The sequence below is a fragment of the Solea solea genome, chromosome 3 (assembly GCF_958295425.1).
Source record: "Solea solea chromosome 3, fSolSol10.1, whole genome shotgun sequence".
Taxonomy (NCBI): domain Eukaryota; kingdom Metazoa; phylum Chordata; class Actinopteri; order Pleuronectiformes; family Soleidae; genus Solea; species Solea solea.
This window is the reverse complement of record NC_081136.1, coordinates 35,390,531-35,903,030: the sequence shown is the minus strand read 5'-3', so window position 1 is coordinate 35,903,030 and position 512,500 is coordinate 35,390,531. Positions and strand designations below refer to the sequence as shown.

General features: G+C 42.7%; 56 protein-coding genes, 1 long non-coding RNA gene and 1 other non-coding gene across 96 annotated transcripts in view; 31 read left to right on the top strand and 27 right to left on the bottom strand.

Moving 5' to 3' along the window:
- LOC131456385 (ras-related protein Rap-1b) overlaps positions 1-3,460 on the bottom strand; it is a 12,673-nt gene extending 9,213 nt beyond the window's left edge. The window contains exon 1 of the mRNA XM_058624674.1: positions 3,355-3,460. The gene's annotated coding sequence lies outside the window, so the exon portion shown is untranslated. The remainder of the gene's footprint in view (positions 1-3,354) is intronic.
- A 2,072-nt stretch (positions 3,461-5,532) lies between these two features.
- On the bottom strand, positions 5,533-19,634 carry cand1 (cullin-associated and neddylation-dissociated 1). Of its 2 annotated transcripts, none has more exons than XM_058624541.1 (25): positions 19,336-19,633; positions 16,045-16,120; positions 15,710-15,777; positions 15,456-15,610; positions 15,149-15,360; positions 14,321-14,489; positions 14,115-14,220; positions 13,442-13,587; positions 12,973-13,124; positions 12,726-12,866; positions 12,341-12,482; positions 11,639-11,847; positions 11,382-11,550; positions 11,203-11,292; positions 10,957-11,110; positions 10,396-10,633; positions 10,122-10,310; positions 9,881-10,024; positions 9,271-9,406; positions 8,998-9,174; positions 8,704-8,799; positions 8,468-8,637; positions 8,217-8,381; positions 7,473-7,580; positions 5,533-6,859 (listed from the first exon to the last, which is right to left on the bottom strand). In XM_058624541.1, the coding sequence occupies exons 1-25, from the start codon at positions 19,401-19,403 to the stop codon at positions 6,635-6,637; spliced, it is 3,705 nt and encodes a 1,234-aa protein (XP_058480524.1). In that variant the 5' UTR covers positions 19,404-19,633; the 3' UTR covers positions 5,533-6,634. The 2 variants fall into 2 exon arrangements, with proteins under 2 accessions (XP_058480524.1, XP_058480525.1); XM_058624542.1 differs by lacking the exon at positions 5,533-6,859 and adding an exon at positions 6,930-7,037 and having other exon boundaries at positions 19,336-19,634.
- Positions 19,635-19,820: 186 nt separating this feature from the next.
- LOC131456386 (aminoacyl tRNA synthase complex-interacting multifunctional protein 1-like) lies at positions 19,821-21,394 on the top strand. The gene has a single exon (XM_058624675.1). It carries the CDS (start codon positions 20,289-20,291, stop codon positions 20,820-20,822), a length of 534 nt encoding a protein of 177 aa, XP_058480658.1. The 5' UTR covers positions 19,821-20,288; the 3' UTR covers positions 20,823-21,394.
- Positions 21,395-26,919: 5,525 nt separating this feature from the next.
- grip1 (glutamate receptor interacting protein 1) lies at positions 26,920-61,639 on the top strand. Of its 6 annotated transcripts, none has more exons than XM_058624546.1 (27): positions 26,920-27,135; positions 45,068-45,148; positions 46,630-46,765; positions 47,437-47,582; positions 47,676-47,759; positions 47,846-47,921; positions 48,211-48,356; positions 48,525-48,672; positions 48,757-48,926; positions 49,341-49,478; positions 49,615-49,764; positions 49,845-50,031; positions 50,963-51,108; positions 51,487-51,567; positions 51,710-51,779; positions 52,271-52,416; positions 52,494-52,638; positions 53,670-53,809; positions 54,167-54,352; positions 54,436-54,583; positions 54,795-54,833; positions 55,090-55,201; positions 55,788-55,820; positions 56,550-56,660; positions 56,868-56,984; positions 57,075-57,221; positions 57,311-61,639. In XM_058624546.1, exons 1-27 carry the CDS (start codon positions 27,081-27,083, stop codon positions 57,611-57,613), a joined length of 3,441 nt encoding a protein of 1,146 aa, XP_058480529.1. In that variant the 5' UTR covers positions 26,920-27,080; the 3' UTR covers positions 57,614-61,639. The 6 variants fall into 6 exon arrangements, with proteins under 6 accessions (XP_058480529.1, XP_058480527.1, XP_058480526.1 ...); XM_058624544.1 differs by lacking the exon at positions 26,920-27,135 and adding an exon at positions 36,813-37,258 and having other exon boundaries at positions 47,679-47,759; XM_058624543.1 differs by lacking the exon at positions 26,920-27,135 and adding an exon at positions 36,815-37,258.
- A 672-nt stretch (positions 61,640-62,311) lies between these two features.
- Positions 62,312-64,447, top strand: lsm8 (LSM8 homolog, U6 small nuclear RNA associated). The gene is made up of 4 exons (XM_058624686.1): positions 62,312-62,533; positions 62,782-62,822; positions 63,671-63,798; positions 63,892-64,447. The coding sequence occupies exons 1-4, from the start codon at positions 62,503-62,505 to the stop codon at positions 63,980-63,982; spliced, it is 291 nt and encodes a 96-aa protein (XP_058480669.1). The 5' UTR covers positions 62,312-62,502; the 3' UTR covers positions 63,983-64,447.
- Positions 64,448-64,672: 225 nt separating this feature from the next.
- tymp (thymidine phosphorylase) lies at positions 64,673-70,445 on the bottom strand. The gene is made up of 10 exons (XM_058624631.1): positions 70,341-70,445; positions 68,074-68,197; positions 67,780-67,982; positions 67,590-67,688; positions 66,829-66,958; positions 66,641-66,759; positions 65,866-66,028; positions 65,474-65,701; positions 65,207-65,347; positions 64,673-65,137 (listed from the first exon to the last, which is right to left on the bottom strand). The coding sequence occupies exons 2-10, from the start codon at positions 68,189-68,191 to the stop codon at positions 64,995-64,997; spliced, it is 1,344 nt and encodes a 447-aa protein (XP_058480614.1). The 5' UTR covers positions 68,192-68,197; positions 70,341-70,445; the 3' UTR covers positions 64,673-64,994.
- A 3,168-nt stretch (positions 70,446-73,613) lies between these two features.
- Positions 73,614-106,889, bottom strand: shank3b (SH3 and multiple ankyrin repeat domains 3b). Of its 10 annotated transcripts, none has more exons than XR_009239903.1 (29): positions 105,739-106,889; positions 99,809-100,145; positions 90,782-90,953; positions 90,394-90,597; positions 89,533-89,604; positions 89,329-89,437; positions 89,086-89,237; positions 88,844-88,973; positions 88,585-88,622; positions 88,352-88,468; positions 87,910-87,987; positions 87,171-87,237; positions 86,806-87,028; positions 85,538-85,713; positions 85,327-85,440; positions 85,136-85,211; positions 84,895-84,977; positions 84,294-84,418; positions 84,057-84,192; positions 83,002-83,082; positions 82,883-82,900; positions 82,306-82,436; positions 82,112-82,205; positions 81,413-82,027; positions 80,938-81,231; positions 79,374-80,673; positions 79,247-79,273; positions 77,520-78,712; positions 73,614-77,476 (listed from the first exon to the last, which is right to left on the bottom strand). XR_009239903.1 is itself a non-coding variant. In XM_058624530.1 (29 exons), exons 3-29 carry the CDS (start codon positions 90,916-90,918, stop codon positions 78,118-78,120), a joined length of 5,124 nt encoding a protein of 1,707 aa, XP_058480513.1. In that variant the 5' UTR covers positions 90,919-90,953; positions 99,809-100,145; positions 105,739-106,889; the 3' UTR covers positions 73,614-78,117. The 10 variants fall into 10 exon arrangements, 9 of the variants coding, with proteins under 9 accessions (XP_058480513.1, XP_058480509.1, XP_058480514.1 ...); XM_058624530.1 differs by having other exon boundaries at positions 73,614-78,712; positions 90,394-90,489; positions 90,558-90,597; XM_058624526.1 differs by having other exon boundaries at positions 73,614-78,712.
- A 5,539-nt stretch (positions 106,890-112,428) lies between these two features.
- Positions 112,429-128,148, top strand: LOC131456330 (bestrophin-3-like). Its single transcript, XM_058624592.1, has 13 exons — positions 112,429-112,746; positions 114,022-114,116; positions 114,884-114,971; positions 115,047-115,192; positions 116,028-116,182; positions 116,886-116,963; positions 117,441-117,593; positions 117,922-118,002; positions 126,270-126,421; positions 126,512-126,602; positions 126,779-126,897; positions 126,977-127,252; positions 127,345-128,148. The coding sequence occupies exons 1-13, from the start codon at positions 112,595-112,597 to the stop codon at positions 127,712-127,714; spliced, it is 1,956 nt and encodes a 651-aa protein (XP_058480575.1). The 5' UTR covers positions 112,429-112,594; the 3' UTR covers positions 127,715-128,148.
- LOC131456393 (histone H2A-like) lies at positions 119,579-120,017 on the bottom strand. Its single transcript, XM_058624683.1, has one exon. It carries the CDS (start codon positions 119,976-119,978, stop codon positions 119,589-119,591), a length of 390 nt encoding a protein of 129 aa, XP_058480666.1. The 5' UTR covers positions 119,979-120,017; the 3' UTR covers positions 119,579-119,588.
- LOC131456392 (histone H3) lies at positions 120,262-120,895 on the top strand. Its single transcript, XM_058624682.1, has one exon. It carries the CDS (start codon positions 120,310-120,312, stop codon positions 120,718-120,720), a length of 411 nt encoding a protein of 136 aa, XP_058480665.1. The 5' UTR covers positions 120,262-120,309; the 3' UTR covers positions 120,721-120,895.
- Positions 121,554-122,698, bottom strand: LOC131456382 (histone H1-like). The gene has a single exon (XM_058624668.1). The coding sequence runs from the start codon at positions 122,696-122,698 to the stop codon at positions 122,057-122,059; it is 642 nt and encodes a 213-aa protein (XP_058480651.1). The 3' UTR covers positions 121,554-122,056.
- Positions 125,190-129,774, bottom strand: LOC131456397 (histone H3-like). Its single transcript, XM_058624688.1, has 2 exons — positions 129,410-129,774; positions 125,190-125,562 (listed from the first exon to the last, which is right to left on the bottom strand). Exons 1-2 carry the CDS (start codon positions 129,751-129,753, stop codon positions 125,250-125,252), a joined length of 657 nt encoding a protein of 218 aa, XP_058480671.1. The 5' UTR covers positions 129,754-129,774; the 3' UTR covers positions 125,190-125,249.
- A 337-nt stretch (positions 129,775-130,111) lies between these two features.
- LOC131456394 (histone H2A-like) lies at positions 130,112-130,519 on the top strand. The gene has a single exon (XM_058624685.1). It carries the CDS (start codon positions 130,130-130,132, stop codon positions 130,517-130,519), a length of 390 nt encoding a protein of 129 aa, XP_058480668.1. The 5' UTR covers positions 130,112-130,129.
- A 3,311-nt stretch (positions 130,520-133,830) lies between these two features.
- LOC131456333 (tetratricopeptide repeat protein 39B) lies at positions 133,831-148,443 on the top strand. The gene is made up of 19 exons (XM_058624598.1): positions 133,831-133,934; positions 137,853-137,887; positions 138,010-138,114; positions 138,300-138,431; positions 138,515-138,585; positions 138,677-138,744; positions 139,149-139,213; positions 139,307-139,412; positions 139,689-139,754; positions 139,912-140,020; positions 140,106-140,173; positions 140,247-140,306; positions 141,314-141,475; positions 141,728-141,819; positions 141,938-142,058; positions 142,453-142,564; positions 142,908-143,025; positions 143,130-143,246; positions 143,723-148,443. The coding sequence occupies exons 1-19, from the start codon at positions 133,896-133,898 to the stop codon at positions 143,817-143,819; spliced, it is 1,743 nt and encodes a 580-aa protein (XP_058480581.1). The 5' UTR covers positions 133,831-133,895; the 3' UTR covers positions 143,820-148,443.
- A 1,560-nt stretch (positions 148,444-150,003) lies between these two features.
- On the top strand, positions 150,004-157,287 carry cfi (complement factor I). Its single transcript, XM_058624591.1, has 17 exons — positions 150,004-150,182; positions 150,866-151,044; positions 151,128-151,305; positions 151,392-151,455; positions 151,543-151,708; positions 152,378-152,574; positions 152,677-152,784; positions 152,879-153,001; positions 153,332-153,367; positions 153,468-153,488; positions 153,579-153,721; positions 154,439-154,542; positions 154,987-155,091; positions 155,175-155,350; positions 156,235-156,336; positions 156,655-156,803; positions 157,008-157,287. The coding sequence occupies exons 1-17, from the start codon at positions 150,129-150,131 to the stop codon at positions 157,074-157,076; spliced, it is 1,974 nt and encodes a 657-aa protein (XP_058480574.1). The 5' UTR covers positions 150,004-150,128; the 3' UTR covers positions 157,077-157,287.
- LOC131456331 (ATP-binding cassette sub-family G member 4-like) lies at positions 157,275-161,010 on the top strand. Of its 2 annotated transcripts, none has more exons than XM_058624595.1 (2): positions 157,275-157,357; positions 158,107-161,010. In XM_058624595.1, the coding sequence occupies exon 2, from the start codon at positions 158,117-158,119 to the stop codon at positions 160,043-160,045; it is 1,929 nt and encodes a 642-aa protein (XP_058480578.1). In that variant the 5' UTR covers positions 157,275-157,357; positions 158,107-158,116; the 3' UTR covers positions 160,046-161,010. The 2 variants fall into 2 exon arrangements, with proteins under 2 accessions (XP_058480578.1, XP_058480577.1); XM_058624594.1 differs by lacking the exon at positions 157,275-157,357 and adding an exon at positions 157,373-157,528.
- LOC131456365 (calcium uniporter protein, mitochondrial-like) lies at positions 160,989-165,526 on the bottom strand. The gene is made up of 9 exons (XM_058624648.1): positions 165,329-165,526; positions 164,114-164,165; positions 163,789-163,956; positions 162,927-163,031; positions 162,598-162,755; positions 162,151-162,257; positions 161,708-161,804; positions 161,502-161,618; positions 160,989-161,106 (listed from the first exon to the last, which is right to left on the bottom strand). The coding sequence occupies exons 1-9, from the start codon at positions 165,401-165,403 to the stop codon at positions 161,029-161,031; spliced, it is 957 nt and encodes a 318-aa protein (XP_058480631.1). The 5' UTR covers positions 165,404-165,526; the 3' UTR covers positions 160,989-161,028.
- Positions 165,527-169,034: 3,508 nt separating this feature from the next.
- On the top strand, positions 169,035-172,450 carry LOC131456370 (dickkopf-related protein 2-like). The gene is made up of 5 exons (XM_058624655.1): positions 169,035-169,254; positions 169,445-169,620; positions 169,789-169,945; positions 170,657-170,785; positions 171,559-172,450. Exons 2-5 carry the CDS (start codon positions 169,447-169,449, stop codon positions 171,945-171,947), a joined length of 849 nt encoding a protein of 282 aa, XP_058480638.1. The 5' UTR covers positions 169,035-169,254; positions 169,445-169,446; the 3' UTR covers positions 171,948-172,450.
- Positions 172,451-174,099: 1,649 nt separating this feature from the next.
- Positions 174,100-175,945, top strand: LOC131456378 (GTPase IMAP family member GIMD1-like). Its single transcript, XM_058624663.1, has 4 exons — positions 174,100-174,404; positions 175,053-175,209; positions 175,278-175,540; positions 175,669-175,945. Exons 2-4 carry the CDS (start codon positions 175,053-175,055, stop codon positions 175,942-175,944), a joined length of 696 nt encoding a protein of 231 aa, XP_058480646.1. The 5' UTR covers positions 174,100-174,404; the 3' UTR covers position 175,945.
- Positions 175,946-176,038: 93 nt separating this feature from the next.
- aimp1b (aminoacyl tRNA synthetase complex interacting multifunctional protein 1b) lies at positions 176,039-180,605 on the bottom strand. The gene is made up of 7 exons (XM_058624649.1): positions 180,265-180,605; positions 178,754-178,848; positions 178,492-178,605; positions 177,489-177,650; positions 177,205-177,404; positions 176,956-177,121; positions 176,039-176,294 (listed from the first exon to the last, which is right to left on the bottom strand). Exons 1-7 carry the CDS (start codon positions 180,294-180,296, stop codon positions 176,128-176,130), a joined length of 936 nt encoding a protein of 311 aa, XP_058480632.1. The 5' UTR covers positions 180,297-180,605; the 3' UTR covers positions 176,039-176,127.
- A 1,432-nt stretch (positions 180,606-182,037) lies between these two features.
- Positions 182,038-189,157, top strand: sgms2b (sphingomyelin synthase 2b). The gene is made up of 7 exons (XM_058624638.1): positions 182,038-182,155; positions 185,576-186,239; positions 186,694-186,811; positions 186,898-186,955; positions 187,498-187,593; positions 188,415-188,581; positions 188,660-189,157. The coding sequence occupies exons 2-7, from the start codon at positions 185,698-185,700 to the stop codon at positions 188,831-188,833; spliced, it is 1,155 nt and encodes a 384-aa protein (XP_058480621.1). The 5' UTR covers positions 182,038-182,155; positions 185,576-185,697; the 3' UTR covers positions 188,834-189,157.
- A 4,400-nt stretch (positions 189,158-193,557) lies between these two features.
- On the top strand, positions 193,558-200,630 carry LOC131456312 (uncharacterized). Of its 4 annotated transcripts, none has more exons than XM_058624564.1 (15): positions 193,558-193,893; positions 194,596-194,682; positions 194,956-195,100; positions 195,195-195,304; positions 195,705-195,934; positions 196,366-196,465; positions 196,602-196,837; positions 196,924-196,994; positions 197,099-197,184; positions 197,850-198,091; positions 198,309-198,379; positions 198,793-198,878; positions 198,959-199,194; positions 199,303-199,412; positions 199,495-200,630. In XM_058624564.1, the coding sequence occupies exons 1-15, from the start codon at positions 193,659-193,661 to the stop codon at positions 200,438-200,440; spliced, it is 2,991 nt and encodes a 996-aa protein (XP_058480547.1). In that variant the 5' UTR covers positions 193,558-193,658; the 3' UTR covers positions 200,441-200,630. The 4 variants fall into 4 exon arrangements, with proteins under 4 accessions (XP_058480547.1, XP_058480545.1, XP_058480544.1 ...); XM_058624562.1 differs by having other exon boundaries at positions 197,096-197,184; XM_058624561.1 differs by having other exon boundaries at positions 197,075-197,184.
- Positions 200,631-202,242: 1,612 nt separating this feature from the next.
- LOC131456326 (zinc finger protein 79-like) lies at positions 202,243-207,308 on the top strand. 3 transcript variants are annotated; one of them, XM_058624588.1, is made up of 8 exons: positions 202,243-202,572; positions 203,444-203,515; positions 203,663-203,813; positions 204,078-204,190; positions 204,390-204,631; positions 205,034-205,137; positions 205,208-206,410; positions 207,044-207,308. In XM_058624588.1, the coding sequence occupies exons 1-7, from the start codon at positions 202,329-202,331 to the stop codon at positions 206,379-206,381; spliced, it is 2,100 nt and encodes a 699-aa protein (XP_058480571.1). In that variant the 5' UTR covers positions 202,243-202,328; the 3' UTR covers positions 206,382-206,410; positions 207,044-207,308. The 3 variants fall into 3 exon arrangements, with proteins under 3 accessions (XP_058480571.1, XP_058480572.1, XP_058480570.1); XM_058624589.1 differs by having other exon boundaries at positions 203,666-203,813; positions 205,208-207,308; XM_058624587.1 differs by having other exon boundaries at positions 205,208-207,308.
- On the bottom strand, positions 207,057-210,038 carry LOC131456367 (ceramide-1-phosphate transfer protein-like). The gene is made up of 6 exons (XM_058624650.1): positions 209,890-210,038; positions 209,034-209,095; positions 208,496-208,683; positions 207,633-207,789; positions 207,359-207,555; positions 207,057-207,285 (listed from the first exon to the last, which is right to left on the bottom strand). Exons 1-6 carry the CDS (start codon positions 209,978-209,980, stop codon positions 207,057-207,059), a joined length of 924 nt encoding a protein of 307 aa, XP_058480633.1. The 5' UTR covers positions 209,981-210,038.
- A 321-nt stretch (positions 210,039-210,359) lies between these two features.
- On the bottom strand, positions 210,360-219,701 carry LOC131456320 (F-box only protein 41-like). The gene is made up of 17 exons (XM_058624581.1): positions 219,585-219,701; positions 218,139-218,316; positions 216,889-217,386; positions 216,243-216,322; positions 216,010-216,082; positions 215,196-215,402; positions 214,658-214,722; positions 214,407-214,559; positions 213,796-213,953; positions 213,498-213,721; positions 212,759-212,874; positions 212,441-212,593; positions 212,278-212,373; positions 212,055-212,173; positions 211,800-211,958; positions 211,587-211,702; positions 210,360-211,354 (listed from the first exon to the last, which is right to left on the bottom strand). Exons 2-17 carry the CDS (start codon positions 218,289-218,291, stop codon positions 211,292-211,294), a joined length of 2,433 nt encoding a protein of 810 aa, XP_058480564.1. The 5' UTR covers positions 218,292-218,316; positions 219,585-219,701; the 3' UTR covers positions 210,360-211,291.
- A 2,045-nt stretch (positions 219,702-221,746) lies between these two features.
- LOC131456356 (early growth response protein 1-B-like) lies at positions 221,747-224,218 on the bottom strand. Its single transcript, XM_058624634.1, has 2 exons — positions 223,609-224,218; positions 221,747-223,490 (listed from the first exon to the last, which is right to left on the bottom strand). The coding sequence occupies exons 1-2, from the start codon at positions 223,736-223,738 to the stop codon at positions 222,397-222,399; spliced, it is 1,224 nt and encodes a 407-aa protein (XP_058480617.1). The 5' UTR covers positions 223,739-224,218; the 3' UTR covers positions 221,747-222,396.
- Positions 224,219-226,704: 2,486 nt separating this feature from the next.
- Positions 226,705-238,280, top strand: LOC131456340 (steroid 17-alpha-hydroxylase/17,20 lyase). Of its 5 annotated transcripts, none has more exons than XM_058624610.1 (10): positions 227,046-227,166; positions 229,171-229,496; positions 230,070-230,158; positions 230,777-230,915; positions 230,997-231,226; positions 231,343-231,429; positions 231,955-232,155; positions 232,270-232,439; positions 233,297-233,400; positions 233,503-238,280. In XM_058624610.1, exons 3-10 carry the CDS (start codon positions 230,156-230,158, stop codon positions 233,766-233,768), a joined length of 1,200 nt encoding a protein of 399 aa, XP_058480593.1. In that variant the 5' UTR covers positions 227,046-227,166; positions 229,171-229,496; positions 230,070-230,155; the 3' UTR covers positions 233,769-238,280. The 5 variants fall into 5 exon arrangements, with proteins under 5 accessions (XP_058480591.1, XP_058480593.1, XP_058480594.1 ...); XM_058624611.1 differs by lacking the exon at positions 227,046-227,166 and adding an exon at positions 227,719-227,734; XM_058624612.1 differs by lacking the exon at positions 227,046-227,166 and adding an exon at positions 227,808-228,353 and having other exon boundaries at positions 229,171-229,467; positions 230,123-230,158.
- Positions 234,854-245,117, bottom strand: LOC131456317 (mucin-2-like). Its single transcript, XM_058624577.1, has 5 exons — positions 244,907-245,117; positions 242,888-243,465; positions 242,262-242,423; positions 241,763-241,967; positions 234,854-241,517 (listed from the first exon to the last, which is right to left on the bottom strand). The coding sequence occupies exons 2-5, from the start codon at positions 243,030-243,032 to the stop codon at positions 239,384-239,386; spliced, it is 2,646 nt and encodes an 881-aa protein (XP_058480560.1). The 5' UTR covers positions 243,033-243,465; positions 244,907-245,117; the 3' UTR covers positions 234,854-239,383.
- A 2,748-nt stretch (positions 245,118-247,865) lies between these two features.
- On the bottom strand, positions 247,866-256,148 carry LOC131456456 (nephronectin). The gene is made up of 13 exons (XM_058624802.1): positions 255,855-256,148; positions 254,275-254,384; positions 253,134-253,226; positions 252,486-252,605; positions 252,288-252,407; positions 251,306-251,443; positions 251,134-251,208; positions 250,126-250,911; positions 249,941-250,027; positions 249,752-249,850; positions 249,483-249,669; positions 249,318-249,402; positions 247,866-248,190 (listed from the first exon to the last, which is right to left on the bottom strand). Exons 1-13 carry the CDS (start codon positions 255,938-255,940, stop codon positions 248,104-248,106), a joined length of 2,073 nt encoding a protein of 690 aa, XP_058480785.1. The 5' UTR covers positions 255,941-256,148; the 3' UTR covers positions 247,866-248,103.
- Positions 256,149-256,228: 80 nt separating this feature from the next.
- On the top strand, positions 256,229-265,124 carry LOC131456318 (atrial natriuretic peptide receptor 1-like). Its single transcript, XM_058624579.1, has 23 exons — positions 256,229-256,681; positions 257,083-257,194; positions 257,922-258,054; positions 258,135-258,267; positions 258,364-258,468; positions 259,453-259,555; positions 259,647-259,792; positions 259,887-259,959; positions 260,184-260,328; positions 260,409-260,495; positions 260,579-260,722; positions 260,836-260,957; positions 261,067-261,205; positions 261,385-261,433; positions 261,531-261,632; positions 262,031-262,150; positions 262,304-262,397; positions 262,613-262,700; positions 262,906-263,045; positions 263,438-263,590; positions 263,672-263,770; positions 264,076-264,167; positions 264,247-265,124. The coding sequence occupies exons 1-23, from the start codon at positions 256,646-256,648 to the stop codon at positions 264,427-264,429; spliced, it is 2,598 nt and encodes an 865-aa protein (XP_058480562.1). The 5' UTR covers positions 256,229-256,645; the 3' UTR covers positions 264,430-265,124.
- A 2,839-nt stretch (positions 265,125-267,963) lies between these two features.
- Positions 267,964-275,704, top strand: LOC131456301 (serine/arginine repetitive matrix protein 2-like). The gene is made up of 4 exons (XM_058624539.1): positions 267,964-268,184; positions 269,318-271,758; positions 271,851-271,976; positions 272,951-275,704. The coding sequence occupies exons 1-4, from the start codon at positions 268,098-268,100 to the stop codon at positions 275,112-275,114; spliced, it is 4,818 nt and encodes a 1,605-aa protein (XP_058480522.1). The 5' UTR covers positions 267,964-268,097; the 3' UTR covers positions 275,115-275,704.
- A 2,041-nt stretch (positions 275,705-277,745) lies between these two features.
- LOC131456357 (CXXC-type zinc finger protein 5-like) lies at positions 277,746-287,707 on the bottom strand. 2 transcript variants are annotated; one of them, XM_058624635.1, is made up of 4 exons: positions 287,005-287,707; positions 284,442-284,642; positions 282,776-283,825; positions 277,746-280,549 (listed from the first exon to the last, which is right to left on the bottom strand). In XM_058624635.1, the coding sequence occupies exons 2-4, from the start codon at positions 284,556-284,558 to the stop codon at positions 280,502-280,504; spliced, it is 1,215 nt and encodes a 404-aa protein (XP_058480618.1). In that variant the 5' UTR covers positions 284,559-284,642; positions 287,005-287,707; the 3' UTR covers positions 277,746-280,501. The 2 variants fall into 2 exon arrangements, with proteins under 2 accessions (XP_058480618.1, XP_058480620.1); XM_058624637.1 differs by lacking the exon at positions 287,005-287,707 and adding an exon at positions 285,980-286,121.
- Positions 287,708-288,460: 753 nt separating this feature from the next.
- trnag-ucc (transfer RNA glycine (anticodon UCC)) lies at positions 288,461-288,532 on the top strand. The gene has a single exon. It is a non-coding gene; the product is annotated as a tRNA-Gly (tRNA).
- Positions 288,533-288,645: 113 nt separating this feature from the next.
- LOC131456348 (erythroid membrane-associated protein-like) lies at positions 288,646-294,904 on the bottom strand. Its single transcript, XM_058624623.1, has 11 exons — positions 294,772-294,904; positions 293,616-293,907; positions 292,986-293,050; positions 292,548-292,739; positions 292,357-292,443; positions 292,144-292,278; positions 291,841-291,921; positions 291,268-291,367; positions 290,626-290,743; positions 290,417-290,552; positions 288,646-289,758 (listed from the first exon to the last, which is right to left on the bottom strand). Exons 1-11 carry the CDS (start codon positions 294,830-294,832, stop codon positions 289,595-289,597), a joined length of 1,431 nt encoding a protein of 476 aa, XP_058480606.1. The 5' UTR covers positions 294,833-294,904; the 3' UTR covers positions 288,646-289,594.
- Positions 294,835-301,768, top strand: LOC131456361 (cysteinyl leukotriene receptor 2-like). 2 transcript variants are annotated; one of them, XM_058624641.1, is made up of 6 exons: positions 294,835-294,969; positions 296,009-296,154; positions 298,426-298,612; positions 299,576-299,743; positions 300,127-300,294; positions 300,509-301,768. In XM_058624641.1, exons 3-6 carry the CDS (start codon positions 298,440-298,442, stop codon positions 301,026-301,028), a joined length of 1,029 nt encoding a protein of 342 aa, XP_058480624.1. In that variant the 5' UTR covers positions 294,835-294,969; positions 296,009-296,154; positions 298,426-298,439; the 3' UTR covers positions 301,029-301,768. The 2 variants fall into 2 exon arrangements, with proteins under 2 accessions (XP_058480624.1, XP_058480625.1); XM_058624642.1 differs by having other exon boundaries at positions 294,853-294,969; positions 295,995-296,154.
- A 1,852-nt stretch (positions 301,769-303,620) lies between these two features.
- LOC131456302 (kinesin-like protein KIF1C) lies at positions 303,621-324,742 on the top strand. The gene is made up of 29 exons (XM_058624540.1): positions 303,621-304,022; positions 304,121-304,275; positions 310,930-311,057; positions 312,307-312,383; positions 312,466-312,544; positions 312,661-312,761; positions 313,462-313,527; positions 313,604-313,782; positions 313,934-314,045; positions 314,167-314,244; positions 314,327-314,392; positions 314,483-314,561; positions 314,760-314,838; positions 314,933-315,081; positions 315,537-315,644; positions 316,045-316,172; positions 316,451-316,530; positions 316,637-316,718; positions 316,995-317,074; positions 317,181-317,275; positions 317,712-317,795; positions 317,875-318,055; positions 318,348-318,420; positions 318,519-318,617; positions 318,801-318,962; positions 319,885-320,172; positions 320,292-320,381; positions 320,472-320,706; positions 320,795-324,742. The coding sequence occupies exons 3-29, from the start codon at positions 310,952-310,954 to the stop codon at positions 321,601-321,603; spliced, it is 3,765 nt and encodes a 1,254-aa protein (XP_058480523.1). The 5' UTR covers positions 303,621-304,022; positions 304,121-304,275; positions 310,930-310,951; the 3' UTR covers positions 321,604-324,742.
- Positions 324,743-325,140: 398 nt separating this feature from the next.
- On the top strand, positions 325,141-329,157 carry LOC131456455 (platelet glycoprotein Ib alpha chain). The gene is made up of 6 exons (XM_058624801.1): positions 325,141-325,302; positions 325,575-325,670; positions 325,757-325,948; positions 326,762-326,857; positions 326,957-327,136; positions 327,835-329,157. Exons 1-6 carry the CDS (start codon positions 325,141-325,143, stop codon positions 329,155-329,157), a joined length of 2,049 nt encoding a protein of 682 aa, XP_058480784.1.
- Positions 329,158-329,669: 512 nt separating this feature from the next.
- LOC131456368 (butyrophilin subfamily 1 member A1-like) lies at positions 329,670-333,650 on the bottom strand. Of its 2 annotated transcripts, none has more exons than XM_058624653.1 (3): positions 333,540-333,650; positions 331,061-331,405; positions 329,670-330,688 (listed from the first exon to the last, which is right to left on the bottom strand). In XM_058624653.1, the coding sequence occupies exons 1-3, from the start codon at positions 333,592-333,594 to the stop codon at positions 330,456-330,458; spliced, it is 633 nt and encodes a 210-aa protein (XP_058480636.1). In that variant the 5' UTR covers positions 333,595-333,650; the 3' UTR covers positions 329,670-330,455. The 2 variants fall into 2 exon arrangements, with proteins under 2 accessions (XP_058480636.1, XP_058480635.1); XM_058624652.1 differs by lacking the exon at positions 333,540-333,650 and adding an exon at positions 332,955-333,212.
- Positions 333,651-334,387: 737 nt separating this feature from the next.
- Positions 334,388-336,328, bottom strand: LOC131456389 (butyrophilin subfamily 1 member A1-like). The gene is made up of 3 exons (XM_058624679.1): positions 336,232-336,328; positions 335,207-335,298; positions 334,388-334,852 (listed from the first exon to the last, which is right to left on the bottom strand). The coding sequence occupies exons 2-3, from the start codon at positions 335,274-335,276 to the stop codon at positions 334,401-334,403; spliced, it is 522 nt and encodes a 173-aa protein (XP_058480662.1). The 5' UTR covers positions 335,277-335,298; positions 336,232-336,328; the 3' UTR covers positions 334,388-334,400.
- Positions 336,329-337,172: 844 nt separating this feature from the next.
- LOC131456388 (butyrophilin subfamily 1 member A1-like) lies at positions 337,173-341,760 on the bottom strand. Its single transcript, XM_058624678.1, has 4 exons — positions 341,652-341,760; positions 340,606-340,697; positions 338,947-340,251; positions 337,173-338,499 (listed from the first exon to the last, which is right to left on the bottom strand). Exons 2-3 carry the CDS (start codon positions 340,673-340,675, stop codon positions 339,800-339,802), a joined length of 522 nt encoding a protein of 173 aa, XP_058480661.1. The 5' UTR covers positions 340,676-340,697; positions 341,652-341,760; the 3' UTR covers positions 337,173-338,499; positions 338,947-339,799.
- A 794-nt stretch (positions 341,761-342,554) lies between these two features.
- Positions 342,555-344,956, bottom strand: LOC131456380 (uncharacterized). Its single transcript, XM_058624666.1, has 2 exons — positions 344,801-344,956; positions 342,555-343,877 (listed from the first exon to the last, which is right to left on the bottom strand). Exons 1-2 carry the CDS (start codon positions 344,844-344,846, stop codon positions 343,270-343,272), a joined length of 654 nt encoding a protein of 217 aa, XP_058480649.1. The 5' UTR covers positions 344,847-344,956; the 3' UTR covers positions 342,555-343,269.
- A 2,676-nt stretch (positions 344,957-347,632) lies between these two features.
- LOC131456454 (low affinity immunoglobulin gamma Fc region receptor II-b-like) lies at positions 347,633-352,750 on the top strand. The gene is made up of 8 exons (XM_058624800.1): positions 347,633-347,657; positions 347,839-347,874; positions 348,594-348,854; positions 349,651-349,887; positions 349,968-350,093; positions 351,035-351,100; positions 351,657-351,731; positions 352,682-352,750. Exons 1-8 carry the CDS (start codon positions 347,633-347,635, stop codon positions 352,732-352,734), a joined length of 879 nt encoding a protein of 292 aa, XP_058480783.1. The 3' UTR covers positions 352,735-352,750.
- A 520-nt stretch (positions 352,751-353,270) lies between these two features.
- On the bottom strand, positions 353,271-359,475 carry LOC131456352 (Fc receptor-like protein 5). 2 transcript variants are annotated; one of them, XM_058624629.1, is made up of 9 exons: positions 359,419-359,475; positions 358,742-358,777; positions 358,179-358,293; positions 357,163-357,311; positions 355,811-356,056; positions 355,425-355,721; positions 355,104-355,355; positions 353,557-353,700; positions 353,271-353,483 (listed from the first exon to the last, which is right to left on the bottom strand). In XM_058624629.1, the coding sequence occupies exons 1-9, from the start codon at positions 359,441-359,443 to the stop codon at positions 353,371-353,373; spliced, it is 1,377 nt and encodes a 458-aa protein (XP_058480612.1). In that variant the 5' UTR covers positions 359,444-359,475; the 3' UTR covers positions 353,271-353,370. The 2 variants fall into 2 exon arrangements, with proteins under 2 accessions (XP_058480612.1, XP_058480613.1); XM_058624630.1 differs by having other exon boundaries at positions 355,104-355,352.
- A 1,188-nt stretch (positions 359,476-360,663) lies between these two features.
- Positions 360,664-366,563, top strand: cnga1b (cyclic nucleotide gated channel subunit alpha 1b). The gene is made up of 15 exons (XM_058624590.1): positions 360,664-360,894; positions 361,867-361,991; positions 362,116-362,181; positions 362,271-362,324; positions 362,584-362,715; positions 362,818-362,922; positions 363,024-363,130; positions 363,212-363,386; positions 363,811-363,947; positions 364,032-364,204; positions 364,290-364,415; positions 364,650-364,802; positions 364,893-365,124; positions 365,527-365,702; positions 365,906-366,563. Exons 2-15 carry the CDS (start codon positions 361,882-361,884, stop codon positions 366,155-366,157), a joined length of 1,998 nt encoding a protein of 665 aa, XP_058480573.1. The 5' UTR covers positions 360,664-360,894; positions 361,867-361,881; the 3' UTR covers positions 366,158-366,563.
- Positions 366,564-367,272: 709 nt separating this feature from the next.
- Positions 367,273-380,868, top strand: nfxl1 (nuclear transcription factor, X-box binding-like 1). 6 transcript variants are annotated; one of them, XM_058624569.1, is made up of 24 exons: positions 367,273-367,579; positions 368,469-368,666; positions 368,745-368,936; positions 369,052-369,161; positions 369,254-369,384; positions 369,997-370,041; positions 370,349-370,482; positions 370,571-370,656; positions 370,835-370,910; positions 371,031-371,128; positions 371,251-371,365; positions 371,454-371,578; positions 371,688-371,810; positions 372,395-372,485; positions 373,494-373,614; positions 374,648-374,804; positions 374,946-375,037; positions 375,918-375,939; positions 376,251-376,612; positions 376,863-376,932; positions 378,034-378,138; positions 378,409-378,489; positions 378,580-378,633; positions 378,831-380,407. In XM_058624569.1, exons 2-24 carry the CDS (start codon positions 368,486-368,488, stop codon positions 379,023-379,025), a joined length of 2,766 nt encoding a protein of 921 aa, XP_058480552.1. In that variant the 5' UTR covers positions 367,273-367,579; positions 368,469-368,485; the 3' UTR covers positions 379,026-380,407. The 6 variants fall into 6 exon arrangements, with proteins under 6 accessions (XP_058480552.1, XP_058480553.1, XP_058480551.1 ...); XM_058624570.1 differs by having other exon boundaries at positions 368,469-368,936; positions 376,251-376,373; positions 376,458-376,612; positions 378,831-380,406; XM_058624572.1 differs by lacking the exon at positions 367,273-367,579 and having other exon boundaries at positions 368,473-368,666; positions 376,251-376,373; positions 376,458-376,612; positions 378,831-380,382.
- Positions 380,869-380,970: 102 nt separating this feature from the next.
- Positions 380,971-398,829, top strand: corin (corin, serine peptidase). 2 transcript variants are annotated; one of them, XM_058624551.1, is made up of 24 exons: positions 380,971-381,137; positions 382,977-383,127; positions 384,838-385,173; positions 386,693-386,804; positions 386,911-387,015; positions 387,481-387,716; positions 387,801-387,914; positions 388,795-388,902; positions 389,170-389,280; positions 389,844-389,966; positions 390,069-390,185; positions 390,513-390,744; positions 391,630-391,772; positions 391,884-391,991; positions 392,082-392,195; positions 392,296-392,406; positions 393,114-393,237; positions 393,334-393,462; positions 393,771-393,820; positions 394,457-394,610; positions 394,724-394,886; positions 394,970-395,078; positions 395,965-396,098; positions 396,187-398,829. In XM_058624551.1, exons 1-24 carry the CDS (start codon positions 381,075-381,077, stop codon positions 396,367-396,369), a joined length of 3,330 nt encoding a protein of 1,109 aa, XP_058480534.1. In that variant the 5' UTR covers positions 380,971-381,074; the 3' UTR covers positions 396,370-398,829. The 2 variants fall into 2 exon arrangements, with proteins under 2 accessions (XP_058480534.1, XP_058480532.1); XM_058624549.1 differs by having other exon boundaries at positions 380,973-381,137; positions 394,457-394,643.
- A 923-nt stretch (positions 398,830-399,752) lies between these two features.
- Positions 399,753-407,491, top strand: LOC131456339 (sodium/hydrogen exchanger 9B2). The gene is made up of 14 exons (XM_058624607.1): positions 399,753-399,830; positions 400,738-400,809; positions 402,838-402,933; positions 403,585-403,678; positions 403,780-403,950; positions 404,153-404,295; positions 404,659-404,786; positions 404,921-405,002; positions 405,747-405,840; positions 405,929-406,035; positions 406,112-406,261; positions 406,350-406,595; positions 407,078-407,252; positions 407,346-407,491. Exons 2-14 carry the CDS (start codon positions 400,738-400,740, stop codon positions 407,423-407,425), a joined length of 1,638 nt encoding a protein of 545 aa, XP_058480590.1. The 5' UTR covers positions 399,753-399,830; the 3' UTR covers positions 407,426-407,491.
- Positions 407,492-408,245: 754 nt separating this feature from the next.
- Positions 408,246-417,132, top strand: LOC131456316 (serrate RNA effector molecule homolog). 3 transcript variants are annotated; one of them, XM_058624576.1, is made up of 21 exons: positions 408,246-408,369; positions 409,567-409,689; positions 409,788-409,898; positions 410,870-411,061; positions 411,144-411,204; positions 411,283-411,580; positions 411,674-411,978; positions 412,485-412,595; positions 412,675-412,816; positions 413,013-413,140; positions 413,216-413,277; positions 413,841-413,919; positions 414,045-414,209; positions 414,293-414,463; positions 414,920-415,073; positions 415,156-415,268; positions 415,639-415,719; positions 415,840-415,990; positions 416,080-416,190; positions 416,540-416,675; positions 416,768-417,132. In XM_058624576.1, exons 2-21 carry the CDS (start codon positions 409,571-409,573, stop codon positions 416,841-416,843), a joined length of 2,766 nt encoding a protein of 921 aa, XP_058480559.1. In that variant the 5' UTR covers positions 408,246-408,369; positions 409,567-409,570; the 3' UTR covers positions 416,844-417,132. The 3 variants fall into 3 exon arrangements, with proteins under 3 accessions (XP_058480559.1, XP_058480558.1, XP_058480557.1); XM_058624575.1 differs by having other exon boundaries at positions 412,675-412,825; XM_058624574.1 differs by having other exon boundaries at positions 409,788-409,899; positions 410,853-411,061.
- A 568-nt stretch (positions 417,133-417,700) lies between these two features.
- Positions 417,701-420,924, top strand: ift46 (intraflagellar transport 46 homolog (Chlamydomonas)). The gene is made up of 5 exons (XM_058624639.1): positions 417,701-418,380; positions 418,918-419,240; positions 419,342-419,435; positions 419,866-419,997; positions 420,200-420,924. The coding sequence occupies exons 1-5, from the start codon at positions 418,252-418,254 to the stop codon at positions 420,557-420,559; spliced, it is 1,038 nt and encodes a 345-aa protein (XP_058480622.1). The 5' UTR covers positions 417,701-418,251; the 3' UTR covers positions 420,560-420,924.
- An 11,485-nt stretch (positions 420,925-432,409) lies between these two features.
- Positions 432,410-441,551, top strand: si:ch73-71d17.2 (RPA-related protein RADX). Its single transcript, XM_058624580.1, is given in 20 exon segments — positions 432,410-432,436; positions 432,438-432,515; positions 433,372-433,483; positions 433,579-433,768; positions 433,843-433,955; positions 434,231-434,374; positions 434,507-434,673; positions 435,182-435,338; positions 435,730-435,838; positions 435,966-436,057; positions 436,139-436,264; positions 436,629-436,733; positions 437,115-437,288; positions 437,405-437,529; positions 437,645-437,877; positions 438,047-438,097; positions 438,323-438,366; positions 439,051-439,305; positions 439,386-439,526; positions 440,644-441,551. Coding segments are annotated over 20 exon segments (2,568 nt in total). The 3' UTR covers positions 440,769-441,551.
- Positions 441,552-441,750: 199 nt separating this feature from the next.
- asgr1a (asialoglycoprotein receptor 1a) lies at positions 441,751-443,984 on the bottom strand. The gene is given in 9 exon segments (XM_058624654.1): positions 441,751-441,886; positions 441,888-441,999; positions 442,250-442,356; positions 442,598-442,752; positions 442,828-442,920; positions 442,997-443,062; positions 443,175-443,264; positions 443,569-443,676; positions 443,815-443,984. Coding segments are annotated over 9 exon segments (876 nt in total). The 5' UTR covers positions 443,873-443,984; the 3' UTR covers positions 441,751-441,799.
- An 84-nt stretch (positions 443,985-444,068) lies between these two features.
- On the bottom strand, positions 444,069-448,082 carry LOC131456381 (cytochrome b5 domain-containing protein 1). The gene is made up of 5 exons (XM_058624667.1): positions 447,620-448,082; positions 446,828-446,983; positions 446,531-446,607; positions 445,937-446,155; positions 444,069-445,290 (listed from the first exon to the last, which is right to left on the bottom strand). The coding sequence occupies exons 2-5, from the start codon at positions 446,949-446,951 to the stop codon at positions 445,060-445,062; spliced, it is 651 nt and encodes a 216-aa protein (XP_058480650.1). The 5' UTR covers positions 446,952-446,983; positions 447,620-448,082; the 3' UTR covers positions 444,069-445,059.
- Positions 448,083-448,940: 858 nt separating this feature from the next.
- plod3 (procollagen-lysine, 2-oxoglutarate 5-dioxygenase 3) lies at positions 448,941-460,016 on the top strand. The gene is made up of 19 exons (XM_058624584.1): positions 448,941-449,153; positions 452,281-452,372; positions 452,707-452,843; positions 453,312-453,475; positions 453,567-453,679; positions 453,833-453,896; positions 454,006-454,103; positions 455,019-455,120; positions 455,219-455,350; positions 455,436-455,557; positions 456,094-456,198; positions 456,283-456,408; positions 456,685-456,826; positions 456,920-457,033; positions 457,117-457,188; positions 457,646-457,750; positions 457,854-458,000; positions 458,458-458,583; positions 458,670-460,016. The coding sequence occupies exons 1-19, from the start codon at positions 449,060-449,062 to the stop codon at positions 458,823-458,825; spliced, it is 2,211 nt and encodes a 736-aa protein (XP_058480567.1). The 5' UTR covers positions 448,941-449,059; the 3' UTR covers positions 458,826-460,016.
- On the bottom strand, positions 453,469-455,471 carry LOC131456398 (uncharacterized). Its single transcript, XR_009239907.1, has 3 exons — positions 455,185-455,471; positions 453,818-454,187; positions 453,469-453,733 (listed from the first exon to the last, which is right to left on the bottom strand). It is a non-coding gene; the product is annotated as an uncharacterized LOC131456398 (long non-coding RNA).
- Positions 460,017-460,734: 718 nt separating the features above from the next.
- On the top strand, positions 460,735-465,140 carry znhit1 (zinc finger, HIT-type containing 1). The gene is made up of 6 exons (XM_058624680.1): positions 460,735-460,819; positions 463,478-463,575; positions 464,074-464,149; positions 464,231-464,310; positions 464,396-464,565; positions 464,905-465,140. The coding sequence occupies exons 1-6, from the start codon at positions 460,795-460,797 to the stop codon at positions 464,924-464,926; spliced, it is 471 nt and encodes a 156-aa protein (XP_058480663.1). The 5' UTR covers positions 460,735-460,794; the 3' UTR covers positions 464,927-465,140.
- A 21,301-nt stretch (positions 465,141-486,441) lies between these two features.
- Positions 486,442-497,685, bottom strand: otud4 (OTU deubiquitinase 4). Its single transcript, XM_058624799.1, has 20 exons — positions 497,244-497,685; positions 496,388-496,471; positions 495,966-496,016; positions 495,795-495,841; positions 494,967-495,039; positions 494,795-494,876; positions 494,422-494,584; positions 493,514-493,550; positions 493,219-493,321; positions 492,988-493,052; positions 492,799-492,899; positions 491,924-492,151; positions 491,733-491,841; positions 491,578-491,631; positions 490,847-491,420; positions 489,422-490,294; positions 489,283-489,323; positions 487,340-487,997; positions 487,165-487,238; positions 486,442-486,837 (listed from the first exon to the last, which is right to left on the bottom strand). Exons 1-20 carry the CDS (start codon positions 497,379-497,381, stop codon positions 486,442-486,444), a joined length of 3,951 nt encoding a protein of 1,316 aa, XP_058480782.1. The 5' UTR covers positions 497,382-497,685.
- Positions 497,686-499,668: 1,983 nt separating this feature from the next.
- Positions 499,669-508,050, bottom strand: LOC131456325 (uncharacterized). Of its 2 annotated transcripts, none has more exons than XM_058624585.1 (9): positions 507,916-508,050; positions 505,647-506,109; positions 504,685-504,909; positions 503,922-504,599; positions 503,782-503,842; positions 503,467-503,537; positions 502,726-502,774; positions 502,202-502,396; positions 499,669-502,092 (listed from the first exon to the last, which is right to left on the bottom strand). In XM_058624585.1, exons 2-9 carry the CDS (start codon positions 505,849-505,851, stop codon positions 501,387-501,389), a joined length of 2,190 nt encoding a protein of 729 aa, XP_058480568.1. In that variant the 5' UTR covers positions 505,852-506,109; positions 507,916-508,050; the 3' UTR covers positions 499,669-501,386. The 2 variants fall into 2 exon arrangements, with proteins under 2 accessions (XP_058480568.1, XP_058480569.1); XM_058624586.1 differs by having other exon boundaries at positions 505,647-505,845.
- Positions 508,051-509,760: 1,710 nt separating this feature from the next.
- The window catches only part of LOC131456376 (uncharacterized), a 4,474-nt gene continuing 1,734 nt past the window's right edge, over positions 509,761-512,500 (bottom strand). The window contains exons 3-7 of the mRNA XM_058624661.1: positions 511,860-512,044; positions 511,520-511,603; positions 511,180-511,433; positions 510,987-511,091; positions 509,761-510,235 (exon numbers count right to left, since the gene is read on the bottom strand). Coding sequence (XP_058480644.1) covers positions 510,205-510,235; positions 510,987-511,091; positions 511,180-511,433; positions 511,520-511,603; positions 511,860-512,044 — 659 coding nt within the window. The 3' untranslated portion in view covers positions 509,761-510,204. The remainder of the gene's footprint in view (positions 510,236-510,986; positions 511,092-511,179; positions 511,434-511,519; positions 511,604-511,859; positions 512,045-512,500) is intronic.

Genomic DNA, 512,500 nt, shown 5'->3' with positions numbered 1-512,500 from the left:
TTGTGTGTGTACCTGCATTACTTACACACTCGTACACACACTACTGACATTGTGGGGACACACGTTTATTTTGGGGACAAACAACAAGTCCTCTGTGTGTGTGTGTGTGTGTGTGTGTGTGTGTGTTTGTGTGTAGCATACCAGTCATGCTTCACTGTATGTTCGTAGCCTCTGGTGCTGGTGGCAACAAGACCCAACAGGACACACGAACACACACACACTCTTGTACGTCATCTTTAATGAGGACATGCGTAGACATAGGGCATCCCAAGCCATCACAACTAAATGCATAACCCTTAACTTAAACCTAATTGTAACTATAACCCCTAAAAATGCCTTTAAAGTTTAACTGTAGTTTTCTGTTAGCAACTTCCTGTCTATAGTTTTTTATTTTTTTTTCACGGATCAATCTGAATTTTTGTCGATCATCACCCGAGGACATTCTCATTCATTCAGTTTTGGTAAGAATCCACCCACAGGTGACGTCAAAAAAAGGACCACATTTTCAAGAAATGCCCATTTCCTATTAACGGGCAAACATGTAAAAATCCTCACTTTTGTCCCAAAGTGAGGAACAAAATGTCCTCATTTTAAAAAAAAAAAAAAAAAAAGGTCCTCAAAAGGTCTGAAGATGACACCGGTCCTCACAATGATAGAAATACAAGAACTCACACACACAAATGTGGGCTTGTATCTGTTTAGATCCTGCCTTGGTTACCGCGGTGATGAGATAAGTGTTTGTTGTGAGTGTTTAAGCAGTTGATGTCAGGATCAAATAGTACCATCACTATTACCCAGAATCCTCATTCCAAAATGGGCTAACTCTAGCCCTGATGTTTAGCCCCGGTGCTTCTTGTCCCAGGTCTAAGCTTTTAACCTGTTTGTTGTTAAAGAGTTAAAATAATTTGTTAAACATTTCCAAGAGACATTTAACCCCCCGGGGGTTCAGAGAAGTGTGGAACCTTAAACCTGTGTTAACAGTGAATGTGTGAAAATGGAACAAGACAACCAGGGGATATCCTTGAAAGAGGACTATCTTTAGACCAGCACTGGTCTTAATTCAGGAGGACTGTTCTTAACCCGGGATTATCCTTGATTTATATCTATCCTTAGCCTGTGATAGCCCATCCATAACCCAGACTAACCTTTAACATAAGACTATGCTTAACCTGGGACAATCATAGCCCAGGGCTATCTTTACTCTAGCACTGTCATTAGCCGTCCTTTATTTAATTTAGGACCATCCTAAATTTAGGGCTTTTCTTAACCCAGGATTACCCTTAATTTAGGACTACCCTAAACCTAGGACAATGTTTAACTCAAGACTGTCCTTAGTCCAGAGCTACTTAAAACATTGCATTATCCTTAGTTAAGGACTATCCTTGATTTAGGAAAATCCTTAACCCTGGGCAATCTTTAAGTCAAGACTATCCTTTGCCCAGGGCTATCATTAGCCTAGTACTATCCTCAGCAAAGCCCTATCTCTAAACCTAGGCTATCCTTAAATCCTTAACCCAGGATTATTCTTAACTCAGTCTAAAGCAAATCTGGATGAAAACAAGAAAGCTAATATCCAAACAGGTTAAATTTGGAGCGGATCTGGACTCCTGCTCTACTCGTTAGCCTGATGCTGCCATCAGCAGAAGACTTGACACGTCCAGAGCAGAGAGTGAAAGTTTGAGTTCCTCAATACAACAAACCGCGTTCAGCGTGACGCAACAAGTCCTGACGAGTTCAGGGATTCAGAGGAAGTTAGCGAGGGAAGCGGCAACAGCAGGCGAGGCCAGGGGAGAGAGAGAGAGAGAGAGAGAGAGAGGTTACAACTACAGCTTTATCTGTTACACGCTAACAGATAAAGCTAGTAACTAACAGTTAACCTAGCAAGAAAAACAACTACTTGTGAGGTTAGTGGGGGAAAAAAAACAATGCCCCGCCCCCTTCTGGACAATTATGTTCATGAGGTGACGTTGCGGCAAAGCAATGGCAGTTAGCCAAAACTTAGCTAAAACACCGCATAACGTTCTTCCTTTAATCTGCGTCAACACATCCAGTAATAATCCGATTATTATCAGACTGACCAATGTTAGCGCCATGTTGTTAGCATAACAGAGAGTCTGGAATTCCATCAGCAGCAAGAGACAGGAAGCTTGCTCAAAGTTAGCCACAGGCTAGCTAAAACACAACATGGCCGAGAGCAGTTTGAAATAAAAACTTATAAAAAAATATTATCATTTATAATCTGATTATCGGACTAATTGGTGTTAGCATGGTGCTAATGTTGTTAAACCAACAATGACAAAGCAAAACAATAAGCTTTTCTTGACAAAATAAGTGATTCTATTAAAACAATCAACCTGAGAGATGAACCGGATTAAAAGTAACAACTACTTTGAATATACTTCTTTAGGTTAAATCTATCAGATTATCAGTTGTATTAAAAACTTTAAAAATGACATTTCAGTATTTCCTCAGTGTTTGTTTCTGCTTTTTTTTTTTACACTTGACAGTGACCGAAACACACACACACACAGATCCCTGAGTCAACCACAACTAGGTGGGGCCTGTCAATACCAAGTGTGTGTGTGTGTGTGTGTGTGTGTGTATTGCTGACAGTACAACAGAGGAATAAAACCAAGCCTTGTCTTCACTCTCTCACACACACACACACACACACACACTTGGACATCATTAACCTAGATCATAACTTAACCAGTTCCTCAGAAATGAGGTTGTGGTCTCCATGAGGACTACTGGTCCTGACAAGAAAAGGTCCTAGAGCGCGCGCGCACACCCACACACACACACACATAAACTCCAACTGTGATAAGTTACTTCCTCTCTATTTTCTCCGGCAGCGCAGCGGGGGTTCCGCAAATCTGTTGCCGCCTCAGAGAGCTCCCCACCCGGCCGTACAGGGGCAGCAGGCCCCGCTGTCTGGGGGACCTGAGGGCTGGAGAACAGAGACCGCTACAGACACACAGCCGCCATGATGCTCCCAGCTGTCTCCGTGTCTCTGTCTCTGTGTGTCCACACCCACACCACCTCCACCAACAATTATTATTATTATTACTACAAACGGAGCTTATGTCTGTCTGTTGCCTGTCTGTCTCTCTGACTGTCTGTCTCTCTACCGCTCCGTCCGCCTGTCGGTCGCTTCCGCAAACCCAGCCCTGCTCGGCGCGGCACCGGCCTGTCTCCCTGCTTCCCTCCGTCTATATCTATCTGTCTGTGTGTCTACACCCGGGTGTCACGGTCCGACACGGGTTTACCGACAGGTGCGTGACGGTAGAAGAAAGAAAAGACCAGAAAAGAAGCGGAAACGGGGGGAAAAGAGAGAAAAGAAGCGGGACTCACCGTCATCCACCCGTCCGCCGCGCTGCGCTCTCTCTCTCTTTCCTCCACTCTCCGTGGATGTCGCTCTACCAGAGCCGCTCCCTCCTGCTGCCGCCGCGCTCCGACGTCAAGCCACACGTGGTGAACGCTAACTGCTTCCTGCCGGCGCTTTCAAATTAAAAGCCACCAATCTGCCTGTTTTCAAACTGGGATATTCATAGAAATACTGAATAACAAAATGTAATAAAATAAGATTTTTTGAATACATTTAAACATACTCATGACCCGGAATGACCCAGTTTGTAATGAGTCATGTTTTGACTAAATTTAATTCGATTCAATAATAATAGATGACCTCAATTTATAAAATAAAAGTCTCACAGCGATACATATTTTACACATTAAATAATCCATGAAAAATGTTTGGTGAAATAAATCATTACACAAAATTTGTTTCGCATTTGTTTGACAATTTAGTGTTGACGATTTTATACTGAAAAGCTCAACAATAACTTCCTGTTCCGCTATACATGCTTTTTTTCTCTCATGACGTTTCAGCCTCAGCTGCTTCCGCTTCCTGCACAGAGAAAAAGTTTCTTTTCAACCGCACAAATATTTATATTTTACTGTATTTTTTTTTTGTCAAAAAACAAACAATATCATTTTGTTGAATCAAAAATTTAAATTTAAATACAAAATTGTATTTTAAGATGAAAAAAATCAGTTTTTAATCAATTAGTAACTAAACTTACATTAACAATTAATTTTCTAAAAAAAAGATACATGGAAAAACGTATCACTTTGTAAACATTTGATTGATTTTAACATTGTTGTTTTTATTAAAAAAACAAAAAATCTGTTTTCATTAAAAAAGATTGTTAAAAAAACATGAAAAATACAAAAATATATAAAATTTTACTTTTGTATTAAAAGAAAAAATATTTAAATACCTTCATCAAAAAATATTTTAAAAAAACCCTATTTTTATTAGCACTATATTTGTTAAATATTTAATTTATCTAACTTTTTAGATAAAGGAATAATCTTCTTTAACCCTTCCATCACATCCTTTACTAAATATAAACAAAAAAAACTGAATTATATAACTGACACTTATTATGTTTTAATAATATATTATACACAATTTAAAACAGCATTAATCTGAGTTTATTGTTTGTTTTTTACATTATAAACTGGATAATGTGGTTTATTTCTTGCCGTTCACTGTCGACTGACTGTGTGTGTGAAAGTTGACAGTGACACACCCACACACGGTCTCCCTTTGAACTTCCCCTTCTTACATCCTGTGTGTGTGTGTGTGTGTGTGATCACAAACACAGGCAACTCAGCTCTTGATTTCATGGAATTAAAGGGACAGTTCAGCTTTTTTTTTTAGAAGTGTCATTGTGACAACACAAGGGAAATCAGGTTTTAGCCACTAAACAAAAAATCTCATCCACTCACTCTCACACACCAAAGTTCATAGAGAAAATCAGTGATTTAAGCTCACGGGGCACAGGAGCTCCTGGTCGACCGCTGCCTCGTGTGGTCACTTTGTGTCACTGAAGTTAATCTGGACCAACTATTTTAAATGCTGAATTAACGAAATAAGACATGTGAGTTTAGTGATGGAGGCAGCAGTGGATCAACTCCCGTGTGCTGTGACGTTAAAATCACTGATTTTCTCTATAGGGTTTGGTGTGGGAGCGTGAGCGCTTTACAAACTTTGGTAAAAGAAGCAAACGTGTTAAGACATCGTAGACTTTTTTTTCTTTAAATTCATCACATCATGAGTTCACTGGTGTGAGCGTGAATCCTGGTTCTCCTCAGCGTTTTTTTCGTCGGTTCATCAGAGCAGAATAAATTAGTCAACTTCAAAAGAGGAAAAATCATCAGCATGTCAATGATCAGCCAAACACACACACACACACTTTATCAATTCAGCTGTTGCTAGGCGACCGGATGAACGAGCATCAGCTGCTTTGTTTGCTCTGACGACTTTCTGCCTCGTTGAAGCGGCCAATCAGAGCCAGAGCAGCTCCTCCGTTCAGGAAGTCGTTAACCTGAAGCGTGTGAAGATCAGTGCAGCTTGAGTGAGAACTTTGGGGTTTGTTTTAGATTAAGACGGAGGTTGAGATTAAAGTTAGGTTTAATCCTAATCTGAGTAACCACGCACACACACACAGAAATGACACAGTCTGAGTATGAAGGCAGGCAGAAATGGACCTTTTTTTATTTTTCTTAGGCGATAAACAACAGTGAACTGTCCTGACCAGACCGGACTGAACCGCATCAAACCGGATCAAACTGGTTCAATAAACACAAGACTGAATCCAGTTTAAAACTCAAAATAGATCACAACGCCACAAACCCACATCAACCGCACCGAGTTTGGTTTCAATCAAACCAGACTTAAGGCCGACTCATGCGCCACCGCTTTAACGTAAGTGGGAGTGTCCAAACACCGGGGGTGCGTTCGTACGCCGTACTGTCTGCGCTACATGCACGATTTGATCGGCACTGTAATCAGATTACTTAAACCAGGTTACCAGAGCGACAACTGCACAGTAACGCCATCATGTGGTCCAGGCGGGTGTGGTCAGGTGGGGCCTGGTCCAATAACCCCTCCTCCTCCTCCTCCCTACCTGTGGGGGTCGAGGGTAGGTAAACAATGAAGCTGATTGGTCCACAAACAGTAAAACCCCTCCCACCCGACGTAACTCCCAAGCATCCCATTGGTTGCCTACATGTTTCGCAAAAAAAACAAAAACAAAACAGAGCGAGCCCCTCCCCCTCCTCCCATTGTCACAGCCTCAGGCAGAAAAGGCTGTCGCCCCCTATTGGTCAGTTCTGATAACACGCCAGCTGTCAGTCACTCAGCAGTGGCCAATCAGGTTACAGCACCTGTGGAACTTTCTGGAATTACGAAAAGGAAAAAAAGAAAAGAAAAAGACAGGGACATCGACCAATCAGATGACCGCGCTAGAAAAACAAACAGGAAGTAGGAGGAGCTTCCGAGCCTCACGTGGAATTTATTTTTCAGGAATTTATTTATTTTTTCTTCTTTTTGTTTGTTTGTTCTTTGTTTCCGTGTTTTTTTTGTCGTACTTCAGTCTCCTCCCTCTTTTTTTCCGAAGTCAGTGCATCATGAAACCATTAATTGTGTGTGTGTGTGTGTGTATGTGTTTGAGTCCTGTTGTCATGGAAACATGCTGCAGGGTTAGCGCTCCAGCAGCAGACGGGGGTGGGGTTGGGGTGGTGGTGGTGGCTTGTTGCATTGAAGGAACTGTAGTCCGTGTGTTTAGCTGGTGTCCATGGACTCCATGTTGGCGGAGCTGGAGTCCCTCTGGATGGAGTCAAAGATGGCCGCCAGCTCCTGATTGGACGAGATCTGGGACTGAAACTCGGACATGAGCGGCGACTTCTCGGCCTCAGGGATCGTGAGCAGAGCGACCACCGCTCGCATCGCCGAGCGCTTCAGCTCGTCCTGCTTCTCAAACTCCTGCTTCACCGAGTTAGCCTTCACCTGAGGGTGAGAGGGTGAGACGTGAGAGATGAGAGAGTGAGACTGAGGAGGTGAGGCCGAGGAGGCAAACTCCTGCTTCACCGAGTTAGCCTTCACCTGAGGGTGAGACAGGAGAGGGTGAGGCGTGAGAGGGTGAGACTGAGGAGACAAACTCCTGCTTCACCGAGTTAGCCTTCACCTGAGGGTGAGAGGGTGAGACAGGAGAGAGTGAAACTGAGGAGGTAAACTCCTGCTTCACCGAGTTAGCCTTCACCTGAGGGTGAGACGTGAGACTGAGGAGGTGAGAGGGTGAGACATGAGACGGTGAGACAAGAGGTGATAGGATGAGTCAGGCGGTGAGAGGGTGAGACGGGAGATGACAGACTGGGTGTTGAGTTGATGGCAGTGATGCAACATCATGGCTGCACACAGCTGTTAAAGCCATAATAGAAGAAGTCACATGACTCTGTTTGTTTACACCATCATCAATGACACCAGGGCCAGTTTCAGGAGGTCAGAGGTCAACTTTAAATCCAACCTCCTTCACTGAACCTGACAGACTGATTGTGTCAGACCTTTTCACTGCCCCCTGGTGTTTGGAACGAGTATGAGACGTCTGTGTGTGTGTGTGTACCTTGGTGGTGCAGGTGGCTCTCAGAGGCTCCACCAGTCTGTCCAGTCTCTGCAGGACAGCACTGGGACACAGAGACGACAGTCTGGCTAACATGAGGAAGGTGAGCATCTGGAAAACACACACAGTGACACAAAGTTAAACAAGCAGCAGTACTGCAGCACCGACGATAATAGTACTGCAGTACTGGTGATAGTACTACTGCAGTACTGATAATAGGAGTACTGCAGTACTGACCGCTATAGAGCAGCAATACTACTGGCAGTAGTAGCAGTAGTACTGCAGTACCTTGTCAGTAGTATTGTCACAGTAGTAGTAGTACTGAAGTACCTTGATGTCGTAGTGGTCCTTGTCAGTAGTACATTAACAGTAGTAGTAGTAGTACTGCAGTACCTTGATGTCGTAGTGGTCCTTGTCAGTAGTACATTAACAGTAGTAGTACTGCAGTACCTTGATGTCGTAGTGGTCCTTGTCGGTAGTACATTAACAGTAGTAGTACTGCAGTACCTTGATGTCGTAGTGGTCCTTGTCAGTAGTACATTAACAGTAGTAGTAGTACTGCAGTACCTTGATGTCGTAGTGGTACATTAACAGTAGTAGTAGTACTGCAGTACCTTGATGTCGTAGTGGTACATTAACAGTAGTAGTAGTACTGCAGTACCTTGTCAGTAGTACATTAACAGTAGTAGTACTGCAGTACCTTGATGTCGTAGTGGTACATTAACAGTAGTAGTAGTACTGCAGTACCTTGATGTCGTAGTGGTCCTTGAGTCCGTCTTCGACGTGGTTGAGGAAGGTGAAGATGTCGATGCGGTCCAGACAACTGTCCAGCAGAGTGTACATGCACTCAAACGCTGCTTTCCTCAGGTCCAGACCGTCGTCCACTGTGTGTTTGAACGGACCCATCTCCACCTGCACACACACACACACACAGAGGTCAAACACCTGAGTGGCCCCGCCCCCGTCCCCACCTCATGACCGCAGGTTTCTCCTCTCACCTCTCGGATCAGCTCTTTGCGAACTTTGGTCTCGTTGTAGAGCTGCGGTAGAACCGAGTCCAGCAGCTCCCGGATCAGACTGGGTTTGTTGTGAGCCGCCGAGTTAAACGTTACCAAGGCGACGCGGCGCACGTTCAGGTCCGGATCCTCCAGCGTCTTCAGGAAGTCACCTGATCAATGAATAACGATCAATACATGATCAATGAAGAGTAAGAGTGTGTGTGTGTCAGTGTTACCTATGCAGTTCTTGAGCAGAGGGTCAATGGGCTGCGGTTGGTCAGAGATGGTGAACTTGACCGCCGTTACCACGGAGCTTCTGGCGTACGACGACCCTGCAATCAATCAATCATCAATAATTCACATCAACAATCACGTGACTGATCCATGGGTTTGAATAATTGACCTGCTCATCAATCAAAACTTGTTTTAGAGACAGATTGTAAGGAGAAAAAAAGGAGGCAGGGCTTAAAATCATCTTTATTTCTATTGGTTGAGATTGTGGGTGGCGGTATTGATTGATTATTGATTACCTGACAGCAGGTATCCTTTGAGTCGCGGCAGCAGCGTTTCGGGGTCGATCAGCGTCAGTTTTCCAAGACATTCGGCGACGACGTTCCTGGTCCCTTCCTCCTGACACTCGCTGTGTTTGAGCAGCAGCGTCCAGACAGACTCCACGTACGGCTTCAGACCGGACACCGAAGCTGAACCTGAACACAAACACACAGATTAAAACCAAACACACACTCACTCACACACACACACACACACACACACAGATTAAGAGTGTAAGCTGCAGCTCTCACTGATGATTTCTTTGAGCGAGTGCAGCAGCAGATACTGTCTCTTAGAGGACGAGATCTCCTGCAGGACGAAGGGAAGATACTCCGGAAGATTCCCGACAGCGATGCTGCCCAACGCGTACGAGGCGGCCGACTTCACCTGAAGGGGGGGGGGAGAGAAATATGAAATTCTGACTAATAGCCCAAATAAAATTATTGTTATTGCAATAATTACACAAAAAAATGCTTTAAACTCTTGAAAACGTCTCTAAAAAACACTACATTTTTGGTGAGAGTAAATATAAAAAACTTTATAGAAGGTTAAATAGTTGCTAAAATTCAAAGTCAGTTGTGTTTTTTGAGAGGAACGAGACGACACGATCTCATGAACTTTTTAGAATCTTAAATAAGAACATTATAGATCGCAAGGTTTTCTACACTCACGATGAATCAACTAAACAAAGCTCTGAGACTGAACTTAACGTGAGTGATAGGAAATGATCTGGTTCCTTCTGTGGACAATAAGACAAACCTCATTCGTGCCTCATTTACGGCCACATCTGTCAAAGCTGATTTAAATTGATCTGCGAGTCATTTGTTTTATCGATGTGGGTCCAGAACCACGGAGACAAACCTCTTCACTGGAGGAGGAGAAGGCCTCCAGGATGACCGTCTTCAGCTCCGGTTGGCTGCTCAGGTCCACGTGGTGTCCCACCTCGCCCAGCGACAGCAGAGCGAGGAGCCTGATGGAGTCTGTGGAGCGGCTGTTCTTCACGTCCTGAACAAAACCAAACGAGGAAAACTTTAACTTCGCACAAAAAAACCGCGACACGGACGACCTCACGTTTGCGTCCTAGTGGGAGGAGCATTCTCACCTGGATGAACTGTCCCACCACAGCCGGGCCCTCGTTTGGACACGCTCGGGTTAGTGCGGCGACACATTTGGCAATAGAGCAGTACGCCTGCTTGTGGGGCAGCGCGGCGCTCTGGGAGTAAACGGGACCGGTCAGCATCCTTAGCAGGTCCATGTAGCCCAGGCCGGGAGTCTCTGTGGAGACCAGCGCCTGGACACAAACAAGCACAGTCAGTGTTTGACCCCGGGTGGCGGCGAGTCGCGTGACCCCTCCCGCGTGAGGTCGGAGGTCGTACCTGGTAGAATTCCAGCATGGCGGCGAGCGCGCCGCCCTGCAGCAGCGGGGACCGGACCAGCGCGATGAGCTGCTGGAGGATGTTGCCGCCGCTCAGCTGACCCAGCGAGGACGGGTGAGTCACCGCCAGCGTAGACAGGAAGCTCAGCGCCATCTGCGACACGTGCATGTCGCTCTCTGAGATGAGCGGCGGCAGCTCGGCGAGGACGGCGTCCACCATGACGGGGGTCACCGCCGAGCTGAGGGAAAAAAAACCACAAAAACAAACATTTCAAACAAAGTTTCCCACCAATTTTCACATGTAATTTAAAGCCCCGCCCCCAAACACTGAAAGTCGTCATTTTTATTTTAGTTTAGCTCAGTTAACGTCAATAAATAAATGGACAACGTACAGACACGAACCAAATGAAGGTAGAGTAAAAAAACAAAAAAATTCACAAATGTCCAATATCCACATTTGATCTAAGCTCCGCCTCCAAAACACATATATACATACATATATACACACACACACGTCGTGACAGGAGATCTTCGCTACGTAGCACGTTGGTTTGCGCGTTACCTGTAGTTTCGGAGCAGGATGTCGAGCGCCGCTAGCGTGCACAGCTTCAGCGCTCGCTGGTTTTTGCGCAGGAAGGAGGCGAGGATGGGAACGGCGTCGGGGAGAACCGGCCTCAGGTCGATCTTCAGCGGAGAGCCGGCGATGAGCGTCATAGCTGCAACGAGACACACACACGCGGTCAGTAGCATTTCATACGCTCCCACCTGGGGGGGCGTGTGGAGGCGAGAGGGGGTGGGCGGGGCTTACCTTTCACTGTCGTCAGCCTCGTGATCTCGTTCTTGAGTCGTTCCAAGAAGATCAGCAACGTTCCCGGAAGTTCGGCGGGCAAACGGTCACCTGGGCAACAAAAAGACAACGCGAGCTCAACGAGACGCACGATCAACAGTATGACATCATCGCTGTGGCGAGGTGGAGGCAGCGGTTACCTAGGTTACAGATGATCTGTCCCATACAGGAGATGGCTCGTTCTTTCACCTCCTGGTCGATGTCGGCGGCTTTTAGGCGTTTGATCGTGCAGGTGAAAAGGTCGTTGATGTAGGGGGAGGGGTCAAAGCTGTCCGAACCCTCCGATTGGCTGTCCAGAGGTCGGATCACCTGGAGGAGACAAAAAGTGACGTCACACGTCAATGGCGTGGAACGTCGGGGAGGAGTTTGTTTTTTTTACAGATTCGCGACTCCGGACCTTGACGAGCTGCTGTGTGACGAGCAGCGCCTCAGAGGTGATCTTGTAAAAGGGGTCTCCCACGCACGCCACCACGGGCGGCACGAGGGCGGGGACGTGGGCGTGGAAGGCGTGAGCGGGATGCGTGACCATGATGACGTGGAGGCAGGCCAAGGCGTCGATCTTCAGGTTGGAGCTGCTCGATTTGTCGTTGAGAGAGAAAATGATTCCTGAAAAACAAGACTGTGTTTTTATGTTTTTTTTAAAGGGGAAGTTGTTTTTTTGTGACTTTATGAGATATTAACCGACAGATTTTAGCCGCTTAACAAATAATGTGTCAGTTAAAGTCTACGATATCTTTTTCTTAAGGAAACTGAAGTTTGTGAACTTACTCACTCTCCCACACCAAACCCCATAGAGAAAATCAGTGATTTTAACACCACAGCACACAGGAGTTGTTGATCCACTGCTGCCTCCATCACTAAGTTCTGATGTCTTATTTTGTGATTTTCTCTATGGGCTTTGGTGTGGGAGAGTAAGTGGTTTAAAAACTTCAGTTTCCTGTTGGAAAAGTCTGTGTAACAGTGAGATAAAGACGTGAAACGTGTTCTTAAGACGTCGCAGACTTGATTTTATTACACAAGTCTTTAGTTAAATGGTTAAAATCTGTTTTTCTTGATGGTGGCAGAGACTTTACTTTGACAGTACTCAGTAGTAAATTACCAGGTATTAGTACTGGGATGTGCTGAGTCAGCGCTCCGGGCAGGACGTTCACCAGCTCTGTCAACATGTTGAAACAACACTGACGCGTTTTCACGCTTTTCTCCTTCAGCTGCTTGTGAAGAGCTTTCACTATCATGGGCACCTGCAGGCGAGGGCGAGAGACATCCACAACAATGAGTGAGAGAGAGAGAGAGAGACACACAGAGAGAGAGAGATCATGTTCAAACTTGTCGTGGTCGTGTTTGGTGGCGCCGGATGCTGAGGGTTTTCCTGTCACCGTCACAATGGCATCCACACACCACAGTGTTCAACAGCACCACCAGGTGCATGAGCACGGTACTGCAGCCAGTGTTCAGCTGCTGGTTCAGGGTCTGGTGTGGATTACCTGGCTCTGCAGCATGGTCAGCGGCGTCTCTCCCTGCTCCATGGCGTCGGGGTCGGTCAACCAGCTCTGAGCCGGTCTGGTCTGTTTGAGCAGCGACAGGTAGGCGTGGAAGACGTCGGCCTTCACGTTCTCCTCCCGCTCCTGAAGACACAGACACGCCGTTCGTTTCCATTAATGATGATGACAATGACGATGATGATGAGCGGATCAACACAAGACGAGTCTACGGATGAGTCGTGCTTCGTACCTTGAAGCGGCAGACGAGCGCGGGGGACACCGAGCGGTAGAACTCGGGCAGCATCTCGTGGCGTGTGGAGACGACGGCGTCCAGACACTTCGCCGCCGCCCGCCGCACTTTCCAGCTCATGTCGTCGTCGTCGCTGTACTCGTCGTCGCTTCCTGGACGGACAGAGGGACAGACGTCGTCACTGTGCCTTTAAAACGACCCTCTATTTCTTTAAGCAAACTACAAAATCTATTACCTAGTGGTAATAAATTAGAGCTGCAACTATTAGTGTTTTTTCAGCTTCAAAATTGTGAATAATTTCTGTTTTTTTGCTCCAAATAACAACAAAAAACATTAAAATGTAATCATTTTGGTTTGTGGACAAAACAAAATCATTATTTTCTGACCAAACGAGTAAGAAGAATCTGCCGTGTAGCAGGATCACTGCCCGCTAATTTCAGTCACATTATTAATCTGTCAATCTCAGTACCTTGGTAATCCTCGTCGTTCTGCTCGGCGTCCATGGCGTTGTCGTCCTCGTCCTCGTCGTCAAAGTTGTAGTTGGGGTCGTAGGTCAGGTAGCGCAGGCAGATGGAGATGACCGTGGGGACGTGAGGGTAAACTTCTTTGGGGCACCTTTTCAGCGGCAACAGCAGGGATTAGATTAAATTAAATTAAACTAAAAGGAAAGTTTGACTCGAGTTCTAATCTGATAAAAAAAAAAAAACCTCACTTTCAGGATATTTGATACAACTTTAATCTTTATTTGTTGCTACTGTGGATTAAGAAGTGGAAAGAACAGCATCGTGAAGGTGGGCTGAAAGATTACAGGGAGTTGAGCAGAGGGATTTGGGATTATCACGCAGTGGAAACACGTTTCATTTACTGATAGAATCCTTGTGTTCCTCCTGACATCAGGCCGCTGAACACAGACAACACTTCTTGTTGTCTCTGATTTGTCGGTGTATCGTTACGACGCACACTTTTATTAGAGACTGAAACATTTGATCTGTTTCTGTGGCGTTTGTGGAGCCTGGACGTGACGCGGGCCAATCACTCGTCCATTAGGGATCAATACACTCGCCTGAATCTAAAACACTGAGAACAGACTGTAAATGGAGGTCTGTGATGTCACAGCGTGTGTGTGTGTGTGTGTGTGTTACCTCCTGACGAAGGACTCAAACGCCTGGATGCAGTATTCTCTGAGCTCGTCATCGTCGACGTTACAGAACTTCACCACCAGAGGGATGATCTTCTCCAGATACTCTCCTACACACACACACACACACACACACGCAGAGAGATGAGGTTTGTTAACGATGCTAGAGAGGAGGAAGCCGCCGCCGCTAACGCCGCCGCCGTGACTCACCGATCCGGTGTCCCGCCTGTCTGCTGATGGCGGCCGTGCACTGGATGTAGGTCCTGGTGGTGGACATGTTGTCGTTCCTGCCCAGCTCCGTCAGCAGGTGTTCGATGAGGTCGATGAAGACCAGGTTCCCGCAGGACATGACCAGGTGGCCCAGAGCCATGATGGTCCTCTGAAATGTTCCGTCACCATGAACAAAGGGAAATTAATTAGCACCTAGCCGTCAGTTAAAGGGATAGTTCTGATTTTAGCGCTGACTGGACCTGGCAGGTGCACTCTTGGTGGAAAAAAAAACGTCTAAAATTTGACACTTCTATGTTAGTTTAACTCTACGATATCTTATTAACACGTTCACGTCTTTATCTCACTGTGAGACAGACTTTTCCAACAAGAAACTGAAGTTTTGTAAAGCACTCACTCTCCCACACCAAAGCCCATAGAGAAAATCAGTCATTTTAACATCACAGCACACAGGAGTTGTTGATCCACTGCTGCCTCCATCACTGAGTTCTAACGTCTTATTTTGTCACTTTGGCTTTTGAATTCCTTTTATCTGATTGACCTCAGTGACACAAAGTGACCACACGAGGCAGCAGTAAACCAGCAGCTCCTGTGTCCCAGCCATCTGAAATCACTGATTTTCTCTCTGGGGTTTGGTGTGGGAGAGTGAGTGGTTTACAAACTCCCGTGTCCTGTTGGAAAAGTCTGTCTAACAGTGAGATAAACACTTCAGATGTCGTGAGTCTCTGTGTCTAAGGCTGGATTTTAATGCAGGGGGCGCTCTCTCACACTGTACACACACCCCGTCACTGTGAAGTGGGCGAGTCCTACCTTTCTGACGGCCAGTCTGGGGGATGTGAGCTGCGGAAGCAGACAGCTGAGGATGGAGGGGTGGAAATTCACCAACAGCCCCCCCTGCCTGCAGAGCATGTCGGCCATGATGTCCAGCGCCTCCAGCTGGACAGAGACGTCTTCCTGTTTGGCGATGGCGCTCGTCAGACGCCCAGTTATCTTCTTGCAAACACTGGCAGCGAGAGCAGAGCCTGGAGCACAGACAGTGACAGTTCTACTGTTAATCTCTAGGGGGCAGCAGCACCCGTGTGAGGCGACAGGTGGAGGCGTTTGTTTTCGTTCTCACCACTGGAGGCGGGCGGTAACTCTCCGATCACCGTTTTGAGTCCGATGGACGAAATGTCTCTGAGTTGTTCTTTGTCCGACAGCATGTTGGTGCACAGAGTGTCCACTATCGTCTCCACCTGGTACTCCTTCACCTTACTGACCAGGGGCCCCAGGCTGACGAAACAAACGCACCCTCAGTTACAGGTAAACCCCGATATTAAATAACAATAGACACAATTAAACCTAAGAACAAAACCAAATGTGAGTTTTTACCATTTGACAGCCAGATTCTGGACTTCTCCGTTCTTGTCTTCCAGCAGTTTGAGAATCATCCTCACCACCTGTCAATCAACCCAACAACCAATCAATAAATCAATACTTTGATTTGCTCCAAACAAAAACATCAGAAACCTGCACAGATGTCAAGATCTATAGAAAAGTACAAACTACTACAAAGAGTATGAAGCTGTAAAAACTTAGTCTAAATTGTGTAAACCAGTTTAACAACAGTGTAAACAAGATTGACTTCTATAAACCGGTTTAAAACAATTATAATAGTTTAAACCAGAATTTACAGAGTATAAACAGTATAAACCAGTGTGACTGACCTTCCTCTCACTGTCGTCGTCCAGTTTGATAGAATCCTTCTGTAACTCTGTCATCAGGTCGTTTGTGGCCATGAATCTGGAGAAAAAACAAAAACACGCTGAAGTCATTTAACACATAAACAACAGTTATAGCATCAGATAAATGTCTATATAACTGCATGAATGTCTACGTTGCAAATACATGAACTGTTGAGAGTAAAAATAGTGAAAGTTTCAGCCGCTTTAATACACACTCACATTTACTGACACTGTGTCTAATCCCACATTTATCAGGAGGCGGCGGCGGCAGCAGCAGCAGCAGATTAAAAGTGCTCAGCTCTGCGCTGTGAAGTGAGCAGCGTCTGAACAGAAAGAAGCGTAATTATCTCTGCTGATGCAGCAGCAGCAGCAGCAGCCGCCGCCGCTCCGTATTAAAGCTGAGAAGATTCCTTTAACAGCGGCGTGTTCAAGGTCAGCTGCGCTTTCCCCCAAAACCCTCGACACGTACACGTTCTGACAACTTCCACGTACTCCTGCAGCGAGCGCGATGAGACGATGATCTGCTGCCAGAAATTAAACGATGCTGCTTTTGCTGTGAAATTCGTCCGTTCAATGGGCGTTTTATTGTTTTGTTTTTTTAAAGAGCGTAATTAATGCCAGCCTCTAGTTTAACAACGACACGGTCATTTTCTACGACAACACAAGCACACAACAAAATCATTCATCCTTCACATACGATACGAGATACACGTGGTCCACGATACCAATAATACCGCGATTCTGTGACATATCGCAGGACAATCGTCGCAATAGCTGTCCACGTGACGAAAACACGTGAAACTGTGTTTATTCACAACACAGAGAAAGGTCAAAGGTCATAAAGTCTACATATTGAACGTGGATGAAGCATCACTCAACGTAGTTCTCTCCACCATTATCCCTCTTCTTCAGCCTGGTAACTTCCACCCACGTTTTACCTCATTTATTTGAGCAGCGCCTCCATGAGGAGACGTGAAGTAACAACATACTGAGCGAGGACAGACGGCGATGCGTCGCCAGATCCATATTTTGACCCAACAAAACAACAATCAACAATATTATCAACATCTCGTTGTTTTAAAAGATATGCAAACTTTATGGAGAATTTAAATCCGACAAAACGCACACTGAAACTCCGCTCGGGCTGCGAATAGCGATTCATTTCATCATCGAGTCCTCATTTGGTCCGTCACATGTCAGAAAATGTTGAAAAAAACACTGATCGGGTGTTTGTCAAAACTGGAAATGATGACGTTCTCAAATGTCTTGTTTCGTCCAAAAAATGTCTAAGTAATAGAATAATAATCTATTTGTGGCAGCCCTAGTCCAATCCAATCCAAATGTATTCATACAGCACATTTAAAAACAACCGAGTTGACTAAAGTGCTGTACGTCGCATAAATACATGAAACAGACAGGACATGAAACAATGTAAACTAAAAGTAGTTTCGTAATATCAGTTCAAACTTGACTTTTGGGGAAAAGTGACCGCCCCTAAAATGCATTAACTCGCTGAAATGTGATTGGCTGATTGGATATTTGCACTGACGAGCAGATGAACAGGCGTACCTAATAAAGTGGCTATTGGTACATTCTCCCATGTAAACAGTGGTTATAATTGGAAAGGTTGATGCGCTGTCTAGTTCCAAACACACGACTCGTGATTTGTGACAATACATCACAATATCACTGCCACTGTTAGGCATGAGTCGGCAGTTTCACTTACTTACTTTTTAAGGGGATTAAAAAGCTGTTTCCCAACCAGGTTGATACTTGACCTACACATAGACCTCATGATGGTACAACTAACATTCTTGACACCTGAAGTGTCATTTTCAGGAAAACAAAACAAACATTTGACCCGTTGAAGACACAATTCTACCATAACTTTGTTTTGTCGCCACCAAATAATTGCATCACCTTTTGACTCAGATACTGCACTTGGTCGTACAGGAATTTAGATTATATTACAATAAATTGTGCGGTATATATGACACACATACAACACACAATCCTGGTGATTTATTTTGAAATGCCCCACAAGCGGAAGGCTGCATCGAGGAGCTGGCAATTTATAACGATCATATTTATAATTCTTGTTTGTCACTTTAAAACGTTCACAAGCAATTTGGTTTAAGCGACATTACAAAACTTAGAAAACTTTTTATACCACCTGAGAAAATATTGAGCTCTTGAAGTAACATTATCATTATTAACGTTAAAATGCAGAGGTGTAAAAAAAGATTAAGAAATTAGATTAAGATGGAGTGAGAGATAAGGTGACTTTTTAATTCAATTAAATTCAGTTTCATTTGTATATAGCGCCAAGTCACAACATTACATTATCTCAAGGCTCTGTGCATGGACAACATGACAGAACCAGACTCAGACATGTGCAGCCTCTGCCTCGACAGGTAGGGATGAAAGGAAAAATGGGGGACAGAAATTATTTATTATTATTATTTACTTTTTTATGAAGAACACTTTTTCTGATTTCCAAGTACTACAAGAGGAAGCTCACGTACCATAGCCACGGGTATAAGTAACAATTAACTCTTCTTCACTTTTCTCTTAATCAATAACTTTTCTGCAGATTAATTGAGGGTAGACTGATTAACTGGTTAGTCGAATAATTAGGCCATTATTATTTTTTTTTTTTTAATAAACATTGCAATGGAGTTAAAACAATAAGTTTTAAGTTCTATATTTTAAATGTGTTTATTAACTTGTCAGTCTTATTTTTCCAGGCTTAATCTCAGTTTAGTTTGTTTACAGTCGAGTTTTAACGTGAATACAGTTTTAATGTGTTCATACACTCATAAAAACACACGCCAACGAGCAGAAACACAACAGAAACAACTCTATCATTATTGCAGCTAGCTGTCATGCTAACTTCCCACGTAAACGACTATAGCCGGCGGTCAATCGAGCGTTAGCTGACATCATGCTAGCTTGCGGCATGACAGAAGTTGCAGCTAACCCGGCTAACGCGGCGAGCTAACGGAAAACCGGCGGCGTTAACCCGCGGCTGACCTGCGGGTTTAACATCACTAGCAGCTGGTAGTTAACACCCTGGACCAAACTAACCAGCGCGCTGAGCACTAACTAGCTGGTTAGCGGTGTGACGATGATCAGACAGGTGGCAGGCTAGCTGTTAGCATGAGGCCTCGCTCTCGCTCTCTGTCTCTCTGTTGCTAAAACGGCGTTAGAAGAGCCGGGGCTCCGCTCGCGTGAGGTCGGTTCAAGGTTTGCTATTTTCATTTTAAATCTTACCTGAAGTCCTTGTCGCTGGAGGTCATTTTCTCCAGCAGGTTGGAGATGTGGTACGAGCCGGTCGCCATGTCGGTGTCAGCCGTTAGCCTCCCGCTAGCAGAGTGCGCTCGGTGAGTTGTGTTCCGGCTGCGGGGTGTTGCGCGTGTGTGCGGCCGCTTCAGCCCTCCTGCTGTTCGGCGCGTCTGAGCTGAAGTGTCCGCTCCTGCTCCTGGTTCCGGGTCCGGTTCTGGTCCTGGTTCTGGTGCAGCTGCCGCCTTCTCTGCTGTTACAGCGACTGTCGCATCCCGGGGTTCGCGGAGTTTCGGTGTGTTTGAATGGACCTCCCGTTCTCTCTGCAGAGGGGCGGGGTTAGCAGGAGTGGACGCTGAGGGGTCAGGGGTCACAGATTTTTTTGTATTTTTTGTGCCGTTTGTTTTATTATTGTTTTATTAGGCTCTTTATTTTAATCTCCGGGTTCCTTCTTATTGTTCATCTTCTGACAGAACTGTGCTGTGAAACTTGATCTTTTCAGATGTTTTAGTAACCATGGTGAAGGAACTTGCGGAAAGCAAATGAAAGGAGAGCAAAGATCAAAGGAATCTCTTATTGTACCAAATAAAATTTTGAGATTTAGTTCTCGACCACTTGTGTCTCATGGCTGCTTTGATCTGTGATCTCCAGCACCATCATTTACACTTAATAATCTTTGTTGGGTTGACTGCGCCTGGAAGAGACCATCAACAAACTCCTAGTCCATGTGGGTTGAAGCCAGGACACTGAGGTGGACCAGGTGAAGCAGGAGCAGGAAGTTGAAGGAGGACACCATCCTCACCAAGCAGGACAAAGCTGATGGGAAGTGCCATCAGCTGAGCTCGAGCCTCCAAAACCTTCTCCGTCTTCTGCCTCTTTTCTCAGAACCTCCATCCCAAAGGCGAGTGGCGAAAGTAGCAGTCGGAGGAAAAAAACAACAAGGAATGAAAGTGGAGAAAACGGTGGAAGCTCCTGATCAGGAGGATGTCGAGATGGACGGGAAGCATCTGTCGCTGCGCGTCGGTCGCATCATCTCAGCAGAGAAGCATCCAGACGCCCGCAGTCTGGTCGTGGTGCAGGTGGACGTCGGAGAAGCTTCACCCACAACCGTGGTCAGCGGGCTGCTCAAGCTTTTCCCTCTGGACCAGGTGCTGAACCGCATGGTCATCCTGCTCTGCAACCTGAGGCCGGCCAAGGTGCGGGGAGTCCTGTCCCAGGCCATGGTCATGTGCGCCACCTCCCCAGAGAAGGTGGAGATCCTGGATCCTCCGGGTGGTGCGGAACCCGGGGACAGAGTGACTTTCCTGGGCTTCCTCGCCGAGCCGGAGAAGGAGCTCTTTGACAAAAAGAAAGAGCAGGTTCTGTGCGATCTGTGCACGGACGGCCACTGCGTCGCCACTTACAGGGGAGCGGCGTTCATCGTCGCGGGGAAGGGAGTGTGCCGAGCGCAGACCCTGAGCCACTGCGCGGTCAAATAACTTTTTCCACTGAACTCAAAGCGTTCATGTCGTAGATCAATAAAAAAAAAAGATTCTGTTGAATTGAATGGTTCTGATCCGTCACAATGTCTGGGGTTTTCTTTTGTCGTATCATAACATCAGTGTTAGCATGAGGGGCAGCCATCATGGAATCAATCCTACGTGAGGTCGCTCCGACTTTCCGAGAAGTACGAACGTTCCACCGCGAGAATTCGGACTTCCGACTACGATACAAGTTGGAAAGTTTCACACAAACCGATCGCGACGACGGAGGAGATACTTCGTTAATTCACTGAATTTGAGACTGAATTTATATATATATATATAAAACCTCGGTTAGGTCTCAAACACGCGGCTCGCCGGCCAAATGTGGCCCTTCATACGATTTCATGCGGGATTTTGTGTGAATAAATACGTGTTGTTTTTTTTTTTTTATTGTGAATAATATATCGTTATGTATCAAAACAATCGCCTTTATTTTGAAATGATGTCAAACATTGACACAAATGTTGTCACAAATGTGATGAAGTTACCGGACGGCACAAAGACACAAAATGGCGCCCAGCATGCTATTTTGGTCAGGTCAATACTTAGCGTGCTTCTCTCCACGCTGTGAGTTTATTCCGACGCTTACACGTTTACTCGGGCGTCGCCACACGTGTGGTGAAACGACATTTGTTTATATTTAAATATGTCATTACTTCCACACCATATATGCATATACTGTATATATATATTTATATATATATATATACAGTATATACACATAGGGGAGTATATAGAGTACATACAGGGTTTGTTTTCTAAAGGGTTGTGAATCAACATCAGTGACGACGGTGGACGCGATCATTGTCTCCCTCACCTGCAGCAGGTGTTTTCATTCAAAACCCTCAGAGACACACTTCCTGTTTACTGAGCGTTTGAACATTTGAATGTCACACACACACACACACACACACACAGCTATTCTTCTGAGGACTCTGCACTGACTTCTAAAAGCCTCATCACTAACCATCACCAGTTATTCACTAACCTTGCCTTAACTTAACCTTAACCAGTATTCTAATCTCAAATCTAAGTCTTAAACTTTAACCGGCTCCTCAGACATAAGGTTTGCCTCAAGAGGACCAGGTTTTTGGTCTCCATGAGGACTTAACTGGTCCTTACAAGGTCAATGTTTATTAAGGTCCTGAAGAGGTTACAAATACAAGAACACACACACACCTGCCTAACCCTTAACCTAATTCTAACCCTTAAACCAGGTCTTAACACCCTGAAAAGCCCTTAAAAGTTAGGACAACTGGATAAAATGGCCTCACTTTTCCCCAAAAATGTCCTCACCCCCTATGTTTTTTTTTGTCCTCACAAAGGTAAGAACACACACACACACACACACACACACACACACACACACACTGAGTCACAGATAAGTTGAGTGGGATGTTTTCAAACCCCCAGGCTCTGCTCGGCTCTCTCTCTCTCTCACTGACATATGCATGCTGTGTGCGTGTGTGTGTGTGTGTGTGTGTGCGTGTGCACGTGTGTGTGTGTGTGCGTGCGCGTGTGACAGTGTTTGACAGTAATCTATGAAACGAGGCTGCAGCTGCATCACAAACACACGCGACATCGTCGTCGTCGTCTCAGGAAATGATTGGGATGAGGATGACGAGGACGAGGATGAAGAGGGTGTAATTACAGCCTGACGTGTGGAACGTCTGAGATTGTAGATGATCATTGATTTTTTTTTGGACTGAATAGACGCTAAATAAAAACATTAAATTGACTTAACGAGGTTTTGTTTGCGTCGCATGATTGGGACAGAGTATCCTTTTCATTTTTATTCCCTTTTTTTGCATGCATGCATTCACTCATTCACGTCACATCTCATCAGTGAGCATTATTTACATACGAGAGAAAATTTGTGAATAAAATAGCAACTATTTTACAGCCATAGCTCATCAAACTAATGTTGTTTTAATTGGTAAATTAATTACATATTCATTTGTGCACATTATTTCAAATCTCTGCACATTTGTGACCCCAAAATCTTTTCCTGTGAAGCATCAGTGGGTCCATGACCCAGTGTTTGGGAACCAGTATCTGAGTGTCTCGTCTCTTTGTGACTCTTTGTTCGGTACACGCTTAAAACACTTTATCACCATTTTGACATCGCTAAAAATATTTCACTTTTTCCCCACAAAATTTCAAAATAAAAGTGTTTTGTTTTGATAGGGAACAAAATATATATATATACATATATGTATATATATATATACTGTATATACACATATATGTATATATATATACATACTGTATATACAATATGCATATATGTGTATATATGTATATATACACATATATGCATATATATGTATATATGTGTACATACACACATATGTATATGTACATATATACACATATATACACACACATATATATATTCCACAATAAAATGTGTTTATGATGCAAAATTCATGTATGAATAAACATGATTCTTGATATTAAGTGACGTGCCACATGAAATTGACTGGAGGACCCCATGTGGTCCACAGGCCATGAGTTTGAGACCTCTGGTATAAGGTGCCATTATAGAGCTCAAGATAATAGTATATTACACTGCAGCATGTATATGTACATGCATTGTTTGTGTACATGTATATGTATATGCATTGTTTGTGTACATGTATTGTTTGTGTACATGTATATGTATATGTACATGTATTGTTTGTGTACATGTATTGTTTATGTTGTATACATGTATACATGTATAAAGTATATAACATGTAATCTGATGGTTTAAATAAACAGCTCACGAGTGAAACAGAAAACATGCGTCAGACTCGTGTCCTAACATGTGTCCATTTCCAGTGGTGACCTTTCATTTGAAGTTCTGACCCCTCCCCTCCCCTCCCCCCCCTTCTCCTCTGCAGGATGATGTCAGCCGTTTGAAACTCCTGACATCCTGACGGACAGTGACCACACGTATTCCCTGACCCGTCCGGCGTTCCAAAGTCTCTCCCGTGCTCGAGTTATGAGACAAAAAAATTAACATACATTACCATAACTTTCACGCTCGGTTCGGTCGAAATCGCTTTGAAGCCGAGTGAATTATCTCGACAGCGAGCGCATGAACGTGTTCGCGATCCTCTGAGGATGAACCTGTGGCGATCTTCTGACCTTTCACCTCTGTGAGTGATGAAGACATTTAAACAAACAGTGAAATTAGCTGCATTTCATCGCTCACCAACACAAAATATCAACGTTTAACGATGATGAAATGACAATATCACGGTAAATAAGACGGGTAAATTGCGATGGAGCTGCAGGCGTTGGTCTCTCCGTCTTTATTGAGGTCACTCTGCTTTTTGTCTCGCAGCCTGCAGAAACTCATTCTTCCGCTTCACTGAGTCTTTTCCTCGTCGTCCTCCTCCGCTCGTCTCTCTGCGACGTCTCCGCCGGGGATGAGAGACAGTTGCCGGCCCTGTTGACGGCTGTCACTTCATCACCGTCGTTGCTGCTGCTGTTGTTGTTATCGTTGTTGTCTGGTGTTTCAGACCCAGAGGTTTCTCTTGTTTCCGTCGGACCATTGGTGTGAAACTGTAGACAGAAAACAGACGGTGGAACTGAGCTGAAGCAAACCGCTCTGTAACAAGCACTTAACATTTATTCTTTTTAATAAAATGTCTCTTTTTTTTATCAGATTGTGACCTTTTCATACTAAAAAAAGAGCAGAAAATGTGAATTAATGCTTGTTTCTGTAAAAGAATAATGGAAATAAACAGAAATGTGAGTGCTAATTGAAATAGCTCTATAAAACTCTAGATTGTACATATTTGGTTATAAAAATGTCCTCCATTTTGATTCAGAATTAGTATTATAATAATAAGATTCTTGTTTATTGTCATAATAGGATTGCTATAAGCCAATTTTTACGGTAGCTAACTAGCTTACAAGTTGCTATTTTAGATGATCTGATCTATTCTAGATGAGCAAATAAAAACAAAACAAAACTGAAGCTAAAGCTAAAATCTGAGGTAAAGAATCATTTTCTTCAAAAGTTGGTGATTCGTGAAGAAGCTAGCAGAGGTAGCTAGTCGGAGAGCTGTGCGTGTCATCGAGACCAGCAACACTACGGCTAATGTTATTGTTGTCAGAACCGTTACAGCTCTTCTGTTTTGTTTGTTTTAAAACATAGCACCGTTTCATTTGTAACTGTAGACATGTCGCAAAATACCACAGCTAGCGTTGTTATCGATTCATTATGCTAACAACAGTGGCTAGCCCTGAGAAGAGATTTAATCTCAACTAACGTTGGCACAGCAGGACATGCTAACATTAGCCGTAACTCTATCAGCACCCATGTTTTACACCGTGGATGGATTTAATCCATCAAACTAGCATCATGTTTAGCTTCTTTAGCATGGTAAAAACAAGTTCGCCAGACGTGCTAACATTAGCTAGAAGGCACAAAAGACAATGTTAAACCAGTGCATAACAGAAATGTTTTTAAACATCAATAAACAAGCAAATATTTTTTGAATGATTATTATTATTGTTACATATTTAGCTTGATCCAAGTGTCTATTGAAATTGGAAGGTCAGAGGTCACGGCAGCCTCACACAGCGTTTGTTTACTGTGTGAAACGCACGTTTGCGTCACCTCGTTTGTCCTCTACTTTAACGTATAGAAAAAAGAGAAAAGATTAAAGGGTGAAATTTGGCTGAATTCCCCCTTTATTACACAGCTGGGTGGGGTTGGGGTGGGTGGGGGGGGGTGGTTTGAATTCCACAGAGGCGAGTCAGGACAGGAGCCTCCCATCAGATAATTTACCTTTGTCTGTGTGTGGTTTCCAGGTTAATGTGTCTGGATGAGCAACTGTGTTAATATCAGTGAATGTCTTTGTGGGGGTTCTTGGCACAGGGGGCGCTCACGCTCACGTGACAGCTCACGGTATAGAAATACTGTAAACTGACTACATTTCTGGAATTTCTTTTCATTTTATTGGTGTTTTTCCTGTTTTCGGATGATAATTCCCCAGTTTAACGCAAACACTTTGTTCTCTCGTGTGTCACTCACACCATTCACCTGTTGTAGAGCCGTAGGTTTGCACACAGGTGTCCGTGACACAAAAACAAACTCATTTAGAGGCTAATTAGTGAACACAAACGACGTCTCTGCGCTCATGAATTACTTAGTCTGTGCTCCGTCTAATTACTTCTACATATGTGGTGCAAATGACTTATTTAGCCTCTTGTGCTGTGCTCTTACACAGTATATCATCCCCAAACAACAAATGATATTATATCTTATGTGTAGAATTTAAAGTGCTTTAAACAACACATATGCGTTATTATACGTAAAGATTTTGACCAGGTTGTTATTGTGGTGTAATGTAGCAACTTTACAAAAGTCTTAAGAACACGTTCACGTCTTTATCTCACTGTGAGACAGACTTTTCCAACAGGAAACTGAAGCTTGTAAACCGCTCACTCTCCCACACCAAAGCCCATAGAGAAAACTAGTGATTTTAACGCTAGTTTCCTGTTAGTAAATCAGTCGTAAACAAAGTACTGTTTAATTATTTATCGTAACTGTTTGTGTTTGTGTGGCATTGCTAATAATGGCTAACTAACTAACCCCTGAGAAACATTTGGTCCGTGTTATCCTTTATTTCCCCACGACTTCTCAACTGGAATGCGACATATGTCGGGAGTAATGAGGTTGCTGCAACTCTCCGAATTGGAAACACGTTTTTTATAATTAAGTGTAAGATTTGCGATAAACTGGAATAGAAACCTAGCTAGTCTGGACAGTTTCTGCCAATAAACCTTCCTAAATGTGACACACTGTAGCTTTAACAATAGTCCATTTCATTTTTCACGATTGTTTCCCCCAGAAAATTCGCTTAAAATGTGCGAAACATTTAAATTTAATCACGATTTCTGCTCTCTCTCTCCTCTCGAGACCACAGCGAGGCTCGATGGGTAGAGTTACAGAGGGAGGGGGTAGAGAGACATACACAAAAGAGAGAGAGAAGAGAGAGAGAGAGAGAGAGAGAGAGAGAGAGAGAGCCTCGCGGGCCCGTTGAGGTTGAAAAGAGAGAGAGTGGTAGAGTGAGGTAGACTCAGATTGCAGTGGAGGTTTGGTCTCAGTGTAGTGGAGCAGCTGAAAGCTAAAGCTAACTAGCCATGTTGCCCCCGCTGGTGTGCGTCTGTTAGCGGGCCACCCTGGACTCTCTATCCGCCCTGAGGTGCATCATGCCCGGCTGGAAGAAAAACATCCCGGCCTGTCTCCAACCGGACGAGGAGGGAGGTAAGAGGACCGAAGCGAACCGAATCCGTTCCGGCTGATACCGCGACCGGTCAGAGTGCGCGTGGATGTGTCACTACATACCTGTATGTGTGTATGTGTGTGTGTGTGTGCATATACATATGTGTGTGTGTGTTTGTGTGTCTCGTGCAGCGTGCCCGGTTTGGCGCCGCCGGTCGAGCTCGCGCGCACGGTGACTGTGTTTTAACGAGTGAAAGTTGGTAAGTGATACCGTGTGAACGCGCGCGCGCGCGTGAATATGTGTGTGTGTGTGTGTGTGTGTGTGTGTTTTAATCTGACGCAACGGGTGAGGTTACAGTGACGTTACGGTGATTTATTTATTTTTCTACGGTGTGTGCGTGTGTGTGCATGTATGTGTGTGTGTGTGTTAATGGTGTCGCGCGGTCACCGGTGACTAGTCACCGAGCAGCGGAGCGCAGTTAGCCGGGCTGCTAACGAGCTAACCAGCCGTTAAACCGAGCGAGGAGCAGAAACGGTTAGAGCTGGTCAACCGAGGGTCTGTCTCTTGTGTGTGTGTGTGTGTGTGTGCGCTTGCTCGCGTGCGTGCGTGCTCAGAGCTGAGCCTCTTCTCTGTTAATTACGCCGCTGCTGATCAGGACATGATTTATTCAGCCTCTAATCAATCACTGACAGGGCTGCTGCTGGAAAATTTGGGTCCCATGAATGAATGTAATGCCCAAACAACTCAAAGTTTATTGATATGGTATTACGCCTTACCTAGCTTGCGTTTACGCCACCGTAAGCTACCAGTCATTAGCAGTGTGTGAATAGCGTGACATTGTAATAACAAAAGCGCCGCCTGACGATAAATTCAATGAAAAGTAAATGTTAAGGAGCCTGGTATACGCTAAACCCGATTTTGGAACCGCACGCCAAGAGTGCGTTGGGTGCACATGGACGGTGAACGATCAATTATGTCACGACTTATGACGATCGAAACATAATTAACCGAACTGACGTCACTTACGAGTTGACAGCGCTCTAGTTTCGATGTCAGGGGGGGACTTGGATGCAAATGTAGTAGTAGTTAGCTAGCTTTACGCAACAGGCAGGACCACGTTTATGGCTGTAAAACAGTAAAATTTTTTGCGCTATAGGGCCTATTTTATATAAAGTTTTAGTTCTGTGATTCCTGAACGTTCTAAATGGGTATCCAGGTTTTTGTTTTATTTAAATGGCTAATTTATAGCTACATCTATAACACATAATAATACTACTGTCATTATTTTAGTGGGAAAATTAATTACAACTTCATACACATTTTTTTTCCTACTTATAGAGAAATTGTTTTGAGGGACCCAAAAAATATCCCCCGCGACCCATCTGTGGGTCCCGACCCAGTCTTTGAGAACCTCCGTGATCCTGCATGTCGTGTGAATATTCAGAGCTGTTATTCTGCTGCTGATCAGGCAAGACGAGTGTTCAGGCTCTAATCAATCACAGAGCTATAATTGATCGTAAATCCTGGTGACGCGTTTATAAAACCAGCCGCGGCGTTGACGGGCTGTTTGTTTTTTTTTTTAAGAAAACCCCGCCTCCATCCTCCTCCAGCTTTAACACAGCCTTTTTTTGCTCCTCAGCATCTAACCACTTATCTTCTGGAGAGCAGCCGCAAGACCAGAATCAATTTATACGCTGATTGATACCGTTATTGAAAGCTTAAACACAGAAACAAGACGGCGGTCGATGCGTGTGAATGTAGAACCATAAATACAGAGGAGAGGAGTTCAAATTATGACAAAAAAATAACAGTAAAACAATACAACTTACACTCTCTCTGATGACAATCACAACTGCTCTTTAAAAACAATGGTTTACCATGTTCACCTTTAAAGGGATAGTTCAATTTTAGTTCATTTTTCTTTTGAAATATGGTGTTGACCGTGAGCCGAGAACCTTTCCTGAAACACTGCCAACATGTTATTATAGCCACTTAATAAAAGACTCGGCTGATGAAAATCTGCGTCAGCTAATGTCTACGATATCTTAAGAACACGGTTGTGTCTTTATCTCAGTGTTACACTGACTTTTCCAACAGGAAACTGGAGTTTGTAACCCACTCACTCTCCCACACCAAAGTCCATTGAAAAAATCAGTGATTTTAGCTCACAGGGACACAGGAGCTGCTGGTCTACTGCTGCCTCGTGTGGTCACTTTGTGTCACTGAGGTGCCGTTATGTTAAAATCACTAAAATCACACATTTTCTGTATGGGGTTTGGTGTGGGAGAGTGAGTGGTTTCCAAACTTCAGTTTCCTGTTGGAAAAGTCTTGTTCTTAAGACGTCGTAAACTGAAAAATGAGTGTTTTGTCTCGTGGCTAAAATCAGTCTTTGTTTGTCTCCTCTGTGTCGTTGCTTTTTGTAAACATGTTTAGTCCGTGCGTAAATAATTTGAGCATTTAAAAAAAGACATGTCATCACCAGCGGGTAGTTAGTAATTCTCCTTTTACACGCGGTGTCGGATTTATACCGACCGTTTTTAGCTGCCGTTTAAAAAAGGTTTGAAGTGGACGACTGTGGCACTCACACGGACAGAAAGACGCCGCCGCCGCCGCCACCGCGTTCCTCGCTTTACACACAAATCAAAGATGCAGCAGCAGCAGCAGCAGCAGCTGTTGCCAACACTTTTAACCCCGTTAACACAGATTCTTGTTTTGTTCTGGTTCTCTTTGACTGTGAACACACACACACACACACACACACACACACATGGGCACGCGTAGCAGAGGACGAGCGTGAAAAGCTGTAATTTAAAGCCTGCAAAGTGCGATGTGTTTGTCCACTTACTCACAGCAGCGTGAAAGACACACAGACAATAATATCACTGAGTGTGTGGAGGCACGACGAAGGAGCACAGATCAAAAAGCACAAGCTTGTTTTAATTTTCCAGAACAAAGCTTGGTGTTACAGGATTAATTGAGCCTCTTGGGATTAAAAGGAAAATAAAAAACGGTGAGAACAAGACTGCAGTATAAACAAACCTCATTAAACAACAACAATGCTAAAGCGCACAGAGCTGATCTCTGACTCTCGGTGGTTAAAGTATAAATGTTGTGTTGTTTGGTTCCTGGTGCGTCAGCGCTGTATCATCTCTGACTCTCTCACTGTGGTTTTACAGATGATTATCATCGTTCTCTTCTCACATGATCTGACTGACAGGTGAAGGAAAAGAAGAGAAACAAACAAACAAACCTCTCAGCTCACATTTGAACTATTGTAATCTACTGTAGATTATGATAGTAAATTAGTTCGTAGATTATTATACAAAGTTGACGGACTAATTGTTTCAGATGTTCAGACCTGTTTTTCACGGAGACATATTGAGACTTTGAGAGACTCACTGAGACTCGCTGAGACTCACTGAGACTCGCAAAGACTCGCAGAGATTTGCAGAAACTCGCTGAGACTCACTGAGACTCGCTGAGACTCGCTGAGACTCGCAAAGACTCGCAAAGACTCACTGAGACTTGCAAAGACTCGCTGAGACTCACTGAGACTCGTTAAGACTCACTGAGACTCGCAAAGACTCGCTGAGACTCGCAGAGACTCACTGAGACTCGCTGAGACTCGCAAAGACTCGCAGAGATTTGCAGAAACTCACTGAGACTCGCAAAGACTCGCTGAGACTCGCTGAGACTCGCAAAGACTCACTGAGACTTGCAAAGACTCGCTGAGACTCACTGAGACTCGTTAAGACTCACTGAGACTCGCAAAGACTCGCAAAGACTCGCTGAGACTCGCAGAGACTCACTGAGACTCGCTGTGACTCACTGAGACTCGCTGTGACTCACTGAGACTCGCAAAGACTCGCTGAGACTCACTGAGACTCGTTAAGACTCACTGAGACTCGCTGAGACTCGCAGAGACTCACTGAGACTCGCTGAGACTCACTGAGACTTGCAAAGACTCGCAGAGATTCGCAGAAACTCGCTGAGACTCGCTGAGACTCACTGAGACTCCCTGAGACTCCCTGAGACTTATTCCAGGAAAGACGCGGCCGTTGTATGATGTTCACCAACAGTACTGCAGTTTATACGTCGTCTCCTTCTACTTCCGGGTCGAAGACCGGGGAGGACATTTTGGTGTCCGACTCATAATTATAATCAGGTACGTAAGTCCGACTAAGACTAGCCCGATTTTAGTCAAACTAACGTGTTAACATGACATTAAGAAAACCAAATTATTGTCTTAGTCCGACTACAATGGGGACACAGAGACTCCCTGTGTCTCCGGTCCAGGACGAGGACGAGGACAGACTGTAGTCTGTGTTTTAATCAGATTAGCTTCAGCGACTCTGGCTGTAAAAAACACATCAGTGTTGATTTAGTGTCGCATCGTGAATCTGTCAGCGAAGCTCACGGACACATAATAATTATGTAATCTGTCTCAAGGTAAACCTGCACCGAGGCATGATGGGAAAAAAACGAAAGTTAAAACAGTGAGAGAAGAAGAAGAAGAAGAAGAAGAAGAAGAGTATAAATAGACTAAGAGGTGAATAATAGATGGACAGAGTCAGAGTTTATTTTTATGGTTTGATTTCACACAGTTTCAACTCGACAGGAGGAAGAAATTAAACGTGAATAAGAAGGAAATTTAACGCAGATAAAACTCAAAGACAAGCGTCGCCCCCTGGTGTTCGGCAGCGGTTTTCAACACGAAGAGGAAATAAAGGGGGAAAAAGTAAATGAAAGGTTAATGAGTACGTTCTCAAATCGTCATTCATATCTTTACTCATCGTTGCGTTAGAATATAGATGTATTTGATATTTAGATGTTTTTAAAACTGAAAGAGTGAATTTTCAAATGAAGCGTGACCTTGAAAAATAAGAGCAGATCAAATCGTATCGCAGTGTCTCTCCGAAAAATCGCAACTACAGCCACAATGGTCTGGCTTCAAGGAAATGTTCAATAAAAAGGGGACGTAAAAATGTGTAATTTACACAAAAATTAAGACATAAAATTTTTCAAACACGATAAAAATGTCATTAAAATATAATTTGTTTTCCTCCGTTCACGATTCATTTTCCCCCCGTTTAGATTTTTGCCGTTGAAACATGAAACATTTTCATTTCCTGAATCTATTTCTGGAATAAAAGTCTTTTATCCTCAGCAGCTCATTTACTCCACTGTGTGTGTGTGTGTGTGTGTGTGTGTGTGTGTGTGTGTGTGTGTGAGAGAGAGGCAGCGTGACATCATCCCACGGTTTGAAGCTTTTTGACTAAGAAGCAGAGAAAATGGCTTAAACACACACACACACACACACACACACACACACACACGGTCCTTTAAGAACTGCTGATGTCACAACTCTGCTCATCTTTTTGTCCTCAGGATTATTGAAGAAAACCTGTGTGTGTGTGTGTGTGTGTGTGGGAGTGTGAGAGTGTGTGTGTGTGTGTGTGTGTGTGTGTGTGTGTGTGTGTGTGTTTCCTCAGCTTAGTGCATTATCCCGACATTTTACCAAGTCTCTCTCTCTCTCTCTCTCTCTCTCTCTCTCATAGTGACTCAATGTCTCTCTCTCGTCACGTCTCTGCGGAGTAAACTGCTGATTGTGTGTGTGGCACCGTGTGTCAGCGTGTGTGTCACTGTGTGTGTCACACGGCAGCGCAGTGTGACTTCATCTCCACTGTACGGAGGAGGGCGGAGTTACGGTCATGATATGGTCGATGTAGCCCCGCCCATGTTTGCCATCGAAAACACAAATGCGCAAAAGTGTGGCTACGTCCGACAGTTATTTGATGTCACTCTCCAAACCATATAGTTTTATTCTGTAAGATTCATGACAGGAAGTGGCCTGTTTGGACAGGAAGTAGCTGCATTTTTGCAAGTCTGCGTAACAACTTGTGAATTTCTGTGATTGCGATAATCGTGAATGAAGAAAAACATTCTATTCTAAATGTGTGGTTACTCACTAAGACACACTGTGACTCACTAAGACTCGCTGTGACTCACTAAGACTCGCTGTGACTCACTGAGACTCACTGTGACTCACTCTGTGACTCACTAAGACTCTCTGTGACTCACTGAGACTCGCTGTGACTCACTAAGACTCTCTGTGACTCACTAAGACTCTCTGTGACTCACTCTGTGACTCACTAAGACTCTCTGTGACTCACTAAGACTCGCTGTGACTCACTGAGACTCACTAAGACTCTCTGTGACTCACTAAGACTCGCTGTGACTCACTGAGACTCTCTGTGACTCACTAAGACTCTCTGTGACTCACTGAGACTCTCTGTGACTCACTAAGACTCGCTGTGACTCACTGAGACTCTCTGTGACTCACTAAGACTCACTGAGACTCGGTGTGACTCACTAAGACTCACTGAGACTCGCTGTGACTAACTAAGACTCTCTGTGACTCACTAAGACTCGCTGTGACTCACTGAGACTCTCTGTGACTCACTAAGACTCTCTGTGACTCACTAAGACTCTCTGTGACTCACTAAGACTCGCTGTGACTCACTGAGACTCTCTGTGACTCACTAAGACTCACTGAGACTCGGTGTGACTCACTAAGACTCACTGTGACTCACTGAGACTCGCTGTGACTCACTGAGACTCGCTGTGACTCACTGAGACTCTCTGTGACTCACTCTCTGAGACTGTGAGTTGTTAGACTGTTGTTTTTGTTTATTAACCTCACGTCTCATGACACACAGATTGAGTGATTTATTTGTTGGACATTAATGTGAATGTTTGTCGTGTGTAGGATTATTTATGTCATTAACCACCTGTTTGCTTGTGTTTGAAGATGACAAACAGACCAGAACACAAGAGATTCAAAAACATATACAGTGATATAGTTTACACACACACTCACACACACACACACACACACAGCCCTGGGCAGTGTCCAGGTGGACAGTGGAGCTGCTGGCATCACACATGCACATTCATTTTCTACTTGGATAAGCCCAGCATGAACACACACACACACCGTGTCTAACAGTCCAGTTTGACACTAAAACCTGCAGAGAGAGACGAGTGTTTCCACTGATCTGTTTTATCAATTACTGACCCTGTGTGTGTGTGTGTGTGTGTGTGTGTTGTATGAGGCAGCAGAGGTTTGTATTAGAAACATAATTCTCTTCTGTGCAGAGTGAAGGACAAACATTGGTCCACCTTCTTTTTCCACTCCCTCACTCATGAATTTACACAATTAGTGGGACTCACTGACTCTTGCTTAGACTCACTGAGACTCTCTGAGATTCACTGTGACTCTGAGACTCACTGAGATTCACTGAGACTGTGAGTGTGTGTGTGAGACAGACACACATGATGCAGGTCAGTTTGGACAGGTCTGTCCTTTAGTCTGTCTCCAGCTGTTTGTCCTGTTCTCTCTGTTTCAGGTTGAACTGACCCTTGAGGGAATGAATGGAATTCAGTGTGTGTGTGTGTGTGTGTGTGTGTGTGTGTGTCCATTAGGAATCAAGGTCAGTCACTCAGCAGAGTCCATTAAGACCATGGATTCTCTCGCCTCTCGCTCTCTCTCTCTCTCTCTCTGTCCGTCTGTCTCGCTTTCCCTCAGGCTTCATCAATCAGCGTCTGTCTGCCCCTGAGAATTATGGGTATTTTTTAGCGGCACTCGGACTCTCTGCGGGGTCGTGAACGCAGCTGATGTGTTCTGAGGCTGCGGTTGCTGTTAGCGACCAGCAGGGGGAGCTATAGGATAAACTGTGGCGCGAGAGAGGCGTGCATGTGTGTGTGTGTGTGTGTCTGTTTGGTAGAGAGGTGAGGAGAATCAGATTATACACACACACACACACACAGCTGCAGAGGCATGAGAGTGATATGCAAATTAACCTGAAATGTATGCGTTTTTAGCAGCTTCTCTCTCTCCCTCTCTCTTTCTCTCTCTCTCTCTCTCTCCCTCTCTCCCTCCCTCCCTCTCTCTCTCTCTCTCTCTCCCTCTACCTCTCAGCCTGTATGAGTGGATGTGACTCGTCCATCTGTCTGTCAGTGTGAAGCAGCTCGTGGTGCTGTGACGCCCTCAGGAGAGTCTGACAGGTGAGGGAGGGAGGCGGAGTCTCGTCCTCTCACTCTCTCTCTCTCTCTCTCTGTTGTTGTATTTGTGTACATTTAAGTGACACTTGTGTTACAGCTGAGTGTGCAGTCCTCAGCAGGGGGCGCTGACTCATTATTGAGGCATGCGCTCACTTATAAATAAAATGGCTGCCAGTGGCTGACACAAGGAAAACCTGATTTTAGCCTCTGAACAAAAGGGCTCAGAATTCTCTGTGGACCAAACCCCATAGAGAAAATCAGCCATTTTAACGTCCCAGCACACAGGAGCTGTCGATCCACTGCTGCCTCCATCACTAAGTTCCCGTGTGTTATGTTACAAATTCGGCATTTTAAATCTTTGGTTCAGATTTACCTCAGTAACACAAAGTGACCACACGAGGCAGCAGAGGACCAGCAGCTCCTGGGTTCCCGTGAGCTAAAATCACTGATCTTCTCTATGAGGTTTGGTGTGGGAGAGTGAGCGGTGTCACAGACACAGACACAAGTCTGTCACGCCTCGAGGCAGTTTGGAATATACAAGTTGGCAAGTCGTGTAGGGGTCAGAGGTCAACACACACACACACACACAAACTACTGTACACACTGCCGCTGTCAGCCACCGTCAACACCAGAGGTCAGAGGTCAGATATCACAAAGATTCAGGTTGTGTGCGTGTGTGTGTGTGTGTGTGTGCGTGTGTGTGTTTGAGCAGCTGAATAATTGTGTGTTATATTTGTGCAGGAAGTCACAAACAGGAAATGTCGTCCCGTGCAAACCGAGTACGTTTCATTCTCTGTGGAATTTTCGGACTCGTGAAACACACAGACGTATAAACACTGAACAGGTTTTCCTCTGCTTCCTAGTTTCCTTTCCTCTCACTCCCTCGTTCCTACCACCTTTCCTTTCTCATCGCCTCTGTCTCTTGATTTCCTCTTCTCCTTGCCTCCTCTTTTCCTTCCCTTTAATAGTCACTCCTTCCCACCTTACCCCCTGCTTCCTCGCTCTCCTTCATATACTTCCTAGTTCCATCCAATTTTTCTTCCTTTCCTTTTTCTTTCCTTTCCCCTTTTCCTTCCCTCCTCCTGTGTATACTCCACACTCCCATCTAGTTTCCTTTCCTTTCTCGCCTCCTCTCCTTGTCTCCGCCCCCCTGTATAGTTTCCGATCACCTCTCCTACATTAGCCTCCTCTCTTCTCCATACTTCCTTCCCTCGTTTCCCTCCCCCTGCTCCTAGTTTCTCATCCTTTCATCACCTCTCCTCATAAACCCCCCCGTCCTTCGTCTCCTTGTCTCCTTGTCTCCTCTCATGCCACCCAGACATACATACACATACATACAACCCCCCCCCCCCACACACACACACTGGAATGGAATGAAGGAGGAAGGCAGGAAGGAAAGGAAAGGATAACAAAGGAAGGAAGGAACTAATGAAGGGAAAGAAGCTCCCTTCTCTCTGCTGACTCTTTAACACACACACACACACACACACACACACAGTGCTCCATCACTGTGTGTGTGTGTGTGTGAAAGAGCGAGCTCTGTGATTGGCTGAGGTCGGTAAGATGCACCAGCTGAAAGAAGTGAACGAGAAAAGAGGAGGAGAATGCAGAGAGAGAGAGAGAGAGAGAGAGAGAGTACAAAGAGCATGTGAGTGTGTGTGTGTGTGGTTACATGCTCACTAATGTGTGTGTGAGTGATATCCAGAGGTGTGTGTGTGTGTGTGTGTGCAGAGGCAAAGCAAGGAGGAGGAAACCTGAGCTCCCCCTCTCTCTCTCTCTCTCTGTCTCTCTCTGTCTCTCTCTCTCTCTCTCTCTCTGTGGAATAACGCTCTCTCTCCGTCAGCTCTCGCCGTTATTCGCCTCTCGCCGTTAGCTCTCGTAGCTTAGCTCGGTTCGGCCCGGCCCCTGGTTCCCTCGGCTGGGACCTGGTCCCGTGCGCTCGGCTCAGCGGTCTGCGGTTGACGATGGAGCGGTTCCTGGCTCTGCTGCGTCTGCTGAGCAGGAGGAGGAGAGGGAGGAGGTACCGGGCGGACGACGACTACCAGGAGGGCTACGAGGACGTTTACTACTACACCAGCAAGTACAGCACACACCTACTGAGTGAGTGAGTCCCACACACTAACACCGAGAGGAGACTGAGCGCGTGAGCTGTTTGATTATACATGAAGGTCGTTAGTGAAACACTTCTCTGTTACACACACGCTCAGGTATCCAGGTGACAGGTGGTTTGTGGGTAATAATAACAGGGCAGGAGGTTTGGACTGTGGGAAGGAATGTGGACAATGTGGGAGGAGTCAGAGAGAGAAGTTTTCGCTCCGTTCAGTCGACCGTCTTTGTTTCTCCAGGTGTTTTTAAATGTAGACGGAACTTAAGGGGGGTTTGTTGAAAGGGGCGTGGCTACAGCTCCAGCACCTGGTGAGCTGAGCCGATACTCTAGTCCGTTTGCTCGGTAAGTCCGGTTCGTTCGGGGAGGTGTGAACACACAACCCAACTCTGATCCGCATCAAAGAAGCAAACTCCGGTCCGTCATCCACTGCACAAATCACGGTCACGCCGACAGTGGCGCTAACAGCTAAGCTAACAGCCGAGTCCGCAGATTTGTTCGTCTCTCTGTCGTCTTTTGGCGTAGAGTGAGAGACGGTGTCGCGATTGTTTCGCTCAGGAGAGCGAGTCTAAGTTTGATTGTGTAGGAAACTTCATTATTTTTCGTTCACGGCTGATTGTCGTGTTTAATCTGTCTCTTTTTTTTTGTCGTTTCCCGCGTTCTCTCGAGCAAATCTCACGAGACTATCGAGGTCAGGCGAGACTTGACCGCTGTGGTATAACATGACTGCGAGCCACTGCGGCTAAGCTAACAGCCGAGTCAGCGGATTACGTCACTGTAAACGTAGCGGCGTTAGCACACATGACTCTGTAGTTTTGTTAGCAGCAACAGTGGAAATGTTAGCTTTGCTAAAGCAGTGAACACGATCGTTGTGTTTGTACGTGTTTTTACGTTGTTGTTGTTGTTGTTGAGCTTTTGTGGTTTACTGAAAACGACTTTTTGCCCAAACAAGTTGCTATGTTTTTGCTAAATTTAGCTAAAAGAGGGCGGCAGCTAACGATTGTTTTCATATCTGATTCACGTACACAAATGAAAGTTGGTACGCGTGTTGATCGTGTCCGGACGGTCTAAAAAGTCCATGAGGACTTTGCCGTAAGTCCTACAGGGAGGCCACACAGTCGTGTGTGTGTGTGTGTGTGTGTGTGTGTGTGTGTGAGGGTTGCTGACACAGATAAATGTGCTAATTAATGCTTTAGATAAAGACATCATTAGCATAACTGCTCCTGTGTTCAACACGAGGAAGACGAAATGTAGAGAAGAAGAAAAATATTTCTATTTTTCCTTCAGCGTCCACAGACAGACAGTCAGACAGACAGACAGTCAGACAGACAGGAGGAGGAGAAGTGAGATCTGCTCATGTTCACTTTAATTAAAGTGTCTGACTCTCGGGATTGGAACGCTTCGCCCTCATTATTTAGAAAACGATGTTTAATTAGGTTTTTGTTCATTTAGAGAACAACTGTTTCCCCTCTTTCCTTTGTCCGATTCCTCTTTAATTAAAGACGAGGGAAGGGAGGGTACGCTCAGCGTCGTCGAGCTGAAACTGACGTTCGGCGTGTGTGAAGGTATTTTTAGATAAAAGGTGTTGATGCAGAACTCAGGATCATTTTGATCTCATGATACGATGACTCTTTTCTATTAATAACCTACAAAATCAGAAAATCTTTTCCTGTTTATGGACTTTTTTTGCTAATGTTAGCCACTTAACAAAGACCTACGTAATAAGATCTACATCAGCCCGAGTCTACGAAATCTTAAAAATAACTTTTGTCACTTTATCTCACTGTGAGACAGACTTTTACAACAGGAAAGTGAAGTTTGTAAACCACTCACTCTCCCACACCAAAGCCCATAGAGAAAACCAGTGATTTTAACATCACATCACACAGGAGTCGTTGATCCACTGCTGCCTCCATCACTGAGTTCAAATGTCTTATTTTGTTAATTTGACATTTGAAATCCTTGACACTGGTTTAACTCAGTGACACAAAGTGACCACACGAGGCAGCAGTAGACCAGCAGCTGCTGTGTCCCTGTGAGCTAAAATCCCTGATTTTCTCTATGGGCTTTGGTGTGGGAGAGTGAGTGAATTTACAAACTTCTCTTTCCAAACTTGGGTGTGATCTGTGATGTCAGAGTGAAAAAAAACGCCTATCAGGTTAAATTCAAGATTTGATGTCAGTGTTTATAACCCAGCGAGTGTCTGTTGTTAAATGGCACAGCCTTACAAAGATTTACCACTTTTTTAAACCTGTATGAATTCAAAAGTTGCCAAAAATAAGTGAGCCGAATCTTCCGTCAGTGCTCCCTCTCGTCTGTGGACGAGTGTTTGGACCCGAAACGTTCACTGATTTACTCTGGTGCTGATGAAAGACTTAAAAATGTGACTTTTCTCAGGCAGGTTCTGTTTTTTTTTTTTTTTTGTCAAAGTGCGAGACTCTGGAAGCCGGCGGATTTTTCAAAAATGTTCTTGGGTTTTTGTTGTTGATTACAGTTCTGTCAGTTTGTCCCATCTGCTCCTCACACACACACACACACGCACACACACACACGCATACGCACACACACGCACGCACACACACAAACGTGTCAGTCTGAGTGCGACTGATATCGCTAATTAAAGGTTTACACATCCGTCCAACTCTGGAACAGTGTTATTATCACTCTGACAGTCTGTGTGTGTGTGTGTGTGTGTGTGTGTGTGTGTGTGTGTGTGTGTGTGTGTGTGCGTGCGTGCGTGTGTGTGTACTTACATAAGGACATGTCACTGTGACTCAAACCCACGTGGTTCACTTTGGGCTGTGGGTGTTGACACACACACACACACACACACACACAGGTTATCATCACCGCTGACTGACTTCAAAATCAAAGTGTAACACAGACCGTGTGTGTGTGTGTGTGTGTGTGTGTGAGTGTGTGAAAACACTCCTTTCATCTCTCAGAATCACTCTTTGTACGCTGCTCTCTCCCCTCAATTATTCATCAGCCTGTTTCCATGGAAACAGCTGCAGCCATGTGTGTGTGTGTGTGTGTCTCCCTCTCTCTCTCACTGTCTGTGTGTGTGTGTGTGTGTGTGTTACCGGGGTTGGTTGGGTTGGGGGGGTGGTGGGTTGACTTCACAGGAGGGGGAGGGGCTTCATCAGCTCATTATCACCTCTCAGTCGCTGACCCATGAGGCTGCGAACGACGCGTAATCTGGTCCAGACTCAGGCTGTGGGGATTATTTCCCCCGTAATTGATTCATTGGGGTTTGGTCCAGAAAATGTTGAAAAATATTCACGGTTTTAAGGATTTCTATGTAAAACAAAAAAGAGAAAGAAAGAAAAATCAGAGAAACTGATTACAAAGTTTAATCTGTTATTTTTAATACACGTACATTTGTTCCTATGATGCTTTTAGTTTGGGTCGTACTGCTGTAGTACAAGTATTCAAACTAATACATATATATGTTTATATAATATATAATATATAAAAGCATCAGTAGCAGATATGATCGTATATGATGTTTTATTTGTAGTAGTTGCTACTCATGCTGTTGTTGTTGTACTACAGCAGAAGTAGTATTTGTAGTATTTGTAGTGGCTGCTGTCATGTTTGTAGTTTCTCTTGTTTATGTAGTACAACTACCCTCACCATCAGCAGCAGCAGCAGTAGTAGTAATAGTAGTATTTTTAGTTGTATGATTTATTTCAGTGTTGTATTAGTAAAAGTACTTGTAGTACAACTGCTTGTTGTATCAGTGGTTGTGTTTTTACAACTTTTTAATTGTTTTTTGTTGATTCGGTTTTTCAGTTGTTTTTGTACTAACATTTGTTGTTGTAGTAATAGCACAAATGTTTGTAGTAGAAGTAGCTGTTGTTAAATGTGAGTAGTATTTTACGTTGATTTTGTAGTAGCACCGCTAGTTGTAGTATATTTTATTGCAGTACTGGTGTTTGCATTCATAGTTCTCTTCTAAGTTTTGAACGAGTATTGTGTTTTAGTTGTTGTAGTAGTACTGGTATTAGCATTAGTAGTATTCTGCTGTTGAAGTTTTTCATAGTACCTTTCAGTGATTTTGTAGTAGTAGTACTGTCCACAGATTTTTCCTGCTATCAATTATTTAAAGTGTTGAAGCAGTACTATTTTCTTTAGTAGTACTAGTACTAGTGGTAGTGCAGTATTTGTAGTAGAAGTGGATGTTGTGAGTGTAGCAGTACTTTTCAGTGATTGTGTTGCGTAGTAACTGTGTGAAATAGTAGTATTTTTTGATTTAGTTGTAGTATCAGCAGTGGTCGTAGTACTGGTGTTACTGCTGCTGATGATTTACTGTCGTAGTACTTTGCTCTGATGTTGTAATACAGGTACAGATGCTCTGTGGTGCACTGCCTTGTTGCCTCCAGCAGGGGGCAGCACAGATCAGAACACTTCACCACACACACACACACACACACATAGTTTCAGATCAGTTATGGTAACTCCACTGTTAATCCCTGCCGTGACATTAATCTGCTGTAATCTGCTGCTGAAACACTGACCCACATGTTCACATGACCACCGCGTGACGTCACTGGTGTCGGCCAATGACGTCACAGCAGACCGAGCTGCTGCGCTAGTAAATACGACATTAATCTTCCTGTACTGACACTACTGTGTTACTACTAGTTAAAGGGGTGTTTTTTTTAGTGTGGTTCAGTCGACGATGTCTTAAGAACATCTTTATCACGTCTTTATCTCACTGTGACACAGACGTTTGTAAACCACTCACTCTCCCACACCAAAGCCCATAGAGAAAATCAGTGATTTTAGCTCACGGGCGACACAGGAGCTGCTGGTCTACTGCTGCCTCGTGTGGTCACTTCGTGTAATTTAAGTAAATGTGAACACCTGATTTTAAAAGCCGCTCCCCCTGGTGGCACTTCAAAATAAAGAAGCTGATCAATGTGCTGGCGAACTGGACACTTTCAAAATCTATCATCACAAATCAGTCAGGAGACACAGCTGCCTCTTTCCTGCCTCTGCCTCTCCATCATCATCATCCCCCTCTCCTCTTCCTCTTCATCCTCTAATCTGCGCAGACTCTGCCTCCCCCCTCCCCCCTCGCTTCCTTCCTTCCTCTCTCCCTCCTCCCCCTCCTCTGCCGCTGCCTCATTTTATGGAGGAGCTCCACATCTGCAGCGCTCTCTCACTCCCTCACTTCCATGGTGATGATGATGATGGTGATGATGATGGTGGCGGCTCCTGTTTGAGGAGGTCGTCGGTGCGACGGTCACTCACTCTCAGAGGAGGAGGAAGGACAGGAGGAGGAGGAGGAGGAGGAGGAGGAGCAGAGGTGCAGAGTTAGCGGCGGCGGCGGCCGCGTCTGCATGGATGTGTGTGTGAGGCGACGCTCGGCTCGGCTCCACCATGATCGCCGTGTCGTTTAAATGTCGCTGCCAGATCCTGCGCAGGGTGAACAAAGGTAGAGAGACATGGACGATGACTGTGTGTGTGTGAGAGAGGGAGAGAGAGAGGGAGAGAGGGAGGCAGGATGTGTGTGTGTGTGTGAGAGAGATGGAGGACGACGCATGTTTGCATGTGGAACATATGTGTTTGTGCGGTCGAGCGACATTCACTGTCCACTGATGACATTGGAGAGAGAGACAGAGAGAGAGAGAGAGAGAGAGAGAGGGGTTTATGATCAATGACAGCTGTGTGTGTGTGTGTGTGTGTGTGTGTGTGTGTGTAAAATGATCTTCTGATAGATTCATTCAGTCGATTTGCTGCAGGTAGCTTCAGGGCGAGAGACCTTCAGAGTAAGTGAGAGCATAGAGAGAGAGGAGTGTGTCTTATTTCCATGAATGTAACATTGATGGTGTGTGTGTGTGTGGGGGGGGGGGGGGGGCGAGTGAGCACAGAGGAGAATGGAGGGCAGACAGAGAGAGAGAGAGAGCAGCGCGGGAGTGATGTTTTTGTCTGGTCCACTTTGCAGCTTCAGGTTGTTTGGTTTCCTGGTTTGTGATGTCATCATCTTCATCTCCGTCATCATCCTCATCATCATCATCGCTTGAGTCTAAAGTTGTGTGTTTATGTTTATGCCAAAAACAAAAGGGTAAAAAGATGAAAACACGGCTCCCAGCAGAGACGCGAGGACTTTTGTCTCCCACACCAAAGCCCATAGAGAAACCAGTGATTTTAACATCACAGCACACAGGAGCTGTTGATCCACTGCTGCCTCCATCACTAAGTTCTAATGTCTTATTTTGTCACTTTGGCTGTTGAAAACCTGCATTTGGATTAACTTCAGTGACACAAAGTCACCACACGAGGCAGCAGTAGACCAGCAGCTCCTGCACCAGCAGGAGAGTGAGTGATTTACAAACTTCAGTTTCCTGTTGGAAAAGTCTAACAGTGAGATAAAGACTCTTCCTATAAGACGATTAAATCTGAGCTTTATTTTAGAGAAAATGTGATAATATTTCAAATGTGAAGCTGAACATTGTGTGTGTGTGTGTGTGACCTTGTTTAAAGACTGGAGCTTGACAAAAGGAGCTGAATGTATTTATATAACATCCACTGTACAGTTAGTAGTATGTTATTGGTACTGTGTGTGTGTGTGTGTGTGTGTGTGTGTGTGTGTGTGAGTGATACGCTGTTGTCCTACATCTGGTGGAGGAGGAGGCTCAGCTTTCATCTTCATTTAGCCACAGAGTGTGTGTGTGTGTGTGTGTGTAAATAGCTCTGCTACTGGAACCAAAGACAAATGAAAGATCTGGAGCAGATGAGAATAAACTGGAACCAAATTGAATCAAACAGAATCAAATGAAATAGAAAGTGTTTCCTGGTTCACGTCTCTTTAATTAATCTGTGTGCACTGCAGCTGCTCCTGTTAACCAGGTTTAACCAGGTTTAACCAGGTTTAACCAGGTTTAATGCTCTGACAATCTGCTGTGGAATAAACCTGCTGTTAATCTGGTTCAAATTAAACCCTGCTGTTAATCAGGTTTAATTTAAACCTGATGTTAATCTGGTTTAACTTTAACCTGATGTAAATCTGGGTTAATTTAATCCTGCTGTTAATCTGGTTTATTTAAACCTGCTGTTAATCTGGTTAGAAACTGTGACGTCATTTTCAGTATAAAAGTCATAAACATGATCACTCCTCTGCAATGACGTTTAAAGATTAAAAAGCTTTCCACTGCTTCGTCCTCGTGGGACGCTGTTGCCTCTGAGGGCTGCTGGGATTGGTCCAGGCTCAGACGTAGACCACAGTGTTCTCCTCTGTGATTGGCCATGGCATTGATGAGGTCATGGTCATTATTCATGAGGCTGCAGCAGCAGCAGCTTCACACACAGGAACGTCTTTGAGGAAGAGTCCGACTTGTGGTTTTATGACTGGGTCTACATACTGGGGCTTGGTAACCAGTTGCAGAATAAAATAATCGTCCAGAAAACCAGTTGGTAGAGGCAGTTTCTCAGAGTTACTGGCAGAGATTTGGAACCAGTTTGAGAAACTGGTCAAGGTTTGAAGTGACTTTGTGGAACCTGTAGAACTGGTCAAGCCTCAGAAGCTCCAGTTAAAGGAACCTTGGTTCCGACATAAACCAGTTCATCAAACGTTGGGGAACTCGGATGACTTTGATCTGGTTGAGCTTTGGAAGAGCTGAAGCAGCAAAAGTGGAGGTGTTTGTTTTGGCAACTACAGACCTGGTCCACTTCAAGATCAGTCAGATAAACTGATCAAAGAAGTGATGGAGTTCTGAAGCCAGTAGGGGGCGACGGCAGACGATTCAGAGAAACTGGCTCGAGCCTCAGTAACACGCGTTTGTTTCCTTCTGTTTCAGATGAAGGGCCGTACGGCAAACACTCCGCGGGGTCGAGACCTCCAGATGGAGCGCTGGCCATCAGGAGGCAGAGTATACCAGGTAACACACACACACACACACACACTCAATACCAGCGTCTTCTCAGTGCGGAACCATGAGATGACACTCTAGCACAGAGTTAGCTCACCTGTATGTTCCGTCTGTGTGGCCTTCGGGAACGTTCACAGCTCATCGGCTTCCACCTGGAACCCGTGGCCTCGTTTTATCAGGATGCTGCAAACAGAATTAGCCGTGATGAACAATGTGCAACAATCCAGTGGTTTATAGACCTTGGGAACGGGAGCAGATCTGTGTAATCAGTTGAAACAGTTAGGAGAAGTGTCTGTGCTTTAGAACCCAGTAGAGGAACAACAAACCGGAGCAGGAACCCGTCGCTGACAGAAGGCCGAGCAAAGTAGGATTTCAACCTTCAAATAAGGTCTCCAAGATTATTTTGATGGTACGTGACCTTACAACAGTTGTGAATGCCGCCTCTGTCAAGACCTGAGCAGGTCTGGTTGGTTCCATGCCACAAAAAGAACTTCAACATTCCGCATATTCTGTACGAGGGATTCCCCTCATGTTGGAATCTCCTTACACTGACTGAAAAGCTCCTAGTTCAGGTTCTGGAGCTTCAAAACTAGTTGATTTCAGAAGATCAGAACCAGCTAATTGATTTGGTTCTGGACAGGAACTCTTGAGAAATAATAGTACGAGCTGTAAACCTCTTCAAAGAAGAACTAGCACAGGTTTTAACCAGTGAGAGGAGTGGTTAGCTTACCTGGTAGAGTTTGTTCTGAACCTGCTAGAACCTCGGGTACTGCCCTGAGGATCAGTCGGAGGACGTAGTCAATCATCTGAACCAGTTGACCACGGTCAGGAATCCTCAGAAACAATAAGAGAAAGTAAGACGTTATTCTGTGGAGCATAATCTGGTCTTCAGATGTTTTATAAATAGAAACTGACATTTAAACAGTTGGACTCTTCTGATCCGCTGCTTCCTCTCGAGTCTCTGAAGAGTTCTTAGATTCGTAGTAAGATCTGAAGTCGTGTCTCTTCATCTCGTGTAAAACAAACTGTCGGTTCGTGAAGTTCAGAAGCTTCTCGCTCGTCGCCGCAGGAAACTGTTTTTTCTTTCTTTCTTTCTGGGTCAAACACTTTTTTTCCCACAGCTGATGTTGTAGAAAAAGGTGAAAAGGGCAGAAGAGATGATGATGGAGGAGGAGGCGGAGGTCTTCAGACATCTTCGTCCCTGATAAATATTCAAACATCTATTTCAATAGAATCACCTGAGGTCACATCACTAAAACGTCTCCATCTCTCCGTTTCCTCAGCTCTTAAATATTTCAACTCTCTGATAAAATATAGATGGACGACCTCACTCTCGCTCTGCGTCCATGACTGCTGTTCTTCTTATTATTATTATTATCATTATAATGATATATTTTTTATTTTTATTATTGTCATTATTATTGTTATTATTTAACGTCTCCGGGGAGGGAAAAGTCACGTGTCCTCGTTTGTCCCTCTTGTGGGCGTAGACGAGTTTCGGGGCTGTTCGGTGGTGGAGCTGATGAAGAAGGAGGGGACGACGCTGGGGCTGACGGTGTCAGGCGGCATCGACAAGGACGGGAAACCCCGGGTTTCGAACCTGCGGCAGGGAGGCATCGCCGCCAGGTAACGGCAACGGGATATCCATATATGCTGACAACGAGACAAGATATGCTCTTAGATTTTGGATCTCTGTGATAACTTTTCCTGCTTTTAAAGGCCGTTGCATTGATAATTATCATATTCATGTGAAATACACTAAATATTGTAAATAAAATATGATATATTTTGATTATAAAACACATACAAAAATGCACTTCTTTTAATTTAAGCTAATTATTTGTGTAAAAGCAGAATTTGACCGCATTTATAGTCAATTTTATTGTTTCTAACAGATGTAAATATCACCCAGACTTTCAAAAACATTGATTTTGTAACATGATGTGTTGATATCAAATGGTGTCACGTCGTTATCTCACTGTTACAACAGGAAACTGAAGTTTGTAAACCACTCACTCTCCCAAACCAAACCCCATAGAGAAAATCAGTGATTTAAGCTCGGGGGGCACAGGAGCTGCTGATCTACTGCTGCCTCGTGTGGTCACTTTGTGTCACTGATTTAAGTCTGAACGAATTCTGTAAATAGTACATTTAGACTTTGTGATGGAGGCAGCAGTGGATCAACAACTCCTGTGTGCTGTGACGATAAAATCGCTGGTTTTCTCTATGGACTTTGGTGTGGGAGAGTGAGCGGTTTACAGAATGACGTTGAGATCATTTCGGGGTGTTTTTTCCAGGAGCGACCAGCTGAACGTGGGCGACTACATCCGCTCCGTCAACGGCATCAACCTCTCCAAGTTCCGACACGACGAGATCATCAGTCTGCTGAAGAACGTCGGCGAGCGCGTCGTCCTGGAGGTGGAGTACGAGCTGCCCCCTGTCTGTAAGTCCAGGAACTGTCAGTCTGGTGTTTTTTAATGCTGCGACCGCTCAGACGTGACGCTGACGTGTCGCCGTTGTGGCGTCTGTGTTGCAGCAGTGCAGGGGTCAGGGGTCATGTTCAAGAACGTGGAAGTCACGCTTCACAAAGAGGGAAACAGCTTCGGCTTCGTCATCAGAGGTGAGGAAACCTCAGTGTGTGTGTGTGTGTGTGTGTGTGTGTGCGCGTGCGTGATAGAAACATGACTCTGTTTTTCTGATGGACAGGTGGCGTCCATGAAGACAGGAACAAGTCTCGTCCCATCGTCATAACAACCATCAGACAAAGTGGACCAGCTGACAGGTGAAGAGAGACTTTGTTTATGTTTAAAATTTAATAAAAGATCATCTCATCTAATCTCACTCCTGTCTAATCCCGTCTCTCATGTCTCATTTGATCTCACTCGTGTCTTCTCCTCTCGTATCTCATGTGTTTTTGTCTCGTCTCACTCTCGTCTCACTCTTGTCACCCTTGAGTTTTCAAGTCTTAATTTAGAATATTTCTCGGTTACTAGATTATTTTGAAGTGGGATAATTAAAGGATAATTAAAAACCAGACAAACTGAAATCTGTCTCTTCCGTCTCTTTTCCAGAGAAGGAACGGTCAAACCGGGAGATCGGTTGCTAAGCATCGACGGGATTCGTCTCCACGGCAGCACGTTATCAGAGGCCATGAGCATCCTGAAGCAGTGCGGACAGGAAGTTACGCTGCTGGTGGAGTACGACGTCTCTGTGATGGGTCAGTGGGATAATTGAATAATCTGACGCCCCTTTTATATATTAGCGGCACTTTGAGATTAATAAAATAGGGCCCAGGATTGAACCCTGTGGGACACCGTCTTCACTGTAACACAATTAAAACAGAATAATAATGAGGTCAAATATGACATTTTTTTTGTTTTCGCAGACTCGGTTGCCACGGCGTCAGGGCCGCTGCTGGTTGAGGTCGCCAAGGCGACGGGCTCCAGTCTGGGCGTGGCTCTTTCCACTTCCATGTTCTGCAGCAAGCAGGTCATCATCATCGACAAAGTCAAACCAGCCAGTATAGCAGACAGGTACGTGACCTCTGACCCTGCAACCAACATCGTCTGTGGTTGTAGGAGGCTCTAATCTGTGTGTGTGTGTGTGTGTGTGTGTAGGTGTGGCGCTCTTCATGCAGGAGATCACATTCTGTCCGTCGATGGGAAGTCGATGGAGTTTTGTTCTCTCGCTGAAGCCACTCAGCTTCTCTCTGCGTCCTGTCAGACCGTCCGCATGGAGATCCTGCCACAGCACCAGGCCCGACCGGCCCTGAACGCACCACAGCACGGTATAAACACAATTACACAACACTCTGTGGGCCATGACTGCACCACAACACAGTAAAAATACAATAATACAAGACTCAGTGGGCCCTGAACACATCACAGCGCGGTAAATCACAATTATACAAGACTCAGTGGGCCCTGAATGCACCACAGCACATAAATCACAATTATACAAGACTCAGTGGGCCCTGAACGCACCACAGCACAGTGAAAACACAATTATACAAGACTCAGTGGGCCCTGAACGCACCACAGCACGGTATATACATACAAAACAAAATACATAGGTTACTTTTCACAAAGCTGTGATAAAGGCAGTGACCTCTGACCTTTCCTTTTGTTTTAACCTAACCTGACCCTCCCCTCCTGTGTGTGTGTGTGTGTGTGTGTGTGTGTGTGTGTGTGTGTGTGTGCAGTCAAGGTACAGCGTAGTCCCCGCCCTCTCCCTTGGGAGACTGGAGGCTCCGCCCCCATCCTCCCTCCCTACCACTACAACACGTACCACCCCGACCAATCAGGTGCCAGATCGCACAACCGCCATACAAACAACCCTCGTACGTCCACCTCTCTCTCTCTCTCTCTGGAGTCCGATGTTTTATTTTGAAAGAGACCTCAGCTCACTCTCTCTCTCTCTCTCTCTCTCTCTCTCACACTCTCTCTCCCTCTCTCACTCTCACTCTCTCTCTCTAGCTCTCAGTCACTCGTTCTCTCCCGGCTCCATGTCGGCCTATAGTCTCTCGTCCCTCAACATGAACACGCTGCCCAGGAACATGTATCCCACGAGTCCCCGGGGGACACTGATGAGGAGGAAAAGCAAGAAGAAGGACTTTAAGAGCTCACGTGAGTCTGACCTTTGACCTCCCGTGGCTCCTCCCCTCACTGTGACGTAAGACTCATCCCCGTCTCTTGTCTCTCGTCAGTGTCTCTTGCGTCGAGCACCGTCGGACTCGCCGGTCAGGTCGTTCACACGGAGACCACAGAGGTGATGTTGCTAGGCGACGGCATCATGGGGTTCGGCCTGCAGCTGCAGGGCGGAGTGTTCGCCACGGAAACGCTGTCGTCGCCGCCGCTTATCGCGTACATCGACCCCGACAGCCCTGCAGAGAGGTAAACCATCAGTCATCAATAATCATCAATAATCACCACAAGATCAATTTAGACTCAAAACAGTGACGATAAAATTGTATTATGTTATATTTTAATCAACTCTTTAAATATGAATCCAGTCAATCAACAAAAAATAATCAGTAGCTGTTTAATAATCAATCATTAGATTTAGTCATTTCTTCAAAATAAAAGTTACTTTCCTAAGTTTAATGTATCAAAGTTTCATTAAAATGTAAAGAGTCAGTGGTTTTTCAGAATAAATTATGTGAAAGTGTCATTTTTAAATGGAATGCCTTAAATTTTCAGTAATTTTTCCAAATAAAATGCATCAAAGTTTCATTTTTCTAAAAACAATAATTATGTCAGTTCCAAAATTAAGTGTACAATTTTTTCTGTCATTTTCAAAATAAAATGTCTCAAAGTTTATGTCATTTTCAAAATAAAATGTCTCAAAATTTCTGTCATTTTCAAAATAAAATGTCTCAGTTTCTGTAATTTCTCAAAGTGAAATATCGTAAAGTTTACGTGATTTTTCCAAATAAAATGCCTCAAAGTTTCATTTTTCTAAACAACATGTCTGAGTTTCAAAATAGAGTGCATCAACGTTTCTGTTATTTTTCAAAATAAAATGTCTCAAAGTTTCTGTAATTTCTCAAAGTGAAAGATCGTAAAGTTTTAGTAATTTTTCAAAATAAAATATTGCACATTTTCATAACACATAAAACATAACATTTTCAGTCGTTTTCAAAAACCAAACTGTCAACATTTCTGTGATTTTCCTCAACAAAAAACAACTGTATTTCAAAGTAAAATGCTTCAATTTACCGAAATTAAAATGAATCATAGTTTCAATCTTTTTCCCCCCAACATAACCTCTGTGTGTGTGTGTGTGTGTGTGTGTGTGTGTGTGTGTGTGTGTGTGTGTGTGCAGATGTGGCATCCTGCAGATCGGGGACAGGATTTTGTCCATAAATGGAGTTCCTACTGAAGACTCCACTCTGGAGGAAACCAATCAGCTGCTCAGAGACTCGTCCATCACTGCTCAGCTCACACTGGAGATCGAGTTTGACGTGGCTGGTAAAACACACACACACACACACACAGACACAGAATAGTCACTTGTGTTTGTTAAAAAAAGAGCGAGAAAGTTGATTTAATTAAATGTCTCAGTTTGTTTAATCTGCTGTGTTGTTGTTGTTGTTTTGTCGTCTCTGATGTAATTTGTCAGACTCATTATTAATGTAACAGCTGCTGTCTCAGTGAATAACCATCCACGCCTGAGAACAACACACACACACACACACACACAGAAACATCTGTTCCTGTTTCTTCTTTAAAATGACACATTTATATTTATGTGATATATTTATATGACATCATATACGTACAGAAACAGAAAAGTCAAACTCTGCATTATTTAAATGGATGAGATTTTACTCACTCTCTCTCCGTCAGAGTCGGTCATCCCGAGTTCCGGAACGTTCCACGTGAAGCTCCCGAAGAAGCCGGGGGTGGAGCTGGGAATCACCATCAGCTGTGAGTTAAAAGAAAACAGCAAACAAAAAAGAAATCTCAGTCCTCACCCCCGTCCTAAACCCCGTTCCTCAGAACATGAAGGTTCTGCCTCATTAGGACCAGGTCCTGGTCTTAAAGGATGGTTGTTGTTTGTTCTCTGCAGCTCCGTCCAACAGGAAACCAGGTGACCCTCTGATCATCTCTGACATCAAGAAAGGCAGCGTCGCACACAGGTGGCTACACACACACACACACACACACACATTTTTCAAAATAAAATACTGTAAAGTTTTCATCATTTTTGGGGGGGGGGAATAATATGTTTAAAAGTTTCAGTTTTTCAAAACAAAATGTCTCAAAAGTTTGGTCAAAGACAAAGTTTTTTTTTTTTAATTCTGTGATTTTTTTCTAAATAAAATTGATCAGTAACAATAAATAACTTGACAATAAAATACTGTCAAGTTTGAGTCGTTTTTCAAAATAAAATGCCTCTAAGTTTTCGTCTTTGAGGCACACAAGGTTGTTGATCCACTGCTGCCTCCATCACTGAGTTCACGTGTCTTATTTTGTGAATTCGGCTTTTGAAATCATTCGCTTAAATCACTGATTTTCTCTATGGGGTTTGGTGTGGGAGAGTGAGTGCTCACACGTGACCATGACACCAAAAGGTCAAGGTCACAGTGTCTGGGGACGGTGGTGACTGTAGTATGACGTCTTCTTTCAGGACGGGGACGCTGGAGCTCGGAGACAAGCTGCTCGCCATCGACAACATCCGCGTGGAGAGCTGCTCGATGGAGGAGGCGGTTCAGATCCTGCAGCAGTGCGAGGAACTCGTCAAGCTGAAGATCCGCAAAGACGAAGACAACTCAGGTTTCTCTCGCTCCTTTTAGTTTAGTATTATTATTATTTTTTTTAAACTGCTGCTGAACTTTCTCTCGCGGTTTCAGACGAACAGGAAGTGTCCGGCTCCATCATCTACACGGTGGAGCTGCAGCGCTACGGTGGCCCGCTGGGAATCACCATCTCAGGCACCGAGGAGCCGTTTGACCCCATCATCATCTCGTCCCTGAGCAAAGGTGGACTCGCAGAGAGGTAAACATGACCAACACGTCAGTCAACAGAGCCTTTGTTTTAGCTTTATTTAATTATACATAGTTTATTATTTATTTATTCATTCATAGGTTCATTTTTATTTATGTATTTATATTTATATTTAGTGATAGGCACATTATGATGTTATGGTAGCACTGGCAGGATGGCATCCAGTTTCTTTATACAGTTTGTATGATAAAATAAAATCAGATAATAATCATAATCATTTACACTTTATATACCTAATTTAAAGATGTCTGCAGATTTGTTGTGTCATACCAGAAATTTATGTGAGATTATATCTGGATTATTTCACTGTTTTCTTCAAGATAAATGATTTATTGATTATATACAGTCGGATCAGATTGCAACAGAAGTGAAGAATGTCGCCCTCTGCTGTTCAAAACCAATCACTTTACAATTTACATTTGTCCATCATCTCAAATCATCTTTTAGTCTCCATTTCAATTCATTTCTGTTTGTTATGATAATCAAACTTCAATTTTAAAAAGGTTTCTTGGGTTGGGGGCGTGTCTAAGTATTTGCCCCACCTACTTTAGCAGCAGTTTTCACATACAAGCACGTTTTTTTCACGTCAGGACGAGCGTGAGCCATTTTGTTGCGATTCGGGGGTGTGGTTTTTGAACAAGCTCCTCCTACAGCTTTTCCGCGATCGACTACAAATTTAGTCACGTCACTCGTGACAAGATTAGGATTTTTAAGAAAAAAAAAAAAGCCAAAAAGCTTCACTTCGTGTTACACGGCGTAGACGCTAGGGGGCGGCAAAGTTGCGTCAGGTCGCGAGGACTCGGCAAAAACCACGAAAACTGTTAGAACTCGACTACAGAAGGTCCGATTTACACCAAACTGGCTGTGGTTGAGATTAGTCCCGCCTTAAAGAGGTCTGTGTGGGAATAGTGACGTTTTGAACAGAGCGCCCCTTGGTGTCAACAAAAAAACGGGTCTAGCTGACCCGTTTTTCTATGCTTACGGCATTTAAACGCTGGAATGATTTTGTGTGTGTGTTTCAGGACCGGCGCGATCCACGTCGGCGATCGCATCCTGGCGATCAACAGCAGCAGCCTGAAAGGAAAACCTCTGAGCGAGGCCATCAGTCTGCTCCAGCAGGCGGGCGAGACCGTCACGCTGAAGATCAAGAAGCAGGGCGAGTGTGCGTACACACACACACACACACAGAGACGACATAAGACGCATAGTTAGCGCACTGATGGGACGATCGCGTTTTTTAGCTTCGTTGTGATTCACACGCTCTGACGAGATAATTGTAAAATAACTTAAAAATAACAATTGTGAATCCTCATAAAAGTCGTGGCTCCTCACTGCTGCAGAACTTCACTGAGAAACGTTGCGTTTTTGACTTTTTGTCAGTTTATCATCGCTGCAGTGATCGCCACGTGTCTCCATGGTTACACTGCGAACAGGAAGTGATAATAGAAGATTCGGCTCACATGGCATACTCACATAGCACTGATGTGTAGATGACGGACGCGTTCCTCTCTCTCTTTAGTGTCGAGTCCGAAGTCCTGCGTGATTGGTCCAGGTCTGGGTCAGGAGAATCAGGATGGGGAGGAGGAGCCTATCATCACGATCACGCCCCCATCGAGCCAGAGAGCGTTCTGCACGCTGCCGTCTGTCGACAGCGCGGTGGAGTCGTGGGACGGATCCAACATGGACAGCAGCTTCACCACGTCGGGTAGGACGCTCACCTCCGACCTCCGACCTCTGACCCTCCCTGACAGACGAGTGTCTGACGTCTGTACGTCTGTTTGTCTGCAGCTCCTCCGTTCCAGTCGTACAGTTTCCACGAATGGCGCAACGCCAAGTCGACCAACAGCCAATCGTCTTCGTCCACTCGCCAGCGAACCAATCCGCTGTCAGATCTGGGCCTGACTGATGACGACTGGGACCGCCCACCACTCGGAGGGTAAGAGAGAGAGAGACTGATTTAATAGATCAATATGTCATAGTGCACTACATTAAAGTACTACAAGAGGGAGCCTGCGTCTTTCGAGTCACAGTGATTAAAAATCCATGACATTAGCATGTTAGCGCTCTTCGTTCCGTACACTGGTGGTTGCTAGCGGCGAGCTAACAGCGAGCTAACAGCAGTAACAGCAGTGATTCTCTGTCTGCAGAGCCTGTAACCTGCCCAGCGGTCTAATCTCTGACAGCAGGTACCACACTGACCTTTGACCTTTATAACCCGCTCGTCCACAGTCCCGTGTCACTCCTCACCTGGTGACCTTTGGCCCCTCCTCCCCCTGCCACGCTGACACATACACTTGCTGTGTATGTCGTCAACACCGCCCTCTTCCCGATGTCGTTGTAAAATCACATTCTCACAGCATGACCCAGCCTCCTCTGTGTGTCCACGCCCCTCCCCCCCACGGTTCATGTTTCTGATTGGTTGCCGTTCACCTCTTCCTCCAGGTTCACTGTGGGGCATGACGGGGTGGAACCGGACCAGGAGGAGAACTTCTGGTCTCAGGCTCTGGAAGATCTGGAGACCTGCGGCCAGAGCGGCATCCTCAGAGAGCTGGAGGTGAGTAGTGCTGCCAAAAATACTGCTGTTAGACAAAGAAAGCAGTAGTAGGAGTAGTATTAGCAGTAGCAATAGCAGTACTAGAGTAATATCAATAGAAGCAATCGTAGAAGTAGCAATAAGTAATTATAGCAGTAGACACAGTACCAAAACTTAGTAGGAGTAGTATTAGCAGTAGCAATAGCAGTTGTAGCATTGCTAGAGTAATCGCAATAGTAGTAGAAGTACCAATAATCGTTGTAGATGCAGTAGTAATTGTAGCAGTAGCATTAGCGGCAGTAGACACAGTACCAAAACTTTAGCAGTAGCAGTAGCCACTGTAGCAGTAGTAGCAAGAGTAGAAGTAGCAATAATTATAGTAGAGGTAGTTGTAGCAGTAGCAATTAGCGGTGGTAATAGTAGCACCAATATCAGTAGAAGCAGTAGTGGCAGTAGTCAACACACTAGTAGTAGTAGTAGCAGTAGCAGTTGTAATGCTAATTAGCATCTTTAGCAGTAAGTTCTGTACATTCCTGATGTGTTTTGGCTTCTCTGGAAATGCAGCAGTAAGTTTTAGCTGAAAAGAGAAATGACTCTTCTTTTCCAGGAGACAGAAAACGAGACGCACCTCCTCACCCTGGTATCCTCCTTCCTCCCTCCCTTCTTTCCTTCCTTCCTTCCTTCTTTCCTCACTAACTCTCCTCCTGTCCTCTCCTCTCTCCCTCTCTCTGTCACTGGAACTCTCAGCGTTGTCAAACGTGCGACATGTTGTCTGTTTTTGAATGTGACTCTAACCGCACCCCCGGCAGCCGGCTACCGACCATGGTGACGTTAATGTTGACATCTCAGTGGCTTCACCCAGCTTCTAGCCAATCACGTGGCAGAGTCATGTTGCACCGGGCATGGCAGTTTGAGCAAGGCATGCTGGGAGAGCTTGTGCAAGGCCTGATGGGTGGTTTGTTTTTTGCAGATCTGTCAGTCATGCATGCGTCTGATGAGTCCTTGATTCTGATGAGGAGTGGCCATTTGTTGAGTGACATGAAGTAGAATCTCAGGTAGAAGAAGCAAGAGCAGATCCAGAACTAGATCCTGATGAGTCTCAGAACCAGATAGAACCAACAGAAGGTAGTCGGCAGAAGTAGAGCCTAAAAATAGATGTTGTTAGTAGAACACGTCCACAGAGAAGGTTCTAAAACAACTGTCAGGAGAACAGTAGTAAGATCTGAGCTTGTTGTGATGATGTGAGCTGTGGTTGAAGGTCGTCCTCCAAGGTTGCGTTTACGCTACGTGTTTTTGATGACAACAAAATGTCTTCTGATAAGAAGGTTTTGTTTGATTGACTTTATTGAACTAAATTAACTGTTTCCAGGCAACCATCATGTCAGGGTCCACCCTCAGTCTGAACCATGACCCCACCCCCACCCGCAGCACTCTGGGACGCCAAGCTAGTTTCCAGGAACGCAGCAACTCTCGGCCACAGGTAACTCTCATTGGACACAGGACACAATGTGTGGAGAATTACGTCCAGATGATTCTCTAGAGTTTGACGGTTAAGTTCTCAACAGCAGGGGCTTCTCCATGAGGTCACCTGGACATTATCTAGGGATTTAATTAGGGATCAGACAGGAGGCGTTCTGAAAAATGTCTGGAGCAACTTTTGTGTCTTAAACATTTAAACCATCCTCAGGTGACGCCGAGATCCAACACCTTACCCTCCGATCCCCAGCGCCGAGCCTTCGCCATGAGAAAAATGAGGCAAGAAGTCAATGAAATCCTCAACCAGAACCCTGTGGAACTCCATAAGGTGACCAATGACCACTGAACACCCACTTTACCCTGACAGTAAGACAATCCTCTGGTTGTGATAATAACAGAGTGTGTGTCTGTGTTGTAGTTGACTCTAGAGAAGGCCACAGATTTGGAGGACTTTGGTTTTAGTGTTTCTGATGGTTTGTTGGACCGCGGTGTCTACATTAACAACATCCGAGCAGGTGGTCCTGCAGAACGAGGTGGCCTCCGAGCTTTCGATCGAATACTACAGGTACAAAAACACTTTCAGCTCCAACTAAAGTGCTGGACTAAAGCGAGGCGTTTAATGTGGCTAATAAAACAACTTTCTCCGTCTTCCAGATAAATCACGTTCGTACCCGGGACTTTGACTGCTGCTTAGTCGTTCCTCTAATCGCAGAGTCTCCAAATCGCTTGGATCTTGTCATCAGTCGAAGCCCCACCTCCTCCCTGCTGGCCAATCACAATGATGGCACCGCCAACAACAGCCACTCCCCTCAGTCAATTGGCAATGAGCTGGGACCGTCGGAGCTTCTGATTGGCCATGGAGAGGATTGTGGTCCAATCAAGTGGAGCCAACCTGGAGATGGACTGGGGGTGGGGCTTGGGCTTGGGCTTGGGCAGATGAATAATAGCTCCTCATAGCAGGCAAACCTGGATCTGGATTAAACTGGTTGTTTTCAGACTGGAACAGGGAGTTCAGCGAGGAGACAATGCAACCGAGATGAAATTAACTGGTTTAGAGCCGTCCACACTGGTTCAGAGTGTACCCCCATGGTGCTATACACACCGCCTGGATGAATTTTGACCTTTGACCACAAACATTGAACCCTTGAACTGCTAAAGGAGGTTGGAAGCATCCAGATGTACTAAAAAAAAAAAAAAAAAAACCTCCACACCTTTTCACTAAAACCAGTTCTGCAAACTGATACTAAGTGTGTCATTGGAACAAGAACTATGACGACTGATCCTACTGGTCTAAGATCACTGGATACTGGTTCTAGAAGCCTCGGACCACTGACCCAACTGGAACTAGAGTCTCAGCTACTGCTCTTCCTTGTCAAAGACACTTTTGCTCTGGTCTTAGTGGAAACAGAACTACGGCTTCTTGTCCTACCAAAGCCAGAACCACCGCCAATGGACCGGTGGTCTAAGATTACTGGTTACTGGCTCTATTAGCCTAGAACAAGGGCTAGTGGTTCAACCGAAGCCAGAGCCACTGCTCATACCTGTTCCAAGACAAAGCTCTGGTTCAAGGTCTTTGGGTCACTAAAGCAAAGGTTCTGCACCTACTGAAACCAGAGCCACAGCCAAATGTTTTACTGGTACAAGACACGGTTCTTGCTCATAGTTGTGGTCACAGAATCAGGGATTCTAAGCCAGAGCCATAACCACTGATTCCAAGTTTAGGACCCTGGCTCCAGGCCTGTGTGGTCTTTCTAGAACCACAAACACAAGGTTTTGTTCTAACTGAGAACCACAGCAGCCCAGATGGGACTGATAGGATTCCAGTCCCGAACCTGCTGATGGACAGGCAGGATGCCAAGTAGACTAGAGATGCTCCGATCAGGACGCAAGGCTCATGTCATTGTCATCATCCAAACTAGTCCTGATCCCGTTCACCTTTCTTGGTTAAACAGGAAGTTCCTGCATGAGAAACCCTTTAAAACACATCACATTCCACCAAGTCGTCAAATGCGGCGTGTATTTGTAGCTGCTCACAACGGTCACGCCAAAGGTACAGGTACAGTACCTTTACAGGTACAGGTCCCACAAGGTCTTTGGGTAAAAGTAAACCGTTTCAGTTTCAGGTCAGAGGTGGAATTTGGAGAAGCTAGAAAAGAATTTACGCAGACACGGGTTCCTAACGACCTCCGTCACTACACTGATACGTATGTTGCCATTGCTCAGTTTCGATTCCCACGCGATGAGTTGCACGGAGCACTTACTAAACTTCGACTGGTTTCACGTCATCAGTTCATGCTAGTCACGTTCCGATGACGAGCAGTGGATTCCAGAGAGTGCGTGACTGAACTGGTCTGACGTCTCTGTTTTTGTTTGTTTCTTTAGATTTTGTGATTTTTTTTTTTAATTAAAAAAAACTTTGGTAACTTGTAATGAGCATCAGCTGGTCCTGATCGGAGCATCGATAAAACAAGACAAAGACGAAGGGTTTACGGTTCTGTGCCATGAACGAGCTTCTGACTCAAAGAAAAAGAAAAAAATAATAATAATGATGATGATGACACTGAGCAGTTCAATAGGAATCTACTGTTTTCTACTGTTTACACCTGTGGACTGGCCGCACTGTGTGTATGTATGTGTGTGTGTGTTATGTGTGTGTGTGTTAATCACTAAGGCCAGTTAAGCCCCTCCCGCCTCAATTTCCCCACCAATAGGCAGCCAGGACGAGAGACAGACGACAAGTCTGATTCTACTGATTGGCTGGAACCAATCAGTAAACACATGCTTCCCTGCCTGTCTGCGATTGGTTCACCTCAACACGCTAACCAACCAATGGGCTCCCAGGAAGAAGCCAAGCATGACCCAGACCCCGCCCCTCCCCCTCAACCCCTGACCCCAGTAACAGTGATCTCTTATGCTAATCGATCTGTGTGTTTTTTGATTGACTCGTCAGTTTTTCTCTGTTTGTTTGTTTGTTTGTTTCCATGGCGACTGAGCCTGAAAAGATGTAAAATAGATTTAAAAAAAAAAAGAAGAGTTCAGTCACCAAAACCCCGACGACCATCACCTCATCGCCACAAAAATATTCCGTGAAAAGGAAAAAAAAAAAAGAAGTCCTGTTTGAACAGGAACCCTGTGACAGTACATAACATACCTGTGTGTGTGTGGGAGAGTGTGTGTGTGTGTGTGTGTGTGTCTACTTTTTTACTTTAGATTGATGTCAACAACTTCCTGCTTTCATTTCCGTCTGAACTCACTGTTTCAAACTGGCCAATCAGATTCCTCCCTCAGCACCAACGGCCAGTAGAAGCCCCTCCTACTCACCAACCAACCAACCAATCGCTGCTCTGGAACAGAGTCTGTGCCGTGGATATGGGCACTGATTGGCTGTTTCTGTGTGGCTAGCTGTGACTGGTTCCATCCCAAACTCTGCAAACTGTGATGTTTTGAATCTGAAGCACAGTGCTAGCATATTGTTAGCACGTGGCTAACAAACATTGAGCACATTTAACCCACTGGGGTTAATACAAATCTAGCACACACGGCTAATGTCAGCTATGTTTATCACTGAGTAATCATAGCTAACATTTAGTTAGCACACATAGTTACTAACACTGCTAACACTAATATATATATGTATAGTTAGTTAGCAAATAGGCTAAATTTGAACCAACATGTTTGCATGTGACTAGCCCAGGGCCACCTGTTTACATAGCTGTGTTTACCTTGTACATGCTAGCTAACACTAGATGAACCTTGCTTTGTTAACACCTGGCTAGCACAGTTAGTAAATGCTTAGCACACACCCAAATCATGGCTAACACAGGGCTAACTCATGCTAAACATGGCCAATAGCTGTTTGAAAAACAGTTAAATCAGGGCTAACACCTGTGAATCTTAGCAGAGGGCTAACACCTGTCGAGCACAGACAGTTGTTTTGCCCAGAAAAGTCTTAACACAGGGCTAACAAATAGTGATTATAGCTAAATTTCAAATTCAGCTCATCTTATATAAGCCACACTCCTGGTTAGCACACATGGCTAACACCTCAGCAAACAGCTAAACAAGAATCACTTTAATGAGCACATAGCTAACATCTGGTTAACACCGCTAGTCTTTAGCTCAAAGTCAGTTTAGCTTTCACTTTCAACACTGAGCTCAGAATTCAACCACTTAGCGTAGCAACCGAAAACAGAGCGTAAATAAAGATGGCCGACACATCTCCGTTGTTTTAAACGGAACAGAAATGAAGCTAAAATACGATGAAGCCACATTAATCAGATTATCGATCTTTGGGTAAAAATGTTATGCTGCTAACATGGAGGCGGGGCATTTATACTAAGACTGAAGAACTTAAGATGGCCACGAGGGGGCAGTGTATGTTTTAGCTTCACTGTTGGAGAACTTTGTCGTCTGTTTTTATTTTACAGATTAAAAAAAAAAAAACTCAGTGGAAAGTGTTCACACACTGAGGGGGTGTGGCTTCAGTGAGCGCCAGAGCCATACACACTACTGTGTTAGCACGCATGCTAACTGTGCGTGCGAGCGTGTGTGTGCGCATGTGTGCGCACTGCCATTTAAAATAACTGGTCAGATTAGTTTCCATGTAGCTTCACCAACCAACCAAACTATTTTTCTTTAAAGGAACAGGGAAGTTGTAAAGTATTTTTGTACAAATTTAATACTTTGGTAGCATGACGCTCCTGGTGTTTGTCCCGTCAGGCTCCTCCTCCTCTTCACCTCCTCTTCCTCCTCCTCCCTTTATATGGACGACTACTGAGCAACAATAAAGATGACAGGACTGACTCCTCATGTGTCATCTCACACACTTTAAAAAAGCAAAACAAAACAACCACGTCCTAATATGTTTGTTTTCAAAATAAAAAACCCCACTGTAGTTGTTTTTATACAGGAGATTCTGTATGTACTGAGATAACACTGTATAATTCAAATCTATATAATTTAATAAAATATAAACAAGCACCATTTACTGCAGAGTTTTTACATTTTTTTAAACTGTATAATCTGTTTTCATACGTTATAATTTGCTGTAAATAGCATTTATTATGCAGGAGTTGACATAAACAAATATGACATAAATATTTAACAATTTAATTTAGTTAATGTGTAACTTTCATAAAATTACAAAACTAATTATAGTCATAAATATGTCATATGTAATAAATGAATATAATTTATAATACACACTATTATGCCGACTGAATACAAAACTTCAATCATCAATGTACAGTATCCAAATGTATTTCTCAATATTTTTATCCAGTATTTTGTAATTTATTGCGTATAGCTTACAATTTTACTCTACTTTATTTCAAACTATTTTAAACTATATATATATATATATACACACACACACATACACTATATAGCAATGTCCTTTATTCCAAAGTACATTACAGTTTTAATGTAAATACGTATTATTAGTGTACAAACGAGTAAAAATGTATATTCAAGTGTTTTATTTTATTTTATAGAAGTTATTTCTGTTGAATACGTTGTCGCGGTCGTATTTTCTACAGGAAAGTGTAACATTTTAACGTAAATAAGAGAATATCGTGTAAATATCTCGTATATTTAGAAGCCGTTTCGGTTCGTGACCGTTGAACTCTGAGTCGGATGTGACGTTTTCGTTCGGCGCTCTTCTCTCCTGCCTGCCTCTCTCTATTACTCTCGTCTGTTCTCTGTTGTTTAGCCTGTTAGCAGCTCGCGCTCGTGTCGCCGTCGCTTCTGTTTGTGGAAATATCGACCTCCTCCTCGCGGGTGACACAAACGAACCTCCAGCCTCGTCCCCCGCTGCGCAGACAAACACCGAACCCCGAGCAGGAAGCATGTCGACCGCCCTGGAGAGCTACATCAACCGTATCCTGCCGCTGTTAGCTGCTAACATGCTAACCTCCCGTTTGAATGAACGTAGCGTTGCTAAGTTAGCTCGCACACAAACGTGTTTATAAACCTACAGCGATGTAACTTTAACCTTTTTTTAAAGAGCCGAATTTTAGTTAAGAGCATGTTTGTGTTAAAACATTGATTTTGTAAAGACTGGTTGAATGTTTTTTGCGGTTTATTTAATGTTGTTTCCAGGTAATGTTTCTTTAACTTTGATTCAGGCACCGTGGCCATCGTCACCTCTGACGGAAGGATGATTGTGGTGAGTTTAACAACACGTTTATGATCAATGTTCACACTTTACGATATAGTTAACCTTAATAATAGTTTTTATTAATCCATTAACTAGTTGAAACGGAAATGTTATGGTTTCAACTTTGAGTAAATCGATGATTCAGTTATAAGTAATGAATGCGTTAAATTAATGAACCTATGAGCAGTTATTGTATCTACAGGAATAATAGTAATAATATTATAGAAATATTAGTCTCATCAATTCGGACAAAAGTGTTGAATTTCTCACCCACAATGAGCCGTTTGGTCCATAAAATGTCACATTATCGATCAATGTTCGTCAAAACTTCAAATTGATGTTTTTAAGTGTTTTGTTTTTGTCCACAAACCAAAAGTGATTCAGTTTGAATGATTTCTTTGTTCTATTGAGCAAAGAAACCAGAACATATTCACATTTAAGAAGCAAAATTAGAAGAAAAACACTACATTTTAAAAACCCAATTGTAATTTAATATAAATAGTAAGAGAAAAAACAGACTACTGCAGAAATATGATAATGCAGCATAAAACAATTGACTTTAGAATTAAGCACACAAGCAGAAGATTGTACTTAAAGGCTTAATCATAAATAAATTAAAATAAAAAAAAATGGTTTTATTGGTCGTTAAAAGCGACTACACCAGATTTGATTTGAACTCTACTTAAATTAGTTGTTTTTGTGTCGAATAAATTGAAGATAAAATCAAACGTCGGCTGCTGGATTTGTTTCAGACGTGAAGGTGAAAGAAAAGAGTCAGAATTTCAGAAAACAACTTTTGTTTAAAGCAGTGAAAAGTTTAATAATCATGAAAATCTTGTGTTTCTTGTTTTCTCCAGGGAACCCTGAAAGGCTTCGATCAGACGATCAACCTGATCCTGGACGAGAGTCACGAGCGCGTGTTCAGCTCCAGCGCAGGCGTGGAGCAGGTGGTGCTGGGACTTTACATCGTCCGCGGAGACAACGTGTGAGTCCCGGGAGGCGGAGCCGCCGCAGTGATCTGTGAGTTCAGAGCGACGGCGTCGATAAATCTGTTGATCGTCTGCCGCGTGTTTTTCAGGGCGGTGATCGGAGAAATCGACGAGGACACAGACTCCACGCTGGATCTGGGAAACATCAGAGCCGAGCCGCTCAACTCCGTCGTCCACTGACCTCACCTTTGACCTCCCCTTCCTTTTAGTTACTGTCTCCATGGAAACAGAAGAGGGAGGAGCCCACGACTCCTGCTGCGACTGAAATCACTCGACCGTTCGCCGTTTCCGTTCAAGGACCTCATCACGTCACCGTGTGAGCCGTGTTGCATTCAAGGACCTCAGTTTAATTGCGTAAAGTTCTTGAACACGGCACATTCAACTGGATCGTGTTACTTTCAAAGACTTCACATAATAAACTGATGGAGTCCTTGAACTGTGTTGCGTTCAGGGACACCAGCAGTGTCCGGTGATTCCAGTCACAGCTCCAGTCGTTCTGTGGATGATTTTTTTTGAATCGAAACTGAAGAAAAAAAGGACTAAAAGTAATTTTCAGTTTCTGTGTTTTTTTTATAAAAGAAGAAAAGTTTGAGTCGTCTTTACGTCGCATTCTGTTGTGTATATTAAAGTTTCACTTCACGTAAACTCTTGTTTTGAAAAACACTTTGAAGGTAAGAGTTCCTTACTAATTTGTTCCTAGTGGCAGAAAATGTCCCTGGGAACTCTTAAAGGTTGTTATTATTATTATTATTATTATTATTATTATTATTAATAAAAATAATCGTAATAATAAGTAACGACCTGTTTGACACATTAAAATAAGATTTGTATTTCTTGTTTCTATGTTACTTAAAAAAAAAAAAACACATGACATTTTAAGTAGTACCTTTATCTTGTTACATTAAAAACAGTCAGTGGCTTATTTTGACATTTTCCCATGATGCTTTTCACCTTCAGAGGTAAAGAAAAATAACCACATTCATTTAAATTCATGTTTGTTTTTGTTAATTAAAACACAAAAATGCTTTAAAATTAAATTTAGAACGTTAATAAAAGATAAATAAGCTGTAATTAACAAGTTATTAATGTTAGTATTAAAATATTAGTTAAGTAGTATAAAAATTAAAAACTTTGCATTAATAATCATAATGATGGGTAATAAAGGTTCATTATTTTAAGTTAACCCATTACTTTAGTTTGGCAGCAGCAGCTCATGGACGAGCGTGTGTGTCAGTGTGTGAGTGTTTGTCATCACAGTCACCGCGCTCTGAAGTCCACTCATCTGGTCTGGAGTTGGAGGCGGAGCCTCGTAATGGAGCCGCAGCCAGGGGGTGCCTGCATACACACACACAGTCACAACCTTCATCATAATCTAACATCGTCATCATCACTGACTCCTCCCACCTTTCTGAACCTTCTGACCCAGGGACACCAGAAGCTCCGCCCCCACGCTGTGATTGATAGGCTCACCGACCTTTGATCGCCCCGCCCCCAATTTATGAAGAACCTGAGCCAGAAACAGACCATCGATGTCTGTGACGACACCTGAGCGAGAGAGCGACAACAAAAACAAATCGATAATAATTTAATGCTAGCAAACTTCTCCAAAATAAAAGCCCCGTGTTTGCACCGACAGTAACTTTAAAGTGGATAAGGTAAATGTTTCTTCACCGCCTGCAGACGTCGTCAGTTCCGTCTGATGCTCCGATTTCCTCAGGACGGTGAAGTAATCGGTTTGGGCGGAGCATAGCGACCTCGCTGTCTCTTTGGCAACGCCCTGAGCCTCCATCATTGCCTGGAACCTGAGCAGAGCCGCGCCGCTGGCCACGGCGTTGGCAACCCGCTTCCTGCCTTCCGATAGGTCGGGCGCGATGTTGGTCATCATGAGCAGGATGCCCCCTGCAGGCCAACAAACAGCACTGCGTCATTTTAACGCGGGAAATGTTTGAGTTTACATTGTCAACAATTTTTTGTGTCAATCAAAAAAAACGTTAGAGGGCAAAGCAACTCAAAAAGAAGTAAAATCGTGTAGTGTACGATATTTAAAAAAAAAAAAAACTTACCCAGAGTGGTCACCAGCTCCATGAGGTCGTCGGGTCCATTTCCTTTCAGCGTCTCCAGAGACTCGATCACTTCCAGACTGTTTCCCACACATCGGCCAATCACAGTGTCCATATTGCTAAGCACCGCCCCCGTACGGATCCCCAAACCGTTCCCAGCGTTCACCTGAAATTTAAAAATGTATCTGTAAGATTTCCAAATTTGACCAACGCCACATCAATTTTTAAAACCGGAACTTTTAGAGGCGTCGCCCACAACCAGGCTCCTCTTATTGGAAGATACCAGCGAGATATGGGTATTTTATGCTTCCTCTATAGCTATTTATTTATATATATATATATATATATATATATATATATATATATATATATATATATATATATATATTATATTATATTATATTTGTTTACTTATTTTCGCACAATAAAGAAAATTCGTATCTACATCTGCTGCGACGTTAACGTGAAAAATATTCCGTAAAATTTCACAATAGAAGAAAAACGTATAGATATCAGTGGTGGTTCAGCGGCAGAGCGAATTTTCTCTCAACTGGAAGGATAAGGGTTCAATTCCCGGCTCCACTAGTCTACACACAAAAAGGTAGCCATCAAGACAAGAAAAAACGCAATGAATCCCATGATTGCGATCTTTCACTCATCAGGGAAATGTTTACCGACGTTAGAACTCTATTTTAAGTAGCCTCCAACAGTGGAGTTACCCCCTGGTGGCCGACTGTGTCCTACTTCCTAAGCGTCACTTTTTTAAAATGTAACTCACCATTGACTGTGCGAGTTCTTTCGCACTCTCCAGATCCTTGTACAGCGCCGCTTTTCCGAACTTCACGTCCAGAACCAGAGCCGCCAGAGACTCGGCTCCTTTCTTTGAGATGATGGAACCTGGAAAAAACACGACAGTGTTAAAACGCGTTAAAACACTTTTAAAGTGTCGTTATTTCCCGTCGTCACCTGTGATGAGCGGCAAACTATCCACGGTGCTGGTTGCGTCACGCAACGAGTACAGAACGCGATCGGCAGGAACCAACATCTCGGTTTGGCCCACGATGCAGCAGCCGACCGAGTCCAGGATCTTGTGGATCTGGAGTCACAGGAAGTTCATCACAGTCAGGTCGAGTACGATCGGAACTACTGATTCCAAATGTGACGGTTTGCGGTGGGTTCCAGTTGTAGTCCAATGTCGCAATTTCCAACTTGGAAAGTCGGAGCAAAACCCAACAAACCTGCACGCTTGTAACAGCACGTCTGTAGCATTTGTTTTGCAGGAAATTATCGCACAAATAGAACTGTTCAGTTTTTATACGTAGACATGTTACTACGTTTGTTTGTGTTCGCTAAAAAGAAACGCGTAGAGCGTCGTTATCGACCGTTAGCGTGAAAGACTGAAGATACGTTAAACCATAAAGACTCAAAATGTATAAATAATCTAATTCTTTCAAATTACAAAACAGATATGTGCACATTTTCAAACTTTGTTAGGTAACTTAATAACGTCAATAAAGGCAATAAGTGGCGTTTCTAGTTTTGTCGCAATATTAGCTTTTGTTGCGAATCTACACATTCCTAAATAAAGACACTTTTATGCAATATTTTCCAGTTTCCATTTGGTTGAGTTTCCAGGTGTCATGTGACCCAGGACACACCCTTTTATACGAATATTAATGTTGCATAAATTCAACACATTCCAGTGTCAAATTTCTAGTCTCGTGCACCTGCTCCGTCGACTGATGGATGTCGAATCCAGGAATCGACTCCAGTTTGTCCAGAGTTCCTCCAGTGTGGGCTAAGCCCCGCCCACTGATCATTGGCACCTGTGTGAAGACACACCCATAATAAATATAAATATATCCAATCATAAAATGAGTCAATATGTGGACTAAATAAATATAAGGACACGCCCACCTTGCAGCCACAGGCGGCTAGCGCAGGCGCTAGCACCAGGCTAACTTTATCGCCCACTCCACCTGTTGAGTGTTTGTCGACCATTAGCCCCGCCCACTCCTTTGGCCATGACATCACTTCTCCCGATAGCATCATCTCTCTGGTCAGGGCCGCGGTTTCCGCGACGACCATCCCCTTCTGCCAAATGGCCATCAGCATCGCGCCTGACAGACGGAGACACGCGCAATCGAGAGATCGGCTGCTGATTTGAAAAGTGTTGCGTTTGTGAGCGGGAGGGAGGGGGCGTGGCTTCACCTGTCTGAGCGTCCTGGATGAGTTTGCTGGTGACGGCGTTAACGAACGCTCTGACGTCGTCGTCGCTCAGCGTTTCTCCGTCTCTCTTCTTCTTGATCAGATCTGGTATCGACGACATGTTGACCTGAAAAAAATGTATCAAAGATCCAATCAGAGAGGGTTTAATAATTCTGAGATTAAAGTCAAAAAAATCTGAGATTAAAAAAAAAAATAAATCTGAGTTAAAACATTTTTTTGAGATTATCACTTCCTTCACATGTATTCATCATTTTTTAATCCTAGATTAAAGCTTTGATCTGTTTCAAGTCCTTTCACTTGATGCACAAAAAGAAAAAGGGGACGGACAGTTTTGAAGTAAACTTTGAATACTAATAAAAGTTATTAAATAACAGTTTGATACGAGCGATGACGTTTGGTTTGAATGGAACGGTATCCTAGCAACAGACTGAACACATGACAGTTAGTCTGGCGAACACGAGATTACATCTCAGTGAGATTAGGTATGAGTTTGGGAAACAGTGTTTGTGTGTGGGACTCTCACTTTTCAGTGAAATCATTAAAATCAGGACGTATTTCAAAAAACATGAAGACCTTTGTCTTTAACTCCAGCATTTGAAAAGCTCAGAATAAGCCTGAATTCTGAGATTAAAGTCAAAGAATTCTGAGATTAAAGTCAAAGAATTCTGAGAATAATGTCAAAGAATTCTGAGATTAATGTCAAAGAATTATGAGATTAAAGTCAAAGAATTCTGAGATTAAAGGGGACATATTATGCAAAATCAACTTTTTAACCATTTTAATACTTATATTTGGGACTCTGGGGGCCCTACCAGTCGCCAAAGAGTGGAAAAAGAATACTCCGTCATGTTTTCGTGGTTCCCCTTAGTGTAAGTATAGGCGATAAAACAATCGATGTTGAATTCCCTGCACTTATGACGGCAGAATGTGCATTTCACCGCGAATGTTCCGGATAAAGTCAGCAAACGTGTGTTCGTGTGTTTGCACCACTTCACTAGTCAGCGACAGTATTTCACCGACGTACAAACACACACATTGTTAAGAAAAGGTCAAATAGAGGTCATAACTGACCATTTTGACACGTCCTAATTAAAAATATTTGTTCAGTACGTCCTCCATGACCGGAGCACAGACTCAGTCTGATACAGTCACATACAGCGGCTGGCGATCAGCGGTGCTGCACTCTCTGTGAAAATCAATTAAAAAGACATAGGGACAGCACTGACTGTGCTCCGGAGACCTCGCCACCGCTGATCGCCAGCGGCGAGCGGTGATCAGCGGTGGCGAGGTCTCCGGAGCACAGTCACCGGTCTGATACAGTAACATACAGCGGCAGATTATTCAGCTCGCCGCGGTGCTGTTCCTAAGTGTTTTTAACTGATTAACAGTTCGGCACTGTTCGGCTCGATCCTTATGTAGAACGTCTCTTCCTGTGACGGCACTCTTGCTGTTTTCTGCGCACGCTGCCATGTTGATATTGTCAGAGAACTAGTGGAGGGAGGGGGAGACGAATAGAGCTGTAAAGCGCTGTAACGAGGACAAATCAGAAACCCCCTGGAAAAAGTGGGTGTGTGTTTGCCTGTGTCTCATTTGCATATAAAGGGACCATGCACGAAAACCGAGCGTTCTGAAAGGGGCGGGCTTAGCAGGGTTATTGAACTGCTATTGTGCTTCATCCTTATGGTATTTTGACCAAAGCATGTCACTGACATGTTCATTAGGACACCAGGGAACTATTTTAATGGGGGAAATAAGGTATAATATGTCTCCTTTAAAGTCAAAGAATTCTGAGATTAAAGTAAAATAAAAATTAAAGACATATTTTCAGATGTTCTGATTGCAACATTCACTTCCTTCACATGTATTTATTATTTTTTAATCCTAGATTAAATATTTGATCTGTTTCAAGTGCTTTCACTTTCTTTTTGATGCATCAGGAGAACATGTGACAAATAAAAAAAGGAAGTTAATTCATCTCCATTTTGACTGAAATAGTGTTTGTGTCATTTATTGACAGAATTCTTCTCGTGTGCATTTTAATAAGGTCTTTAAAACGATCACGACGACATTTCATCTAAAAATGGTGATTTGACTGTTGTTTGTTTTAAAAGTCTTTAATCAAAAACCACATCCACACAATCTGACCTCATCAAACCTCAGGAAACAAGAGATTATGACAAAATGTGAGATTAAACTTTTAAAATGAGTAAAACTGTCACACACATACACACACACACAGAGTTTCTTACCCAGCTGGTTGTCTTCAGTTTGTCAGAGGCGTCAGAACAAGATCAGCCCTTCTTGTCCAGATGATCGGCCAATAGGAGAGCAGGGAGGAGACTGTAACCATGCGAGCCAATCAGGTTTCTGCTCAAGTTTACTCAGAGCACACACACACACGCGCGCGCACACACACACACACACAGCTGGACTTGTTTTACTTGTGAGACTTTTAGTCAAAGTTTATCTTCTGTTGCTCTTTAACCTGCTCACAGTCACAGTCGTACAATTGTACAGCACATTATATACATATATATATATATATGTATATATGTATATAAAATGTTTAAAAGTAACAAATTAAAATGAAACACATACAGAGATCACACGAGTGTGCAAACAAAGTCAAGTTAGTGTTTTTTTGTTGCCTGAGGGAAACTTGTTTTCTCAGTTTCTGTAAATTTGTGGAGAAGAAGAAATGTCACAGCAGAAAAACATGTAAAAATAGCCCGAGGAAAACAGACCATAATATCACACTCTCACACTCACACTCACACACACACACACGTCTCTGTGAAGTCGTTTGGTGTTTGATCCTTTGTTTCCTGACTGGATTCTCAAGACTGTGCTGCGTTTGCAATCAGTGCTTCAACCAATCGAGAACAGACTCACAAAGACTCACAAAGACTCACACAGTCTTACAAAGACTCACAGACTCACAAAGACTCACAAAGTCTCTCACAAAGTCTCACAAAGACTCACAAAGACTCACACAGTCTTACAAAGACTCACAGACTCACAAAGACTCACAAAGTCTCTCACAAAGACTCACAAAGACTCACAAAGTCTCACAAAGACTCACAAAGACTCACAAAGTCTCACAAAGACTCACAAAGTCTCACAAAGTTTCACAAAGTCTTACAAAGACTCACAAAGTCTCACAAAGACTCACACAGTCTCTCACAAAGTCTCACAAAGATTCACAAAGTCTCACAAAGACTCACAAAGACTCACAAAGTCTCACAAAGTCTCACAAAGTCTCACAAAGACTCACAAAGACTCACAAAGACTCACACAGTCTCTCACAAAGTCTCACAAAGACTCACAAAGACTCACAAACTCACAAAGTCTCACAAAAACTCACAAAGTCTCACAAAGACTCACAAAGTCTCACAAAAACTCACAAAGTCTCACAAAGACTCACAAAGACTCACAAAGACTCACAAAAACTCACAAAGTCTCACAAAGACTCACAGAGACTCACAAAGTCTCACAAAAACTCACAAAGTCTCACAAAGACTCACAAAGACTCACAAAAACTCACAAAGACTCACAAAGACTCACAAAGTCTCACAAAAACTCACAAAGTCTCACAAAGACTCACAAAGTCTCACAAAAACTCACAAAGTCTCACAAAGACTCACAAAAACTCACAAAGTCTCACAAAGACTCACAAAAACTCACAAAGTCTCACAAAGACTCACAAAGACTCACAAAGACTCACAAAGTCTCACAAAAACTCACAAAGTCTCACAAAGACTCACAAAGACTCACAAAGACTCACAAAGTCTCACAAAAACTCACAAAGTCTCACAAAGACTCACAAAGTCTCACAAAGTCTCACAAAAACTCACAAAGTCTCACAAAAACTCACAAAGTCTCACAAAGACTCACAAAAACTCACAAAGTCTCACAAAGACTCACAAAGACTCAGAAGAAAAACATTTAACAAAGTATAAAGTCAAGTCCTTGTATTTTCAGTTTTCAAACTTAAATCCTTTAACTTGAAATAAAAACATTTTAGACCTTGAAAAAATAAACTTACTGAAACAAGAGTAAAACATAAAATATACTTAAAGTACTTAAATATAAATAAATAAGGATTGTTGTTGTAAAATGCTTCAGAGATTATTTTTAAAAAAAAGTCATGGCACAAAATGGCCGACAGACACTGGTCTCTAGTTCGCGGCCAGAAAGAAGAATTATTATTATTATTATTATTGTTATTATTTTAATAATCTGAATTATTTTGAAAAGGACACAAATAAATTCTTGATTTTACCAATTTTAATTTACCTGAATTATTTTGTGTAATATCGAGATTAGAAATGGAACAATAAAATAAAAATGTTAAATCCAGGAGCTGATCAGTTCGTTATCTCGAGCTCCTTATCTTGGTGAAAACGAGATTATTTTTTACTGCTGTTAATCCTGCCGTAAACAAACCCGGGGACTAGTTATGGCACAAAATGGCCGACAGGCGGCGGACTCTAGTGCAGGCTGACAGAAAAAGAATCAGGATTTCTTTTTTTTCTTTTGAACAAAATTGGCTGTGTTTACGAGTTCCAGACTAATCTAATCCAGATTATAAACAGGCCAAATTCTATACACATGCAGAATTAAAAAAAAAGAAAAGGTTTGACCTCGTGTCCTTTGTTGGTCCACACGTCCACAGCTCCATCGCAGCCCTACAGCTCTTACTTTGAAAGAAGCACACAGGAAGTCGCGGCGTTGACTTTGTAATAAATGACAGTTTATTAGAAAGATGACAGTCTCATTGTTGCAGAGCTCATTAGTTGTCATCGTGTGCTCTTTGAAGATTTTTAGAAAAGAAAAGAAACTACAACACTCACTCCAGAAGAAACTACAAACGTACTGTAAAAAGAGGAAGCCAGAGAAGAAGAGGAGGAGGAGGAGGGAGGGAGGGAGGGGTGTAACCGTCAAATACCATCAGAACCGGGAAGAATCAGGAGGAAAGTTTCACACAGAGGAAAAAAAAAAGTCAGGATTCTCAGCCAATCAGCAACAAGCTCAGATGTCACTTCCTGCTTCTGTGTTTTTCTTTTTTTTTTTTATTGGAAGAACTTTGACTTTAAACGACCGACCGTGAGTCAGTGTTTACGTTTTTTTTATGTTCAGTTAAAGACATTAAAAAAAACTGTGACTTAATCCATCGCCAGGATTTGACCAAAAGTATCACATTTGATAGATGATGAATAATCTGGGATTTGACAAAACCATCATTCTGATTTCTATTCTATCAATTTGTTTGATTTCGACATACATATTCTTTTTAATTTCACAACTTTTTTTTCCCCAAAAAATTGGATTTGACAAAAAGTTTTAATTTGACAAAACATTTTTTGGAATTTGACAAAAATTTGGGATTTGACAAAATGTTTTGGGATTTTGACAAACAATTCTTTAATTTCACAATTTTTGAATTTCACATTTTAATTCCATATTTCTTTGACAATTTTTTTGAATTTTGACCTTTTTTAATTTCACTTTTTTTGGATTTGACACAGTTTTTTTTATTGATGACCTACAGAAAGTAGAATTCACAAAATGAGGAACTACTTTTTCCCAGTGGAGGAACGCCACTGACTTCACTTCACCACCATCGTCGTCACAGATGACAATTTAGCAGCAGGTGAGTTGGTTGTGTTTCTGATTGGCTGAAATATCCCACAACAGCTGAATACAGGATTGTTATTGGGGACCTGAAGTCAAGGATCGAGGTCACATGACTTTGTTTGGATCTCACCTGTCATATCTTTTCCTGTGGATGTCAACGATTGTTCTGTGAATGACCCTGTTCAGCAGACTTCAGTCTTGATTTAATGTATATACTTCACAGATATACAGTATATATATATCTGTGATATTCACTCAGTGTAAACAGCTGCACATCAGGCACTTTCTTGTTCTCTGTAAAAACCAGGACTCAGATTTTACGTCCGTCATGGTGCCTTCAAATGGTCCTCGCCAACCTGCGTTTACGACATGGAGAGCTTTGTTCACGTCCTGAGAGTCCCGTTACTTGGCAACAACTACGTCAGCTAGCACGTGAGTAATGTAAATGGAATGCAAGGAATGGAATCTGAGGAGAAAATTGGTGTTTGGGAAACATTTTTTTACAACTCAGCGTCTATTGAAAAGTAACTTCTGTTAGTTCTGATTTTTTTGTGAAAACTTTAGCAAAAAAGTCCCAATTTGTGAATTTGAAGTTTTCTTTTCACTCACAATATTGTAAATATAACATGTTTGACTCCATTTGAAGGCACCGTTAATTTAACTTCTATAGGCGACTGTAAACGTTCACGTTAGCTGTGTTGTATATCGATTATTTCATAGTGGCATCAGTCAGCAAAGATTGTGTGGCACGAAATTCACATTTCAGAGTTAGTAAATTGTCATAGAATCTCTTTATTATCTTTACATTGTGTGACTTTTTTATGGCTTCTTACCATTTTATAATCACCTAAAAATATAGTTTTGGTATTACAAATGTGGGCATTATGACGCCGTATTAATTCTATACCAAACAATATTAACCAGTCACAGATTTCTGTTGCAAAACTTTTAAAAACGTGGTAAGGTGGTGTCACTTGTAAAACTGCTCACAACATTAATTTTTATACGTTTCTTTTCTTTCCTCCTGCGTTTCACGGATTAAAGATCTCGCTCATAAAAATAACTCGTCTGGGTTCTGAGAAAAGATTTTTAAAATATAAAACCTTTGTTGTTCAAAAATTCAGCACGCAAACGTAAATTTAGTTTGAGTTTTAATGTTATTGGTCAGTGGAGACAACTGTCAAGAGGATTTTGTTGTTGTTGTTGTTGTTGTAGTACTGCAGTTGGCCACAGGGGGGCAAACTAGCAGAAGGCAGAAGGCTGTTTTTATACACCCATGTATACGATACAGGGACAGTGGGAGCCATGTTTGGTCAAAATGTGAGTTTTGATGTTTTGAAACTCAACTTGTCGTGCGAGAATGTTAGCGCAAAGTCAAGCTAGCAGCTGATATATAGGTGTTTACAAAGTCTGAATATCATGTATGGATAAAGACTTCATAAACTACCAAAATATTACCGTATAAATCTTATTTTCTACTGTTCTTTGTATATATATTACACTATGGCTACATTATTCTACTGTAATATATATTATAGAGTTTATAGAGTCTACGCTAATGAGCTGTACACGGACTATGGTACATTCTATACTTCTGCTCTGCCGCGGGCAGGTGTTCGTCGCCGGTAAAATGTTCGGATTAAGCTGTTTGGAAAAAAACACGGGTTCGCATGGAAACAGGCACTGCAACGTTGATTGTGCTTCAGAAGTCGCTAAAAAGTCGTGTCGTGCTAATGTCAAAATATTACCTATAACGGGGAGTTGTAATGATGCGACATTAAGCAACGGTTTCGGTGAAATTAGCTGTTTGTTTTTTTCTTAGGAGCAGTTAGCGTGTGTTTTTTTCCTCTGACGACACTGTTAGCGAAGATACAACATTTAGCTAGATTTTTAGCTAGCTTCTTTCCCCCCCTCCCAGTTTCAGTTAAGCTAACAGTTTGTCTGTTAGTCTTGGGCTAAGCTAGCTCGAACAACCCCCCGTAGCAGCTAATTTCAACAATTGGCTAGTTTTTAAAAATAGATTTGTCAAGCACAACTGCCAAACATTTGATGATTCCACAATTTTTACCTTTGTTAGGTTTGTAGAATTTAACCTCAGATAAGTGACATGACGTCATTTTGTTGTTGACGTAATGTGTTACTTGTGTTGTTTTCTTGGCTTTTATAAGATGATCAAATTCATAGTTTTCGATTTTGGTTCCTTTTTTCTAGAACTCTATACTTTTTTTTAAAATCAAATTAAATCAGAATAATAATTTCAAAATTTCCTTAAAAATGTGTGCAAAGTTATTTGGGCAACTCCACTAAATGGCCTTTTAGGAAACTGTACATTATCTGGAGGAAACTCCACATATGGCAGGGAGGAAATCCCTAATATGGCAGGGAGGAAACTCCTTATATGGCCTGTTACTTCTACATGGAGGGTAAAGCCAAACTTGAATGAATGGATCCAGGGATTACACACTTGAATTAAAAGGGTTAACCTAAGATTTTTCCAGGGGTTAGTGTGAGGAGAATAAAGGAGGAAGAGGAGGAGAAAGGTATTTTCTGTACAGATGGCTTTAAACAAATAGCACCATGTACAGTAAGCCCTCGATAAGCAGGTTAGAAACCAGAGAGGTTTACAGTTGGAGCTCTGCTGCAGCTCTCCCTGAAACACACAGCACATCAGCACGACGTCACACTCATTGACAAATCATCATGAATTCCGAAAAACGTCACCGCCCAACAATCTGGAAATTCAACTCATTGTCAAATCATAAAAAGAACTCAGAACAAACCATTTTCCAAACTATTAAAACTCGGTTAAGTCATCACCACCACATTATTATTACTTGTTATTTCGTAAAATGATCGGCTTTAAGATAATGAACCTAAAGTTAACACAAAGTCTTCATGAGTGATAACTGGAAACTAAAGAAAATGCTAAGACACAAGAATTTTTTTTTTTAGTAAAGGAACAGATAAACGCCCAGTAGCTCGTTAATCGTCCAACTCCGCTAACAAATGGTCTTCTGTGCAGAGGCAAAGAACCCGCCTCATTATATTTGCGATCAGTTTGACGCGTCAGCTGTTTGATCAACAAACCCTCACTTGTTGAAACAGCGTAGCTCCGTGTCCCGCGATGAGTAACTTTGTCTGTCCTATGCTAACGTGACAAAAAACAAAACACACGCTAGCTTCAGCAATCAAAATGAACAAAAAATGAGTCGCTAGCTAACACAAGCTTAGATTTTAAGGTGGTACTGACCAAATCCGTCACTGAAAGGACATTGAATAAAGTGTCTAAAGGCATGGGAAGATTGCCGTGGATATTTGTTGGGAAAGCTAGCTCAATTAGTTTTCTATGAAATATATTTTCCGCTAATATGCTACTGCTAAAGATCTCCAGAAGTTATTGAATCCGTAACAACCGGACTTGTGGAGATCTGACGAAAACCTGAGATGTTGCTTCAAGTTTTAAAAAGTGCTGACACAGTGTTAAAAAAAGAAATTGCATGTAGTGACGCATCGTGGACAGCAAAGAGGAAAATGTTTCCAAAAAACGCTGAAAAAACATCCTTGTAAGGATCAATTATTTGTCTCTGTTTGTCCCTGCCTTGTTTAGATTGTAGCCCAAATCAGATTTGTAGGCATATGTGATCTGAATCTGATCTTCCTGACCAACAAATGATCAGATCCGATCTGTGTGTGTCCATAATGACATCGTCTTGTTTAGTGTTCCACGTGGATTTCTATAGTTAAAGCCCTCTTCTATATTTTCTGTGAGAGCAACGGACTGACGGAACAACCACAGAACTGGTACGTGGCGTAAATGGAGTCGGTGGAAGCTAAGACTAAGGTGGATGCGTATCTGTTGCCGCGGCGAAAGATGCACATTCAGTGGAATCCCGTGGAAAGACCCTTTCAAATCCTATCTGAGCGACTTTGACGTTCAGACTGAAATGGATCCGTCACAATCGGAATAAAAATTGGGTTGCAGTCTAAACAAGGCCTTAAAGATTAAGAGGAAACAGGTGGCCCAAAATGGCGCCAATGTCAGTTGCTGTGTAGTTGGCATCTGACCTTTTAAATTGAGAAAGTATGAGTTTGGCTGAGGGTCTTCCCAGCGTGATCAGTGGATACTAGATGCTAACAGACGCTAATGGAAAAGCAATACTTGACTGGACACAGAGCTTGGTCCGGCCGCCAATAGTTGATCAAACAGATGAGGAGACAAAATGCCACAGAGATCTTTCAGAGAGTTGGGCTCTGCGATAGTAAAAAGGTTTCAAGATTCAGTCATTGCTAAGATATCCTAGTCAGAAATGGCCTAGCGTCTGACCAAAGGTCAGGGCTTATGAGGTCACAGTTCAAGATCCCTAAAGGTTAGTGGTCAGAGGTGAGGGGTCAAGTGGAACCATCCAGCAGCTGTCTCAGTGCCCTCTCGATGTTGATGCGGTGGCCCAGTCTGGTGACGCCCAGCTCCACATAGTCCTCCTTGGTGAGGGCAGGGAGGTGGGAGCCCTCAATCTCGTGGTCCTGGAAGCGCTGGCGGTGTTCGGCCAGGCCCACACTCTCCAGCCAGTCACCCACGTCATATTTATTCCACAGGTTAAGGGGCCGCTGCCTCCATGGCCGAAGGGCCAGCAGGGGGCCACTGAGGACCGGGGACGGGCAGGGGGAGGCGTGGGGTGAAGGTGAGGGTGAGCGGGACCTGGTTCGTGCGCTGGCACTTCGCATCACAAAGCGGACCTCCTTTGGTTCTGAGGGGAGACTGAGACTGGATGACTTCAGGATAGTAAGACCACGACCCGAGCTTAGATCGGGCCTTTCAGAACAGGGGGTGGGGGAGGAGGCGAGCCCTATTGACCTATCGGAGGGGGAAGGAGAGGGGGAGGGGCTCCGGCGGGTGACAGGGTAGCGGCTTCCTGGTCGGACTGTGTAGCTAGAGCCATATCCTCGCTGGGAGATGGTGTGGAGTTCCCCGAGACTGGAGAACAACCTGCAACAAATCAAAGAGAAGCACGTACTGTAAAAAACACTTAGTTATCAGCTGATGTGTTTGAAGTGTCACACTTTGTGTTTTCTCTCACATGCATTTCACAACAGAGTGAAAACTAAACTAAAAGATCCTTGATTTTAGAGATGATCGAAAATTAAGAATCCTCAAATTTATCAGACTGAAATAAAACCGCTAACTGATTTAGCCTCAGTATTTTTTTCTGGTGAAATTGTGAAGTCTAGATTTATTTTTCACAACATAAACTACATTTCTGACAAGAGATTGTCAGAAACGGCATCATTGGGTACCAGTACCAAATCCAAGGTACTGGTATTGCCATTGATTCAAATGTAACCAGTACCCACTTCCTATCTATGGAAGTTTAGCAGTCAATTCCAAAGCCAGAGAGGCAAATCATTTGAGATTTTTAGTAGTTAGTCATCTGCAAAGAAGGTGCACATTAGTTTGCTGTTAGCTGATGATAAGTCATCACTTGGCGATAACGAGAAGTGTTTACCAGAGATAAAAACCTACGATTTACTCTCTCCACTGTCCACACATCTGGAACAACACAAACATTAGATTCTGTTAAAACACACATACACGTGCACGCATGGAGCGGTTCTATCAGGAGAGGAGTTCTGCAGTATTTTCATCTTACCTGGCACCACCTACAGGTGACCTCCGGCCTGGGTCGAGGGGGCTAGGCTCCTCCCCCAGAGAGTGACTGTCTTTGTTGAGCAGCTGTAGCCTATTAGCGAGATCCAGTCCAGACCCTGCCCTTCCACTTAACTCTAGTGCTGATGCGGACCGGCTGGTCAGATCCACAACCGACCCTGAACCCGACCCCTGACCTCCCAGTGCTGCCGGACGGCCTCCGTCCTCTGGACTGAAGCCCCGGCGCTCCTCCCCGCGGTCGTCCCCGCCCCCCCAGAGCTTGGACCTCCTCTGGAACAGGTAGCGTGGCTGTCTGCCACCACTGGTGGGGGAGGAACAGAGAGGTGAGGAGGGTGAGGAGGACGCAGTGGAGGGGAGGAGCTCACTGTCTGACGATTGCTTCAGCAGTGGGTCCCGAAGCGCAGAGCGACCCCGACCAATTGGTGAACGAAGGCGAGGCTTAAGGCCTGACGGGGAAGTGACAGTGGACGAGGAAGATGTGTGAGCCGCTGGTGGGGAGGAGGGGGAGGGGGGAGCGGGAGGAGAGGCCAAAGTGATGGAGGGAGGGAGTGAGCTTGGGGAGGAAGCGCTATCATGAAGCCGCTCATCACCTCCTTCTTCCTCTTCCCCTTGTCGACCCAAGGAGTCAGAACCACTTTCTCCCCCTCCCTCCCCACCTCGTCGTGGCAACAGGGTGAGAGAGGACGGGGGAGGAGGCCCACCATTAGCAAAGGCGAGGGGAGGAGTCACTAAACCAATCCTTCGCAGCTCCTCCCTTGTTTCCTCATCACTGGATGACAACAATGCTGGTGGGAGTGTCACAGTGTAAGCCCCACCCTCCTCCTCAGAGCTGCCCACTGTCAGGCTCCTGCGCCTGTCAATCAGGGACTGTGAGTGACTTTCATTGGACAGCGGTGGCAAGGGGGAGGGTCTCCAGCGCTCAGGGGACGGCACGGCAGGTGATGTCACCCCTCCCTCTGTTTCTGGACGCTCCACTTGTCCATCAGGGAACAGAGGCGGGGTTATGCGTTTGTGCCTCAGCTCGGGGCTAGTTTGAGGAGTGGTGCGCTTGGTTCGTTGTTCTGGGCTAGTCTGTGGGGTGGTGCGCTTGGATCGCGGCTCGGGGCTGCTCTGAGGGGTGGCGAGAGGGGTGCGCTTGTGTCGGCCCTCTGGGCTCGCAGCTGGGGTGGGAATGGGCGTAGTGGAGGCAGACGTGTGTTTAGTTCGAGGCTCGGGGCTCGGCGTTCGGGCAGTGAGCGCTCGTTCTCGTGCAGCAAGAGCCAGGGCGAGTGGAGAAGAAGGGTCTGAAGAAGGAAAAGAGAGAGTAAAGGTGGGTGTAGCTTCAAGTAAAAAGTCCCTCAAAGATGCGCTTACAGTCAATTTTAGAGTATCCAATTAACCTCTGCAAACTCCACGTAGTAAGGCCCTCGGTTGGACCGGATCCCGAGCCACTACTTGTGCAGCCTCTCCTTGGACATTAATACCATAAATCTTAAAGTTTAGCTCCAGGCTTTATCTAGACAACTCTTCATCCGTTCAGTTCTACGTCATGAACTTCATGGACTTACCCAGAGGTTTCCCCGTCAGCGGGTGGAGGAAGGTGTGAGGCGTTGGTGAAGGCGACAGGACCGGGGCGGGAGGAGGAAGCTCACCAAGGTCGTCCATTGAATGGCTCTGAGTCAGAAGGGGCGGCGTCTGGTTTTCTGACCCCGCGCCCTCAACGGAGAGGAAGAGGGATGACCGGCGGCCCTGTACTCTAGCGCGCTCTGAAAGAACCTGCTGCTGGTACAACTCCGCCCTGCTAGGGCTGCCAGGCCCGCCCCCATCTGACTTGGATGATTCATGATCTCTAAACCCGAGTCCTGGAAGAAACAGCAAAGAGAAGTACGACTAATGAGTGTCAGGATTTTGGGAGCAGTGGTTATTATAGCGGTGTCGTAACAGGACCTCCTGAGCATAGAAACTTCAACAATTTAAGCTAAATGCTAACAGCTAACATGCTCAAATTGATACATTACAAAATACACTACAAAAAGTCCTAACCCTGCTCCTCTACAGGAAGTTGTTTCAACAAAGGTGACTTCCTCCTCTGCGGTTTGGTGGGTGGAGCCTGCTGTCCCACGTTAGCATAAGGGTTTTCTATTGGTCGAGCCCGGCGGCGTGACAGCGGTGAGTGGCCAAGGGCGGGGCTGGTGCTGTGGAGAGACAGCGTGGAGGTGTGTGTGGTGGTGGTGTGCAGCGTGTGTGTCGCGGTGTGCGTGGCGGTGTGCAGCGTGTGCGTGGCGGCAGCGGGGTGCGTGTCGGGCTGCAGGGGCGGGGGCGTGTCCTGCAGGATGATCATCGACCTCGCCTTCCTCTGCCGCTCGGCGTGGGCGTGGCTCCTCGACGGCGAATCGGAGAGCTCGTGCAGCCTCGGCTCCGCGCCCGGTTTGAAGCTGGAGCGGGTCAGTCCCTCCCCTCTGGCCGGGGGAGGGGGCGGCAGGAAGGAAGGAGGGGGTCCAGAGTCGAGGAGGAAGAGCGAGGAGGTGGAGGAGGCGGAGGGAGGAGGAGGCGGAGCCATCTGCGGAGGAGGGGGGATGAAGCTGTCGGTCAGCGAGGAGCTACGTGGAAACCGACTCTCGTTGATCAGAGCGGAGATCCTATCGTCCTCGGGTGTGCCTGTCGTGGTAACCATGGAGACGTGACGTTAAAGAGACTGAATGTCAAACTTCCTGTGAGGGCGTGTGTTGTTGTGTTTCTCACCGAAACTCTTTGTTCTGGACATTCCTCTGGGTAAAGGCATGGTGGTCTTCTCTGGGGCTGAGGGCGGAACCAGACCCTGACGCTCAAACAGGGACTGAACAAACACACAAATCATTTCATTACGGAGGTTTGAGGAAAAATATGACGTAAACCCAACATAAGGGCGACATGAATGATCTTTGTTAACGCCTCACGTTAATCTCAGCCTGGGTGATCCGTCGGCTCGTCGGTCTCTGTTTGACCGTCGCCGCTCTGAAGTCGTCCGACGGGCGGGCCCTCAGAACGACTTCCTGCTGACTGCTCGCCAACATCTCATCCAGTTTCTCTGGAGGGAGGAGACACGGAGAACAAGGTGAACAAAGAAAATACTGAATTACAGCTTTTGCAACATGACGTCATGACATCACAGAGGTCGCGATGAGAGTTTCACGTTTGTCAGTGGATTCACTTTTGCTGCTTTCGCTTAAGTTGAAATATTTCAACTTAAGTGGAAAATTAGCACGACACAATGTCGGGAATCCCCTTTTAGACTTTTTTCCACCACATCCCGTCGTTTGGATGTTATAAGGACACTCGATTGACGCAGGCCATTGTCGCGTTCGCGTTTAGCGCCCTCAGCTGCGACTCAAGCCACGACCGCAACACGGGACCATCATCATGCTAAAGCCAGCGATGACATCACGACAGTCCGACAACACAACACCGTCACACGCCGTCAGGCTGAAACCACAAACACAACATCAGATGCACCATCGAGTCCATGTGACTCACCGAAGCGCCTCCTCCTGGCTGCAGAGAGAGCAAAGGTCAACAACACAATGCGGCTACTCTGACTCTGTGTATGTGTGTGTGTTTGTGTGAGAGAGAGAGAGAGAGTGTGTTTGCTTTACCTATCTCCTCCAGGTCAGCTGTCATGGACTTGGATCGAAGTGTCAGCGAGGTGCTAGGGGCTCGTTTTGGAGGGGGTGGGGCTACATGGCAAGGACCAATCAGATTAGAGTTAGAGGACAGACAAAGAATGTGGGGTCAACTCCTCCAGTGAATGGACAGAGACACAAAAAAGTATTTTATGTACATGACTATTTTGCAAATGCAGTATTTGCTTTAGTTAAAATTATTAGTCTGAATTAAAAATAATGTTTAGCATTTAGTAAAATTCAGCTTTTTATTGTAAAATTCAACCTTTATTTCATCAAATTTTAAAAATGATATGGACCTGTGGAAAAACTCCGCCCCTTAACTCACTTAATTCACTCACTCATTTAAGTTTGTTTTTATATTCAAATAAGTTTAAAGTGGATGTTGTTTTTTCTTTTGGTTAAATCTGGCGTTTCATGTGGTTGTGCAGTTAGCTTGTGTTGTGTTTGGTGTTAACATCAGTAGCTAACACTAGCAAGTAAACTTTATGAATGTTTGTGCCAATGTTGACAGCGATTAGCCAATGTTAGCAACATATAGCAAAGTAAACTTTATAATTTTTGTCTTATGCTGCATTTCTGTTTTCTGTTTAGTCACCGGCGAGTTCACCGCGTTCCAGTTGAGAAGTCAGACCACAGACTCAAATTTATCTCAAGTTAGCCATTAGCCAACTAGCAATACTCGTCAATAACAACGATTTACGTACGTAGCAACATGTCTACAGTTAAAAATTACTATAAGTGGAACATGCCATCAACATTAGCAGCAATTAGCTAACGTTAGCAACAAGTAGCACACTCATCATTTCACTTTTGTCCTCGTTATGAAACCCCGGAAACAGAAAAGTGAAGTTCTCAACTCAGAGTGTCAGAGTCTGTTGTGAAGCTAACACCCAACTACAATGGTCCAGTCTATTTCAGTGGGCGGGGCTTAGCCACAGGTCGCTGCATAGGTCTTTTTCTACTCTTACGTAAACAAATTATATAAATAAATATTAATATTAATCAAAGAATAATAGCAGGGGCACCTTTCTTCCTGATCAGGTTGGATGATTCCGATTTCCTGGACACGGACACGACTTTCATCAACAGGTGACTTCCTCCCTGTCGGATCAGAGAGACGACCTGCCGGTGACCCACCTTCACCACGTCGGTACCGTTCACCTGACACACACACACACACACACACACACACAGACACGTTAATACAGTGAAGCCTTGTTTATATCATGTAAAGATGCTGCAGGTGAGAGGACAGGTGTTACCTCTATGAGAAAGTCTCCAGTACGTAGCCCCGCCCTCCAAGCCACGCCCCCTTGGTCAACCGACTCCAGGTACTGAAGAGCGGGAAACGCAGGCGTGGGGGCAAACTCCTCGATGGGCGTCTCCGCTGGAAACAGACACTTTTCTTTTTAGTTTTAGTAGTATTTTTTTAAGTGACTCAACACTTTTCACAGCAATAGCCACCGAGGCTCATGGGAGTTGTAATTTTTTAGAGCTGGATCGCAAACTTGACCCCAAATCCCAACAGAAATCATGACTTGTGCATAAATTGTTCTCTAATAAAGGTTGGAAAAATTTGTTTTGGGGACGCAAAAATTATCCCCCATGACCCATCTCTGGGTCTTGGACCCAAAGTTTGGGAATCAATGATCTGATGACTTGTGACACCACAATTAAAGTATGGCATAGAATGTGTCATTCAGGGACAAAAACATCAATCTCTACTTTTTAAATGATCGCTTCATGTCACGGTGATAAACGCGGTTTTGTCTCCGCGGTGTCACTGGGACGTAAAAGACAACAACAAATCCTCTGAAGTCTTCCACTCCTCCTCCTCCTCCTCCTCTCTCCGCCTGTTTCTACCTTTCGCTCCTCTCAGGACAAAGCCGAATCCCTCGCTCTCTCTCTTCTGCAGCACGGCCGTCTTCTCCTCGATCACGTAGTCGCTGAGAGACAAAAGTGGAAAAAACAACACAGAAAGAAAACACAGTAGAAAATAAGCATTTGTCATAATTTAAAATCTGAAGCAAATGTTTTTCATAAAATCTACATGAAAACTGTGTATGTGCTGTGAAGTGCAGGTGTTGTAGTAACCCTGTTTCACCTGTAGGAGGTGTAGTTGTCATAGGATCCTACAGTGTAATGTCTGAACAGTCTCTTGGTTCGGTCCTCTCTCGTCTCTGAAACACAGTTAAACACATGACACGGATATTTAAATTAAAGTGTTATTTAAATAGGTGTGTGTGTGTGTGTGTGGGGGGGGGGAGAGCGCCCCCTAGTGTTTGTGGTCTTTACCCAGTCTGGGGTCGTACTGTCTCATCTGCACTTCTTCGACACAGTCCGCGGGAAACCAACCCGTTCGCCCTTTGACGCTTCCCTCCCAGAAGCCGCCCTCGCCGATAGACAACACTGTAAACAACAACAACAACAATGATGACACAGATGTAAATAAACACAGTAAACAACAACACAACTCTGAGTAAACAACGACAGCACCGCCCCCGACCTTTGACCCTCTCTCCGCGGTGCAGCTGGATCTCGCCCGGTCCCTGTGGGACGTGTGAGCGCGTGGCGATGAAGGTGCGTCCCGGCACCGCACTGTAGAGCCTCCTCTTCCTCATCTGAGGGGTCAGAGGTGGAGAGGAGGGCGGGCTGCTCTCCACATGACCCGCACCGCTCGGGCTGAGGGCACACGGGTCAGAGGTCAGAAGTCAGGGGTCAGAGAGGGAGAGAGAGAGCACAGTGAAAACACAGCAAACGGACAAAGAACACACCTGAACTAAAGATGGTATACCAAACTAAAAGTACTGAGTATACGTAAAAAAGAAGTACACCACACAATATATATTGTGTACAACAAAAAGTACTACATATACAAAACAAAAAGTACTATCTATACGAAACAAAAAGTGCTATCTTTACGAAACAAAAAGTACTATCTTTACGAAAACAAAGTACTATCTATACAAAACAAAAAGTACTATCTTTACGAAACAAAAAGTGCTATCTATACGAAACAAAAAGTACTATCTTTACGAAACAAAAAGTGCTATCTTTACGAAACAAAAAGGGCTATCTTTACGAAAACAAAGTACTATCTATACGAAACAAAAAGTACTATCTTTACGAAAACAAAGTACTATCTATACAAAACAAAAAGTACTATCTTTACGAAACAAAAAGTGCTATCTATACGAAACAAAAAGTACTATCTTTACGAAACAAAAAGTGCTATCTTTACGAAACAAAAAGTGCTATCTTTACGAAAACAAAGTACTATCTATACGAAACAAAAAGTGCTATCTATACGAAACAAAAGTACTATCTTTACGAAACAAAAAGTGCTATCTTTACGAAACAAAAAGGGCTATCTTTACGAAACAAAAAGTACTCTCTTTACGAAACAAGAAGTGCTATCTTTACGAAACAAAAAGTGCTATCTTTACGAAAACAAAGTACTATCTATACGAAACAAAAAGTGCTATCTATACGAAACAAAAAGTACTATCTTTACGAAACAAAAAGTGCTATCTTTACGAAACAAAAACTGCTATCTTTACGAAACAAAAAGTACTATCTATACGAAACAAAAAGTGCTATCTTTACGAAACAAAAAGTACTATCTTTACGAAACAAGAAGTGCTATCTTTACGAAACAAAAAGTACTACCTATATGTAACAAAAACTGCTATCTATATGAAACAAAAATACTAAATACACCAAGAACAACTGAATACAAAAAACCAGACACCAACTCATTTACACTACAAATACCTGAGTCTGCGTGTGTGTCGTCGCAGAGAGTGTGTGTGCGTGTCGTGGTGCGTCTCCAGGCTTTGGAGGGAGGGGCCAGGGGAGGAGGCGGGACTTTCCAGAGCGTTGTCGCTGGCTGAGCGAATCAGAGAGCGCGGCGACGACAGACCGTTCCCCGCTGGCGATCGCGCCCCGCCGCCTCGGCGACGTTTGGTGTAGGACGGGGTTTCTCTGAAGGGAACTACTTGGACACATGTATACAGATACACACACGTGCACAAACACACACACACAGACACACAAGAACACACACATACACACAGAGTTAACAAGCTACTGGTGCTTAGAGAAAGAGTCACAGGATTAAAATGTGTTTAAAAACTCACCAACATCAGATGTTTTATGGATCTTAATGATTTCCGCGAGATCAAAGTTCCCAGCAATGATCGCCACCTACACACACACACACACACTGTCAACACTGAAGTTGGACATGACGTTAGCTGTGCTTAGCTAGCGTTCGCTTCCTGCATTTGCCGATCGCTCGCCCTGAGGGACAAAATGGCTGCCAGCAGACTAATCAGTTTAACTCTAAATTATCTTAAGAACACGTTCACGTCTTTATCTCACTGTGACACAGACTTTTCCAACAGGAAACTGAAGTTTTGTAAACCACTCACTCTCCCACACCAAAGCCCATAGAGAAAATCAGTGATTTTAGCTCACGGAGACACAGGAGCTGCTGGTCCTCTGCTGCCTCGTGTGGTCACTTTGTGTCACTGAGGTCAATCTGAACGAAGATTTTCAAAAGCCGAAGTGACAAAATAAGACATTTGAACTTAGTGAAGGAGGCAGCAGTGGATCAACAGCTCCTGTGTGCTGTGATGTTAAAATCACTGATTTTCTCTATGGGCTTTGGTGTGGGAGAGTGAGTGGTTTACAAACTCCAGTTTCCTGTTGGAAGAGTCTGTCTCACAGTGAGATAAAGACGTAAACGTGTTCTTAAGACATCGTAGACTAAAGCTGATGCTGATTTTGTCATGTGTGGTTTTTGTTAAGTGGCTAAAATCAATTAATCCTCGTGTCCTCCCAGACACACAAACACAGAATGGTTTCCTGTTGTACCTGAAAGGCAGTCTGGTTGTTGTAGTTCTTGATGTCCTTGTTTGCTCCTCTGAACAGCAGCACTCGCGCACAACTGTCCTGCGAGAACCAGCGACGGCCATTGTGTTAATAACAAAAACAAATGAAAACATGTGACACACAAAAAAACATTTGAACATGCTAAAGAAATCGAGCTTCCTTTAGATTTATTTTTGATATCTAAATCATGTTCATGTTGTGATTTTACTTCAGCGTGACACTGGTTTAGAGTAATGAACACGATTATGATTAAAACAATTTAAAGTGTTACATTTATATCAATAATACTGAAGCAGAAGCTACCACGAGGTGGTGGGAGAAATCAAACACAGCTTAGGGCCTCATAAAGGCTTGGGCCGGCCCTGCACTGTTGTTATTATTATGTAATTATACGTGCATGTGTGTGTGTGTGTGTGTGTGTTACCTGGTTGTAGAGTGCACACAGATGCAGTGCCGTGTTTCCTGATGCATTCTGGGAACTCATGTCGGCGCCGTAGAATAGCAGGTGCTCCAAGTGCTGCACGTTGCCATAGCGACATGCCTGAACTCACATACACACACACACGCAAAAATCATAATGGTGCAGAGCTCCAACTTATTATCAGCACAAGTCATTTAAACCCACTGTGTGTGTGTGTGTGTGTGTGTGTGTATCACCTGGTGAATCTCCTGCCACCCGTTCTCATCAGTCATCCCTGTAACCATGACAACAGGACATATTTTAGCAAGGAAGGAAGTGAAATCTTTTTTTTTTCCCCACTGTGAACAACACAATTTAAAGTTCACTAATAATAAAAGCAGTTGTTTAAAGGGCAGTGATGACATCATCATCACACACACACACACACACACACACACACACACACACACACACACACACAATAACATCTGGATTGATCGCTTCAGGCCTCTGTACCGATGGTGGCGTGGTCCTGCAGCAGCAGCTCGCAGCAGTAGGGGGCGCCGCCCACCATGGCAGAGTGGTAGAGGGGAGTGAGGCCTCGACTGTCCTTGTAGTCTGGAGACGCTCCGAGATCGAGCAGCGTCTGAAACCATGCCACATACATATATATATATAAAAATGTAAGTGTTAAAGGGACAGTTCAGGTATATTGAAGTGTGTTCACTTCAATATTTGTTGTGGCGGCGTTTCCTCACCGTGAGCGCGGCGCTGTTCCTGCAGAGGACGGCGCGGTGCAGGGCGGTGATGCCGTCTCTGGTCCTGAAGTCCAGGTGAGCGCCGCCGCTGCGCAGGACTTTGATGAGCTCACAGCTCTCCTCCAGCTGGACGGCGAGAGTCAGGGGACACTCTGAGGCGGAACAGACGAACACCATTTTAGATTTTTGTTGTTGATGCAGATGTGATGTTTTATAAATGTGTGCGTGTGTGTGTGTGGGTACCGCCGCTGTCCGAGTCGTGGAAGTTTGGGTCGAGACCTTTCTCTAGCCATTTGGAAACTTTCTCCACATTCTTCTGATGAACATGTTCCATGAAACGCTTCAGGTTGGCCTGAAAAGCACGCGACAACACGTCTGCGTCACTGCGCGAACTGAGAGACAGCGAAGACACTACATTATCGTGCCTAAGTGTGTGTGTGTATGTACCTTGGTGTGTAACTTGGCCAGCTGTTTGTCGTCCACGTAGCTCTGTGTGTAAACTCTGCGCTTGTAACGAAACTGAAAACACAAACAAACGTCAAACAAAATGAACGTTAGCTCAAACTGAAACACACTGAAAAGTCGTAAAGGCACGATTAGCCTGACCACATGAGCAGCGTTTCAGAATCAGAATATCATTGCGATTTTTTGGGGCAACTCATGGTCAGGAGGAAAGGGAACTCGAGTAACCGCAGGGTTCCTGGTTTGAATCCCTGCCAGCTCTTCCACTCTGTTGTCTTTCTGCGGGTTATACCGAGATTCCTGGGCTGCAGGATCCAGACCCAGTTGCGAGGCTATTATTGTTATTATGCCATGATTAAAATTGATATGAGTATATATTTGTTGTGACGATTCATGCTACTGATCGTATAAGCGTCATCGTGTCCGTCTCTACTCCCTCATTGGTCCTTTCACCACAACTGGCCTAGGCAGATGCTGCATATCTTTGAATCTGTGTTTGTTCATTGTGAAACTGTTGGGTTTCTCTTCACTTCTGTTGTCTTTCTGCAGGACATACCGAGACTCCTGTGCTGCAGGATCCAGATCCAGATGCAGTTGCGAGGCTATTATTATTGTTATTATTATTAGTAGTAGTATTGTCGTCATTTGTTATTATGCTATGATTAAAATTGACATTGTGTCCGTCTCTACCTTGTTTCCGTCTTCCCTCATTTGTCCTTTCACCGCAACCGGCCTCGACAGACTGCATAAATCCTCTCTTTATAATATTGTGTTTTTTTTTTACTACGTTTAAGTGCCCTGCGATTTGACGCTGAACAAATCAGATTGCATCTGATGTGGACTGACCTCCAGGTACGGGATGGGCGTGATGGGGGGGAGGGGATACTCGTTCAGCAGCCGCTCCTCGTCCAGAAACTTTCCGGCTCGGCCGTTGAACGCCGGCTGGAAGAGACCATAGTTCAAAACATCCGACAGAGACTGAGTCAACGTCACCAGAACCCTCTGCTTACTGGTCCAGACTGGTAACTCTGGGTCCAACCGCAAACACTTCTGAGGAGCCACAGACAGACGGACAGAGAAAGAGACAGACAGACAGACAGACAGATGGGTTTGTCCTGCTGATTCATTCATTTTTTTTAATGAAACCTCTGTGCACACGCGGTTCATGTTTCCATTCATATACTGAATATACAGTATGTGAGTATGTGTGTATGTGTGTGTGTTCATGTGTTACCGTCTGCTGCAGGTCCGGGATGCCAATGCGGACGACAACGCTGTTCCCAGTAGGTGTGTCATCCGTGTCGTCGTCCCTGGCAACAGCAGAGCCTGTCGGGTTGCCGTTAGTAACCGCCTGTTGCCGCGGGCGATCATGTTTGGTGTCAGCAGCCGGACTCAGAGGCATGTGGCTGAAAACACACACACACACACACACAACGTCAACTACAGCTGGAACGTAACAAATGATAAACTTTCGGCCATTTTCATTCTCCTGTTACTTTACACTTTGTTACATTTCAGCTTCAGGCACTCTATAGAGCTAAATTTAAAGGGCTAGTTCAGGGTTTTGAGGACCAGCCTGGAGATGAGGACACATTGAATGTGTAAGCGGTGTGTGTGTGTCTGTGTCGATCAACATCACAGAACATCACAGTGTCACTGAATGTCTGGCGTCGGGGGAAAGGTGCGAAAAGCCTGACGTTCTAGCACATCTTGCATGTTTGTGTCAAGGAACATCAGGTGTCACGGAAGGTCTGGAGTCATAGAACATCACAGAACCTCTGGCTTTATGGACCGCAGGATTGTAGAACGTTGGTGTCGTGAAGTGTCGCAAAAAATGTCTTTCATCATTAGACGTCGTCTTGTCTGGTATCACTGAACGTCTGTGGATCATGGAACATCTGACGTCATCGTACACCTTGGTTGCAGAAAGTCTACGTCGCAGATTATCTGGTGCCACTCTCACTGGATGCGGAGCAACACATCTTTGTTGTGGAACACCTTGCGTGATAGAACGTCTGGCATCATGGAATGTCTTCATGGAATCTATGAAAGGTATCATGGAGTGTCTGCAGTCAAAGATTATCAAGGTTGCAGAACGTCTGGCATTGTGCACGTTTCGGGATCATGGAACACCTGCCTTGAGGAACATCTGACATCACAAAAAATCTGGTGTCGCAGAACTTTTAGGTTGCAGAACATCTGCGTAACATTTGGCGTCACCTTCGCCGGATCTGGAGCAACGTGTCTGTGTTGAAGAACATCTCGCATGAGAGGACGTCTGTATCGTGGAAGGTCTGACGCCGGGGAACGCGTGAAACATCTTAACGCCTGTGTCGCGGAATACCTGGTGTCCCTCTCACTGGATGTGGAGCAACACGTCTTTGTTGTAGAACATCTTGCGTGCAAGAACCGGACTGTCGGGTATCATGGAGTGTCTGGAGTCAAAGAACATCTAGGTTGCAGATCGTCTGACATCACGGAACGTTTGTATCGCGGAGTCACGAAATGTTCTTACAGAGCGTCTGTATCGCGAACGTTTGGCGTCGCTCACACTGGACGTGGAGGAACACATCTGTGTTTTGGAACATCTGGATTCATGGAATTACTGCGTCGTGGAACGTCTGGCGTCACAAAAGCATCTCGGTCGCAGAACGTCTCGTTTTTGAAAACGTAACTCTTGCCCCAAATTGCTACAGAGACGATTATATCGTAAGATAAAGAAGTAAAATTATAATCTGCCTTTGTTTAGCGTCACATTAAAAACTTGTGTCTGTGCTTCAGACAGACAGACGTGGTCACAGACGGTGGACAAATCCCAGTCATCTCTGGCGTCCATGTTGGATTCTGTTTGTCTGCTGTCTCTGATCTGACCTGCACCTTCTCCTCCGCTAATAATGTCGTCAGGATGTGACATCACTTCCTGTTTTTCAGCACGGCGTCCACTCACTCACACACACACACACACACACACTGTTTCAGAAAACACATGAATCACCACTTTAATTCAAATGTAGGGCCTCATAAGAGCGGAGGAGGAGCCGTGTGATCTGTGAGCTCATTTTATTTATATCCAGTTACAAGAACAGGGATTTTTTTTCTTCTGAATCCTGTATAATTTTGAATTTAATGACATTTTATATAACGCTACGCCAAAAATAAATATTGTCACATTAACATTAAAATGAAAATTACAGTTAGTATCCAAATATATAAAGAACAAAAACAACTGGTAATTCATTAAATTAGCATCATTTTAACAATGTTTTAGTCTAGATTTATGTGCTGTGTTTAAAATAATAAGCATAAAACTAAGTTAATTTCTCGGAAATTATTTGAGTTCAAAATGACACGAGTTGTTACAGATATAAAGTAAAATGTAAATAAAAAAATGTCTTGTTTTTGTCCAAAAACCTAAAAAATATTCAGTTTTAATGATTTTTTTGTTTATATGGAGCAAAGAAACCAGGAAATATTCACATTTAAGAAGCAGAAAAATCACAGAAACTGGTTTTAATTATTAAAAAACAACTCAACTGATAATGGATTAATCAAATAATTGTTATAAGCCCCAGTTATAACTCATGAATTATTGCTTGCTGACTGTCTGTAAAATCATCAGATTAGCGTTCAAATTGGGCTCTATAGCGCCCCCAGAGGTGAAAACAGAGGCAAAATTGAGTTCCACCGAATTTCCCGAAACTTGGTGGGAAGATGTTACAGACCGAGACAAACAAAAAACTCCACCGTAACCATGGCCTCAACTTAACAGGAAGTCGGCCATTTTGGAATGGAATCTTGGCGTCCATTTTGGCGATTTGCACCCTATGTGCAGCCATTGAAGTTTGCATAGCACTGGCAGGTACATGTACCACAGCTTGAGCACCACGGTCTTGGATGACACACACACTTTTTTTGTTTTTTAAAGTCAAAGTCACGTTGTAACGTTAGCTCATAACGTCTGACTCATCACTATTCATTTTTATGGCGATTAAAATAATGAATTTTTCACCACGCGAGTCATTTTCCAACGCTGCCTTAAGCGGCGGATGTGCCTCCGTTCAATATGCGACCTCGTTTCGACTTTCATTATCGTCTCACGTTAATAATCATTGGCGCCAATTAGCGGCTTGATTACGGCTCCTGTCAATAAAAAAGAGGGAAGAGAAAAGACGAGAAGTCAGAAGTGGACGATGAAAGAGAGACAGACACTGAGAGGAGGACGAGTTGTGAGTTGTCATAGAAACTGGAATCGCAGGGAATCCTGTGCTAACCTCACTGTGTCACTCCGAGTGTGTGTGTGTGTGTGTGTGTTAAAAAAAGCCCCCTGATCTACATCCTCGCTGTTTCTATGGCAACAGTTTTTGCAGCTCCTGTTGAAAAACTACCAACCTACCTGCTGACTCTGTGTGTGTGTGTGTGTGAAGCTCGCTCAGCCCCTCACATCCACACGTCTCTTAATGATGAGGCGTTTGTGGGTAAACACCTCTGATGTGAGCCGTGGTGAGTTCAGGGACACTTCATGAAGACGTAGGACAAGTATTTAAAAAAAAAAGAAAAAAAAAGGACCATTCCACAAATACTGCTGAATATCATGTCGTCACATTTCTCTCCCTTTAACCCCAGTTAAAAGCCCTTAAGTCAAATATTTCACTTAAAAAGTTTATTACAGTTATTACAAATATTTTCCTATTTAAAAAAATGCCAGGTATCTGTTTCAGGTCATCAAGACCCAAAAAAATGGATGAAATAATAGATTCAAATAAATAATTTTTTACTACAAACTAATTCATTGATTAATTCCTGTCCTGTTTTTGTTTAAATGTTGATGTGATTTGGTCTCAGTATTTATTTCTCCTCAAATTTAATCATTTATTAATACATTAATAAATTCGGACGTGCGCCAAAAAATAGTAAAGTAATAATGCGTACGATAATTGTACAGGTGAGGCAAAAATAACTGTAATAAACATATTCATTCATTCGTTCATTGTTTATCCTCCCACCGTGTGTCCTGTGTCTAATGTCAACTGTGGGCTGCTGGTGTCGTGTATGGGTTCCTAACGGGTAAAATAAAGGTATTTAAATTGAAAAATAGCCTCAAACATGGAAACACAACATAGAAAAACCCACACAACTAACAAAATCTATGTCACTTTAAGTCTATAATATCTTAAGAACTTTATTTCACTGTTAGACAGACTTTTCCAACAGGAAACTGCAGTTTGTGAACCGTAAAACTCTCCCACACCAAACCCCATAGAGAAAATCAGCGATTTTAACATCACAGCACATAGGAGTTGTTGATCCACTGCTGCCTCCATCACTGAGTTTAAATGTTTTATTTTGTTAATTCGGCATTCAAAACCCTTTGTTCGGAGTTATTTCAGTGACGCAAAGTGACCACACGAGGCAGCAGTAGACCAGCAGTGTCTGCTGTGTCCCCCGTGAGCTAAAATCACTGATCACTCAATGGACTTTGGTGTGGGAGAGTGAGTGGTTTACAAACTTTCAGTTTTCCTGTTTTCTGAATCTGTGATTGCTCTGGTTCATGTGGAAAAAAGGATTCTTAGACTAGGGGGCGCTAACGACCTTGTACAACCACACTTCTGTTGTTTACGTTTATTGAGGTGAAGACGTGGAACGTTTCCCAAGGTTCACAAAGTCTTTGTTTGGCAGAATTACACTAAAAATAAAACCCCGAAAATATCACAGAACGAAGGTCGCGCCGCAGAACTGTGTCGTCTCTGTGCTCGTTACAGCAGACTCGTCCACTTCCTGCCTCGGCCTCTGCCTGTGTGTAATCAGCACCAAGTCATCACGTTTGATTTCCAACCAGTCAGAGGCTCACAGTCGCCTTCCTGCTCAAAGAAAACCTTTCCTGTGCAGAGGTGGAAGACAGGGAAAGTCCAGAAACACTTAGAACCGCGTTGTCTCAGACCTTGATGAGTCTGGTGAGTGGGTTCCATCACTGCCTCATCAACAACAACAACAACAACAACAACAACAACAACAACAACCACCAGCAGATCCAATCCAATCTTCACCTGATCTAAACACTTTCTCTGCTTGCAGCAAAGCAAACAAAAAGGTTTTAAAGCTCATTAAACCGGAGCTTCTCACTCGCTGCAGTTTGGAGGGATTAACCTTCAAACGCGGTGATCCCTCCGCTCGCTAACAGCTGTTCAAACACACACCTGAGACTCACTGAGCTCCGGCAGACAGAGTTCTACTGATGTACACGCGATACACAAACTATGGATTTGGTGTGCGATACAGTAATCGAGATTAAGGCGCTCTAAAGAACACAGCCTCTGCCGGGCGTCACTACTTCAAGTCGCCTCATGGTGGAAATGAGGCGACAACTGAATGAGGGGAAGTATTTAACAGATACGTGTTCTTCTTTGTTGAATTTATTTGCGAGATAAACTGTGTCACGCTGGTATGAGTTAGTGATATTATTTTACGCAGCTATCGTATCGCCGCTATCGTATCGCAGCTGTCACATCGCAGCAATCGTATCGCAGCTATCGTAGCTATCACATCGCAGCTATCGTAGCTATCACATCACAGCTAACGCATCGCAGCTAACGCATCGCAGCTATCGTAGCTATCACATCGCAGTTATCGTAGCTATCGCATCGCAGCTATCGTATCGCATCGCAGCAATCGTAGCTATCATATTGCAGCTATCGTATAAAGACGTATTCTTGTTTATAAGCGTCTTAAAATGTCTTAAAATCAGCGGTTAATTAGCTGTTAATAATTGCTTATTAACAGGATCTAGCGTATCTTTTTGTCTCCTCCTGCTTTGCGAAGACTTTTCAGAATCACTTTTTTGTGAACAAAACAGAATTTGCATTTCCTGACACACAACACTGTTTTTTTTTGATCATCTCGAGTACATGTTTGAGACTGTGATCACCGTCAGCTGGTGACACAGACGCTCGCTCCTCTGTCTTCTTCTTCTTCTTCTTCTTCTTTTTCTTCTCCTCAGCACAAAGAAACATCCAGTCTCTCTGAATTACACAAGACGTCGCAAAAAAAACACTTTTCCGTACAATCGACCAAGGCAAACTCGTTTCCGCTGATCGTACCCGTGTTTTATAACTTTATAACCATTTCTTTTCATTATTTATGCTGCAGAAATGTGAACTGAGCAGTTTTCTTAAATATTTAAAAGGTCATTTATCTACGTATTTTACCACTTCAAGGTCCAGTGTGGAAGATTTGGTGTGAATTTTCATTCCTATTTGGCAAAAACTGAATAAAAAAACACTTTTTTTTGGAACGTACAGTCACATTAATGTATATATTGTTATTTTCACTAAACACCTTTTGAGTTTTGACCCTGTAAACCCCGCACACGTGTGAAGTTTGACGACTTCCTGTCGAAACAATTGACGTCAGGTTCTGGGATAACCCTCAAGTAAAATCACCTGATATTACGTTATTGTTATATAATAAATACACACTTTGACATGTTGTTATTCTTATAAAACGGACGTTTTTTGTACGATATCTTTCATTCTAAGAAAATAAAATACATGTTTTTGCGTTATCTCTTGTTTTATTCGTTTTTCTTACCAGAAAAATACTTGTTTTTTGTTATCGGTCATTTCCGAGTTGTTATTTTAACTTATTTTATTAAATAAAAATTTATCAAATTTGTATTATCTTTGGTTTTTCTCTTCAGATACAGTAGTCACTTAGCCAATCTTTCAAAATAAAAGCCACGACTGCAGCTTCTCAACCACTTCTTGTATAAAAACGTTTGCCGTCACGCGTAACAATAAAAAAATAGCTTATAATATATTCTATATAATATAATATAGTATCTTGTAAAGTAAAATACACATATTTGTGTTCAGTTATTTTGTTGTTGTCATTATGTTTTACGTTATTTTAGTTAGAGTTAGTCGTCACATTCCCAGAAGAAATCGGGTTTGGGTCTGGTAACATCTTAGCAATAAAAATAGCTAATAGTTGTTATATATATATATATATATATATACATACATATGTATATGTATATATACATACATATATATATATATATATATATATATATACATATATATATATAAACACGGTTTTATGTTGTTCCACAGGACAGGAAGTTACGCAAAAACAAATCGAGTAATGACAATGCTAAACTAAAGGCTACGTAGTTCTATTCAGCTGTAACATTGTGAGTTTCACACACTGTACCTTTAAACGACTACAGTTGTTTGGTTGTCTCCATATGCTTTGTCTGTTTTTTAAATCTCCGTATATTTAGCAGCAGGAACCTAAATTCTGATCATTAATGGTTTAAAGCTACGACGTCTCCTCCCACTGTTCCTCAGAGTCATGTGGGCGATCTTTCTTTTTTCTTCTTCTTCATTTCCAGTTGAGCGTAGCTGCAGCGCTGCTCACGCTGAGTGGGCGGAGGACGACGATTCAGCTCAGGACAAAAACGGGTAGTGATTGAAACGTTGACCCCGCCCCCCCTCCCTCCGCTCAGAAGAAGTTATTTCAAGGCGACGAAGACGACCTCCCCGCTGTGCCGAGCAGAGCGAGAGAATTTCACCTTCCTACGAGAGGAGGATGATCTCGAGCAACCAGTGCTGAGCATCACGGATCAGAACAGTCCTGGAGGAAACCTGAGGAGGTGTTACATAACGAAGGTCTCCACAGAGCAGGACGGAGGAAGAGGAGAAGAAGAAGAGGAAGAAGAGGAAGCAGAGTGAGCTTCTCAAAGCTGCTGCTCCTCCAACGTCGAGAAAACCGCAGGCGATCGCGTAAAGTTGCCAAGATCGCGAGAAGGTTCTGAGGTTCTACCGTAATGATAAGTAAATCAATGCAAAGCTCTATTTCTCTGCTTTCCCAGTATGTTTTGGAATTTTCCAGACATCACAAACGGTCTAGGAGTTACCGTAATATGGAACTACGCTACCAAAACCTGTCGGCGTGATGACAAGGACGGTGACCGAAGGGCTAAGTTTGATTTTGAGAAGGAAAAAAAAAAAAAATCTTCTGGATGACGTATCGAGTACAACGGTACATTCCACCAAATCCCATTCTCACCTTGGAGGCCAAAATGCTGGTTCCCAAAATCCTAGTTGTACATCTCTACCGGAACGCGTCCTCAGGTCAACTAAAAAAGGTCTGAGCGACCTCGCCAACCCCGTCCAGCACGACTACTTCAACCGTTCAACCATTTCTCCAACGTATATTTTTAACCGTATAGGTCGTGTAGAGTTTTTAAGCAACTATTATTGCTAGCAATGGTTAGCCCAAGATATGTTAGCATACAAGTTTTTCCCCCCACCCCGTCTTCTCAGCTAGAACGCGTCTCTTCCAGTTGCGACGTCTGTTGTACAAGTTCATATCGTGTTTTACAAACTTCAGTTTCTTTTTGGAAAAGTCCGTCTAACAGTGAGATAAAGACATTAGCATATATTTAATGTATCATAGGCTACCATATGTTGAACGTTGTGTCACTTTATAAACCGCTCACTCCCCCACACCAAACCTCATAGAGAAAATCAGTGATTTTAGCTCGCGGGGACACAGGAGCTGCTGGTCTACTGCTGCCTCGTGTGGTCACTTTGTGCCACTGAGGTCAATCTGAATAAAGAATTTCAAATGCCGAATTGACAAAATAACTAATTTGAACTTAGCGATGGAGGCAGCAGTGGATCAACAGCTCCTGTGTGTGTGATGTTAAAATCACTGGTTTTCTCTATGGGCTTTGGTGTGGGAGAGTGAGCGGTTCACAAACTTCAGTTTCCTGTTGGAAAAGTCTGTCTCACAGTGAGATAAAGACAAGAAACGTGTTCTTAAGATGTCGTAGACTTAAGCTGATGAGACTTAAGGTTCTCGGCACAGGGGGCGCTCACACACAACCACATGAACTATCACTTTAAGACTCTTGTAACTTCCCCCGTGTCCTCATTCAGTCTCATTTAAAGATGATTTGTCCCGGACACTTTTTTGTTTGTGTGAAAACTGATCAAGTTTTCACACAGTTACATTTCTGTGGCCGGGTCGTCTCTCTCATATCTGGACCTTCCTGTCGAGTCAACACAACCACGACCTTGTGATACCATGGGAGTCTCTCTGTAAACGTACAAGCTCCACTGTCTCCTCACTGCTGAGAAAACTCCTGTGGGAATCGCAGCCGCCGCCGTCGTCCCATTTAATTTTTAACCCCGTTGTAAATAATTAACTGTTGAAAAATCCTCTGTGACTGATTGTGCTGTCGCCGGCGTTCACTCACCTAACGTCTGCAGTCCCATCAAACTTTTCCGACGGCCTTTTCCGATTCCTGCTGGGCTCTGCTCGTCCGGCTGACTTGGGTTCTGGCCGTGGACCGCCGCTGTCTTCTGGTTTCCGGTTCTGGTCCTGTGCGGGGTGCCAGGTTCTTGCGTCTGGAGTTGGATTCTCGTTAAGGTGGAGCCGCTGTGTAATCCTGTGACTGATGAAGTCGCCCGAGGAGGTCGTGCAGTTCCTCTATGGAGACACTGAGGTGCTTTTAGTGGAGCGTGGAGTAATCCTGCAGGAGAGCGAGAGGTCTCAGAGGTTCAGGACGTATTCTGGGAGCTGCCCTGCCCATCCTGTAGGAAAGGAGGAAAAGAGGGAGGAAGAGGGAGATAGGGAGGAGGCGGGTGGGAGGTAAAGGAGACCAGGATGTGAAGGAGGGGAGGAGGAGAATTTAAAAAAAAAAACATGTCAGGAGAGAAGAAGATTGGATGTTTTTACGGAGACAACAGAGTATTTTAGTCTAAAGTGGGTCAGACACAGATGCAGTTTGTGGAGGCCATTTCAGGTTCAGGTCTGTTACACAATATCATGCCGTTGTGTGTGTGTGTGTGTGTGTGTGTGTGTTTGCCTGGCAACTGGAGGAGCGGCAGCGGCGGCGAGGCTCCGGCGTGGAAGTGCCGCTCGGCCGGCACTCGAGTGTTACGTAAAGTTTCGAAATCCTCAGATCGGGAGACGGTGGGAGTCATTTATCAAGCGCACACATGTGCAGCGGGGTTTTTTTTTCTTTCCGTGCTGAAACCTCGGCAGAATCTATATTTGTGTGTTTATTTTTAGGGGCCGAGGTAGAGAAGACACAGGAAGCAACTTCTCCCGTTGTCCCTGACGGACGGGAGCGGAGCTCGTAACCGGGGTTAAATAAACTGTTTTTCACTAAAGGCTCACGTCATAAAATCAACGTCCACTTAAGTCTACGATGTGTTAAGAACATGTTTCACGTCTTTTTTTCCCTGTTTTACCGACTTTTGTAAAACACTCACTCTCCCACACCAAAGCCCATAGAGAAAATCAGTGATTTTAACGTCACACACACAGGAGTTGTTGATCCACTGCTGCCTCCATCACTGAGTTCAAATGTCTTATTTTGTTAATTAGGCTTTTAAAAACTATCATTCAGATTTAAATCAGTGACACAAAGTGACCACACGAGGCAGCAGTAGACCAGCAGCTCATGTGTCCCCGCCAGCTAAAATCACTGATTTTCTGTTTTTTTTTCTATTTATGACACGACTGATGTTTGAGAATAATCACCTGACAGATGTTGTGGGGATTAGAGATTAGTGGAGTGCAAACAGAGCGGTGTCAGCGCGTGATTACGCGATCACGAGAACACAATCCTGTTTAGTTTGTGTCTGAGCTCAACGATCGTGCGTCTGCTCTTTTATCAGCCATCACCAAACTTAAAAATCAAACACTGGGCGTCATTCATCAGGGACTGTTCCCGTGGAAACCAGTTTCAAAGTTTTATTCTCATGGAAACAGCATTTCTGGAGCCCGGAAAATTGGGAAAACGCTGACGTCGCAATCTCAACTCTCTATTTGTCGTCGCCTTCGTCGTCTTCCTTAGACTTAAACTTCGGAAGGACGTTCAGGGTCAAATGTCTAAAGAGTTCGGAAATCTAATGCGGATCATCCTGGATCTGGATTCTGATCCTGGACGTTCTTGGAAACATGTCCGAATGTTAGGAGGCAGTACGTAGAACAGGGACTTTTCCAGAACAGGTATCCTGGGATTTTGAGTTGCCTGCTAACATCGTCACAGTTGTTGTTGATGATTCAAGTAACCAGCTGTCAGACCTTTGTGTTTCCTGTTAGCTTACACGGCTAGCAAACTTCTACCTTGCTGGTAATCACTTGCATGCTAATTGCTAAGGTGGCATGCTAGTCAGCTAGTGTGTGTGTGTGTGTGTGTGTGAGGAACCAGTACGTATTCATGAGAACATGAATACAGCAGGAGGACAATTCAAAAAAAAAAAGTCTTGACAAAGATTAGAGGAACTTCCCGTCACTCACACTTCCTGTTTCCAGTCTGGGTTGCCAAGGAAATGGATGTTTGGCAGGAAAAAGCTGAGAAGCACTGATAACACACACGCGTGCGCACACACACACACACACACACCGTACGTCCTGTTCTGTCCCTGCGTGCCAACCGTGTAAATTAATATATATTTTTTTTACTGGATTTCACTTTTCCCTCCATTTCCTACTCGTGATTCTACATTTAGAGTTTGGAACGTGCTGCGCTGACGCGTCACTCTCTCCGTTTCACATGCACTTGTCAAACGGTACGAGCTGTCAATCACAGCGTAGCCCCGCCCTAAAGCACCCACTGCATTATGGTCCGTTTGACTCTAAATGGGACCATACATTAGAACTGAAGAACACCTGAAACGTTATTAATCTGGTTAGATTTGAGCTTTTTAAAGACGGAAAACAATCACGACCCAAATCATAATGTCAATTGTGGCAAAAGGCAAATTTGACGATAATATATAACGACTAATTTGCAGCCATATCCATAAAAATTTGTAAACAAACAATTTCCAAAAGTTGTTTGGTATATAAATAAAATCTTAATCAAATGTATTTTTAAATATAAATTTAAATATATATTCACAGAAATCTGAGGTTGAGAAAATTGGGCAAATTTATTTGGGGACCCAAAAAGTATCGTCCGCGACACATCTGTGGGTCCCCGACCCAGTGTTTGGAAAACACTTTAGTAGAGTAGACACGAGTAAGGCTGAATTTGTTTCTACTCTCGGATTTCACATCAGTCATGATGTGAAATCTGTTTTGTTCGCTATTTTTTAAATTTTTTAACTCAAGTTCACAATTTACATTTCGGACTTCTGTGAAAGTGAATCCGTGTTGAGATTCGTACGACACCACGATGTATCCGTGACTTGATTAAAGCTGCTGGTCACTCGCTGTAGTGTCTGTGGTCTGCGCTAGCATTAGCTTGAGCCGTGTAGCTTTACTCCAGTTACTACCTTAGGTAACACGAATGAACACGATAGTTCCGGTTGTTGTCAGAAATCTGAATTTCCAAGTTCCTAGTTGGAAGTTCAACTGGAATGTCCCCTCAGGTCGGATTTCCAACACGGAAAATGTGGGAGGAACTTTACAAACCCCCAACACTTCTTCACGTAGAGCGCATGTTTACTTAAGTCGTTTTTTCTCCCAAAAAACTAAACAGACTTTTCTATGAGCGTCCGTGTTCTTTTCCCTCTAATTATGCAACAATTGGAATGCGATCAACTCAGAGTCAACGTCACTGCCATTTTGGTGTGAATTCAAACGAGTGGTGTTGCCCCCTAATGGACACACAAGGTAATACCGGATGACGACACTCCTACTTTTACTTTTTTTTAGACCCAGAGACGATGCCCACTTTCTGTTTTCACTTATCGTCCGGACCAATTCCACGCGACGTTTAACGTGCAGAGAAACTCGACATTCATTGCGTCTTTTAATTCCTCGTCCCCGCGCGTCACAGTGAATGCGAATTTAAGAAAAAAAAAAAGAGAAAGAAATGGACCCTGAGCTTTGTGTCCAGGGTGGTCTCAGAAGATGGCTTTCATTGTTAGGTGTGAACATGGTGTGAGAGAGAAGAGAGTGTGTCCTGGAAACAGCGCTCCCTTGGCCATTACCATGGTAACCGATGGCAGGATCTGATAATGCTCACTGTTGTTTCTTTCTTTCTGTCACACACACACACACACACACACACACACACACACACACACTTTATCTTGTCAACTTTCTCACATCACTGGGAACGAAAAGACGAGATAAAACGTGTCCAGTTTTTCTTCTCTCAGGAAAAATCCCCGCAAATCTCTACAAATGCCCCCTAGAGACGGGATTAATGAATGCAGATTAAATACACCTCACGTCCAGGGCCTGAAACTACGGCAGCCTCCACCAATAATGACGTAAAAAGTGGAGCCAGTGTTAGGTTCGTACATTTGGAGCTTTCCAAAGTGAGTCAGGGAACTACGGTGGCCCGCGGGGGAGTGAGCTTCTACTTCAGATGACGCAACGCACTTTCTGACTGGTTCGTCTCTTCAGGTTGCTATAGAAACATGACAACACAAGATGAAGGCTTCCACAGAGCGAGGCGCTTGCCTAAAATTGTGCTTTCCAATTACATCGGAGCTTGGATGTCGGATCTGGGAGTGACGTCTCCTCAGAGTTCATCTTGTTCTAGGTGAGATATCGGGGTCTCGGGCTAGCCTTCATTAGCAATAGCAGTTGGAAACAAAGCTCACAAACAGTGTAGCTAACGTGTACGTACAAAAGTGCGATTAGTGGTTTAGCCATCTCGGAATCCTGTGTTGGGGGTTTGAAAGACCGAGCGCTCTGAGGGGTTCTCTGACTTCCCGAGTTGGAAATCCAGACTCAGAACGCCCGCTTGACCTCGGAAATTCCCAACTTCCGACTACAACTAGAACACACCACATCTTATTTTTGCGAATAAACCCCTGTAAAGGTTACACACTGAACCTTCTATGACCATACTGTCATCGCCGTCAGGACATCACCGTAACTCCAAGACCAAACCTGAAACCTGCGATATCTAGAACATTTAAAAAAACTACTGACTGGCGATCTGTCCAGGGTGTGACTCCGCCTTTCACCCTATGTCAGCTGAGATGGGAAGACGGACGGACGGACGGATACCGGAAACCAGAGAATACGTGTCATTACGTTAGAACTTCGACTAGCGTCCGATCGCAGACGAGATTCACCGCCGCGTCTCGGTACCGTAATTCCTACACAGTTGAATAAATAACGGCCAGATATGGAAAAGGGAAAGTTATCCTGAATATTGTGACGGTCATAAGAGAGTTAAAGGGCCAGTACACTCAATATAAACGGTTTATCTCTTATCTTTAGTTTACGCACTGCATCTGCGATGTTGGTCACGTGATCACACATCTGCTGTGGCCACACCCACTGCTCCAAAGACCTTGAAGGACGCGTTATCGGATCCAAAAAAAATCGCAAAATAGATTTGTTCTCCTTTAGTTTCCGCAACTGCAAACAGAAACTGTTTTATTCTTGTGTCACTGGGACGTGAAAATATCTTTTTTTAAAAAGATACCCACGTTAGGTCCGGGTTAAACGTTTGCGTTGCTATGACGACCACGTGATGTTTGTAGCGTTTGACGTTTCTTTTTTGTGTTAATTGGAGTGACAGCGAGGACAGATCATGTTTTTAGATAGACGGTCTGAGATTACAGCCTACACACACTCTGCTGCTCTTACATAACACACACACACACACACGCACACACACACACACACGCACACACGCGCACGCACACACACACACACGCGCACGCACACACCAAGGACGATACAGTGAAGCAGGAGGAAACAAACAGGAAACGAGAAGACGGGAAGAAACAGGGAAATAAGAAATAAAGATGAGGACAAAGACAAAGGTAAGGAGGAGACAAGGGTGTAGTGAAGGAAGGATCAAAGACGGGGAAGGAAGTTTATAAGAGGAAGGAAAAGAAAGACAGAAAAATAAAATGACAAGAAATAAAAAGAGGAGAGGAGGTAAGAGAGGGAAGGAGGAAGGGAAGACAGGAGGGGAGGAGAGGAAGCGATTAAGGGCATAGAGAAGGAAATGCAGATGCGATGAAGAGGAAAAGACGGAGGGAATGAAAAGTAAGAAAAGTCAGCGAGCGAGGAAAGGAGGGGACGCACATGAGGAAAGGAAGCAGAGGTTAGAATTAAGGGAAAGAAAAAGGAGCTCGAGAAAGAATGATGAAGGAAATTTAAGTCACGACTTTTAAAGTTACAGAGCAGCAGTAAAGTCTCACACACACACACACATCTGCAGAGAGAGAGAGAGGAAGAGAGAGGAAGACTCACCCAGAGAGATCAGCGACTCGTTCTCCATGATGATGAATGAAAAAGAAAAAAGGACTGATGGAGAGAGAGAGAGACGGAGGAGAGGAAGAGATGATGATGATGGAGGACGGGGAAAAAAAAGAAGAGGAGGAAGAAGATGAGGAAGAGGAGGTGTACTAGAGACGGAGAGAGAGAGGGAGAGAGGGATGAGTGGAAGGCTGGTCGGTTCAGCCCACACACTAGCATGACACACACTGTGTACACAAGTGTGTGTGTGTGTGTGTGCACGTTGTCTCCCACTCCAATGCGTGGGTTAGAAAACACACCTCTCTCTCTCTCTCTCTCTTTCTTGCTCACTTATGAGTGAGAGAGGTAGACGGAGAGAGAGAGGGGGGGGGGGGAGTAAGCAGCGTGGGTGTGGTGGAGCGGCCCCGTCACCATGGCAACGACGCAACGAGGGAGTAAAAAAGGGGGGAATTCAGCGTCCGAGCATCAATGATGGTGAATCTTTTTTTTTTTCTTCCTCTGCATCTTACAAACATCGGCCAATCAGAGCACACGTGGCAGCGGTCACATGACCTGTCACATGACCGAGTGGGAGTGGAAACAAGTCTGCTGTGTTCACGTGAAGACGTCTCGACGGTGACGTGAAAAAAAAAAAAGAAAACGCAGACGAGCAGGAAATGTTCATTCGCACTTCAGCGCGACCGAATGCGGTGCTGCTGCTACAGCAGCGCCCCCTGCAGCACGGAGGCTCATGGCCGCCAGCAGAGACGCAAACAAAGAATGTGTCGGCAAGTTTGTAAACCGCTCACTCTCCCACACCAAACCCCAGAGAGAAAATCAACGATTTTAACTCGCGGGGACACAGGAGCTGCTGGTCTGCTGCTGCCTCGTGTGGTCACTTTGTGTCACTGAAGTAAATTCAAATTGAGGATTTTCAATGCCGAAGTGACAAAGTAACCCCTTTAAACTTAGTGATGGAGGCAGCAGTGGATCAACAAATCCTGTATGCTGTGGTGTTAAAATCACTGATTTTCTCTATGGGGTTTGGTGTGGGAGAGTGAGCGATTTACATATACAAGGGAAAACAGAAATTAGCCACTTGAGAAAAGACTCAACTTATAAAATCTACGTCAGTGTAAGTCTACGACATCTTAAGAACATGTTTCTCGTCTTTATCTCACTGTGAGACAGACTTTTCCAACAGGAAACTGAAGTTTGTAAACGGCTCACTCTCCCACACCAAAGCCCATAGAGAAAATCAGTGATTTTAGGTCCCAGGGACACAGAAGCTGCTGGTCGACTGCTGCCTCGTGTGGTCACTTTGTGTCACTGATTTACATCTGAATTAAGCATTTCAAAAGCAGAAGTCATTAAAATAAGACGTTTGAACTTAGTGATGGAGGCAGCAGTGGATCCACAACTCCTGTGTGCTGTGACGTTAAAATCACTGATTTTCTCTATGGGCTTTGGTGTGGGAGAGTGAGTGGTTTACAAACTTCAGTTTCCTGTTGGAAAAGTCTGTCTAACAGTGAGATAAAGACGAGAAACGTGTTCTAAAGTGAACCATCATGTGTGGACCACAGTTCTCGACCACAGGTGAGTGAAGACGTTCAATGAAACCATGAATTTTTGGAAGTTTTCAGGCCCAGAGTGAGTGACGAGAACGTCCCTCTGGGTCTGGACTGTGACAAAGGTTTGGCTCGGCGGCTTCATCCACCATCTGCAGCGTTTGTGACAATCGCCAGCTCGTCCGTGTCATCGAGCACAGACAGTTACACAGAGATCGCAACAAATCCGTCACATGCTCTCATCATCATCATCATCATCATCATCATGATAAGAATAAAAAAAACAACACAAACACTTCCTGTGGTTTCACCATTTCAAAAAACACGCTTTCTTGCTGCGTGCCTCACAAAGTCGATTTCATGCCACATTAGATATTATTTACATTTTTCTGTCTTTTTAAGACCCAAACTGCCAAAATTATAAATACATGACAAAAACACTACAATGTTCATTTTTTATGAATATAATTCCACATTTTGCTGTTTAAAAACGTTAAACAACAAAGAAAACTTATATTATTTCATAATACTGTCAAAAATCCCTCATAACTTCATGAATGAATCAATGTTTGGTTAAGCAGCTAAAAATGGATGAATTAGTGAAAAAAATACACATGATTGAGAGGTCAGAGGTCACACAATTATATATGTAGTGTACTACAAATGTAAATGTGTTTAAATGAAACAGGAAACTGTTGATGTTCTGTGAGGCGGTCGCAGGGAAACTGCTGTGAAACGTCACAGCGCCCTCTGCTGGACTGAAGCGGCGTGTGCACTTACATTCACTTTGACATTAAAACAGAAACGGATGACTTTTGTGTCAAGAACCCAAAAAAAACTCCTTTATATTCAAATCTTATGAATTTTTTTGCGTCTGATTTTCCTACGTCGGGATTTTACGCGTTGATTTAAAAGCACTGACTGACAGACAGACTGACTGGTTACCATGGCGACCGCCCGCCTGCAGGAGATAATCCTGTATGTGGTGTGTTCAGGTGCTGGAAGCTCCACAGCTGTGAAAACACCCACGGGGATAAAAAAATAAAGATCCAGAGCCTCGACGTCCGTTTTCAGCAGAGATTTAAATTTAGATTTTTTCACGTGAATTTAAACACAAATAAACTTCTGTTGTTTAAACACTGAGCTCAGGTTTATTCAGTAAAAAAAACAAACAAACAAACAAAATGTCCGCCGTCTGCATTATGACTTTGTCAGGTGTGTGTGCGTTTGTTTTACGTCTCGGTCGGTCCCTTCAGTAACAGGTCCATGTACGCGCCGGTCACCAGACTCTGCTGAGACACGTCCAACTGCTGCATCAGGTCCTCGGCCACCTGCACAAACACAACAACAAATAAATGACTTTTCCAACAGGAAACTGAAGTTTGTAAGTCACTCACTCTCCCACACCAAACCCCATAGAGAAAACCACTGATTTTAACATCACAGCACACAGGAGCTGTTGATCCACTGCTGCCTCCATCAGTAAGTTCAAATGTCTTATTTTGTCAATTCGGCTTTTAAAATCCTACATTTGGATTAACGTTACTGACGCAAAGTGACCACACGAGGCAGCAGTAGAGCAGCAGTTCCTGTGTCCCCGCGAGCCTAAATCACTGGTTTTCTCTATGGGGTTTGGTGTGGGAGAGTGAGCGCTTTACAAACTGCAGTTTCCTGTTGGAAACGTCTGTCTCACAGTGAGATAAAGACGTGAAACGTGCTCTTAAGACATCGTAGACTTAAACTGACGTAGTTTTCATTAGATGACTCTTTTGTTAGAAGGCTGAGACAGAAACTGCTGAACTGTCCCTTTAAAGAGGGTCATAAAAACTCACCTGTTGACCCTCCTCGACCGTCTGCTCCTGTCGCATCACCACCTGCACACACACACACACACACACACACACAGGAGGAAGTGACATCATACGTAACGTTAGAAGTGGGGAAATGGATGGCTTCGTTTCAGTTTTTGTGTCCGGGTCACACTCACCATGGCTCGCTTACTTCATCATAAAACCTCCAGTAGGTTTCCATGGTTACCGTCTTCTTCTTCACTGCCATTTTGTCAAACCAAATAAGACTGAGAGCGTGTGTGACGCGTACGATCTCCACGGGAAAGTAACGTACGGCGAGTATTTCTATGATTTACTGCCGATAATTAATCAAATATTTGTTATTAACTATTAATACATGAACATTTGTGTGTGTGTACTTAAACCACAGGAAGTGAGGACATTGTGTCTGATCCTCATCACTTTAAACAGCTTTTTTCAGGGTTAAAACCTGGTTTTAGGGTGAGAATTAGGTTTGTGTGATGTGTAAGCTCTTAAAGACCTTTTCCCTGTCATAAACACTGATCTTTTCAGGACCAGCCGTCCTCCAGGAGACCAAAACCTGGTCCCAATGAGGCAGAACCTCATTTTTGAGCTACTGGTTCAAGTTCAGGACGTACGCGTGTGTGTGTGTGTGTGTGTGTGTGTGTGTGTGTGTGTGTGTGTGTGTGTGTACCTCCAGCTCCATGTAGTGTCCCAGTCCCTCCACTGTGTCCAGGTGAACTCTGGTCTGACCGATCAGAAAGAGCCGCCGCTCCTTCTTCACCTCACCTTTGACCCCGAGGGCGTCTGACAGCACCGTCTACACACAATCAGCAATAATCAAAACCACACACACACACACACACACACACAGTGGGATTTAACCCTTTAATCCTATTTTTAAAATGTTTGTCTTACACCAGTTCTGGTCCTCACAAAGCAACACATACAAGAACACACACACACACACACACACACACAGTGTTTCACCTTCAGGCTCTGTGGGTCAGTGGTTGGACTGATGGAGTACCGGGACAGTTTGGGTCCGTCTGTGTCTGGACGCTCGTAGAAGATCAGCTGACCTGATCCGTTCTAAACAAACAAACAAACAAACAAACAAACATGTTTACCCACACAGCGTGCACACACACACACACACACACACACACACACACACAGTCGTACCATGAAGTCTCGTAGCTTGAGTCGTCCGCTGGTGCAGTTGAAGAAGGTGTCGTGCTGCCTGATGATGGTGCCCTCTGATTGGCTGAGCTGCGCCGCTTTCTCGGCGAACTCGGCCACGTCGCTCACTCTGGCTTTGATCTCCACGTTGGACGGCATGACTCTACTGAGCGCGAGCAGACGACGACAGGAAACAGGAAGTGGAGTCGGATTTAGACGGGACTCGGCGAGCGGGCTCATGTTGTGAAGTGAAGGCACGATATCAACACGATATCAACACGATATCAACACGATATCAACACGATATCAACACATGAACTCACGATCTAAAACTTCCCGCGCGAAATGTTACAAATCACGACGCTCTCATGACTCGTGTCACAAAAAAACATTACAACTGCAAAAATGTATCAATTAATTAATGACTAAATTAATCAGCAACCAATTTTATGATCGATTTATCAGTTTCATTTCATTAAAAGCAGATTTTCTGAGGCGCTGTGGCATTGGTGTGCCTGTAGAGGGCAGCAGTGAACAGTCCAGTGTACAGACGATTATTTGCAGGGTAAAACCTAAATTCTTGATATTTTCATTATTGTAGATTATTGTTTGTGTTTTCTGAGTATATTCTTTTAATCCTGTGCTTTTTTTTGCAGCAAGAAAATGTTCTTATCTAAATGAATAAAAACAAAGTGAGAGGCTGAAATATTGATTATTTGTCTCCAGTTGTTTTCTTTCTCTCTTTGTTTTAAACTGTATTTTATTTTAATTTTTTTATGGACGCGATAATAAAGATTTGACATATTTACACTGAAATACGTCAGACGTCAAAATAAAAGAGTTTTGTTGGAGATTTAATGTGAAAGAACCGCCGCAGAGTTCCTGTGTTTTCAGCCTCGTTCATAATTTAAACATTACAAGAAGAAAATGAGTCAGCAAGCGTTCGCATTTCCGGTGTTGGAACATTTTAACATTAGAGCTGTGATTTTACGCTGTGACGTAAAATAAACGTGTAAAGATAAAGATAAAGATGAAGATAAAGATGAACTCGTCTCACCTCCGTTTCTCTCTGTTTTTCTCTCTGCGTCAGACTCGACTTTGCCGCGCTATTTCACTTCCGGGGTGGAGCGGCAGCAGCGCTGATCTGAGAGCAGCCGTGGATGTGAAGACAGGGGCGGGGCCAACTCATGAAACTGACCACAGAGCAGCGCTGAAGATGTGATGAGAGATGAGAGATGATGTCACTGCCTGTTGAAATGACCCAAACGCCACCTGCTGGTCCGGAGGGTGTGTAACCATAAAATAAAATAAAATAAAATAAAATAAAATAAAATAAAATAAAATAAAATAAAATAAAATAAAATAAAATAAAATAAAATAAAATAAAATAAAATAAAATAAAATAAAATAAAATAAAATAAAATAAAATAAAATAAAATAAAATAAAATAAAATAAAATAAAATAAAATAAAATAAAATAAAATAAAATAAAATAAAATAAAATAAAATAAAATAAAATAAAATAAAATAAAATAAAATAAAATAAAATAAAATAAAATAAAATAAAATAAAATAAAATAAAATAAAATAAAATAAAATAAAATAAAATAAAATAAAATAAAATAAAAAAATGAAATGAAATGAAATGAACTAGACTATTAAATTAAATTAAATTAAATTAAATTAAATTTTATTTTATGGGACCAAATAGCCCTGAGTTTACCCTTTGGTCGTCATTTGCAAAACCTTATTTTTCCCTCTACTTTGAGTTTTTAATTATTGATCTGTTTGTTTGCTTTTGTTTTCTTCTTTAAAATGTATGTATGTATGTATTTATTTATTTATTTAAAGTGCAACCAACATAAAACAGTGGCAGCTTCAGCTTCATACACTGACATTTACTGGCGTGGCATCATGTGGTGGCTGACGGTGTTTCTGTTTATAACACACACACACACACACACACACTACATTTAGCGTTTAGCTCATCAATATAACTCTGCATGTGTGTGTGTGTGTGTTGCTTGGCATTACTGGGCAACAGTAAGTGGGAGGACATCAACCACACAGGGGGAGAGAGAGAGAGAGAGAGAGAGAGAGAGAGGGAGGGAGGGAGGGAGAGAGAGAGATAATGGAGGGACAGTTGTTACTTTCATTTGTTCATTTGGCAAAAACACATAAAGGAACAAAGACTCGAGCTGAGAATCATCTGTGAGGACAAACACACACACACACACACACACAGTGATGTAACAGCAGAGGACAGAAGAGTCTCCTGCTCGTCCACGCCTGTGTGTCCCTCGTCTCATCATGACCGTCACGTACTCCAGCAAAGTCGCCAACGCCACCTTCTTCAGCTTCCACCGGCTGCTGCTGCGCTGGAAGGGAAGCATCTACAAGCTGCTGTACCGAGAGTTCGCCCTGTTTGTGCTGCTGTACAGCAGCCTGAGCCTGGTCTACAGGTGAGACACACACACACACACACACACACACACACACACACACCACACCACAAACCTAACTACGAGAGTCAAATCTTAGTCCTAAACTTTGGTTCCTCAGAAAATGAGGTTCTACCTCATTAGGACCAGGTTTTTGTCTAGTTTGCTGTGTTTCCATCATGGTACAGTTCAGTTGGGCACAGTTTGGAACGGTAAAGTCCTGGGTCAGGCCTACGTGGGGGAGGAGGGCCGTGTAGCACAGCATCGTACCAGTGTGAGGGAGTGACGTTTTTTCTGTCGCCCAGTCAGCTGACTGTCGTGGGTGGAGCCAGTTCAACCGTACCGTACCATTTTACTTTGGTACACCAGGGGAAGGCCAACAAACAATGGACCTGTTGGAGGCTTTTATTCTGGATGGGCTGAACTCGATAGCGAGTACCGGTCTGATACGGGTCAAAATCGGAAAGATAAAAATATTAAATCTGGTAGGATTTAATATTTACTGCAGCATTTTCTGCAGCATTTTCGCTCTATAAAGTTTGAGAATTATGTCTTTGAAATTGCGTTAAATGGCTAGCACAAATGTTACGTTAACTTCCATATACTTAAAAATGACTGGACTGATATCGGTGTGGGTAGATACTTGTGGGAAACGAAGCTTCAAAAAGTCCATGACATAAAAAAAGAAAACGCATTCATCCTGAAAACGAAATCCGCTCTGCGGAAAACAACGTTCTGCTGAACGTTGTTTCGTTTTGTGTCAGGTGCTAAAGTTGGATTGTCTCTGTTGTCGTCTCTGTTGTTGTCTCTGTTGTCGTCTCTGTTGTCCTCTCGGTTGTCTCTGTCGTTGTCTCGGTTGTCTCTGTCGTTGTCTTTGTTGTCTCTGTTGTCCTCTCTGTCGTCGTCTCTGTTGTCCTCTCTGTTGTTGTCTCTGTCGTCGTCTCTGTTGTGGTCTCTGTCGTTGTCTCTGTTGTCCTCTCTGTCGTCGTCTCTGTTGTCCTCTCTGTTGTCGCCTCTGTTGTCGTCTCTGTTGTCCTCTCTGTTGTCGTCTCTGTTGTCGTCTCTGTTGTCCTCTCTGTTGTTGTCTCTGTTGTCTCTGTTGTCCTCTCTGTTGTCGTCTCTGTTGTCGTCTCTGTTGTCCTCTCTGTTGTCGTCTCTGTTGTCCTCTCTGTTGTCCTCTCTGTTGTTGTCTCTGTTGTCTCTGTTGTCCTCTCTGTTGTCGTCTCTGTTGTCGTCTCTGTTGTCCTCTCTGTTGTCGTCTCTGTTGTCCTCTCTGTTGTCCTCTCTGTCCTCCAGGCTCGTCCTCTCTAACCAGCACAAGAGGCTGTTTGAGAAACTTTCCATGTACTGTGACAAATATGCAGAGCAGATCCCCGTCACCTTCGTCCTGGGTACGTCTGACCGTCCACTGACTGACAGTAAACAAACACAGTAAACACGTGTGTGTGTGTGTGTGTGTGTGTGTGTGTGTTTGTGCTTGAGGAGGCAGATGGACACTTTGATTCCCTCATTAGCTGCTAATGGAAACGGATCATTAACGAGCAGAGGAAGTTAAAAGCTACAGCAGAGCGTGTGTGTGTGTGTGTGTGTGTGTGTGTGTCCTTCATCAGACAGGAAGCAGCCTCGTGTTCTCTGTCGGTCACTTCGGTACAAAACCACCAGACTAATATCTGTGGCCATTTTACATCTTATTTAGTTTATTTAGTTCGTTTGTGGCTCTTTTGGATGTTTTTGGTCTTTTTATGGTTATTTTCTGTATCTTTGAGGCTGTTTTGAATGTTTTCGAGTTTTTAGTTGGTTATAATGTTTATTTATTGTTATTTTCTGTCACTTTGACGCTGTTAAAATCACGTTATACTTGCCATTATTGTGGTTATTAGTCTTTTCCCGGCTGTTTTTGTCCATTTTGTTCGGTTACTTTGTGTCTTCTACTCTTTGTGAGGTAGTTGTGTGTTTCTTTCAGATCATTTTCAGCCTTAATCTATTTACGCCGCTAAATGACAATATGTGATGTTGTGTTCCCTCGTTACTGAGGAGATATATGTCACCATAACGTAAGAATAAAGGAGACTAAACACATCTTTCTTTGGCACGACTAACAAACCGAAAAGAAACAAAATCTTAATATAAATTCGTGTTGCACTGGTTTGTGTCGCAGGTTTTTATGTGACTCTGGTGGTGAATCGATGGTGGAACCAGTTCGTGAACCTGCCGTGGCCGGACCGACTCATGTTCCACATCTCCAGGTACCAAATAAAGCAGGAAATGTATGAATCTGTGACGTGGTTTTCCAGCATCTTCACGCTTCATGTTTCCTGCAGCTGCGTTCAGGGAAAAGACGAGTACGGACGCCTGCTGCGCAGAACTCTGATACGCTACGTCAACCTGACGTCGCTCCTCATCTTCCGCTCGGTCAGCACCGCCGTCTGTAAGCGGTTCCCGACCATGGACCACGTGGTGGAGGCAGGTGAGGCGTTCGCGTGTCTCTCTGAGGTCTTTAAGGCTCTTTTTTCATTGTATCTCTTCAAATCAAGGTGCGACAGCGCCACGTACAGGCCTGACATATGCACTGCAGCGTTTAGAGTCAATTCCTGAGACTTTTTCCAGACCTGCAGTTTGTCTGAAACTATAAAGTCAGTTGGAGTTCAGCTCCTTCCCGGCTGCGTCGCTTCCTCCCTGTATCGTCTAATGTGATCCCGCGGGATCGTCTCATTATCGGCTAATTGGAGCAGTGGGGAGGTGATGACCTGACTGTGCTCAGAGTTAACGCGTCGAAAACAAACGTTGTCTCTGCAGCGAGGTTTTCTTCAGTCTCTGAAATGTCTGTCCGTCTCCCCGGCTAATCAGAGAGTGTGTGTGTGGAGGTGGAAGCAGGTTAATGAGGGTTTTTCTTCTCATTATCGCTCGGCTCCACCTGACGGTTTCCCAGAACAGGTTGGACTTTTGTTTTTTTTCCTTTCCTGCAAATTCTGGGTTCCTCTGGAGAATTCTGATGAGACGACTGAATCTCTACTGGCTCGTTTTGAGGTAAAGGAAAAGCAGTTTCACTCCTGAGGTTTCGTTTGATCACATTTGGTTTGGTAAATACCCGGAGAGGATGACCGCAGGCGACGGTCAGAACATGGGACTCGTCTACGATGGAAACAACCGGTGAGGTAGTTAGGTAGGTTCCATGTGAATAGAAAGCCTACACGATAGAAATTTTTTTGCGGATTCTCCCAAACTCCTTCTCGTGTGTTCAGCCTCTAAAGTGCTAGCAATCCTCCAGAATGTTCTGATTGGTTTTCTCTCCTCACCTGTAGGTTTCATGACTCCAGAGGAGAGGAAGCTGTTCGACAACATCCGCTCCCCTCACCTGAAGTACTGGATCCCTGTGGTGTGGTTCTCCAACCTGGCGTATAAAGCTAGACAAGAGGGACGCATCCAAGACAGCATCGACCTGCAGAGCATTCTCAATGTAAACACACTAAAATATGTTTTAGCACATTGTATGTCAAAGGATAACAGGAGCTGTGGAAAGAGAACTTGGCTGGTGACCGAAGGGTACCGGTCCCCTGCTAGGTCCAGGGTTGGGTTCCCCCCAAGCAAGGTATCCAATCCCCATTGCCTAAATTGGTGGGTTGCGTCTGGAAGGGCATCCGGCGTATAAAAAATCTTTGACAAATCAAATGTGCGGAACATCCACTGTGGCGCCCCCTAAAGAGGGAGCATCGGAATGACAAAAAAAGTCAAAGATATTGAGGAATTTAGAAACATCCCCTCCCATGGGTATGGAACGCTAGAGAGACACCCCCACTGTAACCCAGACACTTGCTGCGTGGCTAGTGGGAACACGAAAAATGTGGTCTGTAACTGTAATTCCTGCAAATTGTTTCGTACATGGCACGGCCGTCAAAGTAGTACGATGAAAAAGAAGAATCAGAGCGGACACAACAGGACCCCATTTCAAAAAAGGTTCCGTGTTCATAAAGCATTGAATGATCTGAAACCACTTTAGAGCTCTGTGAGCACATCACACAGACATGTGGGTAACGTGACACTCGGCTCATTCTCAAACACTTTCTGTCTGCCGAGCTCCATAAATCTGAGCGAGGCGGCTGGTGCCGAGCTGACGGAGCTTTCCCCCTGACGTTCTGTCTCTTCTCCTCGTCTCTGTTCAGGAGATGAATCTGTTCAGGACCTGGTGTGCCACTCTGTTCGGCTACGACTGGGTCGGCATCCCGCTGGTCTACACACAGGTCTGTGTTGTATCACGACTGAAACAGATGTTCTAATCACATCAACCCTCCACCATTACTGTAACTGAATCAGAGAGGATGAGGGACACACACTCGCTATATTGTTTTGTTGTGTTGTGTCAGAGAGATTTTTCCAACAGGAAACTGAAGTTTTGTAAACCGCTCACTCTCCCACACCAAACCCCATAGAGAAAATCAGTGATTTTAACACCACAAAGACACAGGAGCTGTTGATCCACTGCTGCCTCCATCACTAAGTTCAAATGTCTTATTTTGTCAATCCTGTGTTTTGAAATGATTTTGAATGGCCTCAGTGACATAAAGTGACCACACGAGGCAGCAGCAGACCAGCAGCTCCTGTGTCGCCCGCAAGCTAAAAATCGCTGATTTTCTCTATGGGGTTTGGTGTGGGATGGAAAAGTCTAAAAAGATGTTTGTCAAAAATAAAACATGTACGTATATACTCGTCCTCATCAGGTGGTCACTCTGGCCGTCTACACCTTTTTCCTCGCTTGTCTGATCGGCCGACAGTTCCTCGACCCCAGCCAGGGTCACCATGGTCACGACCTGGACCTCTACGTGCCCGTCTTCACCCTGCTGCAGTTCTTCTTCTACGCCGGGTGGTTGAAGGTGAGACTAAGGAGGCGGCCGCGGGCCTACAGACACTTTCCTTTAACCGTAGAATAACTGACGCGTGTCGCTTGAGTTCCAATGTAAATGGAACGCAGCGCGAGTCCTTTATGGGATGTCTGTCCTATTTCTGTGCCGAGTCATAAACGTGTTGACCTCTCGTCTATGTCCCGACCTTGTTCCGTTCTATTCATATCGCTCCGTATAAAGTTATGAATAACTCAACGCACTTTGAGCTGTAACTTATATCCTTGGACATAAAAACAAAGAGATTTAACGAGATTCTATTCAATTATTGCCTAGTTATTGGTCTTTGTGCGATTGACAGGTCGCAGAGCAGCTGATCAACCCGTTTGGAGAGGACGACGACGACTTTGAGGCAAACTGGATCATCGACAGGAACCTTCAGGTGAGCGGCCACAACTTCATTTGACCTCAAATGACCTGGGGACCAATGAGCGTCGACTCTGGTCATTCGGAGTAAAAGATGAGCAACATGAGCTTAAAATTATACAATAATATTCAATTCTAATATCGCAGTAACAACATCTTTGATGATATTTCGCCATATTTCAGAATAAAAGTCTTTGTTTTGATGTAATTCACCATAAAAATTAAGTAAAATGGAGTTGTGAATATTTTGGATTCTTGCGTATCCTGGTTGCAACATGAAAACGTCACGCGAGGGTACGAAACTGAAGCAACGTTTGTTAAAGAAAAAAGATTTCTGCTTATTCTTCTTTTGAGAAGTTTTGAATTGATCTAAAAATCACAATTTTTAATCATATATTATGTGTATATATATATTTTTTTCACATATAAATTTTGTTGACAAATTGAGGCCCACACAAAATCCATTTGAGGGCCACATGTGGTCCACGAGCCACGTGTTTGAGACCTGACTTCATCTAAAAAACCGAATCTATAAATATACACAACCAGTATGTTCAGTAATATATTCAGTCTAAAAATCCATGTGTGCTTACAAAGGGCCCCACCTTTAAGTAGGCTCCGCCCTTTATTGGGGTTTCCCCTAGCAACAGTGCTTAGATTGGGTTTATACAAAATATCTAGGATTACAATATATAACATAAACAATATCTCAAGCTGTGACATCACCTTTATAGCAAAAAATGAATGTGGGGCCAGAGATGATCAAACAGGTGGCTACATATGGTCCACTCTCTGTATGTTTAGACACCCAATAGCAATGAACACAACTCACAAACAGAATAATGTACAATTGTGCCGTCTCTGCGCTGTGATTGGCTGGACAGCCGCGAGCCAGCTGAAAAAAAGGAGGGAAATTTGAAATGGCTTCAGCTGTAGAAGGTGAATAAAGATGGACAATAAAGGATAAATAAAGATATAAAATGCAAAAGACGAACAAAACATAAGAAAAATAACTCATTAATACGATATAACAATCTAAAAGTGACGTTTTTGGAGCTTGTATATAGTATAAGTAAGTATAAGGATTAAGAACAAGTTTTCTGATGGATCTTCTGGTTTCTTTAGTTCATATAAACAAATAAATCATTCAAACTGATTTTTTTGGACAAAAACGAGACATTTGAGAATATCGTCATTTCCATGTTTGACAAACACTGACGATTTCTCAAGATCAACAATAATCGTTAGTTGCAGCTCTAATGTGTAACTTTTCTATTCTAATTTAATTTAACCTTATTTTTGACCTTTTGTCGCTGTGGAAAAACATGGTTGTCAAACTATGAGGAGAGTTTTTATATAAAATAAGAATGTACAATACAAGTTTGTTTACTCAACACATGTAGAACACATTACTTATAGTCCTGGAAAATAACTGCATTATTAAAGGTTAAACATATATTCATGGTGCTAGATTATAACCTAAAGTGTAAATATTATTTTGATTAAACACTAAACATCTGTTATAGAAGAGGTTTGAGTTGAGTCTTAGAGAAAGTGTGTGGCTCTTAAAAGAGCCGTTGTTGTGTTGAAGGGTCCCCGTGTTCACTTCTTGGACGCGGCCTTCTCGGTCTTCTTGGGCAGGAGAACAGCCTGGATGTTGGGCAGAACTCCGCCCTGAGCGATGGTGACTCCGCCGAGCAGCTTGTTGAGCTCCTCGTCGTTGCGGACAGCCAGCTGCAGGTGACGCGGGATGATGCGGGTCTTCTTGTTGTCGCGGGCGGCGTTTCCAGCCAGCTCCAGGATCTCAGCGGTCAGGTACTCGAGCACGGCCGCCAGGTAGACGGGGGCGCCGGCACCGACACGCTGGGCGTAGTTACCCTTCCTCAGCAGCCTGTGGACACGGCCCACGGGGAACTGGAGCCCGGCCCTGGAGGAGCGGGTCTTTGCCTTTGCTCTGGCTTTGCCGGCACCGGTTTTACCTCTTCCAGACATAATGTGGGTGTTGTTTGATTTCAAGACTCAGACAAACTGTGACTCTCACTGAGCAAAGCCTCCGTTTTATATCGCTGGAAAACGCGGCTCCTCCCGGAACTTTTGGCGGACATTTTAAAAACTCTTTTGTCCAATGAGCGGCGGAGCTTCACAAAGAGGCTCGCGCATCTGGGCGGCGCTGAGCTCCAGGAAGAGCCGCTGACCAACCAGGAGCCGGAGGACTGGAGCACCGTCACCGCCCTCACGGCCGCTCCAACGCTATAAAACAAGCGCGCTTCCATTCTACTCATTACGTTTGTTTTTCCGCTGAAGTAAAACATCTCCGTTTAAAATGGCCAGAACCAAACAAACCGCCCGTAAATCCACTGGAGGCAAAGCCCCGAGGAAGCAGCTCGCCACCAAGGCTGCCCGCAAGAGCGCCCCGGCCACCGGCGGCGTCAAGAAGCCTCACCGTTACAGGCCCGGCACCGTGGCCCTGCGCGAGATCCGTCGCTACCAGAAGTCCACGGAGCTGCTCATCCGCAAGCTGCCCTTCCAGCGCCTGGTGCGCGAGATCGCGCAGGACTTCAAGACCGACCTGCGCTTCCAGAGCTCCGCTGTCATGGCCCTGCAGGAGTCCAGCGAGGCCTACCTGGTCGGCCTCTTCGAGGACACCAACCTCTGCGCCATCCACGCCAAGAGAGTCACCATCATGCCCAAAGACATACAGCTGGCCCGTCGTATCCGCGGAGAGCGAGCTTAGATCTCACTAACACTCAACAACACAACACAACAACAACAACAACAACGGCTCTTTTAAGAGCCACACACTTTCTCATCTGAATAACACAAACTTCTCATACTTATATAAAATGTAGTAATTTTAAAATCTACGGTTCAAAAACCCAGCATGTAATCTATAAATCGATACAAAGTTATGTTTTGAAACATGTGCTTTTGAATTTCATGTGTATAAACATCCAATATTGAGTTTGGGGTCATGGCAAAAGCCTCAAAAAACATGATTCATTTTGAGGAAAAAGGATAATAATAATAATAATTCTTAATAATAATGTTATAGACTCAGACTTAAATAACTAATACACACGACTTAGATGTGTTAAGTTACCGCTAAAAAAACACTTTGTTCACTTAAAGTCTCTTAAATTACTTAAAAATATCTCTTAAACATGAAGATAATGTGTAAAAGCCAGAAAAGACTTAAATATTGTAAACAAGTTTAAAGGGAGGATGAAAATAATACACCACAAAATCACATGATGACAATTAAGGAAGGGGTATAAAGTAAGTCAAGTAAATGAGGATATAAGAGTGTAATTATAATTTTTATAATTATAATTACAATTGTTAACTTGTATCTAAAAGGAAAACAGTGTTAGAAAAGTTCATGTGTGAAAATATACACTCATTATTATTTTATAGGATATTCATTAATGCCAATAACACCGGGAAAGGTAATAAATTCACTGAATATATTACAATAATCATCAACATAGACTTTGAGGTTTTGTTATAATAATAATAATAATATGTAGTAATATTATGAAAATACACGTCTATTTAAACTAGTTTAAATGACAAATGGAGGGATTTATCTTATATTTATCATTTGTTTTTGTTGTGAGAATATTCATTCAATTATATTTAAAAAATGTAGCTAGCTAGTTGTTAATATCAAATATATTATTCATATTATGCAAATAATACTACTACTACTATGAGAAATAACAGAAACAATTACCCAGAAGTTATATAATATAATACTATATATATATATTATATTATATAACATACACATACACACACACAACCCCTTACTCTCTCTATATACAGTACATGCACACATAAGTACACACAGTTTACAGATTACATAAATTATAAAATATAAAGACTATATGCAACTTTAAGAAGAAGCAGCAGATACTTCTTCTAATCTTCTAGTCTTGTATTTTAAACTAAGATAATAATAATAATAATAATAATAATAATAATAAGAGTGTTTGAGCTCTCATAGAAACACTTGTGTGGCTCTTAAAAGAGCCTTTGTATTTGCAGGAGTTCCGACAGTTTACGACAGTTTACTTCTTCTTGGCCGCGGTCTTCTTCGCTGCTTTGGGCTTCGCCGCCCTCTTGGCGGGAGACTTCTTGGGAGCAGCGGCTTTCTTGACCACCTTCTTGGGGCTCTTAGCAGCGACCTTCTTGGGACTCTTTGTTGCCTTCTTGGCCGCCACCGCGGGTTTCTTCGCCTTCTTCGGGGACTTCTTGGCGGCCACTGGCTTCTTGGCTGCGGGCTTTGCCTTCTTTGCTGCTACGACCTTCTTCGCGGCGGGCTTCTTGGCTTTAACAGCGGGCTTCTTCGCCGGCTTCGCGGCTTTAGGTTCAGCCTTCTTGTTCAGCTTGAAGGAACCAGAGGCTCCGGATCCCTTGGGCTGAGACAGAGTCCCGTTAGCGACCAGAGCCTTCACGGCGGTCTTCACGCGGCTGTTGTTCTTCTCCACGTCGTATCCTTCGGCTAACAGAGCCTTCTTCAGGGCTGCCAGAGAGACGCCGCTGCGTTCCTTGGACGCGGTCACGGTTGCGATGATCAGCTCCCGGACGTTGGGTCCGGCCTTGGCGGGCTTGCTTGCCTTCTTCTTGGGGGCTTTGGCGGGGGATTTGGCTGGGGCTTTAGCTGGAGCCTTGGCTGGAGCCGCGGCGGGTGCTGGTGCTTCTTCTGCCATGTTAAATGTTCGCTGATGAAAAGTCAGAGTGAACTGACTTAACGTGAGTAGGGGGCTGTCCTTAAACACACCATGAGAACCGTGGAGACTCAACCCCGGCACTGCTCCCCGTCCGTGCTCTCTGAACACCGGGACACTTGTGTTTTCTCTTCACCGATAAAACACGATAAAATGACGGTAGAACATGCGGTGAAAGCCGGCGGTGGATGGAGCCGACAGCTGCGGCGTGTGTGCTGATGGAGAAGCCGCGCAGAGCTCCGGGAGTCTCGGCTTTCTGTCTGCGGAGACTCCAAACCTCGTCTGATCGCCGCCGTGAGCGACGCGGACCGGCGACTTTTCCCTCTTCTTTGCCTCCTAAAACGGGTCCAAATGTTCCGGGGCTCGGTCAGAACCCGTCCACTGGCTGCTCCACACGTTGGTTTCGGGTCTCGGAGCAAAAACAAGCAGCTGCCGGTGATTATTGTGTGAAAAAGTGACACCGATGTGTGGACAGCAAACACAGAGATGATGGAGGCTCGTGGAGCAATGGAGCTGCTGCTGCTGCTTCTTCATCGATGTCATCAATACTCTTATTATCTCATGTTGGAAATAAAGAAACCAACAAAACACAGAAGATTCAACATGTTATTAATGATAGAGTTGATTTAAAACACAGTGAACTCAAGAGTTTACAGTTTTATGATAAAATGCATAGTTTTACACGTTTCCTTCAAGAATCACTTTCACAATTCACAAATACTCTGGATTTTATATTTTTAGTTGACAAGTAAAAGAAAGTACTTTTTTTTTAAGTAAAAGAAATATTGGAGAAATGTTGGCAACAAAAAGAATATTTGGGAAAAAAAACAATGAAAAGAAAATAATACAGTACATATACTGAGTTGTGTAGGTATGTACTTCTTTGTCATTGTATAGTTGTATTGTGTTTAAGTCTGTAGTTAAATTGCCCATTTCATTAAAATCTCATTAGGATTTTTACAAACAGGATAAAACAAACACTTGTTTGTATCGTCAATACTCTTATTATCTCATGTTGTAAATAAAGAAACCAACAAAACACAGAAGATTGATTTAAAACACAGTGAACTGAAGAGTTTACAGTTTTATGAGTTACAGGAATATGACAAACCCGACCATTATTTTAACTACAGATAAGATACATAATGATCTGATTTTGCTCTCAGAGTTTGGATTAGACTACCCTAATCCCATAATGATCTAAATATATATTTGAAGAGTCAAGGTGTAAAAATATGTTTTCTTTAATGCAAAGAGAGGGAAATGCAAGAAAAGCTACAGAAACCGGAGATGAATGAATCAGTTACTAGATTACCAGATTAAAACGACTTCTATCAACTATTCCAACTCTCGCAGATGAAAACATTAAATACAGCTTTGAACACAAGAAATTATTAGAATAATAGTTTATTTTATGTTTACAAAACACTTGGTCGGGTTTGTTCCTCTCAAACATGTATAATTTATCTCAACTGACATCACAGTGCCAACAATTCTAATTTTAAATCAGGTTTTTTTCCCAGTTTCCAAATAATAGTTGTGGCTCTATAATCCTCCTCTGTACAATATATACAAATATTATCACTTACGATATAAGATTTTATGATGTTAACAGTATGAAGTATTAAAAACGCAGGTTAGAAAGGTTAAAACACAAATAAAATCACTAGAATGTCTGAAAAGGCTGTTTTAAAATGTCAGAAATGTGTTAAAAATAGTGATGTGATTAAAAGCTATATGTGCAAATAAAAGCAAAATATGAACTGGTCAAAATGACGTTATAAAAGTAGAATTTGATTAAACAGTAGAGGGTTAATTTTGATTAACCCTCTACTGCATATATTTAAATATGAGTACATAAAAATTACACATACACTGGGGTGACTAACACCTGGATTATCTTAAATTTGTTTGCTTCTTGTAAACAGCTTAATTATATCACAATATTTAATGTCTAAATTCCATTTTGTGAGGTTTCAAGAGCTTTAAGGACAAACGTGGCCACAGTCATTGAAGCAGACTTTTGAGAATAATTACAAATTAATAAACACCTAATTATACGTTTTCACTTGACTTGAAGAGCTAGAATAATGAATGCATTATCACTTTGTTAAAGCTCTTTATTAAATCAGTTAATCTCCAGAAAAAACAAAGGAATGGTTGCTAATTAGATGTCAGTGTTTTTCTTTACTTCTCACACAAAGGAACTTTAACGTTTAACTCATTTTCCATCAAGGATCAGCTCTTTGTCAGAGTGTGTGGCTGTGGTCATTTTTAGTGTTGTGTTGCGTTCAGGTTCCAGGTTTAACCGCTGGATAGCACCTCGTGTATATCAAATTTGCCTAAATGCAATAACATCTCTAATAAATTCATATAAACCATATATATATATATATATATATATATATTTTATGATATTTTTTGGAATACTAAACAAAACGAACAAGAATATCAGCTCTTTATAAAGTCGGTGTGTGGCTCTTAAAAGAGCCGTTGGGTTGTTCAGTATCGTGTTGCGTTCAGGTTCCAGAGTTTAACCGCCGAAGCCGTACAGAGTGCGGCCCTGTCTCTTGAGAGCGTAGACCACGTCCATGGCGGTGACGGTCTTCCTCTTGGCGTGCTCGGTGTAGGTGACGGCGTCACGGATGACGTTCTCCAGGAACACCTTGAGCACACCGCGAGTCTCCTCGTAGATGAGGCCGGAGATACGCTTGACTCCGCCGCGGCGAGCCAGACGGCGGATGGCGGGCTTGGTGATTCCCTGGATGTTATCGCGGAGAACTTTGCGGTGACGCTTAGCGCCTCCTTTACCGAGCCCCTTGCCTCCTTTGCCGCGTCCACTCATGTTGTCGACGAGAGAATTCGTTTGTCAGAATTTTAAGCGGCGCTGGTATTTACGACCAGAATACGGACGTGATAGAAAACACAAGTGACCTCATCCTACCGACACATCACGTGACCACGAGAGGGCGGACTCTGTGCAGTGACCAATCAGCGCTTAAGAGACCAGATTCAAAACTTCTCGTAGTAATACACACTGGTGAACAATTAAACGACAACGAAACAGAAGTCTGGTTTGGATTAGATTAAAAAACAACGTCCGGTGTTATGCGTTAAATAGAATAATACTTTTTTTGCTAAACTAGAAGAAATGTATCCACATTTAAATGATTATTTTTATCCACAATTTTCAACTCTTGCAGACAAAACACTGAATAAAATAAACTAAATCTTCTGTATAAAAACCATAAAAAGGCTTTGGAGACAAGTGTATAATCGCTTGTTTTCGACGCCTGGTTTCTAAATTTTTTTCCCAATTTAACTACAATTTAACTGCTACTAACCAAGTGTTTCCATAACAAGCATAACATTACGCTTTCAAATCTCTGATTTACAGGTTTAAAGTTTAGTCTTTGTTAACTTTCTACAACAGTCAGAACGGACAAACCAATGTTACATGTTTTAAAATATTCTCATAAAAATGAAGAAGGGTTAGTTAATCGAACCACTGCTGCTAATAATAACAATCACTTCCTGTTTTCTGCTCCTCTAGGTGTCGCTGTTGGCTGTGGACGAGATGCACATGGATTTGCCGCCTCTGACTAAAGACATGTACTGGAACGACTGCGACGCTCGTCCGCCGTACACGCTGGCCGCCGCCGACTACTGCATCCCATCATTCCTCGGCTCCACCACCGACATGGGGTTAATACACAAACAGTAACGTTACGTGGTTATCGACCGCTGATAAAAGTGATATTGTCTTGATTATTTCAACTCCTTTTTATCCTACAGACTCTCCGAAATTCTGAATTTTGACGAGGCTGAAGTTAGCAACAACTGTCCACAGCAACAGGAGTCGATTCTGCCTCGGCGTCAAGAGTCGGTAATACGATGTTTGTTTGTTTGAACAAAAGTATCAAAGTATCAAAGAGTATTGTTTCAATTTATCAATTCAAAATTTCAGAATTCATGAATTCATCTTCGGTCCTCTTATGGGGAATTGGTTTTTAAAATTTTGACTTTCATTTCTTGGTCGTCTACATGCCTTTTGGGTTGCAGGTTCTTGGACGAGTCCGTCGGCTGCTCAGCGTTCAGGAACCTCCCGACCTGCGACCTCCTCGACCCTTCTTCAAACGCCACAGCAGCGATGCAACAGGAGGCTTCTTCGCAGACTTCAGGTACAGGTGGCAGTGCCGTCTACCACTGGTAATCTACATCCAGACTTCACAATAAAGATGAAATCTCCTTTTCATTCAGACTCAGTCCAGGTGCAGATGCCCGGAGTCCGCCCTCCTGGTTGGTCACGCCGCCGGCTCCCGTCGACACCTTGTCCACCTTGAAGGAGGTCAGCAGCAACCCTCCATCTCCTGAACACTCGCCCGGTGAGGTTTTCCCCCAACTCGCCGTTAGCCCGTCGCTATTGAACGATGTCTGTCACAGTGGGGATTGTTCGGATGGCATTGAAGTAACAAAAATTCAGAATGGACTGGATCATTTCGTCATGCAAGAAACACCCAGTGTGGAAACTCCAAGGTGATCCATTTGACATTTTCGGAGTTCAATTACTTCTATTTAGAATTACTCTCTGTTCAATGAAATCTGCTTTGATTTACTTGCGTTTCCAGAGCCAAAACTTCAGTTTGCTGCTCCCCAACCCAACTCGGACCAAAGGAATTCCGCTGGACGACGCGCGGCAACCAGAACCGCCCGCCACCTCATCCCCGCGGGCGCCAGTTGTCCGTCCAGTTTTCCAGGCAGACGTCAAGGGCGTCCGTGCGAAGCCTGCCGAGCCCCAAAGCTTTGGGGAGGCAGAGGCGGGGCCTGGCTCGGTTCAAATCCAGGATATCGCCCGCTCCACCGGCTGACACCCTGCAGCTCCCCGAACCCGAGTTTGACCACAGCTTCCAGGGAGTGCCGGTGACCGAGGACGGTGAGACAGAAGCACCCGGCAGCAGCGGTAGCGAAGACGTCAGAAACAACAACACGGACAAATGAGCATCGGTTACATCGCAAACAAAAGTGAAGGCTTTTAAGTGCCCTCATTTTGTAGGACATCCAACAATGAATGATTCCTCTTGAGGGTTGGCTGCGTTTCTACTGTACTTACTGGTCTCTGGTGACAGAAACGTCCCTGTTCCTCATAGAAGAAAAATAAAATTGTTGTTTCAAAGGGAAGATAAGGATGGACAGACGAATGACAGATAGTGACAGATGAAAGTTTCTGTGGAAAAATGTGTTGATGTATTTGTATTCAGCAGTCGTCTCTGATGCCACCTTGTGGCTCATCGAGGAAGTAGAAGAACAAAATGTTGTCTTGGAAACATTTACCTGTGCTTTTGTGACAACCCTTGCATTTGTCTGTTTTTTGAAAGTGTTGCCACTGTCGCTGTTGAATTACAGACTCTGACTTTTTTTTAAATAAAACTCATGACAGACTAGAATGTGTTGTGCCTTGTTTAAAAATTAGACTCCGCTGAACTTGTTTTTCTTGAAAAGGTCACCCGTTAATTTTTATTTCACCCGTGAAGGTAGAAAACGTGTCAATTTGAAGATACTTTCTTACACCAAGAGAATAAATATGGATTATGTTTATAATCTGAGGACTTTATTTTAAACCGGGGGATTAAATACATTCCACTTCGTTCAGATATGTAAATTGCAATGAGGTTCTTGTGGTTGGGGCAAATTGTCCGTTTACACTTTCTTTGACACAAAGAACAAAATGCACAGTAGTAGTGCTTTTAAAATGAAGAAGAAATAAAGGACATTTCAGTTGTGCCAACTATTTCTCTAATTCACACAGATAAATACATTTCACAAAATGCTAAATAAGGACCATACAACCAAATAATGCAGGAAACAGACGCACACTTTATCAACTTACCAAACTGCCACCTGAACATGTAAGTGTGGCAATAAAAGATCTTCACAGAAACACAAAATAGCACTCACCAGTGATCGTAGATGCCTGGACTCTGAGGATTCAAAAACACAGGTACACAGACTTCCTGTCCTGCGCTCACTTCCTTCTTCATTGGATGGAAAGTTGTGCACAAAAAAGTCAGAATACAAGCTGTGAGTCTGCAGCTCGTTAAGCTTCAACTTTAAGTGTTTAAAATCAAATCCTCGTTTTCATTTAGACTTATATATATATATTTGATGTTAAGAACAAACAACTAACATAAACTCAGTGATTTATCAAATGTTAACGTGATGAGAACTTAAATCCCAGATTACATGTCGATGAGATTCACAGAACACAGGTCATATATAGATTGAAATGGAACAATGTCTACATGCAGTACACAGCATGTATATATATATATATATATATATATATATATATACACACACACACACATACATGCATATACATATATACACATTTGTGTGTGAAACACAAGGTGGCTTAATATCCCATGTGTTTCTATCAAATATGCTTAAATGTAATAACATTTAACATGATTTCATGATCACTGTTATTGTACTAGCATTATAGGATCACATTAACTATAAACAACTATATCAATTAAGATTATCAGCTCTTTATAGAGAAAGTGTGTGGCTCTTAAAAGAGCCGTTGTTGTTGTTGTTGTGTTGTTGTTGTTGAGTGTTAGTGAGATCTAAGCTCGCTCTCCGCGGATACGACGGGCCAGCTGTATGTCTTTGGGCATGATGGTGACTCTCTTGGCGTGGATGGCGCAGAGGTTGGTGTCCTCGAAGAGGCCGACCAGGTAGGCCTCGCTGGACTCCTGCAGGGCCATGACGGCGGAGCTCTGGAAGCGCAGGTCGGTCTTGAAGTCCTGCGCGATCTCGCGCACCAGGCGCTGGAAGGGCAGCTTGCGGATGAGCAGCTCCGTGGACTTCTGGTAGCGACGGATCTCGCGCAGGGCCACGGTACCGGGCCTGTAACGGTGAGGCTTCTTGACGCCGCCGGTGGCCGGGGCGCTCTTGCGGGCAGCCTTGGTGGCGAGCTGCTTCCTCGGGGCTTTGCCTCCAGTGGATTTACGGGCGGTTTGTTTGGTTCTGGCCATTTTAAACGAAGATGTTTTACTTCAGCGGAAAAACAAACGTAATGAGTAGAATGGAAGCGCGCTTCTTTTATAGCGTTGGAGCGGCCGTGAGGGCGGTGACGGTGCTCCCGTCCTCCGGCTCCTGGTTGGTCAGCGGCTCTTCCTGGAGCTCAGCGCCGCCCACAGGCGCGAGCCTCTTTGTGAAGCTCCGCTGCTCGGCGCCGCCCAGATGCGCGAGCCTCTTTGTGAAGCTCCGCTGCTCATTGGACAAAAGAGTTTTTAAAATGTCCGCCAAAAGTTCCGGGAGGAGCCGCGTTTTCCAGCGATATAAAAGGGAGGCTTTGCTCAGTGAGAGTCACAGTTTGTCTGAGTCCTGAAATCAAACAACACCCACATTATGTCTGGAAGAGGTAAAACCAATGCCGGCAAAGCCAGAGCAAAGGCAAAGACCCGCTCCTCCAGGGCCGGGCTCCAGTTCCCCGTGGGCCGTGTCCACAGGCTGCTGAGGAAAGGTAACTACGCCCAGCGTGTCGGTGCCGGCGCCCCCGTCTACCTGGCGGCCGTGCTCGAGTACCTGACCGCTGAGATCCTGGAGCTGGCTGGAAACGCCGCCCGCGACAACAAGAAGACCCGCATCATCCCGCGTCACCTGCAGCTGGCTGTCCGCAACGACGAGGAGCTCAACAAGCTGCTCGGCGGAGTCACCATCGCTCAGGGCGGAGTTCTGCCCAACATCCAGGCTGTTCTCCTGCCCAAGAAGACGGAGAAGGCCGCGTCCAAGAAGTGAACACGGGGACCCTTCAACACAACAACGGCTCTTTTAAGAGCCACACACTTTCTCTAAGACTCAACTCAAACCTCTTCTATAACACATGTTTAGTTTTTAATCAAAATTATACTTAACTTCAGGTTATAATCTAGTACCGTCAGATGCACTTATTTATTATATAATCAGTTTCCATGAGTGTAAGTAACTTCTTAGACATGTAATATTTAAGAATATATAACCATGTTCTACTTTTTAACATCAGCATACATCACAGCTACAGCAGCTTGGATCTATGGTGGTTATTTGCTGCCCTCTCCTGGACTTAAAAAATCCTACACTAACGAAAAACAACAGAAATAATAATTATATATATTATTTATTTTGGTTCACTGATATACTGTATGCTAATAATCAAACATGTTGTAAAATACAAAACGTTGGTATCACAGAACTCAGGGATTTTTTTTATATTATTGTCCAAGAAAGAAATGACAACATTAAGTACTTTTATGATGATTAAAAAAAAAAAAAAACAATTCCATTGAATATTAACCATGAATATGATTTTGGTCTCATTGCTATGCATTGTATTTTGGTTTAAATTTCAAAGTTCACATCTCTAACTGTTTTTGTAGGTGGTTTATAAATAAATCTAACTTATTATAATTACAATGTATGGTCAATGTAATACATAAAATATTAAAATAATATCAGGCCAGAAAAGACAAAAAATCTGCTATGAATCAGGGTTTCTGATTAATTTAGGATAAAAAAAAAAATCAACATTTGAGAATGTCAGTGTCTTTCAGAGAGTATAGTTTTAATGTATGTACACATATATAATGTATAAAATTAGATATATTTGTAAAATATCAGAACATGTTGACCCTGATTTATTTTTGATTTTATGGCTGTAGAATTGTTAAAAAAAATGTAAATGACAGCAATGGACAGGAAGTTAGCTCAAATGTTTGTGCAGTTTTTATTTGTTCAACAACAGTTGTTTACGCAGTTACTGGGTGGAGTGGCTCAGTGGTTAAGACCGGTACCCTGTGTGCGAAAGACATCGTGGTCGTAGGTTCGACTCCACCCCTGGCTGATTGTATTCAATTCCATTGTAAGTTGCTTTGGATAAAAGGGTCTGCTAAATGACATGTAATGTTAAGTTACCGGGAAAACCCAAAGTACAGACGACACCTAAAAAAACCAACTTCCACCAAGAAAACTACACTACCGACGCTAAGATTCACCCCCACGAAAACATGTCGCAGATGACGAGAAACACGGCGTCAAGACGGTGAGCAGTGGGCCACCTGCTGGAGGGAGGAGTCAAGATACCGTGGCAGGAGAAGAACAGGAAGTGAATGTTTTTGACTGTAGACTTCTTCAGCTTGGTAACTTTCGTGAACTTGACCCTCGGCGGAGACAACTGCGGGCAAACGTACAAGCGAGGAGGAAACTCCGGAGCGATGCAGTGAAGGCGACCAGGAGCAGAGCCGCTGAGGTCCAGGTAAAAAGTAAAATTGCAAATACCCAGGATTACACGGGATTCTCGAGTAATTGAAGCAAATTTTTGGTTTGTCATCTGCCTTCTATTTTTTTTTTCAGAAACCAAGTAATGTTAAAAAACAAAACAAAAATACGAAGCTAATGTTTACCGAAAAATTGCACAAATTAACGTCACAGAATACAAACGTCTAACGAAACCAAAAACACGGCGGTCTGAGGCAAAGCTGCTGTTGCTCGCTTTTCCACAGTTTATTGTTTAATAAAAACAATGAGTTGCTAATGTTTACGAAAAAACCCATTTCTTAGTTATATTTCCAATGCAACGACCCCCCCCCCCCCCCCACTACTTAAACAAAAACTGCGTTACTAATTTTACTGTAAAAACATTATTAACATTCAAAATATGTACCACAGGTTAGTTTTGTTAAACTGTAACCAAAATTTTACAAAAAAGAAAAAAAATGTCAAGGGTCAAATTTGCACCATTTTTTTTTTTCAAATTTGGTTGAAATTTTAGTAAGTTCTGAGTCTAATTTAACACATTTTTTATCGAGTTTGAACAAATTTTTGTCTAATTTGGACAAGGAGCAGGAGGAGGCGCAGAGGGCGATGCTCTGCCGCGACAAGCTGAGGAAGGCGGAGCTTCAGCAGGAACTCTTGGGACAGCTGGAGGAGAAAGAAGAAGACAATGATAGATGAGGTAAAGAAAAACGGAAAGTCTGTGTTTATATATTTACAAAACAATTTGTTTGATTCTCATCATCGCACAATATTTACGTTCAACAAAAACAAAAAAAAACATTTCACAACCACAACACGCATTAACTGCTCCCAGCAGGGGCTGATGGGAAATGTAGTTTTATTCATTTTTAAATCGACAGGACCGTGAAACTGATTGTTTTTTTTTTCAAAACAAAGTACAGGTTTTATTCCGTTTGTTTTAATTGTGACTCTGAGAGAAGACGTTTACAGTGAATTTATATTTAGATAAACATTATCTAAACCCCGTTGTTTTAAATGTACAGTATATATGTATTTTTTTTTTACTTCCAGGCCTGGATTATTTCACTCACACAAGAATCTAGAATTTTACACTAACACTTTTTGTTTGTTAAACTTTAAATTTCCCAACATACATGAGGATCAACTTCTTACATTATATATTAAATAAAATGTAATCATTTTTTGTGTCACAGTTTGCTATTTAAAAAGTCCTTAAAATATATTTAGAATATTTTAGAAATGGTGAAATAAATGAAATTTCAATTTTAGATTCTGAAATTTAAAAAATTCCACGAAATATTTTTTGATTTTTATTAAAAATATATATCTTTTATTTTACTTGTAGATTTAAAAATATTTCTTTCTATCATTTTTTTGGCGTTGGTTTCTCAATTAAAAAAAATCCATAAAATATTTTTTGATATGTTTTTGAATTGTTTAAAAAAAACAAAACAACATTACTACAAACGAATATTGCATTATTTTATTTAGTATGTTTTGCTCTCTCTCGCTCCCTCTCCCTCTCTCTCGCTCTCTCTCGCTCTGTGTGGGCGGAGCTACAGAAACACGGAGGTGTGTGTGTGTGTGTGTGTGTAACGTAGACGTTTTTTTCCTCCTCCTCACGGAAGCGACGCAGAAAAACCACTGACGGACACAGACGGAATAAAACGAACACGGACCGGGAAAAAGACAAACAAACCGGCGGAGGAGGCACAGCCGGCGGGACAGACGGAAGGACAGACCGACGGAGGGACGCGCACAGACGAACATGGGACTGAACTGAGCTTGTCCTCCTCTAAGTCTAAGCTTGTCCTCCTGGTAACAGCAGCAGAACCGCAGCCGAACCTGCGGACCTGAGTGAGGACAGGCGCAGGACACGAACATGGCCCACGTAGGCAACGGAGAGACCGGAGAGGAGGAGGTGAACACACACACACACACACACACACACACGGTATTATAATGGTGTCATATAGAAAACGAACATCATTTTATTTAACTGTGTATTGACTTTAGTGACGTCAGGTTCTTTGATAATATCGTACAAATACGATTTTTGTGTGTGTTTGTTTCTTTATTGTAGACTCAAACACGAAAATCGTACAATTTCATACATCGCTTTTCAACGTAAAACTGCACTACGTAACTTTTGAATATGAACAAATTCAACGCGTTACGCAGGTTTTTTCCAGCAGCTGCGTTATTTCGTTATTTCGGGACGAGTTTAAAAATTCCCCCCCAATTTCTTGCTGGTTCCCATTCAATGTGAATGAGAAGTGTTTCAGCCAATGTCTCCGCAGCGGTAAGGACATCCTCGGAATGTTCCAACTGCAAATGGAACGCGCCATAGCTATTTATGTAGGACACACAAAAACTGTCAATGGCCGATGACAGATGACGTAGCGTATGAGCTAATGCTAATGTTTGCGTAGTGTGATTTGATTAGCGACATGGTAGCAGAGTTACTAATGCTGCTGAAGTGATAAAGATGTTTTATTGTCCACCGTTGTCGGACACACTGAAGCTGTCAATCTGGTCTGACAGCTCCATTTGGACACGATGTAGCATATGAGCGAATGCTGTGATTTGACTAGCCGACGCTAGCGCCGCTTCCCGTTCAACGTGAATGACGTGTTTCAGTCGACGCTGGTTGAAAGACGTCCTCGGGAAAACTCCGAGTTCCAACTATAAATGGAACGCAAATCAGTAAAAAAAAATTCTCCCATCGCATGTTTTTACGTTTGAGTCTTGCCGTGACTCCGCCCACTCAACCTCTCCCACGTATATAGCTGTAAAAGTTCAGCGCAGGTGAGCTGCTGATCATCGTGTTTAATGTATCTGTGGAGTATAATCAGATTTAAGGGAGGAGATACTGTGTGTGTGTGTGTGTGTGTGTGTGTGGACAGGCACTTATGTAAATGACAGATCTGATTTCAGCCACAGGCTGTTTTTTTCCGTTCAGCAGAACAAACTGGAGAGAACACGAGTCTGAAACCTTTAAATCTGAAGGTCAACATGAACGCGATGGACGTGCGTTCACGTCGTGACGTTGAGCAGAGCTGAGTTTACAGCTCAGTAAATATGACACAGTTATATTTTAACCTCAGTGTTTCTCGTAAAGCCTGATGTTCCACCCTGGTTCTTGTTGTTTGGTCAGGGAGTGTCGCTCTGACAACTCAGGAACTCAGGAACAGGCCTGATTGAAGGAGTTTCTGGAGGTGATTGTGGGAGGTTCTTGAGGTTCCTCCATAGGTTCTTTGGATTTTCTACTTTAAGCATTTAAGCTGGAGATGGAGAAAAGGTAAAAACCCGCTCACGCTCCCACACCAAACCCCATAGAGAAAGTCAGTGATTTCAGCTTGCAGTGGACACAGGAGCTGCTGGTCTACTGCTGCCTCGTGTGGTCACTGTGTGTCACTGTAAAGTAAATCTGAGCAAAGGATTTCAAAAGCCGAAGTGACAAAATAAGACATTTTAACTTAGTGATGGAGGCAGCGGTGGATCAACAGCCCCTGTGTGCTGGGATGTTAAAATCACTGTGGGCTTTGGTGTGGGAGAGTGAGTGAGTGGTTTACACACTTCAGCGTCCTGTTAGAAAAGTCTGAGATAAAGACGCGAACGGACGTAGATTTTTAGCACTCGTACGACACATCGCTCTAAAGATACAAGCACGAGGTCGTCTCTTTGTCCCGGACTCACAAACGCCTCGTCCGTGGTTCTCGCTGATTCCCGATCATTTCATTACCCCAGGAATTCAGCTGACTATAAAAACGACCACGTAAAGACAGTGGGACGGCTGTCGTCCGTCTCTGCCCAGCAACAAATAACAATAACTCTATGTGTCGTCTGTTCCGCTAACACACACACACACACACACACACACACACACACACACACACAGCCCCGTCATCATGTCAGACGTGAAGGATAAAGAACGCTGGTTTTCACAGGTATGAATGGAATGTAAAGATATTTACTGTCGAGCTGATAATGATGAACAATATTTTACCACTTCATTGTTCTGATAATCAGACTCAGGCTCAGGAAACTCCACACAAGCCTTTTTCAAATCAACATCGCAAACTTTTCATTGTGGTTTTTTCGACAAAAAAACACATTTTATCACAAGATGTTTCAATTTTACGAAAGTTTTTGCAGAGCAAGTTAAGTTTATAACGTAACAACAAAAGAAAGTTTCTATTTTAAGTTTTTAAAGATAATTCACGTGGCAAATCTACGTACGCAACTCAAATTACAATCACCGTTTCTGTCGGGAAAACTCAAAATGTTCATGTTTTTTCGCCCAAAAAAATAACATTGCGATATATAGTTGTCAAATTTTTGTTAAAGTGCCACAAGGAGGAGCTACAGTTTTGGCGATCTTTTTTTTGTTTTGTTTTTTTCCCACTTTAAAATGTTTTGCAAAAAAGTTTGCGTGTTTTTTTCTTCACCTTCACGATTACACCAAATCTGTAAAATTCCCCTTGATTGAACTACTGCGACAGCTTTTCATCGCAATGTTCGATAGAATCGCATGTTGTCCGATTCTTCGGAAGTTTGTGAGAATAATTTTTATGTTTTTCAGATTTTTCCAGGAAAATTCTATCGTATTTTCTTGCAAACTTTTTTTTCCTCTGGAGTTTTCAGATTTTATTTTTTGTGTGAAGTGAGTTTGACTAGAAACACGACACTGTGCGTGTGTGTGTGTGTGTGTGGGGGGTTCTAACTAATTCATGCTGTCACAAGAGAAGCTCCTGTGTCCGTGTGAAACTTCACCCGCTCGTGTTTATTTATTTGTTTTTTTAAACTTGCCGACAAATAAAAACCTCATGTTTTTGTTTTTAAAATTGATGAAACTGGTGTGAAATTAGTTTCTAATCAGAAAAGTCAACAATTATGGACATATTTTACCGTAATCTCATATTTTATAAACACCAGATTACAGATTAATATGTCAATTCTGAGGTGAAATTTTGTGTTTGTGTTGTGAGTTCATGAGCTGGAGCTGCTGGTTAAACTGCACTCATTTATAACAACACAAACACACACACACACACACACACACACGCTCAGCAGGAGGTCAGTGTGTTTGTGAATGAGTGAGAGAGAGTGAGATGAAGGTGTGAACGGAGGACAGGAGTGTGTGAGCGGCTGTTAGCATGTAGCAGCTCGTGAAACTTTATTGATATGCGCGATAATGTCGTAAACTGTCTCGACTGACACATGTAATCTCACATCAACTGTGTGTGTGTGTGTGTGTGTGTGTGTGTCTGTGTGACCAGTGTGTGTGTGTGTGTCTGTGAGACCAGTGTGTGTGTCTGTGTGACCAGTGTGTGTGTGTGTTTGCAGCTGTACGTGATTATGTAATGAGCCACTGCTATTATTAGCCTTCTACTGAGGCTCCAGAGACTGTGTGTGTGTGTGTGTGTGTGTGTGTGCGCGCGTGTGTGTGTGTGTGTGCGTGTAAGCAGTGCTGTTGCCTCCAAGTTCACATGCAAAAATAGAAAATGTCTTGGATTGTGGTGTTTGGGGAATGAGTGTGTGTGTGTGTGTGTGACTGTGACTGTGACTGTGACTGTGACCAGTGTGTGTGTGTGTGTGTATTCCTGTCTCTCTCCATTCGTGTTAGCTAGCAGGACGTTTCACTGTGGGCGTGGCTAAGGCCTTGACTAGATTGCAACAAAACACAGTTTTTAACCTTTTGAATTTATTTCTTTTTAAATTTAGTAGCGTAAACAATGTTTTTGTAATGTGCCAACATTCAGCAGCAGCCAATCAGAGGCCAGATCATATTGATAATGATATTAACGATGTAACCAGACTGTTTCTGTGTTTGTAGGACTGCTTTGAAGACGCTTACGACCGCATACCAGCGTGAGTCTGCACACACACACACACATTTCACTTCTATTTTTTACTATCTTTTTTAATATAACTTCCTGTTTTTGTTTTTTTAATGTTTCTTCTTTTACTTGACCCCCCCCCACCCCCCCCAGGGCCTGTCACATGGACCTGCACACGGCCATCCAGGAAACTCAGTGTGCTCTCAACCTCGTCCTCAACAACAAGTTCTCTGAAGCCCTGGACCTCCTCAAACCATGGTAACCACGGCAACGCCTCGATGTTAACGCCGTCCTCAAACCGGGGGACATAAAAAATATCCCATGCAGTGATTGTGACGAGTATTTGTCCAAGAAAAAACAGAAACAGTGTGACTTACTACTGCGTGTGTGTGTGTGTGTGTTGTCATGGTGTGTGTGTGTGTGTGTGTGTGTGTGTTGTGCAGGTGCAAGGACAGCATGTACCACGCCCTGGGTTACAGCAGCATCCTGGTGATGCAAGCGGCCATGACGTTCGAGCCCAGAGACATCCAGACCGCCATGGCGACCATCAAGGAGGCGCTGCAGACCTGTCAGAGGTGAGGCGCCGCGTCGTGGCTCCGCCCCCCGACCCTGTATTAATGTGATTTGCATTCGTCACCGAACGTTTCACTTCCCGCAGGTTCAGGAAGAAGAACTCGGTGGTGGGATCTCTGTCCAGTCTGATCAACAAACAGTCTAACCTGCAGGAAGGTACGCGACACACTCAAGCCCCGCCCCCCCACCCTTTGCTTTGATTGACAGGTGAGTGGGCGTCATGTGACCGATGTGTTTGTGTTCACAGAGGAGATGCACGCAGAGATCTGCTACGCCGAGTGTCTCCTGCAGAAAGCCACGCTCACCTTCGTCCAGGTACCACTTTACTTTAGCTGCATCAATATATCCGCTTAATAAAATGTCTGCTGTTGTAACAATTTATTTTTACTGTCAACAACAACATGTGTATGTACATCATTTCCTGTCATTTTCACACCTATCTTTTTACATGTAGTAACTTCCTGTTACTTAAGAAAATTGACACCTCTCTCACCTCTCTCTCTATATATGTATATATACAGTACATGTGTGTGTGTGTGTATGTATATATATATGTTATTATATATAGATTAATAAAGTTTTATCTAATCTAATCTGGGTCTGACTCCAGTGAAATTCACTTTGTCTTTTTTAGTTTTTACTGAAACAAAATTAAAAGTCAAACCAAAATCCAGGAAAACTAAAATGATTTTTTATTATTATTTTTGTTTTGTTTCCAGGATGAAAACATGATCAGTTTCATCAAAGGAGGCATCAAGATCCGAACCAGCTACCAGATCTACAAGTGAGCCACTGATCCCGGTCCTAAACTATCCACATAAACCTTCGTTTAAATGTTTTGGTTTTTTTTAAAAACCATTTAATGTCTGTTTGACAGAGATTGTCAGAATGTGCTGAATGTCACTCAGGACCTGGCGGGCCAGTCTGATTCGTTCAGACAGTACGAAGGCGGAGTCAAACTTGGCATCGGCTCCTTCAACTTGGCGAGTTTTCTTTGATTTATCTTTTATATATAATCTTTTATAACGGTGTCTTCTCTCTCATCAGAGGCTTTTAAAGTAGTTGTTGATTTCAGTTCATTTCAAGTCGGTTTAATTCATATTTGGTGTAAAACCAAGCGTTTGTCTCGTTGATCATAATTAGTCTTGTGTCATCTGCGTATTGGCGAACCACAGATCTACAGTCTCAGATTCTGTGTGAGCAGTTTAAAGTGTATTTTCACGTTAATCTGAGACGTTTGTCTCCGTGTGTCTCCTCAGATGTTGTCTCTGCTGCCTCAGAGGATTTTGAGGCTACTTGAATTCATCGGATTCTCCGGAAACCGGGTTAGTTTTCCGAAGAAAAATCATCGTTTTCTTTCACAGTTTTGACGACTGACCCAATGAACGCTTGTTTCCAGCCACGTGGGACAATAATATAGTGCAGAGTTTTAAGTGTGAGTGTCCTGAAGGACGTCCTCACGGCTGTGGTCTGTCCCCGCAGGACTTTGGTCTGTCTCAGTTGAGAGAAGGCTCCTCCAGTCACAGTTTGAGATCCATCCTCTCCGCGCTGACTCTGCTTTTCTACCACACTTATGTTTCACTGATTCTCGGTGAGAAAACAGACATTTCATCACCGGAATCCTCTCAAGTGTGTTTTCAAGTGTTTTCAATAATGCTTATGTTGTGTTTGATAAGGAACTGGCGAGGGAAACCTGGTGGAAGCTGAAGCTCTGCTGGAGCCGTATCAACACAAATACCCCAAAGTACGACGAGTCTAAACACACTCGTGATTTAACCAAAATCGCGAGTGTGTTTTAATATAAACTCTCCTTTCAGGGCTCCATTATCCTCTTTTACTCTGCGCGCATCGCCACACTGCGAGGAAACTTCGAGAAGGTCAGAGACACATTCACACATTTTCACCACATTACTTAATGTCCTCAGTCCAAAAATGTCTTTTTATCTCTCAAAGTTTGACCAAATCACCATATTTTCTTACTTTCCAGAATTGTTTTACTCAACCAAAATTTGACTACTTTACTTAACGTCCTCTTGGTTCACAATTTTTTTCCCCAAATTACCATGTCTTTACTTTACTTTGGGCCTTTTTTAACCAACATTTGGCTACATTACTCATTGTCCTTTCAGTCTAAAAAAATGTCTTCTTATTTCTCAAAATGTTACCTTACTTTCAAAAAATGTTTTCCCAAGATTTGACCACCGTATTAAATCTCCTCATGCTCCAAAAAGGCCTTTATTTTCTCTATTTTTTAAATGTTTTTAATTTAACTAAAATTTGACTACTTTGCTTAACGTCCTGTTTTTTTTTTTCCTTATGTCCTTACTTTCCAAAAAACAAATCAAATTTACTTACCAAGGGTACATTTTTGACCAATTTTTGGACCAAATTACCACATCTTTACTTTGAAGAAAGGCATTTTTTTCAACCAAACTTTTGGCTACATTACTCAGTGTCCTCTCTGTCCAAAGAATTTTCTCTTTATTTCTCAAAATTGGACCTAATCACCAGATCCTGACTTTCAAAAAATGTTAGAAAAATGGTTTGTACCTAAATTGTACCACCTCCTTAAATGCTTTTTATTTTTTCAGTTTTGAACCAAATCACCATGTTTTCTTTCTTTCCAGAAATATCTTTCTTCAACCAAAGTTTGACTGCCTTACTTAACATCCTCTTGGTTTCTCAAAATTTTAACGTCCTTACTTCCCTCAAATGTCTTTTATTTTCTCAAAAATTTGAACACTTTTCTACAATTTTCCAAACCTTTAAAATTGAATTTGAAGAAAAATTTGAGCGACATATAATACAAATCTGTTTGTAAACACACACACACACACACACACACACACACACACTGACAGGAGCGTTGTGTGTTGGGTCTCAGGCTCGGTCCAGGTACGAGGAGTGCATCAGCAGCCAGCAGGAGTGGAAGCAGATCCACCATCTGTGTTACTGGGAGCTGATGTGGGCTCATACGTACCAGCAGGAGTGGCAGCAGGCGTATCGCTACGCCGACCTGCTGTGCAAGGAGAGCCGCTGGTCCAAGGTGAACGTTAATCCCCGAAATACTGTGTCGCAGTGTGTGTTGTGTGTTGTTCTGTCACGTCTCAGTGTCGTGGTTCAATGTGGACCTGGACTCCTCACAATCAGGAGGCTTCCAAAACTGTAGGGGGAGCTGTGTAGACTTAAAGGCGAAAAAAGACTCAACGGCGTCAGTTAAATCCCACAAATCTGAGCAATTCTGCGATTACAAGTGGATTTAAATGTTGTTTTTGTTTGTTTGTTTTTCTTCTTCCAGGCCATATATGTTTTCCAGAAGGCCGCCATCCTCAGTATGATGTCAGAGGACGAAGTCAGGAGGACGGGGGAGGACATCGTCGAGCTCTTCAGGTCAGTCGGCCTCCGCGTTTTTACGCTAAAAAAGTAAATGTAACGAGAAGCAGTGATGATCATTTTGTGTGTGTGTGTGTGTGTGTGTGTGTGTGTGCGTGTGCGTGTGTGTGTGCAGACAGGTGGAAGGTCTGAAACAGCGTTTGGCGGGAAAGTCGATCCCGACTGAGAAATTTGCCGTGAGGAAGTCACGACGCTACAAAGCTGCTAACCTCGTGCCCCTGGTCATCCCTGCACTGGTACACACACACACACACACACACACACACACGACTAAAATACCATTAATTTTTAGTCTTATTTTAGTCGTCTGAGATGTTTGAGTTTCAGTGTAGTTTTAGTCGACTAAAATGTAATTTGTTTGTCTTCTTCTTATTAAATGTTTCTCTATTAAGATTATTATTATCATTGTTATTAGTATTATTATTATTCATAACAATAATATAAATAATAATAAGGGTTTGAACTGTTTTGATTTGAACATTTTTCATTTGTCTTAATCAAATAACAAGGTATATTCAGTGAAATATGACACACTGGAAAAAAAGGGAAAATTATTAAAAAAGAAGAGAAATTAGGGTTTAATATCATAAGGGTTAAACATAATAAGTTGAAATATTTTCTGTTTAACAGGAAATGATGTATGTGTGGAACGGTTTCACCATCGTGGGGAAGAGAGCGGATTGTACCGAGGCTCTGCTGGTCACCATCGAGGCGGCCGAGGAGCAGCTACGCAACAACGCCAGTGAGTTTGGAATCATTTCAAATCATTTCAAATCATTTCAAATCCCAATTCCCAATCAAAACTGAATTCAGCACACAGAGCTGCTGAGTCATGAAACCAGAGCTAAGTGTTTTGGGAGATAAGGCTTTTATTTTTGTGAAAAGGCAACGTAAACACACAAGATTTAACCTTTTGAAGCATCTTTGTGAGAGTGTGACATACCGTTGTAATCATGAAGACTGAAATTAAATCAAATCTGAAGTCATTTTATTTTTAAAACTGAATTTTTTTAATCAGTTCATAATCTTTGACGATAAGAGTCATGATTTTTAGCATCTCGCTAACTCCCAGTCGTGTCCTTCAGACCCGTCCGAGTTTCATCCAGACGACAGTTGTCTGGTCCAGATGTTGAAGGGTCTGTGTCTGAAACACTTGGGCAGGTTACTGCAGGCTGAGCTGTGCTTCACACAGGTGCTGTCCAGGTAAAACACACACACACACACACACACACACACAGTCAGTGTTTATCTGCTGAAAGTGTAACGGCGGTGAGATAAATTCCTGTGTGTGTGTGTGTGTGTTGCAGTGAGAGTCGGATCAGATACGATCACTACTTGATTCCCTTCACTTTCTATGAGTTGGGTTTGTTGTACAAACAACAGGGAGACTTCGCGAAGGCTGCCGTCTTCATCGAGAACGCCAAGTAAGTCAAAAAATCTTTAACCCAAAAACTAGAAAAAATACTGAATTTTTAAGTTATCGTCAGTGTTCCTATACATAGTGTAATCACATTTCAGATTTTCTCATCAGTCACATATAAAACACAAGTCAAATGTGTGTGGTATGAGCAAATTTAGCTAGAAAAATAGAAAAACTGACAAAAATTGTTAATATTAATGTTCCTCATTTTTATTAACTTCTGCATTAGAAACTTTATTTAATCTGTATTGTTTGAAGAGAAAACTAAATCTGCCAATGGGATATAAGGTAATTGTGCTTGTCTCTTTCAGACTGTAATGTTCCTCCAATACAGGACAAAATTCTGTCAAAATTTAACAAAAAAATACCATACTTTTTACCTAAAAAAGTGTGTTTCTGTGCATTAGAATTCACACAATTTTTGTTAGGGAAAAAAATAAGAAAAATGTTTCCATGTTTTAAAGTTGTTTTCTGCATCAGGACGAACTACAAAGATTACTCCATGGAGTCCAGACTGCACTTTAGGATCCACGCGGCTCTCAACAGCCTCAAAGGGTCACCTGTCGGCACGCCGTGATCCTCCGCCGGAAACACCCACGCAGGGATTCACGCCACCTCGTAAACAAAGACACCAAAGGTGTGTCGGGATTTTTCTGTTCACTCTGTTTTTCCTTCACAAGCTTTATCTTATTTAATCTTATTGTCTGTGTATTTATTTTGTGAGTCGCTTATACGTGTGTGTGTGTGTGTGTGTTTTTGTTTGAACACACACACGATATGAACTCTTTTCTTTACTTTGCCTTTTTTTCATTTTTCTTGATGATATCATCATCACGCCACGCAAAACACAGCCTTCTCACCAACTGTGGCTTATACAGACACACACACACTCACTCACTCACACACACACACACACACACCAATGGCTGTAAATGCACACATTTATCAGCAATATAAAAGAAGAAGTTCTGTAAATGACTAACACTCTGTTCCCGTGTCGGGGAAAACGAAGCCGTACTTCCTTATTTCTCGCAGGCAGAGTTGTTAAATGAAAACGCTCGCGCTCATCGCGACAAATGTCACTTGGCTTGTGAACAACCACAGGATTTTTGAAGAAAAAAAAAACAAAATACTGTCAAATACTGTAAATTTGGTCTGAAAACAAGTTTGATCTGTGTCGCTGCTAGCATGACTACACTTTTTGCTGTAGCCTATTTTATTAGCACTTACTAGCACATCACTACGACAATAAATGCTACTAACACAATTAACTTAAACTAAACTTCACTGACTGCTACCATCATAGCTATGTCGTAAGATAACTACATTTCAGATCCTAGCATAAATATATTAGCTCTTCATTGTTTACATTAACTATTCAAGCAAAACCACCACAAACATTGCTACTAACGTGTTAAAATCTACTAGCATAACTTCACCATTAGCTATTAGCTCTTATAACTGCTACCATGATAGGAACATAACTGCAGTTAAAGCTACGAGCATAAATATAATAGCTCTTAGTATATTAGCTCTTACTAGCATAACGACAGTAACTATTACCGACATAACCACCACAAGCATTGCTACCAACATGTGTTGATCCTCCTAGCTTAACTTCACCAACTGCTGTCATGATAACTACAACCTCTGGTAGGAACATAACTGCAATTTTAGCTACTAGCGTAAATATATTAGCTCTTAATAGCGTACATTAACTGCTTGTGTAACTACAGCAACTATTACTGACATAACCACCCTAACTACGACAAGCGTTACCATAAAATCTGCTACTAACATACTGTACGTTAGAACCAACTAACGTAATGTCACTAACTGCACCAGCATAAACACATTAGTTGCTCCTAGCATAGCTGTTAGTGCTTACTGGCACATCCACTCTGAGGCTAACGTCATTATTTTTAAATACTACTAGCACAACTTTACCAATTGCTGACAACACAAAAATCACCACCACTAGCCAGAGAAGATGAACTGCTAGCATAACCACAACAACTAACTTCAGTTATCATAAACTACGAAATTGCTACTAATCTGTAAGCACCTACTAGCATTAATTCACTACCTGCTGCATGAACTCCTCATGAATTTCCTGCTACAAAGGAACGTGGTTGTTGATAAAGTTGAAGCAGCTCCGCCTCTGAGAAATAGTCGCATGCTTGAAACGTACACTCGGCCCACGTTCACTCAAACATCGGAAAGCGACTGAAACGTCGCGCCTCAAGCGTCTTTGCTAACGTTGTCACTGTTTGTAAGCAGGCGAGCCAAGGAAGACAACGACTATGTCTAATAAATATTATACGCAGCAGAATACTGATGAAGAGTGTCTATTTATGTTGTGACTATTTAAAAAAACGAGCACAATCTATGATCCACTCCCCGCTAATTCTGCGTTCCATTTACGTCGGAAGTCGGAGCTGGGAGTGAATTTCCACAGAGAAGTCTACATGCGGCAACGTGTCTACGAATAAAAACTAAACAGTACTGTGGGGTTGAGTTCCTTCCTGACCTCGGAAATTCCGAGTTCTGACTACAAATGGAACGCACCATTAATCCGGCATGTTTTTGTAGTTTGATATTATTTATTGCAATCAAGTTGTTTTTTTTGATGAGATATTTATAGAGATTTTTATGAGTGCCGTAAATGTATAATAATCGTACAACTTACAGTTAATTAAAGAGTTATAAAATGATCGAACAACAGAAAACAACGCGTAAACGTCGCCTTTTCTTCCATGTTTGAGTTTGAATAAAACAGCCTTATGATTCCTGTGATGAATGTATCAACTGAAAGACCAAATTATACGTGTCGAGGTTTTTTTTTGGTTTGTTTTAGTTTGTATTTCATACCTTTGAGTGTAACCTCCTTTTTTTCTACGTCTTTACTTTTTAATCGGACACTTCCAAACGGTTTGATTCGCCAAATGTGATGAATTAAAATTCAGGAGTTGTTGTTTTGTTTTGTTTTTTGTTCTAAAGGATTTGTCGCAATAAGCACTACGATGCTAAATCAACTGTTAATGCTCAGTGAGACTTTAGCAAAGGAAATAAAGAACAAGAGAACAAAAAAAGATTGAATATTTTTGATTGGTAGCTAATTAGGAAATAATATCCTTGTGTCTCCATTAGGGGGCGTCACGATCTCGACCTTTGAAAGCATAAGTGGAATCAAAGATTTAACCCTGTCGGTGATACGCTCGGTGTTAAAGGGTTATTAACCACGCCCCCTGGGCTAAAAGAGATTGAGTATTGAATTATGACGAAAATCAAATCAAGGATCTGGAGAACAGTGACACCTCTGGTCTCCATGTGCAATAACGCTTTAACTAAAGGGTAATGAGTTGTGCCTCATATTTTTACAACTAAAAATACAAATTATAAACTTACTATTCAGCTAAATGAAAAAAGTTTTGACTTAACTTTACTTGCAGTGTCCTCAATGCAACTTTAGGGAGCAGTCCTAATGATCTCATCTCGTAAAACATCGCAAACATGACGTGACCCTGTCTGAAGACTAAGCCGTCTCAACCAATCAGATAATATTAATAACTTATGAAGCGTACAAATGGCCAAGATGGACCCCCGTCTTCCTGTTGAGTCGAGGCTGTCCCGATTGAGGTTTTGTGAAACTTAATTTTTTCGCTTGCTCCATTTACGTTTCACCTTAGGGGGGCGCTGGTGCAACGCACAGGTCCGAGTGTTATGACAATACCGCATTTTCTCCACACCTGACATCCATGCAAAGTTGTTATGCGCGTTAAGCCGCTCAAAAATGAATGTTTATAATAATAATAGGAACGTGTCAGTAATGCGATGTTTTTGTTATATATTTGTTATATAAATAATTCCAAATAGATTTTTGTGCTTATATTTTAGCATGTATCAGTTTTTACTGTTACTGTAAAACGTCAAATTTTGTCGCATGCTGCAATACACCTGGAGACGACACGTTTATAAATGAACTAACTTATAACTTATAAAACGATTCTTAAACTGCAGCTATCAATAAACTTTTCTTTGCATGTTTTATTTTGACTGTACGTTGTCTGTATCACCACGGGGTGCAATAAAAAGATTAATTTATTTTAACGTCACTTTTGATGTCGTTAAATGTTCATTTCTTGAGTCGTCTCAACTTAATTGTTTTAGTTTTCAAATGAGCACAAAAAATTAAAATGTTTGGATTGTTCGATCTGAATGTTCCAGAGTAAAATCTAAACACGAGACATTCCACTTATATAAAAACTTAAATTCCCTTATAATTAGGTTTTTATGTAAGAGTTTTTCTAAAGATAAAAAATATATACATTTTGAGAAATTCCTCAATATCCGAAAAAATTACATAAAACTATTGAACTCACTGTTTCTGACATTTTGAAAAAATATGTAAATAACACGGTCTAATTTAAAGAAGATATTTTAAGAAATACCCAAACAAGCTTTTTTCCTTTTTTTTAGCTGAAATTATAACAAATATGTAAAATGTGACGTTAACCAAACAATTTAATTCCAAACCTCCTTAATTTTGCGTAAACTTAAATAATAGTTTACTTACAAAACCCATCATTTAATGAATATTTTTAAGTTGCTGACAAAATCAGTTGGTTAGCAATGTCAAAGCTAACTACTAAAGTGCTATTTTCTTTTGTAGCTAACCCAAATCAAAATTTGTTTACTTAAAAAAACAAACACATTTAATCTATGTTTTTCAGTTTGAACAAAACCACTTTAATTTAGCTTAGTGTGAGCGATGTATTAAATGTTATTTTAGCTGAAATCTTTCCTTCGCCTGAACAAACAAGCTAACTGCTAAAAACATCTCTGACATTTGAGGAAGTTTTACTTTTCTTTTAAATAAAAACTCCTTTTTTAACTCATGTTACGCTCGAATGTGAAACGTGTGCAATACATCTTGATTTTAAAAGCCATAATTATTTAGTTCATTGTCCTCAAGGTCATGTGATCGTCTCTTCCTGCCTCTATGACGCGTCCGTCACAAAAAAAAATGTTTTGTTGTGAAATAAAGTTGTGTTTTTTTCTCCGCATGTTTCCTAACTGGCAACTTTGATCTTTACTTTATTGTTTAGTTTAATCTGATCTTTGCTTTTATTGAATTCTCATTTATTATTGATGTGAAGATAATCTGAAGTTTCTCCAACCAAATAAATGAATCGACTTCATCTTTGACTCTCCTCCCTCTGCTTTTCTGCTTCTGTTGTTAATTCATTGTTCATTATTCTGTTGTTTATGTGAATATAAGGAAAAATTCATCCATTCAGCACAAAAACAGTTGGAAAAGTAAAAAAGTTTTTTTTCATTATGAATGAAATAGACAAAAAGAAGTTTGTTGAATGCAACTTTTAGCTCTGCAGAACTTCTCATTCTTACTTACTTTTTTAACATTGCAAATTCACAAATTACATATTTTGTTATTTTGCTTAATTAAAAAAAATACAGTAAACAAAAATGCTGTGTTTCTGTGATACATATATACATATATGTACATAATTATTTAGAATGAAGTACTAGGTTTTTTATATTTATTTCTGCATATTTTTATTTGTGCAATTATTTATTAGAATAATGCTGAAAATTCAACATTGTTCATGTTATTGATATATGGATGTGATTACACTTTCTGACCACTAGAGGGCAGCATATAATAAATGCTTGTGTGTGTGGCGTGTAACCCACAGCATCATCAGGTTTTTTGTTGTTTCTAGTGATTGACGAGCAAAACTCCTGTGTGTTTTTAACATATATAGCAACAAAGTTTAGACGCCTTTTATCGTGTCAGAATATACATGACAACAAAAAACTGCATACATACAGTATTTTCTGGATGTGTTCCAGTAAAGTAAAATTAAAATAATTATCTCAATTGTCGTTATAGCATTGCTAAAACAACAACTCTAATAGTGGCCTAAAACTTTTGCACAGTACTGTATATCCTGAGTTTCTGTTATTTTTGATATTATTACGATGTATTTTAGTGTTTTCATAGTCAACATGTTGGGTCACTCAGACACACACACACTCATGTTGACTGAATGTTTGTTTACTGGATGTTGCATTCGTGGTCACGTGAACGTGTGGGGAAACCCAGTTCCCAGTCATATGAGACGAGAACAGTGTTTTGTTTTGTTTGTGACATCATGAGTTTTCATACTTCAGTCATTTTCTGTCAAAAAGTTTGGTTATTTTCCCATTTTCACCCATTTTATTTCCAAATAATACCAGTATCAGTAAACCACTCACTCTCCCACACCAAACCCCACAGAGAAAATCAGTGGACGAGTGTCCCCAAACCTGGTCTGAGTCATAGTACATATTGATTCTGAAATTGTCTTTTATTGATACACAGTCGATCATTAACGCGTCTGTCCGAGGGTCATGCGGTGATGCTGTGCTCTTTCCCACAATTCAATGCTCTTAAATGTGACCGGAAAAGTCCAAAAAAATGTGACCGTAATTGACAAACGTCCCCATAAACTGAGACACTGGGACATTGATTTATCAGCTGCGTAACGAGGACCCTTCAGTGGACAAAAGTGGACCACAGAGATGCCCACATGACCCCCGTGTGTGTGTGTGTGTGTGTGTGTTTTAACTGAAATCACTGTCATTTCCTGGCATATTTTCTGCCGACTCATCAGGTCACACTGATGAGACAAGTTAATGATTGACAGATTGATTGATTGATGACATCAGAGGACGGAGGACATATCAGGTGGCCAGTTAGACTCCTCCCATCACAGAAGGACAGGTCGTCTGTCTGCAGCTGCAGCTGTCAATCTTTCAAAAATATATGTTTTAATGTTTTAAAATATTTCCGTTAAGAAGAAGAAGCGGAACTGAAGGAAACATGAGATCCGTCGGAGTTTCTCTGGTTTTTCTCCTCGTCGTTCACTCTGACACCGTGAGTAAAACCTTTGTTTGTTTGTTTGTTTGTTTGTTTGTCGTGTTTTGTTATCACTAAATAAACACAGTGTGGCAGAAATACTCGTAAACGTACAAACGTACGGCAGGTTCGGAGGTTAGCAAAGCTCCCTCTGTTATGCCTGACTACATAGCAAGAGGTGCTAATGTCGCTAAAGTGTAAACTTTGTGTTTGGGGTGTGTTGGTCTCACTAGCTCACTAGCTTGACGCTCAAGCTAGTGAATGTTGTTTTCTTAATTGACAGAAAACAACATTAGCTAAGGCTCGCGTAAAGCCTAGTTAAAAGCATTTAGCTAAAGATTAAGAGAAAGATCGGTCCATGGCAGCCAAATTAAAGGTAACAAGCACGATAACGCTAATGTTAGCATTAGCTAATTGTTCACGCAGAATATAATTTCAACCCTTTATCGTGTTTGCTAATCGGATGATTTTTAGTTCTGAAGGAGATGCGGAAAAATTTATTTTTTGCGAACTTGTTGCGTGTAGAAAACATCGAACACTGGAACGACGTGCAAGTGACCGTTCAACCAGCGCATTCATTTATCTTTCAAAGATTGCAAACATAACACAAAATTCACATCCACTCACCTCTTTACGACATAGAAAAAAAGTAAAAACAAAAAATGCCCCATAACGGAATTTATCGGTAACGGCTGTTTCAGTGGGAACTATCGGATCACGAGAACCCGGCACCGCTCGAGCAGATATCGCAGAAACCACAAAAACCACAGTTTCCGATTCCGCAGCCAACCTTGGCCCCGCCCCCAGAGGTCTCCAGCCCTGACCCCACGCCGCAGAAGACACCGAAATCTCCGGGTCCACGTGAGTGCGTGGACGAGAAGTAGGTTGTCGTCTGCCTCACTTTGATATGACCTGCATTATTCTTAACGTTATCTTTGACCTTTTTTTTAATGATTTCCGTAGCTCACTGTCGCCCCCTGCCTGCACACAGACTCGTGAGTCATGTGACCTGGTGTTCTGTCCCCCGTGGGAACGCTGCATCGACGGACAGTGCTCCTGTAAGCTTCCCTACATGTGTGACATGGACGACGTGGCTCCAGTTTGTGGACGCGATCACAGAAGCTATCGCTCGTTCTGTCAGGTCCGAACTTCGTACAAACAAAATTTACATATCCACTGTGAATATTCCTGTTTTTCGTAATTGTTTTGTTTGTTTTTAAACTCCAGGTGATGGCGGTGTCCTGTCGGCTGAGGAAACCCATCATGTCGCACTTTGGTGAAAACTGCATAGGTCAATATTGTTTTAGCACCTTTAGCGCAGTATTTTACGATATAAAAGATCTGTATTTTTGACGTAACGTTATCTGTCTTTACGCAGAGAGCGTTCTAAAGTTCGACAGTTCGATCGACGCAGACACGGGATTGGTCAGAGTCTTCCTCCCCGACACCAAGAGCTCGCAGGGAGGCGAGAGCCTCCTGGTTTGTGCACAGACCTGGAACATGGAGGCCGCTAACATCGTCTGTAAAGAGCGCGGAAACGAACTGTGAGCTCATTTTTATTCAACTTTTTGTGTGTTTTTTTCTTTCCGCTCAAGGGGGCGCCACAGCCGATGACCCGCATATTTGCTTTGGCAGAGATTTTTACGGTTGACATTTTGATTGATGTTTATATTTTAAAAGACGCACTTTTTATTTTTATGTGTTGGGAAAAAAATACTCGTCAGTGGTTTGGAGGTTAGCAAAGCTCCTTCTGTTATGGCTAACTACGTAGCTAGAGGTGCTAATGTCGCTACAGTGATGCTAATGTGAAAATTTGTGAACATTTGTGTTTGGGGTGTCTTGTGTTCTAGCTAGCTCGCTAGCTCTATCTCTTAAGTGTGACATGATTAGCTGACACTGGAGCTAAAGTTCGGAAAGTCGGATATTTCTCGTAATGTGAGCTAAGCAAGGTCAACGGTGACGCTCAATGTGACGTTTAAGATGATGAGTCGGCGTTACTGGTAAGTAAAATGTCGCGAAATAAATATTTGAGGTAAAAACAACAAGGTTTTGGCGATTAAAAAAATGAATAAGTAACGCATTTTCATGAACAGGTAGCACAAAATTTGCTTTGGCAGAGATTTTTACGCCATTTTTTCCGGGCCTGGAGACCATTTGTGTAAGACATAATATATATAATATAATAAATAATATAACTTTGTTGTTTTGTCCAGCGGCGCCGCAACAGCTCATCAAGTCTCATTCGCTTCCCTGGCAACCAAAGATCCCAACAAGCAGTTACCCGGCAGCTGCGTGAACTTCCGTTGCCAAGGTTACGAGAATTCCCTGGCCGAGTGTGAGATCTCCAACAAGGCCACTGTCGGACAAACCGTCGCCGCGGTGACGTGTTACGAGCCTCAGGCGCGTCCAGGTGAGAGTCCGCTGACGCGGTTTTCTTTCCGTTGGTTGTCGTGTGTTGTGTAGCCATGACGACGTCAGACTCCGCCCCCTCCCCCCCCGATGTGTGTTTCAGAGTCAGACTGCGGCTTCACCTGCGCTAACGGCAAACGTGTGACGGCAAACAGGACGTGTGACGGCGAGGACGACTGCGGCGACCGCAGCGACGAAATGTGCTGCAAAAGTAAACGCACACACACACACACACACACCAACACACACACCCACATACACACACACTGTGTGAATCCCTTGTGTGTGTGTGTGTGTGTGTGTAGGTTGCAGGAATGGAGCGTTTCGCTGTAAGACAGGTGTGTGTGTCCACAGCGACGCGCTCCTTGACGGACAGATGGACTGTCTGGACGGCGAGGACGAATCGGTCAAACACGAATCCAAGAAAAGTGAGATTCACACACTTCTATTTTATATTTTTGAAGTTTGTAAACCACTCACTATCCCACACCAAAGCCCATCGTGAAAACCAGCGATTTTAACGTCACACACACAGGAGCTGTTGATCCACTGCTGCCTCCATCACTAAGTTCTAATGTGTTATTTTGTAAAATTCGACGTTTGAAATCCTTCGTTCAGATTGACATCAGTGACACAATGTGACCACACGAGGCAGCAGTAGACCAGCAGCTCCTGTGTCCCTGTGAGCTAAAATCACTGATTTTCTCTATGGACTTTGGTGTGGGAAAGTGAATAAAAACACAACCTTTTTTCTGCAGAAACAGAGACAGGACTGAGGAGACTCACGACGTCAGGTATGATGATGATGATGACGATGACGATGATGATGATGATGATGACGACGTAACAGGTGATAATCATGACATCCATGTTTCTTTATTTTTATTATTTCAGAGTACATCTCTCCTAAGAACGGTACGTAAAAAAAAACAAACGCCGACTTAAATCTGATCCTCAACAGTGTTTGATGGAAACCTGTGTGTGTGTGTGTGTGTGTGTGCGTAGAAGTCAAAATAAACAGGGTTAACATGGAGTCGAAGTTTCAGTGTGGGGTTCCTAACGCCACCACGGTGGACGACGAAATCGTGGAGGAGCGAGTGGCAGGCGGGCGAGTGAAGAGGGTGGTGGGAGGAGTCCCAGCCAAACCGGTCAGTGGCTCAGAAATATGGGCGTGGTCAAACTTTAGTGTGTGGACACTCGTTGCGGGGTTTCACGACAACTGCTAATTTACCACCGAATTAAGCGGATATAGTAAAAAAATTTTACAATGTAAATCATCTCTTGTAGTAAAAAAAAAAATTGAGCAAAACTTTTGTCCATTTTTTATCATATAACTCATGTTTTTGTTAACATAGTAAAAAAAATTCTAACCACAATATTGCTTTGTAGTTATAAAGTTATTTAGTATATTTTGTACTTTTTTACTAAAAGTCATTTGTAACAACATATAGTATAAAAATGTATAATGCAAGTCATTTCTTGAAAAAATGGAACAAAACTTTTTGAAAATGTATTGATCATATAAGTCATATAACGTTACACAATAAGTTCAAATGCCTCACACTTCACGATCGTCTCTTCAAAACAGCTTCAAATCCGGGGCTGAAATCTGGCCGGTTATCCTGTAGTGTGGGGCGGGGCTTAACACAACTACTAAAAGTCAATGTCAATGTTTTCGATCGGTGTCGGTGGTTTTAATCGCTAAAGTTACCTTCAAAAGCTCCGCCTTAATGACATCTCACCAGAAATACAAGGAGCTAACAAAGATTTTAGCAGAATTTGTGAGTGACGCTTTGTGTGTGTGTGTGTGTGTGTGTGTGTTTGTGTTTGTGTGTGTGTGTGTGTGTGTGTGTGCACACGCACAGACTCAGATCCAGTGGCAGGTTGCTATTCAGGAATATCAGGCGATCAACTGTGGAGGAGCGTACATCGGGGGCTGCTGGGTAATCACTGCGGCACACTGCGTCAGGTATGTTAGCTTTAAAATATCAGCAGTAGCCGCACATTGTCGTCTTCAGAGAAACAATAACCAAACGTCGGGGTCCCGACATCTGACGGATTTGCGAGTTAGTTTGTGTCAAGCTTTTTTTTTTTTAAATGTGCAATGTCTGGCAACTTAACGCGATTTTTGATCCATGGAGCAAATTTTTTGTAAATAATATTTTTGTATTATTAAGTAAATTTGTAAAAATTGTAAAAAAAGTTTATTTTTAGTAACAGGTTTTTTAAGAATAAAATAATAATTCTAATGTATTTTTTTTAGCGTATATTTTTGGTGACGTCTTAAACGTGTTTTTTGCGATTTTTTTTTAACGTGTATTCTGCTTGGTCACATGTTTCAGTAATATTTAATATTTGTGGTGATGTCACAGTCAGGTCATTTTTTTCTGTTTCTCTCTCTTCTCTGTTCTAGAACGAACCCGTCTGTGTTCAAGGTCAAGTTTTCTCTCTGGAAAAAGTTTGGGGTTCAGGGCACGACGGACGTGGTTCCCGTGGAGGAAATCATCATCCACCCGAGGTACGACTGTCGTTTTCCCGCGTCCACGGATTCGGCGCTAACACGGCGAGTGCAGGCTAACTTTACGACTTTACGAAATGCAGGTACAACCCGAACACGTACGAGAACGACATCGCTCTGGTGAAGATGAAGAAGCTTCCTTTCAAGGAGGAGTGTTTCACCGAAAACCCGGCCATCAGCGCCGTGTGCGTCCCCTGGTCCACGCAGCTTTTCCAGCCCAACCACACCTGCAGCATCTCGGGCTGGGGACGAACCGCGAGTACGTACATTTACCTCCTGCCTTCGGGTCTATGTTATCAGAATTCTACGTTTTTCTCAGGAAACCTTTTGTCAAATAATTTTTTTGTAACTACCGTATTGTTTTGCAGTTATAATTTCTTTATTATAGAATATTTTTGTGACAATTATTGATTTATTTTTTTGTTTTAAAAGAAGGGTAAACATTTGGTGCATTTTTAATCACATTTTGATCGTGGTTTTAAACATAGTTACATGTTTTTGTAAAATATAGTAAAAACATTTTTTTAAATGCAGGTTATTTCTTATATTAGTAAAAAAAATTATTTTGCAAATTTTTGATCACGTAAGTCATGTTTTCGTTAACATAGTAACAATGTTTTACTACTATTATTTATGACTTTTTCTATTTATTTATTTTAAACCACAACATTGTTTTGTAGTTCATCATTTCTTAATCATAATATAATTTTTTTGTAACAAAAAATGTTGTAATATAGTTAGTCATTTCTTGTAATAGTAAATGTTGTAAGTCATATTTTTGTGAACATAGTAAGTACTTTATTGTTTGTGTGATTATAATTTCTTAATTACAGCATATTTTTGTTAGAAAATAATTTTTGTATCAGAAAAGGGAAAGAATTGTAAAAAATGTTGGATCACATTTTGATCACTTTTTTAAACATAGTTACATTTTTTGTAACAACATAGTAAAAAAATGTCATGTGTTACATGGTAACAATTGTTTCTATGTAGAATATTGTTTTGTTAATTATAAATATCAAAAAAAATTTTTTTACAATGATTGCAGTGAGTTGAAACACAAATTGGCAAATGACCTTTCCCTGTACCCTTATTACTTATACGTGTTTTTGAGTCACTCGATCACTGATGTTTTGTGTTCAGGCGGCCGAGCCGCTCAGGTGTTGCTCTGGGCGAACGTCTCCATCATCGGCAACTGTCAGAGATTCTACAAAGATCGCTTTAAACCGGGGATGATGTGTGCGGGTGAGTGTGAGAGCAAGCGTGGATGTGTGCGGGTGAGTGTGCACGCTTGAGCGTGTGAGTGTGGACGCGCAAGCGTGGACGTGTGAGAGTGAGTGTGGATGTGTGAGAGTGAGCATGGATGTGTGACAGTGGACGTGTGAGAGTGAGTGTGAACGTGGACGTGTGAGTGTGGACGTGTGAGAGTGAGTGTGGATGTGTGAGTGTGGATGCGTGAGTGTGAGAGTGGACGTATGAGAGTGAGTGTGGATGTGTGAGTGTGAGCGTTTCTAACAGAACGCTACATAACAGACATTAACGTACACGTGTACCATGTGACAGGTGATCTGGACGGGAGCGTGGACTCGTGTCAGGGAGACAGCGGCGGTCCACTGGTGTGTGAGGACGAACAGGGCGTGTCCTACCTGTGGGGCGTCGTCAGCTGGGGAGATAAATGTGGTCAGGCGGGATCACCAGGAGTTTACACACAAGTAACGCACAACTAAATATGTTGTATATCTACAACACTGCTCAAGAAAATCTAGTATATATATATATACATATATATGTAGTATATTTATAAAATTGTTTACACTAATTAAAGAGGAAAATAAAACTCAGTCTAGATGCAGTATTTTAAGTATAGATTAATTACATCTCTATATTCAGTTATTTTATTCTTTTATTTCTGACAGGTCGCGTATTTCTTTGAGTGGATCAGGAGTCACACGGGCTGGGCGGCAGTTACCAAGTTCAACTCCTGATGTTGTCTGCAAAATACTGACCAGATCAAGCGTCGGTGGATCCCGCGCTGATGTTTTTGGGGTTTTTTTAGCGATCGCTCGCTAATTTAGAGAAAGAAATGTCACATTTTCACAGTTTTAATTATGTTTTTATTCTTGTGACGCACTTTGACTTTGTATGAAATTGTGCCGTATAAATAAAGTTTCATCGATTGATTGAATAGACCAAAAATAGCCGGAGTGTGCGTTCTACGCTTTGAAGAAGGAACTTGAAAGGAGAGCGTCTTTCATCAGCCTGAATGGTAAGACAGCATTACACACTTGGCAAAAGAGAAGAAGAGGTCTTTAGTATGTGAGCTGTAACTGAACTGGACTGGACTGGACTAGGCTTCTTCAGACAAGAATCTTTGCAGAAGAAGTCATTACATCTCCCTGAGATATTTAAAAAAGAAGAGTTATTTACATCCTTTCTGGTAAGTCAAGGCCACCGTAGTTAACTGAAGAAGACGAAGTGTCACCACTAGATGTCACTGTTGCCCACAAAGTCAAAGAGTCTCTGCCAGGGTCTGAAGCGTCGGACAGTTCCGTCACTTTTCCCTTATACAGCTCTAGCACCAGTCGTGTTGTTTTTCCATGACTTCATAGCAGCTCCTCCTCAAAGGGGGCGGAGTCGTCATAGCAAGACTTTTAAGTAGAATTTTGTGATTATGAGTAGGTTTTGGAACTATAAGTATGATTTTGAAGTCTTTAACTTTAAACGACAGTTGGACATCGTTGATTTTGATTCTCGACGTCGCACTCATGACTCTTCAGTGACGACAAACACCAAAAACACCAGGTTCCAGGTTCTGTCACTGATGGAAAAGCACAAAAAAGCCGTGCTGGAACTGTAGAATGGAAAAGTGTCATTTAAATAATGGACAGACAGAGAGACCCATGTGTAACACATTTCAAAACAAAACCTCAAATTCTGTTGTTGATTCGCAAAATTTCAGATCTGTGAGAAAATGATTTGAATTGGATTTTCATTTGTGTGTGTCCTCCTTTGCAGGCCTTTGAGTATGAGTGTGACTGAGAAGCCAGAGGAGTCGGGCTCCGTCCACGTCCCCGTGGAAATGATCACATTTGGGAAACCACAGGTGGCGCCAGAGCTCACCAGCTTTAAGAAATTGAAAAACCCCATGACTGAGGTCCACAGCTTCTCCCACCTCCCACATCGTTCTGCTGTGGACCTGGAGTTCAATGACCTCTCGTACACCGTCCCTGAGGGCCCCTGGTGGCGGAGGAGAGGTAAAAAAGCCCTCCTCACAAGTCTGTCGGGAAGATTCAGCAGCAGAGAGCTGAATGGCATCTTGGGGCCCTCTGGAGCCGGGAAATCCAGTCTGATGAATATTTTGGCAGGATACAGGGAGACCGGCATGAAGGGTCAGGTCCTCGTGAATGGACACCCACGAGAGCTGCAGACCTTCAGGAAGATGTCCTGCTACATCATGCAGGATGACATGTTAGTGGCACACCTCACAACAAAGGAGGCCATGATGGTTTCTGCCAATCTGAAACTGAACGAGAGTCAGAAAGTCAAAAAAGCTCTTGTGAAAGAGATCCTGATGGCACTGAATCTGGAGGAGTGTGCTCAGACGCGCACCAGCTGTCTCTCTGGAGGTCAGCGCAAAAGACTCGCCATCGCCCAGGAGCTGGTCAACAATCCCCCGGTCATGTTCTTTGACGAGCCCACCAGTGGTCTGGACAGCATGTCCAGCTACCACGTGGTTTCTCTGATGAAGTCTCTGGCGAAGGGCGGGCGGACAATCATCTGCACCATTCATCAGCCCAGTGCCAAGCTCTTTGAGATGTTTGATAAGCTGTACATCCTCAGTCAGGGTCACTGCATATACACAGGCACCGTGTCTCACCTCATCCCTTTTCTGAGGAATGTGGGCCTCGACTGCCCAAAGTATCACAACCCGGCGGATTTCATCATCGAGGTGGCATCGGGGGAGTATGGAGACCTGAATCATATACTGTTTGAGGCTGTCAAGGGTGTCCTGTGCATCAGGGAGGGAAAAGAAAACAAGATCTCAAGGAAAGATTGTTCACCTCATTCTCAGCATCACGGTGACAAAGGGAACCCGGAGAAACGGACGTTTAACACCAATACGTTTACACAGTTCTGGATCCTCTTAAAGAGAAACCTAGTGACCACATGCAGGGATTTGGTTCTGACCCACTTTCGGATCATGTCCCATCTTTTTATCGGAGTGCTTATTGGCTTGCTTTATCTCAAAATTGGAAACGATGCCAGCAAGGTCTTCACCAACACTGGTTTCCTCTTTTTCTCTATGCTCTTCCTGATGTTTGCTGCCCTGATGCCCACTGTCCTAACCTTTCCTCTGGAGATGTCAGTGCTTATGAGGGAACATCTGAACTACTGGTACAGTCTGAAGGCCTATTACTTGGCCAAAACCGTGGCTGACATTCCATTCCAGGTGATTTGTCCAGTCATGTACTGTAGTATAGTTTACTGGATGACCGAGCAGCCACCGGAAGCTGTTCGCTACCTGCTGTTCGTAGCCTTGTCCATGTCCACAGTAGTAGTAGCTCAGTCTGTGGGTCTCCTCATAGGTGCTGTGTCACCATCTCTGCAGGTGGCAACCTTCTTGGGTCCAGTCACAGCGATACCAATGCTCCTCTTCTCTGGCTTCTTTGTCAACTTTGACACCATTCCCAAATACCTGCAGTGGAGCTCTTATGTCTCCTACATTAGGTACGGCTTTGAAGGTGTGATCCTGTCCATCTACGGGATGAACCGCACTGAGCTGGAGTGTCCGGACTCGACATGTATCTTCCAAAAGCCTGAAGAGGTCCTGCAGCTGCTGGATGTGGAGGATGCAAAGCTGTACGTGGATTTCATAGTGCTGGGGATTTTCTTCCTGATCCTCAGAGTATCGACTTACCTGGTCCTGCGCTACAAAGTCAAGTTAGAGCGTTAACAACCAGAGGCAACCGACGGATTCTTGTGCTGATGGACCCCGATCGACTTCACATTCATGCAGTCATCCAGATGTTGTGCTGCATCATTACCAGTGGTGATTTTGGTCTGGAATTTCTCAGACATTCCTCTCATACCCGCCCTTGCTTCAAATCAGCCAATGAGAAGCGCTCTGGGGCCCTGAACTTCAGGCCCCACTGCCCGGATCAGACATCAAGTGTCTACAGAGGAAAGTGCATTCATCAAATGAAAACTGTGGACATTTCATTGGGGACAAAGTTTATTATAAAGTTTATTTATAGAGTTTATTATTGACTTGTGCTCAACGACATTTTTGACACAGGAAAACACTTATAATAGCAGCGCCCTCTGGTAGGGCCATGCAGGAATCCCTGTTCTAAGTAGTCTTTACAACTGTGACGTATATCTAGTGAGAATGAGAATGATGAACATTTCATAGTAGGTGACACTTGTTTTTACACATTTATGTCCTGATCTCTGGCTCCTTTAAAGATAGCGAGAAACGTGGGTGTCATAGATCATGTTGCCTCGGTCGCTTTACACTATTCAATATAAGAAAAATCTGGCATACCTAAGTCAACAGGCTACTCTACTCCTAGTACAGGCTTTGTTCATCTCCCGCCTCGGCTACGGCAACACCCTGCTAACGCCCTGCTACAGGCCTCCCGATGGTCCAGAACGTCTTCAGTCAGCCTAAAAGGTCTCCCCTCCGTTCATTGAGCTCCTCTGGCTAACCCAAACCCTTAGCCGCCCACATTGGTTGTACATCTTATTTTGTATTGACATAACTTTATATTTACATTGGATGCAGTATTTGAGCTAGTTTTACTTTATCTAAAGTGTAACATCATCTTGACAAAAAGAAACTTTTCACGAAGAACAGTTAATAAAAAAAACAACTTTAAAACTCTCTTTTCTTTAAAAAAAAAAAAAAAAAACATAAAAGGAGAACTTGAAAAAATACTAGGAAACATTTTGAACCTTGTTGACCGGCTTCTGCAGACGGATGGCACTTCTCAACTTCTGCAGGTCGTCGTCCACCTACACACACACACACACACTGTTTAATGTATGTATTTCATCTAGAGCCGTAGAATTTTTTTATTAATTATTTTTTGGTTATTTCTGTTTTTAAGAGGTGGCTAATGCTAAGCTAACTACATTTATATTAACATATGAGGTTGAACCAAGGAAATTGTACCCCATAAATTGTATGTTTCTGTAAATATATATATATATATATATATATATATACATATATTTGTATGTACAATATATAAATATAACCTTCTTACATGTATGTAGGATTGCCTATACACGTATATATGGGCGATCCATCTAACGCAATAAAGTCTTATTTGCTCAATTCAAATATTTCAACATCTTAAATTTGTTGCGTGTGTGTGTGTGTGTGTGTGTGTGTGTGTGTGCGTCACCTGTGCCAGTTTGTCTCTGAGCTCATTGTATTTGACAACGTCAAACTTCTGATGAGACGCTTTGCGGTAAAAGAAGTGAAGGAACTGACGGTCATGCACGTCCGGACAGAAGAAATCCTATACACACACACACACACACACACACACAGTGAGTGAGAGAGTCACATAAACGTGTCATAAAGAAATAAAGAAACAGAGTTCTTTACCTGTCGTGTGAGCATGTAGTAGGAGAAGAAGATCATGCTGGTGGTGTAGGTGATGAAGTAGGTGACAGGCTCCATGGTGTCCCACTCAAACACATTCCTGACACACACACACACACACACACTTAGGTCAAAAATGTTCAAAACATTTCCTGTTAAACACGACGTCGTTTCAGGAAATAGCGCTCTATAAACGCTGTAGTACCTATGCCAGGCCTGTGCGCGGCGCTGCGGTGCCGCTACATTAAAAACGGGGGAAGAAGACGTTGACTTTTTTTTATATTTTTTTTTTTTCCCAGTATATGATCAAAGAAAGAAAGAAGGAAGTCTGGATGACCCCAAAGTTCTTTTTTGGGGTTAAGACCTGGTTTTAGGGTTTGAGTCGGGTTTGGGTTTAAAATAAAGGGTTAGACATTTTTTTTGATGGTAAAAAAAAAGTACATTACCAGGTGAGATAACCCAGGAACCCTCCCTGCAGTGACAGGTAGGCAAGCCCCACCCACCCCAACATCGACGCTTTTGAGTGTGCGTCCTTTGCCATCTGGACTTTCACCTACAAACACACACACACACACACACACACAAACATAAATACAGTCATTTCATTTTCATTTTGAAACATTTTATATAAATATATACTATATATATATATATATACATATATGTGCAGTAAAGGGCCATCATGAAGAAAACATTTTTTTTACCTATGCATATATACTTTTATATCCAAACACTTTTATTCATAATGGCATATCCTGATATAATTTTTACATAATTTTCTCGACCTCTACTGAACTGTTGCTTTTTCCCCAGAAACAAGTTTCACGTAACCGGCCCCTGACTGAGCGAACTGGACCGGCGGGTGACTGGAGTTGGAATGTGACGTGTTTTACCGTCTCCAGAGGCTTCAGCTGCTCTTTCAGCTTCTCCTGTTTCACCAGCAGCTCCGAGTGTTTGGCGTGTTGCCGCTGAGGAAGCGTCAGAGCCGCGTGAAGGAGTCTGACCATGTACTTCACGTCGTCCACGCCCGACACGTGCTCGTGAGACGGACCTGGTTCTCACACAAAACAGCACTTACAGACGATGCTTTCATTCTAATGCACAATGTCGTGTTTTATATACGAGGGAGTATTTATATACATGTATTTGTTTTTTTAATCTTCATATTCACATGAAGTAATGTGGCTAACGGTGCGCCCTAGAGGCACGCACAGGTTCATACCTTGCCCGAAAGAACGAACGTTGTGTGTGACGTCGTTGATGACGAGCTGGAAGTCTTTATTTAAAACTGTTTCCATGAACGTGCAGGAGGAGATTCTCTGTCCATCTGAGGAGACAAAAGAAAGTTTCTTCTTTATTCCTGTTCTGCTGCCTTTGTGGGGACCACCTGAATTTTGGGAGTTTGTGAGGACCTGAGGACATGAGCTGAAAGTGAGTATTTTGTGGACAGTTTCAGAGAATTAAGACATTTTGGAGCGTGAGAATCCTTGTTGGTCACTGTGGACATTTACACGAGCAAGTCAGGACATTTTAGAAAGTATGTAGATTTAACAACACATTTGGAAATGTGGGAGTTTTTAAGTTTTTTCCTTTTTAAGATATTAAAAGTTAACTTAATGATTTGTTTAGAACATGTTAAAATATTTTGGAGCACGAGAATATTTGTTGGTCATTATAAACTTTTGAAGGAAGTTGAAAACTTTATGTTTTTGTTAAGAGAAGAATTGTTTTCTTTCTAACCCAAGTATGGAAATGCTAAAAAGAAAAAATAGGATGATAACTTAAATAATTAAATTCTCTTAGAATTTAGATACTAAATAAAGATATAATATAATGAAAGGCATAAAAGTGAGGACTCTTTGAAACTACTTTTAGCTTGTTTTTTTATTATGAAGGGTGTGTGTTTAGAGGGCGTGGTCTTCATAAGTGAAGTTGTTCAGATGAGAGTGTTTAGGGGGCGTGGTCTTCATCAGTGAAGTTGTTGGGACGAGTGTGTGTTTAGGGGGTGTGGTCTTCATCAGTGAAGTTGTTCAGATGAGAGTGTGTTTAGGGGGTGTGGTCTTTTTGAGACGAGTGTGTGTCACCTCCGTTGAGCAGGACGGCGGAGTGAACTCCGCGGTCTTTGGCGGCGATGTCTCGCAGCAGGTCGCCCACTGTGGTCAACATTGGCGTCAGAGTGAAACGACCCTCGTGACCTGCAGGAAGACGCACGGAGAGGACCGGGCGACCGAAGCTGTAACGAACGGACACATCTGAAAGAGAGATATATACCACATTAGTGAGTCTCCTTCAAATCTCCTGAATGCACCTCTTTATACCCAGGAGGGCATGAATTAATCAAGTATAACACTCGATATAGAAATGTGTGAAGGGTTTAAATCACTTTTAGTTGAAGTTGAGAGAGTTTACCTTTGGTCGTCGGTCGACTGCTGTAGCGAGAAAGAATCCAGACAGAACTGGACTGAGACACAAAAATGAATTATTACAGTCACAGAATCAAGAAAGGTTCACATTAAGTATCAATGTCTGCTAAATATACAAATATATGGTTTTGTTTGTTTGTTTTTCACTGCATAAAGATGTCTTTCTTTGCTGTCTTGTCACCTCCCGTTAGCCACTCCCTTTTTTTTACAGATCAATCTGAACTCCTTTTTAAATTTATTTTGCAAAGCTCAGGTAAATTTGTGCAAGAATCTAACAACTGATGGTGTCACAAAAAAATATAACATTTTCAAAAAAATTCCTACCTTGTATAATGGGGAAAATTGTAAAAAAAAAAAGATTTGGTATGTGTTGCAGAATTAAACTCTCTACCATATATTCAATTTTAATTCTAATCTGATCCAGGTGACGGATTTGGCTGCAATATAAATGTCACACGGTTCAGTCGTATTGTCAAATTTAAAGTTAAAAGTTTATTATGTTCAAAAAAATGTAGCAACTTCCTGTCTACGTTTCTTTTCCAGATCAGTCTGAATGTTTTAAAAATGGCTTTATGACCTCGGTCAAGAGGTTTTTGTTGTCGTCGGCATAAATTTGCCCCACTTTTATCTACTTCTTGTCCACATTTTTTGACGGATCAATCAGAATCTTTAGTAATGGGTAGGTGATCGCCCAACTATGTTCCACTTTGATTTTGGTTAGGATCTAACAACTCACACCATCTCAGAAAACATAACGTTTTCAAGAAAAGTCTCATCTCTGTGAAAACTCATCAATTGTCTGCATGTGAACAGGATCAGATCCTCCAACATCACACTCAGTTTCATCCAGATTAGGGATTTGGCGGTGATATAAACGTATTCAACATGTTTAGATGTGACATCGACGGTAACAGCTACTGTATAAGCAGATAAAGTTATGTACCAGTGGAATAAAACCACATCATTTTACACCATGAGTCAAATATTGGCAGCTGTTACAAGATTTGAAGTCACAGGAAAAGTATGTAGTTCATTGCTGTTGCTGTATTATCAGATTTAAAGTTTGTCACATAACAATCCAAACTTTTAAAGACGAGTTTCTGATGTTTCATAGATGTCTTTCTCTGCCGTTACACAAAAACTGCATATTTTTTTACTCTAAATTCACAGTTCTGCAAATGTGAAGGCGTGTGGAACTCACTGTGTAGATCCCGTCGTGTGTTTTGCGTGGAGAGCGGCAGAAACCGAACCTGCACACGGACCTGGAGACAAACATGATGGATCCGGAGCTGCAGCTCGGCTGAAAATACTCCCACACTCTCCGTGTGTGTGTCGTAAAAACTCTTCCTTCCACAGGCAGGAATGTCCGCGAGGCGAGTGGAAACAGGTTTCCTGCTTCACTCTCAGGTTAACTCTTGGGTTAACTCTCAGGTTAACTCTTACCTCACCGCATGAGTCGGACGGGTTTAAACCTGTTTACCCAAAACTTTTAATCTAAAAAATGTAATTTAATATTTATGTTCTCTGTTAATATATACATTGGATTATTTTATAATTGATACATAAATGTGTAGTAACTTTAGAGAGAGATGGATACTCTTGTGTGTTAAGATAACTCTACAATATTCAAACAAATAGTCACTTAAAAATGTATTTATGCAAAATAAAACTCCATTTTATAACTATATTTTTGTAGTTCAAATATATGTACTGTATATATACAGTATATATACATATATATATACATGTATATATATATATATTTGTCTGTCAAATTGTGCACAACTCTTAAGTCTCTCAATATAAAAGGTACAAACTTTTTAACAAACTATACAATTATATACTACTTAAATGTAAGCCCAGGTGTGTTGACTGAATGAGTAACTTTTACCAACAGCTGTATAAAGTAATATAAAACTAAAATTTTGAGACTAAAACATATGATTTTTTTCTTTATGTAACTTTTATCAACAGCTCTACTCGTATCAGCTAATATAAAATAAAAATAATAATAATAATAATTAAAACAACACACGTTCCGGAAACAGGAAGTGGTTTTTACGGAGAAAAAAAAAATGAAACGTTTCTTGTGCGCACGAGAAACGTTTTTTTTTTTTCGATGTTTCCGGTTTTAAACTTCCTGTAAACGAACAAGGAAACAAACACAGGGAACGAGACGAAAAACAAACAAAGACACAAATAAATGAACAAAATGACCGTCGAACAAATGAGGAGCTTTTTAAAATGTGATAAATGTGTTTCTCTCTCCTTCTTGTGTCGCTGCAGCTGTCGTTATAGACCACAAGGGGGTGCTGCTGTGCTACTTTCACCGAGTCTCACACACACACACACACACACACAGTAGACGCAGTTGTCCCTCACACCAAACCCCACAGAGAAAATCAGTGATTTAATCTCACAGGACACAGGAGCTGTTGATCCACTGCTGCCTCCATCACTAAGTTCAAATGTCTTATTTTGGTTAATTCAGGGTTTGAAATGCTTTGTTCAGATTGACCTCAGTGACACAAAGTGACCACACGAGGCAGCAGTGGACCAGCAGCTCCTGTGTCCCTGTGACGTTAAATCAGTGGTTTTCTCTATGGGCTTTGGTGTGGGAGAGTGAGTGGTTTCCAAACGTCTGTCTGACAGTGAGATGAAGACGTCAACGTGTTCTTCATCATCAGTTTCCTGTAATGTTTCAACCTTCACATACTGTGTGAATCTGATGAATTCATGATTCAGATGCTGTTTTAATTTGTTTTTATTTAGGATTTTTCCTCCTCCCTCTTTTTAATTCTTTTATTTGCTTCTTTACGTCTTTATCTTTGCCTTCATCTCCAGAACATGACGTTCTCTTCAAAAGCTCTGTGTCTTTTCTTCTTCTTCTTCTTCCCTCCTTCTCTGAACCGCAGATGGTGAATATTAGGTTTCACTTTAGATACACTGATATCACACACACACACACACACACACACACACACACACACACACACACACACACACAAGGAAAAAGGTGAAATAGGTGTGAGAGGTGTAAATGTGATATGGGTGACATCATAGAATTTATCTAAAGGCCAGTGTGTGTGTGTGTGTGTGTGTGTGTGTGTGTGTGCGCACGCAGCTGTTTTGTGAGTATGCAAAGGTTAAATGTCGTTCAATAAAGTTCACAACTTCAATTGTCATCAAGATAAAACACAATATGTAAAATCCCTGTGTGTGTGTGTGTGTGTGTGTGACATTATAACATGACACAACGTTTCCTGTCATCAACGTAAACTTAAACTGTTCGTAACTTGACGGAACAAAAAAAATGTTAACGTCCATCCTATGTTTTTTGTTCTTTTGTCCCCCTCTGCTTACTTTGAAGGGGCGGGGCTTATGTCCTATACTCCAGCCAGCCACCAGGGGGTGTTCCAAATGTTTATTATGTCATCAACTGAGTGAGTGAGTGAGTGAGATAAATCAATAAAGTTGTTTGCAGCTAGGTCAAAAAGTGTGTGTTGCTGCTTTGTGAACCACTCACTCTCACACACCAAAGCCCATAGAGAAAACCAGTGATTTTAGCTCACGGGGACACAGGAGCTGCTGGTCTGCTGCTGCCTCGTGTGGTCACTTTGTGTCACTGAGGTCAATCTGAACAAAGGATTTCAAAAGCCGAATTGACAAAATAACACATTTGAAGTTAGTGATGGAGGCAGCAGTGGATCAACGACTCCTGTGTGCTGTGATGTTAAAATCAGTGATTTTCTCTATGGGCTTTGGTGTGGGAGAGTGAGCGGTTCACAAACGTCAGTTTCCTGTTGAAGACTGAGAATAGAAATGAGGATTTGGAGAATCGTGACATCCCTTATAAACATATACTGTCAAACAAAAAACACAAACCTGAACTATCCCTTTTGGATCAGGTTTGAATGTGGTTTTGTTGTCACTGGTTCAGGTTTAAGGACCTGGTGAAACCCAGTGGTCCAGAGACCAGAACCTGAAGGCAACACATGTAAACTGAGCTGATTCTTTGTGTGTGTGTGTGTGTGTGTGTGTGTGATGTAATAAGTACACGGGCTGTATTTTTTGTTTTTGTTCAAACTTTTCCTCACTTTACGATGCATTTTTCACACAAAAGAAACATTACGTTGATAAATTTGATTTAAAGCTGTTTATTCTTATTCTTTTATTTGAGCAAAATGTTCAACATCCTTTAAACATGATGCTTTAAAACTCTTTAAAGGCATCAAAAATAACTCATAAACTAACAGTTGTATAGCAGTGTATACGTATCAAAAAAGTATTATACTACTCAAACTTACAGACTGACCACATAGTATCTTAATAAATACACAGAAAATGCTGCTTGTTTGTGCAGTAAATGTATTTTAATTGCTTTCTTTTTGATACTAATTTCTGTAAAATGGTCTAATTTTTATGTTAAGTTAGTTAAGTTTAGTTTATTATGATCGAAATAAACTATGGAATCCAGAGTGAATCCATTTTCCTTTTTCATTTCTGTCTTTTCTGCTCCTCGTCTTCCACGATTCCTCCACGTATTTGTCATTTTTTTTAATGAAAGTGTGAGTTTATGTCGCGTGTTTTGGGGCCGATTGTGCGCGTGTGTGTCAGTAAACATGACTCAGCAGATCTGCCACTGAAACACAGGGGAAACTATTTTCACCTGTGTTTCAATGGGACGTTTGTATTGTTGTTGCTGCCGCTGCAGCTTCAAACAAACATCCACCTGTATCGATGGCTGCAGGTGAAAGGGTGTGTGTGCGTGTGTGTGTGTGTGTGTGCGGGTATCGATGTGTGTGTGTGTGTGTGTGTGTATGGGGAGGAGGGGGGAGGGGGGCGTGACTCGTGGGCGGACCCGGGAGCGCGCGTGTCAATGTAAAGTACTTTATAACGTGAACGAGGCTCCTGCTGCTGCATCATCTCACCTGAGCAGCTGCAGCCGAAAGTCCGTCCGGTTTTCGTCTGATTTTAGGACAAACACGGGATTTTTCACAGATATTTTGAAAAACGCGAGGAAAAAACTGTGAAACCGGATCTAACTCATCAGTGGCACAAAATCGGGATTATTATTTTTTTTTTACTGCTGAAAGTTCACGCTGTCACAGAATCAGCAGGTCACAGGTAAGTTTCTTTACATTAAACCCTACAGTATTTTTATTTTAAACACACGATTCTGCTGCGTCCACACGTGTAATGATCGATTGATTGATCGCTTTAATCGATTTATTTTTGAACATTTGAAAACAAACTATTAATCTATGTTTAAAAGACGTAAATAATAATAATAATAAGTGGTGTTTTTCTTTTTCAGTTATGACCCTTCAGTCAGGGATGATGATGATGATGATGGCGAGTCTCGCGCTCCTGGCGTGTTCTCGCAGCGCGGACGCGCGCGTGAGGCTCAACTCCATCAGAACCGTGATCCTGAGGGAGGGGCACGCGCTGCCGGTGAACCGGAGCATGTGGGAGCCGAGTCTGGATCTAACAGTGAGTTGGTTTTTTTGTTTTACTGATACTCAACATGAGGCTCGGGGCCCCGTGGGGCCACCAGGTGGAGCTTTGGGGACCATCACATGATTCATAAATAAAAATATTATTGTTTGATTTTACATTGACATTTACAATGTTTCTGTGTGTGTGTGTGTGTGTGTGTAGCTGTACCAGTGCATGAGCGACCTGGAGTGCAGCGAGGGCAGCTATTGCCACGCCCCCTCCAAACGCCCCACCCACTCCCGCTGCCAGACCTGCCGCAAGAGGAAGAGGCGTTGCCATAGGGACGGCATGTGTTGCCCGGGAAACCAGTGCAGCAACAGTAAGAACCTCGTTTATGTAGCTACACATGTTAGCATGTTTAGCTTAGCATGACCTGGAGGCCAAATTTTGCAACAAAAATTTAAAATTAAATGTAAAAAATGATAAAACACATAAATATAAACACATGATAATGTTTTTTGCATTTAGAACATTTTATTTTTCTTTATCTTTAACATATTTGTAACATTTGTTACAATTATACAACTAAAGAATAAACTAAAACATTGTTGAAGTTTAAAAAAACTGTACATTTTTTGGTTTATTTTTTATTTTTAAGTAAAAAAGTTATTTGCAACAAAAAATCACACCATGTAAAAGTGACACATTATCTCCTAAAAGTCTCACAAAGAATGACATTGTTGTTTTAGTCAAATTGATACTTTCAAAATAAAACAAATAAAATCTGACATTAATGAGATTTTTATGTTTATGAACTGTAAAAAAAACGGAATAAAATTTCCCTATGGGAATAAAGTGTTGTTGATCTATTGCTGCATCGTAGAGTAGAATTCATATATTTATTATCTGAGATTTCAAAACAAAAGAATGGAAAACTTTTTGAATAAATAGCGTTGCAGAATCGGGACCAGGAAAACACTAAAGGAAGATAAAATGTTCACAATTCTGATTTATTATCGTAAAACTTACACCTCAATATTTGTCATAAAAAGAGTGAATAAAATGTTAATGATGTTTGTGTTTGTGTCAGACATCTGCGTCTCTGACGGAGCAGCGTTCGTGTCGCAGACGATTCCAGACTCTGACGGAAGTCTGAGTCTAAAAAAGAAAGGATGGAAGAAAAGAGGACGAGTGGACGTCAAAGGCGTGAGCGGAAAAGGTTTGTTTTTCTTCCCTAATCGTCATAGCAACAAACCTGAAAAAAAGTAAATTCAAATAGTAAAGATTTTGTTTTAAAACATTTTATTTAAAACTTTTCTTTTTGTAAAGTTATTTTTCTTTTCAGTTGAAACATTTTTCGAAACATTTTAAAATCTTTTTTCAAAGCCTTTCCTAATTTTTGGTCATAAAAAACTTTGTGAAAAAAATCTTTTTTGGCAAACTTTTGTCAACATCTTTAAAATGTTTCATCTAAATTTTCATGTATTTTTAAAAAATATATTTTTTAACATTTGTGACAATAACACAACTAATGAGAAACTCTTGTTGCACTTATTTTCTGACGCATTTTTTTATTGTCTTTTTTGGAAACTTTATAAAAACTGTTGAAATTTATTCAACATTCTTTTTTTAAAAAAATACTGTGAGATATTTTTCAGAATTTTTTTCAAACCCTTTCCTATTTGTTTTTGGCCATAAAAACTTATTTAAAAACATTTGAAATTATTTGGATTCATTTTCTTTTTTTTTCTTGAAACTTTTTCAATCTTTTTTAAAAAACTTTTTTTTTGGAAAACGTTTTAAACATCTAATATTTTGTTTTTAAATATCTGTGACGGTAAAACAACTAATATTGAATTTTTAAATTCAAAAATTGAGGAACTTCTTATGAACTTATGAAGAAAACCTTGATGTATTTATTTTCATTCCTAATTGTGAATGAGTGAATAGTGAGTGAATAGTGAGTGATGATGGTGTGTCTTGTGTCTCCAGGTCAGGTCGGGGACCCGTGTCTCCGCTCCTCAGACTGTTTGGACAGTCTGTGCTGCGCTCGTCACTTCTGGACCCGCATCTGTAAGCCCGTGTTGCGAGAGGGACAGGTTTGCACGCGACACCGCCGTAAGGGAAACCACGGCCTGGAGCTGTTCCAGCGCTGCCCGTGCGCCGACGGCCTGAGCTGCCGGACGCTGCGAGAGCAGGAGAAAGCCCCGCCCCCCTCCTCCTCTGCACCGTCGTCTTCTCTCCTGGCGGCGGCAGCAAAGTCCAAGTTTGCGTCCCCTTCGTCGTCGCTGTCTCGCCACGCGGCGCCTCGCGCGGCCCTGGCGTCGCCACCATCGCCAGCGGCGGCAAAGACGAGGCTTCACGTGTGCCAGAAGAACTGAACGTGAAGAAAGAAAGAAAAGGAAAAGAAAGTTGGTCACAGGTTTGACTCCCTGAGGGAGGGAGAGGCAGACGCAGCGTGAATCACCATACCTGTTCACACCTGTAGGAGGCCCCGCCCACTGTCTCTATGCTAACGAGCTTCCTGTCAGTCTGCATTCACACACACGTGAAACTCACGTCCAGTTTCCTCCGCCCCCTCCTCCTCCTCCTGCTCCTCCTCCTCCTCGTCTAGACGAACTGAAACTCGCTGAATCCGGTTTGACACCTTTGACACTGACAGGAAACCAGAGCGGGTCGACCCCCCGTCCACGCAGAGACCCCCCGGGGCTCGGACTCCCGTGCTGTTATTGCACTGCTGTTACTCTGAGAGTTATTTTTCTATATATTGTGTACGAATGTGGCTGCGATTGTTTGTTTGTTTGTTTGTTTGTTTACTTCCATGACTTTTGAGACGGAATCTTGTCAAACTGTGTTATGGATTAAAAACATTTGTCATTTACAACGTTAGTCGATGTCTGTTTTCAGAAAGTGGAAAAACCTCTTTATCTCACTGTTACACAGACTCTTCCAACACACTCACTCTCCCACACCAAAGCCCAGAGAGAAAATCAGTGATTTTAGCCGCTGGTCCTCTGCTGCCTCGTGTGGTCACTTTGTGTCACTGAAGTCAATGTTTAAAATAAGACATTTGAACTCAGTGATGGAGGCAGCTCCTGTGTGTGTGTGTGTGTGTGTGTGTGACGTTAAAATCACTGGTTTTCTCTTTGGGCTTTGGTGTGGGAGAGTGAGTTACTTCTGTAAAGTGTGTTCTTGTATTTGTCACCTCCTTAGGACCTGGTTTTTTTTCTCTCATAAACACTGACCTTCGTCAGGACCAGTAGTCCTCATGGAGACCAAAACCTGGTCCTAATGAGGCAGAACCAGATTTTCTGATGAACTGTGGTTATGGTTAAGGTTTGAGATAAGGCTTTGTTTAGTTTGTACAAATGAATGGAAGTCAGTGCGGAGTGCTCTGTGTGTGTGTGTGTGTGTGTGTGTGTGTGTGTGTGCGCGTGCGTGTGTGTGTGTGTGTGTGCGCGTGCGTGTGTGTGTGTGTGTGTGCGCGTGCGTGTGTGTGTGTTTCCTCTCTGTGGTCATAGCTGTTGGGCACCACTGTACTTAGTTTGCATGGTTGTCATGAAGATAATACAGTTCTTTTTTTTATGCTTAACTCAATGTGACATCCGTGTCCATTAAAAGGACGCACACACACGCACGCACACGCACACGCACACGCGCACGCACACACACACACGCACGCACGCACACACACACGCACACACACACATCAGGACTTTCCTGGCCTGGTGAGGAGATTGTTTTTCTGTGGATCAGAGGGTCGAGCCGGTCGTCTCACACCCGGGAGGGTGTCTGATGGCCCGATCCTCGGCTCCTGTCACATGACCTCTGACCTCTGTGGAGAAAGGGTGTGAGTGTGTATGTGGAGGGTAAAAAAAAAAAAAAATAAATAAACAAAAAAAACAAAAATAGAAACAATTTAAGTTTAAATAGCTGTGTGTGTGTGTGTGTGTCAGATGATGTTTGCTCTGGTTTCAGGATTCTCTCTCCCTCTCTCTCTCTTTCTCTCTCTCGCTCTCCGCCTGCTGTCCACCTGTTTCAAACTTTATTGACACAGGGAACATTGACAGAGTCGCACTGAGGTTTCAAAGTCCAACCTCAAACGATCTCGTGGCCAATGAGTATCTAGTCTGTCCAGCAGGGGGCGGTCAAATAGAGAAAAAGGAGATTTTAGGAGCAGATTGGTCAACGTACGGCGAAGTTACAAGGCAAAATGGCTGCTACATTCCTGTTGGGTCAAGTTCGCAGACGTGTTCAGGGTCGGTCTCCTGTGCCGCGTAGAAAGTTCCGAGGAGATCGTGAATGTACGTCAAAGTTACAGGGCACTTCCTGTTTTGTGGCGAATGGTCGAATGGTTTCAAACTTTTATGCCGCTGCGATAAACGTGTTCAGACGAGTTCGTTCATTTACGAAACGCGCAAATTGACCGAGGCGGACGCCAAATTCAAAATGGCCGACGTCCTGTTGAGTTGAGGCCACGGTACGATAGACTTTTTGTTCGTCTCAGGCTGTGACACGTTTCCACCAGGTTTGACCTCTGGGGGCGCTGCTGTGTTTTATAAGCAATATTTTATATTTTCAGGGTGTTTTTGTTCCACAGCTTCTTCTTTTATAAAGCGTGTCTCTTTAAATGGACTCAGCGAAGACATTTGACTCTTTTACAACCTCATAAAACAACCGAGTGTCCGAGAGATAACCGGTTAAAGTTTAACTAGTTACCGGCACACACACACACACACACACACACACACACACACAGCCACCTGTTCCACTCCAGGAAATGCGAGTGTGTGTGTGTGTGGGTGTCGCTCTTTGTCTCTTCAGGAAATAAAACGCTGGTAAGACTCACATTTTTATTTGATAACATGTTTTAATCTGACATTATGGTTTATTTGTTTTTTAATGACTTTATTTTTAACGATTCACCTGTGAAATCAGCTTCAGTCATAAACTCTATAAAAAAGACGTCGTTATCTATTACGTGGTTAAATAATATAAAATTGTGAAAAAAAAGTTTCACAGAGTCAATATTTTTCAAAATAAAAATATTTTTCAGGGTCATTTGTGCCTAAACATCTAGACTCTATATATTTTAATATAATTATCATTTTTGTTGTATTTAAAGTTACTTTTTTCAAACTTGCTTCAATAAATAAGATGATTAAAAAATATATATATATATTTTGTCATGTAATATTTAAAGTAATATTCCAATTTGAAAATTGCTTCCAGGAATAAAATAGAATTGTTAATCAAAGTTGTTTTTTTAAACAAAATAAAATTGTGATAATATTTTATGTTATAGTTAAATAAAATTTCTTGAATAAATAAAATGAAATTCTTTTAATTTATCGTCAAATTTATGAGTGTAATAAACATTTAAATATTTACAAATAAAAATGGTGTCAAAAAACTTTATTAAAAGATCATTTTTAGATCGTAGTTTTAAAGTCAATGTAAACAAGTCAAATGTTAAATTGTTGTAGATGGATAAACACCGTCACCGTGGCAACAGCCGCTTCGATGTGCTCAGCCGGTGGCGACGACAGCTCGACGGCGGCGAGAGGAATGTTTTGGCGTTGAATGTGTTGTTGATCGGCGACAGGCAGAGTGGGAGGAGCTCTGTGGGGAACGCTCTGATTGGTCAGTAGTTGGTTTTTTTTAAAAAAAATTTAACACAAACATTGAAAATGAATGTGTTTTTTCCGCAGGTGGACATGAATTTAAGACGGGACCTGACGTCTGTGGAGTTGCCATGACGACAGAGTACCAGGTCCTCAGCCGAAATTACCCCCGCTATTTCAGGCGACAGGGGGCGGAGTCTGACCTCACACTGAGAGTCGTTGACACGCCTCCTCTGGTGCCCCGCCCTCAGGGCGTGCGTGAGCTTTGCCCTGAGGGCGTGCATGTGATAGTTCTCGTGGTGAGAGTCGACGCCACGCATGAACACACACACCTGGAGGAGCGTGTGGAGGTACACACACGCACACACGCGCACACACGCGCACACACACGCACACACACACACACACGCACATATACACATGCACATACGAACACTCATTTTGTGTAATCTAAGTGTGTGTGTGTGTTTGTTTTTAGCATCTCTTTGGTCCAGGGTGGCATGGCCACGCCCTCCTCATCCTCACACATGCCGACCACCTAAAGGAGGCGGGGCTTCAGCCCTCCTTCTACCTGTCGCAGACTCCCGATTGGCTGTCGTCCCTGTCCAACAAGGCAGTGGGCGGAGCCTTGTTCTTGGACAACAGCTGTGATTGGCCGTCGCTCAGAGGACGGCCTGTGCGGGAGCGCGTGCTCCGCCTCTCGGCCCGAAACCATCACCGAGCCGTGGCGGTGAGGACAGAGGTCTCACTCTGACCCGGGAAACGAGAATTACAACACGACCTCAACAAAAACAGTAAACAAACGATTGTTTTTTTTTTTGTTTTAATCAACAAAACAGTGACGCAATATTTTCTTTCTTCTGTTAGCCATGTTAGCCTGTCCGTCGCACAGAGCTAACGTCAGGTGATACGACAAAAGAACGTCGCGTCACTGCGTCTATTTGATGGTGCAGTTGACGAGGGTGGGGGCCCTGCACAGCCCCTTCCCCTTCACCTCGAACCCGCAGCCTTTATAGTTGGCCACGCCCCTGCAGTCCACCTGCAGGTCGGGCTGCACTCGCTCCCAGACCCGCTGTTTGGACTGCAGCTCCCTGTCCGGCTCACCTGAGGAAACACACACACACACATATTTACATTTACATATAAAACATATTTATAAATGGAGTTACTTGCATTCGTTACATTAGCTCGATCTTTGCTAGCTGACTGGCTAATATTGTGTTTCAGTTGTCACACCTGCGTTCGAACTTTACAAATCTGTAGATCCCGTTAGCGTTTCCCATAACTAGCAAGCAAAAACACAGCATTATTCAACTTCCTGTTGAGTTGAGGCCATGATCCTGATAGTTTTTTTTTTCGTCTTATAAGAAAAAATATTAACCCAGAAATTTCATTAGGTCCCTCAAAATAAAAAAAAAGATGGCTAATAGTACATCCAAGGACTTCAAGGACTTCCAAGGACGTAACAAAAAAGCATACGCACAGACACCAGAAGGAAATTATTGTGTTTACATCACAAAAGAGCCACGCAAAGAATTACTGTTGATGCTAGCAGCAGCCATCTTGAAACACGAACTTCGACGAGTTGATGACTTGAAACACGAACTTCAGGGACCAGCGGCTGAAACTTTCTACTCATAAACACAAAATTACGACCTCCAAGAGCAACTGGAAGCTAGCTAGCTATCTAGCCCCGACCATAGCGATTTAGCTTCCTGCGCTAGCTCATACGTTCCGCTCGATTTATATTCTTCATTTTTCTCACCAGGGTGGTTGAGGAAGGTGACTCTGTTGCCAGGGGCAGAGCCTGTGGGCGGGGCCAGTAGTTCTATGCAGTCATCGGAGGCGGAGCAACAGAGGATGCGAGCCTGGGAGACCACGCCCTTTAGCTTACACGCCTTCACGTTACACAGGAACACTGCGAGACCACCCTGGAAAACATGTGTTATCAAAACAATGCTTAATAATTGGTTAGCTTAGCATTAGCACGCGGTGTGTTCCAATATTTCGTTACCTCCTCCAGTTGTGTTTTCTCGCTCAGCTTGCTCACGACCATGCGGGGCGCGTTCTCGCCCACATCTACTTCCTGGACGGACATTGAGTCGACCAGCGGGTGGTGCCGGACGCCGAGGATCCGCCCCACCCTCAGGTCTAGGCGGGACACGTCGATGCGAGGCTCCGCCCCCAGGGAGAGCGCTACAGTGGTGGGACCAGCTGCATTTGTGAAAAGAGGGAGGATATGTTTTTTTTTCACTTCCTTCACATCTTCCCTACTTCCTCAGTTCCCCTCCTCGTTACCTTTCATCTCTCCTCGCCTCCTCCGGCCTTGTGAGGTGGACGAGTGAGGTGCACGAGCGGCAGCTGTTGCCCCGGCAGTGGGAGACGTTGGTTGATTGACAGGTGTTGCGGGGGCGGTATTAACAGTTGGAGGAGGCGGAGCCGGCGAGAGCAAGGCCTTGGCTAAAAAACAAGAGCGAGAGAGAGAGAGAGAGAGAGAGAGAGTGTGTTGTTATATAATCAGTAAATAAATGCAGGAATTTATTTCATGTGTTGTTTATCTGCTTTTTATCTTTTGGACCAAACTCTGAAAGATTTTGATTTAATAATAAAATTATTATTAAATTCTCTGAATAATGAGCTGCAGCTGAGAGACAGCCGTGTGTGTGTGTGTGTGTGTGTGTGTGTGTGTGTGTGTGTGTGTTACGAGGACATTATTGGACAATTGTCTACTGGAGACGTTTAAAAAATTACAAAGTTATGACATTCCAGAAATGAATGGCAAAGACAACTTGACCTGTGACCCAAAGGTTGGCCGGTCAAGTCCCTGGGGTTCCCCTGAGCAAGAACCCCCCCCCCCACACACACACACACACACACACACTGCTCATTGTTAATTGGACGCTCCGAATCAGGGATGTCTATAATGGTAAGCTATAGAAGTCAGAATTTCAAAATAAGTGTTGCTGTTATTTTGAAATGGAATAATATGGAAGAGGATAGATTAAAAAAAAATATATATATATATATATAAATTCATATCCCTAAATGAATCTGTACATTTTTTATTTATTTTTAAATATTTAGTGGCGGGACACATGATTTATAATGTGGGGCCACATGAGGGCCACGGGCAGCAAGTTTGATACCTCTGCTCTAAATTGACCCCCGCCACTAGAGGGCCACATCGAGTGTACTCCATGTGCAAGGTCCCAAGGATATTCTTAAAGAGCTGATGACAATAAAAACATGTTATTAAGATGTCATTTTTTAAATGGAATATGTTGATAATGAGAGTGCGTACCTGTGCGTCTCCCCTTTTTGTCCTGCAGCTGAACTTTCAGCTGCTCGATGTCCTTCTTCAGTTTGCCGTTTTCCACCAGCAGCTTCTTCTGCTCTCGCACCGATGCCTGCAGGACTGAAACAAACACCGCACAGTCATCAGCATATTGATTCACTTTCATCGCACATTTTTCTCTCCGTCTCCATCGTGTCAGCGTGAAATCAAAGCCACAAATAAAATCCTATTCGTGATCGGTCAGAAACACTGAACCCCTCGTTCTTACGCGCTTTCTCTCGAGACAGCAGGGCGTGAGTTTTGAAATACTCCAGGATCTGCTCGCTGTCATCTGGATCGAGCTTCCTCACTGCAGCCGCCAGACTGAGAGACACAAACACAGAAGGTTAGAGACAAGAGGGAGACACAGGGGACAGAGACATGCATCCATTATCCTATAGAACAACATCCCAGTGGTCAAATGTTACTCGGTATCATCACGTGGGCCTTCGACCAAGAAAATGAGAAATCACAGAGTCGTCAAAGATCCGAACTCTGTCTGAAAATGTGGGTCACTGTTGGTTGGTGGATGGCGAGTGAGTTCTCATGGTTATTTTGACAAATATACGGTGGCCCTGGAGTGCCAAAAATATAAGAAGAAAACGCTACAACATTAAGAAGAAAACACTACAACATTTAGAAAACGCTACAACATTAAGAAGAAAACACTACAACATTTAGAAAACGCTACAACATTAAGAAGAAAACAGTACTACATTAAGAAAACGCTACAACATTAAGAAGAAAACACTACAACATTAAGAAGAAAACACTACAACATTTAGAAAATGCTACAACATTAAGAAGAAAACACTACAACATTTAGAAAACGCTACAACATTATAAAGAAAACACTACAACATTTAGAAAACACTACAACATTAAGAAGAAAACACTACAACATTTAGAAAACACTACAACATTAAGAAGAAAACACTACAACATTTAGAAAACACTACAACATTAAGAAGAAAACACTACAACATTTAGAAAACGCTACAACATTAAGAAGAAAACACAAAACGAGGCGTTTGTGACTCTGACATTCACTCTTCGTGTTTATTACTCGTGTCAGATTATGAGGATTGATTTTAAAATCTGGCTGATATATTCTATGTCCTTCCTGTCTGAAAAAAACAAAAAAATACCAAGTATGTAGAGTCAAGTGTGTGAACAGATATGTCCTCATAAACACACACACACACACACACACGGACAACAGCTGCTAATCAAACTACGGACATGTAGCAAGAGATGCAACAGCTGAAGCCAGGCGTCCTGCTATAAATACACACACACACACACACACAGAGGTTGTATTTCTACAACACTGTAGCACATTAACTTAAATATAACCTCATCTAAATGTTTAGAAATCTGTAATAATTTAACATAATCTGAGAATAAAAACAAACCAATTTATACTGGGGGAGGAAAAAAGCATCATATCAAATTTCTTTCAACAAAAACATTTATTATTTATTGTTTCGCCAGGAAAACATAAAAATAAGAAAGAAAAAAAAAGCCAGAACAATAAATTAAAAACTGAAGAATTGTGCAGCTGCAGAGGTTTAAATTAAAAGAAAATAAATGAGCAGAATAATCCAATCACAAATATGTCCAACTTCAAAGCGGGATTTAAACTTCAGGCGCCCTCTGCAGGACGTCTGGCTCGTATTATTGTCCTCGCTTATTTAAAACAGTTTAAAATAAAAAGAGGACGAGGACAAACACACGTACCTGGGGGGAAAGAGGTTGCTGGTGTCGTCCATGTTGTCCTCTGCACGGTCGCAGACAGAGAGCTGAGACAGTGAGAGCGACTGTGTCTCCGTCAGCTGTCAGCTTCCATCTGTCCAAGGAGGTCAAAGGTCAAAAGAGTGGATCCCACAACGACTCTGTGGGACTCAGTCCTGATGAAAACAAACATCATTTACACTTTCTTTTGCGTGTGATTTTTAAATAATTCATTGTTGGGGTTTCTTAGTTGTTGTGAGCGCCCCCTGCTGCTGATATGAGCAAGTGCTCTCTCTCAGTAACGACCGGGTTTAAAGTCACGTCTTTGTCTCACTGTGAGACCGACTTTTCCAACAGGAAAGTGAAGTTTGTAAACCACTCACTCTCCCACACCAAACCCCATAGAGAAAATCAGTGATTTAAGCTCGAGGGACACATGAGCTGCTGGTCTGCTGCTGCCTCGTGTGGTCACTTTGTGTCACTGAGGTCAATCTGAACGAAGATTTTCAAAAGCCAAAGTGACAAAATAAGACATTAAAAACTTAGTGATGGAGGCAGCAGTGGATCAACAGCTCCTGTGTGATGTGATGTTAAAATCACTGAATTTCTCTATGGGGTTTGGTGTGGGAGAGTGAGTGGTTTACAAACTTGAGTTTCCTGTTGGAAAAGTCTGTCTCACAGTGAGATAAAGACAAATATCATAGACTGAGAAGTGCTGTAGACTTTTATTGTCAGACTGGTTCTGGCCAGCGGTCAGTGTGTTATTAAGTGTTGTTTTTATTTTAGTTCTACCTCCAGGAAAGACCTCGGTGTGTCATAGTCCAGCTCAGTAGGTGTTTGGCGCCCTCTGGTGGACAACAACCAGAGCTACAGACCAGATATTTCTCATCTTATCTTATTTTTCTCCCTTTAACAAAAAATGTAAAATGAAATAAACGTCATTTATATGTTTCCTTCATTCATAAGTGTCATATTTTTTTTTAAATATTTTCATTGTTTTTGTTTTAATTTCTTCATTTTATATTTCAGTTTTGTCTCCATAGCAACACATATAACAACAACCGAGCAATAATCTGCCGTCTAAAAAACCCATATTATACACGAGCACAGATTATCTCATAATCTCATTATGTCAGATTGTAGATTTAAAGGTTTTCAAATTCATTTGTTTTGATTTAAACATTTTTTTATTAAAAGTCTTACAAATTCTTTGGCAACTTTTATAAGCAAAATTTAAGTATTGTTGATTTATTTTAAATTTAAAATAAAGAATTTTAATCCATTATGTTTAGAAATTATTTTTGACTGCGTCATTATATTGTATTTATTTATTATTTCATAATTATTGTGTTTTGGAGGGTTATATTTGATTTTTTTTTTTTTTACTTGGTGGGAGAAATTTTAATTAATTACACAAATTAAATATTCAATAAAAAAATAACAATAGAACAATAAAGACTCAGGATCAATAACAAAGTTATGAAAAATCCACAAGAATGAGCTAACATTTTAGAAAAGTGAAGTAAAAATATTTGTTTTTCTTTTAGAATTACTCCATTCATCAAATTGAGTAATTTAATGATTTAGAATTAATCATCATTTCATTTAAAATCCTAACGTTTTCGTGTTTTGTCGTTTTTTTTCGACGATTTCCCTCAATTTTATGAAAAGTCCGAGTGCAGCCGAACTCAGGTGAGTCATTTCCGGGCGGCGTCGACAATTTCCGTATCTTTTTGGGGGTTGGCGCGCGAGAGGGGCGGGGTCAATAGGCGCGCTCGCGCTGCTATTCCAGGCAGTAAGTGTTCTGGGGGAGGAGGAGGGTTTCTATCGAAGAAGGAAAAAAGTTGTGAAAATCGAAAGTTTTGGACTGAAACTGTGAAACTGTGGCGCCGAACACGTGAGTTTGTCTTTATTCGTGTTTGTTCTGAGAAAAAGCGCATGTTTTTGTTCGTTTTTCTACCTGTTTTAGAGAAGAAGATAAAACCCGAAGCGGAAACACCGTCACACAGGTGCGTTTACGTCGCTGCGTCCATAAACAAACCAAAAAAGACTATTTTTATATTTCCCCGTTTATTTTAACGTTAAACGTTTTCGAACATTTGGCTGTTGAAACTAGGCCGATTAATCGATTTTGTGATTAATTGTGGATGAATTTCGAGAAAAAGATGTTTTGTTGACAACTTTTAACTCACGAGAGGTTTTCACGTTTAGTTTGTGCGAAATCGAAACGATTTTACACACTAACAGTACAGTATTAAATGAATTGTCAACTATTTTGTATTTTTTTAAATAATGAAAACAAGTTTTGTTCATTTTTCAGCTTCTTAAATGTGAATATTTTCTGATTTCTTTGCTTCATTTAAAAAATAAATCATTAAAATTGAATCATTTTAGTTTTGGAGCAAAACAAAACATGAGATTATTTCCACGTTTGGGTTTTGTAATTGATTTAATCAAGAAAATAATCACTTTTACGTTTTTGTAACAAAATTTGCTGTATATTTGTGTTTATTTTAGCGATAAAAGAACTCACATTCATATTCAACGTTTGACTGTTAAAATGTTAGAGTTATCCACTTTTTGACGAATTTCGAGAATAAGTTTTTTTCATAGTAGTAGTACAGTAATAAATTGATTGTCAACTGTTGTTTAATTTTAAAATTCATTTTAGTTTTTTGGGCAAAACAAAACATTCATTATTTCCTTGTTTGGGAAACATTTTTAAACATTTTATGGACCAAACAATTAATCAATGTAATCGCGAAACCAATCGACAGATTAATTGATCGTGAAAATAATCATCATCTGTAGGACACTCGACGTTTGGTTACGTTAAGCGCAGAACTATCGGCGTGTGTTTATCGGCCATTTCTGATTGAAGAAAACCTTGTGAAATATTGGATAAGAAGTTTTGCGCTTCAAGGAAAAGGCGAGGTTGGCATGCAGATAAAACGTAAACAAAAGTAAATGCGAAAAAGTGTTTGTGGTTTTAGAAAAAAATTCAATTCATGCAAGAATTTCCCACATTTTTTTAAAATTTCGGTCAATTTGACAGTTTGATAAAGTGTTAAATGAGTGTTGTTGTTTTTTTACTTTTGTGACCTCAAGAAAAAATAGCCGATCCCTTGTTGCAGCTTTTGTTGAGGATTCAGCTCCAATTTGGAGGGAAATTGAATTCTCATGGTCTTAATTTAATTTAGGTTTTATTCTGTCAGGCTGTAAACAGCACGTGATAATACGACGTCAATCACTGTGGCTGGAGCAGAAAAACAAGTCTACGATGTCCTAAGAACATGTTCACGTCTTTATCTCACTGTGAGACAGACTTTTCCAACAGGAAACTGAAGTTTGTGAATCACTCACTCTCCCACACCAAACCCCATAGAGAAAACCAGTGATTTTAACATCACAGCACACAGGAGTTCACAGGAGTTGTTGATCCACTGCTGCCTCCATCACTAAGTTCAAATGAGCTATTTTGTAAAATTCGGCATTTGAAACGCTTTATTCAGATTAACCTCAGTGATGCAAAGTGACCACACGGGGCAGCAGTAGACCAGCAGCTCCTGTGTCCCCGTGAGATTAAATCACTGATTTTCTCTATGGGGTTTGGTGTGGGTCAATTATTCCATTATCAGTTAAAGTTATTATGTGTGTGAGTGAGATTCTCTGAGGATGTTTGAGGATGAATCAGTTAATATTGCCCCTGAGTGAGTGAGTGAATCCAGCTCGGCAGGTTTTTTTTTGCTTCATGAACCAAAAGTGTTTGACTTGTGTGTTTGTGCAACAACACACACTCGTGCGTGCGCACACACACACACACACACACACACCAGTGTGAAATGTAGAGGGAGAACGAGGCATGTGTGTGTGTGTGTGTGTGAGCTCGGCCTTTTCATTCACTGACCTTTCACCTCTGATCGATCGTTATAAAACATCAGTTTGTGACATCAGTGAGACAGCGGTGAACTGATGAATCCTGCGTGTGACGACATTAATTCTGTCCGTCTCACTAGTTAGTGGTGACTTTATAAACATGTTACAACAATATGACTTTAACTCCTCTGTTACTGAGGGTTTATAGAACTTTACATGTGCTTAAATGTCTTTGTCACTGTCTCGATTTCAATGATTACACTCCTACATCGTTTCCTGTCAGTGGTGTTTGACTCATCGTCTGCTCGGAGGTCACATGTGTCAGGATTAAGAGGCGTGTGTGTGTGTGTGTGTGTGTGTGTGTGTGTGTGCGTGCGCGTGTGTGTGCGTGCGTGCGTGTCAAACAGGGAGTGTCTCGACAGGTTATAAAAGGTCAAGTATTAGTTTTATTCTCACAGCTCTGTCTCTTTTTATCTGTGTGTGTGTGTGTGTGTGTGTGTGTGTGTGTGTGTGCGTGTGCGTGTGTGTGTGCGCGTGTGTGTGTGTACCTGCAGAGAACATTCCTGTGACCTCAGCACTGATCAGTACGCTCTCATCTCGTCACAGTATCAAGTTCAGAACTTTATTAAGAATTGTTGTCATTTAATATCGCATGACGTGTTTTTTTATTGTGTTAGTAACCTGTGTGTGTGTGTGTTTGTGTTTTCATCAGTAACATGATTTATGGTAACGTCATTTGGTGAATAAAAGAGAGGAAGAAAATAGTTGTGTAACATCATCATTATTATTATTATTATTGTTGCAGGAAAAGCTTCAAAGTTAAATAAGTGTTTTTTTTAATCTAATGTTTTTGGTGAGTTTGTTAAACTTTTATAATTTACAGCAGTGATATTATGTAAAAATAATGTGCTTTTTGTCACGTCTTTGTAACTTTAGAGACGTGTTTTTGTGACATGAATAATGTGTTTATTAAAATGTTAGTAGCATATTTTTTTGCTAAGTTTAATAAAGCAGTTTATATATAAAGCATCAACATTTGTAGTGTTTGTTTCCGTAACCATGGTCAAATGTTTTGGTTACGTAATGCGCTTCTGTAGAGATGCGATTTTTGTTGATGCCTATTTTGGGAACGTAATGTGTTTTAAAATATTAACGTTGTGCTTTTTAAAAACATCGTTGACATAGTAACGTGTCTTGTTAACATTGGTTAAAAGTTTGTGAAACATCGCAATGTAAGTCACGCGTTTTTTGGAACGTTACTTGTGTGTTTTAGCGTAAATGTTTGTCACATGTTTTTTGTAAGTTTGGGCAATATTGTTACATTATTGAACTTGAACTTTCGAACTTGTTAAGTCACGTGTTTACGATAACAAAGGAAACAAAGGAAAGGCCGTTGTTTTTATTTTGTTGTAGAAACAGATTTTTTTCATTTTCTCCTTAGGTTTCGTCGATCAACCAATCGCACGTCTGCTCGGTGACGTCACCGCTTTGGTATTGATCCGATCTTTGGACGCTGATGGTGGATTATTGATCGCAGGCAGAAGCAGTCGACGCCTGACGTCGATGGCGGCGTCAGAACTGATCCAGGACAGCGACGACGTCCGTCCTCACGTGGAGGTCGACGTGACCGCAGAGAACCCTCCCTCGCCTCCTTGTCCTCCACGGCTTGCCAACGGGAACCCGATCCAGCTCGCCTCCCCCACGTCGGCGCCCGCCCACGACGCCCACGACAGCAAGAACAAACGCGTGCGCGGCAGACTGAGCCGCCTGCAGGAGAGCCAGCTGATCCACTCGCTGAGCAGCAGGCTGCGGCGACGCTGCGACTATGTTAAGATCAGCGTGCCCGAGGAACCGGCCGACCGCCTCCCGAAGGAGTGGTGGAAGACGGGCGTGGCCTTCCTCTACGCCCTCTTCAACCTCTTCTTCACCACCGTCGTCATCACCATCGTCCACGAGAGGGTGCCGGACAAGTCGGTCAACCCGCCGCTGCCCGACAAGTTCTTCGACTACGTGGACCGGGTTCCCTGGGCGTTCACCGTCGCCGAGGTCAACGGGCTGATCCTGGTCGGACTCTGGCTCGTCCAGTGGCTCCTCCTCAAACACAAGTACGTCTCTGTCAGTGCTGGTGTGTGTGTGTGTGTGTAGTGTCGGTGCTGCCCTCTAGGGGCTGGAATTACTTTTGTAATCCACACAGGAGCTACAGTTTAAATATTAAAAGTAAGTCATTCGTCTTTCTACCCATCTCTGCTGAGAGTGACCAACGCTTGTGTCTGCCGCTAACTCTGCCGCTAACTCTGTCACCAACTCTGCTGCTATCTCTGCCGCTAACTCTGTCACTAACTCTGCCGCTAATTCTGCCGCTAACTCTGTCATTAACTCTGTCGCTAACTCTGCTGCTAACTCTGTCGCTAACTCTGTCACTTACTCTGCTGCTAACTTTGTCACTAGCTCTACCGCTAACCCTTCCTCGAACCCTGCCTCTAAACCTGCTGCTAAGCTAACAGCTGAGTCTGAAGATTAGTTTGTTTATTTTAATTTTATTCCCTGATCCTGGTTCAGAGCGATCATCGGTCGTCGTTGCTTCTTCCTCATCGGGACTCTGTACATGTATCGCTGTGTCACCATGTACATCACCACACTGCCTGTACCTGGGAAACACATGGTGTGTGCTCCAAAGGTAAACACACACACACACACACTTTTACTGCAGTGTTGTATGTTTTTAATTGTTTTAAAAATGTTTGTTTGTTTGTTTGTGTGCAGCTGTACAACGACTCAACGGGGAAAATCTGGAGGATTCTGAGGCTGATCTCAGGAGGAGGTAACCACACTTTAAACATTACAGGATCTTTAAAGTCATTCTTGAATGGCATCCTGACAAAATGGCTGATTTAAGTCTGCGATGTCTTAAGAACACGTTTACGTCTTTATTTCACTGTGAGACAGACTTTTCCAACAGGAAACTGAAGTTTGTAAACCACTCACTCTCCCACACCAAAGCCCATAGAGAAAATCAGTGATTTTAACATCACACACACAGGAGTTGTTGATCCACTGCTGCCTCCATCACTAACTTCTTAGTTCTTAGTTATTTTGTCACTTCGGCATTTGAGAAGCTTCGCTCAGGTTAACGTCAGTGACACAGAGTGACCACACGAGGCAGCAGTGGACCAGCAGCTCCTGTGTCCCTGTGAGCTTAAATCACTGATTTTCTCTATGGGGTTTGGTGTGGGAGAGTGAGCGGTTTAGTCTGTCTCACAGTGAGACAAAGACGTATGTGAGAACTTAATCTCCCGCTGGCTACTGAAGTGTTGACGTCACAGCAGGAAGCTAACGTGAAGTTTTCCTTCCTGTGATGTTCAGGTTTGTCGATGACGGGATCTCACCTGATGTGTGGGGACTTCATGTACAGCGGCCACACTGTCATGTTGACGCTGTCCTACCTCTTCATCAAAGAGTGTGAGTACACACACACACACACACACACACGGAGTTATTGACGGATTGTGGATTATAGTGACAAAGAAAAAAAGGAAAATGATGTAGCGCCCTCGTGTGGCTCAGAGGTGTACTGCAGTTGCACGGCTGGAAAAGTGTTTGATATTTAAAGTCTTTAGGGACTAAATAAAGAGTCTTGAGTCACGTCCAAGTCTCTAGGAATAGAGACTAAACTAGACGGTGCGTCTCAAACACTGGGTCAAGACCCACATATGGGTCGTGGGAGATTTTGTTGGGGTCCCCAAACAAATTTGTGGAATTTTCCCATTTGTGTGTATTTGTTTTAAAGAACATGCGCAAAATAAAAGTTTACCAAACACTTCTGGGAATGATTGAATCAGACGAGCGATTCCCAAACACTGGGTTGGGACCCACAAAGGGGTCGTGTGAGATTTGTTCACCTTTTGGATTGGGAACTTTGGAAATATTCTAATGAAGGAACTTTCCATTGCAATTATTGGGAATTTGTGGCTGTAAATTTACCTTTTTTTCCCACAATGTATATTGTGATTTCGGTAACGATAGTTTGCCATATTTGAGAATTGGCTCCCCAAAGTCCCCAAAAACAGGACCAGACCATAAAGCGGGGGACAATTTAAGGCTCTAACGCAAGCTCCACCCCCCGCTCGTCCAATCTTCCAAATATGGTCACGTCTGTTTTCCAAAAAAACCAAGAAGGTTCTGGACAAACAAACCCAAACTGGGTTCTTCTCGACATCAACGGGTGATGTCACAGCGGGTCAGTACCTGGTTGTGATGTGTGTGTGTGTGTGTGTCCTCAGACTCTCACCGCTGGATGTGGTGGTATCACGCCCTCTGCTGGTTGCTCAGCGCCTCTGGAGTCATCTGCATCCTGGTCGGTCACGAGCACTACAGCATCGACGTGGTCATCGCGTACTTTGCTACCACGCGGACGTTCTGGTGGTACCACACCATGGCCAACTCGCATGTAGGTGCACACACACACACACACACACACAGAGACATATCGGATGCATGTGTGTTCATGTTGTTCGTTTGTGTCCAGTCGCTTCGTCAGGCTCCAAACAGCTGCCTGTCCAGAACGTGGTGGAACCCCATCTTCAACTTCCTGGAGAGGAACGTCCAGGCCACGGTTCCTCTGGAGTTCTCGTGGCCGGTGTCGTTGCCGTCGTCCTGCCGGCAGAGATACAGGATCGTGGAGGGAACGAGGGACGAATGAGGACGGAGGACGCGCAGAGAGCGACCCGCACCGGTGGGAGCGGAAGAGGAAGAGGAGGAGCCACAGAGGAGGTGCCGTCACGTTCACACAAACACCTTCACCTCTCAAACCTCCTTTGAGCCATTGACTGAGTAAATAAGTGAAGATCAGGTTCAGGTTTTCTCAGGTTTGTAAAAAAGACTGTTGCCTGTGAGTTCCTGAACGGTGGAGGACCAAAAAACAACCTTCTGTTCCTTTATAAAGGAAGTTTACAATTTAAATTATAAGTCTTAACGTAATGAAAACACATTTTGTTTTTCTGAGCATTAAACTGAAATGTGCTCACTCTGCGTCCGATTTTTTTATCCAAAATCAACCGGATCCGAATAAACAGAGGTTTTCATGCGTAAAAAACACCCAAAATAATCCTTCAGATTATTGTTATTATTATTATTATTACATCCGTGTCTTTTCGGTCATTTTTGAGGGCGTCAACGTGCAGAAAAAAATCTTGAACATTTACAAGCAGTTGCGTTGCTCAAGGACTCTACAGCGCCCCCCGAGGTGAAAACAGGCAGAATTGAGTTCCACCGAATTTCCCGAAACTTGAGGTTTTCGAGCGAGACGAAGAAAAAAGCCGACCGTCGCCGTGGGCTCAACTCAACAGGAAGTCGGCCGTTTGGAATTGTTGGCAATTTGCACGGAACGTAAATGAGCGAGACATCAAAGGATTCAAAGGTGAGGTCCGAGAACTAGGACTTTAATAAAATTGAGTAAAAGTCTTTGCAAATGACATGATTTTACAAGATGGCCGATACAATATTCCAGTGATTGATTTAAGTTATTTGTTTATTTTCCCGTGTTTTTTTTCCTCCTGGCAGCTGCTGGTTCCTCCTCCTCTTCCTTTTACCCTGGGAAAAAAAAAAAGATTAAAATGAGGCTAACAGTCACACACACACACACATATATATATATATATATATATATATATATATATATATATATATATATATATATATACATATATAGTAGTGGACATACGTAGTTGTCTCGTGCAGACCATCCAGGATACAGCTGCATGTGGAGTAATCTCTCCTTTTGGGCCAGGTCGTAATATTTGGACTGTTCAGAGCTGGACAGAGAGTTCCACTGACACAGACATGAGTTTGCACTTAGAGACATTTTTATTCTGAAGCGTGTTTACGTCTTTATCTCACTGTTAGACAGAGTTTTATAACAGGAAACTCACGTTTGTAAACACTCACTCTCCCACACCAAACCCCATAGAGAAAATCAGTGATTTTAACATCACAGCACACAGGAGTTGTTGATCCACTGATGCCTCCATCACTGACTTCAAATGTCTTATTTTGTCACTTCGGCATTTGAAATCCTTTGTTCAGATTGACCTCTGCGACACAAAGTCACCACACGAGGCAGCAGAGGACCAGCAGCTCCTGTGTCTCAGTGAGCTTAAATCACTGATTTTCTCTATGGGCTTTGGTGTGGGAGAGTGAGCGGTTTACAAACTTCAGTTTCCTGTTCCTGTCTCTCTTTGACACGTCCTCCTGTGACATCACAGCAACGTCTCACCTTGCGTCCCAGGACGCGGTTGATGGCGGCGCTCTCTCTCTCTCGTCCCTCCTGAAGGACTTTGTGTCTCGTTTCCTTCATGAAGAGCATGAAGGCGTTGAGCGGCTTCTTCACCACCTGCCTGCTGCTGCTGCTGCTGCTGCCGCTGCTGCTGCTGCTGCCGCTGCTGCTGAGGGCGGGAGACATACACATTACACAGAGAAACAGAGAGAGAGAGAGTGTGTCCGCCATCATATGAAAAAAGAAGGTAAAAGTTCCGCCTTCACTCAAACCCCTCAAAAACCTCACCTGGTGTGGCCGTTGGCACGGAAACAGGGGCGTGTCACAGAGTGGGCGTCGGCGATTGGCTGGTTGTACGGCGAGGACGGCGGGAAATATGTGTCGCTGTAGAGCAGGAGGGGAACGAGAGGATGGACGGACGACTGCAGACAGACCAGGTTTCAAATCTTTAAATTCACACACTTTCATTTTAACATGGATTTTTTTTAATGTTCTTAACTCTGTGAAACATTGTGATCGCAAAAATATCAGTGAGCGTCAAATTTCATTCAAATGTTTAACTGTAATATGTCGTCGGGTTTGTTTGACTCGTTTTATATAAAGTTTGTTTATTTAAAGTTAAAGTTAAATCATTCAAATTTGATGAAATGTGTCTTATTTTCTTTCAGATTTTTATTTTCTTGCCTCACTGCACGGCCACGCCGTGGCTTAGCGGTTCACTGGCGTCGACTTTAACTGAAAACGACGACAGCTTGTGGCTTTTAATTTTTTTTTCTTCTCCCTTCAAACGCTAATGTTTACGCTAACGCAAGGCTACAAGATGGCCGACACTCTGAAGCCCCGAGACTGTGAGTGTCACGTTTAACACTGATCGTTTTAGAGAGGAAACATATGACTCACACACACACACACACACACACACACACTCACAGCAGCAGCAGTGGTGGTGTTGTGTCGCCCCCCGCTGGTCACAAACAGCTGCTGCTGCTGCTGCTGCTGTCGTCCCGTCTCCTGAAAGAAGATAAAAAAACTGAAATATTACAACAAATGATTGATTTTACTGAACAAAACAAACAAAACCACAGATGTATTTTCAACTCTGTTTTTATAAATAATGTCAGAAAATGACGTTTAAAAACAACGTTAAATAAACCATTATATTTTTAAAAAATCATTAAATCATGATTTATCTGTTCCAAATGCTTTAATAAAAAGTACTTTGATTTAAAAATATACAAATATGAATGTTTCACAGACAGATAAAATATGACATAAAATGAAAACAAGACGATAAAACAACAATAAAAACCTAAAAAATCAGGCTTAAAGTAAATAAAAACATGGTTTCAAATCATAGTTTCAGGTAAATTTTTATAAATAATCATAAACACAGTTTAACAACATAATCATTATTCATTATTTAAACACTATACCATTAAATGTACGTCAGCTTCATAAAAATCACCATTAAAATCATGATTAATCTGTTAAACATGCTAAAATATGAATGTTTTAATGATAAATAAGAATAATGATCTGACTGTTTCTCACGCAGAGACTTGACAGACGAGTAAATCAGCGACAAAAACATAAATAAAGCAAATAAAATGCACATTTACCTGTGGATTTGACGTCTGCTCCATAATTAAATTCAGATAAATCCGATTAAACTGCGATAAAACGTGAGATTCACACGACGTGAAACTGAAGACTGAGGAAAAAAATCCACTTCATGATGTTTTGTGTGTGTTTTTTTTCTTCTTCCCCGGAGGTTTTTCTGTCACTGCTCATTTTCATGTTTTCTGTCACTGTGTCGTTCATGTGTTTGTCCACTTGGGGGCAGCAGAATAAAAAAAAACCCAGGAACGATTTTTCCAACTCATAAAAGTCACTTGTTTTGCAGTAAATTAGTCGCAAAAGTTCCGTTTTTATTCGCTACGACGCGGTTTATGTGCGTGGAACGGAGTTAGCTAAATATTGCAAAATAACAAAACATTAAGTCGTCATAAGGAAAGATTAAACTGCGACAAATGTCACTCACCGTGAAGGCAGGTCATTGTTTTTCTTAGTAAGTTCGTAACTGTTTTTGATTGTTGTTGTTTTTTCGTAAACAAAAAACCAGAGCGTTGTTTCTTTGTGTTTTCAGTCAAACTTCGCTCAGTGTCGCTGTCGTCGCTGTCCGTCGTCGATGTAAGACAAATCACTTCCTGTGTGCAGCTGGGGGAATGTCACCGGGCGACACAGAGAGCGTGGTTTAATCCACATTTTACGTTCATAAAGTTACGTACTACAGCTTTAATGACAACAACATACTCTTTTTTTGTGTGTTCAGTGAAACCATGGACGACCTCCTTCCACGTTTCCTCAGGCTCACATCTCTGACCTTTGACCCCTCCTCAGCCTGTAGCTTCAGCGCTGTCTCGATCATCAGACTGAATCTCACTGAAGAGAGAGACGCTGCAGCACGGGTTTATGAATATGAATCTGAGACGGTTAACACGTTCATATTTGTACATGTTTTTATTTAAATGATTGTAAAATTATCACGTGATCACATTTAATCTGATCAGTAGGCGGTGGAGACTGAAGATTAGACTGAGACAAGGCGTGGATTTACAAAGGAGGATTATAGAGATTATAGAAAAAATATTAAAACAAACCCAAAACAGCCTGAATTCTGAGATTAAAGTCTGAATTCTGACTTTGAAAAGTCTGAATTGTAAGATTTCAGTTAGAATTCTGATTCTAAAAAGTCAGAATTCAGAAGAAAAAAGTCTGAATTTCAGAAATCTGGGATTAAAGTCAGAATTCTAAGAACATGTATCTAGCTATCTGTCTCATTCATGTTTACTATAATTATTTTGTGTTGCATTTATTTTTGTGTTCATCATTTTAATCACTTGCATAAACTCATAATTAGAAAAAAGAAATAAAAGTAGTAAATTGAGGTTCTTTACGCAATGAAAGAAGCATCAAAACATTTAACTCATTTTATTAAGGATAATAAACGTCCTTGTAATAAATTTTAATATAAATATTATAATCATTTCTTTATTTTGCATTAATTCATGAGTAATTAAATATTAGCCCCTAACACGCTAATCCATCATATTGCTATTTGTGTGTGTTTCTCGTCGGACAGTATTCGCGTCCGTATCTGCAGCCGGAAGCGGAAGTGACAGGCGAAAACATTCCGCGCCAGTTTGTAGCAGAAACGCTGGTAGAGACTCGCGACTGGTCTTGCGGTGACGACATGGAGCCTGAGTCCGAGCTGAGCCTCGACATCATGTCGAAGACCGACGTCCTGCGGGTCATCGTGGCCGAGAAACTCACCACGGCCGCGCAGGAGATCCTGGCCGTGGTGGAGAGGACCGTGGCAGGCTACGAGCAGGAGGCGTCGGTGTTCAGAGAGGAGATCGACCGGCAGAGGAGGCAGCTGGAGCTACTGCTGCAGACCCCGAGCCCGGAGATCAAAGCCGAGCCAGTGGGTCCGTGTGACAACAATCCACCATCACCGCCGAACCCCGTTGACAAAAACACGGAATTAACACTCCTTCATTTGCGGCGAAACGCAGCGGCATCTGTGTCAAAACACAATAACTGCACTAACTCCTCGTCAATTCGGCTTCATTCAAACTTGGTTTGCGCAAAAGTATAGCGTCAAAGTGTGCGCTGACGAATTTCAGGCTTACGCTAACAAGTAGCGATAGTGATGAAGTAATCGCTCCATTAATCTGTACCTTTTTTTTTCTTATCATTTAACTCACTGATTGTTATTGAATTAATTGAGTAAAAACTTAATTACACTATTTTTAAAAGTTATTGTCCTGAGAAATGCAGTTGCTAAAAATGTGATAATTTGAAAAAGTTTTTTCACATGTTCAATATTGACTTCATCTGTAATGTTATTTTAAATGTAAACGTGCTGGAGAAACTGTTTAATTAAACCATTTTTGCATCATATATCAACTATGGGCATCAGTCGATCAGTTAGTTGCTAACTTCAGAAAGTAAATAAATAAACGTACATTTTTGTTAGCAGCAGCCATTTTATATGACGTGCTGCTTATTTAGTCACATGAATTAGCAAATGACGTCGTTAAATTGTCGTGAATACCATTGTTGTGTGTGTTTTTACAAAGTAAAACAAAATTCTAACCTGGTTTTTGAATTATTTTGGACTCTTCCAGAAGCCGAGCAGGTGTTTCCAGTGAGCGAGCCGCTCCACAGCGGAGGTGGACATCGTCAGGAGGAGCTACAGCAACAATACGGGCTAGGTGAAAATAAAGTCAGAATTATGAGATTAAAGTCGGAAATCAGATAAGAAACGTCTTAATTCTAAGATTTGAGTTAGAATTCAAGTCAAATCTGGGGTGAAAATGACTGAATTTTGAAATTAAGCAAATTTTAGCTTCTGGGGTTTCTCTGAAACTTGTCGAGTCACATTTTCCGACATTTCACATTGCAAAAGTACTGCCGACATTTTTTGATATCTGTTGACATTGCGATCTTTGTTATTTTTGATGTCATTTTCGTTGGGTTTCTAACAGTAAATTGCGTCTCTGCAAATATAGAGGACGGGAGCACGTGTGTCCTCATGGGCACCGGAGAACATTACGAGGACGAGCGAGCGCTGGCGCCCCCTACAGACGACCAGGCTCCACTCACAGAGCTGGATTACAGGAATGCATTAATGTACGACACTTTATCACAGTTATGACGTAAACTACGTTGATATGAACAAACTTTAAAGGAGGTGAACATAAATTTCTGTTTTTCCTGCGCTCAGGTCATCGACTCCCACAGTTCGGGCTAAGAAGCGCAGACGATTTCTGAGCCGCCTCCCTATCAAGATCCGCCTACTGGAGGATCCTGGGATTGAGGTGATCAACAGGGAAGGTGAGTTGAGGGCTTCAGGCTGGTTCTTAGTGCAGTCAATGCTGACTGTATCTCACTGTGAGACAGACTTTTCCAACAGGAAACTGAAGTTTGTAAATCACTCACTCTACCACACCAAAGTCCATAGAGAAAATCAGTGATTTTAACATCACACACACAGGAGTTGTTGATCCACTGCTGCCTCCATTATTAAGTTTAAATGTCTTATTTTGTCACTTCAGCGTTTTAAAACTTTAATTCAGATTGACCTCAGTGACACAAAGTGACCACACGAGGCAGCAGTAGACCAGCAGCTCCTGTGTCGGTGTACTTGCTCTCTTTATAGTAATTTGTTAAAACACTTTAAAATTGTGTAACTAACTAGTTGAAATCTGTAAACACATGTTTGTTTGTGTTCCAGTTTATAAAAAGTACCCACAGAAGACCCTGATGTGTCCTGCTCACCTGCAGGAGAAGGACTTTCTGGACACGCTTCGGTCCATGTTCCCACAGCTGGTGGACGATAAATCGTTCGACTTATTCATGTGCACTCGAAAAAGGAACATGTTTCCCGTGAGTGTGACGAGTCTGACACCGGTCGAGGTCTACAAGAAAATCAAGGGCCGATCGGCCCTCTTCATCCGCCTGAGGGTAAAGAAGAATCAGCTGATTGTTTGTTCATATACAGCCACTGGAAATTGGAGTTTTTAAACCACTCACTCTCCCACACCAAACCTCATAGAGAAAATCAACATTTTTAGCTCACAGGGACACAGGAGCTGCTGGGCGACTGCTGCCTCGTGTGGTCAGTTTGAGTCATGGCGGTAAATCCAAACGCAGACGTCACAAAACAACACATTTGAACTTAGCGATGGAGGCGGCACTGGATCAACAACTCCTGCATCACTACAAGCTTAAATCACTGATTTTCTCTATGGGCTTTGGTGTAGGAGAGACAGTGATTCACAAACTTCACTTTCCTGTTGTAAAAGTCTAACAGTGACATAAAGCTATAAGCATGTACTTAAGGTATCGTAAAATGTGCCATTCCGTCTTACAAACACACATTTCTTGCATTTCAGAACCAAGCTGCTGCTGATCTCCCATCAGACCTCGAGCAAACCGAAGCACAGAGCCATGTGGACCTTAAGATCCATATCCTGAAAGACTCTTCGACCAAATGTGAGTCTAAACGTGGTGATTTTAAACCAAAGTATATGTTCAGTTGGAGCAGAAAGAGACTTAGTTGTTACCATGTAAACAGTCTTTCAGAGGTTTTTCTTCGACATCCCTTCAATGATTCCTTTGTGTGTTCCAGTGATCGGAAATTGCCCGTTTCACAAACTTCAGTGTCCTCGCCATCTACAGGAGACGGACTTCCTGGACCTGCTGAGGTCGACCTTCCCTGCGCTGGCGGACAGTGAAACATTAGAGCTTTTTACGTCCGACAAAACCAAGAAACTGTTTCCTCTGAACGTCACGACTCTGACGCCGGAGGAAATCCACAAGGACATGGTGGCCAAAGAGCGCCTATACCTCTACGTTCTACCGAAGGTATTCTGTCTGCCTCACGGTGTTTGTCAAACTCTTCACTGTCTTGTGCGTCACTCAGAAACTTGAGATTCAAAATCTGCTTTCAGCCTCTTGAAGACCTCCAAAGCAGAGACAGAGATCCTCCATCAGAAGGTGATTCAACGATGCTGAAGAACAGGTAAGTCCAAAACAAGGAGTCCACCATCATCATCTACAGGTGTCACGATCCAGGTCCTAATCTCTGTCCTTGTTTCCCAGGGATCGGTCTGAACGGAACAGCAGAGGTCGTTCCAGACTAACGGCGACCTCTTTAGAGTTGAAGATCTGGATTCTGGAGGACTCAAACATCAACCGTCTCTCAACCAAATGTAAATGAAAAGTGGTTTATTCTGCACGTATTCTGCACTGTGTTGGCGTGTTTAGGTTTGGTGATACCATTAAGAACAGATCAGCAGTATTTGGGTCCAGTAACTTGTAAAGAATGAGATTGGACATCGGAGTGAACTGGTATGGGTCTTTTGGTTTGGAACGACTTGAAGAGAAAGACTGGACAAACTCAGGCTTGTGCTAATGGTAACACGCGACCTTCTTATTCAGTCAGTCGTGCAAGAACACATTTGACACCAAAACTGGTAAATAGTGCTGCGAAAAAGAACGTCCAGAACATCCAGCTTGACCTACAGCCCCTAGAACCCGACAACCTCAGCTTTTATGTCTCTAGGGGTGACGACATCAGATAATCCACATGTTTTATTTGGCAGAGGGTTACCGCCGGATGCCTTTCCTGACACAACCCTCCCATTTTCCTGGCTTGGTCTCCGGGACTAGGAGTACCCCAGCCCTTGACTTGGCAGGGATTCAAACTGTAAACCTTTGGTTTTAAGCCCAAAATCCCACAGTTGGTCAGTGGGCTGACCCGCAATATCAGATAAAAAGAAGAAATTGGATGGACTGTTTGCAGGACTAACTTTTAATCAATCCCGAACCTCAGAACTACCAGCTAACTCATCGACTTCTTCCTTCTTTCTTTCAGTGTTCCAAAAGTACAAGCAGCAGAAGCTGCAGTGTCCTGTCGGCCTGCAGGAGACGGAATTCCTGGATCTGCTGAGGTCCACCTTCCCTCAGCTGGCACCTGGAAGGTCCTTTGACTTCTTCCTGTCTGACAGATCCAAGAAACTCTTTCCTCTGCAAGTCGAGACTCTTACACCAGAGGAGATCCAGACGGCAGTCAAGTCCTTTGGATCCGGTTACTCGGCTCTCTACATCCGACTAAACGTACGTCCGTTTGTTGCTGCTAGCTAATGTGAGGTCTCCTCACAGGACACAGTCCAGTTCACTGCTTCATTTCGCTTTAGCTTTGATGCTAATGACTCTTTTCTTGATTTAATACATAAGACATTTTGAGAAAGTCAGGTTGTTGCTATCAAACTCCAACTTATGAAGGATATATTGTTTTAAATCTGTCATTATTTGAGGGTTCTATGTCTTTCAGGCTGTTGACGAAGTCCACACCAGAGATAAAGATCTTTTGTCCACCGCTGATCAAACAATGCCAACACCGAGGTAAATCCAAACAGAGCCACCATTTTCTTCTCAGCCTGCAGATGCTGTGACCCTGACATTTAGTTCCTTCGTGTTTATCACTAATTCCAAAAAAAACCTGACCAAAATAACCTTTTTTTTACAGATTTATACGTCATTAATTGATGCGTTGATCGCGCACTTTCCTTCTTTTTCTTTTATTTCCCTCTTTCTTTGTTGCCTCATTTGTCCTTTTTCTTCAGGAAGAAGGCGTCAGAGACGGCGTTTTAGAGTCATTTTTATATTCTGTGGGTGGAACAGGGGCGTGGTCTGTAACTCATTCACCTCCGCTCAGTTTCACGTTTGCTGGGATGTATAAAGAAAACGTGTGCAGGACTCGCCGTCTTTTATACATGAGGCCCCAGGTCCTGATCTCTACTGTCCTTGTTCCACAGAGTGGACGGTCCACAGAACACGAAGAGCCACATGGTTCTCAACGTCCGCTTCCTGCAAGCGCAGATCAACGTGGTCTCAGCTTTGGGTACATTTAAAGCAGTTGATTTTAAAGTAGATGTTTTGTATGACGTTTGTGGATCAAGAAAAATGATCTTGTTCCTCTAGTGTTGAAGAGGAACCCGGTGCAGGAGCTGCGTTGTCCTCGTGGTCTTACGGAGATAGACTTCCTGAAGCTGCTCAAGTCCACGTTCCCTCAGCTGGCCGTCGGTAAACCTTTTGACATTTTAACAAGCGACCAGACCAGGAGACTCCATCCTCTGAGGGTCAAGATGATGACACCGGAGGAGATCCAGAAGATCCTGGACTCCAGCCCCAGTTCCAACCTCTTCATCCAGCTGAGGGTAACGTTCTCGTTCTTATTTTCGGGAACATAGTCTTAAGACCTCGTAGACCTTCATCTATGCCCGTAGTTGGTGAACGCAGTCTCTTGATCCTTTTCTGATCTCTAGGGACCACACGAAGCCCCGACAAGCGTGGAAAAACATCTTCTCCGGAAGGGAGAAGGTGGCGTTGCTGAAGATTCTCCGTCCACGTCGGATCAAACCGGACTGAGCAGCAGGTGAGTCTCTGATCCCGAACGTGTCGTAAGAGGTTGTCACTTTCTCCGACTGTGTCGTAACTCTGTCATTTGTTACCGACAGTCGCGTCCAAGCAGAGGGAATCGTCCCGGGTGAAGAAGACGACAGAGAGACATCCGGACTGCGGTGGACAGAGCCGCTGCTCGTCTCTGAGAGCGAGAAGGAAGACGGAGGAGGAGAAGAAGAGGAGCTAAACAACAAAGCAGACAGGGTGCCGGTCAGAAGCGCTGATCAGAATAGTGAACGCTCGAAGAAGACAACAGGGCGGTGGCGAGTCCCATCAGCCGTCCAGATGAAGAAGAAGAAGAAGAAGAAAAAGCAGGTCCGGACGAACGGTGTCGCCGCCGCCGCTCCTCTGTCCTGCTCCGTCTGCAGAGTTCCACGCGGCTCCATGAGCTTGTTGATCAAACACTGCTGGAATCACGTGGAGGATCCGGCGAGGCTCTGCGGCGTCTGTGGGGAGCACTCCGGGACGACGGAGGAGCTGAGAAGCCACCTTCAGGGTCACCTGAAGACGCACAACTGTGACATCTGCGGGAAGTCCTTCCTGTCCACCACCGGCCTCAAGGGACACATCGCACGGCACAAAGGCGAGCGGCCGTACCAGTGCACGGTCTGCCACAAGGCGTTTGCCGAGCCCTGGGTGCTGAACAATCACATGACGGTCCACTCGCCGGACAAACCGCACAAGTGCGACATCTGCCAGAGGGCCTTCGCGTCCAAGATGAAGCTCAAACTTCACCGGGCGACGCACACGGACGAGAGGCCGTTCCAGTGCAGCATGTGCCCCAACTCATACCGCAGCCTCGGGACTCTGTCGCAGCACATGCTGCGACACCTGGGCCGCTCGGCGGCGAGGGAGCGCTCGCACGCCTGCCAAGTGTGCGATAAAACGTTCAGTGCGGGCTGGAAGCTGCAGGCTCACATGAGGAGCCACGAGTGGCAACCAGGCGTCGGGAAACGCGGCGGGAAGTTCTCGGCAAAGTCCAAGCTGCTGTCGGTCACGTGAAGAGCCACACCTGGGCCACTTTTATAGACGTTTAGAAAACATTGACAAGCTGCTGATTCAGAAAGTGCTGCACGTGGTCACGGAATTTCACTAAAATGAAGTATTGTTGTGTGAGGCACTGGCTGTGCTGTGAGCGCCCCCTGTGCTGAGAACCAGTCTGACCTACAGAGGCTAACTTTCACCTTTTTTTTTTTTTTTTTTTTTAAAAAAGAAGAAGAAAAAATAGTGTTTGTAAAGCACTCACTCTCCCACACCAAACCCCATAGAGAAAATCAGTGATCTAAGCTCACGGGGACACAGGAGCTGCTGGCCCACTGCTGCCTCGTGTGGTCACTTTGTGTCACTGGTGTTATATTGAACAAATAATTTTAAACACCAAATTCACAAAATAGCACATTTGAACTTAGTGATGGAGGCAGCAGTGAATCAACGACTGTTGTGTGTTGTGATGTTAAAATCACTGATTTTCTCTATGGGCTTTGGTGTGGGAGAGTGAGTGGTTTACAAACTTCAGTTTCCTGTTGGAAAAGTCTGTCTGACCGTGAGATAAAGACGTAAACACATTCTTAAAATATCATAAAGTTAAACTGACGTACATTTTATTACCTTGAGTCTTTTAAGTGGCTAAAAATCAGCCACACAAGGTAAAAAAAAAAGAAAAGTTTAAAATGTCCCTGGAAAAAAAAATGTGATTCCTCAACTGTTTCTAAACGTGACTTTGAAATGTACTTTTATGTTTTTTATCTCCCAAAAAAGCTCAAAAACACATTGTTTTATTTTCGTTAGTGTCGACGCACATTTTTTTTTACATTTATTTTTTTATTTTAAGTTGTACTTTTTTAAAGTGAATGAATTAAAACGCAAAGAAGGAGGCGGGTCAGGTGGTTTCAGCGGCAGAATTCATCCACGTTTGTTTAAAACAACGTCAAACTCTAGAGCTCACAATTTGGCGCTTGTTTCTTCTTTAGCTCTAGATTCTTACACTGTGCAACGTTGTGCCTGCGACGTTTCGGGTCGCTGTTCGTAAACTGCGGAAGAATTGACAAAAAAAAAAGAAAAGAAGTTCAAATTAGATGTAGATGTTTCGTGTTTTATTGTACATTGTTGTTTTTTTACTTTCAAGTGTTGAGTTTGTCGTTGGAACGACTGAAGGTGTTCCTAATAAAGCGCTCCCTCGGCATTAACGGTGTGTCACAGTGATTTTTAAACAATTATCACTTTACTTTGATGTTTGGAACAAGTTTTTCTTTGTTTATTTAAAAAGAAATTAATTTTAAATTAAAAAACACTTTTTTTTTTTGCTTGGCAGTAAGACCCAAATCTTTACAAATGTTTGGATTAAATGGGTCCGATGAAATAAACTTAAACTACTATTAATAAATATTCATGTGTTTGCTATAAGGGTTAAAAAATAAAACATGAAAGGGCAACATTAATGAAAAGGCAGATACATAATACAGAAATATTGTTTTATATATATATATATATATATATATATATACACACACACACATATTCAAATTCATGTTAGTCTGGTTATTTCTGAATTGGAAATGATGGCAGCGTTTACCCTCCATACTTTGCGGTCATTTAAGATAAAAGTGTACGCAGACTTGACTTCCTCATAACATTTGAATATTTAACTTTGGTAGATTCATATTGTAGTTTTTCCGCGGTTATTTGCGCCTGAATCTGTATTTTTACCACATTTATGAGAAGATTTTTAGGAAGTTGAAACTTTGTTGCGTTAGAGTTTGTGTTCGTCTGTTTCTCGTCGGACCGTTGTTGGAGCTGCACCACAACCTGGAACGACTCGCCCCGCGCGCGACGAATGCGAAACAAAACGGTGAAGCTGTAAATAAACAAACAAACAAACAAACAGACAAACATGTTTTGTTGGACAGACGGAAGTAGCGAGAATCTCCGCGGCCTCGAGAACACGTCGAAGGCCGAGATTCTGAGAGGAATTGTCGCAGAGAAAATGTCCACGGCCGCGAAGGAAATCTTAGCGGTGGTGGAGAGAACCGTGACCGGGTACGAGGAGGAGGTTGCGGGCCTGAGGCTGGAGATCGACCGGCAGAAGCAGCAGCTGCGGGTTCTGCTGCAGCCGCGGGTCAAACTGGAGAGAACAGGTGAGCAATTTTTTAAATTATTATCATTATTTTCAAATTGCTGTACCAAACTCGGTTTGGAAAATTGGCAATTTAATGTTAAATGACTTACGGACACGCCCCCCAATGTGTGAACATTACATGTTGACGCTAACATGGGTTTTCATGATGTGATTTACAATTCGGCTTTCATAAAAATACCACACCATTAACTGAATTTTGTACTTTTTTGTCATTTTGTGCTTTGGATCATTAGTGATTTCCTGTTCTGTCCGTGGGATGCCGGACTTAATGTAAGAATCTTGCAATTTAATAAATTAATATTTAATTTGCTCGCTGACTTGATCTCTTGATTCTGAGCACACCGAGTTAAGGTTTACACAAGTTTCAATGATGTGATTGACAGTTCGGCTTTTGTCTAAATAGAAAATGAATAATTGATTCTGTACAATAGGTCATTTTTCACGTTGGTTCATGTGAATTACGACGGTTTAACACTTATATGCTCAGTGTTAAATGTAATTACTTTCAATTGAATTACTCAAATGTTTTCTGCATTTTCTTTATGATATGTCAAACAATTCGGCATTCAATACGTATCTACATCTGGTTTGTGGTTTTCACGACTTAAAATATAGATAAACAGGTCACTTGTTCCAGTGTCATGACTTTGTGCCTGGTTCTGTCGAAGCTCATTTGAAAAACAGCGAATTGAATGTTTCTCAGCTCGCTGACACGACTGCTTAGTCCTGAGAGTGAATACTGAAAGTTTACCCAAGTTACCGTTAAGTCATTTATAATTCGGCTGTAATTTAAGCTTTTGTTTTGTACATTTAGTCACTTTTCAGTCTTGACCTAATTTGACTTTATCTTGTGTAAAACCCCCTGAAAGCTCTGATCACAGACGTCAGCACACGTGATGTGGACCTGGACAAAGACGAGGAGCAGCAAACACAGCAGTCAGGTACGTCCTCACACAGGGTCAGAGGTCATTTACAGACTCCGCCCCCTTGTGGTCAGCGTCACTAATGCACTGCAGTTATAATATATTAGTGAGCACATTTTCACTTGGTCAACACAACGAGACGTTTGCTTTCCCATGTGTGTCCAGTAGGGGGAAACAGCGGGGGCGCGGATTTCCTGTGGTACGACGACGGTGACGATTTTGGTTCTGACGATGAAGAGCAGACGGTGCAACTGGAAATAAACTCCCCACAGAAACAACAAGACCTGCAGGATCCAGATTTTCAGATCGAGTCCAGGTCAGTTTATCGTAGAAACTGCACCCGGCTGTGGAATGGAGCCCCCTTGTGGCCAGACGTATGTAGACAGCGTAAACTGCCTAAACACAAAGTTTTACGTTTTTAGCCAAAATAAGTTGTTAATAAAAAATTTCGATAATTCACCAGTTTAGAAAATATAGAAATACGTTTATTTATTATTTTGTTCTTTTTATGTTTTGTGAAAGTAAAAAAAAAAAAAAAAATGAGCTATGTGTTTATTTAATGCTAATATTGTTTTTCTAGCTCCATGAAAAGAAAACCCGGCAGACCTCGGATCAACGACTCGGAGTCAAATCACCTGGATTTGAAGCTCCGCCTCCTGCACAGCGCGCAGGTCGACCGTCTCTCTAATGCTGGTGAGTTTCATCTGTTTTCTGATGCGTCATCAGATACATTTTTAGCTGCTTTTCTGCACAAAAACAAAGTTGTTGTTTGGAGATTGCAAAATATATGATTTATAAACCTATTTTCAAGGTGCAAATTGAAGCTGAACTCACCGTTAAAGGAGAATAAATACATTCTAATTTTATTTCTTTATTTCTGGATGTGTTCCAGTGTTGAAAAAGTGCCCCCTGCTGGAGTTGCAGTGCCCTCGCGGCCTGCAGGAGGCAGACTTCCTGCAGCTGCTGCGCTCCACCTTCCCTCAGCTGCCGCCTCACAAACACGTGGACGTGTTCGTGAGCGACAGGAGCCGCAGACTGTTTCCTCTGAGGACCAGGACCCTGACGCCGGAGGAAATCCTGACCGCCATCAGGTCCACGGGGGCGGGGAAGTCTGCCCTCTACCTGCGACTGAAGGTCATTACACTTCCAGTGTTAAAAAATAAAGATGTAAAAAAAAATAAGGGAAAATTTAGAGAATTAAATAAATAAAAAAAACATAATATAATATAAAATGTAACATAAAAATAGTTAAACTTTAAATCCATTTTTTTTTAAAACACAATGAATTAAAAAATATTCAGTTTTATGAAAATACATTGTCACATTTAATTAATGGATACAAAATTAAAATATAGCTAAGTTTGTAAAAAAAATACAATTTTAAATTTATATAATTTTTATAAAACAATTAAAGAAAATAAAAAATGGTCCACCAGAGTGGGAAAGTTCGCCCTCTGCAGACGACTGAAGGTCATTACACTTCCATTGTGAAAAAATTAAATGTTTTTTAGAGAATTAAAAAAAAAATTCCCGCAGAGAGACGAGCTGGAGGGGAAGGAAGAGGCGGAGCTTCACATGCTGCCAGGAAACAAGAAGGAGGACATGACGGCGACGGAACAGGAAGCAGGAAGCAGTTTGAGGTGATTAACTCGGATGTTTATGTTTTTATGAGTAAAACAAGTTTTTGAACGACTGTTGTTTTGATCTCAGAGCGGACGCTCTCGCCGTCAGCTCGCCATCGCAACAGTCCGACTGGAAAGCGCCCAAAAAAACGAGGAGGACGGAAGCACCCGGAGGCCACAGCGCTGCGCCGAGTAAACTGCGGTGTCACGTTTGTGGGCGGTCCTACAAATTCCGGGGCGGCTTCTTCAAACACGCCTGGAGCCACGTGGACGAGCTGCTGCGCGAGTGCGGCGTGTGCGGCGCTCGCCTCGACTCCGTGGACGAGCTCAAGGCTCACCTGCGACGCCAGCACGAGATGCACGACTGCGCGCTCTGCGGCAAGTCCTACTCCAGCGCCGGCAAGCTCGCCGGACACGTGGCCACGCACGCCGAGCAGAACCGCTTCAGGTGCGACGCGTGCGGCAAAACCTTCACGCACCGCGCCGGCTTAAATAATCACCGCTGGGTTCACGTGGCGGAGAAACCGCACGGCTGCGGCGTCTGCGGCAAACGCTTCGGCCTGAAGACGCAGCTGAAATATCACAGCAAGACGCACGGCGCTCCCGACGCGTACCGCTGCGGCGAGTGCGGGAGAACGCTCAGCGGCGTCACGGCGTTCCGGCGCCACAGGGCGACTCACCTGGCGGAGCAGCGCTGCGTCTGCGAGGTGTGCGGGAAGCGCTTCAAACACCCTGACCGGCTGAAGGCGCACCTGAGGGTCCACGCGGCGCGGGAGCGGCGCTACCTCTGCGACGTCTGCTGTAAGACCTTCCTGTCCAACGGCGCGCTCAAAGGTCACCTGCGCACGCACAGCGGCGAGCGGCCGTACGTCTGCGACGTCTGCGGCAAGCGCTTCGTGGCCAGAAGCTGCCTGACGAGACACACGGCGGTGCACTCGGACGCGGCGCCGCACGCCTGTGCCGAGTGTGGCCGCTCCTTCAAGACCACCAGTTCTCTGAAGACGCACGCCGCGAGCCACGCGGGCGTCAAGCGGTTTGTGTGCAAGGTCTGCGGCAAAGGCTGCGCTCGCCAGGATCACCTGACCGTTCACATGAGGACGCACAACGGCGAGCGGCCGTACAAGTGTTCGCTGTGCGACAGAGCGTTCACGCAGAGCCACTGTCTGAAGACGCACATGAGGAGACACGAGACGGACGCACGCGCGGGACACGCAGGAGACGACGGAGGACACGGGTCCCAGAGTCTGGACGCACAGTCCTGATCCTGTTTCCTTCACAGGTCCATTGTTGTGTAAGTGGCCAAAGTTTGAAAGAAACTGCCTCAACATCGACATGTTTTTTTACAAAAGACTTTTTAATTTAGACTTTTGAATCACTGCAGCTTTGTGAAGCAGAATAAGACACAAACACTGAGTGAAAACATGGCTGCCAGTTTATATCCACACATGTTCACGTCTTTATCTCACTGTGACACAGACTTTTGTAAACCACTCACTCTCCCACACCAAAGCCCATAGAGAAAACCAGTGATTTTAACATCACACACACAGGAGTTGTTGATCCACTGCTGCCTCCATCACTAAGTTCAAATGTCTTATTTTGTCACTTCGGCATTAAAAATCCTTCGTTCAGATTTACCTCAGTGACACAAAGTGACCACACGAGGCAGCAGCAGACCAGCAGCTCCTGTGTCCCAGTGAGTTTAAATCGCTGATTTTCTCTCTGGGCTTTGGTGTGGGAGAGTGAGTGGTTTACAAACAAGATTCTATCGTAGACTTAAACTGACATGTTGTCGTCTCTTGTGACAAAACACCTGAACTAACTCTTTAGCATTCAAGCAAAACTTCTAACACACAGAAAAGTAACGATAATAAATAAATCTGTCAAAAATACAATCTGTGTTTTTCTGATCCTGTAAATAAAGCGTAAACCTGACGTCACGGCAGCTCCAGCATGTCGAACTCGCTCAGTATCCGCTGCGTCCGCTGGTGAACCCGCGCCAGCGCGCGAATCATGATGCGCAGAATGGGCGTGGCCTCCTCCTGGCTGTTTACGCACACCAGCTGCAGGAAGTAGCTTCTCTCCGGGAGGGCGAGGAAGACGAACTCGGCCGCCTGACGCAGCACCCAGTGGTGGTGCGGCGCCAACGCTACCATGTAGGCGTCTCTGCGGGTTCAGCGGTTGTTCATTAAAGTGTTTCCGTGGTAACGGCGCTGGTCACTTGTTTTGTTTGTTTTACCTGCTCAGCTCTCCGGGGGTTTTGAACCGTCCGTCTGCGTCCGGTCCTTGGGCCAAACCGTCCAACATCAGCTTCAGCCACAGCATAGAGCGATGGAGCCTCAGCAGCGTCCGACAGCCCGAGTCTGAGCGGCGGGTGAAGTCCACCGCGCCCGCCTTTAGCTCCGCCTCCACCATCGACCGCACCGAGCGAAAGGCCTTCGCAGAAATTATTTTTGTTTTTTTTTACAAAATGTACAAAAACATTTTCACACACGTGTTTTCGCGACACTCACGCCGTGTTTCAGTCCAGGTGACGGCGTTCGGTTGGCGGCGTCGCGTTTCCCATGATCCTCTGCGGCGTGTTTGAGTGACAGCTCTCGGATCAGAGAGACTTTGTCGCTGACTTTCTGAGAGAAGAAACTCACCATCGTCCCCAGAGACTCCATGAACCTGACGAAGACGAAAACCATTTACTTACGACTTTTATCTGTTTGATGTTTTCACTCGTTATGACACGCGACATTTTAGAATCTTCGCATGCTATTATTTTTATTGTTTTTGCAACACTTTGGACGCCTTCATCGATATTTTGCCACATTTCGGACACCTTTCTTCTACAAAGTTTTGCGATATTTCGGACACCTTACTACACTGACATTTTGCGACATATCGGACGCCTTTCTTCTACAATATTTTTTGCGATATTTTGGACACCTACAATATTTTACAACATATCGAAAGCCTTACTACACTGACTGTTTGCGACATTTCGGACGCTTTACTTTGATGTTTTTGTGACAATTCGGAGGCTTTACCCCCTGGATATTTTTGCAACATTTCGGACGACTTATACAATGATATTTTGCGACATTTCGGATACCTTACTACACGATATTTTGCGACATTTCATACGACCTAAGCACTGATATTTTGCAACATTTCAGATGCCTTACTACACAACATTTAGCAATATTTCAGACACCTTACTACGTGACATTTTGCGACATTTTGGACACCTTGCTACACTGATATTTAATAGTTAACCCGCAGAATCTTCTCAGTCTTATATTTCTGTTGATTTCTCTCATCATGAGTTCATCCCACATCGTTAAATCAAATACAAAGTTAAAGTTAGATTAAGTTAACGCTAACTAACCTGAGCAGTTGATCCCAGCTCTGCAGATACGGCTCCAGCAGGACGTCGTCGTCGTTGTCACTGGACAGACTGGACTTTAAATGCAGCAGAAGACGACGGACCTGAAACGACTGGCCAGGACAATCCTTTATGAGGGGCGGGGCTTCGCCATACTCCACCCACTCCTGAGGAACCAGTGGAGGTTCAGGCTGAGAGAGAAATAGAGCAAGCTTTTTATCTTTATACTGGACACAGCTTTTACTTAGTTTATTAGGATATATACACGTTTCTTTTTAAAAAGAGGGAGTTAAAGCATTTCTGGTATTGGTATCCTTGTGAGGACCTCGGTGTTTGACCACAGGGATGAGAACCTTTATTCATAAAAAAATGTTTGCGCTCCCTACTTCTCTAAAAACCTGTTTTCACATGATTAATGTTAATGTTAATGTAATGACACCTCACTACACTGATATATTGTGACATTTTGGACAGCTTACTATGACTTTTTTGCGTCATTTCGGACATCTTGTGTGTGTGTGTGTGTGTATGTGTCTCTTACTGTTTGGTAAAAATTGAAACATGGTTGCCAGGCGGAGCCGCAGTCTCTGGCTCCGCCCTGAGCTGAAGAAAAAAATAGAAACAAAATGATTCAGCATTTTATATCTTTACAGATATCTTACTTATATATAAACTGCCAGGTCACCTTTATACAGTAGCTGTTTATTGTTGGTTAGCTCTAAGACTATAATATAATATTAATATTATAATAATATATTTTAGGTTTTTAAAAAAATATATAATTGCCATCCTTTGACTTTTCTAGATTTGTTTGTAACTTTTTTACTACACTGTTAAGTTATAAAACTTTCAACTCCTTACTAATTATATTAATATATATTTGTAATACATTAATAAACATTTTAACTACTTTATCATCCTATGACTTTTTTGGGAACTTTTTACGATACAATCATATTTTAGCACAATTTCATTTATTCTATATTATAGTTTTTTTAATCTTTCTCTGATGTATTAAATTAAATTAAAATAAGTTAAACAATTTTAAATCCTTATCCTATGACTAGAATTTTACTAAACTACTTAATTCAACTAAAAGACTTTACTTCACTCCTTATTACAATATGACACGTTAGCAACTTTAGTGACAGTGTTTTAAAAAGGTCAAGTTTTAGTAGTTTTAGTACATGGTCTATACATTTCATACATTTGTTTCAAGCTCAGCAGTGACGTATAAAACTCTGTTTGCCACGTTGTAACCATAATGTGGGAAACTTTCATACAGTAAATCAGTGTTTTACACAAAAGTATCAAATATAAAGTATTACTGAAGACGTATCTTACAATTACAAGTTACAATTGACTCAAGTTAAACACTTGAACTTAGTTAAACTCACGAAGCCACAAAGAGCTGACAAAGAGGAACAGAGCCAACATGGCCGACAACAGCAGGCAGCGGAGCAGCGACGTCCTCCTGAGGAAAACCATGGCGACAACAACAACAACAACACAAACAAACAGACAAACGTACACACTTTCCCACTGTTTAAACACTTTCACTGGTTAGCGCAATCTCCCCCTCTCTTACTCTCTCATTGCTGGGGTTAAAGGTCATTTGTTTGCCGAACAAACACACACACACCAAGCTGACCTTTGCTCTTGACATTTGTCACAGAGGAAACTGTTAATATTAAATTTTACACACACAAAATAAGATTGTAATAAAATCGAATTTAGCTACTTAGAAGAAGTATATATGTATATATATAAATCAATATATATACACATTATATATTTGTTTTCTTAATGTTCAATTTATTCATTTTTGCTTTTTTAACGTTTTGTTCATTAACGTCACAAAACTCAGGAAACTTATTTAAAATGTTTTATTGGCGGTAAAATGACACGTAGCACCTGAATATCAACAAACACAATGAAAGACATTGTTGATGGACGTTTACATACAATAGACAATGCGTGTTTTAATGAATGAATGAATGATTGTCTTTGGTGTATGAATCAGTGGGTTTTTTTGTGCAAAAATATTTGTGCATACTCGTGTGTGCTTGTGCTTATGTTTAAAAGATAACGCAAAAGGAAAAGGAAAAGTTCACTTATTACAGTTAATAAGTGACATTAAAGGTTTTTTTATTTTACCTTAAAGTAGAAGAAAGATTTGTAGAAAAATGACAATGCTGTCAGCTTAAAGGGCCGGTACGTCAAACTAAAGGCTACGAATAAAGGGTTTGTTAATGGAGGATAAGGGTTATTTTTAAAAGGAATTTGATGTTTTGTCTTAAATAACGAAAGGGGATTTTGACAAAATAGAGTAAGAATAAAGGGTGTTTCCTGCTAAAGGAGGAGGAAATATTTAAATTAATTATTTAATTAAAATTTTAAAATATTTTAAGGGGCTTTCATGTAAAGGGTTTTGTACAGATCGGGGTTTGTTCGGTCCTGATCTTTTTGTCATTTGTTTTTCTGTTTCTGCTAGCTTGGTAAATTCTTAGCATCTGTAGCTTGTAAATGCTAATATTAACGCTAATGTAAGCATCCGTGTTAGCCTAGCATCTGCTTTTCTCTCAAGGCCCCAGCATTGGTAAACGTGGGTCCTCACGAGTGCACAAGTACCGACATGTGAGTGTGTGTATGTCCTACTGCTGCCTTTGTGAGGACCGCAAAGTAACCAACATTGTAGGGACGTTGTGATTTGTGGGGACATTTCAGCCTCATGTGTGTGTGTTCTGTGTGTGTGTGTGTACTGTGTGTACTCTGTGTGTGTGTGTGTGTGTGCTGAGGTCAGCAGAATCCTTCAGCTTTAACCTGCAGGACATCACACAGTCCTGGATGCATCTGGAGAACCTGCGAGGGAGAAACATAAAAATAACAGCGTAAGAATCTGCACCGTTGCTATGGTTACCAGCAGATTAATTCACCCCAGTCAAGTGACAGCCTGTGTCCGCTTCACTGAGGCTTTGTGAGAGACACGTTTGTGTTGCTAACGTGTTTCTGTTAGCAACAGAAAAGACGCCGGAAATGAGCAGAAAGACCAGGACACCATTTCCCAGAATCCCCCGCTCTCACTCAAACTCACCTTTAACGTACTGAGAATTTCCCCAAACAGTCGTCGAGCTTCAGGAGCGTCTGGCTCCTCAAAGTAATCTGACACCGAGACCTCGACCCTGATAGACCTGATATTAGCGCACACACCTGCACACACACACACACACACACACACACATTATCAATGATTAGCTCGTGCTAACAGAGATAATAAACACAGGTGTGTTCACAGGTAACGTCTCACTGTGGAAATGCAGGATGGCCTGTCCGCTCACAGGCGTGTGCGTCAGGATCAGCGTCTGCAGACTCTTCAGTCCGGCCTCGCACAGCTCGGTCGCCACCTGCAGGCTGAGGTTGGTAATGCGCTCCAGCTCCAACACCTGCAGGTGAGCACAGGTGCGAACTACACACACACACACACAAGCAGAAGAATCAGAATGAGGGAACACGAAACCTTTTTGCGAGGAAACGCAAACATCGAAGAGTTTCACTCACTCACCAACGGAAACCAATCCCTGAGTCCCACAGCCGGCCCCACCCACACTGAGCGAGCGGAGGTGTGGCCAGCATCGACCAATCGTCTGCAAGCAGCGGTTTCCAAATCGCGTCGGTTGTTGGCTGAAAGAGAAAATGACAAACGTTATTGTTTTTGCGATGATTCTCATTCACGGCGCTCAGCCGTGGTCAGTTTATTAGGTACAGATGAATATGGTTCCACTGACCTGGGATGAGCGGGCGCCACCTGTAGGCCGCTGATGCTCCTGCAGCCGGCACCGAGAGCCCAGAGAACCTCCTGACCGAGAGGATGTGAAGAGCTCCTGCACAGACACGTGAAGAGTCGGGGTGTGTTCCAAACGTGACAGAGTGACAGGTGAACACACTCACCTGTACGTCAGCGTCCGCAGGTTCCTGCTGTAGCAGCTCGCTAACCACAGCGTCCTGTCAGTGAGGATGTGAGGACACTGAGAGACGGACAGGTGGAGCAGACTGCCCCCTGCTGACCGCAGCAGCGCCTCCACACCCGGCTCCACGCTGCCTCTGGAACACACGGAAAACACTCGACCGTTACCCACAATGCCCTGCTCCTGCTATCACCACAGTGGCGCTAAAGTGAGGCGTTACAATGGCAAAATGATTTCTTATGAGGACATTTCGGGACATTTGAGCGTCCTCACAACACGTGTGTGTGTGTGTGTGCGTCACCTCGTGTTCCTGTGATAGTCCTCTCGCGTCTCATCGACTCGTCGACCTCGTGGCTTCAGGTTGTTCAGAATCACAGACTGAGTTTGTGTACACCACTGAGACAGTGTGGTCAGGAACTACACACAAAACACACACACGACAAAAAACGTTATTGTTGTACTGGACAAAACTAAACCAACAGAAAGAGAATGTACCTGATGGTGGCGCTACATGAAAATTCAGAGGATTGTCAGCAGTTAAATAATACAACGTTATTGTTGCATTAGCATGGATATGCTAATAGCATAGCTAACTACAAAAAACTCAAAATTTAAGTTTGCCATGACTGTTAGCTATAAATGACTTAACTACGACCTTTAAGTTACGTCATTGACGACCAAAAGCCGTTTTTTTTGTTGCGTTCGCGACACTGCGTCACGATGTCACGCAAACAATGTAAATTCACGGCCCACAAACGTCCACATCGTTGAAACAGAATCTAGAGTTTGACAAATACAGTTTGAACTTGTGATTACAAATTTCTTAATAAAGAGTTAAACGCGACCACTATGTTGTTATTAAGTATCTTAAAAACTCGTAAAATGTCTTTTGAAAAAGGTTTGTTGCCCACACTGCCCCCCTGTGGTCTGCTGTCGCACTGCTATGTTTCCGTCTGTGCTCGTGTTTCCGCTCCTTACACATACGTAGCATACGTGGCACGGCGTCACGACTAAGCGTGAGTTAGCGACGGCTCTCGTACCTCGGGCGACACACGGGCGTTTTCCAGCTGGAGGCGTGTCCAGACCGCCGGGTGCCTGGCAACGAAGCGCCAATCAGAGCACACCTCCGCGGCCCGCAGCAGTGAGCGCACGTCCAGATACGGGAGGACGCAGAAGAGCCCCGCCCTCAGCCTCAAGGTGTCCGCCCCCAGCCGCCTCTCGCCATGACAACAGGAGGGAGTGGAGCAGAGGGAGGAGAGGATGTCTGAAAGAAGAGCGGAAAAAAACCCATAAACGTCTGTAAAGAACTGAACAGAAGACAAACGGAGCAACGGTTACCTGATCCTGGTGTTTGTGTCCTGGTGAAGACGAGCCTCTTCATCTCAGAGCTGCTCCAGGCCTCCGCCTCCTCCTCCTCCTCTTCTTCTTCTTCTTCAGTGCTGTAGTGACGGCGATTGTTGCTACTCCACGTTCGACCCCAGCCCTCCTGCCCGACCCTGGACATGAAGAAGAAAAGCAAAAAAAGCTTCAGCTGTGAGCGCCCCCTGCTGCTGAAAACCAGACACTGAAAACATGTCTGTGACATCTTCAGAACACGTTCACGTCTTTGTCTCTCACAGGTTTGTAAACCACTCACTCTCCCACACCAAAGCCCATAGAGAAAATCACTGATTTTAGCTCACGGGGACACAGGAGCTGCTGGTCTGCTGCTGCCTCGTGTGGTCACTTTGTGTCACTGAGGTGAATCTGAACGATGGATTTTAAAAGCCGAATTGACAAAATAAGACATTTGAAGTCAGTGATGGAGGCAGCAGTGGATCAACAACTCCTGTGTGCTGTGATGTTAAAATCACTGATTTTCTCTATGGGCTTTGGTGTGGGAGAGTGAGTGGTTCAGCGAACTTCAACCTCTAGAGGTCAGCAGATGGTTTACTAACGCTCTCACATACCATAATCTCTCTCTTCTGTCGTCTCCTCCTCCTCCTCCATCTCTCTGAGTCCAGGCTGCGGGACAGTGAGGAGGGTGAAGATGGACCAGCGCTCCCTCGCTGCTCCAGCCTCCAGAGCCAAGAGACAGAGTCCGCATGTGTCCTGTGAGACTCCTGGAAGAGACAGAGACAGAGACAGAGGACAGGTGAGCGATTTATTGTTGATAAATAAAATACAATGTTTTATTATTGACGTAAACATGGAACTGTACCCGTAGTGATGATGGTCGTACAGACGATCTCTCTCTCTGAGGGAGCCTGAAACACTGAAGCTCCTCTGGAAGACGGAGGACAAACATAGAGACAGAGGACGGATGAAATGGACAACGATGACGACATACAAGGTAAAAGCAAATGACAGATTCAAGTCGGACATTAACGGCCTAAAAGGTCCAAATCTGAAACTTGCCAATGATTCACGGTGTTCTTTCTCAATCTTTTAAACAAAAAAATGACATATTTATGCAGATTATTAAAAAAATAAATACCTGACAGTTTTATTAGATAAAAATAAATATATAAATGACCAATTTACTTTTAAAACTGATTAAAACTGCTTAATTAAAAGTAAATAAACTACTAATACATACATATATATGTATATATATATTAATTTGTTTGAATATATACTGTACATCATGAATGCATTTGTTTTCGCAGATTTTTAAAATTATACGACTGAAAAAAAGTCACTGTTTTTTGCTGTAGGTGAAAAGTATAATTGTGCGTAAATGTCGTTGTTTTCCTCACCCGGTTGCTGCTCGTTCTGTCTGTACCGACGTCGCTCGCGCTGCCGTCCAGACTGCGTCCTCCTCGACCGTGTACAGGTAAATATTCCTCCCTCGCCGCGTACGAGTCGGTGTACGCGTACGTTTTGTCGTAGGGGTTTCGCCGCGTGAGCTGCAGTAACTGTCGCTCCGCTCGATCGGCTCGTTCCAGCAACGACTCAATAAACACCTGAAAACAACAACAATAAGTAATAAGTAAATAAAAATATGAATTATTAAGAATTCAGATAAAGATCAAATTAACTTCAAATGTCGGGCTAACATGACCTGCTAACTGTCTCTGTTGACATTTAACAAGTTTAACAAATTGTTGTAGCTAATAAACGTTTAGCTAACTTCAACTAACTTTTTTTTTTAATCTGTAAATCAAACTGGAAGTTAGCAAAGTTTAATTATTAGCTAGCAGGGTCGACCATGACTCAGTTTTCCTGATAAACGCTAACGCTAAGGTAAACTGGGAGACAGACAGCAGTTAGCTTAACTTTATGAAAAATCAGGAACACTGATCAATAAACAACTTAAAAAATGATGTTGGCTAACCTGAAACACTTAGCTGCTAAGCTAATCGTTATGTTTATAGTGCTAATGAACTTAAATGCTTCAGCCACCAAAACAAAGACTTTGTTAGCGGCTAAACTAGCTTGTTAAGCCAATAGTAAGCTAACGAAGAACAAACGTAACGCACTAAACGGCACAGTTAAGATGCCGCGAGTCTTTTAGATCTGAACAATTAGTCAAACTGAACCCACGTTATCTTATTTTTATGAAAATGAAACCTGCAGTCTGCTCTTAGCCTCCACTTCTTTCTTCGCCATCGCTGTCAGAAAACTTTCCACGTCCTCCATTTCCCTGCAAAACACACGTTTAAAATATATAACGGAAGACATTTCACCAAACACAACAGAAGTTACTGATTTATCGGCAGATTAGCTAAAGCTGTCATTTATTATGCGGCTGTTTTATTTTGGCGATTTAACGTCGCAGCTTTTGTTTTGAAGGTTTCACTGACTGTTGTCGTTCGTTCAGCTCCTTCTCTTTTTCCTGCAGCTCGTTCTTCAAGCGCTCCGTCAGCTCCACGGCAGCAGAGACCTGAGGAAAGGAAATGAAAGACTTTATTTTCAGGTATGGTGAAATCTGTGAAGTTTTTAGCCACTTAATAACATACATACTTAATAAAATCGACATAATCTTTAGTCTATGACAGTTTAAGATTAAATTTACTGCTTTATTTAAGTGTTCGACTGTGTTTTTCAACAGAAAAGTGACTTTCTAGTCCACTCACTCTCCCCACACCAAACTCCATTCAGAAAATCAGGGATTTTAGCATCACAGCAGACAGGAGTCGTTGATCCACTGCTGCCTCCATCACTAAGTTCAAATGTCTTATTTTGTTCAAATCAATGACACAAAGTGACCACAAGAGGCAGCAGCTCCTGTTTCCCCATGAACTAAAAATGCTGATTTTCTCTATAGAGTTTGGTGTGGGAGAGTGAGTGTTTTAAAAACCTTTGTTTCTAACGGTGACAAACAGATTCTAAATTAAATTATTAAAATGACTTTTAAGTTATTACTTTTTCCCCTTAAAGTACTAATTAGTTTCACAGGCTCATGTTATTGGTCGCCACATCACATCACAGCATCACAGCTCCACCCACCTGTCTGGACAGGTACTTTGCCCTCTTCTCCACTTCCTGTTTCTCACTCTTCAGCCGCTCCCCTTCCGACCGCTGCCGCCCCAGCTCCGCCTCCCTCCTCTGCAGCTCCGCCCTCAGTCGGCCCACGCGCAGATGCACCCTCTCCTCCACCTCGGCAAACGTGCGGGCGATCATCCGGTCCAGGCCCAGTCCGAGTCGCTCCTCCAGCCCGATCCCCACTGACAGACCGAAGTCCAGGACGCCGACGTCTCTGCGACGGAAAGACTCCAGAGCGCCGGACGGTTCCTCTGGACCTGCTGAGGAGGAGGGAACGTGATCTGAGGAGCTAAACATTTCCCTGAGCAGCCGGACGGAGGCAGATGACGAGGTGAGATCCAGGCAGGTCAGCAGCAGGGGGGCGCCAGTAGCGTCCATGCCCAGAGAGGAGCTCTGTGTGTGGGACGCAGCGGAGCCGAGGAGTGGGAGGAGAACATCTGGTCTGGAGCTTCTGACCCGCGCCTGAAATAACCCAGGGCATCAAACAGAGGATGGGTCAAGTTTTCAGTTAGACTCCGCCTCTGCTCTTCTAAATAAGATTTTTACTTATTTACAAAAACTAAATTTAGGTCACAGTATTTAAGTCACGATATTTAAGTCACAATATTATCACAATATTTATAAGATACTATCATGATATTCAAGTCACGTTACGATATTATCACGATTTGTGTCTCTGTAACGCGGCTTCAAACATTAGTGCGTAACGACGGCCTCGGAAGTCGTGACTGGAAATGTGCAGTCGTGTTCCTGCACAACCTCACGAGGGATCTAACGTTTGCCTAAGAGCTAGGTCGCTAACCAGCAAGCTAATGTGGTCCATGTGAACACATTACGCAATATTTCATACGTACAAACAGTGTAGGAAACATGTCCACCGAATTGCGATATCAGTGCAGGAGGAGTTCCGACGAGCCGACGACTTTGCTGCTGACTTACGACCTCCAGTTTCAACTGGAAGGTTGTGTGTTTGATTCCCGACTCCGCTGGTCTACATGCGTGTGAATCTGTAGAAACTATAATTGAGTGGTCGTCAAGCACTAAATATAAATAAAGACCATTTAGCACAAATAAGGTGCTTTGGAGCAGGGAAAACATCTACAACATGCAGGGCACTGGGTCCTCAGGACCAGGACCAGGACTGAGAAACCCTGATGTAGAAAACAGTGAACGCGTTGATCTATGAAGCAAAAGAAAAGACATTTAAAAAATACCTGCGACAGCAACAGCAGGGTCTCGTAAGTGTGTCGGCTGACCAGGTGAGCCCGGAGGTCGGGCACAGACGGAAAGCGGAGCTTGTCGCCGCAGCGGGGACAAAAGTAGGGCAGCTCCGAGGAGGACGGGGAGGAGGACAAGGAGGAGGACATGATTCACAGAGGAGACGAAGACGACCTGGAAGACAAAAGAGGGAAAGAATAGGTGAGAAAATGATGAGAGACGCTGTGAGAAAGAAAGAGAGAGGAGAGAAAGAGCCGAGCCGTAAAGAAAGTGGGTCAGTGCGAGAGAATGTGCTTCATAAATGATTTTGTCATGAAATGTTAATGAGACAGAAAATGTGTGGATTAAACACATGAAGAAGAAACACCAGCATGTGACGGATTAAAAACAACAAACAAACATGGAAACATAAAGTGAGTATCGTGTCCTACTCGCGTCCAAAACCTCCACAGACCAGGTTTGAACAGAGTAGGACAGTGTGTGTGTGTGTGTGTGTGTGTGTGTGTGTCTTCCAAGTGATGCTAATGCTAAGTGAAGCGTGGAGCTAGCTCCCCCCCCACCGGCGGCGGCGTTGTCTCCTCGGGTCAAATCCACATGTAGAGGAATTGAAAATCCGCTTGAATGAGCAGGAAGAAAGAAACGTCCAAGCCTGGTTTTATGCTAATAATTCTGATATTTAATGTGTGAAAACAAAAAATGATTTGGGCTAAATTTGTTTTAATCGGATTAATCTCAGTCACAACAAAAAAAAAGGTCTTCATTTTAAATGAACATTTCTTACATGGCAGCGTTTTCTTTGCTTGTTTTATGGACAACAATTTTGTCCCGTTTTAACCTCGTTTTTGAAGACACATTACAGTCTGAAAGGGTCAAATCCACATGAAGAGGAGTTCTAATAAATATGCACGAATGAGCGGGAAGAAAGAAAAATTCATTTTAAAGAAAGTAAAAATAAGCCTGGTTTTTGTTACTTTAAACAACGATTAGCGTAAAGTCCCGACTGCAGCTAAGGAATACGGTCTTAAAGTTAGCTTAATCAAGACAAGGAAGTCTTAATTTTAAGTGAAGATTTCTTACATTTTGGGCAGATTTTCCATCGTTTTAAGGTCCTTTACGTGGCTAAATGTACAAGCTAGTTTTATCTCTGTCTTCAGATGCATTGGGATAACGTTACCTGTGTGCTAGCTTGTGGTCCCGCCAGCGAGCGAAACTTGTAGCGTTCCAAACTTATGTCAGCTAGCTGGTTTGGTAGTAGCTAGTTAGCTAACACAAAGTAAACACGTTTCTATTGGAGAGTTACGATAATAACAGTCATTATTTTATAAATAATCCTTTCATCATTTAATGAAATTAAAACATTTTATATTTAATATATTCAAACATTTTACACACAAAAATGTTTTATTAAATTAAATAAACAAGTCAAATAAATATTTACTTACCAGTGCGTCACTGGGCCTCGTGCTAAAAAGACGTTTCCATGGTTTCCACCAGGACTTCACTCTGGGGCGCACGCGGTGTGTGTGCGGACTGATCGATGCTCTGTGCCGTCTGTGATGATCTTGTGCAGTAGGAGCAGCCCACTGTCAACGTGTGTGTGTGTGTGTGTGTGTGTGAGAGAGAGAGAACCGCCGCCCCTTACTCCCTCCTCCTCCTCCTCCTCCTCCTCCTCATATCAGTGAGCAGCCGCGTGCTGCTGCGACGTAGGAACTGTGTGACCTGTCACAGCTGATCAGTGAAAACATGGAAGATTATTAACTAAATGTTAATGACGGACAGACAGGAAGGTAGGTAGGTAGGTAGGTAGGAAGATGGGTAGGTAGGTAGGAAGATAGGTAAGTAGGTAGTTAGGTAGGTAGGTAGGAAGATGGGTATGTTGGTAGGTACGTAGGTAGGTAGGAAGGAAGATGGGTAGGTAGGTAGGTAGGAAGATGGGTAGGTAGGTAGGTAGGTAGGTAGGTAGGAAGATAGGTAGGTAGGCAAGTAGGAAGATGGGTATGTAGGTTGGTAGGAAGATGGGTAGGTTGGTAAGTAGGAAGATGGGTGGGTAGGTAGGTAGGTAGGTAGGAAGATGGGTGGGTGGGTAGGTAGGTAGGTAGGTAGGAAGATGGGTGGGTAGGTAGGTAGGAAGATGGGTAGGGTAGGTAGGTAGGTCGGTAGGTAGGAAGGAAGGTGGGTAGGTAGGTAGGAAGGAAGGAAAATGGGTAGGTAGGTAGGAAGATGGGTAGGTTGGTAGGTAGGTAGGTAGATAGGTAGGTACGTAGGTAGCTTTCTTGTATTTGTTTTGTTGTTTACATTAAAGATTTTGTTTTGGAGGAGCTCGGCCACCATGTTGTCAAACTATCGAACGTTTACAAACAGTAAATAAATCTTGACAGAAAAGTAAAAGAATCTAGATCCATAAAATAAAATCATTAAAAAAATGATTTTGTGTAGAAGAATATGAAATGATTGGCAGATAATAAAAGTTAATGTTATAATAAATAGCAGACATGGTGTCATGAAGAGCAAAGAGCTGCAGTGTGAAGAAGTGACCACTGGAGGGCGACAGCATCCTGCAGACAGTAGGACAGAGCGGTTTGTCCACCTGTTCTTCTGAGGACTTTGACAAACCTGAACCAGAACCACTGTTCAAATCTTAGTCCTAAACTTAACCAGTTCTTTAGAAAATGAGGTTCTGCGTCATTAGGACCAGGTTTTGGTCTCCATGAGGACTAGTGGTCCTGACAAGGTCAGTATGACAGAGAACGTCCTAAAGAGGTAACAAATACAAAACATACTCTCACACCTGCTGCCAAAGCACTCACTCTCCCACACCAAACCCCATCACAGCACACAGGAGTTGTTGATCCACTGCTGCCTCCATCACTAAGTTCACATGTATTATTTTAGTGACTTTGGCATTTAAAATTCTGCATTGGGATTTAGCTCAGTGTCACAAAGTGACCACAGGAGGCAGCAGTAGACCAGCAGCTCCTGTGTCACTCTGAGCTCAAATCACTGGTTTTCTCTATGGGGTTTGGTGTGGGAGAGTGAGTGGTAAACGACAGACAGACGGACACTGGTCTAAACATGGAGGAAAAAAAAGGTGTGAAGTGACCGCAGCGAGAACAAGTGATGATGATGATGACGATCAAGATTATCTGCTGCTGTTTTTCCTGGAGGAGGAAAAAAATGACTCAGTCCAGTTTGTTTGAAACTTAAAGAGTCTTTGGTGGCTGCCGCCGCTGCGACTGCTGCTGTTGCCATGGCAACACAGCCTTCACAGCTCATAAAGGCTGGACGAACTCTTCAACCGACACAACTAATAAGAACCAGAGTCGTTGCCTGGCAACAGCAACCTGTTGATGAACGACGGGAGGACCATCGGTCACCATCACAGTGATGATGATGATGACGATGAAGAAGACAACAACTCTGTTGTTTATTTACTGTGATGACGATGAAGATGAAGATGAACTTCCTGCGTACGATGATCTGATGAAGACAGTTTTGTTTGTTGTTTACAAAGATGACGATGATGAAGAAAACTCTCTTGTTTGTTTGTTTACAGTGATGATGACGATGGTGATGATGAAGAAGAAGCAGTCACAACTCTCAGGTGCTTTGTTTTCTTCTCTTTTGTTTGTTTATTGACAGCAGCAGCCTCCATGCAGAACAGGGAGCGGTAAACAACGCCGTCGTCGTCTTCTGTTGCCGTGACGACGACGACCAAACATGATAAAACATGGTTTACATTCATAGAAAAGTCTCTGGTACAAATATACACACTCTGATACACGAAGGAGAGGAAGATAAACAATCGCAGGTAAACAACCATCTATAAAAATAGAATATATTTTGATATTTATGTGTAATAACAAACATATAGATCTTTTTTTTCAAATATAAACGTACAAACATCTGCGTCACGACATTCACTGTTTCACATCCTCATGCAGCGAAGTATGTTACAGTCTATGACACGGACTGCTCCTTTAACGTCCACCTCTGACACCTCAGAGAGCACTGTGGTTACGAGGAGGCAGGGGGCGTGGCCTGGGCCACACCTGAGTACCACCAGGAAGTGTGTGACTCCTCCCCCTCCTGCAAAGACCCGCCTGGGGGTGGTCACGTGCTCCAGAACACCTGTAAACTCCTCCCACTTTTCTTCTCCTGAGGGCGTCAGCCTACAAACGCACTGTGACGTCACTGACGCTTTCATCGGTTCAAACACCTGAAGCTTCAAAGATAAACTCTCACTGTTGTTGCGTTTTAAACTCCAGGCGCGTTCAGGGCCAGGGAGTAGGCGGCCATCATCTGCGCGCGCAGCTGCTGCTTGACGTGCACGCGCCCGTGCCTCTTCCTCTCGTCGCTGCGCGCGAACCTCTTCCCGCACACATCGCAGGAGAAGGGCTTCTCCCCGGTGTGCGTGCGCGTGTGCGTGGTCAGGTGGTCGCTGCGGCTGAAGCTGCGCGCGCAGATCGTGCACTGGAACGGCTTCTGTCCCGTGTGGATGCGCACGTGGCGGTTGAGCTCATCCGAGCGCGAGAAGCGGCGCTCGCACCCCTGCACGGAGCACGGGAACGGCTTGACTTTGAGCGCGCTCTTGGCGGGAGTTCTCCTGCCGCCGCCGCCGCGTGACAGCTTGGGGGTTCCCGCCGCGTGCACGTTGCCGATGTTGATGATCGGGAACGCGCCCTGCAGGAGGGAGGACAGGAGGTGAGCGTCCAGAGTGGAGGTGGGGAGGAGGAGGTCGCCCCCGCTCTGCACGAGCTCCGTCTTCACTACCGGTCTGCTGATGACGTAACTGCCAGAATCTCCCCCGGTCAGCACCGGAGCCGCCGCCACGCCCCTCAGCCACTCCTCCAGCCCCAGCGGCTCCTGCTTCACCTCGCAGGCGGCCTTCAGCTCGCTCTGAGCGGCGTCGGAGCTCAGCAGCGAGTCGATGAAATCTCCCACATCCACCTGTTGCTCCAGCGGGAGCAGAGTGTCCGCGGTGGCCGACAGCAGAGCGTCGCCCCCGGGCACGGAGCAGTGTCCAGAGCCGCTGCTGCAGCTGGAGCTCACGAACTCACTCTTCACCACAACAGGAGGCTGCGAGGAGGAGGAGGAGGAAGAGGAGGAGGAGGAGGAGGATAGCGTGGACTCGCCCTGCTGCTCCATCTCGGTGCAGATGCCCACGATCTCGGTGATCATGTTGAGGATCGCGTCCGCGGTGCTGCTCAGTCCCACTGCCGCTGCAGGAGCCTCCGCCTCCGGGAAGAAGCTACCGGTGTAGCCGAGGGATGGAGAGAGAGTGTCCGAGGAGCAGTCACTGAAGTCGGAGAAGAAATCTGAGTCAGAAGCGTCAGTGCCCGGAGACACGACTGAGAGAGAGAGCGAGAAAGAGAGAGAGAGTTAGTGTCATTGCGTAACATCAGTCTGAAAATCAATGTGATGCAAGCACGCGCACGTACACACGCGCACACACACACAAACACACACCTTGGCAGAACGGTGAGCCCACAGAGTCACAGTCAGTCCCGTCACTGGAACACGGACCCACGCTGTCCACCCAGGCGCTGCACGCGTCCTCAAACTCTGACATGAAGCTGTCCTCGCGCTCCAGAAGCATCCTCAAAAAGTGCGCGTGGTAATCTGATTAAAGATGTTTGTTTTGGGGGGTTGTGGGGGGAATTCCCTCGCGCTCTTCGTTTTTTAAAAGTATTAAATCCAGTTGCTGTTTGTTGTTGTTGTTGTTGTTGTTGTTGTTTGTTGTTGTCGGTAAAGCTCCGGTACCGCGGCCGGTGGTTGTGCTCGTGCAGTGGTGATGATGAAGATGCTGAGCTGCCTCGCGCCTGCTCAGCTTTTATACGCTCCGTCTCCTAGGTAACTCCCGGGCCGCGCTGATTGGCTGCGGCCTGGGTGAGGGATTCCCGCCGCCGCGCGCTGCGCAGATGACCATGTATGGACAACATCCGGTGGTGACGGCGGGTAACCCCGTACCATATAAGGACAGGCGGGAAAGCGACGTAGACACGAGAGAGAGAGGGAGAGGGGGATTCCTTCACTGCGGCAGAGAGAGAGAAAAGATGATGGAGGAGGAGAAACAGAGGGATGATGGAGGAGAAACCGAGGAATGATGGAGGAGAACCAGAGGGATGATGGAGAAGTAACAGAGGGTTGATGGATGAGAAACAGAGGGATGATGGAGGAGTAACAGAGGGATGATGGAGGAGTAATAGAGGGATGATGGAGGAGAAACAGAGGGATGATGGAGGAGTATCAGAGAGATGATGGAGGAGAAACAGAGGGATGATGGAGGAGAAACGAGGGATGATGGAGGAGAAACAGGGATGATGGAAGAGTAATAGAGGGATGATGGAGGAGTAACGGAGGGATGATGGAAGAGTAATGGGGGATGATGGAGGAGTAACAGAGGGATGATGGAGGAGTAACAGAAGGATGATGGAGGAGTAACAGGGAATGATGGAGGAGTAACAGAGGGTTGATGGAGGAGTAATAGAGGGATGATGGAGGAGTAATAACAGAGGGATGATGGAGGAGTAATAGAGGGATGATGGAGGAGAAACAGAGGGATGATGGAGGAGTAACAGAGGGATGATGGAGGAGAACCAGAGGGATGATGGAGAAGTAACAGAGGGTTGATGGATGAGAAACAGAGGGATGATGGAGGAGTAACAGAGGGATGATGGAGGAGTAATAGAGGGATGATGGAGGAGAAACAGAGGGATGATGGTGGAGTATCAGAGAGATGATGGAGGAGAAACAGAGGGATGATGGAGGAGAAACGAGGGATGATGGAGGAGAAACAGGGATGATGGAAGAGTAATAGAGGGATGATGGAGGAGTAACGGAGGGATGATGGAAGAGTAATGGGGGATGATGGAGGAGTAACAGAGGGATGATGGAGGAGTAACAGAGGGATGATGGAGGAGTAACAGGGGATGATGGAGGAGTAATAGAGGGATGATGGAGGAGTAATAGAGGGATGATGGAGGAGTAATAGAGGGATGATGGAGGAGAAACAGAGGGTTGATGGCGGAGTAATAAAGTTGTTGTTTACGTGTTTGTTTGTTTGTTTACTGTTAAAACTGTAAACATTGAACATTATGAATAAAATTATGACTTTTTCTGATGCAGAAAAATCAGAGGAGGTGTCTTATTGATCATTGATCAGATTACTGATCAGATTATTGATCAAATTACTGATCAGATTATTTATCAGATTACTAATCAGACTACTTATCAGATTATTGATCAGATTAATGATCAGATTATTTATGAGATTATTGATCAGATTACTTATGAGATTATTGATCATATTACTGATCAGATTATTGATCAGATTATTGATCTGAGTATTGACCGGATTATTGCAGATTATTGATCAGATTGTGAGAAGAACTATGGAAAAATAAACAACAAAACAAACGTCTTCTTCCATTTTCTGTTTGTGTCGCACTGAAGAGCGAGAGAGAGATCATCTGCAGTACTGCAGAGGGAGGGAGGGAGGGAGGGAGGGATAGAGAGAGAGAGAGAGAGAGAGAGAGACTTAAGCAGTAAACAGAGAGAGAGAAGGTGGTAGAGAGATAATGACATATTACTGGCCCATATATCACATTCCTGAGCATCAGGGAGACTGTGATGCTGTCACCATGGTAACACTGAGACTGTGATGCTGTCACCATAGTAACAGGGAGAGGTCCAGGTCTTATGTAAAATGGAGTCCAGAATAGAAACAACACGGTTTGTCCTCAGTTCACTGAAGATTGTCCCAGTGAGTGAACGTGGACATGTGACCAACCACACGAGACACGTGAAGACACACTAGACACATGAAGACACAGGAGACACATGAAGACACACGCGACACGTGGAGACACGTGAAGACACACCAGACACGTGTCGCTCCGTCACAGTGTTGCCACCTGGATGCGCTGCACTGGACACGCTAACGACACTCTCACTTTTCCTCACAAAACATGGCTAAACCCAAGCCCCAAGGCTAGGTCTGTAAAATTTAACGTAAAGAACTTACAATCGCAATAACAACAAAAGTGCGATATTTAATCAAAACACACATGACGAGATAACAACAGAGCGACAATGAAATTCCCACCAACTTTGTTTTTTGTGAAAAATATTGTTAGCATACAAACATATCAAAAATGTTATCGCATTTATAGAATCTGTTGAAATATTTGCGATATGCTATACGATATGATTTGCGATTGAAATGTTTCATAAAAAAATTGTTGTTTTTTCTTTTCATTCTTTTTTTGGGGGAAAACATTTTTGGGGTTCGTTTTATAATTTTGTTTTTTTTAAGTTTAAAAAAAGTTTCTTCAACGTTATTTTTGTTTTTTTAAAGAGGTTTTAAGGGATTTTTAAGGTTTTTTTTAAAAATAAAGTTTATTTAAGGGTTTAGGACTCTCAGGGTCTGGGTTTCAGGACTGACGTGGTCTCTGCTTTAAGGTCACACAGATAAAAACATGAAGGCTGAGCAGCACACACACACACGACCTCTGACCTCGACAAGGTTCCTCCCTCACATTAAAAGCAGCTCCTCCTCACCTCCTCTCCTCACTCTCTCCTCCTCGCCGTCATGTTCACCAGTCTCCTCTCCACTCTCCTTCCCTCTCCTCTCTTCCTCCTCTTCTTTCTCCTCCTTGTCGCCGCAGTCTTGTACCTGACCACTCGTTGCTCTTCCTCCTCCTCACCTCCTCCTCCTCCTCGATGCTCCCTCCCCTCTCTGCCGAGGCTGCCCGTCCTCGGCAGCCTCCCCTGGCTGAGCCGACGCCTCCCCCCTCACCTACTCTTCTCTCAGCTCGCTCACAGGTAAACTGACCTGATCAGGACCACAAGTCCACATGGAGGCCAAAACCTGGTCCTGATGTGTGTGTGTGTGTGTGTTCCAGGTACGGCTCCGTGTTCTCGCTCTACCTCGGTCCTCACTTCACTGTGGTGATCAACGACCACCAGCACGCCAAAGAAGTTCTGCTGCAGAGAGGGAGAGACTTCGCTGGACGACCAAGCATGGTGACACACACACACACACACACACATAAATATTTAAACGTTCACGTCTTTATTTTTTATTTCACTGTCAGACAAACTTTTCCAACAGGAAACTGACGTTTGTAAACCACTCACTCTCCCACACCAAACCCCATAGAGAAAATCAGTGATTTTAGCTGGCGGGCGACACAGGAGCTGCTGGTCCTCTGCTGCCTCGTGTGGTCACTTTGTGTCACTGACGTTAATCTGAAGGAAGACTTTCAAACGCAGAATTGACAAAATAAGACATGTGAACTCAGTGATGGAGGCAACAGTGGATCAACTTAAAATTGTTGGTCTCATTGTGATTTGTGTGTAAGATGAATAGAAAACATGAAGTATCCATGTCAACAATGTTGAGTTTAGCTCACTGTCGTATCTTCATTAGCAAAACACGGGTTTTAAGTTAACTAAGGTGGGCATGCGCATTTCGACACAAAAAAACGGGGTTCCCTAACGGAATTTTCATGGGTTTCATCTACAATCCTGCGCGTGTCACACCCCCACCGACCCCCCCCCCCCCGTGTTGGATCTGGAACTTTCTCTGATGGTGAGTATTTCCTTAAATACACTTTAAGTTACTCTGTATTGTTGTTAATGTAATTCTCAGCAACGCGCAGTGTGTGTGTGTCTTTTTTAATGACTTGTCCACTTTGTTGAAGACAAACGTAAAGTTAAATGTTCGTTGTCGGTTTTCAGCTCGCGTCTGTTTACGTTAAGTGACTGGCGATGTGCGCGAGCTCAGAGTAGTGCCCGGCCGGGTTAGCATCAGCCTCATAGCCGGCGTGCGGACTCGTTCTTCGGACTATGGGGCTCTGCCGCTCACCGCAAATAAAGCGTCGTATGATTAATTATGAATTATTTTACATGCAGATGGTCGGTGATGTGTTTTTCTAACGATAGGTCGCGTTAAATGTGGTTATGAGCCGTAAAACTGAGGTGTATGTTTGAATGAACGCTAGCTAGTGAGCTCTGTAGTTGACGACCCTGTAGCAAACTTAGTGTTGTTAGCGCGACGCACAGTTTTAATCACCGCGCTAACTAACAACAGTCGGTTAACTCGCTGGTGGAGATATTAGTCATTCACTTAAATTGTCATTATTTAGCTGTAACAGTAACATTGTGCACTGTGTTACTGTAAACTCAAGCTGTCAAATTAGCTTGAACAGGTGTAACAACTCTTCTCTTCTATATAAATGTGTGTGTATATATGTATATGTGTATATATATATATATATATATATATATATACATATGTATATGTGTATATATATATATATATATATATATATATATATATACATATGTATATGTGTATATATATATATATATATATATATATATATATAGTACTGAAATAATAAGAATGAATTCAATTCATTTGTTTGTAAGCTAACGCAGGGGTCTTATAGTATGTTTTTTTTTATTAAGTATTTTACCTGGCTGTTTCCACAACCACTCATGTGAAATATGACTTCATTTAGTAGTAATTATATTTTTAAAAAGAGAAGTCACACTTGATGAACCAAGTTTTTGGTTCATCTTGGACTTCATCTAAGAAATCAAGAGAAATGTGCGTTGTCCCTTACAAAGGTTTGACTTTGAAACAGACAATTTCAAAAGTTTCAGGAGTCGCAAAAGTCGAAACCAGAGAAATCATACAAGTCAAACTTCAGAGTTTTCTGAACGTGAACCTCGTGACTTAGACCTTGTCGAGGCAGAGACTTCACAAAGTGGTCTAACACAAGAATCGCGTGAAAATGTTAGTTCAGAGTATTTAGAGGATGTAGATGCTAAAACATTGGATTTGCAACACTATCATCTATTTCAATATTGTGTTTTGTAAGCACCTCTTTGAGCACTTTTTTTTTTTAATTAAAGGTGGTGTTGTGTGTCCCAAAGCAGCAATTATTTACAGTAATAATTATTTTAATTTGAAATGAATGTCTTAATACTAAAATGTGATTCTGCTTTTGTGTTCAACAGATATGTGCAGAGTTCCATCGTGTCACCACCAAGGAGCTATTGGGGACTTTCAGATCAGCCTCAGATGAGTACATTGGTCAAGAAATGGAAACACTCCATGACAAGCTTCATCACCTACAAATCACACTGATCGCTTGAGTTCAATTTAAACGTTTATTGGAATTTACAAATCCGTGGTTCAGACTCCAATTAACACCACTGATGTAAAGATACAGTGTTGGTCACTTCTCTGACAAGTAGTTTTCTTTTTTCAGACATCTGACATTGGAGTACACAGAAGGAACACATCCCTGCAAGGTCTACCCCTGTTTCTCACAACATGCTTGGTGAGTACAATCCAATCCAACTTTATTTATAAAGCACTTTAAAAACAACAACAGCTGAAACAAAGTGCTGTACAACAGAGATAAATAAGATAATTAAAATATAAGAAATGACATCAAACAATAAAATACTGTAGAAAGTATAAATAAAAACACAAATGAAAAAGTCATACAATAAAACTATAAAAAGATAAAAACCAGTGTCTCATACTGGGTTTACTGTGAGTCAGTGAAATGTGCTAACCCAGCGCTCAGTTGGTGACTTATGTGTGTCATAAGAATGGATACTTGTGACCGAGTGAGTGATAAATCTGTTTTAGTATTTGTGAAAGTGTTTTGCGTTTTGTAAATTTCTTTAGTAAAATGTTAATTTGTTTCAAGTTTTGTAATACTGGTTTGCACTTCAGGCCACCGTAACTTTGGCTACACGCAGACGTGCATGGCAAAGCTTTGTTTTGTTATTATGGGGTGTTTTATTCATTTGGATAATGCTGCCCATTTTACAGTGTTAAATGTTATGCCTTTTAACTGTTGTTTGAAATTTCTACATCAAACTGTTGTGTTGTGCTTTTACAGGTTTTGCCTTATTTGTATTTGACACGGCCACAATCTTGTTGCTGTTGTTACAGTTGTATCGCACTGCACAATGACATGTTTACAAAATGGTAAGTATGTTTTGAATGTATTTGACCATAGGTCAGTAACACTTGAACTGTTACTTATTACTGTTGCTATTGTTATGGAGCTACTTGTTCTGCACTTGGAAACAGTTTCCAATGGTTACTTTCAATAAAATATGTAAAGTCAACTTTAAACTTGTTTTGTATTCTTTAAAATGCAACTTTAAATGTTATTAACCTTAACTTGACATATTAAGTGAACAACCATAAACTACTTTTTTGAGTTTTGTAAAATGTAAAAAACTCTAACTTTTAATTTTTACTAGTAACTGTGAACTGTTTGAAATCATAGAATTTTAAGTTGGCACAAATCTGACTTTCAAGTGTGTCTAAAGAAGAAAATGTAATTATAAAACAACATAATATTAGTTGATGGAACTTTTTTAAAACTCTAAAAAGTTTAAAACTTTTGTTGAAATTGTTTGAAACTGAAATGTGTATGAAATGAATTGAAAATTGATAGCAGTAAGTTTTGACCTTTCTCAACTTTTTCATTTTTACGGTGTGTGCTGTGATGTTAAAATCATTGATTTTCTCTGTGGGGTTTGTGTGGGAGTTTAATTCCAATCATGAATAAACCTTTTTTGTTTATCGCGTGTCCAGGTGACCACTGACCTGCTGACCAGAGGAGGTCAAGACATCGCGTTCTCAGACTACTCTCCTCTCTGGAAGTTGCACCGTCGCCTCGTCCACAACTCCTTCACGCTGTTTGGAGAAGGAAGCAGTCGCCTGCAGGACATCGGTACAGTCCCACCTGTCACCTCTTAGCCCCGCCCCTTATTATTTATTTTATTGTAAAATTGTCTGTATTGTGTCTCTGCAGTTCTGTCCTCCGTGGACAGTCTGTGCGTGGAGCTGTTGTCCGGCGGGGGGCGTGGCTTCGACCCGTCTCCCGCGATCACCCGGGCGATCACCAACGTCGTGTGCACGCTGGTGTTCAGCGCCACCTATCGCCACGGCGACGCAGAGCTGCAGGAGGTGCTGCGGTACAACGACGGCATCGTGCAGACGATCGCCAGAGGAGGACTGGTCGACATTTACCCGTGGATGAAGGTGCGACGACCGGACACGGTTTTTATTATCTTTTTTTTTACAATTGTAAAAAAATGTTCATAAAAGAATTCATAAAAAAAAATTTTAAATTAAAAAATGTTTTGTTTGTCCCTCAGGTTTTTCCTAACAAGTCTCTCAGTAAACTGAAGGACTGTATCAGTGTCAGAGATCGACTGCTGACTCGCAAACTGGACGAACACAAGGTAACACAAACACAGCCAAGGCCTTAAAGGGAGAGTTCAGGGTTTGTTGTCGTGTGGTGGATTGTAGCTGCTTAAAAACACACACACACACACACACACACAATAAAATCTACATCAGTTTAAGTTTTAAGAACGTGTTCACGTCTTTATCTCACTGTTAGACAGACTTTTCCAACAGGAAACTGAAGTTTGTGAAGCACTCACTCTCCCACACCAAAGCCCATAGAGAAAATCAGTGATTTTAACATCACAGCACACAGGAGTTGTTGATCCACTGCTGCCTCCATCACTGAGTTCAAATGTGTTATTTTGTGATTTCGGCACTTGAAAACCTTCGTTCAGATTGACCTCAGTGACACAAAGTGACCACACGAGGCAGCAGCAGACCAGCAGCTCCTGTGTCCCCGTGAGCTAAAATCACTGATTTTCTCTATGGGGTTTGGTGTGGGAGAGTGAGTGGTTTACAAACTTCATGACATTTGACTTGAATCGATTAAATTAACTAACACACACACACTCATCCAGGCTACACTGAGTGACGGCGACCCCCGTGACCTTTTGGATGCCTTGCTAAAGGGCCAGACAAGCAGGTCGTCCGGCTCAGAGGACGAGCAGATAACGGACGACCACGTCCTCATGACGGCGGCCGAGGCGTTTGGAGCCGGAGTGGAGACGACATCCACCACGCTGCTGTGGATCCTGGCTTATCTGCTGCACCACCCCGAGGTAAGAACACCCGCAGCAGCAGCAGCAGCAGCATCATCATCATCATCATCATCATGAGATGCTGAGTCATGATGACATGAAGAGGTTGATCCATGTTTTTCTGAAAACGCTCAGGTGCAGCGTCGAGCACAGAAGGAGCTGGACGAGAACGTCGGCGCCGAGCGGGCGGTGAATGTGTCGGACCGCGGTCGGCTGCCATATCTGGACTGTGTCATCAACGAGGGGATGAGGATCCGACCGGTCAGTCCTGTCCTCATCCCCCACACGGCCATGACCCACAGCAGGTAAACCTGAGACCACCTGAAACCACCTGAGACCACCAAAAGTTCCTCGATCCTTTTTTCTGACTGTTGTAAAGACTCAGACTCAAAGGCACCACCTGGTGGCAGTAACTGTGCTGTCCAGCAGGGGGCCACTCTGTTTGTTTAACAAACAAGAAAATGACCTATGAATGTGATTATTTTAGCACTTTTAGGGCTTATTTGTGCTCAAGGGCGAAGCATTATGTTTGTACGCTTCCAAAAACTGATTTGTACAAACACAAATACAAACGTTTCCCATAACGTGTATGTGTGTGTGTATATATGTGTATATGTATGTGTATATATATATATACTGTGTGTGTGTATATATGTATATGTATGTGTGTATATATGTATATGTATGTATATATGTGTGTGTGTGTATATATATATGTGTATGTGTATATATATATATATATATATATATATATATATATATACTATACATATATATATATATATATATATATATTTAAATGTTGCTAATCATGCTGCAAAAATGCCCCAAACATTAAAAAAAACACCAAGTTCTAAAAATATTTAAATTGTACTCTTGATTGTCCACCAGGGGGCCATTTGTCACGTTATCCCGCAAAAAATAGATTTAATCACAAAGCATATTACTAAAATGTAAATAACTAAATCATGTAAATGATTTGTAAATCCTGCTGCAAAAACCTCTCACATTAAAAAAAAAAACATAAGTTCCAAAAATGTTTTGCGAAAATATCTTTGGTAACGTTAGAAAAAAGCTTGTTGTGACCATTTTTGCAAACATTACGACGAGCAGTCAAGAAAAACATTACTAATGTTAGAAAAACATGTTTTATTCGCTGCAGTATTGGCGGTCACTCTGTTCCCTGTGGGACTCGAGTGTTGGTCAACATGTGGTCGATTCATCACGACCCTCAACACTGGGACAAACCTGACCTTTTCAACCCAGGTTAAACAAACACAAATATCAACTTTACCAGCTTTAATGAAACAAAAAAAACACTCCAAACTCATAATCTTTCTCTTTTTTTTTTCTTCATACTTTTCCCAGATCGTTTCCTTGACGACCAGGGTCAACGAGTCACACCCACCTGCTTTCTGCCCTTTGGGGCGGGGCCTCGGGTCTGCGTCGGTGAATCACTGGCCAGGCTGGAGCTCTTCCTCTTTTTGGCATCGCTGCTCCAGCGAATGAGCTTCAGTCAGCCAGACGGGGTTTCCCCGCCCAACCTGCAGGGGCGACTTGGCGTGGTCCTGCAGCCGTTACCGTATCAGGTCGCTGTCGCACCGAGGCCGGGTTGGGAGGGCGGGGCAAAGTGAAAACAAACCAAAAAATGTTGTTGTCAAAATTTTGTGTAGTAATAACATCCTGATTAAATTATGATTACATTAAAAAATATACAAATAATAGCAAAGAAATTATAAACCTGCTTTAAATAAAGCTTTTGAATATGAATTTGTTTTATTTAATAAATGTTAGTTAAGGTTAGGTGCCAATGTTAGCTGTGTAAAAAGTATTAGCAATGGTAATATGATCTAACATTTCATAGCTTTTGAGAATATTGGACTATTTTTTTGGTACAATTTTTTTTTTGTTTAACATAAAACCATCCAATAAACCAAGCTGATACAAAGAGGCGTGGCCTGTTTGTCCAAGATGGCAATACCGGATCACATGACATGGATGCTACAACTAAACCTGTCACTTAAACCAAATTTATCGTAGAGGATTTATCTCTGATTTTGAGTCTTTGATTTATCGCAAAAATCTGGCAAATATGGCCATTAAGTAGTTTTAATGTAAGATAACATGTCTAAGCAGAATGATTTAAAAGCTAATTTGGCTAATGATACTTATGATTCAGTGTAAACATTTCACATAAAGAGTTATTTGGCAACGCTAACATTTAATAGCTTTTGAAAATATTGGTGATTTTTATTTGTTCAAAATAAATCCATCCAATAATCCGAGCCGATACAAAGAGGTGTGGCCTGTTAGTCCAAGGTCGCACTACTGGATCACATGACATGGACGCTACAACTAAACCATGAAGTTCGCATTGACTCTCATCTTTGACTTCGTACGTAATCTCACAGTGCCAAAAAACATTTAATAAAATTGTCTTTTATTTTAAGTGACAAATTTTTATCGTACATGAACAAATTTGATTTTGGGTCTTTGATTTATTGTAAAAATCTAGCAAAAAAATAGCCGTTAAGCGATTCTTATGTTGGCTAACAGCATAAGCATGCTGTGCAAACTCATTTGAAAGCCTCAACGATGTAAAGTAAAAAAAAAAAAAAAACCTAATTAAGTTTTATTAAACCAATCTTTTGTGTTTGGATTAATAATTATTGATGGATTGTCTGATCGTGTGCGTTTGGACAAATGGAGACAGACGTGATGGATTTGACAGTTTTATTCAGTTTATCTTCACACACTGTTAGAACAGGCTGGTTTAGTTAGGTCAAACACACACACACACACACTTACTAGTAATTAGACAATACTAATAATTCGCATTATTATCATCAATATATGACGACAGGGTTTTTAAACGCCGATCTCTTCTCTGCTGCCTTCGACAACTCGGACAGAAACCTCATGCAGAAAAGGACAGAAGAGAAGAGATGAGGGACAGGGGGCGGGGCTAAAGTAGTTTCATCAATCACCACAGGGGGAGCTGTTTCCGATATAAATGTCAATGAAAGAGAAAAAATTCGGCCATAAAAACACATTTTTGGAGTCTAAAACCTTTACTGGTTTCAAGTTTCAGGTTTGGCTAAGTTTTACGCTAATTGGAAATTTTGCAGTTTTTATGCTTTTACAGAAGCTAAAAAACTTCCAAACAAGTCTTGAACTTTTACTTTGAAAGTGACCTGAGGACACATCCAAGCTTTTCAAACTAAAAGTAGTAACTTAAAGACAAATCCGGCCCCTGTACTTGAATCCAGTCAGCGTGAACCTCTGAGAGGACTATTTTTGTTCACCCAAATTAGACGAGGAAAAACTCAACAAAAAAAATAAAAAAGACAAACCAGGTTTTCAAAAACTTCGCTCGGCCCTAACACCAGCCTCACACACGCCAAACCGTTTAAAGATTTCTGTCCCTGAATGTGTCACAGTGCCAGGTGAGTGTTGACGTCCCGTGTGTCTGGATCTTCAGTGGGAATCAAACCCTCAACCCTGGGAACGTCGTCCATTACACTACATGGAGGTAAACAAATGCCAGAACTTTCCTCTAGCTTAAGCTTTGTAGCTTCAAATTTGAGATCGCAGGAGGTTCTGGTGAAATAACCAACCTTTTTATCCCCACTCATGTCAGTGGTTGACTACATTTCCCATGATGCCTCTTTAGAACAGAGAGTTACCTCCTGCCATTAGCCAAAATCTGAAGATAATTCCTACTAATTACTTAAATCTATGGTTGTTAGCACTCGCAGACGTCAACACTCCAGGAATTGCGAGATATTCTGGATAAAATCCTTGTAAACAAACCGTGTTTCCTTCGGGAGGCTGATCGGACGGTTGCAGAAGCCTTTGGGAACCTGAGCTACGAAACACATCCCAGACATTTCTCCAGTCATTCCGGTCGAAAGCTCACACCCACGCAGAGCGAGAACAGCTCTATCTAGCGCTAAGTAATAACAGTTGTCAAGTAGAAATGGCACTCTGTAACCATGGAGATATACAGTATAACCTTATTAGTTCAGGTCAACAAAGGAAAACACCATTAACCACAACATCAACCACAATATCGACGGCTCGGTGTCACCCTTGAGCGTTCTCCAGGAGGTTCTCCAGGAGGTTCTCCAGGAGGTTCCTAAGCCTCTACAAACGTCTCAGTCCACAGGCGTAAACTTCGCCTCCCTTCATTTGAATTTTTGACCTCAGTCGCAGACAAATCAGCGTCCCATCATTTCTTTGAGCTCAAGACCAGATCCCCGTGTTTGTGAATCTACCCACTATTTATTTTTTTAAGTACGAATCCAATCTTGCAACAAAACATCCAGCTGTGAATCGGTCAGAGATTATCGCCCTTTGTCCAAACACAGCTCCGTCCATCGTCGTTCCACTAAGTCGTACCAATTGTCTTTTTCTTGACAAGTCAGTGTTGTGATGCAGCATGGACACAGGGTTTAAGAATCATTCGACGTCATTTCAATGGAGAAGTGATGACTCAGGTGACCCAAAACAACCGCCAGGTCAGGTGACCGCTGCGCAGTTGCCATGGTTACACGGGGACCTGAGAACATCACGTTTCTCCTAAATGATATTGCCTCAAGATGCCGTGTCTGAACTTTCTGAAGACCCATTCGGACTGGATTGACCTGTGAGGGGAGGCGCTCTTTGCTAATTTAAGATATTGTTTTTTTACTTCCTTCAAATTTCACACTGAAAAGATTGAGTTATTTTTAACGTTATTATTTCCGCAGTTGTGTACCCCTTGCTGTCCTCCCCCTACTGGCAAAAATCCAGTCTGCATGAGATATTTGTCGGTACAATCTAAGAACATCGCTGCACGTTCTTCTCATGTCTCCTCCAACATCTGGTCTGGATCAGCACACGTTTGCCAAACGCTCTAACACATTTACACAAAAATCTGCAAAAACAAGTGCACTTTGTGGGAGCGGGTTACAAAAAAAAAAAAAAAAAAGCAGAGTCACCGCTCGCCCTTTTGTTGAGAGTGACAACCGGGACAACAGTATGTTATGTCCTATACGAAGATTATTACACATGACAATCAAAAACTATTACAAACGTGTAACGTCGTGCCTTCATGTTGGAAATGACTCGTATCTAAAAACCAGACGTGTGCGCGGTTGTTGGGTTAAAAACCTCGCGGATCTCTTTGGCCTCATCGACGCGTAAACACAGAAATCTCCGCGATACAGCAACAACAAAAACCCAGAAATGCTGGAGTATATATGCCAGGCCTGTATGTGGCGCTGTAACACTACCACAACACTACACAAAAAGTGGTTAAGGTCTCCCAAAGAGGCGCTTCCATGTGGATAAAACTGGTTCTCCAGCGTGCAGGTCCTTAGAGCTGTTTTCTTTGTGATCCAAAAGGTTGAAGAGAAGTTCCTCATCGGTGAATCAGTTGACCAATATTTTTGCCAAATCAAAACTTATTTGGAGTAGCGAGGTTTTCACCCAACAACGTTAACGCATCCGTCTTACCGGCTTATTTACACACAGGCTGCTCTCAGACATGCAGTGAAGTCCGGAGATTCTCGGGAGACTGTCGGGGAAAAAGTCGCTCCAGACATTCTCTGGGAATTCTCCTGCAAACTCCACCGGTCAGTACTCCAGATAATGCCCCCCCCTCCCCTCCTCCCCCCACGTGCTTCGGACATCCTCCTGTTGTGAGTAAACGACAAACTCCGGACAATGCACAAAATAAATGCGGAATCCGTGTCTGAAAACGGCTACAGACTCTTGCTGATGAAAAATATTGCTCATCACTAATTCACACTCTCAGTTGGTTATAAATACACCATCATGTACAATACAAATGTAACTAACACTCTGTCATTGACAAAATATACTCTACCTTTAAGTCTTTCTGGCACAAAATATCAACATTATTGACACGCCTATCAATCCGACGGTGTACCAAACATTAATATGTTACAACAATGGACGGGAAAATAAACTGGATCGGGCGTTTGACCCTGACAGAGCTTCACTGGTTGGGTTTTTGAGTCGATTTTTTTTTTTGTACTTTAGAAGATGGAGGGTTCTGGAGAGCCGTCTGTGAATCGAGAGTTGAGACGAGGACTGAAAGTGTCGTTGTGTGTTCCGGCGATGACGTCTTTCTCGCATGTGACATCTTAACCAGAGAAAGAGACAAAGACGGGAGCGATGATGACACGTCTCTGTTGGTGCTTTGTTTCTCACTAACAGCAACCATTGTTTGCTCCCTATTGATACAAAAGACGGTGCCAACGCACAGGAAACCGACCCACCCCCCTCTACTGTGAACAACTTCCATGCAGGATCGAGTTGAGAAGCTGTCTCTCCAGTTTCCTGACAGACATCTTCGTCAACTCGTCTCTAAAGCTGAATGAATCACGCTTCCCTCCGTCAGTCTCGGTGATTCATCCTCCTACATCTGTCTCTTTATGTCCAAAACGGCCAGTTTGTCCCCGAGACGTTTCCAAAACCTCCGTCATCGAACGAGGACGCTTCTGCAAAACCTGCAACTATTTTGAGTTGCTCTTTTCTCGCTAGCGACGGACAGACGTAAAACAGAAGACGCTAGAGCAAACGAGGCGTGCCGTGTTTACGCTGCAGAAGGCAGAGATGTGTATGATTGCGATGTTTATGACGTCAGTGGAACATGCAGAGGATTACTGGGCCCAGACTGGGGAAACGACTGGAAGGAACTTTTCCAGTTCTAAATCTAGATCCTCAACTTAAATGGCTTCTTTCATTGTTCTGTGTGCTTACGAGAAAAAGACTGAAAGAAACTCCACAGGGAACCTTTGAAAAGTTTGAATTATAAACCCAATCGGTTACTAAATGGATTCACGGATGCATCACGACAAACAGTTTCAGCCCACTCTCTCTTCGCAGACTCGGCTCTCCAGAGTTTTACTCTGTTGGGATCTGCATTAGAGCAGGGTTCCTTTCCCTTTCTTGACATTTCAAAAATTGATGACCACAGCTCAGTGGGTCGTAAACCTTTATAAAGCCCAGAGGGTTAGTAAACACCCCTCCCCCTCTTCAAATCTCACCGTGCTGGACCCTGGAACCACAGCCAAGTAAAATTTCAGTGTTCAGATCAGATTTCTTCCAATGACGGATCCGATACCTGTGCTGTTCTGACGAACATTGACTAAACCTCATCAAAGTCTCTGTTACAAAACAAGTTTCTCTTCATCCCTTGTTTGGGTGCCAACTGGTTAGCTCCGCCCATGTCTGTCAATCACACCGTCTCCATGACAATGACGACTTCGCCACAGTCCTCCGATGTCGGAGTGGTGGTGGAGGTGGGGGTACACAGTGTCAGTTCTTCCCCTGCGGTTCTTTGACCTCTCGCGGGACAGTCCACGCTATCATGAAGATCAGTGCTTACACCTCCTTTCTTATCCTTCTCCCCTCCTCCTCTCCTGCCCTCCTCCTTCCTTTTCTCCTCCTCCTCCTCCTCCTCCTCATCATCATCTTCCTTCTCTACCCGACATCGGCAAACTTCGATTCCAGAGTCACCTGTTAGTCGTCGATGTCTGTACTGGCTCTCATCGGCTCCCATGTCGTCTTCTTCATCATCGTCATTGTCCTCCTGCTCCTCCTCCCCGTCCTCCCATTCAGGAGGACCTGGTTCAAAGATGTCCACACATGGGGAGAAGAGAGTCTGCTTTGGAGGGGACTGAGTGGCACGAGGTGATGGGGAGAGTGAGGACGCATGGCCAGATGAGGATCCACCTTTTTCAGATTGGTGCAGAGCAGTGAGGGGGTCCAGGAGTAAGGTAGAGGTGAGGGCAGGAGGGGAGGTGGGAAATGGAGGAGAGGGAAGGGAAGAGGGTGAGGAGGGAGGTGACTGGGGAGGACCAAACAAACATTCAGGCTCTATATTTATGGCTGGGCAGGAAGAGGGGGATGCAGATGTTAGGAAGGTGAGCACTGGGGTAGGAGCTGTTGGTGAACCTGATCTAGAACCAGCACCAGAGCTAAACCCACCTTGGGTATTTAATGGTAGTGGACCAACAATACCAGATGCTGGCAGCTGAGACAGGACTAACTCAGCCGGTACTGCATCTGGATCTAGACTTGACGCAAGAACAGCTACAGTCCCTGGTTGTTGGGGCAGGCGCAGAGATACCGAGATGAGACCAGACCCAGGGGGCAATTCTGGGTTTTTACAAAAAGCTAATGTGGAGGACATGGCTGCTGCATCTGTGGCTAGGCTGAGGTTTGAATGTACATGAGTTGGAACAGGCTTAAATGCAGAATCTGGAACAAGGGTGGTCTTACTTTGTGAGTCTGACTCAAGGGAAATATTTGAAAGTACAGGTCCTGAAAATTGGGTATGGTTTGGCATTAACACGCCTGGGAGGGGTGTAAGGTTTAAGGAAACTGCTGCTGGGGACGGGGGAAGGTTAATAGGAACTGCATCTCCAGCTTGATTTGTAGGCACTGGTTCTGGAGTTTCAGTCAGGTTTGAGGGTGTTTGGAAAAAGTTTGTAGGGGTCAGAGCTTGAGGAGAGTTTGAAGGTATCGCAATTGTAGCTTGGGAAAGGTTGGAAGGTACAGGGGTTAAGGCTTGGGGAGGGGTTGAAGGTGCTGGGATTGGAACAAGGGCAGGATTTGGATCCAGGATAAGGGGAACGGCAAAGTCTGTAATCAGAGCCAAAGTTCTTTCAACATCTGGGGACGGTACTAAGGCTGGGCTACAAGGAACATTGGCTGCATTAAAAGATCCTGTTGGATTAAGGGTCTCCAGAGTTAAGTTGATTCCCAGTCTGTCAGAGGTGCTTTCTGTTGGAGTAGAAGGGCTTGACGTTGAAGTGGTTTTCAGGGACGCTGTAGTTTCAAGGCCATTAGCTGGACCTTCAGTGGTTATGATTTGGATAGAGGGGAGTGCTGCTTCAACAGCTCTTGGACTAGGGAGTGTGTTTGAGCTACAGGTGCTGGTTGTGGTGATACAGGGTGTCAGATCAAGGTGTCGCTTTACAGAAGGTGTGGTTCCAAGTGGAAGGGCAACCTCTGAACCGGGAGAAGGTGAAGGCTGTGGTGAGGCTGCCCTGGTAACAACAGCCACCGTAACAGTCTGGTTGGGAACCGATGGGTCCGTGGCAAGAGGTTCCTGAGCTCTGGCAGCTTCGACGTCATTTATGTCAACGACCACTGAGGCAACCATCCTCTCAGACGCACAACGCTCCTCACTTACTTCTAAGCGTGTGGCTGCAGCAGTGATAGTTTCCATGGTGACATCAAGAGTGAGGGGCGCAGCCTCACTGGGAGTGGAGGCGTGGCTTGTGTCTGTCTCATATGTGACGGGTGCGGATAGGGAGGAGCTACACGGAGAGGAGGGGCAGCAGGAGTCACAGGAACAACTGGAGCTGCGAGAAAGACGGACATCATTCAATGATTGAAAACAAGAACGTCTAAAATATCACAAGAATATGTGAAAATCAGTGATTTTAGCTCACAGGGACACACGAGTTGTTGATCCACTGCTGCCTCCATCATTAAGTTCAAATGTGTTATTTTGTGACTTCGGTGTTTGAAAACCTTCGGTGACACCGGCAGCAGTAGACCAGCAGCTCCTGTGTCCTGTTGGAAAGTAGTGTAGTAGCATCTTTACCTGTTATCAGAGCTGAGGGAGGAGGGGCCATCACTGTGCGGGCAGTGCAGCAGAGGGCCGTGCTGAGTGAGCAGGTGGGGGTCCACGGTGCGAGGCGGCTGTGGGTAACGTGGGGCGGTGAAAACGGAGCTGTAGGGGGGAGGGGGGGTGGACGGCTGAGCCGCAACCTCCTCATAGGACGGCAGCTTCAGAGATGCCAGGAAACCTGGGATGAGAATTGGGGGGGCGGGGTTAAAGCAAAGTCTTCGTTTATAATCTTCAATGATCCACATGGGACGAGTACTGAGAACCAGTACTAAATTGGTACCAGTTACCAATCGGTTAGAATTGAGGTATTGATCAGCATTTGGACAATTATTTATTCTAACTTTGATTGAGAACCACTGGGAATCAAAACATTTTAGCAAATGTAGCTACGGTGTCAAAAAACAAGCTCTGACTTCATTGTCTTGATGCTGAGACAGACAGACAGACAGACAGACAGACAGACAGGTCTTACTGAGGTCCAGCATGGAGGAAGGGTAGGAGCTTGCGCCATTGTAGGCCAGCATGCTGATCTCTCTCTGCCTCTGCTGCTGCTGGTCTCTCAGTTTTGCTCGACGGTGTCTGTAGGCACAGCAGCAGCTGAACAGGATCAGGACGGTCCAAAGCAGCCAGAACCCTGAACACAAGAATACAGGAGTGTTTAATGCAAACAATCATCAGGTGGTTTGACCTTCGGCTCACAAATCGGCTGAAACCAGACTCTGTGTTTGACTTTATCGGCTAATGTAGCAAGACGCAGATACATTAGCCGCTAAAGTAAAGTAAAGCGGCTAGCGATGACAGTAGCTGCTGTAAGGTCTCCCCACAGAAAGAGCAGGAGAAAAAGCAAGTTTAACTCGAGGATTAGCACCAGAGACGGCAGCACTTGTGTTTCAAAGTCTGTATTACTTTACTACTTATTTTTAGCGCATTTCTCGCAAATATTAGCGAGGTGTCATTAGCTTTGTTTGTGGTTTAGCTTAGCTACGAGAATGTGTTCCTTACAAGTGAAGGTCATTAGAAACATTAAAAAACTGGGATGAGTAAAAGTTCAGCGATGGGTCAGTCACCATGGTAACAGGACAGTACGACAACACTTACACCAGAGTTCGTAGTAGTAGGTGCAGCAGCCAGTCTCTCCACAGCAGTGTCCCGTCTCGCACAGGTATCCTCCGTTAGTATTGGCCCCAGGGCAGTACCGCGGTCTCCCCAGCAGGGGCAGGCTGCCACCGGAGTGGTACTCCATTGCGCCCCTGCTCTGCCCGGACTTAGCCCTGCGCCACCGCTACCTGCTACCACCACAAGCTGCTAACTAGCTGTTAGCGACTAAGTTAATTGATCCCCGGTCAGAGTCGAACTACATTTTTACGTTATTAGTTTTATTGCTGAATTTCACTTCTGGGTGAGATCGGGAGGGTTGGATTAGCGTTTAGCTGCTAACCTTAGAGTAGCTTTGTGAAGCTAATCCACATCTTTAGTCTGCTGATGCAGCTGTTAGCCTAGCATTTAAACTGTCCAGCTCATTACTCGCGTTAGTTAGCTAGCACCAAAATGATGAAATGAACTGCGTCAGTTTCACTGGAGGCAGAACTCGCAAACAAACGGCATCAGTGCCGACGAGAGCGTGTGAGTGTGCGAGAAGTGCCGGAGTGGCTGGTGGAGCGGGACACGATGACGACCTGCAAGGAAAAAGACAATCGTTTATTGACAAACACACACACACACACACACACACACGTTACTACAGGCCTGTTTGATATTCAACACTGCACTGACTCAAACCACAACTCAACACAAAGCTCCTTCTCTGTGCGGGTGTCACACACACACACACACACACGCATACACAGATATTACTATGAAATAAACTCTTTGAACTCTTCACTTAATCCTGTACTTTTATTGCCAAAAATGTCACCATTAAATGCTCTTATTAATCATTTATGAACAATAATTACTGCCGTTTTAATTAAATAATGTTATTTAATGAATATGTTCACGTCCTTTTCTCACTGTTTGAATTTTCAAGCAAGAAACTGAAGTAAACCGCTCACTCTCCCACACCAAACCCCATAGAGAAAATCAGTGATTTTAACATCACACACACAGGAGTTGTTGATCTGCTGCTGCCTCCATCACTAAGTTCAAATGTCTTATTTTGTCACTTCGGTGTTTGAAAACCATCATTCTGATTTGCCTCAATAACACAAATTGACCACACGAGGCAGCAGTAGACCAGCAGCTCCTGGTTCCCTGTGAGCTAAAATCCCTGATTTTCTCTATGGGGTTTGGTGTGGGAGAGTGAGCGGTTTACAAACTTGAGTTTCCTGTTGGAAAAGTCCGTCTCACAGTGAGATAAAGACGTGAACATACAGCGAATGTTGTGTCTCTGCTCAGTGAGAGCGAGCCTCACTGTTGCAGGCTGCAGGGGGCGCTCACAGCACAAAAACCTACAAAACCTTGAACTATGCCTTTAATCCTAAATCTATGAGGACCACACACACACTGCTGCAGAGTTCAGTTCATGGTGGTGGTCTCTGTACAGAGTTTCCTACAAGGCCAAGTTCTGCCTGCATGCTGCAGTGCAACACACACACACACACACACACACACTGCATTGACTTCCATTCATTTAACACAACCAGCTAATAACTAACACTAACCTTAACCATAACCACTCAAAATACAAATCATTAGTCCTAAACTTTAACCAGTTCCTTCAGAAAAAATTACGTTCTGCCTAATTAGAACCAGGTTTTGGTCTCCATGAGGACTATACTGGTCCTGACAAGGTCAGTGTTTATGACAGCAAAAAAAGAGGTAACACATACAACACACACACCCACACACACACACACACACACCTGCTCAGAAATGACACCATGGTAAACATAACGGTCAGTGAACGCAGCTCGCGCGCGCGCATACACACACACACACACATATTTATAAATATTAAATACACGGAGGCCATGAGTGTGTGTGTGACAATATAAGTGTACAATTTAAACACACACACTGATGACCTCACACCGTGTCTGTGTGTGTGTGTGCGTTGTGTAGCTCGGCGCCGTTAACGGACAAATCCCCCCGGTCCATGATAAACAACAACAGCCGTACCGCCTCCTTCCTCCTCCGCCGTCACTCCGCGGGCCTGTGCGCCGCTCCTCCCGGTGTAAATGAGCGCCTGTGGGTCGGTGCTCGGTTCCGCCGCGGCCTCCGCTCTCTGTCTTCTCTCCGGTTCCCCTCTCCGCCTCCTCGCTCTCCCTCCTCGGTGAGACCCTCCGCCAGCCCCGCCGCCATCAGCACCAGGCAAGCGGCACGTCAAGCCCCCGCGTACGGATACGACACACTTCCGGCCCTCGTCGCTAATCCTCGTATCAAAATAAAAGCACCCGAATGTGGGGGGAGAAAAAACTATGACGAAAGCATTTGCTTTCACAGTGAACGCTCTTAAACGTGACGCTTTTAAAAGCCCGACTATTGTCACTGCATTATTCGTGTTTACCTGTGACACGTCCGTACATTAACATAACTTGCAAATACTCGCCAAAGCTAATATTAAAACTCACTCTGTTCACAGTAAAGTGCGATCAACAGCTAGCTATGAGCGCGCACTTACAACTGTCGTACATTTCTGACACGATATCCTGGATGCACGGGTTAGTTTTTTACTAGATGGCAAAGTTAATGCAAACACGCGAGTTAACACTAATTTCAACACAAAGAATAGAAATGTGCGTTGTTTACGTCACAGTGTTTTCGAGCAAAATAATTTGTTTTTTCGTATTAACCTGTGACACGTCTGTACGTAAACACAACTTGCGACTACTCACCTGGCGCTAAAACGAATGCAAATGCTAACTCAGTTGGATGCAGGTTAGCTTTTTGCGATATTGTACATTTTTCAAAATGTTTGCCAAATTCTCAACTGGAATGAGCTAACATCATTCCGACTTTCAACATATTCATGCCGTGTTCCATTTACATCAGGAGTCGGAACCTCGCGTGAAGTTACCTCATTCCAGTTGAGAATTTGGTGCAAAAAACAAAACAAAAACTGCTACAAACTGTACCTTGGGATTGCCTTTGTTAGCAATGCTAGTTGATGACAACGCTTGACATTTTATATGCATAAAAACAACGTAGCAACATGTTTACGATTAAAAATGAAACTGCGGAACAAACATGACGACAGCAGCGCTAAAAAAATTGTAAAAGTAGTGAAATTCCCCGGAAATTCCAAATTCTGACTTGAGTCATTATCGACTAGCATTGCTAACAAAGTTAAATCGAGATACATGTTGCGTTCTATTTTGCACATAAAAACAACATAGCAACATGTTTACGATTAAAAATGAAACATACACGACACAAGCGCTATAAAAACGGTAAAAGTAGCCATGTTTTTTATGGCCCCTGAGTTGTGACTACAACTGGAATAAACCATTTAAAATAATTAATTAATTCTTCTTTTTTTTAACCACATTTATAAACCAATATTTAATATCTGTGTTTCCTTGTGACGCAACAAAGATGATACTTTTATTTTGACTCCAACCGGAAGTGCCCCGCGTGCGTCTGTCCTCAGACTGGACGGACCCGCCATTACAGACAGATGAGCTGTCCACACACACACACCTCTGTCCCCCGCTTTGTCCCCGGCTCGTGTCTCCACAACAACGACACTCACGCGCTCACTCATGCACGCGCTCACAGATGAACGCGTTAATAACAACAACGTAGTGAAGACATTTTATCATTTTTCCAACATCAGTCGCAGCAGAAATGATGAAGAAGATGATGATGATGATGATTCTCAAGGCGGACGCACGCGCCTGTGATTGGTCAGATGTGACAGACTGTGAGCCAATCAGAGCGCGAGGCTGCCGCTCGTAGCAACAAGAGGAACTTTAGTTATTTATTTATTTATTTTATTTTAATCCAAACAAGAGTTTACAAACGTGTATTTACGACAGACTAAACTTTAAATATATAATAATAATATGATTATTTATCTATTTTCCAGTGTTTCACACATTAATGCACTTTTTTTATTTTTTATTTGTCCTTTAAAATGAAATATATATATACACGAACATACTGACAAGATAGTAAAATAAAAATTAACAAAATTAATAAAAAGTGAATTCTTATAATAATAACAATAATAATAATCTAATCAAATCGTCATCATTTAACTGTGTTATTTTGTTAAAATGTTAAAAACAGTTGATTAATTACGCTGTTAACTTATTTTACAACATGATTTGTTTTCAGTTGATTAAACAAGTTTAATTTTTTTTTTATTGTAGTGAATGACAAAATAAAATACAAAAATAAAAACATCCCATTTAGAAACAATATGGTCACTTTAATATTAGTTTGACTTTAATGACTTTAATGTAATGTTAGGCTGCAACAGTTCAATTATTAATCACTTATTCTGTTTGGTTTTTTTAAACCAGTTTTTCTGATATTTTCTCTTTTTTTTTTGCTCCATAAAACAATGAAAACTGATCAATTAATCAAGAAAATAAGAGAATCCATAATAAGCTCCGACTTAGGTCTTAGTGCTGTGACGCCCTCTGGTGGTGAAAGAGTGTAAAGCTACATGAAGGATTCAAAGTCCTGCAGGTGAGAGGTTTTTTTAGTGAATTAACCCTTTAATCTTTAAAAAGTCTGAATTATGAGAAACAAAAGTAAGAATTAATAAAGTAGTTTTCCAATGTGATTGAAAGTTTGACTCACTGTCACCAGTAGGAGGCAGAAGAGTCCAGCTGAGCAGAGGAGGAGGGGGAGGGGTTAATATGGTAATGACAGGGTTAATGCTCACACGTTCATAAACTGAGGAATGTGTTGATCTCATAGTAAAGCGCCACTCAGGTTTGTGATGGCTCCGCCCACCTGTGTGTGTGTGTGTGTGTGTAAAACAGATGTCAAACGCACAAATCACCTGACAGATCACCACCCCGCCTCTTCCTCTTCCTGCGCAGGTCAGAGGTCGAGTGCTGAGGCGGAGCGTCTGCTCTCTGTCGCCTCGTTCACAACGATCAATCAATCAATCAATCAATCAACCTGTTAATCAATAAGTGGTTTATTGTTGTTTTTAAATAAAGAAAATGTAAAAAAAACATGATTATTTCCCAGTGTGAAGGCATCATCATCATCATCATCATCAGTCCTGAGTGTGAGTGAACATCGCCCCCTGCAGGCCGCTCGTGTTGTGAGGCTTAAAAAGCGGCACTGCTCCTTTAAAACAACACGCAGTGTGACGTCATCAACACGCAGTGTGACATCATCAACACGCAGTGATGTCATCGACACGCCCCCCGCCTCAGTGTGACATCATCGATGGCGATCTGTCCATGTCGCCCGTGCTTCCGCTCGACCTTCAACAACACCTGCACACACACACACACACACAGTTTTCAAAATAAAAGCCTCAGATTCTCTTCATCCACACTAAAATACAAACCGACAGTTTTCAAAATAAAGTGTCCATTCTATGCTCATCCACACTTAAAGACAATACCATGGTTTTCAAAATTAAAGTCTCACTTTCTGAAAATAAAATAAAAATACAAAATAAATGTCTTAGTTTAATTTTGGCCACGCTAAACACAAACCCACAGTTTTTTCAAAATAAAAGCCTCAGATTCTCTTCATCCACACTAAAATACAAACCCACAGTTTTCAAAATAAAGTGTCCATTCTTTGCTCGTCCACACTAAAAGACAATACGATGGTTTTCAAAATTAAAGTCTCACTTTCTGTTTTAAAAATAATATTTTTTGTTTCTGTTCATCCACACTGAAACACATCCCTGCATGTTTCAAAATAAAAGTCTCAGTTTCTGGCTGTCCACACTAAATTGAAACCAAAGTTTTCAAAATAAAGTGCCCATTTTATGGTCCACACTAAAAGATGATACAACAGTTTTCAGAAATAAAATCCATCTCCATTTCTGTTTGTCCACACTAAAACACATACCTGCAAGTTTCAAAATAAAAGCCTCAGTTTCTCTTGATCCACACTAAAATACAAACCCACTGTTTTCAAAATAAATGTCTTAGTTTCTGTTCATCCACACAAAAACACCTACCTGCAATTTTCAGAATAAATGTCTCAGTTTTACTTCATCCTCACTACAATAAAAGCCCAGTTTTAAAAATAAAAGTCTTACTTTCTCTTAATCCACACTAACACACAAGCTCAGTTTTTCAAAATAAATGTCTTACTTTCTCCATCCACACTACAATAAAAGCCCACAGTTTTCAAAATAGTTTTTTGTTTGTCCATGCTAAAGCGCTTGTTGCTTTAATTCACAAGTATTTTGAGTAAAAACCCGACTGCGTTACGCAAAAAAAAATTCCAACTTGAGTAAAAATTTAAAAAATAAAAAAGAATAAAAAAAACAGCACATTTCTTTGTCGGAACTGAAATCACTCGGCGCTAACTGACACAAAATCTGTGTCTTTTCGCATTTTTTCCTTAACATTGACTCTGACACTGTGTTTCTGTGTCTCACCCTGTCCAGCGAGTGCGTCGTCAAGGTAACCTGTGTGTGTCTCCAGCCGTGTCCGCCTGTCCTGCTCCAGAGGGCGGGGCTGTACCTGTGACAGCCAATCAGAAGCAGCTGTTTCCATGTGGGTGATTCCAATGTCAGTCATTTAAAAAACAATAAATCAAGTACCTTTGGTCCCGCCCCCTTTTGCGGACAAACAGCTGCAGCACGCCCACATGATGTCCTGTCAGCCAATGAGAGAAGGAGAAACACAAGTCGCCGTGGCTCCAGGATCGGGCGACGTGGGCGGCCAATCGGGCGCCGCGGAAGCTTCTCTGCCCCGCCTTCAGCTCTGGGACGGACAGGAAACGCCCACCTGTAAAAAAAACAACAACATTAGATTGGTCAGTGATGTCACATGACCTCATCAACATAAACATGTTTGTTTGTTTGTTTACCTGCAGGGTTTTCAGCTGTTTCCCAGTGAAGATCTCCCTCTCTGTCCGACAGCCAATCACACGCTCCGTGATCAAAGGTGCAGCGGAGCACGCCTGCCTCTACATACACACACACACACACACACACACACACGGTCACGTTTGACAAACTTTCATCCATCAAACAAACAAACAAACAAACAAACAAACCAGGATCGTCGCCGACGTCGTACTCGCCCGTGTTTCCCAGCTCGATGTCAAACTCCCACACCTGGTTATTGTCAGGATGACGAGGAACTGTGACACACACACACACACACACACACTTATCAACTTTTTCATTAAAGTAGTTAAAGTAAGTGTGTGTATGTGTGTGTGTGTGTGTGTGTCCTCACTGTGCACGTCTCCTCTCGGTTTGTGTGTCACGTCCTTGTTGATCCGGTTGTTTAATGTTGTTGTTACCATGGAGATGGTGGTGACGCGCAGTGTGGAGACAGCTGATTCCACTGTATTAGGCGTAGTAACAGGTGTAGTTGTCGTAGTAACAGGTGTAGTTGTCATAGTAACAGGTGTAGTTGTCGTAGTAACATGTGTAGTTGTTGTAACAGGTGCAGTTGTAGTAACAGGTGTAGTTGTCGTAGTAACAGGTGTTGTTACAGGTGTAGTTGTTGTAGTAACAGGTGTTGTAACAGGTGTAGTTGTAGTAACAGGTGTAGTAACAGGTGTAGTTGTTGTAGTAACAGGTGTTGTAGTAACAGGTGTAGTTGTCGTAGTAACAGGTGTAGTTGTCATAGTAACAGGTGTTGTAGTTACAGGTGTAGTTGTCATAGTAACAGGTGTTGTAGTAACAGGTGTAGTTGTCATAGTAACAGGTGTTGTAGTTACAGGTGTAGTTATTGTAGTAACAGGTGTAGTTGTTGTAGTAACAGGTGTAGTTGTCCTAGTAACAGGTGTAGTTGTCGTAGTAACAGGTGTAGTTGTCCTAGTAACAGGTATAGTTGTCGTAGTAGCAGGTGTAGTTGTCGTAGTAACAGGTGTAGTTGTAGATATTTCGTCTGTAACTGGCAGAGTTGCTGCTGCTGTGGTGGTTGTCGTGGTGACAGGCTGAGGAGCAGTGGTGACGGGGCTGATGGGAGTTGTAGTTCTTGGTCTTTGTAGCTCCAGTGTGACTTTAGGAACAGCTGAGTGAAAACATGACATGACACAGTGAGCAGCTAACAGGCTAACATTACCAAGCCAGCAACTTGACATTAGCTTAGCATCGGCACTTGAAAGCCTTAGCAACATAATGATTAGCATGCTAACGCAGTGTGTGTGTGTATGTGTGTGTGTGTGTTTGTAATAAGACCATTCCTGTTCAAAGTTCTGTGTCATTGCAGTGAACCATGACTCAGCGTTTTTACCTGAACACCTGCCGTCTCTGCACCTGCACTTTGGAGACGTCGGGTTCACAGAGCAGAACGGACGAGTGTCTCTGTCTGGACACAAGAGACAGAGAGGACACATGAAAACACCGGTCACTGTGGACGACGCGTTAGCTTCACGCAGAAATGAACGAGATGTCCTCGAACGCACCGATGCAGACGTAACGTCCGTTAATGTACATGAGTTTGAAACCATGGTGACATTTACACAGGAAGCTCCCAAACGTGTTCACACACTTCCTGTGACGAGGACACATCCCCCTGCCGCCGGACGCACACTCGTCAATGTCTGTGGAGACACAGAGAGAGAGAGAGAGAGAGAGAGAGAGAGAGAAGCATTCTCATTTTCAAAATAAAAGTCTCCGTTTCTGTTCATCCACACCAAAACAATGGCACAGTTTTTCAAAATAAAAGTCTCCTTTCCTGTGATCCACTCTTTTTGTTCATCCACGTAAAACCCAACCCACGCAATTCAAAATAAGTCCTAGTTTCTGGTCCTCCACAATAAAACACAAACCTGCTGTTTTCAAAGTAAAAGTCTCAGTTTCTCTTTATCCACACAACAGTGAAAACCCACAGTTTTCAAAATAAAAGTGTCAGTTTTCTTTCATCTACACTAAAATACAAACCCACAGTTTTCAAAATAAAAGTCTCAGTCGCTTTTCATCCACACTAACACAGAATCCCAAGGTTTTCAAAAGAGAACACTCACCTCGTCCACACAAAAACACCTACTTAAAAGTTTTCAAAATAAGAGTCTCAGTTTGTCTTCATCCACACTAAAACACAAACCCATTCTTTTCAAAATAAAAGTCTTACTTTCTTTCGTCCACACTGAAACACACACCCATTCTTTTCTAAATAAAAGCCTTAGTTTCTTTCGCCCACACTGAAACACACACCCATTCTTTTCAAAATAAAAGTCTTACTTTCTTTCGTCCACACTGAAACACACACCCATTCTTTTCAAAATAAAAGCCTTAGTTTCTTTCGCCCACACTGAAGCACACACCCATTCTTTTCAAAATAAAAGCCTTAGTTTCTTTCGCCCACACTGAAACACACACCCACAGTTTTCACAGCAAAAGTTTCATTCGCATCCATCACGTTAGCGTGGGCGGAGCCAGACTCACCGACACACGTGCGTTTGTCCGGTCCCAGCCGTAACCCTGGCGACGGGCAGGTGCAGCGGACCACGCCCTTGGACACCTCACAGCCGTACTGACAGTTGGCATGGTAACAGGTCTGAGCGTCTGCACACACACACACATGTAAGCGACGAGCAGAGACGACAGTGTGTGTGTGTGTGTGTGTGTGTGTGTGACACTCACTCCTGCAGCTGCCGTCCGCCTGCAGTGTGTATCCGTCCACACAGTAACACTTGAAGCTGCCCAGCGTGTTCATGCAGCGATGTTTACAGGGACGAGGCTTCAGACCACACTCGTTCAGATCTGACACGCACACACACACACGCACACACACACACACACACGCACACACACACAGAGGGCAGGTGATCACATCTTCTCTGGTTTCACTCTTCTTGTCAACCTACAGGATTAACCTTTGACCCTCAACCTTGTTATGCATGACCAGCATTTTAAGTGTGTGTGTGTGCGAGTGTGCGTGTGTGTGTGTGTGTGTGTGTGTGTGCGTGTGTATGTGTGAACTCTTTGAAGTCAGATGTTGTTTTATAGTCAGGATCTGAGTCACATTGAAGCCTCTAATCAGCAGATGAATGTGTTTTTCAGTGGGTGTGGTTTGTGTCTAAGTTTGGAAACTGCAGTCTGTGGGTGTCAGTGTGTATGTGTGTGTGTGTGTGTGTGTGTGTGTCGGGGGGAGGGGGGGGGGGGTCTTCAGGTAAAACACGCCTCACAGTTTAAACAAACATGACAAGAATGTGTCTCTCACTTTTTTGGGGGGGAACAAAATCAATTCTCTGTGAAACGAGCGAAAGCACACACACACACACACGTTACCTTGGTTACAGGCCTTCCCGCTGAATCCCGGGTGACATTTGCATCTGTCTGGTCCGACACACTCTCCATGTTTACAGCCCTGCTGACAGTGAGCTACACACGCACGCACACACACAAACACTTCATTGACCTCTGACCTCATGACCTCAGCTCTTACGTCCGCAGTTTTCTTTAAACTGATTCCAAAATCCATTTTTAATCAGATTATCTGCACTGAGGTCATGTGATCACAGCGAACAGGTGAGCGTTAGCACCGGAGCTAATAATAATGGTTTAACTTTCTGCTAACAGCTGTACGCTAACTTCCAACTGTTGTTGCAAAATTTAGCAGTGTTCTACTAAGAGCTAACAGTTGTTGTAACTGTATTTAGCAGTGTTCTGCTAAGCGCTAACAGTTGTTGTAACTGTATTTAGCAGTGTTCTGCTAAGCGCTAACAGTTGTTGTAACTGTATTTAGCAGTGTTCTGCTAAGCGCTAACAGTTAACTGTGGTTGTAACTTTATTTAGCAGTGTCCTACTAGGAGCTAACAGCTAACTGTTGTTGTAACCTTATTTGGCAGTGTTCTGCTAACAGCTAACCTCCAAATTTTGTAACTTTATCTAGCAGTGTTCTACGAAGAGCTAACAGCTAACTGTGGTTGTAACTTTATTTAGCAATGTTAATTTAGGAGCTAACAGCTAACTGTGGTTGTAACTTTATTTAGCAATGTTCTTTTAGGAGCTAACAGCTAACTGTGGTTGTAACTTTATTTAGCAATGTTAATTTAGGAGCTAACAGCTAACTGTGGTTGTAACTTTATTTAGCAGTGTTCTGCTAACAGCTAACTGTGGTTGTAACTTTATTTAGCAATGTTATGCTAAGAGCTAACAGCTAACTGTTGTTATAACTTTATTTAGCGAAGCTATGCTAAGAGCTAACAGCAATCTCCATCTTTTGTCGTGACTGTACTTTGTTTGACTTCATCAAACATCTTATATTTGTTCTTTATCACCGTCTGATTGAACTTTTTTGTTGTTTCAAACAAAAGTAAATGAAAGCGTTGACACGCGATCACGTGACTTCATAGTCGCAGTGCGGTGACAGCGTGGCTCCCGTTTAACGCTAGCATTCAAACAGTTTCCGTGTGTTTCGTGTCCTCACGCTGACATCGTCCTCGCTCCGTGTGTCTCCAGCCCCAGCAACACTCCACGCTATTGCCATAGCGACACAGACCGGCGGACAGGGACAGGGACGCCGGCTCGTCCTCCCAGCTGCAACACACACACACACACAGAGTCACGTAAATATTTATATTTGTGTAAACACATTTCCTGTAAACAGAGCTGTCATGTGACGCAGGATGTCACATGACAGTGTCAGCAGCAGCAGTGTCAGCAGCAGCAGCGTCAGCAGCAGCAGCAGCAGCAGCAGCAGCAGCAGCTGTCCGCTGAGTGTCAGCCGTGCGAGTTTGGACCGGCTGAAGTGCGTCTGCTCGCTCGTCTCATCTCCTGTTTCCTCCTGCCTGTCTCGACACGAACCACAGGATACTCGTCTTTTTTCCACTCCCCTTCCTCCCCCTCTCCTCCCCCCGTACATACTTTCTCTCCCTCCACTGCTGCCGTCTGTCCGTCAAACACTCACCACATGCTCGTCGCTCTTTCGCTCCTCGTTCCACTTACGTTTTTCAAAATAAATCTTTCAGGAATGAATTAAAACGCCTTTTTTCTGCTCTGATTTAAAACACGTCTATATGACGAGATCCTTTTTTACTTCATACAGTATGTGATCATCTCTCCCACACCAAACCCCATAGAGAAAATCAGTGATTTTAGCTCACAGGGACACAGGAGCTGCTGGTCCACTGCTGCCTCCTGTGGTCACTTTGTGTCACTCGCATAAATCAGAACAAAGAATTTTAATGCTGAAGTGACAAAATAAGACATTTGAACTAAGTGATGGAGGCAGCAGTGGATCAACAACTCCTGTGTGTGTGACGTTAAAATCACTGGTTTACTCTATGGGCTTTGGTGTGGGAGAGTGAGTGTTTACAAACTTCAGTTTCCTGTTGGACACTGAGATAAATATGTGAACGTGTTCTTCAGACTGTAGAGATTTAATGAGGCGAGTGTTTAGTAAAGTGGATAAAAAAATCCCTGCAGTGTCCCTTTAATATAGTATATATTAGTAATATATTAGTACAAGCTGTTTGTGTTAATGTCTTTGTATAATAAAATAATGAAATGAAACTTCTATACGTCTGCAAACACGTGAACGAAAACTTAACACAAATGAAGAAAAGTGAGAATTCAACGGAACGAACCAAAGTAAATAAGTGACTAAAGACAGTAGAAGATTAACATGCAGTAACTTATAAAGAAAAGCTGTAAAATAACCAAATATCTATATATCAAAGTGTTCTTTGTGTTAGTTTGTTTGGTTTTCTTATCGAATCCAAGAAATGTGGACGTTATAAGGACATTAATGTCTATATTTATGTCTTAAAGGGACTTTTGTGGAGTCGATGCAGTAAAAGCCTGAAAACCTCATTATCTCTGAGTTTCATGTTAAAAAGAATGAATTTGTTTGTCATTCTGTGACGTCATAAATGACCGTATGTAAACTTTTCCTCAGTTATTAATAATAAAATCAAGTGTTTATTAAAAAATAACTCACCTTTTATTATTATTATTGTTATTATTATCATTGTTGTTGTTATAATAATATTATTGTGTTGTTCTCACCTGTCGTGCTGCAGCAGCTCAGCTCGGCTCCACGTGCAGGACCAGGACAGGAGAACCAGGCTGATCCGGGTCAACAGCAGCAGCATGTTCAGAACCAGTCTGGAACCGGAACCGTCATGATGAAGACACACACACACATACACACACACACAGTGGGGTCTCGCACTGGCACGCGCTCCTCCTTCTTTAAGTTAAATCCCTGGAGGAAACCGCGGTTCGGTTCATGTCGCGCGGAACCGTGTGAGTCTGACGGTAACACACGCGCGAGGACACGAAGTGAAGTGGAAATGAAAAAAAAAAAAATCTGTTAAATTAAGTGAGGAGGAGAAGGGGGCGGAGCCTCTCTCTCACACACACGCGCGCGCACTGTTGAGACATGACTGAGACTGATTGTGTCTCCATGTTGACAGTAAACACAGAAATTAACCTTAAAAGACAAAGAACAAGCAGACAAAAGTCTCAGCTTTAGTCAGTTTAACTTTAACACGTTATTTAAAGAACACGTTCACGTCTTTATCTCACTGTTAGACGGACTTTTACAACAGGAAACCGAAGTTTTTAAACCACTCACTCTCCCACACCAAACCCCAGAGAGAAAACCAGTGATTTTAACACACGGGGACACAGGAGTGGTCATATAATGCAAGAACCTGTGGAATCAGGGATCAAGTGGAGAATCATCAATCACCACAAGAGGGCAGTGGAGACAGCAGACTCTCTCTGTCTCTCTCTCTCTCTCCATCAGATTGTCCACAGTCTGTCTGTCTCTCTGTCTTTACTTCAGCATCATCATGAAGAAACATCAGAGGTTTTGTTTTCTTCTCTGGGTGAGTAATCAATTAATCAATCAATCAATCATCTGCTTTGATTATCATACAAATAATGAAAAAAAAGAATTTTCTTTAACGCCAACGATTGTTTTGACTTTAGTTTTAGACGTGGATTGTTTGAATGTTTTTTTACTGATCATTTTTATTGTTCACGTTTGTCATGGAAAATAGAGAAATTCTGGCAAATGAACGATTTCTTAAAGTCTTTAACGCACCTGCCTGTTCTACGTAGCCTGTTGTTGTGTTCTGAGGTATTTTATCTGATTCTATGGATCATTTCTAACCCTGTTCAGTATTTGTCACTCGTCCTCTGGTGTTTTCTGAAGTGTGTGGACGTGGAATCATCATTTCCTCAGTGTTTGGTTGATTGTTGCTCCTCTTGTGTCTTTGTTGAGCAGACGAGTGTTTGCTGCGTCGCTCCGACGCGTTGTTGGCACGACTTGGACAACAGCGAGTACGACTGTTGGCCTCTCGACAAACCAAACGACCAGAACATGATCGACTGTGGAGGTGAGACTCTATCTGTCACTGGTGGCACATTTGATTAAATTACTGCAAAGCTAAATATTCATACTCATTTGTGACTCAGTAACATTTCCCTTATTCTGTTTCAGCGGATTATTTTTAATTTCCTAACCTCACATTTTTTTCCCTTTCATCTGATTCTGAATGGATTTGTGTGTGTTTTTTTTACCCGAGCGCCTCAAAGACATAAATCTGTCTGTGAAAAATTTGAAAATGTACAGCAGAAAATTGTGCAATGGATCCAAACAGTCACAGGGAAAAAAGTGAAAGACACACAACAAACGAGAAAAATCAATAAAAACTGAAGAACAGGAGCAAAGAAAACATAATTTAAAATAATAATAAAATACAGAAATGCATTATTTGAAAATGTCAATATTGCAGCACTGTGAACAGTAAGTCTATGTTCCCACACAAAAGTCCATTGAGAAAATCAGTGATTTTACCTTGCGGGGGAAACAGGAGCTGCTGGTCTACTGCTGCCTCGTATGGTCACTTTGTGTCACTGAGGTCAATCTGAACGAAAGGATTTCAAACGCCAAATTTGACAAAATAAGGCATTTGAACTTAGTGATGGAGGCAGCAGTGGATCAACAACTCCTGTGTGCTGGGATGTTAAAATCACTGATTTTCTCCATGGGGTTTGGTGTCCTGTCTACACACTGTTTTCTAATGAATCACATGATGACCAGATGTCTGTTTGGTCCCTCAGGTCTGGAAATGGCCTGGGTGGTGCGTCCACCTGAGACGGTGAAGAGCGGCGAGGTGTTCGGCGTCACATACTCGGTCACCGCGCGGGACTCTTTCTACGACTGGGCGGTCAAAAACCACATCTTCACACACAGGTTAACAACGACTGGGTTTTTAGACTGGAACTGGCTCCAAACTGGGTTCTGACCCCGGTCTGCTGTGTTTACACGTGCAGTTCCATCGCGAGCGCGGAAGCAGCTCGGAGGTTCTGCGAACACAGCGACTGTCCGGCCAACTGGAAAGACGCAGACGGCGAGAACTGCTGCATCCATCACGCCAACATCCACTCCTGTCCGCTGGGATACATGGTACACACACACCGATGGGAAGTCCTGTGGTAGTCTCACGGTTATTTCATGTCATGTGGCGTCGATAGATGTTTGATCTACGTTGTTCACTTGCAGACAACAGAGAGCATCTGCGGTCCCTGGATTCCGGATGACGGAAAAATCTTCACGCACACCATCTCCACGTCTGGCAAAATGACACAGACCAACTGGTCAGCGAAGGTAAAGTCCGCTCAATCCATGCATCTCAAAAACACTTCAGGTTTCTTCAACAGTCGCTGGGCAACTGGAGGATTTCTTGAGGGATGTCCTTTTGTCGGCGGACCTAAGATTTGCAGATGTTGTTTGTGGTAATAAATCGGTATCTGCAAATATTTACTTTAAAAAGTATGATTTGATTCTGGAAAACAAGCTAAAATCCCCCGATATATCTATTGACTAAAACAGTCGGTTGAACAAGCTGCTACCTCCTTGACTTCCTTGCTAGCGCCCTCAAAGTCCAGCCCCCTAAGTTCCTACTGGAACTCCACCTACCACCTACGCAGCCCCTGTAGTGGTTTGCAGAGTGACTTTTTCATCTTGTGTTATTCACGTGACAACAGACCCTGGGTCAAAGTCCTCATCTGGTCCTAATTGTTAGAGCTAAGTAACAGTGAACCACCAAAAAAGTGTGAACAGCAGCCAGTCACCAGCCACTGGGGGGTGCACACCAAGTGTACTCCTTGATCAAGCCCGGGTGAATGGGGAGGGTTTACGTCAGGAAAGGGCATCCTGTGTAAAAGCTTTGCCAAATCAAATTAACGGATCCCTGAAAACAATCACAAGATGGAGGCAGATGATCTGCTGTGATGACCCCTAAAGGGAGAAGCCGAAAGAATAAGACCAGGTCGTCCCACTTCCTCCTTGCACCGTAACATCTTCATGACATTTTGCTCCTGATTTATAGAGAACACGATTCAGAACTCGTTACCAAAAATTGAATGATCTTTTCCAAAATAATTTGAAGAGCAGGACATTCATTTATACCTTTTTATGCAGATGATACACGTCTTCCTAGAACGTAACAGTAGAATAATCGGTCATCAGTCTTGGTGGCACTCATCAGATAACTCCTCACTTTAGCTCCAACCAGCCGGCTTTGGTAGTGACTGTCAAATTCCTGATTTAGTAAATCCAGACCCTCTAAACCCTTTGCTCTTCTTGCAGGTGGTTTTGATCCATCCTGGTCTAACCTCGCTCATCGCTCACATACGAGTCGGTGAGATGCAGGTGGCTCTGGAGGCCAAGAGCAATGTACTTCCTGCTGTGGGTGGGTTGCATCTCTGAGGGCTCCCTCGACTAAATTGTCCTTTTTTTGCAATTTAAAACAGTAGCTACTTAATGTTCTTTACTCCTCAAAGTTTGTGGAGACAGCATATGTGAGGAGGCGGAGCTTTGTTCCATTTGCCCTGCTGACTGTGGCCAATGCCCAATGGCCCCGACCACCAAGTTGTCCATTGGCCTCCCGCTCAGCTCCCTCTGCCTTTGCTTAATACTGACCGCTGTGGTGAGTAGTGACGTAACGCACTTCACATGTAACACCAGCGACAAACACCCAACAACAGTTGATCGATATCAACAGCAGAATTTGTCCCCTGCAGTGGCTGAGGTACCAGAAACAGAAACTGCTGTGGGACGAGAGCTGGATCATCGACTTCTGGACAATAAAACAAGGTACGGAGAAAGATCCGGAGCCAACCAGTTCAAGCAGCTTGAACATTTTAATGATCAGGTCAGTTCTGGTTCAGACGGATTTAGAACTCAAAAGATGTGAAACAGCTTGGTCCAAACTGGTCCCAAACAGGTCTGGAATGTAACACAACCCACCTACACCAGGTATTGAACTTGTCATCCTCTGTAGCAGCAGTGACGTTAGCCTCTCTCTCTCTTTTCTCCAGACCATGAGGCTCGTTTGACCACGGGCAGTATCATGAGTGTACCGATGGCGCACAGTGACAGTAATACCAGCTGTATGACTGCTCTCAGCTCATGTGTGGGACAACCGGGGAACCGGAAAACACTATTCACCTGCACCGGGATTTAGTACGCTACCTGTTTATCCGTCTGTCTGTTCATGCTCTGAGTATATAGTTTGGAGATATGAACCCCATTTTCTTCTGCAGTGACGGCAGAACGGTGGCCATAAAGAAGATTCAAACAAAGACGTTCTCTCTGTCCAGAACCATCAGACAGGAAGTCAAACAAATCCGGTAACACGCTCACACAAGCAGACACACTCGCCGTCCTTCCTCAATCAGTACGACACTGTCTCACTGTCTTTCCCTTTGTTCAGGGAACTTGATCACCCAAATCTTTGTAAGTTCATTGGAGGATGTGTTGAGGTTCCAAACATCGCCATAGTGACCGAGTACTGTCCGAAAGGAAGCCTTAACGACATTCTCCTGAACGAGGAAATCCCTCTCAACTGGGGCTTCCGGTAAGTTTCCGAATAACTGAACGTCTGACCTAAGAGACGATTGTGAACTAAGTAGACATGGATTTACACAAGTAATCACAGTTACGTAGATTCCGACTGTGATCGTCTGCCAGGTTTTCCTTCGCCACAGACGTCGCCAGAGGGATGTCATACCTTCACCAACACAGGATCTGCCATGGTCGACTCAAGTCCATGAACTGCGTCGTAGACGACCGCTGGGTTTGTAAAATAACAGGTAACGTAAAAATGGGCTAATGGCTAATTGGCTAACCTCAAATCTTCTCTGTGAAACATAAAACAAGCTAAAAACCTGACTTTGATTGATGTGTGGTGTGTTCCGTCAGATTTCGGACTGAGGACGTATCGCAGGAATGATGGGGCGGAGCCTCTCTCCACCTATCACCAGAGACTCATGGAGGTGTACATGCCACCCGAGTTTCAAAACACAAACATGGAGCCAACACTGGCTGGAGACGTGTTTAGGTAACTTGTGAGGACCACGGACCTTCTCAGACCTTCACCATGACCAACCAAAATCTAACCTTTACACAAAACTAAACTGTTAAATATGAATTTACCTGAACAGGTCTATGTCCCCACAGTGTTGCTCACACGGACATGGACGTAAATATGGCCTAATTAACTTCTTTGTGTTTCTTCAGTTATTCCATCATCCTCTTGGAGATCGCGACTCGCAACGACCCTGTCCCTGTAAGTGACGTTCTGGTTTCTTGGACAAATGTAGCACTTAATGAAAGCAGTGCTTTCTTTATCTTTTATTTTAAAGAAAGTAATAAACCTTTTCCAGGCAGAAGAGTCTAACCTGGAGTCCACCTGGTGTCCTCCTCTACCTGAGCTGATCTCCAGCAAATCCGACAACAACTGTCCATGTCCTGCTGACTATGTAGAGGTGGGTGGTTTTATTTTAGTTTTTCAAGCATTTAATTTAATTTAATTTAATTTAATTTAATTTAATTTAATTTAATTTAATTTAATGTAGTCGTTTCTATTTTAAGCGCTCGACGGATTTGGTCTTAAAACTAATCACGATAAGCTATAAGAGCCACACAAATAAAATTTGCTATACTTAGGTGGAAGAATTAGTCGTTTTCAAATCAAAATCCAATTTATTTTTGATTTAATTTGTTTTTGTTCTTTAATTTCCACATTCTAAATTGTTTGTTGGCAATTTTCAGTGTTGCTGAATGAATTTGGTCTAATTTGGTCTGGAGTTTGGCCTAAATTAGAAATTGTTGTCTGATACACATTCTCACCTATCGCCGTCTTTTGTCTCCTGTGTGTCCACAGCTGATCCGACGATGCCGCTCTCATAACCCTGTCCAGCGACCCACGTTTGACCAAATCAAGAAGTTTGTCCAACGCGTCAACCCCGTCAAAGTCAGCCCGGTGGACATGATGATGAACCTGGTAAAAAAAGACATCACGTTATCTCTACTCTGGCCTCTGCCGTACGCGTCATCTTTGCCCTGCATCACGTGATATATTACATAAATTCTGTCTTTTATCTATTTCGGACTCTCGTTATGAATGTATTTTATCGTACAACTCGCTCCTTTTCAGATGGAGAAGTACAGTAAACATCTGGAGGTGTTGGTGGCTGAGCGAACTCAAGATCTGATGCTTGAGAAACAGAAAACCGACCGGCTGCTCTACAGTACGACACACGTTTCTGTACCTTTAAACAGTTTAGATACTGCCCCTGGGTTTGAGTTGAATAGATTACAAAAAAGATCTGTTTCAACTGGATAATAAAATACTGAATTTGTTCAGGAGGATTCGCCTCTATGCAGACGATGCACTTATTTATCTATTTTTCTTTTCACCCTTTTTTTTTAAAGGTTCTATTAAAAATGTGTTCCTGTGTTGCAGGTATGCTTCCTAAGCAGGTAGCTGATGATCTACGTCAGGGTAAACCACTGCAGGCTCAGAGTTACGTCAGCGCTACTGTCTTCTTCAGGTAAATACCTCCTGATTTTTAAGAAATTTGAAAATAAAATTTTTGTTTTTGTCTCATTGTTCATGTGTCAACACCTCAGATTTATTTGGAGGGCCCCTTATATTGAGAACAAACTATTGTGTCCTTATATAACTGATATACTATCTCTAATACTCGTTTCTGGTACCGGTACATTTACTGGTACGGGCACTTCATCTGTGTGCAGTGACATCGTGGGCTTCACGCAGCTCTCCTGCAGCAGCACTCCATACCAGGTCGTGGATTTCCTCAACAAACTCTACACGACATTTGACGACATCATCGACAACTATGACGTCTACAAGGTGGAAACCATCGGAGACGCGTGTGAGTTTGCGCAGATATGTGACACGAGCCTGTTGGGTTTGCGATGAGTCTCCACGGGTCGGACAGCAACAAACTACTTGAAGCGGTGTTCAGGGGTTGGGTTTGAGTCCCCATTGCTCATTATTAATTGGACACACTATATTGACCCTAGCCACAAGGGGCCACACCCAGTGTGTACTTCTATGGGAGGGTTGCATCAGGAAGGGCATCCGGTGTAAAAATCTCTGACCCCATGAGGTAGAGGCCAAAAAACTCAGGAACAAGCTAGCACAAACTTGGATGGATTGGTGGCTTGGACTTGGGTTTAGGTCTTGCGACTGAGGTTCTACTGCAGGTTCTACTCCTTTATCTTTATCTGGACCTCTTATATTTATTTATATGTGTTTGTGTAGACATGGTGGTGTCGGGCGTGCCGCAGGAGAACGGTATCCTGCACGCCTCGGAGATCGCCAGCATGGCTCTGGACCTGGTGGGCGTCTGTCGCACCTTCAGGATCCCTCACAAGCCCAGCATGCAGCTGCAGATACGAGCCGGGATTCACTCCGGTACAGACACACGTCATCAGAGAGGGAAAAAAACCTGAATATCTAATCTCAATTCATTGATGACCGTTTCCTGCTCTCCAGGTCCACTGGTCGCCGGGGTTGTTGGTACGAAGATGCCTCGTTACTGTCTCTTTGGAGACACGGTCAACACGGCATCCAGGATGGAGTCCACCAGCCTCGGTAACATGTTTATGTCACATTTATGTCATGTTTCCTTCCTTCCACGCACAATAAAGCCTAGCTTTGGGTTTTGGGTTTGAGTTAAACAGATTACAGAAACCATCAATTTCCGTGTATTTATTCAACAAAGATTCACCTCTACGCAGACGATACAGTTATTTATCTAAACTGCGAGTCGAGCCGTGCCGAGTCATGCCAGAACTGTATAGCGGAAAAGTGCCATAAATATACAGTAACCACTACAAAGCTACTGCTAATGTCTCAGGTAACAAAGTCGTTCAAATGCTAACTCAGAGTCTTTGCAGCTCTGAAGATCCAGTGCAGCTCCAGTGTGTTTTACCTGCTGGAGGAGATCGGAGGCTACGTGCTGGAGTGTAGAGGAACACTGCAGGTCAAGGTGAGACTACACACACACACACACACTCCACGGTTCAGTTCTGTTGGACCTGCCCTGAAACACCAGCTGCCACCACCAGGGTAAAGGCGACATGATCACTCACTGGCTGGTGGGGAAGCAGACGTCCAGGGACACCAAGACCACCAAACACGTCACCATGGAGACAGAGACAGCGATGAAAGAGAAAGAGAGGGAGCTGTACTCGTCCATACCCGGGTTCCTGAACAACGACGACGACGACCTGCTCCTGGATCAGTCCTGAGTCCTTTAGTCCGGAAAACAAGTTACATTTGTAACGTGATACATGTTGTTATTTATATGTATTTGTGTGTTCAGATTGTTTTAACCCTTTAAACCCGAAGGTGTGGTTACTGTGTCTGGATCCAGCCTGAGACACTTCAAAAAAACAGATTTTTAGCCACTTAACAAAAGACCTGCATTTTAAAATGTACGTCAGCTTAAGTCTACAATATCTCAAGAACACGTTCACTTCTTTATCTCACTGTGAGACAGACTTTTCCAACAGGAAACTGAAGTTTGTAAACCACTCGCTCTCCCACAGAGAAAATCAGTGATTTTAGCTCACAGGGACACAGGAGCTGCTGGTCTACTGCTGCCTCGTGTGGTCCTTTGTGTCACTGAGGTCAATCTGAACAAAGGATTTCAAACACAGAATTTTACAAAATAAGACATTTGAACGTAGTGATGGAGGCAGCAGTGGATCAACAGCTCCTGTGTGCTGTGATGTTAAATCACTGGTTTTCTCTATGGGCTTTGGTGTGGGAGAGTGAGTGGTTTACAAAGTACAAGATTTGGCTTAAGTGTTTTGGCTGACAACAAAAACCCATGAACTATCCCTTTAATGCACTAAATAAGATTCCTGCAGCTCTAATTTTCATCATGACTGAAGTCAATGTCACGTAAATGTAGTTTTGTTTTGTGAAGCCCGTTGTGTGATTAAAATAATACTACCCGCTGCAGGTGAACGCTTAAATGTTTTTATATATCATTTCTATCATCATAACACTGGGAATATCCCTTTTTAATCGTCATAATTTAACATTTATGACCATTTTTTTTGGTCTATTTGATCTTTTAAAATCATCTCCAACAATCAAAACACAACACAAACTTATTAATAATTACTATGAACATTGTTTTTTGTATGTTATTTTATAATTTCCTGTTATTGTGAGAAGACAAAACAGACCTCGGAGCAAAAACACAGAACGAGACGAATGAAGAGGAGCAGATGATAACATGGTTTTTAATTACACATGCGAGTGCATGTGTGTGTGTGTGTGTGTGTTTTGCTTAATAGAATGAGTACTCACCTCAAGAGCCTCTGCTCTCTCCCATTCAAGCTTGGGTTCGCTCGCCCTCTCTTATCGCTCTGCAGGGAGAATTTACATTTGTGAGGACGCGCACATCAAACGCAGCGTTACAAAACAGACCTGTGTGTGTGTGTGTGTGTGTGTCACAGCTTTTAGTTACTGAATACATCACACACACTGATAATGAGCAGATGTGTCTGTAAGCAACCCTCTGCTCTGTTGTCCTTCTTGTTTAGATTCAGTGGACGAAGAAAACTGAGGCTTTTTAACGGATAAATTTCATTAAATGTCACCGTTTTACGACAAGATACAAATTCCCATAAACAAGTGCTTTAACCGCGTGTGTCGCGATGCCCACCTCATGTCGTGAGTGTGTGTACAGTTTGTGAAAGCGCGGGAGTTTTGGAATTGTGACGTCTTCAAAAACGTCTGAATGTCCACATTTCAGTCCACCAGTTATTCAAGACACAAGAAAACAAATACACACAGTATCAGTGGTGGGTTAGCTGCTTTATTAGCTAAAACTACAACTATAAAATACATCTGTAGCTGATATATTAGCTAAAAACTATAATCACTATAAATTTAAAAGGGAATAAATACACCTGTAGCTAGCAGTTAGCTGATATATTAGCTAAAAACGACAGATAAAATGGTAATAATCTACATAATCATGTAACTAATGTCAGAAAATTATGGTTTATATTGTCAAAATTCTTCTGTAGTGATGTTAAAAAACAAGTAAATCACATGTTTCCTAAACTTTTCTTATTTGGGAACGCATTTTTGTAACAAGTATCATTCTTTTAAAATGTGTAAATCAGTCAATTCCAAGAGATGTATGTTTTAAAAATAATCAACTTTATTTCACACATTTTATTTAAACTTAAACACGTCAGTCTTGTAGGAAAAGATAGAAAAAAACAAATTTGTCCTGTCCCCTTCTGTGGATCCTGTCTCTGTGAGAACGACTTGTTTAAAGGAAGAGCAGCTCCCTCTGGTGGCTAAAGCAAGCACAACACCACTATAACTGCTGCCTGGTGTTGGTCCTCATGTCCCTGAAGCCTTTTCCCACAAAAAGAGAAGACAAAAACTGTCCCCATAACTCCCTCAGCTATTTGGAGTCGTGTACTGAGACGTTATTTTGTCCTTCCTCGTCCACAGCTTTTTTACTGGAACTCATTAATTTCTAGTGTCCACCTGAGCCTGGTCTCTACATGTCTCTGCAGGACTAGTCTCTCAGGCTTTCAGGTATAAAAGGTTCATCAGTGTAAGACCAAAGCAGGACAATGGGCAGAGAAAGTATGTAAGTATGCAAGTATTTTAGATTGAAAATCTAAAAATAGGAGGGAGTCTAGATTCCTCTGCTGTTTCTGGATGTTTTTATTCGACCTGTCCCTGCGGTTCCAGTCCTGTCAGTCCTGCCGAAGGACGCCTGTCCTCTTCTCCAGCAACCACTCGGCTGCAATCCTGCTGGCGTAGATTACGTAAGACCAGGACAAGACCACGATCGCCAGGAGGACCTGAGACAAGGAGTGGACAGAGAAAAATGTCCTTATTTCAGTCCAAGACACAAGAAAACAAACACACACAGTAGCAGTGGTGGGTTAGCTAATATAGTAGCTAAACTACAACCACTATAAACTGAAAGGGAGTTAATACACCTGCAGCTAGCTGATATATTTACGTCAGTGACAGCCAAAACTATAATAGTTACCATGGTAACTGGATGTTACATTAAGCAGCTGGTGGCTAGTTGAAGGCTAGTATAGAGGCTAACTGGTGCTAGCTACCAGCTAACGACTGCTTTAACAGGTAAAACTCGGCTCGAGGCTAACTGGTGTTAGCTAACTGTTAGCGGACCAATGATAACGACGCGGGGTTAAAAAAAAAGTACCACAGAGTAGATTCTCTCCAAAGTTCTTCTGCTCACGGTCTCCATCTTGTTTGTTTACACCGCTGCTGCTTCGTTACCGCTTCTTCTTCTTCGTGGTTTCAAAGGCGGCTGCGGCTGCGGCTGCTGCGGCTGCTGCGGCTGCTGCGGCTGCTGCTGCTGCTGCCGCCGCTGTCGCCGCTGCTGCTGGCGGAATTGACGATTCCCTGAATACAGTGTATTTAGATCGTGTACTGTTTATAAACACTCTGTTTGAGACGTGACGTAAAACATAGACAATTTAACTGTGACTTTCAGGTGACTGTTCTCCCTCCCGGTCGTTAGGGGCAGCACTGAGTGCGCTGCCCGTACAAACATAGCAAAAACAATAACAAGTGAGATATCTTACTCTGCTTCACTTTCCATAAACCAAAACACAAAACAAAAAACACTCCCTTTTGAAAATAGTGGATTTATTAAGATTCTAAATGAGTGACTCATCGTTTTTATTTACGATCTTTGCTTTTTGGGAGGCAGAAAAAAAACAACCAGTCCCGAGTTCCGTTTCCCATCATGCATTACGGCACACTTCTCGTCGCTGCTGTGAGTAGTAGCTGTAGCTGCAGTTCGGGACCGTTTCGCTGTGGACACAGATGTCTCCACCTGTGACCGGTGCCTGCGTGTGAACCGAGCCGAGCACAGTCAAGACGTCGCCGGCAGCGGATGCCGCTCACGGTGCGGAATTCTGCCGGGAGGAGGAGGAAGAAAACCCCGGATGAGAAGAGACCCGGGGAGTCGACTTCTTCTCAGGTACGGGTTTAGCTCATAGCATGCTAACAGGCTAACGAAGCCGCTACTGTCAGTGCATTCGTCGCTTTTGTGTCGTGGTTTCACGGAAATGTACCGTTTTTTCTTCATTATTCATCACTTGATAGAACAACGTCGAACACATTTGACGCGCACACAGAGAACACCTGAGCCTCACCAGTGCTAACCATTAGCTTGTGTCTGTTTCTTAACAATAGCTCGCTTGGCTCGAGCCAGCGACTAACGCTTACTATCACTACGTTCTGTGTTATGAATGTAGAGCAAAGGTTAAGTTTGAGCTCAGTTAAGGTTTCACTGTTGAGCTTGAGGGTAAAAGTTAAAAAAAGGTAGTTTCACTTTGCAGCTTTGACGTCATGTTTTATAATCAGGAAGTAAGGTTTTGTAGCGTTAACAACTTAAAAGGCTTTGAAGGATGATGTGACTCAGATTGCTTTCAGGGCTGTGTGGACTCAAACATTGGGCTTTGCCAATTTCAGATCTTCTAGTCAGATTACAGTAGGAGGTCACGTGAGAAGAGGGATTGTGTCTGTTTACCTAAAACGTAGCGTTGACGTTCTCTGTTGTGGTTAAAGGTGCATGATTAAGTATATGAGGAAGTCGGATGTAAACACAACAAATGGCACGTTTCTGTGATACAGTTCTAGCACTCCTCAACCTGTCTCGTTTCTTTGCTTTTCCATCAGTGAAAGTACCTGGTACCTTCTTTTAGTTCTGTGCTCGGGACATGCAGGAAGTACTGAACCATTCTGTGAACAAATCTTTTTTTAATCCACTGATTCTAATGATTCAGTTGCACCCAAAACAGCTGCTTTACAAGACACTAGTTTCTGTATTTGTGTCGCGGATAAAACGACGTCATTACCAAACTCGAGTATAGTCGAGTAGAGCTTGGACTGTATAATAGAAGGATGCCAATAGTTGTAAATGTGAAGAATCAAATCATCTTGTTACAGGGATATATGCTGCGTGGATTTCTATAAATCGGCATCAGTTATCGGCTGTGTGAATGGAGAGACCCACATTGGTCTAACTATCTCTTTAGGTTTTCTTTCAGAGATGTTGATTTGGACGACACCATCCTGACTTCACTGTCACAATTTCTTCCCTGTGCTCAGGTGATGGCGCCGACCCGCATGAAGCTCCGCGTGCGTCGCCGTAACGGCGCAGCAGGAGGCAGTCAGCCGGCAGAGGAAGAGGAGAGGAGTCGAGAGAGCCGCAGCAGCCGGAGGAAAACCGCCAACAACGCTGCTTCCACCTCCGCTGCTGCTACTGCTGCTGACACCACCTCCCCTCCCTCAACCTCCACCACCACGGCCTCAACCTCGACTCGGGCAATGGTGGCGGCAGAGGACGCGTCGCCCGACTCCAAGTGCCCCATCTGCCTGGACCGCTTCAACAACCTGGCGTACCTGGACCGCTGCCTGCACCGCTTCTGCTTCCCCTGCATCCAGGAGTGGTCGCACAACAAGGCGGAGTGTCCGCTCTGCAAGCAGCCCTTCACCTCCATCCTGCACTCGGTCCGCGCCGAGGACGACTTCAAGGAGTACACGCTGCGGCCGCCGCCCGCCAGCAGCAGCGTGGCGGCCACCGTGGCCATGGTGGCGGCGATGGTGTCGGCCGCCAGGAACGACCCGCGCATGCTGCGTCTGATGCTGAGGAGGAACAGGACGGCGGACGGAGGCGAGAGTCTCATCAGGAGGACGAGGAGGGAGCGGGGGGGACGAGGAGGCAGGGGCGCTGGGGTGTGGGAGATGTACTTTGACTCTCCGACTCTTCCTCTCGCTTCTCTGTCTCCTAATCTCACTGCTGCAGAGGACGGAGGCGAGGGGGAGGAGCTGGGGCGACAGACAAACAGGAGGCGGCCGGATCCGGGGCGTGGGGTAATTTTCGATGGACTCACGGGCCCCAGGCCGACGAGGACGCACAACGACCGCACATATCGGCGGCTGATGACGCGCCTCGTGGCAAGACGCCGCCAGCAGCAAGAGGGCGGGGCTGTGCGGCGGCTCAGGGAGAGAGAGACGGTGGCTTTCCGCCGCGGCCTGTACCGCTGTGGAATACGGGTCCACGGTGTCGCCGGGGTCAACGACAACCAAGCACAACAGTGTGACATCTCAGCAGAGAGTTTCCGCCACAACCCCGCCCACCTTAACAAACTCCGCCCCTGGCTGCGGCGGGAGCTCACGGTGCTGTACGGCGCTCACAACTCTCTGGTCGACATCGTCCAGCGCATTATCATGGCACAGCTCTCCCGCCACGGACTGGAGGACACGCCCACCATCGAAGACGAGCTGCGGCCGTTCCTGCTGGCTCGCACCGACCACTTCCTGCACGAGCTGGTCAGCTTCGCTCGCTCGCCGCTCACACTGGAAAACTACGACCTGCAGGCGGTGTACGAGCCGCCCGCCGCCGCCATGGAGCTGGAGGGGATGAGCAGCCCCTCGGACAGCAGCTCTGTCATCGCTATTTCTGAGGGCGAGGAAGAGGAGGGGCCTGTGGGAGGAAGGTCAGCGGAGGGAATGGTGGCGAGCGCTCATGATGATGATGATGTCATCCAAGCAGGAAGCTGCCTCAGCCTGTCAGCGTGGGATGATGAAACGCCAGGCCCCTCCTACTCCACCGCAGAGCCGTCATGTTCTCTCACCCCGCTGACGCCTAACTCCGCCCATCAGGGCGCAGCCAATGAGGAGGGAGAGAAGGCGGAGGAGTGTTTGATTGTCGGGTACAAGAAGCCGATCGCGGAACGAACTCCCGAGCTGGTGCAGCTCTCCTCCGACACCGAGGAAGACGAAGTCAAGGCCAAAAAGGAGGAGTCAGCTGATAAGGCTCCACCCCTCCCCTCCACCACCACCTCTCCTCCTCTCTCAATACCTCCGTCTACATCCAGCGCCTTCCGGGAGGAGCAGGACGAATCGCTAAAGGAGAAAGCCGACGGGGCGGCGGCTTGTCGATCACGTGCACGCTCATGGTCGGCGAGTTCGGGAAGAAGTCACGAGTCTGTGAGCTCACTCAGCCCGAGCGAGCGTTGCCAGGACTGGATGCAACAAGGCGGCGACAACAGGAGGAGGAGGAAGAAGAGGAGGAGGACGCAGGAGAAGAGCGGCACGCTCTACAACCCGAACCGCTCCATTTATCCCGCCATGCTGTGCCGCCGCCCCCACACGCCCTCACCGTTTCACTCCAGCGTCGAGTCCGGCTCACCGCTGCCGCCCAGTCCACTGGACTCCAGCTGGGACTTCAACTGCTCCTCGCTCAGCTCCTCGCCGTCCCACGCTTCCTCGCCCCTCTGCCTGTCCCCGCAGCAGTCCTCGCCACAGACGCCACCGACGCCCTCGCTCTCGCCGAGCGACGCCCACAACAGGGAGAAACCCGGCGGGAAGAGGAAGTACAAGAGCCGCCACCTGGACAGCAACGACAAGGACCCGACCTGGAGGCCCAGCGGCGGCCATCAGCAGGAGAGGAGGCGGGACAGCGAGAGCAAGAAGAGGAAGACGAGGGCGAGAGACGGCAGGAGAAGGCGGCGGAGGAAGGAGAGCGGCGGTTACCACGGCGACAGGTGAGCTACTTACTGTTTGTGTCGCATGAATTTTAAACCTGTCACATGTCACTAAACGTGATGACGTCACCGTGTCCCGTCTTGTCGTGCAGCAGCAGGAAGTGCAGAGACGACCGCAGTCCCAGCGTGGAGATCGTCTACGAGCGCAGCTGCGCCGCGGCGCCGCCTCCTTCACGCAAACGCCGCAGGAAAGGCCATCGCAACACGCAACACAGCAGGTGTGACGCGCACACAAACGTCCGACATGAGGACATTTCTTTGTTTTTTTAGTTTGGGGACCTAAAAAAATCTCCTGTGACCCATACGTGGGCCCTGACCCAGTCTTTGAGAGTCACTACACTAGCAGAGCATTAAACTAATTGTATTCATATAAATATTATTACAGTTCATATTAATATGAAGTGAGTTTATCATCGTATTATTATTATTAATTAATATCAAAAACTCTTCCACACCAAAGTCCATAGAGAAAAGTGATATAAATAAATATCACATCACAGCACATAGTAGTTGTTTTTCAGTTTGTCTTTCCTCAGTGACACCAAGTGACCACACGAGGCAGCGGTAGACCGGCAGCCCCTGTGTCTGCGTGAGCTAAGAATCACTGCTTTTCTCTGTGGGGTTTGGTGTGGGGAGGTTTCAGTGGTTTGAAACACTATAATACACTGTATGTTGTAGCTTATCAGTTGCAGTAGGGTTTTCTCTCCACCAGATGGAGCCAAACTAAAGCCCTCTCTGGATTGTCACCACTTTTCCTCTTTGCCTGATATTTATCAAGCAGAGTTGGAGCCTCTGTCGCTTGTACCTCGACAATAAAAGACATTCCTGTTTTTCTTCTTTCAAGAAACAGTTAAAAAATTAAATTACGAAGCAGTTACTTTACATACAATAAATACTTCTGCACCTAAGTAACTTGTAGGTGCAGAAAGAAATTAGAATTTTCCTCATTTGTATTTTTTGGTGAATTTGGTCAAAACGAGCAGGCACACTCACCTGCTGTACGCTTGTCGCCCACTGGGGGGCGACATCCCACACATCACTGTTGCAGACGGTGGGACTGAGGTTTGCTCTTGTGTCTGTTAGAATCTGTGCTTTTTTAAGTTTTCAAAATAAAAGTCTGAGGTTTTATTGGTTGAAAATGTTAGATTACAGAACTTTATTAACACTCTGTGTCTCTCTCTCTCTCGCTCAGCTCTCCTGTGATCATCACGCTCGACAGCGACAGCAGCCGCGACGCCCTCAACAGCAGCAGCAGTCCGCTCAGCAGCCAGCAGACCGTCGACTTCTCCGACCTCCCTCCTCTCCCGTTGGTCCATTCCGACGGCATGGGCGGGGCTTTGGATGAAGAGATCGGCGAGCTTCCCATCAACATCCTCGACCGGGGGTCTGATGGGTCGGAGGCGGAGCCGCCGGGTCTGCGAGAGACCATGTGTCCCATCGACGTCGGGAGCAACAGCAACAGTGATCGTGACATCGATGTCGAGAACGACGATGGCGACAGACCGTCTTCAAGTGTACACGAGCCAATCAGAGCGGCCGAACAACGAGCACCGGCTGCTCGTAATAAGTGTAATCGCAGAAAATCAACAGGGAAAAAGGGGGGCGGCGACTGTCCCGCAACAAATCTTCACAAAAGCGCCTCGCCCTCCGACAGCCGTCTGCTCGCTGCCATTCTTGAAGACCTGAAGGGAATTGTCGCACCTAAACGCGACCTTTCTTTGACCTTTGACTCAAGTCACTCACCTGACTCAGGAAGAAGGCGCTCGCGAAATCCGTGCAAGGCCAATCGGACTCACTCAAAGCCGGATACCGCGGGGGATCCGGAGCTCAAAGACCAAAGTCAGGACTCTGAGTTGCCAACGTGTAGTAGCTCCGCCCCCTCGCTGTCTCCTCCGCAGCAGACGCGGCGCATGGACGTCCCTCCACTCCTGAAACGCGCCAGTCCCGTTCGCTCCCACAACCGGAACACGCCGCCGCCATTAAAGCACAAAGACGCAGGAACTCCGCAACTGTCGCCCGTCGCGGCGCTCTTCTCCGAAGCAGACTCTCATGACTCAAACCTGACGCCGCCCCTCACTGAATCCCGTTTGCCCACAGGCGATGACGTCATCCCCCCGATTTCAACGCTCAAGAAACACTTTGCGGGCTCTTTGGCGCTGAGAGGAGTCTCAGGGTCTGCGGGCGGCCCGGCGACTCCTGCTGACATCAGCAACCACAAACCTCCCGTTGATTACCGCTCATCTTTTGGGTCTGACGACAGTTCAGCAAATATTGGATCTTTACTTTTACCAATCAGTTTTTATTCTCCTTCGTTACATTCCAGCTGTGACGGCTGGCCTTCACAGAGTCTTAGATTTCCACCCGTTAACTTTCTTCCTGCGAATTCTGTTTCTCCTGTTAATTTCCACTCGATGGAGCCCGGCTGGTCCAAACTGCCTCATGCCAACTACACTTCTGTCGGTCACGGGGAAAAGACCGCCGGCCTAAGTTCTTCTCGGGTTCCTCCCGATGACTTCCATGGTGCTAGAGACGCAGCGGCAGGTAGCGGCGTTTCTAACGATGTGTCTTCTACTCTCTTGGCTTCGACCGTTGAAGCAAGGACTCACAATTCCTCCTCACCCGTCGAGGATCTGTCCTCGAGGTCCAGATCTCCTGGTGAGTTCCACTCGATGGAGCCCCGCTGGTCCAGACCGGCTCACACTGACTCTACTTCGGTCAGTCACGGGAAAAAGACCGTCGGCCTAAGTTCCTCTCGGGTTCCTCCCGATGACTTCCATGTTGCCAGAAGTAAAGGTGCTGGAGACACAGCGGCAGGTAGCGGCGTTTCTAACAATGTGTCTTCGACTCTCTTAGCGTTGACCGTTGAAGCCAGGACTCACGATTCCTCCTCACCCGTTGACTCCCACTCTTCCAGCAAGGGAGACAATCTGTCCCAGAGGGTGAGAAGTCCTGAACGTACCGTCCACTCTTCCAGTGCAGCTTCAGACGGACTGACAGGCGGTAGAACTTCTTCAACAGTCAATCACGAAGGTCACCTACCGCCCAACGCGAGCTTAAATTCTCACATTACCCCGAGTCAACGCGAGGGACGCCTCAACCACGCCGCCTTACCCTCGTCTGTGTTTGACTTGGTGACCGCGGAGGATGATTCGCAGTCGGAGCGCGTCGCCGATTCCCAACCAAAACTTCACAACCACTTTGATGCGAAGTCCGTGTCGCAGGTTCCCGTTGACGCGCTCTCAGAACAGAATCTCGCCATGGACTCAAAAAGCTCTCACGGGGACTTTGAAAAAGACGGACGCGTCCCCAACTCTGACGCCTCCGGTGGCGCCCGATCGGACTCAGTCGCCCGTTGACGAATGTTCGCCCCGCCGGTGTTTTTTTTAAAAAAAAAAGACATTCACGATAGTCTACCACGTAGAAAAATGTGATGTTTCACTGAGAAAATGTCAGAAAAGAAGACTTGATTTGTATTTTTATGTTTCTTATGTTGCGATTCTTAAAAACAATTAAAAAAATTATTGTTTGAAACAAGTTGTTCATAGATTTCGGAGAAATTCTGGCCATTTTAGGTTCATACAAAAAAAAAATTTTTATTTCCGGGAGGGGCGGGGACAAATGTTCGAGGTCTAATTCAAAGGTTTTGGTGTGAAATCTGACTTTTTATTTTACTTTTAAGGTTTAGTCGCGAATTAAAACGATTTAAAAAAAAAAAAAAATTAATAAATGAAATTTGACGGATACGTTTCACAGCTTTAAAGCAGCTTTAAAGGACAATTCCTGCCTGTACTTTTCACCAGTCTCCAGGGAAACGTTAACCCCGCCCCCCGTCTGTCTGTCGACCTCAAGAAGTAACAATGTGTTAAAGACGACGTGTGATGCTGGTCGTCATGTACATGAGAGTCTGTGAGGACGTGTCCTGAATAAAGGTCTGGTCAGAACATGAGTCAGCGTTTGTGATTCCTGCCGTAAACACCAAGTTCAAATGTCAGTCATTGCTTTCATTAATTATTAATTTTATTATTATTATTTTTATTTTGTGCCCCTCCCCAGAACTGTGAGACGGAGGGAACCACTCGCTCCCCCACACCAAAGTCCAGAGAGAAAAATCCTCTGCCACCTTGGCTTGGGAGAGCGAGCGGTTGGATTTTGCCTCCACCAGATGGAGCCAAACTGAAGCCTTCCTCTGATTTTAACCATTCTCCTCTTCATTACCCCTCCTTATCGCCTTCACTCACTCCCCCCCTCTCTCTCTCAGTCGCTCTCTCTGTCGCTCACAGGTAGAAAACTGGGAGATAATGAGTCTCGGGGGGGAATCGAGAGACGCTCTCCCATGCTAATTAAGACGATCAGGGTCCGATTAAACGGCTGTTAAACACACACACACTGGTGGATCGGCGCCAAGTCCCGGCTCCGCTCAGATAAAGTGAAAAGGACAAAGCAGGAGGTCGGAAACCGGGTAAAAAAAACACCCAAAAAAACGCAAAAACAAATCATTTTAAGCTTGAAAAAAAAACTATGTTATTCAGCAAAACACATTTTTGGAAGGAGTTGAGTTTGACGAGTCGGTGCTGAGGCTGAGGCTGAGTCTACCACTCTGTCCACACTGAGTTATAATTTTTACACCAGCTCTCCACAAAGCAAACATTGGTGGTTTTATTTTGAAAACTACAGGTCATGATTTAAGTTTGAAGAACAGAAAACTTTAATTTAATTTAATTTAATTTTGAAAAGTGTAGGTTGTTCTGAAAACTCATGTTTTACTGTCGGGACAGAAACTGAAACTTAAATTTTGAAAATGTCAAGGTTGCGTTTTAGTGTGGACAAAAAGAAACTTTTGAAAGTTGTCATGTTTTACCGTCGCCAACAGAAATGGAGTTAAAATTTGAAAACTAAGTTGTGTTTCAATATTGAAAACAATCTTGTTTCATTCTGAAAACTGTGTGTGTGGACAAACAGAAATGGGGGCTTTAATTTTGAAAACTACAGGTCATGTTTGAGTGCAGACAAAAAGAAAGTGAGACCTTTATTTTGAAAACTTCAGGGTTGTGTTTTAGTGTGGACAAACAGAAAGTGACACTTTTATTCTGAAAACTGTGGGTCATGTTTTAGTGTAGGCAAACTGAAATTTAGACTTTTATTCTGAAAACTGTCATATTTTACTGATGCTGCCATCCCCACCGTCCCCCCACTTCTCTCAGGCCACGCCCACATTCTAGAACACTGGTGGCAGGCCATTGTTAGCGCTGTTGCCAGGCAACACGGTGCACCGTCGTCAGGGACAACCATCCCCTCTGTCTTTCTTTCCTCTCTCGCTCTCTGATAGCAAAACCATTACTGAGATGACGAGCCCACACACACACACACACACACACACACACACACACACACACACACACACACACACACACACACACACACACACACACACACACACACACACACACACAGCTTCCATCTTGTGGCAGAAAAAAACAATTCACACAAACGCATGAAAACATATTGTTCATCTTAATGCTCACACACACTGTATTGCATGATGCAACCACCTGACATCCATATTTCTGCAGTGTGTGTGTGTGTGTGTGTGTGTTTGCTGTCATAAACACTAACCTTGTCAGGACCAGTCGTCCTCATGGAAACCAAAAACCTGGTCCTAATGAGGCAGAATCTCATTTCTGAGGAGCTGGTTAAAGTTCAGAACTGTGGTTATGGTAAAGGTTAGTGATAGTCATTAACTGGTTATGGTTAAAAGTCTAAACCTGTGTCTGTGTGTGTGTGTGTGTGTGTGTGTGTGTGTGTGTGTGTGTGTGTGTGTGTGTGTGTCAGACTCGCGGCTCATCTTTTGAAAATGCTTTATTATAATTCAGCACATGAGGAGGTCACAGAGACAGGACACATGAGGAGGAGGACAGACACACACACAGAGGATGTCCCCCTCCTCACCTCACCCCGCTCGCGCCCGCAACAAACACGGGGGGGGGGGGGGGGGGGGGCTCCCACAGTGTCGCAGGAGAAAGAAAACAAAGGGAAACGATAGAAATAAGGAAATAATAACATTTCCAACATGTCCGACGACACAAACTTGATGATGACGATGTCACAGGGAATCGTTGTGTTGGTAACATGACGGGGACATTTTAGGTTTGCTTTGTTTTAAAGTGAGGTATGTCGTGTTATCTCACAGTCCAACAGGAGCTGCTGGTCTACTGCTGCTGCCTCGTGTGGTCACTTTGTGTCACGGAGGTAAATCCAAACGGAGCTTTTCAAAAGCCGAATTCACGGAAATAAGACATTTGAACGTATTGATGGAGGCAGCAGTGGATCAACAACTCCTGTGAACGTCTGTGTGCTGTGATGTTAAAATCACTGATTTTCTCTATGGGCTTTGGTGTGGGAGAGTGAGCGGTTTAACAAAGTGACAAAAACAAAAAACTTTCCACTTAGCAGACCGTGAGATAAAGTGGTGACGACAGAAACAAACATGTTCACGTCTTTATCTCACTGCTGAGACTGGACTCAGACTTTTCCAACAGGAAACTGAAGTTTGTAAACCACTCACTCTCCCACACCAAAGCCCATAGAGAAAATCAGTGATTTTAACATCACATCACAGAGGAGTTGTTGATCCACTGCTGCCTCCATCACTAAGTTCAAATGTGCTAACTAGTGATTTCGGCATTTGAAATATTTAATTTAGACTTAACTCAGTGACACAAAGTGACCACACGAGGCAGCGGTACACGAGCAGCTCCTGTGTCCCCGCGAGCTAAAATCACTGATTTTCTTGATGGGGTTGGTGTGGGAGAGTGAGCGGTTTACAAATTTGTCCAACAGTGCGATAAAGACGTGAGCATGTTCTTAAGATACCGTGGACTTAATCTGACGTAGATTTTGTTTGGCGAGTCTTTTGTTAAGTGTCCATATTTGCACTGAGAGCAAGCGTCAATAATATTTGAATTATCCCTTTAATGTCGGTACCAAACGTGCGTAAAAACACGAACTTTCCGGCGAAGAGTTAAGCGACCACAGACGTCGCACAGGTCTGTGGATAAAGTAACAAACGGCCACTAGGGGGTGCAGCGTAAAGTCATGTAAATCAACCCAACACAACATTTTGTGTCGCGTCGTTCACGATGGCCTTCAGATGTCGTTGGACGCGTTTTGTGTGTTTTCGTTGCTCAGACGTGTTGGAAATGTCGCAGGGGTTATTTTTGTGTGTGTGGAATGTTCTGATCAGATTTGGTTCTCAGGGTTCAGCTTTTCAAGATACAAGAACATCGCAGCTGCTTCCGAACTCTCTCTCTCTCTCTCTCAGTGACACAGACTTTGGACGTCTGAAGGTTTCGCGACTGGACATTTCAATTTGGCGCCAATGTTCGACATTTCTTAACGACAATTGACGTGCGCCCCGTCGCCGTTTACACAAGTACAAAAATACAACAAAGTGACGTTTTTCAGTTCGTACAAAACCTAACGGAAGATTGACTGCGCCCTGAGAACGTTCCAGAGAACCCCCCCCCCCCGATCAGATGTTTAACTTCTCCTTGAGGCAGTGAAGTAAACACGTGAGTAAAATAAACAGAACCAAAAAACCGTCTAAACACCAGATTGCGTGAGAACCTGTGAGGAGCAGATCGGGTCTGGACACGGCTCCGTTAAAAACCAGTCAAGGTGCCTTTTGAAGTTCTTGAGGAGGAGGTAGACAAAAGAGACGGAAAACAGTGATGTGGTAGTTGTAGTCCTACTGTGGTGAACTCGTAGTCCTTTTTAGTAACAGTCCTGGTTCACGTTCCTGCTGAGGTCAGTTCGTAACTCCTGCCGTCGCCACGCCGTTTCTCTGACGTTAACCCGTCGTCCGGTTTTGGTGAAACTCATCGTTTTTTCTGGTGGATGAGGCCTGAATCTTCGTTTGATCGGACGAGGGGGAGGAGACTGTTGGACCATTCGTGGTGAGTGAAGGCTGCTCAGTGCTGCCCTCGTGTGACACAACAACCACATTTACCGTGTTTGAACATCGTAGAGGGGTTTGTTGTTGTTTTTATTTCTGTTGTCTTTGACTTTATCTTTGTTTTCTACAGCAATTTAGCCGTCTGGTAGCTTGCTAAAAAGTAGCATATGTAGCATCTAGATGGCAGGTTTCAGGGTCAAGCCGTTTGTGTCCAACGAGCAAAGCATCACAGCTAGCGAATAGCTAACAGCTAACTAGTGAGCTAATGTAGCCTATTAGCATCTCAACAAAGCTATTTATATTATTTGACAGCTAGCTTACATTTCTGCCTTCTCTGGACCTTTAAACAAAGAAACTGTAGCCTCCTGTGATGCTAACACGATGCAGCTACAGCCTTGTCGCAATTTAAATGAGTAAGCTGTAGCTTCTTAGCATCTTTACAACCTCCATTTAGCTATTGAGAGCTGTCTAGATGTTTTGGGGATGAAAGATCGTTCGGAATCCTTCACTCTGAACATTTAACAAATAACTGCCGTTGTCTGCGATGCTAACATGTGCAGCTAGCATTTGTAGCCAGTTACCGGCGGCCAAAGTGTCCCCTCCCCCTCAGTCCACCTGCGTGTTTTGCTTGTTTGAGTTGTCTTGGGATTTGAAGTTGTCTTTAATTTAATCCACAGTTTGAAACTGTAATCCCGTTGCAGAGTTAAGAGTCCAGCGTCACCAGCGTCTTTGTGCGATTTGACTTCCTGTTCGCGACCAGTCCCAGTTGCGACGCTGTGGGTGACGGCGTCTTCAGAAGAACCAACGGAAGGCTTCGCCAGTCGGGACAGACGGAGGACGCTAAGACAAAGACAACGAGAAAAAGTAAGTAAGAAAGAAAAAGTGTTTTAAAGTGTATTAAATACGTTAAAATAACAATAATAGTAATCACGTGATAATCCGAATAAGACGGACACAAAATTCTGCTTCCCTACGCCACTCTACAATTTGTTTTCAAAGTCTCAGTTTTTGTTCGTCCACACTCAAACATGACCTTGACGTTTTCAAAATAAAAGTCTTCTGTTCCTGCTTGTGCACCCTGAAAACAACCCTGCAGATTTCAAAATAAAAATCTTGGTTTCTGTTCGTCCACACTAAAACGCCACCCTACAATTTGTTTTCAAAGTTTCAGTTTCTGTTCATCCACACTAAAACACACACCACAGTTTTCAAAGTTAAAGTCTCAGCTTTGCTTAGTCCACACTAAAATGCAACCCTTCAATTTTCAAAAGAAAAGTCTCAGTTTCTGCTTTGTCCACATTAAATACAACACTGTAGTTTTCAAACTGTTTATCCACACTAAAACACGACCCGGAGGTTTTCAAGGTAAAGGTCTCCTCTTTGCTTTGGCCACACTAAAACAAACCCACATTTTCTGTGAGGTACCTTATACAAGAGCGGTTTCACAAAAGTCTTTTTAGAGTGTTGAAAACTCGTGTCAACCGCATGTACCACAGTGTTTTTAAGTTCTGTTTCCGTGTGGATGACGCGGTAGTCTTTCGTGGTGTAACTGCTCTGTGATTGGCCGAGAATCTCGTGACATCAGAGAGGACCAAACAGCGATGAGGCAAGAGTGTGGAACACCTGTTCACACACACACACACACACACACACAGGCTGTCACTTGCTGTTAGCCTCCACAGGTTCAATTAGTGTGTAATTGAGGAAGATTACGGCTGTTAATTCACTGTTGTAGTAACACACACACACACACACTTATGTGAGTGTGTGTGTGTGTGTTAATGTCGAGGGAATAATTAGTGATAGTTTGTGAAGATTCCAACAGAAAGAACTTTGTGTGTGTGTGTGTGTGTGTGTGTGTGTGATGTATGGAGTCATCAGTGAGGTCGAACGCTGTGTCAATGAATTATTGATCACCACTAATTCTTAAAGCACGCGCACACACACACACACACACACACACACAGTGAATCACATAAATATCCTCCCTCTCCTCTCTTTCCCCACAGCTCACTTTATCACTTTGAATCAGTGGAGACGTGTGTGAGAGTGTGTGTGTGTGTGTGTGTGTGTGTGTGTGAGAGTGTGTGTGTGTGTGTGTGTTGGCAGGCTGCCAGACCTCAGCAGGGACCAAGTACTCGCTTTTCACCACCCACCATCTGTACAACACACACACACACACACACTCTCTCAGCTGGTGAGAAATGCTTTCAAGCTCATGCCTCGCTGGCAGTGATCTGGGTTAAATGAGCCAAGACACACACACACACACACACACACACACACACGCGCACACACACAGGCGCACACACACACACACACACGCACACGCACGCACAATATGGTCAAGTGTTGTTCTGCCACCCGCACATTCATTCTCTCCCTTTTTTTCCCTCCACACGCCGCCTGCACAGCCGCCAGGATCAATGTGAGGTTAAGCCGGGGATCGAACCGCCGACCTTCTCGTTAGGAGGACGACCCGCACTGTCGACCGCCTCGCAGCTGCGGCGTTGTGATTGGTTTGCAGAAACGGATCCGTCAGTGCGTTTACGTTCATGTTAAACGTCCAGTTTTAGTCGGACTGACACGGGGTTTCCTCATGTCACGCAAACACGTTAGTCTGACTAATATCCAGCTCGTCTTAGTCGGACTAACATACTGGATAATGTGATTCATAGTCTCATTACTCCTGCGTGTATACACTTAGTCAGACTGGAGTCGGACTTGTCGTTCTGCACGGTCTTTGACCCCGAGGGGGCGGGGCATAATTATAACTTGAGCTTGAGCATTAGCTCCAAGTTCATGTTTTCTCACAGTATTCGACTGCGAAGTCCAACGACACAAATCCCGCTAATACACAAAATGTCTGACTGCACACCTGGAGCTAAGGCTAGCAGTGAGCAACAGCTAACAACAGTGCGACAAAGTTAGCGGGTAATCCGACTTTTTCCACTCACTTTCGGCCCCGCCCACTCCTCCTTCGCGCAGTCTCATACGCCGTGAACGTAAACTTGCTAATTGGACTCCTCCCTCTCTCACTGTGTGTGTGTGTGTGTTCATCCTCACCTCGAGCGCCCCCCCTCCTCCCCCCGGCTTCTTCTTCAGCTCTTCGCACTTCCTGAACTTGCAGATCTGGTGACCCGTCTTCCGGTTGCGGCAGGACGAGCAGACGCCGCAGTTGATCAGCCTCCTGCACGGCCCGCACACACCGCACCGCTTCCGCTTCCTCTTGGCCACCGCCCCCGACGCCGCCGAGGACGACGTTGACAGGGCGACGCCCCCTGCCGTCACCACCGACGACGAGGGCGAGGCGGAGGAGGGGCACGGGGAGGAGTTGGCGTGCTGCTGGCAGTCCGTTAGCGCACGCTGGCCGCCCGTCATTTGGAAAGCGCTACTCGCATCTGAGATCCCGCCCCCTGCCGAACCCATTGCCATGACGATGACCCCGGGGGGTAATCCTAGCCCCCCCAGGAAGCTACTGCCCATCACCCCGCCTCCATTGCAGCTCCCGGCCTCTGTTAGGGCCATCATGTCCGGGTGGGCGTGTCCCTGCTTGTTCATAATCCCACAGTCGGCGCCGCTGCTGTAACCGGGGAGAAAGTTTGCATTGCTAGGCGCCATGGGGTGATGGTGGGCCGTTCCCTGCGTTACAGGAAGTGAGGAGGCGCTGTGTCCGTGTTTTTCAGCTCCGCCCCCCTCGCCGCTCCCTCCACTTCTCCCTGCAGCCCCTCCCGACCCCGCACCGCCGTGGTGCATGCTGGTACTGTGGGGGTGTGAGGAGGGCACGTGACCCTGTGTCGCAGAGGGATGGTGATGGTGGTGGTGCGTCGGCGCCGCCGCCACAGGTTTGGGCCGGCTCCAGAACATGGCCGCCGGGTGGTTCATGTTCATGTTGTCGTGGCAGCCCCAAGGCGCCGTCGCCATGGTGCCCAGCCTGGCGGCGGCGGGTGGGAAAATGGGGGCGGCAGCCGCCAAACGGGCCGCCAGTTTGGCCGACTGAGGAAAGTTTGTGACGTTCATGTTCATGTTGACGTTGGTTTTGTAGAAGTTGGCGATGGACGAGCGGTAGCGGTCCATCTCTGTGGTGTAGTCCAGCATTGGAGCCAAACTCGAAACCTGCAACAAAAACACCGTCAACCTCTAATATCATCAAAATAAAGGAAGAGTTCAGGGTTTCCTTCGTGAATTTGTTCCCTGCTGCCCAGAACCAGCCTGAGAAACACAAATATATTGATTTTAGCCACTTAATGTAGGACTAAACTAATTAAATCCAAGTCCACCTAAGTCTATGACATCTTAAGAACATGTTTACATTTCTATCTCACTGTGAGACAGACTTTTCCAACAGGAAACTGAAGGTTGTAAAGCACTCACTCTCCCACACCAAACCCCATAGAGAAAATCAGTGATTTTGACATCACAGCACACAGGAGTTGTTGATCCACTGCTGCCTCCATCACCGAGTTCAAATGTCTTATTTTGTCAATTCTGTGTTTGAAATCCTTTGTTCAGATTTACGTCAGTGAAACAAAGTGACCACACGAGGCAGCAGTAGACCAGCAGCTCCTGTGTCCACCGTGAGCTAAAATCACTGATTTTCCCTATGGGGTTTGGTGTGGGAGAGTGAGTGCTTTACAAACTTCAGTTTCCAGGGGGCGCTGCTGACTTCATACGTCAAGAGTGACGCACAACACTTCACAACCGACGTCATGTGACTCAGGAGACGACTCACCTGTCCCTGTCCGCTGTAGACGTGGTGATTCGGGTGATGGTGGGAGGGGGCGGAGCTTCTCTGTAGCATCGAGGAGAGGTCGCTCTCCACGCACACGCCACTCGTCATACCCGACATGACACATGCACACACTCACACACACACACCTGCGCACAAGGGAAGTCCGTGAGCGGTTAGTCCCATAAAGTAGAGTCGTTTACTCTGTGGACGAAAAGAAAAACACAAGTTACGATAATTCTGATGTCAAAAATTCACTAAAATTATATTACAGTCACACTTTGTATATATTCTTTAGTTAAAAATAAGAATTTCAACACAATGTTGGTCACTGACTGGAAAGATGCATGGCTCCCCCTTGTGGCAAGTCAAAATAAATTACTAAGACTGAATGTTGGTGATCTAAACTTAATTAGGGTGAAAAGTTTTGGGTTAATCAAAGGCAAATTTTGTCGGCGTGTCAATATTTCGTTCCGTTTTTTCAACTAGCATTGCAAATTATTTGCACCTGCGAAAAACGACAGAACTACAAAAATATTCAAGTTTTAAAAAGTTCCCATCCAACAACGTTCAGTAAAATCCAACAAAATTTTACTTTGAACCAAAAACGGACACGAAGTTCAGGGGCGATCACAGCGACTGCGTCGATATTTTTCAATTTTTAACTTCTGTTCCAAATAATTAGCGCCTGTGAAAAAAAACGCGACAAAAACAACAATGACGATTTTTAATGTTTAAGTCAAAATTTTTACTTGTGTGAGGAGAGAACAGAGAAAAAGTCGAATTTAAAAAAAATGACCAAAAATGTCAGGAATTGCATGATGTCGGAAACGGGCGACAACTTCAGGGTCGATCAGAGAAATCGGGAAAATTATTGTTTTTTGTTTTTAAACAAAGGACAAAAACAATGAGTCACATGAGTCAGAAACTGAAAAATAACACACACACACACACACACTTGTTTGTTGTGCGTGTTTGTGCGCGTGCGTGCGTGCAGGCGAAGGAGAGAAAAAAAACGAGTTCGTTCACGTGGTGTGTGTTTGAGAAAGGAAAGAGAAACGTGTGTGTGTGTGTGCTTCACAAAAGAGAAATGAGAGCGCGAGTGTGTGTATGTGTGTGTTGGCACTGAGCGCGTGCGTGCAGAGCCAGTGCGAGAATGTGTGTGCGCGCGCGTGCGTGCGTGTGTGTGTTCCCACCCCCCCTCCTCTCTCCACGCTCCCTCGAGGCGGAACTAATTACCCCGTCTGGTCAACCGGGGGCCGGCGCGAGCTCCGACAGAAGGTCACGGTGGCCACCGGCCGCGAGGGGGAAACAGGCTCACCCACGCGACACATTAACACCCCGTCCCCCCTCCCTCCCCCCACCAGTGACAGTGTGAGGAAGGAGGAGGAGGAGGGAGGAGGAGGGGGGGTCAGTCCAAAAAAAGCCAGATCCGATAAGAACCGATAAAATACCGTGAACGCAGCATGCAGTCCAACAGAGAGGAGGAGGAGGAGGAGGGGAAGATGGACGGCGCGTGGCGTGCTGCTGATGCTACTTACCGGGCCCGCGAGGAGGAGGAAGAAGAGGAGGAGGAGGGTGATGAGGAAAAGAGGAGGAAGGAGAAGAAGAAGAAGAGGAGGAAGAAGGAGGAGAAGGAGACCGTGTGGGAATTAGCCCGCCACGGATCATGGCTGGCGGGGGAAGGAGACACACAGAGAGAGAGAGAGAGTGGGGGGTGGGTGGGGGGGCGGTGGAGGAGGAGGAGGGGAGACGAGCACCGGGAGGGGATTTGTCTGTCGGTACCGAGGAGAGGAGAGGAGGGAGGGAGGGAGGGAGGGTGATGGATAACAGGGGGGAGGTGGATGGATAATCACCTGGGCTTGGCACGAGCGAGCGTGAGGCGGGGGGAGGAGGGGGGAGAGGGAGGGAGAGAGAGAGAGAGAGCGAGACCCTGCAGGGGCGGGAAAAAAAGACACGAGCTCGAGGAAAGAGAGAGAGAAAAAACAGCACCATGGGAAGAAAGAAAGGAGGAGGAGGAGGAGGAGGTGATGAATAACAGCGGAGGTTACGCGCTACGTTCACGCGACAGAGCGAGGAGAGTGTGTGTGTGTGTGTGTGTTGGCTCGCGCCCTCCGCTGTGTCTCCCGCTGGCGGCGGCGGCGCCTGTGGCGGCGTGCCGCGCCGCGCCGCTGTGTGCCGCGCGTGCGGTGTGATTGGCCGCGTGCCGAGGACAGAGCGAGAGACTGTGATAGAGAGACGCGTTAATAATCACCGATTAATCAATCATTTAATGAAAGAGTGGATTAATTGAAAATGTTTAATTTTATTATATTTTCCTATTTTTTATGATTCATTTTAACTGTTTATTACATTGTTTTGTTAATTACCCCGTCACATGACTTTAACATATAATATAATATATGACTTTTGCAAAATTACTAAATAAATTAAGTGAATATATAATTTTTTTTACTTTTTTTTTAATTTAATGTCGCATTTCAAATCTACCCGTTTCTTACATTGAAGAAGATTGTCTGTAGAAAATGGCGGCAGTGCAAGATGTAAATTGAAGTTTGTCACTTACTTTTTCTCTTTCTTCTCGTTCTTCTCAGCGATCACATCGTCTTCCAGCAGTAATGTTTTCTATCCTGTCTTTCATCTCTTTAAAGGAACTCTTTCCCTTGATGACTTTGGTGAGGCCTGTCATGTGACCCTTAGATTATTATGATTTTTATTCTGTTCAAATATATGAGGTGATTAATAATTAATCAGATTCAGTTAGACAGGCTTTTCCAACAGGAAAGTGAAGTTTGTAACCCACTCACTCTCCCACACCAAACCCCATAAAGAAAATCATTGATTTTAGCTCACAGGGACACAGGAGCTGCTGGTCTACTGCTGCCTCGTGTGGTCACTTTGTGTCACTGAGATAAAGCTGAACAAAAGATTTTTAATGACGAATTTTACAAAATAACAAATTTGAATTTCCTGATAGAGGCAGTAATGGATTAACAACTGTGTGCTGTGATGTAAGAAATGATGATTTTCTATATGGACTTTGGTGTTGGAGAGTGAGTGCATTACAAAGCAATAAAAACTTATTTTTTTCAGTTGAACCCTCCGACTAGAAACGTGGTTATTCCCACTTCCATCTGCACCCGGAACGTACCATTATGCTAGTTTTGTTTCATAACGGTTAAAAAAAAGAAAACAAAGTATTCCTTTAATCACATCTCTGCAGGTGTATAAAAGTGAGGAACGACCTCAGTGTCTTCATTACCTCCGGTCTAAAAATGATTAAATGTCGCCATCTAGTGGATTAAAGTGGAAAGTACAGATGTTTAGTTGCGGACCACCTGTCTTCAAAGAGCTGTCTCAAATGTCGCTCTGTGTCAAACGAAACCTCCGCTGCCGCGCTGCTGTTTTTAACACGTCCCGGCGCCCTGCGCCTCTCCAGACTCCAACTCCGAGCCGACCGTGTTGGAGACTGAAAGGCAGCGGGTAGGTCCGTTCATCGGCTGGCGTCACATGTTAAGTATACATCGCTGTGTCAGACAGGAGCTCCGTGAACCTGGCATCTGAGCGACCGCGGCGTGCTAACGTGTGAGCTAAGGGTAGCACAACGTTATTAGCAGGTAGCCAGAAGCTAATTAATTAGCCACAGCACCGAAGTCCGTTTCTGATGAGACAATTCCACATACAGCGGGGAACCATGTTTAGTTTTAAAACCACTCACTATAGTCGACACATCTCATCACAAACAAGCCACGGTCTCTTTATTTCCACGATGTTTATGGTGAAAACACCAAATACTAAACCAAAAAATTGGCTCCCTTGCCCAATCTGAAACTGACTTCAGCGCCGCTGTTTTGTATTGTCGTGTTTTATGGCTAACAGAGACGTGGCTCTGCTACATACTAGCTGTGCTAGCAGAACTCGCAACGAGTAACATTTCTGTCCAAATATAACTTCAATCTATGACTATATCAAGTAAACATGGGTAGGTATAAGTTTCTCTGTATCCGCACGAGCTTTCGTCAGCGTTGGTGGTATAGTGGTTAGCATAGCTGCCTTCCAAGCAGTTGACCCGGGTTCGATTCCCGGCCAACGCAAATGTTTTTTAGCAAGTTATTCATCCGCTATCAAAACCAGGCGATTGTGTTCTTTTTTTTTTTTTTAGCTGTTGCTTCAAGTTTAGACAAATGCTCACAAAACAAGTCTTGCAGAATTTAAAAGGCACTTTTTTATTATTTGCATTTTTCAAATATTCCAACGTCGCAGCATCTTGGATTAATTCACTTTGACCAGCAAATTACATCCTGCTAATCGTCTGACAAGAAAATAAACATTTAAAAAAGTCACATGGTGATGTGGCAACAAACCAGTGTAGCGACGCGACCACATTGTAACAGGAATGTAACAGGAATGTAACAGGAATGTTACAGTCCTGCGTGTGCGACTGATTTAACATGAAACAAATCAGACAGAATCGCAATAATTAACAGTAAGTTAAGTCCGAATTCCGACAACAACTGGACTGCACCATATGTTGCAAGGATCAATTCATATTTTCCCCCTCGCAGAAAGATAAACATTTATGTGCAATAATTTGGACTGAAAAATACTGTTTTAATAAATATATATTCTTTGAAATGGTAAAATATGAAACCTCAAAAACATTTCTTTGCTTGTTGGCAAATATAATGTTTGTGTGTGTGTGGAAGCCATGCAGGATATATGAGGTTCAGTTAGAGTATACATTTTGTTTAACATTAATACTTGGTTATAAGCTTATTTATATCTGAAAGTTGTGTTATTAAAGTTTTTTTACTGTGTTTGTTTTTGTTTTTTACTGACTTTTGGTGCCACCAAATCTTTTTGGAGGACTCATGATTGTCTGGAGCATTGTCCGTCTTTTCCACGTCTTTGTGTGTAACCTCTTTGCTTAAGACAAATTTGGTATCAGCTAACAATGTGTGTGTGTATGTATGTATGTATGTATGTAAGTATATATATATATATATATATATATATATATATATATATATATATATATATATATATATATACACGCAAGTACTTCATTATAGAAAGATAAAATTGTGAGGGTGAAATAAAACATGACACTTCAAAAAAGGCTACAAATGACTAAATACTGAAGCAGTTTTTCAAGGTTAATCCGCACTGTCTGCGTCCATGTTTCCATTATGAGCGAACCACTGTGCTCTGGCGACCACGTCATTGACGAAGTCCCCGCCCGGAGTCACACTGTCCACCTCTTCAGGGTCGTCCAGCGCGATGACTTTCTCCGTACCTGCGATGTAACAAGCTAACGCACCTGAAACACAGTGACGCTCGTGGTAAACATCGTAAAAGATGATTTCCTGTCCAGGTGCATTTCTGCTTTGATTTAAATGTTTAGCTGTGAATCACACTATTGCACATGACTGGGGCTGGCCTGTTAGCATGTTAGCCAGAGTTAAAGAAAAAACATCAACAATAAGAGTTGACGTTGACGTTTTCACCTCTAGAAAGGTTTCCAAAGTAATTAGCTACTAATGCTAACGTACATACAACAACTCTCTATATAGTCGTTCAACAGCTGTATAGACGATCAACGACTGTATATACAGTAGATGGTCAATGACTGTATGTAGATGATCACCGACTATATAGACGATCACCGACTGTATATAGACAATCTCCTACTGTATATGACGATCAACGACTGTATGTAGACGATCACTGATGTATATAGACTATCAACGACTGTATATAGATGATAACCTATTGTATATGTGAAAATGTATCGCATATGGATGAATGACGAGCGTATGTAGATATAAACTAAAGCTTTTATATAATTCACTGTATATACACAATTACTGACTGTATATGTACGATCATTTACTGGATATGGATGTTTGAGGACCGTATAAATTGTATAAACAACAACTCTTTAAGAATACGTGAGTGTATAAATCATGTTTTTGTACCTTTCAGCTGTTGTTCTCTGGTCCAGTTCTTCGTTCTCATCATGGTCTTGATGAGCAGTGTCAAGAAAGTGGCTCCCTGTTTCACGTGCTCGCTGCTGTATGGGCCACCTTCAGTTGCGTGGTAAGTCTTATTAATCTGCAGCACAACAACACACCATCAGTTCAGAGGACCCCCCCACACACACAAACACACACACACACACACCTACCTGCATGAGACCGTAGCACTGTGAGTCAAATTCTCCAAAGCCATCGGGTTTCAGTTGGGTTCCACCCCGTGACTGTCGGGAGATGATGGCGGCGATGAGGGCGGGGTGAACTCTGAGTCTGCAGCGAATCAGAGTGACTGTCAAGTTTGATCAGCTGATAATGAGTTGACACATTCAAAAAAAAAGCCTGAAAACTGTCTTTAGATTTGATTTGGCAAAGTTTTTTAACCCTTCTGAAAGGATTTGCCATGCACACTTCTAGTTAGGATAGCATAGAATAGGAATAGACCCACCTACTGGAACTCTTTTTCAGTTTCCAACAGGATTAGTATCAAAATAATCAGCCCCAACCATTAAATTTGTTGGTACCCTCGCCTTGGGTATAAGAGTAAATTGGTACGGTGATCACAACAGTCATCTGATTGGGCGATAGAAAAAGGTGACTCCTTTGCGACCGGTGTGTCTTCCAAGCCTATTTGAGTCTATTGAGCCCAACCCACCTACCAAGTAAAGGTACCGTTTTCAACTTAAATGCAAACCTGACCCAGGGCTTTACCATCCCAAACCATACCGTACCAAACTGAACTGTACCATGAAGAGACAACAAAAAACACACAAACAAACACCAGCTTAGATACGTACAATTGTCCCACACTGATGATGTCATTCCAGTAGTCCTTAATCTTTTCCCAGTCTTGGCGTGCCAGCTGTTCAGAGGCTTTGACTCCAATCAGCAGATTACCTGAAACAGAGTCAAACAAAATGACTATTATTTATTATTTAGTCACACTTTTTAGAGTATAGTATGTTTTTAGCTTCATCTTTTTTGCAAATGTATGTTCTGGATCGGGTTTGAACCCATAGGAAACTCCTCAAAGCTGCTGTCAACGTTATTCTTCCTCTTTTTCAGGCTTCACCACAGCGGATCATCTGCCTCCATCTTGTCCTCTCCATTGAGTCCTCTTCTGTTACACCGACTGCCCTCCTTTCCAACATCTGCACATGACCAAACCGTCTCAACCCTGACTCTCATTTCTAATCCTGTCCATCCTGGTCACACCGAGCGGAAACCTCAGCATCGGCAGCTCTTTTTATTGTCTGAGTGATCGAACAGACCGAATATTCCTATTTTAAGTAGCACCGGAGCACCACTTCCATAAGGTTCTACTGTATCACCTCGTCCCCATCGACTGTGGTTTAACAGCCGCAACTCACCGTGCTCGTCAAACGTCTTGTTGTTTCTCGCTGTGTCCTCAGAAGCTCCTGTAGTGGTCATCGTGAGGATGTCCATGTGCACTGAAACAGACGGAGAACACACGCCCAGTCCCTGATTATTGTTCCATGGATGATAACAAGCTGATGACCGACTTAATGTTGAATAAGAAGTTCCAGTTTTATTTCCACTAACGGTCGAAAATGTATTCTTGTCACATTATCAAGCGCATAATATACAGGTTGCAAAATAGGTATACATTTTGACAAGTTTTCCTCTGCTGTGAAAAGAAAACAAAGACAGACCTTGAGTCTTTGAACGCCGCATGTACACGACAAAGAGGAAGAACAGGATGGAAAGGGTTAACCCTAACCCCAGCATTGCAAAGGTTACAGCGTTCCAGAAGTCCTCCTCCAGAGAATCAACCTCCTCTGCAATAACTGACAACAAAAACAGTTGGAGTTACTAAATTTACTAAAATTCAAGTCTGACAACAATCAACAATAGTGAAAGTTTACCAGTGACAGGAATTGTGACTGTAATTGTTTTCTCCCTCAACACGCGGCTTCCAGGTATCTCTACCCGACAGGTCAGGGTTTCACTTCCTGTACGCAGGATAAGAAACGTTACAACGTTCAGCCTTGGGGAAATCTGGCGGGAAAGAAGGGCTCCTATTGGCTGAAGAAGCATCAGATCTTGATCGACTCACCTTTGAATGCAGTGATGTTCAGGTGAACCGACACAGTGAAGAGGCCGCCTTCTTCCACGGATGGCTCCTTCTGGGCGGGGAAGGCGTCTCCCGTTGTGTTCACCAGTGAAATGAGTGGCTCCGGGCTCCACCCACTGGACTTGCAGTGGACAACTGACTGATGGACAGTCAAGTTGATCTCGGACACCTTAGCTGCAGACAGACACACCTGTCACTGGTCTTCGCATAAGGGTCTGGACGTATCAACGGTATGTTGCGTAACCAAGGTACTTTTTTTTAAATTTACATTTGTGCTAACGGTCCTGCTCTGTAAGACTTCTCAAAGACTCGGTTGGAACACATTGGAACGTGTACCATGAACATCTCAAGAACATTTTGAGGGGCTTTCTTCAAGCAGGACGCCTCTGTCCACATCCGTCACTGCCGCTGTTAGCTTACCTTGAATCAGAGAGACAACCGCTATTTCTCCGTCTCTCTCGGATTGTAGTCTTAAAACTTTGCAGCTGGATCAGGAAGAAAACAGAAAGACACGTCAAGTTGAGAAAAGAATTTACAGGAGTAAAAAGCTGTGTCCCAATTCAGGGCCTGTGTCTTTTAGAGGACATGGTCGATGCAGTGTCCGGCATTTACAAGCTACTGCACGTTATGCACTTGAGCCAACCACAACGTTAGCTTGTTAGCTTCGTCAACAGCAAGCAATCTTGGAGTTAAGGTGAGAGTAATGACACCTGTGATATAGTTTTGAACACAAGTCAGTCTTGCTAGGTAATGGCAATTAGCATGTAGGTAATGTTCAGGTAATGCATGGAACACTTTTCCCAAGAAATCAACAACAATTCAACAACAATTCCAAATGTTGTACAACTAAATACTAACTTCCACCAAAAGCAACCTCTGTGAGGATCTAAAATCTTCACAATTTGTGAAGTCAGAGCGTTATCTTAACCCTAACCCTTTAAGACAGTAGTCTCAAAGTTCCTACCCGGGGGCCACATGTGGCCCTCCAATCGATTTCATGTGGCCCTCCAAACAATATCAAGTGGCCAACAACATCCAGCTGCCACTCACTTTAAGTTGCCGTAGTCTCGCAGCATGACATTCCGAAGTTCCAGAGAGCCGTTCGCCAATATGTCCGTCCTCCCTCGGTACTGGGGGTCCTGGTCCTTCACAAGCACTAGTCCTTTGCGGACAGCGCGAAGGACCGTTTGTTGATTTGACCCTAACGATTGATGATCCATCCGATACCACTCAACCAAATTGACAAGTGTGACGTCAGGCATGGGAAGAAGACATGGAAGGGTGACGTCATCGCCAACAAGTGCATAGAATCTTGCAGGTGAGTCGGTCTGTAGGGGTCGACCTGAAACCAGGAATCGGGAGAAAATGTGTAGCCCTCATCACCATTCACATGAGATTGAGTCGTCAAAATCACTGATCTTCTCTGTGGGCTTTGGTGTGGGAGAATGAGTGGTTTACCAACATCGGCTTCCTGTGGGAAAAGCCTTTGTAACGGTGTAATCCAGCTGCCAACACAGTGAACCTCATGCAACCACACGTATACTTCACTTAGACTTCACACAAACATACGACTTTAAACGTAACGTAACAATCAGCTGACTTCCTGTTCACATTGAGGAAGTCAAATCATTACATTCCATAAGTTAAATTATGAGAGACATTATAAAATGGGAAACATGTAATTATTATTGTTATTACGATTGTTTATTGTTGTATCATTATTATTATTATTATTAATAATAATAATAATAATAATAATAATACACATACATATATGTATATAGAATTATAATGTATCATGATTTACCCCACCACTGACACACGCGGTAATATTCTTAGGTAATACGATTTCCGGTCCCTGAAGTGTACACGAATGTGATTGGCACGTGTGACGTGTGTTTATTTCCGGTTTTACCGTTGCCAGAGATGTGGACAGATATTTCCCAGAGTGGTGAATAAAAAGTACAGTTAGCAGCACGTGGTGTGTTGGCTCAACTTATTTTACACAGCACAGAACAAGACAAAGGCCAAGACGTTGATCTTACTGCAACAAACGTGTGACCCTGTTGCTCTTAATTCGGCATGGAAGTGACGCCGAGTGACGCAGCGTTTTTGGGAATAAACCGATTGAAAACGAAAGCAACAACGGAAGTGTTAAAGTTTGTGCTTTTTTTTCAGAGCCGGGTTATCATGGCGACAGTCTTACCGGTCGGTGCAGGAAGAAAACCGCTGAAAAGCAGAAGCGAGCCCAGGAAGCGAGAGGTCATGATCGTCCCGGCGGAGCAGAGCTCTGTCCGCCGCTGCAGCGCTCGTGACGCGGGCAGGAGGTAGCAGCCGGATCCTTGTCAAAGCTTCTTGTGATACGCATGCGCACACGAGCGCCAATCTGGACAGAATACGATAGGTTTGGGCTTTTTTTTTGCATAATATGTCATTTATTACAGATGTTTGGTCATTATTATGAAATTTTAAGTCAATGTTTGAGATAATCTGTCATTTGGTGATGATTTAGAGATTGCATAAATTGTCATGAGATAACAGATCACCTTTATGACATACTGTCATTACAGGACAGCAAGTGACTTTTATTGTGAAATACGTCATAAGATATTTGTTGTGTTCAGTTATAACGATATACAATATTGAGTCATTATGAGATACTAAGTCATTATGGGATAGTAAGTCATTACTTTTCGATACTAAGTCATTATGGGATACTTAGTCATTATTATGAGATACTAAGTCATTATAAGACAGCAAACTACTTTTATTGTGAAATACTGTCATGGGTTAGTAAGACATTACTTTTCGATACTAAGTCATTATGGGATACTAAGTCATTATTATGAGATACTAAGTCATTATAAGACAGCAAACTACTTTTATTGTGAAATACTGTCATGGGTTAGTAAGACATTACTTTTCGATAATAAGTCATTATGGGATACTAAGTCATTATTATGAGATACTAAGTCATTATAAGACAACAAACTACTTTTATTGTGAAATACTAAGTCATGGGTTAGTAAGTCATTACTTTGAGATAATAAGTCATTATTATGAGATAGTAAGTCATTATAAGAAAGCAGATCACTATAATGACATAGTAAGTCATTATGCGATAATAGCCCACTATGAGTTGGTAAGTCCTTATGGGACAGTGAGATAGTAAGTCATTATAATATACTAAGTCATTATTATGATAGTAAGTCCTTATAAGGCAGTGAGCCGTTATAACATGTCATTAATATGAGACACTGAGTCACTATGACATGTCAAATGATTAGTAATTATATCAAATTACAAAGAAATTTCAGAAAATAAACTTGATCGTGAGTAAAATGTGATAGACAAGTTGAAACAACTCGTGTGGGTGTGTGTTGGCTTCCTGTCTGTTTATATTATTGAGGGGGTGTGTGTATGTAACAGCGCATCGTTTCCAGGGAATGCAGATGCAGCTGCAGATGAGAACACACACACATTCACAGCCTGAGGGTTGTAATGCTGAGCACAATGAAGAGATAAAAGAGAGAGGGAGAGACAAAGTGACGTGGATGCGCGCGAGGACCGATGAACCAACTCGTTTAAGGTCAGTTTAAGGCTCTTTAAACTGTTTCAGCTTCAAGTCTTAACACATATTCAGCACAGAATGACAGCGAGCGAAGACGCGTCAAAAATGATTCCATTTATATCTGAGACAGTGAGGACAGAAGTGTTTCAGCGACACGGTGAACTCATCTACGACTGCATAGAATACACACACATATACAGTATGTACATCATCACTATGTATACAGTAACTATCTTTATAGAACGTCACTGATAATAACGTGATCTGAACATTTACATCAATTTGTATACAGTCTCTGATTGTCAATGTACTTTATACTTAAATATAATTTATACATATGTATACAGTATTCATATATATGTATGTATATAGGCATTAACAGATCATTATGATGAGATACTAAGTCATTATTATGAAATACTAAGTCATTGTGATGAGATACAAAGTCATTATGATGAGATATTAAGTCATTAAGAAATACTAAGTGATAAAATAGTAGATCATTATAATGCCACACACAAGTCATGAGATACTAAGTCATTATAAGATAATAGATGAGTATTGTGACATACTAAGTCATGAGATACTAAATCATTAACAGATAATTGGTCATTATGATGAGATACTAAGTCATTAAAATGAAATGCTAAGTCATAAGATAGTAGATCATTATAATTCCATACTAAGTCATGAGATACTAAGTCAATATAAGATAATTGGTCATTATGATGAGATATTAAGTCATTGTTATGAAATACTAAGTCATTATAAGATAGTAGATGAGTATTGTGACACACTAATTCACGAGATGCTAAGTCATTATAAGACAGTAGATCAGTATAATGACATACTAAGTCATGGTATACTATAAGGCAATAAGCCACCATTATGAGATGATAAGTCATTCTGACTTTGTAAGTCATTATAAGATAGTAGAGCGCTATTATGTCATGCTAAGTCATTCTCTGGTAGTAAGCCACCATTATAAGATATCAAGACATAATAAATCAATATTATGAGATACTAAGTCATCGCGATATAGTAAGTCATGTGTTTATATACAGTGATTGATCATAATATGTTAATCATCATCAAGTCCTTAATCGTCTTTATATACACTCATGAGTCGTCTACATATACAGTAATAAAGACACTTAGTTCCAGCTAATACTTAGTGAGCGCTTTCATCTTCTTTTGTTCCACATATTCAACGACTCCTGTGTGCTGTGATGTTAAAATCCCTGATTTTCTTTGTGGGCTTTGGTGTGGGAGAGTGAGCGGTTTTACAAACTTCAGTTTCCTGTTGGAACAGTCAAGTCTAACAGTGAGATGAAGACGTGAAAGAATGTTCTTAAGACATCGTAGACATTTATTAAGAGGCTGTTTCCTCATGTGTCCACTGACATTAAAGAAATACACAAGCAGGTTATTGTTACTGAACTTGGCCACAACAATAGTGGGTTTCTCTGTAAAGACAGCGATGGCGAGATTACATTCCAACACTCTCTTCTGCATTCTCCGTGGCACAAAAACAAAAACAAAAGCACAAATGGAAATAATTATTATTAAGTACACTGAGTAAAGTGCATTTTCTCAGTGTGATGGGCAATCCATATCTTTGATCCGGAGGAAAATATCCTGCATTGGGATTGGGAAGTGCAGGAATGAGGCTTTTGGTCACATGCTGGTTTTCCTGCTCAAACACAGTAACAGACAAAAAAACCAAAACAGCAGAGATTCCCCCGTAGTTTGTTTCCTCATTCCATCACTTTCATACACACACACACACACACACACACACACACACACACACACACAGAGTTCATGTGTCTACAAAGAAAAGTCACAGTGGCTCCAAAGGTGATAGTTCACTGATTTTTAGCCTCTTAGCAAAAGGCTTATCTCATGAGAACCACATCTAAAATATTAAATGATGTGTTTTCCACTCCATCTCACTGTGAGACAGACTTTTCCAAGGAAAATAAAGTTGTGTTTACCACTCTCCCACGCCAAACCCCATAGGGAAAATCAGAGATTTGAGTTCATGGGGACACAGCAGCTGCTGGTCTTCTGCTGCCCGTTGTGGTCACTTTGTGTCACTGAGGTAAATTGAACGACGGCAGCAGTGGATCAACAACTCCTGTGTGCTGTGACGTTAAAATCACTGATTTTCTCTATGGGCTTTGGTGTGGGAGAGTGAGTGCTTTACGAACTTCAGTTTCCTCTTGGAAGAGTCTGTTTAACAGTGAGATAAAAAGTGTTGTGTGTGTGTGTGTGTGCATTCTGCAGAACACCTGGTTGCCATGGCCACCGCCCTGTGCAACAACACGTCGACAACATGGCTGACCGAGTGTTCCCGCGATCATGAACACGTCAAGTTCAGCGTCTACAAATACGTGTATCTGCTGGTGTTTCCCGTCGCCTTCCTCATCAATGCTGTGGTGCTGGTGGTGTTTTACCTGCAGAGCCGCCACAGGTGTGAACACACACACACACACACACACACTTTACTCAAAAAATTAGGAAAATGTATGTGTTGAAATTGTTCTGAGCTTTTGGAGTAAAATCAGATGTTTGTTCTATTTTATAATTTTCTACCTTGTTCTATTCTACTTTGTTCTCTTCTATTGTTTTTTCTGGTTTGTTCTATTCTGCATGGGTCTAGTCTATTGTTTTCTAGTTTGTTCTATTCTACATTGTTCTATTCTATACTTTTCTACTTTGTTCTATTCTACTTTGTTCTATTCTTTTCTAGTTCTTTATATTCTATTATTTTTAGTTTGTTCTATTCTACATTGTTCTATTCTATAATTTTCTACTTGGTTCTATTCTATTGTTTTCTAGTTTGTTCTATTCTATTGTTTTCTAGTTTGTTCTATTCTGCATGGTTCTAGTCTATTGTTTTCTAGTTTGTTCTATTCTGCATTGTTCTATTCTATAATATTCTACCTTGTTCTATTCTACTTTGTTCTATTCTTTTCTAGTTCTTTATATTCTATTATTTTTAGTTTGTTCTATTCTACATTGTTCTATTCTTTTCTAGTTCTTTATATTCTATTATTTTTAGTTTGTTCTATTCTACATTGTTCTATTCTTTTCTAGTTCTTTATATTCTATTATTTTTAGTTTGTTCTATTCTACATTGTTCTATTCTATAATTTTCTACTTTGTTCTATTCTATTGTTTTCTACTTTGTTCTATTCTGCATGGTTCTAGTCTATTGTTTTCTAGTTTGTTCTATTCTGTATTGTTCAATTCTATTCTTTTCTAGTTTGTTCTACTCTACATTGTTCTGTTCTATTATTTTCTTCAGTTTGACCCCAGCACCATCTTGTGGCCTGAAGAAGGCCAAACATTTTTCAATCACATCTGTTCACAACTGGAAGGTGGAATTAAAAAAACAAACAACGCTCGACCTTCTCCATGTTTCCCCAAACAGAAGCTCCAACTTCTCCGTGGTGGTGATGAACCTCGCTCTGTCAGACTGCAGCTTCTCGCTCACGCTGCCTCTGCGTTCGACGTATTACTTCCAGGGAGCAGTGTGGAGTTTTCCTGACTGGCTGTGCCGAGTGTGTCAGTACTTCTTCTACGTCAACCTGTACACCAGGTAACGCTAATGTCCCCACAAACGAACAATGTCCCCACAACACAGGTCCATACACACACACGCTCAGGCTACATCCACATGACTCGTTTTCACTAAAAAAAAACTGGACCTTTAAAACACAGATTCTGCTCTGTATCGACCTGCTGTCCACACAATCCTGAATTTTCAAACCCTGAAAAATTAAGAAATTTGAAAAAATGTTGTTGGTTGCAATTTAGTCTGGACGTTAGAATCTGCGTTCAGTTTCAGTTTGACCTAATTTTTCGTTGCAACATCGTTGAAAACACTTATTTTTTTAAATGAAAACAGTTGTGTGGATGAAAACTGAAAGAAAAGCTCATTATTAGCTCTATTCCAAAAAAGTGACGCTGTTCTTTCTTCAGCATCCTATTCCTCACTCTTCTGACTGTGCTCCGTTGGCTCGCCGTGGCCAAGCCCCACTATCACCGCTCACAAGCCACGCCCACTCGGACCTTATTGGTTTGCCTTGGGATCTGGCTGTTTGTGGGCGGGTCCTCTGCTCCCTTCCTGTACAGTGGCGTGACAATCAGGTAAAAAAACACAACCCTTTGAAAGACATAATACGTCGTATTTCTGAGTCAGCGTTATTTTAAACAATGACAAGACAAACGTTAGCATGGTGGCAGCTATCTTGGAAACCTGTATTAGGGTTGCTTTAGGTTTCTGAGTTTAGCTCGCTTGCTTGCTATAGCTTCACTATAGATAAGGTTTTTTTTGCTTTAAACACCTTCTCCGTCTCTTCAGAGAAAACCTGCCTCGCTGTTTTGAGCCGTCTTGTACGTCCAGCGTGCGACGTGTCCTGATCATGAACTACATGGGGACGATAGTGGGCTTCCTGCTGCCGTTCTTTATCATCATCATTTGTTACTGCAGCATCATACGACACCTGATGGGCCAATCCGGCCTGAGCAGAACCCCCAACACCTGCCAACGCAACAGACGCCACTCTGCGCACATGATTACCATCGTGACAGCGACTTTCCTGCTCTGCTTCCTGCCCTATCACGTGACCCGAGCAGTGCACCTGCACGCCACTTACAACCAGTGGGACTGCGGCGTCAGAGTTTGGATGCAGCTGGCGGTGGTGGTGACGCTGTGTCTGGCGGCATCGAACAGCGTCGTCAACCCGCTGCTGTACTACTACTCCACCAAGATGTTCAGAAACAACGCGATGTTTGCGCGTTTCTCGATTTTGTCCAGCAGGAGGTTAGCGATGAGATCCAGGAAAACAGAGACAGAGGAAGTTCATCAGCCGCCTCTGTAGCGGGGCCTTCGTTAGCACCGAGGATCCTGAATGTACTCATGACTATAGATGTTAAATTGTGTTTATGTTTTTTGAAATGCCAACTTCACGCTCTTATACAAGCTAATATCTTCAAAAGAGACGTTTTCCCAATATTTTTGTTGGTTTTTATCAGTTGATATAAGCTCAAATGACTCAGGACTCATCTTGTGCTCAGGATGTTTCGTAATAGTAGTGGGAAGTAAAAATGTCCAAGTTCCAGTTGAAGGAACACCCCTTTGGATTTCAATGTACCATTTGTAGTGCTTTCAGACAGACACGGTTCTGGTTCTGGCTCCGTTCTCGAGTCTCAGAACCAGCCCAGTTTAAGACCAAAGTAAGAGGATGTTACTCAGCATTACTCGGACTGAACACCTGCACTTTTTCCTCTATACTTCCTCTATACTTCCTCTACTTCCCCCTCGCAGCCCAGAATATGACACGCCCATTGATGATGTCATGGTTCACAAGGGAGAAGCATTTTTTGGTCCACAGCCGAGAGTAACCTGTTTCCGGGGTTAAGCTTTGTCGTCACGCTAAACGCCAATCAATGTGGCGACAAGACCCTCCCTCTTCGCTCACTTTACGTTACACGCAAATATGCGCAAGCTACTAGCACGGATATTATCATGTTTTTGAATTTGGTTGAAAATGTGTGTTCATATTAAATGTTATGGTTTTTTTTTGTCAAGTCGAAATGAAATATCTTTGTTTAAAGGTCCCGTTTGTTTCCTGTTGTTTTTCTTGTCGTTGTTGTCGTCGTGGGTGGCAAAAGACAGATTATAAACTGAAGTGACAGCACTTCCTGTTTATATTAATCAGCTTTTATAACAATATTTATTTATTGAGTCACATTCGGGTCTCTGTAATATGTACATTTGATTTCTTTGATATATTAAGTTCAAAAAAAGTGATATAAAACCTGAGACGAGACCCAAGTCCCCCATTTATAAAGTTACTATTCTTCATTCATAACAATGAAAACAGTTTATAGTAGTTACTGAATGAAGTTTATAAACTTTATAAGGTTTTAATTCAATAACGTTGTCTGTATAAAGTGGTATTAACTTTAGCAAGTTGGCTTTGTCAGAGGGAGGTCAAAGGTCAGAGGTCAGACATGAGTGTTACCATGGCAACAGGGAGGGAGGCGTTTAGTGACTGGTTCATTTCTTTTTTTTCTGGACAGAGAAGACTGTTTTGCTTTCTGCCTTTGTCCGAGTTTCCTGTGCTCCAGGTGCTTCCTGACCACACCCCCTTTTGTTTCACGGACAGACACACACACACACGCACACACAATGTTTGAGCAAACACAGAGCCTGAGGCAATGAAACTGGTTGTCAGGTGATATTTGCACACGATATTTACAGTCAAATTTTGTACACAGTAAACGCAGCCGAATCCACTGTCGTCACTTCCTGTGTGCAGCGACGTCAGTGACCGACTGACCACCATCACCGTGTTCCTGTGATACAGCAGGAAACCTTAAAACGTGAAGATTCTCTATGAGGTTCTGCACTCGCTCTCTTTGTCACTGAATTTTACAGCCCTAATATCTGTAATGATGACGCCATAATCACGTGACTGTTGACTGACCCACAGCAATCAAAAAAACTCGCCCCGCCCACCTCGCGAGACCGAGTTTAACAACAGTGTGAAAAACAAGTGGCTCATCATCTACATTACACCAAAACACGGACTGCTCCTTTAACTGCTCCGGTCTCCGCTTCCAATGACACGCGACACGGTGGGGGTGGCACGGCACCAAAGATCGTCTCTGTGAGAGGATGATCCTCTCTACCAGAAAAAAACCCCAAAACATTTATATTTTCACCAAGAAAACAACATGTAAGAGACAAAAAAAATGAAACACAAATATATTATTTAAAAAGAAAATGAGTCAAATACATAATTTACTGAGTAAAATGTGTAAAGTAATTATGAAAAATGTGATCCACTGAGTCAAAAACTAATATATTAGTATAAAACAAGAATGCACATGTGTGACTGTGTAATTTAAAGTAGCCAAAACCGAACCAATATTTCAAAATGTCCATATACAATAAATATACAGTTTATTGAGTAAAATGTGTCAAATGTTAATGTAAAATAGGACTACCCTGTTCAAAAGTCAGAGATGTGAGTTTAAACCTATGATTTAAACTGGCAATGTGAATAAACTGCTCAAAAGTCTAACAAATTGTTTTAAAACTACTATTTATTCAGTGAAACGTTAAAAGATGTCAAAGTCAAATAGGATACAACTGTTAAAAAGTGTAATATATTGATTTAAAACTATAATTTATTGAGTAAAAAGATTAAATTATCAATGTAAAATAGGATATGTTCAAAACATTTCGTTTAAAATGTTGATTTACTGAGTGAAAACATGTCTTTTCTAGTAAAAGTGATTTTTGAAGTGACGTTGAATAAAACCGTCGATTTTGTTCCACCTGTTCCACCTGTTCCACCTGCGATATAACGGGTCTGTAAACGCGGGTGGGAGTGAGACCTCTGTCCGTATCCCAGCTCCGTGGCGGGGACCCATCCGGGCCCACGGGGGCGCGCACGCAGGCCCTCACACGCGCACGCTCACACACCCGCCGCGCGGCCAGGCCACCGGCCAGCCTCTCTGCTCGGTCTCCCCCACTTCTCTCCTTCTCCTGCGTTTTCCGTTCACACTTTACGACAAACTTTCCCCCTCCTGAACCGACGCGGGACAAGCGACGCAAAAGAACCGGATTAACGCCAGTGAATGTCCCGCTGTCTGCCCGTCTGTCTGCCGCCGGTCCCGCCGTGATTCACCGCCCTGCCAGCGCAACGAGCAGCGGGCCTTAACTTTCCGTCACCTCCCTTCACACTTTCACTCCCTCCGCCGCCGCCGCCGCCGCCGCAAGTCACCGGGCAGCGACGTCAGTCCCGGGGAAAAGTTAGGACAGAGCCGCCGCTGTCGCCGCTTCACCGGAGGAGTCGAGACGAGTGAGTGTGGAAACTTTTTTCACCGTGTGTGTGTGCGGGGAACTCAGCAGCGCCCCCCCCACCCAGTTATCTGACCGTCTGTGTCCCGGTACCGACAGGCCCAGACCGGGATCGGAAGTGACACCAGAACCGGTACCGGCCTGACCCGGCCTATGTGATCTTTCGGTTGTTGTTCTCGTGTGAACGGGGAGATGGGGACGGTGTGAACGGGTCAGCGCGTGGCCTTCACGAGATTCGGTTTCCTCCGGTAGAGGTAAGACCCCTGTTACGAACTGTAACGAAACTTCACGTAGAACGTCAGCACGATGGATTAATAGAATCGAGTCATTTTTGGTGGAAACCCACTTCTTGATAGTGGGAGAGGTTTATTTTGCAGATTTTCTTCCACCGCACAACTTAGCTGTTAGCTGAGTGACATTTGTTTACGTTACATAAAAACGTAATTGTGATATTTTCAAATATTTTAAAATTGTTTGTGTTAGCATTCCAAAATTTATTGCAAAACTTGAAAGTGCAAATCAGAACATGACGATTGGAACGTTTATCGTCAACTTTGTCTCCGTCCACACTGATTTGTCGCAGTTTTGAAAGTTATCGTCACAGTGTGATTTTAATCGGACACACTTCCACAATCCACAAGTTTTCATATTAAGTGTATTTGTCCACACTAAATCATGATCTGTACTTTTCAAAATAAAAGTCTGTTTTTGCTATTCCACACTAAAACACAACCCTGTAGTCTTTCAAAATAAAAGGCCTAACTTTCTGTTTGTCCACATGAAGAACAAACCTGCACTTTTCAAAAATAAAAGCCTCAGTATCTGTTAGTCCACATGAACAACAAACTCGAAGTTTTCAAAATAAAGGGCCTCAGTTTCTGTTCGTCCACACCAAAACCTTAAACTTACTCAAATAAATGTCACACCAGCAGCATTTTCTCCATTTTCAGAGACTCTCAAGGACGTGTGGACGCTCGTTGTAACCATGACAACAGTGATGAGTTATCAGTGTGATATAGGTTAAATCCAAATTGATTTTTCTTTCAATAGTGAACTTCTAATCGTTAAAGGAGCTAAAACTGTGTGGGCACCAGGAGTTTTTTTTTTTTTTTTTAATCGGAGTAAACGGTTGCGATATTTGTTTGACGCGGCGTCAGTGGAGCAAACCTTTGGCCCGTGAACGTCGGGTGACTTTTACGCGAACAATGTGACTCGGACGGACTTTCACTGGCAGCTTTGTCAGTCGGCCGCGCTAAAGTTAGCCTGTGTGGCTAATGCAGCTCTCAGCAGGCATCCCAGCAATGTGTGTGTGTGTGTGTGTGTGTGTATTATTAGCTCCATGTTGTTTGCTGATGTTATTAGGCAACATAAGATAAAAAGAGAGTCCCACTCATCTGCTTCATCATGACACGTGTGTGTGTGTGTGTGTCATACATCGTCTCTCACTTCCACCTGTTAGCGCTCATGCTAGTGCTCCTCAATAGAATCGTGAGCTAGCGTCCAGCTGCAGCATTTAGCATGTAATTTTCACATGAGTGAAACATGTCTTCCTTCAAAACGAAGGATTTCAAACAGCAAATTCACAAAATAAGACATTTGAACTTAGTGATGAAGGCAGCAGTGGATCAACGACTCGTGTGTGTGATGTTAAAGTCACTGATCTTCTCTATGGGCTTTGGTGTGGGAGAGTGAGTGGTTTACAAACTTCAGTTTCCTGTTGGAAGAGTCTGTCGAACAGTGAGATAAAGACGTGAAACATGTTCTAAACAAACATAGACTTTGCGTCCAGGTTGATGTCAGCTGATCACATGTGATTAAACCAGGTTTAGAAATCACTGACTGCTGCTGATTAGGTCTTAAACTCGCCACCACGGTGAAGACTGCCCGTTATCTGTTGATTAAAAAACGAGTATCAAATCTAAAATAAAGTCACCTTTGACCTTTTTAAATTGTAAACGTTTCCACACGTCGACTGTGATATCGCAAGGATTTATTCATCGTAAAGTTTTGTTTACGTTTTTAACGTTAAACCGTGAGGAAAGTTAAACAACGAGCTTCTTCTGACTTTTTAAGTGTCAGAAATGTTAAGTGAAATTCGGCTGAATCAAATTTTAAAACGTAATTGAATTCTAATAAAGTTAACTTTCTGTTGTATTATTTAAGTAAAAAAAAAATGAAAGTTGTTATATTCAAGTTGAATGTGTGTTTTATCTAATTTAAAACAAATTCTGTGATATCAAAATAAAGTTCTCATGGTCATATTAGTGAGGTCGGCCTTTCTTGCGGTCAGTGAAGGCAGCGCGAGGTCACGTGACCAGGACGTAGTGACATTTTTTCGTCTGTCGGCTCAAGTCAAACATCGCAGAGCAAAGTTGTTCTTTACGCAGAGGGCGTCATTCATTCAGAGCAGCTGACTATCTTTAGATGTGTGTGTGTGTGTGTGTGTGTGTGTGTGTGTGTGTGTGTGTGTGTACATTACCATAGGAAGGGCTCAGTGTGTGTGTGTGTGGTATGAGGACCTTTCATTATCACATTCCTGCAGAGGCCAACACATGGGAACTGACTCTGTCTGTGTCTCTGAGGGAGTTTGTTCACATCACTGATCACATGACGTTCATGACCGATCAATTATCCACACAATAGATGACACAAGCTAAAATAAAAAAAAATAAAAAAGACTACGTCAGCTTAAGTCTACGATATCTTTAAGAACACGTTCACGTCTTTATCTCCAACAGGAAACTGATGTTTGTGAACCACTCACTCTCCCACACCAAAGTCCAGAGAGAAAATCAGTGATTTAATCTCACGATGGACACAGGAGCTGCTGGTCTACTGCTGCCTCGTGTGGTCACTTTGTGTCACTGACGTAAATCTGAACAATGGATTTCAAACGCCGAAGTCACTAAATTTACACATTTGAACTTAGTGATGGAGGCAGCAGTGGATCAACAACTCCTGTGAACGTCTGTGTGCTGTGATGTTAAAATCACTGATTTTCTCTATGGGCTTTGGTGTGAGAGAGTGAGGGGTTTACAAACTTCACTTTCCTGTTGGAAAAGTCTGTTTAACAGTGAGATAAAGATGTGAACGTGTTCTCAAGACATCGTAGACTTAAATCGATGTAGATTTTGTTGGGTGGGCCTTTTGTTAAGTGGCTGAAATCATTCAGTAAACCACTCACCCTGTCTCACACCAAACCCCATAGAGAAAATCAGTGATTTTAACACCACAGCACACAGGATTGGTTGATCCACTCCTGCCTCCGTCACCAAGTTCAAATGTCTAATTTTATGACTTCGGCATTTAAGATTCTTTGTTCAGATTGATCTCAGTGACACAAAGTGACCACACGAGGCAGCAGTGGATCAGCAGCTCCTGTGTCCCCGCTGGCTAAAATCACTGATTTTCTCTATGGGGTTTGGTGTGGGAGAGTGAGTGGTTTACAAACTTCAGTTTCCTGTTGTAAAAGTCTGTCTAACAGTGACATAAAGACGTGAAACTTGTTCTTAAGATGCCGTTGACTTAGTTTGATGTACATGTTATGAGGTTAAGTCACGCCCGCAGGTGTAAACATTGTTTGTCTTAAGTTGTCAACATGACATTTAAAGCAGAATGTCAAACACATGGTGTTTGTTCACGACGATGAACCTGTCCACTGTCTCTCTCTCGTTGAAATATTCTCTCCTTTTTTCTCGCGGCGGTCAAACGTCTTTACGTTGTGTTGTGTCAGCAGACGCTCGACTTTCCCTCCGTCTCCACATTCTTCTCTGTGGTTGTGTAATTGTTGGCTCAGTGCAGCGTCTGTCTGCGTTAGCTCGCTGGTCAGCAGCTGCTTTTAGCTCCGTGTGTGTGTGTGTGTGTTTGTTTACATGTCTCAATTAGGTTGCGTGAGGACAAATATTCTGTCCAAACCCTTTTGTTGTGAGGACATTTTTAGCGCATCCTCACACAAGGTGTTTTTGAGGATTCAGACGAATAACACGTTGGTTTTGTGTTGTGCTTTAGGAGTTTTTGAAGAATTATGGTTTGAATTTTTCTTTGACAGAAAACAAGAAAATCAGGTGCAACCAAATGGACAATTATTATTGCTTCAGAGTTTAGGAGAAGATTCATCAACATTATTTAGAACAATAATCGTCAGATTAAACAATTGTCCATTCCAATTCAATCCAACTTTATTTGTAACTTGTAACTGCCACAGTGGACCGAGAACGCTGTAAAGAACGACTTAAAATGGGCTAAAGGCTGTCCAAACTAACAAACAAGTAAAAATGACTCGAAAATTCTGCAGCTAAATTTTGATCGTGCCTGCTTCTTGCTGCCGATTTGGATGGATTGAACCTTTAAAACGTGAAGAATGTAGACAAAGTGCTATTTTTGTGGAATCAACCTTTAAAACTGACTCAGACTGGCACAGCACCCCCCGCGACCCTCTGGTGAAGGGTAAAGTGGTAGATGATGACTGATGATGATGATGATGATGGTGTCCATCAATTATAATCTGTAAGCAACAATCAGTGAGTTATAACTCAGACAATTAAGAATCATATTTTTAAAGGATATCGGCTAAATATGCATGTGGTCTAAAATTAAACAATGCCAATATGTGTATGTATGTGTGTATATATATATATATATGTGTGTGTGTGTGTGTGTGTATATATGTATGTATATATATATGTGTATATGTACACACTGTAGTATAGTTGGTATATATAAATATGAAAACAATCTTCAATTTCACCGAATCTTAATGCACTGCACCTTTAACAGAGACTATTTTACATTGTGTGTGTGTGTGTGTGTATGTAAGTGCAGCTTAACAACAAGCCAGGCTTGTTCAACCAGACCCTATGAACACATGAATACTCCTGTGAATATGTGTGTGTGTAGTTGTGTCTTTGTGAGGACATTTTGTCTTGTCCTCACAACTTTAAAGGAGCTTTTTTTCCAGGGCTAAGTCCTGGTTTTAGGGTTAGGCTCAGAATTGGGCTAAATGTTAAGGTGAGGCACTTGGTTGTGATGGTTAAGGTAAGGGGTTCAACTCCTGCTGTGTCCTCACAAAGATATGAAAGCAAGTGTGTGTGTGTTTGATGGTAGATGCCTTTGATGTGATGTCAGCGTTTCTGCCCGTGGTCTCTGGTATGCAGACACCTAGACACACACACACACACAAAGATTATAGCACAATCCAGTATCTATATCTACCATCTTGTCTCTCTTTGTTTTTATATGTGTGTGTGTGTGTGTGAGACTGTGTTGACTCAGAGCAAACACACACACACACACTCTTACTTTACTTTGTGTGTGTGTTTTTGTGCAGTTGGAGCTTAAACATAACATTTTTTATTAAAGGTCCAATATGTAATACTCGAACGCCACCAGTCGGGCTGTCAGAACATGGAGGGGGCGGGGTTAAAAGTCAAAGAAACTTGATTTAATTGGCACACCACGCGCTATAAATTCAAACCTTGTGAACGTGTAGAAAGTCGTAGTTTCTATTTACGCAAACTCCCAGTTCCCGACTTCCAACGGCTTCTCAACCGTGATCGCAAACATATCCGAGGCTAGCCGTCGTTCACGATACCAGTCGATGGCAAACATCGTAGCAACATGTTTACGGATAAAAAAAATTCCGACTGTTTGTCAGATTTACAGTGAAATGAACACAATTGATTTGAACGATAAAAGTATCAGTGTTACGTTAAAAATCTGGGGTCAGGGGGCATTTGAGATCTGAAGTTCTGAAGTTCTGACTACAAAGGAAACGCATCACTGATCTGATTCTCCATCTTTTTTCTCTACAGTCTTTTTCTTTTCTTTGTTCCTCTTCCCTTTTTCTTTACGAGCTTTTTCCCGCTTCTTTTTCTAACTGCAGCTTTTTCCTCCTCTTTTCTTTCCCTCTCCTTTTTCCCCTCCATTTCTTTATTTACTGTAAACATTTCATTTTCTTTCTTTCTTTCTTTCTTTCTCTTTACATTCCTGTCCTGTTATGTTTTCTCGTCGCCGTGGTAACCACGGCTGCCTCACTTTTTACCTCCGCCTCTTCTTCTGCTCTTGTCATCTCTCCGTTCTTCTTTTCCTTGTCCTTGTTTTTGTGCGTTCTTTGTCTTCTCTCTCTCCTTGTCTCTCTCTCTCCCTCTCTCCCTCTCTCTTTGTCTGTGTCAGTCAATGACGAACGCCCCTGCCCCAGGCCCTTTATAAACACACAGTTAAACACTAGATTCTTGTTCTCATGGGAAACACTGTCAGGTACTGTAACTGTGTGGGTGTGTGTATGTGTAAAACGGCAAGTGTGTGTTCTTGTTCTTGTGCTTCATGAGAACCGAGTTCATCCAACACTCAAAGAGGACAAAATTTTTTATTTACTTTTTTTTTCAGCAAATTGTAATTTAACATCGATGCTGTTCGCAATGAGCATAAGTGATCGCAGTTGTCACTACGCGTTGATTTGTTGTGCTCGATGTATGAAGTGTGACCACTTCCTGTTAGGGGCGGGAATCGCAATGGATGCCACGATGTGATGTTATCGCGACATTTGAATCACGATACGATTGCTGCAATGTCACAATATACGGAGGATTTGCGAAATACCGCCAAAAAATGGTCTCAGAAGTGATTTAATATCGCCACGCTTTTTCACTGTACCAATTGTGAAACTACAAAAATGATGTATGTTTATATTTGTATGTATGCTGTTAAAATATGTATGTATGTATTTGTAAACATCACAACGAAAACAAAAAGAAAGTAAAAATATGTATTATATTTTGAAAGGGTTACTCCTCAGTCAAAAAAAGCTAGATATTAAACATAATAAATATATACATTTATTTTAATAATCGTACGTTATATCATTATTTTGATGTTTTCCCTAACCCAACTCTCTGATTGGCTGTCCTCAGGTGGAGTGGGCGGAGCTGAATCATGGCGGGTGCGTCGGTGAAGGTGGCGGTGCGAGTCCGTCCGTTCAACTCCCGCGAGACGGGACGCAACGCCAAGTGTGTGATCCAGATGCAGGGAAACACCACGTGTAAGACACACACACACACACGTTTGTTTGTCCACACATGTGAGGACCGTCGATGTTGTCATTGTTACCTGGGTCTGGTGTAAAATATATTTAATATATTTCCAAAAAAGTACTTAAACACTGATTTTTTAGCATTCTTTTTAGTAGAAAATATAACGTTATGGTTGTTGTTTTTTTAAAGGTCCACTCGTCGAATTTAGGTCAAATTATTTTTGTTTTGAAAAGTTGTTTTTTTAAAAGTGAACAACCACATGATTATATGAATTAATGTTTTTGGTGAGCATTTTGGACCACCATGTTTTTACAGTAGCCCGTAATGGACAAACTAAGTATATTTTCAGTTGTTATGATATTGGGTCATCTGTCAATTATTTTCTCGATTAATATGATTAGTAGTTTGGTCTCAAATGTCTCGTCTTTGTCCACAAACACAAAATGATTCAGTTCGAATGATTTATTTGTTCTATGGAGCAAAGAAACCAGGAAATACGCACATTTCACTGATCAGGAAAGAATCAGTAACATGTTGATTTTCTTTAATAAAACTGACGATGGTTCAAAATATCTGAAATCTGTTAGAAAAAGAACGAAAAAACTTTATTTTCACCTAAAACGTTCCTCATCATTTCATTATCTGACATTTGACTTTATAACATTGATCGAGTACTTGTTTTGTCCATAAAATGTCAGAAAATTGAGATGACAATGTGCTCAACTTGATTTGTTTTTGTCCACAAACTAAAATAAAAAAAAATCAGTTTTGTTTATTCCTTTGTTCTATGGAGCAAAGGAACCAGGAAAGATTCACATTTAGGATCACAGAAACTGGTTTAAAACATTAATAAACACTCTAAAGTCATATTTTTTCCAAATAGTTGTCGATTGCAATTATTGTATTACAGTTCGTAATACATGATTAAAAAATACTGCTTTAACACTCAACTTAATGTAAATGTCTTCAGCCGTTTCTCCTGTGCAGTCATGTGACCTCTGAACCTGCTGCTATTGACACCCTCAAACACACTGCATTTATTAATAGACTCGCAGCAGCACGACTGTGTCTGAGCTGAACGCACCAGCATCCACTCAGTCCAGTATTTTTTACGCTCTACTCGTAGATACGCTGCCGCAGAAGCAGACTAACGTGTTCACATGACTTTAAGAAAAAAACTGAATTATCGCCTTTGTCCGACTAAAATCGGACTTTTCGTGTTTGATGTTCATCTCACGTTGATTCTCTGATTTTCAGGCATTTCAAACCCCAAACTGGGCAAAGATGGAGCCAAGAATTTTACCTTTGACTATTCCTACTGGTCACACACAACGGTGATCATACACACATACGTGATTTATTCAGCAGAAAAAAGCAGGATGAGAAATGACCAGAGTTGTGTGTGTTTGTGTTCAGACTGATGACCCCGGCTTCGCGTCTCAGCGACAGGTCTACAAAGACATCGGGGAGGAGATGCTGCTGCACGCCTTCGAAGGTGAAAAAAAAAAAACCTGAGTGAAAACCAGCAGGATCCAGAGATACAGGCTCGACGATGTTCTCGCAACAAGAGAAACATCCACTCCTTTAAAGTGTTTGTTTGTTTCCCCTCAGGTTACAATGTGTGTATTTTTGCGTATGGACAGACCGGTGCAGGGAAGAGTTACACCATGATGGGGAAACAAGAACCGGGGCAGGAAGGCATCATTCCACAGGTAACACACACTCTATAAACACTTCTTTTCTTCCTCACTCTCCCACACCAAAGTCAGTGATTTTTTAGCTTGCGGGGGACACAGGAGCTGCTGGTCTACTGCTGCCTCGTGTGGTCACTTTGTGTCACTGAGGTCAATCGGAACAGAGCATTTTAAATGCCGAAGTCATAAAATGAGACATTTGAACTTAGTGACGGAGGCAGCAGTGGATCAACCACTCCTGTGTGCTGTGGTGTTAAAATCACTGATTTTCTCTATGGGGTTTGGTGTGAGACAGGGTGAGTGGTTTACTGAATGATTTCAGCCACTTAACACAAGACCCACCCAACAGAACCTACATCAATTTAAGTCTACGATGTCTTGAGAACACGTTCACATCTTTATCTCACTGTGAGACAGACTTTTCCAACAGGAAACTGAAGTTTGTAAACCCCTCACTCTCCCACACCAAACCCCATAGATAAAATCAGTGATTTTAACATCACAGCACACAGGAGTTGTTGATCCACTTCGTCCTTCATAATTCAAGTTCAAGTGCTATTTTTTGTCAATTCTGTGTTTGAATTCCATTGTTCAGATTTTTCTCAGTGACACAAAGTGACCACACGAGGCAGCAGTAGACCAGCAGCTCCTGTGTCCCCGTGAGTCTGATGCTGAGTCATAAGGCCACCTTTAACATGTCTCTTGTCTCTGTGTCCAGTTGTGTGAGGACCTGTTTCAGAGGACCGGAGAAAACTCTGACCCCGACCTGAACTACTCTGTGGAGGTAAACTCACTCCGATCCAGACCAGATTCACTCAGGTGAGCGCTGATTGGCTGAATTGTCTCTCGTCGTCCTCCAGGTGTCCTACATGGAGATCTACTGTGAGCGGGTCAGGGACCTGCTCAACCCAAAGTCTCAAGGGACTCTGAGGGTTCGAGAGCATCCCATCCTGGGGCCGTATGTGGAGGACCTTTCCAAACTGGCTGTGACCGGATTCACAGACATCCGGGACCTGATGGACGCCGGCAACAAAGCTCGGTTAGTCTTTGAATTTGAGTAATTTTAAGTGTTTACCAACGAGACAGGTGGATGTTTACGCTGCGGCCCTGAAACTGCTGGAAAAGCATTCTGGGGAATGTAGGAAATCCCAAATATCAAATTAGATTTTTTGGAATTTGGTTGATTCCAGGACGGTCGCGGCCACAAACATGAACGAGACATCGTCCAGGTCGCATGCCGTCTTCACCATCGTCTTCACCCAAAAACGGCGGGACCAGATGACCGGCCTGGACACAGAGAAGGTGTGTGTTCTCGTTTTCAGTCCTCGTGAGGACCGTGTGTACGAACCCACCTTATGAGGACTTTTTAAAAACAGGGACTTTAAAAGATAAAACTGTTATAAAAAAAACAACTTCTCTTCAGGTCAGTAAGATCAGTCTGGTGGACCTGGCAGGAAGTGAGCGAGCCGACTCCTCGGGGGCAAAGGGCACCAGGCTCAAGGTCAGAGGTCGTTCCACATTGCCCTGGTGCGCGTTTAACGTGTTTTTACTTCTTAATGAAATCGACTTTTACCTGCGTACAGGAAGGAGCGAACATCAACAAATCTCTGACCACGCTGGGGAAAGTGATATCAGCTTTGGCAGAAATGGTCGGTCGACGCACGCTTTTGTTTAAATTCTTCATTAAAAATGTAGACAATTGTCCTGAAATGTCCCCGTTTGTCGTCTCTCCTCTGCAGCAGAGTAGTAAGAAGAGAAAAAGTGACTTTATCCCCTACAGAGACTCTGTACTTACCTGGCTACTGAAGGAAAACCTGGGTAAGTGGAAGTGGAATTCACACCCGCAGCTTTTTTTGATTCATCTCATTTGTTTTGTGGTCCATAAAATGTTGAAAAATGTAAATGTAACGTAAAATAATAATGATGTTGTTTTGTCCACAAACTATACTATAGTTGTTACTAGTTAACAGGAAGTAAGCGGTCACTAACGTTAGTGTTGTGGACGTGTTTGATCAGGAGGAAACTCTCGTACGGCCATGATCGCCGCTCTCAGTCCTGCTGACATCAACTATGAAGAAACACTGAGCACTCTCAGGTCAGACACTCTGTCAGGCTTTGTTGTCATGCCGTGACCTGTTTGTGTGTGTTAATCTAATCTAATCTAATCTAATCTGTGTGTCACGCTCCAGGTATGCTGACCGTGCCAAACAGATCCGCTGTAACGCTGTCATCAATGAAGACCCCAACGCCAAACTGATCAGAGAGTTGAAGGACGAAGTGGAACATCTGAGGAACCTGCTCTTCTCACAGGGTCTGCAGGAGCTGCTGGATAATGCTGGTATGTATTATATATATATATATATATGTGTGTGTGTGTGTGTGTGTGTGTATATATATATATACATATATATGTATGTATATATGTCTGTATATATGTATATGTACATACGTGTGTATATGTATACACACACTATAATGGACTTTAGTGGTATACACACACGTAGTAGTAGTTTATTGATAAATACACATTGAAATTAATACATTAAACTTGATGTTGTGAACACATGAAACGATGTGACGGAAACATTTAGACTGTGTGTGTGTGTGTGCGTTTATTAAAACATGTATGTGTGGCATGTGTTGAATGCACAGTCGGGTATTTACAGACAGCAGCTGTGTGTGTGTGTGTGTGTGTGTGTGTGTGTGTGTTACATACTGTTCTTTACATAACCAGGATGACAAACATTCCTGCTCATTAAAAACACAAACCTCTCTCTTTTTCCTCTTTTAAAGTCAACAACAACAATGGCCCTGGCGGCATTGTGGGTGTGGCTTCCTCTCCTCTGCAGCTGGCTCTCACAGCCAATGGGATTACAGAGAACAATGGCCCCGCCCCTTCAGGTGACTCTTGTGTTTTGTTGGTACTGACATTGACATTTTCATTTTTGACACACTTAACGTTGGTTGAAACGAACATTTTTATAAAATAAGGGTAATATGTTAAAGTAGTGCAAAATGGCTCATTAGTGCCCCCAAAGGTGAAACCCGGTAGGACAAAGCCGAATCTAAGTTGCACCGAATTCCCCGAAACTTGGTGGGAATGTGTCACAGCCCGAGACAAACAAAAAAGTCTATTGGGACCATGGCCTCAACTCAACAGGAAGTCAGTCATTTTGAATTTGGCGTCCCTGTTGGCGTTTTGCACGTTTGGTAAAAAGCAACTGTGGGCTAAAGCTACAAGAGTAACTCAAATATCCTCGAGAAAATGTTCATCGAGACAATATTCTTTTTTCCTCAGCAGATGTGGGGGAGTCGACATCCTCGGAGGACACACCTGCCGACCCCGACCCCGATCACCCGATCGAGAACGGGGAGGAGGCTGTCGGCGAGGAAACCATCAGCAAAGAGGAAGCAGCCGAGCGACTGCTGGTAAGTCTGACATTACCCCCATCTGTTAGCGGACTACTTCCTGTTACCGCTGACGTATTAACATGAAAACGTGTATTTTATTTTGAAATAATTACTCAAATTAAAAGATGACATGAAAACGTGTATTTTATTTTGAAATAATTACAAACCCAAATTAAAAGATGACATAAAAACGTGTATTTTATTTTGAAATAATTACATACTCAAATTAAAAGATGACATAAAAACGTGTATTTTATTTTGTAAGAATAACTACTAAAATTAGTGCGTCTGTGTAGGAGACGGAGAAGATCATCGCTGAACTCAACGAAACGTGGGAAGAGAAACTCAGAAAGACTGAATCTATTCGCCTGGAGAGGTGATCAATTAAAGCTGATCAGCAGATCAATAACTTCCAACAAACAACAACTCGTCTCAAAGTCTCTCTCTCTCTCTCTCTCTCTCTCTCTCTCTCTCTCTCCCAGAGAGTCCCTGCTGGCAGAAATGGGCGTGTCCATTTCATCCAAAGAAGACGGAGGAACGCTGGGCGTCTTCTCTCCTAAAGGAGTGAGTTTACGTTTTATCTCTGGGTTTTTGATGAGTCATGACTTCACGATGCGTTCAGTTTACCACACAATGTTACCGAAGCACACAAATTGATGTCAATTTTATATATCTTTTAACCCAAAATGTTATTATTATTAAAAAATATTAAAAATAAAGTAGTAAATGTCATAAAATAACTCAAAACATGTGAGGAAGGACATGTTTTTGGGGGGAATTTTAAAGCAATAAGATTCTTAATCACTTTAATCTTCAATATGTGTGTGTGTGTGTGTGCAGACACCTCATCTGGTCAACTTGAATGAAGACCCTCTGATGTCAGAGTGTCTACTGTACTACATAAAAGAAGGTGTCACCAGGTAAATGTTGCTCATCATCATGTATAAGCAGAGGTCAGGGGTCACACGCACACATCTTGGTTAACAATAATGTGTGTGTGTGTGTGTGTGTGTGTGTGTGTTCCAGGGTTGGACAGCAGGACGTGGACATTAAACTGTCTGGACAATTTATAAAAGAGATTCACTGTGTTTTTGTCAGTGAGATCAATGATCAGGGAGAAGGTGAGACATGTCTGTCTGTCTGTCTCTGTGTGTCTTTGTTTTTCAAAATAAAATGCTTGTAATATTTCAACTAATGTCCAAATAATGTGTGTGTCAGGCGAGGTGAGTTTAGTTCCATGTGATCGCCCTCTGGTGGTCAAAGTTGTGCAAGTGCAGCTCTGCTGAAGGTGTGTGTGTGTTTGTGTGTTCACTCAGTGTGTGACTCTCTTTCTTTTATCTCTTCCTGTAAAAGCTTCCAGGAAATCTTGTCAGGTATTGTTTAATAAGTCACTGGTTACCATGGTAACGTCCACTTCACAATCATGCCCGTGTTTCCTGCCCCGCCCCCCACACACTCTGTATGTGTGTTTGTGTTTGACTGTTGTGTCTTTATTGGCCTGTTTTTGTTTTTGTTTTGTTTGAATTGAACTTTATTGAACACTTCCTGTCGCCGCAGTGGACGTCATCCTGGAGCCGTTGGTCGGAGCGGAGACGTACGTCAACGGGAAGCAGATCACCGACTCCACCATCCTGAAACAAGGTAACGAGGAGCCACGTGAGCACAAACGCTCAAACGCTGAAGTCTGCGGCTGATTTAACGCGACTGTGTCCGACGCCAGGTCACCGCATCGTCATGGGGAAGAACCACGTGTTCCGCTTCAACCACCCGGAGCAGGCGAGGCTGGAGAGGGAGCGCAGTGTCACGGCGGAGCAGCAGGGGGAGCCGGAGGACTGGAACTACGCTCAGAAGGAGCTGCTGGAGAAGCAAGGGATCGACATCAAGCTGGAGATGGAGAAAAGGTAAACACCCGCTCACTCTCCCGCACCAAACCCCAGAGAGAATTCATCTGAATGATGGGTTTTAAATGCCGAAGTGACCAAAGAAGACATTTGAACTCAGTGATGGAGGCAGCAGTGGATCAACAGCTCCTGTGTGCTGTGATGTTAAAATCACTGATTTTCTCTATGGGGTTTGGTGCAGGAGAGTGAGTGCTTTACAAACTTCAGTTTCCTGTTGGAAAAGTCTGTCTAACAGTGAGATAAAGACGTAAAGATGTTCTCATTTACTATTACTGACGTGTGTGTGTCACAGACTACAGGACATGGAGACTCAGTACCGTAAAGAGAAGGAGGAGGCTGATCTGCTGCTGGAGCAACACAGACTGGTGAGTTTCTGTTTGTGTGGAATTAAAGCAGGTAGTTAATCTGGTAGTAGTTAAACCTCTCTCTGTGTGTGTGTGTGTGTGTGTGTGTGTGTGTTCAGTACGCAGACAGCGACAGCGGTGACGACTCAGACAAACGCTCGTGTGAAGAGAGCTGGAGACTGATTTCCTCCCTCAGAGAGAAACTGCCTGCCAACAAGGTACACACACACACACCTCGAATTCACCGCCATCCCCCGGTGTTGGCGTTGAACACAAACGTCACCGTGACACTGAGGGAAACTTAAAAACGTGAATATTCTGAATGGACTTCTGCAGCCTCTGAGCAGGTTTAAGAAGTGGGTTCAAGAAGCGGGTTCTGTTATCTGTCTCTGTGTCTCCAGGTCCAGACCATAGTGAAGCGCTGTGGTCTGCCCAGCAGTGGCAAGAGGAGGGAGCCGCTCAGAGTTTATCAGATTCCTCAGAGGAGGAGGATCAGCAAAGACCCCAAACGTGTCACCATGGACGACCTCCGCATGCAAGCTGTCAAAGAGATCTGCTACGAGGTAGGTGTGTGTGTGTGTGTGTGTGTGTGTGTGTACTGAGAGGTCACTAAAAACATGGCTGCCAGCAGAAACACAAAGTCTTCAATATCTCAAAAATATTTTTCCCATTTAATCTCACTGTCTCACACCAAATCCCATACAGAAAACCAGTGATTTTAACGTCACAGCACACAGGAGTTGTTGATCCACTGCTGCCTCCATCACTAACTTCAAATGTCTTATTTTGTCACTTCGGCATTTGAAAATCTTCATTTACATTAACATCAGTGACACAAAGTGACCACACGAGGCAGCAGTAGACCAGCAGCTCCTGTGTCCCCTCAAGCTTAAATCACTGATTTTCTCTATGGGGTTTGGTGTGGGAGAGTGAGTGGTTTACAAACTTCAGTCTCCTGTTGTAAAAGTCTGTGTAACAGTGAGATAAAGACGTGAACGTGTTCTAAAGACACCATAGGCTTAAACTGATGTCGGTTTTATTAAGTACAAAAAGCTTAATTAACAGGAAACTGAGGTTTGTAAAGCACTCACTGTCTCACACCAAACCCCATAGAGAAAACCAGTGATTTTAACATCACAGCACACAGGAGTTGTGGATCCACTGCTGCCTCCATCACTAGGTTCAAAAGTCTTATTTTGTCACTTCGGCTTTTGAAATTTTTCATTTGGACTTACTGTAGTGACTTAAAGTGACCACAGGAGGCAGCGGTAGACCAGCAGCTCCTGCGTCAAATGCCAGCTAAAATCACTGATTTTCTCTATGGACTCTGGTGTGGGAGAGTGAGTAACAGCTCAGGTGTCAGCACCTCATACAACAACTGAACGAACACTTTAACAAGGTTAGCGTAGCATAAAAACAAAGGGAGAAACCGCTAGCCTCATCCTGTCAAAGTTGACACAGACAATTCCTCTCAATCACCTCCAGGTGGCGCTGGGAGATTTCCGTCACTCGCGGCAGGAGATCGAGGCGCTGTCCATCGTCAAGATGAAGGAGCTGTGTCGCATGTACGTCAAGAAGGACGCCAGCGAGCGCGAGAGCTGGCAGGCGGTTGCCCAGGACGTCTGCGACACGGTGGGCATCGGAGAGGAGAGGAGCCCCCCCGCGGAGGAGGGAGGGGGAGGAGGAGGAGGAGGAGAGACGGGGGAGGGAGCACCGAAGGGAAAAGTGTACGACCTGAAGGCTCACATCGACAAACTGACTGACATCCTGGAGGTGAGTCGCGTGTTTGAAAGTCCCGCCCTGTTTTGTGTGAATGCGTTAATTACTGCTGTTGAACAGGAGGGGGCGGCGCAGCGCCGAGGTTCACGTGTGTTTGTCTCTGACGCCCCCAGGAGGTGAAGCTGCAGAACAACATGAAGGACGAGGAGATCAAAGCTCTGAGGGACAGGATGATCAAGATGGAGAGCATCATACCTGTGCAGGTACGTCCACGCCCTCGCGTCCCCACACCGCCGCACGCCACTCTCTGTCCAACGCGCTCACTGTTTGTTTGTTTTTTCTCTGGTTTACAGGACGACGAGGTGAACAGCGAAGAAGGCGGGTCTCCTCCTCCTCAGAGGGACGGCGGGGGGGACGGAGACTGCGAGGGTGAAGTGGTCCCGGACGGCAGAGTGAAGCGGCTGATGAACGAGGACCCGGCGTTCAGGAGAGGACGCCTCCGGTGGCTGAAGCAGGAACAGCAGCGGATCCTGAACCTGCAGCAGCAGAACATCACCAAGAAGCTGCGGGGACAGAACCAGACCCCGGGTCAGTGGGCGGAGTCATACTTTGACCTGGTTCTCCCTGCCTCTAACTGCATGATGTGTATTTAATGTGTCTGTGTCGCCCCCTACAGGTCAGAACCTGCCCGTTGTTCCTGTGCACCTACCAGGGACCGGGCGCTTCATCCCTCCACAGGAGCGCAAGCTCAAATTCCCCTTCAAGAGTAACCCCGCCCACCGGTTGTCATGGGGACCAGCCAGCGCCGCTCTGGAGGCTCTGGGTCTCGGGGAGGGGGGAGGAGTCGAGGGTGGAGAGCAGAGGGAGGAGGGCGGAGGAGAAGGTAAAGGCTCCCCCTCGCCTCCACCTCCTCAGAGTCATCAGTCTCCTGCTCTTTTGCCCCTCCCCTTTCAGGCCCCACCCCCTCGCATGCGCTCCCCCAGCCCTCATCGTGCCTGGCAACAGCGTAACCAAGGAAACTTCCACTACCAGCACCAGGGCAACAACCAAAACCAACAGCACCGCTACCGCCGCAACTCTCTGGACAGCTCCGCCCACAACTTCAGTCACTACGACAACGGCCAGCAGCACGGTGGGGGCGGGGGTGGTGGTCACCAGGGGCGACCGCGACAGAGGAGGGGTGTGTCGCCCGGGCCGGGTGGGGAGCGAGGGGGAGGAGACGGAGGCTTCCATTATAACCAACACCCACCCCAGCAGTATCACCACCCCCACCCCTACTACAACCCCCACAATGCACCATTCCAGCCAGGGCCGCACCCCAACTACCACAGCCTGCCACGGCCCGGGGCTCCGCCCCCTCCCGCTGACATGCTGCTCTTGGCGGGGCCGCCGCTGCCGCCAGGTGGGTGGGGCTTCACGACCCCACCCAGGATGAGACGGCAGTTCAGCGCGCCAGACCTGAAGAACAAGGAGACGCCAATCTGACCTCTGAACTCTTGATACGGTGGTTTTCTGATGTGGCTGCGGGACAGAGGGGGGAGGGGCCCTGATGCTGTAGTGACGTGTGTGTGTGTGTGTTGTCATCACACACACACACACCCTGTATCTTCAATCCTGCTGTGTGTGTGTGTGTGTGTATGCGTGCGTGTGTGTGTGTGTGTGTGCCTTCCTCCTAGCTTTTATGTTAGCGTGGGTTACCTGTTGCCATGACAACACTTTATTTTGCCGAGCTTTTAATTCAAGATGGAAGTTTATCATATAATGAGTTGTTTTTTTAAAAATTGATCAGTCATTGATACCAAGTGTCGGATGTGTGTTAGCCGTGGAGGCTAGTTTGTGTTAGTGTTTTTTTGAAGGATGAAGTGGGCGTGGCATGGTGCGTGTTTGTACTTTATATGAACGTCAGCTTTTAGGTCCTCTGTTTCAGCCGCCGTTAGCCTCGAGAGGCTAACTATTCTGGTTTAGCCTGACAGGTCTGTGTTAGCTTGGGCTAGCTACTTAGCTTGAGCAGGGAGAAAAATTGGTTGCTGTTTATTAGGTGTTTATTTTTTTTAGGCATAGTAGGTGACGTGCTGAAGTGTAAGAATAATCTGTAGCTTAGTTTAGCCTAGCTTATCTTAGTTTAGCTAAGGCAGCATTCAGGTTACATGGGGAGTCACTTTGACCATGAACTCATTAGTTTTACTTGCGTCATTTTAAGTCGTGTTTGTACAGTAACGGAGAAGAATTTGGATGATCCCAAGTTGCACCACCAGGGGGAGCTAGCTAAAGTGCGATTTAATAAAAAGCAAATGCAGTGTTTTGCACGCAAGTTTCACCGACTGACTCCACCCGGGCCTTTGATTCTGGGTGTGAGTCGTGGTTTTAAAGGAATATTCTGAAAACAGGAGACTGTCGAGATCACGCGTGGTTTGCACCTGGCGACACCAATCCTGCGTTAGCGCACGTTGTCCTCGCGATTACCTCAAAAGTGAATCCCACAAAAAAAACGCGCACTTTACGTCCTTCGCCTCTGTCGCTGTAAACGCTCGTGTGACTTGACGTTAAGTATTCGACGTTAACACGACTTTTAGACGCCTCTTTGTTCAGTGTGAAGAGGAGAGTATTTATTTGAACACTAATAAACATTAAAAAATCCCATGTGACCTGAACGCTGCGCCGCGGAGAGCTGCAAACCAAAGAAAAGCCGCTGTGCGGCGCCTCCTGCTGGAGCGCCGACAGACGCACTGCTGTACAGACGGAGCGTGATGAAGGAAGAGGCGGAGCTGTGGTTGTAAATGTGTTGAAGCGCCGTGTCGTGTGTGTATATTTGAAGTCTTGTTTTCATGAAGATGAATCTACTTTTTAACGGTGAGTTCACCGTCTCGGGCAATCGTGGCGGGGAAGACGCAGCAAGTGATACCCGACATCAGTGGAGATGTACTAATCATGGTGGGTCGTAGTTTACGTAGGGATGTGTGAGCAAGGGACTCTGGGAAATGTAGTCAGAGAGCGGTGGGGCGGATGAGAGAATGAAGAGAAGCCTGAGAAACACGAGAAGAGACTTTGTTTTGTTTTAAATGACGAGAGACACGAGGACCTGACACTACTTTAGATATGATTTGTCCAAAAGCGGAAGGGACGGTGGCGAGAAGCCGCTGCCTTCATGAGACGCTGGGAAGATGGGAAATGTGGCGTGGGCAGCACCCATAAACCGCTCGCTCTGCCACACCAAACCCCACAGAGAAAACTGCTGGGTTTAACGTCTCAGCACGCAGGAGTCGTCGCTCCACTGCTGCGTCCGTCGTTGAGCTCGTACGTGTTATTTTGTCACTTCAGATTTACCTCAACGTCATAAACTCACCACACGAGGCAGCAGTTGACCAGCGGCTCCTGTGACCACCCCGCAAGCTTAAATCACTGATTTTCTCTATGGGGTTTGGTGTGGGAAAACGAGTGGTTTCACTAATTTCGGTTTCTTGCTGGAAAACTGACGTAAAGACGCGATAAAACGTGATCTTAAGAGAAACATCGCAAACTTAAACTTCTTTAACGTTCCCAAAACAACGATGTGTTTGCTGTTGGGAGGAGCTGGGAGTTTGTGGCACTGCACTGCCTGAAACCCCGCCCCCTCCCCCCCAGAAACAGAGCAAGGCATTGTGGGAAATGTCAAAAGGAGGGGGAATCAGAACCAACCACTGGGAGCGCTCTCTCCCTGACAGTCGGGGGGGGGGGGGAGTCGCCATGGTGATGACGATGACGACAAAAACAGCCGATTGGCCGGCGAGACGTGACATCAGCAGATTAGTTTGGTGCGTTTGTCTCGACCAATCGCGGGACAATCGCATTAATCTGCCGCCACCGCAGGGCATGATGGGAAATGATGTTTTCCCCGTTTTTTTTCTTTTCTGTTTTTCAGTTTCCAACTCTGGGCTCTGATTGGCTTTTTTATTTTTTAATTATTATAATCTTTTTCTCTTTTTTTTTTCTGAATATTTTAACCCCGCCTACTTGTTTGACTTTACTTTATGATGTCATCGCATCATCATCACTTCTATTAATATAATTATGATAAAGTTATAAGCGTCGTTAATGTCGGTTCTTGTGGATGCTGCTAAAGGGAGCTCGGTCGCCCTCATGCACGTGTGTGTGTGTGTGTGTGTGTGTGTTTATTTAGAGTCATAATCTAATGTTTGTTTTTCTTTATGAAACTGATTTTAGTTGATTTTCTTCTTAACATCTGTTACTGGAGGAGGAGGGGCCTGAGGAGTGGGGGGGCAGGGTTATGGAGCTGTTGCCATGGTAATTTGTGCCGATATCCGTTTAACTTTGTTTACGACTGATTTACCGTGAAACGTTTACGACAAACCTGCGGAAATTCTGCGTTCTGACCACAAATGGAACGTAACATTAATTTAAAACATTCTCGTCGTCTCCTCTCTCTGAATAGCCCCGCCCACTCCCTCTGTGACATCACGGCATGGACCGTGGAACGTGTGATGACATCATCACGGCCAAGCCCCTCCTCCTATTGGCTGAGATGTTTTTCTGTCTGTTTATTTTTGTTGGTTTTCTTGTATCAGGAACCAATCTCAGGCTCTACCTGCAAAAAACGTGACGGCAATAAAAGTGTCCACAAACACGACTCACTTCCTGTTTTTCACCGAGTCCCCGCCCCCACATTGGCCACTACAACCAGTTAGCTGTCATGTTAGCCACACCACCTAGTTAGCAGCTGCTACAACCCAGAAAAGCAGAAGCAAAATCATGAGGCACATCCAGCTAGTAGCTGCTACATTAACTTCAATGATGACAAACTAGCAGCTGCAACATTAGCAACCATAACCAATTAGCAGTAGCTACAATAGGTAATGTTGCTAAATTAACTACCTCAGTTAGCAGTTGTTTTTGTTAATAAAAGTCAACTCCGTCAGAGTCCAGTGCCACTTCCTGCTCCAGCAGCTGTCAATCAAACCTCACTCAGCACATTCTCTTACACACACACACACACACACAGCGTCAGTGTGAGGAACATTTCACACAATGTGGCTCTTCGTCCTCGTCCTCGTCCTCCTGTCCCCCGTTACCACAGTTACTGCTGTGACCGGCTGCCACAGTGACCGGGACAAGGACGACCGCCCGAGGCAGAACTGCACGGCGGCCGGTTTCAGCAGCCTCCCGGCGGGAATCGAACGCTCAACCAAGGTAAGTGACGGCAATGATCCTTGTTTCTGAATCGTATCTATCACAGATAATTGACAGGGAGACATCAAAGATCCGACTTTTTCTTCATTAGTAACATTTTTCCATCAACATCGCTGTAACATAAAGACATTCCCGAACACACTGTCACATTTGACCAAAATGCCAAAAACAAACTTGCTGTCGGAAGATAAGCGTGATGGGAGGAAACCACAAACTCCCTGCATTTAGACTGATTACAGTTTGACTGGAAACTTTTTCTTCCCTGTTTCTAGGTCCTGCTGTTTCCCAGAAACCTGTTCACCAGCCTGTCCTGGTCCTCCTTCCAGGTCTTTGAGGCGATCTATGAGATCGACCTCACGGACAACAAGGTCTCCTTCCGAACAATAATATTGTTGAAGTTGGTCGATTATTGTTCCAGAATCAAAAGGTTCATGTTTGTTGTGGGTGTGTCCAGGTTCCAGAGGTGACCCCCAGGGTTTCTCCAACCCTGCCCACCCTTAGCGTCCTCCGACTGGGGTGGAACCTTCTGAAGTCTCTCCCCGCCGGCTCCTTCTCCGTGTGTCCTGCTCTGACCGAACTCTACCTGGACAACAACAATATCGAGTCCCTGAGCGACCACACCTTCTCCGGACTCAGCAAACTGGAGGTGTTAGCATGTTAGCATGTAGCATCAGTGCGTTAGCACACTGTAATACTAACTGTTGTGATTGTACCAACAAGAGGGAGGGTTTGAAGATTGCATTTTCAAAGAAAACTTTGAAGGTTTCTTCATAAAGATTTAGCTAGCATTATGTGTTACATCCATGCTAACTGGCCAGCTAGCCCCACAGCTGGAGCACTTGTAAGGAACCTTTGACCCCCTAATTGCAGGCTAGGTCCGCCTAGTTAGTTGCTAGTATCTGCCAGCCATTAGCTTGTGCTTTTTTTCTGGTAGCTATCCTATAGCTAGCTTTTGAGTCAATCAACGAATCATGTTGCCATCACTTAACCTGTCGTGGCCCTGGAACCTGGCTACAATATATTGTCAAAGCTGATATGGAAGTTAGGGTTTAAAACGATTGCAGTTAAAAGAAAACTTTGAAGGTTTCTTCATAAAGATTTAGCTAGCATTCTGTGTTACATCAATGCTAACTAGCCAGCTAGCCCCACATTTTCTGCCAGCCATTAGTGTGAATGTTGTTCTTTCGTTTTTTTAAAGATAGCTAGCCGATTTCAATCAATCAGCGAATCATGTTGCGATCTCTTAACCTGCTAGCTGCAAATATATCGTCATAGCTTACAAGGAAGTTAGGGTTTAAAACGTGCTAATTTGCAGCTAACTTCTAGTTCGTTTTTAAATGAAAATGAAACATTAAGTAGTTGCTAGGAAGCTAGCCTCCAGCTAACTTTTCTACCATGTGTATGCACACCACATCCCTCTCACAGGTAACACTTGTTATCGCATGCTTTCACCTTTCAGATCCTGGAGCTGTCGTCTAATCGAATCAAATTGCTTCCAGAACTCATGCTCCACCCCCTTCCTGCCATAGAAACTCTCTTCCTGGAGTCCAACAAGGTGAGAGAACAAACACCAAAAGCTAATAAATAGTCATTCACTCTCTTGCCTGAAGGGGGCGGAGGCGGTCCATTCATTTCACTGTCTCTTTAATTTCAGATCAGAGTGATGCCAGACAATTGGTTCGTAAAAAAGGAGGAGGTGCCATATCTCTACCTGTCGATCAATCCCTGGGCCTGTTCCTGTTCCCTCGGTTACTTCCACCAATATCTCGGGGATCACGAACTCAACTTCTACGTTCGCGATGGACCAAACATCAGGAGCGACGCGGAGAGCGTGGTGAGAGTGAAGCTATTTCTCACGTAGCATCAGTCACAGGATTAGTGTTGACGGATCACCATTGTGGGATTGTTTGTGGAACGCAACCAGCAAATGATCGCCTGTGGCTAACGCTAGAGCTAACTACAATTATCTACACCACTGGTCGTCCACACATCACTACACAAGACTTTTTTTTACTCAAGATCAAATATTTCAACTCAAGTGAGGAAAGTAAACTATGACAGTGAGAATTGCGCAAGGGGGCCACCAGTTATCGTCTCGGAGTGTTCTTGGGTGCCCATATCAGGAATTGTGTTGCTTATTGGTACTGGTGTTTTACTTTTAACAATCACCGAGGTTATTAAGTTCTTGTACCACTAATAAGATGTGATAGAGATGTCTTTCACTTCCTCCTCACGCTCGTAGGAGGATAATTCCACAACGGCACATTTTTTTATTCCAGTTTCACGTAAAAGATTACATTTTTGATAAAGGTAAAGTTTTGTATTGAGGTTTGTACAATGAGATTTTCCTCGTTACTTTAAACGCATATCGGTTCCGAATATCGGTTAACTAGTAATAATCAGGATCGTTATCAGCCCAGAAATGCTACGTTAGGACTAACCTTAATTTAACCCTTGGTGCGTGTATATAATCCAAGAAAATGTCATTTTGTCTTGTTTTTTTTTTTTTAAATGGTTGCTTTGTTTTTGCAGGTGTGCGACTCTCCACCACTTCTTAAGGATAATTCGTTAGTGACTCTGGAAGAATCTGACCTGTGTCCAGAGGAAGGGACACTTCCTACTACTCCCCCCACTACTCCTCCTACTACTACTACTACACCTCCGACTACTATTCCGACTACTCCCCCTCTCCCTCCTACTATTCCTACTACTACACCTCTGACTACTATTCCTACTACTACACCTGTGACTACTATTCCTACTACTACACCTCTGACTACTATTCCTACTACTACACCTCCGACTACTCCCCCTACTACTACTCTTCCTACTGCTCCTGCGTCTACATTTGTATCCTCCGTGGACCACACAGTCTTCACATGGTCCTGGTACGAAACCTTCACCAGGTTCTTTGAATGGTCAGGACATTCGGAGGACGAGCGCAGGATCGATGGGTCAAACGTCTTGCACACTTCCACATCTCATCCCACATGGAGTTCTGCCGCCATGTCAACCACCGCCTCCCGAAAACCCGCAACAACCACGCCGGCTCTGTCGACCGTACCATCGACAACTCCCATGACTCCCGGCAACACCTCACGCAGGATCCCCGAACCTGCTCGAGTTAGCTCAGTCGGCGCTGTCGCGTTGTACTGCTGTTGGCTTTTTGCGGCGTGCGTTCTGCTGTGCGCGGCGTCAGCGGCGTGTGCGTTAGCAACTGTGGCTAGGTTGCTGTTCTGGTACCGGAGAGCGTACAAGCCTTTGAGTTTGGCGCTGGCGAGAAGGCGGAGAGACGGCAGGGGAGTGAGGCTGTCAACGTTCAAAAACGGGGGAGAAAAGAAGGTGTCAGGAGGAGGGGGAGGAGGAGTGGCGGCGCTGTATCGCTCTGTCCTGTTGGTCCACAGAGAAGGAGAAACTACAGAGAGGGAGGACGGAGTGAGAGAAGGTGAGGGGGGAGGAGGGACGGTTAAGGTGGAGCCAACAGAGGAGGTGAGGAGGGGGGAGAGGGGGGTGTATAGGAACACCCTGCACCGCCTGGTCAGCAAGGAGGAGGCGATAACCGGATGGAGAGATGTGACGGAGGAGCAAGACTGTGTCTCTGCAGGAGATGGAGGGAGGAGCAGAGGAGATGTGTCCAGGAAGCGCTACAGCGTGATTCTGAGGGAGGAGAGGGGGGAGGCAGAAGGAGGGAGGGGGGAGGTGGAATGGGTGGTTGGTGGGTGGGAAGTGAAAGGAGGAGGAGACGGTGCAAGAGAGGAGGAGCAAAGGAGCAGCTGGGGGGAGTGGCTAACGCAGTACTTACCAAGCATGCCGTGGGGGGTGACCACGCCCCCTGAGGGGGAGGCGGCTCAGTGATGTCACCTTCGACCTTCTTCGTGGGTGAAATTTTGTAAAAAGTGCATTCATGGTGAATGGTTAAATAAATACGGCCACGCCCCTTTTGGGAGGAGTCTCAACGTCATATGGCGTTTGCGATATTGCTTATTTTTCTTGTTAAAACACGTAAACCTGAGCGACCCACCGCAAATGTCTTTGACTTTTTACCAAATGTGATTTAAATTGCATGAAAAATGTGCAGCACGTTCACAACATCGTTAATTTAGGTGTAAAAGTACGCAGTTACACAAAATAACCCACATTTTGTTGCTTAGCATCTGCTCGCACATGGCGCAACCTTACTCACGCTGTTATGTTATTTTCTTCTCTTTTCTTTCACCTGCACGCTTCAGTGTATTATTCACAGCAATTTCCAAAATTAAAGCTTCAGAACACACAAATGTGTGTTGTTGTTTTTTTTAATTTGACTGTTGAAATAAATGCAAAGTCTCTATTTAACCAGGAAATGAACAATAAACAAAAGTAGATCATTATTTTTCAACACTTTGTTTATTAATTTTTGTTACATAGACATCAAAAACAATCAAAAACAAAGTTTTATTTCACTGATTCAAAATAAAAAAATAAGTTCTATAAACGTGAGGAAGAAAATTGCATTCATAGTATGTGCAGGTAAATACATAAATGAATAAAATATATGAAAATATTTTATTTATTTATGTAGAAGTGGGGTTAGCACTTGCAGCGAGAAGACCCGGGTTCGAGCCCCGGTTGGAACAAGGGCCTTTCTGCATGTAGTTTGCATGTTCTCCCCGTGTGTGTGTGAGTTCTCTCCGGGTACTCCAGCTTCCTCCCACAGTCCAAAAACATGCAATGTGGGGATAGGTAAATTGGACACTCTAAATTGACCATAGGAGTGAGTGGGAGAGTGAATGGTTGTTTGTCTGTCTCTGTGTGTGGCCCTGCGATGGACTGGCGAACTGTCCAGGGTGTACCCCGCCTATCGCCCGATGTAGCTGAGATTGGCACAGCACCCCCCGCGACCCTCTGGTGGAGGATAAAGCAGTAGATGATGATGACTGATGATGATGTATTAGTGTAACAAGCTGCTATACAAATCTTACATGTAAAAGCTCATATGTGATCTATTGTATGTCGCCATCACCAGCATTCAGCGACATCGCGTTGCAGTTATTGAAAGTTTTTTGCCAGAGGCGATGTTTGAAATCAACAAGTTGACGACGCATCAGCAATAATCTACATTGATTATTGCTGATTTGTAGCTCTGCAAACACTGAAATGTGTTAAAGTACTTTTTACACCACTGTTCCCGGCCGACATTTCTCCGATTTAACAATACCAACAATAGCAAGAACAGCAACAACAGCAACAACAGGGGCAACAGCGGCAACAACAACACCGGCATCAGCACTGGTATCAGCACCGGGATCAACCATCTCCACAGGTGTGTGTTTGTTCTTCTTGAGAAACTGTACGTTTGCAGGTAGGACTTTGCTCTCCTCGCTCCACTCCACCTGCTGTGTTTGTCCTGAAGAGCGGGAAACACCAAACAGGCAGAAGCAAACGATAAGCGGTCAACAACAAACTTATGACACAAGATCAACAACTGACCTGAGTCTGGACTGTACCAACTAATTTCAACCTGGACTCGACCAACTGCCTTGAGTCTGGACCCTACCAACTATTTGTCTGGACTCTGCTAAATGACCTACATTTGGACCCTACCAACTAACAGGAGTCTGGACTCTACCAACTGACCTGGGTGTGGACCCTACCAACTATTAGTCTGGACTCGGACCTCACATACTAACCTAAATTTGGACTGTACCATCTAATTTTAATCTGGATTTACCAACTATTAAACAGGACTCTACTATTGGTGTGGACTCTACCAACTCACCTGAGTCTGTGACTCTCAGGTTGATGTCTTTCCTGAACTCTGTGTTGTTTCCACTCTCCTTCACGATGGTTCGACACCTGTAAAGTCCAGCGTCGTTAATGCTGACGTTCTTCACCGTGATGGAAACGTCTCCGTCTTTTATCTCCGGATCTCTCAGCTCCACTCGACCGCGATAACCTGGATTCTGGTAGTTTTCGTATGAACGTGCGTTGCGGTACAAGAAGACGTACTTCAGTGGCTGCAGGTCAGGTCTGGTCCACTCTATCAGTGTCACCTCACCCTCGCTGGAACACCACGACTGAAGAGTTGCGTCCCTTCCAGGCATCACTGTTCGCTCCTCGAGACCTAAAATTAACAAAAACAGGAAACAGTGAGCAGATAATAATCCAAACACAGTCTTTGTGTCGTGGTCTGTCCCTGTTAGACGTTCTGGACTTTAAGGTTTTTCTGTTTTGGACTTTTCAAACTCCAGTTTTGCATTTTCTGTTAATAATTATTATGAATCACTGCTACTTCTTTAGCTGAAATAAGAACATGCTAATAGTTATTTTGTTTTATTTTTATTCAACACATGTTACTTAAATGTCAATTCTAGGAATAGAATCTCTTCATATTTTTTTCAGAATAAAAGCTCTGTATTCTGTATGAAATAGTTGTTTTTGTGAAGATAATGAAAATCCTTTAACCCTTAGGCTTGAGGCTTAATTTATTTAAGAATATTAATCTGTACTACTTTTATAGCAGTTTTTGGAAGTGGCCATTTTTGTCCTTAATGACTTAAAAAGGTAGTACATTTAAAATCTGATGGTACACAGAACTAATAATGTGTGTCAGAGTCCTCAATTGAGTGTCAAAGTCCTCAGAAATGATGGGATGTATGGTTGTTCTGAGAAGGACTGAAGTTCTTTAAGAGATTTATGCAGAAAAAATATTAATCTGTTAAGTTTTTATAGCACTTTTAGGAAGTGGACGTTTTTGTCCTTAAGGACTTAAGAGAGTGGTACAAAAAAAAATCAAGTTTTCTACTTAAAAATTTTAATTTTAATACCAAAATGTGTCAAGAGAGAGTTTTTATATATATATATATATATGTATATATATATATATATATATATGTATATATGTATATATATATATATATATATATATATATATATATATATATATACACACACACATATATATATATGACAGCCAAGAGGGAAAAATCTGATTTTTAAAATCATCTGCTGGGGCCACAGATACTGTTGCCGTTGGGCTAGTTTTGGCCCACAGGCCACCAGTTGCTGACCACTGAACTATAAACGGGTGCGGATAGTGAGCTTGGGCATAGATGAGGTTGTGTTTAGGGCAAATTCATAAAAATCAAAACAGGAAATTCAAGGAACTTTAATTCAAAATATCATTTTCTCTCAATTTTCCCCTCTTTTTTTTAATCTTTTGCAATTCTGAAATCCACCAAATGTTGCAGTCATGCATCTGCACCAACAATCTCTGACGCATTTAAACAACAGTGACATAAACTCATCAAACTGGCATTCAAAGCGTTAAAATCCTCAGAAATTATGGGATGTTTGGTCGTTTTGAGCAGGATCGAAGTTGTTTTGACTTGTTTGTTTTCAAACGGCCAGGCAGCCACGCCCGCCCGCTGTGCAAACAAGATAAGACTTATTACCCGCTCCCACGCACGCACGCACACACACGCACTCAATGACACACACATGCACATGCACACAGACACACACACACACACACACAAATGCACACAAATAAACTGTCCTCAGCTGTGGTTTGGACATGAAACAGGGTCGTCATGAAAATAGAAAGTTACACACGCACAAACACGCACACAAGCACACACGCACACGCACAAACACGCACGCACACTGCTCACCGTCGATGACCAAAGCCAGAGAAACGAACAAAATATCCCTCAAATACTGCGACATGACCGAGAGAGTCAGAGTTTTAAATCCTTTGTTCAGGTTGACCCCAGTGACACAAAGTGACCACACGAGGGCAGCAGAAAAGCAGCAGCTCCTGTGTCCACCGTGGTGTGGGAGGGCGGGAGTGGTTTTCACAAACTTCCACGAAAACAGTGACTGTCCTGAGTCTTTTTCAAGAAACAGAAACCTATGTCGGCTCCGCCCTCTCCACGCCCCCTTCCCTCCCTTTTGCAGCTGAAGAAAACCAGAAACGAGCAGACACTGACAGACGCTGCAACTTTGTTTCATAAAGAGCAACAACAACAACAACAAAAAGAGAGGATTTAAAACATCAAATCTTCTCTAACAGTGTCAGAAAAAACACTTTATTTTGAAGGAGTGAAACATGTAAATATGTCATGATGATGATTGGCTCAGTGTCTGCAAATTAAACTCTTCCGTGTTTCAAACACAAACAAGATGTCAAAAACAAAACATCATCGTCATGACAATAGCAACACACACACACACACACACGCACGCACACTGCTCACCGTCGATGACCAAAGCCAGAGAAACGAACAAAATATCCCTCAAATACTGCGACATGACCGAGAGAGTCAGAGCTAACAACCGTGAGAGCGAAGTCCTGCAGCAACAACAACAACACCCTGTGGGGGGGGGGGGGGGGGCGTTCCCATGACGACTCCGGGGGGGGGCGGGGGTTCGTTGCATGTCATGGTAAACAAAGGTGACTGAGTTACAGCTGCAACTAACGATAATTTTGGTCCATGAAATAACAGAAAACGTTAAAAAATGTTGATCGTGTTCGTCAAACGAGGAAATGATGACGTTCTCAAATGTTTTGTTTTGTCCACAAACCAAAATGATTCACTTTTAATGGTTTCTTTGTTATTCACATTTAAGAAGCTTAAACAATCGGAAATCTTGTTTTAATCACGAAAAAAGCTTCAAACCGATTAATCGATTATCAAGATAGTTGTCTGTTAATTTAGTAATCGATTATTAATCGATTCATCATTAATTGTTTCAGCTCTAGACCGAGTCAAGCTAGAGCTCATTCGTGCTTCACTGTGAATACAAAAAAATGCCGGACTTTTATGATTAGACATAGAATGTTTTTGTTTTTTTTTACCACACTCTTAAGTCCTTAAGGACAAAAACGCCCACTTCAAAAAAACACTATAAAAACTTAACAGATAAATGTTTTTTTCTGATTTGTTTGGGAGGAAATTTTCTGTGATTGACTGATGACCTGCAGGCTGTGACCCCGCCTTCGCCCTATGTCAGCAGGGATTGGCACCACCCCTTGTGACCCTAATGTTGACGATAAAGTGCTTAACACAATTAAGATTAAATAAGCAATACAACACAAAACATGGAAGCTTAAACGTTTAACGGAATGTCTTTGAGCACAGTGACAACAACACAAGCAGCGGTAACATGCAGCACAAAGACACGCCCTCGAAAACACACCCGCCCCCATGGGTGGGGCTCGGAGTGTCCTCCACCTTCAGATGGACGACACTCCTTGGCTCCATGTCCCTCTTCCTGCGTCCCGTCGTCTCCGTCCTCACGTAGCACTTGTACTCTCCGGCGTCGTCCGCGCTGACGTTCCTCACGATCACAGACGCGTTTCCGTTCGCCATCGTCGGGTCGCTGAGGTCCACGCGGCCTTGGTACGGCTGAAGCTGGTACTGTTGGAGCGCTCGTCCGTCCCGGTAGAAGAGCACGTACAGGTCGGCACCCGGCCGAGACCAAATCAGCCCTGTGATGGCGGTGTTGGGGGGGGCGTGGCACCCGAGGAGGGCGTCGTCGCCCGGCTTCACAATCACCTCTTCCAAGTCTGAGCGAGAGCAGAAAACGCGTGACATCACAAATTCATTAACCTGAATGTTTGCTGATGTAGATTTAGTCAAGAACCTTAACCATGACTTTAAATCATTATTTCAGATATTTCAGTCATCCTCATGGAGAACAAAACCTGGTCCTAATGAGGCAGAACCTCATATTCTGAGGAGTTCAGGACTAAGATTTGAACTGTGGTTAGGGTTAAGGTTAGTGTGTGTTTGTGTGTCACTGTAGATTTTAGAAGGCCCCAGAAGACCTCAGAGGACCTTGGAAGCTAACTCGGGTTAGACAAATGCAGGACAAATAAGTCAGAAACACAGGTGAGGTTTTGATGATAACATGAGCTCACCTTGAAAGAGACCTCTTGAAAACGTGAGAACATGCCAGAGCACAGTCACAGCTATGGATATGGAAGTCATGTTGAGCTGTGGTTTTCCCGCTCTGTGGAGTCAGAGAGAGAGAGGCTGCTATTGTTGGGGGCGTGGCATCAAAAATGATAAGATTAAGATCAAAAATGTGGTCACACAGGGACAGCACAAGCCTCTAAAGGCCCTCTCCCACCAGATCAGCTGGTGTTTGACCGTTATTGATGTAGATGTTCTCTCAGCAGAAGACCTGAGAAGACCTCAGAGGTCCTTAGATTTCAGAAGACCTGAGAAGACCTCAGAGGTCCTTAGACTTCAGAGGACCTGAGAAGACCTCAGAGGTCCTTAGACTTCAGAGGACCTGAGAAGACCTCAGAGGTCCTTAGACTTCAGAGGACCTGAGAAGACCTCAGAGGTCCTAATGGCGCATTTCCACCGGCTCTACTCGTCTTGCCTCGCCACGGCACGGTTTAAGTAGCGTTTCCACTAGCCTAGTACCTGGTACCAGGTACTATTTTAATAGTAAGGTTACTTCACACACTCATTATAAAATCTGAAAACATCCAAAAAAAAGTACAAAACATAAACTGTGATTGTTTAAAAACTGTAATAGATAACAAAACTTTGAGAAAAGTCTCAAGTCGAATGTACTGTATATACTGTCTGTGTGTGTGTGTGTGTGTGTGTGTGTGTGTGTGTGTGTCACGTGATTTCCAGGAATTGAGGCTGTTTCACATGAATTCAGGGCTTGTGTCCAGCAGGTGGCAGCAGAGCGACCTCAGCAGGACAGAGCAGTGAGGTTTTATGGCTGTAAATGTTAAATTCTCTTCATCTAGGACTAATATTTGGCTTGTGGTCGTGGTTCAGGGTCAGTGGTCTTTGTGGTCTTTGTTCAGTCTTTTTAAAAGAAAGGAGAGAATAAAAGAGCTGCGCACACACACACACACACACACACACACACACAGAGAACAGAGATAAAAGAAGTTTCGATGCCGTGACATGAGCTCACCTTGAAGAATCCCAGTCAAAAGAACACTCCAGCTGTGTGTCTGCAACTCGTTTGTACTGAATGAAGAATGAATGAAGAAGAAAAAGAAGAGGGGCAGAAGTAGGAGGAGGCGGAGGGGGAGAAGGAGGAGGAGGACCTGCCACCCCACAACTGCTTTCTAGAATCCTCCACTTTACTCTGATCTAACAATCTCTGCATCAGCTCACGGGGACACAGGAGCTGCTGGTCTGCTGCTGCCTCTGTGTGTGTCTGTGTGTGTCTTTGTGTGTGTGTATGTGTGTGTGTGTGTGTGTGTGTGTGTGTGTGTGTGTCTGTGTGTGTGTGTGTCTGTGTGTGTGTGTGTGTGTGTAAATATTTATTTAATCTGACTCCATTTAAACAACAATTAACTTTACTTTTAAATATCGTTGGGAATTAAAGTTAACCAATCATTGAAAATCCAAACCCTTTAAGAATCCAATGGGTCTAGTTCAGAGTCTAGTTTCTATAATAAAAACCACTCAGTGACCTAATGCCTGGGTCCAAGTATTCAGAGGTCACAAATGGAGCTCAACAGTTTACAGGACGTGATTCTCAGTCTTTTCTATTCAACTCAGAGGTGTTAAATCTCAGTGTGAGATGCTGTGATGTTAAAATCACTGATTTTCTCTCTGGGCTTTGGTGTGGGAGAGTGAGTGGTTTAACAAACTTCAGTTTCCTGTTGGAAAAGTCTGTGTCACAGTGAGATAAAGACGTGAACGTGTTATTAAGACATCATGGACTTCAAATGGTGTCGATTTTATTTGCTGAGTCTTCAGTAAAGTGGAAGCTGGAAGCTGGAGTTCACATGCTGAGCTTGTGTCTCCTGCACCAGAGGAACAGATACTGACAGACGCTGCAACTTTCTGTCATAAAGAGCGGCAACAACAGAAAGAGAGGATTAAAAAACTCTTCTGTAACAGTGTCAGAAAAATCACTTTATTTTGAAGGTGCAAAGAGTGAAATGTGTAAATATGTCATGATGATGATTGGCAGCAGATAATGTTTCCAATCACAATACAATCAATGCTAAACATCATGCACTGAAATAAAACAAAAGATTGTATTGTCATATTATAATATATATTGTCAGTCAATCATCATCTACCACTTTAGTTCAGTTCGCCAGTCCATCGCAGGGCCACACACACAACCATTCACTCTCACACTCACTCCTATGGTCAATTTAGAGTGTCCAATTTACCTAATCTCCACATTGCATGTTTTTGGACTGTGGGAGAACCCGGAGAACCCGGAGAGAACCCGGACACACACAGGGAGAACATGCAAACTCCATGCAGAAAGGCCCTTGTTCCAACCGGGGCTCGAACCCGGGTCTTCTCGCTGCACCACTACACCACCGTGTGACCCCATTATATATTGTATTATATTATATTATATTGTAGATATCAAGATAATATTTTCATATTTTAAGTCATTAAAAAACACATCCATGTTATTTCCTGTCAAAGTGCTCGTTGCAGACGACTTCAGTGATGGACAAACTTTCCTTCAGGGCTAAAACTTACAATTATTAGCTTGACAATGACAGACTGATTCACATATACAGTGTGTTAAAGTGCGTTAAAGTGTGGAAAATACATGAAACAAACTCTTGTCTGTGCACTGTTTGTGTCGATTGTTAAATGAGATTATAATTCGCTTCACTTGGAACGCTCTTTTTGGAGTTGTTACGCTTCTTTGAGAGCAGGAGGACAATAATCCCAACACAAACAATTCCCACAGTCGCCGACACACCAGCTATGAGCGCAACAGAGTTTTCTGATTTTCCTTCTTCTGACTTTCTTTCATCCGATTTTCCTGCTTCCGACTTTTCTTCAACTTTGTTTTCTTCATCCTCATTTTCTTTATCCCAGACTAATGAAGAGGTCTGACCTTCAGACTCACCTGAGTCTGTGACTCTCAGGTTGATGTCTTTCCTGAACTCCGTGTTGTTTCCACTCTCCTTCACGATGGTTCGACACCTGTAAAGTCCAGCGTCGTTGACGCTGACGTTCTTCACCGTGATGGAAACGTCTCCGTCTTTTATCTCCGGATTTCTCAGCTCCACTCGACCGTGATAACCTGGATTCTGGTAGTTTTCGTATGAACGTGCGTTGCGGTACAAGAAGACGTACTTCAGTGGCTGTAGGTCAGGTCTGGTCCACTCTATCAGTGTCACCTCACCCTCGCTGCACCCCAAGTGAAGAGTTGCGTCCCTTCCAGACATCACTGTTAGCTCCTCTAGACCTAAAAATAACAAAAACAGGAAAGAGTGAGCAGATAATAATCCAAACACAGTCTTTGCGTCGTGGTCTGTCCCTGTTAGACGTGTTGAGGTTTTTCTGTTTTTTGTTTTTAGTTTTCTGTTCTGCACTATTTTTATAGCAGTTTTTGGAAGTGGACATTTTTGTCCTCAATGACTTAAGAGGGAAGTACATTTCAAATCTGATGCTTCACAAAAACGAATAACGCATCAAAGTCAATATCTTGCCTAATCTTTGCCAACATTGTTTATGTTGTTTTGACAGTGACATCATCAAACTGGCATTTAAAGCGCTAAAATCCTGAAAATTATGGGATCACCGACAGTAAGACAAGAAAAACACATTATTTCAGCCGTTCACACGTATCCACGTCACTCCCTTTGTCTCTCTCTCTCACACGCACACACACACACACACACACACTGCTCACCGTCGATGACCAAAGCTAGAGAAACGAACAAAATATCCCTCAAATACTGCGACATGACCGAGAGAGTCAGAGAAAACAACTGTGAGAGCGAAGTCCTGCAGCAACAACAACACCCTGTGGGGGGGGGGGCGTTGCCATGACGACTCCGCCCGGGGGGGGCGGGGTTCGTTGCAAGTCATGGTAAACAAAGGTGACTGAGTTACAGCTGCAACTAACGATAATTTTGGTCCATGAAATATCAGAAAACGTTAAAAAATGTTGATCGTGTTCATCAAACGTGGAAATGATGACGTTCTCAAATGTTTTGTTTTGTCCACAAACCAAAATGATTCACTTTTAATGGTTTCTTTGTTATTCACATTTAAGAAGCTTAAACAATCGGAAATCTTGTTTTAATCACGAAAAAAGCTTCAAACCGATTAATCGATTATCAAGATAGTTGTCTGTTAATTTAGTAATCGATTATTAATCGATTCATCATTAATTGTTTCAGCTCTAGACCGAGTCAAGCTAGAGCTCATTCGTGCTTCACTGTGAATACAAAAAAATGCCGGACTTTTATGATTAGACATAGAATGTTTTTGTTTTTTTTACCACACTCTTAAGTCCTTAAGGACAAAAACGCCCACTTCAAAAAAACACTATAAAAACTTAACAGATAAATGTTTTTTTCTGATTTGTTTGGGAGGAAATTTTCTGTGATTGACTGATGACCTGCAGGCTGTGACCCCGCCTTCGCCCTATGTCAGCAGGGATTGGCACCACCCCTTGTGACCCTAATGTTGAGGATAAAGTGCTTAACACAATTAAGATTAAATAAGCAATACAACACAAAACATGGAAGCTTAAACATTTAACGGAATGTCTTTGAGCACAGTGACAACAACACAAGCAGCGGTAACATGCAGCACAAAGACACGCCCTCGAAAACACACCCGCCCCCATGGGTGGGGCTCGGAGTGTCCTCCACCTTCAGATGGACGACACTCCTGGGCTCCATGTCCCTCTTCCTGCGTCCCGTCGTCTCCGTCCTCACGTAGCACTTGTACTCTCCGGCGTCGTCCGCGCTGACGTTCCTCACGATCACAGACACGTTTCCGTTCGCCATCGTTGGGTCGCTGAGGTCCACGCGGCCTTGGTACGGCTGAAGCTGGTACTGTTGGAGCGCTCGTCCGTCCCGGTAGAAGAGCACGTACAGGTCGGCACCCGGCCGAGACCAAATCAGCCCTGTGATGGCGGTGTTGGGGGGGGCGTGGCACCCGAGGAGGGCGTCGTCGCCCGGCTTCACAATCACCTCTTCCAAGTCTGAGCGAGAGCAGAAAACGCGTGACATCACAAATTCATTAACCTGAATGTTTGCTGACGTAGATTTAATCAAGAACCTAAACCATGACTTTAAATCATTATTTCAGATATTTCAGTCATCCTCATGGAGAACAAAACCTGGTCCTAATGAGGCAGAACCTCATATTCTGAGGAGTTCAGGACTAAGATTTGAACTGTGGTTAGGGTTAAGGTTAGTGTGTGTTTGTGTGTCACTGTAGATTTTAGAAGGCCCCAGAAGACCTCAGAGGACCTTAGAAGCTAACTCGGGTTAGACAAATGCAGGACAAATAAGTCAGAAACACAGGTGAGGTTTTGATGATAACATGAGCTCACCTTGAAAGAGACCTCTTGAAAACGTGAGAACATGCCAGAGCACAGTCACAGCTATGGATATGGAAGTCATGTTGAGCTGTGGTTTTCCCGCTCTGTGGAGTCAGAGAGAGAGAGGCTGCTATTGTTGGGGGCGTGGCATCAAAAATGATAAGATTAAGATCAAAAATGTGGTCACACAGGGACAGCACAAGCCTCTAAAGGCCCTCTCCCACCAGATCAGCTGGTGTTTGACCGTTATTGATGTAGATGTTCTCTCAGCAGAAGACCTGAGAAGACCTCAGAGGTCCTTAGATTTCAGAAGACCTGAGAAGACCTCAGAGGTCCTTAGACTTCAGAGGACCTGAGAAGACCTCAGAGGTCCTTAGACTTCAGAGGACCTGAGAAGACCTCAGAGGTCCTTAGACTTCAGAGGACCTGAGAAGACCTCAGAGGTCCTTAGACTTCAGAGGACCTGAGAAGACCTCAGAGGTCCTAATGGCGCATTTCCACCGGCTCTACTCGTCTTGCCTCGCCACGGCACGGTTTAAGTAGCGTTTCCACTAGCCTAGTACCTGGTACCAGGTACTATTTTAATAGTAAGGTTACTTCACACACTCATTATAAAATCTGAAACATCCAAAAAAAAGTACAAAACATAAACTGTGATTGTTTAAAAACTGTAATAGATAACAAAACTTTGAGAAAAGTCTCAAGTCGAATGTACTGTATATACTGTCTGTGTGTGTGTGTGTGTGTGTGTGTCACGTGATTTCCAGGAATTGAGGCTGTTTCACATGAATTCAGGGCTTGTGTCCAGCAGGTGGCAGCAGAGCGACCTCAGCAGGACAGAGCAGTGAGGTTTTATGGCTGTAAATGTTAAATTCTCTTCATCTAGGACTGATATTTGGCTTGTGGTCGTGGTTCAGGGTCAGTGGTTAGTCTTTGTTCAGTCTTTTCAAAAGAAAGGAGAGAAAAAAAGAGCTGCACACACACACACACACACACACACACACACACACAGAGAGAACAGAGATAAAAGAAGTTTCGATGCCGTGACATGAGCTCACCTTGAAGAATCCCAGTCAAAAGAACACTCCAGCTGTGTGTCTGCAACTCGTTTGTACTGAATGAAGAATGAATGAATGAAGAAGAAAAAGAAGAGGGGCAGAAGGAGGAGGAGGCGGAGGAGGAGAAGGAGGAGGAGGACCTGCCACCCCACAACTGCTTTCTAGAATCCTCCACTTTACTCTGATCTAACAATCTCTGCATCAGCTCACGGGGACACAGGAGCTGCTGGTCTGCTGCTGCCTCTGTGTGTGTCTGTGTGTGTCTGTGTGTGTGTGTGTGTATGTGTGTGTGTGTGTGTGTGTGTGTGTAAATATTTATTTAATCTGACTCCATTTAAACAACAATTAACTTTACTTTTAAATATCGTTGGGAATTAAAGTTAACCAATCATTGAAAATCCAAACCCTTTAAGAATCCAATGGGTCTAGTTCAGAGTCTAGTTTCTATAATAAAAACCACTCAGTGACCTAATGCCTGGGTCCAAGTATTCAGAGGTCACAAATGGAACTCAACAGTTTACAGGACGTGATTCTCAATCTTTTCTATTCAACTCAGAGGTGTTAAATCTCAGTGTGAGATGCTGTGATGTTAAAATCACTGATTTTCTCTCTGGGCTTTGGTGTGGGAGATTGAGTGGTTTAACAAACTTCAGTTTCCTGTTGGAAAAGTCTGTGTCACAGTGAGATAAAGACGTGAACGTGTTATTAAGACATCATGGACTTCAAATGGTGTCGATTTTATTTGCTGAGTCTTCCGTAAAGTGGAAGCTGGAAGCTGGAGTTCACATGCTGAGCTTGTGTCTCCTGCACCAGAGGAACAGATACTGACAGACGCTGCAACTTTCTGTCATAAAGAGCGGCAACAACAGAAAGAGAGGATTAAAAAACTCTTCTGTAACAGTGTCAGAAAAATCACTTTATTTTGAAGGTGCAAAGAGTGAAATGTGTAAATATGTCATGATGATGATTGGCAGCAGATAATGTTTCCAATCACAATACAATCAATGCTAAACATCATGCACTGAAATAAAACAAAAGATTGTATTGTCATATTATAATATATTGTCAGTCAATCATCATCTACCACTTTAGTTCAGTTCGCCAGTCCATCGCAGGGCCACACACACAACCATTCACTCTCACACTCACTCCTATGGTCAATTTAGAGTGTCCAATTTACCTAATCTCCACATTGCATGTTTTTGGACTGTGGGAGAACCCGGAGAACCCGGAGAGAACCCGGACACACACAGGGAGAACATGCAAACTCCATGCAGAAAGGCCCTTGTTCCAACCGGGGCTCGAACCCGGGTCTTCTCGCTGCACCACTACACCACCGTGTGACCCCATTATATATTGTATTATATTATATTATATTGTAGATATCAAGATAATATTTTCATATTTTAAGTCATTAAAAAACACATCCATGTTATTTCCTGTCAAAGTGCTCGTTGCAGACGACTTCAGTGATGGACAAACTTTCCTTCAGGGCTAAAACTTACAATTATTAGCTTGACAATGACAGACTGATTCACATATACAGTGTGTTAAAGTGCGTTAAAGTGTGGAAAATACATGAAACAAACTCTTGTCTGTGCACTGTTTGTGTCGATTGTTAAATGAGATTATAATTCGCTTCACTTGGAACGCTCTTTTTGGAGTTGTTACGCTTCTTTGAGAGCAGGAGGACAATAATCCCAACACAAACAATTCCCACAGTCGCCGGCACACCAGCTATGAGCGCAACAGAGTTTTCTGATTTTCCTTCTTCCGACTTTCTTTCATCCGATTTTCCTGCTTCCGACTTTTCTTCAACTTTGTTTTCTTCATCCTCATTTTCTTTATCCCAGACTAATGAAGAGGTCTGACCTTCAGACTCACCTGAGTCTGTGACTCTCAGGTTGATGTCTTTCCTGAACTCTGTGTTGTTTCCACTCTCCTTCACGATGGTTCGACACCTGTAAAGTCCAGCGTCGTTGACGCTGACGTTCTTCACCGTGATGGAAACGTCTCCGTCTTTTATCTCCGGATTTCTCAGCTCCACTCGACCGTGATAACCTGGATTCTGGTAGTTTTCGTATGAACGTGCGTTGCGGTACAAGAAGACGTACTTCAGTGGCTGTAGGTCAGGTCTGGTCCACTCTATCAGTGTCACCTCACCCTCGCTGCACCCCAAGTGAAGAGTTGCGTCCCTTCCAGACATCACTGTTAGCTCCTCTAGACCTAAAAATAACAAAAACAGGAAAGAGTGAGCATATAATAATCGAAACACAGTCTTTGCGTTGTGGTCTGTCCCTGTTAGACGTGTTGAGGTTTTTCTGTTTTTTGTTTTTAGTTTTCTGTTCTGCACTATTTTTATAGCAGTTTTTGGAAGTGGACATTTTTGTCCTCAATGACTTAAGAGGGTAGTACATTTCAAATCTGATGCTTCACAAAAACGAATAACGCATCAAAGTCAATATCTTGCCTAATCTTTGCCAACATTGTTTATGTTGTTTTGACAGTGACATCATCAAACTGGCATTTAAAGCGCTAAAATCGTGTTTAAGAGATTTATGCAGAAAAATAGGAATCTGTTTTTAAGTTATTATTGCAGTTTTTGGGAGTGGACATTTTTGTCCTTAATGACTTAAAGGGATAGTCCACCCTGGGGAAGATGAATGTCTATTAAAACTAGACCATCTATGTCGTAGAAATGTGAAATAATATTTGAAGTAAGTGCCTTCTTGGCCGAGAGTCTCGCTGTCATAACCTTCGAAGTTTCGCTGACCCCAGTTAAATAAAAACAGTTGTGTCCCGCCCTTCCCCCACACCCACAGCATTTTCACTTTGACTGAAACATTTTCACTTATGATTCCGTCTGTTTCGTTTCCCTTTTGGAATTGTTTTTCGTCACAATGGAAATACAACAGAACATTACGCATCAAACTAACATGAAATCACCGACAGTAAGACAAGAAAAACACATTATTTCAGCCGTTCACACATATCCACGTCACTCCCTTTGTCTCTCTCTCTCTCTCTCTCTCTCTCTCTCTCTCTCTCTCTCTCTCACACTCACTCTCACACTCACTCACTCACTCACTCACTCACTCACACACTCACACACTCACTCGCACACACACACACAAACACACTCTACTCACCAAAGGTCTGAGTGCAGAGGAGCAGGACACAGAGCAGGACAGACATTTGAGACAGAGACACAACAGACTCAACGCACACTGACACGAAACAGCTCTTTGTGACTGACTAAAGAGGAAGAGGGAAAGAGAGAGCAAAGGAAGGGAATCAGGGAGCAAAGGGAGGGAGGGAGGGAGCAAAGGGAGGGAATCAGGGAGCAAAGGCAGGGAGCAAAGGGAGGGAGGGGAGGAGCGAAGGGAGGGAGGGAGGGTTGGAGCAAAGAAAGGGAGGGAGCAAAGGTGAATTGTGAAAAAGTGACATCATGCTGAGAAACAAAAGAGTAAGTAAAGAAAGAACATGGTTTTACATGATTATATCTTCTTTAACGTCTTATTTTCTTCACACGTTGTTTCTCCCTGGACAAGAGAGAAAAAGGACTAAATGATCCATAAATTGAAATTGACATTTACAAGTAACTTTACGTTATATTTATGTACACAATACATATTATTCTTCATGAATTCTTATTATTATTACATTACATTATATTATATTTTATCTTAATTTTCTACAATTGCTTAAAAAAGGTTTTTATTTTATATTTGTGTTTATTCAGTTTATATATATATATATATATTATTACTTGACAGGAAATAACATTTGTGCTATTACAGTCAGTTCATCCACATCTCAAATGAAATCAAATAAAATGTCATCAGAGTTGAATCATGATTTGAATCTGAAACAGATAAATTACAAGTGTAATTGTGGTAAAGCACCATCTACTGGTCAAAGGCAGTAGCACGGTCTGAACACGTCAGCACATGCTCGGTGAAGCTGCATAAACTCTCTCATATTATGTGTGTGTTCTTGAGTATTTTGTGACACATGTTATTGTTTTTCTCTGATTTCAGACACACACACACACACACACACACACACACACACACTACATGTTGCTGTTCAACAATCTTCATTAAAGAAGACAAAGAATCCTTCTTCCTGAGACCCGCCCCTCAAACAGTAATACAAAATAATAAAACAATAATAAATACTAAAATACTCAGAGTGTCATGATCTTCTCTCTCAGTCCTGTCATCTCACCCCTCCTCACCAGCCCCTCCCTCCTCATCAGCATCAGCTCCACTCACCTGTTCAGCCCCTCCCTCCTCACTAGCCCCTCCCTCCTCATCAGCATCAGCTCCACTCACCTGTTCACAGCAGCTGCACCTGATCATCCATCAGCCCACTATACATACTCCGCTCCACCATGCGTCCAACTGTGTTTGGGTCCTTCCCTGACCCTTTAAGCAGCGATTAAAGGAAACTGCAAACTGCACTAATAAAAACAACAATAAGAAGGAGAAAATTCTGTAGCAAAATTTTGATCGTCCCTGTTTCTTGCTGCTGATTTGGGTGGATTGAACCTTTAAAACTTGAAGTGTTTAGACAAAGTGGTATTTTTGTGGAATCAACCTTTAAAACTGACTCACAAGCCCCTCCCCCTCCCTGATTCCCGCCCCTCCTCCTTCCAAACACCTGTTTCTAACTGTCCAAAACTGGTGAAAAACAGAGAAAACAACGTGTTTTTAAAGTTGACGTATTTCAAGAGCGGTTGATGATAGAGAGTAAATGTTTGGTGTGTGAGCGTCAGGAGGCTTTCAGGAGCTCCCACATTTCAATTTGTGACAAACGGGGGTGAGTTGAGCGAGAAATGACAGTTTTAAAATCACCCTCGTCTTCGTTTTTAGAAAACTCCAGAGCAGAGTTTTAACATGGGAGTGAATGGGAGGTTTGAGCAGAACTCTCTGTGCTTTTAGGTGATTTTAAGAAAAACTGGGAGTCATATGAGAATGAACACATTACACAGGGTTAGACGACAACCATAGCAACGTGGGCGGGAGAAGAGTTTGTTTAGAGATTATTGTGATTATTTCATGGACCTCAGCAGAGTGTGTCACTCTAACAGCGCAATACACACTCATTATAAAATCTGAAAACATCCAAAAAGTACAAAACGTAAACTGCGATTGTTTAAAAACTGTAATAGATAACAAAACTTTGACGCAGTTGAGAAAAGTCTCAAGTCTTGTGACCAGTTTGAAGTTTCAACCACGTCTCTACGTTAACGTATGACGACACTGTGAGGCTCCAAAGTGGGCTGGGTTCTGATCATTTTACTGACCGTTTCCCATTCGTGTGTATGTGGAAAATGATTCACATAGTTACTCAAAATGCTTAGAAAAATCATAGCACGCGTTCTTGATCAAACTGCACGTTTTCATATAGGATTTGTGGGGTTTTTCAAAACTGTGGGAGGAGTTACATGCCAAACTTTTGGTGGAAGAGGAAAAACAATAAACATGGAGGAATAATAATCGATGCTTGCTCTGCAGTGCAAAGCAACGAGAACTCTGGGGACCTTCAAAAGTGTGGTTTAAAGTGTCACTTTAAAAGTGAAAAAGTTCTCTACAAGTTAAAAAAAACAAGAATACTTTGGCGAAAAATTGTTAAAAGATTACAAAAAATTATTATCTATATATATTGTATTATATATTAAATAAATGTGTTATTTTGAAACTGATGACAGTTGAAAAAATGTTCTGATAGTAAAAACCACAGCTTTGTCCTCAGAGGACGGACGTGATGAAGCAGCAGAGACGTTTCCCCTGGAAGCAGCAGTAACAGCAGCAGTAAAAGCAGCAGCAGTAACAGCAGCAGTAACAGCAGCAGCATCAGTAGCAGCAGCAGTAAAAGCAGCATCAGTAACATCAGCAGCAGTAAAAGCAGCATCAGTAACAGCAGCAGCAGTAAAAGCAGCATCAGTAAAAGCAGCATCAGTAACAGCTCGTACCATGTCCTTTCTGCTGAAGCTGCTCGGTGAGTAAAAACCACAGGTTTCACTGTTATTTCACATTTAAATCTTTACGCCGCAGGAAACTTTATTGAAACACAACAGAAGAACATTTATCTCGTCATGTTCCGGAGACGTCGTCGTTTTTCACACGTTTATTTCTTCATAAACCACGTGATTTAGAGTATTTTTTCGGTTTCTCCTCAGTGCTGATGTCGTCGCTCTGTCGTCGCTCAGAACAAGGTGAGTGAATTCAAACTGTTCAGTGACGTTAACGTCTGTCTGTCTGTCTGTCTGTCTGTCTGTATAATGGCTAGTTTGTGTGGATGAAGTGGTGAAAATTTAAACAATGCCATTGTTGAGTGTAACTGAATGAGGTTCTGAGAGAAATTTCTGACTAGGAACTCGGAAATTCTGACATCTCACAGCAAACTCCACGTCAGCTTAAATCTACGACGTCTTTGAGAACGCGTTCACGTCTTTATCTCACTGTGAGACGGACTTTTCCGACGTTTGTAAACCGCTCACTCTCCCACACCAAAGCCCATAGAGAAAATCAGTGATTTTAACATCACACACACAGGAGCTGTTGATCCACTGCTGCCTCCATCACTAAGTTCAAATGTCTTATTTTGAGACTTCTGCATTTGAGATCGTTTGTTCACATTTACCTCAGTGACACAAAGTGACCACACGAGGCAGCAGCAGACCAGCAGCTCCTGTGTCCCCACGAGCTCAAATCACTGATTTTCTCTATGGGCTTTGGTGTGGGAGAGTGAGTGGTTTACAAACGTCAGAAAAGTCCGTCTCACAGTGAGATAAAGACATAAACATGTTTTTAAGGTATCGTAGACATAAACTGACTAGATTGAGATGATTTTTTTCCCCATGATTTCAATCAAAGCTCATGTTAAAAAAAAACGACCTCCCTTAATTTCTTTCTCTGTGACGTTTGAATGCAGCTGGTGTGACGTTGAGTCCTGACAGTTCTCAGGTATTCGATGGACAGTCTTTCTCTCTGAGCTGTGAGGACAACAGTGACTCGGCTGGATGGACGGTGAGGAGAAACACGTCCACAGACACCAGGGCTCCGTGTGAAGACTGGGGAATCCACGGGGCTTCCACCTGTGGAATCGATTATGCCCTCGCCCTAGATACTGGAGTTTACTGGTGTGAGTCCGGAGAGGGAGGAGCCAACAGCTGCATCAACATCACTGTGACAAGTGAGACTGTGGAGTCAGGCTCCTCCCACACTGACACGTTTTCATGTTTCCAATGAGCCTTTCTGTTCGTCCACACTTAGACACAACTCCATTGTTTTCAAAGTAAAAGTCTGAGTTTCTGTTTCTCCAGACTAAGACAAAACCAAACAGTTTTCAAAGTAAAAGTGTGAGTTTCTGTTCGTCCACACTAAGACAAAACCCCACAGTTTTCTAAATGGAAGTCTGAGTTTCTGTTCATCCACACTAAGACAAAACCCCACAGTTTTCAAAGTAAAAGTCTGAGTTTCTGTTTCTCCAGACTAAGACAAAACCCCACAGTTTTCAAAATATGTATGAGTTTAGGGTCATCCACACAAAGAAACACCCCATGGTTTTCAAAGTAACAGTTTTCAAAGTATAAGTCTGAGTTTTTGTTCGTCCACACTGACATAACTCCAAAGTTTTTTGTTTTTATTTAAAGTTTGTTTTTCCACACTAAAACTCAAACCTGCAGTTTTTAAAGTCAAAGCCAATGTTTCTTCAGTGACACTAAACCACAACATTGCTGTTTTCAAAAATAAAAGTCTGAGTTTTTGTTAGTTGATGCTGAAACAAAGCCCCTCAGTTTTCAGAATAAAAGTCAGCGTTTCTGTTCGTCCACACTAAAACACAACCCAGCAGTTTACAAGAAAAACCCAGTTTGTTTTGTCCACCCTAAAATTCCGTCTAACTGGAAAATGTGTGTGGACTGTTGTGGACACCAGGCGTAACCGTAGCAACACTGATGAGAAATGCTGCCATCTTACTCTGTGTCCAGATCGGTCAGTGATCCTGCTGAGCCCCGCCCTCCCTGTGGTGGAAGGACGTGATGTCACTCTACGATGTCAAACCAAAACCTCGTCCAACCGAGAGGCAACGTTCTACAAAAACGGCTTCAACGTCAGTACCGAGCAAACGGGTCACATGACCATCCACAACATCCCCAAGTCTGACGAAGGCGCCTACAAGTGTAGCATCGTCGGTGAAGGAGAGTCTGAGACCAGCTGGATCACAGGTCAGAAGGTCAAGAGGTCAAGGTCAAGCTGTTAAACAAAGTTAATGACAACAAAGCTTTGTTTTTTTTTTATTCATCAGTGTCTCCGTCCACCACACGTCCTCCAACACTCTTCATCATTCCTGCTTCCATGTCAGTCGGTGGTTTGGTTCTGCTGGTTCTGCTGGTTCTGCTGGTGAGACCATGTGTTCGGAGGAAACCCGTGGGTGAGACAGTCTCCATTTTTTATACGTTAAAAACAGTTTAAAGGTCACGTGTACGATAGCCATGATGGCTAGATGTCTCAGCAGCGCTAACGGCGTCGTTGGTACCGCATTCACGAGAGAATCCACACGTCGATCCACATCGTAAGTGAAAAGGTTCAGAAAGCTCAGAATTTGCAACGAAATCCACCACGAAAAGGAAAATGTCAGTCGACGGCCACTTTTTCGCCGGCGTAAAAATGTGATGTGGAGTTCATAAAAAATAGCTGACGTGACAAAAACTATGACGAAAACTGGACGAACTGGAGAGAGAACCAATCAGAAGAGATCAGACTAATCTCTTTGCGAGGTACAGAGGTTAATCGATCCACCCCTAATTGCGGTAATAATCATTTTCTGATTGATGAATGTGGTTCGTTTTTGGCATCTTTTTAATAAGTTGTTATTTTGTAACTTCATAGCATCACATCGTTCGCATAAAAACACAAAACATCTTAAAATAAACTGCAGCGGAAAAAAGCAAACCAGCGTTTGTTGCTTCCTGTTCATTTTGTTCTGCACATAATCTAAAAAATATAACATTTCCACTGGTTTACAAAAGAATGTTTAAAAAAAAAAAAAAACACATTTTTTCTGAGTTTGTTCAGGTCCGGGACCTTTTTGGTTTTTTTGTGAGTAAATTTAAAATAATCTCAATTTTTTTTTTATCAGTCATTTTTTCCCCACCCGTGTTTGACTTGTGACATGGTGTGACATGGTGACATGGTGTGGTTATGTGTTTATGCCTCGTGGTCAGAGTGTCAAACAGACGTATGCTGCGCTAAGTTTCCTGTTTCCTGATGGAAACACAGCGTTTGTGTCGCTTTACTGAGAATCACATGAAATGATCTCACTTCAGTGTCTCGTCCCGCTGAGTCCACTTCATTTCTGATTTCTTCTTTCAGGGTGTGATGCGGCCCCGGTGAGAAGCAGAAGAGCAGACGTCCGGCGTGAAACAAACAGAATGACAGGTAGAGTTGAAGATGAACGCTGACGTGACATTTACGCGTGAAACACGGAGGCTGCAGTCTTTGTGCTGCCATTCTGGATCCACAGACGTTGCACCCAAGTGTGGATTGAGGCTGATTTTATTGCCGGTGTATGTTCACGTCTTTATCTCACTGTTTTCCAACAGGAAACTGACGTTTGCAAACCACTCACTCTCCCACACCAAAGCAGAGAAAAGCAGTGATTTTTACTCACAGGGACACAGGAGCTGCTGGTCTGCTGCTGCCTCGTGTGGTCACTTTGTGTCACTGACGAATAATTCTCAAAATAAGACGTTTGAACTTAGTGATGGAGGCAGCAGTGGATCAACAGCTCCCGTGTGCTGTGATGTTAAAATCACTGATTTTCTCTATGGGCTTTGGTGTGGGAGAGTGAGTGCTTTACAAACTTCAGTTTCCTGTTGGAAACGTCTGTCTAACAGTGAGATAAAGACGTCGTAGACTTAAACACGATAATGATGACAGTTGTACATCAGTTACATGTCGTATATGAGTGTGATTTTTTTTTTTTTTCTTTCAGCGCGAGAGCGAGTCACAGACGACGTGGAGGACGTGAGTTATGGACAAATAATCATCAGAGCAAACCTCAGGACAGGTAACAGCTGCCAATTTGGGGGGGATTGAACCTTTAAAACTTGAAGTGTTTCGACAAAGTGGTATTTTTGTGGAATCAACCTTTAAAAGTGACTCACAAGCCCCTCCCCCTCCATGATTCCCACCCTCCTCCTTCCAAACACCTGTTTCTAACTGTCCAAAACTGATGAAAAACAGAGAAAACAACGTGTTTTAAAGTTGTCGTATTTCAAGAGCGGTTGATGATAGAGAGTAAATGTTTGGTGTGTGAGCGTCAGGAGGCTTTCAGGAGCTCCCACATTTCAATTTGTGACAAACGGGTGTGAGTTGACCGAGAAATGACAGTTTTAAAATCACCCTCGTCTTTGTTTTTAGAAAACTCCAGAGCAGAGTTTTAACATGGGAGTGAATGGGAGGTTTGAGCAGAACTCTCTGTGCTTTTAGGTGATTTTAAGAAAAACTGTGAGTCATATGAGAATGAACACAACACACAGGGTTAGACGACAACCATAGCAACGTGGGCGGGAGAAGAGTTTGTTTAGAGATTATTGTGATTATTTCATGGACCTCAGCAGAGTGTGTCACTCTAACAGTGCAATACACACTCATTATAAAATCTGAAAACGTTTCCCATTCATGTGTATGTGTAATTTTTCACAGTTATGCACGAAACGCTTAGGAAAATCATAGCACACCATTCCTGATCAAACTGCACATTTTCATATAGGATGTGTGGGTTTTTTCTCAAAACTGTGGGACGAGTTACGAAAAATAATAATAAGAAGAAACGCAGAGGAATAATAATAGATGCTTAGATGAGTTTTTATACAGGACCTGAAATGAATTTATTTACTTCCCTTTTAGAATAGTTTCCGTTTGCATTGCAGCATCTTTTCTTTCCGTCATGTGACAGACAAACATTGTGTGTGTGTGTGTGTGTGTGTGTGTGTGTGTGTGTGTGTGTGCATTCAGAGCATCGACCTGAGCCAGAGATCGTCTACTCGTCACTGAAGATCAACCACTGACTGCAGACTGCAGTCAGTGACTCCGCCCACACTGTAACCCTACGCCCACACTTTACTACAGAAAAACTAAAATATATATATATGTATACATAATTATTATTGTTATAAATATTATTATAATTTTTCATGATGCTGATTCTGGATTGTTTGGTCCAGATGTGATTTGTGGACATGACAAAAAACTGATTAATAAAGGTATAGTGCATCATTTCTGGAAGTGTGAGCCTATAAAGTACTTACACTGACTGTGCTGTGAGCGCCCCCTGCTGCTACGAACCAGCCTTAGACAAGGAGGCTTAATAAAAGACTCTAAGGGGCTAAAATGACTGATTTTCTCTATGGACTTTGGTGTGGGAGAGTGAGTGGTTTACAAACTTCAGTTTCCTGTTGGAAAAGTCTCACAGAAGTAAAGACATCGTGGAACTTAAACTGACGTCGATTTTATTTGCATTCTTTTGTTTCAAGCAATGAAACGACTTCGTTTGGAATGAAACTTAGCATCATGTTTAACATAACTTTATTGACAAAATATTGGAAACAGAATAAAAACAGGAACACGAGTAAAACTTTAAACTGAATTTTTTACAAAAAAACAAACAACAAAAACAACATGGCGAAACAGCAGCGACGTTAATCTTAGAAGCGATGCTCAGTGGTGACATTAGCGACGGTTGGTTCGTAATCTTCGTCCAATCTCTCGTCATACTCAGCGTTTGGAGCTGTTGTCATGGAAACGGACAGGGATTTTTCTGCAGGGTTAAGGTAAGATTAGTTTATTTTGGTTTGTTGGATGGTAGGTTAATTCATCCATCAGTCGATTACCTGCGTGTCGTGGGTATGGCGTCTGTCTGATGTCGCGATATCTGAACACCATGAATAGTGTGGAGATTAAGTACGGCAGAGAAACCACGACACAGCGAATCATCGTGAACATTGACTGAGCAGCTCCTGACGACACAGAATCACCTGGAAAAAACAAACGCATCACAGTGACATTACAGCAAGATCACAGTGACATCACTGCGACATCACTGCGACATCACAGTGACATCACAGCGACATCACAGCGACATCACAGTGACATTACAGCAAGATCACAGTGACATCACAGCTACATCACTGCGACATCACAGTGACATTACAGCAAGATCACAGTAACATCACTGCGACATCACAGCGACATCACTGCGACATCACAGTGACATCTCAGCGACATCACAGCTACATCACTGCGACATCACAGTGACATTACAGCAAGATCACAGTAACATCACTGCGACATCACAGCGACATCACTGCGACATCACAGTGACATCTCAGCGACATTACAGCAAGATCACAGTGACATCACTGCGACATCACAGCGACATCACTGCAACATCACAGTGACATCACAGCGACATCACAGCGACATCACAGTGACATTACAGCAAGATCACAGTGACATCACTGCGACATCACTGCGACATCACTGCAACATCACAGTGACATCACAGCGACATCACAGCGACATCACAGTGACATTACAGCAAGATCACAGTGACATCACAGCTACATCACTGCGACATCACAGTGACATTACAGCAAGATCACAGTGACATCACTGCGACATCACAGCGACATCACTGCGACATCACAGTGACATCTCAGCGACATTACAGCAAGATCACAGTGACATCACTGCGACATCACAGCGACATCACTGCGACATCACAGTGACATTACAGCAAGATCACAGTGACATCACAGCGACATCACAGCGACATCACTGCGACATCACAGTGACATTACAGCAAGATCACAGCTACATCAGAGCTACATCACAGTGACATTACAGCAAGATCACAGTGACATCACTGCGACATCACTGCGCCATCACAGCGACATCACTGCCACATCACAGTGACATCACAGCGACATCACTGCGACATCACTGCGACATCACAGTGACATTACAGCCAGATCATTGCGACATCCCAGTGACATTACAGCAAGATCACAGTGACATCACCGCGACACCACCGCGACATCACGGCGACATCACAGTGACATCACAGTGACATTACAGTGACATCACAGTGACATCACAGCGACATTACAGCGACATCACAGCGACATTTCAGCGAGATCACAGTGACATCACAGTGACATCACAGTGACGTCACAGCGACATCACTGTGACATCACAGTGACATCACAGTGACATCATAGTGACATCACAGTGACATCACAGCGACATCACAGTGACATTACAGCGAGATCACAGTGACATCACAGTGACATCACAGCGACATCACAGTGACATTACAGCGAGATCACAGTGACATCACAGTGACATCACAGCGACATCACTTGACTGCTGACATCACCTTTGACAAGCAGCAAAGTGGTCGGAGACTTGGCCCCGTTGACGGTACACATGTAGACGCCCTCATCGGACTTGGAGATGTGATAGAGGGTCATGTGACCAGTGAGCGTGGTCTGGATGTGGTAGCCATCTTTATAGAAATCTGCTGACTGGTTGAAGGGTGGGGCCGATGTTTTACAGCGCAGAGTCACGTTGTCCCCCTCCGCCGGTGGGTGGATGGGACTTTGCAGGAGCACGGTTTTCTCTATCCCTGCTGTATCAATCACAATATTACTTGAGAGTAAGATGCCCCGCCCCTCCCCAACTTCAGGTGGACCCTTACCGTAAATGGTGAGATTGACAGAGCTGCTCCGTTGCAATGAGAGTGACTCGCACCAGTAGATGCCGCTGTCGGCCGGCTTGAGTGTCGCCACCTTGCAGCCAGAGGAGTTGACTATTCCCCAGTGGACTCCGCAGCTGGACACCGTCCTGGTGTCCAACCTGAACCTCTTGATGTGGAAGCCGCCGCTGCTGTTGTCGTCGTTGCCGTTGCCGCAGGTCAGACACAGATTCTCATACTCGCTCAACTGAGTCGACTCCGGAGTCGTGGTGAGCGACAGCGAATCATCCGAGTCGTCAGCTGATGACAGAGTTAAAGCTCATTCAGCTGCAGTACCTCTTACAGCCACTGGGTTAAATTTTAAAGCTTAAAATTGAGTGAAATTAAACCTTTGATGAGCAGCCAGCTGGTCAGAGACTTGTTCTCGTCGTTGAACCTACACCTGTAGGCGCCCTCGTCAGACTTAGAGACGTTGTGGATGGTCATGTGACTTTTTGACCTTTTCGAGATGGTGTGATCGTCTTTAAAGAATGTCACCAGGTGGGCGGTGCGCGGGTCCTTTGTCTGACAGTGCAGCGTGACATCACTTCCCTGCATCACAGGAAGGATGGGGCTCTTCAGGATCAATGGTCTATCTGGACACAGATGGATGGACGGACGGAGACATGGCGGCATACAGTGAGACAACAAATCCCGCCCACACACTGCTCAACCAATCACTAACCTCCACCTCTTTTTGTCAGAAACCATCTTTGGAATCTAATGTCCATTAACTAAAGTGAAAGGGGCGGGGTTTATGACCTATTCTGCAGTCAGCCACCGGGGGCAGATTTAAAATTTTCAAATTGTCCTACTTTGTTTACAGAAACTAAATAAAAACGTTAATTACAGCATGTTTAAAAAGTTTCGACCTTTATTTAAATCATGCCTCCATCTGCTAACCTGAAAGGGGCGGGGCTTACAGCCATTTACTGCAGCCAACCAACAGGGGGCAATCCAAACTTTTAAGATGGTGTCCAACTTTGTTTTGAGTGACTTAATTAAAAAATAAGCTTCTAGCTTATTTAATGTTTTTGATTTATTTGTATATGTGGTTTTAACGTATACTGTAGCCGGCCACCAGGGGACGACTTCAAATGTTCTGACTTTATTTTTGGTAGCTTTCAAATCATCCATCTTTGTTGACAGCTGTTAAATGAAATCATAAACTACAGCTTCTTTTAACGATTTTGATTCTTTTTTTTTTTTAATAGTTAAAACAATGAATGACCTATTCTGCAGCCGGCCAGCAGGGGGCAGTTTCAAATGTTCTGGCCTAATTTTTGGTAGCTTTTCATATGGTCCATCTTTACTGACACCCTCTGGTTGTCCCGCAAAATATTAGATATTATTGAATTCCTTTAATATTATTGGTTCCTTTAAAAGATTTTATGTATTTTTCCACTTTTACAAGTCGATGCTAACTCCTCCCTCGCCTCACATTTGCAACTTTTCTGTTGACATTTTCAAAGAAGTCACTGAAGTTCATTTTCAGCAAATGGTAAAAGTATAAGTTGTAATTTTATTTCGGGAAAGTTTCCTGACAAGCTACTCTCTGTGTTACGTTAAAATTACCCACATGCTAGCTGTGAATTAAGTAGATTTATAAGTAAATACTTTTAATCATTTTATTTTTGTTTGTCCAGGAGGGAGGAAGTGTTTTTGTGCTGCGACGCTCACCGTCATTGTTACAGAATCTTACCGGTGACCGTGATGTTGATGGCCCTGCTGCTCTCTCTGTAATTAGACTCACACCAGTAAACGCCGCTGGACGACGGCTTTACTGTGTTTATGAAGCAGGTGGACAACGTCTGCGTTCCCCAGACCGAGCCGCACGCCGACAACTGCAAACTGTCATTGCAAACACATCATCGCCGTCATCATCATCCACCAACAAATCAATACAAAGAAAACCGAGATTGACACCCAATTAAATTGTTTATGTACATGGAGGTAGGCGTTTTCCGTTTCTGAGTAAATGCTTTAAAATGTAGCGCCCCCTTATGTTGTAATTCCAAGTCCAGTTCCATGTCCCAAATTTAACAATTAAAAATGTTTGTTTGTTTTTTTTGGTATCGTACACAGGCATTGCCCCCTACTGGTATATATGGAAATGCTGCAAAGCTATGTTTTTGTGTTAGATTAGGAATGGGCCAGATTAGCTTGCTAGATAGCAACAGGGCTTTAATGCTAATGTTAACCACTAAATAAGTTCTGCCAAAACTGGAAACTTGCAATTTTTTAGATTTTACGTGTCGGTGGACCTGCAGTTAAACTTTGTGTCACTAAGCTAACAATTGAAGCCAACAATGAGACAAAAAAATCCCATCTGAACACCTCGCTTTGGCCCTTGGGTCCCGCCCCTTAATTATTTTTGACAACCTTACTAGCATGGTTGTTTTTTAAGGTAATGCTAATACATGTTTTGGAATGTTAAAGAATTCTGTATAAAATTGTAAGTACGTTAGTTAGCAGGATTTTGTAACGCTGCTTATTTTAAATATTAATTTAACTAAAATGGACTGTAGTTAAAAATGTATCAACTTTCAGAAGGGTTCGGGCAAATGTTTCGGGGGTTAGGCGTCACGGGTGACGCTAATGCTATGTAGCTAGTTAATGTTTATACATCCCACAACAGTACATACACCTCTACTGTGCATACAACCAAATAATGTTGCAATCTTTTAATGTAGCATAAGGGTCCCGATGGAAACTGACCTGGACCAAGCGTATCGCCACACGGTCCATTCTTCAGAGTCCAGGTGTTCGCAGGTCACTGTGATATTCTCGTACTCGAAGAACTGAGTCCTGTCGGGAGCGACTCTCACCAAGGCTAAGAAGGCACAAAAAATATTTCAACAAAAAACAAGTCCAACCTAAAGCTACATTTTCAAATTTCTATTGTCCAAAAAGGTCAGCTAAGCAGACGTGTGGGGTGATGCTAACTGTACAAAATTCAAACACACAAATCCTGGGAAGTTACAAATACAGTCGCTTAAGCTGAAATAATTGTACTTAAACTGTACCAATTAGTGGAATTATAAGTGGCCTGTTGGTTAGAAACTGGAAGTGAAAAGGTCTTCCCACGACCACTGACCATCTCCGGTCTCCTGACTTCCTGTTGACGCTTGAATGTGATCAGTTTTTTGTCTTTGGTGATGGTCTGGGTTTTTCGTTGGCTTTTGGGGGGGAAGTGTGATGAGGTGGGGGAGGGGTGCTGAGGTGGGGGGAGGAGTCAAACACTGACGGACCACATGAGAATCTGAGGCGGGGAAACTCACCTCGACTGTGGGTGGAGGTGAGACGCGGTAGAGACACTGAAACAAGAGACAAGCCAATGCATAAATGTCAAATCCAGACACTTTAAAGTCATTTTAAAATTATTTAAAATCAATTTAAAAACAACTTTAGCGATCCTGAGGGCAGTCGACAACAGTTATTAATAACTTCATTTTTTTTAATTCTTAAATTAAACAATTTCCTGTTTTTATTTGCTTTTCTCGAACATAAAAAATCTAAATACATTATTATTATTATTATTATTATTATTATTATTAATAATAATAATATTTTTATCTTATTATAAGTATTTATGATGACATTTTCTTATATTTCATGCAATGAACAACAAGTTTAACATTGGTTTATTAAGAAAATAACCAACAAAAGAATGGAAAATAAGGATTTAAATGAGAGAATAATAAAATAATAATAATTGTATATGTGTGTCATCACATTGGTAATTTTCATTATTAATTCAACAATTTTATCAGTTTTATTTTCATCTTAAATTACAGTTCAAACATCGGCGTCGTGTAAAGAAGTCTGTTTACGTTGAGTCCCTTGAACGTCACGTTCCCGTCACATATATTCATAATTAATCTTTTGAAATCCATCATTCTTTAAAGCGATGCCTTCAAATGGATAAATATATTTTTTAAACGTTTTGTGTACTCACAGAGGAAAAGCAGCGCGGTCTTCATGCTGATTCTTCACACTGACCGACCGCATCAACACACACGAACATCCTGTTCATGCAGGAAGTGTGTGTTCGTGTGTGCATGTGAAACTTCAAACTTTCATACGTTCATATTCACCAGTTTCTTTTTTTCCGTCATGTGTCGTGTTTGATCTTGTGATTTGGCATCAACTCTTTCTCTCTTCAGCTTTTCTTTTTAAAGTGACACAATGTAGAATTTCAACTGTCCAATAATGTGTATATATATATATATGTATGTGTATATGTATATATATGTATGTGGGGTTGAACTATTAAACGCTAAAATATGAAGTTGAAACAAACGTGATTAGAAAATCCCAAAAGCTGCAATTCAATGATTCTAAAGTACAAAGTTTCTTCAGATAACAATGAATCTTCTCTTAACTTACATCTGATTTCATACAAAAAGTAAGTGCACCAGATGAAAAGTAAAGTGATATTGATATTGATGATATTTATGAACTCACATGAAGACCCTTCACCACCAATCACAGCTACAGTATTAAAAGCACGTCTTCATGTTCAGACGCTCAGAAAGTCTCCACGATGTTACGTTCACTGGTCCACACAGAGACACACACACACACACACACACACACACACACAGGAGTGTGTGTAAATCTGGGTAAGCCTATTATAGCTGCCTGTGTGTGTGTGTGTGTTATTAGTTCCCACTGCTGACTCAGGAGGATCAGCCAAATCTTGAAATCACTTTCAACTTTCTCTTTCTTCTTCTTCTACAATAATAATAGTAGTAATAATAATAATAATAATAGTAATAATAATAATAATTATAGTAATAATAATAATAACAATAATACTTTCCCCAGCAGTTCTCTGACCTCCTTCATTTCACACGCTCTTGACTGGAACATAGTAACCACATGGTGACGGGAGCCTGAAAATCCACTTGGGGGCACTATTGAGCTATATTGTCACACCTAATAATGAGGTAAAAATGGTGAATTATGTGAAACACACTGATGCTATACCCAAAATTGTCCACAGGGGGGCAGTAAATGACAAGTTTGCCAGTCCACTTTTAACTTCACGTCTGCTTTTAGCCGCTGTCTTTACTCTGCATTCTTTCGTTCTTCTTCTACTACTCTACTTCCTGAGTGTGTATGAGTGTGTGTGTGTTTGTGTGTGTGTCGCACAGTATCATCCCTCCTCTAATCTCTTTATCTCTGTCAGGGTGACAGGGTGAGGACACTCCTCTGCCAAATCCTTCCATCCCGCACTTTTTTCTCCTCCTTTTTCTCCTGGACTTTAAACTCTTGACCGTTTTCATCAGGTCAGGTGTGTGTGTGTGAGTGTGTGTGAGTGTGTGTGTGTGTGTGTGTGTACGGGGGGGGGAATCCTCCTGTTTCCACGGCAATGAGTTTGACGGGCTGCCGGTGGATCTAGGCCACATTACAGATTATCAACAGACAGGTGAGTCAGGAGATAATGGTTTACCAGGTAATTATTACACAACAAATAATAATGAAATAATAAGGTATCACTTTATTTTCACAGTCCCTTTTTCACTCTCGATGATAAATAATTAGTCACTCAGTACATTTACATGCACAGTATCATCGGGCTAAGGCCATAGTCTGACTAAGGCAGGCAACCGGACAACTTGCTGAGCCCGGGTGTACATGCAGTCTGACTCCGCCTCTGTAGGTGGCGCAGTATTTCTCTATAAGACAGTGCATGTTGAATCAGTTTCCCGTTGACCTTTACGTGAAAAGTCCAAAAGTCTTCTCTGTAGTTTTTTAGCTCTCACGGATGCCATCGTGTTCTTTTCCAGCAACAGCACTGTGGGTCAAAGACCAGGGAGGATATTTTTGTGCACGCCCAGAACGCCAAGTCTGACTCCAGTCTGACTAAGAGTATACATGCAGGAGTAATCAGACTATGAATCACATTTTACAGCTATGTTAGTCCGACTAAGACTTGCTCAATTTTAGTCGGACTAATGTGTTTACGTGACATTAAGAAAACCAAAAAAATGTCAGACTAACATTGGACTTTTTGTCACAAAATCTGCAAGTTGTCACAGATTCCAAGGTGTTGCAGACATTCTGTTCTCCCTTTCTAAGTCTATTGCAGAAAATTGTCCAATTTCTCTCAAACTCAAAATGTTCTTGCACACGTCCAATCAATCGACTCGATTTTCAAGTGGTCTCAACGTACTAATTTCAAGCCGGAGTCACTGATCCTTTATTAGAAAGAACTACTAAATCAAAGTCCTGAACACAAATGAAACAACATATCAAGTGGTTTATGTTTAGTAACAGGGATACATTTGGATCAACCCAAGTTGCACCACAAGGAGGGAGCTAAAGTGCAAGAAACTACAAAAGTTTGTTATTGCCTAAAACCCCAAACTGATGTGAAACAGTTTGTTTTTGTCTGCAGAGGAAAAACTCCTCCATGGCTAAAGTCGCTCCATCAGCTCCTCCCACTACCTCTGGGTCGGCCCCACCCACAATCGCTCTAGAGGACATGGAGGAGGAGGCAGGGGGCGCCATGGCAGGAGTAAGGTGAGTACTCAAGGAAAGTTCCAGGATCTACGAAAAGGTTTTTTGACTGGAAAAAAAGTTCTTGAGCTCATTGAAGAAATTTGACGATTTTTTTCCTTGCCGTCTGTTTGTTTTTTTGTTTCAGTTTTTCTCGCGGAGCAGGAGCTGGAGTTCTGTTCAATGTCAACAACAGCAACAACAACGAAGACGAGTAAGACTCACACGTAAAACAAAAATATCGTACGATAGTGACACGTACTGTGTGCAGACCTCTGACATGTGTCTCCTGGTGTCTTCAAGGGAGGAGAAGAAGAAAAAGAAGAAAGAAAAGAAAGAGAGGAAAGAGAAGAAGGAGTAAGTTTTGGTCACGGTGTTATGTTGAAAAGTGAATAATCTGTGGCCACACGGCGGCGTAGCACAGTTGTAACCAGGTCCGAACAAGGGCCTTTCTGCGAGTGTGGGTGTTCTCCGGGTTCTCGACTTTCCTCCCACAGTCCTGCAGTAATTGGACACTCTAAATTGACCATAGGTGTGAGTGTCAAAGTGAACAGTTCTTGCAGTTTGTGTGTCAGGTTTGTTCCATTTAAAGTGGGTTTGTCTTGTTCTCCACCAGGAAGGAGAAGCAGGAGAAGAAGGAGAGGAAGGAGAAGAAAAAGAAGGAGAAGGAGGAGAAAGAAAAAGAGAAGGAAAAGGAAAAGGAAAAAGAGAAGGAGAAGGAGAAAGAAAAGAAAGCCAAAGAGGAGGCGTAGGTTTGGTTTATTTGGATACATATACAAACAATAGAAGCTCTTTTTATAGAGATTAGGATCTGCTGCAAGAAGAACTCTTATGTTTCTTTTGTGTTCAGTCCCAAAGAGATCACAGTGATTGATCCAGCAGGAAACACCTACTACCACTGGTTGTTCATCATCACCATCCCCGTCATGTACAACTGGACCCTGATCATAGCAAGGTTACACACACACACACACACACACATTTTTGTCAGTTAGAGTTTAGCTTTCATTTTAAACAGTAAATAATCTTCTACATTTGCATGTATTTGTGTTTTAGGGCGAGTTTTGAAGAACTACAGTCTGACTACGTGGTCTACTGGTTCATTGTGGACTTATTTGCTGACCTCGTCTACCTCGCTGATATGGTCTTCAGAACCCGGACAGGTGCAAACTCATGCTAACAAACCAGTTTCATTGAGAAATGACAGGGCAAAGTCAACGTAACTACTGTATGTATGTGTGCAGGTTACCTGGAGCAGGGTCTGCTGGTGAAGGACGAGCTGAAGCTACGCGAGCGCTACATGAAAAGCTTCCAGTTCAAACTGGACCTGGTGTCCATGATTCCCACTGATGTGCTGTATGTGGTCGTAGGAATCAAATACCCCGAGATCCGCCTGAATAAACTCTTCAGGTTCAACAGGTATACGCACACCGGGAAGTGCTGCACAAACCAATGTCAGGTCCCATATGGTTTCAGTAACATGGACCCCACATGGGCTTCCTATGGTGGGGCAAAGACAGGTGGAGCCACGAAGGAAACCACAGACAAACCTGCTTGGAACCCATAGTGTCAGCCCAAATATAACCCTTACGGGGCCCACATGGCCATGCCTTTGCTCCTATAAGATAACTTGTGGTAACTGTTAGATAAGTTGGGTTCTGGGGGTCGAACAAATTAAAACTTTGAAGTTGGTGGTGCAATATATAATATGTAGAAGGTCTCTCTTCAGCATGAGTGGAGCATAAGGATAGTTCCTGAGGAATTTTTACTCAGATGCCCGACAAACCATCTGAAACAATTTCCTGCATTTGCTCAACGACTTATGTAAGGGGTTTTCTTTCAGGATGCTGGAGTTCTTCCAGAGGACAGAGACCAGAACGAACTACCCCAATGCTCTTCGGATCTCCAACCTTGTCATGTACATTGTCATCATCATCCACTGGAACGCCTGCCTATATTACTCTTTCTCCAAGGCTATTGGTGCGTTTGAATCCTGATTGGCTGGTCTGATTCTTCTTGATCACTGTATAAGAACTAATGCCTCGTCTTATTCTACTCCTACAGGTTTTGGCTCAGACAGGTTTGTGTATCCAGACCCGTCAAATCCAGAGTTTGGACGTATAGCGAGAAAATACGCCTACAGCATGTACTGGTCCACACTGACACTCACCACCATTGGTGAAACACCGCCCCCAGTGCAGGACTCTGAGTACTTTTTTGTTGTGACTGACTTTCTGGTGATTATGGCTTGAAGAGTTGTTTTATATATGAGACATTTGAATCACAGAGGATTTCTATATCAATTCTTTTCCATCCGTCCAGGTGGGTGTGTTGATCTTTGCCACTATTGTCGGTAATGTCGGCTCGATGATCACCAACATGAACGCTGCCAGAGCAAATTTCCAGGCTCGTATTGATGCAATTAAACAGTACATGAGCTTCCGAAAGGTTGGTTGATTGACTGGTTGTCTTTTTTCATCCCATAGTCATCTTCAGTAGTTAGCTGTACTTAACTGACTTGCTTGAGATAAGTTTCCTCTCATCCAAGAGGCTTCTTCTTACTACTAAAGGGTGACTGATTTGTTGGTTGGTTGATAGGTTGGTGTGATTTGTTAGTATACTGGTTTGTTTGTTAATTTGGCTAAACTTACAGTTATAGATATGTATTCCTCTGTTGTCTAGGTAACAAAGGACCTGGAGAAGCGAGTGATCAAGTGGTTTGACTTCCTGTGGACCAATAAAAAGGCGGTGGACGAAAGGGAGGTACTTAAATACCTGCCTGACAAACTGCGAGCCGAGATCGCCATCAACGTTCACCTAGACACGCTGAAGAAGGTTGGTACACACTGAACCACAGTCCTCACGAAAAACCAGTTCAAACAAAATACCAAAGTCCAGGGTTCCCTCCGTCCTGTTGTCCTGCAGGTTCGTATCTTTGCGGACTGTGAGGCCGGCCTGTTGGTGGAGCTGGTGTTGAAGCTGCAGCCTCAGGTCTACAGTCCTGGAGATTACATCTGTAAGAAGGGAGACATTGGCAGAGAGATGTACATCATCAAGGAGGGAAAACTGGCTGTTGTGGCTGATGATGGCATCACACAGTTTGTCGTCTTGAGTGATGGAAGCTACTTTGGCGAGATTAGCATCCTGGCTATTAAAGGTAGACAACCAGATAAAAAGAACTCTTGACTTTGTTTACCTCTCAGGTTCCCAAAGACAGATGTTCCTAGCATTCAACACTCACAGGTTTCTAACGTTCCATGGTCTTTTGTTACTTGTGTTCCAAGTTTGTCATTAAGTCATTAACCTGCATATTGTGTTTGGCTCAAATCTGCGTCAACACTACAACTCTAGCCCATTTCATTACCTTGCTCAAGTACTAGCGTAAACCAACTAATTCCTCCAACATTGCAACTATGTTCGTGGCTGGCTCTAGCATTAGCCCCTGGTTCGTCGCCTCCAGTTGTGTTTACCTGTGGTTCTGTAAATACAAGTAGATCCGGAGACCACTATCGCACAAGTTAGTAGTTAGGTTTTCACCGACTTTGCTTCTCCTCAACAGGAAGTAAAGCAGGAAACAGGAGGACGGCTAACATCAGGAGCATTGGTTACTCCGACCTCTTCTGTCTCTCCAAAGATGACCTTATGGAGGCGCTGAAGGAGTATCCCGACGCAAAGGCACTGCTTGAGGAGAAGGGAAGGCAGATCCTGATGAAGGACGGACTGCTGGACCTGGAGGTACGGTCACATGATCTCGTACAGCGTAGAAGTGAGCGTTAGCTAGCTAGTTACCTTTAGCCCTTATGCTAACCTGTCACAATAACAGTTACCCTTAAGTGCAAAATCATCATGGGATGCTGCTTTGAATCTCTATCATCTTTGCTATCCCGATACTAATTGTATTAGCTGAAATAAAAGTCGTACCTGGTGTTGTCCTGTAGGTAGCAGCGCAGGGCCCCGACCCCAAAGAGATGGAGGAGAAGGTGGAGAAGATGACGAGCACGCTGGACGTCCTCCAGACACGTTACGCCAGACTTCTGGCCGAGCACGAAGCCACTCACAGCAAACTCAAACACAGGGTCACGCGGCTGGAGAAGAAGATAACGCTGCCACCACGAGCAGACCAACCAGGCGATGCTCCGCCGCCTCCCACACCCGAGCCCCAGGCAGCTGCAAAAGAAGAGAAGAAGTAGGGGGTTAGCCAGATGGGAGGAGATAAACATGGACTAAAGGGAAGGTTTTAGGACCGAATTCAATCACTTTAATGGTAAAGGTGCAGATGGACTGATTCTGGACCAGCGAGCTCCAGAGAACACGGGAGAGATAGAAATGATCCCTTTAATAATACGCTGTAAATCATTGTTACTATAATGTATCATGTGTTAAATATGCAAATAAGCTTTTCATAGTTCTTATTTCACCGCAACCATGAGTCCGCGAAAACAGCTTTAATATGTAGATCAGCGGCTTAAAACTGTAACTCCAGACCCACGTTGTTAATTTTCTACAACGACTCAGGCGCATTATTGTTGTTGTTTTTAAAGCTGCTGAGCAAGAAAATATGAGTCAAAATAACTTTGCAAAAATAAAGAGATTTTATACAGAAGAACTGAACAGCTTTTTATTTAAAAAACATGAAAAATGTATATTCATTCATTTACATTTATATCGTGTTAAATAGTGTATTTCTACATTTAGGCTCTAATGTTTGAACTTTTCAATTCAATAATTTTCAATTATGAGCAGACTTTTTTTCATCTTAGGGCGACCTACTTTAAGGTAGCGATGAAGTTGAATCTATTTTAATTATGAAATTCATTTAAAATTAAATAATTATTTAAAATGCTGATATAACTTTATTTAATCAACATTTTTAGGCTACCTGGATACAAACAGTTGCTGTGTGTGTTTTTATTGTTGCTGTTTTTATGTGTTTTATAAATAATTCATTTAAATATATCAATTTAAAGTTTAAGACTTTAAGTTAAAGCCCTCATCTTAATTTAATAAAAAATAAATGAGATAATTCAACCAAATTTGATCAAATAAAATATCATAATTAAATTAAATACATTTTTACATTTTTATTTGATCATAACAAAATTATATGTTATATAAATGTATTCAAGATCATAATTATATACATATATATGTATATATCAATGAAAACGTAGTCTGTTGTGCTTGTTGACACGTCACACTGTCTGTGTGTCACTGTGCCCGGCGGGATATGTAGTTTCATGCTCGTATCGACCTCCAGTATTGAAAAACCTAAACTGACTACAAGTACCGGCATACACCGCGCGGCGTCTCGTCCATGACGCAAACGCGTCTGCCACTGTCCACCGCTGCTGCTGCTGTGTGTGTGTATGTGGTAAAGTTGAAGTTAAAGCCGCTCAAACGTCTTTTGTCTTCCTCGTTCAGTCTCAGTCTTCGAGTTTCCGCTGCTCCGGCGCGTGTTTGCGTCTCAGTCTCTGCTCTGAAGCGGACGTGACCTTTGTTTGCGCGTGTTTTCACTCAAAGTTCGGCGGCAGTTAGCATGTGGCTGCTAACCGGCTAACAGCAGTTTGCAGTGGAGTGAACGTGACAGGAAGCAGGAGCGGCCTCAGGTACAGGTGTGTTTACTGCTGCTGCCCCTGCTGGACGACCCGGTGTATGACAGACAGCGTTAATCTGTAGAGGTGATAATAAATCAATCACAACAGCTTTTGTCGATGCAGCAATCGATCAACGGATAGATGTGGTCGAGTGTGGTGATGTGGCAATGTATGGTGTTGTCACACATCGCGATAATTGTGGTCAATTTTCATCGTCAGGACAATCGCAAACAAAGAAAATAGCTGTCATTAATATTTTATGTGAGCCTTAGCTTGAAGTGCCACAAGGGGGAGCATTACAGGACCTCATGATTTATGACTAAATAATCTTATTTTTACGAGTTTAGTTTTTCTTTGCTTTAAGATGTTGACGAAAAACAAGTTATTTCCTGTAAATATTATAATTTATCCCTAAAAAGCTCCACCCCTAAATTGGAAGTCATGTTTTTTTTGTAGTACAGTTAATGTTTTTTTTTAATGCCACAATATTTTGTAAGTTTTAGTAAGTTAAGTAAGTTTTTCTGCTAAGCCACTTTTCATAACATTTGGTATAAAATAATTTTATGTGATTATGTTATTTTTTGCTCTGTTTTTGTATCAGACATTTTGTAACTTTGTTTTTATATTAGTGACGTGTTGTAACAATACAGCATATTTTACAACTTTGCTGTCGTAAGTAAATAACTTTTTTTTATAAGATTACCAAAAAAATGGGGGGGGGGGGGTAATATTTTTGTAATGTTTTTATTTATTTTTTTTAATTGTAATCTGTATTAAAAAGTTTCGGATTACACACAGAAGACTTTACCCGTTTAAAAACAGTTTTTTATACTTTAATACTTTCCTGAATAGCAGTTATTTTGAAGTGTTCTGAAGTGTAATAACGACATTTTATGCGTCTGTGAAGTTTGGGAAGCGGTTGCCATGGAGCCGGCGTGGCGTCAGCAGGGTCGCGGTCGAGGCCGCGGCCAGAACGGTCAGGGTGAACGGTCACGACCCCCGCCGAAAGAGAGAGAGAGGCCGGGGGTCGCCGCGGGAGCGTGGGCTGCAGGACGTGGAGGAAAGATGAAGGTCGCCGCGGTGACTGAGCCTGAGCCTCCACAGGGTGAGGACACGCCCCCTCTGATGTCCTCAGATCAAACTGATTATTGTTTATTGATGATTGATTTTTCTCCACTGGCAGCTGCATCAGTCCAGTCCAAGTTTGAGGAGATCAGGAAGTCGAACCAGGCCGCTGCTCAGCGATTGGTGCAGAGTCAGATTAGCTCCTCCTCCTCCGATGAAGATGATGAAGACGACGATGACGGAAACCACAAGGACGGAAAGAGAGGGAAGATCCTGGCATCGACCTTCACCACCTACACAGACCAGACAGGTGACGCCCATTTATTGAACCCCGCCCACTTTTTGATTCTTGAAAAATGCCCAGATGTGGGTGAGAGTAAAGAAAAAGTCATTTAAAAGCCATGGATTTGCATGTTTCTGTGTAGGTGGTGATGTCACTGGTCTGGTCAGGACCGGTCAGTACGTCAGTGACCTGTTTCAGTCCGGCGCCCTCACCTGTCTCATCTGCATCGCGTCCGTGAAGAGAACACAGCCGGTCAGACTCTGATCCATCACTTCCTTTACTGATCTGCTGATGGATGTGTCATTGTTGAAACTCTGTGTGTGTGTGTGTGTGTGTGTGTGCAGGTGTGGAGCTGCAGCAGCTGCTTCTCTCTCTTCCACCTTCCTTGTATCCAGAAATGGGCGAGAGACTCCGCCTTCCTCGTGTCCTCCGTCACCGACGACGACTTTGGTCAGAAGCAGCACCCGTGGCCCTGGTGAGGACGACCGCGAAAACAAAGTCCCTGATCAACACAAACACTCGTCACCAACATTGTGATTGCGTTACTGTGATGGAATATAACACAAAAAAAATAACAAAAAAAAGGATCCGCTCGGGGCACCTGCTTACACACACACCCATTCTGGCCTGCTCGCTTCAGCGGGGACCAAAGTTCGAGAACGTCGCTATTCGCCTATTTTTTTTAATGACAAACTGTACACGAGCACAGAGCTGGTTTAGCTGCAGTCCTGCCCTCTGTCCCCCTCTGTGTCCGGCGGTGGTACTGCAGCCTCTCAGCAGGAGTCCACCTTATTTCCTTCACGTTTTGGAGGAATTTTAAATATTAAGTCTTTTCTTAAGCCTTAATATTTCAGTCTTAAGAAAAGTACATAAAGCATAAAAACACAATTTATACATACAAACAATTATTTATAAATGTTTATGTATATATACACACACGGATATATGTATTTATATATATATATATATATATATTTATATATATATACATGTATTTATATATATATATATATACATATATATGTATGTATATGGACCAAATGATTGATGTCTATAAATCAATTTTGTTTTCATTTTCCCTCCTCAGTCCAAAGTGTCGAGCTGAGTATCCTCCCAGTGCCACGCCCAACAGGTAACGCTTGATTATCAACAAAATAATCATTAAATGATTGGTTATCAATAACTGTTTATTAGAAAATACTGTTTTCTTTTCATGTTTCATATCATTTCTGATGCAAGGACAGTGTTATGAAGTGAGACGTAGCCTAACCATGAGTCTCAAACCTGATATAGTCTTTTATTATGTTGTCTTGACTAAGTCATCAAAATGTAATTAGTTAGATTACTTTGTGAAAGTAATTGAAATAGTTACACGACTGTTACATGTTCAACAGGGTAAGTTGTCATTGTAACCAACTGTTGTGTTGTGTTGTGTTCAGGTACACGTGTTACTGTGGGAAACTCCAGGATCCTCCTGCTGACCCCTGGTTGGTCCCTCACTCGTGCGGCTCCGTCTGTCAGAGGGAGATCAAACCCTCCTGTGGACACACCTGTCTGCTGCTCTGTCACCCCGGTAACCACACACACACACCTGCACCTGCACACACACACACACCTGTAGAGGCCCAGGAGCAGTATGGGTAAAATCTGTCTCGTTTCAGGTCCCTGTCCTCCGTGTCCAAAGATGGTGGCTGTTTCCTGTCTGTGTGGCAAAGCTAAGCCCCTCCCCCGTCGCTGTAGCAACAAGGTATGTTTTGGCTGTTTTATTGTGTGTGTGTGTGTGTGTGTGTGTGTGTGTGTGTGTGTGTGTGTGTGTGTGTGTGTGTGTGTGTGTGTGTGTGTGTGTGTGTGTGTGTGTGTGTGTGTGTGTGTGTGTGTGTGTGTAAAAACTGACTCTCCATCTCTCTCTCTCTCTCTCTCTCCAGGCTTGGTCGTGTCAAAAACAGTGTGGCAAGTTGTTGAGCTGCAAACAACACAAATGTACACAACCCTGTCACACAGGTACACACAGTTACACACACTACATACAAAGGACACACGTCTGTCATACTCATTAAAAGCTTATTATAAAATCAACGTGTGATAATAACTTAGTGTTTGTTTATCTGCGTGTGTGTGTAGAGTGTTCTCCGTGTCACAGAGTCAGTGTTCAGTCGTGTGTGTGTGGCAGAGAGAAAACTCAGAGGCCGTGTGCGAGTCCTCAGTGGAACTGTGAACAGGTGACACACTCGACACTCTGTCCTTATCCTGTTTTATCATTTTCTACTGTGTCGAACACATTTCTTCTTCTTTTAGTTATTCTATTGTCTGCTCTGTGTGTGTGTGTGTGTGTGTGTTGCAGGTGTGTGGCTCTCTGCTCTCCTGTGGGAATCACACCTGTGAGGTCAAATGTCACGACGGAGTCTGTCCTACGTGTCCTCGCTCGGTCAGCAGAACCTGTCCCTGCGGCAAAACCAGTGAGACACGCACGCACGCACACACACACACACACACAAATAACCCTTACTGATCTCTCCCTCCCTCCCTCTCTCTCTCCCTCTGTAGAGTCGTCTCTGCCCTGCACAGAGGAAGTGCTGCTGTGCGGCGACACGTGTGATCGTCCTCTGTCGTGTGGAAAACACACGTGTTCAATGAGGTGTCACAGAGGAAGCTGCGAGACATGCAGACAGGTCTCACACACGCACGCACACACACACACACACATACACGTACACTCTCTCTCTCACACCCACAGTAATATATACCCCCCCTCTCTCTCTCTCTGTGTGTGTGTGTTAGGAGGTGGAGAAGGAGTGCAGGTGTGGTAAATACAGGAAGTTGATGCCGTGTCATAAAGAATACCTGTGCGACTCCAAATGTCCAAAGACCAGAAGCTGCCAGAGACACCAGTGCAGGAGGAAGGTCAGTGCACAGCGCCCCCTGCTGCCTGGAGGAACCCTGACACTGCACTGATGAGTCACGTTAAAGGACCAGTGCACTGTTTTTAAACTTCCAAACACGCAGATGTATCGTGTCTGTATTCACGTAGCTCATTAACGTCGTTATCATTTGTCATTTAGGCTCTTCTGTTTTTTTTTTAACTGTAGTTTAACAGGTAAACAAACTGTGACGCCGTCTCTCTCTGCAGTCGCACTCTTTGAACACCAGGTGGCAGCGTTTGAACACAACTAACTTTGACTGACACAGAAAAGAGTTCTCTCTGCTTATGATGTGACTGATTTATTTCCAGTTTTTACCCATAAAAGTTGTGTGGGGTTTTTTTTTCCTCTTTTTTTTCCTTCCGTCGCCATGGCGACCATCGCCGCCTCGTTGTTTGTGTGTTTCCCCGCGCTTTAAATGCCAGCGCGATATGAAAAGGTTGGCCGAGGGTGCGTTCGTGGCGCCCGTTATCGCTCCCTCGTGACGCTGATAACGTTTTAATGTCACTGGACTGGGGGAAAGAAAAAAAGCTCAAACTCTGTTTCCCATGATGCCCTGTGTTACAGTGTTGCCCCGGTAACTGTCCGCCCTGCGACCAGAGCTGCGGCCGAACGCTGGGCTGCCGCAACCACAAGTGTCCCTCCGTGTGTCACCAAGGTAACGAAAGAAGGAAACAAACAAACAAACAAACAAACATGTGTCTCATCACGTCAGTGTCTGTCAAAGTGATTGTGATTTGGTCAGAGTCACAGCTGGATGGAGGTTAAAGGTCAAAAATCTCACCATAACACCTGCTGAAGAGTGTGTGTGTTGACATTTCATCAACTTTGTGTGTGTGAAAGATAACTTCCTGCCTCTATTGTTCCCCGATTGGACGATAAAGGATAACTAATGCGCCCCGTCGGGCCTCGTGATTGGCTGAATAGATTAAGGTTAATTTATGCGTTTGTCTGCGTGCTGATTGGCTGCTCTGACCTTTCGCTGGTGGAGCTTCGAGAAGGTCACAGGGACTCTGAGGCATCGACACGCAGATAACAGGAGAGCATGTGTGTGTGTGTGTGTGTGTGTGGGAGAAGTAAATATTTTCAGTTCAGAAATTCCAACAATATCATATTATTAAAAACAGGGAATGGATTAATGTTGTTTTTCAAGTGTGACTGCACGAGGTCATGAAAACATGGAGACACAACAAGGAAAAGATGTTTTAAGAACACGTTCACGTCTGTATCTCACTGTTAGACAGACTTTTCCTACAGGAAACCACTCACTCTCCCACACCAAACCCCCATTGAGCTCCTGTGTCCCTGTGAGCTAAAATCACTGGTTTTCTCTATGGACTTTGGTGTAGGAGAGTGAGTGGTTTACAAAGCCCCACAAACACCAACACATTTAGGTTTAGGTCCTAAATTGTAAGCGCTGTGAGCGCCCCCTGGTGTCTCCTGTTACACTATGACCTATGAGCTCACGGTGACCTGGTCAGGTTATCAGCTCCTCTGGGGACATAAAGTATCATATCATTTCCTGTCGCTCAGTGTCATGCGCTGGTGAAAACACTCACCCGGCTATTTTAATGAAGTGTCAGCTGACAAAACACACACACACACACACACACAGAGGTCCTCAACCTGACCATAAACCAGAATGTGCGTGTGATGTGTCCGTCAGGGAGCTGTTACCCTTGTCCAGAGACGGTGGACGTCCCATGTACATGTGGAAAAACCGCCTTAGTCGTCCCATGTGGTCGAGAGAGGAACACGAAACCACCACGCTGTAAAGAGACGTGCAGGTACACACACACACACACGGTGAACCCTGCACTTTCAAAATAAAAGGCTCAGTTTATGCTCATCCACACTAAAGCACAACCCTTCAAAGTCTTTTTGGTTTATGACTAGTTTGTCTACATTAAAACACAACCCTGTAGTTTTCAAAATAAAAGTCTCAGTTTCAGTTGGTCTATATACATATGTATACATAAAAAGTAGCAGTTTTCAAAATTATACTTTCTAAAACACAGCCTTGCTGTCTTCAAAATAAACGTCTACACTATTAAGATGTGTAGTTCTCAACATACAAGGATCGGTTTCTTTTTATCCACACTAAAACAGGACCAGGCAGTTTTCATAATAAAAGTCTTAGTGTCTATTTGTCCCTGATACAACACAACCCAGCAATCTTCAAAATAAAAGTCTACACTAAAACAAAAAACTGTGAACTGAAACTGAAAAATACATTTTTTTTGCTCAGTTTCTATCCACACTAAAACAGGACCCCACAGTTTTCACAATAAAGGTCTTAGTTTATGTCCATCCACACTAACCCACAACTGTGCCGTTTTCAAAATAAAAGATTCAGTTTCTGTTGGTCCACGCTAAAAAATTTAAAAAAGAAAAAGAAAAAAAAGGCTCCGTTTCCTTACAGCGCCACGAAAATAGAACCCCAAAATTTTCTAAATAAAAGCCTTAGTGTCTGTCCCTGGTACAACACAACAGTCTTCAAAATAATAGTCTACACTAAAACAAAAAACTGCAGTTTTCGAAATACAAGGCTCAGTTTGTGTTCGTCCACACTAAACACAACCCTGAAGTTTTCAAAATAAAGGTCCACACCAAAACACAACCCTTCAATTTTTGAAAAAAAAAATAGGCCCAGTTTCCTTTTGAGTGCTACGAAAACAGAACCCCAAAGTTTTCACAATAAAAGTCTTTATGTCTTTTTCAAGACATAAAAGTTTTCAGTTTTCAAAATAAAAAGCCACCCATTTGGCGTGAATTAAATCGGACGCTCCGGCACATCTGTCTCACCTCTCGTCTCTTCAGGGGTCCTCCGTCCTGTCACCACCCGGCCAGAGAGACCCACCGATGCCACCCCGGTCCCTGCCCCCCCTGCAGACAGACCTGCCTGCTGCAGCTGCCCCGCTGCAGCCACACCTGCCCTCAGTCCTGCCACGACCTGGTGCTGGTCAAGTCCCAGCAGGTGGGTCGCTTAAAGGAGCAGTGACACCATTTTGCCTTAGTCGAGCGTGAAGTTACAGTCAAACCATCGGTTACAAAAAAGGGACATTTCCACATTTGTTTTTGAGATGCACGTGACAGATGTGATGTGATGTGTGTTTAGGTGCAGTTAGCGGGTCCGTGGGAGCAGCCGTCCGAACCCGCGTTTGTGAAGAAAGCGCTGCCCTGTCCACCGTGTCAAGTACCGATCCCAACGTGAGTTACACACTATAATACACACACACACACACGAGTGTCAAAGTCTCTCTGCTACTTGGAAAATCAAAATAATTCAGGGTTTTTTTGATCACGTGGTCCTCAGATTATACCCCCTACACACACACACACACGCACACTAATCACATAACACATTCCAGGGTGCTTTTGTTCCTTCATGGGTCATTGGACCTGAGATTATAAAACACTCTGCATGCTGTGTGAGTTATAACACACATGAACAGTCCCCTCCGACAGCCGAGTGATCAGACACGCAGATTCTCGTCGGTCAGCAGCGGAGCAGACACGGAGGAGAGAGGTGGCTCCGCCTCCTTTTCCTCTGTCCCGAAAGAGAACTGGAGAACGTTGTGCAGATTTACTCCGAAGAAAGAATCCTTTCAAATTTGGCACAAACCTTTCGCTTGGACTCAAACTGATCAGATTTATGTGTTTAAAGGTCACTGTGACCTTGAGCGGAACATCACGCTCTCTGTTGAAACGTGGCTGCCAGCAGGGACTCACTTTTAGCCACACAAGCAAACACTCACCTCAAGAGTATTTAAGTCCATCTTGAGAGCACGTTCACGTCTTTATCGCACTGTTAGACAGATGTTTGTAAAGCGCTCACTCTCCCACACCAAAGCCCATAGAGAAAATCAGTGATTTTAGCTCACAGGGACACAGGAGGATCAACAGCTCCTGTGTGCTGTGATGTTAAAATGACTGATTTTCTCTATGGGCTTTGGTGTGGGAGAGTGAGTGCTTTACAACGGTGAGATAAAGGCGTGAACGTGTTCTTAAGACATCGTAGACTGAAACTGACGTAGATTTGATCACTTTGTTTGTTTGTTGAACGTAAACGTCTGTGTTCTGTCTTCAGGGCCTGTTTTGGAGAACACGAGGTAAGAATCTTCACTTCCTCCAGAATCACACGCTCCGTTCATTTAACCTTCACGTCTCTGCCTTTGTTTTTTTTAAGATTCATCACTTCCTCCTCCCTACACTCCTCTCTCTATCTGCACTCTTCCCTTCCTCTCCCTCTCTCTCCCCCGCCGTGTTTTCTTTTCCGTTTCTCGTCAGAGCTCAATCTCGTCTTGTCCCTCCCTCCCTCCTCATCTATTTATCAGTTTGTCCTTTCTTTTTGTCTCTCAGTCAGTTGCTTTATATTCCACACACTCGTTCACTTCCAGACGTCTCTCTCTCTCTCTCTCAGGTCAGCCCGGTGCCGTGTCATCGTCGGGGTCGGTTTTCCTGTAAACGATCTTGCGGACGACCCCTGACGTGCGGCAACCACGACTGCAGCAGAGAGTGTCACCTGGTAACCGGCGGCAACAAGGTGGTGACCTCGTCATGGAGTTCAAACTCATCAGATCAGTCCATCTCTCGCGCTCTCACCATCTCTCTCTCTCTCTCTGTCCAGTGTGAGGTGTGTGACGAGGGCTGCCGTAAGCCCCGCCCCCCTGGCTGCCCCCACACCTGTGCCCGCCCCTGTCACCCGGGCGACTGCCCGTCCTGCAGCCAAATGATCCGCCAACGCTGCCACTGCAAGATCACCATGCTCTATGTGGAGTGCACGTCAGTACACACACACACACACACACACCGAGGACACACAAAGACATAAACCATGTCCTGACCTGAACTGAGTCTGATTTTACACTACTGTCCTTTTAATGAGTGACAGAAAGTGGAGGAATGGCCCAAATGGTCCACACTCACTAAATGCCCTCACTTTCAGACAATGTTCACACTACCAGAAAATGGTTCACACTTTCACTGTGAAAGTGACAAACATCTCTGACTGACATGTTCTTTGTCTCTGCAGGAAGTTAACATCAGCTGATGAGAAGACGAAGATGCAGCTGAGCTCCTGTAACAACCAGTGTCCTAAAGAGGTACACACACACACACACACACACAGAGCCTGAGCAAAGCCTTATCACTAACCTTAACCATTACCAGTTAATGACTAACCTAAACCATAACCACAGTTCAAATCTTAGTCCTAAACTTTAACCAGTTCCTCAGAAATGAGGTTCTGCCTCATTAGGACCAGGTTTTGGTCTCCATGAGGACTACTGGTCCTGACAAGGTCTGTGTTTATGACAGAACACACACACACACACACACTCTCACTCACTCACTCACTCACTCTGTGGAACTTGTTTATAAGACTTTTGGAAGTGGAGTCACCTGCTTCTCTTTAGTGTGTGTGTGTGTGTGTGTGTGTGTGTGTGTGTGTGTGTGTGTGTGTGTGTGTGTGTGTGTGTTTGTGTGTGTGTGTGTGTAACTCTCATCTTTTTCGGGGTTTTTTTTCTTTTCCCTGATCTATAATCAATAATTGTCAATGTCACTCCATTAGTAAGACAACACCATTCATTCATTCATCTCTCTCTAATAATCATTTCATCTCTGTGGCGCCAGACATATGAACACATGAACACACACACACACACACACACACACACACACTGAGTCTTTCACTTACACCAGGGAATGATTTAGCTTTTTCATTCTGTTACTTACGGGCACACGCACACACACACACACACACACACACACACACACACACACACACACGTAAGAAAACACTGTCAGATGTTGGTCTGACGTGTGTGTGTGTGTGTGTGTGTATGAGGCTTTGGTTCTGTTTTCATAGTCTGCTGAAACCTAACCTCCAGAAACACACACACACACACACACACACAGTTAGAATAACAAATATATGCAGAGGCTGCAGACCTGGAATGTTGACACACACACACACACACACACAAAGCCCAAACGAAGTTTCACTGCTCATTTATTTTACGACTCACTTTTATTTATTTCCTTTTTTATATATATAAATAAAAAACACACAGACACTCAAAAACCTGAACTGTGCCTTTAACGATCAGAGACATGGAGCAGGTTTGTTTTCACATGTTTGATGTGTGTGTGTGTGTGTGTGTGTGTGTGTGTGTGTGTGTGTGTGTGTGTGTGTGTGTGTGTAGCTGAGCTGCGGTCATCGCTGCAAGCAGATGTGTCATCCAGGTGTGTGTGAGGAGAAATGTCAGCAGAGGGTGAAGCTGCGGTGTCCCTGCAAGAGGATCAAGAAGGTACACACACACACACTGTACCTAATAAAGTGGCTCCTCTGTGATTTTCCACTACACAGTTACAGCGCGACTGACGAGGTTTAAAGCGACATGTGACCTAGAGCTGCTGCTAACTTGACTATTTTCATGATCAGTTCATCTGTCGGTCGTTTGGTTCAGAAAATGTTGAGAAAATTAGCAAAACCTGGAAATGTTGATGTTTCTGTCCAGTTATTTGTTAAAGGGAGCGTGTGTGTGTGTGTGTGTGTGCGTGCGTGTGTGTGAGTTCAGGAGTTCCCGTGTTCTGTGTCGACTCAGACTGACGTTCAGTGTGATGACGTGTGTAGAGACCAACAGAGGAAGATCAGCCAGGTACACACACATATACACAGACATATGTACACACTCACAATTACACACACCTGTACTGTCACTGACCTCTCTCTCTCTGTGTGTGTGTAGCTGAAGGAGGCGGAGCAAAGAGCGGCTCAGGAGGAAGAGCAGAAAAAACTTCAGGTGAGTTTTACACAAACACACACCTGTGTGTTCAGTCGCTAATGAGACAATTGTGAGTCGAAGGTGCTGTAAGTGGTTTTTTAACGTCCCGTCTGTCGCTGTTCTTAGCTTAGCCTTCTTTACCTCACGAAAACAGTGAGTGGGCGGGGCAAATACCATGTAGCATCGATGGTCATCGCGTGTTTTTCTGCGAACAGGAGGAGCTGGAGGCGTTCGAGAAGCGTCAGCAGCGAGGAGGTCGCAGGAACAAGAAGCGCGGGAGGCGAGAGGAGGCGGACGACGAGCAGGAGCGTGCGAGGAGGTGGTGGAGGAAGTGCGCCGCCCTTGTGCTGGTCCCACTGGGCGGAGCTCTGCTGTCCGCCGCCGCCTACTACCTCCTGACCACACCCTGAAAAAACACGTTGTCAGGGGAACGTGTGAGAACATGGCTGCCTCCTCTCTCTCAGTTGTTTTTCTGTCGCACTTATTTACGTTTTATTTTACATTTGAGACAAAATATACGATTTTAGTGGAATTTTCCGAACTTCCCAAAAACAAAACTGTTGTCGTCAGGCTTCACGTACTCAAAAAGTTCGCACTCACTATGTTAACTGTTGGGGGGGAGGGGACACAGTTACTTTTATCGTAAACATTAGCAACAATTAACGTGACAATTTACAGCTGAACATCTCACCAATGTACAGCCCCAGTGATTTATTATGCATTGCCACAAGGGAGCAGTCATTCCCCAACCTCACGATTTATTTTTCCCATAAAAAAAATGTTGACTGAAAACGTGTCAGCAAAATTTATCGTAAAAAAGCAGATTTATTTTTACAATGATCACATCATTCATCGCAGTTCTTTTGATGTAAAAAGAGATGCAAATTTTCTGTACAACCTGCATATTTTTGCCCATTCAAAAATATGTTTGCTTTATTGTGGGTTAACCCACGTGACTGCCTTTAAAAATTAGCTTCCTGTTTGAACACACCTTATATTAAACTTCACTTTTTTTTGTTCGTAGTAGAAACGTTAGTTGGACGTGAAGCAACGTATTGTTATGATTTAAAATAACCAACGTAAACAATGTGACGCATACGTTAGCGCTAATTGGCATTGCCTGCGGAAACTGAACTTGTGGAACTGGACTTACGCAGTTAACAATTATTTCCATAATCAATTATTAAATTTTTTTTCTTGACTCAAAGTTGCGAAAATATTTTTAACTCGTAAGAAGCACGTTATAGCTAGCCTCAAGTTTGTTCAGTAGAAACATGATTGGACGCAGCTAAAGTGCTAACTTCTGACGCAATTAAAGGTTTGTCACCTATTTACGTCGTCGCAAATGAGCGTTTTAATTTAACCTTCAATATTCCTGTTTTCAAGTTGTGTACGTTTGGGCGCTTCTTTGTTCAGTTAAATGAACAGAAATCGTTCTTAATTGTCTTAAATAAAATAATAATTTACGTCTCTTATTTAGTTTGTGGTGAAAATGCTTAAATGTGAAGTTTCCTCAGTTAGAAAATTTCATCCGAAACTAAATTGTCTTATTTAGGTGCTAAGATGTTAAAAAAATAAATTTTGAACATTTAAATGTAAACTCAATTTTTTTCCTGTTCCTTTTTGTTTGTTTGAAAATTTAAAAAATAAAATGTAGAAAACCCATTGTGATTGTTATGATTTTTAACTGAAAGAAAATGTTTCTCTTTTCCAGGTCGGCCGTTCAGAATCTGAAGAAAGATTTGTTTTACAGACGGGGGGCGCTATTCTTTCAGAACTTCATCGTAAGATAAAGAAGGAATTCAAACCAAATAATTTTTACTTTTATAAAAGTTTGTCTCATGATAAAAAAAAAAAATTGTTTTGCAGTCGGTGGTGAAAAATCAAATGTCCTCCTGACTCAAAGTGTCCTCACTCGTCAGGTGTTTTGTCAAAAACCAGGTCTGGTTTCACAGCTCGTTCATAAAGATGAGGTGGCACCAAAATCCCCCTCCAGAAAGAAAAGTGTGCTCAGTGAAATTGGATCGTTTTCGCTAACCATTCTGTCCATGTAAAAAAACAACAGCGATAGCAAACTAGCTGAAACGTGGTCAAACGATTTAGCGCGACACACTAAGGTATACGTCAACTGTGTCATGTTAGTTAGCTAATCACATCGCGTTCTTTTCACATTTACCCTTTTTTCAATTTTTTACTTCTGTTTTTTCTAGCCTTTTTTTAATGCGTAAAAAAAAAGAAAATAACCTTGTGACAGTAGACGCGCGCACGAGGCTCATGTCCCAGCATGCACTTGATGGTGAAGTGTGTTCACGTGCAGACGACCTGAGCCGTGTGTGTGTGTGTAAGAGAGAGAGGGGGAGAGTGGGCGGAGCCAGCGTGTCTCGAGCTAGTTGCCGGAGCAGCTCGCGGACAGCAGACAGAGGGATGGTCTCGCGCTCGGCGGCGGGCAGCAGCAGGTCATGTTGTCCGCGCGGCGGGAGACCTGCCCGCGTGTCACCTTCAGCGGAGCGGGAAGTGCCACGGTGAGTGTGTGTGTGTGTGTTTTTCCCGCCGTTAGTGTGTCAGGTTTGAGGTGATGTCCTTCATTTCAGCTGCTGTCTCCTTGTCTCTGTCCTCTGTGTGTGTGTGTGTGTGTGTGTCCTCTCAGTTTACATCAGTAAAAGCAGCCATTTTATGTCCATACATTAATATTTACATGAATAAAACTCAAAGTTTATCAGTTAAATTTAAAACAAATTTCTAGTTTTCCTCGTCTTCTGTCAAAGATTTGGCCAAAATTCTGTCACAATTTTAAAAAATGTGCTCTAAGCTAACTAGCTAACTTCATTTTGTAAAAATAAAATCAGTCTAAATACATTGACTTATGTCAAGTTTTTTTCAAATTAAAGCAGCAAACGTTCACATTTTCCAGTAAAGAGTTTGTTTCATAAAACCTGTAAAAAAATAGTAAAAAGAATAATGTTGGTTTGTGTTGATAAATAAACGGTTTACATTAAAAAAGAGCACTCATAACTGAAGTTGTTGACGACTTAATGTTTTTGCAGTTATTTCTATTTAAATATTGTCTATTTTTGTTTGTAAAAAGTGTTAAATGTTGATTATCATTCTTTCAGAGGAACAATCACTGCAAAGTTATCATTGTCTTCTTACATTTTCATCATTTTATTGTGTAATTATTTTGATAGTAAATGTTTGAAGAGGTTATACTTTTATAAATCCTCCAGATAAATTTGTTACTTCTAATCTGCATTATTTAACCAGTGGAAACCAGGAAACATCACGTCATTGTTTTAAAGGAATAAACTTAAACTCAGTCTCAGTGCAATAATAAATATATAATTGTAATAAAGACTTTTGGTTTTTCCGCGTTAAACTCAATGTTTTTTTTCTTTTTATATTAATTTTTATCACAAACTGAATGGAAATTAATCGCTTGGATCTTATTTAATGTTTAATGTTCATGTTTTAACTTTATAATAATAATGATAAAGTGTGTATTAATGGAAAGTTAATGATCCAAAGTAACAGATCTTTCTGTTATTGAAGATTTCTCTTCAGTTTATTTCATTATTCTGAAAAATGTGAAAAAATGTGTTCTTAGTGTATTAACATTCACCATCATGTGTTTTCTGTTGGCCTTTGTTAACACGATGATTTAAATTTTAACGACCAACTATTGTTTATAAACATACCAGACTTTAAACGTCTACTTTTTCTTTCCAGTTTCCGTCGTTTTATATCATTTTAGCCTTCAAAATAAAAGCCCAGAAGTAACGTGAGATATTTTTGAAGTTTCTTTTCTGTAGCTAAAGTCAACAAATATATATATATATCTGTGTGTATGTATGTGTGTATATATATATATATATATATATCTGTGTGTATGTATATATATTTTTGCTGTTACATAATCTGAATGCTCCGATTGACAAAGATCAATATTTTAAATGAAATGTTGTGATTAATCCCAGTAAAGAAGACATTTAAAATGGTTTTATGATTAGAAGTGAGGCTCTCGCTAATACACTGATTAAATGATTGTTTTATAATCGATCGATTGATCAGTGTATTAGAGAGAGAGAGAGAGCAGTATTTACAGCAGTGGTTGCTGTTTTGTGGTGTCAGGTGTCACTTTGTCGTCATGTGACTTCAAAAATAACTTCAACGGAAACTCTGAGAGGACACACACACACATACATACACACACACACCGCCTCAGTAAAAATAACCCACAGGGCTTAGGGGGCGGAGCTTCGTTGGCTTAAATCGTCAGTGTTTGCTCCTCCGAAGTCACTTGTTGTTTGTTGTTGTTGTTGTTTGTTTGTTTGTTTGTTTTTAACTCCTCCCCCTGTGTCCTCCAGACTCTGACTCCTGGACCTGAGATGGCGATGGGCGGGGAGGCGTGTCCTCACAAGCTGGGATCCACCAATCACCTGCGACTCCTCCTCTACATCCTGATTCCCACTGTCAGCCTGTTGGCGGCGCTGCTGCTGCTCGTCCTGGCACTCACTGGTACACACACACACATGCTCGTGCTGGTTTATGGGATGTCTGAGCTCTGATATTAAAGGGTTAATGCAGGATTTTTAAATTCCTGTAGAAACTTCCGACTTCGCACTACAACTGGAACGCGGCGCTGACTGCACTGTGAGCGCCCTCTGCTGTTGAAAACCAGACGGAGACACAAGGATAAATCTATTTTAGTCACTAAATAAAAGACTCAGCTCGTAAAATGTACGTCAGTTTAAGTCTCCGATATTTTAAGAATATGTTCACGTCCCACACCAAAGTCCAGAGAGAAAATCAGCGATTTAAGCTTGTGGGGACACAGGAGCTGCTGGTCTACTGCTGCCTCGTGTGGTCACTTTGTGTCACTGAGGTGAATCTGAACTAAGTATTTTAAATGCCGAATTCACAAAATAAGACATTTGAACATAGTGATGGAGGCAGCAGTGGATCAACAACTCCTGATTTTCTCTCTGGGGTTTGGTGTGGGAGAGTGAGTGGTTTAGAAAACGTCCGTTTCCTGTCATGTTTTCGTGGACTGTGATTTATGAAGACATAAATTATTACAGATAAAGTCTCAGAGACTTTTATTCACAGTGGAAACAAAGGTTTTTATTTCTTCGCTTTAACACGAGCAGAAGAAGAAAAAGAAGAAGATGTGAACAGAATGATGGAGACGTGTGGGAGGAGAGATCACACACACACACACACACACACACACAGTCATCTTCTCATTAATTCACACGCCTGTTAATCAGCTTGTGTGTGTGTGTGTGTGTGTGTGTGTGTGTGTGGTGCTTCCTCTGGTCGCCATGACAGCGGGAAGTCCCTCAGCCAATCAGAATCATTGAGACAGAAATAATTTCAAATATTTGGACACAGGTAGTAAAAACAGCTTCTCCTCCTCTTTTCACCGACCTCCTTTCTTCTCTTTCATTCTCCGACGTCTCTCTTTTCCACCCTTTCATCTTTAACTCGTCTTCATCCTCGTCTCTTTCTGTTCCTTCCTTCTCTGGTGTCCTCGTGGCCTCACAGACTCCCACACTCCTGTGACCAACGACAATAAATAAAGTTGTCTGTTTACGAGGTCAAAGGTAGAAAATGTGTTTCTCACGTCGTCTCACAGCGTGAATTCTTCTCCTTCTTTCATCTTTTCTTCTTCTCCTTCTGCAGCTGTTTTTCTGTTTTCTCTCCTCCTCGACTCATTACACACACACACACACACACACACACACACAGACAGACTGCCATTACGATGTGTGTGTGTGTGTGTGTGTGTGTGTGTGTGTTTCTCACCATTAAACACTTAATGGTTTTTCTTTGTTCCTCATGTTAGACTGTGACTGAATTTATGTCTTTTCTTGTTTATGGGATCTCAGTAAAGACGGGTATATATATATGTATATGTATGTATATGTATATATGTACATATATACACAGTACGCGATAAATCTGAAGAAAACACGATAAATCTGATGAAAACGCGATAAATCTGAAGAAAATGCGAAATATCTGAAGAAAACACGATAAATCTGATGAAAACGCGATAAATCTGAAGAAAACGCGATAAATCTAAAGAAAACACGATGTAGCTGAAGAAACCACAATGACAAACTTGGTGAAGATTTAAGGAAGCGTGGTGATGATGTCATCGCCTGCTTTGCTCTGATTGGCTGAGGATGTTTGTTTACGGTTGCTTGTTTGTTTGTTTTTCAGGTATATTTGGCGGCAGCCTCTTGTACTCTAACCCGCTCCCCTCCCCTGAGCCCATTGCCGATAGCGACCACGGTTACCATGGCAACAGCACAAGCCCCTCCCTCGAGGCTGAGAACGTCACGTCCTGGCTGCGAAATCGCAGCGGCGGCAGCAAGGACGGCGACGATGTCACATACCACAACGAGAGCACACCCTCTGTTGCCGCTAGACTCCGCCCACCTTCTTACACTCAGGCCACACCCACTCAGCACTACACACAGCCTCCTGATTGGCTGACAACTGTGACATCGATGAGCTCTGCCTGGCCGATGAGCACCACGGCGACGCCTGACACAGGTAACACACCCTCAAAAATCCTGTTGATCTTTGTTCCTGAGGTTTGTAAAGTGCTCACTCTCCCACACCAAATCCCATAGAGAAAACCAGGGATTTTAACATCACACACACAGGAGTTGTTGATCCACAGCAGTAGACCAGCAGCTCCTGTGCCGGCGTGAGCTAAAAACGCTTATTGAACTGTCTAACGTACGTATTCTTAAGATGTCGTAGACGTCAGCTGACACAGATTCCGTCAAGTGAGTCATGAGTTCGCCCTTCAAAAAAAACCATGGACTAACCCTTTAAGCTCAGTGCACCGACAGTGCACTGTCCACATGGAGCCATGGCTTTAGCAACATTAACAAGCCTGACTACGGATGCGTGCGAGTGCAGCGTCACTCTGTTTCTGTCCGTCCTGCTGTCTCACTCTGTCCTATCACTGTGTCCTTTTCTGTCAAATGCTAAAACTTTATTAGTCTCTATGACAGCAGACAGGACGAGTTCACGTCTACTGTCCTCTACTGATGGAGCTTCTGTGTGTGTGTGTGTGTGTGTGTGTGTGTGTGATGAGTGATGATAAATCACTCTATTTTAAAATTCTCCTCGTCTCTGCTGCTCCACTGTCCTTCAGTGTCTCTCTCTCTCTCTCTCTCTCTCTCTCTCTCTCTCTCTCTCTCTCTGTCTCTGTGTATTAAAGTGTAGTTGAGGTGAATGCTAATGAGACGTCCTCTCCTCTGATTGGCCGCTGCCTGGTCATCAGACTGACAGGGCATTTTACCTCTTTATAGCATTTTAGCATGTTGTCTTTATTGTTATGTTTGTTTTTAACGTACACGTTGAACCAACATTCTGTGATGTTAGCCTGGTGGAGCTAACACACAAGCTAATCTTCATCAGGACAGTTCACTTTTAGCATAACATCATTAGCCTCACTAAGAAGTATCTCTGATGCTAGCATCTGGCTAATAGCGAGATTGTCCCAATGTAGATGTTCATAATGCTCGGTAGCTAATGTGTCATCAAGGTGAATGCTAACAAGCTCTCCTGTCTTCTGATTGGACACTGCACAGTCACCTGACTGACACAGTGTGAGAATACACTGTAACAATATTGTTAGCCTGGTGAAGCTAACACGCACCTTTTAACATTTACACCTAAAACGAACGCATAGCATATTTTTACTTTTGTTGAACTTAAACACCAGCGGCCATTTTTTCCCTCTAGTGCCTCACTGAGAGATATTTCTGATGCTAATAATGAGATTTTGCGTGAGTTTAGCTTTGTAACGCTAATGTGTGTAGTCAAGGTGAATGCTAATTAGCCGCCCTGTTTTCTGATTGGATGCTTAGCGTAACAGGGCGTTAAAGTCGTACCGTAGCAGTTAGCTACAGCATAGCATATTTTTTCAGTGTGATTCAAACATTGGACTAAAACAAGCTCATGTTTCAGAATAATGTCCATGATTAGCATAGCATTGAGGTCCCGCGTTTATTGAGTTAAAACAAAGGATTATGGTGTGGGTTTTTTTTTCCTGCAGGTGTGTGTCAGCTGATCACAGAGCCACAGTGTCACATGCTGCCCTACAATCAAACATGGCTGTCCTCGTCCGTCGCTGTGGTGAAGAGCTCGGAGGTCGACATGTTGCTAAGGTAACTGCACACATACACACACACACACCTGTCAATCATGAGGAGTTGGCTGAGTGCTAAAGTGTGTGTGTGTGTGTGTATGTGTGTGTGTGTGTGTGTTCTTCAGGTTCTTCAGCTACCTCAGCAGACTCTCCTGCTACAGACACATCATGCTGTTCGGCTGCTCGTTAGCGCTGCCAGAGTGCGTCGGTGTCGACGGCGCAAACAACAGGTGACGACTCATTTCACGTCAGATTGAGTCGATACGATATTTTAAGAAGTCTTTATTTCACTGTTAGACAGACTTTTCCAACAGGAAACTGACGTTTGTAAAACACTCACTCTCCCACACCAAACCCCATAGTGAAAAATCAGTGATTTTAACGTCACAGCACACAGGAGTTGTTGATCCATCGATGCCTCCATCACTAAGTTCAAATGTGCTAACTAGTGATTTCGGCATATGAAATATTTAATTTAGACTTAACTCAGTGACACAAAGTGACCACACGAGGCAGCAGTAGACCAGCAGCTCCTGTGTCCCCACAAGCTAAAATCACTGATTTTCTCTCTGGGGTTTGGTGTGGGAGAGTGAGCGGTTTCCTGTTGGAGACGTCCGTCTAACAGTGAAATAAAGAAACAACCACACTTCAGAATGCCTAAACTATCTCTTTATTGTGTGTGTGTGTGTGTGTAGGCGCGTTGTGTTACCTTGTGCGTCGTTCTGCGAGGCGGCAAGGGAAGGCTGCGAGCCCGTCCTCCAGATGTTCAACGCATCCTGGCCGGAGTTCCTGCGCTGCTCTCAGTTCAGCAACATCACGTCCACTTCACAGCCACCTTCATCATCATCATCATCACCACCGTCACCCACGGCAACAGCAGGCCCCGCCCCCCCTGCCTGCTTAACGCCGCGACAGATGAAAGGGAAACCATGTGAGTGAAACTGAGAGACAGAGAAGCTGACGTCGCAGTGACGTCACCGCGTCGTTCACACTCTCTCCTCTGATTGGTTGGCAGCGCTGTGCGGCGGGAAGGACCACTTCCTGTGCGCGACGGGGATTTGTGTCCCCCAGAAACTGGTGTGCAACGGCTACAACGACTGCGACGACTGGAGCGACGAGTCGCACTGCGGTGAGACGCACTTTCACACAGTCATCTGGACCCAACTAACACTAAACTCAACCCAAACTGAGAAAATGAGGTTCTCGCTTGTTAGGACCAGGTTTTGGTCTCCATGAGGACTTACTGGTCAGTGTTTATGACACACACACACACACAGAGCTGTGTAAATAGCAGGGAAAGTTCTCTGCTCGTTGGAAGACAGGAGCGTGAAAGTTCCCGTCTAATGTGCGGCAGAGACGTGGTTGCTATGGCGACGCACCGTGTCAATAGGCAGGGACCGCTGGAATGTAAATAGTGTGTTGGAAAGAGAGAGAGGGAGAAGGTGAATGTCTCTCGCCCTCTCTCTGAACTCCCCGTCAGCTCTTTTTTGTTTTGTTGGGTTTTTTTTACGAGAGGAGGATGTTTGTCGCTGTAAAAGTCAAACAAACGAGAGGCGGAAAAGACGAGCAGTACTCAAGACAAGAGACACACAGTCAGCACTGATTATGCCTTTAGAACACGTTCACGTCTTTATCTTCACTGTGAGACAGACTTTTCAACAGGAAACTGACGTTTGTAAACCACTCACTCTCCCACACCAAAGCCCATAGAGAAAATCAGTGATTTTAACATCACGGGGACACAGGAGCTGCTGGTCTACTGCTGCCTCGTGTGGTCACTTTGTGTCACTGAGGTCAATCTGAACAAAGGATTTCAAATGATGAATTGATAAATTAAGACATTTGAACTTAGTGATGGAGGCAGCAGTGGATCAACAACTCCTGTGTGTGACGTTAAAATCACTGGTTTTCTCTATGGGCTTTGGTGTGGGAGAGTGAGTGGTTTACAAACTTCAAATAATTAAAACTAATCTCTCTCTCTCTCTCTCTCTCTCTCTCTCTCTCTCCAGTGTGTACAGATGGAGAGTTTCGTTGTAACACTGGTCGGTGTCTCTCGCCCGCTCTGGTGTGTGACGGTTACGACGACTGTGGAGACCTGAGCGACGAACTGAACTGTGGTGAGAGAGGACACACACACACACACACACACACACACACACTCTGACGCAGTGTGTCAGGGAATCCACCACCTGTCTATCTGTCCGTCTGTCTGCCAACACACACACACACACACACACACACACACACACAGTATCATGTTGTGAAGGTTTCTTGTTTCTTTCAGCTGTTCATGTGCTTTTATTTTGGTGAACAGTGACTGTTCATGTTCTGAACACGCGTGTGTGTGTGCGTGTGTGCGTGTGTGTGTGTACGCATGTGCGCAGTGTGTAACCTGACCCGTGAACATCGCTGTGCTGACGGCCGCTGTGTGTCCAGAGACTGGCTGTGTGACGGAGACCACGACTGTCTGGACAAGTCTGACGAGCTCAACTGCTGTGAGTTACCATGGAAACCTGACTGTATATTATGGTATATCACACATACACTCCTGTGCATCATAACATCATAACACATTTCATGGCCATTTTACAGTTTTATCACATTTGTTACGTTACGTGAAGTTACGTTACGTGAAGTTACGTTACGTGAAGTTACGTTATAGTAAGTTACGCTACGTGAAGTTACGTTATATGAAGTTATGTTATGTGAAGTTACGTTATATTAAGTTACGTTATAAGAAGTTATGTTAAACTAAGTTACGTGACATGAAGTTAAGTTTCATGAGATTGTGTTACATTTAATGCTAATGTTACTCAATCGTACGTGAGATTACGCTGATAGACGGATCACTGCAGTGATCAGATTATTTACACCTGCTACATTCACTGTATAAACAAAATGAAAACGTCACACGTCATAGTCAAAAGAAATATTATGAGCTCTCAAATGTTCCAGAAAGTGAAAATGTGTCGACAATTAACGCTGAGTCACAGTCTGATGAGTCATGTCACTGATTATTGAAGATGGTGTGTGTGTGTGTTTGTGTGTGTGTGAGCAGCTTGTAAGAGTCAGGGTCTGCTGGAGTGCAGGAACGGTCAGTGTATTCCTTCAGCGTTTCGCTGCGACGGCGAGGACGACTGTAAAGACGGCAGCGACGAGGAACAGTGCAACCGAGAGCAGAGTGAGACATCTGTCTGCATCACACCTATCTCACTTGTCATCATCCCTGCTCTTCTCTTTATATTAATCTGTGTGTGTGTGTGTGTGTGTGTGTGTGTTCCAGCTCAGGGTGTGTGTGTTCCCGGTCAGCCCAGCTGTATCTCCACTTCTTGTCCGTCTGTGTGTGCGGGGAACAGCGCCACCTGTGACCCACGAAACAACAACAACAACACCAACTGTAGTGAGTCATCACTGTAAACCACTCACCACTGTAAACCACTCACTCTCCCACACCAAAGTCCATAGAGAAAATCAGTGATTTTAACATCACAGCACACAGAAGTTGTTGATCCACTGCTGCCTCCATCACTAAGTTCAAATGTCTTATTTTGTCAATTCGGCTTTTGAATTGATTGTTCAGATTGACCTCAGTGACACAAAGTCACCACACGAGGCAGCAGACCAGCAGCTCCTGTGTCCCTGTGAGCTAAAATCACGGATTTTCTCTATGGGCTTTGGTGTGGGAGAGTGAGTCTAATCTCTCTCTCTCCCTCTCTCTCCCTCCCAGGTCGCTGTGAGTCCATCAGTCTGGAGCTGTGTATGAATCTTCCCTATAACCTGACCAGTTTTCCTAACTACCTGGGTCACCAGTCGCAGAGAGAAAGTTCTGTTTCCTGGGAGTCGTCTCTGTTTCCTGCTCTGGTGCAAACCGGTTGTTACCAGTTCCTCATGTTCTACGCCTGCACGCTGCTCGTCCCCAAGTGTGACCCCGTCACTCTGCAGAGGGTCCCACCCTGCAGGTTAGCAACTAGTTGTCTGATAACCAACCTGACAGCAGCTAAGTAACCTCATAACCAACTGATCAGCAACTAGTTAGTCTGATAACCAACCTATCAGCAGGTAATTAACCTCATAACCAACCGATTAGCAACTAGTTAGTCTGTTAACCAACCTGACAGCAGCTAAGTAACCTCATAACCTACTGATAAGCAACTAGTTAGTCAGATAACCAACCAGACAGCAGCTAAGTAACTTCATAACCAACTGATCATCAACTCGTTAGCCAGATAAACAGCTGATCAGCAACTAGTTAGTCTGATAACCAACCTGACAGCAGCTAAGTAACCTCATAATCAACTGATCAGCAACTAGTTAGTCTGATAACCAACATATCAGCAATTAATTTGCCAGATAACCAACCTGACAGCAGGTAATTAACCTCATAACCAACCGATCAGCAACTAGTTAGTCTGATAACCAACCTGACAGCAGCTAAGTAACCTCATCACCAACTGATAAGCAACTATTTAGTCAGATAAACAGCTGATCAGCAACTAGTTAGTCTGATAACCAACCTGACAGCAGCTAATTAGTCTGATAACCAAACAACTTAACAGCAGCTAGTTAGTCTAGTAACCAGCCTATCAGCGGCTATTTAGTCTGATAACCAATGTAACAGCAGCTAGTTACTCTGTTGACCAGCCAGCATGCCGGTCACTAGTTACTTTGTTAACAAACTAATCTATGAATAAGTAGTAAGTTTTTCAAGTACTTTATCAGCAGCTTGTCTGTTTTGTAGTTAGTTAGTCAGGTATTTAGTCTCTCAGTTAGTTACTAGTGAGTTAGTTGATAAGTTACTGTTAGTTACTTCATGAGTTAATGATCTGTCTCTCGGCCACCTGCAGGTCGTTGTGTCGTAATGCGAAGGAAAAGTGTGAGTCGGTGCTCGGCATTGTGGGATTGCAGTGGCCCGAGGACTCGGACTGCAGTCAGTTTCCAGAGGACAGAGGTGGCGCCCCCTGTCTGCTGCCCGAGGCAGGCGTCGACGGTACAGTCATCACCTTCATCAACGCTCTGCTTCTTCTTCTTCTTCTTACTGAAATTTATAAACCATCAGTAAAATCTCTATATTGTTTCCTTGTCGTTGCCGCGGTGACAGAGTGCTCCCCGAGTCACTTCAAGTGTCGGTCGGGACGCTGCGTCCTGGCGTCCAAACGCTGCGACGGACATCTGGACTGTGACGACCACAGCGACGAGGACAACTGTGGTGAGTCAGCGTTTAAAAAACGAGTCAGTGAGTTAGCGCTAAACACGCTCAGGTTAACTCTGTGTGTGTGTGTGTGTGTGTGTGTGACAGGCTGCTCAGAGCGCTCTCTGTGGGAGTGTCCCGGCAGCAGCGTGTGCATCAAAGCTAGCATGATCTGCGACGGGTTCCCAGACTGCCCCCTGCTGGTGGACGAGGCTAACTGCTGTGAGGCTCAACACTCGTGTTAAAACACTCCGATGCTTTGTGTCACTGTTAATGATGATGATGTTGATGTGATAATGTGTGTGTGTGGTTGTTTCCGTAGCGACGTGCAAAGACAACGAACTTTCCTGCAACAACCACCAGTGCGTTCATCGCACACTGTGGTGCGACGGAAAGAAACACTGCTCCGACAGTTCGGACGAGTGGGACTGTGGTACGACACACACACACACACACACATATATATACCGTAACAATATGGAATGGGACATTGTGTGATATTAGCACATTTTGTGATAAAAATTTGATATTTTATAAGTTTAAAACAGATCATCGCAATTTGTTTTGGTCACGATAAGTGACCATTTTTACATCGTCCCACCTTTGTGATTGATTGTTCTGCAGTTTGACAAAAGCGTAACTTGCTGTTCTAAGCCCCGCCCCAAAACACTGGAAGTCGGGTTTTTTTTTTATAACACATATATCGGAGCAATATGGGATGGTACAGTATATTATATTTCAGGTAAAGATCACTCGCAATAAGTGATTTAAGCGATATTTTACTAGTTTGAATCAGATTATGGAAATTTTTTTTGGTCACGTTAAGAGTGGCAGTAAAACTTATATCGTCCCACGTTTGTCAGATTATCGCAATTATTTATAAGTTTGGCAGGGATATTTTTATTATCATTTGTTATGTTGCATTTTTGTAAGTATTTTGTTAACGTTAGTCATGTATTTGTATGATTCGTATCATCACGAATGTTAGTTTAGTTTTTTTCCGACCACCTAATCGACGCATAGATGGCTCCGCCTCTTTCAGTTTACAAATGTTTTTTTTTTCCAGATATAGCAATAATTTCATGTTTATAATCGCGGTATTAAATCTCAGTCACGTGACTCCTCTGTGTTGATCCGCAGTGTCTCTTTCCGATCGATCGGGTTCCGTGTTGACCGTGTCCAGGTCGGCGGCTGAATATCAGGTGTGCGCCGACGAGTGGAACCACGAGTTGAGTCAACTCACCTGCGCCCAGCTGGGACTAGGGTAAGGTTAGTAACACACACACACACACACACACATAAACACACACACACACTTTGTGACAAATTACATTTCGTGTGTGTGTGTGTGTGTGTGCAGGGTTCCATCCTCTGTTTCCATGGTAGCAGACCAGCCTGGTGTCCCGGGCCGTCGCCGCTGGTTACACGTCCACCCTGAGTGGAACCTGAGGAACGGTTCTGCTCTTCAGGCGCGTCTGGAGAAGAGAAGGTAGCGCCACCACCTGGAACCACACCAGTATAGACTGAATCTGTTTATGTGAGAGGAGATTCTTGTTCAGATAATTAACCTCTGCTGCCCCCTGGAGGTTTAAAAAAGGACATTTTACACAAGTTTTTCGGATTTCTTCAATTATTGATGTTCTTTTGTATGCAGATGATGCAATGATGCACTCCTCTACACCAAATTTGTCACCCATGGCCCAACTGTGGGTCCTGACCCAGGCTTTTGGAACCATTACTCTACACTTTTTACAATGCCTTAATCTCTCTCTCTCTCTCTCTCTCTCTGTCTCATAGTCACGCGTGTCATTCCAGGAAGAGAGTTTCACTTCTTTGCACCAGAGAAGGTAAAGGTTTCAATTTCCACAAAACATTAAAATAAATCTATTAGCAAAATATTAAGTTAAGTTCCTCCCTACATGCTAATGTAATGCTAGCAACATTAGCTAGCTAGCTAAAAAAAAACAGTAGATATATTCTGACAGAAAAATATCTTCAAATAATGTCATGCTTACGAGACACTATTTTTATATTTTATTTTATTCATGACATCGTAACTGGAAACATCCTGAAAGCGCAGAGTTTGCTAAAATTAGAAGTAACTATTTGTTTTCAAAAATAATCTTTTTGATTAATGGAAATGTAATGTTTTTACTAATGCAGTTTTAGCAACATTAGCTGGCTAGCCAAAGAGCCATTAAATATAATGTGTGAGTTGTTATTGAGTAGTAAACATATCTTCAGATGCTCACGCGTTCCCCAAATTTGCTAATTGAACACAAATTGTTCTAAATGGTTTAGCATCCGTAAAACTGCAAAAGCTAAAAGTAGCAAATGTTTTGGGGGAGGAGGGTGTCAATTAAAAGCTAGCAAAGAGTGACAGATGCTAACATGTCCCCATATTCTCATGATTTTAGCTAATTAAACACAAATTGTTTTAAATTTTACACGATGCTCTCTCTCTCTCTCTCTCTCTCTGGTAGAGTGTGGTCTCCGTCCATCGCTGGGCGTCTTCCCACACAGGAAGAAGAGGATCCTGGGAGGGCGGGTGTCACGGCGAGGGGCGTGGCCCTGGCAGTGCTCGCTGCAGAGTGGTCCGAGCGGACACGTGTGCGGCTGTGTCCTCATCGCACGGCGGTGGGTGCTAACCGTCGCCCACTGCTTTGAGGGGTGAGACGGGGGGACATGGAGGGATGGGGAGGTGGGGGCGGGGCATTGGTTATGATGATGTAATGACACGTTTCCACCAGGAGGGAGAGCGCTGAGCTGTGGAAGGTGGTGCTCGGCCTCAACAACCTGGACCACCCCGGCGCTGACAGTCAGACCCACGGCGTGCGCTCCATCATCGTTCACCCGCGCTACAACCGCGCGGTCGTCGACTACGACATCAGCGTGGTGCAGCTGGACTCCGAGGTCACTGCGCCGCACCGACGCTCAGTATTGATTATCGGCAGTGATCGGGCAGTATTGATGAGACCTTTTTTCCTCTCTCACAGGTGGAGGAGACGCCATTGGTCAGACCCGTGTGTCTCCCTCAGTTTGGCGAGCTGCCGTCACCTGACTCCTACTGTTACATCACAGGCTGGGGTCACATGGGCAACAGGAGTGAGGACACACACACACACATTTTACTGTCGTCTTATTCAGGGTCAACAAAAATGTCCTCATCAATCCAGTTTCCTATTGAAGTGAGGGAAAACTAAGTTAATCCTCTACACAGCAAGAGATGCTTATTACTACATATATATATATTTATATATATACATTCATATACTGTATATATATATATATATATATATGTTTGGGTGTGCATGCATATATACACATGTATGTATGTATATACGTTTGTGTGTATCATTTAACCCGTTTTAATGTAAATATATAAAACAAAACATTTATTTTAACTTTTTGCTAGCTGTAAATTCTTTGTTGTGTAGAATTTTTGTTTTTTTTAGATTTATTTTAAACGAAAATATAAGTCATCTCGTCGTAGTAAAGCTGCTATCAACAATTCTTTGGCTAACTCTCTGCTCCCTTACGTAACATTACGAACTGTTTTTGCTAGCTGTAAATTCTAAGTCGAGTAGAATTATTTTTTTTGTTCTGATTTATTACAAAAATATAATCTTAAGTCATTTCGCTCCTATGATGATATATGTTTGTTGCTACAGTTAGCATTACCCTATCTTCTCCCTCACATGACGTCGTGAACATTTTCGTGCCACTTAGCGCCGGCTAGATTGCAAAGCACAGATGTAGCATATGTGCGAATTTAACTCTTGAGACAAGGAAACTAAACTTGATAGCCGCTAATAGCATCATCACCAGAAATGACTGTGAACACACAACAGTGTATCCATCCCACAGCTAACTGCTAATGTTGTGAGTAAGAACCCTTTCCCAGAAACGAGGCATAATTCACTAAATAAAATTGAGCAGATTTTGATTAAAGGTAAAAGAAACGACGTCAACATATCTTTGTTTGTGTCAGTGCCCTTTAAGCTGCAGGAGGGAGAAGTTCGGATCATCTCTTTGTCCCAGTGTCAGTCTTACTTTGATATGAAGACCATCACTCCCAGAATGCTTTGTGCGGGTTACGACGCTGGAACCGTCGACTCCTGCATGGTAACGTGAAAAACTGTCAACTTCAGACGAGATGAATTGATTCATAAGATAGTTTAATATGTCTGTGTGTGTGTCTGTGTGTGTGCAGGGCGACAGCGGTGGTCCGCTGGTGTGCGAGGAGGACAGCGGTCGCTGGACATTGTTCGGTCTAACGTCATGGGGCAGCGTGTGCTTCAGTAAAGTCCTCGGACCCGGAGTTTACAGCAACGTGACGCACTTCACGCCTTGGATCCAACAACAGATCTACACACACACATACCTGAGCGACTAACACACACACACACAAACACACCTTCAGTTCCTCTTAACTGTGCCTATATCTGAACTGATAGCCTTCAGAAGCTAACTGCTAACTCCACCAGCAGTAGTACAAACTAGTGTCACACATGCTAACTCGTTAGCTTGTAGAGCTATTGTCGTCATTAACAAAGTAAATGTCACATTCACACAACTTAACATTCAGTAAACAATAAATAATTATTTTTATTACGACTTTATTCTACACACACATACAGTGTATATATATATATATATTTATATATATATATATATATATGGAAGCAAGACTAGGTCAGAAAAAGTTTAAATTTTAAATATTTAATATCTAAATAGAATAAAAACACATATTGTTGCACAGTGAAAATCCTAAGTTTTTATTTTAAAACAAATATATATATATATATATATACATGTAAGTATCACAGTGTTTCCTACAGAATTAATGAAATCATTAGCAGTCTATATAATTATAATTATCGGGAAACATCCAGAATACTCAATGACAAATTTGCTGCTCTTTAAATTTTAGTTAGTAAATAAGAAATTATTTGAAAAAAATTTAACTTTTCGATTTTTTTAATTTACGAGATTAAATTATGTGAAATAACACCTTTTTGTATTTAATTTTCGTAAAAACATCTTTGAGTAAAATTATTGGTTGTCATTAAGTACAGTAACTGAGTAACTGAGTAACTGAGATTTTAGTTATGTTTCGTTTATTTGTAACTCGGAGGGAAAAAACTGTTGAAATGTTTTTAGTTAAACAAAAATCAGGCGTTCGATGCCGACGCCGTTGGCTCGAACCCCCACAATGCTTCACTCTCTAGTGCCTGTACTTAAACCTAGCAGTAATACAACTCATTATCTGTTGGAGCTGCAAATAACTTGTTATATTTTCACTTGTCGGTTAACTTGCCATTTGTTTTTTGGTCCAAAAATTTCAAAAGCTGGAATATTTGCGACCTTGTTTAATTATATAAAAAAAACTCAAACCTTTGGTTATTAATTTAGTCAAAATGCATAATTGTATGTGTGGGTGCAAGAATTTTTTGGTTTTTTTGAAAAGCGCAATTTATTTTAGCAGCTTTGACAGACTTTTGTTTGTCTGATTTTCTGAAGACACTTGGACACGAGTTGCTCACTTCCTGAAATCTTTTTTAACCTTGTGCTGTCACGTCTTATTTTTCTATACGTTTGGAAAAAATGTCTTCTCTCAGGATTCAAGGAGTGGCTTTTAAGAACTTTATCATACACTTAACTATAGGTTTATAATTATGTCGTAAAACACTTACTAAAAACACACTGTATTAATGTATAATTAACCTCCCTAGTGGACGCGTGCGTACATAGACGTTTTGATATAAGCTCGACTAATATAGCAAACAAAACGAGGCGGTAAACATTCTTAACGTATGCTAATAAACAGTTTATTAATGATCAGTAAGTAAAATATCATATTTAAAAGTTGTTAATCCAAGCTATTGAAAAAAACATGTTTTGAAGTGTAACTTTAGCGTATTGCTAATGTTAGCAGTGCCAAATTGGCTTGTGTTAAAAGAAGCTGTTTTGAAAGCGAACTAGCAATCGCTTATATTAGCTAATAGACGCTAATACACACACACACAAAAAAGAAAAAACTGCCGAATTAGCGCCAGCTAGATTGTGAAGCACAAATGTAGCATCATTAATTAAGGGACTTGTTGTTAGCAGTGAGGTACGTTACTATTTTGCGAAACTATTGTAGTGTTAAATGCATCGGTTTTCACTAGCTAGGCATGCTAGTAAAACGTATCTAGCCGCTAAAGAACTGTCAAAACAGTAACACAGCCAACTGCTAAAGTTAGCTTTGGAAATAACAACAGTTGTTTAAAATATCATGAATATTGTGCAAATAAACGTCCAGACGGTGTCACTTTTACCAAAAAAAGAATAGTAATTAGTATCAGCTTAAAAGACACATTTACACAGTATGAGCAAGAAAAGTGTTGGTTTATAGTCCAACGTTAGCATCTTTGTTTTTGAATGAGTTTGTTGTTTTAAGCCTCAAATGTCATTGAAAAAGTTAACATTGAGCTCATTGTAACGTTCATAAGCCCAAAAAAAGTCACATTTTCACTTTTTTTTGTTTAAAGAGTATAAAACGCGAGTGTGTCCTTCACGCTAACGTCAAACTGACATTGAACATTCCAAGTGGTCGTTGTTGTTTGGTTTTTTAAGAATATTTTTCTACAGCTTTTTGTAAGTCATGCTCCTTACACACGTGTGTGAATGTATGTATGTTTCTATGTGATTTTGGCTCGTGTGCGTTTGTGATGTCACTTCCTGATTTAGCCGTTAGCAGCTATGATGGATTTAAATGCTTTAAGAAGCGACTGTCGTACGTGATGTTTGTGTAAACAGTGAATATTTGGTTTGTATCACCTCGTATCCACCAATAAAACTATACACACACCCTTGTGTCTGTGTGTGTGACTCAGCGTTAAAGTGGAACTTGTCGTCGTGCGCTGTTTCCACTTCCCCTGCTCTTTAAATAGCGATGAGATAGAAGTGGATTTTCAGCCCAGTCGCATTAATTTTTAAGTTTAACTTAATATCTCTTTTGACAATTTTTATTTTTTATCTGGGATTTTAAAATAAAGCTGTCGCTTTCATGTCAGAATGTGGCTAATGCTAATGAGGCTAATAATAATAAAGCCAGAGCATATTTTTGCTTTTGTCGTGCTAATTTGGAGCTAATGCTAATTATTTTACCTTTTCTAGTAACTAGTAGCAATAAACACCACAAACAATACGTAAATAGTCATATTACGTTATGTGCGAAGGTTTAACAGCACAATTGGTTGATCAATTTATTCGTATTATGTTACGACATTTTTCTTGTAATATTATTCTGTAATATTACTTTTTTCAACTTATTATCATAATATTATGACTTTTTTCTTGTAATACTACAACACGACCTTTGACTGGTAATGTTAGTTTTTTTTCTCTCGTAATATACAACTTTATCATCTTAATATTGAAACTTTAACCTTGGGAGCGTCTCCGTCATATTCTACACCTCAATCTGTCACTCATCACCTCAGGTGTGTTAACGTCAGGTGGAACGACACACGTGCGCACACACAGACGCACACCTGCTATTATCTCGGGGATAATGAGACGTGTTTGTGTCTGCAGGCGACCGTCAACGCAACTTTGTGTGTGTGTATTAACGCAGTCGGCAGTGTGACATTGACCTGTGTTCATATAATACCAGGCTGTACACTGTGTGTGTGAGTGTCTGTGTCATTTTGCAGAGCGACAAAAAAACAACAGACTTAATCCAACTGTTATTAACACACACACACACACCCACACACACACACACTCTTATGGGTCTTGTTGCGGGTCAGTGACTCAGTTGTCAGTCGATTTTTCCTCTTTGTTCGGCTCACACTTGTCTGCATCAAGGTAAGATTTTATAGACTTTATATAAATATATATAAATACTACTGAAAAAAAAATCATTAAATACATTAAACTGCTTTGAATATGTGAGTATTTTCATATTCAAATAAAAACATATTAAAATCTACATTTTAAGTGTTTGAATTGCCTGTAATTCTTACTTAAATCATCTTTTATTGCAGCCCTTTGTTGTTGTTTTTACATAGTTTCCAGGATTTTCTAAATGTAAAAAAATATTTAAAGTGCTATTTAAATATTATAATCTAAATGATATAATGTGTCAACTATGAGAGGCAGATAAATGCGCACACATATTTAAAACTAAGCCAAAGAAATAACAGTAAATTGTGTAAATATGTCTGTATATTTATTCTCTAATGAAGACAATAATTGTGAAATAGTTACTTTTAAATTTGTCTTAATTATGTGGAAATATCAAGTCAATCCAACTATACAATATTTAGTATTGTATGATGGTTTTTTTTTGATAGTCAAACGTTTGAAATGTGACATAAACATTGAAAAAATATAAAGATTTGTAAAGATTTATATATCTTTTTTTTCCCCGATAATAAAAAAAACCTCCTTTGGGATCTTTTATATTTTGATATTAAGGCCAAAATTATTAAAATATGTTATGCTGTAAAAATTGAGATTCATAAATGTCTTAAGATTCATAAATTAGATTGTTAGCATATAATCATATATATAATCAGATCATCTAAACATTTAACATAGAATGAAATACTGTACAGAAATACACCTGTGAAGTGGGGACCTTTTGCTTTGTGGGAACATTTTATCCAACACAAGTTTTATTTTTAAAGTTTAACACTTGTTTTTAGGTGTTTGTTCAGATTTAAGTTGTGTTGTTTATTTATGAGTGTTGTTGTTGTTGTTGCTGCTGCAGATGATGGATGAAGAAGCCACCAAGCGCTACTTACGGGTCGGCGATGATGAGCCGAAGCTGAAACAACCTGAGGTACAAACTTCACCTGACTGCCGTCTGGTGGCGGATCAGGGCAGCACGGGAGGTTTTTGAGGCTCACAGGACTTAAGCTCGTCATGTTACTACAGATAATAATAGTTATTATACAGTTATACAATGTTTGGAAAATTAACATTTCCTACCAACTGAACAAAATTTTTTGGAGAAATTAGGGCACAAAATGTTTTTGAGTCAATAAAATAACGATATAAATATGGTATATGCATATAATTTAATAAGTGTTAAATACAATTGTAGTACATATATTTTAGATAAATGTTTCAAGTATTTTTTTTATAAATATTTACAGGTGTAAAAACTCTAATTATACATTAAACAATAACCAGTGAATACAAATTCCAAATGTGTTATTATGCACGTTTATGTGTATCATCTTCATGTTATACAATATTTAAAAATAGGATTTTAATATCTATATAAATATGGTTTATGCATATAAATAAAAATGGGTTCTATTAATATAGTATATTATTGCAATTATAGTTGAGATATATGTTAGGGTATTTTTTAAATAAATATTTACAGGTGTAAAAGCTCCGCCCCAATCTCCTTCTCTCTGTGTGTGTGTGTGTGTGTGTGTGTGTGTTACATTACTCCCTTGATATTTTACAGCGAATGAATCATAAACTATATCTGCTTCTGTACTACACACATGTGTCATTGCAGATAAGAGATAAAACAATGACTCACAGACTGACTTTATCTTCTTTTTGATTGATCAATTTTCCATAAAATAATTCAATAAAATTCATAATTTCTGAGGAAAAGTGATGGAGAAACTAAACTGGAAAATTACAAAAAAGAAAGAAAACGTTAAACAACCAATTTATTTTATTCAAACCCATTTACAGTATAAACAATTTCTTATTGTTTTTGTTTTACTGGAAACATTTAAAATTAGACATTATTTCCACCATCCTTTAGAATCTTTTTTTGTAACTTCTTTTTTTAATAACTTCTCTTTTTTTTATATAAAATTCGTCACAATAAAAAAAAGATCATTTTTTTGACACAACTCTAGAATTACAAAAAAGTTGAATGAACTAGTATAAATAACTTATAGATTTATTTATTTATTTTATTTTATTTTTTAAATGAAAGGTTTTGAAATGACTGGAAAATCACTGTGTCCATGTGAGTGAGAACAGAGCACGTTTAATGATTGCTGGCTCAAACAATAAATTCTCTTTATAAAATGACAGAAAGATGGATGGGAAAAACATGAAGAATGAATGGAGAAGTGCAGAAACGACAGGAAAAAAGAGTGTGCAAACACGAGCTTGTGATGAATGACCTGCTATTTTATTGAATGAGGACATTTCAGCTGTGACAGTGTTTATGGGTTAAAGATAAGACTCGGTGTTTGCTTTTATATCTGATTTCACAGGATTGCCACAACTTGAGAATAAAAATTCCCACAGATTTTTATTTTTTACCTGTTTATGAATATTTATGTGAAGGTCACAGAAGCAAAGAATTGTTTACATATGTTATAAACATCCATGAATATTGCTGTCATGATAATTAAATATTGAATATTATAAAATTAGAACAGTAAATGACTCACAGATTGATTATTCAACAGTTTTTAAAACTTTTATGCACATTAATATCATGTTAATATCATGTATTATGTTTTCTTTATACATATACTATATTTAAAGTAAAGTAAAGTAAAGAACTACAAAAAGAAAACTGTCGCTGTTTATACTCAACCTCTTTTATAAAGTGTGGAAAAAGTAACGACTTAACATCATGTCTACAAAAAGGGTGGAAATAAACGGGCCACACGAGGCTCTAGAGCCACAGGTTGAAGACCCTTGGTACAAGTAATCAGCAAAATAATCAAAAATGGTCAAAATGAGTTGTCCTAGTAGTTTTACTTATAAGTGAAGTGTCTAAACGCAGACTGAGGACAAAGTGCAACAAACATGTCTTCTCTCTCTCTCTCTCTCTGTCTCTCTGTCTCTCTCTCTCTGTCTCTCTCGCTCGGTGGTAAAGCGAGGGTGTAAAGTTCAGGTCGGTGAGGAGGAGAGAGAGAGAGAGATCACCGTGCTGCCGCAGAGGAAGACAGACGACCTGGACGACGGCGAGGAGGTGAGTGGGACGCACAAACACACGTCAGTGAAAGACATTTCTGTCAAATCTGCTGCTTCAGGTCCAGACTTCACTCTGTCGTCTCATAGTTTGGGATTTTTCAGTAGTTTTAGTTTTTATTTAGTTTTGCCTTTTTGTTTTTAAAAATTAGTTCATTTTTATTTTTTGTAAATGCTTAGTTTTTATTTTTTGTAAATGCTTAGTTTTTATTTTTTGTAAATGCTTAGTTTTTATTTTTTGTAAATGCTTAGTTTTTATTTTTTGTAAATGCTTAGTTTTTATTTTTTTGTAAATGCTTAGTTTTACTTTAGTTTTTATTCGTTTTTATTTTTTGAAAAATGCTTAGTTTTACTTTAGTTTTACTTTAGTTTTTATTAGTTTTTTTAGTGTTCAGGTTTTTTTTTCATAAAATGCAGTATTTGACAGGTGCAAGATTAGAAAATGTGATAAAAAAAAAACAGCAAAAGATGCCATTTTAAAAGTTTATTAGGACAAATGAACAACCGTCTCTGAATCAACTGAACTTGAACAGTTGGATATATATAAAATAATTACCAATGCTGTTAATTTCTCTTATTACGATTATTTGGTAATCATCTTAAAAAAGTGGGTCACGTGTGTGTGTGTGTGTGTGTGTGTGTCCACATGAAGATGGCACCGTCGTCCCCCTGCTGTTTGTCTTGTAGCCGTCTAAAGGACAGATGTCCTCGACCTCAAGGACTCGTCAGCCTGCTCATCACTAAAGGTGCCGACAAACATCTGAAATTAATGTAAATGTAAATTATGTGATTTAAAATAATTTAAAAACTTGTGATTTAAAAACTGTGTGTGTGTGTGTGTGTGCAGCATGTTTGTTTGCGCTGCTCTTCGGGGTCGTCTGGTCCATCACAGGAAGTGAGTGTTTGCCTGGAGGAAACTTGTTCGGCATCGTCATCCTCTTCATCTGCTCTGTGATCGGAGGGAAACTGGTGGGAATGATCCAACTGCCCACGCTGCCCCCCTTCCCCCCGCTGCTTGGTAAGACCCAATGATCCGATCTGATGTACTATATAATCTGATCGAATGTAATCCAGTCACTAGCCATTCCAGTCTTGGAATCCAAACTTGGGGTATGAAAGGTTTCTGAGTTGGACGTCCGAGTTCAGGGGACGTTCCCATTGAAGGAAGTGACGACAAATGGAACGGACCATAAAACACCTTCCCCTGTGTGTGTGTGCAGGTATGCTGTTGGCAGGTCTACTGCTGCGTAACGTTCCCTACATCACAGATGCCGTCTTCATCGACACTCACTGGTCTTCAGCTCTGAGGAACATCGCGCTGTCAATCATCCTGACCAGAGCCGGACTGGGCCTGGACCCCTCGGTACACACACACATTTGGACAGACTAACTAAACCCTTATCATAACCTTAACCACAACCAGGTAATGACTAACCCTAACCTTAGCCAGTTCAAATCTTAGTCCTAAACTTCACCAGTTCCTCAGAAATTAAGTTCTGCCACATTAGGACCAGGTTTTGGTCTCCACGAGGACCATACTGGTCAGTGTTCATAACAGGAAATAAGGAAGCCCCTCACCACTTACCCTAAAATCAAATCTTAACCCCATAAACGCAGTTTAAAGAGTGACTGTGACTTCCTGTGGTTTTATGGTCCTCACAAATATGTATGTACAAGTACACACACACACACACACACACACTAATTGTACGATGTGTGTGTGCAGGCGCTGCGTCGTCTGAAGGCGGTGTGCGTTCGTCTTGCGATCGGCCCCTGCATGGTGGAGGCCTCCGTCGTCGCTGTGGTTTCTCACTTCCTGTTGGGTCTACCCTGGGTCTGGGGCTTCATCCTGGGGTAACACACTAACACAAACACACACACACATACACAAATTGTTTTGTGTGTCTGTGTCCGGCGTTGACTCTGTCTCTCTCTCTGTCTCTCTCTCTGTCTCTCTCTCTGTCTCTCTCTCTGTCTCTGTGTGGTAGTTTCGTCCTGGCCGCGGTGTCTCCAGCAGTCGTCGTTCCCTCGATGTTGCTCCTGCAGAGAGAAGGATATGGAGTGGAGAAGGTAAATCGCCAGATTGATTCTACACTCTGCCACCAGGAGGCGCAGGGGGACAGTCAGTCGGAGCTATTATGTATTATGTTATAAAGAATCTCTAGCACCACCTGCAGGGTGCACAGATGTTTTTCTGTGACCTTTAGCACCTTCTGTGCACTCGCTCCAGTAATCACAACCATCGCCTTGAAGTCAAGGCCACACCAACAAGACCAAGGTCAGACTTGTACCAAGACCAAACTTTGATTGCAGTCACTCGTGCAAACCATAAACCGGGCGTTTGCAGACGTTTTTATGACATTTCTATCGTCCACAATAACAATATAACAATAGCATTGTATCTTTGGCGACATCACACACAGTGAATCACCAGGAAAAACATGATGACGTACCGTTCTTGAAAGGGTGTCCCAATTTGTGGGACTGGATTTTAACCACGACCCCCTGGCATACTCCACCTTTTGCCCTATGTCAGCTGGGATTGGCTCTGGCAAACCCTCACAACCCTCATGTGGAGGATAAAACAGTAGACAATGAGTTCTTCAGTCTTGGTCGTGGGTACACTTTAGTCTCAGAACTTGCTGTTCTGGTCCTCACACCAGCACGAATGGTAACTTATGCGATGCACACAGCCTTATGTACTGGAACGCCATGGAAACCACTTACAAACCGGCTTGGGAAGTTCTTGACGTTTTAGTTTTAGCAATGTTTCTTGATGCTCCTCTGACTTCATGTTCTGTGTGGTTTTCGTAGGGAATCCCCACTCTGCTGATGGCTGCTGGGAGTTTTGATGATATTTTAGCCATCACAGGATTCTCCACCTGCCTGGGAATCGCCTTCTCTACGGGTTAACAACTATTCTTCATTTGATTTGATTCTGTTGATTCTGCTGATTTCTGCTCAGTCCGTTCACTGCGTCTGTGTTTGTGTCGCAGGCTCGACGTGGATGAACATACTGAAGGGTCTCTTGGAGGTGGTGGGAGGGGTCGTTGCCGGGATGATCCTGGGTCTGTTCTTGTACTTCTTCCCAAGCAAAGACCAGGTTTGACATTTTAATCTAAATACAATTCAAATTCAGAAAGACCGGGTTTCTGACATACCTTTGGATGTCCCTGCAGGAGGAGTTGGTGTTGAGACGGACTCTCATGTTGTTGGGTTTGTCCATATTCTCTGTCTTCTTCAGTCATGTTGTTGGTTTTGCTGGAGCTGGTGGTCTCTGTACCCTGGTTCTGGCCTTCCTGGCCGCACTGGGCTGGAAATCTGACAAGGTGAAACCCATCAGAACCACTTTAATCTGAATCTCACATCAGTCCTGTGTGTCTTTGAACTGAAAGATGTTTTAATCTTTAAATCCAGGCCCCGGTGGCGGCCATGGTCGGTCAGTCATGGGATGTTTTCCAGCCACTCCTGTTTGGTCTGATTGGAGCAGAGATCACCATAGCAACCCTCAGCCCCAGCACTGTGGGTCTGGGACTGGCCTGTATCAGTATTGGTCTGGTGATCCGCCTGCTCGTCACCTTCCTGCTGGTACATTTCGGAGGTTTCAACTTGAAGGAGAAACTTTTCATTTCTGTGGCCTGGCTCCCTAAAGCCACCGTTCAGGTCAGTGCCCGAAACCCTAGAACCTCATCTGTGTCCACAAGAACCCCTGGGTTATCTGGAAAACCTCTAAAAGAATCTTTAGTTGACTCCTAAAACTTCACACAGGACTAAAAGAAGATTCAAGATAGACCTGTTGTTGTTGACTATCGTTACTTATTCTATGACTTTAGGATGACAATAATCAACCAAAAGAACACTACAACATTGTGTAGGAACCCTATAAATGCAACAGTGACCAGAAGAACTGCTGAAATGATCAATCAAACCTCTTCTAGCACTATACTTACCCACAGAAAGGGCCGAAAACCTACCCAGTCATGACTGCCATCTACTAATTGATCAGTAGATTCCTCTACATCCACCAGAAGCTCTTTGACATCAAAAAGGTCCACTAGAACCGCTCAGATTTGTGATCCCAAGAGGCACAACCGCAAAACACTTCCGCTCTTATAATGTATGTTTTTTGTCTGTTTACCCTTCAGGCTGCTATTGGCTCCAAAGCACTGGACATGGCACGGGAGGAAGGGGACGAGGCCATGGTAAAGTTCGGACTGGATGTGCTTACGTTAGCAGTGTTAGCCATTCTGACCACAGCTCCCATTGGGGCACTGGGTATCGGCCTTGCGGGACCACGCCTCCTGGAGCGGCAGATCAAAGGTCAGCAGTTTGACTTTGTCTCACAATTTTACTACTTCTATTCACAAATGTAAATAAATACATTTTATTGTTTTGGGTGGTTTTTTTTGGCAGAAGAAACAACGGGCGAAGAAACAAACCCAAGTGGCATCAATGTTGAAAAAGACAACGTGACCCTCGAGAGCAAACTATAAGGACAAACTGAAGAAAAGTTATTTACCACAACTTTTTTTGCACATCATTTATTTATATAATACATTATATATTTGCTGTAAGTTTTGTTTATGCCGTCATATGCTAATGTTAGCCTGTGCTAGCTACTGTCACTAACCAAGTGTTTATGTTACTACGATGTTACTACGACGATGGTCTGGGAGGAGAATTCACCACTTTTATCAAATGACTGTAAAACAAATATCTATCACTGTATCGCAAGCATTTCAATAAAAATACAAACTACAACAAACATTGATCTGATGAACTGTTGAATTATAAGTTAAAAGTCTATGTCGTGTTGATTGTGTTGTCATTGGCAAATCATTAGCTGTGGTACCTAGCAGCAAACATCCTATCTGTCTGAAACTTTCCGAAAATTTAACGTTAACTTGTTGCAAGATTGTGACAACAACCATCTTTGAAGTTCTTTGAAGAGTACGACGTTGGACCACTGTTCAGGAATAATCTGGGACATTCCGAACTTAGTACATAGCCTGCTAAACACAGTCACAATTATCTCAGTTCTGAATAATTACAAAATGTTTTGTTTTAAAAACTCTGAGTTGTTTATATTTTAAAATCGGGTTTGCATTCAAACATTCGTTTACCCCTAAATTAATGTTTTGCATTTTCTGGGACTTCAAAATAAAAAAATAAATGTAGACAATACAATTGTTAATTTAAATGAATTGATGTAACTGATTTCTTGCTTTGCACCTTCAGGCTTCCGTACATTTAGCATGCCCTTCCTTTAGGGGGAGCTTTTGTTTTCAGACTGACTGAAAACCGTGACAGGAAATCACACGGTCGGAAATCAGGCGGACCGGAAGCCTTGTTGTTTAGCAGCGCTCACGGGCTGGCGGTGATATTGCAGCGTTAGCTGCTGCACTAACTCCTCGGTGTGCGAACAGCGAAGTTTAAGGTAAAAGAAAACACACAAAACTCGTCCTCGGTGTTTGTTTTATATGAGATTTAACGTTAAAACACAACAGAAATTAGGTTAACTGTGGAGTAGAGTTGCACGAGCACGCTGTGTTAGCTCTGATGCTAATGAGCTGATTAGCCTCTATTAGCTTCGCACAGCTGCTGCCCGGAGCTAACCGCCAACCCCAGCTCGCGTTTAATAAATGCTAAGAGTTTTCTTCGTTATTTATTCACAACGGCCGCTTTGTTTTGGTTCCATTTGTGAACGGAAGCAACTGAAGCTAATGTGCGCTAACACTAACGAAGCAGAGCGTCAGCTAACAAGCTCGTTCACGTCTGTGGTTAAAAATAATGTTTTAATTTGGTAAAATGTAGTTTAAATAGATTATTTTAAGTCTTCAAAACTATAGAAAACAAAAAGTAATGGAAATTAGTTATTGGTTGGTTGATGATTTATTCAAGGCTTGTATATGTTTTACTATTAAGCACAAAACTTTATTTATACTAGGGAGACACGATATCCGATATGGCAATATATCGGGATTGCTTGGGAGGATGACCGATACCGATATGTATACATTTTCTCCTGCATCCAACTGCAGAGGTCATTTAGGTTGCATTCACACCAGCTCCTTCTTAATCCAACCCTGGTTCGTTTGGTTGGAAAGTCCAATTAGTTTGGGGTGATGTGAACACACAAGCACGCTCTGGTGCGTACCAAAGAAGCAAATTCTGGTCCGCCTTAAAATGTAGACCTTTTATTGATTTTATGTTTTATACCTCTAATGTTGCTGTGCTTTTAACTGTGTAAAGCAGTTTGGTCAACCTTGGTTGTTTTCAAATGTGCTCTAGAAGTAAATTTGGAATATTTCCCTACGTTGGCCCCAAAAATCTGTGTTCTGTGAGTCAACACTTCTGCTTCTGTCAACCGGATTTAGTTTCTCACATACGTGCTTCCAAATACGATCCTTGGTATGTGGGGAGTATTAGTGCGACACATGCGCCACCTCGGCTGCATTCATATCGGAAATGGTTTGAGGCGAATTTGCGACAGTCGTGCGTGGCTTTCGTCAGAGACAATTAAGATCGCGTTTCTCGTTTTTGTCTGTCAGTTCCGAGTCTTTGCTTCAAGCAGAACCAGGAAGTTAAGCTTCACGGTCACTTTTAACTCTGTTTTATTTATTCGTTTTTTCAGTCCAATGGGCGACAGTGATGACGAGTTTGACAGGAGGAGGCGGGACAAGTTCCGGAGAGAGAGGAGCGACATGGAGCGGTCGAGAGAGAGGGAGGAGAGGAGGAGGGACGACTGGCCTGACAGGTGATATTTAAAAACAAAACAAAAAAAACTCTTTGGTCCCCACCAGAGGTTTGGTTCTTGCATTTCTTATCACGGCACTGTTTATGTTTTTCCTCCAGGGACTGGGACCGTGGCAGAGAGAGGAGAAGGGATTATGACCGCGGACGCAGAGAGAGATTTTCTCCACCCAGACACATGAGTCCTCAACACAAACGCATGAGGAGAGACTGGTGAGGAGAGTCTGTGTGCGTGTGTCCTGTCACACCTTAAATTGTCTTTTTATGGGTTAAGACTTGGTTTTAGGGTTAGGATTAGAATCAGGTTTAGGATTTGGCAGTTAAGGCACATTTCCACCGGCTCTACTCGCCTCGCCAGTTAGTTGTGGTAGTAACGGTTAGGGAATGCATTTTGTCTAAGTAAGGGTGGGAATCTCACGATTTTAAACGATTCTTCAATGTGCTCGCTCTCACTAGAGCTGTTGTGTGAACATATATGATTTTGCAAATACTACATCATGATAATATCTCATTGCGACTTCAACATTGTGATAGCATTGTGTCTTGGTAATATATATTGTGATTTAAATTTTGTGATAATATCGCATTGTGACTTCAACATCGTGACTTACATATTTCGATAATATCGTATTGTGACTTAAATATCGCGATAGCATCATATCGTGATTTAAGTGTCGTGATAATATCATATTGTGACTTAAATATCATGATATTGTATTGAGACTTAAATATCATGATATTGTACCAAAACTTAAATATTGTGATAATAACGTATTGTGACTTGAATATCGTGATAATATCGTATTGTGACTTAAGTATTGTACGGTGACTTAAATATAATATCTTATTGTGACTTAAATATTGTGATATTGTACGGAAACTTAAATATTGTGATATTGTACGGAAACTTAAATATCGTTATATTATACGGTGACAAATATCATGATACTATCGCATTGTGACTTAAATATCACGCGAATCATTAAAAAAATATATCGTGTCGTGGTGTCTCTGGGATTCCCACCACTCCCTCTATCCCTGTGTCCTCACTAAGTGTGCAATACAAGAATGTATGTGCGTCCTCACTAAGTATGCAGTACAAGAATGTGTGTTTGTCCTTCCTACAGCTGCATGTATAAATTTGTGAGTTTCCATTTTGTTCACTGGCGGGTGAATGTTCCCAGGGACGACCACCGGGGGGAGCCGTACCGCTACGATATGCCCTACGGAGGAGGAGGTGGTGGTGGTGGTGGTGGAGGTGGTGGTGGAGGAGGAGGAGGAGGTGGAATGCCCTTTCCTGGGGCGGGGCCTCAGGGCTGGCACCCCGACCTCCCCCACCTTCACCCTCACCATGGAGGTCACCCGCTGCAGGGCAGGTGAGGCTCACACGCACACACGGAGAAAATAACGTAGCTGATTGTTTGAGTTTTTAAGATTTTTCTAATGGCCGTGTCTCAGGTTGGGGATGGTCGACCCTGATCTTCCTCCTGCTGGACCTCCCACCATGAGGAGCTTCAAGGTGAGTGAGCACACACCAGAGTGGGCGGGGTTTGTCTGTGAATGATCGATGTTGATTGACACACGTGTCCCCGCACAGGAGTTCCTGCTGAACATGGAGGACAGTGTCGACGAGACGGAGGCGGTGAAGCGCTACAACCAGTACAAGCTGGACTTCAGGCGGCAGCAGCTACAGGACTTCTTCCTCCAGCACAAGGACCAGGAGTGGTTCCGCTCAAAGTACCACCCCGACGACATCACGTCCAGGAAGGCGGAGTCTCTGGCCGCCCTCAAGACACGACTCGGCGTCTTCCTCTTCCTGCTTGACAACAACTGGCTGGACAACATGTCCCTGGACATGGACCACGCCCCCGCCATCATCAAACTCCTGGACGCAGGTGAGGACTGACCCACTATTGGTCAAAGCAGAGTCATGTGATGTCTGGTTTTTTTTTGGGTAATGACTTTGCTGCGGTCGTCTTTCTCTGCAGCCGTAATAAAGATGGAGGGAGGCACCGACTTTGACCTGCAGGTGCTGGAGGCGCCGGCTGCTCCTGCAGCGCCGGGCGGCGATGTCACCGTTAGCGGCGCCGGCAGCAGCGGTGGCGCCGGTGGTGGTGGCAGTGGCGCCGGTGGCAGTGGCAGTGGCGGTGGTGTTGGAGTCACCGGAGCCGACAAGAGTCGAGAAGATTCCAGCGCAGGAAACGTCAGCGCTCAAATGGACGCAGAGGCGACAGTGAGCCGGACAGAGGCGGCGACCGACAGGGAGACGGGCGAGATGAGAGACAGCGACAAGGTCAGGGTGATGATGTCACACTGTGTCACCATGACAACCTCTGTTTGTTTTTTTTTAGTTGTGGGTTACGGAGAGTGCAGTTTGGTCATGTTGAAAGTAGTGAAATTGTATTTGCACGATTATCGTAAATGAGGAAAATTCATTTTTGACTTAGAAACGCTAACGTACAGTCCATGTGATTTATTATTACGATTATCCATTATCGTGATTTATTTTTTCATTTTAAAGTGAAAAAAATACAGTTAGTAACGTAACATTCTTATTTTTGTAACATATTTAAAGCAAGTTAATTTGTTTGTCACGTTGGTAACGTTAGAGAACTTTCAGGAAAGTTAGTAGCAGTTTAAATATTTTTTAACCGTGCAAAATTTGCAATCTAAGTTGTGTTTTTTAAGTAATGTATTTTGAACCCTGCGAAAAAAATTTGCGTCAAACAATATGACGTAACTCTGTTAAATTAACTCTATAAATATCTGTCGTTTGCCCCAAAATAACAATCGTCGTAGGAATGTGAAGAGGAGATGAAGCAGAACGGAGCGAAGGAAGAAGAGGAAGATGAAGATGAAGAGGAGGAGGAGGAGGAGGAGAAAAAAGAGGCGGAGGAGAAGACGAAGAAAGTGAGTTGAGCCTCGTTGACGCTGATGTGTGTGTTCGTTTGTCCCTGGTGTTAAAAAAAAATGTGTCTTCTTCGCTCAGGGCAGGAAGAGGAAACGCAGCGTGTCAGCTGACAGCGGGGAGGGCAGCGCGTCCGACTCTGACTCCTCCCACTCTGACGGGGAGAAGGAGGAAGACGAGGACGAAGAAGAGAAGGAGGAGGAGGAGGATGACGGGGAGGACGGTAAGGACGGTACGAGGGAGGGGGAGAGAGAGAGACCAACAATCTGTGTTTTTATGTTCAGTTTCTGACCAGAACCACTGTGTGTGTGTGTGTGTGTGTGTGTGTGTGTGTGTGTGTGTGTGTGTGTGTGTGTGTGTGTGTGTGTGTGTGTGTGTGTGTGTGTGTGTGTGTGTGTGTGTGTGTGTGTGTGTGTCAGAGCGTCGCAAAGAGCGAGGGAAGGAACGCGAGAAGGAGGCACCAGCCAAGCCCCGCCCCCTCCACCTCACGACCTCCCTGTTCATCCGGAGCATCCCACCAGAGGTTTCCAAGGAGGAGATCACTGCTGTGAGAACACACGCGCACACACATACGCACACGCACATACTAACATGGACTAACCTGTCTGGTGTGTGTGTGTAGCTCTGTCGCAGGTACCCAGGCTTCCTGCGGGTGGCGCTGTCAGACCCTCAGCCTGAGAGGAGGTGAGATTTTGCCGTCAACACACACACACACTTCAGCCATATAAATATCTTTTTTGAAGGTGTAGTTTGGGCTTTTTTAAGGGTTCTCACTGTTAGACAGAACCTGAAGTTTGTAAACCACTCACTCTCTCACACCAAACCCCATAGAGAAAATCAGTGGTTTTAGCTCACGTGGAAACGAGCTGCTGCTCTGCTGCTGCCTCGTGTGGTCACTTTGTGTCACTGAGGTAAATCTGAACAAAGGATTTTAAAAGCAGAATTCAGAAAATTGACACAGCAGTGGATCAACAACTCCTGTGTGCTGTGATGTAAAAATCACTGATATTCTCTATGGGCTTTGGTGTGGGAGAGTGAGCGGTTTACAAACGTCAGTTTCCTGTTGGAAAAGTCTAACAGTGAGATAAAGACGTGAAACGTGTTCTTAAGGCATCATAGACTTAAACTGATGTAGATTTTATTATCTGAGTCTTTTGTAAAGTGGCTAAAACCAGGACTGTCCCTCCATCACCAGACAAAGGGGTTTAATAGTAATAAGAATCTTTGTGTGTGTGTGTGTGTGTCAGGTTCTTCAGACGTTGCTGGGTGACGTTTGACCGCAGCGTGAACATCAAGGAGACGTGCTGGAACCTCCAGAACATCCGGGTAAAATCCACGTTAAAAAAAAAAAAGCTCTTAGAATCAGAACCAGGCCTCAACACGGACGGCTTATATTAACAACAAGACTCCGCCCCCTCCTCCTCCTCCTCTTCTTCTCCTCCTCCCTTCAGCTCAGAGACTGTGAACTCTCTCCCGTGGTCAACAGAGATCTGTGTCGACGCGTTCGCAACGTCAACGGCCTGACGCACCACAAACCGGTGGTGAGGAACGACATCCGTCTGTCGGCGCGGCTCATTCACAGTCTGGACCAGAGGGGGGAGCTGTGGGTCGGACAGGTACTGCTCAGACTGATAACAAAACCCGCCTCACTGACCACCCCGTTACCCATAATCCCCCTCACTAACACTAATGTGCACAGATCGAGACCAACCCCGTTCTGAAGAACATCACAGATTACCTGATCGAGGAGGTGAGCGCCGAGGAGGAGGAGCTAACGGGAGCCTCGAGGAGTGGCGATGACGCGGGCGACGCAAAAGACCCCGCCTCCTCGTCTGAGGTTGCCGTGGAGACGGACGAGAAGCTGATAAAGGTGGGAGGAGCTTTTTTAGAGCTGTTTTTGTGTTTGTGAAGACGTTTTGGCCTGGTCCTGGTTTCTTTAAAAGGGTTTTCGGGGGTTAAGACCTGGTTTTAGGGCTCTGCATTGAGGACACGCCCCCACACGGAAACAGTAAAGACACCGTTGTGTTCAGGAAACATCTCTGTCCACACGGAACCCCCGAAAATGATGTCTGTGTTGATGTCCCGTCACGTGGGGTTAAGGGTTAGGGAGGTGGGGCTATGACATCGTCTTCGCCGTCTACACGGAAACACAAGACTGGCGTTTTGAAGTGGTTTCATATCTTGAACACTGTTTCTGGGTGTATGGGCCCTTAGTTGTGATGGTTAAGTTAAGGGTAAGAGTAAGGGGTTAGTGACAGTCTATGAGGGTCCTCACTATGACTGAAGCACAAACCTGTGTGTGTGTGTGTGTGTGTGTTTGTGACAGGTGCTGGACAGACTGCTGCTCTACCTGCGTCTCGTTCACTCTGTAGATTATTATAACTTCTGTGAATATCCCGCCGAAGACGAGATGCCCCATCGCTGCGGCCTCGTCCACGTACGGGGCCCCCTACCTGTGGCCAAGATCACTGCGACTGAAGGTACACACACACACACACGATGACATGTCCTATGTGTGTGAAGGCCGGTCATGTGACCTTGTGCCTTGCTCTGATTGGACAGTGAGTGAACACCAGCGGATGTGCGAGGAGCGTCTGTCCCCTCTGCTGTCTCCGTCAGAGACGCTGAGCGAAGAAGAAGCCGCTCGCCTCGGGAAGAAAGACCCGGAACAAGAGGTACGGCCGCCATTTTGTGTCTGTCCAGCAGGTTATTGTGAGTTGGTACACGGAGGCGAGCAGTAGGTGGTGCTGAGTTTAAATCCAAAATAAGTTTGTGTGAGTGTTGTTTTAACACGTGTTGTGAAAAGCCAACTAAACTAAAGTTTTTCACGGTTTTCAGCTTCTGAAATGTGAATAGTTTCTGCTTCCATGAAACAAAGAAACCATTCATCTCACTGATGAATGTTGTGTTTGTGGACATTTTGAAAACGTCATCATTGCTCCATCAAATGCTCCGTCATGTGACTCTTTAAAATTCATCCTGTTTACAAGGCTCGATATTAAAGTTGTGTAAAAAAACTCACCTGTGTGTTTTTCTCGTGTCCAGGTGGAGAAGTTTCTGACGGCCAACAGTCAGGAGCTCAGTAAAGACAAGTGGCTGTGTCCTCTGAGCGGGAAGAAGTTCAAGGTGAGTCCAGCTGCTCTCTCTCTGTCTGTCTCTCTCTCTCTGTCTGTCTCTCTCTCTCTCTCTGTCTGTCTGTCTGTCTGTCTCTCTGTCTGTGAGTAACGCGACGCCGTCGTCCCTCAGGCTCCAGAGTTTGTACGCAAACACATCCTCAACAAACACGGGGACAAAGTCTCCGCCGTCCGACAGGAGGTCGAGTTCTTCAACAACTTCCTGCTGGACGCCAAGCGACCCGCCCTACCTGAGAACAAGCCCCTCCTACCGCTAGTACAAGGTGAGACGCGCACGTTACACTGTGCAAGGGGACGGTGAGACGTCGCTGTGGGACACGTATACGAAAACGGTCGTCTTTTTGTCTTACAGTCCCGCCCCCTGGTCTCCCGGGTATCCCCGGGTTCCCTGGTCAGTCACCACAGCAGCAAAGCCTCCTGGGATATCCGCCTGGAGTCAGACCTCCCATGCCCGGCTTCCCTGGTAAACACACACACACACACATCACAATAACAGTTTACACTGAGTTAAAGTGTGGTTATATATGGTGCTGACTGCACTGTGAGCGCCCCCTGCTGCTGAGAACCAACCACACAGATGCTCACTCTCAGTGACAACGTGGAAAAACATGTCTTTATCTCACTGTGAGACAGACTTCTTTGTTCAGCCATGTTTTCAGTGCCTGTATTATGGCAGATGTCGACAGCAGGGGGCGCTCACAGCTGTCAGCCACTCTTAAAGTAACCCAAACTGTCCCTTCTTAAATAAAAATACCGAAACCAGTATTAATATTCTTTTTCTGTGTCCTCTCGTGTGTGTGTGTGTGTCGCAGGTGGCGGACCCCCGTACCCCCCCAACCAGTTTGGCGTGGGTCGTGGTAACTATGACAACTTCAGAGGTCATTTAGGAGGAGGAGGGTTTCCTGGACAACAACAACAACAACAACAACAACCACAACGAAACAACAGGTAAAGAAACGGTGAAAAAGTAACGTGTCGAAAAAATGTATTGATTATTATAATATATTGATTTCCTGTGACTCTCTCTTGTGTGTGAGCAGGGGTGTGCGAGGCGACCCTCGCTCGATCATCGAGTACAGAGACCTCGACGCTCCAGAAGACCTCGACTTCTTCTGAACGCCATGAAGTCAAAGCCACAGGATGTTGTTTTTTCTTTTTTTTTATTATTAACTTTTATATTCCTACATTTCCCAGGATTCCTCTCATCGTCCTTCTGTCATTGACTTGTCTTTTATTCTATAGTTTAGATCATAAACTGTAGGTGTGTGAGTCTGTGAGAGAGAGAGAGAGCGTGTGTGTGTGTGTGTGTGTGTTTCAGGACCAACGTGACTGTCAGTCTTTCGTGATGATGAAGATGATGATGATGATGTGATACTTTCCAATAAAGATCAGTAGAGGAAGATGATGGCGACGTGTGTGTTGATGCTTCAGGCTCCAGTTGTCAACTATTTTGATAATTAATTGGTCTGAGTGTTATTTTTTAATAATAATTAAAACCATGCAAACCAAACAAGATTCCAAGTTATTAATTTATTTCCACAGCTAAACGAAGTCCCTGGTCATAAAAGTTCATAATCACTGTGTCAGATGTTGGATAAAAAGCCAGGAGCAACGAAAAGCCATAAATGTTATGAAAATTGGTAACTTAATTCATCCTAAAACCAGTTTCTGTGATGTTTCAGCTTCTTAAATGTGAATATTTTCGGGGGTTAACCGCAGATGCAAAGGAATGCTAGAGAAATAGTTTTTAGTCGCGTAACCTTTGTTAAAAGCAGTGAAACACCATTAAACAAGGCCTTTAAACTTGCTGACTATCGACAAATACTACAGTTACTTCCTGTGCCCTTAAATATTACAATTTAAAGAAATCGTGTGTAGAAAAACCGACTTTTGTGTTGATTTCTGTTGGTCTTGCCCGGATCAATATGGCGGCGACGCTGACGTCATCCCTCCGTCAATGACGGCGTGTACGTCCAACGTACGTAGTTGTCCAAGATGGCGGGTCCCCGTCTGGTCGTGACAACATAGATGTGAGTTAACGGTTAGTTCGATAAGTAAACGGCGGTGTTTATCGGTATTATTCATACGCAATGTTACACTGAATGCGGTTGTTTCTGCGAATTTTCAACCGTTGGGAATGAACGTAAAGTGACGCCGCGTTGAAGTTGATCTGTTCGCGGGTTGCCGTGGCAACCGTGCTAGCATCTCATATTCCTGCTTCGATTCGGGTTAAAAAAAAATCGCGTGTTAGGATCAAAGACGACGGCGTGAATTCACACCGGACTTATACGCGCACGTTCCCCGATTTTGACGTAAACGTTGACGTAAAGTAGTAAAGCTAAAGTTCATGTTTGCGTTTCGGCTTTGCTGCTAGGCGGCTAACGTTAGCAGCGTAGCAACAGGTCAATGCTAACAGAACGTCACTCAGGTGGCGATACACCTGGTTCACTTTAACGCGGTTTTATACGTTTTTAATAACAACGGTGAAAGAACCGTGAGCATCCCGGTAACACGCTGATGTTCTATGGAGAAGACTGAGCGGGAAAAGGACGTGAGTTTACTGAAGAACCAGCCGTACGACGAGAGTCTGGAGGTGGCCGACACCGAGGAGGTGGCGAGCGTCTACAGCCCGAGTCCCCGCAGCTACAGCCAGGTAAAGAGAGACCCGATCCCCGGCCTGTCCAAACCGCTAACTCTGTGCTAACAATGTACTTTTTATAATGTATCATTATTTATTTATAACATAGTCAGCCATTAACAAGTGGTTTGTTGCTATTAGTACTTTTATCAAGGTGCTGACTCAGCAGTCCCAACTAAGACACATTGCTGAGTCAGCAATTCCCAAATTTAGTTTTCTCCTTTACTTTATTACTATGTAATGCTGAGTCAGCCATTGGCATTCAGTACCTTCCTGTTATGCCATAGGTTTAAAAAAATGCTGAGTCAGTTATCTGTGCCTTGTCATAGTTGCAAATGCTGAGTCAGCTAATAATTTGGACATTAGTTCAGGACATTCTTATCGTAGCTATTCGTACTTTTTGTCATTTTAAACATTTTCTACAATTTGTGTTGGTTTGGAACGCTGAGTCAGCTGTTCCCAGCTATGGTTTTCCCTTTTTCTTTGTTGCTTTGGATTGCCGAGTCATGCAACCTCTCGTGCACTTCTTAACGCTTTGCTTTTCGGCGTCAGCCTCAGTCCAGGAGGATTCGCGGCGGTCGCGGCCTGATGTCGGCGAACAGCAGCAGCGACGAGTTCGACGAGGACCGCGGGCCTCAGAGGAGCAAGGAGCCAATCAGCAGGCAGCCCGGAGCCAGTCCCGCCCACGACGACGAGGAGGACGACGAGGATGAGGAAGACGAGGACGAGGAGGAAGAGGAGGACGACTCCGAGGAAGAGGACACGGACGATGACGACGAGCAGGGACAGGCTCCAGAGGGAGCGTACGACCCCGCCGACTACGCCAACCTTCCCGTTAGCACCGAGATCAAAGAGCTGTTCCAGTACATCACGCGGTGAGACTGCGATTTTTTTTTTATTCGTTACCGAGCAAAAAAAAAACTGGTCACTGATGATTAATGATGAGTCATGGTTGCTCTCTGCTGCCCCCTGTCAGTTACTCTCCTCAGACCATGGAGCTGGAACACAGTCTGAAACCGTTCATTCCAGACTTCATCCCAGCTGTGGGCGACATCGACGCTTTCCTTAAAGTACGTTTACAAAAAAAAGTGTTTTTATGATAGTCAGTGCTGACTGTGCCATGAGCGCCCCCTACACTTAGAACCAGCATAAGAGCTCAGTGGGAGGAGTTTGCTCTCTTTTGTAAGTCATAGTTGTACATGTGTGGGCTTAGGTACGTTTCCATGGTTACCGTCTTCTTCGTTGTCCCTTTTGACCAAAAACAAAAAAAAGACGTCACCAGCCGGACTGGATAGTGTTGTAAAAACTGCCCCTTGACCAAAAGACTCTTGTAATAAAATCTATGTTAAACCACTCACTCTCCCACACCAAAGTCCATAGAGAAAATCAGTGATTTTGGTTTACAAACTTCATACAGAGCACTTTATACACAGTTTTTTTATTATTGTTTTAAAACGCATGTTGACTGTGACCTTTGACCTCACTGTGACCTGCGTTCAGGTGCCGAGGCCGGACGGTAAAGCGGACGGTCTGGGTCTGCTGGTTCTGGACGAGCCCAGTGTGAAACAGTCTGACCCAACGGTGATGTCACTGTGGCTGTCGGAGGAAACCAAACAACACGGAGCCACAGAGGTGCACACTCACGCACACACACACACACACACACGCACACACACACACACACACACACACACACACAAACACAACCCAAACCATAAAACCAGGTCTTAACCTAGAAAAAGTTGTGAAAACGAGCCATAAAGTCATCTCTCTCTCTCTCTCTCTCTCTCTCTCTCTCTCTCTCTCTCTCTCTCTCTCTCTCTCTCTCTCTCAGCTGAAGAAAGTGACCAGCGTGGCAAGTCCTCAGTCGAACCCCCGGGCGATCGACAGCTGGGTGGAGAGCATCAGCGCGCTGCATCGCTCCAAACCCGCAGCGAGCGTCCAGTACGGCCGCCCGATGCCGGACATCGACAGCCTGATGCAGGAGTGGCCGCCGGAGCTGGAGGAGTTGCTGAGCCGCGCGCAGCTGCCGCCCGCTCGCCTCCACTGTGACCTGCAGCGCTACGTCGACGTGGTCTGCTCCCTGCTGGACATTCCCGTGTACGGCAGCCGCGTGCAGTCGCTGCACCTGCTCTTCACGCTCTACCTGGAGTCCAGAGACTGGCAGCACCTGACGCGCAGGACGCAAACCTGACACCCGGCATGGGGCGATACGATACGGACGTTTCACTTTGTGTGTATTATTGCGATATTTGTAAAAAAAAAATGAACCCTTAGAATGTCTTTAAAACAACAACAGTGTGTGTAAATAGGGACAAACGTCAGGTAAAAGCTAAAAAAACCATCATCGCGTTATCAAAAACTTCTTTTGTAAAATGTCATACTGTTACAAAAACATATTGCGAACTTTACACAATTGCGATTTCCAGTGTTTTGGGAGCAGATTTTTGTCTTAAGTAGCCTGCTATCGCTAATAGAATATTTCACGATATTATTGCGATAATTTAAAAAAAAAAACGGTTAAAGATTTGTTTTTACTAATAAAACAGTTGTATTTCTGCATCACATTTTTCTTTGAAAAACAAGAATCACACATTTTAAGTCCTAGTTATTTTCAGCGGCGTCCCGGTGCAATTTTAGAGGGCACTTCTTGTTTAAAATGGCTGACTTCCTGTTGGGTCAAAGGCGTGTCCGTAAACGTGTTCAGGGAAGTTCCCTTGACTCACATATCAAGTTTTGTGCAGATCGGACAATGTTAGACTGTACTTCCTGTTTCGGGCTTTCCACTTCCTGTGGGGAGGTCATGTTTTACGGACGTGTTCAGGACGGGTCTGAGATCTCACATATCAAGTTTCAGGTGGATACAACAATTCCTGTTAGAGTGGCATCAAAAACTGTAAGTGTAATTCTGTCTGCCATCACCAGGGGGCGCTGTTTTTGAAATTGAATATTTTCACATAGGCGGCTTCAGGGCCAGAATATCATCAATCCTAGCAGGTTTGGTTCAGATCGGACCAGGATTGGCAAAGTTGTAACAGTTTTTTTTTTTGTAGTATTTTCTGCCAACACCAGGAGGCGCTGTTGTATAAATGTACTGTTTTCAGCAACATAGTCGTCTTCAGCAACGACCCATCATCAACTAAGCAAGTTTGGTTGGGATCAAAACTTCCATCTCGAAGTTATAAGAAAAAAAAAATTTGCGCCAACTTTGGCGCCCCCTATCTCGTACGCCATGCGTCATTAAAAAAAACTTTCAGCAACTCGAGCTCGTCAACTTGTCCACAGTAACCTCACCAAGTTTGAAGGTGTTCGCCCAAAAACTGTAGGAGTTGTTAGCTCAAATACCAAATGTCGTATTGTCTGCCGTCACCAGGGGGTGCTGTTTTCGATTCGAGAAGTTGTGACGTTTTTTTTTTTGTCGCAGAAATCCAATAAAATTATGCAAAACAGAAATAAACCGCATCGTTAAACAAAAACTGAAGAAGAGATGGAAACACCATGGCAGGAGGAGAGGAAGACGCTTTTACAGTAGCCAAAGAAAAGTGGGAGGAGCTAGGCACGCGGAAAGAAGCAGGAAAGAGGAAAATATAAAACACATTATTTCTCATCAATAAACACAATACAGACACATGTGATCACTGTGGGCAGGAATAATACATTCATCATGTTATAATACAGTGTTTGTAGTTTGTATATCTGTATACATATATTATTTATTTTATTATTCTTACTCGTAAGTAACAGTTCAGTGAGATCAACATTTCGATCCACACTCCATACCAGGTGGTGGCGGTAATGCACCAAATCGTTGTTTGCCAACCGCCATAAAACCTCAGAAGAAGAAGGAGGAGGAGGAGGAAGAAACTGGTTGATTGGTGACTCAACACACCTGCTCGACTTCACGCAGGTGCGTTTCAATCAGCTGATGACCGCTGATTGCTGCTTCCTCCTCCTCCTCCTATTCCTCTTCCTCTTCTTATTTAATCTTCCTCCAGCCAACAGTTCCGTGATGTCACTTTGAAGAGAAGCTGCACGAGCTGTGGAACGAAAGAAAAAAAAAAAAGACGCGAAAAAAGTGTCGCTGCTTAACTAGTGAAAGTGTTCCGGGAGGAGGGAACTTGTGACGCTAATGCAACAACCGCCATAAAACCTTAAAAAACAACGCGGGAAGTTTAAAAAAAAAAAAGCAGAGAAAAGTAAAGAGAACTACCGCGGCGTGACGTCAGACGCCGAAGAGGTGGTCGCGTGCATCAGCAAGGCGCTCGAGGATGGCGTGTTCGACCCGGTCCAGATTGGTGTCCCGTCCAGAATGGTGAGTCACTTTTATTAAGTTATCTTAAAAAAGACTCTGTTTGTCACTGTTCTGTCTGGTTACAGCAGTTAAATCAACTCATTTCTGTTTTCATTCATCTGTGATTTATGTTCATGTTTGGTCCATAAACTGTTAAATGTTGTTCACTGTTTCTAAACTCGGTTATATTCTTAAATTATTTGGTTTCAATGAATAGAGCAAAGGAATTAGGAAATATTTACATTTAACAAAATAAAAAAATCTGAAACTCAAACACGTTTATCATAATAGACAAAACAAGACTAAAAACAAGTTAAAATGGCCGCTGTGCTATGTTAAAGGGACAGTCCACCCATTTGCATGTGTATCGCTAGAATAGCAGCAGCACTATTTTCTTTACAAATTAGCTTTCTACTGTGTTGTAAAACATTATTTTCCAATTTTGCCCTCCGCAAAACGTCATTCAAGGTTTGAAACGCCAGTTCCGCACTTTTTAGACTCACCCATAGGGGGCGAGACTTCAGACTAGCGGTTACGCTAACCGGCTCTTGCTCTGCAGACTGAATGTAGTTTTCAAACTAAAATGGCTGCAAGGGAAAATACAAGGACTTCACATTTGTGTAAAAACAAGAAGCCAGCGGGGGAATAAACGGACGTCCGAGTACAAAGTGAGTATTTTGTTTTGTATTTTTAATATTTTTTTATATTTACTATCACGTTTGTCCCTGTTGACATGTAACGCCAGCTGAGCTAACTTTAACATCTTTACAGTTGATGTACATCAATGCTACTGTTAGCACAGATACTTTGCGTGGCTAACGTTGTGCTCATTGTTTTGTAGAGTGTATCCTGAGAGACTGGGGAAAGACGATCGTCTTGTTTCACCTGTCTGTGTTGGTCACGACATGAGAAGATATTCAGCTCCTGTCACTGTTGATGCTCACAATCACCTATAATAAGTCCGATTTTCTTTCTATTATCACTGTAGTAGTATCAATAAAAATTAAAATTCATATTGGTTGTGGTTTCTTTTCTAGGGTATTATTATTTTTTACTGTGTAAATCTAACTTGTGTAGTATAGTAAGTAATAATATAACAACAAAATCAATAACTATTTAGCCTCCTTCCACGAGTCTTTACTGTTGAACTGTGGTGTACACATGAATGCAGGCTAATAAAGCAAAATATAGCTTTATTATTCACAAAGGAAAATGTTTTAATATAAAAAAGACAAATCTAAAAGAATGTTTAACACAATATGCAAACAGAAATTATGAAACCTGTACAGTGGTGACAATCTATATAGACTATGAATAACATTAGATGTTAGCACACACTGAAAGTGACCGTGGTGTGAAACATTGTGACTTGTTGAACAAATATGAATAACATTAAAACATTTATTTACATTATTCTCAAGCCAAAGCAGGGTGGCTTTACTTTGCTATCAGTTTACTTCTATATTTCGTATATATAATTGTCTATCGAACGTTACTACTCGCTTTACTGCCCTCAACTATATGACATCGTAAACAATGAGTCGAAACAGAGGAGCATTAGCGTCAGTCTGACCCCTCAGAGACCGTGACCCCTCTGAGTTTCCAGCTTTTCCATGTCTTCGGTGCTTAGCCTAGCTTAGCTTAGCCTTCAGGCATCAGGCTTGGGAGTTGTCGTTCATCTACATGAGCCAAAATGACATTTTTCTGCTTTTCTCGGCCAAGAAGGCACTTGGAATATTATTTCACATTTCTACTACATAGATGGTCTAAGGATGGACCATCTGTTCCACTCATTACTATTGAGTTTTTCACTGGAAAGACTTTTGTTTTTTTATGTTAAATGTTTAAAAACAGATTCTGGGTTATACATGTCTTTTTATAATTCTAAACTTTTAATTTAGTCATTTTTTTTATTTTAAAGGAACCTGCATCCTGCTCACGGAGACCTGGTCGGACACGCCTTATACAAAAGCCTGAGGCTGTTAAAAGAAGGTGATGATTTACTACATCATTGAAAATGTGATGGCAATATATCATATGAATTTAATCACACGTATAATATAAGTTTGTTGTGTTTTTAAAGAGTGACTGACATTTCTAAACTTTATTCCTTAAATCTTAATCAACTTTATTCTCCATCACTTGTGATTATGTTACTCAAACATTGTTTTGTTTGTCTGTTTTCCCCCCAGATTGATCTTCATGAAGATCGTCAAATAGTAAGGTGTGATGGTTTAGTTCTGGGCGTCCGCTGTGTCCCCACTCTTTCTTGGCCGCTGTGCCTACATCTCTCTGGATTGTCCAACATGGCCACGTTCTCTCTATTCTCCTGCTTTCCATCTGTCAGATAGCTGAGGGTTGTACATGGAGCATTTGCCACAGGTTGGTTTAGTATGTTCCGGTCCACTTTATTAAGTGGTCTGATCTGGTCCTTGTTGGTTATATGTTTGTGGAACTGCTGAGCGAGTGATTTGAAAGAGTGAGGTGACTGATGGAGTGTTTGAGATTCTCTCTCTGAATGAATGTGTTGTGTGTGTGTGACTGAGATGCTTGGATTGAATAGTTTAGATGGTGTGAGAGTGTGATTATGTTCAGCAGTTCACATTAAAGTAGATCTGGTGTCTTGAAGGTCTTAGATGCTTGAGAAGTTATAATGCACTAACGTTTCCTTTTTAGGTCCGTCTACAAAGGGTGAGTCCATATTTTCTTATGTCTTCTCTGGGGGGCGGGGCTACCTTCTTGCCCTCCATGTGTGCTAGGGTTTGCAGAGTAGGGGAATAAACAAAAGAAAACTTGTGTGTTGTGTTTTTTGTGACGTGAAGGTACTTAGGTGTCGGCAACTGACTTCCTGGTCTGGCTGCTCACAGCTAACTACTGTTTACATGCAAAGGTAAGAACACGCCTCCACAGAGAGGCGTTTTCTTGCCCTTTAACCACTTTTTCTTTCCAACTGTTCCGCAGGCCGCGGGCCATCGCTCCTCCGGCCGCCGTGTCGATCTGTCCTGGCCCTCCTCGGGTCTTTCCTCACTTCTAAAAGGAAAAAAAAATCAACTCGAACTGTTTTTGTTAGCACTAAAATATAGTGATGTTGGAGGACCAGATCTTTAATATGAGATTTAAATGGATGTTGGAGTACAGTTAAAACTAGATGGTAGGAATAAAGTTAATGTTGTGCCTTGTACGCTCGGTCACAAGGTTTAGACTTCTTGGCCGCTGTGCCTTTTTTTTTTTCTCTTTTCCAACGTGGCCATTAATCCACCGTTAGCCCTAGAACGTTAAAGTGGATCCTGGTGATCTACAAACATAGTACCTGGCTTTAGATGGCAGATCTGCCACAGCCTTAGTATGGCCATTACGTCCTTTAATGCAAGTAGGCCATGATCGCTAACTGTGCCCGCGCCTTCGTGATCTACTTGTGTTCTTGGAGGTGTGGCCTTGCGCGTATAGTCATGTTACATAGACAAACATGGGTGCCTTCCGCATCCATGCACAGTAAGTCAACTAACCTGTACTTTCCTTCTAGCATCAGTCAAGAGGAGCACCGACATCCCTGCATGTCCACCTTAATTAGATTGCGTTCTAGTTACAATAAAATAATAATAAAATGGTAAGGGCAGGTTATATTTCTTGCTTGGCCGCCGTGCCATTACTATATCTATTCTATCTATATTACTGTACCTGCTCTGACCTCAGTCTTCATTCTTCATGGCCACTGTGTCATGACTCTACTTGGTCTTTATGCCAGTCTATCATCTCTGATCTGGGTTTCCTACTAAGTTTTCCTGTGTGTGTGTGTGTGTGTGTGATGACTGACTTGGACTGACGTTGATCAGCATGTGTCACTGTCTCTCTCTCGCTGTTCTGTCTGTGTCTCTCTCTCTCTCTCTCTCTCTCTCTCTCTCTCGCTGGTCTGTCTGTCTCTGTGTGTGTCTGTCCTGTGTCTCTGGTCTCTGTCTGTCTGGTCTCCGTCTGTCTGTCCTGTGTGTCTGGTCTCCGTCTGTCTGTCCTGTGTGTCTGGTCTCCGTCTGTCTGTCTTGTGTGTCTGGTCTCTGTCTGTCTGTCCTGTGTCTGGTCTCTGTCTGTCCTGTGTGTCTGGTCTCTGTCCGTCTTGTGTGTCTGGTCTCTCTCTGTCTGTCTGTCTAGTCTCTGTCTGTCTGTCCTGTGTCTGGTCTCTGTCCGTCTGTCTGTCTTTCTTGTGTGTCTGGTCTCCGTCTGTCTGTCCTGTGTGTCTGGTCTCCGTCTGTCTGTCCTGTGTGTCTGGTCTCCGTCTGTCTGTCTTGTGTGTCTGGTCTCCGTCTGTCTGTCCTGTGTGTCTGGTCTCCGTCTGTCTGTCCTATGTGTCTGGTCTCCGTCTGTCTTGTGTGTCTGGTCTCTGTCTGTCTGTCCTGTGTCTGGTCTCCGTCTGTCTGTCCTATGTGTCTGGTCTCCGTCTGTCTTGTGTGTCTGGTCTCTCTCTGTCTGTCTGTCTAGTCTCCGTCTGTCTGTCCTGTGTCTGGTCTCTGTCCGTCTGTCTGTCTGTCCTGTCTGTCTGGTCTCTGTCTGTCTGGTATCTGTCTGTCTGTCCTGTGTTAGATTTAGTCACTTTTTTAGTCTGAACTTAAATGATGATTTTACAGTTGATTAGTTTGAGGCGTCTGGTTTCTGCAGGAAGTTCCTGTACCTTATTTTGAAATGGCTTTAATTTAAAAGTTTAATTTTGGTCTTGAATCTCAGTTATCGTAGTTGTAACTTGGACTGTTGACGAACGTGGAAGCTGATGAATGGTGTAGTAAATGCATCAAAGTTTACTGTAGTTTGTCTAAAGTTCTTTTAAAGTGCTGTATTGATTATGATGAGCGAGACCAGGTCTTTATTCTCAACTGCTAAATGCTTTGATAAGATAACTGGTTCCTGATTTAATTATGAAGCTAAACCTTTGACTTATATGCAAGTGCAGTCACATTAGATTGTAGGTGTTATTCAGCCCATGGATAATGTTATGATATACTTTAAATCTGGCATTTGTTGGCACACTTTTGTTATCCATTTAAGTCTTAAACTTTACACACTGCCATCAGCCTTTGTAGTCGCTAAGTGAAATCGATATTCAATATTAATGCTGACTTGTCTCACTCTGCCAAGTTTATTTCCCTCTAAAGGAGTTGAACCTTTTTGTGTTCATAGTCTCTTTGCGCGTCATGTTGGGAGGCCTCCCAGCAGGGGATCTTTATCTTCCCCTGCAAAACTATGCGTTACTCGTCTTAGGGATGCAGGGCTATCATCTGCATAGTTTCTTTCAAAAACTAGATTGTAGGTTTGAGGATTAGAGCGCGTTTCTTTTCTTTAGGAGGACACAAACCTGGCAGAGAGACAACTCGGATTATTTAAGTGAAAGTTGCGCCAAATGTTGAAGACTGTTGTGAAGTACCCTCTTGTAGCAGGAGTGAGCAGCTGCAGCTTTTTCATTTATTTTTGGTTATTTGATTTGTTTCTTGGATTGACTTGGTGTCTGGAGCTTTGTGGTTAACAGTGATCATGTAAACGTGTAAACACAAGTGGTCTTTTGCCTCTTATTTGCGAAGCTGGCAGCTGGTTGAAATGGTAGGACTTTATGGTTTGCTCAAAGTGGGATTTTTGATCGAGCATAGGGTTATAACACCTCACCATACACTAGCTATGTCAGCAAGTGTCTGTAGTCTGTTATTACCCATGACTTTCTTTCCAATTTCACAATTGAGGCAGCTTGTAGAGTCTTTAGGAAGATGCTTAATCCCAATGTCTCGATTGGTTGCATGAGAAACTTCTATCTCTTAGATGTGTTGGCGAAGTTCCTCCTCTGATTTTTGTAGACTTGCCTTAAAGTTTCTCTCTGCTTTAACTCTTGTTGAGCTTTGCATTAAATGATTCCTCCAACTTGTCTCCATATCCATTGTTTTCTCCCTGCAGACTTCCACCACCTACTGCTGCTGTTGCCTCTGCTGAAGGTAGCCGTATCCTGATTCACTGCGTCTTCATGTGTTTGGGTAAGAAGTGTCATTGGACTATTAACAATGTAAACACCTTTAAATGCTTGATCTAATTTACCCAAATGCTTCATCAGTTTAGGACAGAAAATCCTTGAATTTGACATTGTTGGGGTCAGTAATCTGACCTCCAAATGTTTGGGAAACCATGCAAAAGATCGCAAGCTCTCTGCATGACCCAACAGCATCCATGTTTGAGTTATTTAATTGCTCAATTTTAAATCAGTCAAGATTTTATGAGCTGGGTCTTCTTCACACAACAGAGAACAAGGTAAATTGAGTCGACTCGTAACATGGTAAGGCATTTCGTCCTTCCCCTTCTTCTCTTTGTGTGAGGAAATCTGGCCACGGATCCTGACTGAGTGGCATACCATGACTGTGCCGTTTCCAAAATCAGACAAGGATCCATCTGATTTTGTGACTCAGCTTGTCATGATATGCTTTTATCTTCCTCTGAAACAAAGGATTGGAATGGACAGGTTTGTAGTGTAAATCACATCACATGTAGATGGTGAAGCATTTGTTTAAATTGGAGTCAAGCATTTTTAAGTGTCTGCTTTGTTAATATTCTGGTGCCACGTCCTGCTAAACACACGAGAAGCTCTGAATTGTGAAACTGCTGCCTCTTGCAGATGTTACAACAGCAATGGTTGTTGAAAGGCTGCAGGGAGAGAAAATGAGATCTGAGGACAGGAAAGTGGAATTGATTTCATGCTTAGCAAAATGAGGGTTTCAGCAGAGGACCTTTTTGTGGCGAGGCTACAGAATCAGAAGGAACGTTTGTCTGGGCAACTGTGAGATTTACAGTTTTTCATGCAGCCAACCAAGACATTGGGGTTAGCATCATCCCAAATGGCTGGTGAAGATTGTAACTGTCAGTGTAGGACAGGAAAGGCAGGTATAGGTTAGGGAGGGCATCCATCGGTGAGCTCTGACTGGACGTGAGGACCTGTCACACTTGACCAGGTGAGCTACCTGAAGATTTCTCATTTGTTTACTAATTTTTTTTTCTTGTGACTTGTCAAATTCTTCCTTGTTTTGAAGAGATGAACACTGCAGCACATTCCTGGATCAGAGGACTCCACGTTGGACACCACAACCCTGGAGAAGTCCCGTCCTGGATGGCTGCGTTGATGACCTAGCCCAAGATGAACCGACCCTTCTACGACGAGGACTTCGCCCAAGATGAACCGACCCTTCTACGACGAGGACTTCGCCCAAGATGAACCAACCTTTTCCACGGGATGTCTTCAGGTATGTTCTTCAGATGGTACTCAATGTTTAATCCTTATTTACTTAATACTAAAGTGTGCTGACTTATTTTATTTTATTTTTTTTGTTAGATGGTGGACCTTGCCAAACTGTACACATTCCTCAATGGCTGCTACGTCACTCTGCCCAACAGGACATGGTCACCGAGATTTTAAAAACATTTTTAAATGGACTGTAACCCCACTGACCCACAACCACACATGACAAAACACTGTACATGTGATGCATCGATGTTTGAGTTATTTAATTGCTCAATTTTTAAATCAGACAAGATTTTATGAGCTGGGTCTTCTTCACACAACAGAGAACAAGGTAAATTGAGTCGACTCGTAACATGGTAAGGCATTTAGTCCTTCCCCTTCTTCTCTGTGTGTGAGGAAATCTGGCCACGGATCCTGACTGAGTGGCATACCATGACTGTGCAGTTTCCAAAATCAGACAAGGATCCATCTGATTTTGTGACTCGGCTTGTCATGATATGCTTTTATCTTCCTCCGAAACAAAGGATTGGAATGGACAGGTTTTATAGTGTAAATCACATGTAGATGGTGATGGTGTACAGACACTGCTACTTTCAGCCTGTAACAAACTTGTATTTATTGCCTACTTTATATCAAGTAAAACTTTTGTTCTTAACTTTATGGTTGACTTGTATTTTTTCTGCGATGAGTGTTATTTTGACAAGTTAGTGCTTTGAACTTAAAGATGTGGAATTCTTTTAAAAAGAATTGCACTGATCTGTTACTGTAGACATGGCACCTTTTGACACTGCTCCAAGTGTTCGGTTGATCTTAACCAGAAAACTCAAACCCTAAATGGATTTGTACAAGGTTTTAAAGGGAATATAATAAATTGGACTCTAAAGCAGGGAATGCTACAGTGGATGGTGATGCTGCTACTTGCCCCCATCTCACAACTTCCTTACTTCTAGCCACTAACACTAAATATGCCACTGAACATGAGACCTTCTTTAAACTACAGATGTATTTTTACTATTTTATTTCATCTGGCTTTTCATTTTGTCTTTAAATTGACTTTACCATTTTACACTTAAAGGTTTTATTTTTCTACTATGGAAATCACTTTGTAGAGTTGTTTTGAAAAGTGCTATTAAAATAGTTATTTGAACAGTGTTGCAGTACCATGAACACCAGCAGCAATATGAGCAGCCACACATGCAATGCTAATATTTCTGACAGTCTCAGCCTCAAACACTGGTGACCCAAGATAGAGAGAGGGGCGAGGAGACGATTCTTCCAGTCTCAGCATCCAGTGCATCATGAATTCGATGTGATGATGATTTTGTGGAGAAGGGGGCAGATTATTCTTTTTTTCTCTAATCAATTCACCAGTCAATTATTGTTTTCAATTCCTTGGACCAGAAAATGTTGATCATTGTTTCTCAAACCTGGAAATTATGTTCTCAAATGTTTTGTTTTGTCCACAAAATGAATTGGTTTTAATGATTTGTGTTATATGGAACAAAGAAATTTAAAAACTAAGGAAGGTCCCTTGACTCTCATATCAAGTTTCGTGCAGATCGGACAATGTTAGACTTAACTTCCTGTTTCTGGCTTCTACTTCCTGTGGGGAGGTCATGTTTTACAGACATGTTCAGGACAGGTCTGGGGCCCTTTCTCAATACTCAAGTAAACAAGTATGTACTTGCTTACTTGGGAAGTATATACTTGAGAAGTACGCTGGGAGTATACACTTGCCAAGTACAGGAGTACACAAGTATGTGGCTGTTTCTCAATACTCAAGTAAGCAAGTATGTATGTATTGTTCTGCTGTTTGAATGGTGGCTGGCCCCAAGTGCTGCAGCCTCATTACCGCCACCTACACTGTTGATAAATGAACATATGAAATACTTTTAATAAATGCATACATGCTATTATTTTCACATTTAAAATATTTAACTTCATTTATTTCTATAAAAATATACAATACAAATAATACAATGTGGAAAATAGATATCACAACATTGTAGAGTAATATACATACACTACTCTATAAATGTGTACAAATATATACTACTCTACATATCTAATATTTACATATAGATATAATGACCATGCGACTTTAATATAAATCTAAAATTCAACAATAATATACAGACTTTTTTCATGTCAATTATGTGAAACGAATGATTTTTACAGACTCATGATCACAATGGACATTCACGATCAATTTTTTATTGTTATTGTTTGATAGTATCGGATCTCTGCACGGACACGTCAATCGATAACATATCACCAGCTTTAGTTTTCATTTTTATCGCATAAGAAATAAATCATGTTTTTTCGCAAACATAGAATTACCGTTTTTTTTTTTGTTTAATTTGTTTTGTATATTTTTGACTGGAGTGAATTATTTTGACTAAAATGTAGGGAAAAAAATGAATTGTGTTTTGTAAATTAATCACAAAAAATAAATAAAAATAAAGGTTAAATTAATGAATTTGGTTCTTGCTCCCACAATGCACCGCTCTGTTATTGTTTGGGTGTCCGTCCAACATGGCGGCCGCTGACTGCGTCTTCCACAGAACCCTGACCCGGGTCAGAACCGGGACGAACAACAACCAGGTATGATGACGTTTCCCCTCGGTGGTGTCGGTGGCACGCGCCATATGTCGGAATTCCAGCCTCCGCCAAACCCCGTTCAAAAATCAGCGTGTTTTTCACGTTAGCTAATGTGGTTCTGGTTGAACGTAAATCTGGTTAAAATTAACAATAACACGAAGCAGATTTTTTATAAAAAATATGAGTCATCGGGTTAATAAAATAAAAGCCGAATTATATGGAAGTTAGTTACAAACGTTCATTATTCGCCTCCGTGAGTTTACACAAGTCTGCGTTTGAACCGCGTGAAAACAGACGTTATATGACGAAATAAAAAGCTGTCCGGTCAACTTTAGATATGCCGAAATTGACACAAAGCCGTTTACATTTGTATCAATGCTTCTTTACTCATGTGGGTGTTTTATTTGACTCCTTTAAACTACAATAATGTTAAATTGCCCGTTTTTTGAATGAAGTTTGGTCTGAGCTGAACTCCAGCTACATGTATTTAATCAAACTGTTCAATAATGGAAGATGTGTGTGTGTATATATATATGCATGGGTTAGTATAGTCATTTTCTGTCTCTATTATTATTATTATTTTAAAGGTGCAGTGTGTAGAATTTCTTAATCCACAGAAATTGGCAGTAATTGTTTAAAAAACAATGGTCTCATGAATCAATTATCACTTGGAAATTAAGAACAATTATGTTTCAATCACTTTAGAATTATTCATTTTTATAATAGAAGAAGCAGGGTGCCGTCCGCCATGTTTGTACGGACGTCCAGAGGGGACAAATGACGGTTTTATGCTACATAGATGTTGCTGAACTCTTATTAATATTTGCCTCACATTTGTAACTGTGTCTTTGTCCTGGAGACGCCCTCGTCTTCTCCTGCCGTCTGCAGGGAGTCGCTGTATGTGGTGGACGTGCTGCGGTACACCAGAGACCAGGGCTCGTCCGTCTACTTCCCGCAGGCTGTCCTCAACGGTGAGACACTGAGACGAGACAGGACATGACTAAATGAGATGGACAACTTTGGACAATTTAAGACTGTAGCAGAACACTGTCTTTGATGTCTCCAGGTGACGACCTGTTTGATGTTATATTGACGGATGGAGACTGTCGGCTTCAGGTCACTCTGGATCCCGGTCTGAACCGCCTCGTGGAGCAGAATGTCCTGCGTCCTGGATCGACGCTACGCGACGCCACCTTTGTCCCCGCCATGTCCGCCCAGCTCCCAGCATTCACTGAGGCGTCAGGAGAGATGGAAAGGTGAGCGTGGACGAGCTAAACTACCAGAGCATCGTAAAAACAGACTCAGAGTTGACGTTTCTCCTTTTTTTCAGCTACAGACTGACGAGCGTGGAGGTCAGAGGTCAGAGTTCACGGGACGGTGAAGACGGATTAAGGAGGTTGGACCAAGACTCTCTGCCCTGGTTTGGATCGTCCAAACCTGCAGGTAAAATAATGTCGCGTTCACAAAGAACATTTCCGCGACATTGTTAGCTTCAGTTGCCTGAGTTCAAATGTTTCCGTAGGAATATGAGATAACTTTGCGTCCCGTAGCGTGGTTTAAAAGATTACTTGTAATCACCCGTGGTTAGCTAGCTATTATCGCAACTTTTTTTTTTTTACACATGGTTAGCGCTACAGCCGTGAGTTTCAGTAAAGGAAAATGTTTTTTGATAATTCTTTGATTGTGATTATTAGTTTATTGGTTGATCGATCTTGCAGGACCTCTGGTTCCTCTCAGAGCCACTAGGGGTGTGTTTCTCCCTCTGTGGAACAACGTGGACTACAGTGGTGATGTGTGGAGGGAAACGCCGTCCACTGACGAGGACGAGGTGGAGGTGGAGGTGGAGGAGGAGGAGGAGGGAGGTACAGAGATAGAGGTCGTTGTTGATGTTTGAAATTGAGAATATATTTAAAAATGTACAATTTTTGTCTCAATTACGTTTGAAAATGAGTGAGTTTTAATTTTAATGTGGAACTAAAATTGTGCTTCCTCAGCACTACGACCTGGTGTGACGGTGTCCGAACTGCGCGACGCATTCCTGTCGGGACATCGGAACGTTGTACGATCAGCTGCCCAGCGACGGCTGATCGTACGCATCATCAACAAGTCATGCTTGGTGTATTATGGGAAACCAGACCAATGGGGTATCTGTCCGTATAAGGTAAAAGATTGCGTATTTACCATGAAATTGAAGGGAAGTACGAGAACATCTTTCGATTGAATCGTTGTTAAAGGTGTCTTTTTGGTTCATTAACTATGATTCCGGAATTTTTACGTGATGCTTTATCAAGTAAATAATATTGAAATACAAATGTGTACTGACACCACACGTGAGGAACATTTTATTTTGTGTTTCATGTCTTAGAAAATGTAAGTAAAAGCGAACCCAGTGTTAAACCCTGTGGTACGCCAACATTACCGTTTGATAAAAAAGAGAGAGATTTGACAGTGATACTTAGAAACAGACTACATTTTGCTGAAAGGTGCACATTTTTTGAAAATTTGTTGGCTGCCATAGTGACACAATCACACGTGCAAAAATCGCTTTGCATCAAAGTCAGGTTTTATTTCGTTTTTCATATGTAAATAAACTCAAGAGGGGCCTAACACTGATCCCTGAGGAACTCCAAGCATTAATGACTTGATGATTAATGTTTGTCGTTGTCCAGGCGGTGTTTGAGGTTTGCGACCGCACAGGAAGTGTCTGCGCAGTGCTGTGGACCAGCGTGCCTCTGCGCTGGTATCGCTATCTGAAGCCCGGTGATGTCATTAGCCTGAGATGCTACCGAATCAAGCGGCACTACCAGATGGAGCTGGACGATATAGGTACTACCGCCGCCTTATCAGGACTTATCTTTGACTGGGGAAGCGTTAAATTGGAAATTTCCAAGTCTCTTCAATAGGAACTTCATCCAACTTGAAAAGTTGCGCCATTTATCTTGGAACTGGGAGTGATGTCAACCTGTTCCAGTTGTAGTCAGAATTTCCAAGTTCAAGTGGCATTCTGTACAATAGGAACTTGGTCCAACTTGTAAAATTGTGGTGTGTTCCATTTATCTTGGAACTGGGAGTGACGTGAACACAGTGAAAATGGCAGTGACGTCACTCCTAATCTAGGAAATTCCGACTTTTGAGATCCCCAAATCGTCTTCCCACAGAGATAGTCGTGTGAAGACAGACATGTCACTCTGTCCCCGTTTCTGTTGTCTCTGTCCAGAGATCAGCGTGAACAGTCGGAATCCTACTGCACACATAAATGTTCTCCCAGAATCCTCGGTCTCTCCGGAATATCTGCCACCTGAGCCGACCTACAACTTCCTCAACAGGTACACACAGACACACATTCTATCATTCTCCACACACACTGTCCTCATAAGGTTTACAGCTGTACTTGGTCCTCACAAAGACCATAATACCAGCTCACACACACTCACTCTTAATCTTGTGTCTCAGTGAGGACCTCGTGAACCGTCCTTGCGCCGCGCTGTGTGACGTCATCGGCCTGCTGACGTTCTCGGGGCGGCCAGAGCGGATGAGGGTGAAGGGTGAGAGTTGTCACGGTTACCGGCGTAGAAATGCACAAACAACCACTGAACTCCTTTAAATTGACGTGTTTTTGCCGGTAGGCGGTCGAGGGGAGGAGCTTCTGGAGTATCGCTGGCTGCGATTGGAGGACGGGGCCAGCGATCGTCCAATCATGGTGAAGCTGTTCTGCACGTCTCAACCTGAGACACACAGCAGGCTCCACCCACGTGAGACACACGCGTTGACTTAAAGCTGCAGTGCGTGATTTTTGTTGTTGTTATTTTTCTGTCTCTGTTTGTTCTTCGTAAACAGAGACACACGTGATCTTATTTGTTTGTTAAATAAAACTATCAGACCTGACTGAGGGAGCGCTTGTGTGCATACAGCAGCAGAGCAGGGGCAGGCGGAGACGAGAAGCAGTAAAATTCATGTGTGAAATCAACGTTGTGTCTATTTATTTGACAGTAATTTTAATTTGACAGTAATTTGAATGTAAAAAAAGTTACATACTGCAGCTTTAAGACCTGAAACATTTTCTCCCAAAAACGGACAGATTTTTAAACATCAATGTCATTTTTCTCTCTCTCTCAGTGTCTGTTGTCGTGTGTACGAGGCTGAAGTCGATCAAATCTGCAGATGAAACCCGCGGCTTCTTCTTCCTGACAAACACGACGTACACACAGGTTTACTGCACAGGTAAAAAACTGTTTAAAAACTGTTTTGCGACCGCTCACCTTAACTACGTTCACAGAAGAAGTCACGAGAGGTTTGTACGACTTCCTCTGTGGTGTTCGTTCTGCCCAGCCCACACTGTCTTCTTTGTTTGCGAACAATCCGCAACTGTACGATAAAAACATCTATTGCTCGCTTGCTATATATATATATATATATATATATATATATATATATATATATATGTGTGTGTATATATATATATATATATATATATATATATATATATATATATATATATATATAGCTAAAGCATATATAGACAATGAGTGGTTGTTACTTTGTTTGTTGGCGACAGAAGTTTAATAAAATGGCGTCCTCTCTCCTGATTGGTGGACGGATCAGGACGAGGCGACCACTCGCGGATGACTTATCGTAAACTTGGTCCGGTGCGACTTTTCCTTCAGTGGCTCAGGAGCCAGGATGACGGACAGGTGCTGAGCCGGGCTCTGATTGGAGGCTCCTTCGTGTTCCCGCCCCCTCCCGTTTCCTTGGAAACGTACATGAAAGAGCGGCGAGGTCAGCTAATCATTGTCACGTCTGTTACTAAATGTTGTTTTTACAACTGACTTTTTATTTTGGAATATTCACAGTGAAGTGTTTGTGTGTGTGTGTCTGTGTGTGTGTGTGTCCAGGTGAGCCAGGTTTCCTCCGAGGGGCGGAGCTTCAGAGGCAGTTGGAGGAGCTCATGTACCGCGAGAGAAGCACTTTCTGTATCCAGGCAACGGTAACCATGGTTGCGTATAGCTGCAGAGGACAGGTGAACAACTACTTCCTGTTTGACCCACAACAGTAAAACCAGAAGAAGAAGAAAAGGAGGAGGAGGAGTAGAATGGGCGGAGACTCACCTGTCCTCTTCCTCCGTCTTGTTACAGGAGGATCGTTGTTTGTTCTGGACGGCACAAGCTTCGTCCCGCTGTCCCTCCTCTTCGTCGTCGTCCTCCTCCCCTCGTGTCTCTAACCCATCTCCGTCCCTCCCTCCTCTTCCCTCCACCCCTCGTTCCTTCAGACCTCCTCTCTCCTCCGCCTCCTCCTCGCCTTTATCTCCGACCTCTTTGTGCTCAGCTGTCAGTCAGCTGACTCCGCCTCCTCTGGACCACAGAGCAGGGTGAGACATTAAAGGGTCAGTTCAGGGTTGTATGAGATACAGAGACAATTGATTTTAGCCACTTAACAAACGACTCACTTTATAAAATCTACGTCACTTTAACTCTACGATGTCTTAGTTTAGACATCGTAGAGTTGTCTAGTTGAGTCAAGTGTGTTTGTTCCGGCAGGAGGAGGAAGAGGAAGCAGCAGCTGCTGCGGCCTGAGACTCCACGAAAGAGGTGAGAAATATTAATGAAAACATTTTTCTTACCAAATATTAGGCAGGAAATGTGGAAACTTCCCTCACCACACCTATTTCAGAGCAAAGAAAGTAGGAAATCTGCAGTTTTATGAACTTTTGACCAACAAATCTTTACTGTCACTTTAAGCAGAGATTGTTTTCAAGGTTTTAATGCAAAAAATGATGATGAAAAATGATCAATTTCTCTCTCTTCTTTTTTCAGACACCCTCTGGTCACATTACAGGAGGAAGAAAACAACCCGACAGGTGTTTACATGCTTATTTCAAATGATTTACTTGTGTGTTCATCACTTCATTGTCCAACAATTAATTTGGCTTTTTTTCTGATTGAATGAAATCAATTTTACTTAAATGCATCTCCCTCTGATCTCTGTTTGTTAATCCACTTTTTTTCTGAATTGTATTTATGCCTCTTTATTTTTTATTTATCACATAAATTGTTCTGAAATGTTTCTTTGAACTGTTTTAAAAATAATAATAATAATTGATGTTCTTAGTTTGTTTTATTTTTTAGCTGTTTCCTTTTTTCCTGTTTTCCATTTTCTAAATTTTAATTTAAAAGTTTTTCCAAATCTGTCTTTATTTTGGCTTTTATTGACATAATTTTGAAAAAGATTAAAAAGTCAAAATAAAAGTGTAGAAATATAAATAAAAATAAAGTACTTTTTACTTTACAAACCGTATTTTCACGTACTAAAACAAACATATATAACAATAACTTTATATTTTCTAAGTCATTTAAGAAAAATAAAGGAGGTCCTCACCACAAGGCAAAAAGTCAAAAATGTTCAGCGTCCTCACAAGTGAGCAGAAATAGCGCGGTCCCCACAAGTCACCGACAAACAATATAGTCCTCAAAAGTGAAAACCTGCGTGTGTGTGTGTGTGTGTGTAATTAGTACTAATAATCAATAACTTGTGTGTTTGTCAGAGATTCTGTTTGAAGCCTCGATGGAGTTCCTGGAAAACACCGTCAGTGATGACAGCGAGGACGACGACGGTGGTGTGTCCTTTGTCACCGCCTCCCTCCCTCTCGCCTTCACGCCCATTGCCATGGAGACGCTGCCGATGCGTTATGACCACGCCCACAGGGAGGAGCAGGCTGCCGCTGTGGCGATGGGAGGGTGGGTGGAGCCTGGGAGGTTTGACGCCGCCTTTGAGGACTACTACACACTGAGACTCAGAGGTACACACACATGTTCAGGTATTGGTGACATACGGAGACCATGTGTTTTGTATAATAATTTGACGACTGTTTCCTCTCAGCTCTGTCCGACGGCGTGACGGTCGATGCCATCTTCCTCCCTCATTCCTCCTCCTTTCCTCCCCTCCTTCCTCACACCAACACCTGGACCTCCATCTTATCACACGGAGCCTTCTCTTCACACCAACCTCCACCCTCACCAGGTGGGTTGACTAACTAACTAGCTAACTAACAATTAACCTTAACCATAACTTCAGTTCACACATTAGTCTGCTACTTAACCAGTTCCTTAGGAAATGAGGTTTTGTCTCCATGAGGACGACTGGTCTTGACGAGGTCAGTGCCAGAAAAGGCTGTGGCCCCCTAGTGGGGCCATGAAGGTCCTACATGTGTGCTATGAAATGTTAGAATTGATTTACATTTTCAGTTTTTGCCTTACATTTTAAATAATATATTTTATTATAAAATTTGTTTTTTAAAATTGTTACAATTATATAGGTTACAGGTGCCAAACTCAAGGTCTGTGCACCGAATTTGGCCCTTGAGATATTATGTTATGTCTTTTTGACACACTTTTCAAGTTACCTCGTCCGTTAAAGGAATAAACAAAGAGTCGTTTAGTGTTGTGTTTTTTGAGGGGCTTTTATCTTAATATGTCTCGTAAAAATTATTGTAGAGGAAAATCATTAACGTCACCAATTATTTTCAATAATGTTCTTTTGTCATTTTAAGAAAAAGGTTGCTTTGCAAATTCTTACATTAATGTTGGATGGATTTATTCGGACAATTTATTTATAATTTCATTAGGACTCCACTAGAGCTGAAACACTTGTTCGATTAATCGATTACTAAATTAATCTTCAACTATTATGATCATTGATGAATCGGTTTGAAGCCTTTTCCTTGATTAAAATAAGATTTCTGAATTTCTTTGCTCCATAAAACAAAGAAATCATTAAAAAGAATCATTTTGTGGACAAAAACAAGACGTTCTCAAACAACATTTCCAGGGTTGACAATCACTGATCAATGTTTTTAACGTTTTCTGACATTTTATGGACCAAAGGATCGATATGAAAATAATCGTTAGTTGCAGCTCTGGACTCTACACTTCCAAAGTTAATAATAAGTGAATTTAACGTGTCATCTGTAAGTTGTAACGTCACAAAACAAAGTCAATTTGACAAAATCTTTCATAAAAAATCACGTGGATATTTGAAAAAAACATTTCAACAGCAAAATTCTCTTTTTTTGAAGTTTATGAATGGCTGAAAAGAATTGATGATGATGATGATGACTTGTCCTCTGTCCGTCCCTCAGCCGACCTCATCAACATGGCCGCCCAGCTGACCAATCAGAGGCTGGTATGTGTGCTGGAGGCGTGTCATCTGGGCGGAGGAAACGTGGAGCTGATCCTGAGTCGAGCGTTTCACCTGCTCCACTAAAACACACGCGTACAGATGCATGATGGGAGCTGTAGTTTTATTTGAAAAATAATCATTTCTGAAGTTTCGATACATTTTTTCACGCATGATGCACTTTCCTATGTTTATTTATTTATTTATTTTTCCAGACATGACACTTTACATTACATCACTTTTTTTATTATTTAGTGTATACATTAATGTATATATGTAGTATACAGGCGATGTTCTTTGTTGTACTAAGACGACAGTATTTCGTATTTTAACTTATTTTAAATATCGTTGCACAAGTGGAAACGTTGTATTTGTTTTTTACATCGCTAAAAGCTACAAAATTACTGAAAAAAAATATATGTAACAAAGGTGTTATCATTTTTGTACGTTTAAAAACTTCACGATGTGGAGTTTGATATTATATTAACAAAATAAGTTTTGATAAAGCATAGTTCCTGTTTTTTTTAAAGTGACTGCATAAGGTGCTGACACAGGGGGGCGCTCATGAGTCAGTACATCATACAACCACGCGGAAAAAACCCAGACAAAAAGTGTTTGAGACGGCTAAGAAAAGTGTGACTTTTCCAGAAAATGTAAATATCATAAAACTTTAACATTTACTGTGACGGTGGCCCTAGTTTCATATTTGCTGGGAGAGGACATTTAGTTTGACATAACTTTTGCTTCTTTGTCAATGTTTTTATTTTATTTTCTTGCTTGTTGCTGCTACTTTAGTTTTAATGAAGGTTAACTTTTCTGAAGCACTTTTGTTTTTTTCAAAAGTTTGTGAAAAATAAAAAAAAAATACTACTGGAGAGAAAAAAGTGTTTGGAAACGTTATTGTGCATTTAAACCAAATGTGTATCTATATATGTATATATATATATATATGTATATATGTATACATATATATATACATATATATGTATACATATATACATGTATATATATATATATATATGTATATATATATACACATATATATGAAAGACAGAACAGAAATAATCCATGGCTCTGATTTGTTGGGGTCAACATCTTTAATGGCAGCTACATGACAGTCAACAGTGGATGTGAGTGGGCGGAGCCTGGACAGCGGCTGCTTTAGCTGCGTTTGCTGTGCATCTGACAGATGAAGCGTAACCTGGTGGTGCAGTGGAGGTCGTTGAGGAGTCCGTCAGAGTGAAGGTGAGCACAGTCCTCGTCTCCAGGGCCGAGGTTGTGGTGGATCCAGCTGTCGGGCTGATTGGGTTTCCACCGCCTGCAGATCACAGCGTTTAAGGCAGGAGATTTATAATCTAATCTTACTTTTTATATTTCTGTGTGGGGTTTGTCCTACTTTACAGTAGATTTATTTATATATATATATATATATATATATATTAGATTCAATATCAATATATCTGCTGTATATAATATTTATTTATTTATTTATTTTATTTATCACGACATATTTTTTCAGTTTATACTGTTTTAGAATACAATTCTATTACTATATAATAATAACTCACCTGCGATTCATGATGTACGGCGTCTGGTTGACCCACTCCCACTCCCCCTTCTCGTCATTCAGACCCACCCAAAAGAAAGTCCCCCTACTACGAGTGGTCACAAAGTCCTGGACCAGAGGGACACAAACAGAGGGACGCTGGAATGCCACTTTAAAGGGATAATTCAGGTAATTGTGAGTAGTTACGACAACTAGTGCAATACTCTCGTCAGGGGAAGAGGCTCGTTTAGTTGTATACCTGTCACATTTAAACCTCACTTTTCTATAAATTATGTCAAAGTCACCTGCCATGTTGGACAGTTATACGATAGAGGGACAGACAGAGGGACGGACGGACGGTCAGTCTCACCCACTCCTTGTCCGTGGTCAGAATGACCAGGTGAGCTTCCTTGGCGTTGCACCAGTCTCGGGCAGCGTGCCAGTTCAAAGATGTCTTACTGAACAGGTAACAAGTCTTCTCAAAGGTGTCCCACTCCAGAGGACAACAGCCGTCCACATCCGAACCTGACAGACAGTTGGAGACACGTTTACTCTCAGATGTCGCGAGGACAGTTTTGCTGTTTTAGAGTTTTAACGTACTGTTTTTCATGAAGCGTTCAAAGCTACATTTGAGCTTCTCCACCGTCTTACTGAGCATGTCCAGAGTCGAGAGCTGTCTCAGCGCTTCTGATACTGGACAAAGACAAGATAGGACATGTCAAACCGCGTCTCTGTGAGACAGGCACGATCGTTGATCAGTGTGCGATACCTGAGCTCAGCTCGTCTTTGTTGTTCTCCACGGCAAACCTCAGCCGGTTGACGTCTTTAGACGCGTCTGGGACAAAAAAAGGAGGTCAGGACAGCGATGAGAGAGGACTACTACACACTGAGACTCAGAGGTCAACGATGACATCACGTCCACTGAGGACGGGGACAGACGCGCTTACCTTTACTGAGTTGCTCCGCGTTGTTCAGAGACCCCGTCAGGTTAGAGACACTTTTCTCCAAAGACCATAGTCGATTTGACGTCCTGGAGTCTGAAGACACACGTGAGGACATGTGGACGTGATTTCATTTAAAAAAAAAAATAAAAATCTTATAATTGTTTTAAAACGTCTTTACATAACGTGATACATGATATTTGACACTTTCAACAGATTTGTAGATAATTAAAGTAATGACTGTATATAACGACGATAACTGTATATGTAGATGATCAATGACTATATAGAAAGACAATAACTATATGCAGACGATTTATGACTGTAAATAAAGACAAGAATAAAGTTAAGGATTGTAGCCTTTATGCTAGCTAGACTGTGTGTGTGTGTGTGTACTCACTGCTAGCTCCCAGTGCTATAATCAGAACCAGGATGACTGTAGCCACCAGAGTCGGATACAACCAGCGTCTGTACCTGGAGACACCTGAGAAGGAGACAGTTCGAGGCTCTGACAGACGGACACACAGGTAGAGGGACAGGAAGACGGATATATATTTATATATAGAGAGAGAGGGACAGACAGATGGACACACGTCAGTAAACGTACACACAGTTTCCTTGGTAAATTGCGGTTCAGATCAGGTACCACTGTTCCAGAACGTGCTGGTTTCCTCTTCAGCGTTGTCGTGGTATTCAGTCGTCATGGTGATAGTCCTTCACCTGGTGCGCCTTTTTTGCTGTCTTCTTCTATTTTTCGTCTTTCTTTGGCGATGAAGTCTGACAAAACAGTCAGACTGTCCCCAAACACCAGCCGAGGGTCAATGGCCTCACAGTGTACTTTGAACGGTGGAAAACAGTGTGTGTGTGTGTGTGTGTGTGTGTGTGTGTGTGTGATGTCACAGAAAATAAATGTCGAAAAAAGAAAGAAACGTAAACTTTTCTGCAGGTCATCCGCTCCGCCTTCCATGAAAATGTCCACTCATCAGGTCAAATGTGCATCGTTTCACCATCTTATGACATTTTTCCTATTTTCTCAGTAACATTCTGGGAGGTTCCGCAGAACTTCCCCTTTACTCTGAAGAAAGCGTTAGTGGAGGAACTGATTCAATCGTCCATGCTTCCTCTAACTGAACCCTCTGAGGGTTATTTGGGTTAGATTTGTCTTTGTAGTTTACAAACATGTGTGCTAGGACTTTTTATTCTATACGACTTGTAGAGGACGCGTGTAAACTTGTATATGGCTTTTTGAAATTACTAGATGTTTGTCTTTTCCCACTGAGAATGAACAGAAATCGTGTTTGACCAGAGAGCAGCATGAATCCTCATCTGTCTATGATTTTTGACTTATTTAACTTATTAAAGAGTTTATTCTCCTGTCATTTAACACATTTTCTTTCGTTCTTTTAGGTTCTAATTAATCTAATTAAAATAATTTATCGAAGTTTTTGAAATGGACACTGTTGATGCTTTGTTAGTTATCGTATCGTATCCTAAGTTTTAAATTATTTATTTATTTTTCCTTTACAAAGAAAATGTCACAGATTATTCCGTGTTTGCATATCAAGTCATATATTTTCACATTAATTGATGATAACATTACAGATGTATGTATGGATCAGTGAAATAATGTGTAAATAATGTGTGAATGCTGAGTCATTGTTGTCCATTTCAACCCCTGTATTTTCCGGTTAATTCCGATCATTCGGGTATGAATTGTTCTCCCATTGAAAATGAATGGAGCTGCCCAGAGGAGATCTCTGAGATGTCGGACTCACGACTGATCAAGCACAAACTCATTGTCAGGTAGTCAATCGCCGCTTAAATCCCGTCACCGCTGCACATGAGTTCAGTGTCAAGTTTTAGGTGTGACCTCGTGACCCCACATCGAAGGTCATTCCTCTGTGAGGTCGTCGTTGAAGTGGAGGAGGAGGGCGGGGATGAAGAGGTCGCGGTCCAGCCGCAGCTGCTCCAGCCTCTGGTCGTCGTCGGGGACGTCGTTCTCGTCCAGCGTCCTGCTCATGGACAAACTCGACCCGTTGTACTTCCAGGTGTAACTCCGGGCGTGGGAGTTGTAGCGTAGGTAGCGCTGGAGGATTTCAGCCAACGTCTCCTCCGAACACACCTGAGGTACGTCAGGAAGACACAAAAGACTGTTTGGAAACAGGACATCCTGCACATATACGCACTTTTAGCCAACTCAGACATGTGTCGCTTTAACACTCAGCCACGTCTGACGTTTGGTGCTGGAGGTAGCTATCGGAGGTTAGCAGGGTAGTGTCTGTCACGGCTAGCGGACAAAGCAGACATGTTTTTGGGTGACGTTTGTCCGACAAAAAACATTGGCAACATCGGGAGGACGACCTTTACCGATTAGCTCCGTTTGAGCGGTGAAGTGTTTGCTAAGCTAAATGCATGAATGTGGTTTGACTGGCTAGCACCTGCGATAAGAATACTAGCATTATGTGATTTCATTGGCTAACGTTTGTGTTGAATATTAGCATAATGTGATTTAGTTGGCTAGTGCCTGTGATGGAATACTAGCATAAAATTATTTAATTGGCTAGCATTTGTGTTGAAATTTTAGCATTATGTGGTTTAATTGGTTAGCATCTATGATGGATTATTAGCATAGACACTTTTACCAACGATAGACTCCGCTGGATTTGAAGGAAACGTTTGTGAAAGTTTTTCAGTTGTGGTCGTACACCCCGTCATGACATATTTTACAAACTCCATTACCCAGAGTGCACCTTGTGTATATAGCTCACCTGCAGCCGCTGCTCCTGCGACGTCAGCGTGTTGACGACTCGTATCCACCTGGCTTTGGCCGTCAGACGTCCTACCTCGTACTGTCGGTCCGTCCACCAGGGCTGACCGATGTTGTTGGCCCAGTCGGAGCGAGGGCCGGCAGGTGGGACGTGCAAAAAGCGCCCCCTGGGGGTGAAGTACCTCACGCAGTTAGTGAGTGGATCCACGTGTTTGAGCACCTGAGGATAGAAACATGTAGATAGAGGGCTTTTTTTATTCATTTCACTGTTAAGACAGACTTCTCCAACAGGAAAGTGAAGTTTGTAAACCACTCACTCTCCCACACCAAACCCCACAGAGAAAATCAGTGATTTTAACATCACAGCACACAGGAGTTGTTGATCCACTGCTGCCTCCATCACCAAGTTCAAATATCTTATTTTGTCAGTTCAGCATTTGAAATTGAATTTTCAGATTGACCTCAGTGACACAAAGTGACCACACGAGGCAGCAGTAGACCGGCAGCTCCGGTTTCCCCACGAGCTAAAATCGCTGATTTTCTCTGTGGACTTGGGAGAGTGAGTACTTTACAAAGGACTGTTATTAACACTCACGTCTTTGGTTTTAGGGTCGAACCAGTGGCTGATGTCCTTCCCCGCACACTCCATGATGGGTAAGAGCAGAACATCACCTGCGGAAAACATATTTGGAAATATTTGGAAAAATGCTGTAAGCAGTGACGTCAACAAAAGAGGGCCACAAGGTATGAAATACGTAAATATGGGTACGTAAATGTGACTATTTACACCGGAAGTGTCAGCAATATCAGGTCCCAAGACTTTGGAAATTCTGAATTCTGAAAACGTGTGTTATTTCCTGTGGGTTTGCGACTGTTTCCCGATGTCACTCACCTTTGAACTGGGTCATCAGTGGGGTCAGGTCGCACACTTTGCCCAGAAACGACACCCACAGGTCGTCGGCCGTGTTGTGGGCCGCCACCTCGGCGGGCGTGAAGTACTGCGGTCTATCCATCATCGGTCGCCACAAACGGCTGAATGAACACGGTTCTGTGTGTGAACGGGAGAATCAAAGCTCTGATTCTGAACTCGCCTTCTTCTTCTTCTTTGGTGATTTACGGCAGTTTGCATCCTGAATGTCGCATCACTGCCTCCTTCTGGATTCAGTTATCCACTGTGTTCTTGCGATTGGTCGTGTCCCTCGTCCAAAACTGTGATGACGTATTTTTACCTTTTATCTTTTTTTGCCTTTTATCTTAGTGTCAGTCAAACAGCGCCACCAACAGGTCAGTGTTGTGTGATTGTTGTAACTAACGTTGCACTAGTGCTACATACACTGTTTATCAGGGCCCGAGCCACGAATGGCACACATTTCTTTTTCTGTCCGGTGTAGTTGGGAAAGCTGAGTCAGCGATTTCCAACCTTTTTAATTGGTAATGCTGAGTCACTATTTCCAACTGTTTTAAACTTGTGTTTTATTTCTTTTCTCCATTACTCGTTGTTTCTTTTTGGTTAAACTTTATTTTTTTATTCTGTGAATTCTCTGCTCTTTTGTTTGTTCTTATACATTTTTTCCTCTTCACTCAAATATCCAAAAAATGTATTGTCCAACAACAAGCTGTACACAACACATAAGACAGTAAATAATAATGATAATGATAATAAAATAATAAAATAAAACATTACCTCAGTTCTGCAGTTTTACTTCAGTTTGTTGATTACTTTTTCTTTTTTTATTTTGATGCTTTATATTTGAATAAAAGTAATATTGCTGTCATTACGGGTCTGACCCGGTTTTCCTCCGCTGCTCTGTCCTCCGTCTCTGTTGTCGCGTTACTATGGCAACACGAGGCGAGGGGGGCGGGTCAGTCAATGAAAAGAAGTTAAACCTCGTTTTTAACGTTTTTGAAACATTTATGAATGTTGATATTAACTGTTTTTTTTGCACATCTGCAGTCAGTACATACGTTTCTTTTTAGATAAAGCCACTTCCTGTTTTTATTTCACTTTTTTTTTTAATCTGAAACCTCAGCATGTTTCTTTATCGCTCTCTTTTTTTCTTTTTTAAATGATATCCTTGAACTCTGCACTTGGTTTGTTGTATTTCAAAATAAAAGAAAGCTGAATGACATATTTTGGTTTACAGTGATTTGCTTCTGTGTTTCAGGAAAAGATTAAAACAATAATAATAATGAATAAAACATAAAACACTGTGATTTTACCCATTAGTAATATTATTACTATTAAGTAAATACTTAGTAATATTGTGACAAAATAGAGAATAATTAATGTGTGAGCTGCTGTTTGAACACAGTAATGCTCTGAAAAATAAATTGTATTTGCATTTATAATAGTTAATTTATATCAAAACATAAGTTATTATTGTTGTGTTAAACGGGTTAAAACACTGAAGTAAACAGATTATTACAAGATAATTATGTGATTGTAGCAACAACTGTCCCATCTATCACAAGTTTTAATAATAATATAAAAAGCAGATTTTTATTATTAACGATATTAATATCGTTAATAAAGAGAATGTGCAGCCATTTAAAATCTCTCTCTCTCTCTTTACTGTCTCTATGTCGCTCACCCTCTCTCCTCTCTACTTTACGAGTGTCACGTGATCATTAAAGTTATCGCACGCAGTGTATCGATCCGCTGTGTGAGGTGAATCTCACACACACACACACGGTCTCGGTGTCTCTCGCCCTCCCTCTCTCACTGCGGAATCATCACACGTGGCAAAAATATTCACTTTCTCCGTTTTTCTAGAACTTCTTCCAGTGAGAAAAAACTCTCGGTCCGCTCGTTTCCATTTGTCCGCATGTGATTGGCTCGCGCGGGGCCGCTTTCCCACTCTGATTGCACAGTGATCCTGTCAATCAAACTGTGAGCTCCTCTCATTGGCTAACGTGTAAGAAAAGGCGGGCTCTTGTACTCCCCCCCCGCCTTGTGTGTTCCGATATCTGTGATCAGAACGGGAGTTAGGGTGCGGGAGTATCGCGAGATTTGAAGACATTTAGGTGAGAAAGTCGTAGCGGAGCTGATGGAGTGAGTGAGGACAGAAGGAGGAGAAAAAAGAGGAGAATAAAGTGTGGACAGTTTAACGGATAACGCATTTAAATGGCCGCGATGTCTTCTTGTCTTCTTCTCTGCCTGCTGGCTCTCGCCTTTACCCGGAGCTCCGTGTCCGCCGAGCGGCGGAAGATTAATCCAGGTAAGGCCGCCCCGGAGGCTTCCCTGCCCGGCCAGGCGGACCACCATGTCCCGCTGGAGCTGCCAACCTCTGGTTCTCCTAGCTTACACTTGCTATAAAATTCACAATGACGTTTCATTAACGACTTTAACCACAAGTAATGTAATAGAAACGCGTTTAAACGTCGATTTTATGAAGTGTTAACCGCATTAAAAGACGACAACTTCCCAACTTTACGTCGCCCGGAGGCTCGTTCGCAGGAATTCGAGTCGCTGCGGATCTTCACGTATAGCAAATATACGTCACTACTGAACGGTTCATCGATCAAATCGAGTGACACATCAGCATTTTTGGCATTTAACTTGTCATTGTTTGGGATAAATTAATGAAACTGTTAAGCGACAGACTTGTAATTAACATATATTAAATTAAAAAAAATGTTAAGAAAGTGTTTTTAGACATACAAATATAGCAATTTTGGCTAAAAACTTGTATTTTTTGGTGGTAAGATGTTTGTTTGGTTAAAAATATGCAAAGAAAGACTGCTATTTTCATTTCTTAACTGTTAATAAATGAATTAATGTATTCATTGATTGAATAAACTAATCAGTGGAGGTAAAGTTGAGTCCTGAAATATCATATTTTATGTTATAATTTTGCAATATTTTTCCTGAACTTAAATTCTTCATTTCCTTTATGTGAACTTACTCAGCCCTGAAGGAACTTTCTAGACTGAGGCTGCTGAAAGTGAGGCTCGGGGGCACAGTGTGGCACACCTCGGGTTTAATTTGGTTCCTCCATGTTTATATTTGAACTATAATTAAAATGTTATTGTTTTTTTTTTTGTGCGATAGAAAAGCTTCACAACGCTGAAAATTATCCATAAATTCTCTTGTTATTCTTCAAGTTCTGTTTGTTTATAACTGAGTATTTAAAAAAACTGCCATTACCGTTGGTTAATGGTTAATAAAATGATGTTATATTACATTCTTATTTATTGCTTTGTTATAAAACAAATCCACACTTTCCTTTTTTTTCATTTTACGACAGATTTTTACTCTTTTATGAAAAAACACATGTTTTTATGTTAGTGTTCAATAGTTTTATGACAGGTTCCTGTTTAATTAGGGGACCTGCTTGCATCTTCATCAAAAAACATTAAAATAGGTGTGTGTTTCAGTTTCAGATGTTGTGTATTAAAACACAGGTGTCGAGTATCCGTGCCGACATTAAATACAGCGTCTTTTGTCAGTTCATCTGTACGCTCAGTGACCTGACCTCATGTTACCTTTAGAGAGGAGAATATTCCCACGTTTTTTTTCAGGAGCAGGAACCAAACACAGATCTCGAGTGCATATTATTGATTAAAAGCTGTGTTGAGCAGACACTCGCCACAAAAATGGTCTGTTAATATTTTGTGGCAAAGTTAAAATCTGTGTTAAAAGGCTTTGTCATCACAGCTGTGACTGTTTTACACTGTGACTCTCACGCTGCTCCCACGCTGTTTTTGATTTTTATAATTAGATTCTTTTTTAAAAAATAACCTGGAAGTCCTTTAGAAAATAAATTCATACAATATGTCAAAATCTTAACCCCAAAAATCAGACTTTGCGTTGTCTGATTTATTCAGCCAGTCAAATGTGATTGAAACCACATTTGGACGTGGTTTAAACCAGACTTCTACAACTGCATCTCAGACAGTTTACGTCCTCTGATGTGTGGTTGTTTTGAGACACTGACGCGACAATAACTTTGACATCTGCGCCTGCTTTGGTCTTACGATATCTTAAGAACGCGTTCACGTCTTTATCTCACTGTTAGAGTGTAAAAGCACTCACTCTCCCACACCAAAGTCCATAGAGTAAATCAGCGTTTTTTAGCTCGCAGGGACACAGGGGCTGCTGGTCTACTGCTGCCTCGTGTGGTCACTTTGTGTCAGTAAATCTAACCAAATGATTTTAAATGCCGAATTGACAAAATAAGACATTTGAACTTAGTGATGGAGGCAGCAGTGGATCAACAACTCCTGTGTGCTGTGACGTTAAAATCACTGATTTTCTCTATGGGCTTTGGTGTGGGAGAGTGGGTGGTTTAGAAAAACTCCAGTTTCCTCGCAGGGACACAGGCACGGATGACTGGTTTCCTTTTGCCGCGGAGCCGAGTGGGAACAGCTGTGTGTGTGTATGTGTTGTGTTTGAACAGCTGTGCACAGGTTGTCCAACACTTAAGCTGCAGATGAGCGGGCAAATAGTTTTCAGAACATTGGCAAAACAGTGGATCATCACATATGACTGCCAACAGACACAAGCACTTTTTTTTTTATTTCAGCCTCTTGCCAACATACTCGGCTCATAAAATCTGTCAGTGTCACTGTCTGATATTTTCAGAACATGTTTGTATCTTTATCTCACTGTGAGACAGACTTTTCCAACAGGAAACTGAAGTTTGTAAACCACTCACTCTCCCACACCAAACCCCATAGAGAAAATCAGTGATTTTAACATCACAGCACACAGGAGTTGTTGAGCCACTGCTGCCTCCGTCACTAAGTTCAAATGTCTTATTTTGTCAAGTCGGCATTTGAAATTATTTGGTCAGATTGACCTCAGTGACACAAAGTGACCACACGAGGCAGCAGTAGACCGGCAGCTCCTGTGTCCACCGTGAGCTAAAATCACTTATTTTCTCTATGGGCTTTGGTGTGGGAGAGTGAGTGCTTGACAAACTTCAGTTTCCTGTTGGAAAAGTCGTTCCAACAGTGAAATAAGGGACTAATTCCTCAGATGTTTTGGAGACTCAGGTTTGAGACTCATGTCAGCAGGAGAGACGAAGGACAAGAGGGTTTTTGTCACCAAAAGCTCCCCCTCCTCCTCCTCCTCACCTCTTTAACCTCTCCAGGCATTTTTCAGGGGAGTTTCACTCTCTCCAAATTCCTCGAAAGCCTGAAGGCTGGGGGAGGGAGGAGGAGGAGCTCTGCAGGGTTTTACCTGTTGCTCACTTAGAGTTTGACCTGCTGACCTTAAATTAACCGAGTCTCTGGTGCTGTTGGAGGAAGCAGGAGCTTCCAATTATTCAACCAAGACGGACTGCAAAATGAATAAATAGAAAATAATTGATTGTCATTGATTATTGACTGTCTCATCGATAGAAAACCTGCTGGTGATCACCGCGGCAACAGAGGAGACAGATGGATTCAAACGCTTCATGGGGACAATCAGAGAGTTCAACTACACTTTGAAGGTGAGACACACACACACACACACACACACACACACACTCTGAATCTACATCGGTTTAAGTCTTCGACATCTTCAAAACATGTTCACGTCTTTATCTCACTGTGACCACACGAGGCAGCAGTAGACCAGCAGCTGCTGTGTCCCTGTGAGCTTAAATCACTGATTTTCTCTATGGGGTTTGGTATGGGAGAGTGAGTGGTTTACAAACTTCAGTTTCCTGTTTAAAAAGTTTGTCTAACGGTGAGATAAAGACGTGAACGTGTTCTGAAGATGTCGTAGACTTCATCTGACGTAGATTTTTATCAAATTAATCTTTTGTGTGTGTGTGTGTGCAGGTGCTTGGCCTGGGGGAGGAGTGGAAGGGCGGCGACGTAGCTCGGACGGTGGGCGGAGGTCAGAAGGTCAGATGGTTGAAGAAGGAGCTGCTCAAACACTCTGAGAAGAAAGACATGGTCATCATGTTTGTGGACAGGTAACAACCACCCCTGTGTGTGTGTGTGTGTGTGTGTGTGTATCATTTTTACCCAGCTGTCCTTTTGTCCCACTGCTCTTCCTTCCGTCCTCTGTCTCACTCACTCACTCACTCGTCCTACTTTACACACTGAGCTTTGGTAACAGAAGTAGAACTCTCTTGTTTCTATTGTATTATTTAAAAAAAACAAACAAACATGTACAAGAGTTGGTTCTTATTCCTTTCAACTGTGTTTTTTAACAATGCTTTTTCAATAATTAAAGCAAGTTTCTGTTCTTTTTTGTGCTCCATATAAAAAAGAAATCATTAAAACTGAAGACATTGAAAAAAGCATCATTATTGCGAGGTTTGGGAAACACTGATCAACATTCTATGAACCATATATGGTTATATAACTAATAATTGACTGTGAAACATAATGGTAAATTGCAGTCGTGCAGGTTTTTCAGTCTCCGTCTCCTTCTGCAGTTATGATGTCATCTTTGCGTCGGGTCCAGAGGAGCTGCTCTCCAAGTTTTCCCGCCTCGGTCACCGAGTGGTTTTCTCAGCTGAGGGATTCTGCTGGCCCGACCAGAGGCTGGCGCCCAAGTATCCAGAGGTGCACACTGGGAAACGTTACCTCAACTCAGGAGGTCAGAAACCAAAGCCCAATTTGATTCACTCACCGTTTACCTGGAGGTGAAATAAAGAGAGAAACGTGGGTGTGTCTGTGTTTGTGTTCAGGATTCATCGGCTTCGCTCCAGAACTCAGTGAGATGGTGCAGCTGTGGAAATACAAGGACAACGACGACGACCAGCTCTTCTACACCAAGATTTACCTGGACAAGAAGCAGCGGGTGAACGAACAGCACACGACACGCGACACATGCAGCTCTGTTGCTTTACTGTAACTTAGCAACAGAAAAATGACATTAAAGTGTCAGCAAAACCACAAATGACAAAACTACCAGAATGTTGAACACTGTTTTTTTTACCATTTGTCTCTTCAGACCAAGTTCAACATGACGTTGGATCATCGCTCCAGAATTTTCCAGAATCTGAACGGAGCTGTTGGTGAGACACACACACACACACACACACACACACACGCACACTTACCTTCTCTATAATTTAAGCACGAAAAAACAACCTCTTACACTTTTTCCCTCGTGTTCTCTGACAGATGAAGTCGTCCTGAAGTTCGAGAGGGCAAAGGTCAGAGTGAGGAACGTCGCCTTCGACACACTTCCTGTCGTTATCCATGGCAACGGACCGACCAAGGTAAACGACAAACATCCGCTACGACGGTTGTGTCGCGAATCGCACTTTTTATTTCTGTAAAGTGAAATGGGCGGAGCCTTTTGTCTGTAGGACACAGATGAGGTCATCTATCAAAAAAAAATACTGCTTTACCAAAACAATGCTACAAAAACATGCTAATGTTATAAGAAACGTGTCATTCAGTGCTATGGGGGACAGAGCTTGGACCAGAGGGATCATGGGAGTACTTGTTGTTTTTTGTCAAAGTGTAGCTGCTAGCGCGAGTTGACCATGGGACGTCCTGACCAGTACAACCGCAGGTTTACGATATAATTTGCGATAAATTATTTTTTCTTTAAACCCTCAAAAACGGATTGAATTTATTTTGCCTAGCATTTTGGTCCCAAACACAGGATAATTTTTCTTTTTCTTTAACACTTGCATTCAGGATGTGTAAATAAAAGTGGGCGGAGCCTGTTTTCCGCACTGTACCATTATTTAATTGGTAATCTTTAGCTTTCAGAAAATATGCAAAAATTATTCGGGCATTTATTATTATTTTTTTCCTAAAATCGTTTACATGAACTAATGTTAAAATTACTTTTGTTTCCAAAACTTTTGTAATGTTTTACAATGTAGAATTTTGTGTTTTGGGGGCGCAGCTTTGTCTCAGTTGCAGTCTCCCCCCTGTGGCAATCACTACAACTGTATGTTGGCGAGTTAGACATAGTTTTTCATTCATTTTTATCAGCTAACTGACGTCTAAAATTGTGTGTGTGTGTGTGTGTGTGTATATATGTATATATATATATATATATATATACACATACACATATATACACATGTATACATACAGTATATATGTGTATATGTATATGTTTATAAGATAGATAGATAGATAGATAGGTCGTAAACGTCCTCTCTGTGTCTTCACAGCTGCAGCTCAACTACCTGGGGAACTACGTCCCGACCGCTTGGACCTACGAGAACGGCTGCGGTAACTGCGAGGACAACCTGCTCTTCTTCAACGACGTACCTGTAAATAAACGCGTCTGACGTATGAAAATATAACGGCTGTTTTTCATTTCTCATGTCGTCTCACCGCTTGTGTGTGTGTGTGAACCGTGTGTCTCCAGGACGAGGAGATGCCTCTGGTCTACGTGGCGGTCTTCATCGAACACGCCACTCCCTTCATGGAGGAGTTCCTGGAGCGACTGGTGACACTCAACTACCCGAGCGCTAAGCTCCGCCTCTTCATCCACAACAACGTATGACGCGGACGCCGTCTTCTCGTCACAGCGTACGGTTTTATCGTCTCTGCTCTGACGTGTGCTCGTCTGCCCTCTGATCCAGGTCGTGTTCCATGAACGTCACATCCAGAGGTTCTGGCAGAGGCACAAGTCCTTGTTCCCCGACGCTCGGATCGTTGGACCAGAGGAGAACCTGCAGGAGGACAAGGCCAGAACCATGGCTGTGTGAGTGCACAACCATTCACCGCAATTAAGTTTGCAAATCTCATGAAAAATCACAGAAACTAGAAAATATTCACATTTAAGAAGCTGAACAATCACAGAAACTAGAAAATATTCACATTTAAGAAGCTGAAAAATCACAGAAACTAGAAAATATTCACATTTAAGAAGCTGAAAAATCACTGAAACTAGAAAATATTCACATTTAAGAAGCTGAAAAATCACTGAAACTAGAAAATATTCACATTTAAGAAGCTGAAAAATCACAGAAACTAGAAAATATTCACATTTAAGAAGCTGAAAAATCACAGAAACTAGAAAATATTCACATTTAAGAAGCTGAAAAATCACAGAAACTAGAAAATATTTACATTTAAGAAGCTGAAAAATCACAGAAACTAGAAAATATTCACATTTAAGAAGCTAAAAAATCACTGAAACTAGAAAATAAACGTGAACAAGTGTTAAAGGTTTGAGAAGAACGTTTGAATGTCACATAAACATGTTTGAACGTGTGTGTGTGTGTTTTTTGTCGTCAGTGCGGCGTGTAAGAAAGATCCAGCGTGTGATTATTACTTCAGCATCGACTCTGACGTGGCCATAACAAACCCCGACATGCTGAGGATTCTGATCGAGGAGAACAAGTACGTCCCCTCCTCCAGCTCTGTCACTGTGTTGTTGTTCTTGTTTTATTCATTTATTTTAATTCATTCATTTTCCTCGCTCAGGTCCGTCATCGCTCCCATGTTGTCCAAACACGGGAAGCTGTGGAGTAACTTCTGGGGAGCGTTGAATCCTGAAGGGTACTATTCCAGATCTGAGGACTACATTGAGATCGTCCAGGGGAAGAGGATGTGAGTGTTTATACACACACACACACACACACACACACACAGTGGTTTGAGCCTCTTTAAGTCGACAAGGTCTTTAAGAACACGTTTACATCTTTATCTCACTGTTTGACAGACGTTTCCAACAGGAAACTGAAGTTTGTAAACCACTCACTCTCCCACACCAAACCTCATAGAGAAAATCAGTGATTTTAACATCACAGCACACAGGAGTTGTTGATCCATCGATGTGTGTGTGTGTGTGTGTGTTTGTGTGTGTGTGTGTGTGTGTGTGTCCAGCGGCATGTGGAATGTCCCTTACATCACTCAGGTGTACCTGATCAAAGGCAGCGTGCTTCGCTCCAAACTGGCCCTGGTGAGCCTGTACGTGAACGAGGGCATGGACCCCGACATGGTTTTCTGCAAGAGCATCAGAGATCAGGTGACTGTTGTTGGTCCGTTCACCTCTCTCACACACACACACACACACACACACACACACACGTCATGTAACACTGTTTCTGTTTGTGCGTAGGGCATTTTCATGTTCGTGTCGAACCGCGACGAGTTCGGTCGCCTGGTGACGTCGACCAACTTCAACACGTCCCGGCTGCACCCGGACATGTGGCAGATCTTTGACAACCCTACGGTCAGAGACACACACACACACACACACACACGTGGACATACCACCATGAACATGTGATAAACTGTGTGTGTTTGTGTTTGCAGGACTGGAAGGAGAAGTACATCCATGAGAACTATTCAAAGATCTTTGAGGATGAGAAGAGCTTCGTGGAACAGGTAACGTCAGGTTTTAGTCTTAACAAAACTCGACTCTGCTAATAAAATCTACATCAGATTTCTTAAGAATATGTTTGACACATTATTTTGACATTTTTTAAAGGTTATTCACCACTTATTCTCCCACACCAAAGTCCATAGAGAAAATGAGTGATTTTAGCTCACAGAGACACAGGAGCTGCTGGTCTGCTGCTGCCCCGTGTGGTCACTTTGTGTCACTGAGGTAAATTGAACGACAGATTCCAAAAGCCGAAGTAACAAAATAAGACATTTGAACTCAGTGATGGAGGCAGCAGTGGATCAACAACTCCTGTGTGCTGTGATGTTAAAATCACTGATTTTCTCTATGGGGTTTGGTGTGGGAGAGTGAGTGGTTTACAAACTTCAGTTTCCTGTTGGAAAAGTTTGTTTAACAGTCGAATAAAGACATGACCGTGTGTGTGTGTGTGTGTCTCAGCCCTGTCCAGATGTTTACTGGTTTCCAGCGTTCTCAGAGAAGATGTGTGATCACCTGGTGGAGACCATGGAGGATAATGGGGAATGGTCCGGAGGTTCACACAAGGTAACGCCTCCACCTTTAACGCCAGCAACTATAAGAAGAGAAAAAACAACAACATGTCGACTTCAGCTTTGGAACGTTTGTCCTTTTCACGGTTTGTGTTCAGGACGAACGTCTGGCCGGTGGTTACGAAAACGTCCCGACTGTGGACATCCACATGAACCAGATCGGGTTTGAGAAGGAGTGGCTTAAGTTCCTCAAAGAATACATCGCTCCCGTCACAGAAAAACTCTACCCTGGATATTATCCTAAGGTACAGTCCAGATAAGTTTGTGTCCATGTTCAAAACAAACTTGGTGATTCTTTTCCATTCTTTTCCGTTACATTATTTCATCTCGGAGTTACCCAAAAAAAATTTGGGGTAACTTTTTTTCTGGAAATCAGATTTGTTCTGTGTATGTGGAAAAAGTGTGGCTATTTCCTGTAAGATAACATAAAAAATGTTATTTCCTAAGAATAATTACTAAAAGCAACCAAACATTTAATTTAATTAAAAAGACTAGCTACTGAAGTAATAATAAATTCTTAAAACGAAATGTATTTGTACATGTATGTACATGTCATTTTTTATTTTCTAAGAATCACTAAACAAATTTTATTTACATTTTGTTATTCTCTAAGAAAAATGTTACAAAATTTTATGTAGTTTTTATTTTCAAAGAATAACTACTTAATCAAAATTTGTTGTATGTGTGCGTGTGTGTGCACAGGCTCAGGCCATCATGAACTTCGTGGTGCGTTATCGTCCGGACGAGCAGCCATTTCTCCGGCCGCATCACGACTCGTCCACCTTCACCATCAACGTCGCACTCAACAACAAGAACATTGATTACGAGGTACGAAGAAACACACACACACACGCACGCACAAGACAAAAATACACACACATCTGTTTAACGTAACCTGTGTGTGTGTGTGTCAGGGCGGAGGCTGCAGGTTCCTGCGTTACGAATGTACGGTGGAGTCTCCGAGAAAAGGCTGGTCCTTCATGCACCCGGGACGACTGACGCATTATCACGAGGGTCTTCCCACCACTAGAGGCACCAGATACATCATGGTGTCGTTTGTTGACCCCTGATCTCTGTGTGTGTCTGTGACCCAGAATGCATCACGTTAGCCTTTTTGTTTTTTTTGTTTTGTTTATTTTATGATGTTTTTTATTTTACTTGAACGAGTGTGGTTGTTATTTTAGTGCGCCCTCATGTGGTGTGATGACGACATATCGGAGATAAGGTGCGATGAAACCGACTGCGAAGCGATATTTGACGTTACACGTTTTGTTTTACGTGGTAACTGGAGCGAACTTGCGCGAGTAGCACAACCCGCGACAGGACAAACAGTTCTTATTTTGTCGTTGTGAGAATTCGCGCAGAATGTGGCGATATTGTGTCACGCTTTTGTGATTGCGAAATTTGTAAAATTTTGTGTTGCGTTGCGAACTCACCACCACAGTCACTTTATTTTCCTCCGTAGCTTCAGACGACGACAACGTTAAAAAAACAACAAAAAATCAGTTTAAAACTTCGTAAGCAAGGTTTTCTTTTCAATGTAAGAGTCTCTTGTTAAACACCGCGCTGCCTTATTTCAACCTGAATCTATGCAAATGAAAACACTCCATGTGACTGTGAGTCTTCTGCTGTTACACTCTGCCGTCCTGAAGGGGGCGCCTCCCTCTTTGGTACCACTCTGACCATAATCGACAGCAGCAGCGCCCTCCACAGGAACGAAAGTTATTTCCAGAGATTTGACAGGCTCCGGTTAAAAAAAAAAAAACGCTGTTTGTGGCCGATATTTTAGCCAGGATTACGTGTAAAAACAACTGGAGAAATCAGAAATAAACGAAAAAGAAGTACAAGTTGAAAAAGAGAGTTAAGTATAAAATCATTTTAAAGAAATTTGAGAGTAAACAATAAAATATTTTTATGTCGTTGCAGAATTTTTGTTAGGTAAAAAATTCCACTTAACGATGTGTTTTTAAAAAAAGTTACGTTGAAAACTCTAAAGGCATTTTTTGTGTTTCGTTTTCTTTTGTGTTTAGATTTTTTTAAATTTCCTGTTTCCGTCGTTGCGGTGTGAAACCCTTTTTTTAAAAATGTTTTTATTTCTTATTTAAAACCAGGTTACACTGCCTGTAGGTGTCGCTGTGTCTCTGTTTCTGCCTCTCGACATGGAATCAGTATATTTTTCTGTGGCTTTGTACAAACTGCATTAAATTATTTGTTAACGATTGTTCGTTCGATTGAGATTTTAATAAATAATTTTAGTGTCACAGCGACGTGCGTTTGTTTCGTCTGTCAGAGATTTTATTTACAGGATATAAAAACTGAGCTTTAATCATGTGACTGTATAAAAAATGTACTTCTTTTTGTCTGTAAAAGCTAATTTTCCTCAGGTTGAGAAATAATTTTTCTTTTTCTGTATAAAATTATGTCAATTTTTCTCTAATATGAAATATTTTTCCTGCCTTGTGAAAGTCACTAATAAAAAGTTTTTATATGAAAACTTTAATTTGAAAGATATGTTTATTTTTATTTCCATTTTTTTTTAGCAATTATTATTAAATCTATTTGGAGAGAAGACCTACTTCCTTCCCTCCCGCTTGCCGTAGTTTAAGAATCACTTGGAATAATGACATTTTCTGCCATTTAAGGAATAAATATAAAGTGACAATATATGGCAAAAAAAATAAATGTTCAAAATTAATGAAAATTTTAATTTTAACACTTCCACATAGTATTTTAGTAAGAATCTTTTGTCTTGTTTTATGTTTATTTTATCGTAAAATGTAATTATTCTGAGTAGTTCTTTAGCTACGGCAAGCGGGAAAGAAGTATTCTCTCTAACGCTCCCTAGAGGTCAAGATGAGAGGTCAAGTGAATTTCATGAAATAGATTTGACCATTTTCAAATTGTCTGTTAAAAATAGATTCTGACGTTAATGCACATTACTTTGTGGCAGTGTTGAATACAAACGCGTTTGGCCTGGCGGGTGACAGACTACAGATTGTCCCTCTGCGGCTGCCGTAGACCGGAAGCACAACAACAAACATGGTGCTGGAGAAGAAGACCTCCGGTGGGTTTTGTTCCATTTCACGAAAAAACAACAAATTTAAGAGCTGAATTTTACGTGTTTTAAGTTACGTGTTGTTGTAGTTTTTATGACGAATGTATTTTCTCTGTTTTCGTTCATTATCGGCGTCTCCGCGACGGAGCGAACGAAACGGCTTCGGTTTTGTGACATAAACGTTAACTTTCAGCGTCACCGTCTCTTATTAGTGCCTGCAGCTGCAAGGCATTCTAGTGAGAACCCTAGGGTTCTCACTAGAATGCCTTGCGCTGCAAGGCATCTCTTGTAATCGTGCGCGTTTATTCTGCTTTTTATTCTCGCGCCCTCCCGTTATTTCGGCACGCTACTCCTCCTGCATCTTTGAGAAACCCCCAACACAAGTTATATCAAAATGTGCGCCTTGACCGGGAATGGTGTGCTATGACTTTTCTAAGATTTTCATATAACCATTGGGATAATATTTACAAAAAACTGAACAAAAATTAACATTGAAGTGGATGGGGGACCGAAAAAAACCAAGCCCGCTTTGGAGCATCACAGTGTCGTCATACTTTAACGTAGAAACGTGGTTGGAAGTTTAAACGGGTCACAAGACTTGGGACTTTTCTGACCTAAGTCGACATTTTGATACATGTTACGGTTTTTGAACTATCGCAGTTTAAGTTTTGTACTTTTTTTCAAAGCTTTCTGATTTTATAATGGGTGTGTGTGTGGTCGTTAGGTGTGAGCTAGAGTGACACACTCTAGCAAGATCCAGCAAAATAATCAGAAAAACTTCTAAACAAACTCTTCTCCTGCCCACAATTTCCAACCTACAGAGACAATTTTTACATCAAAATGTTGCCATGGTTGTCGTCTAACCCTGTGTGTGTTTGTCATGTTCATATGACTTGTAGTTTTTCTTAAAATCACCTCAAAGCACAGAGAACTCTGGTCACAGTCTCAATTCACTCCCATGTTAAAATGTCTGCTTTGGAGTTGTGGAAAATCAAGATGAGGGTGATTTTAAAACTGTGATTTCTCTGTCAATTCACGCCCGTTTGTCACAAATTTTGAGATGGGAGCTGCTGAAAGCCTCCTGGCGCTCACAAACCAAAAATTTTATCTCTATCATCAACCGTTCTTGAGATATGACAACTTTAAAACATGCTGTTTTCTCTGTGAGAATGGGAAACAGAGGGGATTGTGAATCTCTCTCTCTCCCTCTCTCCTGTCACTCCAGCAGTTTGCCCCGCCCCCTCCTCTGCCGGCCCTGATTACACACACCTGCTGACAATTAAGCCATGTGGACTATAAAAACTCCCTGTTCCCCTGTTTCAGTGCCAGTGTGTTTTCGTCCATGCCTGATCACCATAGTGCCTCGTCACAGCCCCAGAATCCTCAAGTTTTTGATCCTCTTGGTGAGCGATGCTTTATTTTGTAAGTTTTCTTATCATAGCCTGTTAGCTGATACCTTAGTAAAGATTTATAGCTTTTGTTTTCCTCCTTGGGAGAGATTTTTTGTTTGTTAATTTTCACAGCCTTTTAGGAACTCCAATCACTAGGCTTGTGACTTACCTTTTATTAGTTAGATCCAATCATTTAGATTGCGTTTTGTTTTTTATCTCATTCTTAGTTGGTTAAGGATCGCCAATCATTAGGATTGTGCTTTTGAGTTAGCTTTTGTTTTGAAGTGTTTAGAGCCGCGTTTTCCTCCGTTTGGAGAGTTTTCTGTTTAAGTTTTACATGATAACCTTAGTCCGAGTATGTTTCCTCTTCGGAGTGATTTTTTTGTTCCGCGTTTATAGTTCCACAACGTTTCTCTTGTAGAGCGTTGCGCTCGCAATTTGTTATAGGTTTTCATAGCCACGCTTTTGTTTTTCCTCAGTAAAGAGGACCTGCCTTGAGAATTGTTTACGAGTGCCAATAAAGACAATTAAAAAGCCTCTGCGTCAGAGTCCTCTCTGATCCGTCTTGTTATCTCCTCTAAAACTTGGTGTTTTTAAAGGGTGAGTCCACCAAAATACCACTCTGTCTAAATGCTTTTAAAGGTTCAATCCACATTTTTAGATTTTATAACGCAGGTGTTCGGAAGGGGGAGGGGGCATCAGGGAGTGGGAGGGGTTTATGAGTTATTCTCTTTCAAAGGGTGATTCCACCAAAATACCACTCAATCCTTTACCAGCACAAGTCCTGCACGCGAAGACACATGCCGCAAGAACTGCAGGCACACTCGAAATTTCGGCACGGAATTGCGGAAATCTAGTTTTTTAATAATGTTACATTCAAGGAGTGAATTCGGCGTAAATGTTTTCCGTGTTAAAAACAGACACGAATCCTGACTGAATCCGGCGGACCGAGCTGCGGACTGTTTTCAGCGTCTCGTCTGGAAAAATATGTTCATATTTGTGATAATAGTGATATTTTTATGGATCAAAGTGAAGCCGAATTCACGTTGAGTCGTGAATAAATCTGTTAGCGTTTCATAAACAGTGAATGAGGGTTCACTTAATAAACTAATGGCGAAGAAATGTATAAATTGAAAGTATTTACAAGGAAGTTCAGTTTGCATTTAAAGCTGCTCACTTCTTTCCCTCCTCCCTGTGTTCTCTCTCTTTCTCCCTCTCTCTCCGTGTCCTCTCTTGTCTCTCCCTCTCTCTCCGTGTCCTCTGTTGTCTCTCTCAGCTCGGGTGGAGGCGGGCCAGCGTCGGGTTCTGGACGAAGCGACCAGACAGAGGAGACTATCTCGTCAACTGGAAGCTCTGGAGAAAGACAACTTCCAGGTTTGTGTCCTCACTGTAGTCACGTGACCACAGAGTCACATGTCACAACATGATCACAAATCTCAGAGTTTAATGTGAAAGTGGTGAATTTTCATTAGAAAAACGCTGCTCTGTCTCGACGTGCAGTTACATTCTGACCACCAGGGGGAGCTGCGTCTGTCAGTCACTTGATTCATAATCACTTGTTCCTACTTTAAAATGTTCACAAACTCAGAAACATTTAAAAACAATGTTGGTAAAGATAAAATTTTATTTCCATGAAACTTAAAACAGTTATAAGAAACTCGACCTTCAGGATAAAAGCAGTTTAAAAAAAAGTTTTTTAAAAGGTTTAACGTGTGCTCTGCTGCCCCCTGCAGGTTAAAATAAGAACGTTCACTCACTTTCCTGTTGTTGCTTTATATTCACATGATGCTGGCTTATTTACACTTTTCACTCACATGTCCCGAGACGTGTGGACGTATTGTTTTTAAAAAATGTGTTGTTTTGCGTTTCCAGGACGACCCTCTGTCCTCCCTCCCTCCCCCAGGTCCTACTGCCCGCCTCCCCGCCTTCAGCGAGACAGAAGAACCAGGTGAGACTCATTTACATAACACTTTTTTTTTTCTTTCGTCCCCGTGCACTGATTTTTTTTTTCTTTGTTTTCGTCGTCCAGAGAAGAAGAGGAGGAAGACGAGGGGTGACCATTTCAAACAGCGTTTCCGGAAGAACTTCACCACCCTGCTGGAGGAGGAGGTACCTTAGCTCCACACATTCATGTTTTCCCCGTTCTCTCATTGGCTGTCAGCTGACTCCTCCTCCCCTCTCCTGTGATTGGCAGAACCTGTCGGACAGGCCGGAGCCAAACTACCTGTCGGCGGCGGCTCCGCCCTCGTCGCTGCCGCCTCGCCACTTCTGCTGCGTCTGCGGTTTCCCCTCACACTACACGTGTACCACCTGCGGGGGGCGCTACTGCAGCACCAAGTGCCTGTGCACGCACAGAGAGACCAGGTTTGTCTTTGGAGCCGTTGCACGGTCATAAAAGCTTGTCGTCTCTAAGTTGTGTCTCCATGTATAACCTCATAGAGAAAATCAGTGATTTAAGCTCACAGGGACACAGGAGCTGCTGGGCTGCTGCTGCCCCGTGTGGTCACTTTGTGTCACTGACTTAAGTCTAATTGAGATTTCGAATGCTGAATTTATTAAAGTGAGACATTTGATGGAGGCAGCAGTGGATCAACAACTCCTGTGTGCTGTGATGTTAAAATCACTGATTTTCTCTATGGGCTTTGGTGTGTGAGAGTGAGCTGAAAGTCTAAGGCGTGGACATGTCGTCTCGTTTCTCTGCAGGTGTCTGAAGTGGACGCTGTAACTGTCGCCGTGGTGACGAAGCTCCGTCTCTTCTTTTCCTCTTAAACTATTAAACAGGTCAAACATCATCAAAGTGAAAGGTTTATGTTCATCTGACTTTAAGAGCAAATGAAATAAGTGTCAACATTTGTATCTTTGGACCCGACTGATCACAGTTCTTTTTGTTCATGTTGTTTTGTAAATAATAAAACAAAAGTTCATACAAAAATATAAAAGTCTCATGTCGCTGTCTTTAAGTGAAGAAACTTTGATTTTCAGAGACTTAGGTTTGAAGTTTGAGTTTTGGACGACATATACAGTATGACATTTTTGTCCATTTTTGGACGACAGATTATACTATGACTTTAATGTCTCATTTTGGACGACACTATACTAGGCCTTTTTTGACAATTTTTGGACGACATACTATTGTATGACTTTTTTGACCATTTTTGGACGACACACTATACTATGACTTTTTTGACAATTTTTTGACGACATACTATATACTATGACTTTTTTGACCATTTTTGGACCACATACTATACTATGACTTTTTTGACCATTTTTGGACGACATACTATACTATGACTTTTTGTCTCATTTTGGACCACATACTATACTATGACTTTTTTGACCATTTTTGGACAACATACTATATACTATGACTTTTTTGACCATTTTTGGACGACATACTATACTATGACTTTTTGTCTCATTTTGGACAACATACTATACTATGACTTTTTAGACCATTTTTGGACGACATACTATACTATGACTTTTTTGACCATTTTTGGACGACATACTATACTATGACTTTTTGTCTCATTTTGGACCACATACTATACTATGACTTTTTTGACCATTTTTGGACAACATACTATATACTATGACTTTTTTGACCATTTTTGGACAACATACTATTGTATGACTTTTTTGACCATTTTTGGACGACATACTATACTATGACTTTTTGTCTCATTTTGGACCACATACATACTATGACTTTTTTGACAATTTTTGGACGACATACTATACTATGACTTTTTTGACCATTTGTGGACGACATACTATACTATGACTTTTTGTCTCATTTTGGACCACATACATACTATGACTTTTTTGACAATTTTTGGACGAAATACTATACTATGACTTTTTTGACCATTTTTGGACGACATACTATACTATGACTTTTTTGACCATTTTTGGACGACATACTATACTATGACTTTTTGTCTCATTTTGGACCACATACATACTATGACTTTTTTGACCATTTTTGGACGACATACTATACTATGAATTTTTGTCTCATTTTGGACCACATACTATACTATGACTTTTTTGACCATTTTTGGACAACATACTATATACTATGACTTTTTTGACCATTTTTGGACGACATACTATACTATGACTTTTTGTCTCATTTTGGACAACATACTATACTATGACTTTTTTGACCATTTTTGGACGACATACTATACTATGACTTTTTTGACCATTTTTGGACAACATACTATTGTATGACTTTTTAGACCATTTTTGGACGACATACTATACTATGACTTTTTTGACCATTTTTGGACGACATACTATACTATGACTTTTTTGACCATTTTTGGACAACATACTATTGTATGACTTTTTTGACCATTTTTGGACGACATACTATACTATGACTTTTTTGACCATTTTTGGACGACATACTATACTATGACTTTTTTGACCATTTTTGGACGACACACTATACTATGACTTTTTTGACAATTTTTTGACGACATACTATATACTATGACTTTTTTGACCATTTTTGGACCACATACTATACTATGACTTTTTTGACCATTTTTGGACGACATACTATACTATGACTTTTTGTCTCATTTTGGACCACATACTATACTATGACTTTTTTGACCATTTTTGGACAACATACTATATACTATGACTTTTTTGACCATTTTTGGACGACATACTATACTATGACTTTTTGTCTCATTTTGGACAACATACTATACTATGACTTTTTAGACCATTTTTGGACGACATACTATACTATGACTTTTTTGACCATTTTTGGACGACATACTATACTATGACTTTTTGTCTCATTTTGGACCACATACTATACTATGACTTTTTTGACCATTTTTGGACAACATACTATATACTATGACTTTTTTGACCATTTTTGGACAACATACTATTGTATGACTTTTTTGACCATTTTTGGACGACATACTATACTATGACTTTTTGTCTCATTTTGGACCACATACATACTATGACTTTTTTGACAATTTTTGGACGACATACTATACTATGACTTTTTTGACCATTTTTGGACGACATACTATACTATGACTTTTTGTCTCATTTTGGACCACATACATACTATGACTTTTTTGACAATTTTTGGACGAAATACTATACTATGACTTTTTTGACCATTTTTGGACGACATACTATACTATGACTTTTTTGACCATTTTTGGACGACATACTATACTATGACTTTTTGTCTCATTTTGGACCACATACATACTATGACTTTTTTGACCATTTTTGGACGACATACTATACTATGAATTTTTGTCTCATTTTGGACCACATACTATACTATGACTTTTTTGACCATTTTTGGACAACATACTATATACTATGACTTTTTTGACCATTTTTGGACGACATACTATACTATGACTTTTTGTCTCATTTTGGACAACATACTATACTATGACTTTTTTGACCATTTTTGGACGACATACTATACTATGACTTTTTTGACCATTTTTGGACAACATACTATTGTATGACTTTTTAGACCATTTTTGGACGACATACTATACTATGACTTTTTTGACCATTTTTGGACGACATACTATACTATGACTTTTTTGACCATTTTTGGACAACATACTATTGTATGACTTTTTTGACCATTTTTGGACGACATACTATACTATGACTTTTTTGACCATTTTTGGACGACATACTATACTATGACTTTTTTGACCATTTTTGGACAACATACTATTGTATGACTTTTTTGACCATTTTTGGACCACATACTATACTATGACTTTTTTGACCATTTTTGGACGACAAACTATACTATGACTTTTTTGACCATTTTTGGACGACATACTATACTATGACTTTTTTGACCATTTTTGGACGACATACTATTGTATGACTTTTTTGACAATTTTTGGACGACATACTATACTATGACTTTTTGTCTCATTTTGGACCACATACTATTGTATGACTTTTTTGACCATTTTTGGACGACATACTATACTATGACTTTTTTGACCATTTTTGGACGATGACTATGACTTTTTTGTCTCATTTTGGACAACATACTAAAGTATGACTTTTTTGACGACATACTAATGTATGACTTTTTTGTCTCATTTTGGACAACATACTATACTATGACTTTTTTAACCATTTTTGGACGACATACTATACTATGACTTTTATGTCTCATTTTGGATGACATACTTTACTATGACTTTTTGTCTCATTATGGACAACATACTATACTAAGACTTTTTTGACCATTTTTGGACGACATACGATTGTATGACCTTTTTGACCATTTTTAGACGACATACTATACTATGACTTTTTTGACCATTTTTTGGACAACATACTATACTATGACTTTTTTGACCATTTTTGGACGACATACTTTACTATGACTTTTTTGACCATTTTTGGACGACATACTATACTATGACTTTTTTGACCATTTTTGGACAACATACTATTGTATGACTTTTTAGACCATTTTTGGACGACATACTAAAGTATGACTTTTTTGACGACATACTAATGTATGACTTTTTTGTCTCATTTTGGACAACATACTATACTATGACTTTTTTAACCATTTTTGGACGACATACTATACTATGACTTTTATGTCTCATTTTGGATGACATACTTTACTATGACTTTTTGTCTCATTATGGACAACATACTATACTAAGACTTTTTTGACCATTTTCGGACGACATACGATTGTATGACTTTTTTGACCATTTTTGGACGACATACGATTGTATGACTTTTTTGACCATTTTTGGACGACATACTATACTATGACTTTTTTGACCATTTTTGGACGACATACTATACTATGACTTTTTTGACCATTTTTGGACGACATACTTTACTATGACTTTTTTGACCATTTTTGGACGACATACTATACTATGACTTTTTTGACCATTTTTGGACAACATACTATTGTATGACTTTTTAGACCATTTTTGGACGACATACTATACTATGACTTTTTTGACCATTTTTGGACCATATACTATACTATGACTTTTTTGACCATTTTTGGACGACAAACTATACTATGACTTTTTTGACCATTTTTGGACGATGACTATGACTTTTTTGTCTCATTTTGGACAACATACTAAAGTATGACTTTTTTGACGACATACTAATGTATGACTTTTTTGTCTCATTTTGGACAACATACTATACTATGAATTTTTTAACCATTTTTGGATGACATACTTTACTATGACTTTTTTTCTCATTATGGACAACATACTATACTAAGACTTTTTTGACCATTTTTGGACGACATACGATTGTATGACTTTTTTGACCATTTTTGGAAGACATACTATACTATGACTTTTTTGACCATTTTTGGACGACATACTATACTATGACTTTTTTGACCATTTTTGGACGACATACTATACTATGACTTTTTTGACAATTTTTGGACGACATACTATACTATGACTTTTTTGACCATTTTTGGACGACATACTATTGTATGACTTTTTTTTAACATTTTTGGACGACATACTATAGTATGACTTTTTTGACCATTTTTGGACGACATACTAAAGTATGACTTTTTTGACCATTTTTGGACCACATACTATACTATGACTTTTTTGACCATTTTTGGACGACAAACTATACTATGACTTTTTTGACCATTTTTGGACGACATACTATACTATGACTTTTTTGACCATTTTTGGACGACATACTATACTATGACTTTTTTGTCTCATTTTGGATGACATACTTTATTATGACTTTTTGTCTCATTTTGGACAACATACTATACTATGACTTTTTTGACCATTTTGGACAACATACTATACTATGACTTTTTTGACCATTTTTGGACGACATACTATTGTATGACTTTTTTTTAACATTTTTGGACGACATACTATAGTATGACTTTTTTGACCATTTTTGGACGACATACTAAAGTATGACTTTTTTGACCATTTTTGGACCACATACTATACTATGACTTTTTTGACCATTTTTGGACGACATACTAAAGTATGACTTTTTTGACCATTTTTGGACCACATACTATACTATGACTTTTTTGACCATTTTTGGACGACATACTATACTATGACTTTTTTGACCATTTTTGGACGACATACTATACTATGACTTTTTTGTCTCATTTTGGATGACATACTTTACTATGACTTTTTGTCTCATTTTGGACAACATACTATACTATGACTTTTTTGACCATTTTTGGACGACATACTAAAGTATGACTTTTTTGACCATTTTTGGACCACATACTATACTATGACTTTTTTGACCGACAAACTATACTATGACTTTTTTGACCATTTTTGGACGACATACTATACTATGACTTTTTGTCTCATTTTGGACCACATACATACTATGACTTTTTTGACCATTTTTGGACGACATACTATACTATGACTTTTTTGACCATTTTTGGACGACATACTATACTATGACTTTTTTGACCATTTTTTGACGACATACTATACTATGACTTTTTTGACCATTTTTTGACGACATACTATACTATGACTTTTTTGTCTCATTTTGGATGACTTACTTTACTATGACTTTTTGTCCCATTTTGGACAACATACTATACTATGACTTTTTTGACCATTTTTGGACGACATACTAAAGTATGACTTTTTTGACCATTTTTGGACCACATACTATACTATGACTTTTTTGACCATTTTTGGACGACAAACTATACTATGACTTTTTTGACCATTTTTGGACGACATATTATACTATGACTTTTTTGACCATTTTTGGACGACATACTATACTATGACTTTTTTGTCTCATTTTGGATGACATACTTTACTATGACTTTTTGTCTCATTTTGGACAACATACTATACTATGACTTTTTTGACCATTTTTGGACGACATACTATTGTATGACTTTTTTGACCATTTTTGGACGACATACTATACTATGAGTTTTTTGACCATTTTTGGACGACATACTAAAGTATGACTTTTTTGACCATTTTTGGACGACATACTATTGTATGACTTTTTAGACTATTTTTGGACGACATACTATACTATGACTTTTTTGACCATTTTTGGACGACATACTATACTATGACTTTTTTGACCATTTTTGGACGACATACTATACTATGACTTTTTTGACCATTTTTGATGACATACTATACTATGACTTTTTTGTCTCATTTTGGACAACATACTATACTATGACTTTTTTGACCATTTTTGGACGACATACTATACTATGACTTTTTTGACCATTTTTGGACGACATACTATACTATGACTTTTTTGACCATTTTTGGACAACATACTATACTATGACTTTTTTGACCATTTTTGGACGACATACTATTGTATGACTTTTTTGACCATTTTTGGACGACATACTAAAGTATTACTTTTTTGACCATTTTTGGACGACATACTAATGTATTACTTTTTGACAATTTTTGGACGACATACTAATGTATTACTTTTTTGACCATTTTTGGTTGACATACCAAAATATGACTTTTTTGTCATTTTTGGACGACATACTTATACTGTGATTTTTTGACCATTTTTGGACGACATACTTTTGTATGACCTTTTTGACCATTTTTGGACGACATACTATTGTATGACTTTTTTGACCATTTTTGGACCACATACTATACTATGACTTTTTTGACCATTTTTGGACGACATACTATACTATGACTTTTTTGACCATTTTTGGACGACATACTATTGTATGACTTTTTTGACCATTTTTGGACCACATACTATACTATGACTTTTTTGACCATTTTTGGACGACATACTATACTATGACTTTTTTGACCATTTTTGGACGACATACTATTGTTTGACTTTTTTGACCATTTTTGGACCACATACTATACTAGGCCTTTTTTGACCATTTTTGGACGACATACTATACTATGACTTTTTTGACCATTTTTGGACCACATACTATACTATGACTTTTTGTCTCATTTTGGACGACATACTATTGTATGACTTTTTTGACCATTTTTGGACAACATACTATTGTATGACTTTTTTGACCATTTTTGGACGACATACTATTGTATGACTTTTTTGACCATTTTTGGACGACATACTATTGTATGACTTTTTGACCATTTTTGGACGACATACTATTGTATGACTTTTTTGACCATTTTTGGACGACACACTATACTATGACTTTTTTGACAATTTTTGGACGACATACTATATACTATGACTTTTTTGACCATTTTTGGACGACATACTAAAGTATGACTTTTTTGACCATTTTTGGACCACATACTGTACTATGACTTTTTTGACCATTTTTGGACGACAAACTATACTATGACTTTTTTGACCATTTTTGGACGACATACTATACTATGACTTTTTTGACCATTTTTGGACGACATACTATACTATGACTTTTTTGTCTCATTTTGGACGACATACTATACTATGACTTTTTTGACCATTTTTGGACGACATACTAAAGTATGACTTTTTTTACCATTTTTGGACCACATACTATACTATGACTTTTTTGACCGACAAACTATACTATGACTTTTTTGACCATTTTTGGACGACATACTATACTATGACTTTTTGTCTCATTTTGGACCACATACTATACTATGACTTTTTTGACCATTTTTGGACGACATACTATACTATGACTTTTTTGACCATTTTTGGACGACATACTATACTATGACTTTTTTGACCATTTTTGGACGACATACTATTGTATGACTTTTTTGACCATTTTTGGACGACATACTATACTATGAGTTTTTTGACCATTTTTGGACGACATACTAAAGTATGACTTTTTTGACCATTTTTGGACGACATACTATTGTATGACTTTTTAGACTATTTTTGGACGTCATACTATACTATGACTTTTTTGACTATTTTTGGACGACATACTATACTATGACTTATTTGACCATTTTTGGACGACATACTATACTATGACTTTTTTGACCATTTTTGGACGACATACTATACTATGACTTTTTTGACCATTTTTGGACAACATACTATACTATGACTTTTTTGACCATTTTTGGACGACATACTATACTATGACTTTTTGTCTCATTTTGGACCACATACTATACTATGACTTTTTTGACCATTTTTGGACGACATACTATACTATGACTTTTTTGACAATTTTTGGACGACATACTATACTATGACTTTTTTGACCATTTTTGGACGATGACTATGACTTTTTTGTCTCATTTTGGACAACATACTAAAGTATGACTTTTTTGACGACATACTAATGTATGACTTTTTTGTCTCATTTTGGACCACATACTATACTATGACTTTTTTAACCATTTTTGGACGACATACTATACTATGACTTTTATGTCTCATTTTGGATGACATACTTTACTATGACTTTTTGTCTCATTTTGGACAACATACTATACTAAGACTTTTTTCTCCATTTTTGGACGACATACAAATGTATGACTTTTTTGACCATTTTTGGACGACATACTAAAGTATGACTTTTTTGACAATTTTTGGACGACATACTATACTATGACTTTTTTGACCATTTTTGGACCACATACTATACTAGGCCCTTTTTGACCATTTTTGGACGACATACTATACTATGACTTTTTTGACCATTTTTGGACCACATACTATACTATGACTTTTTGTCTCATTTTGGACGACATACTATTGTATGACTTTTTTGACCATTTTTGGACAACATACTATTGTATGACTTTTTTGACCATTTTTGGACGACATACTATTGTATGACTTTTTTGACCATTTTTGGACGACATACTATTGTATGACTTTTTTGACCATTTTTGGACGACATACTATTGTATGACTTTTTTGACCATTTTTGGACGACACACTATACTATGACTTTTTTGACAATTTTTGGACGACATACTATATACTATGACTTTTTTGACCATTTTTGGACGACATACTAAAGTATGACTTTTTTGACCATTTTTGGACCACATACTGTACTATGACTTTTTTGACCATTTTTGGACGACAAACTATACTTTGACTTTTTTGACCATTTTTGGACGACATACTATACTATGACTTTTTTGACCATTTTTGGACGACATACTATAGTATGACTTTTTTGTCTCATTTTGGACGACATACTATACTATGACTTTTTTGACCATTTTTGGACGACATACTAAAGTATGACTTTTTTGACCATTTTTGGACCACATACTATACTATGACTTTTTTGACCGACAAACTATACTATGACTTTTTTGACCATTTTTGGACGACATACTATACTATGACTTTTTGTCTCATTTTGGAGCACATACTATACTATGACTTTTTTGACCATTTTTGGACGACATACTATACTATGACTTTTTTGACCATTTTTGGACGACATACTATACTATGACTTTTTTGACCATTTTTGGACGACATACTATTGTATGACTTTTTTGACCATTTTTGGACGACATACTATACTATGAGTTTTTTGACCATTTTTGGACGACATACTAAAGTATGACTTTTTTGACCATTTTTGGACGACATACTATTGTATGACTTTTTAGACTATTTTTGGACGACATACTATACTATGACTTTTTTGACCATTTTTGGACGACATACTATACTATGACTTATTTGACCATTTTTGGACGACATACTATACTATGACTTTTTTGACCATTTTTGGACGACATACTATACTATGACATTTTTGACCATTTTTGGACGACATACTATACTATGACTTTTTTGACCATTTTTGGACGACAAACTATACTATGACTTTTTTGACCATTTTTGGACAAAGTACTATACTATGACTTTTTTGACCATTTTTGGACGACATACTATACTATGACTTTTTGTCTCATTTTGGACCACATACTATACTATGACTTTTTTGACCATTTTTGGACAACATACTATACTATGACTTTTTTGACCATTTTTGGACGACATACTATAATATGACTTTTTTGACCATTTTTGGACGACATACTATACTATGACTTTTTTGACCATTTTTGGACGACATACTATACTATGACTTTTTTGACAATTTTTGGACGACATACTATACTATGACTTTTTTGACCATTTTTGGACGACATACTATACTATGACTTTTTTGTCTCATTTTGGATGACAAACTTTACTATGACTTTTTGTCCCATTTTGGACAACATACTATAGTATGACTTTTTTGACCATTTTTGGACGACATACTAAAGTATGACTTTTTTGACCATTTTTGGACCACATACTATACTATGACTTTTTTGACCATTTTTGGACGACAAACTATACTATGACTTTTTTGACCATTTTTGGACGACATACTATACTATGACTTTTTTGACCATTTTTGGACGACATACTATACTATGACTTTTTTGTCTCATTTTGGATGACATACTTTACTATGACTTTTTGTCTCATTTTGGACAACATACTATACTATGACTTTTTTGACCATTTTTGGACGACATACTAAAGTATGACTTTTTTGACCATTTTTGGACCACATACTATACTATGACTTTTTTGACCATTTTTGGACGACATACTATACTATGACTTTTTTGACCATTTTTGGACGACATACTATACTATGACTTATTTGACCATTTTTGGACGACATACTATACTATGACTTTTTTGACCATTTTTGGACCACATACTATACTATGACTTTTTTGACCGACAAACTATACTATGACTTTTTTGACCATTTTTGGACGACATACTATACTATGACTTTTTGTCTCATTTTGGACCACATACATACTATGACTTTTTTGACCATTTTTGGACGACATACTATTGTATGACTTTTTTGACCATTTTTGGACTACATACTATACTATGACTTTTTTGACCATTTTTGGACGACATACTATACTATGACTTATTTGACCATTTTTGGACGACATACTATACTATGACTTTTTTGACCATTTTTGGACGACATACTATACTATGACTTTTTTGACCATTTTTGGACAACATACTATACTATGACTTTTTTGACCATTTTTGGACGACATACTATACTATGACTTTTTGTCTCATTTTGGACCACATACTATACTATGACTTTTTTGACCATTTTTGGACGACATACTATACTATGACTTTTTTGACAATTTTTGGACGACATACTATACTATGACTTTTTTGACCATTTTTGGACGATGACTATGACTTTTTTGTCTCATTTTGGACAACATACTAAAGTATGACTTTTTTGACGACATACTAATGTATGACTTTTTTGTCTCATTTTGGACCACATACTATACTATGACTTTTTTAACCATTTTTGGACGACATACTATACTATGACTTTTATGTCTCATTTTGGATGACATACTTTACTATGACTTTTTGTCTCATTTTGGACAACATACTATACTAAGACTTTTTTCTCCATTTTTGGACGACATACAAATGTATGACTTTTTTGACCATTTTTGGACGACATACTAAAGTATGACTTTTTTGACAATTTTTGGACGACATACTATACTATGACTTTTTTGACCATTTTTGGACCACATACTATACTAGGCCCTTTTTGACCATTTTTGGACGACATACTATACTATGACTTTTTTGACCATTTTTGGACCACATACTATACTATGACTTTTTGTCTCATTTTGGACGACATACTATTGTTTGACTTTTTTGACCATTTTTGGACAACATACTATTGTATGACTTTTTTGACCATTTTTGGACGACATACTATTGTATGACTTTTTTGACCATTTTTGGACGACATACTATTGTATGACTTTTTTGACCATTTTTGGACGACATACTATTGTATGACTTTTTTGACCATTTTTGGACGACATACTATACTATGACTTTTTTGACCATTTTTGGACGACATACTATACTATGACTTTTTTGTCTCATTTTGGATGACATACTTTACTATGACTTTTTGTCTCATTTTGGACAACATACTATACTATGACTTTTTTGACCATTTTTGGACGACATACTAAAGTATGACTTTTTTGACCATTTTTGGACCACATACTATACTATGACTTTTTTGACCATTTTTGGACGACATACTATACTATGACTTTTTTGACCATTTTTGGACGACATACTATACTATGACTTTTTTGTCTCATTTTGGATGACATACTTTACTATGACTTTTTGTCTCATTTTGGACAACATACTATACTATGACTTTTTTGACCATTTTTGGACGACATACTAAAGTATGACTTTTTTGACAATTTTTGGACCACATACTATACTATGACTTTTTTGACCGACAAACTATACTATGACTTTTTTGACCATTTTTGGACGACATACTATACTATGACTTTTTGTCTCATTTTGGACCACATACATACTATGACTTTTTTGACCATTTTTGGACGACATACTATACTATGACTTTTTTGACCATTTTTGGACGACATACTATACTATGACTTTTTTGACCATTTTTTGACGACATACTATACTATGACTTTTTTGACCATTTTTTGACGACATACTATACTATGACTTTTTTGTCTCATTTTGGATGACTTACTTTACTATGACTTTTTGTCCCATTTTGGACAACATACTATACTATGACTTTTTTGACCATTTTTGGACGACATACTAAAGTATGACTTTTTTGACCATTTTTGGACCACATACTATACTATGACTTTTTTGACCATTTTTGGACGACAAACTATACTATGACTTTTTTGACCATTTTTGGACGACATATTATACTATGACTTTTTTGACCATTTTTGGACGACATACTTTACTATGACTTTTTGTCTCATTTTGGACAACATACTATACTATGACTTTTTTGACCATTTTTGGACGACATACTATTGTATGACTTTTTTGACCATTTTTGGACGACATACTATACTATGAGTTTTTTGACCATTTTTGGACGACATACTAAAGTATGACTTTTTTGACCATTTTTGGACGACATACTATTGTATGACTTTTTAGACTATTTTTGGACGACATACTATACTATGACTTTTTTGACCATTTTTGGACGACATACTATACTATGACTTTTTTGACCATTTTTGGACGACATACTATACTATGACTTTTTTGACCATTTTTGATGACATACTATACTATGACTTTTTTGTCTCATTTTGGACAACATACTATACTATGACTTTTTTGACCATTTTTGGACGACATACTATACTATGACTTTTTTGACCATTTTTGGACGACATACTATACTATGACTTTTTTGACCATTTTTGGACAACATACTATACTATGACTTTTTTGACCATTTTTGGACGACATACTATTGTATGACTTTTTTGACCATTTTTGGACGACATACTAAAGTATTACTTTTTTGACCATTTTTGGACGACATACTAAAGTATTACTTTTTTGACCATTTTTGGACGACATACTAATGTATTACTTTTTGACAATTTTTGGACGACATACTAATGTATTACTTTTTTGACCATTTTTGGTTGACATACCAAAATATGACTTTTTTGTCATTTTTGGACGACATACTATACTATGACATTTTTGACCATTTTTGGACGACATACTATACTATGACTTTTTTGTCTCATTTTGGATGACATACTTTACTATGACTTTTTGTCTGATTTTGGACAACATACTATACTATGACTTTTTTGACCATTTTTGGACGACATACTATACTATGACTTTTTTGACCATTTTTGGACGACAAACTATACTATGACTTTTTTGACCATTTTTGGACAAAGTACTATACTATGACTTTTTTGACCATTTTTGGACGACATACTATACTATGACTTTTTGTCTCATTTTGGACCACATACTATACTATGACTTTTTTGACCATTTTTGGACAACATACTATACTATGACTTTTTTGACCATTTTTGGACGACATACTATAATATGACTTTTTTGACCATTTTTGGACGACATACTATACTATGACTTTTTTGACCATTTTTGGACGACATACTATACTATGACTTTTTTGACAATTTTTGGACGACATACTATACTATGACTTTTTTGACCATTTTTGGACGACATACTATACTATGACTTTTTTGTCTCATTTTGGATGACAAACTTTACTATGACTTTTTGTCCCATTTTGGACAACATACTATAGTATGACTTTTTTGACCATTTTTGGACGACATACTAAAGTATGACTTTTTTGACCATTTTTGGACCACATACTATACTATGACTTTTTTGACCATTTTTGGACGACAAACTATACTATGACTTTTTTGACCATTTTTGGACGACATACTATACTATGACTTTTTTGACCATTTTTGGACGACATACTATACTATGACTTTTTTGTCTCATTTTGGATGACATACTTTACTATGACTTTTTGTCTCATTTTGGACAACATACTATACTATGACTTTTTTGACCATTTTTGGACGACATACTAAAGTATGACTTTTTTGACCATTTTTGGACCACATACTATACTATGACTTTTTTCACCATTTTTGGACGACATACTATACTATGACTTTTTTGACCATTTTTGGACGACATACTATACTATGACTTTTTTGTCTCATTTTGGATGACATACTTTACTATGACTTTTTGTCTCATTTTGGACAACATACTATACTATGACTTTTTTGACCATTTTTGGACGACATACTAAAGTATGACTTTTTTGACCATTTTTGGACCACATACTATACTATGACTTTTTTGACCGACAAACTATACTATGACTTTTTTGACCATTTTTGGACGACATACTATACTATGACTTTTTGTCTCATTTTGGACCACATACATACTATGACTTTTTTGACCATTTTTGGACGACATACTATACTATGACTTTTTTGACCATTTTTGGACGACATACTATACTATGACTTTTTTGACCATTTTTTGACGACATACTATACTATGACTTTTTTGACCATTTTTTGACGACATACTATACTATGACTTTTTTGTCTCATTTTGGATGACTTACTTTACTATGACTTTTTGTCCCATTTTGGACAACATACTATACTATGACTTTTTTGACCATTTTTGGACGACATACTAAAGTATGACTTTTTTGACCATTTTTGGACCACATACTATACTATGACTTTTTTGACCATTTTTGGACGACAAACTATACTATGACTTTTTTGACCATTTTTGGACGACATATTATACTATGACTTTTTTGACCATTTTTGGACGACATACTATACTATGACTTTTTTGTCTCATTTTGGATGACATACTTTACTATGACTTTTTGTCTCATTTTGGACAACATACTATACTATGACTTTTTTGACCATTTTTGGACGACATACTATTGTATGACTTTTTTGACCATTTTTGGACGACATACTATACTATGAGTTTTTTGACCATTTTTGGACGACATACTAAAGTATGACTTTTTTGACCATTTTTGGACGACATACTATTGTATGACTTTTTAGACTATTTTTGGACGACATACTATACTATGACTTTTTTGACCATTTTTGGACGACATACTATACTATGACTTTTTTGACCATTTTTGGACGACATACTATACTATGACTTTTTTGACCATTTTTGATGACATACTATACTATGACTTTTTTGTCTCATTTTGGACAACATACTATACTATGACTTTTTTGACCATTTTTGGACGACATACTATACTATGACTTTTTTGACCATTTTTGGACGACATACTATACTATGACTTTTTTGACCATTTTTGGACAACATACTATACTATGACTTTTTTGACCATTTTTGGACGACATACTATTGTATGACTTTTTTGACCATTTTTGGACGACATACTAAAGTATTACTTTTTTGACCATTTTTGGACGACATACTAATGTATTACTTTTTGACAATTTTTGGACGACATACTAATGTATTACTTTTTTGACCATTTTTGGTTGACATACCAAAATATGACTTTTTTGTCATTTTTGGACGACATACTTATACTGTGATTTTTTGACCATTTTTGGACGACATACTTTTGTATGACCTTTTTGACCATTTTTGGACGACATACTATTGTATGACTTTTTTGACCATTTTTGGACGACATACTATACTATGACTTTTTTGACCATTTCTGGACGACATACTATACTATGACTTTTTTGACCATTTTTGGACGACATACTATTGTATGACTTTTTTGACCATTTTTGGACCACATACTATTGTATGACTTTTTTGACCATTTTTGGACCACATACTATACTATGACTTTTTTGACCATTTTTGGACGACATACTATACTATGACTTTTTTGACCATTTTTGGACGACATACTATTGTATGACTTTTTTGACCATTTTTGGACCACATACTATACTATGACTTTTTTGACCATTTTTGGACGACATACTATACTATGACTTTTTTGACCATTTTTGGACGACATACTATTGTTTGACTTTTTTGACCATTTTTGGACCACATACTATACTATGACTTTTTTGACCATTTTTGGACGACATACTATGCTATGACTTTTTTGACCATTTTTGGACCACATACTATACTATGACTTTTTTGACCATTTTTGGACGACATACTATTGTATGACCTTTTGACCATTTTTGGACGACATACTATTGTATGACTTTTTTGGCCATTTTTGGACGACATACTATTGTATGACTTTTTTGACCATTTTTGGTCATACTTAAGTATGTCGTCCAAAATTTGACAAAAAAGTCATACTAAAGTATGTCGTCCAAAATTTGACAAAGTCGTAGTATGTCCTCAAAAAAGGACAAAAAGTCAAACTATAGTATTTTGTCCAAAAATGAGACAAAAAGTTATAGTATAGTATGTCGGCCAAAAATGGACTAAAAAGTCATAGTACAGAATGCCGTCCAAAAATGAGACAAAAAGTCAAAGTATAGTATGTCGTCCAAAAATGGACAAAAGTCACAGTATAGTATGTCGTCCAAAATGAGACAAAAAAGTCATAGTATAGATTGTCGTCCAAAAATGGTCAAAAAAGTCATAGTATAGTATGTCGTCCAAAAATGAGACAAAAAGTCATAGTATAGTATGTCGTCCAAAAATGGACAAAAAAGTCACAGTATAGTATGTCGTCCAAAATGAGACAAAAAAGTCATAGTATGTCGTCCAAAAATTGTCAAAAAAGTCATAGTATAGTATGTCGTCCAAAATGAGAGAAAAGGTCATAGTATAGTATGTCGTCCAAAAATGAGACAAAAAGTCATAGTATAGTATGTCGTCCAAAAATGGACAAAAAAGTCACAGTATAGTATGTCGTCCAAAATGAGACAAAAAAGTCACAGTATAGTATGTCGTCCAAAAATGAGACAAAAAAGTCACAGTATAGTATGTCGTCCAAAAATGGACAAAAAAGTCATAGTATAGTATGTCGTCCAAAAATGGACAAAAAAGTCACAGTATAGTATGTCGTCCAAAAATGGTCAAAAAAGTCATAGTATAGTATGTCGTCCAAAATGAGACACAAAAGTCATAGTATAGTATGTCGTCCAAAATGAGACAAAAAAGTCATGGTATAGTATGTCGTCCAAAAATGGTCAAAAAAGTCATAGTATAGTATGTCGTCCAAAAATGGTCAAAAAAGTCATAGTATAGTATGTTGTCCAAAATGAGACAAAAAGTCATAGTAAAGTATGTCATCCAAAATGAGACAAAAAAGTCATAGTATAGTATGTCGTCCAAAAATGGTCAAAAAAGTCATAGTATAGTATGTCGTCCAAAAATGGACAAAAAAGTCATAGTATAGTATGTCGTCCAAAATGAGACAAAAAAGTCATAGTATGTCGTCCAAAATGAGACAAAAAAGTCATAGTATAGTATGTCGTCCAAAAATGGTCAAAAAAGTCATACAATAGTATGTCGTCCAAAAATGGTCAAAAAAGTCACAGTATAGTATGTCGTCCAAAAATGAGACAAAAAGTCATAGTATAGTATGTCGTCCAAAAATGGACAAAAAAGTCACAGTATAGTATGTCGTCCAAAAATTAGACAAAAAAGTCATAGTATAGTATGTCGTCCAAAAATGGACAAAAAAGTCACAGTATAGTATGTCGTCCAAAAATGAGACAAAAAAGTCACAGTATAGTATGTCGTCCAAAAATGGACAAAAAAGTCATAGTATAGTATGTCGTCCAAAAATGGAAAAAAAAGTCATAGTATAGTATGTCGTCCAAAATGAGACAAAAAAGTCATAGTATAGTATGTCGTCCAAAATGAGACAAAAAAGTCATAGTATAGTATGTCGTCCAAAAATGGTCAAAAACGTCACAGTATAGTATGTCGTCCAAAATGAGACAAAAAAGTCAAAGTATAGTATGTCGTCCAAAAATGGACAAAAGTCATAGTATAGTATGTCGTCCAAAAGTGGACAAAAAAGTCATAGTATAGTATGTCGTCCAAAAATGAGACAAAAAGTCATAGTATAGTATGTCGTCCAAAATGAGACAAAAAAGTCATAGTATAGTATGTCGTCCAAAAATGAGACAAAAAAGTCATAGTATAGTATGTCGTCCAAAAATGAGACAAAAAAGTCATAGTATAGTATGTCGTCCAAAATGAGACAAAAAAGTCATAGTATAGTATGTCGTCCAAAAATGGTCAAAAAAGTCATAGTATAGTATGTCGTCCAAAAATGGTCAAAAAAGTCATAGTATAGTATGTCGTCCAAAAATGGACAAAAAAGTCATAGTATAGTATGTCGTCCAAAATGAGACACAAAAGTCATAGTATAGTATGTCGTCCAAAATGAGACAAAAAAGTCATGGTATAGTATGTCGTCCAAAAATGGTCAAAAAAGTCATAGTATAGTATGTCGTCCAAAAATGGTCAAAAAAGTCATAGTATAGTATGTTGTCCAAAATGAGACAAAAAGTCATAGTAAAGTATGTCATCCAAAATGAGACAAAAAAGTCATAGTATAGTATGTCGTCCAAAAATGGTCAAAAAAGTCATAGTATAGTATGTCGTCCAAAAATGGTCAAAAAAGTCACAGTATAGTATGTCGTCCAAAATGAGACAAAAAAGTCATAGTATAGTATGTCGTCCAAAAATGGACAAAAAAGTCATAGTATAGTATGTCGTCCAAAATGAGACAAAAAAGTCATAGTATGTCGTCCAAAATGAGACAAAAAAGTCATAGTATAGTATGTCGTCCAAAAATGGTCAAAAAAGTCATACAATAGTATGTCGTCCAAAAATGGTCAAAAAAGTCATAGTATAGTATGTTGTCCAAAATGAGACAAAAAGTCATAGTAAAGTATGTCATCCAAAACGAGACAAAAAAGTCATAGTAAAGTATGTCGTCCAAAAATGGTCAAAAAAGTCATAGTATAGTACGTCGTCCAAAAATGGTCAAAAAAGTCATAGTATAGTATGTCGTCCAAAAATGGTCTAAAAAGTCATACAATAGTATGTCGTCCAAAAATGAGACAAAAAGTCATAGTATAGTATGTCGTCCAAAAATGGACAAAAAAGTCACAGTATAGCATGTCGTCCAAAATGAGACAAAAAAGTCGTAGTATAGTATGTTGTCCAAAAATGGACAAAAAAGTCATAGTATAATATGTCGTCCAAAAATGAGACAAAAAAGTCACAGTATAGTATGTCGTCCAAAATGAGACAAAAAAGTCATAGTATAGTATGTCGTCCAAAAATGAACAAAAAAGTCATAGTATAGTATGTCGTCCAAAATGAGACAAAAAAGTCATAGTATAGTATGTCGTCCAAAAATGGTCAAAAAAGTTATACTTTAGTATGTCTTCCAAAAATTGACAAAAAAGTTGCATTAAAAATGTGATGCTGAAAAGAGGACATGGACCTCGTCATCGTACAAACATCGCAGAACAGTGCTGTTTGTCTCTGTGAGACATGAGTAAAGCAAACATTCGTTACCTGAACCACAGTTTTATTAATTCAGTCACACAAAATCCAAACAAGCAGCAGCAGCCTTCGTTCAGTACAGCAGTGCTCTTCAATCTCAGAAGACGGTAAAAATTCGTAAACATTAAGGCACCAAAACTCTACAGTCCAAGCCAAATCCGAAAAAAAAAAAAAAACAGGAAAAAGAAACATGAAGAAAATAAATGGAAAAAAAGTAACGAAACCAAAGAAAAACAAGTCCATACACAGCTTTACAACACCAGTGACTCTGAAGCTTTGATTCCTGTTAAAACCACGTTGTTTTTTAGCTTGCGGCGCTAACACCATCTTAGCTCGACAAACTCGCTCAGAGCTTTTATCAGTTAAAGGTTAAATGTTACGTTTGTTTTTTTGCGTGGGCACGCTGCGTTCAATGGAGCGCTAGGAATTCTGGGATTCCAGCTGCAGTGTAAAGGCACAGTTCAACAAAGGAAGGAAATTCTTACTGACGGCTAGCTTAGCCTAGCATTAAAGACTGGGTAAAATTTGTAAATTTGCAATTTTTCCACAGTTTGTCTCTTTCCTACAGCTAAAGCTCCCTTGCGCTAATCCTGAGGCTAACAACAGTTGCTAACGTTAACCCTGACATGAAAGTTAGCTAGCCAGTTAACGTACAGCTTAGCTTAGCATAAAGTTTGGAAAACATCAGAGCCACACAGCGATTTATCGCAGTCGAGCAGATTTAACAAAACAAAAACATACAAATCTTTTTAGAGCTAATAAGAATCAGTTTTTGTCCAACGTCGCAATTTTTTTACGCCAGGTTTTAATCAATGATCGCGGCGAACAACGATTGTCGAGCAACGTAAAAAAATAAAAACGGTGTCTGATATGAAATTAAATATAATTTTTTCTGAGCTTCTTCGGTTTGATAAATTTTTTTATTGTACGAAATAAGTTACAATAAATCGCTGCAGCTTCACAGAAAAAAACAGGGAAAGTTCTTAAAAGCGATATTCTCTAGTTTTTGTGTTAACTTGCCAAACATGCTACGATACCTAGTTAGCTAACAATGAGCTTGATAGTGTTTTAAACAAAAAAAAAACTAGAAGACAAAAAACAAAAATAGATAAACAAATATTTTTAATTCGTTCCTGGACATAAAAAGGGCAACGAAAGAAAAAGTGCAACCCACTGTCCTCTCTGATTGGTTGGAAGCTTTTACCCCTTTTAATATCCCCGCCCCCTGTAGGAGGAGCCAAACTGCCCATGGTTAAACCCCTCCCCTCTCCTCCTGTGTCCACCCCTCCCTCCCTCATAGGCCCCGCCCCTCCCTCTTGGTCCTCTGAAGAACCTCCTGTTGCCCCTGTTCAGGGTTGAGGGTTTGAATCCCTCCGACTCCTCCCATGTGTCCTCCGTGCTGCAGCCGACTGACAGCGACTCCGAGATGACACCGGGCAACGCGTGACCCATCCTTTTGGCGCCATAGTGTTTCGGGTGGACATGGTAGACGTCGCCAGGGGCGGCCGCCGTGGAGACGACGGCAAAATGGGACGGGGAGCCAGCAGGGCTGCCGCTGGGCTTCATGGTCGTCATGGAGACGGGGTCGTCAGAGACGAGAGCGAGCTACGAGAGAGAAAGAGAGAGAGGGAGGACGTTTGTAAACCGCTCACTCTCCCACACCAAACCCCACAGAGAAAATCAGTGATTTTAGCTTGCGGGGACACAGGAGCTGCTGGTGCTCTGCTGCCTCCTGTGGTCACTTTGTGTCACTGAGGTAAATCTGGAAAAAGATTTCAGACGCTAAAGTGACAAAATAAGACATTTGAACTTGTGATGGAAGCAGCAGCGGATCAACAACTCATGAGCTGTGATGTAAAATGGTCGTTTTTCTCTATGAGGTTTGGTGTGGGTGAGACAAAGATGTGTGTGTGTGTGTGTGTGTGTACATACTATTGGTCTGTTGTTGAGCGGCGGGTCGACCAGCAGCACGGTTCTCGTCAGACTCTCTCCCTGCTCGTTCCTCACTGAAAAGAAAGAAAAAAAAAAAAAGCACAGTGAGAAACCCTTCAGCTCCCTCTAATGACCAAAACACAAACTGCATTCAATTAAAGAAAAGTTCACGTACACAGACTCGGAACCACCATCGCTCTGCCGCTGTTAGCATTAGCCACATTAGCAGGAGCAGCCAGACTATCCAGTGGAACGGGGGCTTGTCCAGACACCGTGTCCCTGTTGTTGGCGAGAAGCTGCTCCATCACTCCCCGACTCATGAGGACGTCCTCCGGCGTGGACGACGGCTGGAACGGCAGCGAGGACGGCGGGTACGGGGACATGGTGGGCGGGTACAGGGGGTGACCCGTGCCCGGACCTGGGTGGTAACCCTGCGGAGGAGGAACCTGGTATTGCACAGTCGATGAAGGATAACCGGCCACGTAGCTGGAGTTTGTGGGTGACGTGGCCGCCATGTGGTGCTGTTGCCATGGCAACGAGGTGCAGGGCATCCTGTGGGGAGGAGCCTGTGTGACGGAAAACCCCGTCTGGTTAAAGGAGGGCTCGCTGGGACAGGAAGTGTCACCGAGCGGTGCCTGGTGTCCGTACTGAGGCGGTGTCGCAGGGTTTGTGGGATAATGAGCGTACGACTCCTGGTGAACAGAGGGGGCGCCGGAGGGAGGGAAGGCAGGGGTGGGTGAGGGAGAGCGGGAGGGAGGGTTGGGCTGCAGAGTGTAGGCCTGTTGGAGGGGGAGGAGGTAGAAGTAGGGCGGTAACAGAGGCATGGAGAACGCCTGAGGGGAGAGAAGAAGAAACATCAGGTTTCAAGTCAAAAAAAACTCAAAAATGTTTAAATACGAAAAACTCAGTACGATAAAAATAATATCCTCTTTGAAATAACCACGTCTACAGTGAGGAGCGCCACCAGCAGGAGGCATAACACTATTGATTCAATCAATTTTTATAATAAATGACAGAGGTTCCCAAACACTGGGTTGGGATCCACAGATGGGACGCAGGTGACCTTCTTTGGGCCCAAAAAAACAACTTAGCCAAATTTTCCGTGAATTTTTACTTAAGATTTTTTTTTAATTGATTATCAAATTAATTGCACAGTAATAAAAACATATATTATACAAGAGTGGTTCTCAAACACTGGGTCGGGACTTGCTTACAGAGCGAAAATGATTCCGATGTGACCGTTAACGTTTGCCGCTACGTTTACGCACAAATTTGCTCTGGTCAGAAGTCAGAAGAAATTTTTTCATCACGTTACAGGGACTTACAAAAAACAAAACAAACATGATTGGCAGTTCGTTTAATAACCAATTAAAACAGAGGTTCTCAAACACTGGGTGGGGGGCCCACAGATGGGACGTGGATGACCTTTTTTGGGTCCCCAAAAAACAAATTTGCAGTTAATTTTTTCAATCTCTTAGGGAAGATTTATGCAATTCTTACTTTTTTTTTTTAACATACATTAAATTTAAGTTTTGATGGTGACAAATTATTACCGCTATATTCTGCACAAATTTGCTTTTTTCGTGATTCATATGTGATTTGGGTCATGACTGTTACCCCATCTTTGGGGCTGCCAAAGATGGGTGAAAGAAAGACTGCAGATTAAGACTGAATTAAGCAATCAATGTGATTTCCAAACACTGGCTCGTGACCCACAGATGGGACATGGGTAAATTGTTTCGGGTCCCAAAAAAACAAATTTTCCGCACCGTTCAAATGAAGACTGATGTGTTATCGTTTAAAATAATGTGCATTAAATGTTTGTTTTTTAAGGAAGATTTAGTGAAGATTCATGTTTATTTTTATTTTTTTTTTAAATAATGTGGAAAGGAAATAAAGTTAGACAGGAAAAATCATTTGTTTTTTGCGAGTTTGCCATCTTTAAAAACGGGGTTCTCACATACAAAGTATGGGAAACGCTGGGTTAAAAGACGAACGTATACTAAATAAACTGCTGTGACGATACTTTGTAGCAAAAGTATTAACCAATAAGAAACTCCTTTAAGGTCAAGGTTAAAAAAAAAAGAAGAAGCATTTTCTTATTCCAGATGTTTGTACCTTCACGCCCAGGTTGAAGAAAAACCTCAGAATGTTCAGATCTGCAGAAAAAGAATAAGAAAACTCTGATCAGTGACACGTTCAAATGAGCTGCTCAAGGGTTTATACTGTGTTTACGCTTTTATTTTGACGGGTTCACCTCGAGGAAGGTCGTCCCCCTTCCTGCTGGAGGAGAGCGGTGGAACCGGGGCCATGTTTCCCTTCTCCTCCTGAGGAAAACCAGGATAGAGAGGGTCCTGGTAGAGCTGAGACAGCTTCTGCAGAGGAACCGCTCCTGGGATGGACTGAGGGTGAGGAAGGTGAGGAGGGTGAGCGGTGAGGAAGTGCTGGGAAGAGGGGGGAGGAGACTCCGGCTGCGTGGATTCAGTTTGGGGTTGAGTTTGGAGAGTCGGGGAGGCCGAGACACCGAGGGAGGGGTAAGGCTGCTGAAGTGGGTGAGCATGGAGGTGAGGATGGGGGAAGGAAGTCCCTGGAGCAGGATGAGGTGGCTGAACCCGGATCATCTCAGACTGGGACTGAGAGAAGTGGGTCTGGGTCTGAGACAGAGGCTGGAGGTAAGAAACAGAGGTCGTGGTCTGAGGGAACGAGGTCTGGGTTTGGGGAAGAGAAGTCTGGGTCTGAGGGAGGGAAGTCTGAGGAGAAGAGGCCTGGTACTGAGAGAAGTGGGTCTGAGACTGAGGCTGGAGGTGAGAAACAGAGGTTGTGGTCTGAGGGAACAAGGTCTGGGTTTGGGGAAGAGAAGTCTGGGTCTGAGGAAGAGAGGCCTGGTACTGAGAGAAGTGGGTCTGAGACTGTGGCTGAGAGAAGGAGGTCTGGTTCTGGGGCTGAGGGAAGGGGGTCTGGGACTGGTTCTGGAGGTGAGGAACCGAGGACTGGACATGTGTGTGCGTCTCCTGCAGCACGTTGTGAGTCAGCGGCAGAGACGTCAAACTCCGAGTCTGGGTCTGAATCTGGGACTCAGAGACTTGGCTCTGGTTTTGGGACAGAGAAGCTGCAGAGTTTGACACGAGACCTGAAAATAGAAACGTGAAAATGAATTTACAAAAAAATGATGAATGATGATTCGTCTATACGTCCATTTTAAGATTTGCTTCTACTCAACAGACAAATCTGTCTGTCAACATGCTAACAGCCACATTTAGACCACTCACTCTCCCACACCAAACCCCACTGAGAAAATCAGTGACTTTAACATCACAGCACACAGGAGCTGTTGATCCACTGCTGCCTAAGTTCAATTGTCTTATAGTGTGAATTCGGCATTTGAAATTCTTTGTTCATATTAACTTCAGTGACACAAAGTGACCACACGAGGCAGCAGAGGACCAGCAGCTCCTGTGTCCCTGCGAGCTAAAATCACTGACTTTCTCTATGGGGTTTGGTGTGGGAGAGTGAGTGGTTTACAAACGTCAGTTTCCTGTTGGAAAAGTCTCTCTGATAGTGAGATAAAGACGTGAACGTGTTCTAAAGACATCGTAAAAACCTGAACTATGCCTTTAAACTTAATATCTTCATGTCAGAGAATGACTGAAGGACACTAAAGTGAATTTAAGGTTTTTCTTACTCCGAGCAGGAGCTTCTTGAGTTTGAGCCACATGATGAGGAAGAGATGAAGGGGAGTCGGAGGGTGGACTGGGGGAGTGAGGGAGAGAGGCACGGTGGAGGGAGGAGGACGGGAGGAAACCCTGAGCTGTGACAGGAGAAGGAGCGATGGGGGCGATGAAGGTGTGAGACGGAAGAGGAGGGGCGGAGGATTTAAGAGGAAGCGAGGAGGAGGAGGACGACGAGGTGGGAGAAGAGGAGGAGAAGGCAGGTAAAGACGGGGGTGACGAGGTAGTGGGGAGGACAGGGGTGAGGAAGGCAAAAACGGAGGCGGAGCAGGGAACTGCGAGAGTCGGAGCTCCACCCATCACAGAGGGTTTAGAGTGCGGGGCGACGGCAGCAGCTGTAGGAGAAGGTGCGTTTGGTTTTGTGGTCGGGGCAGCACAGGTGGGCGGAAGGGCGGGGCTAGAGGGTGGAGTTGGAGAGGTGGTGTATGAAGGAGGTGCAGCAGCAGTGGTCGCCAGAGGTGGAGTGCAGGATTTGGGTCTTTGTCCAGCAGAGGGAGACAGTGCTCCGGTGTCCTCGTCTGGACTCCTCTGTAAAATAAAGTGTTAAAGTTACAGACGCGGAGACTTTTATTCTGAAAACCTTTATTCTGTGTTCAAGGTTGTGTTTTAGCATGGATGAGAAGGGACTCAGATTAAACTGCTTCCTGTTTACACCTGAACCTGGTCATGTGACATGTTAACTCACCGTCTTGTTCCCCTGTGACCTCCTCTTCTCTCCTCCCTTCTTCCCTCCGTCCACCTGCGCGGAATAATAAAAAAAACCCATCATCATCAGACTGGGGTGTGTTCACTCAGGTCCTCGTGTAAAAAAAAGCCTGATCTCGTTTCCCGTGAACTCACTCTGAGGGCGGGGAACTCTTGCTCGTCTCTGAGCTGGATCTCCTCCTCCTCTATGTCTTTGGACATAAGCTCCGCCTCCTTCACACCCTCCACCAGGCTAATGGACTTCCTGCAGAGTCACACGCACGAAAAACTTTGATCACGCCATCTGTGGCGTTAAAAATACATGTGGTTGTAGAAGCAGCCCTGACCTGACGGGTTTGGCTCCGCCCTTCTCCTCCGCGTTGACCTGTGGGGACCACGAGTGCTGCTTCTGGACACGCCCATTAAAGCCCGGCGCCGCCGCTTGAGAGCCCGAGGAGGACTGAGACGCAAGTTTCCCGCGACCTCCATGTCCGTTGCTGAGTCTCTTGTCTTTGACCACGGTGCTCCAACTGCTTTCCTCACTGGGAGGACGCAGACGCCACAGAGGGACATGTCTGCACGCACACACACACACACACACAAGGTGTGCAATAAGTGTATCCATATACGCAAATAACACTTATTCAGCCAGAGAAATTGATTCCAACTCCCACACCAAACCCCATAGAGAAAATCAGTGATTTTAGCTCGTGGGGACACAGGGGCTGCTGGTCCTCTGCTGCCTCGTGTGGTCACTTTGTGTCACTGATTTAAATCTGAACAAAGGATTATAAATGCTGAATTCACACTAATAAGACATTTGAATTTACTGATGGAGGCAGCAGTGGATCAACAACTCCTGTGTGCTGTGATGTTAAAATCACTGATTTTCTCTATGGGCTTTGGTGCGGTGTGCTGAAAAACAGATTTTAGCCACTTAACAAAAGACTCATCTATAATAAAATCTACGATGTCTTAAGAACACGTTCACGTCTTTATCTCACTGTTAGACAGATTTTACCAACAGGAAACTGGAGTTTGTAAACCACTCACTCTCCCACACCAAAGCCCAAACTAAAATCACTGATTTTCTCTATGGGGTTTGGCGTGGGAGAGTGAGTGGTTTACAAACGTCAAATTCCAACAACAGTGAGAAAAAGACGTGGACATGTTCTCATTTGCACTTCTAAAAAAAAGCAGAAATATTGTGGAATACACGCACTTCTTTCCCAGTTCTTCTATGTGAACGACCACCATGTCGCTGTTGGCAGGCACTTCCTTAACAGTGGCATTGTAGCTCCGCCCACTGCTCTCAAGACGTACCTACAGGTAACGCACACACACCCACTGAAAAAAAATGCACTGTATAAAAATAAAATAACTCAGAATTTAAACAGCGGCAGACACAAACCTTGCAGCGGTCGCCAACAGTGTACTGCATCCCCGCCGCGATGCAGTAGTCCATCTTTTGTTGGGCTGAGAATAAAAAACAAACAAAATTGTTCATTCTTTATTTTTCAATCTGTAAATTTAATCTCAGAAGTCCAGAAAAACCGACTCACTCTAACCCCATAGAGAAAATCAGTGATTTTAACATCAAACTTCTGTTCTACAATCGTGACACTGTGTGTGTGTGTGTTACCTCTCTTTGTCTTGTGCCAGAAGTCGTAGTCTATGTTCCTGAACAGAGTTGGGTTCAGTGAACGTCTCACTCTCTCAGGCAGCTGCCGGCCACGCCCGCGGCCCTGACACACACACACACACACACATACACACACAGTTATTCAGGGCTCTGTATAAAGCCCTAAAATGTTCTTCAGTGAACTAACTCCCAATATTTCCCATTTTTGTGACACCAGAGCAGTGGATGGAAAAACACACAATTTTGTTTGACTGGGGAAACCAGGTGTGTGTGTGTGTGTGTGTGTGTGTGTTACCCTGTAGCTGTGTCTTGTAGAAGTTTCGCTTTCCACCCTGCATCACACACACACACACACACACACACACACGTACAAGTTTAACAGTTTTCTGTACGAAAAAGAGCAAAAATGTGAATAAATGGAACATCAAGTAGGAATAATTTAAACAAATGTTACAAAAGAACAAATAAATATTTACTGAGGAAAAGATAGCTTGTTTAGGTAGGGTGCAAATCGTCAAAATGGTCGACTTCCTGTTGAGTTGAGGCCATGGTTACAGTGGACTTTTTTGTTTGTCTTGGTCGATAACATCTTTCCACCGAGTTTGGGGAAATTCGGTGGAACTCAATTTTGCCTCTGTTTCCACCTTAGGGGGCGCTATAGAGAGGAACTATGCCAATATCGCATTTTCACAAGACCTGACCTCCATGCAAGGTTTCAAGAGTTTTAATGCACATTAATGCTCTCAAACATGACCGCAAAGCCACAGATAGAATAATAATCTGAAGGATTAACGATCGGCTCCTCCCACAAATTCGTGCCAGGAGCCGCTTCTTTTACAAAATGACCAACGTTACTGAAATACTGATGTTGCCAAGTGTTTCTAAAACACATCAAACACAAATAATAATATATATAAAAAAAATACTTGCTGCCAAAAATGTTGTAATGCAACAACAGTCACACTAATCTTATTATTTAACACAAAATATTAAAAAAACATTTGGTGTATTATCAAAACGTCACAAAATAACTGTTATGCCACAAAACATATTATGGACTATGGACACATTTTTTGGGGGGGAAATGTTGAAGTAATACGATTCTTAATCACATTAAATCTTTAACGCAGCTCCCCCTTGTGGCTCTTCCAGGAACTATGTCAATATCGCTTTTGCAAATTCTCCATTAAAACCGTCTCCTACCACAGCGGCTCGTCCGCTTCCACGTCCGACTCGTCGCTGCTCTGACACACGGTCATGCTGTCGTCACTCAGGAGGTCAGAAGGTCGTCCGGTCCGCTGACACATGCCCAGGGCGCCGCGCTCCACGCAGAACACGCCCTCGTACAGCAGCTCGTACAGGAGCGCTGCGCCGAAATGAGAAGACAAAAAAGTCTTTTGTTACTTAATTGACGACAATAAACATCATTAAATGTAAACCTGAGTTGGAGAGTTCCACCTCACAAACGCCGCTACTTTTTTAAAAACGTCGATATCATCTCTGTCGTACACAGAGAACCGTTTCATTTACAGGCGTCGCAATGGCGACCAGATTAACCTTAATCTGAGACACTCACACTGGCAGACGGCCGAGGTCTTCATGTGTCTAATGGGATAGACGCTGTCGTAGTGATTCCCGTTCAGGAAACACAACTGCACCTGAGACAGAAAAACGAATTATTATTATTCTGAGTCTGTATTTAATCTTTAAGAGGAACACGTCCTGACGCGCTGAATAAAAAGACTCACTTTGTCCTTGAAGTTCTTATCTGTGATGTTGACCGGAGGTTTTCCAGGTTCCTGGAAGATCAGGAAGTCCCGCCTACACGGAGAGAGAGACACTTTAATTAGACATATTTTAACCAGTGGCGAGACACTACAACTTCCTGTTACAATTAATGACTAAAATAATTATTACAATTCACATTATTATTGCGATAAATGTAAAAAAGTGCTCGAAATGTGTAAACCAATTCTAAAAAAACACTAAAATCACTTCATCAAAAAGAGATAAGAAAACATTCATATTCCGAGATAATAAAACATTCATAATCTGAGATTAGAAAATGTTCACATTCAGAGATTAGATAACATTCACATTCTGAGATTACAAAATATTCACATTCAGAGATTAGACAAATGTCACATTCCAGGATTATAAAATGTTCGCATTCCGAGAGTAGAAAACGTTCATATTGCGGGATTAGAAACCGTTAATATTCTGGTATTAGAAAACGTTCACATTCCGAGATAAATAAATAGTCACATTCAGAGATTAGAAAACGTTCACATTCCGGGATTAGAAACCGTTAATCTCCTGGGATTAGAAAACGTACACATTCCGAGATAAATAAATAGTCACATTCAGAGATTAGAAAACATTCACATTCTAAAATAAATAAATAGTCACATTCAGAGATTAGAAAACATACACATTCTGGGATTAGAAAACATTCTTTCGTTATAAAGATAGTTATTAATTTCATCCATGTAAACAGAACATGTAACACAGACTCTGTCCACCAGGGGGTGAAAACACGTTAAAGGATTATTTTCTCATCATCAAATTGAACTTACTTGTACATGGCAGCCAGTGCACTGATCTCCACTTCACCCACCCATTGCTGAAAACAAAGCACAAATTCTTTTTGCAATCGTTAAGAAATCTTAAAAGACAAAATCGTGATAAAACAACAAATTATAGCAACGTTTTAACAAGGAAAATCACTTGTAGCTGAAAGTTCTTACCTGAGGATCCTGAAGTTTTGACAGATAATCCTCAAAGTCGCCTTCAATAAACTGAAAAACAGTTGGATAAAACAACTATGAAACAAGTAAATATAATATTAAATATTCAGGAATATAAATCAGTAAGTAAAAACATAAAAAAAAAACAGTGATTTTTTTCACTGTTTCTTTATTATTTTGTTGCAGCTTCAGTTTCTGCTGAGTCACCGTTTACCGTCATATTTTGTTTTATTTATATTCACAAATAACAGCTGATGCTGGCAGTTATTGTTGTTTATAAATGAATTAGGTGACAATTATTGTGTTTTTGCTAATGACTCACCAGACGTTTGACTAATCAGAAACACCCTTTCAGTTGTTTTGATTTGTATGAATAAAACTCCACACTAAAGGAACATGTTTGAACAAAAAGGTTTATTTACCGCCTCGTAGCTTGATCTGTTCTGCTTCAGAAACTCCACACACTTGGCTCGAACTGTGGTGTGAAGGCTCTGACAGTGGAGCACCTGAGAGAGGTCAAAGGTCAAGATTTACAACAAAATCACATACAAAAATCAACACCAATGTTAAAAATGTGACTTTTAACAACATTCACATGGATGTAAAAAGACTTTAAATAAATGTTCTGACATTAAAAGAAACTGTCACTTTCATTTTCATAATTAACATCTCAATGTGCAATTTAAAAGACATAAAAAATAAATAAAGAACTATAAAATATAAATGCGGTATGATTTTAAACTCGGAGCTTTGGTCAGAGGAAGCTTTAACGGCTGATTTCTCATTGATATACATCATTAGTTTAAAAACCCAAACAAAAGTGTCATGATATATACATAATACAAGTTCTGTATAAAACAGTTGAGCAGCTGGGAACTAAATTAAAACAATTTAACATAACTGTGCTTAAACAATCAGACATTAGGTTGAGTTTTAGTTTTGATTCAAGTGTAGCTAATAAACTGGCACCTCAGTGTTAATAAGTGTCATGTTTTTAGAACTCAGAGTCCATCACAAACGGAACCCTATTAAGATAAGTCGCGATTCAACGGTTTACAAGTGAAAAGTTGTTAAAATACTGTTATTATTAACTTTCAGATTACGGTGAAGACACGATGACTTGCTCTGGTTTCTTTCGGCTAACACAATTCACCTGTTTTAGCCCGCATTAGCACAACAAACGGAGCCAATCATTGCTCACCTGCGCTCCATTAGCTTCTGAGAAACTTCGCGCTAAAGCGTGACATTTTGTTTTTCTCCCCACTGTTATCTCTTTACCTGCTCCGCGACAGCTCTGAACAAACACGACCCGTCCTTGGCAATCTTCTTCCGATGCAGACCTATCGATCTCAGGTAGTCGTCCATGGCTTTCTCCGCTCCCCTCTCGTCGGTGCCCGTGTGTCCGCAGCCCTCCATGCTAACCTAGCCGCTGAAGTTAGCTGCTGAAACTGCGTTAACCTGCGCGCTGGTTCGCTGACAAACTTTCACACGCCGCACGGCTACGACTCCCAATATCGCCGCCGAGGCGGAAAAAGTTCATGTATGACTTCCAGGAGAGAGCCGGAGACGCGGCGGCTGAGTGTAGTTTCGTTTCCCGGGAAGCGTCGCGCCTCTGAAGCCGCTTCTGGTTGTCAGAAAGTGAAAGTACAACTTCGGCTCGGCTAGGCGTTAGCAAAACTGGCTAACACCTAGCAACCTGCTAGCAAAACGCCCCCCTTCGTCCTCTGACGGTGTCAAGTTACATACAAGCCAGTCACACAAGATCCGGTTTGACTACCAAAGTAAAACAATGTTTTTTTTCTAAAAATAGGCCACAAAGAAAAAAAACATATAGTAGAATAAATTAATTAATTATATATATATATATATATATATATATATATATACACGTATATAAAAATTAAAAATGATTTAAAGTCCTCCGTATGTCAATATAAGTTATATATTTTTTCTAATTATTTGTATAACTTTGGGAGGTTGAATTCCTTTATTCATATTGACTTTGACATTTTATTTTTAACAATAATAATTATTATTTTTATTATTATTATTATATTTAAATGAAGAAAAAGACTTTGTCTATCAAAATAAAAGTCCCTATTTGGAGTACATGAGTGTGTTCTGACTCATGAGTAGTCGTGATATAAAACAACAGTAACGTGTACTTCTACTACTGTATTACTGCAGCAACATGGCCGCCCCACAACTCCCACAAGTGGGGTGTGTTCGGTTTCCCTGTGCAGGACTATCACGTGCAGGTGGGGGGGAAATCCGAGATCCACGTGGTGGATTCACCAGAGCAGCGTGGATACCCCGCGGGACCCCGCCCACCGTGGGCTGCGTGCAGCTGCGGGACACCAGAAACACCACAGGGGGGCGCTACTGGAATAAATGTCAGGGGAAAAAAAGACTTTCAAAATGTAAAATAAATATTTACAACTGTGTAAGGGAGTTAAAGGGATAGTTCAGGGTTTTTACTCTGTAAATATTAAGCTCATGCTGTTTATATTCTGGTTAATCACCATATACAAACAATATGTATTATTATTGTAATATTTAACACATATCTGTATTTGAATATTCCTAGTTGTTAAAACTTGTCTTTGCTGCTCTAACACTGAAAACCATGTTGTGCTTCTGCGTTGTGAGCGCCCCCTGCTGCCAGAACCAGCAGCTCCTGTTTCCCCGTGAGCTTAAATCACAGATTTTCTCTATGGGGTTTGGTGTGGGAGAGTGAGTGGTTGACAAACTTCAGTTTGTCCGATGCAAATGTCTGTCAATAACAATGAGATAAAGACATGCATGTGTTATTAAGACATGATAGGAAACCAAAGACAGTGAACTGTCCCTTTAAAGTGACCTAGATCAAGTGTATGAGACAAACTGTTCCTGTGACTGATGCACTGATGCCGTCCTTCTCCCTCAGCCCTTGATCTTTGACCTTTGAGCAGAAAGTGATGTCTCCTCGTCTTTTTCATCCCTCAGCTCGCTACCTCACCTGTCTCCTTTCCTCCTCCCTCCCTCATCTCCTTTCACCCTTTCCTCTCCTCTAACACTGTGAAATCTAATAATACATGAGTGAGAGTCCCCTCGCCCTCCCCGCAGCCCCCGCGCCGCTCACTGATTTGACAAGCGCACAGCTGCTCCCGGCCAATCAGCAGGCCTCCTGCCGGCCACCATGGAGACCTACAACATGCCAGGTAACCACGGTAACGGGCAAGAGGGGGGGGACAAGACCCATGGTGCTTGACACTTATCCTCCCACTCGTTCAGTGAATGTGGCGTGTGACCTTCACGTCTGTTTCTCTCTGGTTTCTGAGCGACTGTGTTTGAATCGTCTCTGTGTCCTCGGTGAGACCGAACACACAGAAATACGCTGAAACGCGGCTTCTGCTGCCGTGTCACGTGACGCACTCACACCTGAGGATCACATGACCACAAAGAGACAGACAAATGAGCACAAAAGACAGAAAACACAACAAAGAGACAGACATATACTGCAGACAAGATTTGACCATTAAGACTCAAAGCGATCACAAAGAGACCAAAAAAGACCAAAGAGAGACAAAGTGTCCACAAAGAGACAAAAAAGGACTTCAAAGAGACAAAACAATTCCACAAAGAGACAAAACAACAAATGTCCTCTGACATGTGATCACGACCAGCAGGGTCACGTCCGCGTGACCTTTAACGACGCGGAGAATCAGATGAAATCAAACTTTATTGATCATTGCAGCAGCGAACAGTAACAGGATACAGCAGTTAACCTTCAAAATAAAAGAGATGAAGTGATGAGTGTCATGCTTGTGTGTCTGTGTGTGTGTGTGTGTGAAGTAAAGTGATGATGAAACGTGCAGGTAGAGATACACTTCTTACTCCGACCACAGGAGGGCGCTCTGTGGTCTCTGCTTTTATATTATATATATGTTTTTTTAATCTTTCTTTATTTTCACTGAACCTTCAGGTTTGGTAAAGAGTTCTTATTATTATTATTATTATTATTTTAATTGTTGTTCTTTTTATAAATTAAACAGTTAAATATTCTCAAATGATTTATGTCTTATTAAAACTACATAGTGCAACTTTAAATGAAGACATTTCAAGCTCTTACAGGAGCCTCGCGTAGTAAGTATGTAAACACAAACACATTATTATCAATATACAACACAAATATTAGAAATATAATCACCGTCCGACAGAAACCATGTGACCTCAAAAATCCCCCAAAAAGAACGAAGAAACGTCTCAAAATCACGACAAATGACATGCATCGATTTTAGCCACTTAACAAAACTCAGTTAATGAAATCTATGTCAGTTTAAGTCTACGTTGTCTTAAGAACGCGTTCACGTCTTTATCTCACTGTGAGACAGACTTTTCCAACAACACCAAAGCCCACAGAGAAAATCAGTGATTTTAACACCACAGCACACAGGAGCTGTTGATCCACTGCTGCCTCCGTCACTCAGTTCAAAAATATTATTTTGTCACTTCGGCATTTGAAAAACATCATTCAGATTCACCTCAGTGACACAAAGTGACCACACGAGGCAGCAGTAGACCAGCAGCTGCTGTGTCCCCACAAGCTTAAATCACTGATTTTCTCTATGGGCTTTGGTGTGGGAGAGTGAGCTGTTTTCCCAGCTGATTGTTAAAATGAAGTTATTTCGCAACTTTTACTGAAAACCGACAGTAAAAACTTTAGGCGTTTAGACTTTTATTTTCTCTGCGAGCGATCGGACAACGAAAGAGTCTCAAAGTAACGGGAGGATTTTGAGGGGCGTGGTTTGTGAAGGACGAGAGCGACAGGCAGTAAATATGTGACGCGGTTAAACAGCGTGGAGTTCTGTGGGCGGCGTCAGCGTCAGCAGGCAGCGACATCATCACGAGCAGGATGCAAAAAAACGTCTTCAAAAAAACAGTTCTCAGTGCATCGAGCAGTTTGTTTACATCCATCACTTCAACAGTCCAGAGGAAGCAAGGAAGCAAGGGAGGAAACAGGGAAGGAAAGATTAAACTAGTGAGGAAACAAAAAGAGAGGAAAGGAGATGGTGTCAGGACACGAGTGAGGAAATGAGAACAGAGGAGGAAACTAGTGAGGAAAGGAAGGGAGAGAAAGGGGAAAGGAGGCAGTTGGTGAGGAAACAAGGAGATGAAAGGGATAAAGGAGAGGAAGAAAGGGAGAAAGGATGGGAGGGGAGGAAACAAGGAGTGAGGAGGAGAGGACACCAAGAGAGGAGGAAACAGGGAAGGAAAGGAAAGTTGTGAGGAAACAAGGAGAGATGAGCAGGAGAGGAGAAAAAAGGAATCAAGGAGAGGAAACAAGGTAAGAGAACAGGAGAAGCAAAGAGAAGTAGAGAAGAAGGCAGGAAATGAGGAGATGATAGGTAGGAGAGGAAGAAAGGGAAGAAGGAGAGTTTATTAAGATGTTGTCAGACCAAGGTAACAGAGAAACGAGTGTTTAGAAGAAGAGGAGGAGGAAGAGGAGGAAGAGGAGGCTGAAAGGGGGCGTGGCTTCAGAGAGATGAGTGTAGTGATGGGGATGAGAGGAGATAAATCTCTCCATCCTGCTCGGTCAGAGAGCGAGGGATGAAGAGGAGGGAGAGACGACGACGACGATGATGATGATGATGAAGGTGCAGCAGTGTGTGTGTGTGTGTGCGGCCGCGTGTGCAGACGCTGCACGTGTTTGTGTGAGCGCTGATTGTCTCCGTGCACGTATGATCGGTGCGTGTGCACGTCGCCCGGCGTGTCCGCCGCTCCACCGCCGCCAGCATTAGCGTTAGCGTTAGCGTGTTTGACCTTGCAGTGCAGACGCAGACTGTCCCGCCTCTTGGCGCTGTAAGGGCAGAGGTCGCAGGTGAACGGCCGCTCGCCCGTGTGCACGCGCACGTGCTCCACCAGCTTGTTGGCCGTCCGCGTCAGGTGACCGCACCGGTCGCACCGGTACTGGTTGCCTTGGCGATGACCCTGGAAGTGAACCAGCAGCTCCTGTTGCCCTGGAAACGACCTCTGGCAGATGCGGCAGCGATGCTCAGAGCTGCTCGTCTCCGGCTGGGTTACCATGGCAACTGCAGGAGCCCTGCTGGAGGAGAGGGAGGGGGGAGGGGGGGTGACGACGGGGCAGCTGAGAGTCACACACACACACACACGCACACGTTAGAACAAACAATAAACAAACATCAGAATGAGACGTAAACACAAGTTAAAACAAACAAAAACAAATAAAAAGTAACCTGGCGTCTCCGTTGACGCCCGTGTCTCCGTGCACGTGTGTGTGGGCGTGAACGCTCATCTCTGCCTCCTGATTGGTCGAGTGCTCACACACACAACAGTGCAGCGAGAAGGAGCCGCGCTCCCATTGGCGGTGTTCCGTCATGTGACTCTGGAAGAGGACACGCCCCTCCGTCTCAAACCCGCACACATGACACCTGTGGGGGTGGGGCATAAGACGCGGCAACAGGTTAAAAAAAACACAACACACACAAAATAGAAACTGAAAAACTTTATTAAAATGTTTTCTAGCGCCACCATCAGGTCAAAGTGAGGAGAGGAGAGGAAACAAGGAGAGGAGAGGAAAGGAGAAATCAGGTGACAAAATTACATCATATTCAAGAATAAAGTGTGTGTGTGTGTGTGTGTTCTTGTGCTTCTAACACGTGGGGACCGAGTACATATGAGCACACTTTAATAAATTGGGGACAATTTTTAGACAAGTGAAATGTTTGTGTGTGTATGTGTGTGTGTGTGTGTGTGTTACCTGTAGAAATAACCTGTAGTTTGAGCTCTGCTGACGCTGGTTTGAGTTTCTTTGAAGTCAAAAACAAAACAAACAGTTTATTCTTCTCTTCAGTGATTCATGGGAAAATTTCCCTCTTTTTAATATTCTCGCTCTCTAATGATGAGTCTCACAGGAAGTTATCACTGTGTGAGTACTTTCATCTTTACTATGAAACCCAGAGGACAAAAAATAAATCTGTAAATGCTGACAAAACACTAATAATTATAATAATATTATAAAATATTAAATATGAGTAAAACTTAACAGAAAATATTAAACATAAATTCACTATATTTTTACATTTTACACAAAGAAGAATTGATTTATTTTAAGAATTGTGAGTTCTATTCAGTTATTTATAATAATGTAAGCATTTGTGTTTTATTTTATAACTGTAAAATATAGAGCATCAGATAGATTTAGTACTTTTAAGATAATTATTAAGGTTATAATTACATATTTCTACCTGTCTGTCCAGATAATTTAGGGAATTGTTACGTTTTTATTGCTAAAATATACAAATAAAATATGTAAAAATATGATATTACAAAATAGGAAGGTCAAGAAGATATATATAAGGAATACGCGGAATAAAATTTAGTGAAGCAAAAACCTTCGTACATAAAAACAATAAAAGTCAGGCGTCATCTTAAAATGTTTGGCAACGGGAATGCTAACGGCAGCTGCGGCTAATCGTGGTATTATGTAGTAGTAATTTACCTTGTACAGGTTCCTGGGCGTTCACAAGTGTGGGGGGGCGGAGCGAGTCCACATTCAGCTTCAAAACAGGACTAAAGAAAAACACAGGTATGTTGATATAATATCTGTATATCATGACTAGGGATGGGAATCGGTATTGGTCAGTATTGGTCGATATTGGTCAGCATCAGTCAGTATAGATCGGTATTGGTCGGTATCGGTCGGTATAGATCGGTATTGGTTGTATCGGTCAATATCAGTCAGAATCGGTCGGAATTGGTCGGCATCGGTTGGTATCAGTCCGCTAAAAGTCTTAGTCTTAAGGTCACATGTTACCTGCTCCTGATGGGCGGAGTCGACCTCTCCATCAGCTGACCGGTGGATTTAGTGACCCTCTCTGTACGAACACACACACACACACATTAATGTGAGAACATGAAAACAGAGGATGAACGAGTGAATGTTTGTTTGTTTACCTGACAGCTGGTGCAGCAGTGTTGACGCCAGGTTCACCGACATGTCCTGCCACAGCACCGCCCTCAGACACTGATCCTCCATTTTGGCTCCAAAGAAAAGCTGCTCCTCCGCCTTCACTCTGGAAAACACCTGGTCAGCCATGTTGGCTCCGGGGTGGAGCCGGTCGGCCATCTTGGCTCCTGACGGGAACGCCTCCTCCATCTTCACTCCTGAGAGACACTTGCTGTGGCCGAGCTTTGGCCGCTCTGACAGGTGTTTCGCCTTCAGCAGAAACTGGTCCTCCATCTTGGCTCCGGAGAGAAGCTCCTCCGCCATCTTGGCTCCGTCCTGAGCCTCCATTTTCACTCTAAAGTGAAACTCGTTGACGCCGACGGCCGCCTCAGCACCAACGTGGGGCCCTCGAGGGAAGAAACCGTCCTCCATCTTGAGGCCAAGGAGACAGCGGTCGGCCATTTTGGCTCGGGGGAGCAGGTGCTCAGTTGTCCTGTTGCTGCTGAGACTCTGCTCCTCTGTTTTGATGGCGAACAGACGGCAGCTCTGCATTTTGGGCGGGAATGAGGTCATCTCTGTGGCGAGCGGTCGCTCGTGGATGAGGTCAGAGATCGCCACGGCGTCCACCTCCACCGGCTCTTCTTCTTCTTTGACCCTGACGCCATGACAGTGCTCCTCCTGTCGCTCTGTGATCGGACGGCAAGAAGCAACATTAATTGTTTGAAATCAATTCACGGTGTGAAAGTTTTGATGAGCGCGTTCAGGTTTTACCCGCCAGTTTCCTCAGCAGGTCAGAGGCCAGCGTGTCCGGCGTCGCGTTGCCGTCGGCCGTGTGCGTGAGCGGCGGCGGGTCTGGACTGGCCCCAGGGCCGTCCGGTGAGAGAGCGGGGCCGGGCTCGTCCTGCTGACCGCCGCGTGCTTCCGGGTGGGCCTCACGCCGCTCAGGTTCTGCCTCCACTTGGCTCCCAGGATGCACTTGGACTTTCTGCGTGGCCTCTGTTCACGAGAAGGTTTTTGTTTACAGGTCAAAAGAATGTGGACGGCTAAACGTCGACACTCGAGCTGAAACCCACACCAAACCCCATAGAGAAAATCAGTGATTTTAGCTCACGGGGACACAGCAGCTGCTGGTCTGCTGCTGCCTCGTGTGGTCACTTTGTGTCACTGAGGTCAATCTGCACGAAAGATTTCAAAAGCTGAATTTGACTAAATAAGACATTTAGTGATGGAGGCAGCAGTGGATCAACGACTCCTGTGTGCTGTGATGTTAAAATCACTGAGTTTCTCTGTGGACTTTGGTGTGGGAGAGTGAGTGGTTCACATCAAAGGCATTTGAAATCCTTTGAACATGTTCTTAAAGATATCGTCGACTTAAACTGACAGATTTTATTATATTATACACGTGAAGTGTCTCTAATTGTTAATAAATCCAAATATTCTTTTATTTTTGAGGACAAAAGAGTCGTAAAGCAGCCGAAGATTAACCAGAAATAAAAGATAATCAATAATGTCACTGTGTGTGTGCGTGTGTGTGACCTTGTCTGGACCAGGCCTGCTCATGGAGACAAAACCTGGTCCTAACGAGGCAGAACCTCAAATCTGGAACTGGTTAAAGTTTAGGACAAAAGATTTGAACTGTGGTGTGTGTGTGTGTGTCTATGTGTGTGTTTGTGTGTCTGTGTGTTTTTGTGTCTGTGAGAGTGTGTATGTGTGTGTGTGTGTGTCTGTGTTACCTGACAGCCTGATCAGGAGGTCGGACGCCATCTTGGTGCTGACATCAGGGCTGAACAGAGAGGTGGCTGCTGGGAAAGGGCTTGAACCTTCGGCGCGCGCGTCCGCCGTGTGTTCACCGCACACGCCGCCTGTGTGTGTGTGTGTGTGTGTGTGTCGTTTGGCCGCATCAGAGGGAGGCTGCAACACACTCGACCCACGCTTCATGACGTGTGTGTGTGTGTGTGTGTGTGTGTGTGTGTGTGTTTGAAAAAGAGAGGGAGTCAAAACTCAGGAGAGAGGGAGGAGGGCAAGAGAGAAGGAAGACAAGGAGGAGGAGGAGGAGGAGGAGGAGGAAGGCAGTGTTGCTAAAATAAGACGAGTGTGTTCTTCATCGTATGGAGGTGAGGAAAGCATGATAGAGAGAGGGAGAGAGAGAGAGAACGAGGGAGGATTCAGACTGAGCTGCTGCTCGCTCTCATTGACCTGAAAGAGAGAGAGAGAGAGAGAGAGAGAGAGGGAAGGAAGGGTGGAGGGAAGGGGCATGAAAGAGGGAGGAGAGAGGATGAAGGGCGAGAGAGGACAGAAGGGAATGGAGGCAGAAAGAAAGAGAGAGAGAGAGTGATGGGGAAATGAAGGGAGGAGAAGGAGGAGAAGAAGAAAAGCACAAACAAAGTGAATCTGTGAATGAATAAATGATTGAAATAGAAACGTTCCAATGATACGGAGGATAAATCATCCCGGTTATCGCCATGGTAACGGCCCCCGCCGAGCTCGTCTCCTGCCCTGACCTTCCCCGATCAATTCTGATCAATGATCGTCAGTGATCGCTCATCACTTCACCCACTCTTTCATCACTCATTCATTCATTTAACACGGTTCTGGTTGTAAATAATTCATAATGACATTATTACATAAATGTGTCGTTACACAAAACAGCCACCTGTTCACAAGATAAACATGAATTTAATTAATTTAATTTATGTAAAAAAAAGTGCGTAATAATATATTTATTTATTATAATAAAACGTATGAATCATTCATAAATATTCTAATTACAATTTTCAAATTAAATTTAACACAATTTAAAATAATTGCCAAAAATACAATATTTAAAAAACTATAAATAAAAATTGAAAAAAAAGTTTTTCAAACACACAAATACAAATAAATACAAAATAAAACATTTAATTTAGTGCCTTTAATTTAATTCAAACTATAGTTGTAAAACTTAAACTCTTAATAAAAAATACACATAATTTAAAAATTCTACTTCTACCATTAAAAAGTAAACTTATGAGTACAATTTAAATTGTAAATGATTGTACATATTGAATTTAAATTATACACATATATATGTATACACATATAATTAAATAAATAAATTAAAATAATTGACATTTTTTTAAATAAAAATGTACTTTTAAATATTCTATTTATTTTATTATTATTATTGTTATTATTATTATAGTTATTTAAATATAATAAATTATTATTTAAATAATATCTAAATTAAAAAATATAACACAAATATTTAAATGTAATAAATACAAATAAAAAGGTATTCATTTTTAATTTAAAGATATATATTTAATAAATAAATAAATGTTGTACTTGTGAAATTGAGAGATTATAGATTAAAGATTAAAGATGATGAAGTCATTAGATGAAGTTGACCAGGACGTGTCCGTCTGTCTGTCCCTCATCGACCCCGCTTCTCTCCGTCTCCAGGCGACACAGTGCGGGCTTCTGCTGCCGTTGCATCCGGCCGGGAGGCGAGAGAGACCGGGCAGCGGTTTCCTCCCTAACCCCCCCCCCCCCCCCCCCCGGTGTCAGCGCCCCGGAGCCCCGGCGTCAGATCTCTGTGCCCCCCCCTCCTCTTCCTCCTCCTCCTCCTCCTCTTCCTCTTCCTCCAGCATCATGGCTGCGCGGCTCCGGTTCTCCAACACAGAGTCACCTCCACAGCTCGGGGAAGCGGGGATGACACCGCTCACTCTCACCGCCGTTATTACCAGGGTGTCCGTGTCTGGTTACCGGGGACGAGGGCAGGTGTCAGGAGCGGTTATCCCCCCGAACCCCCCCAGCCTCCCCCCTCCCTCCCTCCCTCCTCCATCATGGCTGAACGGTAACTCGACCTCACAGGACCTTTCAAGTCATTTTCACGGGTCAGTTAGCATCGATACCCGGACACCGTGAGCACCAACACTCCCTCACACGGGACGGACCGCTGTCCCCCCCCAGCCCCCCTCCCTCCCCGCCTTCCATCGCTCTGCTTTCCCCTCCGTGACTTACCGGTACCGGGAGGGCAGGTGGTGGCGGCGGTGGTGGTGGTGGTGCAGTCCGGGGCAAAGCCTACATGAAGACCATAGGTTTCATGTTCCATGTTCTCCCGCCTTCTGTTCGCTGTCCTCGCGGCTGTCTCCTCGTCTACGGCGATAAAGTTAAAATAAAATAAAAAATAAAAATAAAAATCTAACGCACAGATGATTCTCCTGTTCCCGAGACCGAGGATGACGGGTCGGTCACCGAGCACAGGGCAGATGGAGGTTTCCGCCTCCTCTCTCTCTCTCTCTCTCTCTCTGTCTCTCTCTCTCTCTCTCTCTCTAGCTCTCTGAGTGTGTGTGTGCGTGTATGTGACAGTACAAGGGCAGGACACAGCGTGAACCCACGAACACGCGCCTACTCCCGCCACAAACTCACATAACATTGCAGCCTTTTGGCTTCATAATGATATTTGTATCTTAATCACAAAAGTGTTGTTATCACATTATTATGGAAATCATTATCGCATTAGTATCATACAGCAATCATAAAAGTATCATAATCACAAAAGTATCGTAATCATTATCGTATTAGTATCGCAATTGTAAAAGTATCATAATCATTATCGTATTAGTATCGTAATCATTATCATATTAATATCGTAATCATTATCATATGAGTATCGCAATTGTAAAAGTATCATTAATCATTATCGTATTAATATCGCAATCTTAAAAATATTATCGTATTAGCAACGTAATCATTATCGTATTAGTATCGTTATCATCATCGTATTAGTATTGCGATCATTATCATATTAGTATCGTAATCATTATCGTATTTGTATCTTAATCATCATCGTGTTAGTACCGTAATCATTATCGTAAATGTATCGTAATCATTATGATGTTAGTATTGTAATCATAAATGTATCGTAATCAGAAAAGTATCGTAATCATATCGTATTAGTATCATAATCGGGAAAGTATTATAATCATCATCGTATTAGTATCGTAATCATTATCGTATTAGTATCGTAATTGTAAAAGTATCGCAATCAATATGGCATTAGTATCGTAATCGTAACATTGTCAAATCCAAGTAGTGCTTCAAAATGCAAAAAGAAGAAATGGGAGTGAGACAAAAAAAAAGTTATAGTAAACAATTTATTACAAACAACCATTAAACTGAAATAGGCTGTTCATCAGCTGATCAAAAGTTTAAGACCACAGCCTTTAACAGCCTAAATCTTCACAAAAATGTGGATTCCGTGCCATTTTCTGTCAGGTATCCACACTGTCATGACCTCCTGATGGCAAAGGCAAAAAAGCTTTCTCTCTTAGAACACGGTCGGGTTGTTGAGCTGCATCAGCAAGGCCTCTCGCAAAATTTTGATCAGGAGTGTATTAGAATTTTAATCATGGTCATAACGTAATTATTTCTGTAACTGCATCGTTTCAGTAATCGTATGAAATGATCACAAATCTATAAGATCCGAAACATTTTTAGGCTGTACGATGACGACACCTGTGAAATCGTATGTTACGACGCAAGTTGGTATAGACGATAAAAAGTAGCAGCCGTATTTTATTAGCCCGATTGTTGTTTTTTTTTTATTAATATGTATATATATATATATATATGTCGTAAAACAACTATTTTCACTTATGGAGGTAAAAAAGTGAACAAATCAATAAAATTGTGAATGCGAAAAGTGCAACAGAAAAAAAAACCAGACTTTAACAACCTTGAGGTTTGCGCCCCCTACTGCTCTTCTCAGTGAACTAACTGTTACTGAATGTTGCAGCAAATTACATTGAAATGTTTGCGATACATTGTTCCATGATTGTAAATGAACGTAGGATTTTGATTCAGTCCTTGAAATCATTTCTTTATTACAGGTGGAAATAAACTGCATAAAAATGAAGAGATGAAAATCCTTATACAGTTGATCTTTTTAGCCAGTAGGGTGCAAACATTAAACACCATTGGTGAAGCATCTGGCTACAGTTGCAGCTAACATAGCTTCTAGCACCTACAGTAGCCCCTCCCCCCTTTGTTCACCCGAAATTGACTTTTGTTTTCCCCAAGATAAAAATAAAAGGGACACTAAAGCCACACCCCGCAGGTAACTATTTTCTCCATTGTTGTTAAAGGCACATTTTCAGGTGTAACAGGTGTAACAGCCCAAAGGCTTAAAAACTATACTGTCAGTGTAATAATGGTCCGTGGTATTCCTTTCACGACAAGATATACCAGATAAACCAGAATCAGTGTCAGATACCTGAGCAGGTGACAAAAAACACCCTCCACCACAGTTCACTCCTCTTCATCAGCAGCTTCACAGTCTCTGCAGCAGAAACACAAGCGTTAATAAAACATTCGTCCACCAGGGGGATGTCAACATACTGTATGTCCGATACCACGGTAACAGGGAGGTTGCAATGTAATAGCACATAATGGTTAGACGTGGGTTAGTGACTTGAACTTTCTACAGGGTTCCCATGACTCTGCCAACGTGCAATTCAAGGACTTTCCAGGACATATTCCCTTCAAATTTAAGGACTGAAAGTGCAGACATGGCTTAAGATGGGAGGACAACTCATAAAAGCCTGTCTTTGTCCATGGGCGATCACTTTTATTTACTGATTTGCAGCACACTCTGGACATCTGGACAATTGATTGTCCTTGAACCGCGAAAGTCGGAGCAACCTCACGAACCCCCGACACAGGATTCCAAGATGTCAACGGTAAAAAGACTCTTTCTCTGGGTGGACACTAGCGGTGTGAATCTCTCGCGATACGACACGCGACACCAATAACATCGCGACACAGCAATTCTGTGATTATCAATATATTGTGAGACCACCGTATCGCGGTACGTTGCGATATCAGGTCACTTCTGCCCAAGTTTCACTCATTTATTTGACGTAGTGACGCCCGGCGAGTGAAACTGAAAGAGACTGTTTACTTTAGAGCGTCTTAATTTGTTCATTAAAATATCGATATTTGCCCCAGAGTATCGTTCATCGTATTGTGATACTGTTCTCAGGGCTTTACCACACCATGTCCGTGACACGGGGCAATCGTCGGGTTCTTACACAGCTTTGTAGAAACTCTTCTGGTTCATCATGTGATCTCTGAAGATGTTGATGGCTTTATACACGTCCGTGTTGCTCTGGTGTTCGTCCAACACGCCTTTAAACCTTACACCCAAACAAAATAAACAAAGCAAGTGAATTACACACAAATCCAAACGTACGTGTGTGTGTGTGTGTGTGTGTGTGTGTGTACCTGCGCGTCCAGGTGACTTCCTTCAGACTCTCTTTGCTCCACTCCTGGAAGAGGGCGTCGCCCGCAGTCTCCGGCGTCAGCCGAGGACCAGGTCGGTCATTCAGCAGCTCCTCCACCAGGAAGCTGCGGAGGGAGGCGCGGGCTGACAGCGCCACCAGCCAGTACACGGGCTCGTCCTGAACCACGGAGCGGAGCGACTGCAGGGAGAACTGGAGCCACAGAGGAGGAGGAGGTGATGGGGTAGGAGCGAGGCTCTGGAGAGGAGACGGGGATATTTGTTTATTTATTTATTTGCATACTGAACTTTTGAATAATTTCAAATTTATTCAAATAACTTCACCAGGTTCCTGCTGCTGTAGTGTGTCAGTGTGTCCTGCAGCAGTGAGCGCACGTCACCTGACTCCTGGAGACGACCAATCATGGCCTGCGAGACACGATGACATCATCAGCAAACAGACAAACTAAAGCTAAAGTTAGACAAAGTTACACATTTAGAAAGTCCAGAAAAGACAGAGAGAAGCAAAAAAATGAAGCAAAACAAACAAACATTAACAAAATAAATAAATAAAACCAAAAAAACTCATGAATGAACCAAAATAAAAGCAAAAAAAACTGGAAAAACTAAATGAAAAACAACAACATAAAGAAAGACAGACAGGGGAAAGGTGATGACCTCTGACCTCCAGGGTGCTGCTGGCACTGTGCAGGTAGAGCGCCTCCTGCTGGAGGAAGTTGACATAGCAGCGTTTGGTCAGGTGACCCGACTGCAGTCCAGAGAGGACGGAGGACGAGCGGAGAATGGACTCCGCTAACGTCTCGCTGTGATCCCACACGACCTCGTACAGACTCACACCGGGAACCAGACCTGCGACACAAACAGCGCCACCATCAGGTCACTTGTGTTACGGTAAAGGCCCGGAAAAGTGAGTGCCTCCGATGGTAAAATGGACTTCCGGTCAAAAGTGATGTCGTCACGGTGTTTACGAGCTCTACAGTCGGCTCTCACTGTGCCCTCAGCGCCCCCTACGCCTGAGACAAACACTCACGGCTGCGTCCCAGCGAGGACACAAGGAAATAACAGATCATCGGAAGGGATACGAGACTTCTCTTCCTTCAACTGGGCTGATTTAAAATTAGCGCCACCTACTGCTCATCAGTGAACTAACTCACAATATCTGCCTAACTACAGTGAACAGAAACGTGTGTGCACAACACATATAGCTACATGGACAGCTAGCATGATAAATACAACAGTAGATGGCTAAATAGACAGCAAACATGATGAATATAACACTAGAGGGCTAAATAGATGGCAAAATAG

What these genes read in the sequence shown, in the direction of transcription:
- cand1 (XM_058624541.1), bottom strand. Translation starts at nt 19,403, where the DNA reads ATGGCGACCGGCTCGTACCACATCTCCAACCTGCTGGAGAAAATGACC. An exon ending in CCAGACTGGCCGTCAGAAAG is followed by an intron (nt 14,490 to 15,148) that starts GTAGGACTCGCC and finishes GGAACATTTCAG; the next exon opens with AGGACCATCATGGCTCTGGG. An exon ending in GCAAAGAGCTGATCCGAGAG is followed by an intron (nt 8,382 to 8,467) that starts GTGAGAGGAGAA and finishes GTGTGTGTGCAG; the next exon opens with GTGGAGATGGGTCCGTTCAA.
- LOC131456386 (XM_058624675.1), top strand. Translation starts at nt 20,289, where the DNA reads ATGAAAGTGGAGAAAACGGTGGAAGCTCCTGATCAGGAGGATGTCGAG.
- grip1 (XM_058624543.1), top strand. Translation starts at nt 37,123, where the DNA reads ATGGAGCGGTTCCTGGCTCTGCTGCGTCTGCTGAGCAGGAGGAGGAGA. An exon ending in CCGCCATACAAACAACCCTC is followed by an intron (nt 49,479 to 49,614) that starts GTACGTCCACCT and finishes CTCTCTCTCTAG; the next exon opens with CTCTCAGTCACTCGTTCTCT. An exon ending in GACCGCCCACCACTCGGAGG is followed by an intron (nt 54,584 to 54,794) that starts GTAAGAGAGAGA and finishes CTCTGTCTGCAG; the next exon opens with AGCCTGTAACCTGCCCAGCG.
- lsm8 (XM_058624686.1), top strand. Translation starts at nt 62,503, where the DNA reads ATGTCGACCGCCCTGGAGAGCTACATCAACC. An exon ending in CTGACGGAAGGATGATTGTG is followed by an intron (nt 62,823 to 63,670) that starts GTGAGTTTAACA and finishes TGTTTTCTCCAG; the next exon opens with GGAACCCTGAAAGGCTTCGA. An exon ending in ATCGTCCGCGGAGACAACGT is followed by an intron (nt 63,799 to 63,891) that starts GTGAGTCCCGGG and finishes CGTGTTTTTCAG; the next exon opens with GGCGGTGATCGGAGAAATCG.
- tymp (XM_058624631.1), bottom strand. Translation starts at nt 68,191, where the DNA reads ATGTCGTCGATACCAGATCTGATCAAGAAGAAGAGAGACGGAGAAACG. An exon ending in CATCCAGGACGCTCAGACAG is followed by an intron (nt 67,983 to 68,073) that starts GTGAAGCCACGC and finishes TCCGTCTGTCAG; the next exon opens with GCGCGATGCTGATGGCCATT. An exon ending in GGAGCTGGTGACCACTCTGG is followed by an intron (nt 65,702 to 65,865) that starts GTAAGTTTTTTT and finishes GTTGGCCTGCAG; the next exon opens with GGGGCATCCTGCTCATGATG.
- shank3b (XM_058624526.1), bottom strand. Translation starts at nt 90,949, where the DNA reads ATGCCTCTGAGTCCGGCTGCTGACACCAAACATGATCGCCCGCGGCAA. An exon ending in CTGGAGACTTTCTCATAGAG is followed by an intron (nt 84,193 to 84,293) that starts GTAACACCTGTC and finishes TGTGTGTGTCAG; the next exon opens with GTGAACGGTACCGACGTGGT. An exon ending in CAACCTGATCAGGAAGAAAG is followed by an intron (nt 83,083 to 84,056) that starts GTGCCCCTGCTA and finishes CTTGCCATGTAG; the next exon opens with CCCCACCCCCTCCAAAACGA.
- LOC131456330 (XM_058624592.1), top strand. Translation starts at nt 112,595, where the DNA reads ATGACCGTCACGTACTCCAGCAAAGTCGCCAACGCCACCTTCTTCAGC. An exon ending in CCCCGTCACCTTCGTCCTGG is followed by an intron (nt 114,117 to 114,883) that starts GTACGTCTGACC and finishes TTTGTGTCGCAG; the next exon opens with GTTTTTATGTGACTCTGGTG. An exon ending in GGCTTCTTCGCAGACTTCAG is followed by an intron (nt 126,898 to 126,976) that starts GTACAGGTGGCA and finishes CTTTTCATTCAG; the next exon opens with ACTCAGTCCAGGTGCAGATG.
- LOC131456393 (XM_058624683.1), bottom strand. Translation starts at nt 119,978, where the DNA reads ATGTCTGGAAGAGGTAAAACCGGTGCCGGCAAAGCCAGAGCAAAGGCA.
- LOC131456392 (XM_058624682.1), top strand. Translation starts at nt 120,310, where the DNA reads ATGGCCAGAACCAAACAAACCGCCCGTAAATCCACTGGAGGCAAAGCC.
- LOC131456382 (XM_058624668.1), bottom strand. Translation starts at nt 122,698, where the DNA reads ATGGCAGAAGAAGCACCAGCACCCGCCGCGGCTCCAGCCAAGGCTCCA.
- LOC131456397 (XM_058624688.1), bottom strand. Translation starts at nt 129,753, where the DNA reads ATGGCCAGAACCAAACAAACCGCCCGTAAATCCACTGGAGGCAAAGCC. An exon ending in AACCTCTGCGCCATCCACGC is followed by an intron (nt 125,563 to 129,409) that starts CAAGAGAGTCAC and finishes TCTCGTCGACAA; the next exon opens with CATGAGTGGACGCGGCAAAG.
- LOC131456394 (XM_058624685.1), top strand. Translation starts at nt 130,130, where the DNA reads ATGTCTGGAAGAGGTAAAACCAATGCCGGCAAAGCCAGAGCAAAGGCA.
- LOC131456333 (XM_058624598.1), top strand. Translation starts at nt 133,896, where the DNA reads ATGGCCCACGTAGGCAACGGAGAGACCGGAGAGGAGGAG. An exon ending in ACAGTCTAACCTGCAGGAAG is followed by an intron (nt 138,586 to 138,676) that starts GTACGCGACACA and finishes TTGTGTTCACAG; the next exon opens with AGGAGATGCACGCAGAGATC. An exon ending in GACATCGTCGAGCTCTTCAG is followed by an intron (nt 141,820 to 141,937) that starts GTCAGTCGGCCT and finishes GTGTGTGTGCAG; the next exon opens with ACAGGTGGAAGGTCTGAAAC.
- cfi (XM_058624591.1), top strand. Translation starts at nt 150,129, where the DNA reads ATGAGATCCGTCGGAGTTTCTCTGGTTTTTCTCCTCGTCGTTCACTCT. An exon ending in GTACATCTCTCCTAAGAACG is followed by an intron (nt 153,489 to 153,578) that starts GTACGTAAAAAA and finishes GTGTGTGCGTAG; the next exon opens with AAGTCAAAATAAACAGGGTT. An exon ending in ACTGCGGCACACTGCGTCAG is followed by an intron (nt 154,543 to 154,986) that starts GTATGTTAGCTT and finishes TCTCTGTTCTAG; the next exon opens with AACGAACCCGTCTGTGTTCA.
- LOC131456331 (XM_058624595.1), top strand. Translation starts at nt 158,117, where the DNA reads ATGAGTGTGACTGAGAAGCCAGAGGAGTCGGGCTCCGTCCACGTCCCC.
- LOC131456365 (XM_058624648.1), bottom strand. Translation starts at nt 165,403, where the DNA reads ATGTTTGTCTCCAGGTCCGTGTGCAGGTTCGGTTTCTGCCGCTCTCCA. An exon ending in CACACGACGGGATCTACACA is followed by an intron (nt 164,166 to 165,328) that starts GTGAGTTCCACA and finishes TTTGTGTCTCAG; the next exon opens with TCCAGTTCTGTCTGGATTCT. An exon ending in CGCCGTCCTGCTCAACGGAG is followed by an intron (nt 163,032 to 163,788) that starts GTGACACACACT and finishes TTGTCTCCTCAG; the next exon opens with ATGGACAGAGAATCTCCTCC.
- LOC131456370 (XM_058624655.1), top strand. Translation starts at nt 169,447, where the DNA reads ATGACCCTTCAGTCAGGGATGATGATGATGATGATGGCGAGTCTCGCG. An exon ending in GGGAAACCAGTGCAGCAACA is followed by an intron (nt 169,946 to 170,656) that starts GTAAGAACCTCG and finishes TGTTTGTGTCAG; the next exon opens with ACATCTGCGTCTCTGACGGA. An exon ending in CAAAGGCGTGAGCGGAAAAG is followed by an intron (nt 170,786 to 171,558) that starts GTTTGTTTTTCT and finishes TTGTGTCTCCAG; the next exon opens with GTCAGGTCGGGGACCCGTGT.
- LOC131456378 (XM_058624663.1), top strand. Translation starts at nt 175,053, where the DNA reads ATGGATAAACACCGTCACCGTGGCAACAGCCGCTTCGATGTGCTCAGC. An exon ending in TGTGGGGAACGCTCTGATTG is followed by an intron (nt 175,210 to 175,277) that starts GTCAGTAGTTGG and finishes TTTTTTCCGCAG; the next exon opens with GTGGACATGAATTTAAGACG. An exon ending in ACCTGGAGGAGCGTGTGGAG is followed by an intron (nt 175,541 to 175,668) that starts GTACACACACGC and finishes GTTTGTTTTTAG; the next exon opens with CATCTCTTTGGTCCAGGGTG.
- aimp1b (XM_058624649.1), bottom strand. Translation starts at nt 180,296, where the DNA reads ATGGACGACACCAGCAACCTCTTTCCCCCCAG. An exon ending in GCTGTCTCGAGAGAAAGCGC is followed by an intron (nt 178,606 to 178,753) that starts GTAAGAACGAGG and finishes TGTTTGTTTCAG; the next exon opens with TCCTGCAGGCATCGGTGCGA. An exon ending in CACCTTCCTCAACCACCCTG is followed by an intron (nt 176,295 to 176,955) that starts GTGAGAAAAATG and finishes GTGTTTCCTCAG; the next exon opens with GTGAGCCGGACAGGGAGCTG.
- sgms2b (XM_058624638.1), top strand. Translation starts at nt 185,698, where the DNA reads ATGGCGGCGTCAGAACTGATCCAGGACAGCGACGACGTCCGTCCTCAC. An exon ending in ACATGGTGTGTGCTCCAAAG is followed by an intron (nt 186,812 to 186,897) that starts GTAAACACACAC and finishes GTTTGTGTGCAG; the next exon opens with CTGTACAACGACTCAACGGG. An exon ending in CTACCTCTTCATCAAAGAGT is followed by an intron (nt 187,594 to 188,414) that starts GTGAGTACACAC and finishes GTGTGTCCTCAG; the next exon opens with ACTCTCACCGCTGGATGTGG.
- LOC131456312 (XM_058624561.1), top strand. Translation starts at nt 193,659, where the DNA reads ATGGAGCCTGAGTCCGAGCTGAGCCTCGACATCATGTCGAAGACCGAC. An exon ending in ACCTCTACGTTCTACCGAAG is followed by an intron (nt 196,838 to 196,923) that starts GTATTCTGTCTG and finishes ATCTGCTTTCAG; the next exon opens with CCTCTTGAAGACCTCCAAAG. An exon ending in TCAACGATGCTGAAGAACAG is followed by an intron (nt 196,995 to 197,074) that starts GTAAGTCCAAAA and finishes CTTGTTTCCCAG; the next exon opens with GGATCGGTCTGAACGGAACA.
- LOC131456326 (XM_058624588.1), top strand. Translation starts at nt 202,329, where the DNA reads ATGTTTTGTTGGACAGACGGAAGTAGCGAGAATCTCCGCGGCCTCGAG. An exon ending in GATTTTCAGATCGAGTCCAG is followed by an intron (nt 203,814 to 204,077) that starts GTCAGTTTATCG and finishes TTGTTTTTCTAG; the next exon opens with CTCCATGAAAAGAAAACCCG. An exon ending in CGACCGTCTCTCTAATGCTG is followed by an intron (nt 204,191 to 204,389) that starts GTGAGTTTCATC and finishes GATGTGTTCCAG; the next exon opens with TGTTGAAAAAGTGCCCCCTG.
- LOC131456367 (XM_058624650.1), bottom strand. Translation starts at nt 209,980, where the DNA reads ATGGTTTTCCTCAGGAGGACGTCGCTGCTCCGCTGCCTGCTGTTGTCG. An exon ending in AGCTGGGATCAACTGCTCAG is followed by an intron (nt 207,790 to 208,495) that starts GTTAGTTAGCGT and finishes CGTCTTCGTCAG; the next exon opens with GTTCATGGAGTCTCTGGGGA. An exon ending in ACCCCCGGAGAGCTGAGCAG is followed by an intron (nt 207,286 to 207,358) that starts GTAAAACAAACA and finishes CTGAACCCGCAG; the next exon opens with AGACGCCTACATGGTAGCGT.
- LOC131456320 (XM_058624581.1), bottom strand. Translation starts at nt 218,291, where the DNA reads ATGTCCTCCTCCTTGTCCTCCTCCCCGTCCTCCTCGGAGCTGCCCTAC. An exon ending in TACGACCATCATCACTACGG is followed by an intron (nt 214,560 to 214,657) that starts GTACAGTTCCAT and finishes TGTCTCTTCCAG; the next exon opens with GAGTCTCACAGGACACATGC. An exon ending in CTGCGGACGCTGACGTACAG is followed by an intron (nt 212,374 to 212,440) that starts GTGAGTGTGTTC and finishes GTGTCTGTGCAG; the next exon opens with GAGCTCTTCACATCCTCTCG.
- LOC131456356 (XM_058624634.1), bottom strand. Translation starts at nt 223,738, where the DNA reads ATGCTTCTGGAGCGCGAGGACAGCTTCATGTCAGAGTTTGAGGACGCG. An exon ending in GGGCTCACCGTTCTGCCAAG is followed by an intron (nt 223,491 to 223,608) that starts GTGTGTGTTTGT and finishes TCTCTCTCTCAG; the next exon opens with TCGTGTCTCCGGGCACTGAC.
- LOC131456340 (XM_058624608.1), top strand. Translation starts at nt 226,733, where the DNA reads ATGTTCACCAGTCTCCTCTCCACTCTCCTTCCCTCTCCTCTCTTCCTC. An exon ending in TTCTCTCAGCTCGCTCACAG is followed by an intron (nt 226,966 to 227,045) that starts GTAAACTGACCT and finishes TGTGTGTTCCAG; the next exon opens with GTACGGCTCCGTGTTCTCGC. An exon ending in GCAAACTGGACGAACACAAG is followed by an intron (nt 231,430 to 231,954) that starts GTAACACAAACA and finishes ACACTCATCCAG; the next exon opens with GCTACACTGAGTGACGGCGA.
- LOC131456317 (XM_058624577.1), bottom strand. Translation starts at nt 243,032, where the DNA reads ATGGAGTACCACTCCGGTGGCAGCCTGCCCCTGCTGGGGAGACCGCGG. An exon ending in CTACTACTACGAACTCTGGT is followed by an intron (nt 242,424 to 242,887) that starts GTAAGTGTTGTC and finishes TCTTGTGTTCAG; the next exon opens with GGTTCTGGCTGCTTTGGACC. An exon ending in TCCCTCAGCTCTGATAACAG is followed by an intron (nt 241,518 to 241,762) that starts GTAAAGATGCTA and finishes TCTTTCTCGCAG; the next exon opens with CTCCAGTTGTTCCTGTGACT.
- LOC131456456 (XM_058624802.1), bottom strand. Translation starts at nt 255,940, where the DNA reads ATGCTGCTGCTGTTGACCCGGATCAGCCTGGTTCTCCTGTCCTGGTCC. An exon ending in GGACAAACGCACGTGTGTCG is followed by an intron (nt 251,444 to 252,287) that starts GTGAGTCTGGCT and finishes GTGTCTCCACAG; the next exon opens with ACATTGACGAGTGTGCGTCC. An exon ending in ACCGAGAGGAGACGTGCACA is followed by an intron (nt 250,028 to 250,125) that starts GTGAGGACACAC and finishes TGTGTGTCACAG; the next exon opens with TTCCTCGTCATCCTGACAAT.
- LOC131456318 (XM_058624579.1), top strand. Translation starts at nt 256,646, where the DNA reads ATGAAGAAACATCAGAGGTTTTGTTTTCTTCTCTGG. An exon ending in CTTCTGGACAATAAAACAAG is followed by an intron (nt 259,960 to 260,183) that starts GTACGGAGAAAG and finishes TCTTTTCTCCAG; the next exon opens with ACCATGAGGCTCGTTTGACC. An exon ending in TGGACATGATGATGAACCTG is followed by an intron (nt 262,151 to 262,303) that starts GTAAAAAAAGAC and finishes GCTCCTTTTCAG; the next exon opens with ATGGAGAAGTACAGTAAACA.
- LOC131456301 (XM_058624539.1), top strand. Translation starts at nt 268,098, where the DNA reads ATGCCGCTCACGGTGCGGAATTCTGCCGGGAGGAGGAGGAAGAAAACC. An exon ending in GGCGGTTACCACGGCGACAG is followed by an intron (nt 271,759 to 271,850) that starts GTGAGCTACTTA and finishes CTTGTCGTGCAG; the next exon opens with CAGCAGGAAGTGCAGAGACG. An exon ending in CGCAACACGCAACACAGCAG is followed by an intron (nt 271,977 to 272,950) that starts GTGTGACGCGCA and finishes TCTCTCGCTCAG; the next exon opens with CTCTCCTGTGATCATCACGC.
- LOC131456357 (XM_058624635.1), bottom strand. Translation starts at nt 284,558, where the DNA reads ATGTCGGGTATGACGAGTGGCGTGTGCGTGGAGAGCGACCTCTCCTCG. An exon ending in TCTACAGCGGACAGGGACAG is followed by an intron (nt 283,826 to 284,441) that starts GTGAGTCGTCTC and finishes TTTTTGTTGCAG; the next exon opens with GTTTCGAGTTTGGCTCCAAT. An exon ending in GAGGAGGGGGGGCGCTCGAG is followed by an intron (nt 280,550 to 282,775) that starts GTGAGGATGAAC and finishes TCTTTGTCTTAG; the next exon opens with CGTCCTCCGTCTGTCCCGAC.
- LOC131456348 (XM_058624623.1), bottom strand. Translation starts at nt 294,832, where the DNA reads ATGACCTCTCGCTTCCTGGGCTCGCTTCTGCTTTTCAGCGGTTTTCTT. An exon ending in CAAGACGTTTGACGAGCACG is followed by an intron (nt 291,368 to 291,840) that starts GTGAGTTGCGGC and finishes ACTCTGTTTCAG; the next exon opens with GTAATCTGCTGATTGGAGTC. An exon ending in ATCATCAGTGTGGGACAATT is followed by an intron (nt 290,744 to 291,267) that starts GTACGTATCTAA and finishes GATTCGCTGCAG; the next exon opens with ACTCAGAGTTCACCCCGCCC.
- LOC131456361 (XM_058624641.1), top strand. Translation starts at nt 298,440, where the DNA reads ATGGCCACCGCCCTGTGCAACAACACGTCGACAACATGGCTGACCGAG. An exon ending in TACCTGCAGAGCCGCCACAG is followed by an intron (nt 298,613 to 299,575) that starts GTGTGAACACAC and finishes TTCCCCAAACAG; the next exon opens with AAGCTCCAACTTCTCCGTGG. An exon ending in TACGTCAACCTGTACACCAG is followed by an intron (nt 299,744 to 300,126) that starts GTAACGCTAATG and finishes TTCTTTCTTCAG; the next exon opens with CATCCTATTCCTCACTCTTC.
- LOC131456302 (XM_058624540.1), top strand. Translation starts at nt 310,952, where the DNA reads ATGGCGGGTGCGTCGGTGAAGGTGGCGGTGCGAGTCCGTCCGTTCAAC. An exon ending in ATAAAAGAAGGTGTCACCAG is followed by an intron (nt 317,075 to 317,180) that starts GTAAATGTTGCT and finishes TGTGTGTTCCAG; the next exon opens with GGTTGGACAGCAGGACGTGG. An exon ending in AACTGACTGACATCCTGGAG is followed by an intron (nt 320,173 to 320,291) that starts GTGAGTCGCGTG and finishes TGACGCCCCCAG; the next exon opens with GAGGTGAAGCTGCAGAACAA.
- LOC131456455 (XM_058624801.1), top strand. Translation starts at nt 325,141, where the DNA reads ATGTGGCTCTTCGTCCTCGTCCTCGTCCTCCTGTCCCCCGTTACCACA. An exon ending in GAATCGAACGCTCAACCAAG is followed by an intron (nt 325,303 to 325,574) that starts GTAAGTGACGGC and finishes CCCTGTTTCTAG; the next exon opens with GTCCTGCTGTTTCCCAGAAA. An exon ending in TCGACCTCACGGACAACAAG is followed by an intron (nt 325,671 to 325,756) that starts GTCTCCTTCCGA and finishes GGGTGTGTCCAG; the next exon opens with GTTCCAGAGGTGACCCCCAG.
- LOC131456368 (XM_058624653.1), bottom strand. Translation starts at nt 333,594, where the DNA reads ATGTCGCAGTATTTGAGGGATATTTTGTTCGTTTCTCTGGCTTTGGTC. An exon ending in TCTGGCTTTGGTCATCGACG is followed by an intron (nt 331,406 to 333,539) that starts GTGAGCAGTGTG and finishes TGTTAATTTTAG; the next exon opens with GTCTCGAGGAGCGAACAGTG. An exon ending in CCTGAGAGTCACAGACTCAG is followed by an intron (nt 330,689 to 331,060) that starts GTGAGTTGGTAG and finishes CCCGCTCTTCAG; the next exon opens with GACAAACACAGCAGGTGGAG.
- LOC131456389 (XM_058624679.1), bottom strand. Translation starts at nt 335,276, where the DNA reads ATGACTTCCATATCCATAGCTGTGACTGTGCTCTGGCATGTTCTCACG. An exon ending in TTCAAGAGGTCTCTTTCAAG is followed by an intron (nt 334,853 to 335,206) that starts GTGAGCTCATGT and finishes GCTCTCGCTCAG; the next exon opens with ACTTGGAAGAGGTGATTGTG.
- LOC131456388 (XM_058624678.1), bottom strand. Translation starts at nt 340,675, where the DNA reads ATGACTTCCATATCCATAGCTGTGACTGTGCTCTGGCATGTTCTCACG. An exon ending in TTCAAGAGGTCTCTTTCAAG is followed by an intron (nt 340,252 to 340,605) that starts GTGAGCTCATGT and finishes GCTCTCGCTCAG; the next exon opens with ACTTGGAAGAGGTGATTGTG.
- LOC131456380 (XM_058624666.1), bottom strand. Translation starts at nt 344,846, where the DNA reads ATGTCTGTCCTGCTCTGTGTCCTGCTCCTCTGCACTCAGACCTTTG. An exon ending in CCTCTGCACTCAGACCTTTG is followed by an intron (nt 343,878 to 344,800) that starts GTGAGTAGAGTG and finishes TGTTATTTTTAG; the next exon opens with GTCTAGAGGAGCTAACAGTG.
- LOC131456454 (XM_058624800.1), top strand. Translation starts at nt 347,633, where the DNA reads ATGTCCTTTCTGCTGAAGCTGCTCG. An exon ending in CTTTCTGCTGAAGCTGCTCG is followed by an intron (nt 347,658 to 347,838) that starts GTGAGTAAAAAC and finishes GTTTCTCCTCAG; the next exon opens with TGCTGATGTCGTCGCTCTGT. An exon ending in TGTTCGGAGGAAACCCGTGG is followed by an intron (nt 350,094 to 351,034) that starts GTGAGACAGTCT and finishes TTCTTCTTTCAG; the next exon opens with GGTGTGATGCGGCCCCGGTG.
- LOC131456352 (XM_058624629.1), bottom strand. Translation starts at nt 359,443, where the DNA reads ATGAAGACCGCGCTGCTTTTCCTCT. An exon ending in TGGCGATACGCTTGGTCCAG is followed by an intron (nt 357,312 to 358,178) that starts GTCAGTTTCCAT and finishes TTGCAATGACAG; the next exon opens with TTTGCAGTTGTCGGCGTGCG. An exon ending in CAGCTGGCTGCTCATCAAAG is followed by an intron (nt 355,722 to 355,810) that starts GTTTAATTTCAC and finishes CTCTGTCATCAG; the next exon opens with CTGACGACTCGGATGATTCG.
- cnga1b (XM_058624590.1), top strand. Translation starts at nt 361,882, where the DNA reads ATGGCTAAAGTCGCTCCATCAGCTCCTCCCACTACCTCTGGGTCGGCC. An exon ending in GAGAGGAAAGAGAAGAAGGA is followed by an intron (nt 362,325 to 362,583) that starts GTAAGTTTTGGT and finishes GTTCTCCACCAG; the next exon opens with GAAGGAGAAGCAGGAGAAGA. An exon ending in AGTACATGAGCTTCCGAAAG is followed by an intron (nt 364,416 to 364,649) that starts GTTGGTTGATTG and finishes TCTGTTGTCTAG; the next exon opens with GTAACAAAGGACCTGGAGAA.
- nfxl1 (XM_058624568.1), top strand. Translation starts at nt 368,486, where the DNA reads ATGGAGCCGGCGTGGCGTCAGCAGGGTCGCGGTCGAGGCCGCGGCCAG. An exon ending in CTCAGTGGAACTGTGAACAG is followed by an intron (nt 371,129 to 371,250) that starts GTGACACACTCG and finishes TGTGTGTTGCAG; the next exon opens with GTGTGTGGCTCTCTGCTCTC. An exon ending in TCCCTCCGTGTGTCACCAAG is followed by an intron (nt 372,486 to 373,493) that starts GTAACGAAAGAA and finishes TGTGTCCGTCAG; the next exon opens with GGAGCTGTTACCCTTGTCCA.
- corin (XM_058624549.1), top strand. Translation starts at nt 381,075, where the DNA reads ATGTTGTCCGCGCGGCGGGAGACCTGCCCGCGTGTCACCTTCAGCGGA. An exon ending in GCCCGAGGCAGGCGTCGACG is followed by an intron (nt 391,773 to 391,883) that starts GTACAGTCATCA and finishes CCGCGGTGACAG; the next exon opens with AGTGCTCCCCGAGTCACTTC. An exon ending in GGTGGACGAGGCTAACTGCT is followed by an intron (nt 392,196 to 392,295) that starts GTGAGGCTCAAC and finishes TTGTTTCCGTAG; the next exon opens with CGACGTGCAAAGACAACGAA.
- LOC131456339 (XM_058624607.1), top strand. Translation starts at nt 400,738, where the DNA reads ATGATGGATGAAGAAGCCACCAAGCGCTACTTACGGGTCGGCGATGAT. An exon ending in CGAAGCTGAAACAACCTGAG is followed by an intron (nt 400,810 to 402,837) that starts GTACAAACTTCA and finishes TCGGTGGTAAAG; the next exon opens with CGAGGGTGTAAAGTTCAGGT. An exon ending in GTCTGGGGCTTCATCCTGGG is followed by an intron (nt 404,787 to 404,920) that starts GTAACACACTAA and finishes TCTGTGTGGTAG; the next exon opens with TTTCGTCCTGGCCGCGGTGT.
- LOC131456316 (XM_058624574.1), top strand. Translation starts at nt 409,571, where the DNA reads ATGGGCGACAGTGATGACGAGTTTGACAGGAGGAGGCGGGACAAGTTC. An exon ending in GGTCACCCGCTGCAGGGCAG is followed by an intron (nt 411,062 to 411,143) that starts GTGAGGCTCACA and finishes GCCGTGTCTCAG; the next exon opens with GTTGGGGATGGTCGACCCTG. An exon ending in CAAGATCACTGCGACTGAAG is followed by an intron (nt 415,074 to 415,155) that starts GTACACACACAC and finishes CTGATTGGACAG; the next exon opens with TGAGTGAACACCAGCGGATG.
- ift46 (XM_058624639.1), top strand. Translation starts at nt 418,252, where the DNA reads ATGGAGAAGACTGAGCGGGAAAAGGACGTGAGTTTACTGAAGAACCAG. An exon ending in GTCCCCGCAGCTACAGCCAG is followed by an intron (nt 418,381 to 418,917) that starts GTAAAGAGAGAC and finishes TTTCGGCGTCAG; the next exon opens with CCTCAGTCCAGGAGGATTCG. An exon ending in AACAACACGGAGCCACAGAG is followed by an intron (nt 419,998 to 420,199) that starts GTGCACACTCAC and finishes TCTCTCTCTCAG; the next exon opens with CTGAAGAAAGTGACCAGCGT.
- LOC131456381 (XM_058624667.1), bottom strand. Translation starts at nt 446,951, where the DNA reads ATGATGGATAGACCGCAGTACTTCACGCCCGCCGAGGTGGCGGCCCAC. An exon ending in ACTGATGACCCAGTTCAAAG is followed by an intron (nt 446,608 to 446,827) that starts GTGAGTGACATC and finishes TGTTTTCCGCAG; the next exon opens with GTGATGTTCTGCTCTTACCC. An exon ending in CGCAGGAGCAGCGGCTGCAG is followed by an intron (nt 445,291 to 445,936) that starts GTGAGCTATATA and finishes GACGTACCTCAG; the next exon opens with GTGTGTTCGGAGGAGACGTT.
- plod3 (XM_058624584.1), top strand. Translation starts at nt 449,060, where the DNA reads ATGGCCGCGATGTCTTCTTGTCTTCTTCTCTGCCTGCTGGCTCTCGCC. An exon ending in AAGGCCAGAACCATGGCTGT is followed by an intron (nt 455,558 to 456,093) that starts GTGAGTGCACAA and finishes TTTTGTCGTCAG; the next exon opens with TGCGGCGTGTAAGAAAGATC. An exon ending in ACCCTGGATATTATCCTAAG is followed by an intron (nt 458,001 to 458,457) that starts GTACAGTCCAGA and finishes GTGTGTGCACAG; the next exon opens with GCTCAGGCCATCATGAACTT.
- znhit1 (XM_058624680.1), top strand. Translation starts at nt 460,795, where the DNA reads ATGGTGCTGGAGAAGAAGACCTCCG. An exon ending in GCTGGAGAAGAAGACCTCCG is followed by an intron (nt 460,820 to 463,477) that starts GTGGGTTTTGTT and finishes TGTCTCTCTCAG; the next exon opens with CTCGGGTGGAGGCGGGCCAG. An exon ending in CCACCCTGCTGGAGGAGGAG is followed by an intron (nt 464,311 to 464,395) that starts GTACCTTAGCTC and finishes TGTGATTGGCAG; the next exon opens with AACCTGTCGGACAGGCCGGA.
- otud4 (XM_058624799.1), bottom strand. Translation starts at nt 497,381, where the DNA reads ATGGAGGGCTGCGGACACACGGGCACCGACGAGAGGGGAGCGGAGAAA. An exon ending in GCACTGGCTGCCATGTACAA is followed by an intron (nt 495,040 to 495,794) that starts GTAAGTTCAATT and finishes CTCTCCGTGTAG; the next exon opens with GCGGGACTTCCTGATCTTCC. An exon ending in CTGGCACAAGACAAAGAGAG is followed by an intron (nt 493,053 to 493,218) that starts GTAACACACACA and finishes TTTTATTCTCAG; the next exon opens with CCCAACAAAAGATGGACTAC.
- LOC131456325 (XM_058624585.1), bottom strand. Translation starts at nt 505,851, where the DNA reads ATGAAGCGTGGGTCGAGTGTGTTGCAGCCTCCCTCTGATGCGGCCAAA. An exon ending in ACTGCTGCACCAGCTGTCAG is followed by an intron (nt 503,843 to 503,921) that starts GTAAACAAACAA and finishes GTGTTCGTACAG; the next exon opens with AGAGGGTCACTAAATCCACC. An exon ending in ACTCCGCCCATCAGGAGCAG is followed by an intron (nt 503,538 to 503,781) that starts GTAACATGTGAC and finishes GTTTTTCTTTAG; the next exon opens with TCCTGTTTTGAAGCTGAATG.